The 494825-nt window shown below is 44.0% G+C and overlaps 1 protein-coding gene across 3 annotated transcripts; it reads left to right on the top strand.

Moving 5' to 3' along the window:
* Positions 1–31874: 31874 nt before the first annotated feature.
* TTC7A (tetratricopeptide repeat domain 7A) lies at positions 31875–421954 on the top strand. Of its 3 annotated transcripts, XM_077282428.1 has the most exons (21): positions 31878–32109; positions 52117–52280; positions 56406–56574; positions 63469–63604; positions 74187–74317; positions 76531–76652; positions 98509–98587; positions 113935–114098; positions 116611–116674; positions 161262–161399; positions 162426–162509; positions 208639–208743; positions 242495–242612; positions 247221–247278; positions 249519–249591; positions 274054–274214; positions 320159–320275; positions 322220–322317; positions 350409–350543; positions 360324–360526; positions 421591–421954. In XM_077282428.1, exons 6-21 carry the CDS (start codon positions 76534–76536, stop codon positions 421810–421812), a joined length of 1938 nt encoding a protein of 645 aa, XP_077138543.1. In that variant the 5' UTR covers positions 31878–32109; positions 52117–52280; positions 56406–56574; positions 63469–63604; positions 74187–74317; positions 76531–76533; the 3' UTR covers positions 421813–421954. The 3 variants fall into 3 exon arrangements, with proteins under 3 accessions (XP_077138541.1, XP_077138542.1, XP_077138543.1); XM_077282426.1 differs by lacking the exon at positions 63469–63604 and having other exon boundaries at positions 31875–32109; XM_077282427.1 differs by lacking the exons at positions 63469–63604; positions 350409–350543 and having other exon boundaries at positions 31875–32109; positions 421591–421948.
* The last annotated feature ends 72871 nt before the right edge of the window (positions 421955–494825 follow it).

Raw genomic sequence — 494825 nt, forward strand, 5'->3', positions numbered from 1 at the left:
CAGTAGGAGTCCAAACTAGAATGATTATTCACAGAGCAGTCACTGAGTTGAATACATGAATGGGATAAAAGAAAAAAGAAAAAAGAAGAAGAAAAAAAGAAGAAAAAATAGAAAAAATAGAAAAAATAAATAAAAATAAAAATAAAAATAAAAATAAAAATAAATAAAAAAATAGAAATAAAAATAAAAATAAAAATAAAAATAAAAATCAAAATCAAAATAAAATAAATAAATAATAAGAAAAGAAGAATAAAAAATAAAATATAATATAAAAATAAAATAATATAATAAAATAAAAATAATAATAATAATAATAATAATAAAACCAAAATAAAAATAAAAATAAATGATAAAGATAAAAAATGAAAATAAAAATGGAAATAAAAGCTAATGGGGGAAAAATGAAACTTGAATAGCTCCTAAGGGGTAGAGGGTCTTACCATCCTGCGTAAAAGGGGGTATCGAGTCTACAAATACGATGGGTCAACACGCCTGGAGAGAGACATAAAAACCTGGTTAGATTAGCCAATCCATTTCCCTATTTAGGCCTCGAGGGTGGAGGGTGTCTAACGTGTAGATCCAAAAAGTTTCTCGCTGTTTTAACAATTGAACATGATTGCCACCCCTTCTGGGGCGTTGTACTTTCTCAATAACTTGGTATCTTAATTGAGCGACCGTGTGCTGAGCTTCTTTGAAATGAAAGGGAAGAGGTAGCCATGTTTTCCCGCACCTGATGGTCGACTTGTGGCTAGAGATCCTGTCTCTAATGGTTTGGGTGGTCTCGCCTACATATAGTAGTCCACACGGGCATTTGATGACATATACCACAAACTTGGACTCACAAGTGTGGTATTCTTTGATCGGGAAGGATTTGCCCGTGCGGGGGTGCAGTACCTCGCTACCCTTGATCACGTTAGAGCAGCTCATACAACTTAGGCAGGGGAATGTACCTGTCCTCCTTTGGCCCGTCAATGTCCTGGGTGGAGATGGTTTTGATGTCCCCAAGTCAGCCCTAACCACTCTATCCTTCACATTCCGTGGGCGTCTCATGCACATTAGGGGTGGATCCTTAAAAATTTGGATCTGGGGGTAAGCTTTAGTAAGAAGAGGCCAGTGGCCTCGTATGAGGTTGTGAATCCTGCGCATGGTGGGGTGATGATTATGAACAAACGGAAGTCTGGGATTTTTGTGTCTGGTTATGGCTGTTTCGACAGTTTCACTAAGGGCTTTAGTGGACTCTATCTCTAGGAGTTTAGTTGGGTAATTACGTGCCCTAAATTTGTCAGACATTTCTCGTACTCTGGTCTCCCTGGTCACCGGATTGGAAACAATCCTAGTGACCCTTTTGAATTGTGATCTGGGGAGGCTCTCCTTGGTGGAATTTGGGTGGCAGCTATTGTAGAGTAGTAGGCTGTTACAGTCAGTTGGTTTCGTATATAAGTCAGTACTGAGGTTGCCAGATGTATCCTTCATAATCTTGGTGTCAAGGAATGATATTGCCTCATTCTGGTGTACCAGAGTGAATGAAAGTTCGGGTCTGATGGTATTAATAGTGTTGAAGAAATCCCAGAGACTGGTTAGATCACCTTTCCAAATGCAGAAAATATCGTCTATATATCGGAACCATGTCAGGGCGTTATGTTGAAAGACCGGGTTTGGATAAACGTATGTGCGTTCAAAATGGTCCATGTAGAGATTCGCATATGCCGGGGCCACATTAGACCCCATGGCAGTACCACAGGTCTGTAAGAAGAAATTATCCTCAAACATAAAGAAGTTCTCCCTAAGGACCAGATTGAGTAGATCCAGGCAAAGGTCCTGGGTGTTTTTGTCAATGTTGGCCTCTTGGAGGGTAAGTGACACAGCTTCGATACCTCTGTCGTGTGTGATGGATGTGTACAAGCTGTTTACATCAAGGGTACACAAGGTGCTGTCGGGGGGAATGTTATGGATATTGTGGATCCTGTTCAGGAAGTCACCTGTATCCAAGATGTATGATCTTGTTGAGCGAGCATACGGGGTAAGAATTTTCTCAAGGAAAATTGATAGGGGGTTCAATATAGAGTCAGTCGATGCCACTATAGGGCGTCCGGGAGGGTTGTGAAGGTCCTTATGTATTTTAGGGAGTATGTACAGAACCGGGGTTACCGGGTGGTGGTTAATGAGGTAAGTTCTAGTTTTAGTGTCAATGGTTCTAAGCTGTACGTGTTTGTCTAATACAGTATTGATTTTCTGGCGTACTCCATATGTGGGATCAGCATGCAGTTTCTTATAGGTGGAAGGGTCAGCGAGTTGGCGTCTAATTTCTGCAACGTACTGATTTTTGTTCATAACTACCGTCGCCCCTCCCTTGTCTGCCGGCTTAATGACAATATTGCTGTTTCTACTAAGTGCATCTAGAGCTTGTTTCTCAGGGGCACTGAGGTTATGTCGGACCGGCAGGAAACCCAGGTGTTGATCGTGGATGGTACTTTTGATGTCTCGATCGAGCAGATTAATAAATGTTTCCACTGCGTGGTGGGATTTAGGGGGCATAAAAGTACTGGGATTCCTTAATCCTAGGGAGTCGATGGTAATCTTAGGTCTATCTTGATCGGGTATTGTGCCCAAAGTGTTACCTACCGGGGTGGTATTGGCATTAAAATGTACCTTCAATCTAATGTTCCTATAGAACCGCTGAAGGTCCTTCTCTAATTGAAACGGATCCCACCTTGGTGTAGGGCAAAAAGATAGACCCATATTGAGGACTTTCAACTCAAGTGGAGACAGAGAATAATCAGAGATATTGACTACCGAGTTTGGACTCCTACCTGTGATCTGAGGGTCATGTGGCGATCTGGAGCTCTTCCTTCTTGACCTCCTGGTTGGCGTCCGTTTTGTCCTAAAAAACGGGGTCCTGGTGATGGAACTCTTCCAGTCTCGCTGCCTGATCCTGCTGAAGAACCCTCGGCCGGTGAGGAGCCCCCTGAGCGGTAGTTCCCTCTTGGTGTGCGACGATATCTCTGTCGTGATTGCCGGGGAAATGGGTCCTCCCATCTGTAAACTTTATTGGTGAGGTAATCCTCAGTGTCTCTTTGAAACTTGGTTCGTTTTCTTTCCTCAAGGGTTTTCTGGTGGGTAGATAATATAGAGTCTACTTTGGCCTTTAGTGTAGAAAATTCGGCGTTGCTCAAAGTTGTAGTCAGTTGGGTTTCAATAGATACAATCTTTTCTTCAGTAGTCTTTATAGCTTCCTGGAGATACTCTATGGTTAGTAAGATGATGTCGAAGGAGCATTTATTCAGGATCTTTTGGAATATGGCACAAAACTTTTCATTATCGGCAAAGAGGGTGGGTCGCAGGTTGCAGCGTAGGCCACGAGGTATTTTTCCTTGACGGTGGTACTCACCCAAAGTAGCACAGTGTAGATCAAAAGAAATTAGTCTCTTCCTTTCTTTTTCCCAGTCTCTTGTTTTAATGTCTTTACTAGGGATATGTAAAAAATCTGTTTTGGTCCTTATTTTGGACAAGATAGTAGAGCCAGTGGCGTCGTCATAAACATAGGTCTCGGCTGACATGAGTTCAGTCGGTGCTTACAACTCAAAAAACAATGTAGTACAGAAAACAAAGAGCTAGCACTCGACTAATTGTAGAGTTCGGAGGTGCATGTGAAAGGAACCAATGGTCCCATAAACATTCGGTATACAAGAATCACTGCACTCATCCAGTTCAGAGAAAACAAAAGTTCTTTGCTGAAGTGAAAAATTTATTTTTAGAAAATGGTGATGTAGATGAAACGGAAAGTGGTTATGGCAGTTTTAACGTTTCGACCACACAGTGGTCTTGATCACAATACAGTGCTGTAACAAGAAATAAAAAAATAGTGTATAAGTACAAAATTATATACAGTGGTGAATTACTATTTACAAGTTATGACAAACTAGTTCAACAATTACTATGTACAAAATTGGAGGCTATGGAACAAATGTCAGAAATCCATAAATGGCAAACACAACCAGTAAGATTACTGGTGGTCCTATGACCTATATTACAAAAGAACATTTAAACTAGAGACTGGCGTCACAAGAAATCCAATTACGTAGGAGACTACAAAGGAGGTAAAGCCCAATGCACATACCCTTATAGGTTATTCGTTTCAAGTATAATATGCTGCATCATTCGTGTACACACGAAGAAGGAGATAAAGAAGTTTCAAGCCTGTTAGAAGTAATGGGAAAGGATAAGCCAATGACTAATAATCACGTAGGTACCAGTGCGTGTGGATATAAACCCTACCAATGACAACCCCTCGGTATGCGGTCATATGTAGAGAAATCTATACGTGTGGGTAGTCTGGGCTAGATATAGAAAGGTAATTACCACAATTTTTAGGGAAGCAAAATCTGTGAAACAAACCAAGAGCGCCTGGAAAGGTGAGTCTATGCCCAAAACCATCAATTTGCGCATACGATTGGCTGTAAAAGATAGACAAAAGCATATGTTGGATATGGAGTATTGCCAAATGATTGGTGAAGTGTCAGGGCACATATATACACATACTTCAATCCCGCTTGCCCATGTAGAGTTATGCTGTTACTGTAAGTGTGAGCTGACAGCAAGGAGTGTGTCACCATCACCCAGGATGGATAAAATAGCTTGCTCCTGGAAGAGAGGGGTGAAAGCAAATTATAGCTCCATACAAGAAAGGGGGGACTTATCTGCGATTCGGGATAGCTCCATACACATGTGCTGCGCGGTGTGGAGAGTGAAGTAACCGGTACCCAGCGTTGGTGATCCAGTGGGAGGTGCCGACACGGTCCGTGTCCTGGCAAGTGAAGGCGGCAGGGACTTAGCTGCTGGGCGCCGTTCTATATCCGGACACGGCGGTCATGTGACCGGAAATGTTGTGAGGACGCTGGCGCCTGCGCAGAATGCAGCGGCGCCGGTAACCAAGGGGAATATACAGAGCCTGCGTGATTGGACAAGGCTCTGCGCATGCGCAGTAGAAGACCGCTATGATAGCGGCTCCCAGAGTGACCGCAAGGGGCGCACCCTATCCAGAGGCGATAACTAGTGTATACGGTTGGAGAAACCGCAGTGAAGGGGGCCATAAGTAAAGATCTGGCCACGGTTACATGTTAGGAGATAAGGATAACTGAAAATAACGCTAATATGGCCAAAAGCAGGGAACAGCAGTGTAGAAGGCTGTGATACTGAAGCCTGTAACCGTGGCCAGATCTTTACTTATGGCCCCCTTCACTGCGGTTTCTCCAACCGTATACACTAGTTATCGCCTCTGGATAGGGTGCGCCCCTTGCGGTCACTCTGGGAGCCGCTATCATAGCGGTCTTCTACTGCGCATGCGCAGAGCCTTGTCCAATCACGCAGGCTCTGTATATTCCCCTTGGTTACCGGCGCCGCTGCATTCTGCGCAGGCGCCAGCGTCCTCACAACATTTCCGGTCACATGACCGCCGTGTCCGGATATAGAACGGCGCCCAGCAGCTAAGTCCCTGCCGCCTTCACTTGCCAGGACACGGACCGTGTCGGCACCTCCCACTGGATCACCAACGCTGGGTACCGGTTACTTCACTCTCCACACCGCGCAGCACATGTGTATGGAGCTATCCCGAATCGCAGATAAGTCCCCCCTTTCTTGTATGGAGCTATAATTTGCTTTCACCCCTCTCTTCCAGGAGCAAGCTATTTTATCCATCCTGGGTGATGGTGACACACTCCTTGCTGTCAGCTCACACTTACAGTAACAGCATAACTCTACATGGGCAAGCGGGATTGAAGTATGTGTATATATGTGCCCTGACACTTCACCAATCATTTGGCAATACTCCATATCCAACATATGCTTTTGTCTATCTTTTACAGCCAATCGTATGCGCAAATTGATGGTTTTGGGCATAGACTCACCTTTCCAGGCGCTCTTGGTTTGTTTCACAGATTTTGCTTCCCTAAAAATTGTGGTAATTACCTTTCTATATCTAGCCCAGACTACCCACACGTATAGATTTCTCTACATATGACCGCATACCGAGGGGTTGTCATTGGTAGGGTTTATATCCACACGCACTGGTACCTACGTGATTATTAGTCATTGGCTTATCCTTTCCCATTACTTCTAACAGGCTTGAAACTTCTTTATCTCCTTCTTCGTGTGTACACGAATGATGCAGCATATTATACTTGAAACGAATAACCTATAAGGGTATGTGCATTGGGCTTTACCTCCTTTGTAGTCTCCTACGTAATTGGATTTCTTGTGACGCCAGTCTCTAGTTTAAATGTTCTTTTGTAATATAGGTCATAGGACCACCAGTAATCTTACTGGTTGTGTTTGCCATTTATGGATTTCTGACATTTGTTCCATAGCCTCCAATTTTGTACATAGTAATTGTTGAACTAGTTTGTCATAACTTGTAAATAGTAATTCACCACTGTATATAATTTTGTACTTATACACTATTTTTTTATTTCTTGTTACAGCACTGTATTGTGATCAAGACCACTGTGTGGTCGAAACGTTAAAACTGCCATAACCACTTTCCGTTTCATCTACATCACCATTTTCTAAAAATAAATTTTTCACTTCAGCAAAGAACTTTTGTTTTCTCTGAACTGGATGAGTGCAGTGATTCTTGTATACCGAATGTTTATGGGACCATTGGTTCCTTTCACATGCACCTCCGAACTCTACAATTAGTCGAGTGCTAGCTCTTTGTTTTCTGTACTACATTGTTTTTTGAGTTGTAAGCACCGACTGAACTCATGTCAGCCGAGACCTATGTTTATGACGACGCCACTGGCTCTACTATCTTGTCCAAAATAAGGACCAAAACAGATTTTTTACATATCCCTAGTAAAGACATTAAAACAAGAGACTGGGAAAAAGAAAGGAAGAGACTAATTTCTTTTGATCTACACTGTGCTACTTTGGGTGAGTACCACCGTCAAGGAAAAATACCTCGTGGCCTACGCTGCAACCTGCGACCCACCCTCTTTGCCGATAATGAAAAGTTTTGTGCCATATTCCAAAAGATCCTGAATAAATGCTCCTTCGACATCATCTTACTAACCATAGAGTATCTCCAGGAAGCTATAAAGACTACTGAAGAAAAGATTGTATCTATTGAAACCCAACTGACTACAACTTTGAGCAACGCCGAATTTTCTACACTAAAGGCCAAAGTAGACTCTATATTATCTACCCACCAGAAAACCCTTGAGGAAAGAAAACGAACCAAGTTTCAAAGAGACACTGAGGATTACCTCACCAATAAAGTTTACAGATGGGAGGACCCATTTCCCCGGCAATCACGACAGAGATATCGTCGCACACCAAGAGGGAACTACCGCTCAGGGGGCTCCTCACCGGCCGAGGGTTCTTCAGCAGGATCAGGCAGCGAGACTGGAAGAGTTCCATCACCAGGACCCCGTTTTTTAGGACAAAACGGACGCCAACCAGGAGGTCAAGAAGGAAGAGCTCCAGATCGCCACATGACCCTCAGATCACAGGTAGGAGTCCAAACTCGGTAGTCAATATCTCTGATTATTCTCTGTCTCCACTTGAGTTGAAAGTCCTCAATATGGGTCTATCTTTTTGCCCTACACCAAGGTGGGATCCGTTTCAATTAGAGAAGGACCTTCAGCGGTTCTATAGGAACATTAGATTGAAGGTACATTTTAATGCCAATACCACCCCGGTAGGTAACACTTTGGGCACAATACCCGATCAAGATAGACCTAAGATTACCATCGACTCCCTAGGATTAAGGAATCCCAGTACTTTTATGCCCCCTAAATCCCACCACGCAGTGGAAACATTTATTAATCTGCTCGATCGAGACATCAAAAGTACCATCCACGATCAACACCTGGGTTTCCTGCCGGTCCGACATAACCTCAGTGCCCCTGAGAAACAAGCTCTAGATGCACTTAGTAGAAACAGCAATATTGTCATTAAGCCGGCAGACAAGGGAGGGGCGACGGTAGTTATGAACAAAAATCAGTACGTTGCAGAAATTAGACGCCAACTCGCTGACCCTTCCACCTATAAGAAACTGCATGCTGATCCCACATATGGAGTACGCCAGAAAATCAATACTGTATTAGACAAACACGTACAGCTTAGAACCATTGACACTAAAACTAGAACTTACCTCATTAACCACCACCCGGTAACCCCGGTTCTGTACATACTCCCTAAAATACATAAGGACCTTCACAACCCTCCCGGACGCCCTATAGTGGCATCGACTGACTCTATATTGAACCCCCTATCAATTTTCCTTGAGAAAATTCTTACCCCGTATGCTCGCTCAACAAGATCATACATCTTGGATACAGGTGACTTCCTGAACAGGATCCACAATATCCATAACATTCCCCCCGACAGCACCTTGTGTACCCTTGATGTAAACAGCTTGTACACATCCATCACACACGACAGAGGTATCGAAGCTGTGTCACTTACCCTCCAAGAGGCCAACATTGACAAAAACACCCAGGACCTTTGCCTGGATCTACTCAATCTGGTCCTTAGGGAGAACTTCTTTATGTTTGAGGATAATTTCTTCTTACAGACCTGTGGTACTGCCATGGGGTCTAATGTGGCCCCGGCATATGCGAATCTCTACATGGACCATTTTGAACGCACATACGTTTATCCAAACCCGGTCTTTCAACATAACGCCCTGACATGGTTCCGATATATAGACGATATTTTCTGCATTTGGAAAGGTGATCTAACCAGTCTCTGGGATTTCTTCAACACTATTAATACCATCAGACCCGAACTTTCATTCACTCTGGTACACCAGAATGAGGCAATATCATTCCTTGACACCAAGATTATGAAGGATACATCTGGCAACCTCAGTACTGACTTATATACGAAACCAACTGACTGTAACAGCCTACTACTCTACAATAGCTGCCACCCAAATTCCACCAAGGAGAGCCTCCCCAGATCACAATTCAAAAGGGTCACTAGGATTGTTTCCAATCCGGTGACCAGGGAGACCAGAGTACGAGAAATGTCTGACAAATTTAGGGCACGTAATTACCCAACTAAACTCCTAGAGATAGAGTCCACTAAAGCCCTTAGTGAAACTGTCGAAACAGCCATAACCAGACACAAAAATCCCAGACTTCCGTTTGTTCATAATCATCACCCCACCATGCGCAGGATTCACAACCTCATACGAGGCCACTGGCCTCTTCTTACTAAAGCTTACCCCCAGATCCAAATTTTTAAGGATCCACCCCTAATGTGCATGAGACGCCCACGGAATGTGAAGGATAGAGTGGTTAGGGCTGACTTGGGGACATCAAAACCATCTCCACCCAGGACATTGACGGGCCAAAGGAGGACAGGTACATTCCCCTGCCTAAGTTGTATGAGCTGCTCTAACGTGATCAAGGGTAGCGAGGTACTGCACCCCCGCACGGGCAAATCCTTCCCGATCAAAGAATACCACACTTGTGAGTCCAAGTTTGTGGTATATGTCATCAAATGCCCGTGTGGACTACTATATGTAGGCGAGACCACCCAAACCATTAGAGACAGGATCTCTAGCCACAAGTCGACCATCAGGTGCGGGAAAACATGGCTACCTCTTCCCTTTCATTTCAAAGAAGCTCAGCACACGGTCGCTCAATTAAGATACCAAGCTATTGAGAAAGTACAACGCCCCAGAAGGGGTGGCAATCATGTTCAATTGTTAAAACAGCGAGAAACTTTTTGGATCTACACGTTAGACACCCTCCACCCTCGAGGCCTAAATAGGGAAATGGATTGGCTAATCTAACCAGGTTTTTATGTCTCTCTCCAGGCGTGTTGACCCATCGTATTTGTAGACTCGATACCCCCTTTTACGCAGGATGGTAAGACCCTCTACCCCTTAGGAGCTATTCAAGTTTCATTTTTCCCCCATTAGCTTTTATTTCCATTTTTATTTTCATTTTTTATCTTTATCATTTATTTTTATTTTTATTTTGGTTTTATTATTATTATTATTATTATTATTTTTATTTTATTATATTATTTTATTTTTATATTATATTTTATTTTTTATTCTTCTTTTCTTATTATTTATTTATTTTATTTTGATTTTGATTTTTATTTTTATTTTTATTTTTATTTTTATTTCTATTTTTTTATTTATTTTTATTTTTATTTTTATTTTTATTTTTATTTATTTTTTCTATTTTTTCTATTTTTTCTTCTTTTTTTCTTCTTCTTTTTTCTTTTTTCTTTTATCCCATTCATGTATTCAACTCAGTGACTGCTCTGTGAATAATCATTCTAGTTTGGACTCCTACTGTTTTATTGATATTGCTCATCTGTATGTTTTTCTGTTGCCATATGAACTATACATGTATACCTAATTTTCATCATTTTATCCCGCTCTGCTTATTATATATGGTTATTCAGGCTTCAGTATCACAGCCTTCTACACTGCTGTTCCCTGCTTTTGGCCATATTAGCGTTATTTTCAGTTATCCTTATCTCCTAACATGTAACCGTGGCCAGATCTTTACTTATGGCCCCCTTCACTGCGGTTTCTCCAACCGTATACACTAGTTATCGCCTCTGGATAGGGTGCGCCCCTTGCGGTCACTCTGGGAGCCGCTATCATAGCGGTCTTCTACTGCGCATGCGCAGAGCCTTGTCCAATCACGCAGGCTCTGTATATTCCCCTTGGTTACCGGCGCCGCTGCATTCTGCGCAGGCGCCAGCGTCCTCACAACATTTCCGGTCACATGACCGCCGTGTCCGGATATAGAACGGCGCCCAGCAGCTAAGTCCCTGCCGCCTTCACTTGCCAGGACACGGACCGTGTCGGCACCTCCCACTGGATCACCAACGCTGGGTACCGGTTACTTCACTCTCCACACCGCGCAGCACATGTGTATGGAGCTATCCCGAATCGCAGATAAGTCCCCCCTTTCTTGTATGGAGCTATAATTTGCTTTCACCCCTCTCTTCCAGGAGCAAGCTATTTTATCCATCCTGGGTGATGGTGACACACTCCTTGCTGTCAGCTCACACTTACAGTAACAGCATAACTCTACATGGGCAAGCGGGATTGAAGTATGTGTATATATGTGCCCTGACACTTCACCAATCATTTGGCAATACTCCATATCCAACATATGCTTTTGTCTATCTTTTACAGCCAATCGTATGCGCAAATTGATGGTTTTGGGCATAGACTCACCTTTCCAGGCGCTCTTGGTTTGTTTCACAGATTTTGCTTCCCTAAAAATTGTGGTAATTACCTTTCTATATCTAGCCCAGACTACCCACACGTATAGATTTCTCTACATATGACCGCATACCGAGGGGTTGTCATTGGTAGGGTTTATATCCACACGCACTGGTACCTACGTGATTATTAGTCATTGGCTTATCCTTTCCCATTACTTCTAACAGGCTTGAAACTTCTTTATCTCCTTCTTCGTGTGTACACGAATGATGCAGCATATTATACTTGAAACGAATAACCTATAAGGGTATGTGCATTGGGCTTTACCTCCTTTGTAGTCTCCTACGTAATTGGATTTCTTGTGACGCCAGTCTCTAGTTTAAATGTTCTTTTGTAATATAGGTCATAGGACCACCAGTAATCTTACTGGTTGTGTTTGCCATTTATGGATTTCTGACATTTGTTCCATAGCCTCCAATTTTGTACATAGTAATTGTTGAACTAGTTTGTCATAACTTGTAAATAGTAATTCACCACTGTATATAATTTTGTACTTATACACTATTTTTTTATTTCTTGTTACAGCACTGTATTGTGATCAAGACCACTGTGTGGTCGAAACGTTAAAACTGCCATAACCACTTTCCGTTTCATCTACATCACCATTTTCTAAAAATAAATTTTTCACTTCAGCAAAGAACTTTTGTTTTCTCTGAACTGGATGAGTGCAGTGATTCTTGTATACCAAGTGTGAAGCCCAGTCGTCCAGGACAGCAGAAGTGAGAGCAGGAGAAACAGCAGAAGTGAGAGCAGGAGAAACAGCAGAAGTGAGAGCAGAGGTGATAGCAGAAGTCACCGCAGAACAGAAACGCAGGTCGCTCCAAAATGTGGCAGCTTTCTACTTGGGCAGATGCCCTTATCTCTGGTGAAAAACGGACAAGGGAATCCTGCACGTAGCGAAGCTGAACAGGGAGGACGCTGCAGTACCGGTCGAAACGGGACAAACCGGATACAACCTAAAGGACATAGGGAAGAGCACAGGGAAAGCGAAGGATGTGAACTGTGCAGAACTCTGTGTTGATGCTGTAACTGATGTGGGCATGCTGCGATTGGAAACAAGCAAAGTCCTACGTTTTAAGTTGGAATTGGACTCTGTCTCTTTATGTGAAGAAGTGTCCCTGCATCTAAGGGAGGCCTCTGAGAACCAGGCAAGTGAGACAGTGGGACTGTATATATGTGATGCGGGTGGTCAGGGCACGCTAAAGCAGACACCTATGTGGGCCATGACTGCGGCCCTGGCTGCCGCTCACAATACAGCACTTATTCATATCCGTGGATTGTCAGTTACTGCAGGGTATAACAGCCGTCCGGAGGGAAGAGCAAGACATGTTCTCTGTAACCACGAGGATCACGGACAAAGGACACCCCTATATTCCTTAGTATTCTTCAAGATACCATATCAAAATGTTTTGTTTTGGGGGTTTTTGTGCACTTTTTTCTTAGCTGGACAATCTCATAATTTAGACCACAAATTCTCTCCCATTGGCAGCAGACTTGTCTCTCATCTCCCGTCTCACAATCAGTGAAATTACCCTCTAGGGCTATGTTTCTACCATGAGTATTTGGTGAGATTTTGACGCTGTAGATTTCCTGTAGAATTTAATTCTTCAACTTGCCAGATTAGGTTATTTGTGTTTCTTCGTTGCCTTTTGAGTTTTTTTTTTTTGTACGTTTTTACTGCATTTTTTTCAGTTTCGCTCTTGCTTCTTTTTGAATATATTTTTTTAATTAAAATTACCTTGTTTTGTAAACTTCCTGTTTGCTGTGAGCTTTGATCATGCTTTATTGATAATGTTATGTCTGTATGTGGATTACATCCATTTTTTTGCTGCTGAAATGTAATAAAAACCCATATGAATTTTTTATATGCGAATATTCGGCATCTCATTAAAGTGTATGGGGACATCCCGCAAATAAAACACATATAATTCGCAAGATTTCAAAAATTCAACATACCTCAGTTTTTGTAGTATTAAAAAAGTAAACAAGTCCAAGAACGGTAAAGGATCCAGCTTCCAGAATATAATTTTTTTTAATTTAATCCATTAAAAAAGTGAAAAAATATACAAACTTTGTAAAAGGTTGAAGTGAACACTTTCTATAAGAACCAACGCGTTTCAAGCGTTACAACGTTCTTAGTCCTGGTTCGAAATGCGTCGTTTATGAAGGGTATTCAGAAAGTGAAATCTCTGTTCCCCTGTACTTTACACCCTCTCCCCTGCTCCAGGGCTGAATCTCTGGTGCCACCCATGGTATCTGTTATTGTCTGCAGCGCTGACTTCACAGCGACACCGCTGCAGACAATTAGTGAGCTCAGCAGCTTATGATGTCAACTCAAGCAGAGTCACTGAGCTAAGTTACTGACTGCAGCGCTGTCATCGATGTAATGATGAAGTCAGGAAGGATTTACAGCACTTTTACATGGCGATATTTTGCATCAGTATTTGTTAACAGACTCCAGGAGTGGATGCAAAACACAGAGGAGGTGAAAGTCATTCAGTTATTATTTTTCTCAGTGTTTGCTCCTGTCTGTTTTTTTTAGATGACAAATTCTGATGTAAAAAACTGGCCAAAATACTCAGTGTGTGAATGAGGCGAGGAAGCTGCTTGTAATCCTGCTGTAATATAAGTCCTTATTCCAATGATGAGGGCACACTTGTCTTCTCTGCTCCATGATATTCAGCAGAGCAGGAGCAACACCTGGGGCAAAACTGTGGCCGGCAGATGTCCGGCCCTATGACACAGTGACGTGATGGACCCCGACTCCCAAACAAAATGAATCACACAGACGCACACAAAATAAATACACGAAGCATTGTAATTAGGTGTCAAACGTTCTCAATTTTATTTACATTAACATGACACCAAGAATGGCACAACCCCCGACTCACGAAGAGTCACCCTCCAGCACTCAGGAGAGGAAAAACCCCATGGTGGAAACCTCTAGGGAACGATGGCCGGAGGATCGCCCTTCCCTTGGGCTTAGAGAGTTAGTGCCGACATATAACAGATGTAACAAGTTTTAACATTTGTACATTTTACCAGATTTACAGAGAACGACATAACAAATATAGACTATAAATGTGATAAACCGGATGTGGGAGAGATCTGGCTGCGATATCGGTCACCACATTGGTTGTTAGACCCAATTTAGTTTATTTGATTCCCAGATGGATGAACCATTTCTTCCTTACAGATCCAGGTCCACCTCTCATAAATTTAGACTTTTGGTTACAGGGATTGTTCATAATGGATAATCCTTAATAGGAGAAATACCCCCTCCCCCTTCTCCCATCCCAATTTATCACCCATTAAAGTCATAGGTGCTTCCATGAACTCCCAAAGGAGAGCAGCTCTTTGTAGAGGGTAACAGAAGGGGATCCTCTGCTGGGCACCCCCCTCGGTTACCATCCCATGCCCTGTGGGTGTCTAAAGCAGACAAACCCTTTCCCTGCTAGAACCTCCAAATTTCACCAAGGTCGGCACATTACGTGGGGTGGTCAAGCTCAACGTCCTCAGGCGCATCAGTAATGGCGCTGATCGTGGCAGCGCGGCCTTCTATTATGGAATCTTCTTGTTTATGACCTCATAACAGTTGTCATGGTTACTGCAGGGGCTATTACTGATGCAGGACCCAAGTATTAACCCTTTCCTCATTGGTAATTCACTGCATTATAGAGGCAAATAACTGCACTTGTTACCAAGCAGGCGCCTATCATTATGGCTTCCCTTAGGCACCATAAGAAGTACAGATTAAACGTGCAAATGTTTCAGGAGGGTTTTGCACTTTTTAAATCCAGAGATTGGATTTATAGCTAGCACTTTACACAGAAAAAAATAAGGAGAAATTACGTGTAAAATAATATAGGGAATTACATTTCAAGCATTTTCTTAATGTACAGTACACATAATTACATAAGTTGAAAAAAGACCTAGGACCATCAAGTTCAACCTATTTTCAAAGTTATGTATTTTTTGTTGCTAGATTATTTATAACTCACAATGTCATGTTTTGTTAAAAAAGCATCCAGACTTTGTTTAACCCCTTCCCGACATTTGACGTACTATCCCGTCGAGGTGGGGTGGGCCCGTATGACCGCCGACGGGATAGTACGTCATAGCCGATCGGCCGCACTCACGGGGGGAGCGCGGCCGATCGCGGCCGGGTGTCGGCTGCATATCGCAGCTGACATCCGGCACTATGTGCCAGGAGCGGTCACGGACCGCCCCCGGCACATTAACCCCCGGCACACCGCGATCAAACATGATCGCGATGTGCCGGCGGTGCAGGGAAGCATCGCGCAGGGAGGGGGCTCCCTGCGGGCTTCCCTGAGCCCCCCGCAGCAACGCGATGTGATCGCGTTGCTGCGAGGGTCTTACCTCCCTCCCTGCCTGCTCCAGACCCGGATCCAAGATGGCCGCGGATCCGGGTCCTGCAGGGAGGGAGGTGGCTTCACAGACGCCTGCTCAGAGCAGGCACTGTGAAGCAGCCTGCACTTCTCGCAGATCGGTGATCTGTCAGAGTGCTATGCAAACTGGCAGATCACCGATCTGTATTGTCCCCCCCTGGGGCAAAGTAAAAAAGTAAAAAAAAAAATTTCCAAATGTGTAAAAAAAAATAAAAAAAAATATTCCAAAATAATGAAAAAAAAAAAAAATATTATTCCCATAAATACATTTCTTTATCTAAATTAAAAAAAACAAACAATAAAAGTACACATATTTAGTATCGCCACGTCCGTAACGGCCCAACCTATAAAACTGCCACACTAGTTAACCCCTTCAGTAAACACCGTAAGAAAAAAAAAAAAAAAAACGAGGCAAAAAACAACGCTTTATTACCATACCGCCGAACAAAAAGTGGAATAACACGCGATCAAAAAGACTGATATAAATATCCATGGTACCGCTGAAAACGTCATCTTGTCCCGCAAAAAACAAGCCGCCATACAGCATCATCAGCAAAAAAATAAAAAAGTTATAGTCCTGAGAATAAAGCGATACCAAAATAATTATTTTTTCTATAAAATAGTTTTTATCGTATAAAAGCGCCAAAACATAAAAAAATGATATAAATGAGATATCGCTGTAATCGTACTGACCCGACGAATAAAACTGCTTTATCAATTTTACCAAACCCGGAACGGTATAAACGCCTCTCCCAAAAGAAATTCATGAATAGCAGGTTTTTGGTCATTCTGCCTCACAAAAATCGGAATAAAAAGCGATCAAAAATGGTCACGTGTCCGAAAATGTTACCAATAAAAACGTCAACTCGTCCCGCAAAAAACAAGACCTCACATGACTCTGTGGAGCAAAATGTGGAAAAATTATAGGTCTCAAAATGTGGAGACGCAAAAACTTTTTTGCTATAAAAAGCGTCACTGGTTTCACACTTCCGTTTTTGTCTGCAGCGTTTTTTGCACAAAAAAACGCATGCGTTTTTTCCCTATATTTAACATTGAAAACGCATGCGGTTTTTTTGTACGCGTTTGGTCGCGTTTTCAAATGCATGCGGTTTTTTTCTGCATGCGTTCATTTTCAGAAATACAACCTGCAGTATTTTCTTGCGTTTTTAAGCACATGCGTTTGTTTGCGTTAAAAACGCATGCATTTTTATCGAAAAAGAACAGAAAACACACTGAAAAGCCACCCACCACCATCAAGGTGATAAAGGGATCCAAACCCTAACCCTAACTCTACCCCTAACCTCACCCCTAACCGGTTAATGAACATTTTCTGACAGTCATAGTGCCACGTATTTCAGTGCCACGTATTTCAGTGCCACGTATTTCAGTGCCACGTATTTCAGTGCCATGTATTTCAGTGCCACGTATCACGTATTTCAGTGCCACGTGTTTCAGTGCCACGTATTTCAGTGCCACATATCACGTATTTCAGTGCCACATATTTTAGTACCACGTATTTCAGTTGCACGTATTTCAGTGCCACGTATTTCAGTGCCACGTATTTCAGTGCCACGTATCACGTATTTCAGTGCCACGTGTTTCAGTGCCACGTATTTAAGTGCCACATATCACATATTTCAGTGCCACGTATTTAAGTGCCACGTATTTAAGTGCCACGTATTTAAGTGCCACGTATCACATATTTCAGTGCCACGTATTTAAGTGCCACGTATTTCAGTGCCACGTATTTCAGTGCCACGTATCACGTATTTCAGTGCCACGTGTTTCAGTGCCACGTATTTAAGTGCCACGTATCACGTATTTCAGTGCCACGTATTTCAGTGCCACGTATTTCAGTGCCACGTATTTCAGTGCCACGTATTTCAGTGCCACGTATTTCAGTCACGTTTAGGGTTAGGGTTAGGGGTAGGGTTAGGGTTAGGGCTAGGGTTGGAGGTAAAGTTATGGTTGGGGCTAAAGTTAGGGTTAGGGTTTGGATTACATTTACGTTTGGATTAGGGTTGGGATTAGAATTATGGGTGTGTCAGGGCTAGGGGTGTGGTTAGGGTTACCGTTGGGATTAGGGTTAGGGGTGTGTTTGGGTTAGGGTTTCAGGTAGAATTGGGGGGTTTCCACTGTCCAGGCACATCAGGGGCTCTCCAAGCGCGACATGGCGTCCAATCTCAATTCCAGCCAATTCTGCGTTGAAAAAGTAAAACAGTGCTCCTTCCCTTCCGAGCTCTCCCGTGCGCCCAAACAACTTTTGGGGTCCAATTTCTCCTGTTACCCTTGTGAAAATACAAAACTGGGGGCTAAAAAATCATTTTTGTGAAAAAAAAAGGAATTTTTATTTTCACGGCTTTGCGCTATAAACTTTAGTGAAACACTTGGGGGTTCAAAGTTCTCAAAACACATCTAGATAAGTTCCTTGGGAGGTCTAGTTTCCAATATGGGGTCACTTGTGGGGGGTTTGTACTGTTTGGGTACATCAGGGGCTCTGCAAATGCAACGTGACGCCTGCAGACCAATCCATTTAAGTCTGCATTCCAAATGGCGCTCCTTCCCTTCCGAGCTCTGTCATGCGCCCAAACAGTGGTTCCCCCCGACATATGGGGTATCAGCGTACTCAGGACAAATTGGACAACAACTTTTGGGGTCTAATTTATCCTGTTACCCTTGTGAAAATACAAAACTGGGGGCTAAAAAATCATTTTTGTGAAAAAAAAAAAAAAGAATTTTTATTTTCACGGCTTTGCGCTATAAACTTTAGTGAAACACTTGGGGGTTCAAAGTTCTCAAAACACATCTAGATAAGTTCCTTGGGAGGTCTAGTTTCCAATATGGGGTCACTTGTGGGGGGTTTGTACTGTTTGGGTACATCAGGGGCTCTGCAAATGCAACGTGACGGCTGCTGACCAATCCATTTAAGTCTGCATTCCAAATGGCGCTCCTTCCCTTCCGAGCTCTGTCATGCGCCCAAACAGTGGTTCCCCCCCACATATGGGGTATCAGCGTACTCAGGACAAATTGGAAAACAAATTTTGGGGTCCAATTTATTCTGTTACCCTTGTAAAAATACAAAGCTGGGGGCTAAAAAATCATTTTTGAGAAAAAAAAAAAAATTATTTTCACGGCTCTGCGTTATAATCTGTAGTGAAACACTTTGGGGTTCAAAGCTCTCAAAACACATCTAGATAAGTTCCTTAGGGGGTCTACTTTCCAAAATGGTGTCACTTGTAGGGAGTTTCAATGTTTAGGCACATCAGGGGCTCTCCAAACGCAACATGGCGTCCCATCTCAATTCCAGTCAATTTTGCATTGAAAAGTCAAATGGCGATCCTTCCCTTCCAAGCTCTGCCATGCGCCCAAACAATGGTTTACACCCACATATGGGGTATCAGCGTACTCAGGACAAATTGCACAACATTTTTTGGGGTCCAATTTCTTCTCTTACCCTTGGGAAAATAAAAAATTGGGGGCAAAAAGATCATTTTTGTGAAAAAATATGATTTTTTATTTTTACGGCTCTGCATTATAAACTTCTGTGAAGCACTTGGTGGGTCAAAGTGCTCACCACACATCTAGATAAGTTCCTTAGGGGGTCTACTTTCCAAAATGGTGTCACTTGTAGGGAGTTTCAATGTTTAGGCACATCAGGGGCTCTCCAAACGCAACATGGCGTCCCATCTCAATTCCAGTCAATTTTGCATTGAAAAGTCAAATGGCGCTCCTTCCCTTCCAAGCTCTGCCATGCGCCCAAACAATGGTTTACACCCACATATGGGGTATCAGCGTACTCAGGACAAATTGCACAACATTTTTTGGGGTCCAATTTCTTCTCTTACCCTTGGGAAAATAAAAAATTGGGGGCGAAAAGATCATTTTTGTGAAAAAATATGATTTTTTATTTTTACGGCTCTGCATTATAAACTTCTGTGAAGCACTTGGTGGGTCAAAGTGCTCACCACACATCTAGATAAGTTCCTTAGGGGGTCTACTTTCCAAAATGGTGTCACTTGTAGGGAGTTTCAATGTTTAGGCACATCAGGGGCTCTCCAAACGCAACATGGCGTCCCATCTCAATTCCAGTCAATTTTGCATTGAAAAGTCAGATGGCGCTCCTTCCCTTCCAAGCTCTGCCATGCGCCCAAACAATGGTTTACACCCACATATGGGGTATCAGCGTACTCAGGACAAATTGCACAACATTTTTTGGAGTCCAATTTCTTCTCTTACCCTTGGGAAAATAAAAAATTGGGGGCGAAAAGATCATTTTTGTGAAAAAATATGATTTTTTATTTTTACGGCTCTGCATTATAAACTTCTGTGAAGTACTTGGTGGGTCAAAGTGCTCACCACACATCTAGATAAGTTCCTTAGGGGGTCTACTTTCCAAAATGGTGTCACTTGTAGGGAGTTTCAATGTTTAGGCACATCAGGGGCTCTCCAAACGCAACATGGCGTCCCATCTCAATTCCAGTCAATTTTGCATTGAAAAGTCAAATGGCGCTCCTTCCCTTCCAAGCTCTGCCATGCGCCTAAACAATGGTTTACACCCACATATGGGGTATCATCGTACTCAGGACAAATTGTACAACAACTTTGGGGGTCCATTTTCTCCTGTTACCCTTGGTAAAATAAAACAAATTGGAGCTGAAATAAATTTTGTGTGAAAAAAAGTTAAATGTTCATTTTTATTTAAACATTCCAAAAATTCCTGTGAAACACCTGAAGGGTTAATAAACTTCTTGAATGTGGTTTTGAGCACCTTGAGGGGTGCAGTTTTTAGAATGGTGTCACACTTGGGTATTTTCTATCATATAGACCCCTCAAAATGACTTCAAATGAGATGTGGTCCCTAAAAAAAAATGGTGTTGTAAAAATGAGAAATTGCTGGTCAACTTTTAACCCTTATAACTCCGTCACAAAAAAAAATTTTGGTTCCAAAATTGTACTGATGTAAAGTAGACATGTGGGAAATGTTACTTATTAAGTATTTTGCGTGACATATGTCTGTGATTTAAGGGCACAAAAATTCAAAGTTGGAAAATTGCAAAATTTTCAAAATTTTCGCCAAATTTCCATTTTTTTCACAAATAAACGTAAGTTATATCGAATAAATTTTACCTTTAACATGAAGTACAATATGTCACGAGAAAACAATGTCAGAATCGCCAAGATCCGTCAAAGCGTTCCAGAGTTATAGCCTCATAAAGGGACAGTGGTCAGAATTGTAAAAATTGGCCCGGTCATTAACGTGCAAACCACCCTTGGGGGTGAAGGGGTTAAATGCTGTTATAGTAACTGCCATTACTAGCTCTTGTGGTCGGCATACCAGTCTGATTGCTCTTACTGTAAAGAATCCTTTCCTATTTAGCTGCCATAATTGTCTTTTCATCCACATGTTACAAACAGGCTCGGACTGACCCGCAGGGTAACAGGGGAATCCCCCGGTGGGCCCCTGTGTAGATTTAGGCCCCCAACCCCACTGTATTGGCAGTACTTGGCATAATTCACTCTGTACAGAAAAAAGCCGCATCTCATTCATTAACCACGCTACCCAGTTTATTATTATATATATAGGTAAATTTGTGAAGGAAGGTAGTATAATATTTGCATGCAGGTGAAAAGTGGGCCCCCAAAGTCAATGTTACTGGTGGGCCCTTGTCACCCCGGTCCGACACTGGTTGTAGTGCTTGCACGAGTGCTGTGACTCATTCTAACAGCCTTGTGCTGATCTTTATGGGGTGTGAAGAGTCCCACTGATCTGATAATACCGGCCTATTCTAAAGGTACCGTCACACTCAATGAGAACGACAACGATCCGTGACGTTGCAGCGTCCTGGATAGCGATCTCGTTGTGTTTGACACGCAGCAGCGATCTGGATCCCGCTGTGATATCGCTGGTCGGAGCTAGAAGTCCAGACCTTTATTTCGTCGCTGCTCACCCGCTGTCATCGCTGGATCGGTGTGCGTGAGCTTTCCCTGCACTGACTGTGTGAGCGCCGGCCGGCCGTAAAGCAGAGCACAGCGGTGACGTCACCACTGTTACTGCCGGCGCTGACACATTCAGTGCAGGGAAAGCTCTCTGCAGCAGCGCGTGGACGCCGGGGGACGTGACAGACATCAGAATGTGAGTATGTAGTGGTTTTTTTTTTTACTTTTACAATGGTAACCAGGGTAAATATTGGGTTACTAAGCGCGGCCCTGCGCTTAGTAACCCGATGTTTACCCTGGTTACCCGGGTGCTGCAGGGGGACTTCGGCATCGTTGAAGACAGTTTCAACGATGCCGAAGTCGTTCCTCTGATCGTTGGTCGCTGGAGAGAGCTGTCTGTGTGACAGCTCCCCAGCGACCACACAACGACTTACCAACGATCACATCGCTGGTTGTATCGCTGGTCGTGATCGTTGGTAAGTCGCTTATTGTAACGGTACCTTTAGTATCAATAATCTAAACCTCAAGGCGCTGAGTCAGAAATTACTGCTGGCAGATTACTGCTATTTATTCTGTAAAATTGTGAATGCAGCTGTTGGCTATTAACAGCCTGTAATCGATCATGAGTATAAGATAAAGAAATATGAGATCATTTTCACTCATCCAATATTCTCATAGTGTTCTGTCCATTATAAACAAGTACTCATTATAGTCTGCGGGCATGCTCACAAGTCCAGCTTTTTTTGATAGATAAATTGACACTATCCGTGTGGCATCATAATGCTGTCCACTTTTCACTGTCAAATAGGTGGAAGTTGGAAAATGTTGATCTTTTTCAATCCTTTCAAACAAAAACCGCATTTATGGTAAAAATGTACATTGTGACCAAAAAAAATGACAAAAATCATGTAAAAATCATTGACCAAAATGTATCCATATAAGGGGATAGATATGATTTCTCACTGCAGTTATTGAAGAGAAACACATCTTATGAGCCCAGATTCCTACACGAACCAGACACCTAAATAAACGCTAGAAGAAAAGCTATAATATCTGACGGCATCACAAAATGTGTCAACTGAAGAAAACGAAATCTTAAAACGCACTCCTCTTAATATATTGCAGTCATCATATTATACGGCACTGTGTACTTATAATTGCTCATTTTTCCCTTCTTCCCAGTAAATTATTTTCTTTTCTATTAGGTCAATGACATCACGTGAGTAAAAACAGACCAGCTGAATCCTTCTAAGCTCTATGTAGAAACAGGAAGCCTCTCTTCCCTGCATGAGTCATCATTAGAACTACAATTCTACATCACGTGATATAGAGCAAATGGAAAAGAGAAGAATTAGCTGGGTAGAAAAGCAAAATGAGCAATTGTTAAGTACACAGTGATATACAATATGATGATTGCAATATACTGTATTAAGAGGAAAAAACTTTCAAAAAAGTTTCATGAATAAATGAGATTCTATGCTGTCAACATAGCATTTTTCGGTGCCATCAGGACACTTTGTAGGTCTGTTACTGTTTTACAAATTGCATTTCTTCCATCAATGAAGTAACTCTGGATGGGTGCATTATGTACCTGATTTAAATGCATGTAGTAATTCAATTCCCCTGTGTTACACCCTTCCCAATTTTCTGTCCAGGATGGAGGCGCTGATGTCTCTTGCCCACAACCTGCAGTTGCACAGACACAACAGTCAGCAACCACGTCCAGTCCAGCGTTCAGTTGTCCCTTGTCACCATATATGTCTGTTCACAAATTGTTAGATAGGGCATATACACTGCTCAAAAAAATAAAGAGAACACTAAAATACCACATCCTAGATATCTCTGAATGAAATATTCCAGTTGCAAATTTTTATTCATTGCATAGTGGAATGTGTTCAGAACAATAAAACATAACAATTATAAATGTAAATCAAAATGAATATCCCATGGAGGTCTGGATTTGGAATGATACTCAAAATCAAAGTGGAAAATCAAATTACAGCCTGATACAACTTCAGTGGAAATGCCTCATGAAAAGGAAAAGATGCTCAGTATTGTGTGCGGCCTCCACGTGCCTGTATGACCTCCCTACTGTACAATGCCTGGGCATGCTCCTGGTGAGGCGGCGGATGGTCTCCTGAGGGATCTCCTGTCTCCAGCACACCTGTACCTGTCTGTCCCTGGCTGTCCTCTGTCATTCCTGCACACGTCTCTCTGTGATGACCTCTGTCTCCAGCGCACCTGTACCTGCCTGTCCCTGGCCGGCCTCTGCTGTTCCTGCACACGTCTCTCTGTGATGTCCTGTCTCCCGCACACCTGTACCTGTCTGGCCTCGGCCGTTCCTGCACACATCTCTCTGTGATGACCTCTGTCTCCAGCACACCTGTACCTGTCTGTCCCTGTCTGGCCTCTGCCGTTCCTGCACATGTCTCTCTGTGATGTCCTCTGTCTCCAGCACACGTGTACCTGTCTGTCCCTGGCTGGCCTCGGCCGTTCCTGCACATGTCTCTCTGTGATGTCCTCTGTCTCCAGCACACCTGTACCTGTCTGTCCCTGGCTGGCCTCTGCCGTTCCTGCACATGTCTCTCTGTGATGACCTCTGTCTCCAGCACACCTGTACCTGTCTGTCCCTGGCTGGCCTCTGCCATTCCTGCACATGTCTCTCTGTGATGACCTCTGTCTCCAGCACACCTGTACCTGTCTGTCCCTGGCTGGCCTCTGCCGTTCCTGCACATGTCACTCTCTGTGATGTCCTCTGTCTCCAGCACACCTGTACCTATCTGTCCCTGGCTGGCATCTGCCGTTCCTGCACATGTCTCTCTGTGATGTCCTCTGTCTCCAGCACACCTGTACCTGTCTGTCCCTGGCTGGCCTCTGCCATTCCTGCACATGTCACTCTCTGTGATGTCCTCTGTCTCCAGCACACCTGTACCTATCTGTCCCTGGCTGGCCTCTGCCGTTCCTGCACATGTCTCTCTGTGATGACCTCTGTCTCCAGCACACCTGTACCTGTCTGTTCCTGGCTGGCCTCTGCCATCCCTTCACATGTCTCTCTGTGATGTCCTCTGTCTCCAGCACACCTGTACCTGTCTGTTCCTGGCTGGCCTCTGCCGTTCCTGCACACATCTCTCTGTGATGTCCTCTGTCTCCAGCACACCTGTACCTATCTGTCCCTGGCTGGCCTCTGCCGTTCCTGCACATGTCTCTCTGTGATGACCTCTGTCTCCAGCACACCTGTACCTGTCTGTCCCTGGCTGGCCTCTGCCGTTCCTGCACATGTCTCTCTGTGATGACCTCTGTCTCCAGCACACCTGTACCTGTCTGTCCCTGGCTGGCCTCGGCCGTTCCTGCACACATCTCTCTGTGATGTCCTCTGTCTCCAGCACACCTGTACCTGTCTGTCCCTGTCTGGCCTCTGCCGTTCCTGCACATGTCTCTCTGTGATGTCCTCTGTCTCCAGCACACGTGTACCTGTCTGTCCCTGGCTGGCCTCGGCCGTTCCTGCACATGTCTCTCTGTGATGTCCTCTGTCTCCAGCACACCTGTACCTGTCTGTCCCTGGCTGGCCTCTGCCGTTCCTGCACATGTCTCTCTGTGATGACCTCTGTCTCCAGCACACCTGTACCTGTCTGTCCCTGGCTGGCCTCTGCCGTTCCTGCACATGTCACTCTCTGTGATGTCCTCTGTCTCCAGCACACCTGTACCTATCTGTCCCTGGCTGGCATCTGCCGTTCCTGCACATGTCTCTCTGTGATGTCCTCTGTCTCCAGCACACCTGTACCTGTCTGTCCCTGGCTGGCCTCTGCCATCCCTTCACATGTCTCTCTGTGATGTCCTCTGTCTCCAGCACACCTGTACCTGTCTGTTCCTGGCTGGCCTCTGCCGTTCCTGCACACATCTCTCTGTGATGTCCTCTGTCTCCAGCACACCTGTACCTATCTGTCCCTGGCTGGCCTCTGCCGTTCCTGCACATGTCTCTCTGTGATGACCTCTGTCTCCAGCACACCTGTACCTGTCTGTCCCTGGCTGGCCTCTGCCGTTCCTGCACATGTCTCTCTGTGATGACCTCTGTCTCCAGCACACCTGTACCTGTCTGTCCCTGGCTGGCCTCTGCCATCCCTTCACACGTCTCTCTGTGATTACCTCTGTCTCCAGCACACCTGTACCTGTCTGTCCCTGGCTGGCCTCGGCCGTTCCTGCACATGTCTCTCTGTGATGTCCTTTGTCTCCAGCACACCTGTACCTGTCTGTCCCTGGCTGGCCTCGGCCGTTCCTGCACATGTCTCTCTGTGATGTCCTCTGTCTCCAGCACACCTGTACCTGTCTGTCCCTGGCTGGCCTCTGCCATTCCTGCACATGTCTCTCTGTGATGACCTCTGTCTCCAGCACACCTGTACCTGTCTGTCCCTGGCTGGCCTCGGCCGTTCCTGCACATGTCTCTCTGTGATGTCCTCTGTCTCCAGCACACCTGTACCTGTCTGTCCCTGGCTGGCCTCTGCCGTTCCTGCACATGTCTCTCTCTGTGATGTCCTCTGTCTCCAGCACACCTGTACCTGTCTGTCCCTGGCTGGCCTCTGCCATTCCTGCACACGTCTCTCTGTGATGTCCTCTGTCTCCAGCACACCTGTACCTGTCTGTCCCTGGCTGGCCTCGGCCGTTCCTGCACACGTCTCTCTGTGATGGCCTCTGTCTCCAGCACACCTGTACCTGTCTGTCCCTGGCTGGCCTCGGCCGTTCCTGCACATGTCTCTCTGTGATGTCCTCTGTCTCCAGCACACCTGTACCTGCCTGTCCCTGGCTGGCCTCTGCCATTCCTGCACACGTCTCTCTGTGATGACCTCTGTCTCCAGCACACCTGTACCTGTCTGTCCCTATCTGGCCTCGGCCATTCCTGCACATGTCTCTCTGTGATGACTTCTGTCTCCAGCACACCTGTACCTGTCTGTCCCTGGCTGGCCTCGGCCGTTCCTGCACATGTCTCTCTGTGATGTCCTCTGTCTCCAGCACACCTGTACCTGTCTGTCCCTGGCTGGCCTCGGCCGTTCCTGCACATGTCTCTCTGTGATGTCCTCTGTCTCCAGCACACCTGTACCTGTCTGTCCCTGGCTGGCCTCTGCCGTTCCTGCACATGTCTCTCTGTGATGACCTCTGTCTCCAGCACACCTGTACCTGTCTGTCCCCTGCCGTTCCTGCACATGTCTCTCTGTGATGATCTCTGTCTCCAGCACACCTGTACCTGTCTGTTCCTGGCTGGCCTCTGCCGTTCCTGCACATGTCTCTCTGTGATGACCTCTGTCTCCAGCACACCTGTACCTGTCTGTTCCTGGCTGGCCTCTGCCATCCCTTCACATGTCTCTCTGTGATGTCCTCTGTCTCCAGCACACCTGTACCTGTCTGTTCCTGGCTGGCCTCTGCCGTTCCTGCACACATCTCTCTGTGATGTCCTCTGTCTCCAGCACACCTGTACCTATCTGTCCCTGGCTGGCCTCTGCCGTTCCTGCACATGTCTCTCTGTGATGACCTCTGTCTCCAGCACACCTGTACCTGTCTGTCCCTGGCTGGCCTCTGCCGTTCCTGCACATGTCTCTCTGTGATGACCTCTGTCTCCAGCACACCTGTACCTTTCTGTCCCTGGCTGGCCTCTGCCATCCCTTCACACGTCTCTCTGTGATTACCTCTGTCTCCAGCACACCTGTACCTGTCTGTCCCTGGCTGGCCTCGGCCGTTCCTGCACATGTCTCTCTGTGATGTCCTTTGTCTCCAGCACACCTGTACCTGTCTGTCCCTGGCTGGCCTCGGCCGTTCCTGCACATGTCTCTCTGTGATGTCCTCTGTCTCCAGCACACCTGTACCTGTCTGTCCCTGGCTGGCCTCGGCCGTTCCTGCACGTCTCTCTGTGATGTCCTCTGTCTCCAGCACACCTGTACCTGTCTGTCCCTGGCTGGCCTCGGCCGTTCCTGCACATGTCTCTCTGTGATGTCCTCTGTCTCCAGCACACCTGTACCTGCCTGTCCCTGGCTGGCCTCTGCCATTCCTGCACACGTCTCTCTGTGATGACCTCTGTCTCCAGCACACCTGTACCTGTCTGTCCCTATCTGGCCTCGGCCATTCCTGCACATGTCTCTCTGTGATGTCCTCTGTCTCCAGCACACCTGTACCTGTCTGTCCCTGGCTGGCCTCTGCCATTTCTGCACATGTCTCTCTGTGATGACCTCTGTCTCCAGCACACCTGTACCTGTCTGTTCCTGGCTGGCCTCTGCCATCCCTTCACACGTCTCTCTGTGATGACCTCTGTCTCCAGCACACCTGTACCTGTCTGTCCCTGGCTGGCCTCGGCCGTTCCTGCACATGTCTCTCTGTGATGTCCTCTGTCTCCAGCACACCTGTACCTGTCTGTCCCTGGCTGGCCTCGGCCGTTCCTGCACATGTCTCTCTGTGATGTCCTCTGTCTCCAGCACACCTGTACCTATCTGTCCCTGGCTGGCCTCTGCCGTTCCTGCACATGTCTCTCTCTGATGTCCTCTGTCTCCAGCACACCTGTACCTGTCTGTCCCTGGCTGGCCTCGGCCGTTCCTGCACATGTCTCTCTGTGATGTCCTCTGTCTCCAGCACACCTGTACCTATCTGTCCCTGGCTGGCCTCTGCCGTTCCTGCACATGTCTCTCTGTGATGTCCTCTGTCTCCAGCACACCTGTACCTGCCTGTCCCTGGCTGGCCTCTGCCATTCCTGCACACGTCTCTCTGTGATGACCTCTGTCTCCAGCACACCTGTACCTGTCTGTCCCTATCTGGCCTCGGCCATTCCTGCACATGTCTCTCTGTGATGTCCTCTGTCTCCAGCACACCTGTACCTGTCTGTCCCTGGCTGGCCTCTGCCATTTCTGCACATGTCTCTCTGTGATGACCTCTGTCTCCAGCACACCTGTACCTGTCTGTTCCTGGCTGGCCTCTGCCATCCCTTCACACGTCTCTCTGTGATGACCTCTGTCTCCAGCACACCTGTACCTGTCTGTCCCTGGCTGGCCTCGGCCGTTCCTGCACATGTCTCTCTGTGATGTCCTCTGTCTCCAGCACACCTGTACCTGTCTGTCCCTGGCTGGCCTCGGCCGTTCCTGCACATGTCTCTCTGTGATGTCCTCTGTCTCCAGCACACCTGTACCTATCTGTCCCTGGCTGGCCTCTGCCGTTCCTGCACATGTCTCTCTGTGATGTCCTCTGTCTCCAGCACACCTGTACCTGTCTGTCCCTGGCTGGCCTCGGCCGTTCCTGCACACGTCTCTCTGTGATGGCCGCTGTCTCCAGCACACCTGTACCTATCTGTCCCTGGCTGGCCTCGGCCGTTCCTGCACATGTCTCTCTGTGATGTCCTCTGTCTCCAGCACACCTGTACCTGTCTGTCCCTGGCTGGCCTCGGCCGTTCCTGCACATGTCTCTCTGTGATGTCCTCTGTCTCCAGCACACCTGTACCTGTCTGTCCCCGGCTGGCCTCTGCCGTTCCTGCACATGTCTCTCTGTGATGTCCTCTGTCTCCAGCACACCTGTACCTGTCTGTCCCTGGCTGGCCTCTGCCGTTCCTGCACATGTCACTCTGTGATGTCCTCTGTCTCCAGCACACCTGTACCTGTCTGTCCCTGGCTGGCCTCGGCCATCCCTTCACATGTCTCTGTGTGATGTCCTCTGTCTCCAGCACACCTGTACCTGTCTGTTCCTGGCTGGCCTCTGCCGTTCCTGCACATGTCACTCTGTGATGACCTCTGTCTCCAGCACACCTGTACCTGTCTGTCCCTGGCTGGCCTCGGCCGTTCCCGCACATGTCTCTCTGTGATGTCCTCTGTCTCCAGCACACCTGTACCTGTCTGTTCCTGGCTGGCCTCGGCCGTTCCCGCACATGTCTCTCTGTGATGTCCTCTGTCTCCAGCACACCTGTACCTGTCTGTTCCTGGCTGGCCTCGGCCGTTCCTGCACACATCTCTCTGTGATGTCCTCTGTCTCCAGCACACCTGTACCTGTCTGTCCCTGGCTGGCCTCGGCCGTTCCTGCACATGTCTCTCTGTGATGTCCTCTGTCTCCAGCACACCTGTACCTGTCTGTCCCTGGCTGGCCTCGGCCGTTCCTGCACATGTCTCTCTGTGATGTCCTCTGTCTCCAGCACACCTGTACCTGTCTGTCCCTGGCTGGCCTCTGCCGTTCCTGCACATGTCTCTCTGTGATGTCCTCTGTCTCCAGCACACCTGTACCTGTCTGTCCCTGGCTGGCCTCGGCCGTTCCTGCACACATCTCTCTGTGATGACCTCTGTCTCCAGCACACCTGTACCTGTCTGTCCCTGGCTGGCCTCGGCCGTTCCTGCACACATCTCTCTGTGATGACCTCTGTCTCCAGCACACCTGTACCTGTCTGTCCCTGGCTGGCCTCTGCCGTTCCTGCACATGTCTCTCTGTGATGACCTCTGTCTCCAGCACACCTGTACCTATCTGTCCCTGGCTGGCCTCTGCCGTTCCTGCACATGTCTCTCTGTGATGACCTCTGTCTCCAGCACACCTGTACCTGTCTGTCCCTGGCTGGCCTCGGCCGTTCCTGCACATGTCTCTCTGTGATGACCTCTGTCTCCAGCACACCTGTACCTGTCTGTCCCTGGCTGGCCTCGGCCGTTCCTGCACATGTCTCTCTGTGATGACCTCTGTCTCCAGCACACCTGTACCTGTCTGTCCCTGGCTGGCCTCTGCCGTTCCTGCACATGTCTCTCTGTGATGTCCTCTGTCTCCAGCACACCTGTACCTGTCTGTCCCTGGCTGGCCTCTGCCGTTCCTGCACATGTCTCTCTGTGATGACCTCTGTCTCCAGCACACCTGTACCTGTCTGTCCCTGGCTGGCCTCGGCCGTTCCTGCACATGTCTCTCTGTGATGACCTCTGTCTCCAGCACACCTGTACCTGTCTGTCCCTGGTTGGCCTCTGCCGTTCCTGCACACGTCTCTCTGTGATGTCCTCTGTCTCCAGCACACCTGTACCTGTCTGTCCCTGGCTGGCCTCGGCCGTTCCTGCACATGTCTCTCTGTGATGTCCTCTGTCTCCAGCACACCTGTACCTGTCTGTCCCTGGCTGGCCTCGGCCGTTCCTGCACATGTCTCTCTGTGATGTCCTCTGTCTCCAGCACACGTGTACCTGTCTGTCCCTGGCTGGCCTCGGCCGTTCCTGCACATGTCTCTCTGTGATGACCTCTGTCTCCAGCACACCTGTACCTGTCTGTCCCTGGCTGGCCTCTGCCGTTCCTGCACATGTCTCTCTGTGATGTCCTCTGTCTCCAGCACACCTGTACCTGTCTGTCCCTGGCTGGCCTCTGCCGTTCCTGCACATGTCTCTCTGTGATGTCCTCTGTCTCCAGCACACCTGTACCTGCCTGTCCCTGGCTGGCCTCGGCCGTTCCTGCACATGTCTCTCTGTGATGTCCTCTGTCTCCAGCACACCTGTACCTGCCTGTCCCTGGCTGGCCTCGGCCGTTCCTGCACATGTCTCTCTGTGATGACCTCTGTCTCCAGCACTCCTGTACCTGTCTGTCCCTGGCTGGCCTCTGCCGTTCCTGCACACGTCTCTCTGTGATGTCCTCTGTCTCCAGCACTCCTGTACCTGTCTGTCCCTGGCTGGCCTCGGCCGTTCCTGCACACGTCTCTCTGTGATGGCCTCTGTCTCCAGCACACCTGTACCTGTCTGTCCCTGGCTGGCCTCGGCCGTTCCTGCACATGTCTCTCTGTGATGACCTCTGTCTCCAGCACACCTGTACCTGTCTGTCCCTGGCTGGCCTCGGCCGTTCCTGCACATGTCTCTCTCTGTGATGTCCTCTGTCTCCAGCACACCTGTACCTGTCTGTCCCTGGCTGGCCTCTGCCGTTCCTGCACATGTCTCTCTGTGATGTCCTCTGTCTCCAGCACACCTGTACCTGTCTGTCCCTATCTGGCCTCGGCCGTTCCTGCACATGTCTCTCTGTGATGTCCTCTGTCTCCAGCACACCTGTACCTGTCTGTCCCTGGCTGGCCTCTGCCGTTCCTGCACATGTCTCTCTGTGATGTCCTCTGTCTCCAGCACACCTGTACCTGTCTGTCCCTGGCTGGCCTCGGCCATTCCTGCACACGTCTCTCTGTGATGTCCTGTGATTCTCTGCTCGGTGACAGCTCAGCCTCTGTACATGTACAAGGTGTCTGTCAAGGAAATAGTCAGTGACCAATGAGCGCTAGTCTCCCTATATCGGCAGCCAATCAGTGAGCGCCGTGGGGCAGAGTGGGCGGGGCAGCTGTGGCAGCAGCCAGTTTGTGTCCTGAGCGGCAGCGCTGTGTAGTGGTCGCTCCTCGGCTGCCGGGTCCCGCACTGGGATGACACATCATGGCTTCTCGGCTGTCCCAGTCTCACCTGAAGCTGGAGGCGGAGATTGAACGCTGCAGGGCTGAGTGCCAATGGGAGAAGATCCTGCTCCTGGTCAGGCAGCTGGCACCCAAGGTCCAGGACACTAGTGGTGAGTGGCAATGAGTAGGAGCGCGGGACTACGACTCTCATCATCCTGCGCTGAGAGCTGTGGTGTAATTAGGAGTGTGAAGGTGAAGTAGATGGAGCAGGTGACTTGGCAGAGAACAGCCACCTCCATGACTGCTGTGTAATCTCTAGATGCAATACAGGAAGTTACAGGAGGTGGAAACAGCCGGGGACGTGTATACAGTATATACAGTATATACAGGGTATACAGGGTATGTACAGGGTGTGTACAGAGTATATACAGTGTGTACAGAGTATATACAGGAAGTTACAGGAGGTGGAAACAGCCGGGGACGTGTATACAGTATATACAGAGTATACAGGGTATGTACAGGGTGTGTACAGAGTATATACAGGGTGTACAGAGTATATACAGGAAGTTACAGGAGGTGGAAACAGCCGGGGACGTGTATACAGTATATACAGAGTATACAGGGTATGTACAGGGTGTGTACAGAGTATATACAGGGTGTACAGAGTATATACAGGAAGTTACAGGAGGTGGAAACAGCCGGGGACGTGTATACAGTATATACAGGGTATACAGGGTATGTACAGGGTGTGTACAGAGTATATACAGGGTGTACAGAGTATATACAGGAAGTTACAGGAGGTGGAAACAGCCGGGGACGTGTATACAGTATATACAGAGTATACAGGGTATGTACAGGGTGTGTACAGAGCATATACAGGGTGTACAGAGTATATACAGGATATATACAGGGTGTACAGAGTATATACAGGATGTATACAGGGTGTGCAGAGTATATACAGGATGTATACAGGGTGTACAGAGTATATACAGGAAGTTACAGGAGGTGGAAACAGCCGGGGACGTGTATACAGTATATACAGGGTATACAGGGTATGTACAGGGTGTGTACAGAGTATATACAGGATATATACAGGGTGTACAGAGTATATACAGGATATATACAGGGTGTACAGAGTATATACAGGAAGTTACAGGAGGTGGAAACAGCCGGGGACGTGTATACAGTATATACAGAGTATACAGGGTATGTACAGGGTGTGTACAGAGTATATACAGGGTGTACAGAGTATATACAGGAAGTTACAGGAGGTGGAAACAGCCGGGGACGTGTATACAGTATATACAGGGTATACAGGGTATGTACAGGGTGTGTACAGAGTATATACAGGGTGTACAGAGTATATACAGGAAGTTACAGGAGGTGGAAACAGCCGGGGACGTGTATACAGTATATACAGGGTATACAGGGTATGTACAGGGTGTGTACAGAGTATATACAGGGTGTACAGAGTATATACAGGAAGTTACAGGAGGTGGAAACAGCCAGGGACGTGTATACAGTATATACAGAGTATACAGGGTATGTACAGGGTGTGTACAGAGTATATACAGGGTGTACAGAGTATATACAGGATATATACAGGGTGTACAGAGTATATACAGGATGTATACAGGGTGTGCAGAGTATATACAGGATGTATACAGGGTGTACAGAGTATATACAGGAAGTTACAGGAGGTGGAAACAGCCGGGGACGTGTATACAGTATATACAGGGTATGTACAGGGTGTGTACAGAGTATATACAGGATATATACAGGGTGTACAGAGTATATACAGGAAGTTACAGGAGGTGGAAACAGCCGGGGACGTGTATACAGTATATACAGTATATACAGGGTATGTACAGGGTGTGTACAGAGTATATGCAGGATATATACAGGGTGTACAGAGTATATGCAGGATATATACAGGGTGTACAGAGTATATACAGGAAGTTACAGGAGGTGGAAACAGCCGGGGACGTGTATACAGTATATACAGAGTATACAGCAGGGTATATACAGGGTATGTACAGGGTGTGTACAGAGGATATACAGGGTGTACAGAGTATATACAGGGTGTACAGAGTATATACAGGATATATACAGGGTGTACAGAGTATATACAGGAAGTTACAGGAGGTGGAAACAGCCGGGGATGTGTATACAGTATATACAGGGTATACAGGGTATGTACAGGGTGTGTACAGAGTATATACAGGGTGTACAGAGTATATACAGGAAGTTACAGGAGGTGGAAACAGCCGGGGACGTGTATACAGTATATACAGAGTATACAGCAGGGTATATACAGGGTATGTACAGGGTGTGTACAGAGGATATACAGGGTGTACAGAGTATATACAGGATATATATAGGGTGTACAGAGTATATACAGGAAGTTACAGGAGGTGGAAACAGCCGGGGACGTGTATACAGTATATACAGGGTATACAGGGTATGTACAGGGTGTGTACAGAGTATATACAGGGTGTACAGAGTATATACAGGATATATACAGGGTGTACAGAGTATATACAGGAAGTTACAGGAGGTGGAAACTGCCGGGGACGTGTATACAGTATATACAGGGTATACAGGGTATGTACAGGGTGTGTACAGAGTATATACAGGGTGTACAAAGTATATACAGGGTGTACAGAGTATATACAGGATATATACAGGGTGTGCAGAGTATATACAGGGTGTACAGAGTATATACAGGATATATACAGGGTGTGCAGAGTATATACAGGGTGTACAGAGTATATACAGGGTGTGTACATGGTATATACAGGATATATACAGGGTGTACAGAGTATATACAGGAAGTTACAGGAGGTGGAAACAGCCGGGGACGTGTATACAGTATATACAGGGTATACAGGGTGTGTACAGAGTATATACAGGCTATATACAGGGTGTATAGAGTATATACAGGATTTATACAGGGTGTATAGAGTATACAGGGTGTGTACATGGTATATACAGGATATATACAGGGTGTACAGAGTATATACAGGATATATACAGTATATACAGAGTATACAGGATATATACAGGGTGTACAGAGTATATGCAGGATATATACAGGGTGTACAGAGTATATACAGGGTATATACAGGGTGTACAGAGTATATACAGGATATATACAGGGTGTACAGAGTATATGCAGGATATATACAGGGTGTACAGAGTATATACAGGGTATATACAGGGTGTACAGAGTATATACAGGATATATACAGGGTGTACAGAGTATATACAGGATATATACAGGGTGTACAGAGTAGATTCAAGATTCAAAGAAGCTTTATTGGCAGGACCAAATACACATCAGTTTTGCCAAAGCAAGTGTATAATGGCAATAGGGATAGGGACTGTGGGGATGTTGGGTAGGAGCTGTAGGGAAGGTGGATGGGGGCAGATCCAGGGTGGGGGCTATAGTCAGGGTGTACAGAGTATATGCAGGATATATACAGGGTGTGCAGAATATATACAGAGTATACAGGGTGTACAGAGTATATACAGGGTATTTGTATCATACTATAGGCTAGGTGTTTTTACTGAGCTGCAAATATTGGATTACCTTGTGCTCCATATGTTACTTAGCGCTCAGCCTAATTTAATACTAGTAGAGACTCGTACCTTTGATACTATTAGATAGAGTACCCTATTCCTTGGGAACACTAATAGTGTGGTCATACTGACACTTTTGAGTAGTAGTGGTTGTCCTCATTAGGAGGTGTTTTGGTGTAAGGGAGGGTGATTTATTATATAAATTTGTGATTACTACTATTCCCTGTATATGGAACTAGGTTCTGGCGTGGCCATATTGTGTTTTATTGTATTTCATGATGTGATCAACTTTGTATTTGTGTTTCCTGTATCCCCATACACTATATTTTATTAATAAAGTTTTTTGTATTTTTCTAATTAAACAAACGACCTTGATATCATCTTTGTGTAGTATATATACAGGGTATGCAGAGTATATACAGGGTGTATACATGGTGTACAGAGTATATGCAGAGTATACAGGTTATATACAAGGTATGTACAGTGTATACAGAGGGTGTACAGAGTATTTACAGGATATATACAGGGTGTGCAGAGTATATACAGGGTGTACAGAGTATATACAGTGTATACAGAGATTGTACAGAGTATATACAGTGTATACAGAGATTGTACAGAGTATATACAGGATATACAAAATATATACAGGGTATGCAGAGGGTGTACAGATTATATAAAGGGTGTATACAGTGTATATAGAGAGTGTACAGAGTATATACAGGGTGTACAGACTATATATAAGGTTTTTATAGGGTATATACAGAATATATAAAGGGTATATTCAGGGTATAAAGCGTATTTACAGGGTACACCTAATCAGATGCATCGTGAAAACCTCCCGCCCCGTATGTTGGAAATGACGCTTTAAAGGTTCTCTTATTATAATAAATGGGTGAAATTCCAAAGTGCTGATAAAATTAAACAACTTTATTATTATTATTATTATTATTTATTATTATAGCGTCATTTATTCCATGGCGCTTTACAAGTGAGGAGGGGTATACATAATAAAAACAAGTACAATAATCTTGAACAATACAAGTCACAGCTGGTACAGGAGGAGAGAGGACCCTGCCCGCGAGGGCTCACAATCTACAAGGGATGGGTGAGGATACAGTAGGTGAGGGCAGAGCTGGTCGTGCAGCGGTTGGATGATCGGTGGTTACTGCAGGTTGTAGGCTTGTCGGAAGAGGTAGGTCTTCAGGTTCTTTTTGAAGGTTTCGATGGTAGGTGAGAGTCTGATATGTTGTGGTAGAGGGTTCCAGAGTAGGGGGGAAGCACGGGAGAGAAATCTTGTATACGATTGTGGGAAGAGGAGATAAGAGGGGAGTAGAGAAGGAGATCTTGTGAGGATCGGAGGTTGCGTGTAGGTAAGTACCGGGAGACGAGGTCACAGATGTATGGAGGAGACAGGTTGTGGATGGCTTTGTACGTCACGGTTAGGGCTTTGTACTGGATTCTCTGGGCAATGGGGAGCCAGTGAAGGGATTGACAGAGGGGAGAGGCCGGGGAATAGCGGGGGGACAGGTGGATGATTAGTCGGGCAGCTGAGTTTAGAATAGAATTTAGTAATATTATTTACTTTTTATTAAAAATCTCATCTATTCTGGAGATTGTTAATTGTGTTGTTTACTGCTCATTGTCTGGGCTACCGACCACTGCTCCAGTTCTGGCAGCAGTGGCTGAATACGCACAATGCTTTTTTCCTATAGAGTTGGTCAGGATTGCTGGAGACATTCTGCTTCACGGCCGCTGCGCTCCCTCAATGCTGCAGAGGTAAAGCTGCCTCATATATCATAGTATATTTAGCTTGTTTAAATTTGCAACTGTTCTCGAGATATAAACACTTTTCTTTACAACTCGTTGCCTAGGAGACCAACCACCGCTGCAGTCTAGCTTATAAACCCAGTCTTGAAGCTGGCCAGGATTTGGAGGTAACCGAGCGCTCCAGTGATCCTGGCCAGCTTCGTAACATTGCTTACCCACTCAATGGAAAAGAGCTTGTAAGCACTGGGCATTTTCTACTGTCCAGCAAAAGTGGTCGGTCTCCAAGGCAACGAGCTGTAAATGAAAGAAAAGTGTTAATATTTCAAGAACGGCAGAAAATTTTAATAAGCATTAAATAGCAAAATTGCTTGTATTTACTAGTACTATCCAACCATACTCATTTATGAAGATGGGAATAACCCTTTAATTACACCATGGGCCCTTTTTTTAATATGGGCCATCCGGTCTCTTTCTCTCACGTGACCAGTGTTGCTCCCTATAGGAATAGAGGGTGGTTAAGCATAAAATAACCTACATTTTCATATAAGTAGTGTTCATAGTGGTGAAATTACATTTCCTTTTGATTTCCAAATGAAATTGTCAGCAGTGTATAGACTGCTGGTTATGGCAGTCAGTAATCTGCCTGGAAAACAACACATTAGGAAATCCATAGTGGAGTTTGATCCGAGGAAGGATTCTCCTATCAGACACATTTTTGCTCATCTGTCCCATAACAAATTACCGTACATGATTACTTATTAATATGGCAACCGAAAATATTAAAGGGGTAGTCCAGTGAGGGTAAGTTATCGTCTATCCAAAGGCGATAACTTATAGATCGGTGGAACCAGTACCGATTGGCAGAACGGGCCACTTTTATCCCCATGCTTCATTCTAACAGGAATAAAAGTGCCCATTCTGCCGATCGAACAGGTGCGGGACCCAAAAGTCACAAAGGGGTCAAAGTATGGTGTAAGTTATAGCCTATGGAGTCAGTGTTTGTGAACAAAAGCGGTATTTTTTTTCGATATTTTTACTGAGTTCAGCGATTGAAAGTAGATAAAAATCACCACTTTTCAAACAATTTTACCCTTGCAGACCGGTGTCATTATTTCTGTGAAACATTACTTTATCGACGTTTTCTCACTGAAGAACGTACAGATGAATAAAGTCCTATATACATGTATACTTCTGCTCAGGGAGGTGTGCACTATGCTGGTGTCTGTACCTGACCCGGACCGCCTGCCTCCCAGACGGGCACCTCCAGCTGCCGGTATTGGCAGAGTCGGTTTGTTTTACTTTAATGAAACATCAATAACCCTGCCAGCTTCAGTCACAATGGACGTCATCTCATCCGAGCGCCTGATGGCGGCACAGATCACCTTGACGATATTTGCCATATGGCAGGGCTGTGTGCACCGAGGCTGTTCAGAGGAACACAAAGTCCCCGTGGCTCCAGTGCTATAATATGGGGATATTATTTTGCAGAAGAATTACTCCTCCGTACATTGTCTCATCGTATAGGGCATTTTTGATGCCTCTAAACTATGGGCTGTACATGGAATACCGTACAACCCTGCCGGTCATATATTACGGCGCCCTATGACTTAAAGGACAGTCCAGAAAGATGTAGGGCTGTGGAGTCGGTAAGCCAAACCTCCGACTTCGACTCCTCAACTCTGTGTCCGACTCCACCAAAATGGGCTCCGACTCCACGACTCCCACTCCACAGCCCTGGAAAGATGGAGGCTATTCTCCTGCGGTTGTCTGACTCTCCATGATTGAGCATGGGGTCCAGTGGCGATCTATTCTCTCTGTGCCGATTGTGTCTTGGTAGTGTTTGTGGCTGCCAACCCTTTATTATCAATATGTTTGACCATACATGTGAAGTCAGTTAACGCTAACATGTGAGTGGCCCATGCCTAGTCGTAAGATGGACGTACACTTTAGTCAACTGTTGACCTAATGTGCATGTGTTACCAGTACAGAAAGGGGAAGACAGATCCCACTGGTGGCTGCTTACCTCCAGTGAGAACAATAAGCCTGGTGAAAATCAACAACCAGATCCTTTTTCCCAGACATGGTCAGATCCTTAATCAAGAAACCCCCCACCACTACCCCCGTTCATATACAGTTGTGTGAAAAAGTGTTTGCCCCCTTCCTGATTTCCTCTTTTGCATGTTTGTCACACTTAAATGTTTCAGATGACCAAACAAATTTAAATATTAGACAAGGGAATTAGATTCATGGAACCATGAATTCTGCTGTCTACCAAAAAATCCTGAAGGAGAATGTCCGTCTGTCACAGGTCCTTCTCCGATACCACACAATCAACAGAGCAAGAGAATAGTGAACAATTCCAAAAGCTTTATTTAGGCAAAAATACGAAAGATCCATATACCATCCATCACACAAAGGATAAGATAGTCCAGAAGCTGAATGCAGTTCAGTAACCGGATAAATGTCCAAGGAGATGAGAGTCCAATAATCCAGCAGACAGAAGATAAAAAATGGTCCACATGCTTCCCCTTCTCTCTGACGTGCTGTGTTCACATCATCATTCCACACAAGACTGATCTGTGTCTCACCTCCCTGATTTTTACAAGTCCCTCTCTTCATTCACAGGTTAGGGGGGTGGGTGGCAGGGGCTCATTGTTACAACAAGCTAGTTCAATATGTCATTAGCATATTAGCAAACAACATTATTCACTGACCCTGTGGAGAGATAACAGTACAGGACTGTGGGGGCTGATATCAGATGGCAAATAACAACTCATCCTACAAGAGAACACCATGATAATCAGTAAAATATAAATATACACAAAATGATACCCACAACATATCGCACCATCACACCGTCCATCTGTTCGTGACCTCAAGCTGAAGCACACTTGGGTTATGCAGCAGGATAATGATCCAAAACACATCAGCAAGTCCACCTCTGAATGGCATAAGAAAAGCAAAATTAAGACTTTGGAGTGGCCTAGTCAAAGTCATGATCTTAATTCGATTGAGATACTGTGGCATGACCTTGAAATGGAGGTTCATGCTCAGAAACCCTCCAATGTGGCTGAATGACAACAATACTGCAAAGATGAGTGGGCTTAAATTCCTCCAGAGTGTTGTAAAAGACTCATTGCCAGTTATTGCAAATGCTTGATTGAAGTTGTTGCTGCTACGGGCGTCCCAAACAGTTATTAGGTTTTCATACATAATGGATAATATTTTTCTTCTAAGCTGCAGTTGGTGCATTTCCACCGACTCCAGATTCTGCACAAAACTAGCTCTATTTCCACAGCCCATTTCTTCTTTCACGCAGCATCGGTGGAGCACAGGGGTTCTGAAGCTGGCCAGAGCCAGCCATTCAGCCTACTTCAGGGCAGCACATACAAGCTCTATAGCAAAGAGTTTGTAAGTGCAGCACTCATTGTCTGATAGATGGCAGCTGTGGTTTGTAATCAAGGCAACGAGTTATAAATGTTAACATTAAGGCTATGTGCACATGTTGCGTTTTTTTCGCTGTAAAAACGCTTACAAAACGCTTCCCATTATTTCTAATGGAATTCCTCGTTGTGCACATGATGCGTTTTTTTCTGCGAAAAAAGCGCATCACGTTAAAAAAACGCAGCATGTTCATTAATTTTGTGTAATTTCCATGTTTTTTGACGCTATATATTGTATTGGGAAGCTCCGGGAAAAAAAAGACGCAAAAAACACACGATAAAAACGCGGAAAAAAATGCGGTAAGACCGCTGCTGCTACGTTTTCATTACTAAGCCTAGGGCTTGGCGTCAATGACAGCTGCTGACACTAATCCCATTACCCAGATGCTACTGCATCAGAATGAAAAAGGTGGTGCTGAACCTAGAAATTACATCACAAACCTTTTTTTTTTAATATGTTTAGTTAGATCATAAAAGCCTTCATTGCTGTACAAAAATGCATACAAAACCACACCAAAAATTGCGACAAAATGCGCTTTTTTTGCTGCCAAGAGATACAGAAACTGCAGAAATTTCTGCAAGCAAATACTCAATGTGCGCACATAGCCTAAAAGTACATGTGGGTGGGTGGAAATTGATGGTTCGAGTGTGAACTTATTTGGAAAAGCTCTGGGTATCTGTGCCAAGAGTATTTCAGTTTATTGGCACATTTTTCCACATGGCAGGATCCCCACCCATTGGACTTGATGTTCAAGTGTTTTGCCTAGGGGCACCTAAATGATAAGTATGGCTGTGACTGTGTAACGTGTAGAGGCACGCGGTACGTGCAGATAGTTTACTCTTAGATAAAGTTAAATAGAAATCATCATCACCTATTTTTTAGTTATATCTATTACTGGGAGAGCTGATTCGTCTGAGTCTTCAGTCTTCTGAAGGGCAGATTTACCTAAGGCGCCATGCACAGGGCGTGCCGCCATATAGTGCTTCTATCAGGCAATCAATCCGTCCAAAATAACTCATATAGACACATGGCCGCATTAACTTCTTTAGTTGCCCTGTTATGACTTCATATTATGTGGATTCTTAATACGACTGTGTATGTGAGGCCTCTGGGCCAATACACACTACCATGTTACACCGCTGTATCCAGCTGTGACCCATAGAAGTTTATGGTGCCCTTAGGGTCTGTGCAGACGTTGTGGTTTTGTCGCGTTTCTTCTGCAAAGATTTTTCCTGCCAAGAGATTCAGAAAAGGGGCAGAAATTTCTGCTGCAAATACATGGGTGCCAATTGTGTTATACAGCCAGCACCTGAGTCTAGCTGCTGCGACATGATTGCAGTGTTTTAAAGGCATTATCATTCGTGAGGCTTTGCGGTATTATAGGAGATTGATAATCTTACAATGCACTGAAAATTTTGCAGTATTGTATGCATAATCAAGTGATCACAGGTTCAGGTTCCCTAAGGGCATTAATTAAAATAATACAATAAACTGAAAAAAATAATATATATATATATATATATATATATATATATATATATATATATATATATATATATATATATATATATATATATATATATATATTTTTTTCCTTTTAATTCATTTATTTTATTGTATTATTTTAATATATATATTCATAAAAAATGATGTTAGTCTTTTATATCCCAGAGTAAAAAATATGAGATGGAAAGGTCTACTAATTTTGGTAATTTTGCAAGAAAAAAAAGGAACTAAAATGATATAGGAAGCTTGTATACACCCCAAAATATAATAGTATAAACTACAGCTCGTTTAGCAAAAAAACAAGCCATCTGACAAGTCTATTAGCCGAATAGTTAAAAAAGTTATAGCTCTTGTGAACGGAGGAGGAAAAATCCAAAATGATTAGGGGCCCGCTAAGATGCTGTTGTCCAAGGGCCACATAAACCAGGAGCCCTTGACGCCCATCTTTCTCGGAAACCAGGGTTCTCACTTGCTTTTTGGATTTTTTTTTTTTTAAATCTGAGTTAATTTTGGAATTTTAGTCTCCGTAACTGTAATCATTTCTATGGAAAACATGAGAAGCGTCTGTTTTTCCAGTCTTCATATAAACATCTTGGCTGAGTCACTTTTTTTTTCTCTGTAGCCACATTTTTTTTTTTCGTTCGTGGGCAAGGAGTAAGCAGAGTGGGTCTGCGTTCTCGTGTTTTACATTAGAAGCTGTGGGTAGACTGGAAACATACTGGGAGGGCAGAAATACCAGTCTGATGGATGAATACATGAGGCTGTGAACGACTGATTAATGGCCGAGCACTCATGGGAAATCATCACACCATATTTTGTGACAAGAAGTTTGCTTTTCCTTCAGAAATCCTTCTCGGAGACCAATGAAAGGGGATTTTTCTGTGTGATTTTGCAGCGTGTGCACAGTGACGCCATCTGACATGGTCCACCCTCGATCCAATACCTACAATAGAAACGGTGACTAGGTGGAGTGAACTTTGGATATTTACCTGAGCATCGATCAGTGTGCAGAATTACTCGGAACAGCCCTGCCCTTCTTCACTCTTATTTCACCAGGTCGGGGTGCTGAGAGGACCTGTCACTCTGTTCTTTTGTGGTCATTGAGTTCTGCATAAGACAGATGGTAAATTTCAGTGATTTGGGGTACAACGTATATTATTCTAATACTACAGTAGTAGGGTAGAACTAAAAGGGTCCATGAATGGGCAGAGATGAAAAGTAAGTGGGAAGAGTTAGGCCACGTTCAGTATTTGGTCAGTATTTTACATAAGTATTTGTAAGCCAAAATCAGAAGTGGGTGATAAATGCAGAAGAGATGATGTGCAGGGCTGTATAGTCAGAGTCATGAAGTCAATTTTGGGGGAGTTTGTATAAAATGGACTGACTTCTGATTTCTAAAATATATAATACATTGGGTATAGTAGTACAATGCAGGATGTGCTGTAAATGTTTTTCATAAGAATTTGGGAAAGTTATTAAATGTCCTATAGATGTCTGTTCTGTTCCTGATCCAAAGATCTCAGCTTTTAGTTAAGATTAATCTGTGTTCACTTTATGTACATGCTCAGTAGTGACCAGTGCTGTGGGGTTGTAGATGAGATGAATCTGTGCTGCACTTTATGCACATGCTCAGTAGTGACCAGTGCTGTGGGGTCAGAGATGAGATGAATCTGTACTGCACTTTATGTACATGCTCAGTAGTGACCAGTGCTGTGGGGTTGTAGATGAGATGAATCTGTGCTGCACTTTATGTACATGCTCAGTAGTGACCAGTGCTGTGGGGTTGTAGATGAGATGAATCTGTGCTGCACTTTATGTACATGCTCAGTAGTGACCAGTGCTGTGGGGTCAGAGATGAGATGAATCTGTACTGCACTTTATGTACATGCTCAGTAGTGACCAGTGCTGTGGGGTTGTAGATGAGATGAATCTGTGCTGCACTTTATGTACATGCTCAGTAGTGACCAGTGCTGTGGGGTCAGAGATGAGATGAATCTGTGCTGCACTTTATGTACATGCTCAGTAGTGACCAGTGCTGTGGGGTTGTAGATGAGATGAATCTGTGCTGCACTTTATGTACATGCTCAGTAGTGACCAGTACTGTGGGGTTGTAGATGACATGAATCTGTGCTGCACTTTATGCACATGCTCAGTAGTGACCAGTGTTGTGTGGTTGTAGATGAGATGAATCTGTGCTGCACTTTATGTACATGCTCAGTAGTGACCAGTGCTGTGGGGTCAGAGATGAGATGAATCTGTGCTGCACTTTATGTACATGCTCAGTAGTGACCAGTGCTGTGGGGTTGTAGATGAGATGAATCTGAGCTGCACTTTATGTACATGCTCAGTAGTGACCAGTGCTGTGGGGTTGTAGATGAGATGAATCTGTGCTGCACTTTATGTACATGCTCAGTAGTGACCAGTGCTGTGGGGTTGTAGATGAGATGAATCTGTGCTGCACTTTATGTACATGCTCAGTAGTGACCAGTGCTGTGGGGTCAGAGATGAGATGAATCTGTGCTGCACTTTATGTACATGCTCAGTGACCAGTGCTGTGGGGTTGTAGATGAGATGAATCTGTGCTGCACTTTATGTACATGCTCAGTAGTGACCAGTACTGTGGGGTTGTAGATGACATGAATCTGTGCTGCACTTTATGCACATGCTCAGTAGTGACCAGTGCTGTGGGGTTGTAGTTGAGATGAATCTGTGCTGCACTTTATGTACATGCTCAGTAGTGACCAGTGCTGTCGGGTCTTAGATGAGATGAATCTGTGCTGCACTTTATGTACATGCTCAGTAGTGACCAGTGCTGTGGGGTTGTAGATGAGATGAATCTGAGCTGCACTTTATGTACATGCTCAGTAGTGACCAGTGCTGTGGGGTCAGAGATGAGATGAATCTGTGCTGCACTTTATGTACATGCTCAGTAGTGACCAGTGCTGTGGGGTTGTAGATGAGGTGAATCTGTGCTGCACTTTATGTACATGCTCAGTAGTGACCAGTGCTGTGGGGTCAGAGATGAGATGAATCTGTGCTGCACTTTATGTACATGCTCAGTAGTGACCAGTGCTGTGGGGTTGTAGATGAGATGAATCTGAGCTGCACTTTATGTACATGCTCAGTAGTGACCAGTGCTGTGGGGTCAGAGATGAGATGAATCTGTGCTGCACTTTATGTACATGCTCAGTAGTGACCAGTGCTGTGGGGTTGTAGAGGAGATTAATCTGTGCTGCACTTTATGTCCATGCTCAGTAGTGACCAGTGCTGTGGGGTTGGAGTTCTGGAGTTGCAAGTCAGGGAAATTGAGGAGTCGGATTCGGCAGTTTGGCTTACTGACTCCACAGCCCTGTGCACGTGTTTCTATTATACTTTTCCTCTTGATTGTTCCACTCCTGATTTTGCCCCTCAAATACTGACTAAATACTGATTGTGTGAACGTGGCCTTAGACGGTTCTATTGACCGAGGTTCTTTACTAACAGCTAATGGCAGACTATTATTCTGATCATACAGAAAGATGCAACTCTCAATGGCCTGCCGATTTTTCTGATCTTGGATTTTTTTTTACAATTCACAGGTAACATCAATCCCAAGCCCCATTACCTCGATTGCCACTGCACCAGGCAATTGGGGAGAGCCAAGGCGAAGCGCCAGAATAGGAACCTCTCATATGCTCCACCTTTATGGCTGCTGCGAGCTGGTATTTTTAGGCTGGGAAGGGACTAATAACTGGTGACCTTCCCAGCCTGATATCAGCTGTCTGCTTTATTTTTGCTGGTTACAAAAAATGGGGACCCCACATCATTTTTTCATTTATTTAACCATAAAAAAACTGTCCAGTAAGAACCACATTTGCATTTTACAATAGGACGGGCGGTTGTGCATTTCTATGTCTATGTCTGTCTATGTGTCTACAGTATATCTATATCTATTCACGGGTCTACAAACATTTTTTTTTTCAGTTGCCAAGGCTTTTTTTGTATGGATTTAGGGCATTTTGAGGGTGCTGAATTAAAAAATCACATTACTTTTGCTGAATTGGTTCTAGTTTTTGACATACTTCATCCATGAAACTAATGCATTCCCCCCACAGTGTGTGATGATAAATGCAGTAACTTTTGGTCTTTTGAGTCTTTAACAATGTCTTGGGTAATGAAATATCCCATATAATTATTTTGTATTCCAATTTGTAGGCTTACAATGCTATAAAAGCAACTTCTATTCTACTGTAATTAATTGATTAATTATTAAATATGTCAGAAACTAGAGACAATCTGGCAAAACCGAAGTCCTATTCTTAACCAGCACCATAAAATTAATATAAAACCGTTCAGACATCATCGGCACCAAAATCACTGTATACAAGTTTTATCTACTGTATATAGATCTAACAGAAAAATAGAGACTCTCTTCTCCAATGATTGATGTAAAAATCCTGTATTGGTCCATCAATTCAAAGGGATATACATGTTAAAACAATTTAAATAGAGAAAATAGTGTAATGTGTAGGATGCAAAAAACAGACACATTAGTGGTAAATATAAGATGGAAAGGTGTATACTCATAGAATAAGAAGAACATTTACCGTAAATAATGGATGGTAGTGTGATGCATAGAGTAAATATACATACCATGTATAAATAAAGACAGAAAGAAGTAAATGGTGTGTGCAAATAATGCTCCAAGGTGACAGTATGGGAATCTCACAAAGGGAGAACTAAGCCCGTGCGAACAAATGAACCGACCAAGGTGCGAAATCAAATAAAGACCACACATAACCATAATATGTTTAATACACCTGTAAACAATGCAGGAGGAGTTCACTTACCATGTGAATATGTGCTCCAGGGATGCTCAGGGGGCATTTGACTCTTAATTTACAGTGAAGCCAAGTAGATTATTATGTGTCACTGTAGCATTCGCTGCTGTCTAAAAACGCTACAAAAAAGCAGCAAATAGGCAATAATTTTTAGACCTACTTTTTATAGCGTTTTTGACTGACTTAATTGAAGACAATGGGTGAAAAAACGCTGAAAGAATTGACATGCGGCTAATTATTTTCTGCACCAAATGTGCAAGTCAAAGAGAAGCAGGATTGTCCTTCACCTTGCTGGCAGCAGGATTCCCTACTGGTTTTGTGACAATTCCGCGTGGCAAAAACGCGACGTGTGCACACAGCCTTAAAGAAGGTGCCCACTATTTGGACAACCCCTTCTCATACCCCTCCGTAGATTTTGGGCACATGAACATTATTTCAGAATGGGATGTGGTATTTTATACCCCAATCACATGGTCAGGAAGATATTGTCATCAATTCAATATTGAACGAGCTGCAGATTTTGAAATTTAGATATTTGAAAAGGATTTTTTTAGTTGCAGACTTTTCTGTAATAAATCTGCCGCTCGAGAAGGATATTTTCGGTAGAAGACCCGTTTAGAACTTTTGAATGTTGGTTGTGCTTTCACACTCGTGGTAGCATGAGACGACTCTACAACCCACACAAGTGGCTCAGGTAGTGCAGCTCATCCAGGATGGCACATCAATGCGAGCTGTGGCAAGAAGGTTTGCTGTGTCTGTCAGCGTAGTGTCCAGAGGCTGGAGGCGCTACCAGGAGACAGGCCAGTACACCAGGAGACGTGGAGGGGGTGTAGGAGGGCAACAACCCAGCAGCAGGACCGCTACCTCAGCCTTTGTGCAAGGAGGAACAGGAGCAGCACTGCCAGAGCCCTGCAAAATTACCTCCAGCAGGCCACAAATGTGCATGTGTCTGCACAAACGGCTAGAAACCGACTCCATGAGGATGGTCTGAGTGCCCGACAGATGGGGGTTGTAGTCACAGCCCAACACCGTGTAGGATGCTTGGCATTTGCCACAGAACACCAAGATTGGCAAATTCACCACTGGCTTCCTGTGCTCTTCACAGATGAAAGCTGGTTCACACTGAGCACATGTGACAGAGTCTGGAGATGCCATGGAGAGCGATCTGCCTGCAACATCCTTCACATGACCGGTTTGTCAGTGGGTCAGTAATGGTGTGTGGTGGCATTTCTTTGGAGGGCTGCACAGCCCTCCATGTGCTCACCAGAGGTAGCCTGACTGCCATTAGGTACCAGACCCTCAGACCCCTTGTGAGACCATATGCTGGTGCGTTTGGCCCTGGGTTCCTCCTAATGCAGGACAATGCCAGACCTCATGTGGCTGGAGTGTTTCAGCAGTTCCTGCAAGATGAAGGCATTGAAGCTATGGACTGGCCTGCCCGCTCCCCAGACCTGAATCCGATTGAACACATCTGGAACATCATGTCTCGCACGCTCCACCAACGTCACGTTGCACCACAGACTGTCCAGGAGTTGGCGGAATCTTTAGTCCAGGTCTGGGAGGAGATCCCTCAGGAGACCATCTGCTGCCTCATCAGGAGCATGCCCAGCCATTGTAGGGAGGTCATACAGGCACGTGGAGGCCACACACACTACTCAGCGTCATTTCCTTGTCTTGTGGCATTTCCACTGAAGTTGGATCAGACTGTAGCTTTATTTTCCACTTTGATTTTGAGCATCATTCCAACTCCAGACCTCCGTGGGATATTAGTTGTGATTTACGTTGATAATTTTTGGGTTTTACTGTTCTCAACACATTCCACTATGTAATGAATAAAGATTTACAACTGGGATATTTCATTCAGTGAAATATAGGATGTGGGACTCTAGTGTTCCCTTTATTTTTTTGAGCAGCGTATATATATATATATATATATATATATATATATATATTATAAGTTCAGAACGTCCATCATCTCTTACACATAGAGGAGCCAAGGAAGCTACTCCTTTATGGTGGCCAAATGCTCTAATAAAGCACATGGACAGGACTGGACGATGACTTTATGAGGTAACCCTTTTAAAGGGGTGTTCCATTGCTAGGACATTGATGAACTGTCCGCAGGATAGATCCTCAATAAAGATAATGCAAACCGATTCTCAGGACCTGGTCCATTGGCCATGTAATTAATTATGTAGACCGGAGTGGAGTTGGAGACCACCGTTCCAGTACCCTGCTTTGTGGCTCCCCGGGACTGCAGACCATCCATTCTTTTTTGGAGCTGATCTACAGCACCTGGACCCGTGTGAAGGAGTCGTGGTTTTCTGCTTTTGTGTTGGGGGACAAGATTTTGTGGCACTTACTAATATGTACAGCAAGTATTACAGGTTAAAGTAAAGCTATAGTGGCCACCCCCTTTAAGTGAAAATTTAGCTTTTTAATAGTTTTTATTGTGAAATTTCCAGACGATAAACCACAGATTTCTGTTATCTGCCACTGTATTGCAGCAGAGAGAACTGTATTTCACAATGCCAGAATCTTACCAAAGAGAATCATTCATAAATTCCTCTGATAAAAAGAAAAAACAAAGAGCTAATGCCGTATTCGACCTGACCGCTCACTGGCTGTGTAGTCAGGAAAGTAGAGGAGGGGGTTTGAGGTGGAGGCCGATGTGGTGACACAGTCTATTATAAATTTTTTGGGGGTATGTCTGATTATAATGTATCTTTTTATTTTTTCTTTACTGATTTCATCTCTTGTGCATTACATTGCACCACAAAATATCTGTATATTTATTTAACTCACAGAATTACATTGTAATTAATTTTGTGGATATATATATATATATATATATATATATACTCACTCACTGGCCACTTTATTGGGTACACCTGTCCAACTTCTTGTTAACACTTAATTTCTAATCAGCCAATCACATGGCGGCAACTCAGTGCATTTAGGCATGTAGACATGGTCAAGACAATCTCCTGCAGTTCAAACCGAGCATCAGTATGGGGAAGAAAGGTGATTTGAGTGCCTTTGAACGTGGCATGGTTGTTGGTGCCAGAAGGGCTGGTCTGAGTATTTCAGAAACTGCTGATCTACTGGGATTTTCACGCACAACCATCTCTAGGGTTTACAGAGAATGGTCCGAAAAAGAAAAAAAATCCAGTGAGCGGCAGTTCTGTGAGCGGAAATGCCTTGTTGATGCCAGAGGTCAGAGGAGAATGGGCAGACTGGTTCGAGCTGATAGAAAGGCAACAGTGACTCAAATCGCCACCCGTTACAACCAAGGTAGGCCTAAGAGCATCTCTGAACGCACAGTGCGTCGAACTTTGAGGCAGATGGGCTACAGCAGCAGAAGACCACACCGGGTACCACTCCTTTCAGCTAAGAACAGGAAACTGAGGCTACAATTTGTACAAGCTCATCGAAATTGGACAGTAGAAGATTGGAAAAACGTTGCTTGGTCTGATGAGTCTCGATTTCTGCTGCGACATTCGGATGGTAGGGTCAGAATTTGGCGTAAACAACATGAAAGCATGGATCCATCCTGCCTTGTATGGAGCATCTTTGGGATGTGCAGCCGACAAATCTGCGGCAACTGTGTGATGCCATCATGTCAATATGGACCAAAATCTCTGAGGAATGCTTCCAGCACCTTGTTGAATCTATGCCACGAAGAATTGAGGCAGTTCTGAAGGCAAAAGGGGGTCCAACCCGTTACTAGCATGGTGTACCTAATAAAGTGGCCAGTGAGTATATGTATATATATATATATGTATATATGTATATATATATATATATATATATATATATATATATATATATATATATATATATATATATATATATATATATATATATATATATATATATATATTAGTCCTATACATACCTGTTATCATTACTCCTTGGTAGTAATCTGCCATCTGGTGGATACCCTTTGTATTGTAACCTTATTTTCATTACTTTGTGTCTCTCCTCGGCCTCCCTTTGATTTAATTGTTCTTTGTTTTTACGGTTAACTTTTTAATTTTATTTTTATTGTGTAGTTGTGTATCTCAATCAAATATTAATTGTGTGTGTGTATATACACATTTGTCTGATTTTTTTTTATTATATTGGAATAACGTTTATATGATATATATATATATATATATATATATATATGTGTGTATATAATATATATTATATATAATATATATATATATATATATATATATATATATATATATATATATATATATATATATATATATATATATATATATATATATATATATATATATATATATAACATATAAGTAGAGTAAGATGGTATTGTTTGGTGAAAACAGCCAGGGGGGCAGAGGTATGTATGTATGATCACGCCCAGGGCATTTACGGTAAGTCTGCTTTTTGGTGATTTTTTTTTCTTTTCCTGATGTGTTTTTGCAACCTTTTGATTGGACAGCGCTTTGTTGGGAACTGATTCCAGCAGGTTCCACTTCAAAAAAGTGTCAGACACGTTTTTTTTCCACCACTTTTTTTTTTTTTTTCTCATATGAACAACAGAGTGGGTAGGAAGAGTTCTCCAGGCATTTTTTGTGTTTTTTTAAGGAAGATATTGGAGTGGACCAACTTAAAATAAAAACTTCTTAAAAACCTGTGATTGTAGGAATGTGCACGTGAGTATCCGCAGGTGTAAAATCCACTGCATATTTCAGTAGCCTCGTTTGGAAAATCCGCAGCAGAAATTGACCTGTGCTGCAGATTAGCAAAGAGTCGAATCTGCAATGAAGTCCTGCAGTATAAATTGATGCTCTGCAGATTTGGAAAATATGAGATTACCTTATTTTTAAAAACCAATGTCGTAAATCACCTTGTGTAAGTCGGCAGTATGACGGCTCGTTAAGAGGAAGTTCCAGATTGACAGAATAAAGCGCCGTTTTAATTTACTGTCTTTTTCCTTTTGCATTGTGTGCAGTCATTGTGGTCATATAGTCCTGGGATCACATCCTTCTTTATATGGGAATCCAGTCCGTTGTGACATCTGCTTTAACCCTTGCATTACAGATGACTTTACGAACCTGCTGCTCGCTGAGGCTCTGCTGGAGCTCTCGTTAAGGGAGAACGTTGCCAAACTCAAATTCTCCATTCCATTAATGGAAAGCAAGGAGCCAAAACTGCATCAAGCCAAGAAGTATCTAACAGGCATACTAAACAGAGGCAAATTACCAGTAAGTATGTTATACAGTAATCCCCCTCCGGCTGTGATCTTTACTAGTGAGCGCCGTGCGTGTCTTTTAGCGAAATTGTCTCATTTTCAGCATTATGTCCCAATTTCCTCAGCCAGGAGAGGTGTAAATGAACGTTCCTCTGCACATTTTCCTTAGCTGTTCTGTTTTCCGTGGCTTGGTGAAGGGGGTATATGGTTGGGAAGCACATGAGTCAGGGCATAGGGCGTAGCCTGGACAAGACGTATGCACATTTCACAATATTAAAATACACGTGCGACAAGGCATGGAGTGTTATGTGATGCTGAATCGTGTGCCCCATAGTTTTTTTTTTTTTTTTTACTGACACTTGATCATGTAAAACTCCTTTTCATGATCTCGAATCTGCTTGCTCTGGGGTTGCCATGGAAACATGGTTCACTGCGCATTTAACTTTGATGTGGTCTTTGGTAATAAATTAGCTGAAAAAAGCCAAAGGGTAAAAGAGTTAAACAGGCTGTCCAGTGAAATCAATTTATCGTTTGTCCACAGCATAGGTGATAACTTACTGACTGGTGGAGGTCTGACTGCTGCGACCCACACTGATCGGCAGATCCTCGGGGGGCAATTTTACAGTCATTACAAAGTGGAGCAACAGATCCGATGTCTTACCGCTTCTCCATTGATTCTCTATGGGGCTGCTGGAAAATCCATAGCGCACCACTTGTCAGGCCCTTGGAGAATTAACGGAGCAGAGGTCGAGCATGCACACAGCCGCTCCATTCTAACAAGAATAAATGTCCCCTGTTCTGCTGATTAGTGACAGTCCCAGGAGTAGGATCCCCACTAATAAATTAGTTATCACCTTAATAAGTGTTAATTGTCTGACTGACAACGCCCGAAGTCCCACTACATAGAGGATGTGAATCTTGTAAGAGGAGGCAAAGCTGGTGGGGAATAGAGCTGGAGTGACAGAGGCTTCAGATCTATACTCATTTGCAAAACCATTCAAAAGCTGGTTTCTCAGGGATGGAGGAACGGACTGGCCACGTAAAGGTATTGCTAGATGTAACGCGAGTGAGTGTGTACCTACTAAGCCACGGGCCCGGCTTAGAGGCGTAACTAAACGACTACCTTGCTTTAGCTAAAACCTATGGTGGTGAGAATGGACATGGCCGCAGGTAGTCGCCAGGTGTCACGCCCGGGCAGTCCCTGGACCTGCAGCACTTGACCCACATGTCAGAGCAGGTATACCGAGTACAGGAGGGTGACACAGAGGCATAGTGAGACGGTGAGTGGTCAGGCTACCCAACACGGGTTCACTTTGTAAGCCGGGGTCAGAAGTGGAAAGATCAGAGTAGATGAGTGGACAAGCCAGGTTGATAATAAATGAGACTAATCTGAGCAGGAAGCTAGAGACAAATGCAACTAAAACCTAAGCTCAGGCAAAGGCGAGGAGGGAGAAGCTGCCTAATATGTCCATTGCCTGGCCAGGTAATTAGCTGGGGAAGACAAATCCTGCAGGACACAGCATTGTTAAATTCCTGAAGGATCTGGCGTACATACCTATAGCCAGGTGGAGACAGCAGGGATATGCAGCAGAGTTTGGAAGTGCTGCATGAGGACTCAGCGCAGTGGCCTGACACAGGGAGGAGCAGAGAATAGGGCGATGCTATAAAGGCACTTGAGAGTCGCTGGCATGACACTGGACTTGTCTTTCAGAGAGCTACATCCACATATAAATAGTTTGGGGGTGAAATCCTGCCTATCGATTCCCTTGATTGGCAGAAGAAGCTGGATCATGGGCTTCCTTCTATTGCTTTCTTATGGATAGGAGTTTTTCTCAGTTTTTTGTAAGGATGAATAAGTGCTTATTTGTGGCTCGTAGGCTGAAGTCTTACAGCTGCATTAGTATTTTCTGACTGTGTGGGTGTAAGTTTATGTATTTTAGAAAATGGTTTAAATATGGTATTTATTTTTTATATGCTTTCTATCCGAGGCTGATATCAGATTGAATAACGGCAGATCTGGAAGCTTAGGAGATCTTACAATATTGCCGTCTTTTTGCACCTGAACATGTTAAAATGCATCGTTTCATCCACTATTAGTCTGCAGTCTCTTACATTTTCCAGATGCTGCCAATGTTAAAGGAGTAAATGTAATCGTTAACTCCTTTCACATAATTCCAGCCACACCAACATGACTACCATGTTAGGAAATAGTAAAGTTAGGATTCTTATCACTGTCTTCCTAAAGCCCCTTTGTACAAATAAAATTACAGTCTGCCAAACTTACTGGACCACCTGGCTGACGTGTATGGAGGCCTCCCGACTCTTCCCCAGCAGATGATGGACATCAGTATCTGACAGCAGCGTGTTTCCCCTCTCTATACAGAACACATGATGTTGAGCGTGAATATGCATAGATGGTGAGGGAGAAAGCTGAACGCTCAACTTTCTGATGTGTATGTCCAGCTTTAGGCAGGGGTCACACTACCGTAGAATACGGACGAGTGCTGTGTGAGAAAACATTGCATAGCACTTGGATCAGTGTTAATCTATGGGGCAGCTCACATCACCGTATTTTTTCTTATTAGCAAGTTGTGATTTTGCGTGTATATCGCTCGAGTCTCGCCAATGCAAGTCTATGGGACACAACACGGATTATCTGTGTAGCTTGCGAGAAATACACACACATTTTCCTCATTTCAGCCCAGTGAGCCATTAAATTCAATAGGGAAAATCAGTGAGAAATAGAAAGCCATACGCATGTCATACGGATGTCATACGGATACATAGGTGCGAGAAAATTGCATAATCGCACTGCAAACACACTACACACGGATGACCATACGGAGAACACTTGTGGACTCTCGGAAAGGAGACTCGGACCGATTTTCCATACGTTTAGTGTGACGCTGGCCTTAGGCAGGTACCACATGCTGACATGTGTCGCACGACAGCAAATCTTTGAAACGTCAAGCCACAGACACATTTATGCAACTTATCTGAGCGAGCTGTGATTTTGCTGTAGAAAAATAGTCAAGTTGTAGATAAGTCACACAGAAGTTGCATGAGACTTGTTTTGAAGCCTATGGCAAGCGTGTCGTGTGCGACTTGTATTGAAGCCTATGGCAAGTGTGTCGTGTGCAACTTGTATTGAAGCCTATGGCAAGTGTGTCGTGTGCAACTTGTGTTGAAGCTAATGGCAAGTGTGTCATGTGCAACTTGTATTGAAGCCTATGGCAAGTGTGTCGTGTGCGACTTGTATTGAAGCCTATGGCAAGTGTGTTGTGTGCAACTTGTGTTGAAGCTAATGACAAGTGTGTCGTGTGCAACTTGTATTGAAGCCTATGGCAAGTGTGTCATGTGTGACCAGCGACTGAAAATCCAACACATTGCAATGTATCGCTGCGACTTCAGTGTGACGTGACATATGTCACTTTGTAGCCCTAGCTGACGTCTATACTTGATATCTCAATGCCTTGTGGTCCACTAGTCACTGCCTCCCCACCGGTGTCCTAGCTGCTGGGCCACATATCCACCTTCTTCAGTGGTCTACACATATACTAGAGAAACCATTTGTTGTTCATTTGTCATGTGAGATTGAATGTGGCTACCTCATATGCTATGTTATTCCTGTTACCTTAATGACATGACAAGACAGGTCACTGTCTCACACAAGAGAAGCACACTCTTCTGCTGCTGCTTTCATTATAATTGACTGATTGGTTTATCATTGTTCTGTACCTGCCACTTCATGTTACTTTCTATGGTATTTTTAGCCCTGTCCACATGAGCTTGTTCACATGGAAAGATAGTGTCACTGCTTCACACAAGAGAAGCACACTCTTCTGCTGCTGCTGTCATTACCATATACTGATTGGTTTAACATTGTTCTTTACTGCCTTTGTTATTTCTTGCCACGTCCATGTTGATTACAGAACTAGAGAGGTCACTGCTTCTCACAAGATCAACACACTCTTCTTCTTCGAGATTTTTCTATTCTAAAGATATGTTTTTAATAAATGGAAAAAGTCTTTGAAGAACTGAGATACATGGAAAACCAACTAAATAAAAATTATTCTAGATTTGTATTTTCCTTCTTTTGCAATTTTCATTATACCCAATAACCTATTCTGTCCCGCAGCCTCACAACTTGACAGAAGCGCTGTTGATACTGGGGAAGTTGCATTACTGTGAAGGATCTTACCGGGATGCCATCAGTATGTATGCCAGATCGGGATTTGAACATCTGTCCCTAGATGACGAGCCCCTTTATAAGATGAGACTTTTCGCCGAAGCTTTTGTTATCAAAGGTAAAACGTGTGCATGTAGCAGGATGGCATTTGTGTAAAGAGTCGTTGTATTATATGGATTCTTAGAGCAAAAAGTATTGTGACTTCTCCCACGTTAAATGTTGTCGTGTCAAATTTAAAGAATATCTTCATTGTCAGTCACACGTCGCCATCATGGCAGAATTACAGCTCTAGATAGGCCACGTTCCCACCATGGTGAGTTTTTGATGTTTCCTGCACCCATTAAGTAAAATAGATTACTTACAATCTTTTCTAAAATACGCAGTGTAAAAAACGCACCAAAAACTCATGTTGGGAACGTAGCCTCAAGGGTATGTCCATGTGTCCCAGATTGACCTGCTGCGCAGACTTTTAAATCTGCAGCATGTCAAGTTATGCTTCTGATTTGTTGTGGATGTTCCCCATTGTGTTTAATGAAGAAGTCAAAATCTGGGAAAAAAAAGTCAAATTTTTGTACAGTTTGCGCAGATTACCTGCAGATCCGCAGCAACATCCACAATTCCAGAATGAAAAAAACCCACTTACGGTAAGCCAAAAATTAGGACATGGAAAATATTCAATGAAATAAGATATATATACATTGTATTGTGAATACGCCATTGAGCATTTCCTCATGGCTTTCTTTGTATTTCCTGCAGCAAATATGGTACATATGAACATTTCCTAAGGCTATGTGCCCACAATGAGTGCTTGTTGAGTTTTTAATGCTGCGTATTATAGCCGTGTCATGTATGTATAGAAATCTCATGCCTATTTATTTATTTTTTTTAAATACTCAGCGTAAACTGTCTTCCGATGCGTGTTTCCGCAACATGTCAATTTCTCTTGCAAATGCGCTTAGTTAAATGTACGGAATTTCTCCATAAAATTGCATTTAGATGCGCAGGTAAAAGCGCACATGCACTTTTAGTGCATTTGTTCAGATGCTAAATTGCGCTAAAAGAGCATGTAATCCGCAAGAGTTTTGTTAAAGCCGAATACCAGGAAGTATCAAAAACAAAGCAGCTTTAATTAATACACGATACACCAGAAAGAGACATAAAAAGACAGCGTCAAAAAATGCGATAAAAAGGCATGTGAAAAAGTGACCTAATAATAATAACTAACAAATGAAAGCAGCACTCTACACTCACCGGCCACTTTATTAGGTACACCTGTCCAACTTCTTGTTAACACTTAATTTCTAATCAGCCAATCACATGGCGGCAACTCCATGGTTGTTGGTGCCAGAAGGGCTGGTCTGAGTATTTCAGAAACTGCTGATCTACTGGGATTTTCACGCACAACCATCTCTAGGGTTTACAGAGAATGGTCCGAAAAAGAAAAAAATCCAGTGAGCGGCAGTTCTGTGGGCGGAAATGCCTTGTTGATGCCAGAGGTCAGAGGAGAATGGGCAGACTGGTTCGAGCTGATAGAAAGGCAACAGTGACTCAAATCGCCACCCGTTACAACCAAGGTAGGCCTAAGAGCATCTCTGAACGCACAGTGCGTCGAACTTTGAGGCAGATGGGCTACAGCAGCAGAAGACCACACCGGGTACCACTCCTTTCAGCTAAGAACAGGAAACTGAGGCTACAATTTGCACAAGCTCATCGAAATTGGACAGTAGAAGATTGGAAAAATGTTGCTTGGTCTGATGAGTCTCGATTTCTGCTGCGACATTCGGATGGTAGGGTCAGAATTTGGCGTAAACAACATGAAAGCATGGATCCATCCTGCCTTGTATGGAGCATCTTTGGGATGTGCAGCCGACAAATCTGCGGCAACTGTGTGATGCCATCATGTCAATATGGACCAAAATCTCTGAGGAATGCTTCCAGCACCTTGTTGAATCTATGCCACGAAGAATTGAGGCAGTTCTGAAGGCAAAAGGGGGTCCAACCCGTTACTAGCATGGTGTACCTAATAAAGTGGCCGGTGAGTGTATAACGCTGTAGTTTGCAAATATGGAATATATGAAATTGGAATTGCATTCCGGCTCAAGGAAATAGGTTAAAATGACAATGCTTAGCACATGAATTGGCCAATTCATGTGTGCCCAACAGCCACGACAAGGCGACCATCTTTGCTGGGAACCTAACCTAATATGATACATCTCCTGGACTTAGTAGCCTACAATTATATTGGTAGGTGGGATCCTGCTGTGATTAAAACCACTATAGGCTGATGAGTGGAGAAAATCTGCAATATCAAAAACTCATCAAATACTCATCGTGGAAATGTAGATTTTCTGCACCTACAAATACTGAAGAAAAAACTCACTAAACAGTTAATGTGTGAACGTGGCTGAAGTTTTCTCAATGTCTGACTTGCTGTTTCAACCCAAATTTCTTTTAGCTCGTCTTGTTATATATACTTGTTTTTACGTTGTTTAATAATACAGACTTTTAAGGAGCCACGGGGCCGTTCCAACGCCTTCTGTCCATGAGTTTTATCGCCTGATTTATGACCTGCTCAGTCTATGCAGAGCAGATTTCTGGGCTCAGGGTTATATATACTCTGTTATTAATGTCTATTATTTTGGGGGGTATTTTTTAGCTATTGTACCATGTATGGCACTTTCAGATGTTTTGCCTGAGATACGGAGTTGTCTAATGGTTAAATAATTCTTAGTCTACGTTCATGTGAGTTAAGTTTTTGGTCCGTGAAAAATCTCACACGGACGGCACTAGGACCAATATCATGTGTAAGGGTCGTCTGTTTGTCGGTTGCAGTTCACCTATTCAAGTCTATGTGCGCGCTAAAAAAATTGTATCCCAAGAGCATCAACTGTACATTGCAGTTAATAACCTAGAAATCTGTATTTGATCATGTACACTTTAGAATGTTGATGTATAAAAACACATGGACATAAAATACGGGCGTACGGATGACAATATGAATTACTCAAGAAAACTCAGACTTTTTTTTACCCTTGTGTGACTATAGCCTTACTGAAATATATCAAGTTAGCAATCAAATTATTAAAGGGGTCATCCAGGGCTATCCTGCCTGTTCTGCCCCACGATGATCTGCTCCTGCTCAGAGGAGTCACAGACCGCTTCCGGTGATTTCACGTCAAACGAGCAGTTCCTTCTCTTCCGCTGTGCCCTGTTGATGGGGCATCACTGCTGACGTCATGCTGATTGACAGCCAGCTCAGCCTAACACAGCAGGGAGTTAGCTATCAATCAGCATGACATCGGCAGTGACACCAACAACAAAGCAGAAATGAAGGGAAGGAGCTGCTCCAAAGAAAACCGGAGAATCTCCACCTGAAGTGGAACACATCGTCGTACTAAGCAAAAAAAAAAACAAAGTCCCTTTAAACATTACGTTCCTCTATGTTGTTACTCTTGTTAAGGCATCACTCTCACCCACCGTCTGTGTTTTTTTTTTGGCCCTCGCTCAGAATGACCATCTAATGTGTCGGTGAGAAGAAGCCACTTCTAGATCGCTGATTCTTATCTGGCCTTCACAATGGAGAAATCCCTCCACCGCCAGCACAAGCTGATCCCAGTGGTCAGAGTGAGCTACTGAGCATGTGTGACCACCAGCGATAGGAGCATTAGGTGGACACTTTTAAGAGGAAACCAAAAGAACAGCAGGGGCGCCATGATAAGTACTATCTAAACACTGGAGGATTTGTTTTTTTGTTAAATAGGTACAGCTGTGACTCCTTTTCTGCAAAATTGCTGCGTCCACGTAATTAGCTTACAGTGCCCATTCTCTGTGTTTTAAGACACTTATTATTTATTACAATTCAGCAAATATTTAATATTATAATGAAAAATATACAGTTTTCCAGTCTGCCTGCTGTATCTCTTACATCTAGGGCAGGGGTGGGCAATTAATTTTGCCATGGGGCCGCATGAGAAATTGGGATGGTTTTAGAGGGCCGGACTAATATACAGTAATTACCGTATTTTTCGGACTATAAGACGCACCGGACCATAAGGCGCACCCCAAATTTGGGATGAAAATTGCAGAAAAAAAGATTTACAGTGTCTTACCTGAGGGCTGGCGGTGGCAGAGCAGGGTCACAGGAGGCATGGTGTCGGCAGAGGTGGGGTGATGCGGTGTGGCGTGCACCTGAGCAGGGTCCCTTCCTGCTTAGGTGGGCGACGCCACGGCCTGGTGTCCATGGGGGGGTTGCAGCAGTGGTGTGGCGACCGCAGAGGTGCGACGGCAGAGGTGCGGTATGGCGTGCGCAGGGTCCCTTCCACCGGTGAGGTGACGCAGTGGCCCAGAATGCAATGTGAGCAGCAGAGCCGGGTTGAATATCGGTGGCGGTGGCCATCTTCCCGAGGCCGCGTGTGCGCAGATGGAGTGCTCTGCTTCACGGGGCTTCAGGAAAATGGCCGCAGGAGGCCGCGCATGCGCAGATGGAGATCGCGGTGGCCATTTTCCTGAAGCCGAGATCTCAATCTGCAAACTCGGCTTCAGGAAAATGGCCACCGCGATCTCCATCTGCGCACGTGCGGCCTCCCGCAGCCATTTTCCTGAAGCCCCGTGAAGCAGATCACTCCATCTGCGCACGCGCGGCCTCGGGAAGATGGCCGCCGCCACTGATAAACCGGTGATCAACCCGGGTCTGCTGCTCACATTGCACGTGACGTACAGGGCCGATGCGGAGCTCAGCCTCTTGTGACTGGTGGCATAATGCTGCCTCCGGTCACAAGAATGATTGACACAGCCGGGAGCCGATGGCTCCTGATGCTGTGTCAATCACATCCTGACTCTGGAGGAACTGCATACGCTGCAAGCTCATACAGTTCCGACAGCGTGTGGATGAGCTCGGGGCCTTCACTCCAGCCGCCAGTGGTCCTCCTCAGAAGCGTCTGGCGGCTCGCCGAGCGGTGCCGGGGGCGGCTGTCAGAAGTGACAGCTAGCTGGCGGGCCGTTTAAAATCATCAGGCGGGCCACATCTTGCCCAGGTCTGATCTAGGGGGTATAAATCTGTCCTGATGAACACAGGGGGGCTCTGCTCCTTACAGGCCAGAGCTCTGCTAACTGTGCATCCATTATATGACCCTACATGTACATAGTGAATGTCATCAAGCAGAGAACTTGAAAAAGGGGAAAAATTAATATAGAAAGTATACAGAAAAAAATGTGAAACTTTTCATGATACAAAGAACTATACGACAACTATAAGACCCCTGTTATAATCTTTCCCTTCATCTCCAGCCGCTGCGTCGCTGGGGGCTAAAAGTACATCTGGTGTCTGGAGGGGGCTGGCGTTTTCGCCTTCATGCTAAGACCATTAGGGTGAAACTGTTGGTTGTGTAACGAAAGAACATTCACAAAGTTTAATAAAGTCTAACAATATATCACCAAGTGACAGATGCCCTTACACAGTGTGAAACGTTCTGCAGCATCAGACAGTGCATTCTCCTTACAGCACATATTGGGGTATTCGCCCTGGTTATCACCATGGGAGACTTTTGACATTTTTTTTTTTTTTTTTACTTTTAGATTGCTGTGGATTTCGGAAAATATTTGATTCTATATATTCAGATTAGGCACACACATATGTAAAATATGCAAAGCGTATAGATTACGCACACATATTACACCCATATATAAAATGCGCACATACACACAACACATTTACATACACCACATTATCCAAATATACAAGCGTCTTTGCAAATTTCATAGCTATACCAACCATAAGATTGTATTTTTACATAACCATGCACTTTTTTTTGTAAGGCAATTCGTCATTTTTTTTTTTTAGGCACCATTTTCTCATACACGTATTAAGCATTACATTTATATTAACTTTTATTATGGCTTGATTGGAAAATTAGCAGAAAGAAAAATCTATTTTTATTTACGCCATTTACTGGCATTGTTCTTGGTGTTTAGACAAAGTAAATTATCCGTATGGAACAGTACAGCCTGTGGCTCACTGTTAGAGTTTCTGCCTTTCCAACCAACTTTGTGAGTTTGGAATCTCTGTAATCTCTCGTGCACACGATTGATTTTCTCGTTTGAGTGGTCCCCTTGATTTTCGTGTATAGCGCTCGTACCTATGATGGCGCCCAATCAGTGCCGGCATCACTGACTCCGCCTTCAGACAAATCGAACAGGAAGAGGAAGTCCGGGCTGCAGGTGAACCCTCACTTCCTCTTCCTGCCCAATTCGACAGAAGGCGGGGACAGTGACGCCCGGCACTGATTGGGCGCCAGCGTCACATGTCACAACAACAGCGCAGGAGACAGTGTGCCGAGACCGCGGTAACGGCGCCGGCACGGGAGGGGAGTATAGGCTTTATTATTTTATCGGGCCCAAGCGAGGGGTGTGAGAAGAAGTTGTCCAAGTAGAACACAACTTCTTTAATAACTAAAGGCTTCCACTAAGCACGGTACCGTAGTTCTTATCTACCTGTTGTGGCTGTACTGGTGACATTAGTTTGACAGTGTACATCACCGCTGCAGCTAATCACTGTTCACAGCAGCTGTGACGATGTAGACGGCAGAAGCCTCCAAGCTCAGTGATTGACTGCAGCGGTGATGTGGTTTGTCGACTTCACATGACATCACGTTTGCAGCCAAAACACAGAGATGGGAACAGCAGTGGGGAGCTTGTACTGGACCCGGGAGGGTAAGTACTACCTGTATTTGTGTTTTTTACTACTCTCCGATCATTTGGGGACCACTTTTTACAGTCAGATGCCGAAGGGTCTCCCGTGGTGTACAGCTGAACCGCCTTCGGGACTATATTTCCAACAGTGACACCTATTATATTAACCTGTGACTGCAGAGAATTTATATTACTTATATTTTCTGGTGATTTTAGGTGTAATTAGTCTTTATTAAAGATGCCAGGGACGATGCTTGACGCTCTAAATCTTAACTGTCTTCTGTCTTCTTTTTCTTTGCTTCTCTGGGAATTGTGCTGCTGTCAGATGCTCCACGTGGTGCCTCCAAATCTGTGGGATCTGATTCTTTTGAGAATATCTCTAAAATCTTTCTCCCTATCTGCTCTTCACTCTCTACCGCATCTACCCTGAGACTCCTCTCATCACCAGAACTCATCGAATGGTACGTACCGACCACAGGAAATCCTGCACGTTCCTATGTAAAGTGTGCCGTATTCATGATGTAAAGTCATTGGCACAAAAAGTTGACTTTTACTTTGGTGTTTTAGTTATAAGTGAGCTGCTGGACCTCTCGCCATGGACCTCATGGAATGGCATTAGGTCATTTTATACTAATAAAGGGGTTATTCGACCTTTAAAAAATACCGTAACTAAAAAATAGCAAATATTACAAAAAAATTGAAAAAAAACCACCTACTCTCCAATCCCATGCCGATCCAGCGTTCTCTGGGCCTCAGCAATCATGTGCATGCCAAGAAGACTTTTGGCTGCGGCAGGGGAACGAATAATTCGCCTCTTGAACAGGGTAAAAAATGCAGCAAAACTGGGAGAATCGTTGTTTTTTCATCGCATGTTTTTGTTGATCTTCTTCCAGACGACTTCAGCACAACATTCATAAATCACCAAGTCCACTTATAAGAGTCTCAAGGGCCTTTTTATTGAACTTTCAGACCTTTTTCTTTTGCATTTTCCCTAGAGATTTCACTCAAGATATTCTTGGATCCACTACTGTGCAGTGTTTCGATTATTTTGATAATGCTATATATAGCTGTTTTCATTGTTATTTACTATAAGAAATTACACACTTAACCAGCAAATAAGAGAAGAATTTATTATTTGTGACTCACTGTAGTACCTTATTCTAAGCAAAATATTGTAAAAAAAAAATGTGTATATATATATATATATATATATATATATATATATATATATATATATATATATATATATATATATATATATACAAAGAACCAAGGTAGGCGCTTCCACTCGACATTTCCAAACTGTTACTGGATGTTGTAAAAAATATTTTTTATATGTGGATCAACGTACAAGAAATTGTGAAGAAACAATAAAAATACAAATAAAAACACAACGCGTTTCGGCTATCCAGTCTTCATTTTAAAGTAAAAAACTCAAAAAGAAACAGTTAGGGATGATATATTCAATATCAATAAGTCTCTAATAAAATGTAATAAAATACAAAGGGATCCAAAACCTCCTGGGGTATCTATTATAAATTCTTAATTCCTTTCCTTTTCTCTCTTGGTAATTTTTTATTTTTATTACGATTGGTTGGAATGTAAAACCCTTTTATGGTAAAATGTGTTGGTGAACCTGAGTGATCGAGATACAGCTAACATATATTAATTGTTGCATTCCATATATTCATGTTCGTTCCCACTGACTCCAAGCATATATTTAAAATGTTTCCATATTTTATACCATATTTTATGCCTCCATCGCTGTACCAAACCGTTGCAGATAGAGAAAGAAAAGAGGATATGCTCTAAGATAAATTTAAAGCCGCTTAAAAGAAATGCCCTCTGTTTGGGCTGGATAGCAGGATCGGCGGAGAGGTGATAGTTCACTGTCTTCAGATCAACCTTATGGTCAATATTTGAATCCTACCGATCCTACCATTTAGCCCAAACAGAGGGCAGTTCTTTTAAGTGGCTTGAAACTTATGTTGGAACATAACCTCTTTTCTTTCCAAGATGAGTTCTATCTGCAATGGTTTGGTACGGCGATGGGTACCTGGGTCACCCCAAGTTTCACTAATCTCTTTATTGGGAGATTCGAGTTCCTGTCACTGATCATGTCTGATGTGTTGTTGGGCATATCATATATTACCGCCGTTATATCGACGACCTTTTCTTTATCTTGTGTGGTACAGATGTTGAGGCGGCCTCCTTCGTGGAAGAACTTAATAACAATACATGAGGTTTATCATTTGCAGCTCATGTTGCTTGGGACAGTATGGTCTTTCTGGACCTTGATCTTTATCACTCAGATCGATCCATATTGAGTAGAACACACTTTAAACTCTTGGATGTCAATGGATACCTTGATTATTACAGTGCACAGTTTCATAAATGGAAGAAAAATATACCTCCTAGCCAATTCCAACTTATAAGAATAACTATACCTTCACTGAAGAATATGTCAATCAATCAAAAATACTCAAAAACAGGTTCACTGAAAAAAGATATCCTAAAAAAAACAATTCCGGATGGCTTTTGAAAGGAATCTCATCTCCAGCAGGGGGATTGCCTTAATAATGGAAATAAAAATAAGTTGTTGGATCAAAATGATGGCTCTAAAAACATGAAGACAAATGAAGAGATGGAGATACAGTTTAATTACTACATACAACAGGGGGAATCAATTGACTAGATAAATTTTGAATAAATATTGGTATTTATTAAGGAAAAATTCTATTTTACAAGAACTAATCCCAGAAAAGCTAGCCATCACTTTCCGTGGCGGAAGAAAAATTAAAAACATCATGCCGCAAAATCATCGACCACGGGGCTAAACAATTAAAAGTACACAGTACTGGTACTATATATCCTAATTATCAGGAATTATCAAGCAATTCCGATTATGTTCCACCTATGGCTGTGGTCTTCATTATTTGGGCCGTAGAACGCAAATGTTGCAGGCGCAAATGAATGGCCACAGACACAATATCAAAAATGGCTTCCTCAAACAAAGCCTATGAAGACACTTAACCCTACAATATAAAAATAATTTTGATTCTGTACGGGTCACTTCCTTAGAAAATAGAAAATCTGCTCTCAATTCCAAAGGAACATATTGGATCTATAAAATACAAAGTCTTTTTCCTGATGAACTGAATAAAATGTTAGATCAAGTCTAAGAAACCCACATGCGAACTGACTTTTTACGCTTTCCCCCTTTTCTTCTTTCATCTCCCTGTGGAACTAATACTCCTGTTTGGAGTTGTTTTTTCGCTAGAGAGAGAGCATGGCTTAAGTCTCACCTGGGGTTACGCACCTGTCCGATGGCTCCTCCGATCTGTGATCAGGTTGTAAACCGCACTCATTTCGATTAGTGCGCGAGTGATGGTCTGACAGCCCTGTGCCAGTGGTAAGTGATCTCCGGCCTTGTGTACCAGATCCCTGGTGACACTCAGAGGAACTCGTTTCTTACTGGCGTGGTTTCGGTACATAATAAGAATTATCTATCAGTCCCTTACAACCTTTAAAGGGAACCTGTCACCAGGTTTGACCGATATAAGTTACGGCCACCACCTTTCAGGGCTTATCTACAGCATTTTATAATGGCACCTTGAGAAAGAAAGGCAAAACGCGCGTCGGTGTGGCACGTGTCCTGACTCCCTTATACTATGGGTAAGCAATGATAATGTGGGGGTGGTATAGCCTCCATTGATTTTGCACGCATATACAATGATCTTTGGAATACATTGGCCTCTAGCTCATATTCCCCCACTATATCTTTCTATGCACTAAGCACCTTATTTGTATCACAGTATATTGTTGGAGTCTAAGGACACTGGTAGCCACCTGATCCTAGTCTGTAATGTTTAATATAATTTGTATGGATTAATAAACTTAAACCTTTTTATACAATCGGACATATTACTCCTATTTTTCTTTTGTTGGTATGTATGCAAGTGGTTGTGTCCACTAGGTGTATTTTGAAGACAACCACTTGGGGGTTGGTCTTTCCAGGACCTCTGTATTGATGTGGCCCTTTATGGTTTTTCTTTTACTAGCATTCTATAATGCTGTAGATAACCCCCTGATCCGAACTGCAAGAGAAGAAAAATAACATTTATTATACTCACCTGGGGGTGGTCCGGTTCGATGGGTGTGGCAGATCCTGGTCTGGTGCCTCCCATCTTCTTGCGATGTTGCCCTCCTGCTTGCTTCATGGCTCACCAGCATTGCGCTCCAGCGCAGGCGTACTTATCTGTCCTGTTGAGGGCAGAGCAGAATCCTGCAGTGCGCAGGCGCAGGAAAAGGTCAGAGAGGCCCAGTGCTTGCGCACTGCAGTACTTTGCTCTGCCCTCAACATGGCAGATAAGTACGCCTGCGCAAGAGCGTGATGCTGGGGAACCTATGAAGCAAGCAGGAGGGCGGCATCGCAGGAAGATGAGAGGTGCCGGACCAGGACCTGCGACACCCATTGGATCGGACCGCCCCCAGGTGAGTACTGTATAGTAAAACTTATTTTTCTTCTCTTGCAGGTTGGATCGGGGGCTTATCTACTTATCTACTTATCTGTCTGAAAGGCGGTGGCCGTAACTCGTATCGGCCAAACCTGGTGACAGGTTCGCTTTAACAATTTTTTGTCAGTTTGCTCCTAGCCATCCATGGTCCTTTCATTCTTCCAGGATTCCATGTAGAAATAATTTTATTAATAACAAAAATAATAAAAATGTCTCTGGATAGAAGATAGGACCCAAGGTGGAGGCTGTTGGTCTATTAGAGGTCAGAGCCCTCGGAATCCTGAGGTGATATCCTCTAGTTTCGGTGGACTATCGGGTTGGATGTCCACTATGGGACTCAGCGGGATATTCAACATATATCAGTGAGTTTGCTCCTGGGGAGGAATCTATGTTTGGACACACACACATAAAATATGGTATAGAATATGGAAATTATTTTAATACAGGCTTGGAGTCAGTCAGGAACAAACATGAATGTATGGACTGCGACAATTAATATATCTTAGTTGTATCTCGATCATTCAGGTTCTCAACACATTTTACCAACAGAAGGATTTTACATTCCAACCAATCGTAAAATAAATGAATATATAATAATAAAAAAAAAATGTCACCAACAGGTTTTTAATAGATCAGTACACCAAAGGAGGTTTTGGTTCTATCCCGTTCTATTTTATTACATTTTATTAGAGATTTATTGGTATTGAATATATCATACATAACTGTTTTTGTTTTTGTTATGTGACCTCAGATTTCTTACGACATTTGTGCCGATGCGCATGTGTGGCAGTTTACTAATGTTCATGGATACAAGTGCATTGGAGGATAGGAAGAGGGGGAGGTAAAGCTACTAATTAGTCCACTTCCAACACCAGTAAAAGGTATAAATGGGTCACATGGGTCATACTAACTGTGCACCTGAAGAAGGCTGGATAGCCGAAACGCATTGTGTTTGTATTGTATTTTTATTGTTCCTTCACAATTTCTGGTACTTGGAGTTTCACACTCCACATTACAACATCCTGTACCAGTTTTGAAGCATCGAGTGGAAGCGCCTACATCTTGATTCTTTGTTTTTCTATTTTTTGTTATCAGTTTTTTCACCGACTTTACATCTGCTTTCTGGTTCAGTGGAGCAGAACATGGGTCATATTTGGATGTTTGTTCGTTTCTCGCAGATTGATCCCCAGGAGATTTGCTCACACTTGTGTTGGGGCAGCCCCCATTCTCATAACCTGATGCATGATCTAGTTTTGGTTACTTCTTTGTCTTTTTTTTGCTGCCGTTAGGTGACGGCCTGTACAAGTTTAGCCGCCCAAACTGCTGTGCAGGGTTATGACGACACGTCTCCTATTGAGAATATTGGGAATTATTACGAGACAGAAGACAACGTAGATTTGAAGGAGACGAATCCAGGGAATATCTTGGCGACATCTGATTTTAGAATCCAAATATTTATCTAGATTTTATATTCTTTTTGCTGTTTCACTATTGGACCAAGCTGGGATTTAGGTTGTAGGTGGAGGTATGCACATGGCTGAACTAGACTTGTGTCATACAGATCTGTAAATCGGCAAACGTTCGATTATTGGATGATCTCGTTGTTTTACACAGCCTAAAGGATCATACCTGTCAGCAGCACATGTGTTAATAAGCGGCCATTGATTGGTTATATTGTTGATCAATGCCCATTCAGGCTGGAGATCTATCCATGTACAGTAAATCAGCCCTTACCGATGTTCGGTACATATTGTACATCTGTATGCTTCTGGTTGTATGTGGAGCTACGTGTAGGTTTTCAGTCAGGTCCATAGAAGTGCTCTCCGTCTATACCACTATATCACAGCACATGGAGGCACTGTGCGTCCATTATACAGACTTGTAGAGACCTCACGATCTGCAGTACTGATTCCTTAGGCCGGCGTCACACTTGGCGTATGAAAATACGGTCCGTTTTTTACGGCTGTAATACGCAGAAATGTTCCCAAAATAGTGATCCGTATATCATCCGTAGTCAGGGTGTGGCAGCGTATTTTGCGCATGGCATCCTCCGTATGTAATCCGTATGGCATCCGTACTGCAATATTTTCTCGCGGCTTGCAAAACCGATCCATGGGCTCAAATATTCATTAAAACATATATACAGTATATATATATATATATATATATATATATATATATATATATATATATATATATATATATTTAATTCAGCGCTAGATAGCAGAAAAGCCGGTAATTCAATTGCCAGCTTTTCCTATCTCCTTCACAAACCCGACATGATATGAGACATGGTTTACATACAGTAGACCATCTCATATCCCTTCCATTTATTACATATTCCTCTTTACTAATGTAAGAATTGTCTTGGTGTCAAATTTGGGGGCTCTAGCTATTAAATTAAAGGGTTAAATCCCGGAAAAAACGGGCATGGGCTCCCACGCAATTTTCTCCGCCAGAGTGGGAAAGCCAGTGACTTATGGCAGATATCAATAGCTTAGAGAGGGACCATGGTTATTGGCCCCCCTGGCTAAAAACATCTGCCCCCAGCCACCCCAGAAAAGGCACATCTGGAAGATGCTCCTATTCTGGCACTTAGCCTCTCTCTTCCCACTCTCGTGTAGCGGTGGGATATGGGGGAATGAAGGGTTAATGTCACCTTACAATAGCAAGGTGACATTAACCCTTCATTACCCCATATCCCACCGCTACGCGGGAGTGGGAAGAGAGAGGCTAAGTGCCAGAATAGGCGCATCTTACCGTAAGAAATCCGTATTTTCTGCGCCTCTCATACGTCCGTAAAACTCGCTAGTGTGACGCCAGCCTCATACACAGCTCCCATTCGCATGAGCCTTGGGGGTTCTCAAGGACTATAGCTTCGATGATCTATGCTTAGCATAAGCCATCGATGTTTGAGCAACAGGGCCTGACTTTCCAAGGCCTGGTACTGCAGCAGGAGCAGTCCTGGATGGTAATCTGCTTGAGCGGTCATACATGGTAATGCTGTGTAAGCGGTCCTGCCTGGTACTGCCACATGGGTGGTCCTGCCTGGTACTGCCACATGGGTGGTCCTGCCTGGTACTGCCACATGGGTGGTCCTGTCTGGTACTGCCGCATGGGTGGTCCTGCCTGGTACAGCCGCATGGGTGGTCCTGCCTGGTACAGCCGCATGGGTGGTCCTGCCTGGTACAGCCGCATGGGTGGTCCTGCCTGGTACTGCCGCATGGGTGGTCCTGCCTGGTAATGCCACATGGGTGGTCCTGCCTGGTACTGCCACATGGGTGGTCCTGCCTGGTACTGCCACATGGGTGGTCCTGCCTGGTACTGCTGCATGAGCAATCACGTCTGATACTGGTTCTGCTCTTTCCATCTACTTGAATGGGATAATCACTAGAGCATCACAGTGGCTCAGTGGTTAGCACTTTTGCTTTGCAGTGCTGGGGTCCTAGGTGTTTGTATGCTTTTTCCGTGTTTGCTTGAGTTTTTTCCAAGCACTCTTGTGTCGTCCCACACTCCTGAGACATACTGAGTGGGAATTTAGAATGGGAGTCCCCATCGGGGACAGTGATGATCATGTCTGTAAAGCGCTGCAGAATATGATTGTGCTGTATAAGGGAGTAACATAAATAGGCACAGTTTCCAGTGTAGACAAGTAAAGAAGCACTCCTCCTCCTCCTCCTTCCAACAAAATTTTTATCCTCCTAATATATTGCAATTATCATATCATACAGCACTGTGTACCTACAATTGCTCATTTTGCCTTTCTACCAGGCTAATTCTTCTCTTTTCCTTTTTAGGTCTATGACATCACGTGATTAAAAACTGACTATCTGAATCCTTCTAAGCTCTGTGTAGAAGCAGGAGGTCAATTTTCACTGTATAAGTCATGAGTAACAGTAACAGTCTATGGGAGGAGCAGAGCTGCTGGGTCAGGAGGTGAAGAGGGGCATGATTCATGCAGGGACAAGAGACTTCCTGTTTCTACCTAGAGCAGAGAAAACAGAAGAATTAGCTGGGTAGAAAGACAAATTGAGCAATTGTAAGTACACAGTGCTATATAATATGATGATTGCAGTATATTGAGAGGATAAAAACTTTGATGATAGGAGGAGGAGGAGCGCTTCTTTAAGATGGTTCAATATTTGTAAAAGTGCTGGGGAATCTAACATTGCTGGCCTCTCCGAAGGACTTCCATCAATTTTACAATCTCCGAAAGACCTCAAAACAAGTAATTTGCAGTCATTTTACAAACGTGCTAATTTACATGGGCAGACGGACTACTGTGAAGCGGTCAGTCCTCTGCAGGAGCCGGCACCCAGACAATAAGGACTCCCGGAGACATCTTGTGCTCGTTTCTGTAGGCGCGCCGACTACCTGACTCCTGGAACTTTCCCAACTTTGTGTCAGTGTTAAATCTTCCCAATAGTTTCTGCTTAAAATATTTCTCTTCTATTGAGGCAAAGTGCCAGATTCCCTGACTGCCATTGTATGTGCATTTCTCCTGGTCTTTCTTGATCCGCTCGTACAAGGAGCCGCGTGAGATGCTCATGAAGAACAATGGGTTGAACAAATATTTGAGCTTCGGGTTCTCATTATTAATAGGAAGTGACTGGAACAATAAGCTCCGACGTTACCGCTATTTATGTGCTTATCAAGGACTGTAACAATGGAACTGTACACAGCGAGCTGCGGGGCGAGTCCACAAGTCAGCGAGGACAGTGAGGAGTAGTCAGCCATTCAGACTAGGATTAAAAGAAAGAAAAAATTCCACTAACAGATCAAGGCCACTGAAAACTGAAATCTCCCTTCATAAAAAATCACCTATTATTTAAATCATTTTTTTATATTAATTGTATTTTAAAGAAAAATCTATATTATTTGTATTTTTCATGTAACATAAACTGTATTAAAACAATATTTTTTTTAGAGATGTTGCAATTTTCACTAGGCCTGATACTAGACTCCTACTACCTGTTCCTTACAGAAGACTTGTCAGCAGTCTCATTATCATTCCAGAGAGCATTGCAGTGACAGGTAACAATTCTCTGATTAGGACAAAGGTCCAGTATGAAGGGAGGAGGAGGCGAGCTGTGACATCACCTGTTAAGAATGGCGGATCTTGTGTTATCTGCTGTATATACAGGAGTTATTCGTCACTGTCTTTGATGATAATGAGACTGCTGAAAAGTAACAGGTTAGTAAGAGTCTATTATAAGGCCTAGTGGCAAGTGTGAAATTGGCAAGATTTCTGATAATTTTTTGTAATATAGATATTGATATGGACGAAAACAAGATGTAACCATTGTAAGATAAGTCATTTAGGTTAGATTAGTGGGGGCTCAGCTCTCTGTATCCCCCATAGTCAGTAGATTGGAGAAGCAGGGTCGCATTGGGAGTGGCACAGCTCAGCTCATTTTATGGTGGTCTCTTCGATCTTCTGATTGTGAGGGTCCCAGGTACTGGACCCCTACTGAGCTGATAATCGTGACCTCTCCTTAAAGAGGAAGTCTTATTTTATTCCCTTCTTGCCTAAGCCATATGTTTCTACAGATTATTTTTTTTAATTTTAAATAAAAATTTCCGGAACTGGATGGCGAATTTTTGGGAAAAAAAAAAAACAAGAGTGGATTACTCAGGGGAAGCAGCTGAACTAAAGAAAAAGCAAAGTTTTGTCCTAGCGATAGGTCCTCTTTAATAACCTCTTTAATACAAGAACATTAATTTTGTTACTCATACATACAGATATGAGCCAAATTATGAGTATAAATAATAATGTTATATTTATTTGTACTTTAGTGTGTTATCTGCTGCTGACCTTTCTGTAGACTATGTATCCTGCACCTCTCTGTCATCTGCTCCTAATTTTCAATCGCTTAAAGGGAATCTTTCACCAGGTTTTTGCTACCCCCGTCTGACAGCAGCATGACAAAGAGACCGAGACACTGATTCCAGCGATGTGTCACTTACTGGGCTGTTTTTTGTAGTTTTGGTAAAATCACAGTTTTCTCTGCTGTAGATATATCAGTTCTCTGAATGCTGAGCTCTGTATAACTCCGCCCACAGCACTGATTGGCAGCTGTAGACAGAAAGCAGCCAATCAGTGGTGGGGGGCGTGGTTTGACTACCTAGCATTACTAATCCTTTAGTGATAATCTCCTGCTGATAAAAATGACTGTTATCATAACCACAGTATGCAGCCCAGTAAGTGACACATCACTGGAATCAGGGTCTCTGCCCCTACGTCATGCTGCTCTCAGATTAGGCAGTAAAAACCTGCTGACAGGTTCCTTTTAAATAAAGAGATTCCGTTCTACATTTTTTTTAATCTCCGTTCAGGTACGTGTGGCATACAGGGGCAGTGAACTGTGACATCGGTAGCATTGTCATTGCTGCCATTAGTAGCTGTTTTCTAGAATCTGACACAAGAGAAGAACTCTTATACAGTATCTGTAATACAATATGTTCAGATTACTAATATTATCAGAAAGTCTAATACACGGTTGTTGGTTTTATTGATGTCTTTAAGGGTTGTCATTAGAGCGTTTCTCAGCGACCATCGCCTCCCGCGCTCGTCTGTCTGAGAGAGAAGAAGAAGCCGTCACTTGCTTCGAGAAAGCCAGTTGGATTGCACAAGTCTTCTTACAAGAATTAGACAAGGTGCGTAATAACAGACAGACAGGATGGAATCCATATTGGCTCGTGATTCCCCATCAGTGACGTGTTGAAGACTAAGCCATCTTTGATAATGGAGAGCGTAATATTGCACATGTACTTCAGGAATATTAGCTGCTTAGTTGTTCACAATTTAAATACACCAAAGTCCTGCTGAGTTGATGGGATTATTGTGCTTAAACACACAGCAATCAGACCTGCAGTGGAAAGCATGGTGGAAAGTCAGAGCAGCTGCTTGAGTCTGTGACAAGACTACCACAGACCTTTATAGATGTATTCTTAGAAATCTGAGATGTAAAGCTCTCAAACAAAATAAATCAAAGGCCTAAAGCTGCAAAACCACTGCTTAAAGGGAAACTCTCATGATGATTTTACAACTGAAACTAGTGGCATGACAGTATAGATCTTAGTACAACGTGAAAAATGATACCTGTCTTGTAGTAATCCGATGTTCCAGCGCTGAGAAATGATGCTTTGAAGCCACCTGGAAGTGCCAGGACACGCCCCCAATGCCCTTCTTGGCTAATTTCTGTGTGGCTTCAAACCTTAATTTCTCAGCGCTGGAACATCGGATTGCTACAAGACAGGTATCATTTTTATTGTTGTATTAGGAACTATCCAGCCATGACACTAGTTTCTGGAGTAAAATCGTCATGACACATCCCTTTAATAGTTTAAAGATCCAAGTCTTCTTGTAAAGTCAATGTCCCATAGAAAACTAAGCAGCGGTGGCAATAAATTTGCATACCAAGTTTCATCAAATTCACACTAAGAATTTTAAAAGGGATGTGTAAGGTGGGTCTAGTATCCAAGAAGACTTCGTTCAAGGGCCTAATTATTCCCTAAATCGCCCTAAACAATGTTGGTATATAACCCTCTATATGTGCTCCTGCCTTACCCTGGCTGCTTAGTAGAAGTCCCACGGCCGCCCATGTATCTTTGGATGCCACGAGTCCGTAGCACTTTGGCGGGCAGTGGTCGCTGGATTTGCCAATATGATCGCTTTCTTAGCTGTCCCCAGCTGAATTATCTTCTGCACCAATCAGTGATGGTCTCAACACCCGGAACCGCACATAGCAGCCACTAGAAATAATAGAAAAATGTTACTTTTTAAGTAAAAATTCAATAATAATAATACATTATTTTGAAAATCTTAAGCTGCCTATAGCTGGCGTAGATTTAATGTTCAGATTTATTAAATGGGGTGCACCTTTTAATAAGCCTTACATAAATCACCCCAAGACTTGTGATACATTCGCCAGTCGCAGGAACTGTGGGTCATAGTGATAACTGATAGGTTAACGCTTTGTATAGAGAACACTGACATCTGCTGGAGAGTGACGGGATAGCACTATTACATGAGCATGCAATGTGCAGGAAGGTAAACTTTCCCTGTTATACTGTTAGTTAACAACTAGGGGGCAACTCTGCACTCTTTATGTACTTGGAGAAGTAATTGTTCTCTTTCTTATTATGCGATGACCTATTCGACATCATAGTATAGAAGTGTCTCCCCACTCAGACCAATTCCAGATGGGCGTATTTCATGGAATGAATATGGACTGCCTTATAGACATTTATGGGGCTGTAAATTAGGTTTGGGAGATCCACGGACTTTCCCGGCCTTGTGATTCATTAACGTACTAGGGTGAGAACCCATCAGACTCAAAAGCTACAAAAAACACACTGGGGCTATTTTAGACTCATAGTTACTGTTTTTTTATTCTGAAAGAGTTTTCTGGAAGACTCCTTTTTATCACAGGAAGGATTGCAATGCCAGGTATACTTTGAGGATAACACGGGATCCACCATTCACAATAGCTCCCCCTTCCTTTCACAATGGGGTTTGCACACGCTCATTAGACGCATTATTACAAAAGATAGGGCCTGATCCAGTCTATCGCTGCTAATGTGCATGTGCATTTCCTGAAACAGGAGTCTAGAATAGCCCCAGTGATTGGTGTGAAAGTTGCAAGATTTCTAATTTTTAGTTTAAATACAGATTGTGATATGAAAAGAAAACATTGCTAGAAATGTTTAGAAAGTCCATACACCTCCACTGTCATTGTATAATGGATCCCTGTATTCTGCTTGGTCACACTTGTGTATTGGCTTCTTTAAATTCTAAAATGAAACTTTTTTTTTTTTTTTTACACTTTTTCTTTCTTTTTTTTTTCTTTTGTTATGTCTGTCCTTAGAGTATGACCAGCACTCACTCCAGGACTTCCAAGAGCAGCGCTTCTTCAGGTCCGGACTTTGAGGTTAGCTATTTCCTGGAGGTGGCACTGGGAGCAGCATATGCAGCACATTTCAAGAGGGGGTAAGTGGTCACATTCTGTTGGCTACTATTATGTTATTACTGGTGTAATATCTTAATAACCAATTAATAATTTTTTTTTTTTTTAATGTCTGGAGATCTAAAATTGACAGTGTGAGAAAAAAGCTCAACGGTATAGGAGATTTTTCCATAATGGGTGCACGGAGACTGAGGGTGATAACAAGTATGGAAGGGGTCCAGCAGCCGCAAAAATTGGGTAAGTTTAATAGAACATTAATACCAATGGAAAAATAAAATGATAATGAGCGAAAAAAGGAGACACTACGCGTTTTGAGCGTAAAGCTTGAAATACGTAGACCCGAAATCTCTCAATATGATTTTATTTTTCCCTTGGTTTTAATGTTCTTATAAATGTGATGTTTCAACGTTTCCAATTTTTGCGGCTGCTGGATCCTCCTTCCACACTTTTTTCTACGCTAAAATTAAAATTGACACGCAGACATACAAAACACAAAAGCAAAAAGGACCGGCGCAGACGGGGTGAGCACAAGCAGTGAGATACTGTAACCCAGCAATTGACTAAGTAGTAAACGTGATGGTATAATCATAAAACAGCAGAACATGATGATTGTAACCATCACAGAAAAATCCACACTTTTCTTCTCTTTGATGGCTGTGTTTGTGTGATAAGTGTCCATGATGCATAGGTGGTGTCTGCCAAATTGGTTCAATCATGATTGCAGGAATGCAAGGAAAAGTGTCATCAAAAATTATCTTTTAGATCAACTTTTTATGTTATATGTTTTTTTTTCTTTGTCTGTTTTTTATACCATTGTTTTTTTTTTATCAAAGAAGTTATACTCTCAAACCCGCAGCGTTTTGGCGTAAAACATGAAAAGCAGCAATTACGCTGCCAGTGTCTGATACATGCTGACTGTGCTTCGGGCAGAACGAAGGTTTCCTTTATGACATTAGAGGATAGCTTGTTTAATGGTGATTTTTATTTTTTTATTTTAATCATGTAAATGTTTCCAATCCCCAGCCAAAGTGTCCGCAGTATATTGCGGTCACGTTTCAGAGCAGCATGAAGATCCATTCATATGTGTTTGCTGTGTGTTCCCTCTTAAAGGATAACTTGTAGTGATGAGTGAACGTTCTTCGATATGGTGTTATCTGAGCATGCTCGTGTGCTAACTGAGGGTCTTCGGTGTGCTCGAAAGGTATGTTCGAGTCCCCGCGGCTGCATGACATCAACAGATGCAGGGATTACCTGTTTGTTAGGCAATCCCTGCATGTATTGTGGCTGTCGAACAGCAGCGCGACATGCAGCCGCAGGGACTCAAACGTACAGTGGGGAAAAAAAGTATGTAGTCCGCCACCAATTGTGCAAGTTCTCCCACTTAAAAAGATAAGAGAGGCCTGCAGATGACATCACAGGTAGACCACAACTATGAGAGTCAAAATGAGAAAACAAATCCAGAAAATCGCCTTGTCTGATTTGGCAAGATTTATTTTGCATATTGTGGTGGAAAATAAGTATTTGGTCATTAACAAAAGTTCTTCTCAATATTTTGTTATATATCCTTTGTTGACAATGACAGAGGTCAAATGTTTTCTGTAAGTCATCACAAGGTTGCCACACACTGTTGGTGGTACGTTGGCCCATTCCTCCATGCAGATGTCCTCTAGAGCAGTGATGTTTTGGGCCTGTCGCTGGGCAACACGGACTTTCAACTCCCTCCAAACCAAGGACCTTCATTTGCTTCTTACGAAGCCGCTCCTTCATTGCCTTGGCGGTGTGCTTGGGATCATTATCATGGTGAAAGACCCATTCACGTTTCATCTTCATTGCCCTTGCTGATGGAAGGAGGTTTGCACTCAAAATCTCACGATACATGGCCCCATTCATTCTTTCATGTACATGGATCAGTCGTCCTGGTCCCTTTGCAGAGAAGCAGCCCCAAAGCATGATGTTGCCACCCCCATGCTTCCCAGTAGGTATGGTGTTCTTTGGATGCAACTCTGCATTCTGTCTCCTCCAAACACGGCGAGTTTTGTTTCTACCAAACAGTTCTACTTTGGTTTCATCAGACCATATGACATTCTCCCAATTCTCTTCTGGATAATCCAAACGCTCTCTGGCAAACTTCAGATCGGCCTGGACATGTACTGGCTTAAGCAGGGGGACACGTCTGGCACTGCAGGATCTGAGTCCCTGGCTGCGCAGTGTGTTACTGATGGCAGCCTTTGATACGGTGGTCCCAGCTCTATGCAGGTCATTCACTAGGTTCTGGGATTTTTTCTCACCGTTCTTGTGATCATTCTGACCCCACGGGGTGGGATTTTGCGTGGAGCCCCAGATCGAGGGAGATTATCAGTGGTCTTGTATGTCTTCCATTTTCTAATTATTGCTCCCACTGTTGATTTCTTCACTCCAAGCTGGTTGGCTATTGCAGATTCAGTCTTGGTGCAGGGCTACAATTTTGTTTCTGGTGTCCTTCGACAGCTCTTTGGTCTTCACCATAGTGGAGTTTGGAGTCAGACTGTTTGAGGTTGTGCACAGGTGTCTTTTATACTGATAACAAGTTCAAACAGGTGCCATTACTACAGGTAATGAGTGGAGGACAGAGGAGCCTCTTAAAGAAGAAGTCACAGGTCTGTGAGAGCCAGAAATCTTGCATGTTTTTAGGTGACCAAATACTTATTTTCCACCATAATTTGCAAAATAAATCTTGTCAAATCAGACAAGGAGATTTTCTGGATTTGTTTTCTCATTTTGACTCTCATAGTTGTGGTCTACCTATGATGTCAATTACAGACGCCTCTCGCATCTTTTGTAAGTGGGAGAACTGGCACAATTGCTATAGACCAATGCAGATAAAAGTAGTGTCGGCATCCGACATCAATGAACGACCTGTGCATAAAGAAGCAGCAACGTTTCGATCTTTATACCATGTGCGGGTCTTCATCAAGGCTTGACAATAAAGACGTTGGACGCCGTCTCAATGGTTTTCCTGCTATTCATTCCTGAGAATATTCACACTGACTTCACGTGTGTTTTTTTTAACTCTTTAATTACATTTATTCCATGAATCACTTACAGGATGTGAAGAATTACAAGTGTTCCATGAAGCCGGGAATGAATGAGTCAGAAGGGTTTAGAAGATGTGTTAGAATTCTCTCTGTGTCTGAGGAGACATTGGGCTTTTCTCAGTTACAGCTTGTAGTCATCATCCGGATGTTATAGGAACAGTAAGGCCCTGGTCACATTCCGGCACCGACGGCCCCAAGTCTTTAGTCTGTGAACTGAGTTTTGAAACAACGTTACTGCTGCGGGAAATGTCCTAAAAACCCATGAGACTCCACACAGAAAGCCAAGGAACAGCCCCAGTGGGTCCAATCCTTGTGGGTGGAAAATAGCGTCCCCACAGGTCAGGCTGAGATCCCTGCCGTCCATCATCTGGTCATGACTTGTGTTTGCCAAACGGAAATCCAAAATGTGCTGACATGTCCTGGAAGTGAGGGAGGAGGGAAACAAGGAAATAATCGTGTCCTCAGCGTTTGTCTGCGCTGCAGTTTCTGCATGTTCCTGAAATAAATCCTGCAGAGCGCACAAAGGTTAATTTCCTGAAAATTGTCCGGTTTGGCTGATACAACCTTGTATGATTACAGCACCTTTCATGTTTCTCCACATGAAGAAGACCTTCAAGTATTCAGACTAGAGATGAGCGGATCAATTCTCGGAGGATCGAGTTTGAGTCAAATATCCTGAAATTCGCGGTTTTGAGGTTCATTTTGTGGTTTGCAAAAAAAAACCTTGCACGTCACCATATCCGAAGCGTCAGAGAGCGGGCCAACATCACCTTGCATTTCTGCGCAGCCTCTCCATAATACCCTACAGCTATGACATCCAGCGGATTATCCTATATCGTACAGTGGTGGTCTCTACATCTCTCTCTCTCCTATAGAGTGTGACCTCTTAAGGTCAGTGAGGTCCTCTCTCTCCTGTAGAGTGTAAGCTCTTAAGGTCAGTGAGGTCCTCTCTCTCCTGTAGAGTGTAAGCTCTTAAGGTCAGTGGGGTCCTCTCTCTCCTGTAGAGTGTAAGCTCTTAAGGTCAGTGGGGTCCTCTCTCTCCTGTAGAGTGTAAGCTCTTATGGTCAGTGGGGTTCTCTCTCCTGTAGAGTGTAAGCTCTTATGGTCAGCGGGGTCCTCTCTCTCCTGTAGAGTGTAAGTTCTTATGGTCAGTGGGGTTCTCTCTCCTGTAGAGTGTAAGCTCTTATGGTCAGCGGGGTCCTCTCTCTCCTGTAGAGTGTAAGCTCTTATGGTCAACAGGGTTCTCTCTTTCTCATGCAGAGTGTGAGCTCTTATGGTCAGCGGGGTTCTCTCCTGTAGAGTGTAAGCTCTTATGGTCAGCAGGGTCCTCTCTCTCTCTCTCCTGTAGAGTGTGAGCTCTTATGGTCAGCGGGGTCCTCTCTTGTAGAGTGTAAGCTCTTATGGTCAGCGGGGTCCTCTCTCTCCTGTAGAGTGTAAGCTCTTATGGTCAGCGGGGTCCTCTCTCTCCTGTAGAGTGTAAGCTCTTATGGTCAGTGGAGTTCTCTCTCCAGTAGAGTGTAAGCTCTTATGATCAGCGGGGTCCTCTCTCTCCTGTAGAGTGTAAGCTCTTATGGTCAGCGGGGTCCTCTCTCTCCTGTAGAGTGTAAGCTCTTATGGTCAGTGGGGTCCTCTCTCTCCTGTAGAGAGTAAGCTCTTATGGTCAGCGGGGTCCTCTCTCTCTCTCCTGTAGAGTGTAAGCTCTTATGATCAGCGGGGTCCTCTCTCTCTCCTGTAGAGTGTAAGCTCTTATGGTCAGCGAGGGTCTCTCTCTCTTTCCTGTCCCCCACATGTATTTTCTGAGCAATTACAATCTTCCCAGTTTTGAGATTTGCACAAATCGAATTTTGGGGGAGAATTTGACAAAACCAGCGAATTCAAAGTTGAAAACAACCGCTCATCTCTAATTCCGACCCTATAATCAAAACTGCCCTATATGAACAAGGCCTATGTGTTTGTCCTCTATTAGCCATTAAATGACTACAGCAATGTCTCTTGTTGGAGAGGCGAGCTAGTCCTCTGTGTTACTTTCATACCTCATAGATTTGAATAGGAAGAGAAAGAGAAAAAAGAGAATAAGATAGAAAAACCCCTTTCTCGGCCTTCTACATTCTGACCGTCTGTGAACATCTGCCCACGCTCGGATGTCACCCAAGTGCGCCCAGATCTTTTCTCAGACCCATACACTTGCGTTGCTGACTTTGATCCTGTAAATCTGGTGTCACATAAACATTTCTTTTTCTCTTGAAAGCGTTTCCACAGCTGGAGACCTCAGATGAAGCCCCTGGGGGTCACTGCCTTTTCTCAGACCTGACGTGCTAAGATAGAAGAAAGCTGAAAATCTCTGCTTTATAGCCCTGACTGCGTCCTGTGTCAGATACCATTGATTCTAACAGAGACCCTTTCTCGTTAGTGTTTTATCCCTTTGGCTAAAACTTCTGCCATCGCCATTACATCCGCCATCGCCATTAATGGGCAGAGGTTTATAGGGGAGTTTAGGAGATCATAGGGAACATGAAAAATGGCGAATATTCAGAGATTGGACTCCTGTGTTAAACTGAGCGCGCGCCCCTACCCTTGTCATGGATCTGGGTGACTACAGATAAAGAATATGGTGGCAGTAAAATTCTGTTGGCCCTTCCAGCACCTCTTTGTGGGCTCGATTTTACTAGAAAGCACACAGAGGTTTGGTTTCTCATAGATTCTATGTAAATCAGCAGGGAAATAAATGTATTACTGTGGATCTGTAGTGTGGACCATAGGGGGTTTTTATGCTGCTGTACAGAAAGCCATATGGACCATTGGGGTCACGCCACCATCTTCTACACATCTGAGAAAAATGGTACGATTATTCTGATCAGACTCTGATCGAGTTTTTTTAGTGTTTGATCAGACTCGGAGAGAAAAAGATATATAGTTTCTCCACTTTCTCCGTGAAATCGGACTGCACTTGGATGCCATCAGAGTGCTGTCCATTTTTTATTTTCATAGACCCATAGAATTGCATTGGCGGGGGGGGCGTGGCTATGTAACAGGAGCGAGAGGACGCAACCGGCTAGAGCTCCCGATATCCTGATTGTATTCTGGCACTTTAACCCCCTTCAGTGGGAAGCACTTACTGCCTGCTGATCCCCTGAGACCCCGGGAGGTGAGCAGCTGCTGTGGAGAGTGTACCGAGGCTTGGAGACGGCTCGGGATCCGGAGGAACCCGTGAGAGCGGTGGGACACACGAGGCGGCGGCCATTTTCTAAGGACGCGCACTCAGGATAACACTGAGCGGCGCCGCTTCTATTAACGCTGCTGGGGCTCTTCTGAGTTCGGGAGGCTCTATGGTATAGGCGGCAGTGTGTACTGGGACTCGGTTGCGCCGGTGACAGGGGGAGTGGATCGGTGGTGCCGGTGAGAGGTGGCGGTCACTCTGCAGGCGCACACTCAGTCAGGAGGAGCTGCTGCGTTGAACACTGTCCTGACAGCGCTATACGGGAGGTGGCCATAAACTCCATTCTAAACAACATAGTGGGGATAGTCGGTGTGTGCTCTGAGACATTGGGCCCCGATCTTCCCCCCAGTCTGAAGACACCTACCTCCGTTGGTGCTAGAAATTTGGAGGGCTTGGCCCCCCTCCTTGCTGCTTTCTCTGCCGGGCTGCGGTCCTTCTCCTCCTCCCTGGTGCGCTAAGTTCCGGACTGGACTGGCATTGCTGCGCTTAATTTGTTCTACCATAATTATAAATATCCCACCTATCTTGTGCTGCCACACAATTACCTTATTGTCTTCCATCTCGGCTAGCTATGCAGCACTCAAAGGGTTCAGGAGCTGCCGACAAACTAAAAAAATACGCCAGAGAAGACCCTCCGGATGGTGGGCGAAATCTTAGGAATAACCCCACACAGGCTTCACGTAAAGGTCGCCCATCGGACAGTAATGAGGAGGGGGAACAAGAAGAACTAACTCTCAAGCAAGCCTCTGAACAATTAATGCAGGCTATCTCCTTGACCAGATCTTCTCTTACAGAAAAAATAGAGGATGTGCACACTGAGGTGGGCCGCCTGAGACATGATATGCAAACTATGGGAAGACGCATTACGGAGGTGGAAACAAGAGTATCACAGATGGAAGATACTATCCCTCCCATGGAGGCCAAATTGACAAAGGTGGCTGGCTCCATAAACGCTTGGAAACAAAAAGCGGATGATCTGGAAAATAGTTTGCATCGAAACAATATTCGGATTATTGGTTTACCAGAACGCTCCGAGGGCCAACGCCCTGAAGAATTTTTAGAGGATTGGCTCAAAACCTCCTTGGGAGGTGAATTCTCCTCAACTTTCTCTGTGGAGAGGGCCCATAGAGTTCCCACGAGACCTCTTCCACCCGGAGCCCCGCCGAGGCCCTTTTTGGCACGTCTTCTCAACTGCAAAGATAGAGATACTATCCTGCGTCTGGCGAGGCAGAAGAGCCCTATTAAATTCCATAATGCCACTATTTCAATTTTCCCGGACTTCTCGGCAGAGCTTCAGAAACAAAGGGCACACTTCATGGATATAAAGAAACAACTCAGAGACCGCAACGTTATATATTCCATGATCTACCCTGCTCGGTTGCGGGTTGTCTATGAGGGTACCTCTGTGTTTTTCACTGATCCAGAAGAGGCGGCTGGGTGGCTGCGAACCCACGGGGCAGCTAATGCAAAATAATCCTAATGTATTGGTGCTATTAACAGCATAATGGAGCTTTCTATGAGGGCGTCGAACTTAACAACAATACCGGACGCTGACACCAGTGAGGGTATCCCCATTTTTTCTTGTTAATAGGAGCACAGGACTTCACTCCTATACTGTTTGGTTTTTGCTCTGTTTTTATTTTTATGTTGGTTTTACTTGTTCTGTAGGTAGAAATCGCCACCAGCAAATTATCTGCCCTATGTGGGTTATACCCAGACTTTGCTCGGATACCACTACCATGTTTTGATATGCGAGTATGGGATCTGAAATAATTTGTATGTCTTGGAATGTACGAGGGATTAAGTCACCTCAGAAAAAGATTAAGGTTTTCTCACAAATTAAGCGTCACCGTCCCCATGTTGTGGCACTAGTAGAGACTCATTTGACCAGAGATTTGGTCCGTTGTGTACAAAAGCCATGGGTGCAGTGGTCCATTCACTCGTTCCACACTAGTTATTCTAGAGGGGTCTCACTACTTATTCACAGGGACGTTAGATGGGAGGCCAAAGAAGCTAGAAGAGATACCGAAGGCCGTTTTGTCTTTGTACATGCCCTAATCAACTCTTGTGAATATGTTCTATTGTGTGTCTACAACCCCCCCCCCCCCCAGCCAACATCTCAATCCTTCGGAAGGCATTAAATTTTGCCCTAAGCTTCCCAGAAGCTAATGTCATCTGCATGGGGGACTTTAACCTAGTCATGGATCACCGCCTTGATAGGTTGAGATTGGGCGATGAGGCAGCTGGGGAATCTCCCACTCAGGCTCCTTCACAATTGGCTTTGTTTATGGAGGGCAGTGGGTGGTTAGATCTGTGGAGAATACGTCATCCTGAGGTACAGGGATATACATGTCACTCATCTACTAGACGCTCTCTCTCCCGGTTAGATTACATATTTGGCTCTGAGCGGGTGGCAATGTGGGTAGATAGCATTGAACATGGCAATAGGGGAATATCTGACTACAGCCCAATTATTCTTTAAGCTTAAATACGGACAATCCAACAATGGTATAGTCTGGAAATTGAACCCATTTTGGCTTAAATTAATAGACTCTAGCGATAGAACTGTTGATCAGCTGAAATGTTTCCTCTTGTTCCATCCGGAGCCCCAAGACATTAATACGTTCTGGGATACCCTCAAAGCATATTTACGGGGTTGTTTATCTTCCACAATTTCTTATATAAAGAGAACAACCTCAAGGGAGGATGATGAGGTGGAGAGGCGTTTAAAAGATTCGGAATCTGCATATATATCTGACCCTACTAATGGCAATAGAATTGCATGGTTATCTTCCCAGAGGCTATATGTACAGCATGTTGACACTAAGTCCAAGCGTAAACTATTCTTTGCGCGTCAATCTTACTTTGAACTGGGAAACCAAGCTAGTAAATTTTTGGCCTTCTTGGTACGTCAACACAATACCTCCAATACTATATTGCAGATCCGAACACCAGACGGATCATTGACATCCTCTACCGAGGAGATACTCCGTTGCTTCCATGAATACTATAAGTCATTATATTCCTCTAAATGTGATTTTGATATTTCGGAAAACTTAAACTACCTATCGGATATAACATTTCCTGTACTGAGCCCAACTCAACGGGCCTTTACGGATGCCGAGTTTACCTTGGAGGAGGTTGAATATGCTATGGCAGATATGGCTTCTGGGAAAGCTCCTGGCCCAGACGGGTTCTCTGTTGAATTATATAAGAAATACCGCGACATACTTGCACCGCTTTTGTTAAAAGTATTTCGAGAGATGTGGGAGAGAGGCTCTATGCCTGATACTTTCTATGAGGCAAACATTGTTGTACTTAAAAAGGAGGGGAAGGACCCTTCGGAATGCGGATCTTACCGCCCTATATCATTGGTCAACGTGGACTACAAAATCTTTACCAAAATTCTAGCCATCAGACTGAACTCAATTATACTAGACCTTATACACCCAGACCAAACGGGTTTCATGCCGGGCAAAAACACTTCCATTAACATTAGACGAGTCCAATCGATAGTCCAATACAGTTCATTGGTACCAGATAACTCCTGGGCATTGGCATCGCTGGATGTAGCCAAGGCCTTTGATTCTCTCGAATGGCCCTTTCTTTCAGCCTGCCTGCAAAAATTTGGTTTCGGAGATAAATTCTTAAAGTGGGTGGGTCTACTGTATATCAAACCTAGAGCTCGTCTGGTATTGAATGGGACAATCTCTAACCCCTTCTCACTACATAGAGGAACCCGCCAGGGATGCCCCCTCTCCCCGGCTCTCTTTGCTCTTGCGATAGAGGCACTGGCGATATGTGTAAGGTCTTTCCCGGATATTAAAGGTTTAGACATAGCTAGTCGGGTGGACACTATCGGTCTGTATGCTGATGACATGGTAGTGTTTATGGATAAAGTGGAGAAACATTGCCACAGGTAATTGCTACTATAGATAAATTTAGTAAATACTTAGGTCTATATATAAATTGGGACAAATCCGCGTTGATGCCCCTCTCCCATACTCCAATACCCCGCCTTGAGACCCTCTCTCCTCTCCCTATTGTATCGAGCTTCAAATACCTGGGCATACATATTTCCCAATTTAGCAGATTTGACCTACAACTTAATATATTTCCTTTGATAGAATTGGTTAAATGTAAATTTGCGACTTGGTCTAAACTTCCGCTCTCTGTAGCGGGTCGTATTAATTTAATTAAAATGATACTGCTCCCTAAGCTCAGTTAATCCCTTCAGCATAGTGCAGCGCCGGTCCCTAAATCCTTTTTTGCCACCCTAAACTCTCAAGTTACAACTTTCATTTGGGGGAATTCTAGGCCTAAACTTAAATTATCCACGCTACAGAGACCAAGCCAGGAGGGAGGGGCGGCATTACCCGATCTCTATCTCTATTATCTGGCTGGCCAGGCTAGAGCTCTCAATAAGTGCATGCCGGGTGAGTCTATCCCCAACTCTGAAAGCCGCTTACTTCAATCGGCCCACATTGACTGTCCACTACATTTTTTAGAGATGGAGAAAACTAATGTTTCCCGTTTGCTGCCTCTACTTCGTTTGGCGCGTTCAGTTTGGAGGCAAATATAAGCAGAAATGCCTTTGTGGAACAACTTCTATTTTCCGGCTCTGTCTGGCCACCCGTCCACGGTTTTTTGGGTGACGCATGGTGTCTCTTCAATAGGCGATCTTTATAATGGAGGAATCTTTGTATCTTTTGAGCAGCTACAAGCTAAATATAGTATACCGAGGTCACAGTTCTTTCGATTCTTACAATTGAGGTCAGCCGTGCAATCGTGTATGAGACTCGGGCGCAAACCGTGCTGTATCCTCTCTACCCTTGATAGGGATTCTCAAGGTCCTCAGGGTCTCATCTCCTTCCTCTCTACTTACTTACTATCTATGGGAGCTACACCTACTCTGGACTGTAATAAAGGGAAATGGGGGAGACTCCTTTCCGGTATACAGGAAGAGGATTGGGATGATGTTCTTGAATCTCCAACTAAAGTATCCCCATCAGTCAACAACAGGATGACCCAGCTGTATATAATACACCAAGCGTATTTAACTCTGGTACGACTTTTTAAAATGGGTCGTTTCCAAACTTCAGAATGTTTGCGATGTCATTCACCGGATGCAGATTTCATTCACATGATATGGGGCTGTCCTGTCATTTCTCATTATTGGAGGGATGTGACGTCCTTGTTGACGTCGTTACTATCAACCCCTGTTCCCCTTGACCCACTAACTTGTATATTCGGAGAATTGGGATCACCACACTGGGATTCTCTTGCGGGAAACTCTCTTTATGGCACGGAAAGTATTGGCGCTGCGGTGGATGGGAGGCTCACACCCCTCCCGGAGATCTTGGATCGACCTGGTAAACTCGATCATTCCATATGAACGCACACTATATCAAAACAGGGGGTGTCCGGAACAATTTGAAAAAATTTGGGGTAGATGGAATTCTTCCCATCTTACTCTGTAGTTACAACATGACTGCTTTTGGTACTGGGTAGAGATATCACATGGGCGACAGATACGAGGTAACGCTCCGTATTAGTAGTTAGAGTAGAGATAGGTATAATTTCATGATTGACTTCTTTATTTGTTACAAATAATTTGGTATCCTTACTTTATAGCTTCATAAGAATGTTTGCTATAATTAAGGCAATATTCTATTATAGGTTTGCCAAATGCATAATTTAGTTGTATTGTTCATTACGTTCAAATGTTTGAAAGCAAATATGAATGTAACGTAATTTCATTTTGTTCTTAATAAACGAATTAAAAAAAAAAAAAAAAAAAAAGAATTCCATTGGCGATTTTGATTTGTTACTAGTCGGGGGCGTGTCCCTGCAGTGTCTCACACTGTCCAATCAGTGCTTTCAGTATCAGGCTCTGTAGGCCCCTCCTTAATTTATAAAGAAATGCTAACGCCCACTTGTCAATTTATTCATAAATATTCGGGAGAAATAACAGAGGAACGGCACAATAATAATAGGAAAAGACTTCTTGTTTTATGCAGAGTAGAGCTACTTGCTGAAATAGATGAAGTGACAGTAATTTTTCATTGTTTCTCTGACTCTTCTATTTCCCTTCCTTGTGAATAGCAGCTTTAGCTAAGACCTTATTCTCAATAAAAGTCATATTTCTTAATGATTTTTTTTTTCCTTCTGAGGGAGAGTAAAAATGAAGAATCCACTTTGTGTTCCTACATTTGATAGATGACATGCCTCAGAATAGCTCATCTTCAGCTAATTAACTAGTGGAAAGTTCTGCTTGGACAGCAATCTGACCCCTGCAATGGCAGAGATGAAACACTAGAGGGCGCACTGTACTCGTACAAAGATGCCGTGTTGAGCGCTGTGTCATCCCCCGCTTTTTATATGTGATATATGGCGGTGCACTAAGCAAACATCATTGGATCTGTGCTTCCGCTAACTATTAACTCATCTACCTACCCCTTCCTTACCCCTTTTAATTTTTTTTAATTAATTTTTTTTTTTTTTAACTATACCCTCCATTAACGACTCCTCAAGGCCGGCGTGATCAGGGGGTGCACTGCAGTCAAACACTCCTGATTTATTAAGACGCCGGATCGGGCGTGAAAATGCTAAAAGTTTCAACATTTTTGCTCGACTTTAAGATCTGCAAGAGTTTTGCGACTTTTCAAAGTGTTTTACGCCAAAAATCTGCCCAAAAAAGCGCCTTCACTTGGAGCCTTTAAGGCTTATTGTTTGTTCTAAGTCTGGACGCCCGATTTATTATTGCAGTTACTCCTGCCTTTTGTCACGTTTCTAACGTTTTGCCCTTTTATTGTTTGCGCCATATTCATCTTTCCAGTCGCGCCTTTTTTTTAGTCTATTTGATATGTGTTCCCCTGGTTTGTTTTTTTTGTTTGTTTTTCTTCAGATGTTTTCTCCTGATTCATCATTTTCAACTTTTTCCAAAAGTCACAAAATGTACTTCAGACGCCCCCAGAGTGATTTTATGTACACTGTTTTTTTTGCCAACTTTGCAAAATATGCAAGTTTTAGTGTAAAAAAAGTTAAAAGAAATTAGTTTTTTTATTTTGCGCATACCGTAATACTTAAAGGGAACCTATCACCCCGTTTTTTAAAGATTAGATAAAAATAGTGTGAAATAGGGGCAGAGCTGGGCTTTACATTAGTGCCTCTTTGTTGCCTTTATTCCCCCGTTAGGCTGCCGAAATACCTTAGTGAAGTGTCCGTTTTGTCCTGTCACTCAAGCTGGTCAGGTCGGATGGGCGTGGTCACAGCGCTGTTTCTCCCCCAGAATCCTGCTCATCATTACGTTGGTGGCGTAGTGGTGTGCGCATGTCCAAAGAGAAGATCCACTGCCCAGGAGATTCAAAACAGCGCGGTCTTCGCTATTCGCCGTTTACCGGTGGGCGCGGCCATCTTTCCTGTGGCCGCGCGTGCGCAGATGGAGCGCTCTGCTGCCCGGGGCTTCAGGAAAATGGCCGCGGGATTCCGCGTGTGCGCAGATGGAGATCGCGGCGGCCATTTTCCTGAAGCCCCGGGCAGCAGAGCGCTCCATCTGCGCAGGCGCGGCCACAGGAAAGATGGCCGCGCCCACCGGTAAACGGCTGAATAGCGAAGACCGCGCCGTTATTCATCTCCTGGGCAGTGGATTCATCTGCTGGACATGCGCACACCACTACGCCACCAACGTAATGATGAGCAGGATCCTGGGGGACAAACAGCGCTGTGACCACGCCCATCCGACCTGACCAGCTTGAGTGACAGGACAAAACGGACACTTCACTAAGGTATTTCGGCAGCCTAACGGGGGTGTAAAGGCACCAAAAAGGCACTAATGTAAAGCCCAGCTCTGCCCCTATTTCACACTATTTTTATCTAATCTTTAAAAAACGGGGTGATAGGTTCCCTTTAAACCGCGTGCGCCGGTTTGAAGAAAAAAAAAGAATGACACATGACAAAAAATGAAAAGTGACTTTAAAAAAATTGCAAATAATGAATTAAAGGTGAAAATGTCTAATAATTGTCTACAGCCTGAGGGCTGTCCCACACGTCCAGATAATTCCGGTACCGGAAAAAATCGGTACCGGAGTTATCCGTGTCCGTGTGCCCATGAGCTCACGTAGGCCATACGTGCGGCACACGTGTGCCGCCCGTGTGGCGAGTGGGTACCACACGGAGCGTGCAGGAGACAGAGCTAAAGTTTAGCACTGTCCCCTGCATCGTGCTGAAGCCGCGATTCATATCTTCTGTGCAGCAGCGTTTGCTGCATAGAAGATATGAATAATAGTGTTTAAATGAAAGATCTATGTGTCCGCCCCCCCCCACCCCCTGTGCGCCCCCCCGCTGTTCAGAAAATACTCACCCGCGTCCCTCGTTGGCTGTCGCTCCTTCCTGGTCTGGCCGTGGCTTTCACTGTATGCGGTCACGTGGGGCCGATCATTTACAGTCATGAATAGGCGGCTCCACCTCCCATAGGGGCGGAGCCGACTATTCATGATTGTAAATGAGCGGCCCCACGTGACCGCATACAGTAGAAGCCGCGGCCAGACCAGGAAGCAGCGACAGCCAACGAGGGACGCGGGTGAGTATTTTCTGAACAGCGGGGGGGCGCACAGGGGGTGGGGGGGCGGCGGACACATAGATCTTTCATTTAAACACTATTATTCATATCTTCTATGCAGCAAACGCTGCTGCACAGAAGATATGAATCGCGGCTTCAGCACCATGTGGGGGGGACAGCGCTTACTGTAGCGCTGTCTCCTGCACGCCACAGGGACCGCACACGGATAACGTCCGTGTGCGGTCCGTGTTTTACACGGACCCATTGACTTTTTTTTTTTTGAATCAGATATTTTTTATTGTACATACCAAATACAACAGTATACATAAAAATAAACAAGGTACATTTGTGTTTTTGTTTTAAAAGAAACAACCCTTCCCCCTCCCCTCCCCGCTCCCCTCCAAAGACCCATCTCCGACCAAACATGACTCCTGGAAAGAAAAAAGACAATACATACATACTATAATATTTGCAACTTTTTATCACAATCTCTGTCAATACGAGATGCAATCCGTCGCAATGCGTCGCTAATGTTAGTCAATGGAGAAAAAACGCATCCTGCAAGCACTTTTGCAGGATACGTTTTTTCTGCAAAACGACGCATTGTGACGGATTGCAGTTAACGCTAGTGTGAAAGTAGCCTAACCTGCGAATTCAACGTTCCCATTGAAATGAATAGATAAAATCTGCAGAAAAAATGTGTTTTAAAAATAAAAAAACACAACAAAAGTCAATTTTCATATGGATTCCACTTCCAAAAAAAATTTAATAATTGCAAAATGTAAGGTGAGTTTAAACTAAAACTCATCCACTTTCCTGATACTGTAAAATGTTGTAGATTTTACGTATTGTGGGGATGCTACTCACTTGGGTGCGTTGGGAGGCAAAACATGACGAGTTTCCATTTAAATGTCCATGCTGCTTCATAAACCAGCCATAAACAAAGGAAAAATAATCAGCCTTCAGTGCAGGCAAAATAAAGTAAACAGTTCTTTTGATAAAGTCTCTTGAGAGCTAGTCCTGGTCACACAGGCCGGAAAGCATCCAGTACATCGGCTCAGTCTGGATATACGACACTGGAGGCCTTCTACCTACACAACCATGTGCCAAACAGCAGACTCCATTCTAACATGTTAACCACACCCAGAGGGGAGGTATGTGGGCAGCCAGACCCACCCATCTCTCAGGCCGCCCGTTAAACCTGACCCAGATGCACCAAACAATCCTCTTATCCGCTAGAGCAGGGGTCCCCAACCTGTAGCTCGGGAGCCACATGTGGCTCGCGGTCCCATGAATTGTGGCTCGCGGCTGTCTGTCAGCTTGGTGCATTTGCTCCAGGTCTAGCAAACAGGTATGAAGAGTACATCTGAGGCTATGTTCACACGATGCGGTTTTTGCTGCGGATCCGCAGCGGATTTGCAGCTGCGGATCCGCAGACGTTTTCCATGCAGGGTACAGTACAATGTTACCCTATGGAAAACGAAATCCGCTGTGCCGACGATCCTTTTTTCCCCTAGAAAATCCGCGCTGATTTTCTGCGGAAAAAAAGAAGTACCATGTCAATTCTTTCTGCGGATTCCGCTGCGGGTTTCCACCTGCCCCAATAGGAAACTGCAGTTGGAAACCCGCAGTGGAATCCGCAGTAGAAAAAGGACCAAAAACCGCAGTGGAAATCCACCGCGGATTTCCACTGCGGGTTCGCAAAATCAGGACCAGAAAAATCCGCAGGCAAAAAAGGATCGTGTGAACATAGCCTTAAAATGGTGAATTTTGTGAGCAGCCCTACACAGAAGAGCAGATCTGGATGCACATATACTGGTCTTAATAATAATAATAATAATAATAATAATAATCTTTATTTATATATCGCCAACACATTCCACAGCTTTACAGTTTAACAGTTTCAAACACAACAGTCATAAGTAACAATGTTAACAATACAATAATTAAAGCAACATAAGACAAAATAAGACGACCCTGCTCGTGAGAGCTTACAATCTACAATGAGGTGGGGGGATACAAAGTACAGGTGTGTATTAACAATGATGTATTTACAATGATGGTCCAGCCATCTTCAGGGGGTGGGGGTAGATGGAAGTAGTGAATGGGCTACACACACACACACAAACATAAAATGACTGATTAGGGAACGTGATAGGCCGCTCTGAACAAATGAGTTTTGAGCGAGCGCCAAAAACTATGCAAGTTGTGGATGGTCCTAATATCTTGGGGAAGAGCATTCCGGAGGATTGGCGCAGCACGGGAGAAGTCTAGGAGTCGGGAGTGGGAGGTACGGATTAGTGCAGAGGTTAGTCGAAAGTCATTTGCAGAGCGCAGTGGTTGGTTAGGCCGATAGACAGAAATGAGGAAGGAGATTAAGGGGGTGCCGCACTGTGGAGAGCTTTGTGGGTGAGAACAAGTACTTTGAATTGTATCCTGTAATGAATGGGCAGCCAGTGTAACGACTGGCGAAGAGCGGACACGTCCGAGTAACGATTAGCCAGATGGACGACCCTGGCTGCTGCATTAAGGATAGACTGGAGAGGGGAAAGTCGAGTGAGGAGGAGGCCAATTAATAGAGAATTGCAGTAATCCAGGCGGGAGTGGATCAGGGCGACAGTGAGGGTTTTTGTTGTTTCCATGGTGAGAAAAGGGAGGATTCTAGAGGTGTTTTTTAGGTGTAAGCGGCACGAGCGGGCAAGAGATTGTATGTGGGAGGTGAAGGAGAGATCGGAGTCAAACATAACACCCAGACAGCGCGCCTGCTGCCGGGGCGTTACGGGTTTTGATATGATATAAGTATTGTACGCTGGAGACAAGATGACACCACCTGTCAGAGGAGGTGCTTGAAGCTGGATGTGACAGTGTCTTGGGAGTGCTTTATAGGAGAATACTGAATGGGGGTATTGTAGAAACCCCTGGATCTTTGTATACTGGTTTGGGGTGATTGATTTTTGTGGAAAAGCTTTGGTTAACTTTATGCCTGTAATGGGGGGCTTTGGTTGCCACTATTGTGAGGGGGCGGGAGCTGAATGTGGCTCGTGACCCTCAGAGCTGAATGTCGCTTTCAAGGTCACAAACGTTGTGGACCTCTGCACTAGAGCAATACTCCAGGATTACATAAAAAATCACAACCATTTCTGTGATATGTACATACCCCCCCCTGTCTAAAACTGTGGGGCTTGGCAGATTCTACTACTAGACGGGATTCTCAAGAGGGCATCGGCTTTACTATGTAGCTTCCTGGCTCTATGTTCTACATGGAAGCTGAAATCCTGTGGGGCTAGAAACCAGCCGGTGACTATCGCATTTTTCCACTTTTTCTCCCTCATCCACCTGAGTGGGGCATTGTCTGATACCAATTAAAATTTTTACCCTAACAGATAGTACCATAATGTGTCCACCGCCCACTTTATTGCCGAGCATTCTTTTTCCACTATGGAGTAGTTCTTCTCACACGTAGACTGCTTCCGACTGAGGTACATCACAGGGTGTTCCTCTCTGTTATCCTCCTGAGACAAGACGGCACCCAGCCCGACATCCGATGTGTCCTTCTGGACCACAAGCTCTTTGGGGAAGTTGGGCGCCACTATCTCTGGAGGTTTACAGAGGACCAGTTTCAGTTCCTGGAAGGCTGCCTCAGCTTCCGGGGACCACTAAGCCATAGCTGACTTTGTCCCTTTCAGAAGATCCATCATCAGGGCTGCTATCAGGGAAAAGTTAGGTACAAATCTCCGGTAGTAGCCCATGATGCCTTGAAATGCTCTGTCCTGCTTCTTCTAGAGGGCCTATGGCCAGCTCTGTATTGCCTCCACCTTATTTATTTGTGGTTTTATTTCACTTCTTCCTACTACGTAGCCTAGATACTTGGTTTCCTCCATCCCCATAGCACATTCCTTAGGGTTGATGGTAAAACTTACCTCCCTTAGGGCATCAAGTATTGGCTGAATTTTGATAAGATGACTTCCCCAATCATGGCTGAATATGATAATGTCATCTAGGTAGGCCGCTGCATACTTTTTATGGGGTGATAAGATTCAGTCCATGGCTCTCTGGAAAGTGGCCGGAGCTCCCTGCAACACAATGGCATCATGACATACTTTCTCCTGGGGATATAAGGATTTGCCAATACCCTTTCGTTAGGTCAAGGGTAGTAATGTACCTCGCTGGCCTTAGGCTAGGTTCACATTGCGTTCGGGCAATCCGTTTAGCGCTAGCGGATTGCGCTAACGCAATGTTTATTTAGGGGCTGCGTTCAGGGTCGCGTTAACGTCCCCGCTCTCGCAGATCCCCGATCTGCGAGAGTGGGGAACGGACCTCGGGCTGCAAGCAGCGTCCGAGGCGCGTCACAGAAGAACGGCACATCACTAGCGCGAGCCAAAAAAGGCACGCGCTAGTGATGCGCTGCAAGCGAAATTTACATTGCTGTCAATGGGTGCGCTAACGGACCCGTTGCACGGCGTTAATTGCGACATTTTCGCCGTGCAACGCTGTCCGTTAGCGATCACCCACTAACGCAATGTGAACCTAGCCTTAGCCTTTCAATCATTGTATCTTGATAAAGTCTCTTGAGAGCCAGTCCTAGTCACACAGGCAGGGTAGCATCCAGTACATCGGCTTAGTCTGGATATACCACAAAGGAGGCCTTCTCCCTCCACACACCACCATGTGTCAAACAACAGACTCCATTTTAACATGTTAACCACACCTGAGGTATGTGGGCAGCCAGACCCACCCATCTCTCAGGCTGCCCGTTAAACCTGGCACAGATGCACCAAACAATCCTCTTAGTGCTGTGTCCACTAGAGCAATACACAGGGATTATATCACAGATGACAACCCCCTCTGTGATACATACCTCCCATCAACTATGTGTTCAGTACCTGCCTTACAGTACTGAAAATCTGCACCAAATGCTTATTGTTTGAACCTAGCCAAAGACAACCAACACTTTTATACATAAATGTTCCCTGAGTGTTATTGAACGCGACATCTATGGTTTAGTCCCCGTTGATGTAAAAAGTTCTGCCTTTTCAGAAAACCTCCATCTATTTCTGAGTCGGCTGTTAAGAGGCCCCAAGTCCCCATTTCCCCAGACACTTGACAGCATTCCTGACCATTTCACCATCTGTTTATATTGTAATGTCGGCCTTGTAATGAGTGTTAACTGTACCTGTTTAATAATTTACATCGGCTAAAAGCAAAAGTCTTTCTGAAATATTCATTGCAAACCAATTTCCTGCTTTACGGCCTTCGCCCTTCAGTCAATATTTGGCTGTGTACACATTAGAGAAGGACACGCTTACCTACAAAGGGATAATTGCTTACCAAACGATGTGATATTTTAGACACTTTGAGGCCACGTTTTTCTGCACTTTATTTATAGCTTTTAGGGCTTGTGCCATTTCTATGGCATTAAGGACAGTACATGGGGGTCTCCATTGGTTTCTATTGTAGACTTGTGGGTACAGTATCCTCTATTATACATAAGTCTTTATAACGACCTCTAGACACTAAAAAGATTTGTGGCTAATCCTATTAATACGTCAGAATTTGGCAATTATGCAACTCCCGGAACCTTCACCCATTAACAGAATAAAGGAGCTGCAGGTACTGCAGTTCGCCTGGTTCTGTAGCTCAGTCCTATTGAAATGAATTGGCCTGAGCTACAGAACCATGCTCATCCACCACGGTATGCATTGCACTTTGTCTGCATGAAAAATGAAACGAGAGTCAGTACTCCAGCAAGTCCCTACATTCTACTGATCGGTGAGGGCCTTGTAGGTCAGATTTTCCCTCTCCACCTATCAAGGATAGACTTTTAATGTTTAGGTTCAGGAAAAACAAAATCTAAATCCCCAGAACTCTTTTGCCAGTGCTGCCACTCTTCCCTGCCAGATTTCATTAAAGTACGACCAAATAGTCTCATACCAAGGCAGAACACCACCGGCGAAGACAGCTTAGGTCAGGATACCATTGTGGTGTCACCTATCATGCACAGAGAAAAATAAACTAAATTTTGTGATTTGATCCTGGGGCTTTTTGAATACAGCAGGTTATTATGTCAATCCCTATATAGTACATTATTGTGGGGGAATAGGGTGGGGGCATTTTTTTTTTTTTTTTAGTATGGTTACATTTTAGAAAAATGTTTATAAATTATGATAAAATTGGAACCAAAAGGAAATTAAAGGTATGGAGCAATTCTTTATATGTTTTAAATGGTCTTTGAAATTTCGAAATTTCAGACAGCCTGATCACATTTGATAAAGAAAGTGAGAAATAGAAAATCTGCAAATAATTTTATTTATTAATTATGTTGTGTTGTTCCCCAAAATATCACTCCAGACTTGCTGACCACTAGATTTCTCCATTCTGAATAAATTGCTATCTGCTGCCTGTTGTCAAGTGTAATCCATCTCTGGCAGCAGAGAAGCCGAGAAGCGTTACACAAAGTAGTCACTTTGCTTTGTTTCTCTGTTGCGTCTCTACTGTTTGTCAAACTATGTAACAGAGAGTCTGGCTGTCAGCCCATGGTAGGAAAGCCATTAGACAATGGCAGGAGCAAAGCATGCTGGGAAAATATGTGAAAAGAAGATCCAGTACCTATAGTGCTGGCAGATTGCAGCTGAAAAAGAAACGCCCACTCAAAAACAGTGGATGGCAAGTTACAGGAGAGGCAAAGTTGAACATAATAGACTGGTATGTGCAGTAAAAGCAGTTTTAATTTTTTTTCTACAGGATGAATTCAGGGCACAGGTATATTATAGGCACTGTTGAAACATACTTTAACAGTTTTTAATTGGGTCTAGAAAAGGCATGACTACCAGGAGTCAGAAAATGTGCCAAATGTATTAAAGCTGTATTACCCCTGTTATAGTTTCCTCCAGAATCTTTCCACCAGCACAATTTTGGTAAATTTTAATTCATTTTGCTAAATAGCTCAATGACCTGTAATATCTGTTTTTGTGATTCTTTGCCGCTAGGTGACCATGATTACTACAGTTTATGTTATTTTTATTTTGCAGAAATATGTTAAAGGGGATCAAAGAGCTGCGGGATGTTTTACGGGTTGTGGAAACAAAGTCAACACAGGCCTTTAAGATGGTGAGATCACAGATGTGTTCTGCTGCATGTCATTGTTTTTATATATTATATTTATATCATGTGCAATCCATAATGAGAACCGTGGGGTGAGTGGTGGTGATAAAATTGCTGAGAAGTTCCTTCCCCAATGCCAGCCACCGACTGACATTTGATGCTTTTTTTTTTCCTAAACGAGGTTCTTCAGCAGCTGCAGTGTCATTTCTACAGTGTACAATGATCACAAGTCAGCTGATGCCAATCCTCTTAATACATGCTTTGCAGAGAAATGAAAGGATGTTCTAGCACCTATAGCGCTGGCAGGTGGCTGCTGATGAGGAAATACCCAATAAACATGCAAAAAAAATCTTGCTGACTGACAAGCAGTGGCAGAAATTATATTTAATACCTAGGTTTTCCTTTTGAAAAGTACCATTCTAATTTTGAGATCAGTGTTGTTTTTGTTTGCTAATTACCCCCAGGTCAGTGTCACAATGTTGCTGATTTTTTGTGGAGTCTGTTTACTTGCACACGGGCATGTGCCCTAATGTCCTACTACTTGCTATGCAACTAATATCTGGCAATTTAAAAAAAAAAAAAAATTCACCTTTCTTTTTGAGCAGAAAAAATATCAGAATATAAGTAAAAAGTATGTAAACTTTCATTTTTATTTTTATTTTTTTATAAATTTGTCCAGCAGGGAACGTTATGAAACTTTGCGGATCACTTTATTGGGTAATTTGTAATTCCTGTAAAAAAAATAAATAATGTAAGTGGCTTCCAAACCTCTGTTTTTCCCCAATCCATTTGTTTGCCTTTAGCTGCATTTGTATCAGAGTGTACTCATTTGGAGTACAGATGATGGCAGTTAAAATGTCATCACCTGTCTCCTCCTCTTAGTGTTCTGCTTTAAGAGGACCTTTCGCCAGTTTTAGCATGTTAAAATGGCACAATCAACGATTATTGGCTGCAGAATAAAACATCATTTTTATTTTTTTATTCTCATCATTATGGAGATATTAGTTTGTACAATTAAGGTTATAATTTATGTTAAGCCAAGGGGGCAATACCCAAGATGTGTCCCAGGGGGCGTGTACTTCTTCCTCTGCATGAGGTTGACCAATCATAAGCAGACAGCAATATACAGAGGAATAAAGAACACGCCCCCGTCTAGGAGGAGAAGACAGTAATAGCAAAGCTGAACTTGGTCTTCGTTACAAACACCTCTGTACCTGCAGCTCTTCTCTCGAGTGCTGTCAGCTCAGCTGTACTCCTCTCCTCACCCAACACTAGCTCCCATGAGATGAAATTTAGAGGTGTTAGTAATCATCGCTCTATTCCTGGAATTTTATAATCCTACACAGCTCTGCAGTGAGGTCAGCAAGAAGGGCAGACTGTCTTACATGTCTCACACTGAGAAACCTGCTTTGAGATTTTGTGAGGGGCGTGTTCTTTTCTCCCCCTAGTATGTTGCTTCCTGAATTTGATTGGTTAACCTCATGCAGGGGAAGAAGTCCACCCCCCCTCCCGAGAACAATCTGTTTGCTTTTTTTAGGAATGAAGGCAAATCCACTAATAAAATGATTTTAAAAGTTTCCAAAATTTCCGTGCTGGATAAAATTATTAAAAAAAAAAGGAGGTTTAGTTACTTCGTAAACCGCAGTACAAGAAAAGTAGAGCAGAGTTTCTGTCAAAACCCTCAATCTTTCATGTAGATTTTTTTTTATGGATTATTGCTTTCAAAGTGTAGTTTTCCTTGAAATTCTTATTAATTTATTTGTTTATTTTACTCAATAATTGTGTATTGTGTTTTGTCAGTCTGAACAATTACCTAAGCGCGCTGTCCTGTCTGTGCTGTCAGCGTGCCTCCAGTGTACACAGAGCAGATTGTAGCCATGCTTCATCCATTCATCATGTAAAGTATCTTTGCTTCTACATTTGCAGAAAGTGTCCAATACAAACAAGGTTAAGCTGCAAAGTTAATGATGCGTTAAATATGGACGTGACATCACAAGTCAGTTTAACCCCTTAATGACCGCTAATACGTCTTTTTCCTGACCTGAGATATAAGAGAATAGCATCCCCATACAGGTGACAATGCAGCAGCTGTCGGCTGTACACTATAGCGGTACACTATATCGGCACAGCTTCTATCCTGTAGTTTTTTTTTCTTCTCTTCTTGTACACTCCTCATTTTCTATAGCCCATTTGCTCTGCCCTTTCTGAGACTGTACATGCTTTTTCCACATTGTAGAAATCTGTATAAAACCACCACCATCTTCTCTCTATTACAACCTACAAGGATAGGGTCTCACAACCATATAAAAAAATCGTTCAGAGTTTCACCATTAAAAGTGAGATAATCTTTCTGCCCTGGCAGTGAATATTAATTTCTCTTAGAGCGGGCAGTTACAGCCGACGCCGCCGGCTTCCAGCGCTCATCCTACTTTCCTTCCCTGCGTGCTCCTGCTGCATCTTGTTCCGGCACCAGCAGCTCTTCCAGCCGAGCGATCACGAGTCCCCACTCATTAAGGTAATGAATATTCACTCCACGCCTATGGGAGTGGAGAGAGGTGAATATTCATTACCCTAATGAGCAAGGACACGTGATCGCTCGGCTGCTGAGATGCAGCCAGGGCACGCAGGGAAGGTAAGTAGGATGTGTGCTGGAAGCCAGCGGCTGCGGCTGTAACTGCGCGCTATAAGAGAAATTAATATTCACTGTCAGCGCAGTGAATATTAATTTCTCTTTAGCAGTGGACACAGGCTTTAGCCACAACCGCCAGCTCCTGCCTCTGTGACCCGCTGCTCCACCGCTCCCTCTCCCTCGCCATCTTTCTGGGAAAATGACTCGTGTATAAACCGAGGGGGGCGTTTAGAGCGCAAAAAAACGAGTATATGCGGTATTAATATTTGCCAAATGCCAGAATAATGAGAGAGAGAGAATGTTTTAAGGCATTTTATTACTTACTGCAAAGTCAAAAGTTTCCATAAATTTCATTAGTATTTGGTATCATTGCCCTTACACTGAATGACTTGGGTCAAACGTTTGGGATATTCTTCCACAAGCTTCTCACAATAGTTGGTCGGAATTTCGGCCCATTTCTCCTGACAAAACTGGTGTAATTGATCCAGGATTGTAGGTCGTCTTGCTCGCATCGGCCTTTTCAGCTTTGCCCATAAATTTTCAATAAGGTTGAAGAGAGAGAGGATCGGAGCACAGTGCACTGACACTTGGATCACGCTCTCAGCAGAGATGGAGCCGAGTGTTGTCAGCATATTGCATCCGATTCTCTCACATCAGATGCCAGGTGGTGGGGTGAATAGAGCCATATTGAGACATCACCAATCCTATGTGCTGCATTGGAGAACATGGACACCTTAGAGGGGTGCACTCATTTACTTGAGACTCCCAATTATGAAGAAGGGTGGCTCTTCAGTAGGGGAGGCGACCTAGACAGCTCATAGTGGACACTAGGGAGATTATTGACCCTTGTCGTTGTCTCCTCGACCAGAGCCTCTTTACAAAGGTTTCTTGAGGGCCCTAAACTTTTCAAAGAGAACTTGTGACAGACAGTATCCTGGTGCACTTTCTTCTATATGGCGCGCTGCACTTTTTTAGCATTTGGGTAAAGAAGGTCCCATTCTTGGGCTTTGAGTCAAAAAATGGTAATATGTATCAACGTTGAGCTTCTGTGACCTCCTCTCTAGTTGACCTAGCCTGATCATATCTTGACCTTGGATGGCCTACAGTTGAATGGTCACCATGTGATATAACATCTACCCTGCAATGGCCGCAGAATGGGAAACATCAGCTTGTATCAGTGCTGATTGATTGATGGTTGGGATGATTTCTTTACCGGAAGGGTTGACTTTGTGAGAAATCCATCCTTGTGAAGCCAAAGCTCCTTAGCATAACTTGGGAGATGGCAAGATTTCTATTACACTTTTTCAGACTGAGGATTAAGCTTTCACTGTCTTTTTATTGCTTGGTCCAGGATTAGTGTCCCTTTAAGTCCCATTTTTCTTGAGTATTTTGGCTCACGCTGAGGTGCCGGGGTCATTGTGATACTATGGACTTCCCTATCTACTTTTTAGGCCATAGAAGAAATGTAGGAAGCTCAAGTCTTAAGGGGAGGAAGCTTCCTAAATAATTTCATGTTGATGTGATAAAACAACATTAGCTGATACCAGAGAAATGGAAGTAATTTTTTCAATTTGTGTTTACATGCCATGAAGCCATCGAGTAGCCTGCTTTCTTGTCCCAGCTGTTTTTCGTGAGCATGAAGGCACAAAGGTAAAATGGCCTGGAGGATATGGGAAGAAGGAGGCAGGAATAGATGCTGTCCATTACCTGTATATAAAAGAAACATACAGACCTGAGTTATATACCCACTACTATCCTGATAATTTAGGATTTCAACATTTTACTTTCTTCTCAAACCAAGCTGGCCTTAGGGGTGGGCTATCTGTGCGGTCATACCTGGTGTATCATCTGTCACTTCTGAAGGGGGCTTTACTTACCTTGGTAGCCTGAGCTTGCAACCTAAGTAATTTCAATATTTTACTACTAAAATTAATTGTAAGAGATATTCAATTTTTCAATACTTTAGGTCTAGACTAAGGGACCTCAACCTTGCTTACCTTGTTAGTCACATTCGGCTCTACGAGATGATCTCGAGCAACATTCAATGCGAAGAAGTTTCAGAAGCTCTCTGTGTGCCCCCTGACAAGGTTTCATTTCTCCAAGTGCCCCAGGAAAAGGTACTAATGCCCTACGTCCACCCCTTATAAAGTAATTATGGCGCAAGTTCCCCCTTATAAAGTAGTAATGCCCTGAGTGCACCCTTATAAAGATATATTGCTCATTCAGTGCCCCCTTAAAAAGAAATAATAATCCATTGCCCCAAATAAAGTGTTTATGGTCTAGTTCTCCTGTATAAAGTAGGAAAGTTTTGAGTACCCCATATCAAAAAAATATTAATGATGGCCCTTGTGTGCCCCCATATCACCCTTCCCCCAAAAAAACAAAAACAAAATTATATTGTGCCCCTTTAAAAAAAAAAGTAATAATGCTCACGTGGTGTCTTTTTAAAAGTAACTATGACCCAGAGAGGGTTTAAGTTCCCGACGAGCTCCCAGCTGATCACAAACGGAGAGATGTGGTGACATCGTCACACCACCTGCATCGGGAATATTATGTCTGATGCTCATTATATCCCTGTGACCTACAGCTAACAAGACGGAGACTAGGAGAGAGGTGAGTCCATCCCTTTCTTTTGTTGATCCAGTTGAGAGGTGCTTGCCTAAGCAGACACCTGCGAAACACACATCAGGGGCTTGTAGGCCACGAGTTTGGGGTTTGGAGGGTGCTTTTTCTCATTGTAGAGACTTGTATGTAAAAGGTATGCAAATTATCCCTCTTCCTAAAGAAGAAAAGCTGGTTCTCTAGTGCCACCCATCAGAGTAGCCATCAATGTCCGACCCTTTAACAAGCCTTGCCTCCTGATTAAGCAACCAAAGTCTTTCGCACAGCTGATATTTGCATACAGTAGATACCTCCAGTAAGTCGCACTAGCGAGCTGACTGTCTTTCACCAGGAGGTGAAGATCACTGCTTGCTGTAAGCATTCATATCCAGTGGTGGAGCGCCAATACAGACCTAAGCAGATGTGTCCACGGTATTCAACAATTTCTTTCATGTCATCTCATGCAAAAGCCTTATAACTATGGAACAGATTGTGCAGTAAAACAGGAACATAATCTAATTGATTTGTTTTTCCTTGCCAACCGAACATATGCTGCTCTGTGTGGCGATCAGATCCTGATGATTATTGACATGCATGTATATATTCATATATTTATGCATATACGTTTATACATTCCTCATTCTTTTTTAAAGACAGTTTCTAGCCATAATGTATAAATGTGCATATACTAGAAAATTACCGCAGCCAGAATTTTTGCTATTTTGGAAGAAGTCCTTTTAAAGGTAACCGGTTAGCACGCTTTTAGATATGGAAGTAGTGTTGGCTGTTTAGGCGTTTGTCCCCTAATAAAAATGATACAGTTTTGTTTATTAATCCGATGTCCCAGTCAAAATAATCAAATTTGCAATTGACTTGCTTTTTCTATCTGCTGTCAATCTCCTGCAATAAGAGATCTTATCTTTTACCATGGTGGTTCTCGCCACTAATGCCTGCCCAGACCCGCATGATAATTACATTCCAGGAGAGGGGTTAACTCTTAACATCCCAGCCACCTCTCTCCAGAATTTAATTCTATACAACATATAGCTGTTCACATCCCTCCCCTTCCCTATCATCTAAAGAGATGCAGCTGTAAATCGCCCTGCCCAGACCCTGGCCACTTGATAATTGCATTCCAGGAGAAGAGTTAACTCTTAACATCGCAGTCACATCTCTCCAGCTCATTGAATTCTATACATCAATTCTATACATCTCTCCCCTCCCTATCATTTTCTGAAGAGATACGTTTATAAATCAACTTTCACAGCAGGTCTCCTAATCATGGCTCTCACTGTTCAGAGCTGTGTGCTTGTTCAAATGTTATCTATCAGACTCAGAAAAAAACACTGATGGCTGACTGTTACAGCAGAACTTGCTGAGCTTCAAGAAACCCTCCTTCATTGAGTTTTTCACTTGATTGAGAATCTTAGAAGAGTTTTTTCCTGATGTGTTTTTTTAGCAGTCTTCTGATGAGAAAGTGCCTAGTTAACAAAAAATTCCATCAGGAATGACATGCAATTTATTTTGCCCACCAGGCATTTTTGAAAGCCTGAGACTGAAAAAAACAATCAAAAGACAATATATAGACAATATAGACAATATATAGACAGCAAAGTGGTTGTACAATAGAAATGAGTAGTAAGAGTTTTTTGTGCTATTTTTCACGCGTCTTCTCCAAAAACAACCCCCAACAACCTCCAGCCATGCAGCATAAGCTAACTCTGACAATGAGTGATAGCCAGGGCCCAGATTATGTAGGAGAAGGGAGTGTCTAACAGTGCACAGCTGAGAGCCTTAATGCAGGAAAGCTTCCAGGAGCTCTCAACTGAGCGCATTAACCCCTGCACTGCTAAAAGTAACGTGCACCATTTAATATGTAGGTGAAGTGCGTCTAATCAGTGCAGGAGCAGAAGAAATTAGATGCTGCGGTGTTCTGGCTCATTTCTATCGCGGTAAACCTGTGACAATATGAAGCTGTCACACTCGGGTAGGGAGAGCCGCCTACCAGTCCGAGCATTGCGTTCTGATCTTGTACGTCAGTCTGACTGCGCCCCAAGCCAGTACACTCTCCCTACTCTAGCAACCAGACTCTGTACCAGAGTTATACCCAACAAATTGAAAATGATGGTCTACTATCACTTGAGTGGATTCCTAATAATAGCATAGAAGATTGATAATAGCATAGAAGATTGACAGCACAAAAAGACCATATGGTCCATCTAGTCTGCTGCTGCCTTATATATTATTATCTTTGGGTAGATATGTGATTTTCCACATTACACAGTCCATTCTTATTTCATTACATTGTTGTGGGCATTTTTGTAATGCTTCCGTATTAAAGCACATTACTGGCGATTGCTCCCTCTGCCATTTCTGCCATATTGATTTGAGGGTAGCTAATCTTGTCTGCAGAAAAGATCACTGGCGGTGGTGTATTAGCCGCTTACGCCATAACTTTAACCTGCTGCTATTAAGGCCTTTTCCTATGGAAAAATTGTGATCCTATCCTGTAAATGTGATAAACATCTGTCAAAATGTCTTACTTTAGGTAAAAAAAAAAGACTCAAAGTTTTACAGACATCAGCGCCCATTTATGTTACAGGAGAATTACAGGCATCATGAGCAATGCAGTAGGATCCCATAGACACTAGGAAAGTCATCATTTATTTCAACACTGTCACAATTTTTATTGCATTGTTGATAAAAAATGCAAAGTTAAAAGGGTTAACTGGGACTATTTTTTTTACTATGGGTCTAAGAACGAATAGGTAGGTAGTTGATACCTACCTGCCTGTTCTGCCCAGCGTGTTTCATGGTGATTGACAGCCGGCTCCCCGCTGCCTAACTGCAGGGAGCCGGCTCTCAATCAGCACAACGTCAGCATTCACGCCCTTCTGCAGAGCCATCTAAAAGAGAGAAAACTGCTCTATTGACATTGAGCAGCAGAATTGCTGGCAGGAGCGGTCAGTGACCGCTCTGAGCCGCTGCCGTGTAGAACAAGCAGGTAGTTAGCAACTACCTGTCTATTAGTTTTTAGGTCCATAGTAAAAAAATAAAATAGTCCTGGATAACCCCTGTTTTAATAGTTACTGCTGCCTTTAGCCCTAATACATAAACCCTCTTAAAAAATATATTTTTAAAAATAATTTGCCATAAGATAAACTCATATTTGGTATGGCCCCAATCGCAATGACTCATAGTCTGTAGTATAAATTTAAAAGGTTGTTTATAATGAAAACATTTTACTAAAGGCATTCTTATTCCTGTTGTTCTTGTGAAGTTGTCCTGCCGTGCCTGTGCTGCACATGACCACTGCAGCCAATCATTGGCCTCAGTTGTTTTGTGTCTAGTTGTGCGTCATCATTACAGGACAATTTCACAAGACCTACAGTGCTGGAGTAGCATGAGAATTATCTATCGAGTACAAATAATTTAGTTTTTTATTGTACAGCATTCCCTGCCTTCAGTACATTTTTAAAATCATAGCGAACCTTTTTAAATTTATTCTACAGTCTTTAGGTCATTGCATCAATACCAATTACGCATTTGTAACGTGGCAATTTATGAGAGCATTGTTATGAAACTTTTTTTAAGCTTAATTTAAGTTTTATTCTGTCAGCTATGGTTGGGCTGTGTTATACACTGACATCACCCATAAGATTACCTTTATAAAAATGTGTGTCACAGAGTGGGGAACATGTACTCAGATGTATATTTTCAACGCTGGTCAGAAATGTGTTTAAAAATGTCACTCAGAGTGTCTACTCCTATATTTCCGCATATACACTGTACCCACGTTGCACTTATACAATCACATAGTTCACACTGCCCAGCACTCCTGGTATCTCCAGTACTAAATCAGATAGACATGTGGATAACAGTGTGACCAGCCTCTTCTTACGTCAGCACTCTTGGTGTCTCCAGTTTTAGCTCAGAAAAATAGGGTGGGCAGCAGTGTGAACACCATCTTCTTAACTCATCACCACTGGTATCTCCAGTATTAGATCAGATAGACAGGATGGACAATAGTGTGAGCCTTCTCTTCTTTCGTCAGCACTCTTGGTGTCTCCAGTTTTAGCTCAGAAAAATAGGGTTGACAGCAGTGTGAGCAGCCTCTTCTTACCTCATCACCACTGGTATCTCCAGTATTAGATCAGATAGACAGGGTGGACAAGAATGTGAGCAGCCTCTTCTTACCTCAGCACTGCTAGTGTCTCCAGTATTAGATCACATAGACAGGGTGAACAGCAGTGTGAGCCGCCTCTTCTTACCACAGCATCCCTCGTATGTCCAGTATTAGATCAGGTAGACAGCAGTGTGTGCAGCCTCTTCTTACCCCATCAGCCTTCCTGGTATTTCCGGTATTAGATCAGATAGACAGGGCGGACACCAGTGTGATTAACCTCTTCTTACCTCCGCACTCCTGGTATCTCCAGAATTAGGTCAGATAGACAGGGTGGAAGCCAGTATTTGCAGCCTCTTCTTATATCAGCATTCCTGGTATCTCTGGTATTGGATCAGATAGACAGGGTGGGCACAATGTGAGGAGCCTCTTCTTACCTCAGCACTAATAGTATCTCTAGGATTAGATCAGATAATAATAATAATAATTTTTATTTATATAGCGCCAACGTATTCCGCAGCGCTTTATATAGCGCCAACATAGACAGGGTGGACAACAGTTAGAGCATTAAATCTTGAAAAGTTCAAAGAGACGAACGGCACCAGGATTCAACAGTGCAGCATTGGGAGCGCTGAATCAAATACACCTCTTTAGACCCACAGCGTGCGGTATCCATGCAGTACTGGAGCGTTGTGCTCAGCATCAATAGCCATAACAGCACAGTAAAACTTTGCACAAGAAAGTAGAAAAATGCGGCACTCACCCAGGTTGCGAAGTGAATATCTTTAATCTGTCTCACTCTCCCCACACCCTCGTCGTCTCCGCTTGTCTTCTATGCAAAGTCTTTACATGGATTAAAGACAGATTAAAGATATTCACTTTGCAACCTGGGTGAGTGCCGCATTTTTCTACTTTCTTGTGCAAAGTTCTACAGTTAGAGCAGCCTCATCTTATATCAGCATTCCTGGTATCTCCAGTATTAGATCAGATAGATATGTGGACAGCAGTGTGGCAGCCTCTTCTTATCTCAGCACCCCTGGTATCTTCAGTATTAGATCATAGTAAGAAAACCCGAACAGCACCTCCTGTCAGGACTCTGAACATTTTTTTTTACCTTTTGTGCATTGCTACCCTTTTCCAAGATGGCGTCTTTGGTCTCATGTGTCTTCCTGCTATAAAACTCCACCCCAGCCTTCAGTCTGTGCTAGAGTATTCTGCCTTGCATCCAGCTCCTGACCTCTGGTTACTCCCTGGCTATAAACCTGCTCCTGTGAACCTGTGGGGTTATCCTGCTACTCTGCTCTGAGTTCCTGCTGCATACACCAGTTCCAGTAATCCTCCTTCATCTGCTGCTCGTGTTTACTTCTCAGGCCTCCCTGGTTGAGCTAAGATATTATTTGAACTGCCTTATAAGCATATCTATCTGTGTTTTGGACTAAGCAAGGACTTATTCGTGTCAAGTATCCTCAAGAATAATTGTGCTTCATAGACTTTCTGCGTGATTGCATTTTCCTCTGAAGTTTCCTATAGACTGCTGAGCTGCATTTAATATTTACTCCAAGTGTTGTGGACTTGAGTTTCTCTCTGCACCTGTTTGAATCACCGTGTGATAATATAGACTTTACCACTTATAAAACTGTGTCCTGTAGTTGTCTTGTTCCACGCAAAGTGTGTCCAGAGTTATCCCCTATAATTACTACACCTCCTTAGTGTGAATAGGTGCAAGCTGCAATAGCTGCACAATATGTAAAAAGAAAATACAGCTGTACTCTGTGAGAGCCAAAACATACAGAAACACTGGAAACACTAACTACTAGCTGTATTGTTATTCAATAAGATGTACTTCCAAAAAAACTAAGGTTCTTGGCACATAAATTAGCCTTTTCATGTTTGCCCATCAACCATGCCAAGGTGACACTTCTCTGATGGGTCCTATCATACCACTTTCCTTATCCTACTGAAAATGCCATTCTCGGGCTGAAATTCCCACAATAATGGACAAGCATGTATCTCTCGGGCTATAAGCCTGCAATTTGATTGGGCAAGTAGAATTGGTTAAAATCACCTGTAGACTAATGGGAGGCGTGAAGTGTCAGACTAGGAGACAGTAACAGCCTCTAATAGTAGACTATAGTAAGAAAACCTGACCAGCACCTCCTTAGTGTGGTTAGATGCAAGCTGCAATAACTGCACAATATGTAAAAAGAAAACATAGCAGTACTCTGTGAGGGCCAAAACATACAGAGACACTGGAAACATTAACTCCAAGCTGTATTGTTACTCAGTAAGATATACTTACAAAAAACTAAGGTTCTTAGCCCATAAATTGACAATTTAATGTGTGCCCATCAACCATGCCAAGGTGACACTTCTCTGATGGGTCCTATCATACCAATTTCCTATCCTACTGAACATGCCACTCTCGGACTAAAACGCATACAGTAATGGACAAATATGTTTCTCTCTGGCTATAAGCCTGCAATTTGATCAGATAGATTTGTGGACAACAGTGTGAGCAGCCACTTCTTACCTCAACACCAATAGTAATTATTTATTTTCCTCACTTCTATAGTGCCATTAATTTCACAGTACTTTACATACGTTACCGGCACTGTCCCCATAGGGGCTCACAATGTAATTTCCCTTTCAGTATGTCATTTGGAGTGTGGAAGGAAACCGGAGAACCTGGAGGAAACCCATGGAAACATGGGGAGAACATACAAACTCCTTGCAGATGTTGTCGTTGGTTGGATTTGAACCCAGGACCCCAGCGCTGCAATAGTGAAGTGTTAACCACTGAGCTACCGTGATGCCTACACTAGATATGATAGACATGGTAGACTGCAGTGTCAGCAGCCTCTATTTACTTCTGCACCCCTAGTATCTCCAGTATTAGATCAGATGGACGGAGTGGACAGCAGTGTGAGCAGCCTCTTCTTAACTCAGCACTCCTGGTATCTCCAGTATTAGATCACATAGACAGGGTGAACAGCAGTGTGAGCAGCCTCTTCTTACCTCAGCACTCCTGGTATCTCCAGGATTAGATCTGATAGACAGGGTGGACAGCAGTGTGAGCAGCCTCTTCTTACCACAGCACCCCTGGTATCTCCAGTATTAGATCAGGTAGACAGGGTGGACAGCAGTGTGAGCAGCCTCTTCTTACCACAGGACTCCTGGTATCTCCAGTATTAGATCAGGTAGACAGGGTGGACAGCAGTGTGAGCAGCCTCTTCTTACCACAGCACTCCTGGTATCTCCAGTATGAGATCAGGTAGACAGGGTGGACAGCAGTGTGAGCAGCCTCTTCTTACCTCAGCACTGCTAGTGTCTCCAGTATTAGATCAGATAGACAGGGTGGACAGCAGTGTGAGCAGCCTCTTGTTATATCAGCATTCCTGGTATTTCTGTTATTAGATCAGATAGCCAGGGTGGACAGCAGTGTGAGCAGCCTCTTCTTACCTCAGCACCCCTGGTATCTCCAGTATTAGATCTGATAGACTGGGTGGACAGCAGTGTGAGCAGCCTCTTCTTGCCTCAGCACCCCTGGTACCTCCAGTATTAGATCAGGTAGACAGGGTGGACAGCAGTGTGAGCAGCCTCTTCTTACCTCAGCACTCCTGGTATCTCCAGGATTAGATCTGATAGACAGGGTGGACAGCAGTGTGAGCAGCCTCTTCTTACCCCAGCACCCCTGGTATCTTCAGTCTTAGATCAGAATAGGCAATGGGATCACATCTTTCTGTAAGTTTCTCTAAGGGTAACAAGATTTCAGACAATTTAATCTTCTTTAGTGACTAGTTCCCTAGACAAAACAAGTGTAATTTGATAATTAAAGATATTTAGGAAATAATTACATTTCCTTTTTAAGATATGAATTATAATAGGTAGAACGGCAGTGAAGAAGTCCACACTCCAGCATTTACAACAGTTTTTATATACACTTAAGCTCTTAAACATGTTCCTATTCAGACACTTTAATTAATCTTCCCCCGAAATCTGTGCATTATCCAGTTTTCTACATTTTCACACACCGTAATAGTTATCACCCATCGCTTTTCTTATTTATATGGTAATAAAACGGCTGTTTTGTATAATTGTGTGTACTCACACTAAGGGAAGTGGTCTCCTGGTGCACTTCGAGTACGTAGCTACTAGTGTCTACACCTGGAATTAAAGTTTACGTCCCAGCAAACCCAGCTATTGAGCAAGGGACGAGTTACCTCCACACCGGTAATCCTTTCCTGGTGACATGAGCATGATGAGGAGGGAACTAGAAGGTGGAACAAACAGAATGTCATCTGGGTTCATAAACCTAAAACTATTGAAATATGGAATTGAAGTTTTATTTTTGTTACCCACAGGCCAAGGTTAGAAAAGAGCAGCTGGGAATGTTCGGGAGGACCTCAAAATGCCCCCTAATAACTTGATCACAAAGTGTCCTCCTGGAACCACAAGCAATCTGCTGTAAATTGTGGGCATAGCTTACACTAAATATTCAATTTTTTCTGTAGCACCACTACGGTAGAAATGAAGCATTACACAACACCCATTTTATGTATAATGGAGGGAAGGACAAGTCCTCCTGAGCGAAAGAAGCTTTATGAAACCACTGTCCACCCTGATCAAGACATGAGGATCCTGACCATTATCAGATCCTGATGATAGACCCTGCTCTGTTAGGTGGGACTTTTCTCATAGAGTATATGAAGTTGGATTTTCTGAACAGAATAATCCTTTTGCTCATAAAAGTCTATAGGTTAGAAACAAAGATACAAAACCACCAGGTGAGGCACATAGTACCAAGGGCTTGACAAGCCCTACAACTATAAAGAAGCCACAGATTAATGGTATGCCAACTTTTAAGTGTATAAAATGGAGAATCTTTAGAAAGATCTTCATAGGTGGGGCTGTTAGCTTTACTTTAGCTGGTCGTACACTCTAACTCCAACCCCCTCTTCTTTGATTGACCGGTCTCGCTTCATAGAGTCATAGAAGTGCGGAAATAGATGGAAACCAAGCAGGTGGGAAGGTGTACTTAAATGTTGGCTCTGATTTAAAGCACCAAGCGCCTGTACTTGGTTTGAACCATCATTCAGTGTTGACAGAGTCTCCTTAAATGGTTGGGTTGCGTGTGGATCTGTGTACCGGCGCCCGTCCGTTCTCACGTGATTGCAGATCACTGATTAATTTCCGTGGAAGCTGGTGGCCTAATGAAGGTTCCCATCAAGACTGACATTTTTAAGAGTCCCATGAATCAGGAGCAGCTGACGGGTGGCTCCGTGTGAGTCTCACCACAAATCTTACTCTAGTTGGAGGCTGAGTAAGTTTTGTGGTGAAAGAAACAGCATGATTTTAACAAGAGAGGGTTGCCATGCCCACTCTAGGCCAGATCTGGGCCAAAGTGGGTGAGACAGCCAAAATCTCAGTCAGATCTGGGCAAAAGTGGGTGAGACAGACAAAAGTCACAAAGTTTTAGCGCATTTCGCCCAAATTTTGCTACTTTTCAAAACGTTTTACACCAGAATGCTATATGTTTTGTACTGACCTGAAAAGTAATTTTGCAAGGTAATTTTTCTAATAAACTGAACGCCATGCAATGATTGACGGACATCACCTTTTATACTCAGCACATTGGGTGTACACGTCTCTGAGCTTTCTGGTATTACAGCGGGATAAGTCCCTTCTGACCATTATTAGACGGGGGCTCATTTAGACTGCAGGACAGTTGGATGTAACACGGGCGGCTGTGTATTCTCTTCCCGTCCTCCCTCTCCGGGCCGGTAACCATTTACAAGCGGTGACATTGAGCAGGATTTCATAATCTCATATTCCTGCTATTATTAGGGGCTTAGTCAGGGGGTTGTGGCAATGAAATCTCTAGATATGATCATTTGCTTACACACAATAAATGAGCAGAGCAGATTATTCCGCTCTCGGAGGATTACACGGGCATTACTTTTGGGTTCCTAATTTTGTTATATTTTTTCTCTTGTTGACCAGGCGGCGAGCAGGCAGCTGGCAGAGGTTTTACTGCATTCATTAAGTGAGAATTGTTATTGGAGTCCCTTGAAAAGTCCTTTACCAGAACTGATGGTGAACAGAGACGAAAGTTCTTTCCCTTATGGGGTCGTCAATCACAAACCACAGATTCATTCTGGAGATCAGTAAGAATCTTTTGGCACACGCATATTATCTTATTTTATTAATATCCTATCAAATCTGCATTGTTTCCCACCAGTACTTCTGTAACTACTTGTACATGTCCTACTCTAATGGGCCTACAAGCGGCTCTGTCACCAGGTTCCACAATACAAACTGTATATGTTATTAAATAGATTTATTACACTTGATGAGGCTGCTGTATTTATTTTGAAAATGTATGTCATGTCAGAGTGGCTGTGTAATCTAAATAGTAATATTAGCATTTTATGAGTCCAGCTATTGTATGAGAGAGCTCAGGAGTTCAAGTGTCTTCATTCCCTGTCCACCCAGACTGACTTGACATCTGCAGCTTATACTGAGCAGTGTGAGATCTCAGCAGCAAAAGGGAAGAGGATCACTGAGGAGTAATTTTTATAAAATGAAATAAAAAAGGCTAGGATGGAGGGCTCAGATTAACCAGCAGCAAGGAGGAGAGTGAGGAACTGTCAGACAGGCTAGGTGGGTTCAGATTAACCAACAGCATTGAGGAGCTGTCAATCAGGCTAGGTGGGCTGAGATAAAGCAGCAGCAGGGATAAGGGTGAGGAGCTGTCATTCAGGTCAGGTGAGCTGAGATTAATCAGAAGCAAGGGACACTGCAGCAGCAAGGAGGAGGAAAACTGGGGAGATGTCAGACAGGCTAAGATTAACCAGCAGCAAGCAGGAGGAACACTAAGGAGCTGTCAGTCAGGCTAAGATTAACCAGCAGCAAGCAGGTGGGACACTAAGGAGCTGTCAGTCAGGCTAAGATTAACCAGCAGCAAGCAGGTGGGACACTAAGGAGCTGTCAGTCAGGCTAAGATTAACCAGCAGCAAGCAGGAGGAACACTAAGGAGCTGTCAGTCAGGCTAAGATTAACCAGCAGCAAGCAGGTGGGACACTAAGGAGCTGTCAGTCAGGCTAAGATTAACCAGCAGCAAGCAGGAGGAACACTAAGGAGCTGTCAGTCAGGCTAAGATTAACCAGCAGCGAGGAGGAGGCACTCTGAGGAGCTGTCAATCAGGCTAAGATTAACCAGCAGCGAGGAGGAGGCACTCTGAGGAGCTGTCAATCAGGCTAAGATTAACCAGCAGCAAGGAGGAGGCACACTGAGGAGCTGTCAATCAGGCTAAGATTAACCAGCAGCGAGGAGGAGGCACTCTGAGGAGCTGTCAATCAGGCTAAGATTAACCAGCAGCAAGGAGGAGGCACACTGAGGAGCTGTCAATCAGGCTAAGATTAATCAGAAGCAAGGAGGAGGCACTCTGAGGAGCTGTCAATCAGGCTAAGATTAACCAGCAGCAAGGAGGAGGCACACTGAGGAGCTGTCAATCAGGCTAAGATTAATCAGAAGCAAGGAGGAGGCACTCTGAGGAGCTGTCAATCAGGCTAAGATTAACCAGCAGCAAGGAGGAGGCACACTGAGGAGCTGTCAATTAGCCTTGGTGGGCTCAGATAAAGTAGCAGCAATTAGGAAGGACACTGGGGCGCTGTCGTCAATCAGGTAGGGTGGGCAGAGATTGAGATGAAACTGGCATCATCAGGTCTAACATCTATTTCGTTATGTAAACAGTTGCATGGTAAAATCTGGTGGCAGAGCCTCTTTAGCAAAACAGAAGTTGTCTTTTAGGCAAAACAACAAAATGTTTTCTTCATAGACACTCACTAATTAAAATGATTGTGGAGATGCCTTCAGTCAACCAGTCAAAATTTTGTGGCCTATTTTTTTTCTTGAATTTTTTAGGGTTTTTAGATTTGCATAGATGCTTTAACCATGTTTTTTTAATGAAGTTTCTGCATTTTTCTCCAATAGTCCATAAGAATTTTCTGTTTCTTTTATTAAAAAAAGCCTCATCTGTGTATTAATTAGCAGCACGGTGGTGTTTTTGACATTACAAATGGAACCTGTTAGCACTTCCGTGCATAGAGAAGTAGGTAAATAACTGTGTGGGTGATTGTCCCCCAATAAAAATGATACCTTTTATGTAGGAATCCCATGGTGTTAGTCATGAAAAATCTAGCATAAAAGCCATAGGACAATCAGACTGGGTGCAGTGTCAGTGAGGGACAGTGTGACCGTCACACGTCCAGCGCATTTCCAGCCGGATCTGCATATGGCTTCTCCTTTAGATTTCTCATGACCGGTACATCAGATTTCTATATAAAAGGTATCATTTTTAGTAGTGAAAAAGCACCAATACAGAGCGTGCTGACTTTAAAAAAACACAGTGAAAATGCAGGTACTGAAATACATTATTTAAAAAAAAATCCCACTAAATCCAAAGAGGGAATGCAATGTTACTCCTACTGCCTTTAGTCTTTGCTTTGCTAATAATCACCATTGCCATGGTACAGGCACTTGTCAGTATTCGGCATGTGGTGCCCGCGGAGGGTATTGGGTGGCACATGAATCATGCATGGCTTGTTTTCTGTTACTGGTGTTACACTTGTGTATCTCCGGTATATAACCTAATTCTTCTCTTCTGTTTGTTTCCAGCCTTTACTGCCCACAGGACAATATCGAGGAGGCTCTGCTGCTTCTTCTGATCAGCGAATCTATGGTAAGCCATCACCCGCCATATTACTATTACACCGCATCACACCATGACTTAACCAGCAGATACAACCTTATGCTCTGTACGCTTCCATAATGCAGAAGGTAAGTATATAAAATAAAGGGAATGAATGCGTGTAAGCAACTGCCGTGCTGATATATAGGTAAAGGGAGATCAGATCATCCCTGGTCATCCCTGTTCCCTGCAGTACTGTGTAAAACCAGAGCTAGACCATGCTTGAAGCCCAATGACTCCCGTAGCTCTGCTATGTCTCGTCCCTGCCAATATGATCTGCACTAAATAATATTTTTTGTGCATTACATGAGGTTTTATGTTATTTTAGGATTCTTTATATGGAGCTACTGTTTTATCAGGGTTGAGCATACAAATTTGCACGACATTGGTTGCAGCAGCTACATCGTAGCCCATGGCCGCCAGATCAGTGGTCTACGTGTCTACTCCTACCTCCGGCATCATGGTCGCCAGCCCCCCATTAATAGGTCCCCTAATGTAATTTATTTGCAGCACAATGCACATGTGACATCATGGAGGGCTACTAGGATGCTGAAGTAGGAGGTTCACAGTGCTCTAGTCCAGCAGTAGCGGATTACCAACATGGCCGCTGGGAATCTTCTTGCTCAATTGTATATTTTATATAGTGAGTATAAGATGTCTCACGAGAAATATCTGTGGCATATCCGAAGGATGTGTAATGAAGGTCCGATAGATGCAATTCCCGTTTCTGGGACGACACAGATCCGGTCCGTTTTCTGGGTAGCTTCCGACCACCAATGAGTAGAGAAGTGCCAGCTCTCTCCAATCATTGCTATAGGAGATCCAAATACAGATGAGCAAATACTCTCGGATGTATTCAAAACTTTTACAGCAATGAATGGAGAGAGCTGACTCTTGCGTTGCCACATCGCTTTCTACTGGTGGCCGGATGGTGCCCATATGGCGATAGGTGCGGGTTCTGGAGATAGGTGTGGGTGCCATCTCTGGGATCCTCATCTATCGGACATTTATGATGTGCCATAAAATACTCTAGTGAGACAACACCTTTAAGAGAATGGGAAAGACTGGAATAACAATAAAGCGCAAACAGGGTTTTATCCAAGTAACAGTGGGGAGACCAATGGCAATGGTACTCACAACCACTAAAAGGCTTGAGGCTGCTGCCAGACCCAAGGCATGGATAACAGGTAACTGGAATGTAAGTGTCACACTGGGTGAAGGGTGGGAAAAGGAAACAGGGAGGCCAAACACTAGGGAAGAGGGTAGTGGAGACCCCTAGGCAGATCTAAAAGCACCCTGTTTGCCCTAAACGTCCCTATATAGGTTCTGCACCTATTGCCGAGCAGGAACCTAATCCCTGCCTGACCCTAGCGATAGGCCCTACATAGGGAGGGGTTGGGATGAGCACTATTCAGTCCCCACTAAAACGAAAGACAGAAGGAAGACGGATGGGGGGAAAATACTTAGCTTGAGAAGACAACCGAGATGTCACCCCAGCAATTCTCAAAGGGTCCTCAGGAAAAGACAGTATCTAACTGCTAGAACTTCCAACAAGACTGAGGCAAGTATGAGCTAACACAACCAGGGCCGTTTTTGCCACTAGGCACTTGAGGGCCGTGCCTAGGGCGGGACGATGCTGGGGGCGGCACCTGAGCAAGGTTTTTTTTTTTTTTAAGTCCTGGGTTACCTTCCGACTGACCGCCCGCCCGCCTCCCACCCACCCTCCTTGAAGACGATACTCGCCCTGCTCCAGCGATGCCTGGTCTCAGCATCTGCAGCTTGTCCTGAATGAGCGGTCACGTGGTACCGCTCATTAACGTCATGAATACGGGCATATTCATGACCTTAATGAGCGGTACCACATGACCGCTCACGCAGGAAAAAGGTGCTGCGCTGGGAGTCGGGACAGAGCCAGAGGGATGTCGGCGCGGTGTGGGAAGGGTGAGTATGAGGGACGGGGGGACGGGACGGGGGGGATGAAGGAGGACTGTAAGCCACGCCATGCAAGATGGGAGCAGGAGTGGGAGCGGGGGGGTGGAGAGATGAGCCATGCATACAGGGGGGGAATATGAGCCATGCATACAGGAGGGGGGGTGGAATATGAGCCATGCATACAATAGGTGGGGGGGAATTATGAGCCATGCATACAGGGGGGGATTATGAGCCATGCATACAGGAGGGGGGGGAATTATGAGCCATGCATACAAGGGGGGGGAATTATGAGCCATGCATACAGGAGGGGGGGGAATATGAGCCATGCATACAGGAGGGGGGGTGGAATATGAGCCATGCATACAGGAGGTGGGGGGGAGTTATGAGCCATGCATACAGGAGGGGGGGATTATGAGCCATGCATACAGGAGAGGGGTGGAATATGAGCCATGCATACAGGAGGTGGGGGGGGGGAATTATGAGCCATGCATACAGGGGGGGATTATGAGCCATGCATACAGGAGGTGGGGGGGAATTATGAGCCATGCATACAGGAGGGGGGGGATTATGAGCCATGCATATAGGAGGGGGGAATATGAGCCATGCATACAGGAGGGGGGGAATGTGAGCCATGCAAACAGGAGGGGGGGAATATGAGCCATGCATACAGAAGGAGGGGGGAGAATATGAGCCATGCATATGGGATGGGAGGGAGCTGAGCCATGCATACAGGAGGGGGGATATGAGCCATGCATGCAAGATGGGAGGTGGGCATTATACAGTATTGAGCCTCATGTGTGGCCATTATACAGTATGGAGCATCATGTGTGGCCATTATACAGTATGGAGCATCATGTGTGGCCATTATACAGTATGGAGCATCATGTGTGGCCATTATACAGTATTGAACATCATGTGGGGTCATTATACAGTATGGAGCATCATGTGTGGCCATTATACAGTATGGAGCATCATGTGTGGCCAATGGCCATTATACAGTATTGTGCATCATGTGTGGCCATTATACAGTATGGAGCATCATGTGTGGCCATTATACAGTATTGAGCATAATGTGTGGCCATTATACAGTATGGAGCATCATGTGTGGCCATTATACAGTATGGAGCATCATGTGTGGCCATTATACAGTATGGAGCATCATGTGTGGCCATTATACAGTATGGGGCATCATGTGGGGCCATTATACAGTATTGAGCATCATGTGTGGCCATTATACAGTATTGAGCATCATGTGGGGCCATTATAAAGTATTGAAAATCATGTGGGGTCATTATACAGTATGGAGCATCATGAGTGGCCATTATACAGTATGGAGCATCATGTGTGGCCATTATACAGTATGGAGCATCATGTGTGGCCATTATACAGTATGGAGCATCATGTGGGGTCATTATACAGTATGGAGCATCATGTGTGGCCATTATACAGTATGGAGCATCATGTGTGGCAATTATACAGTATGGAGCATCATGTGTGGCCATATTTATTTTTGTTTATAATTATTGTATATGAAACAGTGTGATCAGCAGTGCTAAATGGGTGTAGTTGGGACATGGATATGGGTGTGACTAGTTGTGAAATGGGTGTGGTCAGAGGCGTGGCCTAAAATTTGCCGCGGCGCACTACTCGCGCCACAAACTTTATACCTCTTTCCCTTCTTCAAAAGTTGGGAGGTATGGTACTGCATTTGCCAGATCACGGCAAGTGCCACAAATCCCATGGGGAATGAATGAGGCCGAACGCAATGACGCAGTGTAAGTGATCCGTTATGCGGCAGATGCAGAAAAACTGCCCGATCTGCTGCAAAAGGCGACTTTCGCATCAGCGATTCTTGCCAAAGTCACTGCTGATAGTGTCATACTCACCAAAGGGGGAGGCAGCACTAAAAGTGCCTAGGGCAGCAGAAACTCTAAATACGGCCCTGAACACAACCGAGATGTTACACCAGCAATCCTCCAAGGGTCCTCAGGGAAAAGACCGTAACCAACTGCTAGAACTTCCAACAAGACTGAGGCAAGTATGAGCTAACACCCGTACCATGCTGCAGCAACTGAATGTATTTAAACCTGCAGCACAGGGGTGTGATTAGCAGCAGAAGGTGGAGGCAACTATTGGGTCCTAGAGGGAGAAGGATATCGCTCCACAACAGAGATGCAAAAATCAAGAAGTTGCTTGAGCTAATCACTAAGACCTTCTACAACCGCATGACTGTCTGTCACACCTGACACACCGCAGTGCGGTTTGTCCTGATGAAGAACTTTTGAACTTCAAAACGGGTTGACTAATAATTCATATTCCTGGATATCATTCCCTTCTATCTTCTGTGCAGAAATAACCCTTACATTCCAACCCCTTTTAAGAGAAGTCATTGAAAAAAAGCATATGCATCTTTTAATAACCCAGAATATTTAGTAATATGCCACTTACCAACAACTGTTATCGAATTAAAATATTTCTACTGTACAGGCGCTGATGAGGCACGTGAAGAACAGAGCGTAGCCTATTTCTGTGCATTTTATCCTCGGTGCACGTCATATGTAGTAGGTCGGTAATGTAGAGATATCAGTGGCAATATGTCAGTGTGAAGGATGTGACATTAGCAAGATTCACACAATATGGTGCAGGGTGTAGATTGTCAGCACTTTGCCCAGTTTGCACAAGCTCCTGCGTGCGGAATTGTCACATTGGAGATATATTTATCGGCACATATGCTTCCCATACCCTCACGTTGTCGCTGGTGTGGCGTGGCACGCTCAGTAACCCTCTTTGCATGTAAAAGACGTAAAAATTTTAATTGCTAATTATTTATTGTATTCAGATTGTTCTCCAGTTTTTCATGGTTGATTAAATTAAAGGCATATATGGAGCAGACTCAGGAGCTAGTTACGATCGCAATAGTTTAATCCTTCAGATGCATGACATCGGCATTTAAGATGTTGGAAATGGGGGGGGTTCCCTTCCCATGCCCATCGGACAGTGGTTTCCCAATGAGATTTAGTGATTGTGTAGGGAAGCAGTGGACGGCTGCGGTTTCAAGCCTCGGTATGACTGCTGCATGTGAACAGGGGTGGATTAAGGGTAGCCAGGGCCCCCGGTCATGTGATGGGGTCATGCAACGGGGTCATCATATACCTGAACCAGATTATTCCAGAAAAATAGTTGCTGTGTGAAACTATAACCTGTCAAACATCCATTGATCTAGTCAATTTACTCTTCAGTTAGGAAGAAAAAAAAAACAATACTATCACCATAAGTGCCTTTATTCACAGGAGATCGGTACTTAGTATGCAGTGTCTGTGTAAAGGTAATACAGTGATCACTGGTGACATTATACACAGGACCTCTGTATATAGTGTTCAGTGCATAGTGTCAGTGTATAGGTAACACTGACTCACCAGTGACGTCTCTAGGTGAAGTCCTTCATCTTTCATCCAGCACAGACCGCCATCACTTCATCCAGCCAGGACTCGTCTCTGCAGGAAATAACACAGTTATCTCGAGCTCCGCTTGTAGAACACATTACTTAATTTTTCCCAACTTCTACATTACACCACATGAAGAAAAAGAGGCGACTGTCATGATTCCCAATGGCAGGGACATGGGCAAAAATGGACTAGCTCTAGGAAGATGGTATCTCAGGTAACCGCGATGCTGAACCTAACACGCAAATAAAAGTAGCCAGGGGGTGTGCCTACGTTGTATCCCTAGACACCTCGCGCCAGCCGGAGAGCTAACTACCCCTATAAGAGGAATACACAGACCTGGCTTGCTTCCAGGGAAACCCCAAAAGTTATAGTAGCCCCCCACATGTAATAACGGTTAGGTAAGAGGAAAACACAAACGCAGTATGAATATAGATTCAGCAAAGTGAGGCCCTCTGACTAGATAGATGAAAATACAAAAGAGGACTTCGCGGTTACCTCAAAACCCTAAGCAGCCATCCTGAAACCACCTTAACTCCGTTATCAACTCATGACACCGGAGTAGTAATTTCAGATCACTAGAGCTTCCAGCAGCACGAGAAATATAAATGCATGCTGGACAAAACAAACACAAAAAGCCAAAGATTTCAACTTAGCTGAATTGCAGACTTGGAGCAGGTAGCAAGCAACAGAGATGCTCTGGTAACATTGATTGCCGGCACTAGAGTGACTGAGAAGCCAGACTAAATAGGAAACTCCCAATTTCCTGATGAAAACAGGTGCACTGGAAACACAAGACCAAAGTCAACCAGTACCACCAGTAGCCACCAGAGGGAGCCAAAAACAGAATTCACAACAGTACCCCCCCCCTTAAGGAGGGGGCACCGAACCCTCATGAGAACCACCAGGGCGATCTGGATGCGCCCTATGAAAGGCGCGAACCAAATCAGAGGCATGAACATCAGAGGCAGTCACCCAAGAATTATCCTCCTGACCGTATCCCTTCCATTTAACCAGATATTGAAGTCTCCGTCTGGAAATACGAGAGTCCAAAATCTTCTCCACAACATACTCCAATTCACCCTCCACCAGCACAGGAGCAGGAGGCTCAACAGAAGGAACAACCGGTACCTCGTACCTCCGCAACAACGACCTATGGAAAACATTATGAATGGTGAAAGATGCTGGAAGGTCCAAACGAAAAGATACAGGATTAAGAATCTCCAAAATCCTATAAGGACCTATGAACCGAGGTTTGAACTTAGGAGAAGAGACCTTCATAGGGACAAAACGAGAAGACAACCACACCAAGTCTCCAACACGGAGATGATGACCCACACGACGATGACGATTAGCAAACTGCTAATCCAAATCCGGTGCAGTCTATCCACCACAGAATCCACTCCAGGACAATCCGAAGACTCCACCTGACCAGACGAAAAACGAGGGTGAAACCCTGAATTGCAAAAGAAAGGAGAAACCAAAGTAGCAGAACTGGCCCGATTATTGAGGGCAAACTCTGCCAACGGCAAAAAGGCGACCCAATCATCCTGATCAGCAGACACAAAACACCTCAAATACGTCTCCAAGGTCTGATTAATTCGCTCCGTCTGGCCATTAGTCTGAGGATGGAACGCAGATGAAAAAGACAAATCAATGCCCATCCTGGCACAGAACGCTCGCCAGAACCTAGACACAAATTGAGATCCTCTGTCAGACACGATGTTTTCCGGGATGCCATGTAAGCGAACCACATTCTGAAAAAATAAAGGAACCAACTCCGATGAAGAAGGCAATTTGGGCAAGGGTACCAAATGAACCATCTTAGAAAAACGGTCACACACCACCCAAATGATGGACATTTTCTGAGAAACCGGGAGATCCGAGATAAAGTCCATAGAGATGTGCGTCCACGGCCTCTTCGGAATAGGCAAGGACAACAACAATCCACTAGCCCGAGAACAGCAAGGCTTGGCCCGAGCACAAACATCACAAGACTGTACAAAGGTACGCACATCCCGAGACAGGGAAGGCCACCAGAAGGACCTGGCCACCAAATCTCTGGTACCAAAAATTCCAGGGTGGCCCGCCAACACAGAAGAATGAACCTCTGAGATGACTCTACTGGTCCACTCATCTGGAACAAACAATCTCCCAGACGGACAACGATCAGGCCTATCAGTCTGAAACTCCTGCAAAGCACGTCGCAAGTCTGGGGAGACAGCAGACAAAATCACTCCATCCTTAAGGATACCCGTAGGCTCAGAATCACCAGAGGAGTCAGGCTCAAAACTCCTAGAAAGAGCATCTGCCTTCACATTTTTCGAACCCGGCAAGTATGAAACCACAAAATTAAACCGAGAGAAAAACAATGACCAGCGCGCCTGTCTAGGATTCAGACGCCTGGCGGACTCAAGGTAAATCAGATTCTTGTGATCAGTCAAGACCACCACCTGATGTCTAGCACCCTCAAGCCAATGACGCCACTCCTCAAATGCCCACTTCATAGCCAAGAGCTCCCGATTACCGACATCATAATTTCGCTCGGCGGGCGAAAACTTTCGAGAGAAAAATGCACATGGTCTCATCACTGAGCAATCGGGACTTTTCTGCGACAAAACCGCCCCCGCTCCAATCTCGGAAGCATCAACCTCAACCTGAAAAGGGAGCGAAACATCAGGCTGGCGCAACACAGGGGCAGAAGAAAAGCGGCGCTTAAGCTCCCAAAAGGCCTCCACAGCCGCAGAGGACCAATTGGCAACATCAGCACCCTTCTTAGTCAAATCAGTCAGAGGTTTAGCAACACTTGAAAACCCAGTTATAAATCGACGATAGAAATTAGCAAAGCCCAAGAACTTCTGAAGACTCTTCAGGGAAGTAGGCTGCGTCCAATCACAAATAGCCCGAACCTTGACAGGATCCATCTCAACAGAAGAAGGGGAAAAAATATACCCCAAAAAGGAGATCTTCTGAACCCCAAAGATACACTTTGAACCCTTTACAAACAGAGAATTGGACCGCAAAACCTGAAAAACCTTCCTAACCTGTTGAACATGCGACTCCCAGTCATCCGAAAAAATCAAAATATCCTCCAAATACACAATCATAAATTTATCCAGGTATTTACGGAAAATATCGTGCATAAAGGACTGAAAGACTGAAGGAGCATTAGAAAGACCAAAAGGCATTACCAAATACTCAAAATGGCCCTCGGGCGTATTAAATGCAGTTTTCCACTCATCTCCCTGCTTGATCCGCACCAAATTATACGCACCCCGAAGATCAACCTTAGAGAACCACTTTGCCCCTTTAATACGAGCAAATAAATCAGTCAGTAGTGGCAAAGGATACTGGTATTTGACTGTAATCTTATTCAACAGGCGATAATCAATACAGGGCCTCAGGGAGCCATCTTTTTTACCCACAAAAAAAAAACCTGCTCCTAAAGGGGATGAGGATGGACGGATATGTCCCTTTTCCAAGGACTCCTTAACCCCTTTCTGTCATTAGACGTACTATTCCGTCCATGTGGGGTGGGCCCTACTTCCCAAGGACGGAATAGTACGTCATACGCGATCGGCCGCGCTCACGGGGGGAGCGCGGCCGATCGCGGCCGGGTGTCAGCTGACTATCGCAGCTGACATCCGGCACTGTGTGCCAGGAGCGGTCACGGACCGCCCCCGGCACATTAACCCCCGGCACACCGCAATCAAACATGATCGCGGTGTGCCGGCGGTATAGGGAAGCATCGCGCAGGGAGGGGGCTCCCTGCGGGCTTCCCTGAGACCCCCGGAGCAACGCGATGTCATCGCGTTGCTCTGAGGGTCTCCTACCTCCCTCCTCGCCGCAGGTCCCGGATCCAAGATGGCCGCGGCATCCGGGTCCTGCAGGGAGGGAGGTGGCTTACCGAGTGTCTGCTCAGAGCAGACACTTGGTAAGCCTGCAGACCTGCACAGCAGATCGCAGATCTGGCAGAGTGTTGTGCACACTGCCAGATCAATGATCTGTAATGTCCCCCCCCCCCCCGGGACAAAGTAAAAAAGTTAAAAAAAAATGTCCACATGTGTAAAAAAAAAATAAAAAAAAAATTCCTAAATAAATAAATTAAAAAAAAATATTATTCCCATAAATACATTTCTTTATCTAAATAAAAAAAAATCAAACAATAAAAGTACACATATTTAGTATCGCCACGTCCGTAACGACCCCACCTATAAAACTATATCACTAGTTAACCCCTTCAGTGAACACCGTAAAAAAAAAAAAAAAAAAAAAACGAGGCAAAAAACAACGCTTTATTCTCATACCGCCAAACAAAAAGTGGAATAACACGCGATCAAAAAGACGGATATAAATAACCATGGTACCGCTGAAAACGTCATCTTGTCCCGCAAAAAACGAGCCGCCATACACCATCATGTGCGAAAAAATAAAAAAGTTATAGTCCTCAGAATAAAGCGATGCCAAAATAATTATTTTTTCTATAAAATAGTTTTTATCGTATAAAAGCGCCAAAACAAAAAAAATGATATAAATGAGGTATCGCTGTAATCGTACTGACCCGAAGAATAAAACTGCTTTATCAATTTTACCAAACGCGGAACGGTATAAACGCCTCCCCCAAAAGAAATTCATGAATAGCTGGTTTTTGGTCATTCTGCCTCACAAAAATCGGAATAAAAAGCGATCAAAAAAATATCCCGTGCCCGAACATGTTACCAATAAAAACGTCAACTCGTCCCACAAAAAACAAGACCTCACATGACTCTGTGGTCTCAAATATGGAAAAATTATAGCTCTCAAAATGTGGTAACGCAAAAAATATTTTTTGCAATAAAAAGCGTCTTTCATGTGTGATGGCTGCCAATCATAAAAATCCGCTAAATAACCCGCTATAAAAGTAAATCAAACCCCCCTTCATCACCCGCTTAGTTAGGGAAAAATTAAAAAAATGTAAAAAATGTATTTATTTCCATTTTCCCATTAGGGTTAGGGCTAGGGTTAGGGTTAGGGCTAGGGTTAAGGCTACAGTTAGGGTTGGGGCTAAAGTTAGGGTTAGGGTTTGGATTACATTTACGGTTGGGATTAGGGTTGGGATTAGGGTTAGGGGTGTGTCTGGGTTAGAGGTGTGGTTAGGGTTACCGTTGGGATTAGGGTTAGGGGTGTGTTTGGATTAGGGTTTCAGTTATAATTGGGGGGTTTCCACTGTTTAGGCACATCAGGGGCTCTCCAAACGTGACATGGCGTCCGATTTCAATTCCAGCCAATTCTGCGTTGAAAAAGTAAAACAGTGCTTCTTCCCTTCCAAGCTCTCCCGTGCGCCCAAACAGGGGTTTACCCCAACATATGGGGTATCAGCGTACTCGGAACACATTGGAGAACAACTTTTGGGGTCCAATTTCTCCTGTTACCCTTGGGAAAATACAAAACTAGGGGCTAAAAAATAATTTTTGTGGAAAAAAAAAAAAAATTATTTGCATGGATCTGCGTTATAAACTGTAGTGAAACACTTGGGGGTTCAAAGCTCTCACAACACATCTAGATGAGTTCCTTAGGGGTTCTACTTTCCAAAATGGTGTCACTTGTGGGGGGGTTTTACTGTTTAGGTACATTAGGGGCTCTGCAAACGCAATGTGACGCCTGCAGACCATTCCATCTAAGTCTGCATTCCAAATGGCGCTCCTTCCTTTCCGAGCCCTCCCATGCGCCCAAACGGTGGTTCCCCCCCACATATGGGGTATCAGCGCACTCAGGACAAATTGGACAACAACTTTTGGGGTCCAATTTCTCCTGTTACCATTGGGAAAATACAAAACTGGGGGCTAAAAAATAATTTTTTGGGGAAATTTTTTTTTTTTTTTTATCTTCACGGCTCTGCGTTCTAAACTGTAGTGAAACGCTTGGGGGTTCAAAGTTTTCACAACACAACTAGATAAGTTCCTTGGGGGGTCTAGTTTCCAATATTGGGTCACTTGTGGGGGGTTTATACTGTTTAGGTACATTAGGGGCTCTGCAAACGCAATGTGACGCCTGTAGACCAATCCATCTAAGTCTGCATTGCAAATGATGATCCTTCCCTTCCAAGCTCTGCCATGCGCTCAAACGGTGGTTCACCCCCAGATATCAGGTATCAGCGTACTCAGGACAAATTGGACAACAATATATAGGGTCCAATTTCTCCTGTTACCCTTGGAAAAATACAAAACTGGAGGCTAAAAAATAATTTTTGTGGAAAAAAAATATTTTTTATTTGCACGGCTCTGCGTTATAAACTGTAGTGAAACAATTGGGGGTTCAAAGCTCTCACAACACATCTAGATGAGTTCCTTAGGGGGTCTACTTTCCAAAATGGTGTCACTTGTGGGGGGGGTTTTACTGTTTAGGTACATTAGGGGCTCTGCAAACGCAATGTGATGCCTGCAGACCATTCCATCTAAGTCTGCATTCCAAATGGCGCTCCATCCCTTCCGAGCCCTCCCATGCGCCCAAACGGTGGTTCCCCCCCACATATGGGGTATCAGCGTACTCAGGACAAATTGGACAACAACAATTGGGGTCCAATTTCTCCTGTTACCCTTGGGAAAATACAGAACTGGGGGCTAAAAAATAATTTTTGTGGGAAAAAAATTTTGTTTTATTTTTACGGCTCTGCATTATAAACTTCTGTGAAGCACTTGGTGGGTCAAAGTGCTCACCACAGCTCTAGATAAGTTCCTTAGGGGGTCTACTTTCCAAAATGGTGTCACTTGTGGGGGGCTTCAATGTTTAGGCACATCAGTGGCTCTCCAAACGCAACATGGCGTCCCATCTCAATTCCTGTCAATTTTGCAGTGAAAAGTCAAACGGCGCTTCTTCCCTTCCGAGCTCTCCCATGCGCCCAAACAGTGGTTTACCCCCACATATGGGGTATCAGCGTACTCAGGACAAATTGGACAACAACTTTTGGGGTCCAATTTCTTCTCTTACCCTTGGGAAAATAAAAAATTGGGGGCGAAAAGATCATTTTTGTGAAAAAATATGATTTTTTATTTTTACGGTTCTGCATTATAAACTTCTGTGAAGCACTTGGTGGGTCAAAGTGCTCACCACACATCTAGATAAGTTCCTTAGGGGGTCTACTTTCCAAAATGGTGTCACTTGTGGGGGGTTTCAATGTTTAGGCACATCAGTGGCTCTCCAAACGCAACATGGCGTCCCATCTCAATTCTAGTCAATTTTGCAGTGAAAAGTCAAATGGCGCTCCTTCGCTTCCGAGCTCTGTCATGCGCCCAAACAGTGGTTTACCCCTACATATGGAGTATCGGCGTACTCAGGACAAATTGTATAACATCTTTTGGGGTCCATTTTTTCCTGTTACCCTTGGTAAAATAAAACAAATTGGAGCTGAAGTAAATTTTGTGTGAAAAAAAGTTAAATGTTCATTTTTATTTAAACATTCCAAAAATTCCTGTGAAACATCTGAAGGGTTAATAAACTTTTTGAATGTGGTTTTGAGCACCTTGAGGGGTGCAGTTTTTAGAATGGTGTCACACTTGGGTATTTTCTATCATATAGACCCCTCAAAATGACTTCAAATGAGATGTGGTCCCTAAAAAAAAAATGGTGTTGTAAAAATGAGAAATTGCTGGTCAACTTTTAACCCTTATAACTCCCTAACAAAAAAAAATTTTGGTTCCAAAATGGTGCTGATGTAAAGTAGACATGTGGGAAATGTTACTTATTAAGTATTTTGTGTGACATATCACTGTGATTTAATTGCATAAAAATTCAAATTTGGAAAATTGCGAAATTTTCAAAATTTTCGCCAAATTTCCATTTTTTTCACAAATAAACGCAGGTAATATCAAAGAAATTTTACCACTATCATGAAGTACAATATGTCACGAGAAAACAATGTCAGAATCACCAGGATCCGTTGAAGCGTTCCAGAGTTATAACCTCATAAAGGGACAGTGGTCAGAATTGTAAAAATTGGCCCGGTCCATAACGTGCAAACCACCCTTGGGGGTGAAGGGGTTAATATACTCTCGCATAGCAGCATGCTCAGGCACAGATAGATTGAACAAACGACCCTTGGGAAACTTGCTGCCCGGAATCAAGTCTATAGCACAATCGCAATCCCGGTGAGGGGGGAGAGAACTAAGTTTAGGCTCCTCAAAAATATCACCATAATCAGACAAAAATGCCGGAATTTCAGAGGGAGTAGATGAAGCAATGGAAACCAAAGGTACTTCCCCATGAGCCCCCTGACATCCCCAGCTTAACACAGACATTGTTTTCCAGTCAAGGACTGGATTATGAGTTTGCAACCATGGCAATCCAAGCACTAAGACATCATGCAAGTTATGCAACACAAGGAAGCGAATCACCTCCCGATGGTCAGGAGTCATACACATAGTCACTTGTGTCCAGAACTGTGGTTTATTCCTAGCCAAAGGTGTGGAGTCGATACCCTTCAGAGGGATAGGAACTTCCAAAGGCTCTAGGCTAAACCCACAATGTCTGGCAAAGGACCAATCCATAAGACTCAAGGAAGCGCCAGAATCCACATAGGCATCCACAGTAATAGTTGATAATGAACAGATCAAAGTTACAGACAAAATAAACTTAGACTGTAAGGTGCCAATTGCAAAAGACTTATCAACCTTTTTTGTGCGTTTAGAGCATGCTGATATAACATGAGCAGAATCACCACAGTAGAAGCACAACCCATTTTTACGCCTATAATTCTGCCGTTCACTTCTGGACAGAATTCTATCACATTGCATAATCTCCGGTGCCTGCTCAGAAGACACCGCCAAATGGTGCACAGGTTTGCGCTCCCGCAAACGCCGATCAATCTGAATAGCCATAGTCATGGATTCATTCAGACCTGTGGGCGTAGGAAACCCCACCATGACATCTTTAACGGCGTCAGAGAGACCTTCTCTGAAATTCGCCGCCAGGGCGCACTCATTCCACTGAGTAAGCACAGACCATTTTCGAAATTTTTGACAATATACTTCAGCTTCATCATGCCCTTGAGAGAGGGCTAGCAAGGCCTTTTCAGCCTGAATCTCCAAATTAGGTTCCTCATAGAGCAACCCCAGTGCCAGAAAAAACGCATCCACATTGAGCAGCGCAGGATCCCCTGGTGCCAATGCAAATGCCCAATTCTGGGGGTCACCCCGCAACAAGGCAATAACAATTTTAACCTGCTGAGCGGGGTCTCCAGTGGAACGAGATCTCAGAGAAAGATACAATTTACAATTGTGCTTAAAATTCAAAAAGCGAGATCTATCTCCAGAAAAGAACTCAGGTATAGGGATCTTGGGTTCAGACATAGGAGCATGTATCACATAGTCTTGGATATTTTGAACCTTAGAGGCAAGAGTATTAAGATTAGAAGCTAAACTCTGGATATCCATTTCTCAACAGCAGAGATCTGAGCCATTCAGGGGTTAAGAGGAGAAAAAAAACCAAAAAAAAAAACAGCAGATTGCAATTATGGCTAGACAGAACCTCTGAGTAAAAAAAAAAAGGGTCAGAAACTTCTTTTTTTTTTTTTCTCCTTCTTTAGCCAATACCTTTAATACATTATGGCCGGCAATACTGTCATGATTCCCAATGGCAGGGACATGGGCAAAAACGGACTAGCTCTAGGAAGATGGTATCTCAGGTAACCGCGATGCTGAACCTAACACGCAAATAAAAGTAGCCAGGGGGTGTGCCTACGTTGTATCCCTAGACACCTCGCGCCAGCCGGAGAGCTAACTACCCCTATAAGAGGAATACACAGACCTGGCTTGCCTCCAGGGAAACCCCAAAAGTTATAGTAGCCCCCCACATGTAATAACGGTTAGGTAAGAGGAAAACACAAACGCAGTATGAATATAGATTCAGCAAAGTGAGGCCCTCTGACTAGATAGATGAAAATACAAAAGAGGACTTCGCGGTTACCTCAAAACCCTAAGCAGCCATCCTGAAACCACCTTAACTCCGTTATCTACTCATGACACCGGAGTAGTAATTTCAGATCACTAGAGCTTCCAGCAGCACGAGAAATATAAATGCATGCTGGACAAAACAAACACAAAAAGCCAAAGATTTCAACTTAGCTGAATTGCAGACTTGGAGCAGGTAGCAAGCAACAGAGATGCTCTGGTAACATTGATTGCCGGCACTAGAGTGACTGAGAAGCCAGACTAAATAGGAAACTCCCAATTTCCTGATGAAAACAGGTGCACTGGAAACACAAGACCAAAGTCAACCAGTACCACCAGTAGCCACCAGAGGGAGCCAAAAACAGAATTCACAACAGGCGACATAATGGCACTCTACACAGTAACAGGACCGCCCCCCATTTAAAACAGTATCTTCAAAAAATAAAATAAATACATCACTGCAGTAATATCCCTTAATTAGCCCTTATGGTATTTATAATATCCCCCATCCTGGCCCCGTGTATCTCATTCCGGGCTTCAGCCATATGTTCTCCCATCCTGCCCTCATGAGTATCCATCCTGCCCCATATGATCTCCCCATCCTGCCCCATATGATCTCCCCATCCTGCTCCATCGTATCCATCCTGCCCCATATTCCTGCACGATCTGTCTCCAATCCTGCCCCATGTCTCTCATTCTTCCCCGTGTCTCCAATCATGGCCCGTATCTACATTCTGCCCATGTCTCCAATCCTGCCCCATCTGTCTCCAGTCCTGCCCCCAGTGTGTCCAGCATGTCTGCCCCCAGTGTCCAGCATCTCTGCCCCCAGTGTCTAGCATCCTGCCCCCAGTGTGTCCAGCATCTCTGCCCCCAGTGTCCAGCAACTCTGCTCCCAGTGTGTCCAGCATCCTGCCCCCAGTGTGTCCAGCATATTGCCCCCAGTGTGTCCAGCATCCTGCCCCAGTGTCTCCAGCATATTGCCCTCAGTGTCTCCAGCATATTGCCCCCAGTGTGTCCAGCATCCTGCCCCCAGTGTGTCCAGCATATTGCCCCCAGTGTGTCCAGCATCCTGCCCCAGTGTCTCCAGCATATTGCCCTCAGTGTCTCCAGCATATTGCCCCCAGTGTGTCCAGCATATTGCCCTCAGTGTCTCCAGCATATTGCCCTCAGTGTCTCCAGCATCCTGCCCCCAGTGTGTCCAGCATATTGCCCCCAGTGTGTCCAGCATTCAGCCTCAGTGTCTCCAGCATATTGCCCCCAGTGTCTCCAGCATCCTGCCCCCAGTGTCTCCAGCATATTGCCCCCAGTGTCTCCAGCATATTGCCCCCAGTGTCTCCAGCATATTGCCCCCAGTGTCTCCAGCATATTGCCCCCAGTGTCTCCAGCATATTGCCCCCAGTGTGTCCAGCATTCAGCCCCATTGTCTCCAGCATATTGCCCCCAGTGTGTCCAGCATCCTGCTCCCAGTGTGTCCAGCATCCTGCCCCCAGTGTGTCCAGCATATTGCCCCCAGTGTGTCCAGCATATTGCCCCCAGTGTGTCCAGCATATTGCCCCCAGTGTGTCCAGCATATTGCCCCCAGTGTGTCCAGCATATTGCCCCCAGTGTGTCCAGCATATTGCCCCCAGTGTGTCCAGCATATTGCCGCCAGTGTGTCCAGCATATTGCCGCCAGTGTGTCCAGCATATTGCCCCCAGTGTGTCCAGCATATTGCCCCCAGTGTGTCCAGCATATTGCCGCCAGTGTGTCCAGCATATTGCCGCCAGTGTGTCCAGCATATTGCCCCCAGTGTGTCCAGCATTCAGCCCCATTGTCTCCAGCATATTGCCCCCAGTGTGTCCAGCATCCTGCCACCAGTGTGTCCAGCATATTGCCGCCAGTGTGTCCAGCATCCTGCTCCCAGTGTGTCCAGCATCCTGCTCCCAGTGTGTCCAGCATCCTGCCCCCAGTGTGTCCAGCATATTGCCCCCAGTGTCTCCAGCATATTGCCCCCAGTGTGTCCAGCATATTGCCGCCAGTGTGTCCAGCATATTGCCCCCAGTGTGTCCAGCATTCAGCCCCATTGTCTCCAGCATATTGCCCCCAGTGTGTCCAGCATCCTGCCACCAGTGTGTCCAGCATATTGCCGCCAGTGTGTCCAGCATCCTGCTCCCAGTGTGTCCAGCATATTGCCCCCAGTGTGTCCAGCATATTGCCCCCAGTGTGTCCAGCATATTGCCCCCAGTGTGTCCAGCATCCTGCCGCCAGTGTGTCCAGCATATTGCCGCCAGTGTGTCCAGCATCCTGCTCCCAGTGTGTCCAGCATATTGCCCCCAGTGTGTCCAGCATATTGCCCCCAGTGTGTCCAGCATATTGCCCCCAGTGTGTCCAGCATATTGCCCCCAGTGTCTCCAGCATATTGCCCCCAGTGTCTCCAGTATATTGCCCCCAGTGTGTCCAGCATATTGCCCCCAGTGTGTCCGGCATATTGCCGCCAGTGTGTCCAGCATATTGCCCCCAGTGTGTCCAGCATTCTGGTCCGGGACCCCCGGATTGCCGTTCGCAATAAAAAAAAAGAGTTCTCCTCACCTGTCCGGGCTCCTTCGGCGAAGCAGTCCCCTCCAGCAGCGCGCACTCACCGGCGACTGACAATGACATCAGATGCCGGCGACATGCGCGCTGCGTCTGATGTCAGCTGCCAGCCTCCGATTGGCTGGCGGCTGTTAACTATTGATGTGCGCGCGCCCCCACATCAATAGCATTTAACTGCCGCAGCGCTGGTAGGGGCCCGGTGAGCAGATGAGACGGGGCCCGATGCGTGCCCCCTCTGCCCACCGGGCCCATACGCCAGTCAGGGCAGTAATGCCCTGATGGCGGCGGGCAATCTGAGCGGTAGCCCACGGCCCCCCCCACCCCACACAGATTGACCGTATTATAATCCGCCCCTGCATGTGAACACAGCCTAAAAATGGCATTTGGACGCCAAAATGGAAATGTTAAAAATTACAGGTCATACCGCAAAAAGCAAGCCCTCATACAACTCTGTTTAACAACATTTTTTTGGTGAGTAGAAAAATCGAAATGAAAGGAGGGCTTTTGGGATTCTTTTGACTCGCATAAAATTGATGCCGGCCCTGATTTCATGTACACTGTGTTATACCTAATGAGGGGCAATGCAGGCACTGGCGTTCTCCATGGGTCTAGACATGGAAGCACTGGGTCTGCCAGAGCAGGAGTCGCTGATTAGATTACTCCCTCTATGGCGCCATATGTCCTAATAGAGAATATGGAAATGGACGACTCGTAAAACATTACATTAGGTTACTCTATTTTGTTGACATGTTGCTTTTGCAGATATCGGCTTGAGATTTTTTTATGTTATTTTGATTGTTTAGCTATATTGGGGTACAACGTTGCAGTGCTTCCAGTCTTGTAGTGTCCCACTTCTCATTCTACACCGCGGGGTGAAGCCTACTTTTCGAAATCTCCGTTTCATACCATTTCTTGAATAACTCGAGCTTTATTACAGAATACGGTAATATCCCAATAATTTGTAAGCCTATTAATTCTGCACAACAATAACTTGCCCTGTTAAACCGTTTGTTATGTAACATAATAATCAACACAAATAGAGGAGGATTTTCTGGATTAAGGAACGGTTACACTGCTGGATGTTTTCCAGATAACACAAATTATTTTTATTAGCTGTTTTTTTTTTCACATGGGAATGTCTGCTAATTGAAGCTTTACACTCCAGAATACAATGTAGACCTCTGTGTAATTAGAAATAGTGATGGTATTTGTGCCAGAAGTGGCAATGTTGTGTGTATATATAACAGAGATGTGTCATATATACATGTACTATACAGAAAAAAGGATTTGGATACTTGTCTTAGTAATCAAATTCACGTTTTTCCTGCAGTCTCATTGCCCTGGTGTATAATATCCGCCCCCGGTGTATAACATCCGGCCATTCTTCCCGTCCCTGGTTGAACATCTGTCCCCTCACCCTTGGTGGCCAACATCTGGGACCTATGCCTAGGTGAAAATAGTCAAATTGTGCACAATTAGCCATTTTCCCTCCCCAGTGTCATGTGACTCATTAGTGTTAGAACGTCTCAGGTGTGAATAAGGAGCAGGTGTGGTAAATTTGGTGTTCTCGCTCGCACACACTCTCCCATACTGGTTACTGGAAGTTCAGCATGGCGCTTCATGGCAAAGAACTCTCTGAGGATCTGAAAAAAAGAATTGTTGCTCTACATAAAGATGACCAGACTATAAGAAGATTGCCAAGACCCTGACACTGAGCTGCAGCATGGTGGCCAAGACCATACAGCGTGTAACAAGACAGGTTCCACTCAGAACTGGCCTTGCCATGATCCACCAAAGCAGTTGTGTGCACAGACTCGGCGTCATATCCAAAGGTTATCTTGTCAGAATAGACGTATGAGTGCGGCCAGCATTGCTGCAGAGGTTAAAGGAGTGTGAGGTCAGCCTGTCAGTGCTCAGACCATACACCGCACCCTGTATCAAATTGGTCTTCATGGCTGTCGTCCCAGAAGGAAGCCTTTTCTAAAGATGATGCACAAGTCAACGATTTGATGAAGACAAGCAGACTAAGGACATGGATTACTGGAACCATGTCCTGTGGTCTGATGAGACCAAGATAAACTTAATTACCGTATATACTCGAGTATAAGCCAAGATTTTCAGCCCACTTTTTAGGGCTGAAAGTAACCCCCTCGGCTTATACTCGAGTCATACCCAGGGGTCGGCAGGGGAGGGGAGCTGTGTAATAATACTCACCTGCTCCTGGCGCGGTCCCTGCGTGTCTTTTCCCCGGCGCCGGCAGCTTCTTCCTGTAGTGAGCGGTCACATGGTACTGCTCATTACAGTAATGAATATGGACCCGACTCCCATAGGGGTGGAGCCGCATATTCATTACTCTAATGAGCAGTACCATGTGACCGCTCACTACAGGAAGAAGCTGCCGGCGCCGAGGAACAGACATGCAGAGACCGCGCCAGGAGCAGGTGAGTATAACGCAGTGCTCGATATTCACCTGCTTCCCGTTCTACCGTCGGCGCCGCTGCGTCTTCCGCGTCATCTGCACTGACACTCAGGTCAGAGGGCGCGATGACACAATTAGTGCACGCCGCCCTCTGCCTCAACGTCAGTGCAGAGGACGGAAAGACACAGCGGCGGCGACGGTGGAATGGGGAGCAGGTGAATATAGCAAGTACCGGGGGCCTGAGAGGTGAGTATGTGATTTTTTTTATTTTTTTAATCACAGCAAGAGCATTTGGGGCAAATATGTGTATGGAGCATCTTATGCGGCCATGTGCAGCATTATATGGGGCAAATATCTGTATGGGGCCATGTGCAGCATTATATGGGGCAAATATCTGTATGGAGCATCTTATGGGGCCATATGCAGCATTATATGGGGCAAATATCTCTATGGAGCATCTTATGGGGCCATAATCCACATTTGTGGAGCATTATACAGGGAAAATGTCTTTATGGAGCATCTTATGGGGTCATAATCAGCATTTGTGCAGCATTGTATGGGGCAAATGTCTGTATGGAGCATCTTATGGGTTCATAACCAGCATTTGTGCAGCATTGTATGGGGCAAATGTCTGTATGGAGCATCTTATGGGGTCGTAATCAACATTTGTGCAGCATTATATGGGGCATATTTTAATATGGAGCATCTTATGGAGCCCATCATAAACTGTATGGAGCATTATATGGGGCTTATTTTGTATGAAGCATCTTATGGGCCCATCATGAACTGTATGGAGCATTATACGGGGCTCCTGATTCAATATGGATATTCAAAAACACTTAAACTACTGATGTCTCAATTAATTTTACTTTTATTGGTATCTATTTTTATTTTTTAAATTTACCAGTAGCTGCTGCATTTTCCACCCTAGGCCTATACTCGAGTCATTAAGTTTTCCCAGTTTTTTTGTGGCAAAATTAGGGGGGTCGGCTTATACTCGAGTATATACGGTAGTTCAGATGGTGTCAAGTGTGTATGGCAGCAACCAGGTGAGGAGTACAAAGACAAGTGTGTCCTTCCTACAGTCAAGCATGGTGGTGGGAGTGTCATGGTTTGGGGCTACATGAGTGTTGCTGGCTGTGGGGAGCTACAGTTCATTGAGGGAACCATGATTGCCAACATGTACTGTGTCATACTGAAGCAGAGCATAATCCCCTTCCTTTAGAAACTGGGCCACAGAACAGTATTCCAACATAACAACTCCAAGCACATCTCCCAAGATGACCACTGCCCTAAAGGTGCTGGACTGACCATGCATGCCTCCAGACCTAAACGGAAGGTGGAGGAGCACAAGGTATATATATATATATATATATATATGTACACTGCTCAGAAAAATAAAGGGAACACTTAAACAACAGACTATAACTCCAAGTGAATCAAACTTCTGTGAAATCAAACTGTCCACTTAGGAAGCAACACTGATTGACAATCAATTTCACATGCTGTTGTGCAAATGGAATAGACAACAGATAGAAATTATTGGCAATTATCAAGACACCCTCAATAAAGGAGTGGTTCTGCAGGTGGACCACATCTCAGTACCAATGCTTTCTGGTTGATGTTTTGGTCACTTTTGAATGTTGGTTGTGCTTTCACACTCGTGGTAGCATGAGACGGACACTACAACCCACACAAATGACTCAGGTAGTGCAGCTCATCCAGGATGGCACATCAATTTGAGCTGTGGCAAAAAGGTTTGCTGTGTCTGTCAGTACAGTGTCCAGAGACTGGAGGTGCTACCAGGAGACAGGCCAGTACACCAGGAGACGTGGAGGGGGCCATAGGAGGGCAACAACCCAGCAGCAGGACCGCTACCTCAGCCTTTGGGCAAGGAGGAACAGGAGGAGCACTGCCAGAGCCCTGCAAAATCACCTCCAGCAGGCCACAAATGTGCATGTGTCTGCACAAACGATTAGAAACCGACTCCATGAGGATGGTCTGAGGGCCCGATGTCCACAGATGGGGGTTGTGCTCACAGCCCAACACCGTGCAGGACGCTTGGCATTTGCCACAGAACACCAGGATTGGCAAATTCCCCACTGTCGCCCTGTGCTCTTCATAGATGAAAGCAGGTTCACACTGAACATATGTGACCGACATGTCAGAGTCTGGAGATGCCATGGAGAGCGATCTGCTGCCTGCAACATCCTTCAGCATGACTGGTTTGGCAGTGGGTCAGTAATGGTGTGGGGTGGCATTTCTTTGAAGGGCCACATAGCCCTCCATGTGCTCGCCAGAGGTAGCCTGACTGCCATTAGGTACTGAGATGAGATCCTCAGACTCCTTGTGAGACCATTTGCTGGTGTGGTTGGTTCCTCCTAATGCAGGACAATGCCAGACCTCATGTGGCTGGAGTGTGTCAGCAGTTCCTGCAAGATGAAGGCACTTAAGCTATGGACTGGCCTGCCCGTTCCCCAGACCTGAATCTGATTGAGCACATCTGGGACATCATGACTCGCTCCATCCACCAACGTCTCGTTGCACCACAGACTATCCAGGCGTTGGCGGATGCTTTAGTCCAGGTCTGAGAGAAGATCCCTCAGGAGACCATCCGCCTCCTCATCAGGAGCATGCCCAGGCATTGTACAGTAGGGAGGTCGTACAGGAACGTGGAGGCCACACACAATACTGAGCATCTTTTCCTTGTCATGAAGTATTTCCACTGAAGTTGGATCAGCCTGTAATTTGATTTTCTACTTTGATTTTGAGCATCATTCCAAATCCAGACCTCCATGGGATATTCATTTTGATTTACATTGATAAGTGTTATGTTTTATTGTTCTGAACACATTCCACTATACAATTAATAAAAAATGCAACTGGATAATTTCATTCAGAGATATCTAGGATGTGGCATTTTAGGGTATGTGCACACGTTGCGGATTCTCTGCGGATCCACAGCGTTTTTTGCAGTGCAGAAACGCTGCAGATCTGCAATTGATTTACAGTACAATGTAAATCAATGAGAAAAAAAAAAATGTGCACACGTTGCGGAAAATCCGCTGCAGAAACGCTGCAGTTTAAAAGAAGGAGCATGTCACTACTTTTTTGTGAATCTGCAGCGTTTTTGTACCCATTCCATTATAGAAAACCGCAGGGGTAAAAAACGCAGCAAATCCGCAAGAAAACCGCAGCAAAAACGCACAAAAAAACGCTGCGGAACCGCACAAAAAAACCGCAGGTGCGTTTTCTGCAAAGAGAGGCAGAATCCGCGCCAGAAATTTCTAAGCCTAATCTGCAACGTGTGCACATAGCCTTAGTGTTCCCTTTATTTTTTGAGCAGTGTACTGTATATATGTACAGTGGGGAAAAAAGTATTTAGTCAGCCACCTTTTGTGCAAGTTTTCCCACTTACAAAAGATGAGAGAGGCCTGTAATTGACGTCATATAGACCACAACTATGAGAGTCAAAATGAGAAACCAAATCCAGAATAATCTTTATTTTTATAATAATCTTTATTTTTTATATAGCGCTAACATATTCCGCAGGGCTTTACAGTTTTGCACACATCATCACTGTCCCCAATGGGGCTCACAATCTAAATATCACCTTGTCTAATTTTGCAAGATTTATTTTGCTAATTATGGTGGAAAATAAGTATTTGGTCACCTAAAAACATTTAAGATTTCTGGCTCTCACAGAACTGTAACTTCTTCTTTAAGAGGCTCCTCTGTCCTCCACGCTTTACCTGTAGTAATGGCACCTGGTTGAACTTGTTATCAGTAAAAAAGCACCACACAGCCTCCCTATATACAGCATGAGCCCCACACAGCCTTCCTATATACAGCATGAGCCCCACACAGCCTCCCCATGTACAGAATGAGCCCCATAAAGCTTCCCCATGTACAGCATGAGCCCCACACAGCTTCCCCATGTACAGCATGAGCCCCACACAGGCTCCCCATGTACAGCATGAGCCCCACAAAGCCTCCCCTTGTACAGCATGAGCCCCACACAGCCTCCCCATGTACAGCATCAGCCCCACACAGCCTCCTCATGTACAGCATGAGCCCCACACAGCCTCCTCATGTACAGCATGAGCCCCACACAGCCTCCCCATGTACAGCATGAGCCCCACACTGCCGCCTCATGTACAGCATGAGCCCCAGTTTCCCCATATACTGCATGAGGCCCCGCACAGCCTCCACATAAACTGCATGAGCCCCACACAGCCTTCTTATATACAGCATGAGCCCCACAGTCTCTCTACATACTGAATGAGGCACCACACAGCCTCCCATATACTGCATGAGGCCCCCACAGCCTCCCCATATACTGATTGAGCCCCACACAGCCTCCCCATATATTGCATGACAGTATACAGCCTTCCCATAGCCTCATCATGTGCAGCATGTCACCCCCATAGCCTCCCCATGTGCAGCATGATACCTTCATAGCCTTCCCGTGTGCAGCATGACACCCCCATAGCCTTCACATGTGCAGCATGTCACCCCCATAGCCTCCCCATGTGCTGCATGTCACCCCCATAGAATCCCCATGTTCACCCCCATAGAATCCCCATGTTCACCCGCATAGAATCCCCATGTTCACCCGCATAGAATCCCCATGTTCACCCGCATAGAATCCCCATGTTCACCCGCATAGAATCCCCATGTTCACCCGCATAGAATCCCCATGTTCACCCGCATAGAATCCCCATGTTCACCCGCATAGAATCCCCATGTTCACCAGCATAGAATCCCCATGTTCACCCGCATAGAATCCCCATGTTCACCCGCATAGAATCTCCATGTTCATCCCATAGAATCCCCATGTTCACCCGCATAGAATCCCCATGTTCACCCCCCATAGAATCCCCATGTTCACCCTCCATAGAATCCCCATGTTCACCCCCCATGGAATCCCCATGTTCACCCCCCATGGAATCCCCATGTTCACCCCCATAGAATCCCCATGTTCACCCCATAGAATCCCCATGTTCATCCCCATAGAATCCCCATGTTCACCCCCATATTATCCCCATGTTCACCACCAAAGAATCCCCATGTTCACCACCAAAGAATCCCCTTGTTCACCCCATAGAATCCCCATGTTCACCCCATAGAATCCCCATGTTCACCCCATAGAATCCCCATGTTCACACCATAGAATCCCCATGTTCACCCCATAGAATCCCCATGTTCACCCCATAGAATCCCCATGTTCACCCCCATAGAATCCCCATGTTCACCCCATAGAATCCCCATGTTCACCCGCATAGAATCCCCATGTTCACCCGCATAGAATCTCCATGTTCACCCCATAGAATCCCCATGTTCACCCCATAGAATCCCCATGTTCACCCCATAGAATCCCCATGTTCACCCCATAGAATCCCCATGTTCACCCGCATAGAATCCCCATGTTCACCCGCATAGAATCCCCATGTTCACCCCATAGAATCCCCATGTTCACCCGCATAGAATCCCCATGTTCACCCGCATAGAATCTCCATGTTCACCCCATAGAATCCCCATGTTCACCCCATAGAATCCCCATGTTCACCCCATAGAATCCCCATGTTCACCCCATAGAATCCCCATGTTCACCCCATAGAATCCCCATGTTCACCCCATAGAATCCCCATGTTCACCCCATAGAATCACCATGTTCACCCGCATAGAATCCCCATGTTCACCCCCATAGAATCCCCATGTTCACCCCCCATAGAATGTACAGCATGAGCCCCAGTTTCCCCATATACTGCATGAGGCCCCGCACAGCCTCCACATAAACTGCATGAGCCCCACACAGCCGTCTTATATACAGCATGAGCCCCACAGTCTCTCTACATACTGAATGAGGCACCACACAGCCTCCCATATACTGCATGAGGCCCCCACAGCCTCCCCATATACTGATTGAGCCCCACACAGCCTCCCCATATATTGCATGACAGTATACAGCCTTCCCATAGCCTCATCATGTGCAGCATGTCACCCCCATAGCCTCCCCATGTGCAGCATGATACCTTCATAGCCTTCCCGTGTGCAGCATGACACCCCCATAGCCTTCACATGTGCAGCATGTCATCCCCATAGCCTCCCCATGTGCTGCATGTCACCCCCATAGAATACCCATGTTCACCCCCATAGAATCCCCATGTTCACCCCATAGAATCCCCATGTTCACCCCATAGAATCCCCATGTTCACCCCATAGAATCCCCATGTTCACCCGCATAGAATCCCCATGTTCACCCGCATAGAATCCCCATGTTCACCCGCATAGAATCCCCATGTTCATCCGCATAGAATCCCCATGTTCACCCGCATAGAATCCCCATGTTCACCCGCATAGAATCTCCATGTTCACCCCATAGAATCCCCATGTTCACCCCATAGAATCCCCATGTTCACCCGCATAGAATCCCCATGTTCACCCGCATAGAATCCCCATGTTCACCCCCCATAGAATCCCCATGTTCACCCTCCATGGAATCCCCATGTTCACCCCCATAGAATCCCCATGTTGACCCCCATAGAATCCCCATATTCACCCCCATAGAATCCCCATGTTCACCCCCATAGAATCCCCATGTTCACCCCCATAGAATCCCCATGTTCACCCCCATAGAATCCCCATGTTCACCCCCATAGAATCCCCATGTTCACCACCAAAGAATCCCCATGTTCACCACCAAAGAATCCCCATGTTCACCACCAAAGAATCCCCATGTTCACCCCATAGAATCCCCATGTTCACCCCATAGAATCCCCATGTTCACCCCATAGAATCCCCATGTTCACCCCATAGAATCCCCATGTTCACCCCCATAGAATCCCCATGTTCACCCCCATAGAATCCCCATGTTCACCCCCATAGAATCCCCATGTTCACCCCCATAGAATCCCCATGTTCACCACCAAAGAATCCCCATGTTCACCACCAAAGAATCCCCATGTTCACCACCAAAGAATCCCCATGTTCACCCCATAGAATCCCCATGTTCACCCCATAGAATCCCCATGTTCACCCCATAGAATCCCCATGTTCACCCCATAGAATCCCCATGTTCACCCCCATAGAATCCCCATGTTCACCCCCATAGAATCCCCATGTTCACCCCCATAGAATCCCCATGTTCACCCCCATAGAATCCCCATGTTCACCACCAAAGAATCCCCATGTTCACCACCAAAGAATCCCCATGTTCACCACCAAAGAATCCCCATGTTCACCACCAAAGAATCCCCATGTTCACCACCAAAGAATCCCCATGTTCACCACCAAAGAATCCCCATGTTCACCACCAAAGAATCCCCATGTTCACCCCATAGAATCCCCATGTTCACCCCATAGAATCCCCATGTTCACCCCATAGAATTCCCATGTTCACCCCATAGAATCCCCATGTTCACCCCCATAGAATCCCCATGTTCACCCCCATAGAATCCCCATGTTCACCCCCATAGAATCCCCATGTTCACCCCATAGAATCCCCATGTTCACCCGCATAGAATCCCCATGTTCACCACATAGAATCCCCATGTTCACCCCATAGAATCCCCATGTTCACCCCATAGAATCCCCATGTTCACCCCATAGAATCACCATGTTCACCCGCATAGAATCCCCATGTTCACCCCCATAGAATCCCCATGTTCACCCCCCATAGAATGTACAGCATGAGCCCCAGTTTCCCCATATACTGCATGAGGCCCCGCACAGCCTCCACATAAACTGCATGAGCCCCACACAGCCGTCTTATATACAGCATGAGCCCCACAGTCTCTCTACATACTGAATGAGGCACCACACAGCCTCCCATATACTGCATGAGGCCCCCACAGCCTCCCCATATACTGATTGAGCCCCACACAGCCTCCCCATATATTGCATGACAGTATACAGCCTTCCCATAGCCTCATCATGTGCAGCATGTCACCCCCATAGCCTCCCCATGTGCAGCATTGTTAAGTCCTTCTCAGTCCCTGGCTTACTGGAGGTAAGCTTCCAGGTAAATGACACGCAAACAAAGCATTGTGTGATCATATACAGGGGAAGCTCAGGAGCGCGTCTGACTCTCTGGGCTTTACCCCTCCTTTATAAAGAAAAAGAGTTATGCATTTGCAGACATGCGCACAAGCGCTCATTATTTCACATTCTCTTACAAAGCTTATCTATACTGTGAAATTTACAACCTCTAGTATGTAGGTAAAAGGCTATAATAACAGAAGGAATGCGTGCATAAAAAGGAAATGTCAACTTTGCTCTACTTTCTTGCTGATAAGCCAGACGTCTCAGCAGAAAGACATAATGGATTCTTTCAGTCTAATCTCTACAATTCCCCCCTTTGACATATTCCTTTTATTTATTACCACAGGGCCAAAGACAAAGCCTTTATTTTTGGTATTACACATGTACATGCTTATATTATCAATAAGAGAATCAAATCTAGTATTAATTCTTCTATTGCAAATTATTTTCTTCTTTAGCAGTATACTAAAATATAAAAACAAAAATTAGTACAGTAATATTAATCAGAATCACTAGAGGATAACATAAGAAGGAAGAAAAAAAAAAAACTTTATACTCTTGCATCGATTACACAAAGTTTATCTGTGCATACTGAGATACCCTTGAGCACAATCTGGAATAGTACGTATATGACTATTATAAGCTGATTCTGTACAGCCATACTAGTGTTTAGTATATCCAATATATCCCAAATCTGATCATCTAGATAATCCGTGGCTCTAACTAATTTATCCCACATCTGTGTTAACATTATTAACATCAATATCATGAGTTTTGTACTGCTTTTTTGCAGTGGCTTGCATGTATCCATGATGCCTTTCCTTCAAGCTTGACTGATGTAGGTGTTGTCAACAGGACTTGGAAGGGTCCGTCAAATCTTGGTTCAAGAGCCTTTCTGGTGTGTCTTTTTACATAGACTTGATCACCTGGTTCCAACTTGTGACTTCCTTCAATGTTGTCAGGATCTGGAAGGGAAGCAAAAACTTGGGCATGCACCTTAGTTAATTGTTTCTGAAGATTTTGCACATAAGAAGTCAATGACTCAATATTTAACACAAGTTGTTGTGGAAAATAACATCCTAAATTGGCAGTCCTGCCAAACAAAATTTCATATGGAGACAGTTTAGTCTTACCCCTTGGGGTATTGCGTATTGAGTAAAGGGCCAGTGGAAGGCATTCTGTCCAAGGCTTTCCTGTTTCAGCCATGGCTTTCTGTATTTTTAATTTTAAAGTTCCATTCATGCGTTCCACCTTACCAGAACTTTGAGGATGGTATGGAGTGTGTAACTGACTTTCAACACCCAACATTTTCAGTACATTTTGAAATATTTCTCCAGTAAAATGAGTACCCCTATCTGACTCGATCACTTCAGGGAGACCGTAACGGGGTATCAGTTCGGCAACTAGCTTTACAGCAGTGTTTTTAGCTGAAGCCTTCCGAACTGGATAGGCCTCTGGCCACCCTGAGAACATGTCCACACACACCAACACATACTCATGCCCATTACTTTTTGGCAGCTGGATAAAGTCTATTTGTAATCGCTGAAACGGATAGAGAGGTCGGACGTGGTGCTTCATAGGGGTCTTTGTCGTCTGTCCGGGATTATGTGCCAGGCATATAACGCATGCAGCACAATAGTCTCTTGCGTAGTTGCCAAAACCCGGAGCCAACCAGACTTGCTTTGCCAGTAGTGTCATTGCATTTGCAGACACATGAGTAGGGTGGTGCAGTCCACCAACTACAATCGGGTACCAGGCTCCAGGTAGACATATTAGTCCATCTTTCTTCCAAATTCCTGCTTGTTCTTCTGCCCCTTCCTTTTTCCACCTGTCCCTCTCCTCTTCTCCTGCATCTTCCTGTGCTTGTCTCAGTCTATCTTCAGTATTTTCTGTGGGGTTTACAGTATGAACCTGCTGTAAGGGTTTGACCGCTGCTGCCTTGGCTGCTTTATCAGCCCTATCATTTCCCCTAGATTCCCTAGTGTCGAGTCTCACATGTGCAGCTACCTTAATTACTGCTACTTCTTTTGTTTCTTGTGCAGCCTCTAAGATCTGTTTGATCAGAGAAGCATGTTTTACAGGTTGTCCTGACGCTGTCATGTAACCTCTAGCTCTCCAGACTACTCCAAAGTCAAACACAATACCATGTGCATACCTAGAATCAGTGTATATATTAGCTGTCTGATTCTCAGCTATTTTTAGCGCTTCAATCAATGCTGTTAGTTCTGCTTCTTGTGCAGACTGTTTCGGTGGAAGAGGTTCTGCTTTGAGAGTTTCAGATTCTGACACAACTGCATACCCTGTATGGAAATTACCCGTGTCATCTGCAAACCTACTACCGTCTATAAACAGCTCTAAATCTGGATTTTGAAGTGGTGTTTCGGATACATTGGGTAAGCCTACCGTTTCTTGTAAAATGAGCTCTGTACAATCATGTGTGTCTGTAGGGAAAAAATTTGCGTGTGGATCAGTGTCCTTATTCCCCCCTTCAGACTCGAGAGGTAGCAGTGTAGCTAAATTGAGAGTCCGAAGCCTTGCAAATGTGATAGTAGAGGGGAGCAGCAAAGAACACTGTAGCCGCAAATGTCTGGCCATGGAAATGTGTTTTGGCTGGACCTGGTTTAATATCCCATAAACATCATGTGTGGTTTGAACTGTGAGTGGATGCTCTAGGACAATTTCTGATGCTTTGTCCAACAATAGTGAGACAGCAACAACCACACGTACACAGGTTGGCGCTGCTTTAGCTACTGGATCTAACCTTGCTGAAAGATATGCAATTGGTCTTTGTTTCCCTGCATGCTTCTGGGTAAGAACTCCTGTAGCATGTGAATCAACTTCTGCAGCCATAAGCTGAAATGGTTTGGTGTAGTCTGGTAGCCCTAACGCTGGAGCTGAAACAAGGGCATCTTTTAATTGTTGGAACGAAATCTGACCTTCTTTTGTCAACAAATAAGGTTCACTTTTTACACAGTCATACAGTGATTGCATTAGTTGACTGGCATGTATAATCCATTGTCTACAATGAGACACTATTCCTAAAATTGCTCGTAGCTGTTTATGATTTCTAGGCTCATTCATCTGTCTTATTGCTTCAGTTCTTTGAGGTGTAAGATGCTTTTTACCTTGAGAAATGCAATGACCTAGAAAGACCACTTTGATCTGACAAACTTGTAGCTTTTGTCTATTCACTTTACACCCTTCTTTTTCTAGAAAACATAGTAAACTCACAGTGGACCTTTCTGCAGTTTCTAGATCTGGGCAGAAAAGTAGTAGGTCATCCACATACTGCAAAATTACTACCTGTGATTCAGGTTCAAACCTTTGAAGAACTGTTTGTAGGGCATTTGAATAAAGAGTAGGGGAGTGTATCATTCCCTGTGGAAGGCGTGTCCACGCCAACTGTTTGCCCTTAAATGTAAATGCAAACAAATGCCAACTATCCTGGTGTAAAGGAACCGAGAAAAATGCATTTGAAAGATCTATTACAGTAAACACTTGAGAACTGGCTGGTATCTGTGATAGTAACGTATGAGGATTGGGTACAACTGGGGTGATTGGATCTAGAACTTTGTTTATTTCTCTTAGATCATGTACCATACGATATTTGGGCATAGAACTCTTATCAAGAGTTCTCTTCTTGACTGGATACAGAGGAGTGTTAGCAGGTGATTGTATCTCTACCAAAACTCCTTTCTCTCTATATCCCTCTATCTGTTTTGTAATCGCTAATTCCTGCTGGGCACTCACAGGGTATTGTCTGAGCTGTGGGAGAACAGTTCCTGGTTGCACAGATAGTTTTACAGGAGCTATATGCAATAATCCCACATCAGTGTCACCCTGTGCCCACAGTGTTTCTGGGATCATTGAGAGGTCTAGATCTGTGGTGTACTCTTTTTCTTCAGTATAATCCTCAAAAGCCTGAATTCTAACATATTGTTCTAATGATTCTGCATCATCAGGGATAGTCAGCATAACTGTGCCATCGTCCCCAAATTTGATGTTAGCTTCTAATTTCTTTAGTACATCAGTTCCTAACAGACATGTTGGGGCACCTCTGGCATACAAAAATCTGGATGCAAAACATTTAGGTCCTAATGAGACCTCTAGGGGCACAGTATATGGCAGTGTTCGAATTACCCCATCATAACCCTCAGCAAAAGTTGTTTGTCCTGAAATATCTTCCGGATTCGGAAGAAAATCTTGATTCAAAATTGAGGAAGTTGCACCTGTATCTATCAAAAATGGAATCTCTCTCCCCCCCACATTCACCTGTATCATAGGTCTTCTAGCTGGTAGGGAAGTTTGTAACACATCGAGTCAATCTGAATCTGGTATGGGACCATCTATGATGGTAGATTTCTGCTGGTTGTCCGTTTGGGGAGGGTTATTTCTGGGAACAAATTTGCCTGACTTTATATCTGCCAACTTCTTCCTGCATTCTCTCTGAAAATGTCCTGGCTTTTTACAGTAGTGGCAAGGAAAATTGTGTCTCACTCTTCCTCCTGTATTAGCTTGTGCTATTCTAACAGGCTTACGATTCTCTCTCATATCCATGGCTATTCCTAAACATCGTTGTTTCACAATATTTGGTTGTTCAATTGTTCTCCAATCTGGAGTAGAGGATTTAAATTTTTCTCTGATTTTCGGATCTAGCCCCTCTATTAATTGTTTTGTAAAAAGTCTCCCTACTGAAGCATCAGTCAAATCCAATCCTTCATCCCTAAAGCTATTTTCTAGTTCTTGACTATATTCTTCAATACTTTGCCCAAATTTCTGCATAATCACACCTGTAGACCCCCTTTCCCTCTGTTTTCCTCTCATGAAAATTATTAATGCCTCTGTGAACTGGGTACCTGATGCTTCTGTCTGTAAGGCACCCCCTTCTGCCACTGGTCTATTGGGCTGTAGGTGTGTCAATAATTCCTGAAAAAGTCCGGGGGACATTTTCATTCTACATAATTCTTCCCCGTCCGCCCAGACCCCAGCATGAGTCTGCATGATTTGTTGTATATACTGCGCAAACCTTATGGGGTATTGAGTGGGATCCGGTGCATTATGTAGGAGGGACATACCCTCGGCAGGGGACCAAGGAAAGTATTGTCTGGTCTGATGATATCTGGTGTTCATTACCCCGTCAGCACCAGCTTCTCTAAAAGGTCTTGGTACTACCCTAACAGGGGCAAGTACAGCGCCATATCTAGGTGTACCACAGGCTAGGCAATCATTTCTCCAATCTGGATTTTGTTGTCCACAGTGTGAACATTCCCATCCTCCTACCCCACCAAGATTGGGATACAAGGCTGGAAATTGTTTTCCTCCTTCTGCTCTTCCAGATGGTACAAATGATTGGGCTTTTGGATCTAGGTAAGGTGGCGGGATTATGTCACAACTTTTTCCCTTCCCCATGATCCATTTGGAAGTGTCTGGATCGTACTTCCAATTCTCCTCTTTAGCTGTTTTTGAGACCTCTATCATACAGTGCATGATTTCTTCCCACCCATTGTCTTTGATAATTCCACCTCGTTCTTTACTCAGTCTTTCCCATTCTGTACTGAACATAAGTGCTTCTGAAATTCCCAATTTTCCTCTTACCGTTCTAATCTGCCTTCTGACTGTCTTTCCACATCTTTCCTGTATGATATCTGCTGCTTCCACTTGTCCTAAGACAGTTTTGGTCTGTTTATTTCCCATTTTTCTTTTCAATATTAGCTATGACTACCCTAGGTGACGTTTGGACAATCACTTACTCTATGGTGATGTCTCGTTGCCTTCTCTCCTAGGGAGCTAAAATATTGAAGGACTTGTCTGCTCCGTTTCTTCTAATATGCAGGACGTACTTAAGTGCTATTATGCACACAAACAGACCCAGCAACACCATACAGATCACAAAACTTTCTGTGTCAGTTAGCATACTTGTCCCAGGCTCATGATTCCGCGTCCTGGGCTCATTCTATCAAACCTTATCCAGAAATGAAGGAGGTTAAGCACTTAATTGAGAGTCAAGCATGGGCGGAGGTCTCCCAGAAGGACGCAACAACATGACCCAGTTAGGCTGACTTTCGTGTATAAGGCTTATACCCCAACTATTTCGGCTTATTTTTCTACGCACTTTTGCTCTTCTTTCACAACATACCACAACCTTCACACTGTTCACACACTGCCAGGGACAGGACTCATAAGTCTATACAATATGGTAACCCGAGTTTTATAGGTATCTACTCACTACTAGACTAACCCAGCGTGACACGGCTCATAGAGATCTTTCGGATAATACAGGGCAGATAAAAGAGAACTAATAATGTCTCTTACCTGGCCAGGTTTTTCAGTTCATTTGCCGTCCATTATCCCAGATCTCCGTTGTCCGTATCCGCAGGTAAATCTCGAGCAAATACTCTTATCTCAGGTCCCTGTTCGGGCGCCAAAGAAATGTTAAGTCCTTCTCAGTCCCTGGCTTACTGGAGGTAAGCTTCCAGGTAAATGACACGCAAACAAAGCATTGTGTGATCATATACAGGGGAAGCTCAGGAGCGCGTCTGACTCTCTGGGCTTTACCCCTCCTTTATAAAGAAAAAGAGTTATGCATTTGCAGACATGCGCACAAGCGCTCATTATTTCACATTCTCTTACAAAGCTTATCTATACTGTGAAATTTACAACCTCTAGTATGTAGGTAAAAGGCTATAATAACAGAAGGAATGCGTGCATAAAAAGGAAATGTCAACTTTGCTCTACTTTCTTGCTGATAAGCCAGACGTCTCAGCAGAAAGACATAATGGATTCTTTCAGTCTAATCTCTACAATTATGATACCTTCATAGCCTTCCCGTGTGCAGCATGACACCCCCATAGCCTTCACATGTGCAGCATGTCATCCCCATAGCCTCCCCATGTGCTGCATGTCACCCCCATAGAATACCCATGTTCACCCCCATAGAATCCCCATGTTCACCCCATAGAATCCCCATGTTCACCCCATAGAATCCCCATGTTCACCCCATAGAATCCCCATGTTCACCACATACTGTAGAATCCCCATGTTCACCCCCATAGAATCCCCATGTCCACCCGCATAGAATCCCCATGTTCACCCCATAGAATCCCCATGTTCACCCCATAGAATCCCATGTTGACCCCCATTGAATCCCCATGTTCACCCCCATAGAATCCCCATGTTCACCCCATAGAATCCCCATGTTCACCCCATAGAATCCCCATGTTCACCCCATAGAATCCCCATGTTCACCACATACTGTAGAATCCCCATGTTCACCCCCATAGAATCCCCATGTCCACCCGCATAGAATCCCCATGTTCACCCGCATAGAATCCCCATGTTCACCCGCATAGAATCCCCATGTTCACCCGCATAGAATCCCCATGTTCACCCGCATAGAATCTCCATGTTCACCCCATAGAATCCCCATGTTCACCCGCATAGAATCCCCATGTTCACCCCCCATAGAATCCCCATGTTCACCCCCCATAGAATCCCCATGTTCACCCCCCATAGAATCCCCATGTTCACCCCCCATAGAATCCCCATGTTCACCCCCCATAGAATCCCCATGTTCACCCCCCATGGAATCCCCATGTTCACCCCCCATGGAATCCCCATGTTCACCCCCCATGGAATCCCCATGTTCACCCCCCATGGAATCCCCATGTTCACCCCCCATGGAATCCCCATGTTCACCCCCCATGGAATCCCCATGTTCACCCCCATAGAATCCCCATGTTCACCCCATAGAATCCCCATGTTCACCCGCATAGAATCCCCATGTTCACCCCATAGAATCCCCATGTTCACCCCCAAAGAATCCCCATGTTCACCCGCATAGAATCCCCATGTTCACCCCATAGAATCCCCATGTTCACCCGCATAGAATCCCCATGTTCACCCCATAGAATCCCCATGTTCACCCCATAGAATCCCCATGTTCTCCCCATAGAATCCCCATGTTCACCACATACTGTAGAATCCCCATGTTCACCCCCATAGAATCCCCATGTTCACCCGCATAGAATCCCCATGTTCACCCGCATAGAATCCCCATGTTCACCCGCATAGAATCCCCATGTTCACCCACATAGAATCCCCATGTTCACCCGCATAGAATCTCCATGTTCACCCCATAGAATCCCCATGTTCACCCGCATAGAATCCCCATGTTCACCCCCCATAGAATCCCCATGTTCACCCCCCATAGAATCCCCATGTTCACCCCCCATAGAATCCCCATGTTCACCCCCCATAGAATCCCCATGTTCACCCCCCATAGAATCCCCATGTTCACCCCCCATGGAATCCCCATGTTCACCCCCCATGGAATCCCCATGTTCACCCCCCATGGAATCCCCATGTTCACCCCCCATGGAATCCCCATGTTCACCCCCCATGGAATCCCCATGTTCACCCCCATAGAATCCCCATGTTCACCCCATAGAATCCCCATGTTCACCCGCATAGAATCCCCATGTTCACCCCATAGAATCCCCATGTTCACCCCCAAAGAATCCCCATGTTCACCCGCATAGAATCCCCATGTTCACCCCATAGAATCCCCATGTTCACCCCATAGAATCCCCATGTTCACCCGCATAGAATCCCCATGTTCACCCCATAGAATCCCCATGTTCACCCCCCATGGAATCCCCATGTTGACCCCCATAGAATCCCATGTTGACCCCCATAGAATCCCCATGTTCACCCCATAGAATCCCCATGTTCACCCGCATAGAATCCCCATGTTCACCCCATAGAATCCCCATGTTCACCCCATAGAATCCCCATGTTCACCCCATAGAATCCCCATGTTCACCCCATAGAATCCCCATGTTCACCCCATAGAATCCCCATGTTCACCCCATAGAATCACCATGTTCACCCGCATAGAATCCCCATGTTCACCCCCATAGAATCCCCATGTTCACCCCCCATAGAATGTACAGCATGAGCCCCAGTTTCCCCATATACTGCATGAGGCCCCGCACAGCCTCCACATAAACTGCATGAGCCCCACACAGCCGTCTTATATACAGCATGAGCCCCACAGTCTCTCTACATACTGAATGAGGCACCACACAGCCTCCCATATACTGCATGAGGCCCCCACAGCCTCCCCATATACTGATTGAGCCCCACACAGCCTCCCCATATATTGCATGACAGTATACAGCCTTCCCATAGCCTCATCATGTGCAGCATGTCACCCCCATAGCCTCCCCATGTGCAGCATGATACCTTCATAGCCTTCCCGTGTGCAGCATGACACCCCCATAGCCTTCACATGTGCAGCATGTCATCCCCATAGCCTCCCCATGTGCTGCATGTCACCCCCATAGAATACCCATGTTCACCCCCATAGAATCCCCATGTTCACCCCATAGAATCCCCATGTTCACCCCATAGAATCCCCATGTTCACCCCCATAGAATCCCCATGTTCACCCCATAGAATCCCCATGTTCACCCAATAGAATCCCCATGTTCACCCCATAGAATCCCCATGTTCACCCCATAGAATCCCCATGTTCACCCCATAGAATCCCCATGTTCACCCCCATAGAATCCCCATGTTCACCCCCATAGAATCCCCATGTTCACCCCCATAGAATCCCCATGTTCACCCGCATAGAATCCCCATGTTCACCCGCATAGAATCCCCATGTTCACCCGCATAGAATCCCCATGTTCATCCGCATAGAATCCCCATGTTCACCCGCATAGAATCCCCATGTTCACCCACATAGAATCTCCATGTTCACCCCATAGAATCCCCATGTTCACCCGCATAGAATCCCCATGTTCACCCGCATAGAATCCCCATGTTCACCCCCCATAGAATCCCCATGTTCACCCTCCATGGAATCCCCATGTTCACCCCCATATAATCCCCATGTTCACCCCATAGAATCCCATGTTGACCCCCATAGAATCCCCATATTCACCCCCATAGAATCCCCATGTTCACCCCCATAGAATCCCCATGTTCACCCCCATAGAATCCCCATGTTCACCCCCATAGAATCCCCATGTTCACCCCCATAGAATCCCCATGTTCACCCCCATAGAATCCCCATGTTCACCCCCATAGAATCCCCATGTTCACCCCCATAGAATCCCCATGTTCACCACCAAAGAATCCCCATGTTCACCACCAAAGAATCCCCATGTTCACCACCAAAGAATCCCCATGTTCACCCCATAGAATCCCCATGTTCACCCCATAGAATCCCCATGTTCACCCCATAGAATCCCCATGTTCACCCCATAGAATCCCCATGTTCACCCCATAGAATCCCCATGTTCACCCCCATAGAATCCCCATGTTCACCCCCCATAGAATCCCCATGTTCACCCCCAAAGAATCCCCATGTTCACCCCCAAAGAATCCCCATGTTCACCCGCATAGAATCCCCATGTTCACCCGCATAGAATCCCCATGTTCACCCGCATAGAATCCCCATGTTCACCCCATAGAATCCCCATGTTCACCCCCCATGGAATCCCCATGTTGACCCCCATAGAATCCCATGTTCACCCCCATTGAATCCCCATGTTCACCCCCATAGAATCCCCATGTTCACCCCATAGAATCCCCATGTTCACCCCATAGAATCCCCATGTTCACCCCATAGAATCCCCATGTTCACCACATACTGTAGAATCCCCATGTTCACCCCCATAGAATCCCCATGTTCACCCGCATAGAATCCCCATGTTCACCCGCATAGAATCCCCATGTTCACCCGCATAGAATCCCCATGTTCACCCACATAGAATCCCCATGTTCACCCGCATAGAATCTCCATGTTCACCCCATAGAATCCCCATGTTCACCCGCATAGAATCCCCATGTTCACCCCCCATAGAATCCCCATGTTCACCCCCCATAGAATCCCCATGTTCACCCCCCATAGAATCCCCATGTTCACCCCCCATAGAATCCCCATGTTCACCCCCCATAGAATCCCCATGTTCACCCCCCATGGAATCCCCATGTTCACCCCCCATGGAATCCCCATGTTCACCCCCCATGGAATCCCCATGTTCACCCCCCATGGAATCCCCATGTTCACCCCCCATGGAATCCCCATGTTCACCCCCATAGAATCCCCATGTTCACCCCATAGAATCCCCATGTTCACCCGCATAGAATCCCCATGTTCACCCCATAGAATCCCCATGTTCACCCCCAAAGAATCCCCATGTTCACCCGCATAGAATCCCCATGTTCACCCCATAGAATCCCCATGTTCACCCGCATAGAATCCCCATGTTCACCCCATAGAATCCCCATGTTCACCCCCCATGGAATCCCCATGTTGACCCCCATAGAATCCCATGTTGACCCCCATTGAATCCCCATGTTCACCCCCATAGAATCCCCATGTTCACCCCATAGAATCCCCATGTTCACCCCATAGAATCCCCATGTTCACCCCATAGAATCCCCATGTTCACCCCATAGAATCCCCATGTTCACCCCATAGAATCCCCATGTTCACCCCCATAGAATCCCCATGTTCACCCGCATAGAATCCCCATGTTCACCCGCATAGAATCCCCCATGTTCACCCGCATAGAATCCCCATGTTCACCCGCATAGAATCCCCATGTTCACCCGCATAGAATCCCCATGTTCACCCACATAGAATCCCCATGTTCACCCGCATAGAATCTCCATGTTCACCCCATAGAATCCCCATGTTCACCCGCATAGAATCCCCATGTTCACCCCCCATAGAATCCCCATGTTCACCCCCCATAGAATCCCCATGTTCACCCCCCATAGAATCCCCATGTTCACCCCCCATAGAATCCCCATGTTCACCCCCCATAGAATCCCCATGTTCACCCCCCATAGAATCCCCATGTTCACCCCCCATGGAATCCCCATGTTCACCCCCCATGGAATCCCCATGTTCACCCCCCATGGAATCCCCATGTTCACCCCCCATGGAATCCCCATGTTCACCCCCCATGGAATCCCCATGTTCACCCCCATAGAATCCCCATGTTCACCCCATAGAATCCCCATGTTCACCCGCATAGAATCCCCATGTTCACCCCATAGAATCCCCATGTTCACCCCCAAAGAATCCCCATGTTCACCCGCATAGAATCCCCATGTTCACCCCATAGAATCCCCATGTTCACCCGCATAGAATCCCCATGTTCACCCCATAGAATCCCCATGTTCACCCCCCATGGAATCCCCATGTTGACCCCCATAGAATCCCATGTTGACCCCCATTGAATCCCCATGTTCACCCCCATAGAATCCCCATGTTCACCCCATAGAATCCCCATGTTCACCCCATAGAATCCCCATGTTCACCCCATAGAATCCCCATGTTCACCCCATAGAATCCCCATGTTCACCCCATAGAATCCCCATGTTCACCCCCCATGGAATCCCCATGTTGACTTCCATAGAATCCCATGTTGACCCCCATTGAATCCCCATGTTCACCCCCATAGAATCCCCATGTTCACCCCCATAGAATCCCCATGTTCACCCCCATAGAATCCCCATGTTCACCCCCATAGAATCCCCATGTTCACCCCCATAGAATCCCCATGTTCACCCCCATAGAATCCCCATGTTCACCCCCATAGAATCCCCATGTTCACCCCCATAGAATCCCCATGTTCACCCCCATAGAATCCCCATGTTCACCCCCATAGAATCCCCATGTTCACCCCATAGAATCCCCATGTTCACCCGCATAGAATCCCCATGTTCACCCCCCATAGAATCCCCATGTTCACCCCCCATAGTATCCCCATGTTCACCCCCCATAGAATCCCCATGTTCACCCCCCATAGAATCCCCATGTTCACCCCCCATGGAATCCCCATGTTGACCCCCATAGAATCCCATGTTGACCCCCATAGAATCCCCATGTTCACCCCCATAGAATCCCCATGTTCACCCCAATAGAATCCCCATGTTCACCCCCATAGAATCCCCATGTTCACCCCCATAGAATCCCCATGTTCACCACCAAAGAATCCCCATGTTCACCCGCATGGAATCCCCATGTTCACCCGCATGGAATCCCCATGTTCACCCGCATGGAATCCCCATGTTCACCCGCATGGAATCCCCATGTTCACCCGCATGGAATCCCCATGTTCACCCGCATGGAATCCCCATGTTCACCCGCATGGAATCCCCATGTTCACCCCATAGAATCCCCATGTTCACCACCAAAGAATCGGCATGTTCACCCCATAGAATCCCCACGTTCACCCCATAGAATCCCCACGTTCACCCCATAGAATCCCACGTTCACCCCATAGAATCCCCACGTTCACCCCATAGAATCCCCACGTTTACCCCCATAGAATCCCCACGTTTACCCCCATAGAATCCCCATGTTTACCCCCATAGAATCCCCACGTTTACCCCCATAGAATCCCCACGTTTACCCCCATAGAATCCCCACGTTTACCCCCATAGAATCCCCACGTTTACCCCCATAGAATCCCCACGTTTACCCCCATAGAATCCCCACGTTTACCCCCATAGAATCCCCACGTTTACCCCCATAGAATCCCCACGTTCACCCCCATAGAATCCCCACGTTCACCCCCATAGAATCCCCACGTTCACCCCCATAGAATCCCCACGTTCACCCCATAGAATCCCCACGTTCACCCCATAGAATCCCCACGTTCACCCCCATAGAATCCCCACGTTCACCCCCATAGAATCCCCACGTTCACCCCCATAGAATCCCCACGTTTACCCCCATAGAATCCCCACGTTTACCCCCATACAATCCCCACGTTTACCCCCATAGAATCCCCACGTTTACCCCCATAGAATCCCCACGTTTACCCCCATAGAATCCCCACGTTTACCCCCATAGAATCCCCACGTTTACCCCCATAGAATCCCCACGTTTACCCCCATAGAATCCCCATGTTCACCCCCATAGAATCCCCATGTTCATACACATGAAAAAAAAAACAAAACCACCACATACTCACCTCGGTCCCGTTCCCATGCGCCCTGCTTCTGTTGCTGTCACCGATGCACTGACTCTCCGGTGGTACACATGACGTTATCGCATCAGCTGTTTCACAGGCTGATTGGTGGAGGAAGTGGCCGGAGGCCCCTCCTCCACCAATGCTTACTGCGGGAGACAGGAAGCGAGCGGGCAGGCACGGTGCGGCCTGCGGACCTCAGGTTTTCAGCCCCATGGCTGTCTCGGTCTGCGGGCCGGACTGAGACAGCCAGAGGGCCGGATGTGGCCCGTGGGCCGCACTTTGCCCAGGTCTGCTCTAGTAGGAGCTAAGAAGGAATATGTAATGAGAAAGTGATCTAACGTATAAATGAGGTTTTTATGTTAAAGTACCACTGCGGAGTATATTTTATTTCACCACTGGAGTGGTATCTGTAATGTAAGTTCCCTTTGTATAGGAAATACTCACCGGTGGCCGTCTTCTACTGTTTTCAGTGCCGTTCCGGTCCCTCTCCATTATCTTGTGACTGAAGCTGTGGCTGACCAGACGGCACTGCTGACGGTCACTATTAATGAGCTGTGACTCTCGGCCCGCCCAGCAAACTCTAGAGTGCTCAGCCTAATAACAAGTCCAGCCACATGGCGCAGAAGAGGAGCGGAGCGGCACTGGGAATAGCAGAAGACGGCAACTGGTAACACAAACAGGGAACATATATTACTGATACCTATCCAGTGGTGAGATAAAAAAAAAACCCTTGAGTGGTCTTTTAATTGTATGTTACTTAATAGATAATGGTTTTTATGCAGAGTTTCCACATCATTGGCTATTAACTTTTTTTTAACAATGGCCACTATGCCGAATACTAGACTTACAATTCCTGTCCTGAACAGAAGACTTTTCATCAGTCTCATTATTATCGCACACAGGAGTATAATGTAAGGTAACACCTCTGTATGCAGTAGGTAACACAGGATCCAACATTCAAAATAAGTGATGACACTGCTCACCACCTCCTCCTCCCTGCACAATGACCTATTGCGTCATGTAATATTACATTTCTTGGTTATCCCGTATAATGCAAGGCCTGTAAATTGTACTTTGACTGCCATGACCAACATATCTGGTGCCATATGAGTATATCAACAGAATGTCTATATGGAATGTTGCTTACAGTGTATGGGGCCAGCTGTGTACATGCCGGGCAGCGGCAGAAATGACAACATGCAGTCACAGGGGTGTGTGAGGGTGGCACAACTTGTAGACAGGCTTATAGTACGAACATCTACAGTATTAGTACATTGTTGGCAGTACAATTAGAAGTGAATTAACCAGCACCAACGTGAGCAGGCTTTTTAAAGGGAATCTGTCTCTATGTTTTGCTGCCCCATCTGAGATGATGTTGGAGCAGAGACCCTGATTCCAGTTACGTGTGACTTTATAGGCTGCTTGCTGCAGTTTTGAGAAAACCAGTTTTATCTGCAGCAGATCTAGCAGTTCTCTGCTGAGCTCTGTATAACCCCGTCCACACCACTGATTGGCAGCTTTCTGTGTACACTGTGCATAGGCAGAAATAAGCCAATCAGTGGTAAGGAAGAGGTTAAACAGAGCTCATGAAAATGGAGGACTACATGGCCACAGATTTACTAGTCCTCTAGTGCTGATAAAACAGTGATTTTATCAAAACTACAGCAAGCGATTGATGGAATCATTGATGGAATCATTGGCTCTTTCTCTACTTCATGCTGCTCTCAGAATAGGAGGCAAAAACCCAGTGATAGATTCCCTTTTCATAAGCAACACAGTATATTGGCACACCTTTAGTAAATTGTATCCTTCTACGACAGTGCTCAGCCACAATACATAGATGCTCAAAGTCTCCATATATTAGAATGAAAGCATTGTGGCTTGTAACGCCAGAGGAAGCACATATTTGGTGCGAAACAGCCGGTGACTTTTTATGTGACCAGTGCTACCTCCTTGTGACCACGCACTGTTGGTTTATGGAATATAGCTCCGTTACTGAGCTCACCCGGGGAAGTGTCACCTTTCTTCCATGTTGAGATTAGTAAATGGCTAGGTTGCGTTGGATATAAATATCTGCACTTCCTCTTATGTAGATTTTCTTGCTGAGTCACCTATATTTAGGTTTTCATCTATTGCAAAAACTGCAACATCATTTTTTTTTTTGCTCTTGATAGAACAAATGAGTCGCTCATGTGCAGAATATTTCAGTGCAAATCGATAACAAGCTCTTTAATTTCAAAACAGGCCAACAGAGATGCAGTTATCAGCCGGGCTCCAGACCAGAAGGAAGACCGCGCTGTGAGCCTTCAAAATGCCTCTGGGGTCTATGATCTGCTAAGCATCACGATGGCCAGAAGAGGGCAGTATGCCATGCTGTCTGAGGTACTGTGATCTATTCTATAAAAATGCAGCCTATGCCTGTGCAAGGCTTGAAGCTCTTGTCTATCTGCTACAGCAAAGATATAATATGATATGATCGGAGTAAGATCTCATGCACAATGCAGAGCCATGTGCGCAGACGCTGTATGGATGCGCATGGGGTCTTTGGAGCTCTACATGAAGTCATAGCCTTTCTATTTGCCGTTGTATACTGCCTGTGTACTGCCTTACGATTATGTTGGTCGACATTGTGCCATCAACGCACCACTGACCCATCGAGCAAAGGCCTGGAGGTGACCTATAGTATCTGGCACCGAAATTTTAGCACCAAGATCCTTTAAAAGGGTTTGTTTCTAATTATCATAAATGGTTAAAAAAATGCTATTTTCATCCAAGGTTTTAAAAATCTAGTCCACTCTCAAGAATAAAATGATTTTTAATTTTATTGTACATAGCTCATTGCCTGCAGTCTATCAAGGGTGGCTGGTCTCCTTGGCAAGGAGTTTGTAATGATACATTACTCAGCTCTGCTGTATCATTAGATAGTAGCTGCAGTGATCAGCGAGGAGAGGAGGGCGTGTTCTTGTCTCCTCTACATGATGTTACCTGCTTATGATTGGTCAACCTCATGCAGGGGAAAAAGTGCAGGCAGAAATCTCTGGTAATGCCCAGTTGAACGTAAACTTTACAAGTTAATATCTCAGGAACGGAGAAGGAAAATTAAAAAATAATTGTGTTTTTCTCAGCTCTGCGGCCACTGTTCCATGATTTGGTTAGTTTAACATACTCAGACTCGTACAAGGTCCTCTATAACGACACATAGGAATAATATCAAATCTACTTACATCAGTTTGTTGATGGTTTGCAGAATTTTTTTTCAACCGCTGCACTGAGCAACAATGGACTAAAAAGAAGTGAAAACATAACAATTAGTAGTCTGTGTATTAGAATGAATCTAGATTTACACTTTGCTGATTATATAGTGAATGGTAATCATAGATGTTTCACTTGTGGTTCTTTTTCTTTCAGTGTTTGGAGAGAGCCATGAAATTTGCATTTGGAGAATTTCATCTCTGGTATCAGTTGGCGTTATCAATGATGTCCTGTGGCAAGGTAAAGTTGTCAGATCCTGTATTAGCTACGTGTTATATTTGCTAAATGTTAAACATGTTAATGTTTTCTACTACTCTAACGCAGTTGCTGGTTTTGTCATAAATGCCAATAGATAATCCCTCTAAAATCCTTTTATATCTTTTCCTGCCAAGTTTCATGCTGTTTTATGCCTTTCTGCTTTGCTTCCTGTGCCCTGTCATCAGCTCTGTGGTCAGAGCCATCACTTCCTTTTCAGAATCCTCTATTCTGACTACATTTCCTATCAGCCCTTGTGCTGGGCTGCAAGCCAGCAGTGAGCACAGACCTCTAGCTGCGCCGAAACCTCTTCCACTCCAACTCCCAGTCTCACACACAGCATCAGCACAATCTTGTGTACAGAACACTACTGCCTGTCGTGTCAAAAAAATGCTATTACTCTGCAGATATTGGGTTAAACTTCAGATTAATACCGTTGTGAACCTGCCCGCTTCTGGCACTTAGATCCCTACTGCTGGGAGGAAATTAATTTTATTCCTCCCGTTAACGTATGAGTTTCAGCCACGGGGTTGACGCCGGCACAAATTCACTCACCGCTATGTGTTTACAGAGCAGCAGCTGTAACTGCGTCCCCGGCCTTGATTGACAGCCGGCCCTAATGATGAGCGAACTGTTAGTCAGTGCTGGAGGCACGGTTAAACCCACTGCTCTCTGTATACAGAGCGCTGGCTGAACCCTTCCTGGCACTGCCCCGGTGACTGAAACCCGAATGTTACTGGGCTGAATAAAGTTCATTTCCTCCCGGCAGCGGGGCTCTCCGTACTGGCGCTGGGCAGGTTTAGAATGCTATAAACCTATAGATTAACCCAGGTTAATAGCGTTTTTTCATGTGACCGGTTCTCTTTAACATGATTTTCCCAACATCATAAATGGATAAAATTGCGAAGTGCTTATACTTCTCAATTTTCTTGTTATTCAAAATCCTCTCCATTCTCAGGAAATTAGATATGTTAAATTTCAGTGTCTACTGCATGTTGCCTAATTTTGCACACCTGCTCCGGGTATCACCAGGCTCTGCTTCCTTCACCTCATTCTGCTGCCGTCTGTTGTACTCCACATTGGGTTTTGCAGGTTGCCCGGTGTGGCTAAGTGTAATTATCTCACTAGGCCTTTTAAGACTCATTACAACACACACCGGTGTCTTAGGATTGAGACTAAAGACTTCCGATTAGTGCACTTCACCTTCTGTGCACACTGTGCTTTAAGTTTCTTCAATCTGTTCTGTTTTCCACGTCATCCATCTTGCTGCTCCCAAGATTCTTAAGTGTGCCTATTCTTCGCTTCCTGCTTGCCGCACCAATGCCCGGGGTCATTATGCCCACCTGAACCCGAGCCTAAAGACCTAAGATACCTCTGTAATCTATCAGAAGTGGTTGGTCTCCTAGTCAAGGATTGCAGATCTCACAAGCTGTTTGCTATAGAGCTTGTAAGCATTGTTCTGGAACCATCTTGGCAAAGCTGCCTCTGCTTGTAGCATCAGAGAACGCACAGTTTAGGCCAATGGCACAAGCAGAAAGTTAGGAAACAGAGGAGTAGTTCAGTCCTGAACGCTGATCTTGAGGCTATCCCTTTAATGAGCATGCTCTCATCATGGCAAAGGTCGTTGTGAAGGGAGAGGGAGAAGGTGAGCTGTGACATCCTCTATTGTGAATGATGGATCCTGTGTTATCTCCTGTCTATAGAGGTGTTACCTGTGATGTATCATCATGTGTCATGATAATAATGAGACTGCTGAAAAGTCATCAGGGAGAACAGCAATTCTGGGTCTGGTATTAGGCCTGGTGGCCACTGTGAAAATTGATAGATCTCGGGTTTTTTTTCTATATAGTCCTATAAAAAAACACATTCAACATATAAACCAGATTTAATAATAGGGCATTTTCTGATGACACATTTCCTTTACAGTTATGGGAACCGCATTCCTAGAAATACAAATCAGTCACTTCTATGTCTGAAGTTACCTCCCGGGTGATGGGGCGATGTAAAGTTTGTATTTTCTGGTGGGTGAAATATGAGACAAAGCTGAAACTGAGCCGGATCTCAGAATACCGCACTTGCTGCTTGATGACACTTTGCCAAGCGCCGGCCTATAGCGCTCTCATTAACCGAGCATGACACAATGAATCATTTGATGTCGTATCATCCACTGCGGGGGGGTTAAATAACTCCCCCCAAATAACAGGAATCCAATACACCCATGTTCTCATAAATTATATTATCCCGGAGTCAGGATGGCAAAAGTCGTCACATCAGATTTGACAAAAAGACAATGAAATCCGTCGCTCCTCCAGCGAATAAACATGAGATTGTGAGACCGGGACTGTAGCAGCCAAATGGTCCTGATCTGCATTGACAGTACAGGGTTTTTTTTGTATGTTGATGGGAGGCCCTGCAGAATGTGGGGCACCCTCCAAATCCATCCAGTGTCTCCTGCCCAAAAAGCAAACGTGACTCTGTCTCCTTTATTTCATTTATACTATAAATCACTTCTGATAGATGATCCGGAGCCCCAATCCGTGTCAATCAAAACTGTAACTTTCCTTCTGAGCACAGAAGTTATAAGCAATGATCTCTACAGAAGTGCAGACTTTCCAGCTCAGATAGATCTATAATTATATTATTGTTTTTGTTGTTATTATTTTTATTATTATTGTTATTATTATTACTATTACTACTGTATTATTATTAATATTATCATTATAATTTTTATATAATTATAATGAGATTACATTGCAACCCTCAAGATACAGCAAAAAATGCAACCATATATGACTTTTTTCATACTGTGTGAGTGGCTGTGAGAGCATTATACTGTGTGTAGGAAGCAGAAGGGGCACGTACTAAGTGTGGGGTGTATGGTAGCATTACACTGCATGTGGGGGGCTGTGGGGCATCATACTGTGTGTGGAAAGGACTTTGGGGGCCTTATACTGTGCCTGGGGAGCCTCATACTGTGTCTGTGGGGGCAATATACTGGGATTGGGGTTTATCATACCACGTTAGAGGACTGTGGGGGCCATTATACTATGGGGGGCTGTGAGGGCATCCTACTGTGTGGGGAGACTGTGAATGTATCACACTGTGCTTGGGGGAATTGTGGGGGCATCATTCCATGTATGGGGACTGGAGTCGTTATATTGTGTGTGGTGGGCTGTGAGGGAATCAAACTTTGTATCGGGGGCTGTGGGAGCAGGGGCATTATAATTATATAATTATTTCCCTGACGAAAACTTGCGCCAAGGATTTGGCATTCGGTAAAGCGATAAAATAAGACATTTTACTGAATCTATATACCTCCACCAGTATTACAGTGTTCTCTTTCGACACGGGAAGATCCGTGATAAAATCGACCGACAAGTGAGTCCAAGGTCTACTGTGATTCTCCAGCGGTTGGAGAGCCCCCAGTGACACTGCAGGCGGCGACATACTTCCGGACATCCTGATGAGCACCTGGCTACCAAAAACGCAGAGTAAGCAGATCAGTGGTGGCTTTATTACCAGGGTGTCCGGCCAACACTGAATCGAGATGTTTACCAAGGAGTCTAAGATGGAGATTGACCGGTATAAACAGTTTACCAAGTGGAAAGGCAGCAGGTAAATCCCCCCTGAGCGTCAACAACCTCTTTTTCCAGATCGAAGCATACAGACACCATAATCGCCCCTTTCTGAAGAATAGGTACTGGTTCACACTTATCTCCTCGCCCAGGAAAGCAACAAAATAATGCATTACCTTAATGTTTTTGTTCCCTGGCCTATATGTGACAAAAAAGTTAAACCTGGTAAAGAACAATGCCCATCTTGCCTGTCGGGGTGTTATACTTTTCGCTAATTCCAAATATACAAGATTCTTATGATCCATGATTACCATAACTGAGTGAACCACTCCCTCTAAAAAATGGCGCCACTCTTCAAAAGCCTATTTGATTGCTAAGAGTTCCCTGTTACCAATGTCATAATTTTTCTCAGCAGTTGACAGTTTTTTAGAAAAATAAGCACATGGTTTCCATTTACCTGGAGACGCACCCTGTTACAATACAGCCCCCACTCCTACCTCAGACGTATCGACCTAAACGATAAAAGGCTGAGAGACGTCAGGCTGTATAAGAATTGGTGCAGAAGAAAAACACCTCATCAACATACCAAATGCCTCCCTGGCAGGACTGGACCATTTGGAGAAGTCTGTCCCCCTGGTCATATCCGTAAGGAGTTTGGCTACTACTGAAAAGTTCTTTGTGAAAAAACCTTTGTAACGCCTTCAAATCCTCAGGATGATCCCAATCCAATACCGCCCGGACTTTCGCCGGCTCCATGCGAAAATTGGTAGAAGACAACACATATCCTAGGAAAGGGATCTCCTCAATCGAGAACATATACTTCTCGGGTTTGACATATAATTTATTGTCTCGGAGACCTACCTTATATGTACCTAGTGTGACTCAAGATCATGTGAATAAATTAATATGTCATACAGATAACCACAAATCTGCTTACCAGGTGAATAAAGATGTGATTTATAAAGTGTTGAAGATGGCGGGCGCGTTCGTCAACTCAAGAGGCATCACCAGATTCTCATAGTGTCCCTCAGGCGTATTGAACGCTGTTTTCCACTCATCCCTTTCTTTAATGTGGATGAGATTATACGCCCCCCTGAGATCCATCTTAGAGCACCATTTTGCCCCTACAATTTGATTAAAGAGCTCTAGAATGAGAGGGATCGGATAAGGATCATGGACAGTCATAGTATTGAGTTCACAGAAAACCAGGCAAGGGCGTAACCCCCTGTCACGGGCTCCTTCTTCGATACCACACAATCAACAGAGCGAGGGAAGTGTGAACAATCCCAAGACCTTTATTATAGGCAAAACTAAAAGGTCCATAAACAATCCACCACATTGAGGATACAATAGTCCAGAACACGAATGCAGTTCAGTAACAGGATAAAATTTCCAAGGAGATGAGAGTCCAATAATCCAGCAGACAGAGGATAAAAATGGTCCATATGCTTTCCATTCTCTCTGATGTGCTGTGTTCACCATTCTCACCACATGGGATGTGACTTTCAGCTCTTGTCCTCCCCAGCCCCCTCCTTATGTCCAGGGGTAGTCAGACAGGTTGGGGCGGTTTTCAGGCCTCCCAGACCTGACAAAGGTGCCTTGAGGATTAAGGCACTACAGGGGGTTAATCAAGAGGCATAGATACAGTCAGGCTGCAGACAGTGAGCTATTTCAATTATCAGCCTTTTGGAAGGTAATTGAGACTCTAGACAATATGGGGAATACATGAAATGATACAGGGCAACAAGAGAACACTATGAAAATCAATAAAATATAAATATACACAAAATGATACCCACATAATATCACACCATCACACACCCCATGCTTTTTCTTTACAAAAAAGAACCCCGAGGCAATGGGGGATGAGGATGGCCTGATATAACCTTTAGCCAGGATTTCCGCGATGTGGTCCTTCATGGCCTGTCTCTCTGGACCAGAGATATTATAGAGTCTGCTCTTGGGCAGCTTGGCACCAGGAACGAGATTAATGGCGCAATCATAAAGATGATGGGCAGGGAGTTTTTGGCACATCTGCACCGAGAACACATCCCAAAAATCCAACAGGTAACTAGGCACAGACTGGGTATCCACCCTAGCAATCTGGGTACCCAAGCAGTGTCCTTGACAATACCCACTCCATTTTACTACTTCCTGAGTCTGCAAATCTACTACAGGATTGTGCAGAGCGAGCCAAGGAAGTCCCAGTACCACAGGCGAGGGCAGACCCTCTAGCACATAAAAGTCTTAATTACATGGCCCCCACCTGAAGCTGAAAGACTCGGACCACTTGAGTAAAATGCCCCTGACTCAAGGGGGCAGAGTCAATGGTGATTATGGGTATAGGTCTGGACAGAGTATGTGGGATGAGGCCTTGGGCCTGGACAAACCTGGCGTCAATCAAATTAAACCCCACTGTCCAGAAATGCTGAGACGTCCACCTTAAACCCACCCAGGTCGATTACAGCTGATAGGAAAAATTGTGTACTACCCATATAGGTGATGAGGACACCCGGGTTGCTAACCTATTCGCTTTAATGGACAAGTTTAGTACTAGAGTTACGTAAAGAGATTTGCAGAATGTTGGTCCGGCGATCACGTCTGTAGTCAATGGCCGCTGGACCAGAATCCTGCGAACCTTCCCCAGCCCCTCTTTTGGTTGGTAGGCCTCAATGACATCATATGTGCGCTGAACCACAACATAATGACGTCATGGGGCCAACTAATCAGATTAGGTACCGGGGATGACGCAGGTAACAGGACATTTGAAGTTCTCTAGTCCGGTGACAACAGACTATAAGGGTATGTGCACACGTTCAGGATTTTTCACGTTTTTTTTTTTCGCAATAAAAACGCATAAAAAAACGCATACATATGCATCTTATCATTTAGAATGCATTCGGCAATTTTTGTGCACATGATGCATTTTTTTCAGCGAAAAAAAAAAACGCATCGCCGTAAAAAAAAGCAGCATATTCATTAATTTTGCGGATTTTTTGCGTTTTTCCCACTATTTAATGCATTGGGAAAGCTCCGAAAAAAAACGCGAAAAAAGGCATGCGGATTTCTGGCAGAAATGTCCGTTTTTTGTCAGGACATTTCTGCAAGAAATCCTGAACGTGTGCACATACCCTATAAAGGAGGCCATCCAACCTGTGTCCTGCAAATCTTTCTTTGACTCCACTTGGTACACAAGTCCGACCAAACTCTTTTTTTTTTTTTGAAGGCCATATTCACACGTAAATGCTGCGTTTTGCAGAAAATCCACTGCATTTAACAGTTCAAGTGAAGGGAATGTAATTGCACTGTGCATTTAACAAAGCCATTGAACTGTACTAGACGCTGATTTTTGGTGCGTTATTTTTTTAGAGCCTTCTATACAAATGTGTTTTTAATTGTTTCTGCACTTAAAAAAAAAACACATAAAAAGATACTGCTTCAAATCTGCATTCAGAAATGGAAAAATGCAGCAAGAAAAGTGAAGCAAAAATTCAATAATCAGAGCAGATTGCTATTGCGTATTTTGGCATTTTTGCACATGGGAACATGGCCGTACAGGGGTCATATAATGCACCCATCGGCTAGGATTTATAATGATGGATAACACACAGACGTAAAAAACATACGGGTGAATAGGGCCTGATCCTGAGATGACAGCGAGCGGCAAAGTGATAAAGCCAGTAGTGTGCGCTGGTGTCAGTTGTGTTGTGCTGCTCGGTATTACGTGCGATCTGATAGCTGTATGTTTGGATTAATTCTTTGCCATTTTAATGTATATTGACTAATTAGCTTTCCGTCAAACCACATAATCCCGTTTGCTTTCTCGGCTCATACATTTGTCTGAGAATTAGTGAAATAGTTTTGAAAATTGATCTGAGCTTGAAATAGTCAAAGCCTTGTAAGGATAAGAGGGGATTCCTGGTGCGGTACAATCCCCTCTGTGCAGTATTTCATATACAGTCCCAAAGGATTCCTGTCGTAGTCTCTGCAATGCGTCATCCGGCTCTTGGAAACCGAGCCGTACAGTGTGCTTAATATCTGCCGATGGAAGCATCAGGGCAGGGTCCATCAGAGGATGTCATCAGTCATCATAAAATGCAGGGGTGAGGAGACAGGAGAATGTCAACTTTGCCCCTTGTGCCTTCTTAGACATGCAGACCCTGCACAACTGGCCGTCCCCTGCTGTCACCATTATTTCATGGTTGTGAGACCGGATCCTGTTGCAGGGATGTGCCATGTGTGTCCCCAGAAGACATATTGGGGCAGATGCACGCCTGGCCATGACAGGACGACTCGCCAGACTTTGTGCATTTGCTTTTCTTTTGAATGGAAAGGGTGTTCTCTGGATGAAAACTTCTCACCAATACTTAGGATAGGAGATGTGTGTCTGATCACTGGAGGCACCAACGATGAAATTCCAGCATCCCAAACATGGAGGTCCATTGTCATCCAACAGAAATACTGTGCTCTTCTCAGGTCTCATAGACTGTAAATGGAGTAGTAGTGTACATGCTCGAATCGCCACTTTGTCATACCTTCGAACGTTGAAAAATAAGAAAGAGGGTCTCATACTGCAATAATTTCTATTTTATACTAAGCCAATACCCTAACCTTGCACAGTCTTTTATATGCGCCCACACAGAAATATTGTTGCTATTGATGCCCATCATTGTTTCCGCAAGTATGGGAGGTGCCCCATTCATGGCGGGCCCCCACAGTGACTGCAACGCAGAGGATAATTCCCATCGATGCCCCCCACACAGTATGATTCCCCCACAGTGCCCATCACACAGAATATAATGCCCCCACAGACCCACCAAGTATGATGCCCCCAAAGCCTCACTCAAAATAATGCCCTCTCAGCCTCCCACACAAAGTAAGATGCCCCCACAGTCCCTCCACACATAGTATAAAGATGCCCCCACTCACAGTATAATGCTCTGCTCCCACAGCCCTCGATACAAAGTTTGATTCCCTCACAGCCCACCACACACAATATAATGACTCCACAGTCCCCATACATGGCGTGATGCCCCCCACATCTCCCCCAAGCACCGTATGATACATTCACAGTCTCCCCACATACAGTAGGGTGCCCTCACAGCCCCCCATAGTATAATGGTCCCCACAATCCTCCAACACAGTATGATAAACCCCAATCCCAGTATATTGCCCCCACAGACACAGTATGAGGCTCCCCAGGCACAGTATATGGCCCCCACAGCCCTTCCCACACACAGTATGATGCCCCACAGCCCCCCACATGCAGTGTAATGCTACCATAGAGCCCACACTTAGTATGATGCCCCTTCAGCTTCCCACATACAGTATAATGCTCTCACAGCCACTCACACAGTGTGAAAAAACTCACATATGGTTGCATTTTTTGCCATTTGTTTGTTGCTGTTTCTTGAGGGTTGCAATGTGATCGCGTTCACTTTGCACTATGCTTCTGATTGCACATGTGGTGCTTACCTGTCATAATAGAGTTTGGAAGTGTTAATGACATGTACGACATCTAGCCGTACCTGGCAAGCAGGCAACAGGTGACTGACCTATTGATGGGGGACGGAGAGGCTCTGAGTTACCCCTTCAAAAATAATAATATGCTAATCAAGCAAAACATAAATATTTCAAATGCAGCATAAAAAATATGAGCATATTTCCAATAATTCCCACCTCCAGCCATAAAGGGGTTAATGAAATCAGAATAATGTTTCCTGCCTCCAGCCTTCAGTCGCTGCTAATTATATCTAGATCTCTGATGGAATACAGGCATCTATAAAGCATGGCTGCCTCTGCGGAATAAAGTGAGGAAACACGATTGTATCACATATATATCTGCCAAATGTATTTGTATGGAAGTAGCTGGGAAGACGCAGAACGATCGGTGGATACTACAACGCCACTCAGTTACCTGTAACGTAGGGAGAATAGGCTCATATTCCAGTGAGCTCCTCCAACAAATGTTTTAATAAACACATATTTTCCATAAAGTAACAATTCTGGACTTTCTTAGAGATTTTCATTGTGCAGTTCCTCTGTTTTTACTCTTGGAAACGTACCTGTGGCTATTAAATGATCACTTATCAGCTACATCTGAGCCAACCGCACTTTCATGCACACAGGGCATTCGTTATTACGATAGTAGTGTGCGCATATAGTATCATTTCTCTCAGCAGCACATGTGCTGTTTACACAGGGTGATGTGCTGTCGAAATTGATAATTTTTAGGCAAGATCAAAAATAATTTCACCCGACTGCTTGTACTGGCTGACTATTGGTGAATGAGCATTTCCAATAATTGGCAAATGTAAATGCACCCATAGTCTATGTTCACTCTGAGGTTTTTTTTAGTTTTTTTTAAAGTTTTTCAAATGGAAACCAAAGGATTTTTTGGAAGAGTTTTAATTTCTTGATTTACAGGCGCTTCTCACAAAGTTAGAATATCATCAAAGTTTCAGTAATTTATTTCAGTTCTTCAGTACAAAAAGTGATACTTACATATTATATAGAGTCATTACAAACAGTGATCTATTTCAAGTGTTTATTTCTGTTAATGTTGATGATTATGGCTTACAGCCCATGAAAACCCTAAAGTCATTATCTCAGTAAATTAGAATACTTTATAACACCAGCTTGAAAAATAATTTTAAAATCCGAAATGTTGGCCTACTGAAATGTATGTTCAGTAAATGCACTCAGTACTTGGTCGGGGCTCCTTTTGCATCAATTACTGCATCAATGCGGCATGGCATGGAGGCGATCAGCCTGTGGCACTGCTGAGGTGTTATGGAAGCCCAGGTTGCTGTGATAACAGCCTTCGGCTTGTCTGCATTGTTGGGTCTGGTGTCTCTCATCTTCCTCTTGACATTACCCCATGGAATCTCTATGTGGTTAAGGTCAGACGAGTTTGCTGCCAATCAAGCACAGTGATTCTGTTGTTTTAAACCAGGTATTGGTACTTTTGGCAGTGGCAAGTCCTGCTGGAGAATGAAATTTCCATCTCCAAAAAGCTTGTCGGCAGAGGGAAGCATGAAGTGCTCTAAAATGTCCTGGTAGATGGTTGCGCTGCCTTTGGTCTTGATAAAACACAGTGGACCTACACCAGCAGATGACATGGCTCCCCAAACCATCACTGATTGTGGAGACTTCACACTAGACCTCCAGTAGCTTGGATTGTGGTCTCCACTTTTCCTCCAGACTCTGGGACCTTGATTTCCAAATGAAATGCTACATTTTCTTTCATATGAAAACAACACCTTGGACCACTGAGCCACAGTCCAGTTCTTTTTCTCCTTGGCCCTGGTAGGACGCTTCTGGCGTTGTCTATTGGTCATGAGTGGCTTGACACAAGGAATGTGACACTTGTAGCCCATGTCCTGGATACGTCTGTGTGTGGTGACTCTTGAAGCAATGACTCCAGCAGCAGTCAACTCCTTGTGAATCTCCCCTCAAATTTTTGAATGCCATTTTCTTAACAATCCTTTCAAGGTTGCGGTTATCCCGGTAGCTTGTGCACCTTTTCTTACCACACTTTTTCCTTCCACTGAACTTTCCATTAATATGCTTGTATACAGCACTCTGTGAAAAGCCAGTTTCTTTAGCAATGACCTTTTGTGGCTTACCTTGCTTGTGGAGTGTCAGTGACTGCCTTCTGGACATCTGTCAAGTCAGCAGTCTTCCCCATGATTGTGAAGCCTACTGAAACAGACTAAGGGACCTTTTTAAACGCTTAAAAAGCCTTTGCAGGTGTTTTTTTGTTAAGTATTCTAGTTTACTGAGATAATGACTTTTGGGTTTTCATTGGCTGCAAGCCATAATCATCAACATTAACAGAAATAAACACGTGAAATAGATCACTCTCTTTCTAGTGACTATATATAATGAGTTTCACTTTTTGTATTTAAGAACTGAAATAAATTAACTTTTTGATGATATTCTAATTTTGTGAGAAGCACCTGTATCTTCTGAAGTGGTTTTAAAGAGTTTTGGGAGAGTTTTTATCCACAAGTGTTCTTTTCAGTTTTTTGATTGCACAGTGCCAAGTTTGGAGTGAATTCCTTTACTTTCTTTTTTTCCACCAAGCATTTTTCAAAACCTTTTCAAGAAAAAAAAAAAAAAAACACTCAAAAATCTTCTCCTAAGAACAGCAAAAATGAGTAGCAAGAGTTCTCCTAGAGCTTTTGACATAGATTTTGAGGAGGATTTTGGAGTCGATCTGTTCTAGATAAACTCTTCTAAAACTTTTCAAATTTACTTCAGAAAAAGAAAAACTCCTCCAAAAATTCTCAAATAGAAACAGAGCATATTCTGAAGCAGCACAAAAAGAAAATTGGGGAAGAGCCTTACTGTGTGGTAAATATAGCGTTGCTCCTTGTTGAACAGCATGGATCCAATACCATTGACTACTGGTGAAAATCGACAAAAAAAAAAGGAAGAAAAGGATCCACATGGCCATATGGATAAAAAATATGCAACTTTATTTCACATGATTAAAAAAAGTTGTCCAGACAAAAGGTTTTCTCTTGAAAAACTTTTTAGAATGCTTTAAAAAAGCTTGTAAATATTGCCTGACAAAAAGTCAATCGGTGCTAACAGAGCCAGACTGTGGAGGAACACTCCCAATTCTAGGAGAACTGCTAACACCTAGTTGTTAACGCATTCATCCAGATGTAGCAAAGGTCATCATGACTCACAACTGCAGCACTTTGATAACTTTTCACAGAAGGTTATCTCACATAGGCTGGAGTTACAAGGCGACTTCACTCATGACACTGGTCACACGTCCAAATATCTGTATGCCGCTGCTACAGTGCAACAGGGTACTGAACAAGCAAGTTGCAAAAATCAAATGATTCCATCTTTTTGCGATACATGGCGGATTGCAGCTCAACGACATTCACTTGTATAATCCCGCAGAGTGGCAGCAGTATATAGCAATCCATGAACGCACAACCGAAAGTCATCGTGTTGCCAGAGCATTATGATCGCGATGGCTTAACATTGAATAAACCATTGACCGATGGCAAGATAGGGGTTGAATTCCAATTTTTTCTGGATCCCATAGGACTAGGTGACAATAATGTGTATAGGGGAAACAATGATTGGGCTCATGACCTTCTTTTATGTATAGCCAATGTTTCTCCGTCCTCTGGAAATCAGTAGAAGAGATGTTCATACTACAAGTTCTTGGCAGTTACGTCACTTCATGGCTTCTATGTGACGTGTCAACCGGTTGCAGTACTGATTGCATAGCTCGTATTCTTTTTCATTTCAATTTTAGATCTTTTCTTATTTTTGAATCATGTAATCAGGCAGAGTGTAAAAAAAAAAAAAAAAAAAAAGAGCATTGGGCAGCGTCATTCCTTTTTGGGCAGCATTTCAGCCCAGCTATTCTTACACCCACCTTCTCCATCAAAGCTTTATTTTTCCTGGCAATGTGACTGCGTTCTGACTGTAACTCATTACATAAGAGTCGAGAGGAATCTCAGGCGAGACCCATTCAGAGCACAACAGGAATAAAGTTTTAGGAATATGACCATTCTGAGCTACTAAAGGGTTCCCTCTTCAAGATCATTATCACTTGGTTAGAGTGGAGAACGGTTACAAGGGCCGCCTTACGCTCTGGAAGACCCATCCTGTCCTGCATTACATAGACAATAAACTAATTTTAACAGGCACTGTGTAATACTTGATTTCTCCTGTGGGGGCACTGCAAAAAAATGAACACCTACTGCCAAGTTCGGGGGCAACAGGAACAGTCTTTGTGATCAACTTATTGTCACAGAACTTTTAAGATAATCAGTGATTGTCAATAGTGTAGGGCCACTTTAATATATTATATATTCTAAGGGCCCACTAGTTTAAGTATACGGCATAATTTTGTTCTGGCACAATTATACGATTAATACCACCTCAATGTTTTTGTAAGATAATTTTGGTCCAGACACAGGGATGACATTGTCTCCAATATAGAGTATTGTCGTCATAGTAATCCCACAATTTTACCTCAACTGAATTTGGTCATGTAGACCCAGCCTTGGGCATCTTCTGGTACTCTGACGCGAAATGCTGACCTTGTCGATAACCATGTAGGATTGGCGTCTTATGGCAAATGTAGCTTTGAGCCCCATGGTACCCTTGTTGCCCACAGTAAAGATTTAGAACTAGAGTTGATGCAAATCAATTCACGGACCCGATCCATCCTCCACGTCATTAGTCCGGGAAACCTGCAACCCAACTCTTACCTGTGTGCATCGGCGGCTCATCTTATGAATAGTCTGCCTGGTGCAACATGACATATGCATCACAATGTAAAATAATATTGTGTCAGGCTGGCTAATCAAAGAGGAGACAGAGATGCCGTGAGGTAGGAAGCAGTTCTCAAGGCTTCCGTCCAGTGGCCACTGATTGATTATAGGACTGATGGATAGGGTCCTGATAATGGATTTGCAATAACAGTAATTAGAACTGAATTGCTGTGGTCAACAAGAAATTTTTGGTTCTCCTTGACGAAGCGTATCTGTACACAGAATCCAGGTGCGATGCAAAATGGTCAGAGTGTGTTTGCTTTTTGGAAGTTTGGTAAAGCTTCCATGGCAACCAAAAAACTTGCCAGCTTCTACAGGAGTGCAGGAAGTCTCCCCTGATTTTTTCGAGAGTTACAACCTTCATACACATTAGTTGAAAGTTTACCTAAGCCGGCAATTTTGACAGGACTGTCTGTCTATTTGATGTGTATGGAGGACTCCGAATTCTCACCTGACAGGTGATATTGAGGAAGTGTTTGAATTACTATGTCTGATCTTTTTGTTTTCAGAGGAAAAATTATGCTTCTTGGAGGATTCTGGTGTTTGGGGGCAGTCGAGAGAGATAGAGATTGCTTGGCCGACAAATGTCGAATGTGTGCTTTACTATCTCCTTATCTTTCTTGACTGATTCCTCCTCGGTTTTACTTTCTGCTAGCATCCTTGTCACTTTTGGTAGCATGAGGCAGTACGTGCAGCAGATTCAGGTTGCACCTCCATGGTGGCACATTCTTACGTACCATCAGAAGAAAATGTTTGCTGTGTCTCCTAGCCCAGTCTCAAGAGCATGTGACAGGTACTAGGACATCCAAGGGCATCTACCCATCAGCAAGACCGGGTATCTGCTCCTTTGTGTGGGCTTTCTCTTGTTTCCTGTTGGCTCATATGTACATAAAGTAGAAGTCAGAGGAGATGGCTTTCTGCGGAACAATCATTCATTTCACAGTCATCTCATGTGTATGGCAGCTTTAGTAAGTTTCTTGTTTGGGCACCTTTGAGCTCGCCATGTTCATTTGGCCAAAAGCATTCTCATCGGACTCCATCTCGGACAAAGGCGCTCCTGAGTTCTCTATGAGAGTGCTACTTCAAGAATCGGAGAAAAGAATTGGGCGATTGAATTCCGACCTGACATAATCTGTTGGGGGACAAATCTTAAGGCCAACCATACACATTGGATTGTCAGCCAATCCTGAAGAAATTGGGAAGTATAAAATGTGTATAGAGGCCTTTTGAATTGAAATCAGCACACCTTATCCATCTCCTTCAACTATTATATTTGTTAATGGATTACACCTAAGGGTGCAGCATTCCACCTCTGAACACACATCGGGCCGTGTGGTACGTGCCAGACAATGAATAGACATATAATCCTCGACTCATCAAGCAATTTTTGACAGAATTCTGATGTAATACTGATTGAAAGTATCAAAATTTTCACTCAATTCAAAGTTTTGCAAAAATCTTTTGACTTTTGGCACTTTACGCGAGTCCTAGCCACCTCTGGCAGGACAGAATGTGGCCAAGTGCTCCTAAACAATTATCATAATTTACTCCTATAACGTGCTGTCATTTTCAACAGAAATGTGCTGCAGCCCAGACAGTTATTGAATTTAGCACATCTTTAGAAAGGCGCTCCCTTCTTAATGAATTTTGTTCATCTTACTATAGTGATCTTTTCTTTTAAGAACTGGCTTGCAAAACCGCAGTCTTGGTGAATCCGGCCCATAGTCTATCCTCGTGACCGCTCAAAAAAGTTAGTAAAGCAGGAGTGTCGTAAATACAAGGTGTGGCACATCCTTCTATGAGAACAACATACGAAGCGTATGACATTGAGTTTTCTTCTTATTCTTTAGTTTGAGAAAGCTCACGTGAAACGCGCGTTGAGACTGCAGGCACACGGTCTTACACAGGGAGCAATGGGTAAGATATTGGTCTTTACATGCTGATGGTTCATTCAGTTACTATTTACATGTATGATGCATGTGTTTACTCATTTCTATCAGCATTGTGGTTGGCATTACTTACACATGCCGTCATTGCATGTATGAATTACTAGTAATCTGTACTAATGCTGCCCTCCCTTGTACCGGACCCTGTGCCTTTATTGACATGAGTCTCCGCTTTCGATTTTACTATTACCTACAGTTAGGTCCATATATATTTGGACAGAGACAACATTTTTCTCATTTTGGTTATAGACATTACCACAATTTAATTTTAAACAAAACAATTCAGATGCAGTTGAAGTTCAGACTTTTAGCTTTCATTTGAGGGTATCCATATTAAAATTGGATGAAGAGTTTAGGAGTTTCAGCTCCTTAACCTGTGCCACCCTGTTTTTTAAAGGGACCAAAAGTAATTGGACAATTAACTCCAAGGCTATTTCATGGACAGGTGTGGGCAATCCCTGCATTATGTCATTCTCAACTAAGCAGATAAAAGGCCTGGAGTTGATTTGAGGTGTGGTGCTTGCATTTGGAAGGTTTTCCTATGAAGTAAACATGCGGTCAAAAGTGCTCTCCATGAAGGTGAAACAAGCCATCCTTAAGCTGTGAAAACAGAGAAAAAACCCATCCGAGAAATTGCTACAATATTAGGAGTGGCAAAATGTACAGTTTGGTACATCCTGAGAAGGAAAGAAAGCACTGGTGATCTCATCAATGCAAAAAGACCTGGGCGCCCACGGAAGACAACAGTGGTGGATGATCGCAGAATAATCTCCATGGTGAAGAGAAACCCCTTCACAACAGCCAACCAAGTGACCAACACTCTCCAGGAGGTCGGCGTATCAATATCCAAATCTACCATAAAGAGAAGACTGCATGAAAGTAAATACAGAGGGTTCACTGCACGGTGCAAGCCGCTCATAAGCATCAAGAATAAAAAGGCTAGACTGGACTTTGCTAAAAAACAGCAAAGATGAAACCAAGATCCACCTCTACCAGAATGATGGAAAGAGAAAAGTATGGCGAAGGCGTGGGACAGCTCATGATCCAAAGCATACCACATCATCTGTAAAACACGGCGGAGGCAGTGTGATGGCTTGGGCATGCATGGCTGCCAGTGGCACTGGGTCACTAGTGTTTATTGATGATGTGACACAGGACAGAAGCAGCCGAATGAATTCTGAGGTATTCAGAGACATACTGTGTGCTCAGATTCAGCCAAATGCAGCCAAACTGATTGGTCGTCGTTTCATACTACAGATGGACAATGACCCAAAACATGAAGCCAAAGCAACCCAGGAGTCTATTAAATCAAAGAAGTCGAATATTCTTGAATGGCCAAGTCAGTCACCTGATCTCAACCCAATTGAGCATGCATTTCACTTGTTAAAGACTAAACTTCAGACAGAAAGGCCCACAAACAAACCGCAACTGAAAACCACCGCAGTGAAGGCCTGGCAGAGCATCAAAAAGGAGGAAACACAGCATCTGGTGATGTCCATGAGTTCAAGACTTCAGGCAGTCATTGCCAACAAAGGGTTTTCAACCAAGTACTAAAAATGAACATTTTATTTAACCCCTTCCTGACATCTGACGTACTATCCCATCGAGGTGGGGTGGGCCCGTATGACCACCGACGGGATAGTACGTCATCACCGATCAGCGGCGCTCACGGGGGGAGCGCGGCCGATCGCGGCCGGGTGTCAGCTGCATATCGCAGCTGACATCCGGCACTATGTGCCAGGAGCGGTCACGGACCGCCCCCGGCACATTAACCCCCGGCACACCGCGATCAAACATGATCGCGGTGTACCGGCGGTATAGGGAAGCATCGCGCAGGGAGGGGGCTCCCTGCGGGCTTCCCTGAGACCCCCGGAGCAACGCGATGTGATCGCGTTGCTCCGAGGGTCTCCTACCTCCCTCCTCGCCGCAGGTCCCGGATCCAAGATGGCCGCGGCATCCGGGTCCTGCAGGGAGGGAGGTGGCTTACCGAGTGTCTGCTCAGAGCAGACACTTGGTAAGCCTGCAGCCCTGCACAGCAGATCGCAGATCTGGCAGAGTGCTGTGCACACTGCCAGATCAATGATCTGTGATGTCCCCCCCTGGGACAAAGTAAAAAAGTTAAAAACAAATTCCCCACATGTGTAAAAAAATAAATAAAAAAAATATCCTAAATAAAGAAAAAAAAAAAATATTATTCCAATAAATACATTTCTTTTGCTAAATAAAATAAAAAAAACATTAAAAGTACACATATTTAGTATCGCCGCGTCCGTAACGACCCAACCTATAAAACTGCCCCACTAGTTAACCCCTTCAGTAAACACCGTAAGAAAAAAAAAAAAAAAACGAGGCAAAAAACAACGCTTTATTATCATACCGCCGAACATAAAGTGGAATAACACGCGATCAAAAAGACTGATATAAATAACCATGGTACCGCTGAAAACGTCATCTTGTCCCGCAAAAAACGAGCCGCCATACAGCATCATCAGCAAAAAAATAAAAAAGTTATAGTCCTGAGAATAAAGCGATACCAAAATAATTATTTTTTCTATAAAAGTTTTTATCGTATAAAAGCGCCAAAACATAAAAAAAATGATATAAATGAGATATCGCTGTAATCGTACTGACCCGAAGAATAAAACTGCTTTATCAATTTTACCAAACGCGGAACGGTATAAACGCCTCACCCAAAAGAAATTCATGAATAGCTGGTTTTTGATCACTCTGCCTCACAAAAATCGGAATAAAAAGCGATCAAAAAATGTCACGTGTCCGAAAATGTTACCAATAAAAACGTCAACTCGTCCCACAAAAAACAAGATCTCACATGACTCTGTGGACTCAAATATGGAAAAATTACAGCTCTCAAAATGTGGTAACGCAAAAAATATTTTTTGCAATGAAAAGCGTCTTTCAGTGTGTGACGGCTGCCAATCATAAAAATCCGCTAAAAAACCCGCTATAAAAGTAAATCAAACCCCCCTTCATAACCCCCTTAGTTAGGGAAAAATTAAAAAATTAAAAAATGTATTTATTTCCATTTTCCCATTAGGGTTAGGGTTAGGGCTAGCGTTAGGACTAGAGTTAGGACTAGAGTTAGGGCTAGGGTTAGAGCTAGGGTTAGGGCAAGGGTTAGGGCTAGGGTTAGGGTTGGGGCTAGGGTTGGGGCTAGGGTTGGGGCTAGGGTTAGGGTTAGGGCTAGGGTTGGGCTAGGGTTAGGGCTAGGGTTAGGGCTAGGGTTGGGGCTAGGGTTGGGGCTAGGGTTAGGGCTAGTGTTACGGCTAGTGTTACGGCTAGTGTTAGGGCTAGTGATAGGGCTAGGGTTATTGCTCGGGTTAGGGCTAGGGTTGGGGCTAGGGTTGGGGCTAGGGTTGGGGCTACAGTTAGGGTTGGGGCTAAAGATAGGGTTAGGGTTTGGATTACATTTACGGTTGGGAATAGGGTTGGGTGTGTCTGGGTTAGAGGAGTGGTTAGGGTTACTGTTGGGATTAGGGTAAGGGGTGTGTTTGGATTAGGGTTTCAGTTATAATTGGGGGGTTTCCACTGTTTAGGCACATCAGGGGCTCTCCAAATGGGACATGGCATCCGATCTGAATTCCAGCCAATTCTGCGTTGAAAAAGGAAAACAGTGCTCCTTCCCTTCAGAGCTCTCCCGTGTGCCCAAACAGGGGTTTACCCCAACATATGGGGTATCAGCGTACTCAGGACAAATTGGACATCATCTTTTGGGGTCCAAGTTCTCCTGCTACCCTTGGGAAAATACAAAACTGGGGGCCAAAAAATAAGTTTTGTGGGAAAAAAAGGATTTTTTATTTTCACGGCTCTGCGTTGTAAACTGTAGTGAAACACTTGGGGGTTCAAAGTTCTCACAACACATCTAGATAAGTTCCTTAGGGGGTCTACTTTCCAAAATGGTGTCACTTGTGGGGGGTTTTAATGTTTAGGCACATCAGGGGCTCTGCAAATGCAACGTGACGCCTGCAGACCAATCCATTTAAGTCTGCATTCCAAATGGCTCTCCTTCCCTTCCGAGCTCTGTCATGCGCCCAAACAGTGGTTCCCCCCCACATATGGGGTATCAGCGTACTCAGGACAAATTGGACAACAACTTTTGGGGTCCAATTTATCCTGATACCCTTGTGAAAATACAAAACTGGGGGCTAAAAATCATTTTTGTGAAAAAAAAAAAGAATTTTTATTTTCACGGCTCTGCGTTATAAACTGTAGTGAAACACTTGGGGGTTCAAAGTTCTCACAACACATCTAGATAAGTTCCTTGGGGGGTCTAGTTTCCAATATGGGGTCACTTGTGGGGGGTTTGTACTGTTTGGGTACATCAGGGGCTCTGCAAATGCAACATGACGCCTGCAGACCAATCCATTTAAGTCTGCATTCCAAATGGCGCTCCTTCCCTTCCGAGCTCTGTCATGCGCCCAAACAGTGGTTCCCCCCCACATATGGGGTATCAGCGTACTCAGGACAAATTGGACAACAACTTTTGGGGTCCAATTTATCCTGATACCCTTGTGAAAATACAAAGCTGGGGGCTAAAAATCATTTTTGTGAAAAAAAAAAAGAATTTTTATTTTCACGGCTCTGCGTTATAAACTGTAGTGAAACACTTGGGGGTTCAAAGCTCTCAAAACACATCTAGATAAGTTCCTTAGGGGGTCTACTTTCCAAAATGGTGTCACTTGTGGGGGGTTTTAATGTTTAGGCACATCAGGGGCTCTCCAAACGCAACATGGCATCCCATCTTAATTCCAGTCAATTTTGCATTGAAAAGTAAAATAGCGCTCCTTCCCTTCCGAGCTCTGCTATGCGCCCAAACAGTGGTTTACCCCCACATATGGGGTATCGTCGTACTCAGGACAAATTGCACAACAACTTTTGTGGTCTAATTTCTTCTCTTACCCTTGGGGAAATAAAAAAATGGGGGCGAAAAGATCATTTTTGTGAAAAAATATGATTTTTTATTTTTACGGCTCTGCATTATAAACTTCTGTGAAGCACTTGTTGGGTCAAAGTGCTCAACACACATCTAGATAAGTTCCTTAAGGGGTCTACTTTCCAAAATGGTGTCACTTGTACAGGGTTTCAATGTTTAGGCACATCAGGGGTTTTCCAAACGCAACATGGCGTCCCATCTCAATTCCAGTCAATTTTGCATTGAAACGTCAAATGGCGCTCCTTCCCTTCCGAGCTCTGCCCTGCGCCCAAACAATGGTTTACACCCACATATGGGGTATCAGCGTACTCAGGACAAATTGCACAACAATTTTTCGGGTCCAATTTCTCCTGTTACCCTTGGTAAAATAAAACAAATTGGAGCTGAAATAAATTTTGTGTGAAAAAAAGTTAAATGTTTATTTTTATTTAAACATTTCAAAAATTCCTGTGAAACACCTGAAGGGTTAATAAACTTTTTGAAAGTGGTTTTGAGTACCTTGAGGGGTGCAGTTTTTAGAATGGTGTCACACTTGGGTATTTTCTATCATATAGACCCCTCAAAATTACTTCAAATGAGATGTGGTCCCTAAAAAAAAATGGTGTTAAAAAAATGGTGTTGTAAAAATGAGAAATTGCTGGTCAACTTTTAACCCTTATAACTCCGTCACAAAAAAAAATTTTGGTTCCAAAATTGTGCTGATGTAAAGTAGACATGTGGGAAATGTTACTTATTAAGTATTTTGCGTGACATATGTCGGTGATTTAAGGGCATAAAAATTCAAAAGTTGGAAAATTGCGAAAATTTTCAAAATTTTCGCCAAATATTCGTTTTTTTCACAAATAAACGCAAGTTATATCGAGAAATTTTACCACTATCATGAAGTACAATATGTCACGAGAAAACAATGTCTGAATCGCCAAGATCCGTTGAAGCGTTCCAGAGTTATAACCTCATAAATGGACAGTGGTCAGAATTGTAAAAATTGGCCCGGTCATTAACGTGCAAACCACCCTTGGGGGTGAAGGGGTTAAAATTATTGAATCTGTCCAATTACTTTTGGTCCCTTTAAAAACAGGGTGGCACATGTTAAGGAGCTGAAACTCCTAAACCCTTCATCCAATTTTAATGTGGATACCCTCAAATGAAAGCTGAAAGTCTGAACTTCAACTGCATCTGAATTGTTTTGTTTAAAATTCATTGTGGTAATGTCTATAACCAAAATGAGAAAAATGTTGTCTCTGTCCAAATATATATGGACCTAACTGTATGTATGTTTTATGTTACTTTTTTGATACTCTCAATAAACTTTTTTGTTTTTGTAGGACCCATTAGTAGCTTTGGGAGGGAGACCCCACCAACATTGTTTGGCCCTTATTTGATACATGACCCCCTTAGTATGGGTTATACCATGTTATATGTTCGGATGATATTGATTTTAATTTAGACCAGTTGCTTGGAAACCAGCGTTCGAGAAGTTTGTCTTTGCCTGATGGCCGGGAGCCTTGGGAGAGAAGATTCCCTCATATGGCTCCTTAAATAGAATCATCCAGGGAATGACATTTTTTACAATATTAACTGTTTCCTTTGGTGAACGATGCGATTAGAAAGGTCGGCAGTCTCGAGTGCGCTCACAGCAAAGTCTTTGAAAAAATAATTACATCTGCTGCCGTTAATGACTCATGGCTGGAATCTGCAGAAATAAATGTAAGCTGGTAATTGTATAACATAGATGTGTCTTAACATTTTAGATGGGTTACAGACATTTCCATAAAGACATTCTCTGGTAATGGTGCAGTTCACATTCACAGTGCAAATAACAAGATTATCTAGTAATACAGCGTGACCAGTTATAAAAAATTCCAAAAATTCTCTGCATGTTTATGTAGAAAGGTAAAAAAAACTAAAAAGCTAAACTTTTCCAGTAGAATGAAGTGCCAGGAATATTCCAGTGTTTATCGCCTCCAGGTTAGTAATAGAGATATGAGGGTATACGTTGAGCAAGTTTGAGGCCGCTTTTTCATTAAAGAAGTTCGAGGTTTTATTATTTTTGACTAATGCATGAAAATGGATCGAATGGTTGAAAGTTAACTGTATTGAGATACAGTATACATTTTTTTTTATGACTTTTAGGACTTGCTCACATGAGCGTATAACACTGCCAAGTGCTATCCTATGTTTTATCAGATAGCACTCGGCCCAATGTTATTCTATGGGGCAGTGCAAATTTGCAATTTTTTTTTTCCTATGCCGATTCAAGTCTATGGGTGCGTGTGAAACATCGGACTGCACTCAGATGTCATCTGAGCGCAGTCCGACATGCGCATGACAGAGTTTGATCCGAGTGACATTAACATAACGGGACGATTTTCTAGTATGAGAATCAACAGCCGGGTGACCCCGGTCTTAAGGGACTGTGTCATCAGAACATAACCAATGGTTTAACCAGGTTTTTTATGTAAATGGATTTAGTAATATCTTTCATATCACAATGTGTATATATCTAAAAAAATAAATTAGACATCTTACAATTTTCACCCTGTCCAATGGGGTTATTTTAGACTTAGACTTCTTGATTTTCACAGAAGACTTTTTTCAGCAGTCTCATTACCATCACAGACAGGATGACAATGAAAGGTGTAGTGAAATATGTATAAATATATATATGTGTGCAGTGAACTATGTATAGGTTTGTGTGACTAGTAATAATGTAACATCTGTCCTGAAGGCTGCAGGTCTCACCCAGGTGTCAATATGTATTTTCCTGAGACAGCAGACTTCTGTCTCCAATCTCACCAGGGGGTCGTGCTGGGAACCAAGAAGAAACGGAACATTTGACACCTCCTAGCTCTTTGAAGCTAGATGTCAATTACAGCCAGACACTATCTATCTGTGAGAATTTTTACACTGGGAATCTCAGAGCAAATAATATATTCATTGCGGGAGCGGCCGCGGTCCAACCAAAAACAAACAATTATGATATTAACCTGAGGGTCTGGTCTAGAAATCTGACCTCCAGAGTAAATCTATAAATTAGGCCTGTATACATAGAATCGTGTACACATAATGGGGGCAGCCTGGGAAGCTGATGTGTTCCACCAATTCCATATTCACCCCCCCTCAGGGAGCAGAAGCAAGCTACAAGTTAGCTATTTCTGTAAGTTTTCTCCTGTTTATTTTATACTGTTTTGCATACCTGTATGTCTTTTTATTATCATATTTTTATAATTTTTTCTTCACTGTAAGCACTGAATCTTTTTTGTATTAAAGCATAAAACTTTAACAGTTGAACCTTGTATGTTCTAAAGAATCCATAGCCTAAGGTGTGTGAGCCTTATGAGTGGTAGACAGTATTAGTAATTTCCGGGACTCATCGCCCTTGTATTCGGTGAGTGGTGGCAGCGTGTATGAGCGGGTGTGTGGTCTGGGTCGGTGTGTGATTTATGCTCCCATTACAGCATAGGACAGAGGTTAAATGCTGGACTGAGGGTGGGGAGATAGAATAACCCTTGCAGGCACAACCCCAAGTCACGTGCTGAGAGTGGATACGTGATGAATTAGTGACAGCATGGAGAAAGGATCCGTGACAATTGGTGGCAGAGCGGTGGGGTAGAATTATTTCTATTAGAGCATTAGTGCATGGTTTAAGCAATTATTCCCTGTACTAAAGAATTGGTATATTTGTGAGGAGTGCACCAGTTCTTCAAGGTTCAACTCAGTGCTTACTTAGACATACTTGCAAACAGTTTCCCCTCCCCGTTTTTCTTTTCTATCTTTTATTTGGCAAAGGCTGTTCATCGATATGACAGCCCAGTACAAGAAGCAGAGCAAAGAGGCTCTGACCGACCTCTGTGAGCAGAGAGGAATAGAGACGGCTGACAGATCCAGGGAGCTGCTGATACGCGCCTTGGTCGAGCAAGACATAGAGCAAAGTGCTGAAGCATCTGGCCAAGGATAGAGTCCACCTCAGAGAGACCCAGCAATTTCAGCTCTTGCACCAGAGATACCTGATGGAAATGCCAGTGCTGAGGAGCCTATTGACTGTACTTTACAAATGGACTTACAATGGCTGGGAACAAGTGATCCCAATCTGCGCATGCAGCTTATTCTACAGCACCGACAGGCTGAGAGAGAGGCTGCAGAACGCCAGGAGGACAGAGCGTTCCAGCTTCAGCTGGCTCAAATATAGAGGGGTATCAGTCCTCAGTTAACCCCCTCCCAGGATGTAAATCCGGGGAGACCAGGTCTGAAAAACTTCCCAGTGATGGAGAAGGATACGGACTTAGATACTTTCCTTCGGGGGTTTGAAAAAACCTGCAGGCAGTACCATCTACCTCGTGAGCAGTGGGCGCAGTATCTAACCCCTGGGTTGAGAGGCAAAGCCCTGGAAGTTTTTGCTTGCCTCCCACCAGAACTAGATGGGAACTATGAGGCCATAAAAGAGGCCCTGATCATGAAATACAACCTAACACCAGCAGTGTATCGCAAAAAAGTTCCGGAACCTACAACGTGAATCAACTGACAGCTATGCGGATGTTGTGAGCACCTTGAGGACCACGTTCCACCAATTGATCACTGCTATAAGAAGTAAGAAGGTGACACAGCACTGCTATAAGAAGTAAGAAGGTGACATGGCACTGCTATAAGAAGTAAGAAGGTGACATGGCACTGTTATAAGAAGTAAGAAGGTGACATGGCACTGATATAAGAAGTAAGAAGGTGACATGGCACTGTTATAAGAAGTAAGAAGGTGACATGGCACTGCTATAAGAAGTAAGAAGGTGACACTTCACTGTAATAAGAAGTAAGAAGGTGCCATGGCACTGCTATAAGAAGTAAGAAGGTGACACGGCACTGCTATAAGAAGTAAGAAGGTGACACGGCACTGCTATAAGAAGTAAGAAGGTGACATGGCACTGCTATAAGAAGGTGACATGGCACTGCTATAAGAAGTAAGAAGGTGACACTTCACTGTAATAAGAAGTAAGAAGGTGACATGGCACTGTTATAAGAAGTAAGAAGGTGACACGGCACTGCTATAAGAAGTAAGAAGGTGACACGGCACTGCTATAAGAAGTAAGAAGGTGACATGGCACTGCTATAAGAAGTAAGGTGACATGGCACTGTTATAAGAAGTAAGAAGGTGACATGGCACTGCTATAAGAAGTAAGAAGGTGACACTTCACTGCTATAAGAAGTAAGAAGGTGACACTTCACTGCTATAAGAAGTAAGAAGGTGACACGGCACTGCTATAAGAAGTAAGAAGGGGACACGGCACTGCTATAAGAAGTAAGAAGGTGACACGGCACTGCTATAAGAAGTAAGAAGGTGACACGGCACTGCTATAAGAAGTAAGAAGGTGACACGGCACTGCTATAAGTAGTAAGAAGGTGACATGGCACTGCTATAAGAAGTAAGGTGACATGGCACTGTTATAAGAAGTAAGAAGGTGACATGGCACTGATATAAGAAGTAAGAAGGTGACACTTCACTGCTATAAGAAGTAAGAAGGTGACACGGCACTGCTATAAGAAGTAAGAAGGTGACACGGCACTGCTATAAGAAGTAAGAAGGTGACATGGCACTGCTATAAGAAGTAAGGTGACACGGCACTGCTATAAGAAGTAAGAAGGTGACATGGCACTGCTATAAGAAGTAAGAAGGTGACACTTCACTGCTATAAGAAGTAAGAAGGTGACACTTCACTGCTATAAGAAGTAAGAAGGTGACACGGCACTGCTATAAGAAGTAAGAAGGGGACACGGCACTGCTATAAGAAGTAAGAAGGTGACACGGCACTGTTATAAGAAGTAAGAAGGTGACATGGCACTGCTATAAGAAGTAAGAAGGTGACACTTCACTGCTATAAGAAGTAAGAAGGTGACACTTCACTGCTATAAGAAGTAAGAAGGTGACACGGCACTGCTATAAGAAGTAAGAAGGGGACACGGCACTGCTATAAGAAGTAAGAAGGTGACACGGCACTGCTATAAGAAGTAAGAAGGTGACACGGCACTGCTATAAGAAGTAAGAAGGTGACACGGCACTGCTATAAGTAGTAAGAAGGTGACATGGCACTGCTATAAGAAGTAAGGTGACATGGCACTGTTATAAGAAGTAAGAAGGTGACATGGCACTGATATAAGAAGTAAGAAGGTGACACTTCACTGCTATAAGAAGTAAGAAGGTGACACGGCACTGCTATAAGAAGTAAGAAGGTGACACGGCACTGCTATAAGAAGTAAGAAGGTGACATGGCACTGCTATAAGAAGTAAGGTGACACGGCACTGCTATAAGAAGTAAGAAGGTGACATGGCACTGCTATAAGAAGTAAGAAGGTGACACTTCACTGCTATAAGAAGTAAGAAGGTGACACTTCACTGCTATAAGAAGTAAGAAGGTGACACGGCACTGCTATAAGAAGTAAGAAGGGGACACGGCACTGCTATAAGAAGTAAGAAGGTGACACGGCACTGTTATAAGAAGTAAGAAGGTGACATGGCACTGCTATAAGAAGTAAGAAGGTGACACTTCACTGCTATAAGAAGTAAGAAGGTGACACTTCACTGCTATAAGAAGTAAGAAGGTGACACGGCACTGCTATAAGAAGTAAGAAGGGGACACGGCACTGCTATAAGAAGTAAGAAGGTGACACGGCACTGCTATAAGAAGTAAGAAGGTGACACGGCACTGCTATAAGAAGTAAGAAGGTGACACGGCACTGCTATAAGAAGTAAGAAGGTGACACGGCACTGCTATAAGTAGTAAGAAGGTGACATGGCACTGCTATAAGAAGTAAGGTGACATGGCACTGTTATAAGAAGTAAGAAGGTGACATGGCACTGCTATAAGAAGTAAGAAGGTGACACTTCACTGCTATAAGAAGTAAGAAGGTGACACGGCACTGCTATAAGAAGTAAGAAGGTGACACGGCACTGCTATAAGAAGTAAGAAGGTGACACGGCACTGCTATAAGAAGTAAGAAGGTGACACGGCACTGTTATAAGAAGTAAGAAGGTGACACGGCACTGCTATAAGAAGTAAGAAGGTGACACGGCACTGTTATAAGAAGTAAGAAGGTGACACGGCACTGCTATAAGAAGTAAGAAGGTGACACGGCACTGTTATAAGAAGTAAGAAGGTGACACGGCACTGATATGAGAAGTAAGAAGGTGACACGGCACTGTTATAAGAAGTAAGAAGGTGACACGGCACTGCTGTAAGAAGGTGACACGGCACTGCTATAAGAAGTAAGAAGGTGACACGGCACTGCTATAAGTAGTAAGAAGGTGACACGGCACTGCTATAAGTAGTAAGAAGGTGACACGGCACTGCTATAAGAAGTAAGAAGGTGACACGGCACTGCTATAAGAAGTAAGAAGGTGACACGGCACTGCTATAAGAAGTAAGAAGGTGACACGGCACTGCTATAAGTAGTAAGAAGGTGACCCGGCACTGCTATAAGTTGGTGCTTGAGTAAGACTGATGAAGATATCGCCCTCAGTAGATGTGTTGTCGTATACTGATTTATTGAAGGCAGCTCATAGATTGTACATTAGGGATGTTTCTGTCTTAACAGTCTTTGGAGTTTCAATATACAGCATTAGTAAGTAAAGTGCTGGCGCACTGTGGCATTAGCAGATGTGAGAGCGGCCTCTTATCTCACATCCATTAAGTAACACACAGATCTGTGATGGACATTATTGGTCAATACCCTGGGGTCCAGTTATAAGAGCAGAGCCTGATCCCTGGTTTCTCAGAAGTAAAATCTGTTACATAGCTACCCAGAATCCTGTGTGCTTCTGTCTCCGTTCCAGGACTACACCCTGCTGCTGGGTTTAACTTCTTCCTAGTTGGGCTCTGTTGCTCTGCCCAGCTCTTCCTTTGGTGTGAGGATGTCTCATTCTGCATTGTTCCTTGTCCTGACTCCTGACCCGAACCTCGTCTCCTGGGTTATGTTTCCTTCTCCCTGGGATTCTCACTGTTCTTCTGGTTCTGACTCGTAGCCTGGGCTACTCTTTATGGCACCACTCGCCAGCCCAGTGGTCCTTCCTCTGACCCATGGCTCCATCTAACCTTTCTCCTGCTCAGTCCTCCTGCTTGATCCTTGGCTCAGCTTCTGCTTTCTTACCGCCCTCGTTCTTTGGCCTGTTCACATCTCGCCTGATTTCCTAATGCTGATCCCTTGTCTCTGTTCCTGACTATTTATTTGCTCCACAACATGGAAATAATCCTGCACCAAGAGCTAAAGCGTGAAACCCAGAGACTCTGTGTACTATTGTAGCCTTCACCAAACCAGTAGCCTCTGTAGGGACCTCCTTGGTCACAAATCTTAACTCCGTAGTTTTGCCGTAGTTTAATTTCACAAGTTTAGTATACTTTATCTACCAGAATCCGTGACTCATTGCCTTGGACTTAAAGTCAGATTCTTATATTTGTAAAACTTTTAAACTTCTCCATTATTATTAATTATTTTTTTATAGAGAATTGAACTTTTAAAACTTTTGCTGAAAGAATCAAGTTCATCTTGGGTCACACATATTATTTCTGCTTTTTGTTCCATTTTATGACATATTTGCAATATTTTCAGCTTCTTTTATAATCCTTTTACATTCCTATTAGTGGTTCTTTAGGCTCAGGCTGTGCACAGTAGGTGCTCTTGTACGATCACTGAAGCATATCGCCATCCACTACCTAACAATAGGCCACAGAATCGTCGTCCGCTGATAAATTTGGGTTGCAGAACACAGAAGCTCTCGTTTTCTTTAGAGAAACAAAGGATGTATATCATCGACCACTGGCGTGAGATACTTTTCCTTAAAAATTCTGAGACTTGTCGCAATCCCTCTATTCTTGGCAGCATACAATTCTGACCGCTGCCATTGTGCAATCATATGACCATTTAAAGGAGTGTTGTCAGAGAATTACCTGCTGTTTAAATCAGGTTTATGTGTTACCTGTATTTAAAAAAAAACGACCCCAAAGCTGATAACACATGATCCACAAATCACAATAAGGCAATATAATACTTCCCCCTCTTTTTACAATGAACTTTGCACACGCTCATTAGATGATTGTAATAATTATAGGGGATAACTCAGGAGACTCTTTGCGTGGAACAAGACAACTACAGGACACAGTTTTATAAGTGGTAAAGTCTATATTATCACACGGTGATTCAAACAGGTGCAGAGAGAAACTCAAGTTCACAACACTTGGTGCAAATAATAAACGCAGCTTAGCAGTCTATAGGAAACTTCAGAGAAACAAGCAATCAAGCAGAAAGTCTATGAAGTACAGTTATACTTGAGGATACTTGACACGAATAAATCCTTGACTTAGGCCAGACACAGATAGATATGCTTATAAGGCAGTTCAAATCATATCTTAGCTCAACCAGGGAGGCCTGGTTAATTATCTCAGGTTATTGCAGCAGCAGCTTACATGTCCAGCAAATGCAGATGAAGTAAACACGAGCAGCAGATGAAGGAGGATTACTGGAGACTTGTGCATGCAGCAGGAACTCAGAGCAGAGTAGCAGGATCAAAACACAGGTTCACAGGAGCAGGTGTGTAGCCAGGGAGTAATCAGAGGTCAGGAGCTGGATGCAAGGCAGAATAATGTAGCACAGACTGAAGGCTGGGGTGGAGTTTTATAGCAGGAAGACAAGTGCACATGAGACCAAACACGCCATGTTGGAAAAGGGCAGTGATGCACAAAAGGTAAAAAATGTTCAGAGTCCTGACTTTACTCCCTCCTTAGAAGCGGCCTTAGGACGATCCTGGACCTGGTTTCTCAGGGAATCTCTGATGAAAACGAGAAATCTTCTGTTGGACATTGATGTTTTCCACAGGTTCCCAAGAGTCTTCCTCAGGGGGATATCCCTGCCATCTTATCAGATATTGGAGCCGATTCCTGCGAATCCTGGAATCAATAATTTCCTCCACCACAAATTGTTCTTGCCCATCAATCACCACAGGCTGCGGAGGTGGCACAACCCGTCCCTGGAAGGTATTAGGAGATACAGGCTTTACTAAAGATACATGAAAAACTGGGTGTACCTTCATTGTCCTAGGTAGCTTCAGCCGGCAGGCCACAGAGCTCACAATACCGTTGATCTTGAAAGGGCCAATGAATTTCTGTCCAAGTTTTTGTGAAGGAACATTTAACTTCAGATTCTTAGTTGCTTACCACACGGAATCTCCTACCTTGAACATGGGTGCAGATTTACGGAATCTATCAGCCGATCTCTTATAACGTTCTTGAGCTGTGGTCAGGGATTCCTTCAGAACCTCCAGATTTTGTCTCATCGCAGTCAGCCTTTCCTCCACTGCTGGAACCGGAGAATTAATTGGAGACCTAGGTAAAATACACGGATGATAACCCAGATTGGCAAAGAAAGGTGTAAATTTAGTGGAGGCACTCTGAGAATTATTGTATGAAAATTCGGCTAACGGCAACAACTCCAACCAATCATCCTGGAGATGGCTGACATAGCATCTTAGATATTGTTCCAGCGTCTGGTTGGTACGCTTAGTCTGACCATTTGTCTGGGGATGGTAAGCAGAAGAGAGACAGACATTAATATTGAGTGCAGAGCAAAACCCCTTCCAGAATCTTGAAGTGAACTGTACTCCACGGTTAGAGATGATCTCATCCGGCACCCCATGCAACCGAAAGACATTCTGTATAACCAAGTTCACTTTATCTTTAGCTGAGGGGAGGCCGGTGCATGGAACAAAATGAGCAGCTTTAGTCAGGCGATCAACTACCACCATGATTGTATTCATGCCCCCCGATGTAGGCAGCTCCACAATAAAGTCTATTGATATAGACCCCCAAGGACGGGATGGAACAGGTAATGGTTGTAGAAGACCCGTAGGTGCCACATGAGGAGTCTTGTAATGGGCACATACCTCGCAAGAGAGAACATAGTCCTTGGTATCCTTCAGGCAAGTTGGCCACCAGAAGAATCGGCTCAGGAACTCTTGTGTCTTCTGTACCCCCCTGTGACCAGCCAACTTGGAGTCATGTACCAACTTGAAGATCTGCAGACGGACGACCTCCGGGACGTAGATACGTCGATCTCTGAACCACATGCCACCCTTCAAGACAAGATTAATATCCACAGGTGGGTTGGCCATAAATACATCACCTTCATAGGCCTCCCTGCACTCCTTCCACAAGTCCTGATCGTGGATAACTCCGATGAAATTGGCATCAGATAGAATGGTCTTGGACGGGGCTCCAGGTACGGAATCCGCAGCATGGATTCGGGATAAAGCATCAGCCTTCCCATTACGAGAACCTGGACGGTACGAGATAATAAAGTTAAATTGATTTAAAAATAAGTTCCAACGAGCCTGCCGAGGAGAAAGACATCTAGCGGATCTAAGGAACTCTAGATTGCGATGGTCAGTTAGCACTATGATCTGTTGTGCAGCTCCTTGCAGAGGATGCCTCCATTCTTTGAAAGCCACAATATTAGCCAGCAATTCCTTGTCTCCCACGTCGCAATTCTTCTCTGCTGAGGTTAGTCTACGGGAAAAGAAAGCACAAGGATGTAGCAGACCCTTCTCTCCAGTTCTTTGGGAGAGAATAGCCCCCAAAGCATTATCAGAAGCGTCCACCTCCACAATGAAAGGAAGTGTTGGATCTGGGTGTATCAACAGCGGTGCTGATGTGAAACAGATCTTCAGCCGATCAAAAGCTTCTTGAGCCTGTGATGACCACTTAAAGGGCTTTTCCTTCTTTGTCAAGGAAGTAATGGGACGGACAATATCAGAAAAATTTCAAATGAAGCGTCTGTAGAAATTTGCAAAACCAATAAAACGTTGGACCTCCTTAATGTTCTTGGGTACCGGCCAGTCAAGGATAGCCTGAATCTTACCAGATTCCATGTTCAGCCCCTGGGGAGAGATGATATACCCTAAGAATTGTATCTCAGAACGATGGAACTCGCATTTCTCCGGCTTAATATACAGATGGTTCTCTTTCAGACGTCTTAAAACAGTTTTGACATGTTCTTCATGTTCCTGTAGAGTCAGAAAAGATTAGTATATCGTCCAAATAGATCACTACAAACTGGTCCGACAAATCTCTGAAAATGTCATTAGCAAGGTGTTGAAATGTTGCAGGGACGTTACAAAGCCCGAAGGGCATCACAAGAGATTCAAAATGTCCATACCGGCGTCTGAATGCTGTCTTCCACTCATAATTTGGTGCGTATTCGTCCAGGGGATAAGCCGCACAAACATCCAGTTTAGAGAACACCTTAGCATGGCAGACTCTTAACAGTAATTCGGGAATCAGAGGCAAAGGGTAACGGTTTTGTACGGTTACCTTATTGAGTTCTCGATAGTCAACACAGGGTCTCAGGGTCCCGTCCTTCTTCTTTACAAAAAAGATAGGTGCCCCTGCTGGTGAGGAAGAAGGACGTATGAAGCCTTTGGCCAGATTTTCATCAATATATTCTTTTAAGGCTTGAAGCTCAGGTGCCGCCAAAGGGTATACGTTACCAAAAGGAATGGCTGCCCCGGGCAGCAGCTCAATGGGACAGTCATAATGCCTGTGTGGAGGAAGCTGATCTGCATTCTTCTTGTCACAGATTTCAGAGAACTCTTTATAAGCTGAAGATAAAGAAAATAACTGTACATGTGGTTCCGTAGCTGTGGACTCAGGGACAGCTTCTGTTAATGCTGAGTTGCTTCTTGTTGGGAAGATAATCTCCTTGGTCTCCCAGTTGATAATTGGGTTTTGAGAACGCAACCAAGGAATGCCTAAAATCACAGGAAAATGAGGAGAAGAGATTAGCAAGAAAGAAAGTTGCTCCTGATGATTAGGCTCCATCAAAATTTCAAGGGGTACGGTCTTCTGATCCACAGGCCCAGAGATTAAAGGTGACCCATCCACTGTTTCCATGGTAATTGGAGAGGCTCTTTGCTGAATTGTAATACCATGTTCCTTGGCAAATGCGATATCCATGAAATTGCCACCTGCACCAGAGTCAATCATAGCTGAACTGGAAATCCACTGTCCTGAACACAGGATCTTAATAGGGAGACAACAGTGAGAGTTCTTTTCCTTCAGCTCCTTGGGGGGTGAAATCATAGAAAGTGAATGGAATACAGAGTTTAAAGGCAGGCTACATTCAGAGATGTCAGATTCATCATCACAGTTGTCATACTCCCCTATTGCTGCTAGCACCTTGTTAGGCCGTCTAGGACACTTAGGACAATTGAATAAGGTGTGGTCAGACTGGCTGCAGTAGAAACATAGACTTTCACGAAGGCAATGCTCCCGGCGCTCATTGTTCTCGCGCCTCTGAACGGAATCAATTTGCATGGGCACCTCCTCCACCTCCACCTCCCGAGAGGTTTTACCTGCAGGCTCTTTGGAAGGAAGGGAAAAGTTAGAAACACGGTTATATGCAGCAAATTTCTCCTGCCTATGCTGAGTAAGGCGAATGTCTATGCGCTCACAATGCTGTATAAATGTCTCTAGCTCTTGTGGTGACTCAGAGCGGGCTAGTTCATCTTTTACAATGCTAGACAGACCCCTTTTAAAAATTAGGCAATTGTGCTTAACTGTCCCAATTGGTATCTACCGCCAATCTCCTGAATTCAGTGGCATACTCAATAACAGAACATTTAGCCTGGCGTAAAGACAACAAAGCAGATTCAGCGGTTGCATGGCGATTAGGGTTATCAAACATTAATGCCATAGCGGCCAAGAAATCATCCAAGTCATTTAACCGTGGGTCACGAGACTCAATCATCGGATTCGCCCAGGCGGTCAGTAGCATTATTACACACAATACTTTGGATCTATCAGTAGGAAAACGGTCAGCATGCACATCAAAATATAGCATACATTGATTCACAAAGCCACGAAATTTGTCGTGATCACCATTAAAACTGAATGGGGCAACTTAGGTGGGCTAGCTGGTGGCGGTTGCCCAGAGAGTAAAGTCACTTGTGCAGCTATTTGCGTGCTTTTGTCCTGAAAAGCCCGTCCATACTGGGACTCTATGCCAGCAAGTTTGTTTTCCTGGGCTGCCATGCGGTTGCTCAAGTCCTGCAAAGCCAAACACCTGTTGATTGTGTTCAAAGCTTCCAAACTTTTTTTGCAGACCTTCCACATCTTTCTGCAGTGATCTAATTATGGAAAACACCTGCTATAATCTGCTTTCTGCAGTCATTGTTCCAGCAGTCTCCTTTTTTGTTTTAGGCTAGATTATCCTGTAATAATTATAGGGGATAACTCAGAAGACTCTTTGCGTGGAACAAGACAACTACAGGACACAGTTTTATAAGTGGTAAAGTCTATATTATCACACGGTGATTCAAACAGGTGCAGAGAGAAACTCAAGTCCACAACACTTGGTGCAAATAATAAACGCAGCTTAGCAGTCTATAGGAAACTTCAGAGAAACGAGCAATCAAGCAGAAAGTCTATGAAGTACAGTTATACTTGAGGATACTTGACACGAATAAATCCTTGACTTCGTCCAGACACAGATAGATATGCTTATAAGGCAGTTCAAATCATATCTTAGCTCAACCAGGGAGGCCTAGTTAATAGTCTCATGTTATTGCAGCAGCAGCTTACATGTCCAGCAAATGCAGATGAAGTAAACAGGAGCAGCAGATGAAGGAGGATTACTGGAGACTTGTGTATGCAGCAGGAACTCAGAGCAGAGTGGCAGGATCACCACACAGGTTCACAGGAGCAGGTGTGTAGCCAGGGAATAATCAGAGGTCAGGAGCTGGATGCAAGGCAGAATAATCTAGCACAGACTGAAGGCTGGGGTGGAGTTTTATAGCAGGAAGACAAGTGCACATGAGACCAAAGACGCCATTTTGGAAATGGGCAGTGATGCACAAAAGGTAAAAAATGTTCAGAGTCCTGACAATGATTCAATATAAAACATAAGATTGAGGTCTGTTCATTGTGGCTAATGTACAAGTGAATTTCTTGAAACATCATGAAGTTAAAGTCTAAAAAAATCTTTAGTGGCCAGTGTGAAAATGTACAAGATTTCAATTTTTTAAATTTTTTTAATAAAGATTGAGCTATGAAGGAAAAAATAATTGTCAAAATATTTCAAAATTATATTTAATGCAAAAACTTGATTTAAAGGGGACCTGTCATGAGGATTTTATACCTCCCAGCTAATGACATGTATGTACAGGCGCTTTCATGCTGATTAAGTCCATAACTCTGTTTTGCAGTTTCTTTCAAATCTAGCTTTGAAATTACATGAAAATGAACTGCAAGAGCTTCAGAGTGGGAGATTTCACATTCCGCTCTGCTGCCTGCTCTACCTATGCCCCATCCACCAGCTGCCTCCTGTATCTGATTGGTAGCTCAATCACCGCTCTCCCTATGGCCCCATCCACCAGCTGCCTCCTGTATCTGATTGGTAGCTCAGTCACCACTCTCTCTATGCCCCATCCACCAGCTGCCTCCTGTATCTGATTGGTAGTTCAGGCACCGCTCTCCCTATGCCCCATCCACCAGCTGCCTCCTGTATCTGATTGGTAGCTCAGTCACCTCTCTCCCTATGCCCCATCCACCAGCTGCCTCCTGTATCTGATTGGTAGCTCAGCCACCTCTCTCCCTATGCCCCATCCACCAGCTGCCTCCTGTATCTGATTGGTAGCTCAGTCACCGCTCTCCCTATGCCCCATCCACCTGCTGCCTCCTGTATCTGATTGGTAGCTCAGTCACCGCTCTCCCTATGCCCCATCCACCAGATGCCTCCTGTATCTGATTGGTAGCTCAATCACCGCTCTCCCTTTGCCCCATCCACCAGATGCCTCCTGTATCTGATTGGTAGCTCAGTTACCGCTCTCCCTATGCCCCATCCACTAGATGCCTCCTGTATCTGATTGGTAGCTCAGTCACCGCTCTCCCTATGCCCCATCCACCAGATGCATCCTGTATCTGATTGGTAGCTCAGTCACCGCTCTCCCTATGCCCCATCCACCAGCTGCCTCCTGTATCTGATTGGTAGCTCAGTCACCGCTCTCCCTTTGCCCCATCCACCAGATGCCTCCTGTATCTGATTGGTAGCTCAGTCACCGCTCTCCCTATGCCCCATCCACCAGCTGCCTCCTGATTCTGATTGGTAGCTGTCACCGCTCTCCCTATGCCCCATCCACCAGCTTCCTCCTGTGTCTGATTGGTAGCTCAGTCACCGCTCTCCCTATGCCCCATCCACCAGCTGCCTCCTGTGTCTGACTGGTAGCTCAGTCACCGCTCTCCCTATGCCCTATCCATCAGCTGCCTCCTGTGTCTGATTGGTAGCTCAGTCACCGCTCTACCTATGCCCCATCCACCAGCTGCCTCCTGTATCTGATTGGTAGCTCAGTCACCGCTCTCTCTATGCCCCATCCACCAGCTGCCTCCTGTATCTCATTGGTAGCTCAGTCACCACTCTCCCTATGCCCCATCCACCAGCTCCCTCCTGTATCTGATTGGTAGCTCAGTCACCGCTCTCCCTATGCCCCATTTACCTGCTGCCTCCTGTATCTGACTGGTAGCTCAGTCACCGCTCTCCCTATGCCCCATCCACCAGCTGCCTCCTGTATCTGATTGGTAGCTCAGTCACCGCTCTCCCTATGCCCCATTTACCTGCTGCCTCCTGTATCTGATTGGTAGCTCAGTCACCGCTCTCACTATGCCCCATCCACCAGCTGCCTCCTGTATCTGATTGGTAGCTCAGTCACCGCTCTCACTATGCCCCATCCACCAGCTGCCTCCTGTATCTGATTGGTAGCTCAGTCACCGCTCTCCCTATGCCCCATCCACCAGCTGCCTCCTGTATCTGATTGGTAGCTCAATCACTGCTCTCCCTATGCCCCATCCACGAGCTGCCTCCTGTATCTGATTGGTAGCTCAGTCACCGCTCTCCCTTTGCCCCATCCACCAGATGCCTCCTGTATCTGACTGGTAGCTCAGTCACCGCTCTCCCTATGCCCTATCCACCAGCTGCCTCCTGTATCTGATTGGTAGCTCAGTCACCGCTCTCCCTATGCCCCATCCACCAGCTGCCTCCTGTATCTGATTGGTAGCTCAGTCACCGCTCTCTCTATGCCCCATCCACCAGCTGCCTCCTGTGTCTGATTGGTAGCTCAGTCACCGCTCTACCTATGCCCCATCCACCAGCTGCCTCCTGTATCCGATTGGTAGCTCAGTCACCGCTCTCTCTATGCCCCATCCACCAGCTGCCTCCTGTATCTCATTAGTAGCTCAGTCACCGCTCTCCCTATGCCCCATCCACCAGCTCCCTCCTGTATCTGATTGGTAGCTCAGTCACCGCTCTCCCTTTGCCCCATCCACCAGCTGCCTCCTGTATCTGATTGGTAGCTCAGTCACCGTTCTCACTATGCCCCATCCACCAGCTCCCTCCTGTATCTGATTGGTAGCTCAGTCACCGCTCTCCCTATGCCCCATTTACCTGCTGCCTCCTGTATCCGATTGGTAGCTCAGTCACCGCTCTCTCTATGCCCCATCCACCAGCTGCCTCCTGTATCTCATTGGTAGCTCAGTCACCGCTCTCCCTATGCCCCATCCACCAGCTCCCTCCTGTATCTGATTGGTAGCTCAGTCACCGCTCTCCCTTTGCCCCATCCACCAGCTGCCTCCTGTATCTGATTGGTAGCCCAGTCACCGTTCTCACTATGCCCCATCCACCAGCTCCCTCCTGTATCTGATTGGTAGCTCAGTCACCGCTCTCCCTATGCCCCATTTACCTGCTGCCTCCTGTATCTAATTGGTAGCTCAGTCACCTGCCTTTATTTATCTGTCTATCAGACACAGGAAGCAGGAAATCGGGAGGACGGGCAGGAGAGCTGCAAGTGCAATGTCCCACCATAATGAACTTGCAGCTGATTTTCATATGATTTTAAGTCTGGATTTCTCAGAAGCTGAAAAAAGGATTTCTACAATCAATGTATGTTTTTAATCAGCATGGAAGTGCCTACATATACATGCCACTAGATTAAAGTATAAAATGTTCATGACCAGTTTCATTCACGGGACTGCTGCCACCAATCATTGGTCTCAGTGATCACGTGTTTTACATGGGAACGTCACCTTTGCGACCAGTGATTGGCTGCAGTGGTTATGTGAACGATAGACGCTTTGCTGTCGCTGCAGGACCATTGGAGAACACTTGAGTAGCTCCCTTAATGGGTATTTTTTTTATATTAACAGATTTTTTGGCTTTTAGCCAGTTGTTTTATACATCCCAGGCAACCCCATTAAAGAACTTATCATAGGCATCGGCTTATGTCTTTATAACAATCTACAAGTGCTGCTTAGAATTGGTGGAATGGAACCTGTCAGCAGTTTTGACCCCCTTTAAACAGCTATTACCACTATACTGGGGCAATGTTCTGAACATACCCAGGTGTGCTACCAGTAATAGAGCATAGATGTAAATTAGTAAACCTACAAAGAAAGACTACACATACCATAAATAATTCAGAAACATAATGCTTTATTCTTAACATATAAAAGCATTCAAAACATGTACTTGGATACGAACTTATCAGCTAAGAAATGAGTGGTTATGATTATATTAATCCAATGATTCAAACTATATCTAAACAATGGCTCCAAAATACAACAATTGATATAGTGCTACAAGACAAAATAAGTAAATGCGGTAGATGATAGTAGGATAAGGAGATGATGACCTCCTTAAATATGGTAAATGCTCCTAATATATAGATTCCGTTCTACAATAGTACTGTCACCACTAGCAGAGGTAGTTATAATTGGGAAAAAGGGGCTTAGTGCATTAAATAGGAATTCATAGAAAATTCATTGAATTGATAAAGAAAACTACATAAAACACTATATACAAGTATCCAATAAATTGCAATAATAAGTATGCAAAAAGTGACTGCAAAGCACAAAAGGAGTGCTGCATATACAGTTGCATGTAAAAGTTTGGGCATCCATGGTCAAAATTACTGTTTCTGTGAACAGTTAAGTTGAAGATGAAATGATCTCTGGAAGGGCTAAAATTAAAGATAACACATTTGTTTTGTATTTTAGGCAAATATATATATATATATATATATATATATATATATATATAGCCTTTTCTTTTCAAAATTTACAAAAAGGGAATCGGGTCAATTCAAAAGTTTGGCCACATTTGGAGATTTGTGTGCTCAGATAACTTTGACCAATGTTTCACACCTTAATTAACCTGTTACGATTCTGGCTTGTTCACTACCATCGTTAGGAAGCCAGGTAATGCAAATTTTCCAGCTTTATAAAAACCCAGCCTCCTCTAACCTTGTGCCAAAAAGAAACAGCCATGGTTTCTTCTAAGCAGTTGCCTGTCTCTCTGAAAATGGTGGAGGCCCACAAACCAAGAGAAGGCTGTAAGAATTTAGCAAAGCTTTTTTAAAATTGCTCTTTCCTCAGCTTGAAATGTAATTAAGAAATGGCAGTTAACAGAAATAGTGAAGGTCAAGATAAGGTTTGGAAGACCCAGCAAAATATCAGTTAAGCTGCTCGTATGATTGCTAGAGAACCGCCACTTGACTGCAAAAGACCTTCAGAAAGATTTAGCAGACTCTGGAGTTGTGGCACATTGTTCTACTGTTCAGAGACACCTGCACAAATATGGCCTTCATGGAAGAGTCATCAGAAGTAAACCTCTCCTGCATCCTCACCATAAAGTCAGCATCAAAAGTATGCAAAAGAACATCTAAACAAGTCCGACGCATTTTGGAAGCAAGTACTGTGGACCTGATGGGGGTAAAACAACTGTTTGGCCACAATGGTCAGTGGTATGTGTGGAGAAAGAAGGGCACAGAATTTCAGGAAAAGAATATCTCACCAGCCATTAAGCATAGGGTTGGATCAATCATGCGTTGGGGTTGTGTTGCAGCCAATGGCATGGGGAACATTTCACGGGTAGAGGGAAGAATGGATTCAATGAAATTTCAACAAATTCTTGATGCAAACATAACACCATCTGTAAAAAAGCAGAAGTTGAAAAGAGGATGGCTTCTACAAATGGATAATGATCCTAAACAAATGTCAAAATTGATAATAGACGACCTCAAGAGGCACAAGCTGAAAGTTTTACAATGGCCCTCACAGTCCCCTGATCTGAACATCATTGAAAATCTGTGGCTAGACCTCAAAATAGGAGTACATGCAAGACGGCCCAGGAATCTCACAGAACTGGAAGAATTTTCCAAGGAAGAAAGGATGAAAATCCCTCAAACAAGAATTGAAAGACTATTGGCTGGCTACAAAAAGTGTTTACAAGCTGTGATACTTTCAAAAGGGGGTGCTACTAGGTACTAATCATGAAGGGTGCCCAAACTTTTGCATAAGCCCATTTACTTTTGTGTAATTTTTAAAATGTAAAATATGAAAATATGTATTTTCTTTCCCTAAAATACAAAGGAAATGTGTCATCTTTAGGCCTTTAGAGATAATTACGGTACATCTTCAACTTGCTTAACTGTTAACAATAACAGTAATTTTAACCAGGGGTGGCCAAACTTTTACATGCCACTGTAATATGCTGCATAATATGACATATGACTATGTCTCCCTCATAAGCATATAATGGATGAACCCTTCCTGGTTTGTCAGGGTAATAAACCACACAGGGACAAAAGATCAGCATTTAGTAAGACTGAATCAAACAAACCGCATCAACTCAGACGTTTGCGCCCCAACAGTTTCGCCATCGCTTCATCAGGGGGTCAGATGCTTGTAAATTAGTCTGCAAGTACTGTATGTGCTGTTCTTCAGTGGGAAAGTATCCTGTCCTTTTGGCAAGAGTCCTTCAAATCTGGGCTTGATTGAGGTCTCTGAAACATCCATCATTATATCCTGTGTGCTGCAAAGAAATTTCAGTGAAACCTAGATGGGGGGCAGTTGCTGCCAAAATTGCAGAAAATTGAAGAAAAGTCTTAACAACCAGTGTAAAACTCAGCAGTGAGACTAATGTGAATCTGTAGACTTTCACCTATGGACGGTCCTTATACATCGGAATACCCCTTTAACAACTTTACAATCACTGTTTTCTATTTTTAAGGTTCTCACGGGTTTTCTTACGTACCGATCTCATCATCAGATGCACAGCTGCCACATGATCTGTTTTTAGAATCCCGTCTACTTATATCTTAATGGGTTAATTGCGGAACCACAGCATATTTCCAGCAGCATGCACATAAGCAAGCGCGGTCACCGCAGTGCGTCACTGACAATGATTGCTAGAATTAGCCTGGCATTTTATGTAGTCTCCTTCCTACTATGAAGCTATTGTCTTCTACTTATCAGAAAATTACAGTCCAGCTGGAGATTTATCCCATTCCATTAGATTAGTTTATTACTGCCTAGCTCCAAATTGATAAAGTCCTTGTGTGCTTGTTGGGTAGAACAATAGATGTGGAATTACTGTTTTTGTATTGCACCCAGCTATATACGACCACGTAATAAAAGCTTGTGTTAAATGTGGAGCATATTCTGGAAAGATCGAACGAATATCTGATACATCGTTACCAGAGGAGATTTGAGATTAAGGGCTTGTTCACATGCTGCATTTTTCAGCCTTTTCTTTCCTTTTTTCACCCTTTCAAATAAATTAAAAAAAAAAAGCTAAAGTAAAACGTGTCAAAAATGTGCGTATTTTACGCTACTTTTTTTTCCTGCCAACACTGGTTTTTCGTGCAGAAAAATCCTCTGCAAATACTCAACATATGCACATTCCTTTATAAAGTATCAAGGGCTAGTGTTATAAACATTGGGCAATTATGGTAGGTGCACACATGAAATATTTGCTGCAGATTTTTCAGCACCAAAAAATAGTGTAGGCAGGAATAAAAGCAGCTTAAGATACATGCATTTTTTTGTTTAACTTATTTTTTAAGTGCGTTTTGGCCATTTTATATTCATTTGCATGAGTCAAAAATGCCGCAAAAATGCTGAAAAATTTGAGACCATGCAGATTTAAAAAATAAATAAATACTTTGATGACTCAAACCCGCAAAGAAAAAGTAAGCATCATGTGCATGAGATTTCAGAAATCTCATTCACCTCGCTAGTCCTGTAAAGTACAGCGTCTTACTGTATTGAAAAACACGTGGGAAAAAAAACAAACGTAGTGTGTGAACTCGCCCCTAAAGGGTTAGATGCCCACAGATGTGTACAAGTGGCCCATTAATTGCGGATGTCCTCGAAGAGTCCCTAAACGGCATGACAATTTTTTTTCTAATCCAATTTTGACCACGAGTTGGCACTGATTGCTATTCAGCGTCACATCTCCCTATATTTAAAACCAGTTGCCTTTGTGCAACCACCTTATTTTTAGTTCTTTGTTTTTCTTTTTCCACCCGAAAAGATTTCAGTGTATTTTTCAACTGAATTGAACAGATTATGGATGACATTATAGGTGGAAAGAGTTCTGAAATGATTATTCTGTATGATTTTTTTTCTTTACATATCAAGAGCCTGGCATTTTAACAGGAATGTATAGACTTCTTCTATCCCCAGTGCCAACACAGGTAGACTGCTGATACAGACCTGTAGTATGCTTGTGTGAATCTGGCCTTAGACAATTTAGAATTTTTTTTAGTCCATAAACATGGAAAACAAGGATCTCATCTAAAAACGTTAATGGATCCAAAATTGTTGCATTTCGATGTAATTAAAGGAGATAGAAAGCGATAAAAGCTTTTGCCACTCATGGCTTTGATCTTACAACAGAGAATGTAATCTGCGCCATTATGTAACATCTTGTTCCCCCTTAGGAAAAGTTGTTTGTCTTTGTGTTTCTGTTCCGATCATTCAGTCTGGATGGACTTGAGTCATGTAAATGATTTTACTTTTTTTTTCTATTCTTTATCGGCTTATATTATATTCTAGAAAAGCAATAAAGGTATAAAACAAGCAATAACAATGGAGAAGGCGAAAGGAACTGTGGATAAAATGTACCTGTACATGTCACACATTGATGGTCCATACTTTTTTTCTCATTTGACCGTACTTGAAAGATCCGAACTTTGATGTCCAGTATATTTTTAAATTAAAAACACGTCCATGATGATATTTATTATATGAACATATACTCATCTACTGGACCCTCACACCAAAGGGAAGAAAGAGAGCTTTTGAAGATATACCTGATTCAGAAGACTCAGAACCTGAAGAGCAGGATTCTGACGAAGCCTTTCACGCTACCCACAGCCTTTTTTATAGCTCTAATTAAATGATTTAGTTAGGGACTTGGACCTTCCTAAACATTCTGCAGACCTTTTAGGCGCTCTAGACTAAAGCTCCTGGTACTTGAATTTCTTTCATCCTTTTCTCAAGACGGTGATCCAGTCTATTGCAGTGATGTTCCCGGGCTGATGGAAAAATGTACTATTGTGCACAATGTGAGTGAGTGGAGAGTCTTTCTTGATTCATCCAAAAAAAGTCTGAAAGCTGTGTTTGAGTGCCTGTAGGGAATTCTATGCACTTGAAGGAAAGCTATGAGAATTTAGACTTAATTCTCAAGAATCTTAACTACGAGGATCAAGGAGGGTCAATATGTGATGATCTGAAAGTTCTCTCTTTGCTCCTTGGGCAGCAAGGAGGATACACGCTTTTTTGTGTGAATGGGACAGCTAGAATAAGACTCATCACTGGAGCCAAAAAAGTTGGCCAAGGAGAATGTCTTTGCAACCTGGACTCAAGAAATAGTTGCGGAAAGTTGATGCCACTAAAGTTCTTCTACCACCACTCCACATTTTAAGCTTGGACTGATGAAGCAGATTCTGAAAGCTCTACCAAAAGGATAGACTTTTAAGAACTTGTGTACCAAGTTTTAGTGACTGTCTGAAGCAATACTGAAGGAAGGCATTATTGCAAGTCTGGATATTTGGAAACTCATGAAAGACGACGCATTTGAAACAAAAATGAAAACTATTGAGAAAAGGGCTTGGGATTCTTGTAAAGAAGTCGTGAAGAAATTTCTAGGTAATAATGATAATCTTTATTTTTATATAGCGCTAACATATTCTGCAGCACTTTACAGTTTGCACACATTATCGTCACTGTCCCCGGTGGAGCTCACAATCTAAATTCCCCTCTTTGGAATGTATGAGGAAACCGGAGAACCCTGAGGAAACCCACGCAAACACGGGGAGAACATACAAACTCCTTGCAGATGTTGTCCTTGGTGGGACGACAAAGATCTAATATTTAAGTCCATCATGTATAACATGCTGTATTGTTTCAAAGCCTTGGGTTGTCTGATGAATTTGAAGTTACATTTTTAACATTTCCATTTGGACTACTTTCCTAAAAGCCTTGGTGCTATTAGCAAAGAGCGAGAAAGATTTAATCAGGATATCAAGGAGATAGAACCACGATACTAAGATAGATGGAACATGGACGTGATGGAGGACTACTGCTGGATGCTTCTCAGAAAAGATCTGAAGGCCATCTATAAGAGAAAAGGTATCAAGAGAAGCTTTGAAGAAAAGGAAAAGGCGCAAGAATCCATTGCCAATGAAGTTGCAGAATGAATGTTCAATCATTTTTTTTTGTATAATAGTGTATATTTTTAGCTACAGATCTTGTGTAATCAGGTTCTGCATTCAAACTTTTCATGTCTGAAAATAAATAGTGTATGGAGGTGTAGCATTCCAAAAATAGGCACAAAAATGAGCGTGTTTGAAAGCTTTTTACTTTGCTCCCCTCATGTCCAAAAATTTCCAGGGCAAAGTGAAGTCTAGCAACGTTTAAAGTGACGCACCCTTCGTCAGGCTGAGGATAGGAAATGTATAAGCTTGGAGAAGTATATGAAAGGATTGTTGGGCTGGCTGGGGATCCAGAGAGAGTGTGTGGAAATTGGTATTACTCATGTGAGAATAGACCCAGTGATACAAAGAGCAGTGGATGTAGATAGGATACTAATCCTATCCGGAGCCTGATGAAGGGTGCATCACCAGAAACGTTGCCAGACTTTACTTTGCTGTTTGGTTTGCTATTCCTCCATACACTATTAGTTTTTTGATGAATTTAGGAGCGATGTGGTCTGATTTAGTGGAATGGGCACCCATTTTATTCTTTATCATATAAATTGATCCACCCACTTTTTGTCTATTACCCTTTTATGTCTGTCTTCTACTTTTTGCTAACATTTGTCTGATAGATTAGTAAGTCAACATTGATTATGATAAATATATTTCTATATATCATTGCTTCTATCTCATAAACCAGTAACAGATGCTCTAATACCATTTCCTCTCCCAGATTTTGTTTTCTAAGCTTTCTCTGTTGCTCCCCGCAGTTTGCCTACGCTGTTTCAGTACTGAAAGAGTGCTCTAAGATGCGTCCCACAGACCCGACCGTTCTGCTTCTCGCTGCCAAGGTCTGCATTGGGCCACTGCATTGGGTAAGTAAGCTGAAGTAATGACTCTTACATAATGCATTAAGCACAGCGGTGTGGTGCCACAGAGCATAAAAATAGTCGCAGAAATCCTGCCCCAGCACTTACACCTGGAGAGCCATTACCGAGATTACATTTATTAAAATTAGGAAAAAAAGGAACGAGAAAAACAGTAAAAAAAAAAAGTGTCAAACAATTTACATGCAAAGAATAAAAGGAATTCCCTAAACACCGAGTGTCAGACAGCCACTTCTGCTGACTAATTACGCTGGTGTCTCGGCCTAATTCGCTCAAGTTCCTGTTTTTCGGCTGTAGAGTGTGGCATTCCAGAATTTTAATGAGGGCAGTCTTTGATCCAGGATGTGAACAACACTAAGACGAGCATAATAAGCAGCTTCTAATTGATCCCTATGAATCCATCTGGACAGCCAGTACTGGGCAATGAGTGACTGTACTATCTGCGAATGCTCATGTATGGGCCGAATGTTGTCAGTGGACCCTTGGGAGCACCGCTGTGATTGTGCATGTTATCACCCCCCTCACCAACCACCAATCCTCCGCAGTCAAGAAAAGGTACATATCATATAGAACTGTTCTGGTCAGTTGCCCTGGGAGGTAAAGGAGTTTGTACACAGACTGAGACTCCCAGAGACCCCTAGAATGGGGGTCTCCAAGTCCCATGTGTCAGTGGAGCAGTCATTGCATGTGTGACCATCACTGCATTCACTTACATGGGACTTATAGATATACAGCTCTGGTAAAAATTAAGAGACCACTGCAAAAAGTTCAGTTTGTCTGATTTTTCTCTTTATAGGTATATTTTTGAGTAAAATATAAATTGTTCTTTTATTCTATAAACTTCTGACAACATGTCTCCGAATTTCCAAGCAATACATTTTTGTATTTTATTTCTAACAATGAAAAATGGTCAAAATAAAAAAACAACAACAGTTCTTTCAGACCTCAAATAATGCAAAGAAAGCAAGTTGATAATCATTTAGAAACAACAATACTAATGTTTTAACTCAGGAAGAGTTCAGAAATCAATATTTTGTGGAATAACCATGATTTTTAATCACAGCTTTCATGCGTCTTGGCATGCTTTCCACCAGTCTTTCACACTGCTTCTGGCACTTTGTTTCATGGCTTGTGACTATCCATCATCCTCTTGATTACATTCCAGAGGTTTTCAATGGGGTTCAGGTCTGGAGATGGGGCTGCCCATGACAGGGTTTTGATGTGGTAGTCTCTTAATTTTTGCCATAGCTGTATGCTTCATCATTGAAAACGCCATTCAGTATGCATCTCTTTGCATGTCTGCAATCCTTGAGCAGCCGTTTGAGGGTGCATTCTGCTGTGTGAGATGTGTACATATTGTACATTTGGAAGCCCAGGTGCTCGCTGGGGTAAATGTGGGGAAGGATCGTAGCATGGAGCTATAGGACAGTGAGGCAGCCAGCTGAGTGACAGAAGACGGGGTACCGGGGGGAGAGTGTAGGGACAGTAGTCCTAATCTGCCACACCCCAACAAGTTTGCTAAGTTGGCAGATGAGTAGGGTGTCAGTACAGGGTAGCACTGCTGCAACAAGACATGTCCTTTGAAAGCCAGGAGAGTGTCTGCTCTAGTAAGAGGGTAAAAAGAGCGCTGGGCTGGCCAGACATGTTTTGGTAGTGGGGGATACCATTATTAGGGACGCAATAGACAGGACACAAACACTAGGATCACCAAACTATGTGTTATCCTCTTGGCGCTTGAGTTTGGGCAAATTGCCCTATCAGGTTGACAGGTTACTGGGAGGGGCTGGGGGAGGACCCAGCGGTCATGGTTAATATCGGCACCAATGACAAAGTTATAGGTAGGTGGAAGATATTTTCATAGAATTAGGCTGTACACGTAAAGCAAAACCTCTAAGGTACTATTTTCTGAAATTCTGCCTGTGCCACTTCTCACGCCAGAGAGGCAGCGGGAAATTAGGGATGCGAATAAGTGGCTCAGGAATTGGTGGAGGAAGGAGAGTTTTGGGTTCCTGTACAACGGGGCCGACTTCTTTGTTGGCTACAGGCTCTACAATAGGAATGGTCTGCATCGGAATGGGGAAGGGGCCGCTGTGCTGGGGGAAAGAATGGCTGAAAGGTGGTGACTGAGGGGAGGGCAATTACTGTAGAGCTGGAGAAGATAGTGTAGATAGTGACCTGGTCATAAGTGATGAAATTGGGGGTGGCATAGCAGGAATAGAGGTACAGAGAAATATATAGAAATTCCAGAAGCCTCGCCAACAAGATGGAAGAATTAGAATTAATATTGTTGGAAGAAAATTATGATCTGGTGGGGATAATGGAGACATGGCTGGACAAGAGCTATGACCGTACAAATAAGAGAGGGAGAGGGGTCCGCTTACATGTAAAATTGCCCCTAACACCCATCCTACGTGATAATATATGTGAGGCTAATGAAAACTGTAGGTGGAGATAATGGGAGGGTGAAAGAATAATAAACTACTATTAGGGGTTTGTTAAGTCTCCAAATATATTGGAAGTGGCAGAAAATATCTTCGTAAGTCAAATAGGTGAGGCAGCAAATCAGGGAGAAGTCATTATTATGGGGGACTTCAACTACCCCAATATAAATTGGGGAGCAGAAACCTGGAGGTAAAGTTTTTTACAATGAAAGATAATTACCTTTCACAACTCTTGGCGAAGGGGTGCAGCTCTGAAGAAAAAGGCATGACTTGCCATGAGATGGCCTGTGGTCGAAATTGTGACACCATGCACAAAAATTATTAGTGCAAGTTAAGCCAACTTTTACAAAGTTTAAGCCAGTGTAAACTTAAACTACATAGTCTGAGGATGAACCAAATTTATCAAACAGCCTGAACCACTCAGATAAATCTGCTGCATTATAAGACTGATGTTACATCCTTATCTGGTCCTGCTCCAGCTGCCTCTGTCTCTGCTGCCAGATGAACAACACGGACAATAGACGTCTAATGCTGGCTTAGACTTGTGGAACCGCACAGCCAGGGATTATGTGTTTCTGCAGACCAGCTAGTCTTCCTCTGTAGTTGGCTCTCGGCTGTACCCTATGGGACAGAACCACACCCTATTTAAACTTCTAGCAGTCTAATAAGAGTTGCTAGTAATAAGTGTTTACTTAGATCTCATTCAGACGTCAGCGATTTTTCTCATACGCCAAAAATTGGACCAATTTTCATCGGTGCTTGGTCGGTATATTAGTTTTTACCATTAGTGAGTTTCTCATATGCAAAAAAAGAAAAAAAAATTGCAAAGCTTCTCCTACTTACCGTATATACTCGAGTATAAGCTGAGATTTTCAACCCATTTTTTGGGGCTTAAAGTCCCCCTCTCAGCTTATACTCGAGTCATACCCAGGGGTCGGCAGGGGAGGGGGAGCGGGGGCTGTCTAATTATACTCACCTGCTCCTGGCATGGTCCCTGCAGGTCCCTGGCTCCCCAGCTTCTTCCTGTACTGAGCGGTCACATGGTACCGCTCATTACAGTAATAAATATGCGGCTCCACCTCCCATAGGGGTGGAGCCGCATATTCATTACTGTAATGAGCGGTAACGGTGACCGCTCAGTACAGGAAGAAGCTGCGGGGCCGGGGAAGCAGGGACTGCACCGCGCCAGGAGCAGGTGAGTATAATGGGGAGGGGGAGCACTGCGCGTTAGTCACCTGCTCCCTGTTCCGGCGCCACTCCGTTTTCAGCGTCTTTTGCAGTGATGCTCAGGTCAGAGGGCGCAATGACGTGGTTAGTGTGCGCCCTCTGCCTGAACGTCAGTGCAGAAGATGCTGAAGATGGAGCGGCGCCGGAACGAAGTCAGGTGAATATTGAAAGTGCCGGGGGCCTGAGCGACGGAGAGGTGGGTATGTGATTTTTTTTTTTTTTTTTGTCGCAGCAACAGCAAATGGGGCAAGTGTCTGTATGGAGCATCTTATGGGGCCATAATTAACGTTTGTGCAGCACTATATGGGGCAAGTGTCTGTATGGGACCATAATCAACGTTTGTGCAGCACTATATGGGGCAAATATCTTTATGGAGCATCTTATGGGGCCATAATTAACATTTGTGGAGCATTATATGGGGCAAGTGTCTGTATGGAGCATCTTATGGGGCCATAATCAAGGTTTGTGCAGCATTATATGGGGCAAATATCTTTATGGAGCATCTTATGGGGCCATAATCAACATTTGTGCAGCATTATATTGGGCAAATGTGTCTACACTGTGTTCCAAATTATTATGCAAATAATATTTCCTCCTATTTTCTCTAAATTACCTATCTGAATTGCAGTCATTGTTATTTTCCAGTCATCTACTATTCTAGTATAATTGCAATGTTTTGGAACAAACTGCCTATGAAAACAGTATCTTTTTAAAAAAAAATAAACACTCAAAATGCATGTGCCAAATTATTATGCACAGCAGAGTTTTCAACCTTTTCTTTTTCTTTTGAACAAAAAAATGGTCAATTGTTAAGTTATAAGCATTATCAGCTTATTACAAAATGAAATCAAACAGTTTTCAAGTGAAAACTTTATTCTAGGTGATGTTACATTTGCACATAGGACCCCTTGTTCGAAAGAAGCTTCTGAACTCTCTCATCCATTGAATTTGTCAGTTTTTGGATGGTTTCTGCTTCAGTTGTTTTGCATGTGGACAGAATACCCTCCCAGAGCTATTGCTTAGATGTGAACTGCCTCCCGCCATCATAGACACTCCTTTTGATGATGCTCCAGAGGTTCTCAATGGGGTTGAGGTCAGGGGAAGATGGTGGCCACACCATAAGTTTGTCCTTTTTTATGCCCATAGCAGCCAGAGATGCAGATGTGTTTTTTGCAGCATGAGACGGTGCATTATCATGCATGAAAATGATCTTGCTGCGGAAAGCACGGTTCTTCCTCCTGAACCATGGCAGGAAGTGTTGTTTTAGAAACTCCACATAGATTATGGAGTTCATCTTTACCCCTTCAGGGATCATAAAGGGGCCGACAATCTATCTCCCCATGATTCCAGCCCAAAACATTACTCCACCTCCTCCTTGTTGGCGCCTTAGCCGCGTTTTCATGGGGTGTCCATCAACCAGCCATCCTCCACTCCATCCATCTGGACCATCGAGCGTTGCACGGCACTCATCTGTGAACAAAACAGTTTGGAAGTCAGTCTTCATGTATCGTTTGGCCCACTGGAGCCGTTTCTGCTTGTTGCAGTGGATAGAGGTGGTTGACAGGATGGCTTACGCACAGCTGCAAACCTCTGAAGGACCCTGCATCTTGTTGTTCTGGGGACATTGGAGGCACCAGCAGCTTCAAAAACTTGTCTGCTGCTATGACAAGGCATTTTTGCAGCTGCTCTTTTAACCTTACGCAATTGCCTGTTGGAAAGAGTCCTCAATTTTTCCTTATCAGCACGCACACGTGTGTGCTGGGAATCAGCTACATACTTCTTGATTGTGCGATGATCACGATGAAGTGTCTTGGCAATGTTGATTGTAGTCATGCCTTGACCTAAATACTCCACAATTTGTTGCTTCTCAGCAGCCGACACATCATTTTTCTTTCCCATTTTGGCAAAAAATGTAGGCTGCTTAATAATGTGGAACAGCCTTCTTAAGTAGTCTTGCCTTTATTTGGACACACCTGCCAAACTAATGTGCACAGGTATCTGCAATTGCTTTCAGTGATATAAAGAGCCCTGACACACATCACCATCAATGAGTTTAAATGACAAACAAAAAAATTCTAACCTTATCACTCCTAAGCTCTATGTGCATAATAATTTGGAACACAGTGTATGGAGCATCTTATGGGGCCATTATTAACCTTTATGCAGGATTAAATGGAGCATATTTTAATATGGAGCATCTTATGGGGCCATCATATACTTTATGGGGCTCCTGATTCAATATGGATATTCAAAAACACTTAACCTACTGATGTCTCAATTAATTTTACTTTCATTGGTACCTATTTTTACTTTTGACATTTACCGGTAGCTGCTGCATTTCCCACTCTAGACTTATACTCGGGTCAATAAGTTTTCCCAGTTTTTTGTGGCAAAATAAGGGGGGTCGGCTTATACTCGGGTCGGCTTATACTCGAGTATATACGGTATTTCAATATGGCATCCGTGTGCTGTCTGTGATTTTCAATGGCCCATAGACTCTATAGGTGATTTTGATCTGTTTCTTGGATCAAAAATAGACATGTCTGTGATTTTTTTGCAGGCATAGTCTGCAAAAAAAACAAAACAAGTACGGTACTTGTGAACAGCACCGCTTGTTTTCTCTGTGAAAACCACACATAGTACAAGTATTTTAAAAAAATTGTCATCTGAATGAGACCTTATCCTGATTTTATGTCTCCTGTTAAAGCCAGCTACTAGACACGACTTGTTTGACTCCCGTTGCTGATCTTGGAGTGACTTAACCCTTCATTTTCCTGATTATATTGAATATTTGAATCGTGGGACTCCGGTCCATCGCCCAGGTCAGTGGTACCTGGCGGCTAAACGGAAGCCCTGCAAATCTCTTACCTTTTGGTGGCTTCAGCGGGGCATTTGATTTGTCATAGCTGGCCCAATGTCATTTGTGTGATGTAATGAAGAGATGACGTTGTGCCAGCCCTGGCTAATAAAAAGCCACCCCGAGGATGCTGGATGGAAAGATACTTGCGGCCATCTCATCTAGTTGTTGAGTACCATTCACCCGGACGCTGGACTGGAGTCCCGTGAATCAAGCCATCAATTCCTAATTTTGTGTTGTACCTGCCCTCTCTGGATTTGACCCGCCTAGTTGACATTCCTCTGCAGATCACTCCTCCAGAAGGCAGCCACTCCGTGAATGCAACCCAGGGGTTCCTTTTTTGTCTTGATCCCTGTATAGGCAATATAGGTTGAAGGCTTCTTCAAAGTCTGACCACGGAAGCTCAATGTTTCCACAAACCGTTCACCCTTACATCTGTCTAGTGGAAAACATCCCTGATTGAATCTACCCTACTTTCATGCATGATGCCTCCAAGGAAGTCATTGTTGGTCCCGATGTTCAGCAAGAACAAGTTTGAAAATTGTTTTGAGTTGGCAATGCTGATCTTTTTCCTAATCTTCCCTCCGAATCCTCGCTGTTTTCTGACAGTCTCCCAGTAGAGTAGATAAGAGTGAAATAAGACAATCACTTTTCTTATGGAAACCTCTCTACAATTATGTAAATTGCTGTGATAACATGTGGCACCTGGGACTCCGGACCCCCTGCTGTGCCCTGTACTCATGGTTGGTGTTTTGAGTCATTGTTTTTGCATTTAGGTTTTGTATTACTATTTTATATTTGACAACAATTTTGAGCCAAAACCACAGCAGCAAAACTATAATTTGGACGAAAATAATTACAGATATGTTCACATTTTCCAGGACATTTCACTGCGCACACACAGAAAATGACTACTTGTCACGTTCGCAGAGACTGTTCACAAGGAGCATTTCTGATTTATGTCCAAACATTAAAATTATATTTAGCCGTTGTAGATTCTTGACTGTTTGTGGCAAAATAAAACAAACCTTAGCTACACCATGAAGGCACATAAACGGTCATATGTGAATATTGTCTATAAATCAAAAAGTGCAGCAGCCACCGCGTATAGCAAAAATCACCGAATATGTGAAATGTAAACTGCATTGCTGCCATATAGACTACTAGCTGTTTCCAGCCAGCTAACGCTCGGCACGCTCATTGCTATCCAATTAACGCTGTTAGTGATTAAACTAAAGTAAATAATGACAACATTCAATAACGCTTAGGGTACTGTCACACTCTGCAACTTTCCAACGATCACGACCAGCGATACGACCTGGCCGTGATTGTTGGAAAGTCGTTGTGTGGTCGCTGGGGAGCTGTCACACAGACCGCTCTCCAGCGACCAACGATGCCGAAGGCCCCGGGTAACCAGGGTAAACATCGGGTTACTAAGCGCAGGGCCGCGCTTAGTAACCCGATGTTTACCCTGGTTACCATCATAAAAGTTAAAAAAAACAAACAGTACATACTCACATTCCGGTGTCCTTCAGGTCCCTTGCCGTCTGCTTCCCGCTCTGACTGAGTGCCGCCGTAAAGTGAAAGCAGATCACAGCGGTGACGTCACCGCTGTGATCTGCTCTTACTTTCCGGCCAGCAGTCAGTCAGAGCGGGAAGAGCAGACTGCAAGGGTCCTGACGGACACCGGAATGTGAGTATGTAAGTTTTTTTTTTTTTAACTTTTACGCTGGTAACCACGGTAAACATCGGGTTACTAAGCGCGGCCCTGCGCTTAGTAACCCGATGTTTACAAGCGAACGCATCGCTGGATCGCTGTCACACACAACGATCCAGTGATGACAGCGGGAGATCCAGCAACAAAATAAAGTTTCAAACGATCTGCTACGACGTACAATTCTCAGCGGGGTCCCTGATCGCAGTAGCGTGTCAGACACAGCGATATCGTATGGATATCGCTGGAACGTCACGGATCGTACCGTCGGATCGACAAAAGTGCCACTGTGAGACGGTACCCTTACACAGGTGGTAAATTAACTTAAAATGAAGTTAATAACAATAATAATTAAAAATCAGAATAATACTAATACATTTTATTCACAGTGTAAAATGAAAAGCAAACTGGATTCGTGTGGTAATGTGTGGGGACAGAGCCTCGTGTGGTAATGTGAGGACAAAGCCTCATGTGGCAATGTGTGGGGATGGAGCCTCATGTAGTAATGTGTGAGGATGGAGCCTCGTGTGGTAATGTGTGGGGATGGAGCCTCGTGTGGTAATGTGGGGGGACGGAGCCTCGTGTGGTAATGTGTGAGGATGGAGCCTCGTGTGGTAATGTGTGGGGATGGAGCCTCGTGTGGTAATGTGGGGGGACGGAGCCTCGTGTGGTAATGTGTGGGGACAGAGCCTCGTGTGGTAATGTGTGGGGATGGAGCCTAGTCGGGTAATGTGGGGGGCGGGATTATGTGTGGTAATGTGGTGGGGGGCGGGATTATGTGTGGTAATGTGGGGGGCGGGATTAAGTGTAGTAATGTGGTGGGGGCGGGATTGTGTGTGGTAATGTGATGGGGGGCGGGATTATGTGTGGTGATGTGGTGGGATTGTGTGGTGATGTAGTGGGGGGCGGGATTATGTGTGGTAATGTGGTGGGGGCGGGATTATGTGTGGTAATGTGGTGGGGGGGCGGGATTATGTGTGGTAATGTGGTGGGGGGGTGGTATTATGTGTGGTAATGTGGGAGGGCGGGATTGTGTGTGGTAATGTGGGGGTGGGATTGTGTGTAGTGATGTGGTGGGGGGCGGGATTGTGTGTGATAGTGTGGTGGGGGGCAGGATTGTGTGTGGTAATGTGGTGGGGGGGCGGGATTATGTGTGGTGATGTGGTGGGGGGAGGGATTATGTGGTAATGTGGTGGGGGGCGGGATTATGTGTGGTAATGTGTGGGGGGCGGCTGTTATGACCCCAATGGCAGAGGGTCTCAGAAATAATTACTAAGTCTGCAAACACAAAAAACCAGCTCATAGGGCAGTGGTAACTGAGCTGACCATATATCTAATCCTAGCACCACAAATAGCAGCAGCCGGGGAACGTGCCTACGTTGGTTCTAGACGTCTCGCGCCAGCCGGAGAACTAACTAACCCTAGAAGGGAAAAGAAAGACCTTTCTTGCCTCCAGAGAAAAGACCCCAAAAGTTGGATACAAGCCCCCAACAAATAATAACGGTGAGGTAAGAGGAAAAGACAAACGTAAGAATGAGCTAGGTATTTAGCAAAGAGAGGCCCACTAGCTAATAGCAGAATATAGTAAGATGACTTATATGGTCAGCAAAAACCCTATCAAAATATCCACGCTGGATAGTCAAGAACCCCCGAACCGTCTAACGGCCCGGGGGGAGAACACCAGCCCCCTAGAGCTTCCAGCAAAGTCAGGAATCACATTTAGTACAAGCTGGACAAAAATAGGAGCAAAGCAAATAACCAAAAAACAAAGAAGCAGGACTTAGCTTAATTTTGCACGAACCAGGAACAGCAGACAGGAGTAAACAGAAAGGATCTGATTACAACGATGCCAGGCACTGGACTAAGGATCCAGGAAGTTTATATAGCAACACCCCTGGACTAACAACCCAGGTGGGTGCCAAACTGAGGAAAGACAATCCCAGAGTCATATCACTAGTAACCACAAGAGGGAGCCAAAAAGTCTAATTCACAACAGGCGGCATTATGTGTGGTAATGTGGTGGGGGGGCGGGATTATGTGGTGATGTGGGGGGCGGGATTATGTGTGGTAATGTGGTGGGGGGCAGGATTATGTGTGGTAATGTGGGGGGAGGCATTATGTGTGGTAATGTGGTGGGGGCGGGATTATGTGTGGTATTGTGGGGGCCGGGATTGTGTGTGGTAATGTGGTGGGGGCGGGATTATGTGTGGTAATATGGTGGGGGCAGGATTGTGTGGTAATGTGGTGGGGAGGCGGGATTGTGTGTGGTAATGTGGTGGGGGGGCAGGATTGTGTGTGGTAATGTGGTGGGGGGGCGGGATTGTGTGTGGTGATGTGGTGCGGGGGCAGGATTGTGTGTGGTAATGCGGTGGGGCAGGATTGTGTGTGGTAATGTGGTGGGGGGTAGGATTGTGTGTGGTAATGTGGGGGGCGGGATTGTGTGTGGTGATGTGGTGGGGGGGCAGGATTGTGTGTGGTGATGTGGTGGGGGGGCGGGATTGTGTGTGGTAATGTGGTGGGGGGGCAGGATTACCGTATATACTCGAGTATAAGCCGAGATTTTCAGCCCAAATTTTTGGGCTGAAAGTGCCCCTCTCGGCTTATACTCAAGTCACGGTCGGCGGGTGAGGGGGAGAGGGCGCTGAGGCATACTTACCTGCTTCCAGGGCTCCTGGCGCTCCCCCTGCCCGTCCCACGGTCTCCGGGTGCCGCAGCTCTTCCCCTGTTCAGCGGTCACGTGGGACCGCTCATTAGAGAAAATACTATGGACTCCACTCCCATAGGGGCGGAGCCGCCTATTCATTTCTCTAATCAGCGGTGCCGGTGACCGCTGACAGAGGAAGAGGCTGCGGCACCGAAGACCAGCTGTCCGGGGGAAGGAGCGGGACGCCGGGAGCAGGTAAGTATGTCATATTCACCTGTCCGCGTTCCCCACGCCGGGCGCCGCTCCATCTTCCCGGCGTCTCTCTGCACTGACTGTGCAGGTCAGAGGGCGCGATGACGCATATAGTGTGCGCGCCGCCCTCTGCCTGATCAGTCAGTGCAGAGAGACGCCGGGACGGGACGCCGAGGAGCTGCAAGCAAGAGAGGTGAGTATGTGTTTTATTATTTTTATTGCAGCAGCAGCAGCAATGGCACAGCTATGGGGCAATTCTGAACGGTGCAGAGCACTATATGGCACAGCTTTCTATGGCACATCCTATGGAGCAATAATGAACGGTGCAGAGCACTATATGGCACAGCTATGGGGGCAATAATGAACGGTGCAGATCACTATATGGCACAGCTATGGGGCAATTATGAACGGTGCAGAGCACTATATGGCACAGCTATGGGGCAATAATGAACGGTGCAGAGCACTATATGGCACAGCTATGGGGCAATAATGAACGGTGCAGAGCACTATATGGCACAGCTATGGGGGCAATAATGAACGGTGCAGAGCACTATATGGCACAGCTATGGGGCAATTATGAACGGTGCGGAGCACTATATGGTACAGCTATGGGGGCAATAATGAACGGTGCAGAGCACTATATGGCACAGCTATGGGGCAATAATGAACGGTGCAGAGCACTATATGGCACAGCTATGGGGGCAATAATGAACGGTGCAGAGCACTATATGGCACAGCTATGGGGGCAATAATGAACAGTGCAGAGCACTATATGGCACAGCTATGGGGCAATAATGAACGGTGCAGAGCACTATATGGTACAGCTATGGGGCAATAATGAACGGTGCAGAGCACTATATGGCACAGCTATGGGGCAATAATGAACGGTGCAGAGCACTATATGGCACAGCTATGGGGCAATTATGAACGGTGCAGAGCACTATATGGCACAGCTATGGGGGCAATAATGAACAGTGCAGAGCACTATATGGCACAGCTATGGGGCAATTATGAACGGTGCAGAGCTCTATATGGCACAGCTATGGGGCAATAATAAACGGTGCAGAGCACTATATGGCACAGCTATGGGGCAATTATGAACGGTGCAGAGCTCTATATGGCACAGCTATGGGGCAATAATAAACGGTGCAGAGCACTCTATGGCACAGCTATGGGGAAATAATGAACGGCGCAGAGCACTATATGGCACAGCTATGGGGCAATAATGAACGGTGCAGAGCACTATATGGTACAGCTATGGGGCAATAATGAACGGCACAGAGCACTATATGGCACAGCTATGGGGAAATAATGAACGGCGCAGAGCACTATATGGCACAGCTATGGGGCAATTCTGAACGGTGCAGAGCACTATATGGCACAGCTTTCTATGGTACAGCTATGGGGCAATAATGAACGGTGAAGAGCACTATATGGCACAGCTATGGGGCCATAATGAACGGTATGGAGCATCTATTTTTATTTTTGAAATTCACCGGTAGCTGCTGCATTTTCCACCCTAGGCTTATACTCGAGTCAATAAGTTTTCCCAGTTTTTTGTGGCAAAATTAGGGGGGTCGGCTTATACTCGGGTCGGCTTATACTTGAGTATATACGGTATGTGTGGTAATGTGGTGGGGGGGCGGGATTGTGTGTGTTAATGTGGTGGGGGGGCGGGATTATGTGTGGTAATGTGGGGGGGCAGGATTGTGTGTGGTGATGTGGTGGGGGGGCGGGATTGTGTGTGGTGATGTGGTGGGGGGGCAGGATTGTGTGTGGTGATGTGGTGGGGGGCAGGATTGTGTGTGGTAATATGGTGGGGGGGCAGGATTATGTGTGGTAATGTGGTGGGGGGCGGGATTGTGTGTGTTAATGTGGTGGGGGGAGGGATTATGTGTGGTAATGTGGTGGGGTGGGATTGTGTGTGGTAATGTGGGGGGGGCAGGATTGTGTGTGGTGATGTGGTGGGGTGGCGGGATTGTGTGTGGTGATGTGGTGGGGGGGCAGGATTGTGTGTGGTGATGTGGTGGGGGGCAGGATTGTGTGTGGTAATATGGTGGGGGGCGGGATTGTGTGTGGTAATGTGGTGGGGGCGGGATTATGTGTGGTGATGTGGGGGCGGGATTATGTGTGGTGATGTGGTGGGGGCGGGATTGTGTGTGGTAATGTGGTGGGGAGCGGGATTATGTGTGGTAATGTGGTGGGGGGCGGGATTATGTGTGGTAATGTGGGGGGTGGGATTGTGTGTGGTAATGTGGTGGGGCGGGATTGTGTGTGGTAATGTGGTGGGGGGTGGGATTGTGTGTGGTAATGTGGTGGGGGGGCGGGATTGTGTGTGATAGGGGGGCGGGATTATGTGGTAATGTGGGGGCGGGATTGTGTGGTAATAGGGGGGCGGGATTATGTGTGGTGATGTTTGGGGGCGGAGCTACTGTGCAGGGGGCGAGATTAGCGAGTAATCACGATGCCTCTTATATATATAGATACGTATAAAATTAAGTTACTGAGCGCATGAACAGGCCAATGCATATGTGTCCATTAGCCTTGACAAGACCAGGGTCACACAATTGTTTCTCATCTGGACAAATTGGTCCAATTATTCTAAGCTCACCCTGATCAGAGTTTGATCAGAGCAGGATCCCATTTTCTTGGATGTGGAGATCCCATTTTCTTGGAGAGGTAAAAACAAATCTTCTTCATTCTAAGAGTCTTTGAAAATTGGACCACACTGAACACTGCAAATTGTTTTGCTCAGTTTTCTTTTTAAAACTGAAAGGTTAGGTAAGATCTAGCTGAAATTAAAACACCTGTAAGGGCTCCCTGCCACTTGCAATTAAATCAGATGATTAAAAATCGGATTGCATTCGTTCCAATTTAATCCTATGGTTCTGTTCTCAGTTGCAATTATTTTTGCAAAAATTGCATTTGATGCTTGGGAGTAGGAATGTACATGTTAACAAAGGCTTGCTACAAATAGAAGAAAACGACCAGCACATCCAGCCAACGTCTTGCAACTTAATCTTTTCTATAGTTATATTTTTTTAGTTGGCACCTGTTCACACTAGTTTGGATGTGCTGCTCATTTTGTTCTATTTGTAGCAAGCCTTTTTTGACATGTGCAGTCCTACTCCCATCAGTCTCAGGTGATTTTAAGTAGTTATCTGGTTTCGTCCTGGACCATAAATTGTAGGCTTCCTGCCCAGGAGAGGTGTCATATCAGGACAGGAGCCCAACAATGGAGGACGCCTTTACATTGGCTGTTGGGCTCACATATATTGGCCAATCTATGCACTAAGTACCGTTTTTTTTTTTACAGTAATTTTTCATAGCAATTTTGCAGTTTAATTTTTCCAATATTCCATATGTACATAATGTAGCGTTTTCCTATTTTCTATGGCAGTAATGCAGTTCCAAAGTTCTACAGTTATCATTCTTAGCAATTCCGGGTGCAACTTAATCTTTTCTATAGTTATGGTAAGGTATGGTTTATACTCTGAAAAATACATTATGTTGAAGTTATTCCCCCCTTAGACGTCTCTTCTCAAAATTTATAAATGTTATTATTTTTTTATTCTTCCTCATAACGAAGATTTTTCATCCCTATTATCAGTTTTATGCATTTTCTTTGCGCTTTTTCTAACTTCATCTTTTCCTTGAACTGGTGCCGAGAACTAAACTGCATATTCCAGGTGAGGTCGCACTCGCGCTTTTTAAAGTGGTAGAATTAAGTCCCTGTCGCGTGAGTCCATGTCTCTTTGTAATACATGACAATGTTCTGCTGGCTTTAGAAGCCTCTGATTGACATTGTGCTGTTATTTTATCTATAAGTACACCCAGATCCTTCTCTATAAGTGACTCTCGTAGTTTTTTTCCCCCTGAAACATATGATGCCCCCATATTATTAGTGCCCTTGTGTATAACTTTACATTTCTCCATCTTGAGCCTCATCTGCCAAACACTCAACTTGTCAGTCAGCCTGTAGCTTAAAGGGAACCTGTCACCCTCAAAATCGAAGGTGAGCTAAGCCCACCAGCATCAGGGGCTTATCTACAGCATTCTGTAAGGCTGTACATAAGCCCCGTTGTATCCTGAAAGATGAGAAAAAGAGGTTAGATTATACTCACCCAGGGGCGGTCCGGTTCTGGTCCGATGGACGTCGCGGTCTGGTCCGGGGCCTCCCATCTTCTTACGATGACGTCCTCTTCTTGTATTCACGCTGCGGCTCCGATGTACTTTGTCTGCCCTGTTGAGGGCAGAGCAAAGTACTGCAGTGCGCAGGCGCCGGGCCTCTCTGACCTTTCCCGGCGCCTGCGCACTGCAGTACTTTGAATACAAGAAGTGGACATCATCCTATGAAGATGGGAGGCCCCTGACCAGACCGTGACACCTATCATACCGGGACCGCCCCTGGGTGAGTATAATCTAACCTTTTTTTCTCATCTTTCAGGATACATCAGGGGCTTATCTACAGCATTACAGAATTCTGTAGATAAGCCCCTGATGCTGGTGGGCTTAGCTCACCTTCGATTTTGGGGGTGACAGGTTCCCTTTAAGGACATTTTTCATAGACCTCACTATTCTACATAGTTTGGCGTTATCTACAAAGATAAAAGCATCACGATTAATCCCATCTTCAATATCATTAATGAATAAGTTGAATAATAGTAAGCCCAGCTCTGAACCTTGGGGTACACCACTTATAACCTGAGACCATTCAGAGTAGCAGCCATTCACCATAAATCTATAGGTGCGATCTTCGATCCAGTTTTCAGTCCAATTACAGACTGTACTTTATAAACCTACAGACCTTAATTTATCCCTTAGACATCTGTGTGGGTCAGTGTCAAATGCCTTTTTAAAGTCCAAAACATCTACATATTTTTTTGGAGGATTTACTCACTTCTTGACAAATCTGATTAATCTGGCAACTTCTCTTTCGGGAGGTTTTCCTTTTTGCAAAAGTTTCCGTGACATTTACACTTATGAGTTAGTAAGTAGTCTACTGCATAGTCTCGGGAAGTCCCACAAAATAGAGCTTCATCTCCTAGATCAAGTCTTTTCCGGGTTGTCATTGTGACTGAACAGATGTAACCTTTTTTATTCACGCCAACTAATGTTGTAAGCCTTCGGCAGTGCAGTCGGCGGCCCTTGGGTCAGCCATTTTGTGCTGACTGACAAACCACCCAGCACAGCTGCTCGATGTCAGCTTGAACTGCTGACTTATACTGCTAAGAGAAGTCAGTTTGTGTTTTATACCTTCAAAATATATTGACTTATGCCACGTTCAGTATTAGGTCAATATTTTACCTCAGTATTTGTAAGCCAAAACCACTAGTGGAAAAATCAGAGGGAAAGTATAATAGAAACACGTCACCACTTCTACATTTTTCACCTACTCCTGTGGTTGACTTACAAATACTGAGGTAAAATACTGACCAAATACTGAACATGTGAACGTGGCTTTAGAGGACATGATGGCAAACTATGAAAACACATTGACGTTTACCCTAATACTATGCGCACAAGGAGTCTTATTCTGCCCAGAATCCACCTGTAAACACGTTGCATAGCCTAAAAAAACATAACTGCTTTATTTTGCTTGTGCTGTGTATGGAAACCTGGCGGTTCACGTCCTTCCAGAGATAAGTGCATGAGGACAAATTCCTATTTTTTTTGCAGAATTTTGTTGCCAACCTTGTTTTCTTATGTTATTGTATACAGTATATATGTAGCATGATAAATCATTGTTTTGCATTTTGCCTAAATAGACCGCAACATTGGTAATTTGGTGTATTCAATAAGTAGACTGGTTAAACAAAGTCCAAAATCGTGAAAATGTTGTTTGGGCAGTGGCAAGTAAGTTGGTACCAAGTTAAGTAGTGAAGTTGAAGAAGTTTTCTCATGAAGATTATTCCAGTCAATATGCCCTATTAGAACATTTGTGGACATGAAACCTCAGCACCAAAAAATACGAATAGTAGAAATTCTTGCTGTAATAACCGAATTTTATTCTCATTCGACAAGTGATACATATACAGTAGTCCAGCGTTTTGACCAACATCAGTCTGAGTCAAGGACATCTTTTTGCAGCGTCCGTGTATTCTATCCCGGTTCTTATTATAGATATCCTTGATAAAGATCAGTGTCGGTCGAAGCATTGGACCATATGTATCACATGCTGGATCAAAATAAAATTCACTTATTGAAGAAGAATTTCTACTCTTCATGTTTTTCGACGTCTAGGTTTCATGTCCATATTGGGTCAGGACTGACTGAGGTCCTTTCCTCAAGCACGTACACTTCACAGCAGTACTGCCGGTCTTTTCCTCCCCTATTAGGACATTTGGACATCATAAAGAGGCGTCATACAAACGGGAAACCCCTCTAGGAGCCGTAGTGAGGAGTCACACTGTAGGAGCATCTCGCTTTATGGAGTCCGACAGTTCTCCTTGTATTCCTTGGGCAACCATTCGTCTAATTGTCTTCTTTATACTGTAGAATAATCACTTTGGTGGACAAACCAGGGCAAATTTGGTAAACCAGATTTCAGGTGTGTAGTCAACAACTTCCAGTTCAGTAGAGTGTTGAAGGGATAAAAGGGTTGTCAAACTCAAGTGGAGTCAAAATGCAGTTCCTGGTCACAAACCTGGAAGTACAAGTAGCTTTAGTAAAAACAATATAAGGCCAGTTTCACACTTACACACTACTCAATGCCGAGCACTATGTCAGAGTTTCCATCAGAATCCCCCAAAAATTATATTTTGATTGCAACCAACGGAGCGATTCATTTGAACGAAGCCAACGGGAGTCACTATGGACAGTATCTGACCTCCGACCTGGCAGACATGAATGTTTGAAAGACGAATGCTGCCAGGATGGAGGCCAGATTATGTTGTGAATTCTGCTCTTGGGTTCCCTCCGGTGGTTGTTGGTGGTAATACAGTTGTCCCTGGGTTGCAATCCTGGGCAGGTGTCCCTACTGATTGCAGTGCTGACTGGGGTATTTAAGGTTGCAGGATTCATTAGCCCTTGCCAGTTGTCCATTGTACTTGGAAGGTTTGGATCTCAGTCTGGTTCCTCCTGCCCTGCTGCCAATTCAGCAAAGATAAGTTTCTGGTTTTTGTTTCTGCAGCACACATGCTATTCATTGTTTTTTCTTGTCCAGCTTGACTGTGCCAGGATTTTTCCAGTCAAGTTGGATTCTCAGGAGATGCAGAGATACGTTCCATGTCTTTAGTTAGATGGTGGAATTTTTGTATTATCTGCTGTGGATATTTTCAGGGTTTTATTACTGACCGCTTAGCATTCTGTCCTATCCTTTTCCTATTTAGCTAGAGTGGCCTCTTTTGCTAAACTCTGTTTTCTGCCTGCGTGTGTCTTTCCTCTAATAATCACAGTCAATATTTGTGGGGGGCTGTCTTTCCTTTGGGGGTCTGCTCTGAGGCAAGATAGGATTCCCATTTCCATCTATAGGGTTATTTAGTCCTCCGGCTGTGTCGAGGTATCTAGGATTGTTGGGTACATCCCACGGCTACTTCTAGTTGCGGTGTCAGTTTAGGGATCGCGGTCAGTATAGGTTCCACCTACTCCTGAGAAAGTCTCATGCGGCTCCAAGGTCACCGGATCATAACAGATTATGTCCATGTTGACTCCATCGCTTTTGGTCAAGTTAATGGCTCCATTTGAGCTCTATCTGGTTTCCCATCATAATACGTTTTTTTGAGGATTCTGAATGGAAACCTTGACATAATGATCAGTGTAGGGCATTGTATAGGTGTGAACCTTGCCTAATACATTCTTGACAACTTTTGCAGCCATAATCATGCCCTTTTTTAGCGATCTTAATTCTTTTCCCAAATGAATAATTGAACGCTAGGACTCCATCTGATGACACAGCATCCCAGTGTCACACACAAGAAATTTTTCAAGGTTTCAGTGCCACTGGTAAGATTTATCAAATTCTTCTGGAGTCCTGGAGCTCTTCTCTTTTTGTTTGAAACTTCTGGATCTTCTGGAAGAACTAACAAATACGCATTAGCATCATCTTATTACCAGTGTCTCCTGCCTGTAGAACTGCTGCAAAGAGGTCATGGTGTGACCAGTTTTTACATGGTTGCCCTTTGACTTCTGCAGTCTTCGACACCTCTTTAGGAAGATGCCAAGAGAAATCAGGTTGCCCTTTTTATTACTGATATTACATGGTAGTTAGGATTGTTTTAATGTATTGGGAGGCCTTGTCAAAGATTTCAGAAAAATACTGATGACACAGACACACCAATGTCCGATATGGGGCTAAAAACCACTTGGTCATGCAGAGAACATGTTTTGCTTAGATAGTTAAAAATACGTAAACTGCATATTGCATATTGTCAGTAGCTGCACAGTTTTCCTGGTTATCCTGTAAAACTATCCATTGATTAAAAAAAAAATAATAATTATAAATTTAAAAAAACATTTTTTTTAGCAATCTATCTGAAGTCCGTATTGACTTGCCTGGCAATTTTAGCCATATTCTAGGCCAACCTATTCTTGGTTAGTGTGAGGTTGGCTCATCTAACCGGTTGATGCATGTGGTGAAACCTTTGTGCTTCCCGTTATCCACCGGTTTGTAGAAGTGATCAGGAATGATCATTTAACACTCTCGGCCTCCGTCTTCTACTCTATTATCAGTAATACCAGGATAGAGTCTTTTCATGAAATTGCAAAAATGGTGAATAAGAATACAGAGACTTCTGAGCTGTGTCTTACCCGAGAGCGGGATTGTAAGCTGAAGTTCTAATGATTACTGCTTGTTAAAGGTGAATTAATGTCTGGATTTCATGCTCCAGTTCTAGTGGCTTATATCTCAACCACGTTAATGTGCATCTGGCATACAGGATGTTCCTAGGTGCTGTATTGTTGCATATTTCACACTGAGCCTTCTGAAAGCCCTGTACATGTGGGAGGGTTGAATTGAGGACAGCTAAAATGGGCAATTTACATATTTAACTTATATACTGGATTTCTGCGATAATTACTTATGGAGCAAATCAGTCTCTTGATAAAAAAGAAAAAAAAAAAGATTTAAAATGCAAGTTATTGAATTGGTATGCAAAATGTGAATTATTGCATTATTATGCAAAGTGTGAATTATTGAGTTATTATGTAAAATGTGAATTATTGAGTTATTATGGAATTGTCAAGAGAATAATTATGATTATGTGTTGTACAATGGGATTATATGCTATAATGTAAAAATTATGTACTATATGCTGACATCTTTCCCAACTCTCCTGAGTGCTCATGTGTTCTCTACAAGAGAGACGCTGCCAGACCCATCTGGCACCGACTTATGTCACCAAAATCAAAATGATCAGCAGTCCGAAATGAGACATGACAAATTCTTTTCTTCCCCTACATCATCTTTCAGGGATGAGTTGGGTGACCCTTGTACACATTAAACTGATTAGATTTATATTGCCAGAACTAATAATTAATAATCAAAATTCTCAATTCCCAGGTAAAATCTGTATTCAGTGAAGGCAGAGATCAGAGATGATAGCTTCTACTGAAGAGATTCTATGTAACGGGGAGATAGGAGAATGGAAGACAAAGATCCAACACTCCTCCGTTCTAGATTCTATAGAATCTTAGAAAAACCAACTGTCATCTCCTCAGTAATGTAAAAATCTGTCTTCATTGAATACAGATTTTTCCAAAGAATTGTGAAAATAATTTTGAAAATGAATGGTCAGTCCTGGCTGAGAAAGAAGCAGATTTCTCTGATGAGATACAGTCATGGCCGAAAGTGTTGGCACTCTCGAAATTGTTCCAGAAAATGAAGTATTTCTCCCAGAAAATTATTGCAATTACACATGTTTTCTTATGCAAATTGGCACTTCATGTTTTGTTATAATCATGTTTATTTCCTTTGGAGCAAAACCAAAAAAAGCAGAGATAAAAAGGCAAATTGGACATATGGTAATTTCACACACAACCTCAAAAATGTGTCTGACAGAATCACTTGAGGTGATAACAGAAAAGAAAAAGGATGACATCTATTCAGTCACAATGACAGCCAGGAATAGCTGTGACCTGGGAGATGAAACTATACCTACAGTACCTACAGTCAAATATGGTGGAGGTTCAAAGATGTTTTGGGTTGTTTTGCTGCCTCTGGCACTGGGTGCCTAGACTGTGTGCAAGGCATCATGGACTCTGAAGATTACCAACAGCCTTAGGGTCACAATGTCAGAAAGCTGGGTTTGTGTCCTAGGTCATGGGTCTTCTTTCAGGACAATGACCCCAAACGTACTTCAAGAAGCACCAAGAAATGGATGGAAACTGGAGAGTTGTGAAGTGGCCAGCAATGAGTCCAGATCTAAATCCCATTGAACACCTGTGAACAGATCTTAAAATTGCTGTTGGGAGAAGGCACCTTCTATTAGAAAGTCCTGAGAGCTTTGCATAGTCTGAGAAGACACTGTAGACAGTTCTTCTCTGAAACAGGGACTGAGGTTTATTAGAGAAACGAACCAGAGCAGATACATAAGACAGGTTAGCAGACACGCATGGTTGTCCAGACCAGAAAGCAGTGGGTGGTCTGGCCCCTGACAACAATATGAAGGCTTTCCATACATAATTAGACAAAGGAAACTACATACTGCGGCAAAAGGCATATAGATTTTAGAATAAAGCATTCAATGACACAACATGACAACATTGATGAGTATTGCCTATAAATCTCCTTATAATCGTATAAATCTCCATGTTCCTTTTAGCTAATGTCATTACTCACATCCCTGCATTTAGGCTGCTCCATAACTCTTCACCACTGACAGCCCTATGGTCCTGGTTTCTATATCAATTCTACATATATACTATTCACTAGCACATAATACCACTTATTAACAATTGCAGTCCTCTACAGCTGTTCCTATTAGTCTTCCTGGACTCCGTCCATACATACTAATGGCACTGATGTCATTTTATACTTCCCTTCTGAGGAGAGCCTCAGCTCTTTACCGGCAAAGTTAGTTGACTACAGATTGTCCAAGATGGCTACTAGCCACCACAACATGGCTGTTCGGCATGTTATGGTTGGCCATTCTCTTACACCTTCAAATATGAGAGACCTGGAGCAGTTTGCAAAAGAAGAGAGGTCCAGTATTCCAGTTGAGGTGTAAGAAGCTTGTTGATGGTTAGGACGTGATTGATTGCAGTTATTTATTCCAAAGGGTGTGCTTGGAATCATGGCCTCTGCCCCCTACCTCATGCTGCTGTCAGATTACATAACAAAAACCTGCTGATGGATTCCCTTTACTAAAAATAAGAATGGAGGAAAGGATGGCGGCCTGATTAGGGATGGATCAAACAATATTAGGAAAGAAACTGCGTATATCATCAATGAGAAAGAAATGATTTGTCTATTTCTCCATTTGATTTTTTTGTTGAATGGACAATGCCATTATTTTTCCTTATTTCTATATTGTATATTTTTGTCCTTTATTTGACTATGTTGGGGAAGAATTCTCTAGCTTAAAAAAAAATAGAAATAAAAAATATGCTCGAAAAATATGTTCGCGTCCACACGGCTGTTCGACAACTGGAACACTGTTTTTTAGGCTATCCCTGCATGTGTTGCATGCAGCCACGGGGTCTCGAACAGATTTTTCGATCACACGAGCATGCTCGAATAACGTCTTATTGAGTCCAGTATTTACAGCATTTAGTAAAGAACTTAGGAAGAAACACTTGAAACAAAATTCACCTAAAATCACATTAATGTCCCAAACTCAACGTCAAGTCATTAATTCATCCCAGAAACGACTTTTCTCAATTAAGTGGAACAGTTGGAATCAAAAGTTTTTGTCCCAAGTTGAACATTTCGGGGTCTGGGGAAATCTAAGCCTTACACCTAAATACAGCTTTGCATAACTTGATAATCAGACATTTCACCAGGAAGCCAATTATGACTTTATTAAGTGGATAAGACTCGGCGAGTGAGACTTCCCCACAGTATCTCACATCTCCTACCATTGAATTGCATTCCGCTAATGAAAAGCATAAACCATTAGTCTTCTTCTCCAGAGTGACATATCTCTCCATGTTATGTTCCTCCATCTCCACTTTACAGACTATTTCAAATGGAACCCCCCGTGATAAGTTATATTTTTTTATATAAACTGCATGGTACCAGGTTTCTTTGTATGATACGTAACTGTCAATGTTCTGAGCTCGTGAAAGTGTAAATCAGTCATTGTTCTCCAATGCTTTGGGTCAATGTACTGTTTTTCTTGGACATCATATGATAATATAGCATCGTGCTGAGATCCCAAGCATCGTGCACCCTTGTTCTGGGACATTAAAGGGAACCTGTCATCCCCAAAATCAAGGGTGAGCTAAGGCTACTTTCACACTAGCGTTGTGCACTGCACGTCGCTATGCGACGTTGCGGCGCACCGACGCTAGCTGTGAAAGCGCCACACAACGGGGGGCAGTGGATGCAGTTTTCCAACGCATCCGCTGCCCCATTGTGAGGTGCGGGGAGGCGGGGGCGGAGTTCCGGCCGCGCATACGCAGTCGGAAATGCTGCAGACGACGCACCAAAAAAACGTTACAAGCAACATTTTTTGGTGGCGACGGTCCGACGCAACACGACGCAACCGTCGCACGACGTCGCTAATAAAAGTCTATGGAGAAAAAACGCATCCTGCAAGCACTTTTGCAGGATGCTTTTTTTCTGCAAAACGACGCATAGCGACGTGCAGTGCACGACGCTAATGTGAAAGAGGCCTAAGCCCACGGGCATCAGGGGCTTATCTACAGCATTATGGAATTCTGTAGATAAGCCCTCGATGTATCCTAAAAGATAAGAAAAAGAGGTTAGATTATACTCACCCAGGGGAGGTCCCGGTCCGGTCCAATGGATGTCGCCGTCCGGTCTGGCGCCTCCCATCTTCATCAGATGACGTCCTCTTCTGGTCTTTATGCTGCGGCGCAGGCGTACTTTGTCTGCCCTGTTGAGGGCAGAGCAAAGTACTGCAGTGCGCAGGTGCTGGGCCTCTCTGACCTTTCCCGGCGCCTGCGCACTGCAGTACTTTGCTCTGCCCTCAACAGGACAGACAAAGTACGCCTGCGCCGGAGCCGCAGCATGAAGACCAGAAGAGGACATCATCCTATGAAGATGGGAGGCCCCGGACCGGACCGCGACGCCCACCGGATCGGACCGCCCGCCCAGGTGACTATAATCTAACCTCTTTTTCCTCATCTCTTAGGATACATCGGGGGCTTATCTACAGCATTACAGAATGCTGTAGATAAGACCCTGATGCCAGTGGGCTTAGCTCACCCTCGACTTTGGGGGTGAAAGGTTCCCTTTAATTGGCCGTCGACCCTTGTTCCGGAAATTCAGGTGTCAATATATCCTTGTTCTGAAGCTAGAGGTGTCAGTGTATTCTTGATTTGGATCGCTAAGTGTCACTGTTTCCTTGTTAAGTGTCCTAAGTGCCAATGTTCCTGCAGCCCCAGGTATTAGTATATTTTTGTTCTGGATCCACAAGTGTAAGTGTAACCTTGTTCTGGAGCCCGAAGTGTCAATATACGGTATCCTTATTTTGGAGCCCTAAGTGAAAGTATAAACTTGTTCTGGTGCCCCAATTGTCAATTGTTGTTTTGGAGACACAAGTGTGAGTATATTCTTTTTCTGGAACCCTAAATATCACTATATACTAGTTCTACACCCCTGAGTGTTAGCATATCCTTGTTCTGGATCCCCAAGTATCAGTATATACCTGTTCTACACTCCTAAGTGTTCGCATATCCTTGTTCTGGATCCCCAAGTGTCAATATATACTTGTTCTACACCCTAAGTGTCAGTGTATTCTTTTACTGGAGCCCCAAGTGTCAATATAACTTTGTTCTAGAACCCAATGTGTCAGTATTTTCTTGTTCTGGAGACCCTAGTGTTAGAATATCCTCGTTTTTGAGCCCCAACCATCAGGGTAAATTTGCACTACAGTCGTAAATATCTGGGTGTCTTTGTTTTGGAATCCAGTAAATATTCCCAATCCCAAATGACATTCAGAAAAACTTCTTAAAGGGAACCTGTCAGCAGGATTGTGCACAGTAACCTGCAGACAGTGTCAGGTCAGCGCCATTATACTGATTAATGATACCTGGTTGATGAAATCCATCTGGTGATTGTTGTTTAATCTTTGTTTTGAGTTAATGGTATGCTCGTACCCCGGGGCGGCCTGTGGGGGGTCTACATGTGGTTCTCTGATTAGGTATTCATAATGCAGACTGCTGATAGGTCACTGATAACTCACTGACCTACGCCCTAGTTTGCATAATGAATATCTGTACATACTGAAGAAAAAAAGCAAAAAATCTTCTGCAGGCAGGTGCCGGCCGTGGCATCTGCGCTGCAGCATAATCGCATGTTTAGTGTGCCAATAATAGATGTGGTTGATGTTATTCAGATAGAAGAAAAAAATAAATCAATTTTAAAATTCCAGGTGAATCCAAGTATGTGTTTTTCAAACTTACAGCCACATTCCGACTAGACTTGTCCAACCTCCCTCACTTCACTTGCATTGAGCAAGGTTACACATGTTTAGTTGGCACGTGACTGCATGTATGCCAATCACATACTTAGGGTTACGCATCAGCCGCTCCCATCGCTTGCACCGGAGAATCCTAATAGCATGCAATACATACAGTGACTGCAGACTTGTAACCTAAGGCCAGACAACTTCTTTAAGACTGGCGTTGTGTAAAGAAAGATGCTCTTAATTCATTAAGCAACTGTCATGCACCAATATTAGGGTGAGTTTCCACGGTCAGGAAACGCTGCTTTTTTGACGCTGCGCAGAGCTGCAGCGTCAAACAAGCAGCGTCCAGATGTTCCAGCATAGTGGAGGGGATTTTATGAAATCCCGTCTCCACTATGCGTGGAAACCCGCACGCGGCGGCCCTGCGACTACGGACATGCTGCGCGTCTTTTCAGATCGCAGCATGTCCGTACACCTTGCTGGGACGCAGCGTCCCCGCAAGGCATATCACAGGGCGCTATGGAAGAGAGCGATCATCCCGGATGTGAAGAGTTAACACATCCGGCATGATCGCGTCCCAGAAAGGGGGCGGGGCTTAGCGCCGAGCGGCTTCGCCGCTGCGGCGATACCGCAGGCCATCCTGACAGTGGAAACATACCCTTATTCCATTCAAGGACTGGAGTAAAATATCTGGTGTAAGCTACAACATAATTTTTGGGCATTTACTTATTTTTGGGCGCTCATCGTCCAACCACACATATATGAAATGAAAATAGGAAATCAGGATTAGAAGCATCGATCAGGCTTGATCTGCCACACTGTATAAATGAATACATGTTATAGTATATATATAATTATTTTTTTGGTATGTCATCATATGATTTTGTGGCATGTAGAGGCTTTGTTGGTTGGGTGTACATCCCGGGACATCTGAGCTATGCTCTCCATCCTATAGTAGCAGAAAGCACATGGCATAACCTCCGGGGGTATGTGCTGTACATGACATCTGTTCCTCGGCTGCTCATGCTGGACAGCTGCGTCAGCTATGCCGGCGATGCACCTCAGTACCTAAACTCACACGGCGCACAGAGCTCAGCATTACCATACCACAGATGCTATACATTCATATGAAGTAACCGATCCATGATTAACATTACTGGCAGTCAGTGCTAATTAGGTGTGGTGCATGCAGGGGGGCCGACCAAGTAACCACACCGTGACCCTTCTCTGTGCCACATGTTCTCTCGTTGGTCAGTCAGACTGAGGGAGGACTTTAATGAGGGGCTTTTTATTTTGCATGTTTTTTATATGGTCTCGATCAGCGACACAGAGTGGGTGCAGTGCCGTCAAATGATATGTGATGCTCACAGCTAGTCCGTGTTACATAGATGATCAATAAGAGTCGTAAGCAGAGCTGTGGGGTCGGTAAGGCAAACCTCCGCCTCAGACTCCTCCATTCCTCCAACTCCTGACTGACTCCACAGCCCTGCTTCACTACTGAACATGTACATAAAGCGCAGCACAGATTCATCTCAACTAAAAGCCTAGATCCATAGATCAGAAGCAGAACAGACATTTATAGGACATTTCATAACTTTACCAAATTATTATGAAAACATTTACCTCACATCCTGCATTGTACCACTGTACCCAATGTATTATATATTTTAGGAGTCTGTCCATTTTATACCGCCTCCACCAAAATGGACTCCGACTTCACAGCCCTGGTCCTAAGATCCTGGTCAGGTGATGACGTCTGTATTCCGTGGCTCTCGGACCAGAGCCTTGTACCTGCCAGATTCCTCAGCGCCTTCTCTGATTCATAGGCCTGGTACGACGTCATAGTTGTGGTACAGCGGGTGTCATGTTGGACCTACTAATCAGGAAAAAATTACCAGCGGACGGTTCACAGGACCCTGATCTGGCTGACATGGACTCCCGAAGCATCCGCTGGACCAGGGTCCTGTGAAGCTTTTTGATCTTTCCTGTTACTAAAATTAAAGTGGTTGTCTCATCACCTTAAACGGGTAAAATCTTAACCCCTTCACGACCTTTCCGTTTTCCGTTTTTGCGTTCTCATTTTTCACTCCCCTCCTTCCCCTGAGCCATAACTTTTTTATTTTTCCGTCAATTTGGCCATGTGAGGGCTTATTTTTTGCGGGACGAGTTGTACTTTTGAACGACATCATTGGTTTTACCATGTCGTGTACTAGAAAATGGGAAAAAAATTCCAAGTGCGGTGAAATTGCAAAAAAAGTGCAATCCCACACTTGTTTTTTGTTTGGCTTTTTTGCTAGGTTCACTAAATGCTAAAACTGACCTGCCATTTTGATTCTCCAGGTCATTACGAGTTCATAGACACCAAACATGTCTAGGTTACGTTTTATCTAAGTAGTAAAAAAAAAATTCCAAACTTTCTAGAAAAAAAAAATTGCGCAATTTTCCAATACCCGTAGCATCTCCATTTTTCATGCTCAGGGGTCAGGTTAAGGATTATTTTTTGCGTGCCGAGCTGACGTTTTTAATGATACCATTTTGGTGCAGATACGTTCTTTTGATCGCCCGTTATTGCATTTTAATGTAATGTCGCGGCGACCAAAAAAACATAATTCTGGCGTTTCTAATTTTTTTCTCGCTACGCTGTTTAACGATCAGGTTAATGCTTTTTTTAATTGATAGATCGGGCGATTCTGAACGCGGCGATACCAAATATGTGTAGGTTTGATTTTTTTTTTAATCGTTTTATTTTGAATGGGGCGAAAGGGGTGTGATTTAAACTTTTTATATATTTTTTATTTTTTTATATTTCTTTAAACTTTTTTTTTTTTACTTTTGCCATGCTTCAATAGCCTCCATGGGAGGCTAGAAGCTGGCACAGCTCGATAGGCTCTGCTACATAGCAGTGATCATCAGATCGCTCCTATGTAGCTGAATTCCTTCATTGCTATGAGCGCCGACCACAGGGTGGCGCTCATAGCAATCCGGCATCAGCAACCATAGAGGTCTCAAGGACCTCTATGGTTACTATGCAGACTCATTGCTGACCCCCGATCATGTAACGGGGGTCGGCGATGCGCTCATTCCGGAAGCGCCGGTTAAATGACGCTGTCAGCATTTGACAACGGTATTTAACTGGTTAATAGCAGCGGGTGAATGGCGATTTCACCCGCCGCTATTGCGGGCACATGTCAGCTGTTCAAAACAGCTGACATGTCCCGGCTTTAAGGTGGGCTCAGCCCCGGAACCCACATCAAAGCATGGGACCCGACCACCGCAGGAATAGTACGGCGGAGGTCGTGAAGGGGTTAAAGTTCTTCTTGAAACAAGAAAATTTTCAAATTACTTGTTATTAAAAATTCTTCTCATTGTCAACAATGCAGGGATTTTATTTTTGATTGTTTACTGCATGTTATCTAGATTACTGGCCACTTCTGAAGTCTATCAGAGGTAGCTGTTTCCTACGCAATGAGCGCAGCACTTACAAACTCTTGTCCGTGCGTTGCTCTACAGCTCTCCGGATCGTTGGATCTGGCCTGCTTCATTTCCCTTGTGATCCTCAAATACAAAGCTGCCACTGCTTGAAGAGCGAAAGCACACAGTTTGTGCCTGTAGTTTGACAATGCTGTTGGTCCTAACTTGGTCAGCAAGTAAGAAGTTGGAAGGCTGGGGACTGGCGCTCTTCTGAAGGTTGAAGATGGAACAACCGCTTTAGGGTGACCATCCACATTAGATAGAATTAGGTATGATTTCTATAAGGACTAAGTATCTTATATGAATGTTTTTGAGGTGACAGTCTCCCCTTAAGGCTCTAATGCCCATCGATTAATGTCAGCCAAAGTCAACCATTTCAGTTGGAGGTATATGAGGAAGAGTTGAAGAAACAGTGGTCGGCCAAACAAGTCTTCTAAAGTCTGTGTCCAGCTTCTAGTTTCATCTATTCTACCAGTATTTATTACGATTGAAATTGTCCATTTTCATCACCTTCAGGGCTCATGCAGACGAGCGTATAAATTAGATTTGTGCTGTTGGATTTTTGATCATACAGCACACTGGCACCCATTATTCAATGGGGCTGTTCAAATGAACAATTTTTCTTTCGGTCCTACTGTCCATGAAAAACAACAGAGAGGGGCCAGAAGACTGTGGCGTCTGGTTTCACGCTTTCCTGTACTGGTTACAAGTACTTCACCATCATATTAAACAGTGCAGGTTTTTTCCTTGCTAGCAATGCAGGGGTTAATCTGTTCAGTTGAAACTCCTGTAGCTTTCCTGCCTGGATTGTCTCAGCTGTTCAGTGTTGGCCACTTCCTTCTATATATGATCGCCTTTGGCACTTAGGGATTGCCAGTGTTAGTTCTTACTGCCTGGTTCTGGAGTTGGAAGTGTAGTTCGTAGTTGGAGTTCATGTTTGGAGATTGTTCAGGAGATTGTTGCTTGGAGTTTTGCCTTTGTGCACATCCTCATACTCTCCTACTTTGGTTTCTCCTTCTTTTAATTCCCCTGTGTCCCTCTCTGTTGTTTGATGTGTGTATTTTTTATGATTGGTATTTTTATATTTCCCTTGTTTGTCTGGTTAGTGTGTGCCTATACACTTCAGCTTCCCACTACCCTGTGTGGAGGAGGCTACAGATCATGGTTGATATAGGAGCATATCAAGGCACAAGAACCTGACGTCTCCATCTTCAGGAATAATCCGGGGGACAGGGATAGACCAAGGTGCCCCTAGTTCTATGGACCTGGTTAGCTCCCAAAGGCCCAACACTACCATGACAGATGGCAGACTCATGAAAATCTGAGGAAAATTAGATGAAAATCGTCTGAGTTGTTCTGGATGGAATGCAGACGGTTTTTCATACGCTCGTCTGCAGCCGACCTTAGTCTAGTGTTTTTTGCCACCATTACTTAAAAAAGGACATAATTAGTTAGATTGACATGATGTAAGGTCCATTTCTTGGCTGCAAATCCCAGACCCCACATTTTTTGGTATGAGGCGCAGAAGAATTGCCCAGAGAATGGTTGTTTGGACCATAATTCATACCTTTCGGAGATAGCATGCCCACCACGAAGGCTGGGTTTACATGCTCGGAAAGAGTCAAACTTGCAATCAGAATCTTATATTGGAAAACTTTCCCATGCATCAATTCCTATAATATTGCTTAATCAACGCAACTATACAAATCTTTGTCAGATTTCGATTCATTGAATTCTCGTCTTATGAATCTGGACCAGGTTATTCTTGTTTTTAGAGGAGTCTTGGATGGGTCCAGACCCCTCTATAATATATCTAAATTACACATTTGTATGAGCCGTTCATTTGAACCCGGCCGTTGTGAAGTAGATGGTGAGAAGTTCTCGTAATCTAACAGAACGCCCAAATTATAAACGGGGGGATAGGAACCAACACAAAGGAGATGGTTACACGGTAATTATTTTATGTGCTGTATGTGGTGTAATAGCCCGGCATGAAAAGCAACACAGATTTTACAATTTGCAGTTAGATTCACACAAAGCAGCACGCCTAATTCAGAACAAGAAAAATAATTGTATTCATCAAAGGGTCGACATGTAGAAAAGCTCATTAGATCGACACAGCGGCACTGAAAGCCATTGTGTGCTGTAGATTCAGTGGCTTCTAAAATGCGAAAAATAAAAACGACCATTGATTATGAAATTATGCAAAGATCTCATAGTATTTCTAGGCCCAGGGAGCAGGGGCACTTGCCCCAGGTCTTTTGCCAGGTGCCCAATTTTTCTTCAAGGTGGAGATCACAGTTCTTTTAATTTAATTTGCCCCTTTCTTTCTCCGTAAACCTGTGCCTCAGAGTGTTCTTCCCTGCATTATTCCCATCAAGGACTGAGTGAGAATATTCCGGCCTCTCGTCATGCCTTTATTTACATTGATGAAAGAAAGAAATGGCTCCTTCCTAAGAGCTCACTGATACCAGCACAGTCCTAAGAGTCACCGGTGTAACAAGTCAGGTCATGACATTTCTTACCTCCTAAATATTTTCCCATCACCTGTGAGTGATATTATTGAGAAGTGGAGGAAGGACAACAACTCAGCCATGAAGTGGAGAACCCGTAACGTTACAGAGCGTGGACCCAGTGCTGAGGAGCAGAGGGCAGAAAAGTCACCAACTGCCTGTTGACTCCATAACTGTAGAGTCCACACCGCCTCTGGTATTAACATAGCACATAAACTGCATCGGCGCTAGGAGCTTCATGGCCGAGCAGCTGCATGCAGCCTTACATCACCAAGCACAATGCTAAGCATCGGAGAGAGTGGTGTAAAACACACCGCCTTTGAATCAGTGCAACTGAGTTTTTTGGATTGCGCTACTCTATCTTGCATGTGAAGGACGAGTCTGGGTTTGGTGAATGCCAGGAGAACGTTACCTACCTGACTGCATTGTGCAAACCGTAAAGTTTGGTGGATGAGGGATAATGCTATGGGACTGTTTTCAGGGATCAGCCTTGGCTCCTTTGTTGCAGTAAAGGGAAATTATGTTTCAGCACAAGATATTTTGGAAAATTGTAGCGTCTAACAGTTTGGGGAAGGCCCATTTCTGTTCCCCATGACTGTGCTCAATGCACAAAGCAAGGTCCATAAAGACATGGTTGGATGAGTGTGATGTGGAAGAACTTGATCGGTTGTACAGAGCCTTGACCTCAACCCCCATCAAACACATTGGCATGAACTAGAACAGAGATCGTGGGCCTGGGTCTCTCCTCCAACATCAGTGTCTGATCTCACAAATTCTCTTCTGGATGAGTGGACACAAATTCTCTAAACTCTTATTAAAACCCTTCCCAGAAGAGTGGAGGCTGTTATAGCCGCCTTTGGGGGACTCCACAGTAATGTCTATGAATTTGGAATATCATAAAAGCTCCTCTAGGTTTGATGTGTCCAATACTTTTGGCCATAAGGTGTAGAAGAAATCCACAAGTAGAGAACAAACAAACCCTATGCTGATGTCGTTCTGGATTCAGCGTCGGGACATCAGTCCTCCATAAAGGGTGGATACATAAATGGTTCTTCAATGATTGCAAGCCATTATCGTATCTTAATGCATGTACACAAGTTATCATTCTTGATGGAAAAAGTATTTTCTTACAAACACTGAGTTAATCTCCTGCGTTCGTTCTTGCTCTCAGACTCGGGCACTCTAGTAACATGTTTTAGGTTAGTAGATCCTTAATTTTCTTCCCCCCCTCATCACCCCATATACAATATCACAGCCCCTTGGAATAAAAAATTCCAGACCAGTTGTGGGCTTCCTGATCTGAACTCAACAGCCTTATTATATACAGCTCTGGCAAAAATTAGGAGACCACCTCATCAAAACTCTGTCATGGGCGGCCCAATCTCCAGACCTGAACCCCATTGAAAACCTCTGGAATGTAATCATGAGGATGATGGATAGTCACAAGCCATGAAACAAAGAAGAACTGCTTACATTTTTGCGCCAGAAGCAGTGCGAAAGACCGGTGGAAAGCATGCCAAGACGCATGAAAGCTGGGATTCAAAATCATGGTTATTCCACAAAATATTGATTTCTGAACTCTTCCTGAGTTAAAACATTAGTATTGTTGTTTCTAAATGATTATGGAATTGTGTTTTGGTTTTTTTTTGCATTATTTGAGGTCTGAAAGCAATGCATTTTTTTATTTTGATCATTTCTCCTTTTCAGAAAAAAATAACAACAAAATTTATTGCTTAGAAATTCGGAGACATGTTGTCAGAAGTTTATAGACTAAAATAACAATTTACATTTTACTCAAAAATATACCTATAAAGAGAAAAATCAGGCAAACTGAACATTTTTCAGTGGTTTTTGATTTTTGCCAGAGCTGTATAACTACGGTATGAGCTGTTGAATTCGGGATAGAAGAGACGCAGCCGATACAAAAGTAAAAAAAAAAAACGTAAGACTTATAAAGTGGCCAATACACCTGCTCGAATAATTGAGACACTTTCTTGTTTCTAAGCTGGATGAACATTATTTATTTCCTTTATGGCTCTGGATGTTAAAATGTTGATCTGTTCCTGATACTTCCATTGTTTTCTAGTTGGAAGAAGGAGAAGATTTTGCCAAACAAGTAACAGAGATGGGGGAAGAAGCTGGAGAATCACTTGCTAAAGGATATCTTGCTTTGGGACTGGTCTACAGCCTCCAGGCTACAGATGGTAAGACTCCTTCTCCATACTGTGCTTACCATGAATAGGATCTGCGCAATGTCCTGTTACTATAATAAAAGGAAAAAATAATAATAATAAAAAAATAAAATAAAAAGCTCAAATCAAATCATATCCCAACACCCTCTATTAGCACACAGCTTATGTCCACTTGTATTATTGAGAATCGTGGGTGTTTCTATATGGAAGGAATAGACTTTAGTAATAGAGGGGAAGCTAGAAAACTCAGTTTTGGGAGATAATGAACTGTTAGATAGGGTCATGTGTTTAGGATCTGCAGTATTAGACCTGTGGGGAAGCTCCAAAGAGCTTTTTCTCTCTAGAAGACCCAGCACATCTGTGCGTTATAACGGCAGCCTATGGATTTCACTGGCATTTATGTATTATATGGTCAATAAAACACTTTCTCTTGGCTTTCTATTGATCACTTGGAGATTCCCATTAGAAAATTAAAATGTGATAATTTTTTTATCCGGTGGGATCCTTCTATCCAAAAAGCTTTATAAAAAGCTGTAAAAATTTTCACTGCTTTATAGAGATTTTCCTTTGACTTATCATCTGGTATCTGACTCCGGCTGTTACCCTGATTATTGTTTTTTTTCCCGACCCTGGCTTTGTCTCTCGTATTATTAATAAGACTAGTTTGCCCTTCCTTTCCTCAAACTCGCTCCTCCGGCCAGCAGCCACTCTGTGGATTCAACGCAGTACGTCCAAATTCCTGTATGAAAGGGTGAAGGCCGGGATTCCTGAGGGATCTGCTAGATAGCGTGGCTCAAGTGTGTCCGAGGTCACATCTTTGGGCTGAAGAAGACTTCTTGTGAAGTCTTTTAGAACAGAGGTGTCAAACTGCATTCCTCGAGGGCCACCAACAGGTCATGTTTTCAGGATTTCCTTGTATTGCACAGGTGATAATTTAATCACCTGCACAAAATGATTCCAGCACCTTGTGGAATGCTAAGGAAATCCTGAAAACATGACCTGTTGGCGGCCCTCGAGGAATGCAGTTTGACACCTCTGTTCTAAAAGACTTCACAAGAATGTTGGAAGACTTTCTGCCATCTCTGGACACTGAACAAGTCATGTTCAGCACATTAGTAACATTTCAATCTTTCTTTACAACCCACAACATTGATTTTACATCGACTTGACTGGTCTTGGAGTAGAGCGCGATTGAGGTTAGGAGAACCATTGCACCCGGTGTAACCCAATGCCACCACAATGAACCTCACAGCTGCAGTTCTTGTAACTTTTCTGTTATATTTAGTTTGTTTTAATACGACGCCTTCATGTTGTAATCAGCAGAGGTGCGCAGTAATTAAACCTCTGGGACTAAGTAGGTAGATGGAGACAATTACACTCTTGTAGACTCATAGTTTCCACTCCCAGGTTGACCCGGACCACAGCTAAGCAGTGTATGAGGCTTACATACAGTAGATCTCACTTGTAATTGTCACTTTTTATATTCACGTTCTGCGTTACGAGGTGTTCGATCATAATAACGTGATGCCGAGTTTATTGCTATCATGCCGAGAAAAGCTTCATTATTGCAGTGAGGTTTTATGGTGATAATCATCTATTGCATTTAATAAAATACACTGATAACGCTTGCACTTATTGTTCTTTAGGGCATGATTAGACATGGGATGTCTGAGGACGTGAAATCTGCTCCCACCTGTTTACTAGCTGCTCTAAAACTACAACTCCAAGCGTTCTCTGACAGACGCTTGCTGGGAGCCATAGTTTTGCAATTGAAGATGCAATAACTGCTCGCCACGGGGGGATCCCTTTAATTAACACTGCAGCAGTCACACAAAGCCGTATTGCAGCTATGCACTGTATATCAGGTATAGCACAAACTTCAAGTACACCAGATACATAAAACTTCACATCTTAAAGGGTTTGGTCCATCAGAGAACATCAGAACTTGCTCTAAAAGTCTGATTGATGTGGGTCCTACTGCAACCGGAAACAAAAATCTGGCTGCACGCACATGTCCGATTTGTTTGGGAGCTCTGGAAAATCCCTGAAAAATGGGATTCAGATTGAACCCCTGAGGGAGCCATTCAGGGAGAGCAAGTCACTTTCTACTTTATCTGGCCTCTATTCTGTCGATGTCTGTCTTTTTTAAGTGGACATGCTAGACTAAAAAAGACAAATGCTGACAAAGCTCAACCGAAACCCACCTGGTCTGCCTCCTTATTCTCAATGACTCAATCAGAGGTTCCGTGTGAACACCGTTTTATCAGGATTTAGGGCGAAACCTGACTCATTGGTCAAAATACAGCACACTATAAAGGTAAATCCATTATAGAGGTTATCCAACTTATCTAAATTAAAAAAAAAGCTGCAAAAGTTAGAAAAAAAGAAACACTATTAATCTCTTCTTTCCTGTAACAATCTAGTTGTGGTGCCCCTGGTGTTCCGCCAGTCTTTGTGGCCCACATGTGATCGCAGCAGGCAATCCGTGGCCTTGGTGGTCACAGCCTGTAATATATGTTGGTCACTTGTAAAGAAAACCTGGAATGACCCCTGAGACATTAGTGCTGGATCACAGTGAAAAAGAAGAGAGGTAATTGGTAGCTATTTTTTTATGTTTTATAACATTTGCAACAGTTTTTGTTCTTTTTTTTTAAAAGTTGGAAAACTTCTTTAAACTTTATTGTTAAATGCCAGGATGAGATGTAAGTGCCAAGTTACATGCTACAGTACCCCAAGCATCTGCCAGACAACGTGACTTCTCTTTAGCCACTTGTGGTCGTGCAATGGTGTGGACAGTTCCTGGTGGATCCGATTGTTATGCTGCCGGTGGAGTGTGAGATACTTAAAAGTTGTCACCAGTCTGCTATTGTTCTAGCACTTGAAACCTTTCTTAGTGTCATTGGCATCTGGCACTCAGAGGGCACAGATTTGACTACTTCCTTAGGGTTGGTTTTGGTGGTGGGAACATGGTAATTAGAGGTGGGATCACAGTTGGGCTTATATTTGAAAAAAGATGCAATATATAATTTTTTTGCCTTCATAATAATAGTTCCTGAATGGCAGCTACTCATGTTTGTCGCTTCCTACACTGAACAGACAGTTGCAAAATTCCATTGGTTGACTACTTAATTTTTTTTTAGCAAATGTGTTGGCGTTATAATTTTGTGAGCGCTTGAAGAACACCCTAAGATTCCTCAGTTATGCTGCCAGAAGCTGGTGTCTGGCCATGTATACAGCAGGTCATAACAGCCAGAGGGGCAGCAGCTCATACCATTCAAAGAGACAGCACGATGAGTCCTAATAAGTACTAAAGACACTTGTCATGAAGGTGTTAAATTAATATGAGACTGAAGTAGTTGGCAAAAGTAGCATTTTGTGCTGAATTTGGAGAAACCACAGCTAGAGGGGAAGCAGGACATAACAGCCAGAGGGGCAGCAGGTCATAACAGCCCAAGAGGTTCTACTAAGTACTAAAGACCCTTGTCGTGAAGGTGATGAATAATTCTGAGACTGCAGTAGTTGGTAAAAGTGGATTTTGTGCTTAATTTGGAGAAACCACAGCTAGAGGGGCAGCAGCTCATACCAATCAAATAGACAGCAGGTCACAACAGCATGCTGAGTCCTAATAAGCATTATAGACACTTGTCATGAAGGTGTTGAATGAATATGAGACTGAAGTAGTTGGCAAAAGTAGCATTTTGTGCTGAATTTGGAGAAGTTACAGCTAGAGGGGAAGCAGGGCATAACAGCCAGAGGGGCAGCAGGTCATAATAGCTGAAGAGGTTCTACTAAGTACTAAAGACACTTGTCGTGAAGGTGATGAATAATTCTGAGACTGCAGTAGTTGGTAAAATTGTTTTTTTTGCTGATTTTGGAGAAACCACTTGGAGAATTTGGAGAAACCACAGCTAGAGGGGCAGCAGGATATAACAACTAGAGAGACAGCAGGTCATAACAGCCCAAGGGTTCTACTAAGTACTAAAGACACTTGTCATTCACATATTGGATAAGCCTGAGACTGCAGTAATCGGTAAAGGTGGCATTTCATGTGGAATTTGGAGAAACCACTTGCTATATTAATTGTTTTGTTAATAAACCTAATTTGCGGTTGAACAATTCTGATTGTAGCTACACATGTGTTAGTGCAGCCTTCCTTACAGACAGCAGAGGCTTCCGGTCCTCAACAATGGCTACTAACGCAGGAGCGTGTGACCAAACCTGTCCATCATCATCAAGGGCCACAAAAAGCATGTCCTTTATTGTTAAAATAAATTAGACCGCTTCTTTATAGCACCTTATGCGGCCCTCATGTCTTTGATTTTTTGTTATTTTAGCGTGGCCTGGGTCCTGAATTTTACAAATGTGCAAAGTCATCATTTATGGCCGTAACCTGTTCGCATTCCGCAAAAAAAGAATCCCCCCCCTTGTGTATCTGGCACGGGCCTAGCATTATAACTCACCGTGTATAAACCGTGTCCGCCTGTTTATACTCCACACTCCTACAAGATAAATATTAGCTGCTGAATTAGTGTCTCCATAACTTTTAATTCCTTTCTTTGCCTGGTGAGAATTTATTGTGTTTAGCTGACCACCGGAGAAATCTGTCTTTTTTTTTTGTAGCTGTTCGGAAAAGCACTCAGGATGATTGGAGTAAGAAAGCTCTGCAGGCGCTACAAAGGTAAAATAATTATTACATGTTCTTTAATCACGCTCGTTTTGTAGCGCTGAAAGTAAGCATGGCATTAACGTCATAATATTGGACTCCTGAAATTAAGCTACATAATCAGACCTCTCTGCAGTCGGGGACTTATCAGACTTAACCAAACGCTGGAAAAAAAACAAACTAAAAATTAAACTTCTTTCATTGAAGTGGAACCAGAGACAAAAAATTGCTAAATGCATTTTATTATCTCGGGGAGGATAAATCTCGACTCAATAAGGAGCATTTTCCAGTCTCGGTCTATTCTGTGTGGTTTATATTGACCGAGACAGAGCTTCTTTATAACCTATGCATTGGCAGGTAAGATATGTTTTTATAGTCCTCTCATATTTTGGTCTCCTGCCCCTATTTATGACAATTATGGGGATTTAGTACCAATACTGTAGGACAAAATAAAGCGCAAATGGGGTCTTATCCGAGGGAGATACCAAGACACACGATCAGGTTGCGCTCACCTGGTGTATCTAGTCAAAAGGCATGTAGGTCGACAGGTGCCGCAGATCCGCGGGTCAGACTAGTGACCTATCAGGTAAAAACCGGGTAAAATTTTGTGGATATCCTCCGCGCTACTGTGCAATTAAACATCCAGGCAGGTAGAAGATAAAACTTGATGATTTATTCAGATTCTCAACGCCTTTCGAAGTCCAAAGACTTTTTCCTCAGGAGAAGACATAGCAGCCTCAAATTTGCAAGGAGCTTCCACCATGCTTCACTGCTGCCTGCAGACCCTCATTATTGTGCTGCTCTCCTGATCTTCTGCAAACAAACATTTTGACTAAGGAGTCCAAAGCACCTGCTGCCATTTTTCTGCTCCCCAGCTCCTATGTTTTCATGCATTGTTGAGTCGCTTGGTCTTCTTTCCATATAGAAGGTCTGGCTTTTGGGGCAATTCATCCATGAAGACCACTTCTGACCAGACTTCTCTGAAAAGTAGATGGGTGTATAAAAATAAAATTGGCACTCCAAATTATATGCAAAAAAAGTGATTGTATTTTATTTCACACCAGTTATCCACTGTGTATAATATTGATGACGTTTCAGCCAATCATATGGCCTTCATCAGAACAAGGATACCTTTTGTCATGCGTTTGATAGCCCATATAAATGGCTGGAGAAGTGCACTACCTGCTGGAAAGATGGTGCCTTCTATTTTCAAGTGCCAATTTTATTTTTATCGTGTTTGTGGAGTGGAATCCGTGGCACCCGTCACCAGGAGTGCCGCGCAGCCTTTTTAAACTAGATGGGTGTAGCTTGTTGGGTTCGTGTTGCCTGTTTTCTTATGTGGCGAGCCGTAGTTTTAATTATTACCGTTTTAGAGCATGTGGATCTCTTTGATCACTTTTTATTGTATTTTTTGGGGAGGTACGGTGATCAAAAAACAGCGTTTTGCATTTTTTTTACATTTTCTTTATGGTGTTCCTTTTACTCATGAAGTATGAGTACTACTGTATTTTGATGCCACTCGCGTTCCAATGGGGGTCTCTGGTCTTGAGCCGAATCCTCCTCTATTCTGACAATCGCTGTTCTCCTTCTCTGCTTCATGTGGATGATGCGTCCTTCGTCCATACAGTGTCCCCCATCGTGCTCCTACACAGGTGCCCCGCCGAGGGCAGAGAAAAGTACTGTAGTGGCGCATGTGCCGGGAAAAGGACATAGAGCACCTATGACTTGTTGGTAAAGCCGGTGCAGGCGCACTACAAAATTTTGGACTGCCCTAGGCAGGGCAGAGGGCAATGCACGGCACAATGGGGACACTGTGGATGACTCTTAATCCACATCAATGGATACAATACATAAGGGATTGGGGACATACTTACCGCATACTAGAATGCTGCATGCCACCGGGTCAAGGCCAGAGATGTCCATCGGACCGCACCGTCTGTGAGTAGAACGGATTGGGGACATACATACAGCATACTAGAATGCTGCAAAAGAGGCCTTAAAGGTGCTGGCCGTACTTTATATGGGGAAAACCTGGTGCCAGGTTCCCTTTAAGTACTTTTAGAGTGTGTTTAAATGATAGCAGGACTTAATGGAAAGCTACAGGGAATGATGTCCGTCACCCTGTGTGGTTGGGGAAATTTGGACCCACAGGCTTAATCTAGAAGGTCTCATTTGTACAGGGTCAGAAGGAGCTAATCCGACATTCCTATCCCTTTTTTCATTGATACCCATTTTAGAAAGTTTTGTTGTTACAGAGCACATGACCTAGATCCAGAGGACCCGCAGATTATCCTGTATCTATCACTTCAGCTGGCCCTGGTAAGACAGGTAAGCGATTCGAGTTAATGTGAGAAGTGATTGCTGACATATCCCTTCTGCTTTCCCAAGACATTGCTCTACAAGGGGCGGTTAATTTTGGTTTTCCATCATCTGCTGTGGCAGTGGATTGAATCCTTCAGGAACGTATTTGGCATGTTTTCACTTCTGAATCCAACCAGTAAGTCAGTTATCACATCCTTTTCTGGCGACAGTTGAATATATTCCCTATATCCAGTCACTCGCTCGCTCATGTCACCTGGATCTAAAAATCTCTAGAATCCGACTTTTTCTTACTATTGAAACTGCAAAAACTTTTACTGTCGCTCTTATTCATTCTCGACTGGACTACTGCAACTTTCTACTGATCGGTCTCCCTCTTACCAAACTTTCTCCTCTCCAATCCTTCCTAAATGTGGCAGCCAGAGTCGTATTTCTGTCCAGCTGCTTCACCGATGCCTCCATCTTGTGCCAGTCATTGCACTGGTTACCCATTCACTACAGAATACAACATAAACTTATCTCTCTCACCCACAAAGCTCTCCACACTTCTGCACCGCCTTATATCTCCTACCTCATTTCTGTCTATTACCCTCCCCGTGCTCTCTGCTCTGCAATTGATCTAAGACTAACATTCTCCATAATCTGAACCTTCCAACTCCGTCTCCAAGACTTCTCTCGTGCTGCGCCAGTTTTCTGGAATGCACTACCCTGGATGACCTGTTCATACCTAGCCCCCACATTTATAAGTGAGCTTTACAAACAAATCCCTTTAGACAGGCCTATCACCTCACTTCACTATCCTAACCCCTGTTCAATTCGTCTCCAAGCTATTCCCTTACAGATCGTAATCTTGTGATCAGGACCCCCACTCCTCCTGTCCTGGTGAACTATGTGTTACTCTGTAGTGGAGTGGTGCTATGTGTAGAAAAAGAAGTCGCCCCTTTTTTTCTAATACTGGACCACCCCATTAATCTTTCTACTAAAGATTTGTTAATTTATTTGCTTTTTTGCCTAATATGAAAAGTTAAGAATGTTATCACTGTGTTTGTTTTATGTTTATGGCTGCATTTGTAGCTTTTGTGTTCCCAGTTATTCTTTTCTGAACATGTTTTCATGTTTTCTTTTTCTTTTTTCTTTTTTTTTCTTCTTTGTCAACCCCCCAAAAATAAAGCTGAGTACAGTATGTAGGATTCCTGGCCAGCAGAAGCGATAATTAATACTTGGATATTTGCACATGGAGCAGATTGTATTTATGTTGCTTTTCACAGTTAGCGGAGTACAGCTTCATCTGAATTATTGTTGTGTTTGTGAGGAGGGCATTGTCTGCATATCACTTCATAGATCCCGCAACATTTTATGTCCTGCCTTCATTATGGATAATTATCATTTTTGCTGTCCTTTAGTGGTGAGCGAATGTGCTGGGATAAGGTGTTATACACGCATGCTCGGGTACTAAGCGAGTGTCTTTGGCGTGTTCGGAAAATATGTTCGAGCCCCCGCACCTGCATGTCTCACTGCTGACAATCCCTGCATGTGCTGCAACTGTCGAACAGCCACGGGGACTCAAGCATATTTTTCGAGCACGCCAAAGACACTCGCTTAGTACCCGAGCATGCTCAGATAGAACCTTATCTGAGCACATTCGCTCATCACTAAAGGACAGCAAAAATGATAATTATCCATAATGAAGGCAGGACCTAAAATGTTTGGGAATCTATAAAGGGCTATGCAGACAATGCCCTCCTCACAAACACAACAATAACACTCGCTTAGTACCCGAGCATGCTCAGATAACACCTTATCCCAGCACATTCACTCATCACTACAGTCCTTATAATGGAAACTACATTTATGGGGTTGCCGGACCTAGGGAACCCTAGATGAGTTTCCAATAAAGCATGCTGCTCCATTAGAGGAAGGTCCACCAGTCTCATTTATTTCACTATCCGCCATGTAACCCTATCGTTTTCCTTTCCATTTGTTACCTCTATGGGTCCCACCAGCAATAGCAACCGATCATCCCAACAGCAACCCCACACTCGTCCCTAGGAGAGCTGCAATCTGAAAAAAGAGGGTTGAATTACATTTGCAGGACCAATTTAAGGAACCTCAGAGACACTTAGTTTTGAGTAGAAGCCGAAGACAGAAAACAATACGACATTTCTGATGATTCAGCTTGATTTTTCATATGTTATAGAGACCGAAACACACTGGAAATCTCACTTGGTGGCGTCCGGACCCACAGACTTTCCTATGAGCCCTGTTTGTGCGCCCATAGGGGTGCTCAGCACTTCTGTCTGCTGATCTGCGGACTTCCGAGCAGTGGTTTGTGCCATCAGTGAGGGCCTCAGGACTCGGACCACCACCGATCAGCATATTTCAGTCTTTATGACATATGAGAAGTCATGCCGTCCCCTTTAATAAGAGAAATTTGATGCAAATGTCTACACGTTTATTCAAGGACAACTCCAGCCAGAACATGCATATACAATACAGTTTATCTGCAAGCAGTTTATACATGTATAATTTCTGGCAAAATTAGGCAATTAGGAGACAATCAGGTCACGTATCACATGAGCAGTTTTAGTGTATTAGAGAATCCCTGCTGTATGAAGGAGCTGGCCATATGTACCCACACTGGATGGCGACTTGGAGACAATTGCTAACGCATGTATTCCTATTTTCCTTGAATGAACTCTCTGAAGCGACAATTTGCATATTTAATTTCCCAGAGGAGCATGCATGGCTGTTAAGTCTCCTCACTGTGACATGCCAGGCATGTCACTCTCCACAAGGAGAAGCATTACCCCTTAGACCTCAGTCCAGAGCCTCTCCCCTAGCCAAATCAGTCCTCATACTTTGCACTGAGGAGGGGCAACACCCTGAAACACCATTCTGGTTTGGCTTTTATCCCAAGTCATTGTTAAGTCTCGTTAAAGAGTCGATGTTGACTATTAGGATCGCTGCTTCCAATAGGTGGCACTAGAATTTAAAGGTGATGTGGCTGGCACTGTTATAAGGGTGCTGTGGCTGGCACTGTTATAAGGGCGCTGTGGCTGGCACTGTTATAAGGGCGCTGTAGTTGGCACTGTTATAAGGGTGCTGTGGCTGGCACTATTATAAGGGCGCTGTGGCTGGCACTGTTATAAGGGCGCTGTAGTTGGCACTGTTATAAGGGCGCTGTAGTTGGCACTGTTATACGGGTGCTGTGGCTGGCACTGTTATAAGGGCGCTGTGGCTGGCACTGTTATAAGGGCGCTGTAGTTGGCACTGTTATAAGGGCGCTGTAGTTGGCACTGTTATAAGGGCGCTGTGGCTGGCACTGTTATAAGGGTGCTGTGGCTGGCACTGTTATAAGGGTGCTGTGGCTGGCACTGTTATACGGGTGCTGTGGCTGGCACTGTTATAAGGGCGCTGTGGCTGGCACTGTTCTACAGGCGCTGTGGCTGGCACTGTTATAAGGGCGTTGTGGCTGGCACTGTTATAAGGGTGATGTGGCTGGCACTGTTATACAGGCGCTGTGGCTGGCACTGTTATAAGGGCGCTGTGGTTGACACTGTTATAAGGGCACTGTAGTTGGCACTGTTATAAGGGCGCTGTGGCTGGCACTGTTATATGGGTGCTGTGGCTGGCACTGTTATAAGGGCGCTGTGGCTGGCACTGTTATAAGGGTGCTGTGGCTGGCACTGTTATACAGGCGCTGTGGCTGGCACTGTTATAAGGGTGCTGTGGCTGGCACTGTTATACAGGCGCTGTGGCTGGCACTGTTATAAGGGCGCTGTGGTTGGCACTGTTATAAGGGCGCTGTGGCTGGCACTGTTATAAGGGCGCTGTGGCTGGCACTGTTATAAGGGCGCTGTGGCTGGCACTGTTATAAGGGTGATGTGGCTGGCACTGTTATAAGGGCGCTGTGGCTGGCACTGTTATAAGGGTGATGTGGCTGGCACTGTTATAAGGGTGTTGTGGCTGGCACTGTTATACGGGTGATGTGGCTGGCACTGTTATACGGGCGCTGTGGCTGGCACTGTTATACGGGTGCCGTGGCTGGCACTGTTATAAGGGTGCTGTGGCTGGCACTGTTATAAGGGCGCTGTGGCTGGCACTGTTATAAGGGCGCTGTGGCTGGCACTGTTATACGGCGCTGTGGCTGGCACTGTTATAAGGGCGCTGTGGTTGGCACTGTTATAAGGGTGCTGTGGCTGGCACTGTTATACGGGCGCTGTGGCTGGCACTGTTATAAGGGTGCTGTGGCTGGCACTGTTATACGGGTGCTGTGGCTGGCACTGTTATACGGGTGCTGTGGCTGGCACTGTTATACGGGCGCTGTGGCTGGCACTGTTATATGGGCGCTGTGGCTGGCACTGTTATATGGGCGCTGTGGCTGGCACTGTTATACGGGTGCTGTGGCTGGCACTGTTATACGGGCGCTGTGGCTGGCACTGTTATAAGGGTGCTGTGGCTGGCACTGTTATATGGGCGCTGTGGCTGGCACTGTTATACGGGTGCTGTGGCTGGCACTGTTATACGGGTGCTGTGGCTGGCACTGTTATACGGGTGCTGTGGCTGGCACTGTTATACGGGCGGTGTGGCTGGCACTGTTATACGGGCGCTGTGGCTGGCACTGTTATACGGGCGCTGTGGCTAGCACTGTTATACGGGCGCTGTGGCTGGCACTGCTATAAGGGCGCTGTGGTTGACACTGTTATAAGGGCACTGTAGTTGGCACTGTTATAAGGGCGCTGTGGCTGGCACTGTTATATGGGTGCTGTGGCTGGCACTGTTATACGGGCGCTGTGGCTGGCACTGTTATAAGGGTGCTGTGGCTGGCACTGTTATACAGGCGCTGTGGCTGGCACTGTTATAAGGGTGCTGTGGCTGGCACTGTTATACAGGCGCTGTGGCTGGCACTGTTATAAGGGCGCTGTGGTTGGCACTGTTATAAGGGCGCTGTGGCTGGCACTGTTATAAGGGCGCTGTGGCTGGCACTGTTATAAGGGCGCTGTGGCTGGCACTGTTATAAGGGTGATGTGGCTGGCACTGTTATAAGGGCGCTGTGGCTGGCACTGTTATAAGGGTGATGTGGCTGGCACTGTTATAAGGGCGCTGTGGCTGGCACTGTTATAAGGGTGTTGTGGCTGGCACTGTTATACGGGTGATGTGGCTGGCACTGTTATACGGGCGCTGTGGCTGGCACTGTTATAAGGGTGATGTGGCTGGCACTGTTATAAGGGCGCTGTGGCTGGCACTGTTATACGGGTGCCGTGGCTGGCACTGTTATAAGGGTGCCGTGGCTGGCACTGTTATAAGGGCGCTGTGGCTGGCACTGTTATAAGGGCGCTGTGGCTGGCACTGTTATACGGCGCTGTGGCTGGCACTGTTATAAGGGTGCTGTGGCTGGCACTGTTATACGGGCGCTGTGGCTGGCACTGTTATACAGGTGCTGTGGCTGGCACTGTTATAAGGGCGCTGTGGTTGGCACTGTTATAAGGGTGCTGTGGCTGGCACTGTTATACGGGCGCTGTGGCTGGCACTGTTATAAGGGTGCTGTGGCTGGCACTGTTATACGGGTGCTGTGGCTGGCACTGTTATACGGGTGCTGTGGCTGGCACTGTTATACGGGCGCTGTGGCTGGCACTGTTATAAGGGCGCTGTGGCTGGCACTGTTATATGGGCGCTGTGGCTGGCACTGTTATAAGGGTGCTGTGGCTGGCACTGTTATAAGGGTGCTGTGGCTGGCACTGTTATACAGGCGCTGTGGCTGGCACTGTTATAAGGGCGCTGTGGTTGGCACTGTTATAAGGGCGCTGTGGCTGGCACTGTTATAAGGGCGCTGTGGCTGGCACTGTTATAAGGGCGCTGTGGCTGGCACTGTTATAAGGGCGCTGTGGCTGGCACTGTTATAAGGGTGCTGTGGCTGGCACTGTTATAAGGGTGATGTGGCTGGCACTGTTATAAGGGCGCTGTGGCTGGCACTGTTATAAGGGTGTTGTGGCTGGCACTGTTATACGGGTGATGTGGCTGGCACTGTTATACGGGCGCTGTGGCTGGCACTGTTATACGGGTGCCGTGGCTGGCACTGTTATAAGGGTGCTGTGGCTGGCACTGTTATAAGGGTGCTGTGGCTGGCACTGTTATAAGGGCGCTGTGGCTGGCACTGTTATAAGGGCGCTGTGGCTGGCACTGTTATACGGCGCTGTGGCTGGCACTGTTATAAGGGTGCTGTGGCTGGCACTGTTATACGGGCGCTGTGGCTGGCACTGTTATAAGGGCGCTGTGGCTGGCACTGTTATAAGGGCGCTGTGGCTGGCACTGTTATACGGCGCTGTGGCTGGCACTGTTATAAGGGTGCTGTGGCTGGCACTGTTATACGGGCGCTGTGGCTGGCACTGTTATACAGGTGCTGTGGCTGGCACTGTTATAAGGGCGCTGTGGTTGGCACTGTTATAAGGGTGCTGTGGCTGGCACTGTTATACGGGCGCTGTGGCTGGCACTGTTATAAGGGTGCTGTGGCTGGCACTGTTATACGGGTGCTGTGGCTGGCACTGTTATACGGGCGCTGTGGCTGGCACTGTTATAAGGGCGCTGTGGCTGGCACTGTTATATGGGCGCTGTGGCTGGCACTGTTATACGGGTGCTGTGGCTGGCACTGTTATACGGGTGCTGTGGCTGGCACTGTTATACGGGTGCTGTGGCTGGCACTGTTATACGGGCGGTGTGGCTGGCACTGTTATACGGGCGCTGTGGCTGGCACTGTTATACGGGCGCTGTGGCTGGCACTGTTATACGGGCGCTGTGGCTGGCACTGTTATAAGGGCGCTGTGGTTGACACTGTTATAAGGGCACTGTAGTTGGCACTGTTATAAGGGCGCTGTGGCTGGCACTGTTATATGGGTGCTGTGGCTGGCACTGTTATACGGGCGCTGTGGCTGGCACTGTTATAAGGGTGCTGTGGCTGGCACTGTTATACAGGCGCTGTGGCTGGCACTGTTATAAGGGTGCTGTGGCTGGCACTGTTATACAGGCGCTGTGGCTGGCACTGTTATAAGGGCGCTGTGGTTGGCACTGTTATAAGGGCGCTGTGGCTGGCAGTGTTATAAGGGCGCTGTGGCTGGCACTGTTATAAGGGCGCTGTGGCTGGCACTGTTATAAGGGTGATGTGGCTGGCACTGTTATAAGGGCGCTGTGGCTGGCACTGTTATAAGGGTGATGTGGCTGGCACTGTTATAAGGGCGCTGTGGCTGGCACTGTTATAAGGGTGTTGTGGCTGGCACTGTTATACGGGTGATGTGGCTGGCACTGTTATACGGGTGCCGTGGCTGGCACTGTTATAAGGGTGCTGTGGCTGGCACTGTTATAAGGGCGCTGTGGCTGGCACTGTTATAAGGGCGCTGTGGCTGGCACTGTTATACGGCGCTGTGGCTGGCACTGTTATACGGGCGCTGTGGCTGGCACTGTTATACAGGTGCTGTGGCTGGCACTGTTATAAGGGCGCTGTGGTTGGCACTGTTATAAGGGTGCTGTGGCTGGCACTGTTATACGGGCGCTGTGGCTGGCACTGTTATAAGGGTGCTGTGGCTGGCACTGTTATACGGGTGCTGTGGCTGGCACTGTTATACGGGTGCTGTGGCTGGCACTGTTATACGGGCGCTGTGGCTGGCACTGTTATAAGGGCGCTGTGGCTGGCACTGTTATATGGGCGCTGTGGCTGGCACTGTTATACGGGTGCTGTGGCTGGCACTGTTATACGGGTGCTGTGGCTGGCACTGTTATACGGGTGCTGTGGCTGGCACTGTTATACGGGCGGTGTGGCTGGCACTGTTATACGGGCGCTGTGGCTGGCACTGTTATACGGGCGCTGTGGCTAGCACTGTTATACGGGCGCTGTGGCTGGCACTGTTATACGGGCGCTGTGGCTGGCAATGTTATACGTGCGCTGTGGCTGGCACTGTTATACGGGCGCTGTGGCTGGCACTGTTATACGGGTGCTGTGGCTGGCACTGTTATACGGGTGCTGTGGCTGGCACTGATATATGGGTGCTGTGGCTGGCACTGTTATAAGGGTGCTGTGGCTGGCACTGTTATAAGGGTGCTGTGGCTGGTACTGTTATAAGGGTGATGAGGCTGGCACTGTTATAAGGGCGCTGTGGCTGGCACTGTTATAAGGGCGCTGTGGCTGGCACTGTTATATGGGCGCTGTGGCTGGCACTGTTATACGGGTGCTGTGGCTGGCACTGTTATACGGGCGCTGTGGCTGGCACTGTTATAAGGGTGCTGTGGCTGGCTCTGTTATAAGGGCGCTGTGGCTGGCACTGTTATAAGGGTGATGTGGCTGGCACTGTTATACGGGTGATGTGGCTGGCACTGTTATACGGGCGCTGTGGCTGGCACTGTTATAAGGGCGCTGTGGCTGGCACTGTTATAAGGGCGCTGTGGCTGGCACTGTTATAAGGGTGCTGTGGCTGGCACTGTTATACGGGCGCTGTGGCTGGCACTGTTATAAGGGCGCTGTGGCTGGCACTGTTATATGGGCGCTGTGGCTGGCACTGTTATACGGGCGGTGTGGCTGGCACTGTTATATGGGCGCTGTGGCTGGCACTGTTATAAGGGCGCTGTGGCTGGCACTGATATAAGGGTGCTGTGGCTGGCACTGTTATAAGGGTGCTGTGGCTGGCACTGTTATAAGGGTGCTGTGGCTGGCACTGTTATACAGGTGCTGTGGCTGGCACTGTTATACGTGTGTCTTGGCTGGCACTGTTATAAGGGCGCTGTGGCTGGCACTGTTATAAGGGTGCTGTGGCTGGAACTGTTATACAGGTGCTGTGGCTGGCACTGTTATAAGTGTGTCTTGGCTGGCACTGTTATAAGGGCGCTGTGGCTGGCACTGTTATAAGGGTGCTGTGGCTGGAACTGTTATAAGGGTGCTGTGGCTGGCACTGTTATAAGGGCGCTGTGGCTGGCACTGTTATAAGGGCGCTGTGGCTGGCACTGTTATAAGGGTGCTGTGGCTGGCACTGTTATAAGGGTGCTGTGGCTGGCGCTGTTATAAGGGTGCTGTGGCTGGCACTGTTATAAGGGTGCTGTGGCTGGCACTGTTATACAGGTGCTGTGGCTGGCACTGTTATAAGTGTGTCTTGGCTGGCACTGTTATAAGGGCGCTGTCACTCTTATGGTACTACTGAGGCTACCACTGTTATACAGGCACTGTGGCTGGCACTGTTATAAGGGTGCTGTGGCTGGAACTGTTATAAGGGTGCTGTGGCTGGCACTGTTATAAGGGTGCTGTGGCTGGCACTGTTATAAGGGTGCTGTGGCTGGCACTGTTATAAGGGTGCTGTGGCTGGCACTGTTATACAGGTGCTGTGGCTGGCACTGTTATAAGTGTGTCTTGGCTGGCACTGTTATAAGGGCGCTGTGGCTGGCACTGTTATAAGGGTGCTGTGGCTGGCACTGTTATAAGGGTGCTGTGGCTGGCACTGTTATAAGGGTGCTGTGGCTGGCACTGTTATACAGGTGCTGTGGCTGGCACTGTTATAAGTGTGTCTTGGCTGGCACTGTTATAAGGGCGCTGTCACTGTTATGGTACTACTGAGGCTACCACTGTTATACAGGCACTGTGGCTGGCACTGTTATAAGGGTGCTGTGGCTGGAACTGTTATAAGGGTGCTGTGGCTGGCACTGTTATAAGGGTGCTGTGGCTGGCACTGTTATAAGGGTGCTGTGGCTGGCACTGTTATAAGGGTGCTGTGGCTGGCACTGTTATACAGGTGCTGTGGCTGGCACTGTTATAAGTGTGTCTTGGCTGGCACTGTTATAAGGGCGCTGTGGCTGGCACTGTTATAAGGGTGCTGTGGCTGGAACTGTTATAAGGGTGCTGTGGCTGGCACTGTTATAAGGGTGCTGTGGCTGGCACTGTTATAAGGGTGCTGTGGCTGGCACTGTTATAAGGGTGCTGTGGCTGGCACTGTTATAAGGGTGCTGTGGCTGGCACTGTTATACAGGTGCTGTGGCTGGCACTGTTATAAGTGTGTCTTGGCTGGCACTGTTATAAGGGCGCTGTCACTGTTATGGTACTACTGAGGCTACCACTGTTATACAGGCACTGTGGCTGGTACTGGTATGTCTAATGGGGTAGGGGCATTCTTGGAGTATTGCTTATATTTGAGGAATGGGAAAACAAACATTTTCTTTCTCAAGTAATTTTGTGAATGTGGGCGCCCACCTACCATTTACTATTTGTGGTCCTGATATCTTCATGGTAGAGGACTTTTGAGCCCCCTTGTGCACCAGGACATGCACATTAAAATGTCAGGACACAGGTTATATATATATATATATATATATATATATATATATATATATATATGTTTTTTTTATTAACCTTTGATCGAATTATGAAAGAGACGCCAAGCTATCGAGGTTGGGGAGGTGACCACTTTATATTTGTTCTTTCGATGCTGGATGGACGAAGTGCGAGCGATCGTTAAACTTGATTATGCGGAAGTTTTCTTGTTCTTGGCAAGAAGCGGTGGCAGCAATTCCACAAAATTAGTAATAACCCACGGATCATTAACCCGTGATTTTTATTCGGCACGGTTCATTTTTAATGCTGTGTCAGTACTTTAATGGCACATTGCTTTATAGTCGTGCCCTTCACCACGGTCGACCGTACACTACGTAACATCAGATATGTTCCCGTACTGAACCCACCGACTGATGAACACGGTAACGGCACGTAGCTGCTGTAAGCCCCAGTAGAGTTGGCCGTCCATCTGATACAACATTGCTGCACAGCTCAGCACTGGCTGGGAATTCAAGCTGGCAAATGAGCCCAGGTCCCGGAGTTCCAGCACACCATCTGGGAAGCAAACTTCCATGTTCCTCGTATTACCCAGATCCTTAATGAAATAAGCAGTGACATCTGTCAGTAGATACTTGGCTGTTTGTCCCGGTGGAAATGAAGAATGATATCTAGTGCTAGACAAATTATAGGATTTACATAGACGGTATGGCATGAAATCCGATTATTTATTTGCCTGGGTCATGTCAGTAAAGAGATGGCAACTGATAAGAATTAATGTTTACATGTATAGATAGAGTGATGTGAGATACTTATAGCATACAGATGCTTCTCACAAAATTTGAATATCATCAAAAAGTTAATTTATTTCAGTTCTTCAATAAAGAAAAGTGAAACTCCTATATTATATAGAGTCATTACAAACAGAGTGATCTATTTCACGTGTTTATTTCTGTTAATGTTGATGATTATGGCTTACAGCCAATGAAAACCCAAACGTTATTATGTCAGTAAGTTAGAATAATTAACAAAAACACCTGCAAAGGCTTCCTAAGCGTTAAAAAAGGTCCCTTAGTCTGTTTTAGTAGGGTCCACAATCATGGGGAAGACTGCTGACTTGACAGATGTCCCGAAGGCAGTCATTGACACACTCCACAAGGAAGGTAAGTTACAAAAGGTCATTGCTAAAGAAGCTGGCTGTTCACAGAGTGCTGTATCCAAGAATATTAGTGGAAAGTTGAGTGGAAGGAAAAAGTGTGATAGAAAAAGGTGCACAAGTAACTGGGATAACCGCAGCCTTGAAAGGATTGTTAAGAAAAGGCCATTCTAAAATTTTGGGGAGACTCACATGGAGTTGACTGCTGCTGGAGTCATAGCTTCAAGAGCAACCACACACAGACGTATCCAGGACATGGGCTACAAGTGTCATATTCCTTGTGTCAGCCACTCATGACCAATAAACAACGCCAGAAGTGTCTTAACTGGGCCAAGGAGAAAAAGAACTGGACTGTGGCTCAGTGGTCCAAGGTGTTGTTTTCAGATGAAAGTAAATTTTGCATTTCATTTGGAAATCCAGGTCCCAGAGACTGGAGGAAGAGTGGAGAGGCCACAATCCAAGCTGCTGGAGGTCTAGTGTGAAGTTTCCACAATCAGTGATGGTTTGGAGAGCCATGTCATCTGCTGGTGTAGGTCCACTGTATTTTATCAAGACTAAAGTCAGCGCAGCCGTCTACCAGGACATTTTAGAGCACTTCATGCTTTCCTCTGCCGACAAGCTTTTTGGAGATGGATATTTTATTCTCCAGCAGGACTTGGCACCTGTCCACACGGCCAAAAGTACCAATACCTGGTTTACAAACAACAGTATCACTGTGCTTGATTGGCAGCAAACTCGCCTGACCTTAACCCCATAGAGAATATATGGGATATTGTCAAGAGGAAGATGAGAGACACCAGACCCAACAATGCAGACGAGCTGAAGGCTGTTATCAAAGCAACCTGGGCTTCCATAACCCCTCAGCAGTGCCACAGGATGATCGCCTCCTTGCCACGCCGCATTGATGCAGTAACTGATGCAAAAGGAGCCGACCAAGTATTGAGTGCATTTACTGAACATTAGTGATGAGCGAATATACTCATTGCTCGGGTTTTCCCGAACACACTGAGGTGGTCTCCGAGTATTTGTTAGTGTTCAGAGATTTAGTTTTCATCGCCTCAGCTGAATGATTTACAGCTATTAGCCAGGCTGAGTACATGTGGGGGTTGCCTGGTTGCTAGGGAATTCCCACATGTAATCAAGCTGGCTAATAGCTGTAAATCATTCAGCTACTGCAATGAAAACTTAATCTCTGAACACTAACAAATACTCGGGAGGTCACCTGAGCGTCCTCGGGAAAACCCGAGCAACGAGTACACTCGCTCATCACTGCTGAACATACATTTCAGTAGGCCAACATTTCAGATTTTATAATAATTTTTCAAGCTGGTGTTATAAAGTATTCCAATTTACTGAGATAATGACTTTTGGGTTTTCATTGGCTGTAAGCCATAATCAACATTAACAGAACTAAACACTTGAAATAGATCACTCTGTAATGACTCTATATAATATGACTTTCACTTTTTGTATTGAAGAACTGAAATAAATTAACTTTTTGATGGTATTCTAATTTTGTGAGAAGCACCTGTATTTGCGATAGGTAGATACAGCTGTGCTCAAAAGTTTACATACCCCGGCAGAATTTTTGCTGTCTTGGCCTTTTTTCAGAGAATATGAATGATAACAGCAAAACTTTTTCTCCTCTCATGGTTAGTGGTTGGGTGAAGCCATTTATTGTCAAACAATATCGCGTGATATCTACTGAATATGTACTTCAGGAGTCAAGAAAAGTTTCATGGAGCGGATTCTTGCCCTGAGCCTACTCCATGTCCGTCCAGTTTTGAATTTTTAACACAATTGACACCTTCTAGTAACTGTGATTGGAGCCAGCTTTGATCCCAGCAGTTTAACCCCCTTAGGTGCTATGGTGAACAGGGACAACTGCATTGAAAGGAGTTTTCACACAAAAAAAGTTAATTTTGGTCAACATTTTACGCAATAGATCTTTGAATAAAAATAAGTTCCACAATTGGATGTGTTTAAATAAAATGTTCCTGTGCTGAGATAATCTTGTAAATGTGCCCCTTCTGTGTACTGTGTAATGGCCGTGTCTGACCGTACAGGAACATGAGAAAGGTCTTCGGACCGAATCGTTGCCGCAGAAGGCAGAATAAATTGTGAGCTGCTTTTTTACTTCCTGGTGTGGCGCTGTCCCTTTCTTCATTTGAATTTGGATCTTTTTTCTGGGATGGACCCCCTGGTGAGGACGTGCGCCCTGATGTCCATAGAGACGATGTTATTATAGGGTGCGGCCTAACTAATTTGTTTTGGATACTCATACAGGAACATGGTCTGATCATACCACAGCTCCTGGGCAGGAGAGGAAGCATAAGAGTATACAGACATTACCGCAGGAGATTGCAGATGATTCTTTCTTTGAAGTAAAACATTGCTTAAAAATAGGTAGGGAAATGTTTTATCTCACAAAATGAATCAGCTGTGATCCCATGCTGTAATGTCAGTATTGTCTTTTGCTTCCTCCCCTGCCCAGGAGATGTGATATGATCAGACCATGTTCTGCACGGTCGGACACGGCCATTACACAGCAGGGTCACATTTATAAGATTATCTCAGCACAGGTATATTTTTTTAAACACATCGAATTGTGGAAGTTATTTTTATTTCAAGATCTATTGATTAAAATCAACCTTCTTCATGGGAAAACCTCTTTAAGTGGTTAGACTTAACTTAAGTGGTTAGAAATGAGGAGGGACGATCAAAAGAAACCAATAGGCTGTTTTGACAGATTTGGTCTATGGGGTGGAAGTTAAGAGGCCCCAGTATTTTTATTAGCCCAGATAGTTAGATAGATATTTGCTATCTATCAATCTGTCTATTTATCTGTCTGATGTCATGAAATATACATAGGATGTAAGAGAATGTCCTTCTGTCACAAGTTCATTATCCATGGAAACAAGCTATGGATTACATTGATTGTTACTATAGTAACATAAGTCATTTATTCAGGTCAATTCTTTGGTTGAGATAGATATATAACTAAAAATAAAGGAGATTGTAACCCCAAGTGTGGTAAATGTCCTAATTAAGCTGATGGGATACAACAACCAATCCAAAAGAAGTGCTAAGACAAAATGATATAAGAATGATAAAAATCTTTATTAATGTTATTAAAAACAGGGAAAGGGGAGATAAATATCCAGCATAACAAATACAGATCTAGAGAGTGGGTGAGACTCCATGGGAGAAAAATTACCTTGAGAAGTAAGAATATATAAAATAGCACCCCTGATGAAGCATCGATGAAACGTGCTCCGGGGAGTAGGTGGGTGAGCCTGTTTGTATTCTTTTGATTATATGTCCTGTTACATACATGCATTTTTGCTATATATATATATATATATATATATATATATATATATATATATTTATTACCTCTTGGACTCTTTGTAATAATGTTCCATCTCTGTTTTGTACACTTATATACACATTTACACATTTATTCTGTGTATGCACCTTTATATCTACCTTCTACCTATACTACGGTATTTACCAGTTTTCAATACATACTTACCATGGTTGGTTAGTCATGTGCATATACTTTTTGCCTGGTCACTATTTTATCTTACTTCTCAGGATAATTGTCACGAGTGTGTCACGTCCTCCTGGGAGATTTGGGGTTAGGCGATCATTATGCATTGGGAATCGTAGGTCTTCCATTTAGCCTGTGTGATTTGTTCCTCATATTAAATGGACTTTGTTTCCTTCGTCACTTAAGAGGTTAACAACTTTGTATATCAGGAGCATAGTAAGGTCGGAGACTTGGGCTTCTCTACCATCAAGAGTACCCCCGGGACAGGGATAGTCAGAGTCCCAGGGACAAAGTGAATCCCCCTTTTCTTACCGAAGACCGTTACAGCGTGACAGTAATTTTCTCCCTATATGGCTCATCCACTATCTATATCTGTATTTGATATGTAGGACTAGATTGTGGCCCGATTCTAATGCATCGGGTATTCTAGAATATGCATGTCCCCGTAGTATATGGACAATGATGATTCCAGAATTCGCGGCAGACTGTACCCGTCGCTGATTGGTCGAGGCAACCTTTATGACATCATCGTCGCCATGGCAACCATTATGACATCTACGTCGATACTGTGCCCGTCGCTGATTGGTCGAGGCCTGGCGGCCTCGACCAATCAGAGACGTGGGATTTCCATTATGACATCATCGTCGCCATGCTATGCCCGTCTCTGATTGGTCGAGGCCTGGCGGCCTCGACCAATCAGAGACGCGGGATTTCCAGGACAGACAGACAGAAAGACAGACAGACAGACAGACGGAAAAACCCTTAGACAATTATATATATAGATATTTATCTCCCCTTTCCCTGTTTTTATAACATTTCATTTATTAATAAATATTTCTATCATTCTTATATACTTTTATCCTAGCAGTTCTCTTTTTCATTGGTTGTTAGATATATAGATAGTCAAACATGACAAAAAAGCTGGCTGAGACAGTCGACTTTGGCAAGAGCCCTCTGTTAGAGCGGTTTTGTCACCAGATTTAACAATACAAACCAAATATCCTATTAAATAGAAGTCAGACCTGATGAAACTAGTGTACTTATTTTGGAATCAGCTGTGATCACAGCAGTTTAACCTCTTTAGGTGCTGTGGTGAACAGCGACCACGGTATCTAAGTAGTTAGACCGGAAAATGGGGATGGAACAATCATAGGAACCCAATCGGACGTTGTTGTGGCAGCTGGGCCCATGGGGTTAGGGAAGGGGGCGATTCAGACCCTTGTTATGTGGCCGCAGTGTTTCAATGTACTTCCTTAGATAGATAGATAGATAGATAGATAGATAGATAGATGGATGGATACAGTGGGTACGGAAAGTATTCAGACCCCTTTAAATTTTTCACTCTTTGTTTCATTGCAGCCATTTGGTAAATTCAAAAAAGTTCATTTTTTCTCATTAACCCCTTTCTTACATTTGACGTACTATCCCGTCGAGGTGGTATGGGCCCGTATGACCACCGACGGGATAGTACGTCATCACCGATCAGCCATGCTCACGGGGGAAGCGCAACCGATCGGGGCCGGGTGTCAGCTGTCACGGACCGCTCCTGGCACATTAACCCCCGGAACACTGCGATCAAACATGATTGCAGCGTTCCGGCGGCACAGGGAAGCATTGCGTTGCTCCAAGGGTCTCCTACATCCTCCTCCTCCCTGCAGTCCCAGATCCAAAATGGCTGCAGGGGGCTTTCCGGGTCCTGCAGGGAGGTGGCTTGCAAGCGCCCGCTTAGAGCAGGCGCCGGCAAGCCTCCTTCAGTGCCTGTGTGATCGTTGATCTGACACAGTGCACTGCAAAGTGTCAGATCAGCGATCTGACAATATAGTATGATGTCCCCCCTGGAGCAATGTTACAAAGTAAAAAAAAAAAATATTTACACGTGTAAAAAAAAAAACACAAATCCTAAATAAAGAAAAAAAAAAATATTGTTCCAATAAATACATTTCTTTGTCTAAATAAAATAAAAAAGCCAATAAATGTACACATATTTAGTATCGCCGCGTCCGTAAGGACCCGACCTATAAAACTGTCCCACTAGTTAACCCCTTCAGTGATCACCGTTAAAAAAAAAAAAAAAAAAAAAAAAGCTGTATTATCATACCGCCGAACAAAAAGTGGAATAAGATGCGATCAAAAAGAGGGTTATAAAAAAAATGGTACCGCTGAAAACTTCATCTTGTCCCGCAAAAAACGAGCCACCATACAGCGTCATCAGCGAAAAAATAAAAAAGTTATAGTCCTCAGTATAAAGCGATGCAAAAATAATTATTTTTTATATAAAATAGATTTTATCGTTTAAAAGCGCCAAAACATAAAAAAATGATATAAATGAGGTATCCCTGTAATCGTACTGACCCGAAGAATAAAACTGCTTTATCAATTTTATCAAACGTGGAACGGTATAAACGCCCCTCCCCAAAAGGAATTCACGAATTGCTGGTTTTTGTTCATTCTGCCTCACAAAAATCGGAATAAAAAGCGATCAAAAAATGTCACGTTCCCGAAAATGGTACCAATAAAAACGTCAACTGGTCCCGCAAAAAACAAGACCTCACATAACTCTGTGGACCAAAATATGGAAAAATTATAGCTCTGAAAATGTGGAGACGAAAAAATTATTTTTTGCAATGAAAAGTGTCTTTTAGTGTGTGACAGCTGCCAATCATAAAAATCCGATAAAAAACCCACTATAAAAGTAAATCAAACCCCCCCATCATCACCCCTTTAGGGCAATGTTATAAAATAAAAAAAATGTATTTAGTTCCAATTTCCCGTTAGGGTTAGGGCTACAGTTAGGGTTAGGGTTGGGGCTAAAGTTAGGTTTAGGGTTGGGGCTAAAGTTAGGGTTGGGGCTACAGTTAGGGTTGGGGCTACAATTAGGGTTAGGGTTGGGGCTACTGTTAGGGTTAGGGTTGGGGCAACAGTTAGGGTTAGGGTTGGGGCTACAGTTAGGGTTAGGGCTAAAGTGAGGGTTAGGGTTGGGGCTACAGTTAGGGTTAGGGTTGGGGCTAAAGTTAGGGTTAGGGCTACAGTTAAGGTTGGAGCTACAGTTAGGGTTAGGGTTGGGGCCAAAGTTAGGGTTAGGGCTAAAGTTAGGGGTAGGGTTGGGGCTAAAGTTAGGATTGGGGCTAAAGTTAGGGTTTAGATAACATTTACCGTTGGGATTAGGGTTGGGATTAGGGTTAGGGGTGTGTCATGGTTAGGGGTGTGGTTAGGGTTATTGGTGTGTTGGAGTTAGGGGTGTGGTTAGGGTTGGGATTAGGGTTAGGGGTGTGTTGGGGTTAGGGATGTTGTTGGGATTAGGGTTAGGGGCATGTTCAGGTTAGGGGTGTGGTTAGGGTTATGGTTAGGGTTGGGACTAGGGTCAGTGGTGTGTTTGGGTTAGGGTTTCAGTTAGAATTGGGGGGTTTCCACTGTTTAGGCACATCAGGGGCTCTCCAAACGCGACATGGCGTCCAATCTCAATTCCAGCCAATTCTGCGTTGAAAAAGTAGAACAGTGCTCCTTCCCTTCCGAGCTCTCCCGTGCGCTAAAACAGGGGTTTACCCCCACATACTGTATGGGGTATCAGCGTACTCAGGACAAATTGGACAACAACTTTTGGGGTCCAATTTGTCTGGTTACCCTTGGGAAAATAAAAATTTGGGGGGGCTAAAAAAATCATTTTTGTGGAATTTTTTTTATTTTTATTTTCACGGCTCTGCGTTAGGGTTAGGGTTAGTGTCACTGCAGTGATATATATTGTATATAAGGGGTGCTCACTGTATCAATGCAAAGTGGTGCTCTGAAGGAAAAAATCACGTAGACTTTAAGCAAGAACCTTCGGCACTCAAATAAGGACAATTTATTGTTCAGTTTTCAAAAATGAAAAAAGAGGCAAAGCCTCCACCAAATACAAAGAAATAAGCAAAACGTTGGTATGCACAGATATACTTCAGCCGCGACGTTTTGGCAACAAAATGCCTTTTTCAAGCCAAATCTGTCAGAAAATATATACAAAGACAATAGATGTTAAAAAAACATTACAAACACCCGAAAATAATAAATACAAACATTATATAAGTGACGCATATCAATCAGGTGCTATACAACACCGAAACATAACACAACGTATTTGCTAGAGTTAACTCGACAGAGATAACTGGAGTTATGGTCCAGGTATCAAACACTGGATATGACTAATACAGTAAGATGTGCGTGACTATGGTGCTACAAAGTGCCATAAATGAACACATGAAATGAAATATATAAGTATATGAACAGAAAAGGATGCACAGAGGAAAAAAGCACTGTACAGAGGCAAAGAAGCACAAAGCAAAAGGGCACAGAGAAAAAATGTATATGCATAGAGATAAGAAGGGATTTATATATATATATATATATATATATATATATATATATATATATATATATATATATATATATATATATATTATATATATATATTTTTTTTATTATTATTATTGATTGACTGAGGACCCATGAAATTGGACAATAACTTTTGGGGTCCAGTGTCTCCTGTTACCCTTGGGAAAATACAAAACTGGGGGCTAAAATATAATTTTTGTGGAAAAAAAAATAATTTTTATTTTCACGACTCTGCGTTATAAACTGTAGTGAAACACTTGGGGGTTCAAAGTGTTCACCACACATCTAGATAAGTTCCTTAGGGGGTCTACTTTCCAAAATGATGTCACTTGTCGGGGGTTTCAATGTTTAGGCACATCAGCGGCTCTCCAAACGCGACATGGCATCCCATCTCAATTCCAGTCAATTTTGCATTGGAAAGTCAAACAGAGCTCCTTCCCTTCCGAGCTCTGCTATGCACCCAAACAGTGGTTTACCCCCACATATGGGGTATCCGCGTACTCAGGACAAATTGCACAACAACTTTTGGGGTCCAATTTCTCCTGTTACCCTTGGGAAAATGAAAAATTAGGGGCGAAAATATAATTTTTGTGAAAAAATATGATTTTTTTTTTTACGTCTCTACATTATAAACTTCTGTGAAGCACTTGGTGGGTCAAAGTGCTCACCACACATCTAGACAAGTTCCTTAGGGGGTCTACTTTCCAAAATGGTGTCACTTGTGGGAGGTTTCAATGTTTAGGCACATCAGGGGCTCTCCAAACGCGACATGGCGTCCTATCTCAATTCCAGTCAATTTTGCATTGAAAAGTCAAATGGCGCTCCTTCGCTTCCGAGCTCTGCCATGCGCCCAAACAGTGGCTTACCCCCACATGTAGGGTATCAGCATACTCAGAACAAATTGTTCCTCAGCTTTTGGGATCCAATTTCTCCTGTTACTCTTGGTAAAATACAACAAATTGGAGCTAAAGTAAATTTTTTGTGAAAAAAAGTTAAATATTCATTTGTTTTTTAAACATTCCAAAAATTCCTGTGAAACACCTGAAGAGTTAATAAACTTCTTGAATATGGTTTTGAGCACCTTGAGGGGTGCAGTTTTTAGAATGTTGTCACACTTGGGTATTTTCTATCATATAGACCCCTCAAAGTGACTTCAAATGTGATGTGGTCCCTAAAAAAAAAAATGGTGGTGTAAAAATGAGAAATTGCTGGTCAACTTTTAACCCTTAACTCCCTAACAAAAAAAATGTGGTTCCAGAATTGTGCTGATGTAAAGTAGACATGTGGGAAATGTTACTTATTAAGTATTTTGTGTGACTTAACTCTGTGATTTAAGGGCATAAAAATTCAAAGTTGGAAAATTGCGAAATTTTCAAAATTTTTGTCAAATTTCCGTTTTTTCACAAATAAACGCAGGTAATATCAAAGAAATTTTACCACAAACATGAAGTACAATATGTTACGAGAAAACAGTGTCAAAATCAATGGGATCCGTTGAAGCGTTCCAGAGTTATAACCTCATAAAGGGACAGTGGTCAGAATTGTAAAAATTGGCCCGGTCATTAACGTGCAAACCACCCTTGGGGGTAAAGGGGTTAATGTACACTATGCACCCCATCTTGACTGAAAAAAACAGAAATGTAGAAATTTTTGCAAATTTATTAAAAAAGAAAAACTGAAATATCACATGGTCATATGTATTCAGACCCTTTGCTCAGACACTCATATTTTAGTCACATGCTGTCCATTTCCTTGTGAACCTCCTTGAGATGGTTCTACTCCTTCATTGGAGTCCAGCTGTGTTTAATTAAACTGATAGGAGTTGATTTGGAAAGGCGCACACCTGTCTATATAAGACCTCACAGCTCACAGTACATGTCAGACCAAATGAGAATCATGAGGTCAAAGGAACTGGCCAAGAAGCTCATAGACAGAATTGTGGAAAGGTACAGATCTGGCAAAGGTTACAACAGAATTTCTGCAGTACTCAAGGTTCCTAAGGGCACAGTGGCCTCCTTAATCCTTAAATGGAAGAAGTTTGGGACCACCAGAAGTCTTCCTAGACCTGGCCGTCCAGCCAAACTGAGCAATCGTGGGAGAAGAGCCTTGGGGTGAGAGAGGTAAAGAAGAACCCCAAGATCACTGTGGCTGAGCTCCAGAGATGCAGTGGGGAGATGGGAGAGAGTTCCACAAAGTCAACTATCACGGCAGCCCTCCAGCAGTCTGGCCTTTATAACAGAGTGGCCCGATGGAAGCCTCTACTCAGTGCATGACATATGAAAGCCTGCATAGAGTTTGCTAAAAAAAACACATGACGGACTCCCAGACAATGAGAAATAAGATTCTCTGGTCTGATGAGACGAAGATAGACCTTTTTTGTGATAATTCTAAGCTGTATGTGTGGAGACAACCAGGTACTGCTCATCACCTGACCAATACAATCCCAACAGTGAAACGTGGTGGTGGCAGCATCATGCTATGAGGGTGTTTTTCAGCTGCAGGGACAAGACTACTGGTTGCCATTGAAGGAAACATGAATGTGGCCAAATACAGAGATATCCTGGATGAAAACCTCTTCCAGAGTGCTCTGGACCTCAGACTTGGCCAAAGGTTCACCTTCCAGCAAGGCAATGACCCTAAGCACACAGCTAAAATAACAAAGGAGTGGCTTCAGAACAACTCTGAGACCACTCTTGACTGGCCCAGCCAGAGCCCTGACCTAAACCCAATTGAGCATCTCTGGAGAGACCTGAAAATGGCTGTCCACCAACATTCACCATCCAACCTGACGGAACTGGAGAGGATCTGCAAGGAAGAATGGCAGAGGATCCCCAAATCCAGGTGTGAAAAACTTGTTGCATCATTCCCAAGAAGACTCATGGCTGTACGTGTTCAAAAGGTGCTTCTACTCAATACTGACCAAAGGGTCTGAATGCTTATGACCATGTGATATTTCAGTTTTTCTTTTTTAATAAATTTGTAAACATTTCTACATTTTTGGGTTTTTTTTCCGTCAAGATGGGGTGCAGAGTGAACATTAATGAGAAGAAAATGATCTTTTTTGAATTTACCCAATTGCTGCAGTGAAACAAAGAGTGGAAAATTTAAAGGGGTCTGAATACTTTCCATACCCACTGTATGCAGTGTTTTTCCCAACAAGGGACTCATTTTTTATGCACATGTGTCTGCAGAAAATACTTAATGTGTTCATATAACCCATTTTCTTAACCATTGGATTGTAGTGAAAACCATTGAGTTCATCAAGATTTCCTTCACGTTGACCACAACAATAAATCGGCATGCTGAGCCATCAAAAGTTACTGAAACTTTGTAGGAATTCTTTTTCGGGGCGCATAGCATAAGTGTGAGCACCTGTCACATTGAACATGCTGATCAGTGTAGGGGCGTTATGTTCCAGAACAGGAGGAGCTGTGCAGGTTGAGGTATCATTTTGTGAGAAGAGATTGAGTAATCCTTACCATTGACTTAAATCTCTGCTCATTCAATGCTTAGAAGTCCAGTATGCATTACTACTGTACTTGGATACTGACAGCCTATCAGGTATGAATGTACATACAAAGGTAGGTGGAGCCACTATAAGGACAGCCCACTGGACTCCTAAGCATAGAAGGAACAAACAGGGATTTATATTAATAAATGACAAGTCTTTTTTTCCAGAAAGCTATATATCATTTTGCTCAGGTCCTCCTGCTTTATTCCTGTAGGCTATATGTTGTCTGAAAATCAAACTGCTTATTAAACGTGACAGGTTCCATTTAAAGGAAAGAAAAATGTTAGCCTTATCTAGAAGGGCCGATCACAGCTGTGAACTGAGGCTAAAACTGTCCATGCCCACTAGATGGATGAACCAGGGTATGGCCAATCATTCAGCAAGGCTCGTTAAAGGGTCGATATTGACTTTTAGGATTGCAACTTCCAATAGGTGGTGCTATAGTTCCTGTCTTCTTCCTCTCTGAAGATTCCACCCCTCAGTGTGTCTTGGGATGCAGTGATTGACAGCTCAGCCATCCATTCTGACACTGGGAGGTTCAGAGCTTCCTTCAGATGTTCCCTTGGTTACTCAACTGCTTAACTGGGCTGTCAGCCGTAGCTTCAGCCAAGTGTTGTGTGTCTCGTCTGTGCCTAGTGCTTTGATTGTTGGTCTATCCCTGCCTGACCTTGGACTTTTGACCATCTGTTTGTTTTACCCCTTTGCTCAGATCCGCTATCCTTCTGGTCTTTTGACCTTGGACTGTTACCTGACTACGCCTTTGTCTCTTCCCTCTGTTTATGATGTACCCTTCTGGCTGTTTACCTCGGACGCTATGATTTTCCCAGATGATGGCTTGTTCACGAGAAGTAACTCAGCGTCATATTATCTCAGGGAGAAAGGAAGGATCAAACATGCCGGATTCTGATCTCCTCCACAATCAGTTGTCTGTGGCTCCTATACACATTAGATGGTCAGATGAACACGTCAGCAGACATTACGCTATTGGGGGCTTTAGACTGGAAAATCTACCATGACTCAGTTTCTCTAGTTAAATGTTCTATATCATGATTTATTGATTTGTGCCATAAAATGGTGACAACCATGCCAGTCAATGAATCAAGCAAGCAAAACCCTAAAATCCTAAGAAGTATGTGTCGTCAATTCTGCATACAGGTCCGGCCTGGTATGTCCACCACCCGTTCCAATTCTCCTACTTCACCCTGTATTGTTTTCTGTACATGTGTATTCAGGAAAAAAATATAAATTCTAATACATCTTTTTTTTTTTTTAATTTGTATTGTTCTGTCCCTCTATCTGCCTGGAAATAATTGACAAGTGGACATTACCATTTCTCTTGATAATAGTGACATAGTGTCAGACTATCAGTATTATTTTGGACAGGGTTTTTACTACTTATTGACAAGGGTAGCGGTAACTCTCAGATGTCCCGTTTATTTCCAGGAGGAATAAGAGAGGAATGACATAACGCAGAGTTCTAAACAAAAAGAGAGATGCCTCAGATATATTATTTTATGGATATCGCAAGCATTTAATTAAACAGACATGTCAGAAGTGACCGATCCTAACAATTCTTTTTTGATTATTAGATATCAGATGCGATAGAACACCTCCAGGGGGCGCTGAAACAAAGGCGGGATGATCTGTACTGTCTGCATCTACTGGCGCTACTATTATCAGCGCAAAAACAGTACAAACACGCCACTGATGTCATCAACATGGCCCTGACCGAGTATCCCGAAAACTTCAGGTACACCCACTTCTTCAGCTGTTTAAGATGTTAAACTTATTAATGAAAAATATTGTACGTAGCGTCCAATCTTGTGAAGGGTTTACTTTTGGGGCATGTGCACGCAGGGCGCACGTACATAGCGGATTGTCTATCTGTTCACATTGTTAAAATATCCGCGCGTTGTAAGAGATTTTAAGAAGTTTTATGCACATGTCCGGTAAATTCACCAGCGCTGCAGCTTTTTTGGCGCAGAAGGCCTAGCGGAAAGCAAACTCACCTGTATATTTTAGGGTATGTTCCCGGCTGCTTTTGGGCCCTAGAAATGGCAGGGCCAGAATATATGCGATTCCATTTGAAAAATAAACTGAAATCATTTCAGATGGTAAAAGAAAAACAAAGAACTAAATGTGGCTGCATAAATATGCACACCCTTATACTATTACTTTGCTGAAGTCCCCTTTGAATTTATGACAGCATTCAATCTTTTCTGAGCAGACCAATCGCTCCTGTGTATGGAGGAGTCGGGGAAGATGGCTGCCCGCCGAACAAGGATCCGAAAGCTCTTGCTCTTTCTGTAGCTTTATAGGGCAGGCAGTGCTCCCTGGGATTATAGGTATGCAAATTGTCTATTCTCCAAGGCAAAGTCAGAGGGATGTCTTGTGCCGCCTATTGGAGGTAGCTACCCTATAAGACAATGTGTAACCTTAACGAGGTTAGTCCCAAGACCTTTCTTTTCCAAAAAATATACAACCCTTTGCAGACAGCTGTATCAGGTTCTTGCCCCTTTTCAGAGTAAAGCACAGTACTAGCCACCTAGTAGCCTTGTTGACGAGCGACAAGAACCCTGAAACAGCTGTCTGTGAATGAGCATCTTTTTTCTTCTGGAGAAAACAGTAGTTTGGCTAAACATCCCAAGTCATGTGGGAAGATCAGGTAATGACTTATAGAGTAGTTACCTCCAATAGATAGAACTGGAAAGCCAGCCTGGAGACCATTATCAGGCTGTGGACCCTAAACGTCCATCACCGACCTCTTACAGCCAAGCAGCTCCTAGTCTGCACTGACGAAGAGCAAGAAACAGCTGACTACAGATGATTGCCTTTTCCTTTTGCTCATGTTGGACATTAAAGGGAACCTTTCACCCCCAAAATCGTAGATGAGCTAAGCCCCCCGGCATCAGGGGCTTATCTACAGCATTCTGTAATGCTGTAGATAAGCCCCCGATGTATCCTGAAAGATGAGAAAAAGAGGTTAGATTATACTCACCCAGGGGCGGTCCCGGTACGATGGGCGTCGCGGTCCGGGGCCTCCCATGTTCTTACGATGACGTTCTCTTCTTGTCTTCACGCTGCGGCTCCGGCATAGGCGTACTTATCTCCCCTGTTGAGAGCAGAGCAAAGTACTGCAGTGTGCAGGTGCTGGGCCTCTCTGACCTTTCCTGGTGCCTGTGCACTGCAGTACTTTGCTCTGCCCTCAACAGGACAGACAAAGTACGCCTGCGCTGGAGCTGCAGTGTGAAGGCAAGAAGAGGACATCATCGTAAGAAGATGGGAGGCCCCGGACCGGACTGCGACGCCCATCGGACCAGACCGCAGCAGGACCGCCCCTGGGTGAGTATAATCTAACCTCTTTTTCTCATCTTTCAGGATACATCGGGGGCTTATGTACAGCATTCCAGAATGCTGTAGATAAGCCCCTGATGCCGGTGGGCTTAGCTCATCTATGATTTTGGGGGTGACAGGTTCCCTTTAACTTATAAGGTAGTTACCTCCCGTGGGTGGCGTTAAGAGAGCCAGCTTTGGAGGCATGTACATTTTTTTTTTTTGCGTGATATTGAATCCTCACAGTGCGCACTGTACGGGCTGTCAGGATTATCCGGTGCCGGGTCATATGACCACAAGAATGTGATTTGCATACTTCCGGCCACATTCCAACTAGACCTTTCCGGCTTCTGTCAATTCACTTGCATTGAGCGAGGCTGTGCACGTCTAGTCGGCATGTGACCTCATGTATGCAAATCTTATTCTCACGGTCACGTTCCCGCCCTCTCCCAGCATCGGAGAATTCTGAAATCCCCAAGCCTGGACAACCCCTTTAACCTCCTATTTTATTGCGGGATTTTCTGGTGAAACTGATAGCAAAGCAGACACACCTAATAATGGCATAAAGTTAGTTTTCTCAGGATGTTTTGTTAGACTTTGCAGGACTGATTGAAGCAGGGGTTAAACGAGTCTTCTAAACGGGGTTGCAAATTTTGGTAGGTATGTGTTCCATAAAAGTCCCGTCTGGACCTGTATCACAGCCATGTGCATAGGACCTTACACCTTTTTTCTTCTTGCCATTATTCCCAGTGAGAACACTTAGGATTTGCTTTCTCATTAGGTATAGTTGAGCTTTTTTGGTTTTAGCACGTTACTTTGGTGAGAAGCAGGGGTGGAGGAGAGAGCATTGTCTCGCCCAGGCAGATTTTCCCCAGTTCTTGCTGCTAATTAGGCGAGAGATAAGAAAACCTTATGGCTAGCCGCTGAGTAAAATTCTGTTTTTATACCGATCATTAAAATCTCTTAAATTCTCCACGGACGCTCTGACATTAACTGCCATAAAGCAAGGCGACCTAAGATCACACATTTAAGGAAAAATACTTATAGTTTGATGTGACAAAATGTCACTAGTAATACAGAGTGCACTGGTTTTCATTCCCCGAGGCAGAATACGATTTGGGATTCAGTTAATTTTTTAAGCTACTCCGCTGCCGGAGTTTACCGAAAAGCAGAAACGTGTCTAATGTAAGAAATGTCGGATTTCTAATACAGTCGTTGTTTAATCTTTATATAAAAGAATTGACAATGATGCCTAGGCCTCATTCAGACTGGCATGACGCAGGCGCAGATTATCACCCAAGTACCGGACTGATTGTGAGTCTACCTACCGGACCTAACTGCATCATTCATCCCTATAATCCTGATCGTTCAGGTCATAAAAGCTGTCATCAAGCCAGGACCTGCAGGCGTAAAACGAATGCAAACTGGACCTGCATTATGGAAGTGTGAATGAGGCCTAAGGGCTGCGCAGACAACAACGATGATCTTTAGGCCCACGCGATCTGCATGTTTACAAAGGCAATGATAGAGAACAATGAAACTTCATTTGGATGATCATCTGCCCATGTACAAGGTATTCCCATCTCCAAGATCGTATCACAGTATGTAGTAGGTGCAATAATAATATTACCAAAACCTCCAATTAAAAATGTAGCATAGTTCTTCTCATTCGCTATGTCACTTTCCCCATGTGCAGGGCGCTACAGCAGCTTAGGTATCCATGGTTACGACCACAAACAGCTGTCACTATATGAGTGGTCGTAACCATGGATAACTAATCTACTGCAATGCAGTGGACATGGGGTAAGCAACATAGAAAATCAGAAGAACTATACTACATTTCTAATTGGAGGTATTTTCTAATATTAAAAAAAAAAAAGCCGATAAGGCAGCGCTGGCTCTGGTTTAGCATGCAATACATAAAATGCATATGCACATATTGATTTCTAACTGTACTTTAAACTGAGACATTTAGCAAACAATTGATCAGTTTTTGTGCTACCCCGCCACATCACGGCATTCTCAGATAGGGGCAGTCCTACTCTACGTTTTGTATTTACGCTGTGCGATAATGTCCTCCTAAATGTATTTGCATATAAAAAGCAAGACTATATTATATGCAAACGTACCTGAAGCATTTCTGAAACACTCCCACGGCGCCAAAAGGGCAAGCGCAGATAATGGCCGACCAGGTCTGGACAAGACATCCGGACATTTCAGATCTGACCTCCACACTGCCAAACCAGCAACCGTGGATGAAGGGTGAGACAGGCCCAGACACAGATGCATAATCAAACAGAGCCTATGGGGGAGGGGAGGGCTGCTGCAAGTGTGAACAACAGCCTAGATCAATCACGATAAAGACAGATAAAATGGCGTGCATAACCAAGCGCGCATGGCAATCGTGGTGGTCAGCCACGTGCTAACCATAGACAGCGCTGGCTACTTGGCTTTTTTATTTGATATTGGTTTGTGGCTGACCCCCACTTTTGCCTTGCGCACTTGGTGAAATCAACATTTTATGTCACACGCCAATGAGCCGTTAAGTGCTCTGGGAGTGACAGCGAACTTCCTGAGCCTCTGCCTCCCATAGCTGTTTCCACGCCCAGGGGAGTGAACTGCAAAACACTGGATTCTAAGGAGCTACATACACAATAAGATGGTTCAGCTGATCTTCCGAGCGGCAGCTATCTCTCTCCCGACTCCTCCATGTACAGGAATGTTCGCTTTGCCGAGTTACCCGTATTCTTTACAAGATTCCTCTGGTGGTGGCTTATCTTGTGGAAAACAAAAGGATCCGTATTCCAAAATTAGAAATGCTGGATCCCCGTATTCTCTACAAGATTCCTCTGGTGGCGGCTTATCTTGCGGAAAACAAAAGGATCCGTATTCCAAAATTGGAAATGTTGGATCCCCGTATTCTCTACAAGATCCCTCTGGTGGCGGCTTATCTTGTAGAAAACAAAAGGATCTGTATTCCAAAATTGGAAATGCTGGATCCCCGTATTCTCTACAAGATTCCTCTGGTGGCGGCTTATCTTGCGGAAAACAAAAGGATCCGTATTCCAAAATTGAACATGCTGGATCCCCGTATTCTCTACAAGATTCCTCTGGTGGCAGCTTATCTTGTGGAAAACAAAAGGATCCGTAGTCCAAAATTAGAAATGCTGGATCCCCGTATTCTCTACAAGATTCCTCTGGTGGCAGCTTATCTTGAGGAAAACAAAAGGATCCGTAGTCCAAAATTGGAAATGCTGGATCGCCGTATTCTCTACAAGATTCCTCTGGTGGCGGCTTATCTTGAGGAAAACAAAAGGATCCGTATTCCAAAATTCGAAATGCTGGATTTCCGTATTCTCTACAAGATTCCTCTGGTGGCGGCTTATCTTGTGGAAAACAAAAGGATCCGTAGTCCCAAATTGGACATGCTGGATCCTTTTCCCCTGACATCATCGATCCGGAGGTCAGGAGAGGAGCAAGAGTGCTCAAAACGGCTGTCAAACTTCACTATCGAAATATCAGCAGGTACAACGCCTTTCGAGGCTCCTGGCCCTCTTTCTCAAGTGACAAGTATTTTTTTTACTTGAAACACATTGTACCTGCCGATATCTCAGTTAGTCATTTACCATCATCTGTGCCAAATCAAATGTCCAACTCATCACATTGTTTCTTTGTTATAAAGTATGGTCAGTTTGTTAGGACTCTACGTAAAGTGGATAACTAAGCGCATTTTGATTCCCGGAGGAAGTAGTTGTCTTTCTTATATAGATTACTGCCCCTCATACATCTGCGTTAGACTAGCAATGATAGTTTTCGCGCAGTCTGTAAATTTCCGCTGCAAACTTTCACAGCTGATTTCACCCTGTGCAACATTTCTGCGGCAGAATCTGCATGTTTGTGGCCACATTGATACATTTCTCTTTATTTGATGGGATGAATCCAGTCATACCCTGTCTCTATGACATGTGAATGTCAGTGTATTACTGCACAGAACATTATGACGTTGTCTTTCGGGGCCTTTACGGAGCCCGATGTCTGGATGCATTACCACTACCAGTTCAGTAAAAAAAAAAAAGAATCCCAATATAAATAGATTTCTGATTTATTAGGTGTCACCCCTGCTAATAAAAGCTCCGGGTCCCCGTGTAGTGTATATATCGCAGCGTTTCCATAGCAGCCCGTTCTGGCAGCTTTTTAATATGGAAACAAATATGCTTTCCCTCTTTAACAATATCTAGTGCATGAATCTCGTCCTCATTACGTTACCTATTCCAGCCCGGAGAAATGTATTATTCCCAAACAGATGTTTTTCCTTAAACAATGCAGCTGGAGCTCCGATTACATTCACATTCTCCTGGTTTTAATTTTGGTTGTAGCACAGAATTCGCTCCATAAAAATTAAATAAATCAGAACTGCTAATTTGCAGTCAGCTGCAAGGATCCGAGGAGCGCGCAGAGGAGGCTCTCCTCTCTTATGTTTCGGGGCGCTGCATGGCCCAGTTTTCCCTCAGTGATAACACTTTATTTTGCCACCGGAATTTGTTCTTACATTTTGAAGCCTAATAATTCCAGTTTGCAGTCTGGTGCTGCACCTGCAGGAACATGCTGTAATTATTAACAGTTTCCTGGGAAGATTGCATCCAATTTGGAACCACGTCACAAGCGCAAAGGGAGTTTTTTAAGACTATGAAGTGGAGACATAAGGCTTTCGTTAGTCCCCTGCATCATCCCTTGCCTCTTACAGTTTTGTGGCTTTTTTTGTCATTTCGTCAAAGCAGATACTCAGGCCAAGGACGATGAAAAGAAACCAAACACCCTTGTAGACGTCACGTAAATGGCTATATGAGAGCTCCATACTAGGGCATTGGACCTGACTGTGTGCCTCCAGTTTCACATAGAGGTTTTTATTATGGATTCAATACACATGCATTGAAGAAAAGCATTCAAAATTGTATTTGTTGTATTACTCCTACAGGGTCCCCCCATAACAACCTTCTCCACAAAACGTAGCCGAGTCTTAATTCCTGCAGCCTTATATCCCTAAATACCTAAAGGGAATCTGTCAGCACAAGATGACTGTTCAAACCAAGCACAGTCGTTGAGTACACCCTTGGTATGGCCAAGCAGTTCAGTGCATCTGTGACAGAACCTTCTGCTTTAAAGAAGCACTCCTCCTCCCATCAAAGTTTTTGTCCTCTTAATACACTGCTCAAAAAAATAAAAGGAACACTAAAATCCCACATCCTAGATATCACTGAATGAAATATTCCAGTTGTAAATCTTTATTCATTACATAGTGGAATGCGTTGAGAACAGTAAAACCTAAAAATGATCAATGTAAATCACAACTAATATCCCATGGAGGTCTAGAGTTGGAATGATGCTCAAAATAAAAGTGGAAAATCAAATTACAGGCTGATCCAACTTTAGTGGAAATGCCTCAAGACAAGGAAATGATGCTCAGTAGTGTGTGTGGCCTCCACGTGCCTATATGACCTCCCTACAACGCCTGGGCATGCTCCTGATGAGACGGCGGATGGTCTCCTGAGGGATCTTCTTCCAGACCTGGACTAAAGCATCCGCCAACTCCTGGACAGTCTGTGGTGCAACGTGAAGTTGGTGGATGGTGCGAGACACGGGCGGGCCAGTCCATAGCGTTAATGCCTTCATCTTGCAGGAACTGCTGGCACACTCCAGCTACATGAGGTCTGGCATTGTCCTGCATTAGGAGGAACCCAGGGCCAACCGCACCAGCATATGGTCTCACAAGGGGTCTGAGGATCTCATCTCGGTACCTAATGGCAGTCAGGCTACCTCTGGCGAGCACATAGAGGGCTATGCGGCCCTCCAAAGAAATGCCACCCCACACCATTACTGACCCACTGCCAAACCGGTCATGCTGAAGGATGTTGCAGGCTGCAGATCGCTCTCCACGGCGTCTCCATACTGTGTCACGTCTGTTACATGTGTTCAGTGTGAACCTGCTTTCATCTGTGAAGAGCACAGGGCGCCAGTGGCGAATTTGCCAATCCTGGTGTTCTGTGGCAAATGCAAAGTGTCCTGCACGGTGTTGGGCTGTGAGCACAACCCCCATCTGTGGACGTCGGGCCCTCAGACCATCCTCATGGAATCGGTTTCTAACCCGTTGTCCAGACACATGCATATTTGTGGCCTGCTGGAGGTAATTTTGCAGGGCTCTGGCAATGCTCCTCCTGTTCCTCCTTGCACAAAGGCTGAGGTAGCAGTCCTGCTGCTGGGTTGTTGCCCTCCTACGGCCCCCTCCACATCTCCTGGTGTACTGGCCTGTCTCCTGGTAGCGCCTCCAGCCTCTGGACACTACGCTGACAGACACAGCAAACCTTCTTGCCACAGCTCGCATTGATGTGCCATCCTGGATGAGCAGCACTACCTGAGCCACTTGTGTGGGTTGTAGAGTCCGTCTCATGCTACCACAAGTGTGAAAGCACAACCAACATTCAAAAGTGACCAAAACATCAGCCAGAAAGCATTGGTACTGAGATGTGGTCTGTGCTCCCCACTAGGGTTGAGCGACCTTCAGTTTTTTAGGGTCGAGTCGGGTTTTGTGAAACCCGACTGTCTTAAAAGTCGAGTCGAGTGAAAACGGCCGACCACAGTGAAAAGTCGGGTTTCGGCCGAAACACGAAACCCAGTGAAGATAATTTTCTTTTTTTAAATCTCTCTCTCTCTTTCTCTCTCTCTCTCTCCCTCCCTCCCTCCCTCTCTCTCTCTCTCTCTCTCTCTGTCCCAGAACAGAAAATTTCGATTTGCACATTCCAAATCGCTACTGCGCACAAGCGATAACATGACGATAGGCGTTCACTCCCCTAACACCTATGTCATCACTCTGCCCACGCTCATTCATTGGCTGAAAAAATGGCGCTAATCGCGTCATACGAAACGCGACTTTGGCGCCAAGATCGCGTACCGCATGGCCGACCCCACACAGGGATCGGGTCGGGTTTCATGAGACGCCGACTTTGCCAAAAGTCGGCGACTTATGAAAATGAACGACCCGTTTCGCTCAACCCTACTCCCCACCTGCAGAACCACTCCTTTATTGAGGGTGTCTTGATAATTGCCAATAATTTCCATCTGTTGTCTATTCCATTTGCACAACAGCATGTGAAATTGATTGTCAATCAGTGTTGCTTCCTAAGTGGACAGTTTGATTTCGCAGAAGTTTGATTTACTTGGAGTTATATTCTGTTGTTTAAGTGTTCCCTTTATTTTTTTGAGCAGTGTATATTGCAGTCTTCATATTATATAGCACTGTGTGATCAACCCGCACCTCGCCACCCCTCCTGACATCACTATTACGTCCGAGGGATCACGTGGTATGCTCTCCTCACTTGCACCAATGTGACGTTCCGCACCCCCCTGGGGACATGTAAGATCAGCTTGTACAGCTTTCAAAAACATATATGAGGCTGTTAGTTCGAATCAAGATATCTACAGTCAATCCGCACTTTGCGATACGTGCATAGATCATAAATTGAGGATGTCTTCTTGGGGTCTGCTTGGCAGAGAATGGTGGTCTATAAAGAGTGCAATGAGTGTATAACATCACTCTCCATAGAGATGATTGGGCATGTTTGAATTACCTGCTGTGCTCCTATTCATCTCTATGCAGGGAGACAGTCTTTGTGCCTTGTGCGTAAGATGCAGAAGCATGTTAGCGCTATATAAATGTATAAGATGCAAGGATGTTATAGCTCATAGAAGAGAGGCGGTAAGAGGAGCGGCATAAGCAACACACTATGGTGTCCAAATGCCTTAATATATGCAGTATAAAAGTAGCGGTTTTATTCAAGAGTCAATCCCTTTAAATGCTACAATTCTTGCAGACACCATATGGGGAAGCTGACTGGCCACAGATATCATTTTACAGCAAGTAAATAGGAAAAATGCAATGACAGCCGCTCCTGCTAGTGGCAGCTGCCAGGAGATCACCTGACAACAGTTTAGCATTGCGTTTTCGACATTCGTTTAATCTAAAAAAAAAAAAAACCTCTACATTTTTGCCAAGCTGTAGCCCAGGGATATGGTGGCAGAAAAAGATCAATCTACCCAGACGGAATGTTAAAGAAAGAAAATTTGCACCCAATGGATTGTACATCATCATGCACCAAATTGCTAAATTACTGACTAATTGCAGAAATTTCTTCTCACTCTGAGGAGCTGAAACTCTCTGAAGTTATGCATAAACAGTTGTCATTGTATAAAGTGTAGTTACTCCTTTTAACCATCTGATGGCACTGTTGCTGTTTTTGGATTTCAATTTTTTTGCAACTTACAAGTCCTTGATGCAGGGATATATTATATACTGTAGGTCCTGGCTGCAGCTCTGCCTTGTGCTACATTTTTTTTTTCCACAAAGAAATGCAAATTTTTAGCTAAAGATTCTCCCCAGCATGTGATCTAAAGAGAGATAATCAACTATTATAAATTCTCCAGCAATGCACAGCAGTCTTTTTCATGAACAAATTGTGGCAAAAATCGAGATTTTTAGATTTACCCTAATTTTCCTCATTCCCACATACCCTCTATATGTGATCAATGGAGCACATTTATTAATGACAAATAATTAAAAAAAGGAATTTATTAATTAATAATGCTAGTTTTTAGCATGAAAAATGCTGTTAAAGGAATCATGGCGCAATCTATATTTGCACAAAAGTTTGTGCTGTTCCCCAGCACTGCTAAGTTTGAAAAAATGTGGGGAAAAGTGTGTTTGTGGTCTTCAAGTAAAGTTTTGGACTGAAAGACGGAAAGTGGCGTAAATTTTGCTGCAAATCTATAGACAGACGTAGGTAGACCTCTGCTATATGGAGACGTAAATGTCATTTTTTGACCTTCAGATGGTCTCAAATGTACCAAATTTATTACCAGATTTGCTCCAAAATTAAGGCTTCAGCTCACTCTTGGTATTCTGGTTCCAACAATTAACTGCAATAAGGAATCTGTCACCAGGTGTTTGCTACGTCATCAAAGCCTGAATCCAACGATGTATCACTTAGAATACTGGGTGCCGCAGTTCTGACACAATGAGAGTTTTTAGATTTAGCATGTAGCAGAGCTGAGAAAGCTAACCCCGCCCACCCCACATCTAACCCCGCCCACCCCAGGCACTGTCTATAGACCGTGAGCTGCTTATCACAGTAGTGGGTGGAGTCTGACTAGCATGCGTGCGCTGCTGTAGTCAGGGCAATGATAATCACCAGGTGATAAAACCTTCACTGTAAGTAAGCAATCAAGGAACAATCTTTTCCATATGAATGCACGTACTGTACCTTATCAAAAAAGCTTCTCTATTTATGCGTCACTAATCGAGTGTGCAGTGGATTTTTTTTCTAGCTTCTTGTACCAGACAGCAGTGACAAGCCATTCCCCGGCGTGTGTATATCACGTGATCAGGACAGAGTGGAATGCCCCTTTAAACAGCTGATTTTCTGTGGTTTTCCATAGAACTGTAGATATAACTATTACAATATTTGTAGTAATAGATGTATTATCCTCGTTATTTTGCCTTGGTGATGAGCCGGTACCAACAGATCCGGTAAATATGGATTTCAGCCTAATGGTCTCATTGCCCAAACAAGTAGTCCGTCCTGTTGCATACACAATGACGTAGACACAACATGTGCCACTTTTTAGTTCTGGTCCTCTTTTTCTTCATCCATCACTAGAATAAATGCAGACAAGACAGACATTGATAATTCTAGGGCTTGGTAGGACTTCTAAAACAATTGGTGGGCATTGTTTTATGGGCCTTTGCCCCGTTCTGTGCAGTGCAATGGAAAATTACCTTGGCTTGGTACGCAGGCAATCAAAACTATAAAATTATTACACCCCCCCTTTGCAAAATTACATTTACTAGAAAAATTTACAACCTTTCTGTCAAGGAAGTCCTGGAAAATTTGCCGTTTCCTGTCACATTCGCATTACTTGAACCCCATAGAAAATATTTGGTTGGAGAGGAAGTTGCCGATGGCGGCATTAAACCCAAGAATATAAGTATAAGAGACTTGGAAGCCATTGCCCATGAGGAATGGGCCAAGATTCCTCAGTAACACTGCAAGAAGCTGGTGCCTTGCTATATATCACATTTATAGCAGGTGATAACAGCCAGAGGGGCAGCAGGGCATAACAGCCAGAGGGGCAGCAGGTCATAACAGCCGGAGAGGCAGCAGGGCATAACAGCCAGAGGGGCAGAGGGTCATAACAGCCAGAGGGGCAGAGGGTCATAACAGCCAGAGGGGCAGAGGGTCATAACAGCCAGAGGGGCAGAGGGTCATAACAACCAGAGGGGCAGCAGGTCATAACAGCCAGAGGGGCAGCAGGTCATAACAGCCAGAGGGGCAGCAGGTCATAACAGCCAGAGGGGCAGCAGGTCATAGCAGCCAGAGGGGCAGCAGGTCATTACAGCCAGAGGGACAGCAGGTCATTACAGCCAGAGGGGCAGCAGGTCAAAACAGCCAGAGGGGCAGCAGGTCATAACAGCCAGAGGGGCAGCAGGTCATAACAGCCAGTGAGGCAGCAGGTCATAACAGCTAGAGGGGCAGCAGGTCATAACAGCTAGAGGGGCAGCAGGTCATAACAGCCAGAGGGGCAGCAGGTCATAACAGCCAGAGGGGCAGCAGGTCATAACAACCAGAGGGGCAGCAGGTCATAACAGCCAGAGGGGCGGCAGGTTATAACATCCAGAGGGGCGGCAGGTCATAACAGCCAGAGGGGCAGCAGGTCATAACAGCCATAGGGGCAGCAGGTTATAACCACCAGAGGGGCGGCAGGTCATAATATCCAGAGGGGCAGCAGGTCATAACAGCCAGAGAGGCAGCAGGTCATAACAGCCAGAGAGGCAGCAGATCATAACAGCCAGAGGGGCATCAGGTCATAACAGCCAGAGGGGCAGCAGGTTATAACCGCCAGAGGGGCAGCAGGTTATAACCGCCAGAGGGGCAGCAGGTCATAACAGCCAGAGGGGCAGCAGGTCATAACAGCCAGAGGGATAGCAGGTCATAACAACCAGAGGAATAGCAGGTCATAACAGCCAGAGGGGCAGCAGGGCAAAACAGCCAGAGGGGCAGTAGGTCATTACATCCAGAGGGCCAGCAGGTCAAAACAGCCAGAGGGCCAGCAGGTCATAACAGCCAGAGGAAGAAAAGGAACCGTATGCACTACCCCGTGAAGGTGCCCGGGTAGGATCCCACACCATATGATAATATAAAATAAACCCGGCACTCAACTTATGGTGAATCTCTTTTGGATTTATTTGTCAAGAGAGAAAATAAACGTTTCGGCCCTTGTAGGCCTTCTTCAGTAAACGTGCTGCCAATAGGAGCGATGGATGATAAGGCAGTGTCAATCTGCCTGTGTTTTTTATCAAGGAGTAGATTTGTGCAGGCACACGGGATCCGTTGGTGCAAGGTCTGGATCTACACAGGTGGCCTGAGAGGAGCTATGGTGCCTTAAGCGTGCATGTCCTGGCGACGCGGTGTCCACCGCTTGTCTTGTGAGACAAGCGGTGGACACCGCGTCGCCAGGACATGCACGCTTAAGGCACCATAGCTCCTCTCAGGCCACCTGTGTAGATCCAGACCTTACTGTTATGGTCCTGGTGGTTAGGAACACATGAACTGACCTGATAGGTAAACCAGAAATAAAGGACAAGCTCTGGGAATGTGGGAACTTTACTGACCGCAACCCTGATCCTATCAACACACACTATAGGCAGCCGTGGAGCGTTCCTGACAGGCCTAGACGCCTCTTCACAGCCTGAGAACTAGCTATCCCTAGAGAGAAACAAAGCCTCACTTGCCTCAGAGAAATTTACCCCAAAGTATAGACAGCCCCCCACAAATAATAACGGTGAGTTAAGGGGAAAACACAAACATAGAAATGAAAACAGGTTTTAGCAAATGAGGCCCGCTAATAACTAAATAGTCAGAAGATAGCAAGGAATCTGTGCAGTCAGTATAAAATACTACAAAAATTATCCACGCAGAGAATAAAAAAAAAACCCACACCGACTCACGATGTGAGGGGCGCAACTCTGCACCCCAGAGCTTCCAGCTAGCAAGAAGATAGCATATAAGCAAGCTGGACTGAACTCATCATATACTGAGAACCATTTTCAAAACGTAATGAGCAAAAATGAACTAGCAAGACTTAGCTTCTCCAGGAGGAGACAGGTCACAAGGGAAGTCCCAGAGAGATCTGAACCAGTACTGAATACAACGACAGCAGGCAACAAGTAAAGGTCCAGGTGGAGTTAAATAGGCAGCCAGCACAGGAGAAAACGAGGCAGCTGGAGCCCAGCTACAGACCAGCCGTATCGCTCAAAGCCACCAGAGGGAGCCCAAGAACAGAACTCACAAGGTACCACTCATGACCACAGGAGGGAGCCCGAGAACGGAATTCACAACAGTACCCCCCCTTGAGGAGGGGTCACCGAACCCTCACCAGAGCCCCCAGGTCGGTCAGGACGAGCCAAATGGAAGGCACGAACCAAATCAGCAGCATGGACATCAGAGGCGACAACCCAGGAATTATCCTCCTGACCATAGCCCTTCCATTTAACCAAGTACTGAAGCTTCCGTCTCGAAATACGAGAATCCAAGAACTTCTCCACCACATACTCCAATTCTCCCTCGACCAACACCGGAGCAGGAGGATCAACAGAAGGAACCACAGGCTCCACATACCTCCACAACAATGACCTATGGAACACATTATGAATGGCAAAAGATGCTGGGAGGTCCAAACGAAATGACACAGGGTTGAGGATTTCTGAAATCTTATAAGGACCGATGAAACGAGGCTTGAACTTAGGAGAGGAAACCTTCATAGGTACATAACGAGAAGACAACCATACCAAATCCCCCACACGAAGTCGGGGACCCACACAGCGACGGCGGTTAGCAAAGCGCTGAGCCTTCTCCTGTGACAACGTCAAATTGTCCACTACGTGGCTCCAAATCTGCTGCAACCTATCCACCACAGAATCCACCCCAGGACAGTCAGAAGGCTCAACCTGACCTGAGGAAAAACGAGGATGAAAACCAGAATTACAAAAAAAAGGCGAAACCAAAGTAGCAGAACTAGCCCGATTATTGAGGGCGAACTCAGCCAATGGCAAAAAAGTCACCCAATCATCCTGATGAGCAGAAACAAAACATCTCAGATAAGTTTCCAAGGTCTGATTAGTTCGTTCGGTTTGGCCATTCATCTGAGGATGGAAGGCCGAAGAAAAAGACAAGTCAATGCCCATCCTAGCACAAAAGGACCGCCAAAATCTGGACACAAACTGGGACCCTCTATCAGACACAATGTTCTCCGGAATACCATGCAAACGAACCATCCTTCTTGGCCACAAAAAAGAACCCTGCACCCAAAGGTGACGAGGACGGGCGAATATGCCCTTTCTCCAAAGACTCCTTAATATAACTCCGCATAGCGGCATGTTCTGGTACAGATAAATTAAAAAGTCGACCCTTAGGGAACTTACTACCAGGAATCAAATTTATAGCACAATCACAATCCCTATGAGGAGGTAGGGCACTGGATTTGGGCTCATCATATACATCCTGGTAATCCGACAAAAATTCAGGGACTTCAGAAGGAGTAGAAGAAGCAATTGACACCAAAGGAACATCGCCATGTACCCCTTGACAACCCCAACTTGACACAGACATTGCTTTCCAATCCAGGACTGGATTATGAACCTGCAGCCATGGCAGACCCAACACGACAACGTCATGCAAATTATGTAACACCAGAAAGCGAATAACCTCCTGATGTGCAGGAGTCATGCACATGGTCACTTGAGTCCAGTACTGAGGCTTATTCTTGGCCAATGGCGTAGCATCAATTCCCTTTAGTGGAATAGGGAATTGCAAAGGCTCCAAGATAAAACCACAGCGCCTGGCAAATGACAAATCCATCAAATTCAGGGCAGCGCCTGAATCCACAAAAGCCATAACTGAGTAGGATGACAGAGAGCAAATCAAAGTAACAGACAAAATGAATTTAGGCTGTACAGTACCAATGGTGACAGACTTAGCGAACCTTTTTGTGCGCTTAGAATTATCAGAGATAACATGAGTGGAATCACCACAGTAAAAGCACAACCCATTCTGACGTCTGTGATTTTGCCGTTCAATTCTGGTCAGAATCCTGTCACATTGCATAGACTCAGGCTTCTGCTCAGAAAACACCGCCAGATGGTGCACAGGTTTGCGCTCCCGCAAACGCCGATCAATCTGAATGGCCAAAGACATTGACTCATTCAGACCCGCAGGCGTGGGGAACCCCACCATAACATCCTTAAGGGCTTCAGAAAGACCCTTTCTGAAAATCGCTGCCAGGGCACACTCATTCCATTGAGTGAGCACAGACCACTTCCTAAACCTCTGACAGTAAACCTCTGCTTCATCCTGACCCTGAGAGAGAGCCAGCAAAATCTTTTCTGCCTGGTCTACTAGATTAGGTTGCTCATAAAGCAATCCAAGCGCCAGAAAAAATGCATCCACATTTAGCAATGCAGGATCTCCTGGCGCCAGGGAGAATGCCCAATCTTGAGGGTCACCACGTAACAAAGAAATAATAATTTTAACTTGCTGAACAGGGTCACCAGAGGAACGAGGTCTCAGAGAAAGAAACAATTTGCAATTATTTTTGAAATTCAAAAACTTAGATCTATCTCCAGAGAACAACTCAGGAATTGGTATTTTAGGCTCTGACATAGGACTGTGAACTACATAATCCTGAATGCTTTGTACCCTTGCAGTGAGATGATCCACACTAGATGACAGACTTTGAATGTCCATATCTGCAGCTGAATCCTGAACCACCCAGAGATTAAGGGGAGGAGAGAGGCTAAACACACTGCAGAGGAGAAAAAAAAATGAGCTCAGGACTTCTCTTATCCCTCTTTTGCGATGCATTAACACTTTACTGGCCTGCTGTACTGTTATGGTCCTGGTGGTTAGGAACACATGAACTGACCTGATAGGTAAACCAGAAATAAAGGACAAGCTCTGGGAATGTGGGAACTTTACTGACCGCAACCCTGATCCTATCAACACACACTATAGGCAGCCGTGGAGCGTTCCTGACAGGCCTAGACGCCTCTTCACAGCCTGAGAACTAGCTATCCCTAGAGAGAAACAAAGCCTCACTTGCCTCAGAGAAATTTACCCCAAAGTATAGACAGCCCCCCACAAATAATAACGGTGAGTTAAGGGGAAAACACAAACATAGAAATGAAAACAGGTGTTAGCAAATGAGGCCCGCTAATAACTAAATAGTCAGAAGATAGCAAGGAATCTGTGCAGTCAGTATAAAATACTACAAAAATTATCCACGCAGAGAATGCAAAAAACCCCCACACCGACTCACGATGTGAGGGGCGCAACTCTGCACCCCAGAGCTACTGAGAACCATTTTCAAAACGTAATGAGCAAAAATGAACTAGCAAGACTTAGCTTCTCCAGGAGGAGACAGGTCACAAGGGAAGTCCCAGAGAGATCTGAACCAGTACTGAATACAACGACAGCAGGCAACAAGTAAAGGTCCAGGTGGAGTTAAATAGGCAGCCAGCATAGCAGAAAACGAGGCAGCTGGAGCCCAGCTACAGACCAGCCGTATCGCTCAAAGCCACCAGAGGGAGCCCAAGAACAGAACTCACAAAGTACCACTCATGACCACAGGAGGGAGCCCGAGAACGGAATTCACAACACCTTGCACCAACGGATCCCGTGTGCCTGCACAAATCTACTCCTTGATAAAAAACACAGGCAGATTGACACTGCCTTACCATCCATCGCTCCTATTGGCAGCACGTTTACTGAAGAAGGCCTACAAGGGCCGAAACGTTTATTTTCTCTCTTGACAAATAAATCCAAAAGAGATTCACCATAAGTTGAGTGCCGGGTTTATTTAATATAACAGCCAGAGGGGCAGCAGGTCATAACAGCCAGAGGGGCAGCAGGTCATAACTGCCAGAGGGGCATAGTGCTAAGTACTAAAGGCACTCGTTATGAGGGTGTGAATAATTCTGAGATGACAGTAGTCAGTGGCGTTTTTATATAATAGTTGTGTTGAACTATTTAAAGAGGACCTGTCACTTACCATAAATATGTATTTTTTAACCTGTGAAAATGCCACTGTTTTCTTAAATCTGACAATGTTTTCCTTTTATTCTTCCGCCTCTGTGTTCCCGAGATTTCACCCTATTTTCACTGAATATAAATCTAGTCTGGTTAGTCAAGTGGGTGGTTTCATAAGAACCACACCCACATGACTATGAAGACCATATTTATATACAAAGAATATGGGGCCATATCTCAAGATCAGAGAGGCGCAGGAACAAAAGTAAAGCAACACCGGATTCAGGAGCGTTAAAAAAACCAACTTATTTATGCCCTTTAAATTGTTCTTGTTTGATCGATTTATTGAAAACAAGTTTGTAAATATCGGTAATAAACCTAATTTGCCATTTTCGATTGCGTCTCTAAATGTGTTACAAAAGAGAGAGTCTAGGAAAAAAAGGGAATATTAAAATATTGCAATCCAGAGACAATCTAGCCCTAAAGAGTTAAATCACCAATTCAGCGTAAGTGATAGGATTAGATATTGCCACTAATATAAGACATTTCCGAAGTGTCAGCAAAGCCGGTGGGTGTAATATCAGAGTGTGCGTCTGCAGAGGAGCGTAATAACATTCCAGCCCTGCACTCATCTGCTCCGGCATCTTTCCCTTAGCGACAATGAGGGGTCTGACCCAATGAGAATCTGTGAGTGCGGCCATTAAACACTGCCTGTATCCAATCCTGCCGGCTGGTAAATCAGAAAGCGTCAGACATCACCACGGCAACCAGGAGGCCGCACTCGGCCGGGAACCTGCTGTAGGCCGTGGAATATTGAACAGGGATGACATGCTATATTTAGTGTATGTGACATATCACACCTCAGGAGGAGTCGGAGGCCTCGTCCTCTCACACACTGATCTACTTACATCAGTGTCGTTATTGTCATATTACCTCATGATAATAGCACGCTAGTTAGGCCATTATTTACATGCCAGTGTACGGACAGTGTCATGGCGGCACACCGAGCGCCTACGGTACCATATGACGGAGATGGTGTCCCATAAAGTGCCTCAGTACTATGATGGGGGCATGTGACCAATGTGGGATCACCACTAGGACACCCACACATTATAACAAATGGGAGTCCGCTAGGAACCCCACAAATCATACAAATGGGGGTCCTGTTCCCAAGTTTCCCCTCATTGAATATAGCAGCACGGCTGCTGATTCAGTGCGACGGTGATGGCCTAGTATAGCCGTCAGTCCCGTACACATAAATGGAATGGCAGCAACTACGCCGCTCCATTCACTCTGTGCCGCCATGAGGAGGAAAATGAGGCCGGAGACCCCTTTTTGGTTTGAGGCTGTAGGAATCCTTTTAAAGGGGATGTCTAATGAAAACCCTTATTCACTGGATAATTGATAACCTGCTTATTGATGGGGTGACCCACATTTGGGACCCGCATCAGAAGAATGGGGAACTTTTATCCCCATTACAGAAGGGACGGGCAGCTTGGACACCTGACCGCTGCTCCATTAATCTTCTAAGGGGCTGCCTTAAAAAGGTGAGCAGCCCTGTAAGGAATGAGTGGAGCGGTGGTCGAGCATGCTCAAAGCCAATCTATTCTAACCCGGATAAAAAAATGCCCTTTCTTCCAATCGAGGCGGGTTTTAGTGGTCGGACCCCCACCGATTAATGGATTATCACCTATCCAGTGGAGAGATGATAGCTTGTTCTCACCAGACAACCCCCTTTAAAGGTTTCCCCAATGATAAGAGTGGCTCCATCACCTACCAGAAATATAGAATTGGTAACTGTACAGTAAGTTCATTCAGTTAAGGAGTCTTCCGACATTGTACAGTTGCCATAGCAACCAGACCGCCCACTCCGCTGTCGCGTCTCCCACCATCTATTTTAACCCCTATTCCAATCTTCATAAATATAATAGATGGTTTCACAGTGGTGTATATTTTTATCATAGTGATCTGTAGGGTTCTGCCGAAATATGTACACAGCCCCTCTTCTGCAACAACTGACAGAAAGGGACAAAAACTTGCAGTTAAAAGGGTATTCTCACAAGGACCTGGACCCTTATCCAGAACAGAGGTCCTTCCTGGTAAGACCGCTGCTGGCCACCACCTTCCAGGCTGTGAATTAATGGAGAGGTGATTCCTGTTCCTCACAGATTGATTGTTATGCAGCATAGCACTTTACAAAAGTCCCAGAAGTGGCATAATTTGGGGGAAGGGACACAGAGGTCTTTGCCCTTGGTGCAAAATTCTTAGGGGTACAACATTTCAAAAGAAAATAAATTAAGTATAACTTTTTTTTTCTTTTGACGTTTTCCATCCCCTAAGAAGTGACATCACTAGTGCACATACCCCAGACGTTTGGCTGGGTGCCCCAGATCTCCAGACTACTACCCCAAACCACATGCAGGTCTTTAAAAACTAAATTAATCCACACCTTTTATATCTTTTATCTGTTGCTGCATTACCGAAAAAATTCATTGTTTCATTTGTATGCAAATGAGGCATTAAGTGTGTAAGTCATATGCAATTAGGCATAAAGTGCTCTGGGTATGACTGAGCTCTTCCCGACTCACCGCCTCCTGAGTTTGTTTCACCGACGCTCACCAGCCTCTTTAAATTAATTACTAGCCCACTGTGTGTGTGTCATCGGGCACCAGGCAAGGAAATCAGACATTGAGCTGTAGAATGTAAGCCCGCAAGGGCAGGGTCCTCGCCCCTCTGTATCAGTCTGTCATTGTTAGTTTGCTTACTGTAAGTGATATCTGTAACTTGTATGTAACCCCTTCTCATGTTCAGCACCATGGAATTAATGGTGCTATATAAATAAATAATAATAATAATTATCAATGAAGGTATGGAGGCTGGAACTGGAAACAGCCTCAGGAGGCAGAGAAAAAGAGCACTTCATGCTTCATTTGCATGTGAATTAATATGATGATTTCTCAGGAATGCAGCAACAGATAAAGGATATGAAGGTGCTGATGGATTTAGCTTTCAAACAACTGCATGCCCATGTGTGCTGTTTGGGGGGGGGGGGGGGTGTTGATCTTACTAACAGATTACCTTTAAGAAGACACTAAGGACAATTAATGTTTATTAAAGGATTAATTCAGGGAATTTTTAGTTTTAAGGGGGCACTCAGGGAATTATTAATAGGATAGGGGGTGACATACTTGCACGCAACGAGCTGTGGAAACCCACTTTTCCATTGTGCCTTCTCTTGTACATGCCCATTACTGTTTATGTGTAGATCTATAGTAGACTGGAGTCATCTTTGCCTCCATATTGTCCTGAGCTGTGTAACTGTTGTTGCCCTGCTTCCTCTGGAGCTGGTGGTGCCTGTAAGCACTTTGGACAGTGTATTTCTCTATTACCCCCATTCAAGGCAATACGACCTGTAAATCCATCTACTGTTTGTTTCCGCTGAATACAGATTGTGACAGTCCAAGAGGTGGCAGCATGGCACCCTTGTACGGCAGGATCTGGGCCCTATGTACAGCAGACAGAGGTTTATGAAGTATAGTGCGATATTCTACTTGATCTTTTGTTTTTTTTCTTGAAGTCATAATATAAAGGTAGTTGTAGAAAGCCTAAATTCCCCTACATACATAGGCAAATAATATGCAAGAATAATATATTGATAAATATTCAAAAAGGTCACAACCATAAAGTGCAAAAATGATCGGGCATATTTACCATATGATTAAAGAGTTCCAACTGCAGCAAAGAGTCCATTAGGATCAGAAACAAGCAAGTAGCATTGTCAATCATGTGATTAACATGGATACACGCTGACCCTTCTCACATTTTGGGGAACTACCCCCTTTTCCAAGCATGCCTGTGGGAAGTTTGCATTAGGCCAGCATCAGATTGGGGTGCCAAAATTACATTACCGTCATTCACCATTTTACCTATGCTTCTATATAATAATACAATGGATACTTTGCCAAATGAATGATAAGATGCTGTATTCGTGTGAGGCCCACTTCTGCACAGTGGACCCCACTTCTACACATGGGGGGCCCACTGGGGGATCCCTCTGATTCCCCGTGGGCCAGTCTGAGCCTGCACTAGGCTATAAAACACCAAACTCTCCCGTTCCAAACATTTTACTTTGATCTTACGGTAAATATTCAGACTTATCTAATGTAACTTTTTGGATTATTTGCCAATATATGAATGTTGTATAAGGATTGCCTGTGCTTGTGGCTTCTCTGGCTTTACAATTGTATTTACAGCACAGGAGTAGGGACTTGTGCACATAAATAATGCCGCTATCATCTGTTTCTAATTGTAAATAATGTAGCTCTATATTGTCCTTTTATATGAGGAGTGCACAAGGTCCAAGGGCGACATTGTCGGATTGAACCAATCCCTTGGGACGCATTAAAACTTAAAGGGTTATTAGAGTCGGAGACATTTGTGGCCTATGAAAATAATACGCCATTAATTTCAAATAGGTGTCTATTCCCCTTCCAGATGATTGGGCATCACCTCCTCTGCCATTCATAGCCAAGAAAAGTAGGCACCTTGCCAGCTCACCGCTTTCTCCATCACCAGGATATGAGTCGATGAAACAGTTGAGTGTTTTCTACTCCCATTAACTCCTATGATATTCGTCTTACTCACATATGGCCACCTCTACTCCTAATCTTCTCTTTTCTTAAGTGCCACTCGGGAGTCAGGAGACCCCCATTTTACCAATATATGTGGGTCCCACAGATAACCATAAACCGCACCATTAGTCATTTTCCATCCCTGCTTCAGCGCTAAACGTCACTCCACTTCTTTCTATCATGGGTAATACAGTAATCAGTCCCCGGACACAGACATGGCTGTCAGCTGATGATTGGGGGCTGCACTGATCGGCATTGCACCCCTGATGTACATTATGATGCCATATAATGCACAGAATTAATCCCGCCATATGCACACAAAAAGTGCTTCTATAAACTGTCCAGTGGCTGATGTACAGTTACATTCCCTATGTCTATGGATCTAAAATGTCAGACACACAAACCCCATGGTATATCCCACTTCATAAAAAAGAAAATATATTTCTAACATATGATAGCACTATTACATAAATAAATATTATGTACAAGTAATACCACCATAGAAGACCCAAATAATACCGCCACACAATGACCCTCATCCTCACCACCTCGTAGTGACTCAGCAATATTATTGTACTATTAGTGAATAAATGCCACTATACAGATATCAATATTACCGCCACAACGTGATATATACCAGCTCCGCACAGGGGCTCTACAGACCACTACACTACAGTTATATCCAGTGATTCTCCGGTGACGTCTTCTCTGATAGCAGGAGCTCACACTCCCCTTCTTCAGTCCGTAAAAAAGCAACATATAGACTTCTTCTTGCCACAAACCATGTCAGCCCTCAGAGAAATTTAGCTTTATGCTTCTTTATCACCTTCACAAACTCCCCGTCCTGGCGATACTCCCAACTCTGACCCAATTGGCCTTGATATCTTGCTCATTGTGCTGAAATATTGTACTATAGAAATAATGATGTCATATCAATACCCCCAAAATATAGTGCCGCAAACAGAGCTCCAGAAAACAATAGTGCCCCCAGAAATAAAATTGCCAAACAGTGCCCAATATTGCAAGCTATTTGATAATAGTAAACCATACAGCGAAAGTGCCCTTTGTACCCCACAGAGTAATAATGCTCCCCCAGACAATAATGCCCCCCTTGTACCACCTAGGCAGTAATAATATATAATCTGGATTTAAATCCGCATTCAGCGTTGTCTCAGTGACACATGGTACCGGTTTGGCCGTACGTGACTCCAAAGGCCGCTCCAGCTGTTCACCCTCCCTATTATCACATTAAGTACTGTTTTCAGTTTTGATGTATCAGTATCTTTGTATCTGACCTTACTTGACTCAGGTGTCCATTTTTTTCATGTAATTTAGGATTTTTTTTCTAAACTGTGATAATTCCAGGAGATAATAGTATGGATACAATGGATGTTAATCATGTCAGCATTGTTCTTGCTCCTGTATACAATCACTGGGGTACAAGGGTGATAATGGGACAGAACAAGGTAAATATTGCCCACACAGCCCAGCAATAGCGCCCCCCTGAAAGCCCCCTTAATACAAATAATGCCCACTGGCTGCCTCCTTTTCTGATTTCTGCCCCCCTTAGTGCTCCCTTAAATTAATAGTGCCCCTTCCAGAAGTAATAATGCCACCCCTTTCAAATAAAAGAAAATAAAGTTTATGCTCACATAATCCAAGCAACTTTGTCCTCTTCTCCCTTGCTCCTAAAGGAGGTCAGCAGTGTCTTTAGGAGATGGCGGCCTACTGGATAGAGTCCGGTGGGGCAAAAGAATATGGCTCCCTGATCTACCACAGGATCATGTTGATGCCGATATAGTTCAAAGTGGTGAGAATTGAGTATGGGCCTCCTCCCTTAAAGGGAATCTATCACCAGTTTTTTTGCCACCTAATGTAAGAGTAACATAATGTAATGACTCCAGCGATGTATCACTTACTGCACTGCTTAGTGTAATTTTCATAAAAACATTGGTTTATCAGCAGGAGATTATCACTACAAGACTGGTAAACTTGCTGCCAGGTAGTTCTGCATATTTCTGAGCTCTGTATAACCTCGCCTCCTCCACTGATTAGCAATTTTCTTGTGGTTCCCCAAAATTTGAAAAGAGGGGGAATGGGTAATCCAATTAATCCAGGAGGGAATTTGATTACCCACTCCCCCTCTTTTAGAATATCATCAAAAAGTTAATTTATTTCAGTTCTTCAATACAAAAAGTGAAACTCCTATATTATATAGAGTCATTACAAACAGAGTGATCTATTTCAAGTGTTTATTTCTGTTAATGTTGATGATTGTGGCTTACAGCCAGTGAAAACCAATAAAATCATTATCTCAGTAAGTTAGAATACTTTATAACACCAGCTTGAAAAATGATTTTACAATCTCAAATGTATGTTCAGTAAATGCACTCAATACTTGGTCGAGGCTCCTTTTGCATCAATTACTGCATCAATGCGGCGTGGCATGGAGGCGATCAGCCTGTGTCACTGCTGAGGGGTTATGGAAGCTCAGGTTGCTTTGATAGCGGCCTTCAGCTCGTCTGCATTGTTGGGTCTGATGTCTCATCTTCCTCTTGACAATACCCCATAGATTCTCTATGGGATTAAGGTCAGACGAGTTTGCTGCCAATCAAGCACAGTGATACTGTTGTTTGTAAACCAGGTATTGGTACATTTGGCAGTGTGGACAGGACAAGTCCTGCTGGAGAATGAAATATCCATCTCCAAAAAGCTTGTCGGCAGACGGAAGCATGAAGTGCTCTAAAATTTCCTGGTAGACGGCTGCACTTACTTTGGTCTTGATAAAACACAGTGGACCTACACCACCAGATGACATGGCTCCCCAAACCATCACTGATTGTGGAAACTTCACACTAGACCTTGGAAATCAAGGTCCCAGGGTCTGAAGGAAGAGTAGAGAGACAGACAACCCAAGCTGCTTAAGGTCTAGTGTGAAGTTTCCACAATCGGTGATGGTTTGGGGAGGAGGAATTTTGGTCCACTCTTCTTTGCAGATCATTATCAGATCATAAATCATTAAGATTTTGAGGCTGTCACTTGGCAACTCAGAGCTTCAACTCCCTCCATAAGTTTTCTATGGGATTAAGGTCTGGAGACTGGCTAGGCCACTCCATGACCTTAATGTGCTTCTTTTTGAGTCACTCCTTTGTTGCCTTGGCTGTATGTTTTGGGTCATTGTCTGCTGGAAGACACAGCCATAACATTTTTAATGTCCTGGTGGAGGGAAGGAAGTTGTCACACAGGATTTTACGGTACGTGGCTCCATCCATTCTCCCAGTGATGCGGTGAAGTAGTCCTGTGCCCTTAGCAGAGAAACACCCCCAAAACATAAAGTTTCCACCTCCATGCTTGACAGGAGGTTTTGTAGCCCATTTTGTAGCCCATTCCAGCTTTGTGCAGGTCTATGATCTTGTCCCTGACATCCTTAGAAAGCTCTTTGGTCTTGCCCATGTTGTAGAGGTTAGAGTCTGACTGATTGAGTCTGTGGACAGGAGTCTTTTATAAAGGTGACTATGTAAGACAGCTGTCTTTAATGCAGGTAATGAGTTGATTAGGAACGTCTAACTGGTCTGTAGGAGCCAGAACTCTTAATGGCTAGTAGGGGATCAAATACTTATTTCTCACTGCGAAAATGCAAATAAATTTATATAATTTATACAATGTGATTTTCTGGATTTTATTTTTTATATTCTGTCTCTCAATGTTAAAGGGAACCTGTCACTCCCCCCAGGCGTTTGTAACTAAAAGAGCCATTTTGTGCAGCACTAATGCTGCATTCTCGTATACTTCTCGTATAGTGATGGCTGGGAGGCGTTTGGATGCTGTATGAGCCTGCATATAGCCTCCTATATAGTATGAGCCCCCATATAACCTCCTATATATAGTATGAGCCCCTGTATAACCTGTTATATACCGGATGAGCCTGCACATAGCCTCCTATATATAATATGAGCCCCCATATAGCCTCTTATATACTGTATGACCCTACACATAGTCTCCTATATATAGTATGAGCCCCCATATAGCCTCTTATATACTGTATGCCCCTGCACATAGCCTCCTATATATAGTATGAGCCCCTATATAGCCTCTTGTATACAGTATGAGCCCCTCTATGGCCTCTTGTGTACAGTATGATCCCCTATATAGCCTCCTGTGTACAGTATGAGCCCTATATAGCCTCCTGTATACAGTATGAGCCCTATAGCCTCCTGTATACAGTATAAGCCCCTATATAGCCTCCTGTGTACAGTATGAGCCCCTATATAGTCTCCTGTGTACAGTATGAGCCCCTATATAGCCTCCTGTGTACAGTATGATCCTCTATATAGCCTCCTGTGTACAGTATGAGCCCCTATATAGCCTCCTGTATACAGTATGAGCCCCTATATAGCCTCCTGTGTATAGTATGAGCCTCTATATAGCCTCCTGTGTACAGTATGAGCCCCTATATAGCCTCCTGTATACAGTATCAGCCCCTATATAGCCTCCTGTGTACAGTATGAGCCCCTATATAGTCTCCTGTGTACAGTATGAGCCCCTATATAGCCTCCTGTGTACAGAATGAGCCCCTATATAGCCTCCTGTGTACAGTATGAGCCCCTATATAGCCTCCTGTGTACAGTATGAGCCCATATATAGCCTCCTGTATACAGTATCAGCCCCTATATAGCCTCCTGTGTACAGCATGAGCCCCTATATAGCCTCCTGTATACAGTATGAGCCCCTGTATAGCCTCCTGTGTACAGTATCAGCCCCTATATAGCCTCCTCTGTACAGTATGAGCCCCTATATAGCCTCCTGTGTACAGTATGAGCCCCTGTATAGCCTCCTGTGTACAGTATGAGCCCCTATATAGCCTCCTGTGTACAGTATGAGCCCATATATAGCCTCCTGTATACAGTATGAGCCCCTGTATAGCCTCCTGTGTACAGTATGAGCCCCTATATAGCCTCCTGTGTACAGTATGAGCCCTATATAGCCTCCTGTATACAGTATGAGCCCCTGTATAGTCTCCTGTATACAGTATGAGCCCCTATATAGCCTCCTGTGTACAGTATGAGCCCCTATATAGCCTCCTGTATACAGTATGAGCCCCTGTATAGCCTCCTGTGTACAGTATGAGCCCCTATATAGCCTCCTGTGTACAGTATGAGCCCCTATATAGCCTCCTGTATACAGTATGAGCCCCTATATAGCCTCCTGTATACAGTATGAGCCCCTGTATAGTCTCCTGTATACAGTATGAGCCCCTGTATAGCCTCCTGTATACAGTATGAGCCCCTATATAGCCTACTGTGTACAGTATGAGCCCCTATATAGCCTCCTGTATACAGTATGAGCCCCTATATAGCCTTCTGTATACAGTATGAGCCCCTGTATAGCCTCCTGTGTACAGTATCAGCCCCTATATAGCCTCCTGTATACAGTATGAGCCCCTATATAGCCTCCTGTATACAGTATGAGCCCCTATATAGCCTCCTGTGTACAGCATGAGCCCCTATATAGCCTCCTGTATACAGTATGAGCACCCATTATTATATATAGCTCAGAAGTCTTAGCTCTGCTGCATCTACATCAGACAAAACAGGGACTTTATGAAAACTGCACCAAGTAGTCCAGTAAGTGATACATCATTGGAATCAGGGTCCCTTCCTCTACATCATGCTGATCTCAGATTACATAGCAAAAAAAACAGCTGACAGATTCCCTTTAAGAAATGCAGCAGCCATTACCATATAAAGTCCGTAGATCTGCACAGTCAGCGACCTTGTGTGAACCCGATGTAGAAAATTCTGTAGAGACCCAAAGACTGACCGCTGGATTTTATGGGTTGAAAACATTGAATTTTTCGTACAGTTTTACACGCCTGTGAGTTAGTTAGCGCAGCAGTAAATCGGTTTAAGAATTAATGAAGACAATTCTTAGCTCGTCTCCTTCAAGCAGTAGCTGACGAGACTTAACTACTGCACCAGCCTAAGTGTCTCCGGCAGTAATTGTATGCAGCTCCGCCGCTGCTGCATTATTTAATTGGAAGGACAATGGAGCAGAGTCGTTCCCGGAGATGTTGCATTCATAATGGTTTGTTACTTTAGGATTGCTGCGGCTTTCCGTGCTATGTGTGTGTTTATCGCTCCGTCCTAGCCCACCGCATTAATGCTTCATTTCTAAAGGGGCTGCACCTCCTGATTGGCTGCTTAGACCTGCAGCAAGACTGCAGTGTGTCTGAGAATCCGAGCTAGCAATGACTGATCTCAACTTTACACCTAACTCTGCAGTTACCGGGGCCGGTGACAGAGCATGGCCGCTAATCTGCTGCACCAGCAAACTCAGACGGGAGATTTACAGAGCAATAAATACGCTGCAGATGATTCAAGTTTGTACCTGGGAAATATAAGTCTTCCCAGAAGGAATGACGGAAGCTCTAAGTTGGGGAGAAACTCATTTTACCATATATATATACTGTATATATATATATATATATATATATATATATATATACACGTATATACCGTATATATATATATATATATATATATATATATATTAGAACACAACCAGAAAACATATTGCCGACAAAAACGGCACAGGAGGGGCGAATTAACACATAATAGTGTAAAGTAACCCCAGGCCTATACAAAAGGCCACCCACTCCATATAAATATTGAAAAAAGGAGAAAGAAAGGGAGTATATTGGGTATCAAAATTTATTAAGTATATAATGTAAAAATACGAACATTAATCACATAGATACAATGCCTAAAGTAGAAACAACATATAAAGTGCATGCAGGATGAGGACAGAAAGTCCCACTGGTGAACGGGGCCCAAATAATCTAATACACCGCACAAGAGTGCAGCTGAAAAATAAATGCGGACTCAACTTAGCCAGACAGCTACATAAGTACAATACAGTGACCACAGTCACCAACAGTAGGTACCGCAGGCATGCTTACCGCTAGGTGGTGTGGGCTCACCAGGACACCAGAGTGGGACCAGAGAGGAGAGACGACCCCCTCTCTGGTCCCACTCTGGTGTCCTGGTGAGCCCACACCACCTAGCGGTAAGCATGCCTGCGGTACCTACTGTTGGTGACTGTGGTCACTGTATTGTACTTATGTAGCTGTCTGGCTAAGTTGAGTCCGCATTTATTTTTCAGCTGCACTCTTGTGCGGTGTATTGGATTATTTGGGCCCCGTTCACCAGTGGGACTTTCTGTCCTCATCCTGCATGCACTTTATATGTTGTTTCTACTTTAGGCATTGTATCTATGTGATTAATGTTCGTATTTTTACATTATATACTTAATAAATTTTGATACCCAATATACTCCCTTTCTTTCTCCTTTTTTCAATATATATATATGTATATTTATACCGTACAGACCAAAAGTTTGGACACACCTTCTCATTTAAAGATTTTTCTGTATTTTCATGACTATGAAAATTGTACATTCACACTGAAGGCATCAAAACTATGAATTAACACATGTGGAATTATATACGTAACAAAAAAGTGTGAAACAACTGAAATTATGTCTTATATTCTAGGTTCTTCAAAGTAGCCACCTTTTGCTTTGATGACTGCTTTGCACTCTCTTGGCATTCTCTTGATGAGATGAAGAGGTAGTCACCGGGAATGGTTTTCACTTCACAGGTGTGCCCTGTCAGATTTAATAAGTGGGATTTCTTGACTTATAAATGGAGTTGGGACCATCAGTTGTGTTGTGCAGAAGTCTGGTGGATACACAGCTGATAGTCCTACTGAATAGACTGTTAGAATTTGTATTATGGCAAGAAAAAAGCAGCTAAGTAAAGAAAAACGAGTGGCCATCATTACTTTAAGAAATGAAGGTCAGTCAGTCCAAAAAATTGGGAAAACTTTGAAAGTGTCCCCAAGTGCAGTGGCAAAAACCATCAAGCGCTACAAAGAAACTGGCTCACGTGAGGACCGCCCCAGGAAAGGAAGACCAAGAGTCACCTCTGCTTCTGAGGATAAGTTTATCCGAGTTACCAGCCTCAGAAATCGCAGGTTAACAGCAGCTCAGATTAGAGACCAGGTCAATGCCACACAGAGTTCTAGCCACAGACACATCTCTACAACAACTGTTAAGAGGAGACTTTGTGCAGCAGGCCTTCATGGTAAAATAGCTGCTAGGAAACCACTGCTAAGGACAGGCAACAAGCACACAAGATAATGATGGCCCCATAAGATGCTCCATATTAAAATATGCCCCATATAATGCTGCACAAAAGATAATGATGCCCCATAAGATGCGCCATACAAAAATATGCCCCTTATAATGCTGCACAAAGGTTATTGATGGCCCCATAAGATGCTCCATACAAAAATATGCCCCATATAATGCTGCATAAAGGTTAATGATGGCCCCATAAGATGCTCCATATTAAAATATGCCTCATATAATGCTGCACAAATGATAATGATGGCCCCATAAGATGCTCCATATTAAAATATCTACCATATAATGCTGCTGCTGCGATTACAATAAAAAAATGACATACCTCTCGTTGCTGCCCACTGCTCCTCAGCGTCACCTGCTCCCTGCAGTGACTGTTCAGGCAGAGGGCGCGCACTAACCACGTCATCGCGCCCTCTGACCTGAATGTCACAGCCAGAGGATGCGGGTGCGGTGGAACGGGGACAGGTGATTATCACATGGCTCCCCCTCCCCCAGTACTACTCACCCTCCCCCAGTACTACTCACCCTCCCCCAGTACTACTCACCCTCCCCCAGTCCTACTCACCCTCCTGGCGCTGCATATCAGTCCCTGCATCTCGGGCGCCGGCATCTCTCTTCCTGTCTTCCTTCCTGTGCTGAGCGGTCACGTGGTATCGCTCATTAAAGTAATGAATATGCGCTCCACTCCTATGGGAGTGGAGACGCGTTCATATTCATTACAAAGGAGTCTGTGTCATTCTTTCAATTAAAGGACTTTTTTTGGGGTATGTGTGTTTCATACAATGTGACTATGGGGTTAGTAATGGGGGCGTCTTATTGGCACCTCTCCATTACTAACCTCGGGGCTTGATGTCACCTGACAATACAAAGTTGACATCAACCCCCCAACTGTCACCCCACTTGCCACCGCTACAGGGCAAGTGGGAAGAGTGAGGCTAAGTGCCAGAATTGGCGCATCTTAGAGGGGGGACATGGGGGAACAGCATCCATGGCCCCTTCCTAGGCTATTAATATTAGTCCGCAGCTGTCTGCATAGCCTTTGCTGGTTATTAATTATAGGGGGACCTTACGTCATTTTTTTAGGGTCCCCCATTTTAATAGCCCATAAATGCTAAATATACAGTTGTGAGCTTATATTAATAGCCTGGGAAGCTCAATGGGTATTAACCCCTTACCAGGCTATAAACATTGGCCCCCAGCTGTCGGCTTTCCCTCTACGTGGGTGCCCATGCCATTTTTTTCAGAAAAATAATCTTTTATTAATTAAATACATGTACAGTAAGCTGCACACATACTGTACACACACACTGTACTAATTGTATTTGTCACTGACATCTGTATATCTACCTATTCTATGTGTATTTACTGTATGTAATCCATCTCTTCTATCCTGTTGGCTCCGGCTGTGATTTTACAGAAGACGGCAGATGAATTACCGGCTTTTCTTCTGTCTATCTATGTAATATATATATATGTGTGTGTGTCACTGACATCTGTGTATTCTATGTGTATATATCTATTCTATCTATTCTGTTCTAACTTGTCACTCTGCACGGCACATGAATTGCCGGCTTTTCAAAGCACATTAGTGCGTAAAAATTGGACAGGACTCGCATGGTCTAAATGCTGTGAAATTTTTTCTTGCACCCATAGGCTTGCATTGGCGAGCATGCTGCGATTTTACACGCACACCGAATACGGCTGAGAAAATGAACGGTGATGGGAGCTGCCCCATAGATTAGCCCTGGGCCGAGTGCTGCACGATGTTTTCTCACATAATACTCTGCCGTATTCTAAGGCAGTGTGACTTTGGCCTAAAAGCTATAATCCAGTCCTTCTGGTACACTGGGTGTAGGGGCACGTTCTCTAACCATGGTCTTGGGCAATTTGAGAGCCGGTTCCATCCCTGCACCTTGTGGATAGTCATCCGTACCCTATGGCAAAATGTTGTCTTTTGTAGATGCTTCCGTAGAGCGCGTCACCCCGAGCTCTAGACCCGCGGCCATTATTTAGTACTTGGGGTTATTGCTTTAACAAACTTATCAAAAAGCAGTCTGAAGACATACTCTGCTTCTGGGGAGTGGGGCTCCTTAGACATATCACACTAATTGGCCATAAGTGGTGACTCTGCAAACTAAGCCGAACCAATAATGTAATTACTATAATTAGTTGTCCAGTGCCATAATTCACCAAGTATTGACATCAGCTCTCTGAATGGGCTATAGAAATGATAGATGACGCTGATAAGAGAAGAGAATGGTAAGCACGAACACCATTCCTTTCTGGCATTATTATTGCTGACATTTGCAGATAATGCCGGAGTATTGTGTGCTATGTGTTATATGTTATTACATTTCCTGATTGTCATGATAAAGTAAATGGCTTTGCTTTGTATTACAGGGCTTCTCTTTCTTTTATACTGATATTATACAGAAAATCTCAATAAAAGATGTGTTAGTCAGGAGTTCTCTATACTAATTTAATTCATTACATTCATAGAAGGCATTTATTGTCCGCCAGAAACTGTGATATACTGTAGCTATGTTTATTCCTGTACTGCTCCATACCTGAGGTGTAGATGGCTGGTAAATGGCACCTTGTGGGGCAATTGGGCAAAGCAGTGGCTTCGTAAGGAGTCTTCTTCCTACATCATTGCATTTTAGGCTCTTGTTTTTGGACGTCTTTATTGCATCATTTTGATACAGGCTTTTGAAATGGGTTATTTGAGGGTACATGATGTTAAAAAAGTGGCCCAGTACAATCTGTTACCCAGAGGCTCCCAGACATTGATCTGCCACTGCTGAACGTTGAGGGTCAGTATTAATTAAAGAAGGCCAGGTGGTTTCACATGTATTATCTATATGGGGTACTATTTCTCCTTGTGGAGGTCACCAACTAGCTTAGAGAAGCACACCCCCTGCTCCTCCCATCAAAGTTTTTTTTATCCTCTTAATATATTGAAATCATCATATTATATAGCACTGTGTACTTACAAGGGCTCATTTTGCCCTTTTACCCAGCTAATTCTTCTATTTTCCAGTAGGTCTATGACATCACGTGATTAAAAACAGTCTAGAAGTCAGAGTAGAATCAGAAGTCTGTTTTCCCTGTATGAGTCATCATTAGAACTACAATCCTACATCACTGCAAAGTCCCAGGCAGCACTGCTCCAAGTCTGCTCCAAGTCTTCTCCAATTCCTGACCCAGCTGCTCTTCTCCCCCCCTGCCAGGGACTTAGCAGTGTTCATACAATCATAGAATGATAGAGTTGGAAGGGACCTCCAAGGTCCTCGTGTCCAACCCCCTGCTCAAAGCATCACTAAACCATCTCAGACAGATGTCTGTCCAGTCTGTGTTTGAAGACTTCCATTGGAGGAGAACTCACCACCTCTCCTGGCCGCCTGTTCCACTCATTGATCACTCTCGCTGTCAAAAAGTTTTCTCTAATATCTAATCTGTATTTTCTCCCTTTTAGTTTCCTTCCATTGCTTCTCATGTTTGTAGTGGAAAACTACTGTTTGGGCGCACGGCAGGGCTTGGAAGGGAAAGGGCGTTAATTGAATTTTGGAGAGCAATTTTGGCTGGAATAGATTGCATATGCCTTGTTATATTTGAAGAGCTCTTGACAAGCCAAAACAGCAGAAACTCCCAAAAGTGACCCCAGTTTAGAAACTACACCTCTTGAAGAATTAATCTAGGGGTGTAGTGAGAATTTTGAACCCTCGGACGATTCACAGAATTGTATAACATCGGGCTGAATTAATATTTTTCCACTAAAATGTTGCTTTGGTCCTAAATTTTTAATTTTCAAAAGAGATAGTAAAAGAAAATGGATGTTATAATTTGTTACACAATTTCTCCTGAGTACGCTGATACCCCACATGTGGTCGAAATCTACTTTTGAGACACAGTGCAAAGCTCAGAAGGGAAGAAGCGCCATATTGGAGTTCAGATTTTGCTGGATTGGTTTGAGGGCGCCATGTAACATTGCAGAGACCCTGAGGTACCAGAACAGCAGAACCCCCCATAAGTGACCCTATGTTACAAACTTCACCCCCCATTTAATTAATCTAGTGGTGCAGTGAGCATATAGACACCATATGTACCTCACAGAATTTTGTACCATTGGGCGGTGAAGAAAAAAATTTAGATTTTTGCCGCTAAAATGTTGTTTTAGACCCAAGTTTTTAATTTTTATTAGGGCTTATAGGAAAAAATGGACCTCACAGTTTGTTGTTCAATTTCTCCTGAGTGGGCCAATACCCTAGATGTAAAGGAGAACTACTTTTCAGGCACAGTGCAAAGCTCAGAAGCGAAGGAGCGCCATATTGTAATGCAGATTTTCTTGTTATGGATTCCGGATGCCAAGAAGAGCCCCTGAGGTGCCAGAACAGCAGAGCCCACCATAAGTGACCCTATGTTACAAACTTCACCCCCCATTTAATTCATCTAGGGGTGCAGTGATTATATTCACACCACAGGTGTCACAGACTTTTATACCATTGGGCAGTAAAGAAAAAATTATTATAGTTTTAATACAAAAAAAATATTAAAATTTGCCCCAAATTTTACATTTTCAAACGAGAAAATGGCTAAAAATAACACTAAAATGTGTCACACAATTTCTATTTAACGTGGCAAAACGTTTAAAGGAATTGTCCACTACCCGGACACCCCATCTGAATTCCTGTTTCCGCAAAGTTAAATTATAACACTTATACTTACCTCCGGTGCCGGCGCTGTTCCAGCAGTGTCAACAACTGTCTCTCCTTGTTATGTCATGTGATCTCTGTATCCAATCAGTGCTGACTTCACTCTCCTCTCGCAATTGACATCTGGAGAAAGTGAGAGCGCAGCAGCTTCTCACTTTTTCTTGATTTGTCAGAAGGAGGGGAGAGTGAAGTCAGCACTGATTGTCCGTTGTTGACATAATAATGTCACGCAAGCCCCTAGAAAGACAGTGTCGACACAGCTGGAACAGCGCAGCCACCGGAGGTAACTATAAGGGGTTGTGCACACAATCATAAAATTCTGACAAGTTCTATCCGTTGTTTTGACGGATATCACTCATCCCCATGTTATTCAATGAGGGGGAGCACGTGTCCGATGTTTTCCTGGAACCGAGTGGTGCACGGTTTGCCTCCAATTCTCGGATCGCATTCAGCCATTTAAGTGAATCAGTCCGTGGAAAACATCGAACTGCGCTCGGATGACATCTGACTGCTGCCGGATTTCCACGGACTGATTTCATGGAGAAAATGGAAAAACTTTTTCTTTTTTTATTTTCTCCATCAGATCACACTCTAATCACACCCTGATCAGAGTGTGATTAGCATTACTGGACCGATTTTCTCAGATGACAGAAAGACTGTCCTATGACCCTAGCCTACGTGTTATTATTTTACTGGGGAGGGGGTAAAGCATAGTGATTGAGAAGGCGTTGTCTGAACAGTGGACAACCCCTTTAAATACTATGTATCTGGCAAACACTTCTTTCTGACATACTGTACCTATGGCTGTTAGCATGAAATCAATGAAACCAGTAGGAGACGAGGGTCATTTGCATTTTATTCCTTGCAGACATCAATAGTCCTCCCAGTGTAAAAGTAGGTCATCAGGGATGATGCTTAAGTGAAGGATGGAAGGTCATTATTACCGAGAAAGTGCTTGTGGTTACGACTAGATTACCTCTTGCCGCAACCTTCATTTTTTTTGTTGTCAGAGGGCATACAGAACCTGAATGGCAGCGCTGGGTTTTTAGCATTATAATAAGATGAAGCCTCTTGCTGGGTGCAATAGCTCCAGCCACGCAGAAGTCATTGCTGCCGGCGGTGACTGGAGCTGCATCTCAAGTACACGGCTGAAGGGTGAAATCCTCCAGAGGTAATGCACAATCTCTTCCGCCGACAAGAATTTTCATAAGTCTCTGTAAACAGATACACAGAAGATTAAACCGCAGAGCATCAGTCGCGTCAATCTACCTAGCCGAGCTTTGTACCGCCACGTTCGCGCCTCTTGTTAGGAACCTAATAAGGATTTCAATAAATTCCAATTATACGGGAAGCATTTAATAGAGCAGATAGCCGGATTTATCCTCAGATGACTTCAAAGTTGTTTATATTCCGCGGACAAAGCTTCACTTTTCATTAGGAATTTCTGGGGGGGAAAAAACAGACTTCCTTTAGGGGAAAAGATGGTGATATCTCTAATAGCAGATGTCTTGTTTGGGGCAGGATTAGCATGTCTTGGAAAGGATTTAATTACCTCTCTGTGAAAACCCCTCCACTGATGGCATGGGTGGTTATATAGCAATTAATGATGAGGTGTTATCTGAGCATGCTCGAGTCCTAATCGAGTATTTTTGGCATGCTGGAAAAAAATGTTCGAGTCCCGCGGCTATAAAAAGCATGTTCAAGCGCTTTTAAAGTTTTCTCAACATTTTGACTAGCCTGTGAAATACTGGGTGACTATAGTGTGGTCAGATGAGAGAAAAATGTAACTTTTTGGATGCCATAATGCAAATCATGTTTGGAGGCCAAAAGGCATTATACACTCACCGGCTACTTTATTAGGTACACCATGCTAGTAACGGGTTGGACCCCTTTTGCCTTCAGAACTGCCTCAATTCTTCGTGGCATAGATTCAACAAGGTGCTGGAAGCATTCCTCAGAGATTTTGGTCCATATTGACATGATGGCATCACACAGTTGCCGCAGATTTGTCGGCTGCACATCCCAAAGATGCTCCATACAAGGCAGGATGGATCCATGCTTTCATGTTGTTTACGCCAAATTCTGACCCTACCATCCGAATGTCGCAGCAGAAATCGAGACTCATCAGACCAAGCAACGTTTTTCCAATCTTCTACTGTCCAATTTCGATGAGCTAATGCAAATTGTAGCCTCAGTTTCCTGTTCTTAGCTGAAAGGAGTGGTACCCGGTGTGGTCTTCTGCTGCTGTAGCCCATCTGCCTCAAAGTTCGACGCACTGTGCGTTCAGAGATGCTCTTAGGCCTACCTTCGTTGTAACGGGTGGCGATTTGAGTCACTGTTGCCTTTCTATCAGCTCGAACCAGTCTGCCCATTCTCCTCTGACCTCTGGCATCAACAAGGCATTTCCGCCCACAGAACTGCCGCTTACTGGATTATTTTTCTTTTTCGGGCCATTCTCTGTAAACCCTAGAGATGGTTGTGCGTGAAAATCCCATTAGATCAGCAGTTTCTGAAATACTCAGACCAGCCCTTCTGGCACCAACAACCATGCCACGTTCAAAGGCACTCAAATCACCTTTCTTCCCCATACTGATGCTCGGTTTGAACTGCAGGAGATTGTCTTGACCATGTCTACATGCCTAAATGCACTGAGTTGCTGCCATGTGATTGGCTGATTAGAAATTAAGTGTTAACAAGAAGTTGGACAGGTGTACCTAATAAAGTGGCCAGTGAGTGTATATCACCCCAAAAACACCATACCAACAGTGAAGTTTGGAGGTGGGAACATCAGGATGTAGAGCTGTTTTTCAGCATACGGCACTGGCAAACTTCATATGATTCAAGGAAGGATGAAATCAACAAATATACTGAGACATTCTGCTTCCATCTACCAGGATGATTAAGATGAAACGAGGTTGAATGTTTCAGCAAAACATTGATCCCAAACACACAGCCAAGGAAACTCTCAATTGGGTCCAGAGAAAGAAAATAAAGCTAGAACGGCCCAGCCAATCACCGGACCTGAATCCAATAGAAAATGTATAGAAAGAACTAAAGCTCATATCTTATAGAAGGAGTCCACGCAAGCTTTAGGATTTTAATAGTGTTTGTGTGGAAGAATGGGCCAAAATCACACCTGAACAATGCAGGCGACTAGTTTCTGTATACAGGAGGCGTCATGAAGCTGTAATTACCAACAAAGGCTTTTGTACAAAGTATTAATTAAATTTCAGTAAGTGTGATCAATACTTTTTCTCTGTGTCATTTGTTACATAATTTATTGACATCAATGGAGACACGGGGGTCAGTGGATACCCCAGTCCGCTAACCGAATCTGAATATACCAGAGATCATCCTACCGAACGCCCGTTCTCCTTTTACCATGAGTGTAATACTACTCAGACAACACAGGGTGAGGGTAAAACAGTGTGGCAATACTTTATTGAACCAAAAAACTGGCAAATAACACATAGAACAGTCCCAGCGAAATACCCAAGATGGGGCAAAATGACAGGGTCTCACCCTTCCACTGACTTGCCGGCATAAGAGCAGCTGTGACTTCAGAGCTTCCAAGAACCGACTCCCCCCGCCTGTAGCACGCACAGAGAGGAGATAACGACAAGCTTAGGAAGCTGACAGTCCATCGAGGTACAATGCCAGGTGACCGGAGGGTAACTGTGAGGGACGAGGGAGACGCCATTTTGGATTTATTAATTTCAGGCCCAATGTTGTGGCCAGAGATCTCCTTCTGCTCCCGGAACTGTGGCCCCACCCATGGGATCAATACACAAACGCCCAAAAGAACAGGAACATGCCATATGGCCAGAGATTTAGAGGCCGCGTGTCAATTAATGCGAGGAAGAACAAAGCTTGGACCCCTGCTGTCTTTTGTGCAAGGCGGTCAGCTATAAATGGAAACCTTAGACGGTTAGACACAGACATAGAGATAAATTATGAGAGTACCATGCATCTCAGGGTTAAGTCCAATATACCACGATAATCCCTGGGAGCCCTCTGCACACTCATGAGTCTCATCGTTCTTTAGCTGTCTCAGATACCAAGCTATCGAGACCGGATCTCCAGAACCACTTACCCAACCAAGTTTGGATTCTCCATATCAGTCAATCCCCAATGAACCCGTTGAGGTGTCAGTCATCCCGTTTGGACCTCCCACTACGAAGTTATCACCCATCCTAGATATTGGGAATTATTTCAGCTAGGAGGTCAGGGGAGGTTTCAAATATGGGAAGGGGCCAGCTAAGGGTTCAAAGGTTTAGCCATTGTCATTGTTCTACATCACGCATGGAGACAAACCAGAAACTAAGAAAGTACCTGTGGACTCGAGAGCTTCCCCAAGCCCACCTGCTATAAGGAACGGTAACTTGACACATACAGGTAACTGCAATCCCATACCTGTACCCTACCTTTATCTGTACTTCTGGCTGTAATACGTGTATATTACTCTGTATATATTTGTATTATTTAGTGTGCCTTTCGGCAATTAAAATATCAATAAATTTTAGGCTGCTCTTTTACCTCATATCCCGATTTCCCACGTCTGTGAGTCCGACTAGTACTTATACGCTACCTGGGGTTGGTTTCTGACCCGATATAAGCTTGTTAACGGACCAGGCTTATATCTAACGAGGAACTGGTGGCAGCATACCATTCTGATGTTATTGGGGGATCCTGGCAGTGACGGACCTGAGGTTTACATATATACAGCTCTGGCAAAAATTAAGAGACCACCACATCAAATCCTTGTCATGGCCAGCCCAATCTCCAGACCTGAACCCCATTGAAAAGCTCTGGAATGTAATCAAGAGGATGATGGATAGTCCACAAGCCATCAAACAAAGAACTGCTTAAATTTTTGCGCCAGGAGCAGTGTGAAAGACTGGTGGAAAGCATGCCAAGACGCATGAAAGCTGTGATTAAAAATCATGGTTATTCCACAAAATATTGATTTCTGAACTCTTCCTGAGTTAAAACATTAGTATTGTTGTTTCTAAATGATTATGAACGTGTTTTCTTTGCATTATTTGAGGTCTGAAAGAACTGGTTTTTTTTTTTTAATTTTGACCACTTCTCCTTTTCAGAAAAAAAATACAAAATGTATTTAGTGCTTGGAAATTCGGAGACATGTTGTCAGTAGTTTATAGAATAAATGAAAAAAATTACATTTTACTCAAAAATTTACCTATAAAGAGAAAAATCAGACAAACTGAACATTTTGCAGTGGTCTCTTAATTTTTCAGAGCTGTATATTCCCGGCCTGGGACTGGTGATATATATACCGCCCTCACTGCAGAGTGCGCCGATAACCAGTAAGTAACAGGGCAGCCTCTCTGGCGACTACTTATCCTAAGTGCAGTTCCCTGACTGACCTGAGGGTAAGGGGGCACCAGAGAGCTGTGACTGTGTAAGTTCCATCACAGATTGGTGACAGCGGTGGGATACCCGTATCCCCCCGGCTCTCATTACGTCACAGTCACATCCTGGCTTCTCCGAACATCTCCATGGAGCTAGGTGATCCGTGCGTCCCAATCCTGGATCTCTCAAATGTATCCATGGGACTCAGGTGACCCGTGGGTCCAAATCCTGACTACCCCAAACACATCCATGGTTCAGTTATGGTCAGTGGAGCAGATCTGTATTCTTTCAGCCGTGGCTGTGGCCCCATAAGCTGCATCCTGTAGAATGTCAAATCTGTGTCCCTCGTGACGGAGCCATAATCTGACAGCTACCCTGTAGAGTGTTCCTGGCTGTGGTTTTGTAAAGAGTCTCTGGTTCTTTGGATCTCTAGATCTCTTGTCTGTCTGGATGTCTTGTTAAGAAGCATATCCCACTTATATAGCTCACATCTGTTGTCCTTTAAGCCAGCATGCAGGGGTCAAGAGGAAGGTGTGATGAGGTTAACTCGCATTGTTTGACTTTTTAATCAATTTGCAAAATGTTTCCTCTTTTTTTGCAAATCAAAAACCCACAGGACCCACACAATGGTCCTTCAGCAGTTTCCTTCACTCCGGGCCTGTGCGCACCGGGCGCTGCCTCCTCTTGCTGCATTATCGTCCCCGGCGCCTGCGCTGTAAGTACGAAAGGCAGCGCAACTGCGCACGCCCGAAAAAAAACTTAATGCGCAGGCGCCGTGGATGATAATGCTTCAAGAGGAGGCGGCGCCCGGCGCGCACAGGCCCGGAGTGACGGCTGTGCTGCGTCTGATAAGGAAGGAAAGTCCCGCCTCCGGGACGGTTTCACGGTATGAGGAGCCACATTTTATAAACGTTTATTTCAGCGTGTGCAGGCATCATAGCTAAAAGAGCCACCTTGTCAGATTGCAGCATTTGTGCTGCACAAGGTGGCTCTTTTAGTTACAAACGCCTGAGGGGGGTGACAGGTTCCCTTTAAGCAAACATCCATTGTTCAATGACCCTGCATCACTGTCTTGCAAAGATAGCAGACAATAAGTTGTAGGTGCTGATATAAGAGGCAAGCATCAAAAATCAATGTTTACAACTCATATGACAACAGTGTGTGGTTCTTGACCAACTGAAGAACAAAAGCATAAATTCAAAAGCCAACATATAGATAACACTCTATTCCTCCTGGCTTACTGAAAATAGACGCCTGGTTAATGAGGATAAAAAGCTGTGTCGCAACAACATTGTGATTTCTTTGCCTTTATGGATTGGATGGAATGTTACCGACATTCGGTGAGAATTTCATGTCAATAGGACCTTTAGAAATATATTCACGGTACTTAGAAAATTAGTGACATGTTCAATACTTATTTCACCCGCTGTAAGTCTAATATGCTAAGGAATTTTCACAATTCTCATGCTTTGTAACTTGTAATTCACAATTTTTGAGTGGGTGGTCCTTCTGTATCAGTATTCTGCTAGAACTATAGGTGCTGGAACTTATTTTTCCTTACTTCCCAATATGAATTGCACCTGACGTTGTCCAATGTCTTGCCTGTTGTGAATTGATACTGTGCCCCTCTGTTATGCCTGTGTGCAGTTTGGCAGACTGGAGAGCAGGACCAGAGAGACAAACCCCACTCGTACATTCTGTAGAGAGATACTGTAACACCTGGGCCAATTTGTGCCTCCTCTGTTTTCTCTTTTGGGCAGCAGCACATTTTTATTGCTGGCGATGAGTGACATCGTCAGTCCTATATTTTACCTGGGACTTTTTGTGCTGCTTTATAAGGCAGCTTTTGGGTTAATTTTTGTCTAGGTTTTGATTACTTCTTCCTGAGAGCCCTTGTTGGGACAGTCAGCTGTTTAAACCCCTGAAGCCCTAACTCCCGCTGCCAGTCAATAGTGTTGATATACTGGTATGTACTGATGTGCCCCTGTTCGTGTTTTCCGATTATTCCCGTTTTTGTGTCCTCACCTTGACTTTTGACTTCCCGCTAGATTTACAATTTTGTCCCTGATGTCTTAAACCCTGCTTGGCGACCTTTCCTGCCTCTGGTTTGCTCCCCTGATTGGCGGCCCCTCCATGGAAGCAATCCAATGCACCCCGTTGTAAGACCAGATCTATGTACTGGGGTTAAAGGTGAAAATTGGGGTTCCCCTGGAATTTGTCAGACGGAGTGGATTGTGGCAAGACTGTCCAAGGTAGCCTATTTGAACCTGTGGTCTCATGACAGACACAGAACCTTCCCCTCATGCAGTAGATACAGACCCTCACCCCGTTGAAAGATTAGACCCTCCCTCATGTCCTCTAATCTATCTGTCTTATCTGCTGCTAGGGACAGATTGCACTTGACAACAGGCAGTGTACTGCAAAACACACAGAAATGAGACACCTCGTAGCCAGCACTTTGGAGTGATTTTTTCTGTGATAAAAGAACAACATTTTTAAGTAAAGTGTTTAGCAAATTTTCTATATATCATATTATCTAAAAAGTGAAATCCAGTTGAAAGTACTGAGACCATTTAGGATAGTAGTAGGCACAAGTTGCACATATGGTATGTCCTCCCCTGAATATGGAATCTGCTCCTCCAAGGAACCTTGAAAATAAACACATTCCCTTTATTTACCAAAATAAATAACTAAAGAGACCAGAACTGCTGAGAATTGGGGGGGGGGGGGGGGTCGCAAGGTCATTCTTTGGAATAATGCATATTCTCATGTGCAGCCAGGTAGCATATTCTCCATCATTCTGTGCACATTTCTGGCCCCTGCTCATAAAACCTATTCGCGTGGAGGGATTAAGGGATTGCTTTTTCCGAGAAAAGAAACAAGTTAAGCATAAACATATCCCAAATAAGCCCGCTTTTCATTTCTCCATTCCTGATTTTATCAGCAGCGCACTGCACTGATACTTCCTCTTCCAAATGATCTGCCATGCTGTATTGGTATCTGAACTGAATTACTATTGATCGGTATGGCTGGACGGAATCTGGATAGTGCACACATAGGGAATTAATGTCATGTCTCATTCTCATTCCCCGGCCCTGGCTCGCTTATTAAATAACCTGACAGAAGGTTGTCTGCCGGATTCAGTAGGGAATCCCAAGCCGAGCTGGAACGTTGAAAGGATAAGGGAATGTGGTTTATTTTGCCTTAAATGGACGGTGAAACATATGGGCAGAACTTTGGCTGTGCCAGAAATGTACCACGTGAATGTAGAAGCAGGAGAAGAAGTGACAATCACAATCCAATATTTGGCCTACATCATTAGACTGAGGTTTTAAGGCCAAGGTGACTTTAAGTGTTGCAGATGAAGATGTCCCACCGTTGGTGTCACAAGCAATCCAATACTTTTCATTATGAGACGGCTCGACCTGACAGGTCCTTTCTCACATGGTTCTTGCGATTAGTTTGAAGATTTCCATGGGGAAAAACATATCCATCATTGTGAATATTGTTCATTTACTTATGTATTGCAAATTCATTGATAAAACTTAACATCAGTGGTCAGCTTCAGAGAAGACTTCTTGAGGAACACAAAAATATCTCAACCACCTTTCTGGCAAATCATGGACCCATTGACTTAGAATTGGATCCATTTTGATACTTGTAATTTTCTGGCAGTCCAATGGAGCCGTAAGCACATATGAGAATGGAGCCATAGTCATTGCTTGCTGAGAATGTAATGGTCACTGTCATTACTAGTGATGAGCGAGTGTACTTGTTGCTCGGGTTTTCCAGAGCACGCTCGGGTGGTCTCCCAGTATTTGTGACTGCTTGGAGATTTCGTTTTCTTTGCCTCAGCTGCATGATTTACGGCTGCTAGCTAGCTTGATTACATGTGGGGATTCCCTAGCAACTAGGCAACCCCCACATGTACTCAGGCTGGCTTGCAGTCGTAAATCATGCAGCTGCGTCAACAAAAACTAAATCTCCAAGCAGTCACAAATACTCGGAGACCACCCAAGCGTGCTCAGGAAAACCCGAGCAACGAGTATACTGGCTGATCACTAGTCATTACAATAAAGCTAGGATTATCGGATGACCAATGCAAAGACTAACAAAATTGAAAAGTAGCAGTCACTAAGTGTCTCCCTTCTGTCTATCTTGGTGTCTACTGCCTGTTGTCAAGTGCAATCCATCTCAAGCAGCAGAGATACAAAAACAGATTACAGTATAAATATAAATATACAGTACAGAAAGTATATTGGGGGGGCTTTGTGTTTCTGCTCTTGCTCTCTTGTCTGTCAAATGGAATTCAAGTAGAACAGGGAGATGGGTTTTCAGTTTTGGGCCAGGAAAGCTAATGGCCAATGGTAGGAGCAATGCATACTGGAAAGTAAAGGGAAAGGATTCTCCAATACCTTTAGTGCAGGCAGAATGCTAATAAAGAGGAACCGCCCACAGAAACAGAATGAATGGCATGTTACAGAGCATGTTAATCTGCAGAGTTCACTGACATATTAGACTGGTATTTTGCACCAAAAGCAGTTCTAACTTGTTGAGGGGGATGACGGCAGGAAGACCAAAATTTCACTTGAAATCACAGGTGTGCATTAAACAAAAAGTGAAAAACAGTATGGCGACAGATCTGAATTAACTGATCTGAATGTAAATTTCCCAATATCCATTAAAAGGGGTTGTCCACGTATTGGACTCCATTCTGTAGCCGCTCTATGTGACTGCAGACCTGTGAATCCTCACACTGCTCGCTGTCAGGATTGTTTGGTGCTGGGTGCGGCGGATGTGTGACTGTAAGTGTGCCATTTGCATAGATGCGGTCACGTGCCGACTAGACATGCACGGCCTCCCTCAGTATAAGTGAACTGTGCTCATGTCTAGTCGGAATGTGGCGGGAAGTTGGCAAATCGAATACTTGCAGTCACATCACAGCTCCCTGCATTATTTCACTAATTATGGCTAATTATTTGTCATTTCAGTGCCATTTTTATGTTTTGAATGTGAATTTCTTTTCATAAAATGCCTTTTTCTAAGATGTTTTCCAGGAGTAGAAACAAGTTTTTTTTTTCTTGAAACAGCTCTACCCATGGGATGTAGCTGTTCCATTCCCTTCTATAAAGATGAGCTCCAATATTTAATGTATTGAAAATATGCTATATTCCTTATATATTTATGGTGTTCTAAGAAAGCATGGTAGATCCACAACATATTGATAAAACTGCACTTTCTATGCACATTACTCCTATTAGTACAATAATTCTTATAAGTTCCCCCGTATTATTTTATCTTTTCTTATAGTTTATTATTTACCAAAACCAAACTGGAGCTGATACACGAAGGACCAGAGGAGGCTCTGATAACGTGCCGCCATATGCTGTACTTGTGGCAGAAACTGTATAACTCTTCACAGCTTAGGTGAGTTCCAGGGTGCAAAAACCCTCCAGTGAGTTCAGCGCCATCATCATTGTGGGTGACATCAGAGCACTGACCTCTGAAAATACTTCTAAGTAAGGCAATGCTTCACGGGAAAAAACATCTGCAAAGTATCAGGCCAACCATCTGTAGACAGTGCTGTTTCAGGGTTCTTGCCCCTCATCAGTACAGAAAAAGATACTATCTCTCAATGAAGAGACTCAACTCAGAATTATTTTCATCGCAATGCTCCATGGGAAAAAATATGCAAAATTGGCTAATTTCAGCCAATCTGCAATGAAAATCTGTTTCTCTTTCATTTGCCAGGAGCCGCCACAATTTTGTTCTAAGTTTGTGGGCAATATTCTAGTCTAGAGGTATAATAAGGGCCCCTTTACCATTGTATAGGTGACGGCCGAGCACATACTCGGCTGACAGCTTTCTCTCCATACACAGGATTACTTGAGAGGCCTCCATACATGTTAGACTGTCAGTCGATCCTTACGACAACCTCAGTTAATGCATGTGGGGCCCTTACAGAGGACCTGATCAAAAGTGGCCATTTTTTAGCCCTTATTTTTATTTCTGCCGCTACATGACTTTTTTTTAAATCCACCATATAGTCCCAGAGATACGGACCTGCTTAATGCTACTCTCTATGGAATTTGGCAAGGGGGCGGTGCTTAGAGGATCTCTGGGGGCGTGGGTAAAGAGTAGAGTTGAGCGAATTTGTTCGGAATCGGTCGCTGAATCTGAATTTGCCATATTCGTGCCATATTGGTATGCTATTTGTGCCAAATGAATGTTTGATGATCGGTTCCAAACATATTCAGTAATTTCTACTCCCATTGACTCTAATGACCTTCGGCTGCGTTCGACGAATATTGTAAAAACAATATTCGCTGCCAATCATATTCGGAACCGAATCCCAACAAATTCACTCAACTCTAGTAAAGACCATGAAAATTAGCACTAAATAAAATAGCCCATATCTCTGGAGTTTTGTGGTGGATTTAATGTGAACCTGCCACCTCAAAAAACGCTGTTTACTTGCAGATGTGGGGTCAATTTACAGGTAAATTGTGTTGTGTCGCACTGAAATGTGTCTACCGAGAGAAAATTACCGTATTTCCATCCGGAACCCATCGGCTTTCAGTCACACATAACGCTATTTACCTTCGGACTAAACCCATTGTCACGGGTTCCTTCTCCGATATCACATAATCAACAGAGCAAGAGAATAGTGAACAATTCCAAGACCTTTATTTAGGCAAAACACGAAAGGTCCATATATACGACCCATCACACAAAGGATTACATTTTCCAGAACACGAATGCAGTTCAGTAACAGGATAAAAGTACAACAATCCAGCACAGAGGATAACAGTCCATATTCCCTTCTTTCTCTCTCATGGTTCCACATCAGACTGACTCTGTGTCTCACCTCCCTGATATTTACAAGTCTCCCCCCTCATTCACAGGTCAGGAGGGGGAAGGTCTCAGGGGCTCATTGTTTCAACAAGCTAGGTTAACATGTCATTAGCATATTAGCGAACAGCATTTTTCACTGACCCTGTGGAGAGATAACAATACAGAACTGTGGGGAGAATATCAGATGGCAAATAACAACTCAACACGATGAAAATAAGTAAAATAGAAATATACACAAAATGATACCCACATAGCATATCACACCCATATTTCAAGGTAAATAGCGATTTCCGAGGTGACAAAAAAAACAGAATACGTACACAGGGGAGCAGCTGGAAGAAAATAAGAGCAAAGACTGGGCGGTACTGACCTGGTGGCAGGTTCCTCTATAACGCTCTACTTTTAGAAAAAAATCAAAGTGCCAACAATAGGACAATATCCAGACAGGGCGCAGAGTTTGCATGTTGATACCAGTACATTGATGGGACCTGGTTGATATCGTCCTTCTTGTTCTAGTGAGTCTGAGAAGGAGAGCAGTTTGGCTGATGTTCCTTTGACGAGAAAACACAGCGGGCTGCACCTTGCTATTCCTGATGCTCATGATCCAGAAAATGGTAAGAAAAGTTTGTGGTTTTCTTTATGGGTTGTCTGGAATAGAAAAATTGTTTCTAACTGCTCAATTAGTGTATGAGCTAGAGGGTGAGTCCTACGGAAGCAGAGATTGGTCGCAAAGAGAACTCGGCATTATATAAGCTTAATATATACAGAATTCCGTAGTATATAGATTTAGCAATCTCTATGAGGAGCGATTAAATAATAGATTAAATAGATTGGGCTAGTGATAAGGGGAAAGAGGGGGGCCTACTCCCATTATTTAACCAGTTAGATGCTGAGCGGATATAGTATGATTAAATGGGCTGATCAGAGTTACCTCCGATCCTGGCCTTTTCATACTCAGTACCAATGTGGGGGCAGAGCTCCAGTGCTCACACCTCCCCTGCATCGTATATTTAGTGTGATGTAAAGGATAAAAGGGGAAGTTAAGCCAAAAATAAAATGTTTTTGTACATTTAAAAAAAATCACATTGATCACGATTTCCAGAAGGAATGACCCATGTGCTCTTTAGAAAAAGTCAGCCCGTCAGACCTTCTCAGATTTAATTTACTGCCAGTCTCTGACACAATAGTCTAAGCAAAGCTCTGGTGATTTGAATGGCTTTTTGTTTGAAATGTTGTGTCATGTTGTAATTTCCTATCATGGCAGTCTCTGAGCTCCGCTGAATTGTTTTCTACGATTTATAATCTTGCAAAATGATTAAAGGCCACTTAGACACACCATTGTAATTGCTAACATGTTTTGGTTGAATTACCCCCTTAAATCAGATCTGTCACCAGGTTTCACAATACAAACTGCTTATATTATAAAATTGATCTTTTACTCCTGATGAGGCCTGTATAATTAAAAAAAATGACTGTGTAAATTTTTTTTAAGAGATTATCTCAATCTGTGCCCACCTTATCTGACTTGACAACTCCTCAGTGTCCCTCCTCCCTGCTGAGATCTCACACTGTTCAGTACAAGCTGCAGCTGTCAGTCAGGCCAGGTAGGCAGAGACTGATTACAATTGGGCTCATGAGATTTCTCACTCTCTAGCTGAACTCATTTTAATAACAGACTTATACAGCCATATAGATTTTCAAAATAAGCACACCTGCTTCTCTAGGTCTAAGAGCTTTATGTAATATTGTATACAGATTGTATTGTGAAATCTTGTGACAGATCCACCTAAAAATCCGTGTACAGAGTGCATACACTGAGCTTTCTACAATGGAGCAAAATAAGCCTATTTTTAACTTTTGGAGTACGCCGGATTGACTGAGAATTTATGCAAAAATTTGCAATGGCTCGTAAACAGGTCATTGGGCAATAAATCGTTTAAATTAGAGAAGGAGTTAAATGCCTATTAAGGGTCAAAATAATGGCCATTTGCCATATTTTACAATGGAGGCCATGTGACAGTGATGGTTTAAGGAGCATGGGAAGAGTGTTGTGAATTTGGATTCTGGGCTCCCCCGGTGGCTACTGGTGGAATTGAACTGGTGTCTTCATCTTCTCTGTTCACCTGTTCCCATCAAGATGTGGGAGTCGCTATATAACCTTGCTGCTCTGTTAGTTGCTTGCCGGTCATCAATGTTATCAGAAGCCTCTCTGTGCTTGTTCCTGCTCCTAGACAACTACTAGATAAGTTGGACTCTTGTCCATGTTTGTTTTTGCATTTTGTTCCAGTTCACAGCTGTAGTTTCGTTACTGTGTCTGGAAAGCTCTTGTGAACGGGAATTGCCACTCTGGTGTTATGAGTTAATGCCAGAGTTTTAAAGTAATTTCTGGATGGTGTTTTTGATAGGGTTTTCAGCTGACCATGAAAGTGTCCTTTCTGTCTTCTGCTATGTAGTAAGTGGACCTCAAATTTGCTAAACCTATTTTCATACTACGTTTGTTATTTCATCTCAACTCACCGCCAATACATGTGGGGGGCCTCTGTCTCCTTTCGGGGTATTTCTCTAGAGGTGAGCTAGGACTAATATTTTCCTCTGCTAGCTTTATTTAGTCCTCCGGCTGGGCTGGGCATCTAGAATCAACGTAGGCATGCTACCCGGCCACTGCTAGTTGTGCGTTAGGTTTAGTTCATGGTCAGCTCAGTTCTCATCTTCCAAGAGCTAGTTCCTATATATGCTTATGCTATGTTCTCTTGCCATTGAGATCATGACAGTTTGACCGGCCAGCAAAGTGTTAATTGTTTGGGCTGAAGCAGGAGAAAAAGAAGTGTTGAAGGGAAATTTTTTTTTTTTCCCCTCAGAGTTTTGCTGCCTAGCCCTTAATTGCTGTCTAGCTGCTTCTTACCTCCTCTTAACCCTTGAATGGCTCTGTGTCCACCTGTTTGTAATGGATCTTCAGAGTGTAACTGCAGGTTTGAATAATCTCGCCACGAAGGTACAAAATTTGCAAGATTTTGTTTGTCATGCACCTGTATCTGAGCCGAGAATTCCTTTGCTGGAATTTTTCTCGGGGAATAGATCCGGGTTTCAGAATTTTCGAAATAATTGCAAATTATTTTTGTCTCTGAAATCTCGCTCTGCCGGAGACCCTGCACAGCAGGTCAGGATTGTGATTTCCTTGCTCCGGGGCGACCCTCAAGACTGGGCCTTTTCATTGACACCAGGGGATCCTGCGTTGCTCAATGTGGATGCGTTTTTTCTGGCCTTGGGGTTGCTTTATGACGAACCTCATTTGGAGCTTCAGGCAGAAAAAACTTTGATGTCCCTATCTCAGGGGCAAGATGAAGCGGAAATTTACTGCCAAAGATTCCGTAAATGGTCTGTGCTTACTCAGTGGAATGAGTGCGCCCTGGCGGCGACTTTCAGAGAGGGTCTCTCTGATGCCATTAAGGATGTTATGGTGGGGTTCCCTGTGCCTGCGGGTCTGAATGAGTCCATGACAATGGCTATTCAGATCGATAGGCGTTTGCGGGAGCGCAAACCAGTGCACCATCTGGCGGTGTCCACTGAGAAGTCGCCAGAGAGTATGCAGTGTGATAGAATTCTGTCCCGAAGCGAGCGGCAGAATTTTAGACGGAAAAATGGGTTGTGTTTCTATTGTGGTGATTCTACTCATGTTATATCAGCATGCTCTAAGCGCACTAAAAAGCTTGGTAAATCTGTTTCCATTTGCACCTTACCGTCTAAATTTATTCTATCTGTGACCCTGATTTGCTCTTTGTCATCTATTACCACGGACGCCTATGTCGACTCTGGCGCCGCTTTGAGTCTTATGGATTGGTCCTTTGCCAAACGCTGTGGGTATGATTTAGAGCCTTTGGAGACTCCTATTCCTCTGAAGGGGATTGACTCCACCCCATTGGCTAATAATAAACCACAATACTGGACACAAGTAACTATGCGTATTAATCCGGATCACCAGGAGATTATTCGCTTTCTGGTGCTGTATAATCTACATGATGATTTGGTGCTAGGATTGCCTTGGCTGCAATCTCACAACCCAGTCCTCGACTGGAGAGCTATGTCTGTGTTGAGCTGGGGATGAGTGGAAAACCGCATTTAATACGCCCGAGGGCCACTTTGAGTATTTAGTGATGCCTTTTGGTCTTTCTAATGCTCCGTCAGTTTTCCAGTCCTTTATGCATGATATTTTTCGCGATTATTTGGATAAATTTATGATTGTGTATCTGGATGATATTCTGATTTTTTCGGATGACTGGGACTCTCATGTCCAGCAAGTCAGGAGGGTTTTTCAGGTTTTGCGGTCTAATTCTTTGTGTGTGAAGGGTTCTAAGTGTGTTTTTGGGGTACAGAGGATTTCCTTTTTGGGATATATTTTTTCCCCCTCTTCCATTGAAATGGATCCTGTCAAGGTTCAAGCTATTTGTGATTGGACGCAGCCCTCTTCTCTTAAGAGTCTTCAGAAATTTTTGGGCTTTGCTAACTTTTATCGTCGATTTATTGCTGGTTTTTCGGATATTGCTAAGCCATTGACCGATTTGACTAAGAAGGGTGCTGATGTTGCTGATTGGTCCCCTGATGCTGTGGAGGCCTTTCGGGAGCTTAAGCGCCGTTTTTCCTCTGCCCCTGTGTTGCGTCAGCCTGATGTTGCTCTACCTTTTCAGGTTGAGGTCGACGCTTCTGAGATCGGAGCTGGGGCAGTGTTGTCGCAGAAAAGTTCTGACTGCTCCGTGATGAGGCCTTGTGCCTTCTTTTCCCGTAAATTTTCGCCCGCTGAGCGGAATTATGATGTTGGGAATCGGGAGCTTTTGGCCATGAAGTGGGCTTTTGAGGAGTGGCGCCATTGGCTTGAGGGGGCCAGACATCAGGTGGTGGTATTGACTGACCACAAAAATTTGATTTATCTTGAGACCGCCAGGCGCCTGAATCCTAGACAGGCGCGCTGGTCATTATTTTTCTCTCGGTTTAATTTTGTGGTGTCATACCTACCGGGTTCTAAGAATGTTAAGGCGGATGCCCTTTCTAGGAGTTTTGAGCCGGACTCGCCTGGTAACTCTGAGCCCACAGGTATCCTTAAGGATGGAGTGGTATTGTCAGCCGTTTCTCCAGACCTGCGGCGGGCCTTGCAGGAGTTTCAGGCGGAGAGACCTGATCGTTGCCCACCTGATAAACTGTTTGTTCCTGATGATTGGACCAGTAGAGTCATCTCTGAGGTTCATTCTTCTGCGTTGGCAGGTCATCCTGGCATTTTTGGTACCAGGGATTTGGTGGCAAGGTCCTTCTGGTGGCCTTCCCTGTCACGAGATGTGCGAGGCTTTGTGCAGTCTTGTGACGTTTGTGCTCGGGCCAAGCCTTGTTGTTCTCGGGCTAGTGGATTATTGTTGCCCTTGCCTATTCCTAAGAGGCCTTGGACGCACATCTCGATGGATTTTATTTCAGATCTGCCTGTTTCTCAGAAGATGTCTGTCATCTGGGTGGTGTGTGACCGTTTTTCTAAGATGGTCCATTTGGTTCCTCTGCCCAAGTTACCTTCTTCTTCCGAGTTGGTTCCTCTGTTTTTTCAAAATGTTGTTCGTTTGCATGGTATTCCTGAGAATATCGTTTCTGACAGAGGGACCCAATTCGTGTCTAGATTTTGGCGGGCATTCTGTGCTAGGATGGGCATAGATTTATCTTTTTCGTCCGCTTTCCATCCTCAGACGAATGGCCAGACCGAGCGGATTAATCAGACCCTGGAGACATATCTGAGGTGTTTTGTGTCTGCTGACCAGGATGATTGGGTTGCTTTTTTGCCATTGGCGGAGTTCGCTCTCAATAATCGGGCCAGCTCTGCCACTTTGGTGTCCCCGTTTTTCTGTAATTCGGGGTTTCATCCTCGATTTTCCTCTGGTCAGGTGGAATCTTCGGATTGTCCTGGAGTGGATGCTGTGGTGGAGAGATTGCATCAGATCTGGGGGCAGGTGGTGGACAATTTGAGGTTGTCCCAGGAGAAGACTCAGCTTTTTGCCAACCGCCACCGTCGTGTTGGTCCTCGGCTTTCTGTTGGGGATTTGGTGTGGTTGTCTTCTCGTTTTGTCCCTATGAGGGTCTCTTCTCCTAAGTTTAAGCCTCGGTTTATCGGCCCGTATAAGATATTGGAGATTCTTAACCCTGTTTCCTTCCGTTTGGACCTCCCTGCATCCTTTTCTATTCATAACGTTTTTCATCGGTCATTATTGCGCAGGTATGAGGTACCGGTTGTGCCTTCCGTTGAGCCTCCTGCTCCGGTGTTGGTTGAGGGTGAGTTGGAGTACGTTGTGGAGAAAATCTTGGACTCTCGTGTTTCCAGACGGAGACTCCAGTATCTGGTCAAGTGGAAGGGATACGGCCAGGAGGATAATTCTTGGGTGAATGCATCTGATGTTCATGCCTCCGATCTGGTTCGTGCCTTTCATAGGGCCCATCCTGATCGCCCTGGTGGTTCTGGTGAGGGTTCGGTGCCCCCTCCTTGAGGGGGGGGTACTGTTGTGAATTTGGATTCTGGGCTCCCCCGGTGGCTACTGGTGGAATTGAACTGGTGTCTTCATCTTCTCTGTTCACCTGTTCCCATCAAGATGTGGGAGTCGCTATATAACCTTGCTGCTCTGTTAGTTGCTTGCCGGTCATCAATGTTATCAGAAGCCTCTCTGTGCTTGTTCCTGCTCCTAGACAACTACTAGATAAGTTGGACTCTTGTCCATGTTTGTTTTTGCATTTTGTTCCAGTTCACAGCTGTAGTTTCGTTACTGTGTCTGGAAAGCTCTTGTGAACGGGAATTGCCACTCTGGTGTTATGAGTTAATGCCAGAGTTTTAAAGTAATTTCTGGATGGTGTTTTTGATAGGGTTTTCAGCTGACCATGAAAGTGTCCTTTCTGTCTTCTGCTATGTAGTAAGTGGACCTCAAATTTGCTAAACCTATTTTCATACTACGTTTGTTATTTCATCTCAACTCACCGCCAATACATGTGGGGGGCCTCTGTCTCCTTTCGGGGTATTTCTCTAGAGGTGAGCTAGGACTAATATTTTCCTCTGCTAGCTTTATTTAGTCCTCCGGCTGGGCTGGGCATCTAGAATCAACGTAGGCATGCTACCCGGCCACTGCTAGTTGTGCGTTAGGTTTAGTTCATGGTCAGCTCAGTTCTCATCTTCCAAGAGCTAGTTCCTATATATGCTTATGCTATGTTCTCTTGCCATTGAGATCATGACAGAAGAGGTTATGGGAAGAGGTTAGTAAGCTGCCGCCAATTTTTTGTGGCGGCATCCTATCACCAGCGAGAACGTAGAAATGGGCATTTAAATTCAACGTGCAACCCCCATAATGATTAGTTGGTTTTTCAGTCCCACCAAAATCATTGAGATTTGTCCAACTTCACAGGAATGTGTATAGGAGCCATTAATGGCCAGCCTTAGGATGGTATAGTAATGTTTAATGGGCGTCCACTCCCTGCTTTCCCTTACTGATCAGTAGAGTGAAGGTTGAGGTGTGCCAAATAGCCTGTCCCTTATATTGTTAGCAGAGATTGGTCCACACCGGTGACTGTCTGGTGTCAGCTTAGGTCACAGCTACAAGTTTGTGTACATGAAGGCGATGCGGTTTCCTTCCTTTGTATATTGATGGTGTCTCGGTAGTTTACACCAATGTTCCCCAACTCCAGTCCTCAAGGCCCACCAACAGATCACGTTTTTAGGATTTCTTTAGTAATGCAAAGATGGAATTATCACCTGTGCATTACTAAGGAAATCCTGAAAACAATATCTGTTGGTGCACCTCGTGGACTGGAGGTGAGGAACACTGTCTTAAAATATAGTTTTTAAAAAAGTGCTCTAGAATTTTTTTTGTACATGTAATAACAACCCACCAGCAATAATAGTGTAATTTGCCTAGCTCACTTACACCCATACATTGTAAGGCCTTCATTATGGACAGTACATGAACATATATACCCAGTAGGTCAGTCTCCTGTCATCTACAGAATGTCATCATACTCTTTCTTGGAGCTGCTAGACCCCCTGCCCACCCATCTCTATCCATCCCATTCTTCTGTATGTCCACCCATACATCAGAAGATATCATTTCTGCTTGATATAAGACAACAGTAGTAGTTAAGTAGGTCAGTTCATACAATTATTAACTACAGAGTTATAAAACTCTCCTAAGGTACACTATCAATATTATCTGTGAGCGCTGTATGCAGAAACTCCAGTGTATCCTATAAGATGAAGATACAGCCTTTTTCCCTTGCCTCCTGCTTGTTCGAACTGACAGGGAGGACCCTATCACAGACTGGAGGCAGAGAGACAAGCTGAAGCTGTATTACATAGGACACATGAGGCTCTGGCCGAACTCTGATCTATCTTGTTGCTCTTATATATGTTTTGGATCATGTGCAGTGTGTCAAGACTCCACCTCCTCTGCAAAGTCAGAGGGATCATGGAAAATATCATCTGCAGTAGGGAAAAATATTATGGCGCTAGAAAGAGTGACTAGTGCAGATAACCCATGAATGGCATATTAGCTAGCTCAGGCATGCAAAAAAAACTCTATATAATGCTTTGTTGGTAGTCTATGGTGCACTATGTAGCAAAAATAAAATTGCTGTAGATTTAAGCCCTGGAAAATGTAACAGAAGTTTCTGTTGACCCTTAACTGGTGACAATGCTATTTTATGCTCCAATGCTTGTGAGTTGGCTGCCAGTTCTTTGTGTAGATTGTTTGCTGTTCCATACTTTACTGCTGATGCTTCTGACCTCCACTGGAAAATGTCTCCTATACGGACAGGTCACAGAATGGCTTTCATGGAAAGAATATACGGTAAATTTTGAACAACACCTGCAGGAGATAAAGTTACCGAATACACAAGAAATGAATAATTAATCAATAAAACCAGTTTAATAGTGCGGAAAGGCAAAGTACTTACACAAGGCGCATTATTTAGGAAATGATGGATGGTAATGTAATAGCATGCTGCATTATTTATATTTGTATCATTCACACATTAACTACCAGGCATTGAAAAAATGACAATATCACACTAAGTCCCATCCAACCATTCCCTGAGATGGATAGATAATAGATAGATAATATGTATAAAAAAGCGCATCGAATTTTGCTTTTTTACTTATTTTGCAGTAGCTACAGCTTGCACCTATTCACACTTAGGAGCTGCTGGTCAGGTTTTTTGTATAGATCGATAATAGATGGATAAATAAAATAAAGGCAGTAACGGGGCATGTGTGCAGGGCATCCCAGGCATAAACCAATCCTCCAGTATACTGTACTGTACGTACAAAAATGAAGTCAGCACTGCCAAAATAGAAAATTTGCAAAATAGTGACGACAACGTTTCGGTCAAATTGAGGACCCTTCTCAAGCAGAGTTACAGCACATATGCCAAAATATTGAAAGATTCATCAATCAATACATCAATTAAATTCCATATCCACAATTCACAAAGAATACAAAAGATTAATTATATACAGAATAGTGTTAAAATTTGAGAGTCCTCAGTGGTTGATACCATAAAAGGTAACAAATAAGCTTTCGAGACTACTCGGGTCAGATATATTCCTGATGAAGAGACCTGAGTAGTCTCGAAAGCTCGCAATTTGTTACCATCTTTTCAGTTAGGCTGCCGTCACACTATCAGTATTTGGTCAGTATTTTACATCAGTATTTATAAGCCAAAACCAGGAGTGGAACAATTAGAGGAAAAGTATAATAGAAACATATGCACCACTTCTGCATTTATCACCCACTCCTGGTCGTGACTTACAAATACTGATATAAAACACTGACCAAATACTGATAGTGTGACGGCAGCCTTAGCCATTAACAGGTATCAACCACTGAGGACTCTCAGATCTTAATATTTTTTAATCTACTGGCTAACATACTACAAAGATACATATTTTTCCTGTATACAGAGTAGTGCACATAATGCATGTTTACATACATGTATACATAGATTCATATTGGACAAAATGCATAATTTACAGATCAGAACACATGAGCACCCAGCTTAATTGGTCAATAAATCATCATGTGTTAGTGATTATATTCATAAAAAGACTCACTACACAATTAAAAATATTAAAATCACCTCTGAGATCAGCGCTCGGGAACTGCGAACTGCACGATCAAAGTAAACCAGCACTAGAGGCAAAAAGTAAGGAATCTAGCGTCTCTGCGCATGCGTGTCGGCCATATTGGGCACCGACAATGTACAAATACAAGAGAAAACAGGAGAAGACTGAAGCATCTCTGCGCATGCATGTCGGCCATTTTCAAGACCAGCAGCCATCTTTTCATGTCCCACGCCTTAAAGCATGTCCAACGCACCCACTATCAACGTCTGGATTTGCGCATGTGTCATCTGCACTTGAAGTTCGCCTCGCCATCTTTGAATTGCTCAATATGGTATCTGTATTAATACAACTTAAAGACTTCTGGCGCACTTTTGGAAATGGGACACATTGAGGAATAAAAAGCAAGGCAATATATTCAGCATATAAGAAGAGATAATCTCAAAGCAGGCCAGGTCATAAAGTGAGGGGACAAAATCCCCATTTCTGAAGACCCACCCACGCTATGGGTAAAAGTGGAGGTAAGAAAATAAATGAAATCCTGCTCTCCATGGATGGCATCCTGGGGGTGTTCAGAGCTCAAAGAAGTTTCTACAAAGTAGAAATCGAAGGAATGAATCGTGAATGTTTTATTCACATTAAAGGGGGTATCCTGGACTTTACAAAGAACAAAAAATGGATCTAAACAAGATCAGGCAGGTGATTGAAACTTACCTGCCTGTTGTGCCCGGCACTGTTCTCCCCTGGCACAGAGCGGTCACATACGCTACTGCCAGCGATTTTGAAGCCTCTGCAGACGTCATGTCTACAGAGCAAAGGCTTCTTTTCCACTCCACTCTGTCGACATGGCAGGATTTCCAAGGTCATTCTGATTGACAGCCAGATCCCCGTTACCTAACTGAGGGAGCTGGCTGTCAATCAAAATGACCTTTCAAGTTCCGCCCTGACACGTCAACAGAGGCAGCTGAATCCCCGGCAGGAGCGCTCTGTGACGGGAAGAATGGCTCCGTGCACAACAGGCAGCTAAGTTGCAATTACCTGCCTGTTACTGCTTAGGTACATTTTTTGTTTTTTGCAAAGTTTCCGGATATCCCCCTTAAAAAGTCCTGGATACCCCCTTTAAAGAGGACGCCATAAAGACCAAGGAGATCTCCAAACAACTCAGGAACAAAGTTGTTTAGAAGTACAAGTCAGGGTTGGGTTATAAAAAATATCCCAATCTCTGATGATCCCCCGGAGCAATATCAAATGCATTATCATCAAATGGGAAGAACATGGTACCACAACAAACCTACCAAGAGAGTGACGCCCACCAAAACTCTCAGCCTGGGCAAGGAGGGCACTAATCAGAGAGGCAGCACAGAGATCACAGGTAACGCTGAAAGAGCTGCAGAGTTCCCAAGCAGAGTCTGAAGTGTCTGTCCATACGACCACAATAAGCCGTACACTCCATAGAATTGGTCTTTATGGAAGAGAGGCCAGAAAAAAACTTTACTTAAACACAAAAAAGGCTTGTTTTGAGTTTGCCAAAAGATATATGGGATACTCCCCAAATGTATGGAGTAAGGTGCTGTAGTCATATTAGACCAAAATTTTACTTTTTAGCCTCCAAGGTAAACGCTTGCAGTCAGATGAGACCAACATTTTACTTTTTAGCCACTAAGGTAAACGCTATGTCGCCAAACCAACACAGCTCATCACCCCAAGAACACCATCCTCACAGTGAAACATGGTGGTAGTAGCATCATGCTGCGGAGATGTTTTTCAGCAGCAGGGACAGGGAAAATGATTCGTCTCAAGGGGAAGATGGATGGTGCGAAATGCAAGGATATTTTTTAAGCGAAACCTGTTTCAGTCTGTCAGTGATTTGAGACTAGACGGAGGTTCACCTTCCAACAAAACAATGACCCAAAGCATACTGCTAAAGCAACACTCGATTGGTTTAAGAAGGGGAAATGTGTAATTATTTTGGAATGGCCTTGTCAAAGCCCAGATTTTAATCCAATTGAGAATCTGTCATCAGACTTGATTATTGATGCTCACCGGTGGAAACCATCTAACTTGAAGGAGATGGAGCAGTTTTGCCCTGAGGAACGGGCAAAAATCCCAGTTGCTAAATGTGGAAAGGTCATAGAGACTTAACCAAAGCGACTTGCAGCTGTACAGTAATTGCTGCAAAAGGAGGCTCTACAAAGTACTGACTTTAGGGGGTGGGCGTGAATAGTTATGAACACTGAAGTTTTCAGTTATTTACAAGCCACTGTAGGAAGGCTCACAGTTCCAACCAAGGGCACAGCCATGTCTTCAGTCCAAACTGTGAGCGGTGCGCTCCTGTAGATGGGGTCATAAGAACAACCCTTTAATGATGGCCACTACTATTATCATACTCTTTGTGTTATTCTACTGTGATCATAATAAGTGACAGATCTGATTAATTTCTGTAAGAAAAAGCACATTTAAGAAATCGGAAAACTGTAAAACTTTTATTTCATTATTAATCCTACCAATATGACAAAGCCCAATATTCTGTGCTACGTGGAATACCAGAAACCTAAAATGGTAAAAAGTGCGTTCCGGTGATTAATGTGTTATCTTTAGTCATTACCCATCGTGACAACCTCAGATAATGGCATTTTATAGCATGCGGCTCGTATGATGTCAGCTTACCAAATGCGCCCAGGGTGCGCGAGTCTCCATAATTTGTCTAAGTGAATTGTTCAGGTCTCCAGGAATAACCTTGACTTGGATATTTTATCCTTTATAGGGCAAAGATAATGTATCCCATAATTAAAAACTTACATGAAAGATGTTCAAGGAAGCTTGTATGTAAATCCTCCGCATGTGCAATCTGTGAGATCAGCATTTTCTTAGATGCTTTTGGAGGTTTCTTCACACATATTTAACATTTTTTAACACCACATTGGGTCAAACCTCCGGACAATCTCGGCCAAGACATGACCCATTCAATATTAATACTATAGTTTTGGATCAGGCTGAGACTTTGCCTAGAAGCAGACCAAAAGCAGGTTAAACAGTGTGATGGGCCACCGGTGGGCAATTGATTGCTTCAAAAATGGGCAAAAAGCTAAAAAGAAAATGGCCTGAAGTGTTGAAAAAAATGTATAATTTCCTTCATGCCACCTCCGTCTATGAGGAATATTACTTATTTTACTACTACGCTATTGATGAGCAGGTCCGGAAGTCAACCCAATAGCAAAATATCAGATCAAAATGAGTTCAAAATCTTAAAGGGGTATTCCCATCTCCAAGATCCTATGCCAATATGTAGTTGATGTAATAATAATATTATATTAGCAAATACCTCCAATTAGAAATGTAGTATAGTTCTTCTGATTCACTATGTTGCTCACTAGATGTACAGCGCATTGCAGTAGCTTAGGTATCTATGGTTGTGATTACTTATGTAGTAAAAGCTAGCTAGTTAGTTGTTAGTGGTTTTAACTATGGATACCTAAGCTACTGCAATGCCCTACACATGGGGTAAGTGTCATAGCTTATCAGAAGAACTATACTGCATTTCTAATTGGAGTTATTAGCTAATATTATTATTACACCTACTAATCATTGATTATATGCACGGAACGTCAAAATATTGAGGATTTGAAACACAAAGGGACAGATTCATGGTTTACTTAAAATTTTTATGCCCTAAACCTGTGTTAATGTTTATGTAATGTATTGTAAGTGCGGTAATATACTCACCGGTCACTGTGTTCCCCCATTTCCAGCACTGCCCCGGTCCTCTCCTCACTGACATGACGGCAAATTCAGCTTGCCCAATCACAGTGGTGATGAGTCTGAGTGTTATGCACATGTGGTAGTAAAGGATCTAACTATGAAAAAGCTGCACAAACCCCACCTGGTTCCTGTACAGACTATACTATCCAGTAACGCAAGCCCTAGCGGCTTCAGTGCGACCTGGATAAACCCTGAAGGTAAAAACTAGAGAAGACAACGCAAACCTGGCCCCCCTAAAAGGCTGTCGAGTTTATCACATACTTCCTAAGGAATCGAGGGAGAGTGCAGAGTAAGAAAGAAACCCCAGCAGTTCACTTATCTGACTGGCCTAGATACTCAGCAGTAGGGCTAAAACCCCAAGTAGAATCCACTAAAGACTATCCCCAGCAGAGAAGACCAGCAAGGGGAAGGTTTAAATAGTAGCACCTGTAGTGCTATAGGACTAGCTAGATAACCAATGAAAAACACCTGCAGTCCGGAAAGAATGGAGAAAGGCAAAAGGTACTCAGCACCCGGACAGCGATAGATCCTGCTCTGGCTCAGAGATGCCTACAGAAGAGCACAGGACCGCCTGATCGAATCCCCAAGCATGATGCTGAGTTTGGCAAATGCCAGGAGAATGTTACCTATCTGACTACATTTTCACCTGTAAAGTTTGGTGGAGGAGGGATAATGCTGTTAGGTTTTTTTTCAGTGGCCATACTCGGCCCCTTAGTTCAAGTGAAGGGAAATCTTAACCCCTTAACGACTGCCGATACGCCTTTTAATGGCAGCAGTTAAGGGTACTTATTCCTTGGCACTGCTTTTTACCGGCGCTGAGAAATAAGGTTATAGCACCCCCCCCCCCCAGCACCATTTAAGTCGGTTTTTACCGACCCCAGTGTTGCAATCACCGTTATTCACGGAATAATGGTGACCGCAAAAAAAAAGTTTGATTTCCTATTTAATTTCTCTCTCCTCTGATATGATCTAGCACATCAGAGGAGAGAGAAATGGGGTCCCCTGGGTACCTCCGGTGTCCCTGGACCCTCCTGCATCCCCCGATCCTGTCCCTGGCCATCGGCGTCTTCTTCCGGGAAGAAAATGGCGGGCGCATGCACAATGTGCCTGCTGAGATCTGCCATTCGGTACCCGGCAACAATATGAAATTTTTCCTATTGGTTCATTTTGATTACTGTGATAGACCCTTATCACCACCTTAGTAAGGTAAAAATAAAAAAATATATTTATTTCCATTTTTCCGTTAGGGTTGGACTAGGGATAGGGTTGGGGCTAGAGCTGGGGAAAGGGTTGGCATAGGGTTAGGGTTGGGCTAGGATTAGGGTTGGGGCTTGGGTTAGGGATGGGGCTAGAGCTAGGGTTAGGGTTGGGCTAGGGTTAGGGGTGGTCTAGGGTTAGGGGTGGTCTAGGGTTAGGGTTTGGGGTTAGGTTTGGAGTTAGGGTTGTGTTGGGCTTAGGGTTGTGGTTAGGGTTAGGGTTGTGGCTGTGGTTGGGATTACAGTTAGGGTTGGGATTAGGGTTAGGGGTGTGTTGGGGTTAGGATTGTAGTTAAGGTTATGGTTGGGATTAGGGTTAGGGGTGTGTTGGGGTTAAGGCTGGAGTTAGAATTGGGGGGTTTGCACTGTTCAGGGGGTCTCCAAACATGACATGGCGCCACCATTGATTCCAGCCAATTTAAACGGTGCTCCGTCCCTTCTGAGCCCTGCCATGCGCCCAAACAGTGGCTTTCCCCCACATACGGGGTATCGGCGTACTTAGGAGAAATTGCACAACAAAATTTGTGGTCCATTTTCTCCTGATACCCTTGTGAAAATAAAAAAAATTGGTTCCAAAGTAAATTTTTGCGAAAAAAGAAAAATGTTCATTTTTTCCTTCCACATTGCTTTAGTTCTTGTGAATCACCTGAAGGGTTAATAAACTTCTTGAATGTGGTTTTGCGTGGTGCAGTATTTAGAATGGTGTCACTTTTGGGTATTTTCTGTTTTATTGACCCCCCAAACTCACTTCAAATGTGAGGTGGTCCCTAAAAAAATGGTTTTGTAAATTTTGTTGGAAAAATGAGAAATCACTGGTCAACTTTTAACTAGTGATGAGCAAATATACTCGTTACTCGAGATTTCTCGAGCATGCTCGGGTGTCCTCCGAGTATTTTTTAGTGCTCGGAGATTTAGTTTTTCTTGCCGCAGTGAATGATTTACATCTGTTAGCCAGCATAAGTACATGTGGGGATTCCCTAGTAACCAGGCAACCCCCACATGTACTTATGCTAGCTAACAGATGTAAATCATTCAGCTGCGGCAAGAAAAACTAAATCTCTGAGTGCTAAAAAATACTCGGAGGACCCCCGAGCGTGCTCGAGAAATCTCGAGTAATGAGTATATTCTATCATCACTACTTTTAACCCTTATAACAAAAGAAAAATTATGTTTCCAAAATTGTGCTGATGTAAACTTGACATATGTGAAATGTTATTTATTAACTATTTTGTGTGATATGACTCTGATTTAAGGGTACAAATATTAAAAGTTTTAAAATTTTCATATAATTTGCCAAATTTCCGTTTTTTTCATAAATAAACGCAAGTTATAGCAAAGAAATGTTACCACTAACATAAAGTACAATATGTCATGAAAAAACATTCTCAGAATCAGCGGGATACGTTGAAGCGTTCCAGAGTTATAACTTCATAAAGTGACAGTGGTCAGAATTGTGAAAATTTGCTCAGTCATTAAGTACCATATTGGCTCTGTCACTAAGGGGTTAAGGCTTCAGCACAAGACACTATGGACAATTGTAGCTTCCAACTGTTTGAGAACAGTTTGGGGATGGTAACTTTCTGTTCTCAATGATCGTGCCCAGTGGACAAAGCAAAGACATGGTTGCGGGAGTTTTATATGGAAGAACATGACCGGCCGCACAGACCCTGGACCTCAACCCCATCCAAAACCTTTGGCATGAACGAGAACGAAGATTGTGAGCCCGGCCTCTGCTCCAACATCAGGGTCTGTCCTCATAAATGTTCTTCTGGATGAACGGGCAAAAGTTCCCGTAGAATCCTCCAAAATCTTGTAGAAGGCCTTCCTAGAAGAACGGGAGCTGTTATAGAGGGGAAAATCGGTATTAATACCTTTGGACCTGGAACAGGATGTCATGAAAGGTGCAATGTGTAGGTGTTCTAGTTCTCCTGTCCATATAGTGGAGTTTCAGATCGTCGTTACTCACGCAGCAATAAAACCATCTGTTTATTTGAATGCACATATGAGACAATCGCGCGACATTTGCATATACATACATTGTATTTCCATGGTATTTTTTTATTATTATTTGTTTCCCTTTTAAGAAAACTCCAGCATAACTAATATATGCAAAGGTCAGGAGTTTGCCATGAATTAAATGGTATCAGTGTTTATCAGATTAACAGCTGCTAACCCAGCTGTTCACTAATATCCTGGCTCAGTAGGTAGGTTAAAGCATTGGCTTCAAGACCTCTCCACATGTTTTGGGCTGAAAAATCTCTCAGCAGAGCATTGAATCTTGTTAAAAGGACAACAACAAAAATAAAACTATTATTAATGTATAGAAAAATAACATAAAACAATTTTGTGTCCTTACTGAAAAATACCACCATGAGCTCAACTACAGCATCTACGCCAAACTGAGCTGATCATGTTGAAGACGCGGGAGAACATAGTTCGGCCCTTTTCACTGGCATTATGGGATATATAGGCTGGAGATCGTTCTCGCGCTCAGGCAGCCATATGTTATGTGCTACAGACAGCGGCCGAGCAAGATGATACCCAGAGGCTGATATAGGCATAGCAAACAATCAAAAATGTATATAAATGTAAAAAAATAAAATCATAAATTTGCAGAAATGGTCCTATAGATGAATTCAGGAGATGAAATGAATGAGAAACATGTCTTAGACTTATTACATAGTTCCCAATAGTCCTGAATTTGGCAAGACTGTCCCAATCATTCAGATGAATTCTTGCCAAAATTTGTCAGGGTCAAAGGAAGCGAACTCCAAAGTCGGAGGTATTATTCTGTTTGGGGGCTTTTTTAGGGCAAGACTTAAATATTATAGAAACTTGATTCCAGCTCGCCCTGTTGCTCCATGCTCATCCACCTGGCGCTCAGACAACAGCCTCACCCTGGCCTCACATCAAGGAAAATAGAAAAAATTGGAGTCCGGCTCAACAGGACTAGATTTTCCTTTTCTTTTTATTTTTCAAAAGAAAATATAGTGCATTCAAAAGAAAAATTTACATGGTCGACATGAACCAGTCGACGCATTTCGACTGCACTAGGCAGTCTTGCTCTTGACTCAAGAGCAAGACTGCCTAGTGCAGTCGAAACGCATCGACTGGGTCATGTCGACCATGTACATTTTTCTTTTGTATGCACTGTTATGGTTCTCAATGGCAAGAGAACATAGCCCAGCAAACATAAGAACTAGCTCTTGGAAGGATGGAAACTAAACTGACCATGAACTAAACCTGCCGCACAACTAACAGTAGCCAGGTAGCGTAGCCTGCGTTTTATCCCTAGACGCCCAGCGCCGGCCGGAGGACTAACTAATCCTGGCAGAGGAAAATATAGTCCTGGCTCACCTCTAGAGAAATTTCCCCGAAAGGCAGACAGAGGCCCCCACAAATATTGGCGGTGATTTTAGATGAAATGACAAACGTAGTATGAAAATAGGTTTAGCAAAATTGAGGTCCGCTTACTAGATAGCAGGAAGACAGAAAGGGCACTTTCATGGTCAGCTGAAAACCCTATCAAAACACCATCCTGAAATTACTTTAAGACTCTAGTATTAACTCATAACATCAGAGTGGCAATTTCAGATCACAAGAGCTTTCCAGACACAGAAACGAAACTACAGCTGTGAACTGGAACAAAATGCAAAAACAAACAAGGACTAAAGTCCAACTTAGCTGGGAGTTGTCTAGCAGCAGGAACATGCACAGAAAGGCTTCTGATTACAATGTTGACCGGCATGGAAGTGACAGAGGAGCAAGGCTAAATAGCGACTCCCACATCCTGATGGAAACAGGTGAACAGAGAGGATGATGCACACCAGTTCAACTCCACCAGTGGCCACCGGGGGAGCCCAAAATCCAATTTCACAACAGTACCCCCCCCTCAAGGAGGGGGCACCGAACCCTCACCAGAACCACCAGGGCGATCAGGATGAGCCCTATGAAAGGCACGGACCAAATCGGAGGCATGAACATCAGAGGCAGTCACCCAAGAATTATCCTCCTGACCGTATCCCTTCCATTTGACCAGATACTGGAGTTTCCGTCTGGAAACACGGGAGTCCAAGATTTTTTCCACAACGTACTCCAACTCGCCCTCAACCAACACCGGAGCAGGAGGCTCAACGGAAGGCACAACCGGTACCTCATACCTGCGCAATAATGACCGATGAAAAACATTATGAATAGAAAAAGATGCAGGGAGGTCCAAACGGAAGGACACAGGGTTAAGAATCTCCAATATCTTGTACGGGCCGATGAACCGAGGCTTAAACTTGGGAGAAGAAACCCTCATAGGGACAAAACGAGAAGACAACCACACCAAGTCCCCAACACAAAGCCGAGGACCAACCCGACGCCGGCGGTTGGCAAAAAGCTGAGTCTTCTCCTGGGACAACTTCAAATTGTCCACTACCTGCCCCCAAATCTGATGCAACCTCTCCACCACAGCATCCACTCCAGGACAATCCGAAGATTCCACCTGACCAGAAGAAAATCGAGGATGAAACCCCGAATTACAGAAAAAGGGAGACACCAAGGTGGCAGAGCTGGCCTGATTATTGAGGGCAAACTCCACTAAAGGCAAAAAAGCAACCCAATCATCCTGATCTGCAGACACAAAACACCTCAAATATGTCTCCAAGGTCTGATTCGTCCGCTCGGTCTGGCCATTAGTCTGAGGATGGAAAGCAGACGAGAAAGACAAATCTATGCCCATCCTAGCACAGAATGCTCGCCAAAATCTAGACACGAATTGGGTACCTCTGTCAGAAACGATATTCTCCGGAATACCATGCAAACGGACCACATTTTGAAAAAACAGAGGAACCAACTCGGAAGAAGAAGGCAACTTAGGCAGGGGAACCAAATGGACCATCTTAGAGAAACGATCACACACCACCCAGATGACAGACATCTTCTGAGAAACAGGAAGATCCGAAATAAAATCCATCGAGATGTGCGTCCAGGGCCTCTTCGGGATAGGCAAGGGCAACAACAATCCACTAGCCCGAGAACAACAAGGCTTGGCCCGAGCACAAACGTCACAAGACTGCACGAAGCCTCGCACATCTCGAGACAGGGAAGGCCACCAGAAGGACCTTGCCACCAAATCCCTGGTACCAAAGATTCCAGGATGACCTGCCAACGCAGAAGAATGAACCTCAGAAATGACTTTACTGGTCCAATCATCAGGAACAAACAGTCTACCAGGTGGGCAACGATCAGGTCTATCCGCCTGAAACTCCTGCAAGGCCCGCCGCAGGTCTGGAGAAACGGCAGACAATATCACTCCATCCTTAAGGATACCTGTAGGTTCAGAATTACCAGGGGAGTCAGGCTCAAAACTCCTAGAAAGGGCATCCGCCTTAACATTCTTAGAACCCGGCAGGTAGGACACCACAAAATTAAACCGAGAGAAAAACAACGACCAGCGCGCCTGTCTAGGATTCAGGCGTCTGGCGGACTCAAGATAAATTAGATTTTTGTGGTCAGTCAATACCACCACCTGATGTCTAGCCCCCTCAAGCCAATGACGCCACTCATCAAAAGCCCACTTCATGGCCAAAAGCTCCCGATTCCCAACATCATAATTCCGCTCGGCGGGCGAAAATTTACGCGAGAAAAAAGCACAAGGTCTCATCACGGAGCAATCGGAACTTCTCTGCGACAAAACCGCCCCAGCTCCGATTTCAGAAGCGTTGACCTCAACCTGAAAAGGAAGAGCAACATCAGGCTGACGCAACACAGGGGCGGAAGAAAAGCGGCGCTTAAGCTCCCGAAAGGCCTCCACAGCATCAGGGGACCAATCAGCAACATCAGCACCCTTCTTAGTCAAATCAGTCAATGGTTTAACAACATCAGAAAAACCAGCAATAAATCGACGATAAAAGTTAGCAAAGCCCAAAAATTTCTGAAGACTCTTAAGAGAAGAGGGTTGCGTCCAATCACAAATAGCCTGAACCTTGACAGGATCCATCTCGATGGAAGAGGGGGAAAAAATATATCCCAAAAAGGAAATCTTTTGAACCCCAAAAACGCACTTAGAACCCTTCACACACAAGGAATTAGACCGCAAAACCTGAAAAACCCTCCTGACCTGCTGGACATGAGAGTCCCAGTCATCCGAAAAAATCAAAATATCATCCAGATACACAATCATAAATTTATCCAAATAATCACGGAAAATGTCATGCATAAAGGACTGAAAGACTGAAGGGGCATTTGAAAGACCAAAAGGCATCACCAAATACTCAAAGTGGCCCTCGGGCGTATTAAATGCGGTTTTCCACTCATCCCCCTGCTTAATTCGCACCAAATTATACGCCCCACGGAGATCTATCTTAGAGAACCACTTGGCCCCCTTTATGCGAGCAAACAAATCAGTCAGCAGTGGCAACGGATATTGATATTTAACCGTGATTTTATTCAAAAGCCGATAATCAATGCACGGCCTCAAAGAGCCATCTTTCTTAGCCACAAAGAAAAAACCGGCTCCTAAGGGAGATGACGAAGGACGAATATGTCCCTTTTCCAAGGACTCCTTTATATATTCTCGCATAGCAGCATGTTCAGGCACAGACAGATTAAATAAACGACCCTTAGGGTATTTACTACCCGGAATCAAATCTATGGCACAATCGCACTCCCGGTGCGGAGGTAATGAACCAAGCTTAGGTTCTTCAAAAACGTCACGATATTCAGTCAAGAATTCAGGAATCTCAGAGGGAATAGATGATGAAATGGAAACCACAGGTACGTCCCCATGCGTCCCCTTACATCCCCAGCTTAACACAGACATAGCTTTCCAGTCAAGGACTGGGTTATGAGATTGCAGCCATGGCAATCCAAGCACCAACACATCATGTAGGTTATACAGCACAAGAAAGCGAATAATCTCCTGGTGATCCGGATTAATCCGCATAGTTACTTGTGTCCAGTATTGTGGTTTTTTGCTAGCCAATGGGGTGGAGTCAATCCCCTTCAGGGGTATAGGAGTTTCAAGAGGCTCCAAATCATACCCACAGCGTTTGGCAAAGGACCAATCCATAAGACTCAAAGCGGCGCCAGAGTCGACATAGGCATCCGCGGTAATAGATGATAAAGAACAAATCAGGGTCACAGATAGAATAAACTTAGACTGTAAAGTGCCAATTGAAACAGACTTATCAAGCTTCTTAGTACGCTTAGAGCATGCTGATATAACATGAGCTGAATCACCGCAATAGAAGCACAACCCATTTTTTCGTCTAAAATTCTGCCGTTCACCTCTGGACAGAATTCCATCACATCGCATATTCTCTGGCGTCTTCTCAGTAGACACCGCCAAATGGTGCACAGGTTTGCGCTCCCGCAGACGCCTATCGATCTGGATAGCCATTGTCATGGACTCATTCAGACCCGCAGGCACAGGGAACCCCACCATAACATCCTTAATGGCATCAGAGAGACCCTCTCTGAAATTCGCCGCCAGGGCGCACTCATTCCACTGAGTAAGCACAGCCCATTTACGGAATTTCTGGCAGTATATTTCAGCTTCGTCTTGCCCCTGAGATAGGGACATCAAGGCCTTTTCCGCCTGAAGTTCTAACTGAGGTTCCTCATAAAGCAACCCCAAGGCCAGAAAAAACGCATCCACATTGAGCAACGCAGGATCCCCTGGAGCCAATGCAAAAGCCCAATCCTGAGGGTCGCCCCGGAGCAAGGAAATCACAATCCTGACCTGCTGAGCAGGATCTCCAGCAGAGCGAGATTTCAGGGACAAAAACAACTTGCAATTATTTTTGAAATTTTGAAAGCAAGATCTATTCCCCGAGAAAAATTCAGGCAAAGGAATTCTAGGTTCAGATATAGGAACATGAACAACAAAATCTTGTAAATTTTGAACTTTCGTGGAGAGATTATTCAAACCTGCAGCTAAACTCTGAATATCCATTTTAAACAGGTGAACACAAAGCCATTCCAGGATTAGAAGGAGAGAGAGAGAGAAAGGCTGCAATATAGGCAGACTTGCAAGAGATTCAATTACAAGCACACTCAGAACTGAAGGGAAAAAAAAAAAAAAAAAATCTTCAGCAGACTTCTCTTTTCTCTCCTTTCTCAGTCAATTAATTTAACCCTTTGTGGCCGGTCAAACTGTTATGGTTCTCAATGGCAAGAGAACATAGCCCAGCAAACATAAGAACTAGCTCTTGGAAGGATGGAAACTAAACTGACCATGAACTAAACCTGCCGCACAACTAACAGTAGCCGGGTAGCGTAGCCTGCGTTTTATCCCTAGACGCCCAGCGCCGGCCGGAGGACTAACTAATCCTGGCAGAGGAAAATATAGTCCTGGCTCACCTCTAGAGAAATTTCCCCGAAAGGCAGACAGAGGCCCCCACAAATATTGGCGGTGATTTTAGATGAAATGACAAACGTAGTATGAAAATAGGTTTAGCAAAATTGAGGTCCGCTTACTAGATAGCAGGAAGACAGAAAGGGCACTTTCATGGTCAGCTGAAAACCCTATCAAAACACCATCCTGAAATTACTTTAAGACTCTAGTATTAACTCATAACATCAGAGTGGCAATTTCAGATCACAAGAGCTTTCCAGACACAGAAACGAAACTACAGCTGTGAACTGGAACAAAATGCAAAAACAAACAAGGACTAAAGTCCAACTTAGCTGGGAGTTGTCTAGCAGCAGGAACATGCACAGAAAGGCTTCTGATTACAATGTTGACCGGCATGGAAGTGACAGAGGAGCAAGGCTAAATAGCGACTCCCACATCCTGATGGAAACAGGTGAACAGAGAGGATGATGCACACCAGTTCAATTCCACCAGTGGCCACCGGGGGAGCCCAAAATCCAATTTCACAACAATGCACTATATTTTCTTTTGAAAAATGAAAAGGAAAATCCAGTCCTGCTGAGCCGGACACCAAAACTTAAATATCCCTACATTGCCAACAGTAATGTATAAAGTATGCTAGAATGGTTTTCATAGGCGAGCATTTACTGTAAGATATGCGGTTGTATTACCGGGCAATGATTATTTTTATTGTTCATTTTATTCCCAATAAGTAAAATTAAGCAGATTTCCAAATAGTCTTCGTTAAGAGTCTCCAACTGTTTGCTGATGTAGAGTCCGTGCATCTCCTATTCCATAGCTGGCTGTGCTGCTACTTCAGACATTTCAGCTAGTGATGAGCGAATATACTCGTTGCTTGGGTTTTCCCGAGCACGCTCGGGTGGTCTCCCAGTATTTATGACTGCTCGGAGATTTAGTTTTCCTTGCCGCAGTTGAATGATTTACAGCTACTAGACAGCTTGAATACATGTGGGGATTCCCTAGCAACCAGGCAACCCCCACATGTACTCAGGCTGGCTAGCAGCTGTAAATCATTCAGTTGTATCAACAAAAAATAAATCTCTGTATCTATCAGGTCAGGGGAGAGGAGCTGTGGAAGGGGTATATAAGGGGTACATTTATGGGCTGTAGAAGGCTTAATTACAAACATAGGCAGCCACCAAGTTACATGATGGTCAATGGCTAATATATGACTGGAGTAAGATTTCTGGCGTAAGGAACTCCAGGGCTCGACATGAATTAGACGAGTTGTGGCATCACACCCCCGCTGCATGAAAATACCTAAAGATGTGTCATCAATACCTTTTTTTTACATAAATGTCACTATATAAGGTCTTGATTTATTGCAAAATGAGCTGTAATTTTGCTAAGTGCCCTTTTGCCACACGTATATAAGCTTTACAGTTGTAATACTTTTTTATGGGCGCAATGGAGAAAAAAAATCCCAATTAACTTTTACGCCATTTACCGATCACCATAAATGTCCTGTTCGCTATATTAAAGAGAAAAGAAAGCGCCTTGTACGGATCAATAAAGTTACAGCTTAAAACGGTCAGTTGCGCTGCTCACCTGCTGCGTCAGGCCGCAATAAACACAATTAACTCTCCAATGGCTGCAGCCAATCCCTCTGGATCTCAGATGTTGAGCGTCTGGATTGAAAATGGTGAAATAATTAGAAAAACATATATTCCTTGGGCTGCATCAAAGCTCTGCCAATGATCGGAGATTGAAAAGTATATCTCTATAAAACTTCTTTATTAAAGCGACGCGTTTTGAGCCGCTCCAGCTCCTTCCTCAGGCTCATACCTTTGTTGCAGCCCAAGGAATATATGTTTTTTCTAACTGTTCCCTGTATTGTTCGGGTTGTTACTATTACACGGGTACCAAATATATTTGGTATTTTCTGATTTGTGACATTTATTTTCAAATAGTGCATCAGAAATGTCATTATTCAGATTATTTTTCAGAATTTTTTTTTAGTAATTTTGTATAAAATATTGCTATATTGCGGGTATATAAAGATGTACTGGCATATAGAGATGAATTGCTATGTACCAGTACGATATGGCTATAAAAAAGAAGAATACAATTTAGCTCTTTAGGCAGAAAAAATATCCCCTATTCTTAGCAATGCAGCCTGCGGCTCACAGTTAGGCTAAGTTCACATTAGGAGATTTTAAAGGGGTTTTTTTTTTTCAGCAAAACCTGATCTTTTGGCAGGAAAGAAGCTGCAGAAAAAAAGCAGGTTATGCTTAGTTTTACTTGTTTTTTTCTTGCGTTTTTTTGTGCGTTTTTGTTCCGGTTTTGGCATGCTAGATTTGTCTCTTGTTCATGCTGATAAAGTTTAGTGTTAAAAAAAAAAGTCTAAAATTCTATAGAATCAGGTTTTGGCACATATGCACTATGTCCACCCATGATTGATTTTTCCAGTACTCGTCTTCACCTCTATAGTGATCATAGCCAGGTAGCGCCATGATTATCGATACTTTTTGTAAATGGTGCCTGTAGGGTCAACCAAGTGAGCCTTGCTGACATATATCACTGACTGTGCCAAACTTGTGCATACGGAGGCGATGTGTATGGAGAAATAGGACTTTGCTTAGATTTATTTTCATTCTAATCATTGCTTGTGTGAATACCCAGGACGGCTAATTAACACATAAATACCGATACTCATTAACACATGAACATGTAAATAGATGGATTAACATATGAATACCTATATTAACATGTGGTTATATTTGTGTTAATAATCAAAGCTGTAGGGGGTATCAAGTCTTAGTGCGAAAAAAGCAAAATAGACTTTCAGCCAATAATGAATAATATTATTAATGAAGCTTGTTGACGGTTTCCAGGTAGCTAGTAATTTATTTTGAGTAAAGATGATCTATCTTACTTTATTTTTTTAATTTGCTGATTATATGGTATCAGTTTACCAGAGTCTGTGGAAAAACCTGTTCCGGTCCTTTAGCCCTCATCAGCACAGGATATAGAGCTGTATGATATACTTTACCGTGGGCCTCTCACCGAGCCGACCAATCTCATACGTCGAACTGCCCTGAAAGATCACACAGAAAAATTAAGAGAAATTAGAAAACTGTATAGTCGTGGCCAAAAGTTTTGAGTCTGACACCAATTTTGGTTTTGCAAAGTTTACTGCTTCAGTGTTTTTAGATCTTTTAGCTAAATATTTCTACAGTCGCAGAAGTATAAGCAATTATAGGTTTTTACACTTTTATTATCAAATATGTAAAGAAGTAGAGGTGCTGCCCACAACCCCCTTGAAGATATGGGTGGTAATATAATGCATTGCACTGTTTAAAATGTGATTTTATCTGTTTAGTAATTTGCATGCACTTAGTTGTATACAGATAGAGTTGATAGTTGGGACTAGCCCAGAATGGGAGGGGGTATGTAGGGTGACAGAAGATGACTTCCTGATAGTGAGTCAGTTAGAGCCCAGTGTTCAGCAGAGACAGACCTGAGGTCTAACAGGTGGTAGGCTGACATGTTATAGCGTGTTGTGTGTGAAGAGGGAAGACCACAGGACATCAGATAATACGTCCTGAGGACCAAGGAAATGTAACAGAGAGATTTGATAGATTGGAACCCAGAGGCCACCTTTATGGAACGGAATTTTATTCAGGGTAAGTAGAAGGCCCACTAAAAGGGGATTGAACGAGAGGGAATTGTATCAGCAGGTCTTTAATGAACAGCTATCTACAGTGAAAGGGAGCTCAATTGTGTGTATTGAAAGGAAGCAAAGGTCCCCATATTGGGACTTAAACTCTGCTACGGAGAATAGTGGACTTTCAAGGTTCTAATGAGGAGTCTTAGGCCGGGTTCACACTAGCGTTTGTGTACGCAGCATAGGGCTGCGTCCTTCGTACCTTCAGATCCGCATACATCTCATCTGCATCCGTCCTGCGTACCTATCTTTAACATTGTGTACGCAGGGACATGCGTGGTCATGCGTTGTATGCGGATGCGTCCCCGTGCGGCGTTTTGATGTGCCCACAGAACGCAACATGTTACAATTTCTGTGTTTTTGGTTTTCCAGCCGCCTTTTTAGGATTGATTTAGGTTCTCATAGGGATTGAGACCTGGGGAGTTTCCTGGCCATGGACAAAAAATTTCAATGTTTTGTTCTTCGAACCACTTATTTTTGCCTTGTGAAATTCCTCCAGATGTCCCAGTCTAACTGGGCTTCATCAAAGAAAATAACTTTGCCCCAGTCCTCCACAGTCCCTGTATTTCCTATAAAGTTAGGTTCTCTGATAAAGCCTCCTTCAGACTGTTTGGGACATCTGAAAGCGTGTTGTCCGGAGAAGAAAAGGTGAGCTCTACCAGGAGTTCTGTGTTATGTCATCAGCATCTTGAGACCATTCATATGTTGGGTTTCCTTTCATCCAAGGGAGTTGGCTCACTCACTATTTTGCCTAAGAACACAGCCATGAATAAAGAATGGGATTTAAACATCTTCCGAGAGCAACGTCTCTCAACGATTCAGAAGCAATGTGGTGCTGATGCTTTTTATGGAATCCATGTCATAAGACAAAAGTGATACCTAAGTTGCGCGATGAACAAAGTATTGACATTTTTGGTCCATGGCCAGGAAATTTCCCATATCTCAAGCCCATTGAGAACCTGTGATCAATCCTTAAAAAGTAGGAGGACAAACATTACACAGAAATTGTGATCATCTCCAAGCACTGGTTAGGCAACAATTTGTGGTCATCAGTCAGGATTTGGCTCGTAAACTGATATCCAGCTGCCAGAGTCAAGGGCAGAAGTCCTGAAAAATAAGGGTCAACGCTGTAATATGTATTGAGTCTTTAAAAAAACTTGATGTATTTGTCAAAAAAAGTTTAAAAACGTATAAAAGACTTATAGTTGTACTTCAGCAACCATAGAAACATCTGTCTAAAGATCTAAAAACACTGAAGCAGCAAACTCAGTCTGAAAACTTTTGGCCACGGCTATAATATGCAAATGGTGTATAAGGGAAGTCCTAAGTGGAGGACCTCTGTATATGACAGCCACATGCACTATGCTGCATATAGGCGGGATTGTCCTCATGGGTCCACCCCATATTAATAGCATCTGCTCAATTTCTCATCCAATGAAATGCATAAGGTAACAGAAGTTATACCTGTATAGTTATGGTACAGAGTGTTTATATATATTTATATTCTTGTCTTCACTTAGGATCCCAGCGTGCGTCTTCTATCGCTGCATCTCGCATGGAGCAAGCCATGTCGGAAATAACCATGCACAGCGGCACGCAGAAGCAGGGACCCATGCAGCAGTGGGTTACCCTGGAGCAGATATGGCTGCAGGCAGGTAAGGGCTGCCACATTCGGGGACTGATATCACCTGTACCACATTTTTCGTCAGTGATTTATGAAAATGTCCACTTTTACAATGTTTAACCACTAGGCGTTAATGTTATCATCCACCAAACTACAAAGCAACAGAGCTCTCCTAATGGCCAGGAGCGGCTGTGAATTATTCATCACACTCACATGACGGAAACAAAAGAAAGCGCATATATAATTCATTAATTGTGTATACAGATTACTGCAGCCCCTGCCAAAAAAACACAACTACTTCATGCCACTCCTAATTCAGCCGGAAGTAAACTGCATCATTATTTTTTTTCTTTTCTGTTCTCTTCTATTTGTTTTGTGCAGATTACGAGGTGTATGACGTCTGTGTGTCAGCGGCATGGAGTACAGGCTTTCCTGTCTTTATCTGCGGAGGCTCTTTTATGGGATTTTATAAAGGGTTTCCCATAGAGCACACAGGCGGTCTGCACCTTCTGCGATATCACACGTCTCCAGCACTTGTAGATTTCTTTACAGAGCTCCTATTGTTCTTATTATCGTTGTTCGACACTAACGCGCGTCGAGGTAGCCATCTCCCCCAGTGTGAAATATATTATTCACCCCAGCGCTCCTGTGTGTTTTATATATTACTTGGGGGGGAAAAAAAAGTCTTAAAATTCTTTATTGTGCCATTTCCCCTGGAAATGTATGAATATATTGACAATTGGGTGTTACCCATTTCCATTTTGAATTAGGTGTGGCTTTAAATATCTCCACACTGTCAGCAGTAATAGGACAATGCCAGGCGTGCTCTACTGTAGAAAGGTAGTGGTAATTCGCAGTTGTCAATTTATTCATATATTTCCAAAAGATGTAATATAGGACTGGCACAATGCAGGAAGCAGATCTCTAAGGCCGGGATCAAACTCGCCCGAGTCTCTTGCCTCAATAGCCGACACTGCCGCCGGCACTCGGGACCGGAGCGTGCGGCTGCATGTATTTCTACTGAACGCTCCGTTCCCGAGTGCCGGCGGCAGTGTCGGCTATTGAGGCAAGAGACTCGGGCGAGTTTCTTGCATTGAACTCGCAAGTGTGACCCCGGCCTAAGGTTAAGTTCCCACCATGAATTTTTGACGGTGCATAGTTTCACTGTGCAAAATACGCAGCGTCTTACAGGTATAGTAAAATGGATGGGATTTATAGACATCTCCTGCCCACTGTCACTTTCTCTTTTGCTGTTTATGTTCAGATTTTTCCAGTAGGCTTGCATTAGCTGCAGACAATCAACAGGTAAAAAAAACCCGCATGTAATCAGAGTTTTATTTAAAACATGGCATACCAAAAAGAGATGGTGACTGCAGCATCAAAATCGGTTCTCCGCCCACGGCTGTTATCCAGTTAAATCTCGCTTTCAGTCTCTGGCATTTAAGAAGCGCCGATAGTGGCGCGTGTCAGTCCACGCTTCCTGTGACATGATTGCGGGGTACCAGTGGTTTGCCATGACAGCCGGGAGTCTGCTGATGACGCCCCCTGTGCCTGTCATTATGATCCTCCTGTGAACACTGTGTTATTGATTTCTGCTCTATGTATAGCACAAGCGATCGGACTATTGAAGCTTCAAGTTCCCTAGGGGGACTATTAAATACAGTAAAAAGTTTTTTTTTTTAAAAAGGTTTTATAAAAAATCCCACAAAAGTTCAAATCACCCTCCTTTTGCTCTATTGAAAATAAAACGGTTACCATCTGTGAAAATAAAGAACCTCATCCACAACTCCCACAAAAGACGTCAAGCTGTCATTGATATTAGAGGGGGCAATACACGGTATTAAGAAATGGGGTATGTGAACTTTTGATCAGGGTGATCTGGATGTTTTGGGTTGTCATTATGATTTAAAAAGAGGAAACACAGTAGTTTGACAATAAATGGCTTCACCCAACCACTAACCATGAGTGGAGAAAAAGTTTTGGTGTTATCATTCATATTCTCTGAAAAAGGCCAAGAAAGCAAAAATTCTGCCGGGGTATGTAAACTTTTCAGCACAATTGTATCTGCCATTTACATTCTGTTGATAATGATAAAATAGTTATGACATTCACCTGCACAGCATGGTGCCGCCTGGTGTTCAAAGTATAAAACAATGTGCACATCCACCTAGGACACTGAGTGCTGGTGGACACAGGCGCTCTCACAGCCATGTCTTGGCACAGTGATCCTCTGATCATCATAGGGCAACGTTCTTCTCTGATGGAGTTACTCAGTGTCCTGGCTTCAGCGCCGATCTGTGCGTCTTCCCTCTTTGGTGGCTGAATCCCTGTGCTCCTTGTGTTCCCTCAGGTGCGTAGTTACCATAGTAATCCAGTCCACAGCTCTGATATCACATCTCAAGGTCTTTTAAGGCCTGCTCAGGCAGCAGCACACCGCCTGAGTATTCAAGCAGTGCAGCATCCAGGCTGATTACCTTGCTTGGACTGCCATAAAGCAAATCTAACATTACATCTCTGGACTCTTCTACTGTTCTCTTAACGTGTATCACCAGCACAAGTCTTCCTCTAAACAAAGATTCCTGTCTGCCAATCTGGCTCTGCTGTTCCTGGGTACTGTCAACACCCTGTGTTCTGCTACAACAAGGTGCCTGTCAATCAATCCGTCTCTGCTTTTTCTTGGTTCTACTTGCACACTAGGCTCTGCTGCAATAAAGTGCCTAACTGTCAGCTGGCTTTCCTGTTTTTGGGTTTCTGCACACCCAGCTGTACTACATCGAGGTACCTCTCCGGATACCCTTCTCTGCAGTTCCAGGTCCCGTCCAGTTATCCTGTTGTGCTGTGCCCCTGCACCCACGGCTCTCTTCTAAGCCGTCCATCCAACCCAATGAGTAGCGAAATTACCCCCTTCCCGGTGAGCAGTATCAGCCGGATTTGTCAGAGCGTACATATTCATATATTTTATACCTTCACTAATCTGGATCCTAAACAGTCACGTAATTTGCAGCCCGTGTCTCCCAATGCAAATTCTCCAACATAGCCCCTAACTATCATAGGTCTGTAATAGTATTGGTCTCCTAATATCGGCCAAAGGGACCACTTAAATCTCTTAGGCTCCAGGGCCCGTGGGCGACTGCAACACCTGCACCTATTAGAGTTACGCCCCTGATCCACAATGAACTTCTGCGAATGTGCCAAGGGCGATGGGAGTAATCTGCACTGCTGATTAAAGATAAGCCTCCATGAGATGTAGAAATGCTGGTTTAATGTCAACGCTCTTTGGAGTCACTCAAACTCCTTCTTCAGGACAAACCACACTTTTGTTTTCTCTTTATAACGTGGATAAGACCCTAATGCGCTTTTGCATTGTTTATCTGTGGGGGTAGGTAGTTGGGTCTGTATTGTTAGCTGCCAGAGGGGGAAGGAAACTGATTCTGTACAGATTCCATCCCCTTGCATCACATCAGAAGCAGCGAGGGTGGACACAAGGAAGCATAAAAAAAGATATTTTTATGCTTGAAAATACTTTTTATATTTGATATTACTTTGAAACCAGTGGACTTTTTTATGTAAGTGATTCATGGGATAAAACCTTTCAGAAGAATTCAATGGTCTCCATTAATCCACAAACTAGATATACTGAGATTTTTTTTTTCAGAAAACTATCATCTTCTCAGCTCCACATTCCATATGTTGCCCCCATATAGGAGTAGATGTTTGATGTGATGGGTTAGCTATGAATACCACCAGGCAACGGTGGGACGAACGTGCCCTCCAATCATATATATTCCATACCAAATCCATGGTAATATAACCGCCTCCGCTCTCCTAGGAAGTCTTTCCACAAGATTTCGGAGAGGTCTGTGGGAGTTTATGATCATCCAGAAGAGCATTTAAGAGGTCAGACACTGATGTTGGAGGAGAGGGCCGAGCTCACAATTTATCCCATCGGTGTCGGATGTGTCAAGGTCATGACTTTGTGCATCCACTGTATGTCGATAGCTATCTCATCAGTCCCATAGAAGTGAATGGAGCGACGGTCATACATGCAAACTACCATTCTATTCAGAATGAGATTTCGGGACCCCATTTTCGATATCAGTCAGACCCTTGGTGTATTTAGTGTGAAACCCTCTTTCATTTTACCCTTTAGCGGAAAAAGGGGCTGAACCATAGAAAACCAGCCCCAGTCCATTATCGTTCCTCCTCCAAATTTTGCACTAGGCACTACACATCCCGGTAGGTACCATCCTCCAAACCCAGCCTCCTCTGTCAGACTGCCACGGATATGCCATACTCTAGCTCTGAACCTTATTGATCTTAGACCTGTAATAATTCTACTTTACAATCATTACGGGAGGTCGGAGGCCGCTAACGTGCCGGGTTCCTGGCACAGAGTCGTTCCCATTTCCAAGCTGTGAGCGTTTGCTGCCTGTAGTAGGATTATTATGTTGCATTTACAGAAAACTCTCGCTGTTTACCCATCCTACAGACTGTGATATTAAAATGCACATTTTTTATCAAGCAATATGGTCTGTCAAAGGCGTCGTCTCCGATGAATTCCGAATACCTGCATTAGCGCTGCCTGCAGCATCATTTCACATGCCGGCAGAATGTTGATTTCCATCCTGTCCTAGTTAAGCTCCAGTCTCATTTTCTGCAGCACAGTACATGACAACTTCTGGGAAAATAAAGATTTTTCCCGTGACATCTATAATTGTTGCACATAAATGAGATTAAGATAATTTGCCGCCACAACGGAGCCCAGTGACACACGGTAACATACGATATTCTATCATTAGCTGCATAGAAACATGCGGGGGGGGGGGGGGCACAAAGCAGCACAATTACGTCTCCTCTATGACGTTCTCATGATTTTTCTACTACATTTTTATTTGACATTTAACCTTCTGATTTTGGGAATGCAGTCAAAAATTATGCGCAATATGTAAAGTTACAGTAAAACTTCACCCTTGAAGCCACTTGAAAGGGTTTTCCACATTTGACAGCTCCTTTTCTCAAAAGTGCCCCCCCCCCCCCCCCCTGTAATTTAAAGGGAAGCAATCATCAGAAAAATCATTCACTATTGTTTAACCCCTTCATGACCGGGGGTATTTTCGTTTTTGCGTTTTCGTTTTTTGTTCCCCTTCTTCCCAGAGCCATAACTTTTTTATTTTTGGTCAATATGGCCATGTGAGGGCTTGTTATTTGTGGGACAAGTTGTACTTTCGAACGACACCATTGGTTTTAACATATCGCGTACTGGAAAATGAAAAAAAAATTCCAACTGCGGTGAAATTGCAAAAAAAAAGTGGGATTCCACAATTGTTTTTTGTTTTGCTTTTTTACTATATTCACTAAATTCTAAAACTGACCTACCATTATGATTCTACAGGTCATTACGAGTTCATAGACACCAAACATGTCTAGGTTCTTTTTTATCTAAAAAAAAAATTGCACCATTTTCCGATACCCGTAGCGTCTCCATTTTTCGTGATCTCACGTTGGGTGCGGGCTTATTTTTTGCGTGCCTGACGTTTTTAAAGGTATGTCTTTGTGGTATTTTCCTGTTGAAGGGGTCAGATAGACCTTGAATCGCGTTGAATAAACCACCAGAGTTTTTCATTACATTTGAATCTGTATTATTGTGGCAGCGCGGACTAAATCGACAAAGTATCCTGCACAACGTTAAAGCTTTTTTGCAATAGCACCAAAAAATCGGCAACCTTGACGTTCAAAGACCAGGAAGCTTACTGTAGCAATGAGAGACATATCATGCTTACTTCCCTTTAAATGAGAAAATGATCAGCAGTGCCGTCAACTCCGAACTGGCAGCAACTATACAAGAAAACATAGGAACCAGGGTGCAGAAAAATGGCAGCAGGTGCTTTGGACTGATGAGTCAAACTGTACAATATTTGTTCACCAAAGGGCTGCAGAGCAATTTATTAGAGTGTCTGCAGGCGGCAGTGAAGCATGGTGGAGGCTCCTTACAAGTTTGTGGCTGCATTTCAGCGAATTAAGTCGGGTATTTGATCAAGATGAATGGTTTGCTCAATCCTGAGAAATGTAGGCAGATACAGTATTATGCAATACTACGAGGAAGCTGTCTGATTGGCCCTAAATGTTTTCTGCTGCAGGGCAATGACCCAAAAATATAGCCAATGTAATTAAGAAGTATCTACAGCTAAAAGAAACCAGCAAATCCAGAAAGTGTTGATGATATGACCTCCACAGCACCCTGATTTCATTGAGTTTTTCTGGGATTACATGAAGCTCTTTCTACATTACTAAATATTGACATTGCATCACGAAGAAGGAAAGGTTGTAGAATTATGAAAATCAAAGGATCAATAGAAATGTTAATCATATGTAAATGTTGATAAAATGGAAATCTTATCTAGTATGAGCGCCATGTGCAGAAATCCTCAAACTTAAATGCTCTGATTGCTATAAAAATAATAATTGTTGTCCTACGGAATGTTCTCTCTGAATGCACTTGGGCAAATCATCAAGATCCGCTGCTGGCAGCTTCCTTTGCAAGTGCTGATCTGTGTTGTCCCATTGGTTCCACAACTAAATTAATGCAACCCTTGGCTTTTAATTTACCTGAAATGAAGACTAGAGGGCTCTAGCTACTGTACATTATGCCACCCTCATCATAATCCTGGGAGTAGACCCAGTGTGATGTTCCCTTATGAAGGACACTTAATGGTATTTCTCTCTGGGTTTCCAGACCAATCCTGTACAGCCATTTCTGAAAATTGGCCAAGGAGCCTTGTTTTCAACACAACAATTGCATATTACATGTTGCTCGTGCTTCAATGAGCCACCTGCTTGGCCTCAACATATCACATTGGCCTGTAGTATCTTTGGACTTGTCTCCCATTGAGCTCATCTTGGATGTCATTGATCAGAAAATGCAAAGGAAGCTGCCAGCAGCAGATCTTGATGATTGGATCAAATCCATTCAGCACAGCAGAACATTCCTGAGAAAACCATTAAATCAGCACTCCAGCATTTTTTATGTCACTGCTGGAGTGATGCAACTAATCTTCCGCTCTTTCTAGCACCGCTCCAGTCCCTTGCCATCATCTTTTGACCACAACATCTGACTTCCCGGAAGTCAGACATAACAATCACAATCTCTCAACATAGGTTTATGAAAGCCTTATTCTGGCACTCATAGACTTTGAGTTGTGATTTCCGGCTTGATCAGCAAACACTAGAATGATCCGAGAGGTCAAAGCCCTCAAAAGACCGCCAGGACCGGCGCTGAGAACAGGTGAAGACGGCGGCTGTTGAGTATAACACTAGGGACAGGGAACTTAGATTAGATACATCACTCAAGCACTACAATGAAAAAAAAACACTGAAGTTATGCTTTAATAACCTTACTGATATCAGCCAATTAATTTCTTCTCATACTCAACTGTCATGACCATGCACAAGTGACGATATCTCCCCGAGGATCACAAGGCGCCATTTATTGTGCATATTAAAAAAGTCCATTGTGGAAAGCTCTGCTTTGAAGAACTCATTATGTGAAGGATTTCATAGACGAGCTGAATTATATAATCTAGATTGGCGGTATAATTGGTGTGCATTGACCACGGTGAGATCTCCATTGTAGGTGAGCTTACGGTATAATCGTGTGCTATGTGAGGCATCCAGACGTGCAGAACCCAGTGGGTTAACCTTCTGTTCTGTACATCATCCCAGTTCTCTGTTGTGGGTCTTGTCATGTGCCGAAATCTTTTGATACCGTTACATTTTGATCCATGTTGTGTACTGCTTGATTGAAACCCTACAATTGAATTCTGTAGCTCCGCTGACAGTCACACAGCAGCGCCATGCCAATTATTTTCCTTCCCGCACACTGGAAAATAATGGGCTACAGCAGGGCTAAAGGTATGGATAAATACAGTACAGCGGTAGGTTTTTTTCCTATCCTCATCGTGGATACCAGCATACGCTTCTTATATAATGAATAACACGGATCATGTCCTTCCACGCTGACTTTTAAAGAGCACCTGTCAGCATGTTTTTACATATGGAAGTAGTGGTGTGGCGGTATAGGGGGTTTTCTCTACAATAAAAAGTGTGGGTTTTTTTTGTAGAGATCCAATGTACCGATCATGAGAAATCTATGCAAATCAGGCTACAAGTGCACTTGGGGGAGTGTGTGTCAAGTGCATTGACACTCCCCCTGTGCACTTCCTGAATATGGCTTCTACTCTAGATTTCTCAAGACCAGCACATCAGATCTTTAAAGAAAAAAAAAGGTAATTTTTATTGGAGAACAAGCTAACATGGAGAAAGTTAAAATCAACCATTTCTTTAGGCGATTTGTGTTTTGGACCGTGGTACAAAATCTGCACCTGAGGCTAAACTGTAAGCTGTTTGTGAATGACAAACCCGTACTGTCTGATATACGAGGAACTTCAGAGGAGAAGTTGGACTTTGGATGGCGAAGTTCAATAGACACAGACTTTAATGAATTCCTGGAAAATCCCTTTAACTTGTCTACCAATGGGCAATGTAATAACATGATAAAATAAGGATATGTCACCTTTCAAATACTTCTCATTCCAGTGCCTGCTGGTCCTGGAGCCAATAAATGGCCCTAGCAGTTGCATGCCATGTATTCTTACAGAGGCCAGAGAGTGGGGAACAGTCGATTTTATTCCGCCTATAGAAGATTAAATGAATTACGAGCTGACCTGGAAGCGCTGAGTGTTGGGACATCCACTTGGCAAATGAGATCCAGTGTGGATAAACATAATGCTACACATATGGGGTCTTATCATTTGTATTTGCTCTAGGGACAGTCACTTATAGTGAAGGATTTGGATGTGTAAGGCTACTTTCACACATCTGTTTTTCGCTGTCAGGCATAATCCGGCGGCGGGATGTATCGCTGGATCCGGCAAAATTTGTGAAAAACTTATGCAACGGATCAGTTTTTCTGCCGGATCTGATTAGCTGTTCTGGCCAATCGGATCAGGTAAGTTTCTGGAAGAGAGAGAGGAAGAGAGAGAGAGACCCAGACCCCAGAATGGAAAATACAAGTTCTGGGCATATGCAGTTTAAAAAAATGGAATCCGTCCCCGGAATCACTCGTTGACGGATTCCGGCACCATAGGCTTCCATTATAGGAAAAGCCGGACAGCGCCGGATCAGGCGCTGTCCGGTTTTTTGCCGGACACAAAAAAGTTCCTTTGTCCGGTCGCCGGAGATTCAGATCTCAGTAAACGGACTCTCCGATCAAACGTGGATCAGAGTTTGAGCCGAGTACCATTACCACAATCATAACCAATTCTCTTGGAAGAGGGAATCATCCTCGCGTGACCCCGAGCTAGGGGCTCATTTAGACATCAGTGCAAATCGGTCCCATCTTGAACCACAGGACAGACACTGGCGCCAAGTCATCGACCGGAGCTTGATATATTTCTATGAGGCGGTCGCGCTCGGGTCAGGAGATACGTGGCCAGTCCACACATTAGCCCTCCGTGCTCGGACCGATTTGCACTGACGTCTCCATGAGCCCTAACCATGGAAGATGGTGCCATCACTCCACAGATTGGCCTGATTTATCTACTCTAATATGTCACTTTCTAATCAGGGGAATCCTGGGAAGATTACTGGTGGAGAGGTTATATTATTATGCTTGTTTGTATCCTTGCAGAGCGTACAGGTGTTGTATGACAGCCTGTCAGTCAGTCCCCTACACGTTTATAGAGCAGGAAAAATTGGTCGAAATTAGAAATAATGAGTTATTTATTGTACTGTTTTTTTTTTCTTTATTGTGTAGCTGAACTCTTTATGGAACAACAGCATATGAAAGAAGCAGGCTTTTGTATCCAGGAGGCAGCCAGCCTTTTCCCCACATCACACACTGTGCTGTACATGCGTGGGAAGCTCGCGGAGATGAAAGGCTGTTTGGAGGAGGCAAAGCAGATATACAATGAAGCACTAACAGTCAATCCAGATGGAGTGAAAATTATGCACAGCCTGGTAAGTTTGTGGGTTCTTAGCTCCACTCACTGTGTAAGTGTTTTCAGACTGCAGCTGTGGGCTCCATTGTTGCATTGATTGTGCGGTAATATTAAGGCATTATTTTTAGAAGGAGCCTTCTCGGTTTGTAATTTTTTTTCCCTATAAATTGTTTTAGATTTTGTAGAAGTACAGTAGTTGGGAAAATAAATTGCTAATCCTTTTTTGGAAAAATAGAAATCACATATATTTCTACTTGGCCAATACTCTATGATGGTCGCCATTATGCAATGTGAGACAGATTTGTAGAAGATTGTTTAGTCTTTGGAGCAAATGGTGCCACCTCCTTCATTGATGGGCTTGGAATGATATAAGTTCAGTAAATGGATGCGTTAATGTGACCTGTTACCATAATAGGCTGATGCATTGCTAGTAATATTAAATAGTATATTTAATTTAATTTATATAACTGACCTTATATGCGTCCCTAAGGCCAGTTTCACGTGTCTAACATTTACAGTCCGAGTATGAACCTCAATGGTTGGAGAAGGCAAATGTCTCCTACCTTGAACTCTGAGCCTTAGGGCTCGAGGACATGATTGTAAAAATAGGACAAGCGCTATCAGTCGTTTTGACAGATAGCACTCGTCCCCATGTTATTCTATGGGGCCGTGCACATGTCCGATTTTTTCCTTGGATAGAGCCGGGCCAGGGTAAAAATCACAGAATGTCCCAGTTGAATCTGATATTTGGATCGCACTCGGCCAGGCAAGTCAGTGAGTCCATGGAAAACATCGGACTGCCCATCTGAGTCCAGTCTGATTTCCACGCACTGACAGAATGGAGAAAATGGAGACTTTTTTTTCTCCATCTACTCCTCATCGGGGAGAATCGGATCACACTATGATCTATAGGCATTTATGAGGTAGGTTGTTGAGTTCAGGTCAGGAGACATTTGTCTTGTCTAGGCATCGTGATCAATACTGGGACCTTGAATTTCGAATTAATGATACCCACTTAAAGTTAACCTAATACCAAGGTCTAATTTAGTAGAGCTAGCCACACTTTTGGTCAAGTTACTCTTTGTAGAGGTTCGTTATAAACCGTTTATTCCATCAAAACCTTGAGACACTCCTAGTAAAGGAAAGGGATTGTGCCACAATAGACATCTGTCATCTATCTAAAGGATAGGTGATAAATGTATAATCACTGAGGGTCCCACCACTGGGACCAGTACTGATCATTACAGTTATGCAGTCAAGTGGAGATTGAGTGGACCAGTAGTCAATAGTTCCCCAATGTCATGAGGGATAACTTATTGATCTGTGGGAGTCTGACCTTTGAGTTCTCCAGTGAACCCAACAACATGGCACAGAAACCCAGAGAACGGCCTGTTTTGAACTGAGTGGAGGTCAAACTTCCACTTCATATATTATCTATGAACAGTGCTCATTTTTTCGAGCAGTCCGATAGACAATGAATGTAACAAAGGTCGAGCTTCTGCACCAATTCAATGCTCTGCATAGCCCATTTATTTTGCTGGGTTTCAGACCCCCATTCTTGGAAATGTTGGGGTCCCAGAGCTTGGGACCCACGCTGTCATCAGAAAGTTATCTCCAATCTTATGTGTACGTTGTGATTTTTGGAGAGCCACTTAAAATGTCTATGGAACAAATAGAAAAACTGATCTTCACTAATTTCTATTGAAAGAATGACTGCTAGCTCTGCATCCCATATATACTGTATATACTCGAGTATAAACCGACCCGAGTATGAGCTGAGACCCCTAATTTTGCCACAAAAAAACTGGGAAAACTTATTGACTTGAGTATAAGCCTAGAGTGGGAAATGCCGCAGCTACTGGTAAATTTCAAAAATAAAAATAGATACCAATAAAAGTAAAATTAATTGAGACATCAGTAGGTTACCTGTTTTTGAATATCCATATCGAATCAGGAGCCCCATATAATGCTCCATAAAGTTCATGATGGGCCCCATAATATGCTCCATACAAAATACGCCCCATATAATTCTCCATAAAGTTCATGATGTGCCCCATAAGGTGCTCCATACAAAATATGCCCCATATAATGCTCCATAAAGTTCATGATGGGCCCATAAGATGCTCCATATTAAAATATGCTCCATATAATGCTGCATAAAAGGTTAATGATGGCCCCATAAGATGCTCCATAGCATATTATGCCCCATGTACTGCTGCTGCTGCGATTAAAAAAAAAAATACTCACCTCTCGTCGCTCAGGCCCCCGGCACTTGCGATATTCACCTGTCTCTTTTCCACCACCGCGCGCCGCTGTGTCTGTCGGGTCTCTGCAGTGACTGTTCAGGCAGAGGGCGCTCACTAACCATGTCATCGCGCCCTCTGACCTGAACATCACAGCCAGAGGATGCAGAAGACGGAGCCCGGCGGTGGAACGGGGACAGGTGAATATCACATGGCTCACCCTCCCCCGTTATACTCACCCCCTCCTGGCGCGGTCCCTGCTTCTCTGATGCGATGGTCTCTGCCGCCGGCAGCTTGTTCCTGTGTTCAGCGGTCACATGGTACCGCTCATTAAAGTAATGAATATGCGCTCCACCCCTATGGGAGTGGAGTTGCATCCATATTCATTACTTTAATGAGCGGTACCACGTGACCGCTGAACACAGGAACAAGCTGCCGGCGTCAGAGACCATCTGAGAAGCAGGGACCGCGCCGGGAGGGGGTGAGTATCATTTGACAGCCGCCACTCCCCCTCCCCCGCCGATCCCCTGGGACAATGGCTCAAGTATAAGCCGAGAGGTATACTTTCAGCCTAAAAAAAGGGGCTGAAAATCTTGGCTTATACTTGAGTATATACCGTAGTTACGCACTTTAAAATTATGCATTATTTTTTATTCTACAATTTAGATATACGGTATTTGTAAAAAAAAAAAGTTAAGATTGCCAGTTGTTAATATAATTTGAATCTGTCGTAGGATAATTCATCTACCTGTAAATTACTGTGCAGTAAAAATATGCTTCATTTGTCAACAGTGCAACTATTTTCTTTTTTGTCCTTCTCTTTGCCCAACTAATCATGGTTTCTAAGGAACCCTAACATCCTAGGGGAAGATGTGTGACACAATTCTATTAACCAATCTAATATTTAGTACAAAAACGTTATATTAGTGGTGTTGTATTGGATGATACTAGGCACACATGGGCAGGTAATTGGTAAAGTCAAAAATATTTTTGGTGTGATGTGGAACATGGTTTAATCTATGATTTATGTCACCCTGTTTTGATAGCAAAATATTCCACATTTCCGAATTGTAAAAAAAAATTCTAAGAGAACATTTATTTTCATTTTATTCATTTAGTTAATAGTTTTCGCGTAGGATTTATTTTATGTAAATTTACCTCAAATATGCACCGCAAATCATTCTTAAAATGACACTAAAATTATTCGACAATGTCTGAAAACAATATAGCACTAAAGAAAAACACTTTGGATATAATAATCTTGATTTTGTTCTGAGCCATACTGCAATCCAAAAGAAGAGGAACAATGTCTCCTCCTCAGTTGGTTTAGTGCTTGTGAACATCTGTCATTTAATTCCTTTAAAGGAATATAAATGTGGTAACTATCTGCCAAAATACTCACTTTTCAACAAACTCCCTTAAAGGGAATCTGTCAGTGGGATCAACACTCTTAAGCTGACTACATGGGCATGCAGGTCCTAGAGAGTTGAATCAAATGATACTTTGATATCTGTAATCCGATGAATGATGCCTGAGAAATTCACCTTTTTCAAATATGTAAATGAGCTGAGAAGAGTTATTTTCCAGAGGAGGATCTTCCCTGACATCTTTTCAGCTCATTTACATATTTTATAAATGTGAATTTCTCATTGCCCATTCATCGGATTACAGATATCAAGGTATCATTTGATTCAACTTTCTAGGACCTGCATACCCATATAGATGGCTTAGGAGGGTTGATCCTACTGTCAGATTCCCTTTAACACTTGCACACTTGGTTCATCTAAATGGGACTATGGGTGGAGGTGGTGTTTGGCCGTTACTAAACCTCTCTGGCTGCAAGTTGTCTGCCTTGAGAAGCAAAGATTGAGCATGTTGATATGTAACATGCCTAGTCCTTTTTCTTGCCCTGACAAAGAAGAAACAAATGTGAGTTAAACGTCATCATGTCATACACATCAGATGATCAAAGTCTAAACTACATGACCATCTTAACACAGAGAGCATAAAGTGTTGATTTTAATGCTGGAAGTGACAGGGCATACTACTTCCAGGACACTTTGAAGGCCCACCCGAAAAGTGGAGACTTCCTGGTCTTGTATAATACATTCCAGGTCTCCCGGGGACTGCACACACATCCCTCATGGCAGCTCTCTCCCAACATCTTTTTAGTTGGGACGCAGAACCCATGTAGTGGGAAGGAAACTGGCATTAATAATGCTTACCCAAAAAATTCTCCCAGTAAGCATTTTAGAAAAGTTGGAAAGTATGATATAGGGTCAAAAATTATTCAGTGATGCGCGAAAGACCACGGCCCTCTTTAGTTTCAGTGAAGAAAATGTTATTGACCTATCAGTAGGTCATGGTCAAGGGTACCGCACTTTCCAAAATGGCCAATGTTTCTGTCTTTATTGAGTTCAATTAGGATGCTGTCAACCTCACGATGTTCCCAACAGGCTGTGATCAAGGTCCAGGAGGATCAAAAATTTGGCATCTTGTAAAGTGTGGTATCCATGAACATGACGTGCTGACAGACCAATGAAAATGTTCTTCACTGCAACTGAGGAGTGCCGTGGTCTTTCGTGCCTTATTGTCATGATATCCATCCTATCACTGAGCACAACCATCCACCCGGAGTGACGACCATAACCTTTCTAAAATTATTCAATGGGTGGTGACAAATTTAATTCACCCCTTCAACATACTGATTATTTCTTCGTCATCTGACCTTGCTATCTTCAGGGATCCATGAGGTCTAGTGTGTCTGGACAGTCAGTATCATACATGGTGTAACCTTTCCAGCTCCAGTATATATCTCCTGGTGAGATAAAATTACTCTACGAGCAACTATTTCTGCCTGGTGTCATTTCATCACAAGGCTTTAAATAGCCCCATGAGTTCTACTTAAGCTCCTGCTCTGAAACTTTGTTCAATATTTGGTTTCCTTCATGTATTCCGAGTTGATGTGAGGCCCCGCAGCTTAATTTGCTTCTTTCATAATTGAGTAAGTGATAGCGGTGGTAATAAAACATTTATGTGGGAGCACATTTCATATCATATGAGATACCGTAACCCTTGCCATAAGGTTACTAAACATTAATCAGGGAACAAGTCAACCATCAGGTGCCTCCAATTGTATTAGACAATTAACGTTACGGAGTACAGTTCGTTATAGAAACCTACTTAATATCTTTTGTGTCCTCGAGTCATTTTGGTGTTGGATAACCACTTATGCCCATTAAACTTTCTGTGTCTAGAACCATCAACGGCATTGTTAAAGGGCAAACGTGTTTTAATATCCTGAGAATATGACACCAGTCCTCCGAGGGGCATTGTTCAAGACGGGAGCTGTCCTGGCCTCCTGTGAGATAACCTTTGCAGGAGTGTAAACCGGATTTTAGAATTTTGGGTTTGTTTTTTTTGTGTTTTTTTTAGTTTCCAGGAATCCAATAAATGTGTCACTTTATAATATGTCATTGACCGGTTTCCTTGACCTTACCAACCTATTGTAAGGGATGAACTCATTTACAAATCTAATGCACTTGGATTAATATGCAAGCTGTACAGCTTCACGAGCTGCATCGGAAGATTAGGAATTGATGTTTTGACCTATGCCGAGGCTTGATTAACCAGGAAAAGATTAGTTATTGCAGCATTGGGTTTGGGAGCTTACTGTAAATGCATTTTTATGAAGAAGACCAATTCATCTGCGTTCTCATAGGATTTTTACACAGCCAAGGATCACTCCAGGCTCATATGTCGAATGTCCATTTACTTTGCAATATTTCCTAAAGCCAGAACATGGTGAACAGAACATGTAAAGGCAAGGTGTTACCTAGATTGTTTATTTTAAATAATAAAACCATATACCGAAACATATTTTTTTTAATCTATTTTTATTGTTACATTTTATACTTGATATGATTAGGATCTGAGCTGGCAATTTGCTTTAACATCAGGTTAAATATGATTTACAGTAGTTACATGGACCATAACATCTGTGGGGAAGTTTTGTGGGCATTGTGTGTGACCTATGCAGAGGTCATTGTAAAGGGATGGGGAGGAGGTGAGCTGTGACTTCACCTGCCTACACTGCTCAACATTGAAATTGAAACACCAAGAAGGAAAAGTCGTGGAATTATGGAAATCACAGGATCGATAGGCGTGTTAATGATCCGCAAATGGTAAAAGAATGGGAACAAAAAGTTAAAATATCTCAATTTGCTCACTGTTAAGTATAAATGCCAAATGCCTTGGCTGCTATCAGTTAGTTAATTAATGGTTGCCTTAAGAATGTACTGCCTCGCAGAATTCACTGAGGCAAATCATCAAGAATCGCTGCTGGCATCTTCCTTTGCGATTGCCAACCAATGACGTTCCAGAAGTGCTCGATGGTAGACAAGTCCAGAGACGTTGCAGGCCATGATAGCATATTCAGGCCGCGCAGGCTACTCACAGCATTACAACACCAGAGATAAAATGAACCTCTGGAAAAAGTGAACAATGATGTCCAAAAATAGTATATTACGTTATTAGAAAACAATAATGATAAAGGGATGTAAAAGGTGCCTCAAAAGATGGAATGCGCGTAGCATGTCATACAAGGAAAATATAATGCATGGAGTACAAGAAAAAGTGTTTATCAACAACTGTATATAAACCTATAGATTACTGACCTCCTTGATAATCCATATACTACATGGTGAGGTAGCTGAACAGCATCAAATAAACTATATATGTTACTTCTAATAATATATTTAGATGCAGCTGCAAGAGGATAACACTGTGTCCCTCCACCCCGACGCGTGATTCACTTTGCTTCTTACCGGGGAGCGTTTCACTTAGTTTCTTCATGCCTCTGGTAGAAACGCGCGTCGAGGTGGAGAGAAGCTTTGCTGGTCCTCTTGCAGTTGCAGCTAAATATGTTATTAAATGTAACATCATATGTACTTTATTTGATGCTGTTCAGCTATCTCACCATGTATGTTTATATTTTGCTTGTATGACCTGCTGTCTGCGTTCCCTCTGTTGAGGCTCCTTTTACATCTCTATCATTTTTGTTGTCTAATAAAGTAATATATAGTGATGAGCGAGTATACTCATTGGTCGGGTGGTCTCCGAGTATTTGTTAGTGCTCGGCGATTTAGAATTCCTTGCTGCAGCTGCATGATTTGCGGCTACTAGACAGCTTGATTACATGTGGGGATTCCCTAGCAACCAGGCAACCCCCACATGTACTCAGGCTGGCTAGCAGCTGTAGATCATGCAGCTGCATCAACAAAAACTAAATCTCTGAGCAGTCACAAATACTCGAAGACCACCCGAGCGTGCTCGGGAAAACCCGAGCAACGAGTATACTCGCTCATCACTAGTAATATACTATTTTTTTACATCATTGTTCACTTTTTCTGGAGTTTTATTTTATCTCTGGAATTGTTGTAACGCTCTATGTTCAGAAGTGCTGTCCATGAATCAACTTTTGTATTACTATCTGGACAAATATATGTTGATTAATACAGTAGCAGCAGCAAAATGCAGCCTGGTACTGTCGTATTGAAAAACAGCTGCTAGGATACTTTGGAGAAATGGCCGTGCCACTGGTTCCACTACAAAGTCAATGTGATGGCAAGCCGTTTACCTGGAGTAAAGACTAAAGGTGTCCGGCTTCCATACATTATGCCACCCCACCCATAATTCCAGGAAAAGTTCTTGTGTGATGTTCCCTCATGAGTACATCTCCATGTTGTTGCTCATGTCTCCAGACCAATATTAAGCTATCATTGCGTCCACGACAAAAGAGGCACAAGAAAGGGAGGTCCAGATAACAGATTTATTTCTTTATTGATTCATCCAACGCGTTTCGAGGAAACAAAGGTTCGTAATCATAACAACAAAATCAAGACGAAAGTGAGACATCACTGAGGAAACCAGATCTCCATTCCTGAATCCATTTTCATTTTATTCCATATCCTTTGAGAGTGGATTTGTGAGGTCAGAGGATCACCTGCAGCTGGATTCCAGGCTCATAGCCTGATGTCGGGCAAACACCTTGTGTAGACACTATTTGATGCCTCAGACTTGGCATCTGATGTCCAGTTTCACTTGCAGTACAGAATGGATCATGCGCCATTTTTCTAATCTGACGATCTATCCGTGCAGAGGTTTGCCTCTGCCCACCTCTTGAAGTTCGTCGTTGTTCTCACAACTACTGGAACAATCAGCGTTGAACAGTGTTGACATTTTGGCCAGGCACGTAACGATCTACCGGAGTGATAAACCGACATCTCTCAATTCAAGGATTCTGTCCCACTGAGATTGTGAAAAGTGGCGACAACTGGCACATCAACTAAAAGGAGACATTCCACAATCATCCCACAGTCAGTTTTTGATCTTTCATGTGGCTAAAAAATGTAGCTTTAAATCTGGCTTTTATGCCCCTGCCACAGATTGGGGCAAGGTGCTTGATGCATCTGATACTTTTTGAATTTGCTCTACCTTCCAGCTTGCCCTTCATGGTGTTCCAGTTTCATTATTGATGAGTTTATACATGGAGTGATGTCTTCCATTGTAATCCTGATTATGATGATAATGAGATTACCTAGGAGAAGTGATCTCTACAGAACCTGTCAGCCTTACATGAAGCTCGGTAGCCAGAATACAAAATATAGGATATCCAATTAATTATTTATTTTTACATATAGGTAATGACTTCTCCAAAGTGCTTAAAAAAATGCTAATGTGAAAAAAGTGATTCAATCATTCACTCTAAGGGGCATTGAGATTTTCAGATAAATGCATTTTTTCGTGTTATTGAATACAGTTCAGTTGCAGGGATCCATGTAGAAATGTATCTGCAAGGACGGTCTAAACCCTAAGGAACATGAAAAGGGACGGCCCCTGAGGAACTGTACATCTCAGTATCTATATTTCCAAGGTGTCTGATTCTGGTGCTGATCTATGTGTACATGGAATAAGGCTCTGTGCCAGGCAGATATTGACAACTGCTGTTGGCTAATTTTTCATTGATCTCTGATTCCGGAGGAGCAACAGCTAATCTTCGGCTGCTCACATAAAGCTTTGTGCTAGCAGAGAGTATAGAAGAAAAGAGATCTGCTGTGCACATGAAACACTTTTTATTTATTTATTTTACTCACTTGTATAGCGCCATTAATTTCATAGTGTTTTAAAGAAATTATCGGTACTGTCCCCATTGGGGCTCACAATCTAAATTCCGTATCACTACTGTGACGACATTGCATTTTATCTTAATTAGCCAGATGTCTATTTTCAACAAGCCTGGAGGAATAGATTATCTATATGTTGACTTTTGAATTTAGGTATTTCTTTCTGGTTGATCAAGAAAACAGAATTTTGTTAGTGTAAGCCTGTAATATTGACTTGTAAGTTGACAATTTGTTGTAACATATTGTGCTCTTATCCTGGATGACTAGTGATACAGGGTTCATGGATGTTTGCGGATATGTTGATTACACATTGTCCAGGCCAGCCAGTTTGTTGATTTGCAAAATAGAGGAGGACAAACTATGCAAATAAATTACATAATCAAACAATACGAGTTGGTCTTATCACCATTCTTCCCCTTTACCTGTGAATACTGGATGAAGGACAGTTGTTAACTATAAAAATGGTTTATATGCCTCTGTAACATGAGACAGAGATTCAGCCAAGACATCCAAACATCCAAAAAGAACCAGAGACTCTTTACAGAACATCAGCCAAGACATCATGGCTCCATCACGAGGGACACAGATAATGCATTCTACAGGATGCCAGCTTAGGGGATAATGGCCCCGGCTGGAATACAGATCTGCTACATTGACCAACGCGAATCAATGGATACGTTTGGGATAGTCAGGATTTGGACCCACCTCTCTCTGTGCATGCCACATGGGCAGGTAGTCGGCCCTGGAAGCGGAAGCCAGATTGTGACCCTCTGGTCAACTGACCTTGTATCTCAATGGGCTGTCATCTTCCTAAGCTTGTCGTTATCTCCTCTGTGCGTGCCACAGGTGGGGTAGTCAGCCCTGGAAGCTCTGAAGTCACAGCTGCTCTTATCCCGGTGAGTCAGCAGAAGGGTGAGACTCTGTAATGTGCACCATCTTGGGTATTTTGCTGGGACTGTTCTATGTGCTATTTGCCTGTTTTGTGGTTCAATAATGTATTGCCACACTCTTTTACCCTCACCCTGTGTTGTGTGAGTAGTGTTACGCCCACGTAAAAAGGAGAGCGGGTGTCACAATCTATTTTTTGGTTTTGTGGCAGATCTGATTCCATGGAGAAACCTTTTTTCCTTTTGGCGTATCGAGGGTTAATGTCAGTTTTTCCCCGCTGGCAAGCTGGTGTAATTGCATTGCTGCTGGATGAGCTGATGTGGGCGGTGACCACTCCCACCATCCTGTAAAAGGTCACCTGATGCATTTAGGGGCAGCACGGTGGCTCAGTGGATAGCACTGAAGCCTTGCAGCACTGGAGTACCCGGAGGAAACCCACGCAAACACGGGGAGAACATACAAACTCCTTGCAGATGCTGTCCAAGGTGGGATTAGAACCTTGGACAACATCTGCAAGGAGTTTGTATGTTCTCCCCGTGTTTGCGTGGGTTTCCTCCGGGCACTCCGGTTTCTTCACACATTCCAAAGACATACTGATAGGGAATTTAGATTGTGAACCCCATCAGGGACAGCGATGATAATGTGTGCAAACTGTAAAGCGCTGTGGAATATGTTAGCGCTATATAAAAATAAAGATTATTATTATTATTATCAGCTGACTCTCGGTGTTAGAGCAATCTGCAGTGACCAAGCTGGAATAAGGAGCTCTCTGGGTGCAGTGGTGCTTCTGCTGAGTTCACTGATCTGGTGCTTTTTTCTGCTGTGCGGAGCTTTGCAGCAGAGAAAGCTAAGTGTGAAATTTTTGTTACCTTGTCCCTTTGGTGTTTGTCACTTCCCCCTGTGTTTATTATCTGCAGTGGTGTGGCTAGTGCCCGTCACCGGCCAGTGCACTAGCCAGGGCAGAGGTAGGTGACAGGGACGAGGTATCATGATGGCGGTGGGGGAAAGGACCTGAATAGGGCATTAGGGGAGTGCAAGGTCAGTCTCAGGTTGAGCTCAGGTTGTGACCATTCCCCATTCCTTATGAGTAGGGCCTTCCTGTCACCTATACCATCCCTGTTGTATGTGTATTGTGCCGTTAGCTGACCGACCATCCATTGGGTCGAGTAACACCGTGAGTCACCGTGTGACAGCGGCGTTTCGTTGGATGATCCCTGGTCCATGCGGTTTTGGCTAGCGGACCAGGGCAATCGCTGACCCCTTGTGTCTCCACAACTATGTCTTTGGAGTGTGGGAGGAAACCAGAGAACCCGGAGGAAACCCATACAAAGACTAGGAGGACATACAAACTCCTTGCAGATGTTGTCCTTGGATGTATGTGAACCCAGGACCCCAGCGCTGCAAAAAACAGTGTTAACTACTGAACCACCATGCTGCACCATACTTGAGTGAAGGGAGAAGTCATCCTATGACCACTGGGGAAACAGAACAAACCCTGATATTGTTGTAAGGCCAGGGTCACACTTGCGAGTTCAATGCAAGAAAGTTGCAAGAGTCTCTTGCATCAAGTCCTGGCACTGCCGCCGGCACTCGGGACCGGAGCGTGCGGCTGCATAGAAATACATGCAGCCCCAAACTCCGGTCCTGAGTGCCGGAGGCAATGCCAGGACTTGATGCGACTTTCTCGCATTGAGCTCGCAAGTGTGACCTCAGCCTAAGGGGGGGATGGGTTGGACAAAACCCATCAGATCCTACTCAGTGAACAACTATGGCCCACCACTACTTTGGGAGACTGCTCTGGTTATGTATAAAGAAGAGTCTGGAAGAAAGAGAGTAGCTCCAACTATTACTTGTGGGGGAGTTTGGCACTGCCATGATTTTTGTGACACTGTTACTGCATTGACGTCTATGCTAAATAAGGAGAATAGCAGGAAAAGGGCAAATGCTGTGACTTCAGGGGACATTGGAGAACTGCTTTAATTACTAGGAGGGAGAAGGACAGAATTGCCATACAACTCAGGCTGTGGGCACGTCCGTACCATATAGTATTTATAGGTCCCCAATCCTAGACTAATATACATCAGTACACCGTTGGGTTTTTTTTCCCTATGGAAAAAGTGTATTTTCCTGCTCTGTTCTGTGCATAGGCATCTAGTAACAATCTAGGGTAAAGCACCTGTACACATCCTACTAACATAATACTCTCCGGGCCGCAAGGAGATCTCTATATCCATACAGTGGCATAGCTCACAGCCTTGCACCAAAGTTATTTATCTGGAATTTTTCTAATTTTACTCTCTTATATGGCGCCATCAATTTCAGTATCCCTCGTAGACATTATATCCCAAAACATTGGGCTCTGACACAAGGCATTCTGTAATTCCAGATACCATTATAAGGGGGTTATATCAATTAGAGAAAATTACCTGCATTTTCTCATGAACAGCACCACTCTTGTCCCATGGCCGAGCCTGGTATTGCTGCTTAGCTCCATTGACAATCTGTTTCTGTAAGAGAGCAGCCACCTTTTTTCCAAGTGCAGACTCTTACTGCCAGGTTATTTTTTGCAGACAGAACAATGGGGATCTGCAAGTTTGTATTGCAGCAATCTGCTGTCCAGGTGGTGAATGTAAAGGGGTATTCCCATCTCCAAGATCCTATCCCAATATGTAGTAGGTGTAATGATAATAATATTAGCAAATACCGTAAATTAGAAATGTAGTATAGTTCTTCTGATAAGCTATGACGCTCACCCCATCTGCAGGGCATTGTAGTAGCTTAAATATCCATGATTACGACCACTTATGTAGTTAGTTGTTAATGGTCGTAACCATGGATACCTAAGCTACTGCAATGCCCTGCACATGGGGTAAGCAACATAGCTTATCAGAAGAACTATACTACATTTTTAAATGGAGGTATTTGCTGCTATTATTACTATTGGGATTGGATCTTGGAGATGGGAATACCCCTTTAACTTTATTTTCCATGCTTTAGGTTGATACATGGAGAGAGAGAGGAGAAAACAGAAATGATGCCTCTCGGCCTGTAGACCGCATTTCTATTTTTTTTTTTATTTTTTGCTTCCTTTTTTCACCTTTTAGTTTGCAGGTATATAATGGAGCATAATGAAAGAAGAGGAAGCAGTAAAATGGTACTGTGCGTACAGCGATAGAAGACCAGAGCGCAGCGATGTGCCTGCACCAGCTGACGGGTGTAAATGTATTGCTCACCTCATTGGGTTTTCTCTTCATTGCCCTTCTAGAGAAAAAAAAAAAATCACCGAACCGTCCTCCGGTCGGTGTCCAGCGCCAGCATTGCAGATTTGCTTAGCTGCAATGTGACCATAGATTTAATGACAAGGGAAGAACTATTATCCTTCAGAAAAGCCCATATCTTACGTCCTGTGCCATCTGCCAGTTTCTATAGGATGTAAATATGCAGAGCAGTGGTGCCAGCCCGGGCAATGGCAGAGATATACGGGGTTCTCTTAGGACAGTTAGAAATGTCCTTGACAGTAATCGGGGCACAATGATGGGACTCTGAGTGATCGTTTGTCATCAGCAGGGAGATACGGCAGTAGGTCATCAATATCCCTGCATTGACACCACCGGGGAAGTTTGCTGAGTAATGCAGAACAGGATGGGTCCTGCTCCTGTAACCGCGCCGGGGATCCTCTATATTATAGGGCTTGTCCTGTGAAAGCAAATAATCACCTATCGGCAGGATAGGTGACAACTTACACATCAGTGGCGGTCCGGACACTGGGACCCTCACCGATCGGAACTTTTATCTCCCAACAAGGCAAGTGTACACCTGTTCTAGAATGGAGCAACAGGTCCTATCCCGACCACAGCTCCATGCATTCCCTATAGGGCTGCCGGCAAAAGCCGAGGAGGTGAATGGAGCGGCGGTCGAGCATGCGCACTACCACTTCTAACGTGGACACAAGTGCCCTGTGCAGAGCAGTACCGCTCCCAGTTGTCAGTCACCCACCAATCAATAAGTTGTTGCTTATCCAATGAATTGGTGACGACTTGTTTTCACTAGACAACTCCTTTAGCTCTGAATTTACAAAAATATCGTATGAAAATTATTTTTCCCCACTAATAAAATAAAAAAGGCTCCGTGTTACTGCAAACATGGAATAATCAGTCGCCTTCTCGCAAATACCAGTTGTGGATGGCTCTAGATCTGGCCAAAGAAAATGGACCTGCTCTACAGGTCTATGTTTTTGCTATGTAATCTGAGATCAGCATGATGTAGGGTCTCAGATCCTGATTCCAGCGATGTGTCACTTACTGGGCTGCTTGCTGCAGTTTTGATAAAATCCCTGTTTTCTCTGCTGCAGATGTACCAGTTCTCTAAATGCTGAGCTCGTATGACCCCGATTGGCTTATTTCTGTGTACACTGTGCATAGGCAGAAAGTTACTAATCATTCTTGGGGGGCGGGGTTATACAGACCAGGAGGACTGCATGGCACGAAACATCTAGTCCTCGAGTGATAATCTCCTCCTGATAAAAACTCTGATTTTATAGAAATTACAACGAGCAGCCCAGTAAGGGACACATCACTGAAATCAGAGTCTCTGTCCCTACATCATGCTTCTGTCAGGTTACATAGCAAAAATCTGCTGACAGATTCCCTTTAAGGGAAGGTAACTAATTAAAATAACTCTATCGTTATTATTGCTGTCAAATATTTAACACAGTTACCGTTGCAAACATTAAAGTGTTATTCCCAAAACTGTAAGTTATCCCATAATCCACAGGATAAGTAATAAATTACAGAGCGCCCGGACCCCTCCCACACCATTATCCTAGAAAAGAGGCTCCGGGATATGGACACTGAAGAGCCCTGAATGGGGTGGAGGTGCACAAGCTAGGCATGCACTTCATTCATTGTCTATAGGACTGCTAGAGAAAGCCTAGTACTGCACCTAGCTGTTTCCGACAGTCTTATGGATAGTGGATTTTTTACGATTTTGGGGTTACCCATTTAAAATGGCTGCTCCGTTACGATGCTGCACCCCAATAGGAAACCCTAATGTTCATAATGTTCATTCTCCCATATACCCTTTTACATGATGATTGAGCAAGTTCACCATCGTTTTGTCTTCAGCACATAATGTGGGACGTTCTGAGACGTTGTGCCTGTTCCAAATTAAATTGTAAAGTTCAAATACGTGTGCGGAAGAGCCACGCTGATACACTAAGCATCAAAGCAGATCTCCCTTTATTACCCCATAACATCATCTTGTATAGGTTATTAGTATTCATCCATTGTAACAATATAATTGGCTCTTCTTATCTCTAAATATGTGCTGGCATTAGCATACATACATCTCATTGGCTAAAGGTGATTCTGTCTAAGCCCAGCTGAGTAGTTTGTGCGTCTTCTTCAACTTTCCATTGTTTTCTCTAGGCCTCTTTCACACTTCCGTCTTTTTGTTTCTGTCAAAATCCGTCGTTTTGTGAAAAAAACGGACCCAGCGAATTTGCCCTCTTGATCCGTCTTTTTCTCATAGACTTGTATTAGCGACGGATTATGACAGATGACCTCACGTTTCGTCCGCCGTGCGCTGGATCCGTCGGAATTTGTGTATCCGTCGTCTGAAGAAAACATCCAAAGAGACGTTTTTTTCTGCGTCGGAAAATCGGACAGCGACGGATCCAGCGGTGTCCGTCGTTGGCTATAATGGAAGCCTATGGGCGCAGGATCCGTCGCTGTCTGTCAAAAGACGGAATCCAGCGACGGATTCTGTTTTTTGAAACTGAGCATGCCTGGAAGAATTTTTCTTCATTTAATTTAACCCATTTTTTTTTCTTTCTGGCGATCTCTCTCTCCTCTCTCCCTTCTCTCTCTCTCTCTCTCGCTCCTCTCTCTCCTCACTCTCTCTCTCCTCTCTCTCTCCTCTCTCTCTTCTCTCTCTCTCCTCTCTCCCTCCTCTCTCTCCTCTCTCCCTCCTCTCTCTCCCTCCTCTCTCCCTCTCTCTCTCCCTCCTCTCTCATTTCTCTCTCCCTCCTCTCTCCCTCCTCTCTCTCCTCTCTCCCTCCTCTCTCTCTCTCCCTCCTCTCTCTCTCCCTCCTCTCTCTCCTCTCTACCTCCTCTGTCTCCCTCCTCCTCTCTCCCTCCTCTCTCCCTCCTCTCTCCCTCCTCTCTCTCCCTCCTCTCTCCCTCCTCTCTCTCTCCTCTCTCTCTCCTCTCTCCCTCCTCTCTCCCTCCTCTCTCCCTCCTCTCTCTCTCCTCTCTCCTCTCTCTCTCCTCTCTCTCTCCTCTCTCCCTCCTCTCTCTCCCTCCTCTCTCCCTCCTCTCTCTCCTCTCTCCCTCCTCTCTCCTCTCTCCTTCCTCTCTCCCTCCTCTCTCCCTCCTCTCTCCCTCCTCTCTCCCTCCTCTCTCCTCTCTCCCCTCTCTCCCTCCTCTCTCCCTCCTCTCTCTCCTCTCTCTCTCCCTCCTCTCTCCTCTCTCCCCCCTCTCTCCTCTCTCTCTCCTCTCTCCCTCCTCTCTCCTCTCTCCCTCCTCTCTCCCTCCTCTCTCCTCCCTCCTCTCTCCCTCCTCTCTCTCCCTCCTCTCTCTCCCTCCTCTCTCCCTCCTCTCTCTCCTCTCTCCCTCCTCTCTCCTCTCTCCCTCCTCTCTCCCTCCTCTCTCCCTCCTCTCTCCTCTCTCCCTCCTCTCTCCCTCCTCTCTCCCTCCTCTCTCCTCTCTCCCCTCTCTCTCCTCTCTCCCTCCTCTCCTCTCTCCCTCCTCTCTCTCTCTCCTCTCTCTCTCCCTCCTCCCTCCCTCCTCTCTCCTCTCTCTCTCCTCTCTCCCTCCTCTCTCCTCTCGCCCTCCTCTCTCCCTCCTCTCTCTCCCTCCTCTCTCTCCCTCCTCTCTCTCCCTCCTCTCTCCCTCCTCTCTCTCCCTCCTCTCTCCCTCCTCTCTCCTCTCTCTCCCTCCTCTCTCCCTCCTCTCTCCCTCCTCTCTCCTCTCTCCCTCCTCTCTCCTCTCTCTCTCCCTCCTCTCTCCCTCCTCTCTCCTCTCTCCCTCCTCTCTCCTCTCTCCCTCCTCTCTCCTCTCTCTCTCCTCTCTCTCTCCTCTCTCCCTCCTCTCTCCCTCCTCTCTCTCCCTCCTCTCTCTCCTCTCTCCCTCCTCTCTCCTCTCTCCCTCCTCTCTCCCTCTCTCCCTCCTCTCTCTCCCTCCTCTCTCCCTCCTCTCTCCTCTCTCCCTCCTCTCTCCTCTCTCCCTCCTCTCTCCCTCCTCTCTCCTCTCTCCCCTCTCTCCCTCCTCTCTCTCCCTCCTCTCTCCCTCCTCTCTCTCTCCTCCAGAATTGTGTTCCTTTAAATCCCAGCAGATGCATCTCTGACGGATCCGTCAAAAAGGATCCAGTGCATCCGTTTTTTACAATCTGCACAGGATCCGTCTTTTCAACACTTTGACGGATTGTGACTGATTCTAAATAACGGATGTGTGACAGAGGCCTAAAGCAGGAATGTCTGTGTCTATCTCAAACACACATGGCTCAAACTCCATCTTGGAAAGCGGAAGAGAATATCTGTAGAATATCCACAATAGAGTCAGGATAGATGAGTATAAGTCCTAATCTCACACATTGTATCCTCTATAGTTGGGGCCCTGCTTATTGCAGCTGCTTGTTTTCTTCTGCATTTAGATTAGAAGCACAGAGACAGACACGTGTTATATAATATTCCTTACTGCTGTGGGAGGGAAGAGAAAGCTGCTCCATGCACAGCCTGGACACAGAGTTGTTAATTTGACTGCTGCAAAAACTACATAATGAGGTAGAATAAAATAAAAAAAAAATCCTTGTGTATGGGAATGAGATTAGTTTCCACCATAGACATTACATACATGTGTATTTCTTTTTCTGAATGAATAGTTTTGTCTTTTACTGCACCTTTTACATCTATCGATCCTCGGCTCTCTGAGTCTGCTCTATATGGCTACATTTTCCTTGTCCTAAAATAATTGTCTTGGGGATAAATCATTTTCCCAATCCTTTCCAAACAAGGACATCTCAGGACTTGGCATGTTGGATGCACTGGAGTAGAACGTGAACCTGGTATTCAGCTCTCATTAACTTATATGTCTTGTAGGCAAGTCCTTGGCCAGACGGAAGGGTTCTGTTTAGTAACATGAGCACCTAGAATATTGATAAAACATGATGGTGGAAATTCGTAAATAGAGCAGTTACACCGCAAATATCCGGTGCCGATAACGCGTTCCCACTCTCTGACATCCGTCTACTTTAACAATCCTGCCGCTACAAGATAATTGAGGAGCATTTGATTGAGCCTGTCTAAACAGAAGCAAAACACACTTATTTATGTGCAGTTTAGATTTCAGAATTTTCTGCCTTTACAATATCTGGTTGAGTGACAAAAAGCACCTTGCAATAAAATCATTTCTCCGTCCAAATGATAAAAAAAAGCAGCCATTTATGCCCCAGAGCAGGTCTTCTTCTAAGGATTGTTCAAATAAATGGGTCCGTGCACTTGTCAGTGTGTTTCCACACACTGTGTGTCCATGTGTCCCACACGTAGACATGTCCTTTTTTTACCGTCAGCACGGTGACCTCATCACTGGCATTTTCCCACGGTCACCGCAGTTCAGCCCGGCCTCAATGATATCACCGCTGGTCACTGAGGCTGCGCTCACAGCAGCTAATTCACCAGTGGTTCTCAGCCTGGACGGTTGCATCTTGGCACTGTCCAGGTTGAAAACTAATTATCCCCCAGACTTGGATTACGGCATGGGACACAACGACGGACAGGTATGGTATATTGTTGTTTTATTATTTTTGTTTTATTACAGGAGATCGAGGGCTTCGGTGGAATGGGCGTTAGGTGAGTATAACTGTGTTTGTTATTTTTAAATAAAAAAGGAAAACTGTGTTTTATTTTATTTCTAATAAAATACTGAATTCTGTCTGTGTCTTTATTTACCATACAACTATAGGATTAGTAATAGATATGTCTTATAGACGCCTCTCCATTACTAAGCCTTGGGCTTGATGTCACCTGACAATACAAAGGTGACATCAACCCCACAAATATGAACCCCACTTGCCACCACTTCAGGGCAAGTGGGAAGAGCCGGGTAAAGCGACAGAATTGGCGCATCTAGTGCGCCTTTTCTGGGCAGCTGCAGGCTGATATTTTTAGGCTGGGGGGCTAGATCAATGGCCCATTACCAGTCTGAGAATACCAGCTGTCAGCTTTAGCAAGGCTAATTTATTTACATAATAAAAAAAACAGTGTGGGGCCCCTCTATTCTTGATAACCAGCCTTGCTGAAGCTGACAGCTGAGGGATGCAGCCCCCAGCTGTGAGTTTTGCCTGGTTGTTAATAGAAAATACAGGGGAACCCAGGCCGGGTTTTCCATTCATTTATTTAGTTATATCGCAGGCGTCGGGTGAGGAATATCCTGATCAACCGCTCCTGCTGTCACTGTTATTAGCGGCAGCAGGTGTAGGTTGATGGGAGTAATAGTCCCAAAAGCCCCCACCTGCTGTCATTGTTCTGGTTTGAATATAACTCTCAACATTCTCACCTGCTTGCACCGATCGCCGACAGAGCAGGGGAGAATGATGAGAGCTGTCTTGAGCACCTGACGTCGGGGAATAGCGCTTACTGTAGTGCTTCTTCCCTGCCAGCTGTCCATGTTTTACTGATGCGGCACACGGTTGCCACACCCGTGCCGCAAGTATTACACACACGGACATGGATATCTCCGGTACTGGAAATAAACGGACATGTGAAACCGGCCTAATTATCATAGAGTATTATCTTTCTATAACTCTAAGCAAAGACAATCAGCAAGAAGCAGCTAATGCTGTGGTGGTCTCCACAAAACCGTGCTAGTTTTGCGCTGGGTCCTTTTCTGATTATTTGCTAGTTTTGCACTGGGACACTTTCTGATTATTTGCTAGCTTTGCGCTGGGTCCTTTTCTGATGGTTTTCTAGTTTTGCGCTGGGTCCTTTTCTGATTATTTGCTAGTTTTGCACTGGTTCCTTTTCTGCTTGTTTGCTAGTTTTGCGCTGGGTCCTTTTCTGCTTGTTTGCTAGTTTTGCGCTGGGTCCTTTTCTGATTATTTGCTAGTTTTGCACTGGATCCTTTTCTGCTTGTTTGCTAGTTTTGCGCTGGGTCCTTTTCTGCTTGTTTTCTAGTTTTGCGCTGGGTCCTTTTCTGATTATTTGCTAGTTTTGCACTGGGACACTGTCATGGACCTGGTGGTTAGGAGCACCCGGAATGACCTGATGAGTAAACTAGTAATCGGAACAAGCTCTGGGAAAGTGGGAACTCTGCTGACCGCAAACTCTACTCCTATCACACACACTAGAAATAGCCGTGGAGCGTACCTAACTCTCCCTAGACGCCTCTTCGCAGCCTAAGAGCTAACTACCCCTAAAGAAGAAATAGAAGCCTAACCTTGCCTCAGAGAAATTCCCCAAAGGTAAAGGCAGCCCCCCACATATATTGACTGTGAGTTAAGAGGAAAGTCACAAACACAGGAATGAAACAGGTTTTAGCAAAGGAGGCCAGACTTCACTAAATAGTCAGAGGATAGAAAAGGGAACTATGCGGTCAGCACAAAAGACTACAAAAAACCACGCAGAGTAAGCAAAAAGACTCCCCACACCGACTCACGGTGTGGAGGTGCCACTCTGCACCCCAGAGCTTCCAGCTAGCAAGGGAATATCATGATAGCAAGCTGGACTAGAAATTAGCAGTACTAAGAAATATATTCAGGAAGCAGTAACAACAAATGAACTAGCAAAGACTTCGCTTCTGCTGGAGTAGACAGGTCCTCAGAGAAGTCCAAGAGAGATCTGAACCAATACTGAAACATTGACAGCTGGCATGAAGTAACGATCTGAGTGGAGTTAAATAGGGAAGCCAGCATAGCAATAAACGAGAGCAGCTGACAAAACCAACCTCAATGACCAGCAGTTCCGCTCAAAGCCACCAGAGGGAGTCCAAGAGCAGAACTAACCAAAGTACCATTCATGACCACAGGAGGGAGTCCGAGAACGGAATTCACATCAGGACACTTTCTGATTATTTGCTAGTTTTGCACTGGATCCTTTTCTGCTTGTTTGCTAGTTTTGCACTGGATCCTTTTCTGCTTGTTTGCTAGTTTTGCGCTGGGTCCTTTTCTGCTTGTTTTCTAGTTTTGCGCTGGGTCCTTTTCTCATTTTTTGCTAGTTTTGGACTGGGTCCTTTTCTGCTTGTTTGCTAGTTTTGCGCTGGGTCCTTTTCTGCTGTTTTTTTGCTAGTTTTGCTCTGGTTCCTTTTCTGATTTGCTAGTTTTGCACTATGTCCTTTTTTGATTATTTGCTAGTTTTGCGCTGGGTCCTTTTCTGATGGTTTTCTAGTTTTGCACTGTGTCCTTTTTTGATTATTTGCTAGTTTTGTGCTGGGTCCTTTTCTGATTATTTGCTAGTTTTGCGCTGGTCCTTTTCTGCTTTTTTGCTAGTTTAGCTCTGGTTCCTTTTCTGATTATTTGCTAGTTTTGCACTGTGTCCTTTTTTGATTATTGGCTAGTTTTGTGCTGGGTCCTTTTCTGATTATTTGCTAGTTTTGCGCTGGGTCCTTTTCTGATTATTTGCTAGTTTTGCGCTGGGTCCTTTTCTGATTATTTGCTAGTTTTGCGCTGGGTCCTTTTCTGATTATTTGCTAGTTTTGCGCTGGGTCCTTTTCTGATTATTTGCTAGTTTTGCCCTGGGTTCTTTTCTAATTATTTGCTAGTTTTGCACTGGGCCCTTTTCTGATTATTTGCTAGTTTTGCACTGGGCCCTTTTCTGGTCATTTGTTAGTTTTGCACTGGGTCCTTTTCTGATTATTTGCTAGTTTTGCACTGGGCCCTTTTCTGATTATTTGCTAGTTTTGCACAGGGCCCTTTTCTGATTATTTGCTAGTTTTGCACTGGGCCCTTTTCTGGTTATTTGCTAATTTTGCACTGGGTCCTTTTCTGATTATTTGCTAGTTTTGCACTGGGTCCTTTTCTGGTTATTTGCTAGTTTTGCACTGGGTCCTTTTCTGATTATTTGCTAGTTTTGCACTGGGCCCTTTTCTGATTATTTGCTAGTTTTGCACTGGGCCCTTTTCTGATTATTTGCTAGTTTTGCACTGGGTCCTTTTCTGGTTATTTGCTAGTTTTGCGCTGGGTCCTTTTCTGATTATTTGCTAGTTTTGCACTGGGCCCTTTTCTGATTATTTGCTAGTTTTGCACTGGGCCCTTTTCTGATTATTTGCTAGTTTTGCACTGGGTCCTTTTCTGGTTATTTGCTAGTTTTGCACTGGGTCCTTTTCTGATTATTTGCTAGTTTTGCACTGGGTCCTTTTCTGGTTATTTGCTAGTTTTGCACTGGGTCCTTTTCTGATTATTTGCTAGTTTTGCACTGGGCCCTTTTCTGGTTATTTGCTAGTTTTGCACTGGGTCCTTTTTGATTATTTACTAGCTTTGCACGGGGTCCTTTTTTCCTGCACACTGGCTCCTCAGTCACCCTCTAGACTCAGATGACTGGGGAATCAGTGCTACAGTGGAAGTCCCATAGTTCGGCCCCCAAGAATCTTAATTGATGACATATGCCAGTGATATACCATAACTTAACATAGTGGAGAAACCCCTTTAAAGAGTCATTTTACTTAAAGAAAAAAAATCTGAAACACAGTGTGGTTTGGTTTTGATTCTCACCCTGATTCAAGGGAATGTGTCTAAGCAAAATTTCCAAAACCAGCCCATGGATAAGAATGGCGTTGTTTTGGGATGGGTTCTTTTGGAAACTGTTTTTTTCTAATAATTGACAATCCCCTGTTTGTACCAGGTTGCAGTAATAAGATAAGCAGGTGAAAGTTTTTCAACATAATCATGCCAACATCTATAGGAAAATCCCCCCTTTCTGGTCCCTGCTAACCATTCCCTGGAAGTTCGGTTAGACCCTGTATCTCCATTTAATGACCGATCTTCCCAGCATCAAGCACAAGAAGCCATCTGGACATCTGGAAACACTGCGTTCTGGGACGTCTCACAAGTGATCAGCAAAATCTTCAACCTTTCTGGGATTGCAGGAGGTCTACCATTTTCTGGGAGCCTCCTGGACATTTTGGAAATAGTTGACAAATATACAAATAAAAGTAGTGCATGTTTTAGGATCTCATTAGGGTCCGATGACGGTACCAGGCCAAGTCTTATGAGGCCTCCCTTCTCTTTTGTAATGAACTATATTAGGATTCAGCCAGCACTAACTTCTTCTGCATCGGGATAGACTGGACACATGTGATGCTGGTCCAGAACAAAACAGTATGTACTGCATGTGTTATACTGACTGTTTCCTTTAGTTACGACGATGGAAGTTTGTGCTTAGGATCAGCAGTGTGACATATAGCAGCGGCAAACACCTCCTCTGTCAGCATTTACGCAGTTATTTCTTATACATACTGTATGTCTTAAATCACTTAATCCTTAATTATGTTTTCTAAAGCTATGAGCAAGTACAGATTATTCTTTATTAATATCCTCCTACTGAGAATTAGTCAAATTCAGAGTGACACATTACATTTTATGTAGAATAAATTATACCGTAAATGTCTTAGTGTAAAATTATATGGTATATTCAGCTTTGAGTCAAGGAGGAGCAAAGACAGAGATGAGGGTCTCCATAGCAAATATTAAAATGGCTACCTCTACCAGGTTCTGGCCCATTTTACGCCATCCTTAACCACCTGGGACAAGAAGACTTGATGCTTCTCTGACCCACCTTTTTCCTGATTATTAGGTTCATTCCTACACTTTAGTTTGCCAGTTATCAGGCCTGTAAAATGGAGGACCACTTCTGTCAATTAGAGTAAACGGGTGGGTCCATTTTCTCCAGTAGTGTTAAATTTGGCACCTTCCACAGTGATGTTACATGAAGTAGCTCTCTTCTGGAGCGGGCATACTGTTAATGAAGCATGTACAGTTACAAAATGGCCCACTGTCACCAAAAAGCAACATCCTACAGTCTATTAGCTTGCATGTCAAGGGACTGAGTTAATGAATTTGATGGACCTCAGTTAGTTACATAGTTATTAAGGTTGAAGGAAGACTTTAAGTCCATCTAGTTCAACCCATAGCCTAACCTAACATGCCCTAACATGTTGATCCAGGGGAAGGCAAAAAAAACCCCATGTGGTAAGAGTAAGCTCCATCATGGGGAAAAAAATTCCTTCCCGACCCCACATACGGCAATCAGACTAGTTCCCTGGATCAACGCCTTATCAAAGAATCTAATATATATACCCTGTAACATTATACTTTTCCAGAAAGGTATCCAGTCCCCTCTTAAATTGAAGCAATGAGTCACTCATTACAACATCATACGGCAGAGAGTTCCATAGTCTCACTGCTCTTACAGTAAAGAATCCGCGTCTGTTATTATGCTTAAACCTTTTTTCCTCCAGACGTAGAGGATGCCCCCTTGTCCCTGTCACCGGTCTATGATTAAAAAGATCAGCAGAAAGGTCTTTGTACTGTCCCCTCATATATTTATACATTAAAATAAGATCACCCCTTAGTCTTCGTTTTTCCAAACTAAATAGCCCCAAGTGTAATAACCTATCTTGGTATTGCAGACCCCCCAGTCCTCTAATAACCTTGGTCGCTCTTCTCTGTACCCGCTCCAGTTCAGCTATGTCTTTCTTATACACCGGAGACCAGAACTGTGCACAGTATTCTAAGTGTGGTCGAACTAGTGACTTGTATAGAGGTAAAATTATGTTCTCCTCATGAGCATCTATGCCTCTTTTAATGCATCCCATTATTTTATTTGCCTTTGTAGCAGCTGCCTGACACTGGCCACTGAATATGAGTTTGTCATCCACCCATACACCCAGGTCTTTTTCATTGACGGTTTTGCCCAGAGTTTTAGAATTAAGCACATAGTTATACATCTTATTACTTCTACCCAAGTGCATGACCTTACATTTATCCCCATTAAAGCTCATTTGCCATTTATCAGCCCAAGCTTCCAGCTTACATAAATCAGCCTGTAATATAAAATTGTCCTCCCCTGTATTGATTACCCTGCAGAGTTTAGTGTCATCTGCAAATATTGAAATTCTACTCTGAATGCCCCCTACAAGGTCATTAATAAATATGTTAAAAAGAAGAGGGCCCAATACTGACCCCTGTGGTACCCCACTGCTAACCGTGACCCAGTCCGAGTGTGCTCCATTAATAACCACCCTTTGTTTCCTATCCCTGAGCCAACTCTCAACCCACTTGCACATATTTTCCCCTATCCCCATTATTCTCATTTTATGTATCAACCTTTTGTGTGGCACCGTATCAAAAGCTTTTGAAAAGTCCATATACACTACGTCCACTGGGTTCCCTTGGTCCAGTCCGGAACTTACCTCTTCATAGAAGCTGATCAAATTAGTCTGACATGAACGGTCCCTAGTAAACCCGTGCTGATACTGGGTCATGAGGTTATTCCTCTTCAGATACACCAGTATAGTATCCCTTAGAATGCCCTCCAGGATTTTACCCACAGTAGAGGTTAAGCTTACTGGCCTATAATTTCCGAGTTCAGATTTTGTCCCCTTTTTGAATATTGGCACCACATTTGCTATACGCCAGTCCTGTGGTACAGACCCTGTTATTATGGACTCTTTAAAGATTAAAAATAATGGTCTATCAATGACTGTACTTAGTTCCTGCAGTACTCGGGGGTGTATCCCATCCGGGCCCGGAGATTTGTCAATTTTAGTTATTTTTAGACGCCGCCGTACTTCCTGCTGGGTTAAGCAGGTAACATTAAATTCGGAATTATTATCACTAGTCATTTTGTCTGCCATGGGATTTTCTTTTGTAAATACTGATGAAAAAAAGTCATTTAGCATATTGGCTTTTTCCTCATCCTCATCCACCATTTCACCCAGACTATTTTTAAGGGGGCCAACACTATCATTTTTTAGTTTCTTACTATTTATGTAGTTAAAGAATATTTTGGGGTTATTTTTGCTCTCTCTAGCAATGAGTCTCTCTGTCTCAATCTTTGCTGCCTTGATTTGCTTTTTACATAATTTATTTAATTTTTTGTATTTATTTAATGCCTCCTCACTACCTACTTCCTTTAATTCTCTAAATGCTTTCTTTTTGTCATTTATTGTGCCCCTTACAGCTCTATTTAGCCATATTGGTTTCCTCCTATTTCTAGTATGTTTATTCCCATACGGTATATACTGTGCACAGGTCCTATCCAGGATGCTAATAAACGTCTCCCATTTTCTTTGTGTACTTTTATGTCTCAGGATATCGTCCCAGTTAATTGCACCAAGATCCTCTCTCATCCGTTGGAAATTTGCCCTCCTGAAGTTTAGTGTCCTTGTCACTCCCCTACTACCCATCTTATTAAAGGTTACATGAAAACTTATTATTTTGTGATCACTATTCCCCAAGTGACCCCCAACCCTTATATTTGATATGCGGTCTGGCCTGTTGGTTAATATTAGGTCTAGCAGTGCCCCCCTTCTTGTTGGGTCCTGAACCAGTTGTGAAAGGTAATTGTCTCTCATAGTTGTCAGACACCGATTACCTTTGCTGGAACTGCAGGTTTCTGTTCCCCAATCTATTTCAGGGTAGTTGAAGTCCCCCATAATAATGACTTCTCCTTGAGTCGCAGCTTCATCTATTTGCTTTACAAGGATATTCTCCATTGCTTCCATTATTTTTGGAGATTTATAACAAACCCCTATCAGTAATTTATTATTTTTTCCCCCTCCCCTTATCTCCACCCACAGGGACTCTACATTTTCATTAGATTCACCTATATTATCACGCAGGATGGGTTTTAAGGTGGATTTTACATACAGACACACCCCACCCCCTCGCTTATCTGTACGGTCATTTCTGAACAGACTATAACCCTGTAAGTTAACAGCCCAGTCATGGCTCTCATCCAGCCACGTCTCAGATATCCCCACCATGTCATAATTATGTTCCAACAACATTAGTTCTAATTCGTCCATTTTGTTGGCGAGGCTTCTGGCATTAGTATACATGCACTTGATGTTACTCTCTGTACCTCTATTCTTTCTTAAATTACTAACTGTTCTAACCCCACCCCCCATGCCTCCGCCACCCCCAACTTCCTTATTTGTGCCCAGGTCTCTATCTGCACTATCTTCCCCACCTATAAAATGAATACCCTCCCCCCCAATCCCTAGTTTAAACACTCCTCCAACCTTCTAACCATTTTCTCCCCCAGCACAGCTGCACCTTCCCCATTGAGGTGCAGCCCATCCCTAGCGTAGAGCCTGTAGCCAACTGAGAAGTCGGCCCAGTTCTGCAGGAACCCAAACCCCTCCTTCCTACACCAATTCTTGAGCCACTTATTAACCTCCCTAATCTCCCGTTGCCTCTCTGGCGTGGCACGTGGTACAGGCAGTATTTCGGAAAATACCACGTTGGATGTCCTTGCTCTCAGCTTGCAGCCTAATTCCCTGAAATCATCTTTAAGGACCTTCCACCTACCTCTAACTTTGTCATTTGTGCCAATGTGCACCATGACCGCTGGGTTCTCACCAGCCCCTCCCAGTAATCTGTCCACCCGATCAGCGATGTGTCGGACTCGAGCGCCAGGTAGGCAGCACACCGTCCGACGATCCCTGTCTTTGTGACAGATTGCCCTATCTGTTCCCCTAATAATTGAGTCCCCCACTACCAGCACCTGTCTGGCCTGCCCTGCTCTCCTGTTTCCCTCCTTACTGGAGCAGTCACTCCTCCGGCTTTCAGAGGACATGCCTGGCTGCAGCAGTGCTACCCCTGTACTGGCACCCCCCTCATCTGCCAACTTAGCAAACTTATTGGGGTGTGCCGGATCAAGACTAGCCTCCCTGGCACTCTTCCCTCTACCCCGCCTTCTATCTGTCACCCAGCTAACTGCCACACTGTCCTGCAGCTCCATCCTACCATCCCCCTCCTCATCTATCCCATTGAGCGTCTGCTCTGTGAGCAGAAGACTCCTCTCCATATTGTCTATGGATCTCAGTGTTGCCAGCTGCACATTTAGATCCAGTATCTGGGTTTCCAAATGCACAATGTGCTCACATCTCGCACAGCAGTATGCACCCTCGACCGGCTGATCAAGGACTGCATACATGTGGCAAGATGTGCACTGATGGACCTCAGTTAGTGGTGAGTTGTTATGAGTCATTGGATGGGGTCCAGTAACACATCCATTGTTTCTAGCATTAAGGCGTGAGGGCCCAATTACTGGTGAATTGTTAACAATTAATTGAATTAAGACCCAGTTACTGCTGAATTGTTAGAGTAATGGGGTAGGCACCCTATTACTGGTGATTTTTCAGAGGGTCGTGGGATTTGGATCCAATCAATGGTGAAGTTTCTGAAGGTTGTGAGATTTGGACCCAATTACCGGTGAAGTTTCTAAGAATCGTGGGATTTAGACTGAATTGGTGTTGAATATTCTGCTGGTCATGGGATTTGGACTCAATTATTTTTGAGTGGTTATAGAGTATTGGGGTAAGGATCCTAATTACTAGAGACCTGCTAAGAAATCATGGATTGGGGGCCTATTGAAGAGCAAGGGGCATGTGTTCTGTTCTTGATGGAGTGCCTTTTCTTGTCAGGACTTTCCTTTCATTCTTTGTGTGAGATACAGTTATGAGTCATGGAGTTTGAACAAGTACTGGTAAATTGTTAGAAAGTCACATGGTGGTGGCCCAATTACTGGTTGATTTTACTAGGGTCATGGGATTTGGATCCAATTACTCAAGAGCAAGGAACCTACATTCTGTTCTTGACAGGGGTTCTCTGCAGTCTGTAAAATATTGCCTGAAATAAAATGTTTGCATAAGCGGCTTGGATATATAAATTCATATATTTGATGCCAATTAATAGGACCTGCTGTTCAGTTTGAAACAAAGGACAAAAATTAGACTAACCAGTAATTCATTAGAAGTTATACTCACCTGTCCCTGCTTTGTCCATTGCTCACATGACTTTTATTATCCTATGAATGGTAGGTTTGATGTTTAAAAAGGACAATTTTATTCCCTGGTTTTTTTTCATAATGACAAAGATATAAGAGCTTTCTAAACATGCCAAAATATTATCACCAAGCAGTCTATAATATACTCCCCAAACACTGTGGCATCATGGCTTCAACAGCTCAAAATGTAATATATAAAATCACTTCACGGTGAGTTGAGGAGGAATGGGAGTAACGGCGGCACATTTGTGCAAAGTTTTGCGAATTTTTTAAAAAAGTCACAATTGACAAAAGCATCTGGAAACCAATGTCAAACATGAAAAAAAAAAAGAAAAACAGATGAGCACGTCTAAAATAGGCACAAATTAAAGAGGTTGTCCACTACTCAGACAACTCCTTCCCAATTACAATGTTCCCCTATGTAGAAAAATAACACTTCATTCTCACCTTCAGTGCCGACACTGCTCTAGCGACGTTGGCGGTGGGGCTCGCGTGATTGTTATGTCATGTAAGACCTGCAGCCAATCAATGGCCGCTAAAGGGCCACTGCACTGCCACTTTGGACTAAACTGACATCTGGAAGAAGTAAGAGCTGCTCTCTGACCCCCTGTGAAGGAAGCGAGAGTGAAGTTTCCCATTAGCAGACTCTGATTGGTTGCATTACTTATGTATGTGACATATCTTCATCACGTGAGCTCCTTCAAGGCCAGATCAAATAATAGGCCTTCTGCGTTTCCCCCGTTAGATATGGCACCAGAATGTCCTCCCAATGCTCCGAATACAGTTTCTCCCGTTCCGCCACCCTTTCAGAAAACTGTCAAGAACGCCTCAACGTCATCACCCGGGGTCATCTTTTGTAATGCTCTCCTTACCATCTTCCTCACGTCTGAGTCATCACCTGGACTTGGGGAAGAGGCTCCGACAAACGGCCTTTGCGAGGAGTTCGTTCTGGCGTCTCTGGAACGGCACCGGAACCGGAGTTGTTTTCATTCTACATGGCGGAATATTGTATTTAGGAAAGAGTTGTCCGAGTAGTGGATAAACCCTTTAAAAGAAGAGTAAAGCACAATAGGAAAAATAGGCAAAAAACCCCCTCAAATAATGGCGCAAATGCAATAATGAATCGGGTCCATATTGGTATCTCATGAGTCTTTTTTTTTTGTTCTCCCCTTGGTAAACTTAAACCGCATTTTCCTAATGCTTTGAAACCGTTCCAGAGAGCCAGACCCGGCTGATGATGAAATGCGCCTATCGCAGGATAAAATAGCCCTGATAAAGCATAACATTGTAAATGAGGAAAGTCTCTGTAAATTGGCTCCGGCACAGGGAGAATTTCATCTGCATTGCTATTTCTCTTGATAATGCTCCTTGCACCTGGGGCATATTCCTCCGTGGAAGCGGCGCAGACTTCCTATCCTTGATAAGCACCGTGTAAGTGTCTGAGCGATCACATCGCTGACAGTAATGCGGGATAAGCAGCGCAGAGCCAGATACTTATCAGGGAAATAACTGACATTTCTCTTCGGTTGTTGCTTACCAAAGATGAACTAAACTACTCACAATATCCCCCCCCCAAAAAAAAAAGTGTACATTCAGATAAACCGGTAACTTCTGTTTTTCTCATAACTTTTAATGGATTCTAGAACAGCTACGGAGAGAATGACATTAGTTTCTTCCTTTAGTGTCGCATTTTTAAGAATAACATGAAATTCTGACTTGGAGCCACTTTAAAGGGGACTTTTTGGTTTACAAAAATAAAGCTCATAGTTTAAGAGGTTCTCCTGCCACTTATAACATAACCATCATTTTATTTTTACAAATCAATAGTACATGTGAAAATTTGTAATATAACTTATTAGAGATATCTGCTTCTTTCTCCTCGTGAACTGATCTTTCAATCTCAATTCATGGGCAAAATTTTTAACAATCTGTACAGATTTTCCCCTCATTGGGATAGGAGATGACAGTTGCTGCTCATAGAATTCTATGGAGAGGGGGAGGAGCTTGAGACAAACACAAACATTCTGCTGCAAGTTCTCCTGAAATGACTGTTGCACTTTAAATCTATGATAACTATAAAAAAAATGTTAAAGTGTAATTGTTGCCTCAGGAGAACTTGCAGCACACTATCTTACTGTGCATATAGCTGGGCCTTCTACCCCTTCCATAGAATCTCATAGGCACCAACTGCCATCTCCTTTCTCACTAATGTGAAAGTCTGTCTTCACTGATACAGATTCCAAAGGTTTTTTTTACCCCTGAATTGATAGTTAATCTTTCCAGGAGGAGAAAGAAGCAAATTTGTCTTATAAGATATTTTATAAAGTTGCTTATTTTCATGTGTACTATTAATGTATGAAATAAGAAATGACGGTTATTCTTTAAAATATTAAGAATATAAACTGTAAAATAATAAAGCATGTAATATTTACTGTATTAAGCCCCTGCTGCTCCTTTTCTGCTTCCTCTCCCGCCGCACTGCATTTGTTCATCACTAAATATTACCTAGCAGTACCCCAGTAATGCATGGTCAGGGGTTACACCCTTTTTAATGATGGTGATTGAGATAAAAGGGTCCATATGAAAAGAAAATCAATGCTTCTCTAGTACTTCAGTTGTTTTCAGCTGTTTCATACACGTTGTTGCTGTGCGGTGGTTTTGTGCCACACTGCCGAGAAAGCCTGTCATGCATTTGTAAGCGACCATTCTGGACAGTAGAGGTGATTTGTCTTCAGGAGCGATGGGTGGAGGCATGCTAATTAATTTAGTGTCTATTAGCGGCCGCATCCACTTTGCTCTTCCGATGTAGCTGTGCGTGCATACTAGTGACACAACCCAGGCCCTCGCGGCTGCGCACACCAGGTGTTCAGGCATAGAACAATCCCCGTGAGAAAAGACATATACCATTGCATTCAAGAGATGATGTTATCTGGCACAACTGTGGCTAGTTGAAGGACCCAGTAGTCATGATGCCCGAAGACTGCAGAACATGAGGAGCATTACTGGAGAAGACCACATATATTCCTATTTTCGAGTGTCCACCTTGCCGTTTCATGTATTATAGCACTCCCTAGTGTAGGGATATTTTATATAGCGCTGTTCATCCTCCTGATTAATAAACGAAAAGTCCTATCATCCATACAGTACAAAGGAAAGGGATGATACAACTTCTGACAAAGAGAGGTCTAAATATGATGATGGAAATTTCCATTATGTGGAACCTTAATTTAAGCTCAGTGCAACCCCTTTCAGGAAGAATCCCCTGGGACGATCAGTCGATCACTTTGGGCCACTCTCTAAAAACCACCAGCAAACAGCTGATTTGGTACGACGTTAGTCACTTCTCACGGCCAAGCCTTGAGTCAGGATAGTCAAGAAGTCCAAGGTCAGAAGCCAGAAGGGTACATCATAAACAGAAGGAAGAGACAAAAGGGTAGTCAGGAAATGTTCCGAGGTCAGAATACCAGGAGGATAGCAGATCAGAGCAGAAGGGGTTGAACAGACGGATTTTCAGATCGAGGTCCAAGGTCAGGCAACGAAAGATCAACATACAGAACTCAAGGCACAGAGGACACAAACCTCACCAGCTGAATGTACGTCTGGCAGAGGTTTGGAAGAAACAGCTCAGTTAAGTAGTATGGCAATCACCTGGGATAATGAACACTTGGAGACAGACAGCGCCTCCCAGTTTCAGATTGGATAGTTGAGCTGTCAATCGACACACTGACAGCTCAGCACGCCACTGTACCGGATTGGACGTCTGAGCTATCAGTAACTGCATCCTAGACACAGGGCTGGAACTGTGACATTTGGCCTGGGAAAGACAAACATTTTCCCTTTAGCTTCTGCAGTAGGGAACATGTTATATTACATGGCTGGCATTCAGAGGATCAGTTATCCTTGTAATTACAACAAAATCTCAAGTCTGCCAGAATTAAAGCTGCTAATTCAAAGTGTCTTCTGGCTCATAGGGATGGGGATCTGAGAGGGAAACCCCACATCTATGCAGGGCCGGTTTTAGGCAAAGTGGGGCCCTAGGCAAAAGTTTAAAATGGGGCCCCAAATGCTAACAAATTGCACCATCACACAGAAATATTTCGGTTGTAGTTACATGCGCCGATTTCAGGCCACTAAACGAGTGTGATTAACAATATTGAAATAATTCGCCGCTTGTTTCCCGGCCTCTTTACATCGGCTGAGGAATAATGATGGGCTCAGAATAATCACTAGATCAATCTGTCCACATACAGCATCATCTTAGCAGCAGCATATCTACAGTTTTCACTGGGCGATGTGCTGATGAGAACAATGATTTTTGTTCAGGCATAACCAATCCAATCACTTGATGAATATCCTGCATTTTACACTCCCCCTAGTTCTCCATATAGTATAATACACTCCCATAGTCCTCCATATAGTATAATATACTCCCCCTAGTCCTCCATATAGTATAAGGTACTCCTCCTAGTCCTCCATAGTATAATAGACTCCCCATAGTCCTCCATATAGTGTTATATATTCCCTCTAATCCTCCATATAGTATAACGCACTCCCCATAGTCCTCCATAGAGTATAATACACTCCCATAGTCCTCCAGAGTATAATGCAGTCCCCATATAGAATATTATACTGACATATAGTATAACACAACCCCCCATAGAATATAATGCAGCCCACCCCATAGAATATAATGCAGTCCCCAACAGAATATAATGCAGTCCTACAGCATTATGGCCACCATGTACTCACTCGCTCACTGATATATATCGTATTCATGGGTGTGGAGAGCAGTGAATATTCATTCCCTTTAGTAGCGGGCACATGTGATCGCCTAGCAGCAGGAAGCCTGCAGCTGCGGCTACTGTGACCGCTATTAACGTGAAATGAATATTCACTGCTCTCCACTCCTATAGTCCCTCCTATCTCTCGGCACCGGCTTCAGTGCATAGTGGTGGGAGCGACTATGGGTGTGGGGAGTAGTGACTATGAATTTCTCTTTAGCAGCGGGCACAGGCTTTAGCCGCAGCAGCCGACTCCTGCCTTCTGTCACCCACTGCTCCTTCTTCACTGGCACCGGGCGAGCCCCTTTGACTCACGGGCCCCATAGCAGCTGCATGGTGTGCTGCTATTAGCGACACGCCACTGGCTGGGGGCAGGGGCGGACTCTAATAGCTTGTTGCCCCTGTTCAAGAAATGTGTCTGGGCCCCCCTTCCTGCCTGATACACTGCTTATGATGATGGCAATGGCACCCTGGAGCCTCGGGCTCTGAGGAACAAGTCAGATTGCCCTCATTATTACTGCCCTGCAAGCAGGGGCATACATAGCAATCACAGGGCCCCCATAGCAAAAGTTCTATTTGGGCCCCACACCTCTAAAAAAAAATATATATATTTATATTTTTTCACTGAGATGGATATATATATATTGTGTGTTTGTAATAAATATATGTTACACATAGATACACATACATATACCTTATATGCAAACACACATACTGCAGTGTACATACATACAGATACACATACATATACCGTACATGCATACACACCCTGTACATACATACACACACATAAATATACCGTACATACATACACACAGATACACATACATATACTGTGTATGCAAACACTCACATATACCATACATACACACAGATACACATATATATACTGTCATACATACATGTACTATACATACACACACGCATATACCGTACATACACACATACCGTACACACATACCGTACATACATATACTGTACATACAGATACACATACCGTCATACATACACGCATATACCGTACATACACATAGATACACATACATATACCGTACATGCATACAGGTACACATACATATACCGTACATACATACACACCCATAAATATACCGTACATACATACACACAGATACACATATATATACTGTCATACATACATGTACTATACATACCCACACACATATACCGTACATACACACATACCGTACACACACATACCGTACATACATATACTGTACATACACACAGATACACATACCGTCATACATACAGGCATATACCGTACATACACATAGATACAAATACATATACCGTACATGCATACAGGTACACATACATATACCGTACATACATACACACCTTGCACATACATACACACCCATAAATATACCGTACATACATACACACAGATACACATATATATACTGTCATACATACATGTACTATACATACCCACACACATATACCGTACATACACACATACCGTACACACACATACCGTACACACACATACCATACATACATATACTGTACATACACACAGATACACATACCGTCATACATACACGCATATACCGTACATACACATAGATACAAATACATATACCGTACATGCATACAGGTACACATACTCGTACCGTACATACATATACAGTTATATACACAAAGTATACACATACCGTACACACAGACATACACATATACTGTACATACATGCACATAAACATACATACCGTATATACATACAAATATATCGCACATACAGATACACACATATTATACACACAGACATACACATATACTGTACATGCATACACAGATACACACAGAAGCATACACATAGATACACACATACTGTACATACACAGATGCACATACATACATATACAAGCACATATATACACACATACTAATCTTGTATATCAGGTGATCAGAGGAGCCTTGGAGGAGGTCAGTTCAGCTGGAGAGGGCTGCAGACCCCACTGTGGGGGATGGGGCACAGAGCAGACTGATATCAGCACCCTGGTGCTGCTGTGCTGTCCCGTGCAGTGAGCTCCTCCCCCATCTCTTCACACTGAGGACGGAGATGCTGCAGCCTGCTGGGAACAGAGCAGTGGAGGGAGCAGAAGACCCCCTGTAAGTCCTGCTCTCCCTCCACTGATGTCCCTGCGTGCTGTGCTGCGGGGCCCCTGACTGTAGGGGTGAGTACTCACCAGTCACCAGGGACTCCCCATGCAGGAGGACAGAGACAGCAGCCAATGAGCGCTCTCCTCAGTCTGGTGAGGAAAGCGTTCATTGGCCAGCATCTCTCCTTGCATGACACGCCCCCCTTTTGAAGTCCTGCACTTCGCGTGCCGCTGTCTCCCCAGCTGAGGGTGTTGGCAGGATTACAGGAGGGAGTGACAGGGGCCTGATGCTTCATGATACCGGGCCTGCCTGCAGGGGCCACCCTCCATCTCTCGGCCCCAGAGCAGTGGCATTGGCGGTATGTCCGCCCCTGGCTGGGGGCCCCTAGGGCAGAGGGGGCCCTAGGCAGCTGCCTAGTCTGCCTGCCCCTAACGCCGGCCCTGCATCTATGATGTCCATATACTCCAATACATTGTAGACAACTGTCCTGGATTTACTAGGACTTCTAGGCCAAAAGTGGGGTAGGGATTATGTTAATCTTAATGTGAAAGGTGGAGCATTTCCAGGAGAGACCAGGTTGGCCCAAGGCTTAAACATGCCCAGAGATGTCTTTATACAAATAGGACATATGAATAGGGCTTGTCTTACAAAGAGGACTTGCTCATCCCAGCCTTGTGCAAGTCTACAATTTTCATCTTGGTGATGGAGAGGTTGGAGTGTGATTGAGTGGGTGGACAGGTCTTTTATACAGGTAACGAGTTCAAACAGGTGCAATTAATACAGGTAATGAGTGCAGAGTAGGAGGGCTTCTTAGAGAATAACAGGTCTGTGAGAGCCAGAATTCTTCCTAGTTGTTAGGTGATCAAATACTTATTTCCTGCAATAAAATGCAAATTAATTATGTAAAAATCATACAATTTGTTTTTTATTTTTAGATTCTGTCTCTCACAGTTGAAGAGTACCTACGATAAAAATAAGACATCTCCGTTCTTTGTAGGTGGGAAAACTTGAAAAAGTGGCAGTGTATCAGATGCTTATTCTCCCCATTGTATTTATGGCAAATGACAGGTCTTCTGTGTGCATGCAAAAGTGCGGATATCATTACTGTCATTCAAACTTCTTTAAAATAGTTGGCCCCTAATAGTATCTTATAGATAGCTGGCAGGATTTTTATTATTAGCGTTTTATCCTAGTAGATCACACGTTTTCTTCCTCTTGTCTTGCATACGTCGCAGGTTTGGGAGCTACTGCCCGAGGTGGGCCCAAGAGTTGGGGGTCCTTTGCTTTGGGCCTAGAGCCTTCCAATTGGGCCCGGTTTTGCATAACTTGATCTATTGCATGCAGTATACGGTGCAGCTGCTGTTCCTTATGATAAAGGAGAAGAGTCGCAGTGCAATATTATGCTGTGAACGCACATTTTGTGTTAACTCATTTCTTAAACGGAGTGCGGTACTATTATATTTTATTTTTAGCTGCTTGATATGAGGGGGAGAATTACAATTTCATATTATTCCCAGTGTGTAATAATACAGACAAGCTGCTAGAAAGACCCGACATTTTCTGCATTCACTGTTAGTAATGGGCCTGGGTTCTAACATAATAATGGGGCTCAGCAGGTGAACCCATCTGCGGCTCAACAGTACAATTTGCTGATGGGTTTTATTACTGTTTTAGTTTTGGGGGCAGATTATGGCTTAGTCCTTTTTTTTTTTAGTTACATGACCACTAATTTTCTGTGTGCCAAAGTAATCCGGCCTAGCACATCACGTGACAGCAGGGCTGTGATGAAGGTGGGCATCACTGTACGGCGGTATTACTGACTCTGGGTTATTCTGTTGCCTATTTGGCCTCGGACTTCAGAACTGGCCGGTAGACCCGGACGGTGGTGGCTGATCATCTCTGTGCTTTACCATCACTTCTCTCATTGGAGATGCACCTTTTATAAAGTGGTACAACTTCAGGGGATGAACTTCATGGTTCTTTTACACTCCGCTCATAGTCCAAGGTCTTGTCCATCAGACCTAAAGCCTTCAAAAGAAGTGGTTGAAACAAATGCTTGACCGTCGTGCCATTCAGACTCCGGTCTTCCATTTTAGTAGTCAGTAGGGGTTTCAGTACTTGGGCCTCAATAACCTATATAGGTTTTTTAGGCAGGACGACTTTTATTAATTATCATATTAGCCAAAGCGGTATAAAAAAATTAGGCGGTTGTCCTCTTTGGATAATCTTATTTGTTAGAAGAATCTACTGTTGAGACCCCATACCAATCAGTATTTGGTATTAAAGGGCCCATCACTTTCCCATCAGAGCAGTGCCGATGCACACACCTGCCGATGCACACACCTGCCGATGCACACACCTGCCGATACACGTGCACGTCCACCATGTGACCTATTAATTAGAATAAGACATACACACAATTCCTGTCGATCAAGCACGCGTCTCGTCATGCTCATCATCATCGACACTTCTCTGTCAGGTGAGACACTGTCTGGATCTTCCCTCCACTCTAAAAAGATTAGAATCCAGCACAGCGGACTCCCCATTATTAAATCGGAACTCCATAACAGGGTATGTGACATAAGTTATATATGTCAGACAAAACTAGCAGAGGGAAAACGCAAATATTCCATATTCTGAATATCACAGTGTGTTTTTCCTTACGTAATATTATTGCATTGTAGCGGTGCGTGGCTGTATCATCCATCTCCCTGACCTTAATACGAGCTCGGGGGGCCATTATTAGTATAATGTAAATGGTGACACGGAGCCGGCAGGTCACTGCTGATCTCTGCAGTATAGGAGTGTTCACACTGCAGTGACTGAAGATAAGCACCGGTCCCGTGATCCATAAACACAGCAGCATCTCTGCCGTACACCACGATCCCTCCCTGTCTGCATCCCTGTCATATTGCAGCAGAAATATCCCTCCCTGTCTGCAGATCTGATACTGCCCTGGTGCCTTCTGCTCTGTGCTTTATTATAAAGGTGGACGCTTCTTGGTAGTGTGTGCTCCGTTACTGTTGGCCACGTAGGGTCCACATCACTGGCAGCGCATGGTCTGACTGGTAATGTATGGTCAGGCTGTATGGTCAGGCTGTCCATCATTGCACCTTACATCCTGTGCCTGCATCATGGCAGCTGTCAGTCCAGCCCGTGTACAGTCTGCATCATTTCTGTCACTATGGCCATTTATCCTTTTTTACACGTTTATCCATTTTATCCTTTTTATGCCCATTTTCCAAAAACTTAAAAAAAGAGAGCCGGATAAACGGTTCATAGATTTTCTAAGGGAAGGATTATAGTGGGAGTCGTGAAGAGCAATTATACAGGGACCCCCATTACATGTTATATTGTCGGCGTAACTCTTCACATCTATGTCATCTGCCTGCAATAAAGCAATGTGTATATTACAGAACACTACTCCTAAAAAAGGGGCTCCCATCATTTTTACTCAATAAATCTCTCCTTCTAACTGTTTGTTATTCCTCTTGGAGTTTATGAGTAAACTGACAACTGGGTGTTAATTTTATTCATGTTTTTGGAGTTTGGCTCCACCAAGTTCAGCATAGTCCAATCAGTGCTGCACCACTAATGAATAGACCTCCGATATGTTCAGACATATCAGTAGCCAAGTTCTTGGGATCGATGGTGGTCCTAGTGAGGAGACCCCCAATCTTCAGGAAGTTGTTACGTCTCTTTTGGATAAGCGATGACTTGCTATGTTGGTATAATCCGTTTAATACAATTTCAAGTAGATGAACACAGTGAAAGCACAATGCAAATTTCTAAGACAACAGAACTGTTAATTTACGAGAAATGGAAGCATCCTTCTATATTATTTCAAAACACTCTTTTTCGGTGATCGCTTTGTATCTCTGTTCACACTGCATCCACACACACAAATGATACACCATATAAAAAGGTAAGCATGGCCCCTTCAGCAAGAAAATAGCCAAACAAACCACACATCCACGGTGTGAGCACAAAATACACTTTAAACATTAATTTTCATAAACCTGCAGTAAGGAAAAATGACCTGCAGGTGGAACCACATTACCCCAAAGCATACAACCACAAAGCTGAAACAAATCCTAAGATTTGCCTTAGGGACTTTCGAGCTTGCCGAACTCCTTGCCCAGATGATTTCAGGCAGGTACATATAAAATATTTGCTACATATGTGGAAGTAGAATAAAAGTAAAACTTTACCTGTTTAAGACTTCAGCTTTAAAACTGAAGATATAAGTGAATGCAGCCTAAAAGGGACCAGACAGGTTCTGAACCATCAGATTTTCCGTATTATTGGACAGTCATTGAAAAGTCTATCTTCCTTCTAAGGTTGCAGCTTATTGGTGACCTGGAGTTACCTCTGGTTTCAAATATAAAAACTGCAGCGTTGACATAACTCAGACTGTACATTGTTTCCCGATGGGAGAGATTGGTGGAAACAACCTTGCAAAAAAAATTTTAAAAAATCCAACCATAGGGAAAAAAAGGTACAATAATCTGCAGATATTTTTTTTTTTCTAAAGGGATATTCCTAATTATTATACAATGGTGTAAATACACTCAGTTATGGGGTCAATTCTCCTTCATAATTTTTACTGTCAAAGTGGCACTGCTGTACAGGGAGCTGCTACGTTCACATACATAGGGCTGTGTTGCACTTCCCTACACTGCAGATAGATGGCAGTGCTGCTGTGGAGGGGAAAAAAATGCTGCTGCCCCTGTTCTTTTGCAAGGTCCTGACAATCAGACCCCTTCTGGTCAGTAAGTAAAATACCATTATGTTTAGTGTTGGGGGATCTCCTTTAGGCTGGAGTCACACACAGCATATAAACAATCAGTCCGTTTTACACGGTCGAGAACGCAGAAATGTTCCCTGAACAGTGATCCGTATGTCATCCGTGTGCAGTGCGAGGATGCGATTTTCTCACATGTAAGCATCCGTGTGACATCGGTATGGCGTGATTTTCTCGTCGGCTTGCAAAATGGACATATAATGGATCCGTGGACTCAAATATTCGTGAAAACATATATACAGTCTATATATATATATCAGTGACACACATACCTCTCTGTGTTCATCATCTCATTAAATACATTTACATTTGACCAGCTTAATTTTCCTGAAATTGCCTGCGCCCCCAACAACCAATGTGCGTAGATTTCGCACGGGCCAACTAGTTCACTATAATAGACATATGAGAAAAGTGGACAGATCTTCTGTAATATACATCAGTGAGTACTTGAAATATGCTGTAACTGGTAATTTGCTCCCTTTCTGTCCATTAGACCGGTTTCACACCTCCAACATACATGATCCTAGTACGGACCATGATGTCTGGATCGACAGTGTGTCCCATAAACTCAACAGCTTCATATATACTTAGCCAGTCTGGGCATTGCGGTCTGTGCTCAGACCAGGAATATCGGACATGTAAAACTTTAATGAACACCTTGATCTACAAGAATGGAAGACTCATGTCACACCTACCCCCTCATTGTTATGGAGGGCATACACATCACCGCCATTGTAACTGCTGCTCCATCATGACCTTCTTGCACACATCTTGTGCGAATCCTTGGATATGTCTCTGGAAGAATGAAATATTACCTGCTGTTGGTCCAGTGATTTATTGTAATATCTGTGATATTGACAGAAACCTGTCCTAAAACATTAGGACATATACCTGTGAGCATGTGTAGTGGGAAGATCCAGTGAGCTGGAGATAACCGATAAACTATACCATGTGGAGTAATTCGGGTAGACAGTAGTGTGAGCGGACTCTTCTTATATCAGTTTTTCCTGGTATCTCCAATATTAAATAAGATAGATATGGTGAAAATCAGTGTGAGCAGCCTATTCTTACCTAAGAACGCCTGGTATCTCCAGTGTTAGATCAGATAGAAAGGATAGACCGCATGATGAGCAGCCTTTTGTTACCTTAGCATCACTTCTATCTACACTATTACAGAAAGACAGTGTGGACAGCAGTGAGAGCAGACTCTTCTAACCTCATCACCCCAGGTATCTTCAGTATTAGATGAGAAAGACGGGGGCAGCAGTGTGAGCAGCATCTTCTTCAGCACTCCTGGTATTAGATCAGAAAGACAAGGTGGATAGCAGTGTGAGCAGACTTTTATTACCTCAGGAACCCTGGTATCTTCAGAAAGACAGAATGGACAGCTGGGTGAGTAGCCTCTCCTTACCTCAGTACCTCTGGTATCTTGCGTGTTAGATTAGAAGGACAAGATGGACCTCAGTGTGAGCAGCCTCTTCTTACCTCATCACTTCTGGTATCTCCAGTATTAGATCAGAGCAACAGGGTGGACAGTAGTGTGAGCAGCCTCTTCTTATCTTAGCACCAATGGTATCTCTAATAAATCAGAGAGACAGAGTGGCTAGCAATGTGAGCAGCCTTTTCTTATCTCAGTACCCCTGGTATCTCCAGTATTAGATCAGAGACAAAGTAAACAGCAGTGTGAGCAGCCTCTTCTAACCTCATCACCCCTGGTATCTCCAGTAGATCAGATAGATCTCAGGAACCCTGGTATGTCCATTACTAAATCAGAAAGACATATGGTGGATAGCAGTGAGAGTGGTCTTTTCTTACCATAGCACCCTTGGTATCTCCAATACTAGATCATATAGGCAGGGTAGACAACAATCTGAGTGGTCTCTATTTCCCTCAGCACTCCTGATGTCTCCAGTATTAGATTGGATAGATAGGGTAGGCAACAGTGTGAGCAGCCTCTTCTTACCTCAGTACTCCTAGTAGCTCCAGGATTGGATCTGATAGATAGGGTGGGCAGCAGTGTGAGCAGCCTCTTCTTACCTCAGCATTCCTGGTATCTCCAGGATTAGATCGGATAGACAGGGTTGACAGCAGTGTGAGCAGCCTCTTCTTACCTCAGCACTCCTGAAATCTCCAGAATTAGATCGGATAGACAGGGTGAACAGCAGTGTGAGCAGCCTCTTCTTACCTCAGCACTCCTGGTATCTCCAGGATTAGATCGGATAGACAGGGTGGACAGCAGTGTGAGCAGCCTCTTTTTACCTCAGCACTCCTGAAATCTCCAGGATTAGATGGGATAGACAGGGTGGACAGCAGTGTGAGCAGCCTCTTCTTACCTCAGCACTACTGAAATCTCCAGGATTAGATCTGATAGGGTGAACAGCAGTGTGAGCAGCCTCTTCTTACCTCAGCACTCCTGAAATCTCCAGGATTAGATCGGATAGACAGGGTGGATAGCAGTGTGAGCAGCCTCTTCTTACCTCAGCACTCCTGAAATCTCCAGGATTAGATCGGATAGACAGGGTGGACAGCAGTGTGAGCAGCCTCTTCTTACCTCAGCACTCCTGAAATCTCCAGGATTTGATGGGATAGACAGGGTGGACAGCAGCGTGAGCAGCCTCTTACCTCAGCACTACTGAAATCTCCAGGATTAGATCAGATAGACAGGGTGGACAGCAGTGTGAGCAGCCTCTTCTTACCTCAGCACTCCTGAAATCTCCAGGATTAGATCGGATAGACAGGGTGGACAGCAGTGTGAGCAGCCTCTTCTTACCTCAGCACTCCTGGTATCTCCAGGATTAGATCTGATAGACAGGGTGGACAGCAGTGTGAACAGCCTCTTCTTACCTCAGCACTCCTGAAATCTCCAGGATTAGATCAGATAGACAGGGTGGACAGCAGTGTGAGCAGCCTCTTCTTACCTCAGCACTCCTGGTATCTCCTGGATTAGATCGGATAGACAGGGTGGACAGCAGTGTGAGCAGTTTCTTCTTACCTTAACACTCCTGAAATCTCCAGGATTAGATCAGATAGACAGGGTGAACAGCAGTGTGAGCAGTTTCTTCTTACCTCAGCACTCCTGAAATCTCCAGGATTAAATTGGATAGACAGGGTGGACAGCAGTGTGAGCAGCCTCTTCTTACCTCAGCACTCCTGAAATCTCCAGGATTAGATCGGATAGACAGGGTGGACAGCAGTGTGAGCAGCCTCTTTTTACCTCAGCACTCCTGAAATCTCCAGGATTAGATGGGATAGACAGGGTGGACAGCAGTGTGAGCAGCCTCTTCTTACCTCGGCACTCCTGAAATCTCCAGGATTAGATCGGATAGACAGGGTGAACAGCAGTGTGAGCAGCCTCTTCTTACCTTAGCACTCCTGAAATCTCCAGGATTAGATCGGATAGACAGGGTGGACAGCAGTGTGAGCAGTTTCTTCTTACCTTAACACTCCTGAAATCTCCAGGATTAGATCAGATAGACAGGGTGAACAGCAGTGTGAGCAGCCTCTTCTTACCTCAGCACTCCTGAAATCTCCAGGATTAAATTGGATAGACAGGGTGGACAGCAGTGTGAGCAGCCTCTTGTTACCTCAGCACTCCTGAAATCTACAGGATTAGATCGGATAGACAGGGTGGACAGCAGTGTGAGCGGCCTCTTTTTATCTCAGCACTCCTGAAATCTCCAGGATTAGATGGGATAGACAGGGTGGACAGCAGTGTGAGCAGCCTCTTCTTACCTCAGCACTACTGAAATCTCCAGGATTAGATCTGGTAGGGTGAACAGCAGTGTGAGCAGCCTCTTCTTACCTCAGCACTCCTGAAATCTCCAGGATTAGATCGGATAGACAGGGTGGACAGCAGTGTGAGCAGCCTCTTCTTACCTCAGCACTCCTGAAATCTCCAGGATTAGATGGGATAGACAGGGTGGACAGCAGTGTGAGCAGCCTCTTACCTCAGCACTACTGAAATCTCCAGGATTAGATCAGATAGACAGGGTGGACAGCAGTGTGAGCAGCCTCTTCTTACCTCAGCACTCCTGAAATCTCCAGGATTAGATCGGATAGACAGGGTGGACAGCAGTGTGAGCAGCCTCTTCTTACCTCAGCACTCCTGGTATCTCCAGGATTAGATCTGATAGACAGGGTGGACAGCAGTGTGAACAGCCGCTTCTTACCTCAGCACTCCTGAAATCTCCAGGATTAGATCAGATAGGGTGGATAGCAGTGTGAGCAGCCTCTTCTTACCTCAGCACTCCTGAAATCACCAGGATTAGATCTGATAGACAGGGTGAACAGTAGTGTGAGCAGCCTCTTCTTACCTCAGCACTCCTGGCATCTCCAGGATTAGATCGGATAGACAGAGTGGACAGCAGTGTGAGCAGCCTCTTCTTACCTCAGCACTCCTGAAATCTCCAGGATTAGATCTGATAGACAGGGTGAACAGCAGTGTGAGCAGCCTCTTCTTACCTCAGCACTCCTGGCATCTCCAGGATTAGATCGGATAGACAGGGTGGACAGCAGTGTGAGCAGCCTCTTCTTACCTCAGCACCCCTGAAATCTCCAGGATTAGATGGGATAGACAGGGTGGACAGCAGTGTGAGCAGCCTCTTCTTACCTCAGCACTCCTGAAATCTCCAGGATTAGATCGGATAGACAGGGTGGACAGCAGTGTGAGCAGCCTCTTCTTACCTCAGCACCCCTGGTATCTCCAGGATTAGATCGGATAGACAGGTGGACAGCAGTGTGAGAAGCCTCTTCTTACCTCCACACTCCTGGTATCTCCAGGATTAGATCGGATAGACAAGGTGGACAGCAGTGTGTGCAGCCTCTTATTCAAAGGATCAGATCATACTATCCACTGTGAGGACATTGTAGTGATTACCTCCCTACACCAAATGATTGTGACTTGATAACTAAATGTATTTAAGAATTTATTCATGAAAAAAAAATCCTATAATTAGTTATTTTTTTCTATTCCCAGAGAAAATGCCTTTAAGACTTTATGTAGCATCATTGTCTGTGGAAAGATGCATTTTATTACATTTGCACAGAAATGAAACAGGATTGAGCAGAACGCATCTTCTTCTTTTACAACTTGGTCTGTTTTTTGGCTGTGGATATCCCTGTAATAAGCAAGGAGAGTGTGTGCAAAAAAAACAACAGATAAAAAGTTGGGGCTGGAGTAATCTATACCTAAAATGAATGTCCACCCTAATTTTTTTAATGTAAGTCGCTCCAAAATTCAGTAGTTAATTTTCGAGGAGACAATTTTAAGATGATTTTCTGACACAACAAAAGTTAAAGTTACAAGATTTGCTGTAAAATTTACAGGTTATTTCCCTTCTAGCCACTTTTTAAAAGTGATGAGGAACTAGAGGGTTAACATGAAGGAGTGAGGACATCAGCATTCTTATTGTATCTGATGTAAGAACTGCCCAAGATGTGCCAAATGTATTAAAAAGCATGTGACAAATCTTGTTCTGGTACAAATCAGTTTAAGCCTGGAAACACTGGTGTTAGTAAGCAAGCACAATGGCCATGATTCAGAATTTGCAGTTTATTGAAGTTACTTTTCTTTTTTTTTATCTTGTGGTATTCGTTGACGTTTTTTTGCTTCAAATTCTTCAAAATAAAGCATGCAGTTCATGAATTTGTCACAAAATCAAAAATTCTCTTTATTAAGTCAACAAACCTTTTAAAAGTTGCAATAATACGCCGTAATTGAAAATGACAGACCTTACTCCAGTCGAGGACTGGAGTGAGATGGGTCAAAAAATGCAACATTTGGTTAAAAGTTGCATTTTATGAATCGGGATAAGCAAAGTTGTCTAGAAAAATAATAAAAAAAGACTTTAAAAAAAAGACAATGTAAAGGTGGTGCCAAACGTATAGTGAATAAGTTGCTAAAGCCACTAAAAAACAAGCAAATTAGTCCAGAAAACTGGAGAAACAGCAATGATGAAAGCTAGTATCCAAATTACATCTAAGCTGAGCTGAGGACGAACTGACAATTAGAAATATATCTTCTTCCTTTCAGGATGGGGATGCAGCAATCGGTCCCCAGCGATCAGTAAGGCATCCCTATCCACAGGAAAACTTGCTGTTTTGATAATGACCCCTTTAATTAGTTGATGTGAACAGCACTGAAAGTTCTCTCATACAAGAACAAGCTATTCCTCCCAAATGCTCAATTTGGGTGTACATATGTTCTGTATGGGGAGAGTGAAGTTATCTGCTGCTAGACACCTCCCTCTGTCTGTCAGAACCTTTTCTCCTTCTGGAACAGAAGGATTGGGCATGTTGAATCCATATGACCAATCCTTACTGTTTCTGGACCTCTGCCATTAAAAGACCCCCCCCTTACACCGTAGATGGGTTTAGACAGCATTAATCTATTGTGTAGCTCCACCTTTAGTTCTTTTAGGAGTCGAGACTCTTTAGACACAGAGAAAGGAAGTGATGTCATCTGATTTGGAATGAAGTCGGAAGGAGAAGAAAATCGGCTCCTCGGCATGTTCTATCTGGCACTTAAGTCAGATGTTGCTCTGCCCTTTGCACCCCCTTGAAATCCCTCTATAAAATGGAAGGCTGTGCAGCTTGTTAAACAATGATCTCTGATAGAAAACATTAAAAAACCTCCTTGTCTCATGAGGGGAAGATGAGAGGAGGAAGGATAAGTCGTATTAAGACCACTAACAAGGGGAGATCTAACACAGTGACTTGAACTGTTAATGATATTTCTTAACCTCCCATCAATTACGTTCTCAGATCACAGAGAAGAGGCTACAAATGAGCGACTCTTTGTCTGACATGTGCTCCTAATGGCTTCCAGCCTTTTACACATTTCCGACAGTATATTTGAACATCTAAGTGACATTCCTCCGAAGAGATAAAACGAAGACCTGTTATTTTATTAGCTACAATAGGTAATAATCCTGCAGTAAGATCTGCCGAGCGAGCCGTAGAAATTATACTCATCTAAAGCCCCGAATGTACGTCTCCACCACTGAGCTCAATTTGTATTAATACTTATTATATCTCAGTGAGTAATGATTATAATCAATTACGCGGAGGAAGCCGCTCCTTATATATAATCTTGTAGGGTAGAGACAAAAAACATTATGTAGCTCGTCATAGGATCCATGTATCATAAATATCAGCAAGAGGCTGCTGGCGATTGTGGCATATTAGTAACATTTTTTTTAGGATGCCTAGAGATGAAAATCTATATATAACAAAGGGTAGTGTCCACCATGGCCACAGAGCCAAATTAAAGGGAATTTGTCACCAGACTTTTCTCATCTTAGCTGACAGCAGCATAATGTAGAACCAGAGACCCTGAGTCCAGCGATGTATCACTTATTGGGCTGCTTGCTATAGTTTTGATAAAATCACTGTTTTATTTTGTACAGATCTACCACTTCTCTGAATGCTGTGCTCTGTATAACCCCGCCCATACAGAAAGCTGCCAATCAGTGGTGTGGGTGGGGTTATGCAGAGCTCTGATAACCCCGCCCATACAGAAAGCTGCCAATCAGTGGTGTGGGCGGGGTTATACAGAGCTCAGTATTCAGAGAATCGGTAGATCTGTAGAAGATAAAACAGTGATTTTATCAAAACTACAGCAAGCAGCAGAGTAACTGGTACATAGCTAAAATCAGCCTCTACCTCCGTATCATGCTGCTCTCATGCATTCTCCCATCAGAGCATGTGAGAAGGAGTTGTCATGATGTCAGGAGGCTGACATGTTCTGTTTTCTGCAGCTCACTGATTAGCTTTGCTGTGTAGATTAGGTCAGAATCAACAGAGACTTTTGTACTGGTAAAATGGCCATATGATGACCAATGACACATCGACAGGTCTACTAGTCACAAGAAGAAGCACCGAGGATTCCTGCAGGTAGGAGGAGGCTCGCAAGGCTCTGGTCCTGCAGCTGAAGACTACTGATGGTCCTGTAATTTTTTTTTTTTTACTCTCCAGAGCACAATATTTTTTTCTGAATCTGCTAAAATTATTATTATCATATTTTTTTTCCCTGTAGAAACTGCAGAAATTTTTTCCTTATTTATTATTTAGACAAATCACTTTTTTGGGGGACATAGGCAAAAATCCATGCATATTTGTTTCCATTGCACAATGAATATACCTCATGCGCCTGCACTGGATGCAGATCTTTAGGATTTAGACAGAATCCTCATCACATCCTGCATGTGTGAACATACCCTTATAAAGCCAGATTCATCCTATGTCTGAAAACACAGCAGAATTTGTCATTTATGCATTGTATTGTCTTGTCATTATCATATGATCGTGCGTTACCTGTGGGGTTACATAGGACTGCAGCTGAACCTTGCTAGTTTATTTTTTTCTTTAGCTTTGAGTAATCACACGACATAAGTAACGTAGCCACAAAGAGTCTAATGGCGCATCTAACTCTATGTCTGTATTTAGTGCCTGTACTTTCCGCTGTGTAATTGCGCTGTATTTCATGCAGAATATGCTGTCATTCCAGCTTCTGCCTGTGGTCGATGATAGAAAACCACCTCTCTTCTGTGTCTAATGGGAAATCCAGCCGTGTTTGTTCTGTGGAACATCAGCGCAGGGAACTAGAGTCAGCACAAAGCATCACTGGGGACCGCGCCGGAAAAGAAAACATGCCATTGTTTGTATAGGTAGATACATGGATGGACGGAAGTGCATGTAGGCAATTATGGGGCGCACAGTGTTCATCAATGACCAATCGTAGCAGAGCTCAGTTTGTCATTTAGCACTCTGGACTGGCGCCTATACAGCCTGGGTCCAAAACCACAGCTCTGCTGCATCGGTATAACTGATCCATCTGTTTCCTTTATCCACTGGTGGACACAGACAGAAAAGGGCCCTTGTACAAGAATATCCTCAGAAACGCCTATGCCAGTGCAAACATCGCAGTCTGACCATGAATGACTGATGTGTGCAATTGGCCTTAAAGAAGTTGTCCACTACTTTTTCATTGATGACCTATCTGTAGGATAGGTCATCAATGTCTGGTCCAACACCCGCCACCCCCACCGATTAGCTGTTCTTCCGCCAGCCGGAAGTGCTCACTTACGGACCTGCTCCATCTCCTGATAGTGGCTGCAGCAGGGTACAACACATCCACCTACTATTCAAATCAATAAGAGGTGGATGTGCAGTACCCTGCCGCGGCCAATATCAAAACATGGAGCAACTCTGCAAGTGAGCGTTTCGGACTTGAAGCCGCCACCACCTAGAAAAGCTGATCAGAAGGGCTGCCGGGTATCGGACCCCGACCGATCAGACATGGATGACCTATCCTAAAGATAGGTCATCAGTGAAAAAGTAGTGGACAACCTCTTTAAGGCCCCCAAACACATTAGACTAATGTCGGCCCAACCTTCTGACGCCGACAGGCTCAGCTGACAATCAAATGTGTATGGGGACCCTGTCAGGAAGATAAGAATCCACCATGTCCGATTTGAGATAACTGATCCTTTTGTTCTGTAAGCGGCACACGAGCACTCGGGCAGAGTGAGCACTTCTTGGTATGGAAGAGACGGCCAAGAACGCCGCCTGCCGAACCATCTAAAGTGTTTGGGGGCTCCAAAGCCTGGGTGCTGATGCGACTTCTGCAGCCCCTAAGGCCATGCTCATGTTTCTATGATAGTCCTGTCGATCTTCCAACCTATGGATTAATGTCCTTTGCTTTGTAGTCGTCGCCGTCGGTCATTTTACAGTGGACGTCTACGGCCTCGATTATCCATTATCATCGTCTCATCACTACACGACCATTGTCCGTAGATAAACCGATATAATGACGTCGTCCAATGTTTCTTCAGATTCTGTAATCACCAAAGGGACTTGTAGTTCAATGAACACGAATGAAAGCAGCGATGTAGAAGAGATAGTGTTAAGGAAGATGTAATTACAAGTGGTCCTGTCATGTACGTAGACGGCTGCTGACAGATGGCGGAGGGTACAAGTCACATTAGTGTGTCACCGATAAATACAGCTTATATCATGAGTGGCTGTGCCGCGGGAGGGGAGACGGCTCAGACGCATCACTCATCCCAACCGCAAGCTGCAGAAGGTCCAAGGTTTAATTGAAAGGCTGACACTACACTTCGGTTTTATAGGATATACCGGTAATAGGTAAAGGGTTTTTTTTCCCCCTTTGTAGTCGTTTCTTCCATTTTTCCAGCGCCGTGAGGTAATATATGACTCTGCGCGCAGATCCTGTTCCAGGCATTATGCTGGGCTTTAACTATTGTGTGAAACACTTTGATAAAAGGGCTTTTGTTTCACAATCGATCCTGTGTGCACTTTGCCGCCGGTAAATTACGTGTCTGCAGTTTCATTTTACACCACAGCAAGCCGTCATACGGGGGAAGAATAAAATGTGCAGCGTCAGGCTCAAAGGCATTTACAACCGCACGGATGTAGCAGAGCTCAGAATGTTCTTTGGTAGCTGATATTGACCAAGAGAATAGCTGTTATATACAGGTTGTGTTAGGGCTTAATATAAGAAAAGACCGGGGGATTAAAGGGGTCCATAGAACCAACACTAAGTTATGTATATGATATGGTGCCTGTGCCCACCCCGACTCTCCCCCCCCAAAAGGGGCATACTTAATTTTAACTCAATATGTTCTTAAAAAAGGTAGGTGGCCATCAAAGGCAGCTTTTCTAGCCGTGTCATTCAAACACATGCACGCTCAGCTGAGCCGAGCATGCATTTGCGTAGGAGAGTCGAGAGGAATAAATGTCAGCTAGCAAAAAGTTATTAAAGTATATGGGCAACGTTAGGTTTATTATAAGAGAACAGACAGACTTATAGTCTCTGATATCATTTGTAGGGCGCAGTCAGACGGCTGTATGGATTGGACTGCAATGCACGGACTGGCCGGCGGCTCTCTTCACCCGAGCATGACAGCGTCATATATTTCTATGCAGCTGTCGCACTCGGGTCGGGAAAGTCGCTGGCCAGTCCGTGCATTGCAGTCCAATCTCGGTCCGATTTATACAGCCGTCTGAATGCGCCCTTTAAAGGGTTATCATAACCACGTACAAGATTTATCTCCTATCCATAGGATGAGTGATAAGTATATGATTCCTGGGGGTCCAACCACCCGGACCCCACTAATGATGAGAACGAAAGTCCCATGCCCCATGTGAATGGAACGGTAGTTTGTATGTATGGCGAGGCACCATTCACCTTTACGAGTCTACAGGAGTGGACTTGTCTCCCATAGACAGTGAATAAAGTAGTGGTACTACCACGCTACCACACCATTTACACAGGATACCCGTTCTCTTGATCAGTGGGGTCCCAACAGTTGGACCCCACAACAATCATTTATCACCTATCATGCATATTTTCCTTGGAATAACCCCTTTAACGGGAGAGTTAAAATAGGCTTATACAATGTTATATCATATAAAATACTAATAGTGGCCATGAACCACATCCAGTTGTGAGGGGCTCTGAAGACAGATTTATCATCATGTTCTATGGGAGCGGTGTACATCCATCTCATGTGGGCTCCCCCTGGTGGTGGCTGCAGGCAGCTTGGCTTTTACCGTTTACCGATGCAATTAAATGATGAGAAGTATTTGGATCTCTGTAAAGAAGAGCAGGACGCTGAACATTTTATAGAAAAAATTATAAAATAAATCAGAACAAAATGTAACTGTGTAAATGGGTCATCAAATCCTTGGTAGTCTACAGATCATTAATGGCATGGATAAACGTGCCTGAGGCTGTGGGAAAATAAATTTTGTATTTACCAAGATGTACACATTATTGTAACACGTACAGTTGTGCTCAAAAGTTTACATACCCTGCAGAATTTTTTCTTTCTTGGCCTTTTTTTCAGAGAATGTGAATGATAACACCAAAACTTTTTCTCCACTCATGGTTAGTGGTTGGGTGAAACCATTTATTGTCAAACTACTGTGGTTTCTCTTTTTAACTCATAATGACAACCCAAAACATCCAAATGACCCTGATCAAAAGTTCACATACCCTGGTGTTTTGGCCTGATAACAATCACAGAATTTGACCCAAATGGGTTTGAATGGCTACTAAAGGTAACATCCTCACCTGTGACCTGTTTGCTTGTAATCAGTGTGTGTGAATAAAAGCTGTGAGTTTCTGGGATCCAGACAGACTCTTGCATCTTTCATCCAGCCACTGACGTTTCTGGATTGTGAGTCATGGAGAAAGCAAAAGAATTGTCAACGGATCTACGGGAAAAGGTAGTGAACTGTATAAAACAGGAAAGCGATACAAAAAGATATCCAAGGAATTGATAATGCCAGTCAGCAGCGTTCAAACTATGATTAACAAATGGAAAATCAGGGGCTCTGGAAAAACAAAACCACAGTCAGGTAGACCAACAAAAATGTCCACAACTGCCAGGAAAATTGTTTGGGATGCAAAGAAAAACCCACAAATAACATCATCTGAAATACAGGACTCTCTGAAATCTAGCGGTGTGGCTGTTTCAAGATGCACAATGAAAAGGCACTTGAAGAAAAATGGGCTGCATGGTCAAGTCGCCAGAAGAAAGCCATTACTGCGCAAATGCCACAAATTATCTTGCCTACAATATACAAGACAGCACAGGGACAAGCCTCAAAACTTCTGGAACAAAGGAATTTGGAGTGATGAGACCAAAATTGAACTTTTTGGCCACACCCATAAACGTTGCATTTGTAGAGAGATCAACAAGGCCTATGATGAAAGTAACACCATTCCTACTGTAAAGCATGAAAGTGAATTGCTGATGCTTTGGGGATGTGTGAGCTACATAGGTACAGGAAACTTGGTCAAAGTTGAAGGAAAGATGAATGCAGCACGTTTTCAGCAAATACTGGAGACAAATTTGCACTCATCAGCCGGAAGCTGCGCATGAGACGTACTTGGACGTTCCAACATGACAACGATCCAAAACACAAGGCTTAGTCGACCTGTCATTGGCTACAGCAGAACATAGTGAAGGTCCTGGAGTGGCCATCTCAGTCTCCTGACCTGAATATCATTGAGAAACTCTGGGGAGATCTAACACGTGCAGTTCATGCTAAACATCCCAGGAATTTACGGGAACTGGAGGCTTTTTGCCAAGAAGAGTGGGCAGCTTTACCATCTGAGAAAATAAAGAACCTCATCCACAACTACCACAATAGACTTCAAGCTGTCATTGATGTTAGAGGGGGCAATACAGGGTATTAAGAAATGGGGTATGTGAACTTTTGATCAGGGTCATTTGGATGTTTTGGGTTGTCATTATGATTTAAAAAGAGAAAAAAACAGTAGTTTGACAATAAATGGCTTCACCCAACCACTAACCATGAGTGGAGAAAAAGTTTTGGTGTTATCATTCATAATCTCTAAATAAAGGCCAAGAAAGCAAAAATTCTGCCGGGGTATGTAATCTTTTGAGCATAACTGTATATGACAGTGTATAGAACGAGACACTGCTGAAAATATGTGGGGCTAAATTCCTGCTTTCCAATGCAAGGGACACGCCGTTGTGTAACTAGCTGAGCAAAATGGCAAAAAGATAACGGCTACCCATAAAAAAGCCAACGCAGAAGAGATGACTAAAGATCTGCAACCCAGAAGGAGCCTGTGCGTGATTCAGCAGCAGCGAGGGGTCTTGTCAGTTCGCCATCGCTACGCCTCCTTCCTTTGTCACTCGCAGCAGACGTGTTAGCTCGGTATCATTGCAGCGTTTGACCAATTTCTATGTGCTGGAGGTAGTTCACATTAACTAAAGCAGGTTGTCATTTCTGTCACTGCAGATTACATTTCCCCTGAGCTGAATTCTGCAAATCACAGCACGATCCAATAGTACAGCTGCAAAGTAACACTTAATCTGTCTCCGAACCAGCGACCGTTCACATAAATAAAATATGGGATTTAATAGACTTAGAGTCAAAGTATTGTAATTACCAAACCTGGAAAAGTATTCACCGCCTTCCAGAAGTCACTAGTTATTGCGCGTTGTGTCTTAGGCCACTTTCAGTAGTAACAAGTAACAAAGATCTTGACTCATATGCTAAGTGTATCTATAGGGTCCTGTTCACACTGCAGATGCCCAAAGTCTGACCTTATGGTATCCTTCAGACTGTTTTACTTTTGTGTTTGACAGAGGCATCCAGCAAAAAACACATATAATGTGTTACACCTATGGGTGACATATTATTATTTATTTATATAGCACCATTACTTCCATGGTGCTGTACATGAGAAACGAGTTATGTACAGAGTTATAGATATTGTTTACAGTAAACAAACTAATGACAGACTGGTACAGAGGGGAGAGGACCCTGTCCTTGCGGACTTACATTCTATGGGATAATGGGGAAGAGACAGAAGGTCGGGAGTGCGGCAGCTCTGGTGGTGGTGAAGTGGCAGCTATGGTGGTGGTGAGGCGGCAGCTCTGGTGGTGGTGAAGTGGCAGCTATGGTGGTGGTGAGGCGGCAGCTCTGGTGGTGGTGACGCGGTAGCCCTGGTGGTGGTGAGGTGGCAGCTCTGGTGGTGGTGAGGCGGTAGCTCTGGTGGTGGTGATGCAGTAGCCCTGGTGGTGATGACGTGGCAGCTCGGGTGGTGGTGAGGTGGCAGCTCTGGTGGTGGTGAGGCGGCAGCTCTGGTGGTGGTGACACGGTAGCTCTGGTGGTGGTGACATGGCAGCTCGGGTGGTGATGAGGCGGCAGCTCGGGTGGTGATGAGGCGGCAGCTCGGGTGGTGATGAGGCGGCAGCTCTGGTGGTGGTGACGCGGTAGCCCTGGTGGTGGTGACGTGGCAGCTGAGTGGTGGTGAGGTGGCAGCTCTGGTGGTGGTGAGGCGGCAGCTTTGGTGGTGGTGATGCGGTAGCTCTGGTGGTGGTGACATGGCAGTTCGAGTGGTGATGAGGCGGCAGCTCGGGTGGTGATGAGGCGGCAGCTCGGGTGGTTGGTGAGGCGGCAGAATGGTTATTGCAGGCTGTAGGCTTTCCTGAAAAGATGCTTATGTGGTGGCATAGATCTGATGTTTATGAAGGGGTGACCGAGGCGTTAGTGCTGTGTGTCACGGGAAGCACTTTGACTTTTCCAAGATATTTAGATATAGGGTTAGGGCAGAACATTGAATCCATTGCCCTGGATGAAGGAAACCCCACCTTCTAGAATTGATTTGCATGACCTGGTCAGTAATCCTTGGCCATCGGATGGGAGTCCTGAAAACTGTAGATCTTCTTTTGATTTGCTAGCCTGGCGGAACGTCACATTTGTGTTACATTGCAATGATAATGTTGTGCCAGTCCAGCTAATCGAAAGAAAAGCCAAGAATGCCTTTAGGTAGGAGGCGATTCTTAGGGTTCCTCTCGAGCAACAACTGTTCGCTGACCTGACCACTGGTCTGGGTCCTGCAAATCAATTTCCACCAACTTTATGACCTGTGGCTCTGGTATACCTCTAAAGTACAATGCAAATGCAGCAAACATGGTGAATTCTCAGTGTTCTGTGTGAAAAAGGGGTGAGGTTTGTGTTTAAAAAAAAAAGGGCATTTCTAGGTGGAACCAGGGAGGGGACAAAAGGGTCTCTGAAATCCGAACACCAATGTTGGTAACTATGTAAATATTTGAACTGCAGCTCAAACAAGATGGTTACTGCCATCACTATGTACAAAGCTAGAAAAATCATTTGTATAGTCAAGAAATAAAAACAAATAAGATTTCTAAAGGGACAAATTTATCAAAGCTGCCAACTGGAAGAATTGTCATGGTTGCTCATAGCAAACAATCAGAGCTCAGCTTTCAGTCTACCAGTTTTATAAAAAATAAAACTGAGTTGTAATTGGTTGTAATGGTTTTGATAAAGAAGGCTAACTGCTTAAAAAGGATCGATCACTTGCCACAAATATGTATAATTTTTTTACGTGGTGTAAATGCCGCTATTCCCCTGATTCTTATACTGTTTTTCTTTTGTTCCAGTGCCTCTCCGTTCTTGAGATACGGCCTTCTTTTCCTTGTATGTAAATCTAGGTTGATTTTTTTATAGTAATGGGGGCGTGGTTCTTAAGACCACACCCACAGAGAAGAGGACCACACCCACTTAGATAAAAAGACTCAAACCATATACAGGGAACAGGAGGCCATAACTCAGGAACAGAAAGGAGCAGGAACAAAAGTTAAACAACTCCAGATTCAGGAGAACACCGCCATTTATACCAGATTTTAAAAATTACAAATTTATGGCACATGACAGGTCCCCTTTAAGTGTTGATCTTTGCTTTGTTAAAAAGGAAAAAGAAAGTAACATTCACTTCAAGTCAAACTGTAAATATCTTATTAAAATCTTATATTGAAACCTAATTAATTTACATTTAGTTCTTTACTGTTTCCATATTAAACCAATTTTCTTATAATCTCCACGGAATAAAACATACAGATATAAAGTTGACACATCTGCTCCGCTAGGTGTCTGGAGACATTGAGTCAGAAGAGGTGAGTTAATATGCACGTCACATTTCCATCGTATTAATCAATTTCCCTTAAATCTAGTGGCAGACATTATTATCTGTAATCAAACGGCTGTGCTGTGCCGAGAGTGAAAAGCAATGAATTAATGCCGCTGAAACATTTGCTGCTGAATTTTCATAAGAAAGCTCATATTTGACGTGCACTTAATGAAAAGAAAGCTGATGTAAATTGCAGGAATTAAGAATATCAAGGGTTTTTCTTACAAATGAAGTTACGACAAGATGAATGACCCAGTATAATAGTAAGACTTGAAATAACCATCTTTAAGGTGAACAGTATATTTATGGCATTGACCACAAGATATGTTAGATGCAGTTTTATGCAAAAGTTTGTGCATCCCCTGCCAATCAGCTACGATATGACTTATGAGGTACTACCGTATATACGACGCCTTTATACCATATCTTACATATCGTGATCCGTTTTGCTGCACAACTTGGTGAAGCTCCTGGGGCAGAGGAGTTGGAGGGGATCTTTCATCATAACTACTCAAAGACATAGATCTGAAGCAAAAATGGGCATCAGGAAGATTAGCAGGATGGGAACAAAAAGCGACACACACAGGGGAGATGTAACAAGCTAAATATGGCAGAATTCTGGCTCAATTTGCTCTCATGATTTGCACCAAATTTTTATCCACTGCGCCTTGTCCAGCAAGAGGACGTGGCCTTGGTGGAGAGCCTAGGCGGAAAGGGTTGAGTCCTAGTGTGCAACACTGTGGTCCAAAATTGTGGCACACATTTCTGGCAAAACACATGTCATTTAATAGGTGAACATTATTTGTGCTGCTCTCCTAAGTATACTGTTCTTATTTTTAAATAAAATCTTTACCAAGGGGGCGTTGCTCACAGGGCAGTAATGCACAGCAGCCACAAGACACCATTCCACCAGAGAATCTTACAAACTACACCACCTTGGTAAAGGCCATAAAAATTAGCACTAAGAGGCCCCTAGCTCTAGAACCGGATGGCAGATTTTAAGTAAAGAAATGAATTCACAGAGGCGCAATAAAATTAGATTAAAAAATTGCCACTTTTTACAAGTCCTCTTTAATTTTTGTTTTTGTAGTAAGTGCTAGCGCTTCTACTTTTGCCAGGAATTGGACATCAGCTCCAAAAGTCCAAATCATTTTTCCAAATCTTTCTAAATCTCTAACGTTCAGACAGATCTTGGGTTTGTAGCTTTCCGTCAATGCACCCAGGTCTTTTTCTTGAAAACAAATGACTATTTATTGAGCTCTTATAGGATTCGGTTCAAAGGATAAAATTTGTTGTCAGAGAAACAAACTAGCAAATTGAAATTTCTGGTGTCCAGTAATTCTCCGCTAATTGCTTCATATTCAATTACAAGGAGCAGTGACATAGAAGATGGCCAGGACGGACACGGACATTTATCAAAATGACGTATGCTGCTGCTATAGCAGCGGAGAAGCAGGTCCGGAAGATGAAGAATACTTGACCAATTTAAGACTCATTTTAAACTGCAAACTAATTGCAAGAGGCTGCACGTTTACATCAATGCGGACCGTGCACAGCTAATTAACTTTGCAAATGGACACTCTAGTAATCGAGTTGCTATCAGCCTGCGGTCATTATTCAGTGGCAGACCTTCTGGAGATATCCACAAATTTCTTACACAGCTCTGTTGGTAGACAGACAATTACAATTAGCAGTTTAAAGGGGTAGTCCAGGATTAGAAGAGCTTCTTTACAAAATCAGCACCACATTTGTTAAAGGGTCTTGCTTGTGTTATTGCCACCTACTACTATTTTTACTCAAGGGAGATGAATTGCACTAATAAAAAACAACCCATGGATTGGTGTTGTGCTGTTTTTGGAAAAAAACAGCAATATTTTTCTAATTCTGGATTACCTCTTCCTTATTGTAATAATTGGACAAAATCCAAAACAGCAACAAAATGAACATATACCCTGCTGTAAGTAAATAAGTAAAAGCAATAGTGCATATAAATAATGTAGGGAACTTAATAAATACCGTTTTTGATTTAAAAAAAAAACATAAAAGCCATCCCATTAGCGTCAAGGTGTACCCAATTGGGATGGTCCTAACCTTTAGTATTAAAACCTTACCATGTGTCAAAGTGACGTCAATGTGAATAAGGGCAGAGTGGGACCGGGTCCCGAATGGATGCCCAGCAAATAAAAAGCTATCTAAACGTTATGTCCAGCTCAACGAAAGGAAAGCCACATCCTTACCTGCCCTAAAGGCACAAACCTGAAACTTAACTGAAAAAACTTGGTATGCATGCATGATCAGTTTCTAGATGGGAATGATTGATTACCTTTCTTCATCAACTTTGCATTTCGGAAGTTTCATATTCAAGACAGAGATTGAGTATAAAATATTGATTAGGGCAAATCAATTTTTTTCGTCTGTGTAGGTTCTAAGAATAACTCTGTTAAAGTCGTGGGGAAAGTTGATCGATAATGAAATAATGATCAATTAATGATAGCTTATCCTGAAAGCCTCTTTCCACAAGGCAATATTTAGCCTATCTAATAGTAAGAACTCTTGTTCCACACCATTGGGCTGTGCAAATATGACTACAATTGTCTGACAAACAAAACGCTTGTTCGTTGACTTCTTTTATTCAGGTCAGAAAGTCATTGTTGTCGACAGCACATATTCCGGTGTGTATGAGAGCTGTGCTGCTGACATTATGCAATGTGGAACGATTATCCACATACAGGTCATATCAGTCCATGTAGAAGGGCCTCTAATCGAACATGGATCTACTTCTGATTATATCATTATGGAGAGAATTTACTTGTGTTAACCTACCATAAAGGGGTTGCCTAAAATCTTTCGTTCAGGAGCTTACCGATTCCTTGCCTCCTCGCTTCCTGTTTACCAGGAAACGGTGTGCTCCTGAAGATTGACATTTTGGACTACAGATGTCATCAAGCCATTGGCCCAAACTGTGCATTCTCCCATCCTTCAAGAAGAGGCAGCTTTGCCTCTGCAGTTCCGGAGGAGCACAAGGGTGCACTGAACCTCACTGGATCCATTGAGTCGGCAAGCGCTAAGGCGAAGGGTTTGTAAGCTTTTGTGCCTCACCTAGTAGACCAAACACTTCTAAAAGACTGCAGAGGTAGCTGGTAACTTAGGCAAGGAGACACTATGTAAAATGGAAAATCCCTTCGTTCTTAAGACCATAGAGGATTTTTTAATAACTTTGCAATTTTACCCATTTAACAAGTTTTGATAACCCCTTGAAGAATAGAAAAAAAAATCAGAAAAGACATATTAAGACAGAGTAAATTTTTAGAACCGTTACCCTTACATTCATCAGTTGATCCAGTCTCGGGCGTGTCTTCAAAAAAGTCTGTTATAATTTTACTTGATAATTTACTGGTCATTTACCAGCATTGTGGCCCTGGGCAACAGATAAGGAGTTTGCTGAATAATAAATAGCCATAAAAGCAGATACCGGACTGGTTAATTGTCAATTTGTTGTAATTAGTCCAGTGACATACATCACTTACATCATAAAGTCTTTTATTTGTTTGCTTCCAGGGGCTTGTACTGAATAGACTTGGGAGGAACTCACTGGCTGAGAAGTATCTCCGGGACGCCGTACAAAATCAGAGTACGTCTCATGATGCTTGGAATGGACTGGGGCAAGTCCTACAAGACCAGGGGAAGCATGAAGCGGCTGTCGAATGTTTTCTGTCTGCACTAGACTTGGAATCCAGCAGTCCAGTGTCTTCATTCACCATTATTCCTCGAGAATTATAAAAAAAATTCTCACTAAACTGGAACATTCCAATTCATATTAAGAGTTCCTGCAATACTGAATGAGATTTTAATTTTGTAATTATTTTAATAATTTTATGTTGAAAATGTATTGTAATTAAAAATGTGCATTTTTTATATGGTCCACGGTTGAACTTTTTTTGAGACTTTAAGTTGACAAAACAAAAAATTTATTGTAATTTCTGCAAAAAGACTATAGCTGAATAATGGGAAAAGTAGAAATACAATTAACGAGAATTATTTTTCTTTTGCGTTCTTGGTAGCCCTTGAAATACCGTAATAAGGTTTTAGTCAGGAAACAGCACTCCGCTTGCCAATTGTCAAGACAAGCACACAATTGACTGTCAATGGATGGACAAGGCAAATACTGAATTTGCTACTAGACAGATTATTGGGGACTTCAGGAGTGCGGTTTATAAAGCAAAAGGAATAAAGCTCTTAAATGTTATATATGTAATCCAGCAATTACGCAGTGTTTATAAAAATATACAAAAGATGTTACAAAGGGGACAACACAATACAGTATACACAGTCATTGAAAAATAAAAGGAATAAACAAAAGAAAGTTACTAGACCTGTTGTCATAGGAATGGGGAGCACTCCGTTTAGGAAAATGGAACAGTCCTTACAGCAAGCTGTATCTACCAGCACTGAACAATGGTAGTGGGTCACATAAGGCTTTTACCAGGTACAAGCCACTCTTACCTACCTCCCCTTGGTGACCTCAGATGGAGGCTGGTAAATGAAAAGCGGCTCAAGTAGCAAAAATTAGGAGATCCCCGATCTTAAGGATATTTGCCACCCTGGTGCACTCAAACATCCAACATTGACAGCCACCATCCATTTAGTACCCACTGATAGACTAATACTACAAAATAATAATGTAAGATGTAGCTCCAGACGGGAGTGGCCATCATTGGTTATGGTTCCAGTATCCACTAAACTGGATATCTACCTGAAGCTTGGCTCAGTGTCCACATGGAGTGCCGACCTAATATTTTATTATTTCTCAGATGTAGATTAATAGTTGAGATGTAGTGAACACCTTCCACATTCACCCTTCATGGTTATATTGTTGAAGCGTCTGCCATAGAAAACAATAACACATTCACTCACGTCACTGTAAGGCTGTCCGAACACCTCCAACTTAATATCGGACAGATGGATGACGCTATCCATGTCTTGTTTTCATCTTTATAGAAAAGTAAAATCGTGATAGGTAATATGACAATTGTATCTTCTACCTGGGACCTCTAGGGGTGATGATATCCTGAAAGTTGGGGACTTCATAATATTATAAAGTCCTAACACATCCTATGGTCAGCCTGCCATATGAGTTCACCAAGGGGAGGTATGTGGGAGTAACCTTGAAGTAATAATAAGCAGAGTTTGGGTTTTTGTCATTTGTCAGATCTGGAAAACAATACTCTATGGTTCTGTCCATTGCTCTAAGGAATTGTTCTAAGGCCGGCGTCACACTCAGCGTAAGACAATACGGTCCGTTTTTTAGGGTGTGTCAGCGTATTTTGCGCATGGCATCCTCCGTATGTAATCGGTATGGCATCCGTACTGCGATATTTTCTCGCAGGCTTGCAAAACCGACATCTAATGGATTTATGTGCTCAAATGTCCGTTAAAACATATATACAGTATATATATATATATATATATATATATTTATATATATATATGTCATTGAGACACATATATATATATTCTGTATTTATATTTAATTCAGCGCGATATCTGTGAAAAGCCGGTAATTCAATTGCCGGCTTTTCATTTCTCCTTCACAAACCCGACATGATATGAGACATGGTTTACATACAGTAAACCATCTCATATCCCCCTTTTTTTGCATATTCCACACTACTAATGTTAGTAGTGTGTATGTGCAAAATTTGGGTGCTGTAGCTTGTAAAATAAAGGGTTAAATGGCGGAAAAAATTGGCGTGGGCTCCCGCGCAATTTTCTCCGCCAGAGTGGTAAAGCCAGTGACTGAGGGCAGATATTAATAGCCTGGAGAGGGTCCATGGTTATTGGCCCCCCCCCTGGCTACAAACATCTGCCCCCAGCCACCCCAGAAAAGGCACATCTGGAAGATGCGCCTATTCTGGCACTTGGCCACTCTCTTCCCACTCCCGTGTAGCGGTGGGAAATGGGGTAATGAAGGGTTAATGCCACCTTGCTATTATAAGGTGACATCAAGCCAGATTAATAATGGAGAGGCGTCAATTATGACACCTATCCATTATTAATCCAATTGTCTGAAAGGGTTAAAAAAAACACACATTATTAAAACGTATTTTAATGAAATAAACACACAGGTTTTTTTAGTATTTTATTGCTCTCTCAATCCATCTCAAGACCCTCGCTTGGCAAAATAATAAACCCACAATATACATACCCTCTGATGAACCGTCACGTCCCACGAGGTAATCCATCTGAAGGGGTTAAAATATTTTACAAGCAGGAGCTCTGCTATAATGCAGCTGTGCTCGTGCTTGTAAGCCCCGGCGAATGAAGGAAATGTAGGTCAATGACCTATAGTTACCTTCAGTCACGGTGAGGCGCCCTCTGCTGGATGTCCTCATGAACTGCAGCCTGGGAACTTTTTCCCACGCTCGAGCTCATATGAGGACAACCTGCAGGGGGCGCCTCACCGCGACTGAAGGTAACTATAGGTCATTGACCTACATTTCCTTCATTCGCCGGGGCGTACAGACACGAGCACAGCTGCAATAGCAGGGCTCCTGCTTGTAAAATATTTTAACCCCTTCAGATGGATTACCTCGTGGGACGTGACGGTTCATCTGAAGGTATGTATATTGTGGGTTTATTATTTTGCCAAGCGAGGGTCTGCAGCTGGATTGAGAGAGCAATAAAATATTAAAACAACCTGTGTATTTATTTCATTAAAATAATTTTTAATAATGTGTGTGTGTTTTTTAACCCTTTCAGACAATTGGATTAATATTGGATAGGTGACATAATTGACGCCTATCCATTATTAATCTGGCTTAATGTCACCTTACAATAGCAAGGTGGCATTAACCCTTCATTACCCCATATCCCACCGCTACACGGGAGTGGGAAGAGAGTGGCCAAGTGCCAGAATAGGCGCATCTTCCAGATGTGCCTTTTCTGGGGTGGCTGGGGGCAGATGTTTTTAGCCACGGGGGGGCCAATAACCATGGACCCTCTCCTGGCTATTAATATCTGCCCTCAGTCACTGGCTTTACCGCTCTGGCGGAGAAAATTGCGCGGGAGCCCACGCCAATTTTTTCCGTGATTTAACCCTTTATTTTAGCAGCTACAGCGCCCAAATTTTGCACATACACACTACTAACATTAGTAGTGTGGAATATGCAAAAAAAAAAGGGGATATGAGATGGTTTACTGTATGTAAACCATGTCTCATTTCATGTCGGGTTTGTGAAGGAGAAATGAAAAGCCGGCAATTGAATTACCGGCTTTTCACTAACACCGCTGCGTATTTCTCGCAAGTCACACTGCTGGTCTGTGTGGAATCCGTATTTTTCTCGCCCCCATAGATTTTCATTGGCGTTTTTTTGCGCAATACGCTGACAAACGCAGCATGCTGCGATTTTGTACGGCTGTACAAGACCGTATATTACGGATGCGTAATATACGGCAGATAGGAGCAGCCCCATAGAGAATAATTGGGCCGTTTGTTTGGCGAGTTTTACGGACGTATTTTCTGCGCTCTTACGTCCGTAAAACTCGCTAGTGTGACGCCGGCCTAAGGAGTGCTTCCCTCCGTTATGCTCTGAACCATTTACATGACACAGGTGTAGGTCTTTTGTTATCTCTTATATTTTATGTGATTGTACATAGCGTATTGTTTTGTTCCCATTTTGTAACATCTTTATATCTTTTTTATAAACACTGCCAACCTTTCCAGATTAAATATATAAAATGTAATAGTTCCGTTCCTCTTGCTCTGTAAACAGCACCCATGAAGACATACGCTACCTGTAACAGATGTCCAATCGTCCTGTATTAACGATTAATGGTGGCAGTTAGTTCCTTTCATTATTTGTGCAGTTGGCAGTGACCGTACCAGGGAGTATATACAGCGCTCAAAAAATAAAGGAAACACTTAAACAACAGAATCTAACTCCAAGTAAATCAAACTTCTGTGAAATCAAACTGTCCACTTAGGAAGTAACACTGATAATCAATTTCACATGCTGTTGTGCAAATGGAATAGACAACAAATGGAAATTATTGGCAATTATTCTGGATTATCTCAATGAGAATAACTGTTTAACTCCATATCAGCATGGGTTTATGAGAAATCGCTCCTGTCAAACCAATCTAATCAGTTTTTATGAAGAGGTAAGCTATAGGCTAGACCACGGTGAGTCATTGGACGTGGTATATCTCGATTTTTCCAAAGCGTTTGATACCGTGCCGCACATGAGGTTGGTACACAAAATGAGAATGCTTGGTCTGGGGGAAAATGTGTGTAAATGGGTTAGTAACTGGCTTAGTGATAGAAAGCAGAGGGTGGTTATAAATGGTATAGTCTCTAACTGGGTCGCTGTGACCAGTGGGGTACCGCAGGGGTCGGTATTGGGACCTGTTCTCTTTAACATATTCATTAATGATCTGGTAGAAGGTTTACACAGTAAAATATTGATATTTGCAGATGATACAAAACTATGTAAAGCAGTTAATACAAGAGAAGATAGTATTCTGCTACAGATGGATCTGGATAAGTTGGAAACTTGGGCTGAAAGGTGGCAGATGAGGTTTAACAATGATAAATGTAAGGTTATACACATGGGAAGAAGGAATCAATATCACCATTACACACTGAACGGGAAACCACTGGGTAAATCTGACATGGAGAAGGACTTGGGGATCCTAGTTAATGATAAACTTACCTGGAGCAGCCAGTGCCAGGCAGCAGCTGCCAAGGCAAACAGGATCATGGGGTGCATTAAAAGAGGTCTGGATACACATGATGAGAGCATTATACTGCCTCTGTACAAATCCCTAGTTAGACCGCACATGGAGTACTGTGTCCAGTTTTGGGCACCGGTGCTCAGGAAGGATATAATGGAACTAGAGAGAGTACAAAGGAGGGCAACAAAGTTAATAAAGGGGATGGGAGAACTACAATACCCAGATAGATTAGCGAAATTAGGATTATTTAGTCTAGAAAAAAGACGACTGAGGGGCGATCTAATAACCATGTATAAGTATATAAGGGGACAATACAAATATCTCGCTGAGGATCTGTTTATACCAAGGAAGGTGACGGGCACAAGGGGGCATTCTTTGCGTCTGGAGGAGAGAAGGTTTTTCCACCAACATAGAAGAGGATTCTTTACTGTTAGGGCAGTGAGAATCTGGAATTGCTTGCCTGAGGAGGTGGTGATGGCGAACTCAGTCGAGGGGTTCAAGAGAGGCCTGGATGTCTTCCTGGAGCAGAACAATATTGTATCATACAATTATTAGGTTCTGTAGAAGGACGTAGATTTGGGGATTTATTATGATGGAATATAGGCTGAACTGGATGGACAAATGTCTTTTTTCGGCCTTACTAACTATGTTACTATGTTAATTATCAGGACACCCTCAATAAAGGAGTGGTTCTGCAGGTGGAGACCACAGGCCAAATCTCAGTACCAATGCTTTCTGGCTGATATTTTGGTCCTTTTGAATGTTGGTCATGCTTTCACACTCGTGGTAGCATGAGTTGGACTCTACAACCCACACAAGTGGCTCAGGTAGTGCAGCTCATCCAGGATGGCACATCAATGCGAGCTGTGGCAAGAAGGTTTGCTGTGTGTCAGCGTAGTGTCCAGAGGCTGGAGGCGCTACCAGGAGACAGGCCAGTACACCAAGAGACGTGCAGGGGACCGTAGGAGGGCAACAACCCAGCAACAGGACCGCTACCTCCCCTTTGTGCAAGGAGGAACAGAAGGAGCACTGCCAGAGCCCTGCAAAATGACCTCCAGCAGGCCACAAATGTGCATGTGTCTGCACAAACGGTTAGAAACCGACTCCATGAGGATGGTCTGAGGGCCAGATGTCCACAGATGGGGGTTGTGCTCACAGCCCAACACCGTGCAGGACGCTTGGCATTTGCCACAGAACACGGGGATAGGCGAATTCGCCACTGGCGCCCTGTGACCTTCACAGATGAAAGCAGGTTCACACTGAGCACATGTGACAGACATGACAGAGTCTGGAGACGCTGTGGAGAGTGATCTGCCTGCAACTTCCTTCAGCATGACTGGTTTGGCAGTGGGTCAATAATGGTGTGGTGTGGCATTTCTTTGGAGGGCCGCACAGCCCTCCATGTGCTAGCCAGAGGTAGCCTGACTGCCATTAGGTACCGAGATTAGATCCTCAGACCCCTTCTGAGATCATATTCTGGTGCGGTTTTCCCTGGGTTCCTCTTAATGCAGGACAATGCCAGACCTCATGTGGCTGGAGTGTGTCAGCAGTTCCTACAAGATGAAGGCAATGAAGCTATGGACTGGCCCGCCCGTTCCCCAGACCTGAATCCGATTGAGCACATCTGGGACATCATGTCTCGCTCCATCCACCAACATCACGTTGCACCACAGGCTGTCCAGGAGTTGGCGGATGCTTTAGTTTAGGTCTGGGAGGAGATCGATCCCTCAGGAGACCATCCACCGCCTCATCAGGAGCATGCCCAGGTGTTGTACAGTAGGGAGGTCATACAGGCACGTGGAGGCCACACACAATACTGAGCATCTTTTCCTTGTCATGAGGCATTTCCACTGAAGTTGGATCGGCCTGTAATTTGATGTTTCACTTTGATTTTGAGTATCATTCCAAATCCAGACCTTCATGGGATATTCATTTTGATTTACATTGATAATTGTTATGTTTTATTGTTCTGAACTTATTCCACTTTGCAATGAATAAAAATTTGTGGTATTTTAGTGTTCCCTTTATTTTTTTGAGCAGTGTATATTCCATGCATTGGAATCGGAAGTGTATATATCATACGCTCACTGTGAGTTCCCCAATAACTGGCCTAGTAAGGAAAACAGCCTCGGCTCCGTGCATCACTCATCAGTCAATTGCATAATTGTCCTAACTATTGAAGACAGCGGAGTTACGTCCCCTGACAAACTGGTGAAAAGCGGTGGGAGCACAGAGCATTAGTGATCTGAGGTGAGCAATCATCCCTGTCCTTAGAAACTTTCACGATCCCTGCAAGGATTCTGTGCACAGCTTTGAGGACTGGACTCAGTAGTTATACCTGGGACAATATTGTGCATGTAGATGTTATAGCCCTCTGTTGTTTTCCTGTTATCTTTTATTTGGCAAGTTACTGCTCAGATGGTCAGATGGCAGCTGATTAATTTGTGCGATAAGCGAGGTCTCGATGAGTCAGAGAAAAGCAAACAGATGTTGATCTGTGCCTTGGTGGAGGATGATGCGAGGCACCAACACGATGTAGCACCAGAGCCCCAAACCAGTGGAGCATCAAGATGCCCAGTTGTGGATCCAGTTCCAGAACTATCAGAATTGGAATGGACTCTTGGTTGCCACTCATTCTGCAGTCAGTGGGAGGATGTGACCCTTGTGCTACAAGAACGCAGAGCATGAGTTAATCCGACTCCAGAAGGAGAAATCTTCCCCCACTGAACAGTGAGTCCAGTAATGTTAACACCTTTGAAACCCCATCCCGAGAATTTTCCTGTCATGGACAAGAACGTGGATCTGGACACATTTTTGAGGGGGGTTGTAAAGGTCTGCAGACAGTACCAGTTGCATGGTGATCAATGGGCTCAATACTTAACCTTATGGCTTCAAGACAAAGCTCTGGAGGCATTCGGTGCTCTCCCTTGAGAACAAAATTGAAACTACGAGGCCATCAAACAGGCCCTGATAAGGAAATATCAGCTGACTCCTGAAGCATACCGACAAAAAGTTCCTGACTATCCATTGTGGAGTTCTCGACAGCTATGGTGATGTGGTGGACTTTCTCAGAACCAACTGCGAGCAGTGGGTCCAGGGACTATCGGATACTACTTTCTTTGACTTGAAGGACCTGATGGTAAAGGACCAATTTTTTCATCTTTTCCCTGTGCAGGTGCGACAGTACTTGATGAACCGGGAGCCAAAGGAGGCCACACTGATCACAGATAGCCATGAGGCTAATCATACTCCTGAGGTGTGGAAGTCAACCTCGCCAGTCGGAAAGTGGATAAGTCATCAACACCCAATGCCCCTGCCAGCCGGTCCTCGGGGATTTCGCCCCATCTTCCAACATCTGGTCTGCATCTGACTCCCGCCGGTACTATACCTGCAATCAACCTGGACATATTAGCATCACCTCAAGAGAGGCAGAAGAGCAAACCCATATCCGAGGCCCAGGGCCCTATGGTGCAGTCATTTTTATCAGTGGGGCAGTTGGGAAGGCCCGTGAAAATTTGCAACCGGTTACTGTGGGAGACACCACAGTAAGGGGCTCAATAACATTGGTGCAGAACGAACCCTCATTTGCCCTAAATTTGTGTTCCCTGAAGAACTTATCTCTGTGAAGACCCTGACTGTCACCGGGATTCGGAGTGTTCGCCGACTTTTTCCGACGGCCCGGGTTTTCCTAGACTGGGGTGTAGGGAGGGGATCAAGGGAAGTGGTGGTGTCCGAGAACCTCCCCACAGATGTTTTATTGGGGACAGATTTGGTCGCTCAATATGTTCTTGACAGCCCTCCCAGATATTGTGCTTCATGTGATTCAAATGTCGATAACTTGAATGTTGTTGCATGATGGTAATGTGTTTCTTTGTACAAGAGAAAGTAGCCATGTCACGCTGCAGGGTGATGTTGCTGAGGATCCCCTAAAATGAGCAAGCATCAGTGCTTAGGGCAATGGGGACAGGCACGAGGATCATAAAAAAACTGGTTGTGTGCAGCTGACCAGTGTCACAATGGACTGTTACATGGCCAGAGGTAGCCACCCCATGGTTAGCACTGCTCCTGAGGTATTAGGGGAGGATGGGGACTGGCACAGGGATCATAAAGAAGGTGGTCTTGTGCAGCTGACAACATAGTGGGCAGTATGAGAGCATAGTGTGAAGAGGGGGCACAGAATGAATATGGAGAAGGGGCAGTGTGAAATGTGAGCACAGTATGGAGAAAGACTAGCCTGGAGAAGGACATTGTGGAGATATAGAGTTTGTAAAGGAAAACAGTGAAGAGGGGACAGCCATGGTATAGACCGTGGTTCACAAGGGCGGACAATGTGGCAGCTATAGCTTATAATGGCAGAGAGTGGTGTGGTTATAGCTCATAACGGTAGACAGTGTGGAGGTCTTATACTGTATGAGGCCTATTTATGGCATAGTATGGACAGATATCTTTATGCAGAGGGCATTTTTGTAGTGTTTTTGCTTGAATTTTTTATGCCTTTTTGTATTAATTTTTTTTATCAGCAAATGGGTGAAAAACGCTGATAAAATAGACGTGCCGCAGATTTGAAGCTACTTCAAATTTGAAGCATGCAAATATGAAATTTTGTTTTTAGTGACGGTTCCCAGAATGAAGCAGAGGAAGAATCATTTCTCTCATTTTAAGTCATCAAATTATATTTGGAGAAAGCTTTATCCCAAAGCATACTGATATTGAAGGGGGAGCACTGCAAGCATGGAACCTCAGAAGAGAGGAGAGAGAGGTAGACCCCATCCTTAGGCTGGAGGGACCACCAAAGTCATCATACTGATCACACAGTCGCCAGGATGGTCCAACCCAGGCATGGGTGATTAATTCCTTTCAATGTTTAATGACACAGGAGAGAAATTGGCAAACAATGACATGAGTGAAAAAAAAAGATCATTTTATGATGTCACATTCCCTTATGGTGACCTTATGGTTAGCTCGTTGGGGTCCTGGGTTCATTGCCCACCAAGGACAACATCCGCAGGAAGTTTGTATGTTCTCCCCGTGTTTGTGTGGGTTTCCTCCAGTTTCCAACCACACTTCAGATACTGGTAGGGAATTTAAATTGTGATCCCCAATGGGGACAGTGATGAAAAATGTCTGTATAGTGCTGAAATTAATGACGCTATATAAGCAAGTTAAATAAATATTATACTTGATTATATTATACATCATTATACTTCATTATTAATATATATTATACACTGGACATCGAGTATCGGGACTCTGGTTTTAATCATAGAATTCAGGTTATTCATTAGTCTCATTGCCCCCATTGTATAACATCCGGCCCTTCGCCCCCGGTATATAACCTTCGGCCCTTCACAATGCCGTCTGTCTTTACTAACATGTGACAGACTGGCTGGTGGTGCAGAGCTCACTGATACCAGCACGGTCCTGTAATAGGAACCACTGGGGTAATAAGTCAGGTCATGACATTTCGTCCCTCCTAAATATTCCCCTATCACCTGTGAGTGGTTTTATTGAGAAGTGGAAGGAACCGCAGCAACTCGGACACAAAGTGGTGGCCATGAATGAGGTCATCGAGTGCTGAGGAGCAAAGTGCAAAAAAGATACTAACGCTCTGCTGACTCCATAGCTGAAGAGTCCAAACCGAACACTACCACAAAAACTGTGCCCTCACCAGGAGGTTCATAGCCAAGCAACTGCATGCAGCCTTACATCACCAAGCACAATGCCAAGCAAGGGATGCAGTGGTGTGAAGCAGTCACCACTGGACTCTGGCGCAAAGGAAACGTGTTCTGTGCAGGGAAATCTCAATGCTTCAGCACACAAGACATTTTGGATAATTGTTGTCTCTGACTGTGTGAAAACATTTGGGATTCCCTTTTCTGTTCCAGCAAGACTGTGCCCCACTGCTCTCATTAAAAACACATACATTATGCATCCTATCATTTAGAATGCATTCTGCATGTTTTGTGCACATGGTGCGGTTTTTTTCCGCGAAAAAAACGCATCGCGGTAAAAAAAAGCAGCATGTTCATTAATTTTGCGGATTTTCCGCGTTTTTCCCGCAATTCTATGCATTTGGAAAAAAACACACAAAAAAAGCTGTAAAAACGCATGCGGTTTTCTGGCAGAAATGTCCGGTTTTTGTCAGGATAATTTCTGCCAGAAATCCTGACGTGTGCACATAGCCTTATGGATAAACTAGAACAGAGGTTGTGAGCCCGGCGCTCTCCTCCAACTTTAGCCTCTAACCTCACAAATGTTCTTCTGGATGAATGGGCAAATATTTCTAGACTCCTCAAAAATCCTGTAGAGATTCTTCCCAGAAGAGTGGAGGCTGCTATAGATCCTTATTAGTGCCTATAAATTTACAATGACTTAAAGTCCCAAGACATTTGTCCATATAGTGTACTTATTTTTCACGCCGAAGAATTTTTTTTCTTTGACTTGAAAACATATCCTTTACCTATTAACATGTATTTATTTTGAAAAAAGGAGGATTTACAGTAAAGCTGGAGGGAACTTAAGGACAAAAAGTAATATTATCTAGAAAATATTATTAAAGTTGACAGATCGGCTTCATTGTTTGTTCCATTAAAATCCACTTTTATGGTGACCTCCCGACACTCCGTGGAGAGAACCCTTATTTACGCTCGTGCCTTGTAGGCTGCTGGTGTCACATTAACCTGATGTATGTTGCACTTTCAGCAGAGAAAATGATATATATATATATATATATATACTGTGTGTGACTGCAGCAAAACATTCCAGGCAATAAAAAAAGGAAAATATCCAAACAATTGGTATTTATATTTTCACTATGAGATAAGGAATAAAAACAACATAGAGAGAAACTATTTAATTTCAAGAGTCTTCCAGTTTTCCATATTTTTTTTGCGATTAGGCTAGGACTACATGCCAGTCCGTCAACCTTCCAAAAATTCTAGGACAGTCCGTAAAAATAGGGCACTGTTTTACATTGTCCGTAAAAAAAAACATTTAAGGCATCTGTGATTTTTTATGGAAGCTGAAGAAATTGATACAGATTATTTTTACTGTTATTATAATTATTTTACAGTGAATGCAGTTGATCTCATCTTATCAGAATTATGGGCTGTAGACATGGATCATTTATAACCATAATGATTTATTGTGATTTTCCAATGTGTCTGTAAAAAATATTGTCTGTCCATGATTTTTTGATGTTGCCCAGAAAAATTAAAAAGTCAAGTTGGTAACATTGGCCACATGTACTCAGACTCAGTTTAGCCTAGTTTTGATGTGACCTGGCTGCACATCTTTATTTTCCGTTTCTTTTATGACGAAGCATTGGTAAGTCATGCATCAAAAAAGGCTCATCTCTTTCATTAAGGGATGTGACTGTTGTATTGCACCCTCTTTTATTTTCTGTACATTAGTATATAGGGTTTCCATGGTGTGATGTCAAAGCTGCCCTGCGTGCTCTGAACCAATCAGATGTCTTCTGCCTCCTGCACATACTTTCCTTTTCAAGCAGATACACTAAGAAACTGCAGCTACATCCCCCTCCTCCCTCCTTTTTTTTATTAACAGTTTAAAATAGAATTTAAATTGTCTAAACTTTTTGGATATGTAATTTTCCCTTAGTAAGATATATTGCACAAATGTTATAAGCCTTATCATCACATCATCATTTTGTTACTTTTTTTTGTCCTATATAGGCCCACCATTTCATAGTATATATTTATGGGTGTCGGAGTTACATTTTTCAGTTACAGAACTCTAAATTATACTTCCCCCTGCACAACAGACAAAATTCTGGTAGTAATAAACTGACAGACGATCTATTAGGCTTTGCGTTTGACGAGTTATAAGGCATTTAGGCATGGCAGACATGGGAGCCTTTGTTAGGTCCCCGATTGCCATTCATGGCAGTCCATTGTTGACCACGCATGTTATTAAGGGCTGCCAATAGGAGACACAGAGTGCCTCCTCCCTCTCTCCACCTAGATGCTGTGATCTAAGGCAGTTGATCAGACAGGATTGGAAGTATCTCTGATCCTGGTTGAAGCAGTGGGATATATCAGCTGTATATTACGGCCACTACCTGCAGATTAGGCGGGCACAGGTGCTACACCAGTGCCATCCACTGGACATAACCATCCATCTATTTGCAGCAATACACGTGTAAATCAGTCATAGAGTCACATCCAACTGCAGGACGAGGTTAATTATCATATTGTTGACTTAGCAATTTGTATGAAATCAATCTATATAATTAATGGCCTGTCCAGACTCCGCATCTCCTTCAGTATTCACAAGCACTTAGGATAGACCAACATTATCAGATCTATGGCCTCTATTCTGCTCCGTCAATGAGCTGTTTGAATGGTTTGTTGGCATTTCTGTAGCCGGTTTCGTAGTCATGGAGAAACTCTTCAAAAATATAGTCACCATGTAAGGGGTGGTTATTGTTGTGAAATTGGATTCTGGGCTCCCCCGGTGGCCACTTGTGGAATTGAACTTGTGTGCATCATCCCCTCTGTTCACCTGCTCCTATCAGGATGTGGGAGTCGCTATATAACCTTGCTCCTCTGTCAGTTTCTTGCCGGTCACCAATGTAATCAGAAGCCTTCTGTGCTTGTTCCTGCTACTAGACAACTCCCAGCTAAGTTGGACTTTTGTCCTTGTGTGTTTTTGCATTTTGTTCCTGTTCACAGCTGCTGTTTCGTTACTGTGTCTGGAAAGCTCTTGTGATCGGAAATTGCCACTCTGGTGTTATGAGTTAATGCTAGAGTCTTAAAGGAATTTCTGGATGGTGTTTTGATAGGGTTTTCTGCTGACCATGAAAGTGTCCTTTCTGTCTTCCTGCTATCTAGAAAGCGGACCTCGATTTTGCTAAACCTATTTTCATACTACGTTTGTCATTTCATCTAAAATCACCGCCAATATATGTGGGGGCCTCTGTCTGCCTTTTGGGAAAATTTCTCTAGAGGTGAGCCAGGACTGTCTTTTCCTCTGCTAGGATTAGGTAGTTCTCCGGCTGGCGCTGGGCATCTAGGGTTAAAAAACGTAGGCATGCTACCCGGCCACTTCTAGTTGTGCGGCAGGTTTAGTTCATGGTCAGTATAGTTTCCATCTTCCAAGAGCTAGTTCTCATATATGCTGGGCTATGTTCTCTCGCCATTGAGAATCATGACAGTTTGACCGGCCCAAAAAAGGGTTAAATTACTGGCTGAGAAAGGAGAGAAAAAAGAAGTCTGCTACAATTTTTTTTTTTTTTTTTTCCTCTAGTTCTGAGTGTGCTCTTAATTGAATCACTTGCTAATCTGCCTATACTGCAGCCTTCCTCTCTTTCTCTCCTTCTAATCCTTGAATGGCTCTGTGTTCACCTGTTTCAAATGGATCTTCAGAGTGTAGCTACAGGTTTGAATAATCTCGCCACAAAGGTACAAAATTTGCAAGATTTTGTTGTTCATGCACCTATGTCTGAGCCTAGAATTCCTTTGCCTGAATTCTTCTCGGGGAATAGATCTCACTTTCAAAATTTTAAAAATAATTGCAAATTGTTTTTGTCCCTGAAGTCTCGCTCTGCCGGAGACCCTGCACAGCAGGTCAGGATTGTAATTTCCTTGCTCCGGGGCGACCCTCAAGACTGGGCTTTTGCATTGGCACCAGGGGATCCTGCGTTGCTCAATGTGGATGCGTTTTTTCTGGCCTTGGGGTTGCTTTATGAGGAACCTCATTTAGAGCTTCAGGCGGAAAAGGCCTTGATGTCCTTGTCTCAGGGGCAAGATGAAGCTGAAATATACTGCCAAAAATTCCGCAAATGGTCTGTGCTTACTCAGTGGAATGAGTGCGCCCTGGCGGCGATTTTCAGAGAAGGTCTCTCTGATGCCATTAAGGATGTTATGGTGGGGTTCCCTGTTCCTGCGAGTCTGAATGAGTCCATGACGATGGCTATTCAGATCGATAGGCGTCTGCGGGAGCGCAAACCTGTGCACCATTTGGCGGTGTCTACTGAGAAGGCGCCAGAGAATATGCAATGTGATAGAATTCTGTCCAGAAGCGAGCGGCAGAATTTTAGACGAAAAAATGGGTTGTGCTTCTATTGTGGTGATTCAACTCATGTTATATCAGCATGCTTTAAGCGTACTAAGAGGCCTGACAAGTCTGTTTCAATTAGCACTTTGCAGTCTAAGTTTATTCTATCTGTGACCCTGATTTGTTCTTTGTCATCTATTACCGCGGACGCCTATGTCGACTCTGGCGCTGCTTTGAGTCTTATGGATTGGTCCTTTGCCAAACGCTGTGGGTATGATTTGGAGCCACTGGAGGCTCCGATACCTCTGAAAGGGATTGACTCCACCCCATTGGCTAGTAATAAACCACAATACTGGACACAAGTGACTATGCGTGTTAATCCGGATCACCAGGAGGTTATTCGCTTTCTGGTGCTGTATAATCTACATGATGTTTTGGTGCTGGGATTGCCATGGCTGCAATCTCATAACCCAGTCCTCGACTGGAGAGCTATGTCTGTGTTAAGCTGGGGATGTAAAGGAACTCATGGGGACGTACCTTTGGTTTCCATTTCATCATCTATTCCCTCTGAGATTCCTGAATTCTTGTCTGACTTTCGTGACGTTTTTGAAGAACCCAAGGTTGGTTCACTACCTCCGCACCGGGAGTGCGATTGTGCCATAGACTTGATTCCGGGTAGTAAATACCCTAAGGGTCGTTTATTTAATCTGTCTGTGCCTGAACACGCTGCTATGCGAGAATATATAAAGGAGTCCTTGGAAAAGGGACATATTCGTCCTTCGTCATCTCCCTTAGGAGCCGGTTTTTTCTTTGTGTCTAAGAAAGACGGCTCTTTGAGGCCGTGTATTGATTATCGACTTTTGAATAAAATCACGGTTAAATATCAATATCCGTTACCACTGCTTACTGATTTGTTTGCTCGTATAAAGGGGGCCAAGTGGTTCTCTAAGATTGATCTCCGTGGGGCGTATAATTTGGTGCGAATCAAGCAGGGGGATGAGTGGAAAACCGCATTTAATACGCCCGAGGGCCATTTTGAGTATTTGGTGATGCCTTTTGGTCTTTCAAATGCCCCTTCAGTCTTCCAGTCCTTTATGCATGACATTTTCCGCGATTATTTGGATAAATTTATGATTGTGTATCTGGATGATATTCTGATTCTTTCGGATGACTGGGACTCTCATGTCCAGCAGGTCAGGAGGGTTTTTCAGGTTTTGCGGTCTAATTCCTTGTGTGTGAAGGGTTCTAAGTGTGTTTTTGGGGTTCAAAAGATTTCTTTCTTGGGATACATTTTTTCCCCCTCTTCCATCGAGATGGATCCTGTCAAGGTTCAGGCTATTGGTGATTGGACGCAACCCTCTTCTCTTAAGAGTCTTCAGAAATTTTTGGGCTTTGCTAACTTTTATCGTCGATTTATTGCTGGTTTTTCTGATGTTGTAAAACCATTGACTGATTTGACTAAGAAGGGTGCTGATGTTGCTGATTGGTCCCCTGATGCTGTGGAGGCCTTTCGGGAGCTCAAGCGCCGCTTTTCTTCCGCCCCAGTGTTGCGTCAGCCTGATGTTGCTCTTCCTTTTCAGGTTGAGGTCGACGCTTCTGAAATCGGAGCTGGGGCGGTGTTGTCGCAGAGAAGTTCCGACTGCTCCGTGATGAGACCTTGTGCTTTTTTTTCCCGTAAATTTTCGCCCGCCGAGCGGAATTATGATATTGGGAATCGGGAGCTTTTGGCCATGAAGTGGGCTTTTGAGGAGTGGCGTCACTGGCTTGAGGGGGCCAGACATCAGGTGGTGGTATTGACTGACCACAAAAATTTAATTTACCTTGAGTCTGCCAGGCGCCTGAATCCTAGACAGGCGCGCTGGTCGTTGTTTTTCTCTCGGTTTAATTTTGTGGTGTCGTACCTACCGGGTTCTAAGAATGTTAAGGCGGATGCCCTTTCTAGGAGTTTTGAGCCTGACTCCCCTGGTAATTCTGAGCCCACAGGTATCCTTAAAGATGGAGTGATATTGTCTGCCGTTTCTCCAGACCTGCGGCGGGCCTTGCAGGAGTTTCAAGCGGATAGACCTGATCGTTGCCCACCTGGTAGACTGTTTGTTCCTGATGATTGGACCAGTAGAGTCATCTCTGAGGTTCATTCTTCTGCGTTGGCAGGTCATCCTGGAATCTTTGGTACCAGGGATTTGGTGGCAAGGTCCTTCTGGTGGCCTTCCCTGTCACGAGATGTGCGAGGCTTTGTGCAGTCTTGTGACGTTTGTGCTCGGGCCAAGCCTTGTTGTTCTCGGGCTAGTGGATTGTTGTTGCCCTTGCCTATCCCGAAGAGGCCTTGGACGCACATCTCGATGGATTTTATTTCGGATCTGCCTGTTTCTCAGAAGATGTCTGTCATCTGGGTGGTGTGTGACCGTTTCTCTAAGATGGTCCATCTGGTTCCCTTGCCTAAGTTGCCTTCTTCTTCCGAGTTGGTTCCTCTGTTTTTTCAAAATGTTGTTCGTTTGCATGGTATTCCTGAGAATATCGTTTCTGACAGAGGGACCCAATTCGTGTCTAGATTTTGGCGGGCATTCTGTGCTAGGATGGGCATAGATTTGTCTTTTTCGTCTGCTTTCCATCCTCAGACTAATGGCCAGACCGAGCGGACTAATCAGACCTTGGAGACATATTTGAGGTGTTTTGTGTCTGCGGATCAGGATGATTGGGTTGCTTTTTTGCCTTTGGCGGAGTTCGCCCTCAATAATCGGGCCAGCTCTGCCACCTTGGTGTCCCCGTTTTTCTGTAATTTGGGGTTTCTGTTATGACCCCAATGGCGAGGGTCTCAGAGGAACGTGGAAGTCTGCAGAATACAAAAATCCAGCTCATAGGGCAGTGGTAACTGGGTTGACCATATATCTACTCCTAACGCCAACACTAGAAGTAGCCGGGGATCATTCCTACGTTGATTCTAGATGACACGCGCCAGCCGGAGAATCTAGCTACCCCTAGTAGAGGAAAACAAAGACCTTTCTTGCCTCCAGAGAAGGGGACCCCAAAGCTGGATAGAAGCCCCCCACAAATAATGACGGTGAGGTAAGAGGAAATGACAAACACAGAAATGAACCAGGTTTAGCACAGAGAGGCCCGCTTACTGATAGCAGAATAAAGAAAGGTAACTTATATGGTCAACAAAAACCCTATCAAAATCCACACTGGAAATTCAAGAACCCCCGAACCGTCTAACGGTCCGGGGGGAGAACACCAGCCCCCCTAGAGCTTCCAGCAAAGGTCAGGATATAGATTAGGAACAAGCTGGACAAAAATACAAAACCAAAACAAATAGCAAAAAGCAAAAGGCAGACTTAGCTGATATAACTGGAACCAGGATCAGTAGACAAGAGCACAGCAGACTAGCTCTGATAACTACGTTGCCAGGCATTGAACTGAAGGTCCAGGGAGCTTATATAGCAACACCCCTAACTAACGACCCAGGTGCGGATAAAAGGAATGACAGAAAAACCAGAGTCAAAAAACTAGTAACCACTAGAGGGAGCAAAAAGCAAATTCACAACAGTACCCCCCCCTTAGTGAGGGGTCACCGAACCCTCACCACGACCACCAGGGCGATCAGGATGAGCGGCATGAAAGGCACGAACTAAATCGGCCGCATGAACATCAGAGGCGACCACCCAGGAATTATCCTCCTGACCATAGCCCTTCCACTTGACCAGGTACTGAAGCCTCCGCCTGGAGAGGCGAGAATCCAAGATCTTCTCCACCACGTACTCCAACTCGCCCTCAACCAACACCGGAGCAGGAGACTCAGCAGAAGGAACTACAGGCACAATGTACCGCCGCAACAAGGACCTATGAAATACATTGTGAATAGCAAACGACACAGGAAGATCCAGACGAAAAGATACAGGATTAAGGATTTCCAATATCTTGTAAGGCCCAATAAAACGAGGTTTAAATTTGGGAGAGGAGACCTTCATAGGAACAAAGCGGGAAGAAAGCCATACCAAATCCCCAACGCGTAGTCGGGGACCCACACCGCGGCGGCGGTTGGCAAAGCGCTGAGCCTTCTCCTGTGACAACTTCAAGTTGTCCACCACATGATTCCAGATCTGCTGCAACCTATCCACCACAGAATCCACCCCAGGACAGTCAGAAGGCTCCACATGACCCGAAGAAAAGCGAGGATGGAAACCAGAGTTGCAGAAAAAAGGCGAAACCAAGGTGGCGGAACTAGCCCGATTATTAAGGGCAAACTCAGCCAACGGCAAGAATGTCACCCAATCGTCCTGATCAGCAGAGACAAAACACCTCAAATAAGCCTCCAAAGTCTGATTGGTTCGCTCCGTCTGTCCATTAGTCTGAGGATGGAAAGCAGACGAAAACGACAAATCAATGCCCATCCTACTACAAAAGGATCGCCAGAACCTGGAAACGAACTGGGATCCTCTGTCTGACACAATATTCTCAGGGATGCCGTGCAAACGAACCACGTTCTGGAAAAACACAGGAACCAGATCGGAAGAGGAAGGCAGCTTAGGCAAAGGAACCAAATGGACCATCTTGGAGAAGCGATCACATATCACCCAGATAACGGACATGCCCTGAGATAGCGGAAGATCAGAAATGAAATCCATGGAGATATGTGTCCAAGGTCTCTTCGGGACAGGCAAGGGCAAGAGCAAACCGCTGGCACGAGAACAGCAAGGCTTAGCTCGAGCACAAGTCCCACAGGACTGCACAAATGACCGCACATCCCTTGACAAGGAAGGCCACCAAAAGGACCTGGCCACCAGATCTCTGGTGCCAAAAATTCCCGGGTGACCTGCCAACACCGAGGAATGAACCTTGGAAATGACTCTGCTGGTCCACTTATCCGGGACAAACAGTCTGTCAGGTGGACAAGACTCAGGCCTATCAGCCTGAAATCTCTGCAACACACGTCGCAGATCCAGAGAAATAGCTGACAAGATAACTCCATCTTTAAGAATACCAACAGGATCAGCGACTCCAGGAGCATCAGGCACAAAGCTCCTAGAAAGAGCATCGGCCTTCACATTCTTTGAACCTGGTAAATACGAGACAACAAAATCAAAGCGGGAGAAAAACAATGACCAGCGGGCCTGTCTCGGATTAAGGCGTTTAGCAGACTCGAGATACATCAGATTTTTGTGATCAGTCAAGACCACCACACGATGCTTAGCACCCTCGAGCCAATGACGCCACTCCTCAAATGCCCATTTCATGGCCAACAACTCCCGATTGCCCACATCATAATTTCGCTCGGCAGGCGAAAACTTCCTAGAGAAAAAGGCACAAGGTTTCATAACAGAGCAACCAGGGCCTCTCTGCGACAAAACGGCCCCTGCCCCAATCTCCGAAGCATCCACCTCAACCTGAAAGGGAAGTGAGACGTCAGGCTGGCACAAAACAGGCGCCGAAGTAAACCGGCGTTTCAACTCCTGGAAAGCCTCCACGGCAGCAGGAGCCCAGTTAGCTACATCGGAGCCCTTCTTGGTCATATCCGTCAAAGGTTTCACAATGCTAGAAAAATTAGCGATAAAACGACGGTAGAAGTTAGCGAAGCCCAAGAACTTCTGAAGACTCTTAACTGACGAGGGCTGAGTCCAATCAAGAATAGCTCGGACCTTGACTGGGTCCATCTCCACAGCAGAAGGGGAAAAAATGAACCCCAAAAAGGGAACCTTCTGTACACCAAAGAGACACTTTGAGCCCTTGACAAACAAAGAATTTTCACGCAAAATTTTAAAGACCAACCTGACCTGCTCCACATGCGAATCCCAATTATCAGAAAAAACCAAAATATCATCCAGATAAACAATCAAAAATTTATCCAGATACTTCCGGAAAATGTCATGCATAAAGGACTGAAAAACTGAAGGCGCATTGGAGAGCCCAAAAGGCATCACCAAGTACTCAAAATGACCTTCGGGCGTATTGAATGCGGTTTTCCATTCATCACCTTGCTTAATGCGCACAAGGTTGTACGCACCACGAAGGTCTATCTTGGTGAACCACTTGGCACCCTTAATCCGGGCAAACAAGTCAGACAACAGCGGTAAAGGATACTGAAATTTGACAGTGATCTTATTTAAAAGCCGATAATCAATACAAGGTCTCAAAGATCCGTCCTTTTTTGCCACAAAAAAGAATCCCGCACCAAGAGGGGAAGAAGACGGACGAATATGTCCTTTTTCCAGAGACTCCTTGATATATGAACGCATAGCGGTATGTTCAGGTACCGACAGATTAAACAGTCTTCCCTTAGGAAATTTACTGCCTGGGATCAAATCTATAGCACAGTCACAGTCCCTATGAGGAGGCAGTGCACTGGACTCAGACTCACTGAAGACATCCTGATAATCAGACAAATACTCCGGAACTTCCGAAGGCGTAGAAGAAGCAATAGACACAGGCAGGGAATCCTCATGAATACCACGACAGCCCCAACTAGAGACTGACATAGCCTTCCAGTCCAGGACTGGATTATGGGTCTGTAACCATGGCAGCCCTAAAACAACCAAATCATGCATTTTATGTAAAACCAGGAAACGTATCACCTCGCGGTGTTCAGGAGTCATGCACATGGTAACCTGAGTCCAATACTGCGGTTTATTTGCTGCCAATGGTGTAGCATCAATACCCCTAAGAGGAATAGGATTTTCTAATGGTTCAAGAGTAAATCCACACCGCTTAGCAAATGAGAGATCCATGAGACTCAGGGCAGCACCTGAATCTACAAACGCCATGACAGGATAAGATGACAGTGAGCAAATCAAAGTTACAGACAGAATAAATTTAGGTTGCAAATTACCAACGGTGACAGGACTAACAACCTTAGCTATACGTTTAGAGCATGCTGAGATAACATGTGTAGAATCACCACAGTAGTAGCACAAGCCATTCCGGCGTCTATGAATTTTCCGCTCATTTCTAGTCAGGATTCTATCACATTGCATTAAATCAGGTGTCTGTTCAGACAACACCATGAGGGAATTTGCGGTTTTTCTATCACATTGCACCGAATTAGGTGTCTGTTCAGACAACACCATGAGGGAATTTGCGGTTTTGCGCTCCCGCAACCGCCGGTCAATTTGAATAGCCAGTGCCATAGTATCATTCAGACCTGTGGGAATGGGAAAACCCACCATAACATTCTTAATGGCTTCAGAAAGGCCATTTCTAAAATTAGCGGCCAGTGCACACTCGTTCCAATGTGTCAGCACGGACCATTTCCGAAATTTTTGGCAATACACTTCAGCCTCGTCCTGCCCCTGAGACATAGACAGCAAGGCCTTTTCTGCCTGAATCTCAAGATTGGGTTCCTCATAAAGTAAACCGAGCGCCAGAAAAAACGCATCAAGATCAGCCAATGCCGGATCTCCTGGCGCCAGCGAAAAAGCCCAATCCTGAGGGTCGCCCCGTAAGAACGAAATAACAATTTTTACTTGCTGAGCAGAATCTCCTGATGAACAGGGTCTCAGGGACAAAAACAATTTACAATTATTCACGAAATTCCTAAACTTAAACCTGTCTCCGGAAAACAGTTCAGGAATCGGTATTTTAGGTTCTGACCTAGGATTTCTGATAACATAGTCTTGTATGCCCTGCACACGAGTAGCCAGCTGGTCCACACTTGTAATCAAGGTCTGGACATTCATGTCTGCAGCAAGCATAGCCACTCTGAGGTAAAGGGGAAGGAGAAAAAAAAAAAAACTCAGAATCTTCTTTCTTATAATCCCTCTTCTGCAATGCATTAAACCTTTAATACTGGCCTGGCAAACTGTTATGACCCCAATGGCGAGGGTCTCAGAGGAACGTGGAAGTCTGCAGAATACAAAAATCCAGCTCATAGGGCAGTGGTAACTGGGTTGACCATATATCTACTCCTAACGCCAACACTAGAAGTAGCCGGGGATCATTCCTACGTTGATTCTAGATGACACGCGCCAGCCGGAGAATCTAGCTACCCCTAGTAGAGGAAAACAAAGACCTTTCTTGCCTCCAGAGAAGGGGACCCCAAAGCTGGATAGAAGCCCCCCACAAATAATGACGGTGAGGTAAGAGGAAATGACAAACACAGAAATGAACCAGGTTTAGCACAGAGAGGCCCGCTTACTGATAGCAGAATAAAGAAAGGTAACTTATATGGTCAACAAAAACCCTATCAAAATCCACACTGGAAATTCAAGAACCCCCGAACCGTCTAACGGTCCGGGGGGAGAACACCAGCCCCCCTAGAGCTTCCAGCAAAGGTCAGGATATAGATTAGGAACAAGCTGGACAAAAATACAAAACCAAAACAAATAGCAAAAAGCAAAAGGCAGACTTAGCTGATATAACTGGAACCAGGATCAGTAGACAAGAGCACAGCAGACTAGCTCTGATAACTACGTTGCCAGGCATTGAACTGAAGGTCCAGGGAGCTTATATAGCAACACCCCTAACTAACGACCCAGGTGCGGATAAAAGGAATGACAGAAAAACCAGAGTCAAAAAACTAGTAACCACTAGAGGGAGCAAAAAGCAAATTCACAACAGGTTTCATCCTCGATTTTCCTCCGGTCAGGTGGAATCTTCGGATTGTCCTGGAGTGGATGCTGTGGTGGAGAGGTTGCATCAGATTTGGGGGCAGGTGGTGGACAATTTGAAGTTGTCCCAGGAGAAGACTCAGCTTTTTGCCAACCGCCGTCGTCGTGTTGGTCCTCGGCTTTGTGTTGGGGACTTGGTGTGGTTGTCTTCTCGTTTTGTCCCTATGAGGGTTTCTTCTCCTAAGTTTAAGCCTCGGTTCATCGGCCCGTACAAGATATTGGAGATTCTTAACCCTGTGTCCTTCCGTTTGGACCTCCCTGCATCCTTTTCGATTCATAATGTTTTTCATCGGTCATTGTTGCGCAGGTATGAGGTACCGGTTGTGCCTTCCGTTGAGCCTCCTGCTCCGGTGTTGGTTGAGGGTGAGTTGGAGTACGTTGTGGAAAAGATCTTGGACTCTCGTGTTTCCAGACGGAGACTCCAGTATCTGGTCAAATGGAAGGGATACGGTCAGGAGGATAATTATTGGGTCACTGCCTCTGATGTTCATGCCTCCGATCTTGTCCGTGCCTTTCATAGGGCTCATCCTGATCGCCCTGGTGGTTCTGGTGAGGGTTCGGTGCCCCCTCCTTGAGGGGGGGGTACTGTTGTGAAATTGGATTCTGGGCTCCCCCGGTGGCCACTTGTGGAATTGAACTTGTGTGCATCATCCCCTCTGTTCACCTGCTCCTATCAGGATGTGGGAGTCGCTATATAACCTTGCTCCTCTGTCAGTTTCTTGCCGGTCACCAATGTAATCAGAAGCCTTCTGTGCTTGTTCCTGCTACTAGACAACTCCCAGCTAAGTTGGACTTTTGTCCTTGTGTGTTTTTGCATTTTGTTCCTGTTCACAGCTGCTGTTTCGTTACTGTGTCTGGAAAGTTCTTGTGATCGGAAATTGCCACTCTGGTGTTATGAGTTAATGCTAGAGTCTTAAAGGAATTTCTGGATGGTGTTTTGATAGGGTTTTCTGCTGACCATGAAAGTGTCCTTTCTGTCTTCCTGCTATCTAGAAAGCGGACCTCGATTTTGCTAAACCTATTTTCATACTACGTTTGTCATTTCATCTAAAATCACCGCCAATATATGTGGGGGCCTCTGTCTGCCTTTTGGGAAAATTTCTCTAGAGGTGAGCCAGGACTGTCTTTTCCTCTGCTAGGATTAGGTAGTTCTCCGGCTGGCGCTGGGCATCTAGGGTTAAAAAACGTAGGCATGCTACCCGGCCACTTCTAGTTGTGCGGCAGGTTTAGTTCATGGTCAGTATAGTTTCCATCTTCCAAGAGCTAGTTCTCATATATGCTGGGCTATGTTCTCTCGCCATTGAGAATCATGACAGGTTATGTACAGAATTTCCATTGCGGACATGATTCAGACCATTTGCAGTAGTTATTAATGAGTATTAAAGGGAACCTGTCACCCCCAAAATCGAAGGTGAGCTAAGCCCACCAGCATCAGGGGCTTATCTACAGCATTCTGCAATGCTGTAGATAAGCCCTCGATGTATCCTGAAAGATAAGAAAAAAAGGTTAGATTATACTCACCCAGGGGCGGTCCCGCTGTGGTCCCGTTCGATGGGTGTCGCTGTCCGGTCCGGCGCCTCCCATCTTACGATGACGTCCTCTTCTTGTCTTCACGCTGCGGCTCCGGCGCAGGTGTACTTTGTCTGTCCTGTTGAAGGCAGAGCAAAGTGCTGCAGTGCGCAGGTGCTGGGAAAGGTCACAGAGGCCCAGCGCCTGCGCACTGCAGTACTTTGCTCTGCCCTCAACAGGGCAAAGTATGCCTGCGCCGGAGCCGCAGCGTGAAGACAAGAAGAAGACATCATAAGAAGAAGACATCGTAAGAAGATGGGAGGCCCCAGACTGGACCATGACGCCCATCGGATCGGACCGCCCCCCCAGGTGAGTATAATCTAACCTTTTTTTCTCATCTTTCAGGATACATCGGGTGCTTATCTACAGCATCACAGAATGCTGTAGATAAGCCCCTGATGCCAGTGGACTTAGCTCACCTTCGATTTTGGGGGTGACAAGTTCCCTTTAAAGGGTCGGTGCTGGAAGTCCATGATTAATATTTAGGCAATTTTTATGTCTAAAAGTGAAATGATAAGTTACGTGGATGTGTAAAAAGAGCTTGGTTAAATTTAAAACCTTGGCATGATGGAGAAAATATATTTTATAAACAGCTGCGTGCCTTTTCACCTTGGCGATCCAAGCTTTGATCGATGTCCCGCTCGATACAGCTTCACATGCTGTCAATCAAAGCTGAGTGCATGCAAGGGGCGAGACTTGTCCCCACTACAGTACCACCTAGATGACTGGACGGAGCACAGCTGTTTTCAATTTATTTATTTTTTTATTAAGGTAGCTGAAAGCCATTGAAAGTGTCACTTTAACACCCTCAGGAATGTCCATGAGAAGGATATTACACAGTATTATCATGTTCATCTCAGTGCCATTATTAGACAAGACTTTCAAAGATCTTTTCCTAGAAATAATTTCTTAATATTTTCCATGTCTCTTCCTCTTAAGAGCGCTATTTCTTACTTAGGGTCAAGATATGTAATGTAAAACGTCTTACTAATGTTTACGAATGGGTCATTAAAGGTATCTGAAAAATCCTGCTAGCCTGAGAATTAATGCTCCACTGAAGTTGTGTTTATATTACGCGTAGAGCTGCATATGGGACTTAGTTTTTTCTTTCTACTACAAGAAAAGCTATTTCTGCAGTGGGTGCAACAAAGTTTCAATAAGGCTACTTTCACACTAGCGTCGTGCACTGCACGTTGCTATGCGTCGTCTTGTAGAAAAAACGCATCCTGCAAAAGTGCTTGCAGGATTTGTTTTTTCTCCATAGACTTGTATTAGTGACGGATCGCGACGGATTGCCACGCGTCGCAACTGTCGTGCGACGGTTGCGTCGTGTTGCGTCGGTCCGTCGTGTCTAGCATTTCCGACCTCGCATGCGCGGCCGGAACTCCGCCCCCGCCTCCCCGCACCTCACAATGGGGCAGCGGATGCGTTGAAAAACTGCATCCGCTGCCCCCGTTGTGCGGCGCTTGCACAGTATGCGTCGGTACTTCGCAACGTCGCATTGCAACGTGCGTCGTACGACTCTAGTGTGAAAGTAGCCTAAACCAGAATCTTGAGTTTAATCCTTTCAAGACCTAGCGATTTTTCCTCTTTGTTTCTTTTCCTTCCCTTCTTTAAAAAGCCATACTTTTTTTATTCACATAGTCATATGGGGGCTTGTTTTATGCTGGAAGAATCGTATGTTGGAATAGTACCATTTGTTTTACCATATAGTCTATTGAAAAGTGGGAAATGGTGCAAAAAAAAAAAGGAATTACACCTTTTGTTTTTTGGGTTTTGTATTTATGATCTTCATTTTGCAGTTAAATAACATGACAACCTAATTCTCCAGGTAAGGCCGTCTTCAACCGTCCATTTTTTGTGTCCGTATTTGGTCCTTTTTTTTAAGGGCCGCAAATACGGACACATGCACACCCATTATATTCACTGGTGGTGCACACATTTCAGGTTTTTCACACGAACTGTGTGTCCATGTGAAAAATTCACAGACATGTCAGGTTTTTTTGCGCATCACGGACAAAATGCGTGCTGCACACATGCACACCGATAATACATGGTTAACATCCGTGTTTCATCAGCGTGACTCGTACTGACACCTGGGAAGAAGAGTAATAGTTTACGCTGTTCCCAGGCACCCAATATCAGCACGACCAGGAGACAATGATGGGAGGTGTACTCAGCAGCAGCTATGTAACTCCTGTGTAAAATAAAGAATTTATTAAAAATAACTGCACAGTTTTCATAACTGGCAGAGGGAAAGCCCTCATCTGGGGGCTGATGTTAATAATCTGGGACATGGGACAATACTCCATAAGGTTCCCAGGCAATTAATAACAGCTCACAGCTGTTTGCTTAGCTTAGCCTTTCCTGACAAATTTATAAGGGACCTCCCCAAAAATGGACGTAGGGTCCCCTTATGAATTCAAACCAGCAAAGGCTAAGCAGACAGCTGTGGGTTGATATTAATAACCTAGGAAGGGGTCACAGATGTTGCCTACCCCCCGGCTACTAACATCAGTCCTCATCCACCCCAGAAATGGTGCATCCATAAGATGCGTCAAGTCTGATGCTTAGCCTCACTCTTCCCACTTGCCCTGTGGTGATGGCAAGTGGGGTAATAGGGTTGGGGTTGATGTCACCTCTGTATTGTCAGGTGACAAAAGCCCACGAGTGTTAGAGCTGGCGGAACGCACTGAGTAAATATGGAGATAGTATAGGTGCGTTCGCAGTCTGGGGTCCACCGTGCCGGAGTGGAACCTGCTGCTAGTAAATGGTGGCACTATATGGTGGTACTACGCCTGAATAGACACGGGTTCCGTCACTCGGTCTGTATAGGAGCGAATTCTGTTGCTTCACAGAGCCCCCGAGATTAAAGGTAACACTGTGCTCTGTTAACCTCACAGAGGATCACAGCTCACTAACGGAGCAGGTAGCATACAGTGGTCATACAGTCAGCAACAGCACACAAACAACTCCTCTCCGGAGGTGCCGGAATTCTAGTTGCTATACGCCAGCCCTAAATTCACACACACAAACTCCTCTCCGGAGGTGCCGGAATTCTAGTAGCTATACAGCCGACCCTGAGCACATGCTGACACAGACCACAAGGTAGCTAAGCTCATACACAAGAACATAAGTTGATACTAGCGCATGGCCATGCAAACCTTTTATAGAGAAAGCTCTCCAGGACCTTCCTAGTGGTCCAATAGGAACTTCTTCAGGACCTGAGCATGTGACCCTCGACCTCCAATGAGAGGTCGTCCCTTGGGCATGCTCAGTGGAGGAAAAGCAGGACTTAGTCCCAGGAGCGTCTGCTCGCCGCAGAACAGTGCTGGCTACAGTGGTTGAGCCTGGGAGATCAGCAGTAACCAAGCGCGCAGTATCAGTCTGAACCAGACACTGGGCCCAATGTCTCCGCTGAGCAGGCTCCACTGCGGATGAAGAAGAATGGGAGACCGCAGCGGTGGTGGCTCGAGATTCCCCCTGTGCAGCGGCGGGAACTCGACACCTAACAACGGGTTAATAGTGGAGAAGAATTTAGAAGACGCCCCCATTACTAACCCCATAGTAAGTATTGAAATAAGCACACGATGGCAAGAATAAATTCCTTTATTTAAAAAAAATCACCGTTTTACACATTTATTTAAAAATAAAAAACAGTTATACTCTGCTTACTCACCATTGAAGCCCTTGTCCCCTGTAAAAGGCAGAAAATAATAAACAACAAAAATACTTTATGCCTAATCTTCTGATGCCCATGTAAGGAGGTGGCAGTGACCTTCGTGTGCTGCCTCTCTCCTGAACACTGAGCACATGTGTCACGTGCGGCACTCTGACCGTTATTCATGTATGCTAATGTAATGTGCGGTTCTCTAATGTTCAATAATGTGTGTCATGTATTGTAATGTGATGCATTTGTTATATACTGTGTGTAAGCTTAGGGACAGTATTGGACCATAGGGGGATTAGAATAGAGGGGGGCACATTAGAGATCGTGAATAGGATAGATAAGAGTATTAGTTTAGTCACAGGCAGCAAGGAGTTAAGTAGATGGGAGGGGCACAGACCAAAGCAGCACAGAGCAGGGAGATATAGGACAGACGCTTCCTGGTTCTGTCAGACACCCATCCTGGGCAGTCTGCCCAAGGTGCAAAACGCATACAGTGAGACAGTTACAGGCTGTGGAGGATTAATCTGCAGATAGCATTAAGGGGCCTCCCGGCTGAAGAATAGTGCAGATGGGCACCAGCTCAACAGAAGGATCCGGGGTCTACGACCAGGCGGGAACAGCTGAGATGGCGTTCCTGGCACCTTTACCTATTGAAACCAGACAAGGGGCTGACAGGGAGCTCGTGATGCTGAAGGTACAGATGGGATACAAACTGTCCAAAGCTGCTGCCCGGACGGCAGAGGAAAGGAAAGCGCAGACAGGACAGAGTCTGGCTAGAGGTACGGCCGTGAACGCCGAGAGTAAAGAGAGAGAAATGAGAGAGATACTAGAGTCTGTCCGTATGGCAGAGGAAGGGAAAGTACAGGAAACGTTGCCCTGTGTGAACTGTGCTGCTGATGTGAAGAGTGCAGATAAGAAGATGTCTCTGTGTTTGACCTGTGCTGTCTGTGAGATGATTACGCTGCTGTCTAGTAAAGTTAAGCTGGTGGAAAAAGACCTCGTCTCTGAAGTGATTTGCGGAGCCCATGAATGCGGAGCCGGCATGGCCTGAACTGATGGGAATCTGACAGAGACTGCGAGTGTGCTGTGGTGCCTGCTGCACATGCAGCACAAGGGACTTTATTTATCTTTTTGTGTACAAGGTGTCGGGGTGCTCACTGACTGTTGCTTAGTGATCTCGCCCATGACTACCACCCCGTGCCACCCTGTTACTCCCATGTCCCCTGTAAAAGAAAAACAAAAATATTAAACAACCATATCCCTCACCTGTGCAGATAAGCCATACTGTCCCACGCCGTAATACATTTCTCCAATATCTAGTTTTCAACATGAACAATGATATGATACGACCGTCCATGCTGTATTTTTAGAGAAGTGTGGTGGCCGAAACGGAAAGGAAATGTGTTTTTTTTATTTTTACCAGATTTTTAAACACAGAACACTTCCAAATATGTTTATTGTTTACATTCTTTATTTTTGAATCGGAAAAAGGGAGTAATTTAAACTTTTAGATATTTTATATAATTTTTTTTTCTAAACTTTTTTTTTTTTTTTTTCACTTTGTTTTTAGTCTCCCTATTGGACTTGTAATCATTTATTCCCTCATACTATAGTGTAATTCTGTGGTTTTGCAATATATAGCAGAAATAATATGCTCCTATGACTCTCAGGCTGGGATTCATAGGAGGACTAAGATGGTAGCCATGGAGGCCTTCAGCAGACCCCTGACTGTCATGGCAGCCCATTGGTAGGTGATAATTTGCTAGTCTGTGGGGCTCAGACTATTGATCGGCAGACAGGGGAACTTTTATCACTGACGCCAAACTTTTATCCCCGCTATAAATGGAGCAGCTGATTGGACACTTGATTCTCACTCCATTCATTCTCTGGTGGGCTCCTGGAAAAAGCTGAGAGCTGCTCTCTAGAGCCCCATAGGGAAAAATTGGAGCAGGAGTTGAGCATGCGCACGTCTGCTCCATTCTAATGGGTCCGGACAACCCCTTTAAGGTCAAACATAGAGTGTTTCTAAAATCAGAAAACCCAGAAAAATAATGAAAGAGCTATTTTTTTTTACAGGGGCCAATGTTACTCTGAGGCCGTGCACATGTCTGTTTTTTCTCCTTCAACAGAGACTGTCCGAGAGAAAAAATCGCTGCATACCAGAGTTTGATCTGATAATCGGATTGCACTCGGCCATGCAAGTCAATGAATCCAGGGAAAACATCGGACTGAATTCGGATGGCATCTGAGTGCAGTCTGATTTTTACGCATTCACAGAAATTTTGAGCATAAAGTGTATATTATTTGAAAAAGTATATTTTTTATTTTCACAATTGAATGTTAAAGAATTGTAGAAAACTCCAAACCACTCTGAAAAGTCCTAGATAAGTTCCTTGTGGGTGAGGTCACATCTCAGGCGTTCAAGGCTGAATGGCCGCTCCTCTGTAATCTGCAGTGGAGACTAAGATGATGCTCTCATTAGCAAGAATAACACTTTTATTGCTCACATTTTAGGCATTTGGTATTTTTGTAGAATTTTTTTAATTTGTTTTTTACATAAAATACCTAATAAATTAAATTGGGCAGAAAAAAAATCTTGATCATTGTCTTTGATCATACAATAATTGTGTCCAGGATGCCCAGAAATGTATCTATTTTTACTTATTCATTCTTAGTCTGACTTTCCCAGATCTGTCTGCTTCTTTTTTTAGGGTGAGATTCGTGAAAGTTCCCACACTTCTGCAGAATGCGCCCTGGAGCCATTATTTACACGAGGACGGCATTCACATGACCATGTGACATTCACAAATGTCAGATTGTCAGCTTCACCCTAAACCCACAGCAATTTTACGCAAGATTTGTTTGGCCGGGCAGACTAGAAATACACAGTGAAGAAATGAAAGCTTCCATCTTGGTAACTGTGAGTATAAAGCCCGGCGATGGACAACGAGCTCTCCTTGACCGCAGGAAGTTACATCATTATTATAAGAAATGTGAGAGTCTTTGAAGAAGGAACTTTGCTAGAAGCAATTTCTTACAACCAGATCATGCTGGTCTCGATATCAGCATGGGAATATTTAGGAAACCATCTGGATACAGAGGATACATAGAACCAGGATTACATCATCTGCCCAGGTCCTATCCTTCCTCACTGAAAAACAGTCCTAGTTTCATCAGTGATTTTGTACAGATTTTCAATAGATTTTCATCTGACTTTTGTCTAAGTTTCATAAGGTTTTCTCAGATGAGAAAAAAAAAAAACATTTCTCCACCTTCTCTTATACTTTAATCCGTAAAAAAACAGAACTTGGATGGCATCTGAGTGCTCTCCAACTTTTTCATTCATATTCTATGGACCCATAGACTTGCAGCGCCAATTTTGTTCCAACGCTCGGATCAACATCAGACATGTCTCCGTGACTTGGCGTGGACCATTTGGTCTGCAAAAAAATTGGACCTGTGAACAGCGCCATAGACTATACTAGATATGAGTGCTATCCGTGAGAAATACGGCCATCTGAATGAGGCCTCACTCTTCTCTGCAGTGTCCACTTATCATAGCTAATCCTAAAGGTTAGGGATACTGAGATGTCTCCATTAAAAATAGAAGTCCACCGCACTGTCCATTATGATCAGCGCATTCTTCTTCGGTCTCTAGCAGGACCACTCTCAGGGCTTCTTCAATAAGATGGATCTAATTCATCTGTTCTTGTTTTTTTGTGTATTATTTTACTCCATAAAATCTGGAAAACAAAGCCTGTGTTGGTACCACAGGTATTTATTGTTATTTATTTTTTTTAATCTGATTTTTTAATTACTTCTTTCTTTTGTTGGCTACAAGATTTGTTGTCTGGGGAAGACATCAGCATTTTGTCAAAACAGCTAAAAATTAGACAGTTCCTCTTTTCTTATTCCGCAAGGTCAATCACATATTCATTCTGTGCTCTGTGTTCTCTGAGAAACTTTTAGTCGGAAGAAAATAAAGTGATGAGAAGAAAGTGTATTTAGATGAACAAAGAAAACAGGAGATGATCGTTCACATCACACAATCTACCAGCTCTCATGGATTCCAGACATTTTTTGTTTCTACAAATTGCTTTAAAAGAGCCATGATGCAATTTAAGGAAAACCTCTCCCATCTCCTGACATGTATGTTTTAGCCCTCATTCATACCTCTGTCTTTCACGTACGTGCTCTCTCAGTATTATTCACAGATAGAACTTGTACCCATTATAATTAATCAGTATGGGTAGGATCAGTATGGTTAAGGTTCAGCATGGAGAGGGCTCAGTATGGTTGAGGAGCAGTATGGGTTTGGTTCAGTATAGAGAAGGGACAGCTTGGGGTGGACACAGTATGGAGATGGGACAGCATGAGGGTCTCAGTATGGAGATGGGACAGCATGAGGGTCTCAGTATGGAGATGGGACAGCATGAGGGTCTCAGTATGGAGATGGGACACCATGAGGCTCTCAGTATGGAGATGGGATGGCATGAGGCTCTCAGTATGGAGATGGGATGGCATGAGGGTCTCAATATGGAGATGGGATGGCATGAGGCTCTCAGTATGGGAGATGGGACAGCATGAGGGTGGCAGTATGGAGATGGGACGGCATGAGGGTCTCAGTATGGAAATGGGACAGCATGAGGGTCTCAGTATGGAGATGGGACGGCATGAGGCTCTCAGTATGGAGATGGGACGGCATGAGGGTCTCAGTATGGAAATGGGACAGCATGAGGGTCTCAGTATGGAGATGGGACGGCATGAGGCTCTCAGTATGGAGATGGGACGGCATGAGGGTCTCAGTATGGAGATGGGACGGCATGAGGCTCTCAATATGGAGATGGGACGGCATGAGGGTCTCAATATGGAGATGGGATGGCATGAGGCTCTCAGTATGGAGATGGGACAGCATGAGGGTCTCAGTATGGAGATGGGACACCATGAGGCTCTCAGTATGGAGATGGGATGGCATGAGGCTCTCAATATGGAGATGGGATGGCATGAGGGTCTCAATATGGAGATGGGATGGCATGAGGCTCTCAGTATGGAGATGGGACAGCATGAGGGTGGCAGTATGGAGATGGGACGGCATGAGGGTCTCAGTATGGAAATGGGACAGCATGAGGGTCTCAGTATGGAGATGGGACGGCATGAGGCTCTCAGTATGGAGATGGGACGGCATGAGGGTCTCAGTATGGAGATGGGATGGCATGAGGGTCTCAATATGGAGATGGGATGGCATGAGGCTCTCAGTATGGAGATGGGACAGCATGAGGGTCTCAGTATGGAAATGGGACGGCATGAGGGTCTCAGTATGGTGATGGGACGGCATGAGGGTCTCAGTATGGAGATGGGACGGCATGAGGGTCTCAGTATGGAGATGGGACGGCATGAGGGTCTCAGTATGGAGATGTAACAGCATAAGGGTCTCAGTATGGAGATGGGACGGCATGAGGGTCTCAGTATGGAAATGGGACGGCATGAGGGTCTCAGTATGGAGATGGGACGGCATGAGGGTCTCAGTATGGAGATGGGACGGCATGAGGGTCTCAGTATGGAGATGGGACGGCATGAGGGTCTCAGTATGGAGATGGGACGGCATGAGGGTCTCAGTATGGAGATGGGACGGCATGAGGGTCTCAGTATGGAGATGGGACGGCATGAGGGTCTCAGTATAGAGATGGGACAGCATGAGGGTCTCAGTATGGAGATGGGACAGCATGAGGGTCTCAGTATGGAGATGGGACAGCATGAGGGTCTCAGTATGGAGAGGGAACTACATGGACTCAGTGTGGAGAAGGGACAGTGTTGGGGGACAGTGAAAAGAGGTCTCAATATGGAATGGGGATAATATGAAGAAGACACTGGGAAGAGGGGGCAGCATGGGAGGGACAGTGTAAAGAGAGGACAGAAAGGATTGGGGTCGTTGTGGAGGTTGTACTTCATGAGTTAGACGGGTGTGGTGGGTTTAATTGGGGGTTTTAGTTTATAAAGAGGCAAAGTAGCGGTCACAGTTCACAAGAGTGGACAGTATAGTGGTCATAGTATATTATGGGGATAGTGTGGCAGTCATAGTGTATAAGGGGGAACAGTGTGGTGGGAATATTTTCTAGGAGAAGACCATGTACTTGATGTACTTGCCAAAGAACTTGGGACATTTAACCAAACCAGACACTACTGTAAGGGAATCTATCAGTCTATAGTGGCAGTATACACTCAGCACATCACCCTGTAAATCACACCTTTAGGGTCTAATTGCTGCCATCATTCTGCAGAAACTGAGGTTTAATCAAATAAGCTAATTATGGTGCTCTGTGCACCTCCGTTGTGGCCAAGAGACTCAGCAAACCGTTCCACCCACTCATTTTCTATGCCCGGCGTCCCTCACTGATGATTGATAGCACTGGCTTCTTTGGAGTAGGCACTTTCTGCAGAGAAAGTTCAAGCACTAGTAGAGGAATGTGGGGAATACAAAACCAACTGGCAGAGCCGAGTATCTGGTCTTAATCTACAAGTGTGAATCCGCACATCGCTTGCGCTGCGAGCTATGAGGATTCTCCGATGCCGGGAGTGGGCAGTCACGTGAACACAAGTGTGCAATTTGCATACTTCAAGCCGTATTCCGACTGGTCTGTATCCAGACTCATTCAATACACTGATATTGAGCAAGATCGCTCCCATCTAGTTGGCACGTGACTGCGCGTATGCAAATGGCACACTTGTGGCCATGCGCCCACCTTCATCTTCCTGGTCAGACACAGCCATTACACAGTACACAGCAGGAGCACTTTTATAAGATTATCTCAGCACAGGGACATATTTTTAACACATCCAATTGTGGAACTTATTTTTATTCCAAGATCTATTAATTAAATTTAACTTTATTCATAGGACAAAACCTTTAATGCAGGAAAAAAAAATAGGTGTAATAATCTGTTCTTAAGACTTTACATGAGGTCATGGTCCTCATGGTCAGTAGGGAGTCTGGGCCACTCTTGCTCTCGATGATGCCAGAGCCTGCTCTGTCCTAACAACATGACGTGGTTCTTTACTCTCATCATCAATGTTTTATTGTCCCTTTTTATTTTTTATTTTTACAGACTATGTTGAAACTATATAGAAATAGTCTCCATTACTGAAGAGTAACAGATGAGAAGTTCTTATACACAAGAGAGTTTCTTTCAGGCTTCTTAGAGGGAGGTTGTGCTCGATGATGACTAGTGGAGCGGATTTAAATAAAATTCAATCAAGCTCAGAAAACACGAGAACGTTTCCCAGTTTTGACGTTATTTATCCGTCACATTATGTCTTGTTTGCATGCATTGTTTGCTATTTATAGGAGTAATAATGTCACTTTATTGCTTTATCATTTTATCACATCGCAAACACTCAGGCTCCTTGCAGAAGAACTCAGTCAATCATTTTTTAACATCCAGTTTCGATTTAATCACAGCGTTCAGAGGAGTCTTTTCATTTTTAATGTCACTTTACACCAATTTGCCATAACAATAAAACCATTTGCCTAATATTGTGCAACACACCCTTGTTCCACCCATGGACTTCACAAGACCTGCTTCTGCAGTATCTAAGACGAAGACATTGCAACGGAACATTTAAAAGGGTTTTCCACAACTGAAATCCCAGAATGCTATACTCACCTTACCACAACGCTCTTCTTCCAGTGCTTCCTGTCTCCCCAGCCAGTGTCCGTGCTTCGGCATGTGACTGCTGCAGTCAATCACTGGACACAGCAGTGACCAATGCATCATTGCTGTCAGTGATTTGCTGCAGCAGGTACAGTATGGCAGGGATCAGACATACAGACATTGGCTCCGTATATCCTGATCCAGCCATACAGGTATGTGACTACTGCAACCAAGCACTGGGTACAACAGTGATCAATCCATCCCTACACCTATCACAGGTCGCATTGCCAGAACCACACATATAAAGATTGGCTCTATACATCCTGTTGCAGCCATATGGGCATTTAACCGCTGCAGCTAACCACTGGTCGCAGCAGTGACCAACCCATCAATGCTGCTTCCAACAATTGGCTGCAACTGACACCAGTTCCATGGCAGCGACAGGATATACAAACATTGGCTCTGTTCATCGTATTGCAGCCATAAGGGCATTTAACCGCTGCATCCAATCACTGGGTACAGCTTTCAGGTCACATTGCCAGGACCATACAGTCATGGCCGAAAATGTTGGCACCCTTGAAATTGTTCCAGAAAATGTAGTATTTCTCCCAGAAAATTGTTGCAACTACACATGTTTATTTCTTTTGTGTATATTAGAACAACACAAGAATACAGAGGAAAAAAAGGCAAATTGGACTTCATTTCACACTAAACCCCAAATATGATCCAGAAAAAAACTGTTGGCACCAAAATTGTGGGCAAACAACTTTGTTTCAAACGTGATGCTCTTTGAAACTCACTTGCGGTAAGTGACGTGTGGGTAATATGACAGTCACACCTGATACCAGATTAAAAGGGGAGAAGTTGGCTCAATATTTGCATTGTGTGTCTGTGTGCCATACTAAGCAATGAGAACAGAAAGAGGAGAAGAGAACTACCTGAGGACTTGAGAACCAAAATTGCTCAAAAATATTAACAATCTCAAGGTTACAATTTTATCTCCGGTGATCTTCATGTTCCTTTGTCCACGGTGCGCAATATAATCAAGAAGTTTTCAACTTATGTCAGTGCAGCTATTCTCCCTGGACGCGAATGACAAATAAAAATTGATGAAAGGTTGCAGAGTAGACTAGTCCGGATGGTGGATAAGCAGCCCCAATAAAGTTCCAAAGAAATTCAAGATGTCCTGCAGGCTTAGGGTGAATAAGTGTCAGCGCGAACTATCAGTCGACATTTTAATGAAATTAAACGCTATGGCAGGAGACCCAGGAGGACCCCACTGCTGACACAAAGACATAAAACGGCTAGACTACAGTTTGCTAAAATGTACGTGAGTAAGCCAAAATCCTTCTCGGAAAGACTCTTGTGGACAGATGAGACCAAGATAGAGCTGTTTGGTAAACAACATCATTGTACTGTTGACCAAAACGGAATGAGGCCTACAAAGAAAAGAGCACAGTGCCTACAGTAAAATATGGTGGAGGTTCAAAGATGTTTTGGGGCTGTTTTCCTGCCCCTGGCACTGGCTGCCTTGACTGTGTACAAGACATCATGAAATCTGAAGATTACCAAAGGATTTGCTAATGTGTATGTGTATCACAAGACAGATTGTACCAAAGACTAACAGAAAATTGGCACTAATTGATAGGTCCCTTCCTTACCAAGAGAGTATATAAATATATATATATATATATATATATATATATATATATATATATATTATATATATATACAGTACAGACCAAAAGTTTGGACACACCTTCTCATTTAAAGATTTTTCTGTATTTTCCTGACTATGAAAACTGTAAATTCACACTGAAGGCATCAAAACTATGAATTAACACATGTGGAATTATATACTTAACAAAAAAGTGTGAAACAACTGAAATTATGTCTTATATTCTAGGTTCTTCAAAGTAGCCACCTTTTGCTTTGATAACTGCTTTGCACGCTCTTGGCATTCTCTTGATGAGCTTCAAGAGGTAGTCACCGGGAATGGTTTTCATTTCACAGGTGTGCCCTGTCAGGTTTAATAAGTGGGATTTCTTGCCTTATAAATGGGGTTGGGACCATCAGTTGTGTTGTGCAGAAGTCTGGTGGATACACAGCTGATAGTCCTACTGAATAGACTGTTAGAATTTGTATTATGGCAAGAAAAAAGCAGCTAAGTAAAGAAAAACGAGGGGCCATCATTACTTTAAGAAATGAAGGTCAGTCAGTCCGAAAAATTGGGAAAACTTTGAAAGTGTCCCCAAGTGCAGTTGCAAAAACCATCAAGCGCTACAAACAAAACTGGCTCACATGAGGACCGCCCCAGGAAAGGAAGACCAAGAGTCACCTCTGCTTCTGAGGATAAGTTTATCCGAGTCACCAGCCTCAGAAATCGCAGGTTAACAGCAGCTCAGATTAGAGACCAGGTCAATGCCACACAGAGTTCTAGCAGCAGACACATCTCTACAACAACTGTTAAGAGGAGACTTTGTGCAGCAGGCCTTCATGGTAAAATAGCTGCTAGGAAACCACTGCTAAGGACAGGCAACAAGCAGAAGAGACTTGTTTGGGCTAAAGGACACAAGGAATGGACATTAGACCAGTGGAAATCTGTGCTTTGGTCTGATGAGTCCAAATTTGAGATCTTTAGTTCCAACCACCGTGTCTTTGTGCAATGCAGAAAAGGTGAACGGATGGACTCTACATGCCTGGTTCCCACCGTGAAGCATGGAGGAGGTGGTGTGATGGTGTGGGGGTGCTTTGCTGGTGACACTGTTGGGGATTTATTCAAAATTTAAGGCATACTGAACCAGCATGGCTACCACAGCATCTTGCAGCAGCATGCTATTCCATCCGGTTTGCGTTTAGTTGGACCATCATTTATTTTTCAACAGGACAATGACCCCAAACACACCTCCAGGCTGTGTAAGGGCTATTTGACCAAGAAGGAGAGTGATGGAGTGCTACACCAGATGACCTGGCCTCCACAGTCACCAGACCTGAACCCAATAGAGATGGTTTGGGCTGAGCTGGACCACAGAGTGAAGGCAAAAGGGCCAACAAGTGCTAAGCATCTCTGGGAACTCCTTCAAGATTGTTGGAAGACCATTCCCGGTGACTACCTCTTGAAGCTCATCAAGAGAATGCCAAGAGTGTGCAAAGCAGTCATCAAAGCAAAAGATGGCTACTTTGAAGAACCGAGAATATAAGACATATTTTCAGTTGTTTCACACTTTTTTGTTAAGTATATAATTCCACATGTGTTAATTCATAGTTTTGATGCCTTCATCATTTCTTTCGGAAAAGACGTTTACGACGGAGCAAAAAACGTTGCAAGCAACGTTTTTTGCTCCCGACGGTCCGCCACTGCACAACGCATCCGTCGCACGACGGGTGCGACGTGTGGCAATCCGTCACAATGCGTCGCTTAATGTTAATCAATGGTGAAAAAACGCATCCTGCAAACACTTTTGCAGGATGCGTTTTTTCGGCAAAACGACGCATTGTGACGGAATGCAGTTAACGCTAGTGTGAAAGTAGCCTAAGATGATAAATCAGATAATTATTTTTAGATCTTTCTTTAACTCTTGCTCCCTAGTTTCTGGTCTATTCTTAGCCCTTTTATGTTCTGACCACACATAGTAAATATAAAATAGCCTTCACATGTCAGGCTCCGAGGAACATACAAATGGGAAGGAACTCAAAATATCTTTCTGGAAAAATGTTCAACTTAATGATAATATTAATGGAAATTCTCAAACAGCAGAACCATTAAAGGCAATGTGAGAACACTTTGTGGTACAGGAATATCGTAATACTGGTGTGATCACATAAGGTTGTTACTTGTAATAATTCTATTATTGCTACTAAAATTACTCTAGATAATTAGTTGGGAAGTGTTCATGGGCAAAATTGTGTTGGTTTTATAATGGACATTCAGTACAGTGCATGATTGGGTCACTAAAAACATCTAAAAGGCTGCCTCTTTGAAAAGAACACTTTTAATATAAGGCACCCCTCTAGGAGACCATCTTCTTGTATTTATGGATGGGAAGTCTTCTAAAAGGTACATGTTTTGACTCCATTGGTGGATCTTGTTGTGTTTATTTTCATTGTATCGGAAGACAAACCAAAAAATGTAGACATAGATGTACAGTAAGTTGGGATGATGATGGTTTGGCCAAATATCAAATCACAAATGGAGATGTATTCAGCACTTGGGACAAAACTGGAAAGTGGTGTTCAACAATCTCTTTGCTATGACTTGGTCTTTCATGTTCTGAATGGAATAGAGAAAACATGAACCCTCAATCTCTGGAAAAGTCTGAAAATAGAAAGATGTTCCACCAGACGTGGTCAGGAATTAGATATTTCGATAGAAGGGCAATGCCATCCAAATTACACACTCATAATAAGTATATATTAAAACAACAGTAATGATATTCCATATATAACAAATAATATATATGCCTGCAAGTCTAATATATAACCCCGGTGCTCTGAAAAATTAGTGAGGAACCTCTAAAAGGTAGGAGAACCAACCAAACAACCAAAATCATGGATTGCCAAAGAAAACAAAGCAATAAATAATTAATAAAATGCCTTTATTCAATAAAAGTGGGCAAATTTATTACATAAAAACAATGTGCGCGTATCGGGAAAATATACTGATAATGTGTGTAAACTGTAAAGCGCTGCGGAATATGTTAGCGTTATATAAAAATAAAGATTATTGTTATTTATTATATACCATTAATCATATCATTAAATAAAAACCAGATTGGAAAAGGCAGACTCAATTACACAATATTACAATTGACTAAACCAATCTTCCTCAAGTGTACCACAGAAATAATGTGTGCAAAATTATAAAATTGTGCAATAATAAAGTTAGTTGAAAAATAAAATATAAAAAATAAAATGAGTGATAAAATTAATAATCATATTTAAGTGCATGTGCATTATATCAAATTATCACAATAGGATAAAACTGGAGTATCAGTGTATCAGTTAACAAATATAAGCAGTGACACACTCAAAGTGCAATGTGCAATGCAAAAGAACATGAGGAATAGAATATAGGAGTAATATACCTTTAAGGGTCGCCACATCCCGTTTATCGCGCACCCAAAGGAACCCTCAATCTCTGGAAAAGTCTGAAAATAGAAAAATGTTCCACCAGACGTGTTCAGGAATTAGATATTTCGATAGAAGGGCAATGACATCCAAATTACACTCTCATAATAAGAAAGTGAATCTTTGGGTTGCAAATAGTATTGAATGGGGGTGCAGAGAGTAATGGATTGCTTGGTTTTCTCTTTTATCTTCCGCACGGAGATATGATCTTTTACTGCAGAGCGATTCTTAGGTTGTGGCCTTCAGAATAGTCAACAGTTAACAGCTTGATGCAATTATGACAAAACAGGAACAAGAGCAGACTTGGAGCTTGGAACAGGAACGTGAAGCATGCAACAGGGGTGTGGAACTTGGAACAGGAATGTGGTCACAGAACCAGAGGAAATAATATAAAAACCAGCTAGGAACTAGAATCATGGAAGCAAAGACCCGAAACAGACTAGGAACTGGAAGGATATCCCAGGAACAGGGTTCAGAATCAAGTGGGCAGAAGTTTGGAGCAGTGTTCAGCGGAAGGAAGAAAGACAGAGCTAGGACATATCAGTAGCAAGAGTCTTGGGGCAGGTAAAGGATGGAACTAGAATGCACAAAAAGCAGCATGCAGGAGCAGGTGATAGGTGAAACCAGGATATACCAGCTACACAACCAGGTACAGGCTTTAGGCAGAAGCAAATTACACATCCCAGGAAGCCGGTTGTTACAGTGGTGTTGCCTTCCTTTCGGGGAGGGTGATGCCATGCCTGGAAGCGACAAGGATCCACGGTTTCAGGGGAGCTTCCCTAGATATATTCTGGCTTGGAGGAGGAGTTAGGCAGTCAGTCAGTAGGAGCCAGTAGTGGAGGAGAGTGAGAGAGAGAAGAACTGGAGCCGAGCAGACACGATGTTCTGCAGCTTTTGACAGGACAATCTGTAGAAAGTGTGAGGGGAGAAGAAGCAGAGGAGAAGTGAGGAGCTGGAGGGGAAATGCGACTGGGCTCCCTCCACGCTGAAGCGCTGGATTCGGACACCGGGAGTCCGAGGCTGTGTGGGACTGTATGCCCCACAGCAGAAACTGGAGGGAAGGGGATTTCAAGTCACCTGTTCACAACCACACCCGAAGGCACAGCAGCATATAGAGCCTGGAGTCGCCACAAGTAGAGTACCTATAAAAAGGCTCACGTTGCCTGCCATGCGGGTACTGTCCTACATATAGGACAGAGAGAGAGGACCTTGTGTGAAGCCTCAGGCAGAAAGGGACACACACTACAGCACAGAAGGAAGGCTTCCAGCCCCACCTAAGGGGACTCCAAGTCATTTCAAGGTTGGCCGGACCTCACCATCATCTGTTGCCTGTACCCTGGACTGTGGCTGCATACTACCAGTAAATGTAAAGAGACTGCAACCTTGTGTCCTTTAATTCTTTATGGCACCGCACCATCTATTATCTTTACCACTACATCTGGAGCCTTGGGGACTAATAAGCTTTACCTGTGGGAAGCTATAACATCCCCACTGCAATAACATCATGTCCAGTGGACCCCTTTAAGCAGCGTCAGTCATTCCTGACCGAATACCACAGGTGGTGTCACGAACATTCTTTATTTTCTTTATTCAAAACAACCCCTTTAAAGACATCCCTTTAACTTGGACGCCCAGGGCCACGGACCGGGTCACTGCCACCGTGACTACCCTTTTAACGACCACCGGACCCGGTACTGAGTGTCCCCTAGGCCCTAGCGGGCGCTCCACAGGTGGTACCAGGAACAGGCACCGTCAGGATAAGAGCCAGATGTTATCAACTAGGACAACAATTAAGATGTGACAGACCAAGGATAACAGTGATAGAACCCAGCTTAGGAGCCTACGTTCTAGGCAAGAATGTAGTCAGTTATATCAGGAGTTTGGCCCAAGAGTTTTACCACAAGTGCCAGGCTTAGTTAATAAGAGTCTAGGCAGGAACGCAATCAGGAGCAGCCAAGAATACAGAGCAGGAGTAATATCCAAAGCCCAAGGCACATGTAACCACGAATAAGGAATTGAGAAGGGGTGAGTGGATCAGAAACACTGCAATTCTAGGTTCACACCAGTGCTTGCACAAGTGCTGTGACTCATTCTAACAGCCCTTGTGCTGATCTTTATGGGGTGTGAAGAGTCCCACTGATCTGATAATACCGGCCTATTCTAAGTATCAATAATCTAATCCTCAAGGCGCTGAGTCAGAAATTACTGGTCGCAGATTACTGCTATTTAGGCTAAAGGCCCCGTCACACATAGCGAGATCGCTAGCGAGATCGCTGCTGAGTCACAAGTTTTGTGACGCAACAGCGACCTCAGTAGCGATCTCGCTATGTGTGACACGTACCAGCGATCAGGCCCCTGCTGTGAGATCGCTGGTCGTGTCGGAATGGCCTGGACCATTTTTTGGTCGTTCAGGTCCCGCTGACATCGCTGAATCGGTGTGTGTGACACCGATCCAGCGATGTCTTCACTGGTAACCAGGGTAAACATCGGGTTACTAAGCGCAGGGCCGCGCTTAGTAACCCGATGTTTACCCTGGTTACCAGCGTAAATGTAAAAAAAACCAAACAGTACATACTCACCATCTGATGTCCGTCAGGTCCCTTGCCGTCTGCTTCCTGCTCTGACTGAGATCCGGCCGTACAGTGAGAGCACAGCAGTGACGTCACCGCTGCACTCTGCTCTCACTGTACGGCGGCACTCAGTCAGAGCAGGAAGCAGACGGCAAGGGACCTGACGGACATCAGATGGTGAGTATGTACTGTTTTTTTTTTTGGTAACCAGGGTAAACATCGGGTTACTAAGCGCGGCCCTGCGCTTAGTAACCCGATGTTTACCCTGGTTACCCGGGTGCTGCAGGGGGACTTCGGCATCGTTGAAGAAAGTTTCAACGATGCCGAAGTCGTTCCCCTGATTGTTGGTCGCTGGAGAGAGCTGTCTGTGTGACAGCTCCCCAGCGACCACACAGCGACAAAACAGCGACGCTGCAGCGATCAGCATCGTTGTCTGTATCGCTGCAGCGTCGCTGTGTGTGACGGGGCCTTAAGTTCACACGTTGCAGAATTGCCGTGGAAATTTCCGCGGCAATTCTGCGCCTCCTGCCGCGGGTATATCGCATGCAGAATTAGCATGCATATACCCGCAGAAAACTAGCGTTTTGCAAGCATAATTAGCTTGCAGAATGCTAGAGTTTTCCAAGCGATCTGTAGCATGACTTGGAAAACTGACTGACAGGTTGGTCACACTTGTCAAACATAGTGTTTGACAAGTGTGACCAACTTTTTACTATAGATGCAGCCTATGCAGCATCTATAGTAATAGATCGAATGTTTAAAAATAATAAAAAAAATAAAAAACATGGTTATACTCACCTGCAGACCTCAGCGGCGTCCATTCCTATAGCTGGAGTGCAGTGAAGGGCCTGCGATGACGTCACTGTCTTGTGATTGGTTGCATGAGTCACATGAGCAGTCACGCGACCAATCACAAGACAGTGACGTCATCACAGGTCCTGAACCACATCATCTATAGGAACGGAAGAGAGATCATGCACCGGAGAGGCGGGAACACTTCGGGGGCCATCAGAGGGTGAGTATAGGACTATTTTTAATTTTAATTCTTTATTTTTTACCAATTATATGGCGCCCAGTCCGTGGAGGAGAGTCTCCTCTCCTCCACCCTGGGTACCAACCGCACATGATCTGCTTGCTTCCCGCATGGTGTGCACAGCCCCGTGCGGGAAGTAAGCAGATCAATGCACTCCTATGGGTGCAGAATCGCCGCGATTCCGCAATTTTAATGAACATGCTGCGTTTTTTTCTGGAATGCGATTCCGCTCAGGAAAAAAATGCAGCATGTGCACAAAAAATGCGGAATGCATTCTATTACATAGGATGCTTAATGTAAGCATTTTTTTCATGGTTTTATAGCGTTTTTATAGCGAAAAACCGCGAAAAAAACGCGAAAAATATGCTACGTGTGCACACAGCCTTATTCTGTAAAATTGTGAATACAGCTGTTGGCTATATAATGGCTTTAATCGATGATGAGTATAAGATAGAGTACAGAAATATTAGATCATTTTCACTCATCCAATATTCTCATAGTGTTCTGTCCATTATAAACAAGTACTCATTATAGTCTGCGGGCATGCTCACAAGTCCAGCTTTTTTTTATAGATAAATTAACACTATCCATGTGGCATCATAATGCTGTCCACTTTCATTGTCAAATAGGTAGAAGTTGGAAAACGTTGATCTTTTTCAATCCTTTTAAACAAAAAACGCATTTATGGTAAAAATGTACATTGTGACCAAAAAAATGACAAAAATCGTTTAAAAATCATTGACCAAAATGTATCCATATAAGGGGATAGATATGATTTCTCACTGCAGTTCTTGACAAGAAACACATCTTATGAGCCCAGATTCCTACATGAACCAGACACCTAAATAAACTCTAGAAGAAAATCTATAATATCTGACGGCATCACAAAATGTGTTAGCTGAAGGAAACCAAATTTTAAAACGCACTCCTCTTAATATATTGCAATCATCATATTATACGGCACTGTGTACTTATAATTGCTCATTTTTCCCTTCTGCCTTTCATTTTTCCCTTCTTCCCAGTTAATTATTTTCTTTTCTATTAGGTCTATGACATACTTGAGTAAAAACAGACTAGCTGAATCCTTCTAAGCTCTATGTAGAAACAGGAAGCCTCTCTTCTCTGCATGAGTCATCATTAGAACTACAATTATACATCACGTGATATAGAGCAAATGGAAAAGAAAAGAATTAGCTGGGTAGAAAAGCAAAACGAGCAATTGTAAGTACACAGGGATATGCAATATGATGATTGCAATATACTGTATTAAAAGAAAAAAAAATTCAAAAAAGCTTCCTGAATAACTGAGATTCCATGCTGTCAACATAGCATTTTTCGGTGCCATCAGGACACTATGTAGGTCTGTTACTGTTTTACAATTTGCATTTCTTGCATCAATGAAGTAACTCCGGATGGGTGCATTATGTACCTGATTTAAATGCATGGAGTAATTCAGTTCCCATGTTACACCCTTCCCAATTTGTTGTCCAGGAAGGAGGCGCTGATGCCTCTTGCCCACAACCTGCAGTTGCACAGACACAACAGTCAGCAACCACGTCCAGTCCAGCGTTCAGTTGTCCCTTATCAGCATATATGTCTGTTCACAAATTGTTAGATAGATAGGGCATATATATTCGTTAGCACTGTACATTGTCTGGTGCTGGACAAAGACCATTACTGACTTTTAGAGGCTCCGAAACGAGACTTGTGTCTCTTTATTAAACTGTCGCTTCCCTTAAATTTTCTAAATTTTGGTAGAAAAAAAGTGTTGATGGGGTATTGGCCAGTTTCTGTACATTTTAAGCAGCTCTAAGAGTCTGGGTTAGCCACTAGAGGGGGGCATTATAGCACACTGAGATTAGAGATAGGAACTCAGGAACAGTAACAGGTAACTTAGCAGGGGCCAACTGTGGGTAAGTCAGGAGGATTTCCTGGTTTTGGGTCAGTCAGGCTAGGGAGCCCAGGCAGGTCAGCTGGGCCTGGGGGCCCTCAGCTAAGTAGTGGGCCATGTAATGTTAAGTGTGAAGCCCAGTCATCCAGGACAGCAGAAGTGAGAGCAGCAGGACAGCAGAAGTGAGAGCAGAGGTAATAGCAGAAGTCACCGCAGAACAGAAATGCAGGTCGCTCCAAAATGTGGCAGCTTTCTACTTCGGCAGATGCCCTTATGTCTGGTGCAAAACGGACAAGGGAACTCCTAAACATAGCGAAGCTGAACAGGGAGGATGCTGCACTACCGGTCGAGATGGGACAAACCAGGTACAATCTAAAGGTTATAGGGAAGAGCACAGGGAAAGCGAAGGATGTGAACTGTGCAGAACTCTGTGTTGATGCTGTAACTGATATGGACGTGCTTCGATTGGAAACAAGCAAAGTCCTACATTTTAAGTTGGAATTGGACTCTGTCTCTTTATGTGAAGAAGTGTCCCTGCATCTCAGGGAGGCCTCTGAGAATCAGGCAAGCAAGACAGTGGGACTGTGTGTATGTGATGCGGGTGGTCAGGGCACGCGGAAGCAGACACCTATGTGGGCCATGACTGCGGCCCTGGCTGCCGCTCACAATACAGCACTTATTCATATCCGTGGATTGTCAGTTACTGCAGGGTATAACAGCCGTCCGGAGGCAAGAGCAAGACATGTTCTCTGTAACCACACTGACCACGAGGATCATGGACAAAGGACACCCCTATATTCCTTAGTATTCTTCAAGATACCATATCAAAATGTTTTGTTTTGGGGGTTTTTGTGCACTTTTTTCTTAGCTGGACAATCTCATAATTTAGACCACAAATTCTTTCCCATTGGCAGCAGACTTGTCTCTCTTCTCCCGTCTCACAATCAGTGAAATTACCCTCTAGGGCTATGTTTCTACCATGAGTATTTGGTGAGATTTTGACGCTGTAGATTTCCTGCAGAATTTCATTCTTCAACTTGCCAGATTAGGTTATTTGTGTTTCTTCGTTGCCGTTTGAGTGTTTTTTACATGTTTTTATTGCATTTTTTTTCAGTTTCGCTCTTTTTTAATTAAAACTACTTTGTTTTGTAAACTTCGTGTTTGCTGTGAACTTTGCTGCTGAAATGTAATAAAAACCCATATGAATTTTTTATATGCGAATATTCGGCATCTCATTAAAGTGTATGGGAAAATCCCGCAAATAAAACACATATAGTTCGCAAGATTTCAAAAATTCAACACACAACACACAAAGGATTGAGCTTCCAGAATATAATTTTTAATTTAATCCATTAAAAAAGTGAAAAAATATGCTAACTTTGCAAAAGGTTGAAGTGAACACTTTCTATAAGAACCAGCGCGTTTCAAACGTTACAGCGTTCTTAGTCCTGGTTCGAAATGCATCGGTTTTTATGAAGGGTATTCAGAAGGTGAAATCTCTGTTCCCCTGTACTTTACACACTCTCCCCTGCTCCAGGGCTGAATCTCTGGTGCCACCCATGGTATCTGTTATCGTCTGCAGCGCTAACTTCACATCGACAGCGCTGCAGACAATTAGTGAGCTCAGCAGCTTATGATGTCAACTCAAGCAGCGTCACTGAGCTAAGTTACTGACTGCAGCGCTGTCATTCTGTTTTTTTAGCTGACAAATACCGATGTAAAAAACTGGCCAAAATACTCACTGTGTGAATGAGGCGAGGAAGCTGCTTGTAATCCTGCTGTAATATAAGTCCTTATTCCAATGATGAGGGCACACTTGCTTGTCTTCTCTACTCCATGATATTCAGCAGAGCAGGAGCAACACCTGGGGCAAAACTGTGGCCGGCAGATGTCCGGCCCTATGACACAGTGACATGTGATGGACCCCGACTAACAAACAAAATGAATCACACAGACGCACACAAAATAAAAAGCATTGTATTTAGGTGTCAAACATTCTAAATTTTATTTACATTCACATGACACCAAAAATGTCACAACCCCCGACTCACGAAGAGTCACCCTCCAGCACTCAGGAGAAGAAAAAACCCCTGTGGTGTAAACCTCTAGGAAACCATGGCCGGAGGATCGCCCTTCCCTTGGGCTTAGTGAGTTAGTGCCGATATATAACAGATGTAACAAGTCTTTACATTTGTACATTTTACCAGATTTACAGAGAACGACATAACAAATATAGACTATAAATGTGATAAACCGGATGTGGGAGAGATCTGGCTGCGATATCGGTCACCACATTGGCTGTTAGACCCAATTTAGTTGATCTGATTGCCTAGATGGATAAACCATTTCTTTCTTAGAGATCCAGGTCCACAACTCATAAATTTAGACTTTTGGTTACAGGGATTGTTCATAATGGATAACCCCTAATAGGAGAAATACCCCCTCCCCCTTCTCCCATCCCAATTTATCACCCATTAAAGTCATAGGTGCTTCCATGAACTCTCAAAGGAGAGCAGCTCTTTGTAGAGGGTAAAAGAAGGGGATCCTGTGCTGGGGACCCCCCTCGGTTACCTTCCCATGCCCTGGGGGTGTCTAAAGCAGACAAACCCTTTCTCTGAGCTTGACCACCCAACATTACGTGGGGTGGTCAAGCTCAACGTCCTCAGGCGCATCAGTAATGGCGCTGATCGTGGCAGCGCGGCCTTCTATTATGGAATCTTCTTTACACACTTGTTTATCACCTCATAACAGTTGTCATGGTTACTGCAGGGGCTATTACTGATGCAGGACCCAAGTATTAACCCTTTCATCATTGGTAATTCACTTCATTATAGAGGCAAATAACTGCACTTGTTACCAAGCAGGCGCCTATCATTATGGCTTCCCTTAAGCACCATAAGAAGTACAGATTAAACGTGCAAATGTTTCAGGAGGGTTTTAAACTTTTTAAATCCAGAGGTTGGATTTATAGCTAGCACTTTACACAGAAAAAAATAAGGGGAAATTACTTGTAAAATAATATTGTAGGAAATTACATTTCAAGCATTTTCCTAATGTATAGTTCACATAATTACATAGGTTGAAAAAAGACCTAGGACCATCAAGTTCAACCTATCTTCACAGTTATATATTTTATATTTCTAGATTATTTATAATTCACAATGTCATGTTTTGTTAAAAAAGCATCCAGACCTTTTATTAAATGCTGTTATAGTAACTGCCATTACTAGCTCTTGTGGTCGGCGTTCCAGTCTGATAGCTCTTACTGTAAAGAACCCTTTCTTATTTAGCTGCCATAATTGTCTTTCCTCCACGTGTAACAAACAGGCTCGTACTGGTCCACAGGGTAACGGGAATCCCCCAGTGGGCCCCTGTGTAGATCTGGGCCCCCAACCCTTCTGTATGGACAATACTTGCCATAATTCACTTGATTCACTCTGTACAGAAAAAAAGCATCTCATCATTCATTAACCACGCTCCCCAGTTTATTATTATATAGAGATATAGGTAAATTTGTGAACGAAGGCAGTATAATATTTGCATGCAGGTGAAAAGTGGGCCCCAGAATATGAAAATAAATTCTAAGAATTAGGGAATAATATTATACTGTGTAAACATGTAAACCCTTAAAAAATTATTTTATTTAAATATCTTAAAATGTAAATACCCCAGTGAAAAAAAAGATACTAATGTGGTCCTAGTTCTGGTTTAAAGATTATTATCCTTTTGTGAACCATTCTTTTGGATATTGATATATTACTATTCCCCTTGCTATTGATTGTTTGGTATCAATTATTCCTGAATTGGATAGTAATTGGGGTTTTTCTATGTGCACCTATTTTTATTTTTGTGTGTTTTTTCTCGTGCGCTTTATTTCATCTCTCTTTAAAGCTCATTGTTTTCCCACCTGTAGCCATCCAGGAAGAGAATAGGGGCTAGCAGTGGACAGCCACCGTTGAGTGGGGGCGCCAAAACATTCTATCAGGGTGCCAACCTCCACTGTCAGGTAGGGAGAGCAGTTTAGTGCAGGGATAGCACTAGGAGAGGTGCACATTTTTTAGGATCATTTTTTGATTCCTAGAAAAGTGGGCCCCCCAAAGTCAATGTTATTGGTGGGCCCTTGTCACCCCAGTCCGGCACTGCATATATGGTATGGTGAGCGCTGCATTGGGGTTTCTGCCGGAAACCCAGAAAAACTGAATTCCGAAGAAGCCACAACAGAACCACCCTATGGGGCCGTTCACTATTATGAGGCCAACAGATTGTCTTTGAACTCCCCCTGCCTTCTGTCCTAGCAGTGTTCTTTATTTTCATATGTGAAAAAAAACATGAGCCCCGATTCTTCAAGGCAATTTTGTGAATTACTTTGAAAAGTCACAACATTTATGAGACTTTTGCTGTTTTTTTACACTCTTGTCTCCCAGCTTTGCGTGGTGGATAACTGACGCCATGGATCTTCTAATTCATGGCAAGCTCTGGCATTCTGTTCACCAGAAATCTTAACGATTGGAGTAAGATTTCTGATGTGGCACACGGAGTGGCATGCCACTCATGAGACGCTCTAGATTCATGGAGAGGCATGCACCTTATCGTGAACCAGGACCATCTCATGATACCACTCTCCCTCATTAAGACCATCGAGATCGCCAGCCTTGATGAATTAGGGCCCATGGTCGGCCATATTTTTGTGCCCATTGCAAAAGCACAAACACTGGAAGGATGGAGGCCAGAGGGAGTTCAAAGTGAATGTTGGCTTTATAATATAGAACGGCGCCGTTGGGGAATCAGGCTCTGTCGGAATAAGATTTCTTGAGGGGGATTCAGATGGAAATCCTGACACGAGGCACAGAGAAGAAAACTGTAACCTAACCTAAATTGTAAATGAGTGAAAGAGCTGACTGGGTCCATTGCGTTAAAGAGCTCACCGGAAACAGCCCAGCAGAAAACATCATGTTGCAAAGCAACACGGTTCCGAACGAACAGCACACGCTGCTTTACTGCCACAGGGTGCACTTGTGCAGCAGAGACAGTTTATTGGCGCTGTTCTAACCATCATATTACATAGTGTTATTTTGCTTACTGTATTCTTAGTTTTGCATCAGTGCATTGTCTCCATATACGGCCATTCACCGGCTCTTTCTATCAGAGCACTTTCCCTGCCGAAGCCTCCATCATAATAAGACTTACTTGCTTTTGTGTAACGTAGGTGCAGCCATGCAAATATTGCTGCAGATGGCCCATGCCCAGTGGGAGATGCATGCTTTGCACCCTGGTAATGACCCATAATGTCAGCAAAATAAAGCTTTAGTCTGTAATTGTGTTCCCGATACAGAGCACATGTTTGACTGTACGGTAGTACCTGGAGCTTACTGTTTTAATGACAGTCCTATTATCCTACTCTTCGGGATGAAAATTGCATTAGGAATAAAATGTCAGTCCAAGCTCACATTTCAGTCCCTATTACCGTAACTATGACTAATGAGGTCAGGAAAACACAAGTCTGAGGTTCCTGTCACAGCAACTCAGACCCTGGCCCTGGATGCAGCTTTATATCTCACTAATTGACTGACGTTTTGCTTATATATAACTGCGCTGGGCAATTTTTACCTATTTTCAAACACAAAAAAGCTCCACCATGTTTATGTAGCTCATGAATAGACATTCCACATCACATGGAAGTAGCATTGTAGTATTTATAATGTGACTATTTGTAGTTACAGCACAGCATCTAATCCAAAAGATGAACGCAGGGTCCATTAGGATCATAGAGATCTGTACAACAGCCCGCTAAGGGCTCATACAGACTGTGCTGGATGATGAGACTAGAGTGGGGCTGTACAGTAATAAACCCTCCATGAAAGACAGATCCTAGGATAAAAAGAAAATGCGCAAATACCCTGCAGTAAGTAAATATATAGTAATAGTGCATGTAAATGACATAGGGGACTTAGCTAATGTAATGAGGCGCGGGGCAGTAGTTGTGGGAGAGGTACTCGTGTCCTACACCCGGACACGCTTCAGAAAAATGCGGGTCATGGCTGGGTGTGTGAACTTAAGCTGTAGGGGCGCTACACTCTTGCAGACCACATGATGACAGTGACTTCGGCTGGCAAGGACCAGATGTTATATAATAAACTGTCTTTTACAGAACCATAACATGAGCAGGAGCATGTACAGTGGATACCGTGTGCAAATCTTCATGGACATTTCTCTTAACACAAAGAACATCATCATACATATTCTCTGTTTCCTACCTAAACTCACTCAGTTCTGCCTCAGTTAGTCCCTCTGCCTTCACCATAACCCAGCACAATGCTACGGAAGCTTTCCCTGTCTCAAATAACGGCACTACAGTGCAGTAAGGGAGAATCCGATTTCTCAACCCACGGTTCCACATTCTTTTCCCTTAGGTGATCTACTTATGCCACTATGGCCGTTGCTTAGCTTCTCTACTTGCTGACGCCTTGGAACTCTCACACAGGGCGCTCTGTTCATCTCGCGTCCCCAGCTCTGATTCAACCCATTGCCTCTTTGGCTTGCAACCATCCCACTTGGCCTCCTGCCCAGGATCCCATCTCCGGTGAATCACTCACTCCTTCTATCACTTTTCCTCGTCTCTACTCTGGATCGTGCAATCTGTGGCTTCGGTCTCCTTTCACTTCAGGGACACCCATTTCATGCAGCTCTGTTCAATGGTGAGACCATAGGTCTGCTTCTGCTGCACGCTGGGCCCTATCTTCCTTCAGGAAACTGTCTCTGTCCCTTCACTTTATCACCTCCCGCTCTGGTCTAGTTCCAACGGTTAACCATAATAACTACCTGAGGCTGGGCAGAACACGTCTGTATTACTAATAACACACATCACTAAACAAACTACACATCACATTACATTGATACCCATGTCTTCAGGGGAAAACATAGGAAGAACTTCCATCTTCTTATACTGACATTGTATTGATCAAAAGATTGTAAAAGCCATCCCACCACGACAAGGTGTACGCAATCGAGATGGTCCTTAACTCTTGTCGTTCACCTCAATAGCCATCCCACCACGACAAGGTGTACGCAATCGGGATGGTCCTTAACTCTTGTCGTTCACCTCAATATGTATCAGCAGACGTCAATATAGACAGGGGCAGAGCAGGACTGATTTAATCAGCTGTCATGTGGCTTTAACAGCCAAAGGTGGATCAGAGCTCTGCCCGCCCCTGTTAACCAGTTAAAGTCCGCTGTCAATCACTGATAGCAGGATTTAACATGCGCTAGACAGAAGCGTGTCATTCATCCCGCCCATCGGCACCTCTGTCACATGATCACGGTGTGCCAATGTGTTGTCATGACACCTGGGGGTCTGCAGAAGACCCCTATGCCTGTCATTACGATACTCATGTGAACGCCGGCTCGTGGACGGCGTTCATAGAAGATCGTGATATCTGCTATACATACAGTAGCAGTGCTGAAGCCCTGCTGTGTACCGTATATCACAGGTGATTGTACAATCACAGCTTCAAGTCTCCTAAGGGTGCTATTAAATAAAGTTTTAAAAAAAGCTTTTAAAAACATAAAACAAATAAAAAAAACACAAAAGTTCATATCATGCCCCTTTAGCCCCATTACGAATAAAACAATTTAAAAAAATACACATTTGGTTTTGCTGCGTTCATAAAAGTTCGATCTATCAAAATATAAAGTAAATTAATCCAATCTGTAAACAGCGTAACAAGAAAAAATAACAAAACGCCAGAATTATGTTTTTTTGGCCACAACAATATTTCAATAAAATGCAATAAGAAGCAATCAAAACATTGTATCTACACCAAAATGGTATCAAAAGACATCAGCTCAGGGTGCAAAACACAGGCCCTCACAGAGCCCACATCCCGAAAAATGAAAACGTTATTGGTATTGGAAAATTGCGACACAAACTAAATTTTTCTTACAAATTCCAGATTTTTTTCACCATATTTGTTTGGTATATACATACTTGTACTGACCTGGAGAATAATATTGCCAAGTCAGTTTTACCATATATGGAACATGGTTAAAAAAAAAAAAAAAAACTGTTGTGGAATTGCACTTTTTATGCAATTTCAACGCACTTGTATTTTTTTTCCCGCTTTCCAATGTAAAGAAATGGCCATAATGGCGCTGTTTTACAGATTAAATTGATACCTTTAGTGAATAAATTGGCTTTGTGGTTGTTCATTAATACGCATTTGAAGTTTTCGGGTAATTAGCTTTCAGGGGGTCTAAACGCCCAATTTGTATGCTATTTCGCGATTTTTTTCAGCATAAAGTATAAAAATTATTTGGGATATTTACACATGTTAGAAATTTTTATATCGTGAAAAGAGTATAAATAAGTACTGTAAAAGTGCAGTGAATTGCAGTGAAGTGGGCATGGAAAACAAAATGGTGGTGAACAGTAACCATGATCCCAGCTGTTGTACTTGTCTGAAACAAAACAAAAAAAACAAAGAGATTATTAATTACTATGATTGTCAATATCTCAGGTAGCAGAATTTAAAAAAACTTAAAAATGAAAAAAATGGCGTCATGCTGAAAATTGAGTATCGATTTTTGCCACTTTTTGGCACAATTGGAGGCTTGTGAAAGTTACAAACAATAATTATAAAAAAGATTTCAACTTGATTCTGGTAGTGGGGATAGGCACTTATATACTGAAAATGTGGGCACAAACTCGACTCAATATTCCACTTTGTTCTGGAGATATCGTGGTCACTGATTTGAGAAAAAGTGGCTTCAAGAAAAACACGTTAAAGCTTTTCATACTGATTACACAGAGACACGTTTACTTACGATCAATCAGCTATTTCAGGACCATAGAGTGATTTTTCTTCGTGCTCATAACATTCCTGCAGAGTTGCTCTTTCTTTTCTGTGATGATATCCGTCATCTCATATGGAGTCGGCCGAACGCAGCTCCGAGTGACTTAAACGAGCCTCGTCTCGAGTGTGCGCGTACATCTCCGCTTGCTGTCCAATAAGTCATTCCCATCACGTCCATAACTTTAAGAATTGGCATAAATGCCTCTTTAAAGATAATTATTGCCAAAAACGTAGCTATGTTCACAATCTTTACACCCGAGTGAAGATACTTCGGAGCAAAAGTCCAAATGAGTGAATTGAACGATTCGTTGTTATTTTGCGTTTCTGCTCCAACACAACGTTCCAGCAAATCATCATTCTATTAGATCTCTGATCAGTGTGAGATGATCACTAAGGGTCATAATATTAAGGACTGTTATTTAAAATGCCTCCTAAAAAATGACCATCTATTGAGCAAGTTAATCCAAAAGCTAAGAAAACAGACACACGCACACAAGGCCAACGGAATACTGCATTGTGCGCTGCGCGGTCCGAGCACCGAACGCGCGCTGGAGATTGCTCCCTATCGGGTACTATAACATTTTTAATATTACAAATCAAGCTAAATTGTTTTGAACATATATTCTCCACACTAAAAACATCAAAAATATGGAAAAAAAAAAAATAGACTAGAAAACTCCCTTAAGTGCATAGGTGTGGGATTGTGGATAGGGTCTTGGGCTCCTGCCTCTGGCATCTGTATGATAAGTCACTACTTTATGAGTAGCCTGCCTCCTGTTTGAACTTTTGCTCTGTCGCTGTCCTTGTCGTTGGTGACTTGTGCAGCGGTCTCAAAAAAAATGGCATCGGTGGCAGTGCATGCGCAGATTGACCTCTCGGCAGTCTTCAATAAAGTGGAATTACAAAAACATAGTTAGTATCTTAAAAAAAAACAGCACCCGGCCTGTGTACAAGTTGTCTGGTATTACAGCTCAACCCTGGTCGACACATGGACACGTGCAGCACAATTTTGGAAAGAAAGAAGTCATCATTTTCTAATCATGGTCTACCCCTCTATTATCCCTCTGTATCTGAGTCGTAGCTAAGCTTGCCTTCATCTGGGGCAAAGATCAGTTTACTGCCCTAGCTCCATTTATTTATACCTTGACCAAGGCAAAGTGGTTTGGTGATACCCCTCCGATACTAAACACCCAAGTCACATGACCCGGTATCCCTCCCCCAAGCTGTAGCCTTCATCTATGTAAGGTTGATGGCTATACCACTACTGTTTTTTTCATAGGAACATCATAGAAAACCCAATAACCTGAGGATTCAAAACCAGTTAATATTATTACTTGTTCCTCGAGGGCACAAGTTGAGAACAAATAATGTTTATGATGATTACCTGGTAATTGCAATGAGGACACTTAACCCCATTCTGCAGGGAATTAGGAGGCCGGCTTGTTACATGGATCACTTTGAGGCTTAGAATTAAAAAGACAACACAACTTTGAGTCTAATGGTGTTTTGTCTCAGCTGGTGTCAAGTGGATTATATTACCCAGCTAAAAGATATATGCAGGTAATTTTAAACCTGACCTGATAGCGACTCGCAGATAGGCCTAATTGTCAGTGCTGGCCGGTCTGTTTGTGGCTTAGAGCGTTGTCATACAGGTTGGCAACAGGCTGTAGAACATAAAAGCTACAGAACGGCTAACCAATATCAGCTCTCGACTTGCTGCGCGATTATATTGAAAACCTCCTGGTGCCCACGCAATTATATAACATATACTGTATGTCAAAGTTTATGAAAGTAAACATTAATCATTGTAGAATTAAAGTTATCTAACTTTCTAATGTTCTTTATATTTTCATATGTTTTAAAAACTTTAAAGGAGTAGTTCTCTTTTTATCTCATGTCATTAGAAGGCTATCCTGAAAATAAGCTGCTCACAAGTTTTTCTGTTGTTGATAACCCCCAGTGATCAACTATAAAAATGTTTAGTTCTACCACAGCGCCACCATGGGAGAAATAAAGTATTGCATGATCCCTATTTAAATGAATGGACTATCTGAGTGACGTATAGATATCCTGGGTCCTACTCTCCTCTCTAGCTACTACGTGAAGTTCTCAATGAGAGACACCCTGCTTGTAATTTGCGCCAACAGTATTTCCAATTTGAGTTCTTGAAACCAGAGGACCTTTAAAGGTGCTGTCCACTACCGGACAACCTGTTCTTACCGGCTCCGGGTTGCTGGATAAAGTAGAAAAAATAATCTATGCTTACCATCTGAACCACTACTAGCCCTATGAGCCCCCCACTATATGTTCTCCATCCTGGGCCCTTTCCTGGTATATATGTCCTCCATCCTTGTATATATGTCCCCCATCCTGGGCCCTTTCCTGGCATATAGGCCTCCATCATGGATTACTTTCTGGTATATATGTCCCCCATCCTGTTATATATGTTCCCCATCCTGGTATGTATGTTCCCCTTCCTGGTATTTATGTCCCCCATCCTGGTTTATATGTCCCCCTTCCTGGTATATATGTTCCCCATCCTGGTATATGTGTCTCCCATCCTGGTATATATGTTCCCCATCCTGGTATATATGTTCCCATTCCTGGTATATATGTCCCCCATCTTGGGTCTCTTCCTGGTATACATGTACTCCATCTTGGTATATATGTCCCCCATCTTGGGCCTCTTCCTGGTATATATGTCCCCCATCCTGGTATATATGTCCCCCATCTTGGGTCTCTTCCTGGTATACATGTCCCCCATCCTGGTATATATGTCCCCCATCCTGATATATATGTCCCCCATCCTGGGTCTCTTCCTGGTATACATGTCCTCCGTCTTGGTATATATGTTCCCCATCTTGGGCCTCTTCCTGGTATATATGCCCCCCATCCTGAGCCCTTTCCTGGCATATAGGCCCCAATCATGGGTTCCTTCCTGGTATATATGTCCCCATCCTGGTATATATGCCTCTCATTCTCAGATGAGTATCCAGCTGAAATAGGTGCTTGTCCCCTTCAGTCCCTGTCATGACATATAACGTTTTCCAATTCTTTTGTAGAGGATATGTATTTAGAAGATGTACAGTGGTGCCCAAATGTGAACCTATATTTTATCTTGACAAGTGTAATTGGCGCATGTTTGATGTACACCTTGATTTTTGCAGTATGTGGATGACTTTTCTCTCTTTTTCTCTGGAATGTGAAGTGGTATGTTATCATGCACAGCGATATTCAAGCTTCAAATATTTCACAGTAAACAGCGAAGCCAAACCATAACCAAACTCATTTTTATTAATCTCCTGTTGAAATCATAATTTCAGCCTTGAGTGTGAATTGAGAGGTCTGAGCCTTTTCCTTCCCTGGATAATAAGCTGAAAATGGTTTTCAAGGTGAATTGGTAAAAAACAGCAACAACACATCATCAATCTAAACTCTTTAAACCAGTGATGGATTCAGGATCACAGCTTAGATGAGCAGCCACTGACAGTGCTTATCCCTGGCAGTTCCATAAACAATGACAAAAAGGTATTTTAGGTGGGGTTCCCAGCAGTCAGAAAACCAGTATAACTATGTAAGATGAATCTGTCACCAGATTTTTGTCTTCTAATCTGAGATCAGCATAATGTAAAAACGGAGACCCTGATTTCAGTGATGTGTCACTTAGTGGATTGCTTGCTGTAATTTTTATAAAATTCACTGTCTTATCAGTAGTAGATTATCAATAAAGGATTAGAAAATCTGCAACCACGTAGTCCTCCATATTCATGAGCTCTATATAACCCCACCCCCATCACTGATAGGCAGCTTTCTGCCTATGCACAGTATACACAAAAATAACTTCAATTAGTGGTGTGAGTTAGGCTATACAGAGCTCTGCATTCAGAGAACTAGCAGATCTGCAGCAAATTAAACATTGATTTTATCAAAACTATAGCAAGTAGCCAGTCAGTTATGCATCTGTTATGAACACTTTCACAAGGGTAACAGAAAAAGGGAAGTTCAACCACAGAGAGATGCCGCACCTACACACAGCTGGACACTGTACAGACTAGAAAGGCCCTAGATGAACAACTAAAAACACCACCTTGGATCTAACGCCCTAAAAGGACATTGAGCGGTTTCTCGCACCTCCTGAGGAATCAATGGGGAGGCTGCAACACACTGCAAATAAGGGAAGAGGAAAGTGTGAACTAAAATACGTTCATATTCGGTAACGAGGGAAAACTAAGGAGAACCAAAATAAAACAGTGAAGAAACATCCCAGAAACTTAACATTGGAAAAGGAAAAGGTGCCGGGAAGGAAAGCAAATATGTTCACTGCAATAGAACTGGAGTTTACCAAACAAGGTAAACCCCTTAACTGAGGGCTGGAACGCCTGAACACACATCCACCAAGAGGTATAACCAGCAAGGAAGTGCAGTGAAGGGTGAACATATAAAACCACACACAGAATGTGATCGGGCAAGCCAAAACAGGAAAATAAAGACAATAGAAACCATCATCATTTGGACAGGGAAGAAAGTGTAATAGCTCAGAGGAACCAACCATGCAGCAACAGGTCATCAGATTGAATCCCCAAACTGAGTCATGACAGCATTACTGGAATCAGGGTCTCTGCGCCTACATCTTGCTGGCTTGAGATGGGGCAGCAAAAATCCTTCCCGACTTATGTATTTCACATGTCGGGAAGGGTGTATGGATGAGGCCCAGGAACTAGCATCTGCAGCTAACAGCAGTAACGGGAGTTAGCTCAGTTTCTTGCTTTCTAACCATTTCAAGGCTGGATTTCATAAGAGATTCTACACAAAAACATCAACAAAAAAGAAGAAAAAAGCAATAGGTCTCAGAAAATAGTAATACAACCTAATTTTTTTCTGAAGCTCTCAATCTTTAAATTTTATAACCATTAAAATATTTTAAAAAAATCCTAATGTTTGGTATTACTGTTAACATACTTTACTAAAGAATCATGATGCCATGACATTTTTACGGATAAAAACATAACTCCAAAACAATAGCAGAATTGCATTTTCTTCACCATTTCCCCTGACTTAATTTTTCTGTTTTTGTTTTCCAGTAAATTACCAGGTAAAATTAATGGTATCATTCCAAACTACAAGTTACCTGCAAATAATAATCTCTAATACGGCTATGATGATGGGAGAAGAGGAGGAAATAAACAAAAGCGCAAAATTGAAAAGGGGCTAGAAGTTGTCAAAAAAGGGGTTGTCTACTACATGAGAAAACTTCTTCTTAAATGCCTTAGTCCCTCGAGTAAAATAGGAAAACCTTATAGTCACCGGCCAGATTGGCGCCCTTCCGGCTGGTCTCCTGATGCTCATTTGCCATTATGTCATATGGACGCTGCAGCCAATCGGTGGATGCTGATTGTCTGCAGTCTGTATCATGTCATCAGAGTGGATATAATGATGAGTAGTGGTGCTTATATCACACCAAAAGCATAAAAAAAACTAGTAAAAACCCACAACTTGTGAAATGAAAAACGTTGAATATCCATCTGACAAGGGTCAACAACAAGTGCCAAATCCATTTTGGAAGTTGATATTTTGGAAAAAGGTAAAGTGATAGAGGATGATGAGATAAGCAACTCTTACTAGCGCCATATTGGAATGGCGACCAGTCTTGTGAGTGTTCCCAGTACACAGCGGTTGGTACCTACCAGAAGTGTTGTCTACTGGTGATCCAGCGGCAGGAGCATGTGTTCCAGGATCATTGATGATGCTCATGGAAGCTAAGGTGGCGCAGAAGAAGCACAAACTGCTGAAAGGGGTTTAGTGTCCCTTTAATGGAGAAATATTAGAAACCTATAGAACAGTTTTGCGTTCCATATACATTGTTATATATAAGATGTCTCTGTGTCTGCCCCTGTGGGTTTGATGTCTGGAGTTGGGAGTAAAGTAGACAAGTCTGCACTTCTCACCTCATTTACAATGAATATTTATTCAGTCCCAGATATACATTGCGAATAAATATAACTTTTCTTCTTACGTTGGATCTAACATACTGGCACCTTGGCAGCGCTCAAGTGTTTCCATTAGGTTAGTGGATTTAACCCTTCAGGTCTAAAAGGAACTGAAACATAAAATACCCATAGTATATCCCCCCCCCCCCCCCAGAACTTACACATCTGTAGGACTTTGGGGTAAAGGAGAATCCCAGTTTCTGTCATTTTTGCTGATGTGTCTTAATATTAAGTGGAAAAGGTCCAAGTGGATTTGTGAATATCATCTATGTATAGAAATATTAGACACATTGCATAGCAGAGTAGATTTGGAAAACCAAATATTAACCATCATGTGTAGAGCAAAGCCGTCCAGAGAAGGATGGTTTATTACCAAATCCATCAGATAGGGATTTCATACATCAGTTAGGACTGCTCTATATGGGTATACCTTGACGTTTGGTGGAGCAGCTTGGTATACATTTTTTGCAAAAAACGTATCAACTAAATACCCTGTTTTTTTCCATCTTTTTACTAGCACTTGCTTACTACTGTGATTTTTTTTTTTACAACATAGTGTTTTTGGTCTTACTGTGCTCTTTTGTGTCTTCAAGCTTCTTGGTGGTGTGTGAACATGTTCCTACAGACTTGTTCACTGTGCAAGTAGCCTATGTGTTTCTGTTTCCATAATTGTTCTCTTGTGTCTACAAGACTGGGTGTTATGATCCGGTGACCTTGGAGCCGCATGAGAGACTTTCTCAGGAGTAGGTGGTACCTGTACTGACCGCAAACCCTAAACTAACACCGCAACTAGAAGTAGCCGTGAGATGTACCTAACACGTCCTAGACACCTCGACACAGCCGGAGGACTAAATACCCCTGTAGATGGAAATGGGAATTCTATCTTGCCTCAGAGCAGAACCCCAAAGGATAGGCAGCCCCCCACAAATATTGACTGTGAGTATAAGAGGAAAACACACGCAGGCAGAAAAACAGGATTTAGCAAAAGAGGCACTTCTAGCTAATTAGAAAAGGATAGGACAGAATTCTAAGCTGTCAGTATTAAAATCCTAAAAATATCCACAGCAGATAATACAAATATTCTACATCTAACTAAAGACATAGAAAGTATATCTGCATCTCCTGAGAATCCAGCATGACTGAAAAATCCAAACAAAGTCTAAGCTGGACAAAAACACAATGAATTGCACTTAATTGCAAAGCACACTGCATGTGTGCACAGAGACAAAAAAACAGACACTTATCTTAGCTGAATTGGCAGCAGGGCATGAGGAGCCAGAGAGAGATGCAATCCCTCCAAGTACAATGGACAACTGGCATGGACTCATGGATCCTGCACACCTAAATACCTAATAGAGCTGCAATCAGCAGAAACACCTGCCCGGATTACAACCCCAAGACAACTGCACTACCACCAACAACCACCGGAGGGAGCCCAAGAGCAGAATTCACAAAAACTGGGGAGTTATCCACCACTCCTTGTGGGTCATTTGCAAAAAAGCTGTTCCATTTAGCGTGTCCACATGGACATTCCCTCTCTGAACCCTGCTTATACAGGTAATATACAGATGATAAGGTTTTAAATACATCAGTTAGGGATTACATACATCAGTTAGGACTGCTCTATATGAGTATACCTTGACGTTTGGTGGAGCAGCTTAGTATACATTTTTTGCAAAAAACGTATCAACTAAATACCCTGTTTTTTTCCATCTTTTTACTAGCACTTGCTTACTGCTGTGATTTTTTTTTTTACAACAGAGTGTTTTTGGTCTTACTGTGCTCTTTTGTGTCTTCAATTAATCATCATGTGCAGAGCAAAGCTGTCCAGAGAGGGATGGTTTATTACCAAATCCATATCACCGGGGGAATGTGTCAAAGCCTTGCAAAAAATGTAAGACTTTTATTCTGTTCTTGCCATTTTATAAAAAGTGTGTAATCTAGATGTGGTTAGTTATGCAGTGAGGGGTTAAGACAGATTAATGAATCCGGACTTTTTTGAAAATTCACTCAAAAAGTCCTACATTTTGTTCACAAAGGGGAGGAGCAAAAAGTGTAAAATCTGCTATAGACAGAAGGTGTGGCAAAGTTTTGAACATCATGTAACACTTTGATCAATTTGGCGCATATAACGGCAACACAGCTACAAGCAATACGCGATCTCGCTCTATCTATATCTATCATGTATCTATCTATTATCCATCTATCTGCAGACCGCTCACAAGGTGCAGACCGTCCCCAGTTTAGCAAGATGGTCATCATTTTGATAAATTCGCACAAGACAAAAAATTCAAATTCAGGAGGATCCAAATTCTTGGGTAAAATCTGATACAAATTGAATTAATCTAGAACTACAGATGCTTCTCAAAAAATTAGAATATTATCAAAAAGTTATTTGATTTCAGTTCTTCAATACAAAAATGTGAAACTCATATGTATATATTATATACATGTCACTCATCCTGGTATATATGGCTCTCAATCTGGTATATATCCCCAATCCTTATATATACCAGGATCGAGGGGGTGGGGGTGATCCAAATCTTGCAGTCACATATTTCCACTTACCTGCAGAAAAGAGATCCTGGCTACATGTAGATTTCACTTTTACCAACATAGTACGATTTTCATTTTCGCTCCTGAAATGTAAATATATCTACTATGGTCCCTTTAGTGAACGACTAATGCAAGACAATCCTGTGGGAGATATTATTCCACCTCATTTCCCCTAGACATTATCTCCGGCCCACGGTTTAACTATTTACATGACTTAAACAACCAGAGAGTATTTGCTTTATATTTGAATAAAAAGCTCAAAGTTTAACTCCAAGTTCACGTCAAATATTTCCTATGAAGTGATAGCATCTTATTATATGGAACCGGATGATGTAGTCACAAATGAGCTAATGGAGAACATACGACGCGAATAAGAACACAACTCAAGTATCACATGATTATAAAATGTGAAAGGAGAACTTACATTTAAAGAGAATTCATAGAATTCCTCATTAGAATGTTCCAACGACACATGGGCGCCACATGGGCATTGCTGAACTCTGCCCCGGTATAAGTCATTATGTAGGGATCAATCATGATAACATATGCAGGATGGTGTGGTTGGCATTGTAAGGTTGAACACTTGGCTTGGCACTTTATGGGGGCAACCCCTGGATGGCATCATCCATCATACACTTAGCAGATGCAGAGCATTGTTGTTGTGTTGCTGTCAACTCTTTGTAAAGGACATTTTACATGGGTGATATTTTTGGATATGTTTTGAGGGCCCAATATGGTTACCACTGATTGAGGATATGCTCTGCCTGGCACTGTATGGAAGACAGTTGCAAACACTTTGTGGGGGAGGGGATTACTCTTGCTGGCCCAGTGTAAGTAACGACCAGGTATAAGGGAGAGGCTTTCTATCTGATGCTTCATTCTTGCCGTGAAGAAGAGCGAGCCTGCAGTGGAACGATGCTCTGCAAGATAGGTGCCTGCAGGTGCTCAGAAACAATGTAAATGAAGCTTACAATGTCCTGTGCGCCTTCTCCTATAGAGACAAGCTGAGGGATGACCATATGGTCTGGAATGGGGGTAACAAAGGAGAGTGACAAATTGTGGTGCACTAAGAGCGTAGACAACAGTGGAAAAAGATTTGGAATCTGTAGAGGAGCTAGAGCTTAGCGCCACTACTGTAACAAAGAATAAAGGACTGTCGGTCAGGTAATCACCATGCTTATTGTTGGAGCATAAGTGTTGAGAACTAATCCTTTTGTGGGTAAGGCCAATTATGTAAGTCAAGTTATTGGGATTTCTTATACTGCCATGCTAAGCATTGTGTAAATATGTCCTATCGCTACACTGAAGCACATTTGCCAACTTTTGAGAGTGGCTGTTAGGGAGTTTAGGCAAAATTTTGTGTACAAGACATGCCCCCTTTTGCAGTCCACACCCCTTCAGCATTCTCACATAACACTAACATTGCTGCTATACAATGACTACGGTATATTGCGGTTATACACAGGTGCTCTATAGGCCATACATGTGTGTATTGTATCCAGAAAATCACATTGTATGATTTTACATAATTTGCATTTTGTTGCATGAAACTTAATATTTGGTACAGAAAAATTTGTTTTCAGTTACAGAGGTCAGATGTTTCCTGTAGTTCTTGACCAAGTTTGCACACACTGCAGCAGGGATTTTGGCCCATTCCTCTATACAAGGCTTCTCCAGATCTTTCAGGTTTTGGGGCTGTCGCATTGAATTTCAGCTTCCTCTAAAAATTTTCTATTGGATTCAGGTCTGGAGACTGGCTAGGCCACTCCAGGACCTTGCAGTGCTTCTTATAGAGCCACTCCTTAGTTGCCCAGGCTGTGTGTTTCGGGTCATTGTCATGCTGGAAGACCCAGCCAAGACCCATCTTCAATGCTCTTACTGAGGGAAGGAGGTTGTTGGCCACAATCTCATGGTACATGACCCCATCCATCCTCTCTTCATTACAGTGTAATCATCCTGTCCCCTTTGCAGAAAAACACCCCGAAAGTATTATGAAAACATGGCCAGTGGTCATTGGCGAACTTCATACAGACCTGGACATATGCTGGCATGAGCAGTGAGAACTTGTGTGCCCTGCAGGATTTTAATCCATGACGAGTAGTGTGTTACTTGCTTAGAGCCCCAGACAGAGGAAGAATGACAGTCATCTTGTGTTTCTTCCACTTTTTAATAATTGTGCCAACAGTTGTTGCCTTCTCCCCAAGCTGCTTGTGCAGCGCCCCAGAGTCCTGGTCGTTGCAGTACTGTGGCTCCGCCACTAAGGGGAGCTATGGTACGTCTGATGGCACCGAAGGAGTTCATCTGATCAGGTATCACAGACACCAATACATTTCACAGCCGGGCCACCAGGGGGAGCTAAGGGTTCTATTCACTAGGCCACTCCCCACCATTGTGGGTAAACTGGGGGTCAGGCAGGAAGTTAGAGAGAACGCTGACTGGGTTGGAACCAGGCAACACCTTGTGGCAGAGGGTGTTGTGTGAGAAGATTCAGTAGGGTCCCTGTCAGGGGTGGGATCCTGACAGAGGCCTGGCAACTTGAGCGAACGTAACGGGACCGTGCCTGCTCAGCATAGCGGCGGTGCCCAAGGAAGGATTAGAAGCGAGATAGATTGTGCTGAGTGAGAAACGAGATCAAAGCAATAAGGAGAATACCAGTAGGGGTCGTGCTGTAAGACCGAGGCAACATCCTACTGAGGCGCACAACCGGCGGCCGGAACGCCAAGGGAGTATTACAATATTCAGCTTCAAGCAATACTCTAAACAGCGGCAGGACAGTCAGTCTAAGGCAGGCTGTCTCACCTAAATCACCTATGCAGTCTTGGGGGGCAACTTGTGGAGAGGGGTGACTCTAGGGTCCCGGAAGAGCTCCGAGCCTACCCGTCAAACGGGTGCCGTTCCAACCGTAACATCAGGGAGGGACGGAGGATTATCAGAACATCATCTAATCGAGTTGTGAGGGAACTTAAGAAACGGACACAACAGTTGTGGGGACTTTCCGTAAGCACAGCAGGGAAGGACCGCAACACATAGCGCTAGAAGGAAGGCACAGATTTCCACCTGTTAAGAGAACTCCGGAGGTGCCATTGGACCGGCCGGACTTGCGCAGCCTGGTATCCGGATTCCGGACTGAGGACCCAGAGATCTCCAGTAAAGAGGTAAAGAGACTGCAACTTGGTGTCCTCGTTATTTACTGCACCGCACCACTACAGCATCACCACCACCTACACCTTTCATTGGGCGCCCCTCAGCAGGGTCACGGACCGGGTCTAGCCACCATGACAACCCCAGAGCAGAGACTCAGAGGCCCGGTACCGGGTACCCCTCGGCCCTGCGGCGGTGGGGGCGCTACAACTTGGCGTCACGAACAGGATCTACTTAAGCCTGAAGAATCAGGTCATGTGTGCCTTGGAACTGTGATTAGTTGTGCTTGGACTGTACTTTATTGCAAGGACTGTGCTGCCATTTACCGCCAAAAGTTCCCGCCAAAAGTCGCCACCATTGCAGCGCCACAGGGAGCGCAGAGAAAGAAGGGCGTGCCATGGGAGGAGACTACCAAAGCGGCGCCAGAAGTAGCGACCGCCCCCTCCGACTCCTGCTGCGAGAGGACGACCTACCCAGCAGCAGAGGAGAACCGCCCCCTGACTTGCAACGGCGGGAACGAGGTGAAGAAGGAGCCCGACCTCGGAGAAATGGCGGAGCCAGGTGCATGCATTGCCGCCGAATGCCCGACAGCGACGATGAGCAGCAAGTGCCCGAGCAACGGCAAGGTGATCCCGGCCTGCCCTTACCCATCAGAGACGGACTCGCGTCCACCGCCGGTGAAGGACCTGAACTCCTTGGAGCCGCCAGTGGAGGAGCCGAGCCTACCTATCCCAGCCACGGAACCATGGAGGGCGGAGCCGCATCAAGAGGTGACTCCGGAAGAGCCGCGGTCCGGGTTGCAGCCGATTCCAGCGTCCTCGTCAACGGACTGGAGCGACATCGGTGGAATCACATCAGGCGCAGGTATGGACGGCACCCCTACTCCCCCGGCCGATTCTGCTCTCCCGACTGACCCGGCTCCCCTGACCGATCCCGCTCCTGTGACCGCTCCTCACCCCAGCAACAATAACCGTTTCTTCTCGGTGGAGCGGGTAGTCCTCACCCCCGACGCGATGGGGAAGCTGTTACCTCCACTACCGACCAAGATGGGGGAACCCATAGATGTAGGCCCGGACGGGGTGATCCTCCGGTGGGACACCCCCTGGAACGAGCCGTATGGAGCTCCGGGGGAGAGCCTCACCCTTGCGGTACTTACCTGGGAACAGTATATGCAGTGTCTGATCCAACACTGGAAAAATCGAGACGAGACTGAACAACATAATACACAACGTAAAAAGTCTGCGCACAGCAGGAAAGACGTGGTAAAGCGGGGCACTGTGTTGGCCTATCACCCGAAGAGGGGATGGGGCTCCATACAGGAACCAGGGCTACCAACTGATGTCTTTGTTACTAGTTACAACGTAAAAACTCCATGCTGCAGTCGAGATGGTGACCCATTGCAAAGAGGGGATCAGGTGACCTACACTCGCCACCGGAATGCACAAGGATGGTGCGCTCGGAACGTCCACTGGTTTGAGCCTGAGGGAGCGTCACCTGTTGCCCCGATCATGATTGATCCAGATTTGCCAGATCTTGTTACTGTCACCACCGTACGCCTTGTAGCGGCTACTGAACTTGCAAGCAGGGTTAGCCTTCAAATCCAGACACCGGCTGATCTGATGGCACCTGAGAGACCAACTACCAGCACAGGTGCAGCCTCAGCCGGGGGTGGGAAACCACCTTCTGCACCACAAGAGTAAGATCCTAAAACTCTGCTGAAAATGTAAATAGTTCCGTTAACTGTTTGTTTCCTGATTTTGCTGCTAAACCCGTTCAGGGTTAACTCTTAAAGGGATCCCTTTGTTGACCCGGGGTCCCTATTGTTTTGTTTGCTTTTTCCAAGTTTTGCACAAGTTTCCAGAACTGCCGTAATCATGAACAGTGCATGATACAAACTGCTTGTAAATAGTTTGCACCTTCTTAAAGGTGCTCCCTACTGGTTTTACTTAAAGAAGGACTCTTTGTGAAGTTACCGCACCGGAGCCTTTGCTGAGTATGGACTGGTAGCTTGAGAAGATATGCTACCTCATAGAGACTTGGCCCCCTCTTAAAGGGGATGTTCACTTGTTGCATTTAAAGAATGGTATTGTTTTAAGACTGAGAGATAGCGATAACGTCTTGACAAAAAGAAAGTGATGATAATGTTTGCATGAGAAAGTTATGTGTATTTAACAAGTTAATTGTGAAAAATGTTTGATAATGTTGATAGAAAAATGAGGACAGAGAGTGAACCCGTACGGGGTTAGTTAGTGAGTCCTCTTAGGAGCCATATAGAGATGGCTCATTGATCCTAAACTGAAAGTAATGTTATGTTCTATACTGTGTATAGTAGTTGAAAAGACAGAAGGCTCGGGCTGAAAGGAGCGGTCCTGTAAGAAAGGAGAGGCAGTAGGTCTGGTGCCGTTAGGACAGGCGGTCCTGCAGATTTAAAGAAGGAGAATGTAAAAGTTAAATTGCCTTGTAATGTGATTATAAGAAGGTCTTTAGCGGATTCAGAGTGTACATCCCTAAAGGCGATGTTAAATTATTGTTCAAGAGTTTGTACTAAGTAGAATACCCGGTTGGGTAAGAAAAGTTATTTATAGCATGTTGCTATGATATTTAACCATGTTTGTAACGTTCAAGTGTCCTCACCTCCCATAAAGGGAAGCTCTGTTTAAATATGCTTATTGTTATTGCACTCAACAAAATTGTATGTCTTTTTGCTAACTTGTAATGTTGTTTTCTTCCCAGTCCCGGAGTACTGGATTTAACCGGGGGGGGGAGTGCAGCGCCCCAGAGTCCTGGTCGTTGCAGTACTGTGGCTCCGCCACTAAGGGGAGCTATGGTACGTCTGATGGCACCGAAGGAGTTCATCTGATCAGGTATCACAGACACCAATACATTTCACAGCCGGGCCACCAGGGGGAGCTAAGGGTTCTATTCACTAGGCCACTCCCCACCATTGTGGGTAAACTGGGGGTCAGGCAGGAAGTTAGAGAGAACGCTGACTGGGTTGGAACCAGGCAACACCTTGTGGCAGAGGGTGTTGTGTGAGAAGATTCAGTAGGGTCCCTGTCAGGGGTGGGATCCTGACAGAGGCCTGGCAACTTGAGCGAACGTAACGGGACCATGCCTGCTCAGCATAGCGGCGGTGCCCAAGGAAGGATTAGAAGCGAGATAGATTGTGCTGAGTGAGAAACGAGATCAAAGCAATAAGGAGAATACCAGTAGGGGTCGTGCTGTAAGACCGAGGCAACATCCTACTGAGGCGCACAACCGGCGGCCGGAACGCCGAGGGAGTATTACAATATTCAGCTTCAAGCAATACTCTAAACAGCGGCAGGACAGTCAGTCTAAGGCGGGCTGTCTCACCTAAATCACCTATGCAGTCTTGGGGGGCAACTTGTGGAGAGGGGCGACTCTAGGGTCCCGGAAGAGCTCCGAGCCTACCCGTCAAACGGGTGCCGTTCCAACCGTAACATCAGGGAGGGACAGAGGATTATCAGAACATCATCTAATCGAGTTGTGAGGGAACTTAAGAAACGGACACAACAGTTGTGGGGACTTTCCGTAAGCACAGCAGGGAAGGACCGCAACACATAGCGCTAGAAGGAAGGCACAGATTTCCACCTGTTAAGAGAACTCCGGAGGTGCCATTGGACCAGCCGGACTTGCGCAGCCTGGTATCCGGATTCTGGACTGAGGACCCAGAGATCTTCAGTAAAGAGGTAAAGAGACTGCAACTTGGTGTCCTCGTTATTTACTGCACCGCACCACTACAGCATCGCCACCACCACCACCTACACCTTTCATTGGGCTCCCCTCAGCAGGGTCACGGACCGGGTCTAGCCACCGTGACAACCCCAGAGCAGAGACTCAGAGGCCCGGTACCGGGTACCCCTCGGCCCTGCGGCGGTGGGGGCGCTACACTTGCCTATTGTCCTGTAGCCCCTCCCAGCCTTATGCAGGTCTACAATTTTGTCCCAGGTGTCCTTAAACAGCTCTTTGGTCTTGGCCATGGTTGAGAGGTCGGAGTGTGATTGTGTGGACAGGTGTCTTTTATACAGGTAACGAGTTCAAACAGGTGCAATTAATGCAGGTAATGAGTGCAGAGTAGGAGGCTTCTTATAGAAAAACTAACAGGTCTATGAGAGACAGAATTCTTTATGGTTGGTAGGTGATCAAATACTTTCATGCAATAAAATGGAATTTAATTCTGTAAAAATCGTACAATGTGATTTTCTGGTTCATATTTTCAGATTCTGTCTCTCACAATTGAATTGTATCTACGATAAAAATAACAGATCTCTCCATTCTTTGCAGGTGGGAAAACTTGCTAAATCGACAGTGTATTGATTACTTATTTTCCCACTGTATATCCATATAGTAGCAGTAACCTCTCATGGCCTCCATACAGTAGCAGGGCCACCTTTGTGCCTCCATGGAATAACAATATCACTGCTATCTGTGGCCTCACACAGTAATAAAGTGCTGTCTGTGCCCCCACATCACATGGTAATAGTGCCCCCCTCTGTGCCCAAAAAAATGTTCATTTGTGCTCTGCTACAGTAATTGTGTTCCTTGTGTGACCCTACATTGTAATAATGCCTAATCTGTGCCTCCAAATAGTAATAGTGTCACGTCTATGACCCAACATTGAGATAGTACCCCTACACTGCAGAGAGGCCACTCTGTGCACCCTCACTGTAATGGTCCTCCTTTGTACCCCCATAAGTTAATTGTGCCCCCCAATAGTAATAGCGGCACCCAGTGCTCCCACGTTGTAATAGTGCCATCATTGTTCCCAAACATAGCAAGAATGCTCCCTCTGTGCACCAAAGAGAAAATCTGCTCTCAAATAGTTCTTTTATGCCTAATGAAATATGCAAATTGCCTCTTCAGAGAGAAACAGGATTTGAAATGTAGTGCAACTTATTGGAAGTAGCATTGCATGGCCTCTAAGCCTCCTTACACTGGCATGTCAGGCATGACTCTCCACAAGCAGAAATATTACCCCTTAGACTCAAGAGGTCTCTCATACAGCTAAATCAAATCTCATGCTTCTCACCAAGGAGGGCCAACACCCCGAAACATGTGTCTGCAAAATGAGATTCAGGGTTGGCTTTTATCCTAAGTCATATGGCCAGACTCAATAGGGGCGATATTAACGTTTAGGATTGCCACTTCCAATAGCTGCCACTAGAGTTCAAGTCCTCGTCATCTCTGAAAAGGCAATTTGCATATTTAATTTCCCAGAGGAGTAATGCATGGCCTGTAAGTCTCCTTACATTGGCATGTCAGGCAGGACACTCTCCACAAGGAGAAACATTATCCTTTATGCGTAATGAGAAAAATAAAAACATTTAAACTCACCTCAGCCTCTGCCATGACAATCAGTACTGCTCTTCTTCTCCCCTGCAGT

Source organism: Ranitomeya variabilis, chromosome 2, assembly GCF_051348905.1.
Source record: "Ranitomeya variabilis isolate aRanVar5 chromosome 2, aRanVar5.hap1, whole genome shotgun sequence".
Classification (NCBI taxonomy): Eukaryota; Metazoa; Chordata; class Amphibia; order Anura; family Dendrobatidae; genus Ranitomeya; species Ranitomeya variabilis.

What these genes read in the sequence shown, in the direction of transcription:
- TTC7A (XM_077282426.1), top strand. Translation starts at nt 31,980, where the DNA reads ATGGCTTCTCGGCTGTCCCAGTCTCACCTGAAGCTGGAGGCGGAGATT. An exon ending in TTCTGATCAGCGAATCTATG is followed by an intron (nt 116,675 to 161,261) that starts GTAAGCCATCAC and finishes ATTTCAAAACAG; the next exon opens with GCCAACAGAGATGCAGTTAT. An exon ending in AGCTGGCCCTGGTAAGACAG is followed by an intron (nt 249,592 to 274,053) that starts GTAAGCGATTCG and finishes TTTGATTATTAG; the next exon opens with ATATCAGATGCGATAGAACA.